Consider the following 576,716-nt stretch of genomic DNA (forward strand, 5'->3'; position numbering starts at 1 on the left):
CCTTAACAATCCTGCCATGCATCTCACCCTCAGCCTCTTCTTCCCCACCCTTACCGTCACCTGTGCCATCATTTATGTCCGCCCTCGCACCCCCATCCTGTACGATTTCCTAGCCAACATTGACTGCATCTTCTCCACCTATGTGATTGCCGCCGACCTCAATATCCACAGCTGTACTCCTGCCGACCTCCTGCAGTGGCATCAGTTTATCACCACCCTCCATGGAGGCCTGGTCCCCCCCCCCCAGCATACCCAACCCGAATCCAACACCACTCCCGATGTGATCCTTGCCTCTCCCAACCTCCTTGAGCACATCACCACAGATGTCCTTGACCTCATTGGCAGTGACCATGTCCCGTTCTCCGCACTATCTGTAATGGTCTCCATCCCCGCCCTGCTCCTCGCCCTGACATCCCTCCTAAAGTTGTCCATGATCACTCCTGTGCCAACTGGGATGCCTCCCGGGACTCCATTCACACCCAGGCTGAAGGCCACGACCTTACCCTCCAATCTCCTGATGACATCTCTCGCGATGATGCCTTCCTGCACCAGACCTTGTCTGATGCCATCGCCACCTATATCCCCACCAAAGCCATCCACCCTCACAGCCCCGCCCTGCCTCCACAGGCCGTCCTTCTCCTTCGTGAATCCCGCCGCCTCTACCGCTCTTTTCTCCACACTCGTGACTGGGACACACTCACCCACCAGCGGCAATTATAACAACACATCCGCAACCTGCTTACTGCGAAGAAACGCCATGCATGGCGACAGACATGTGCACAACTCAACACCACATTCCCAATAAACTCTTCCATGTTTTGGTCTGCTTTCCACTGCCTTACTGGGAACCGCCCCACACCTCAGTACCCTCTCCTCTGTGATGACCGTCCCTTTCCTGACAACCTCAGTAAGGCCAACCACTTTGTATCTCACCTATCCGATGCTTTTTCCATCCCAGATGATCAAAAATTTGATTATTCCCTTTTCCCTGACGTCATCGACTGTACAAATACCTCTGTTCCTCCTCCTGCTCCTAGCTTCCAGTACTTGGGCCACACACCACCATCTGAACTTGACACTCCCATCGCTACACAGGACATCAGCCTCACACTGCACACTAAACGCAACACTGCTCCTGGACACGACCGCGTTACCTACCGCCACCTCAAACACTGCCCTCCCTTGCAGTCCTTGCCACCCTCTACAATGTCATCTTTGCCACTGGCTTCTTCCCCGACCTGTGGAAAACCTCCCGTATCCTGATGTTCTCCAAACCCAACAAGCCGCCATCTGATGCCTCTTCCTATCGCCATGTATGTCTCACGTCGGTGTTCAGCAAGCCCTTGGGATCGATCCTTACCAGACACATCATTCACCACCTACACAGAAACCACCTCTTCCCAACACCCAATGTGGCTTTCAACCTTCCTTCTCTGCCAATCACCAACTCCTACGCCTCACTCATCTCCTCTCTCTCCAGCTTAACTCCCGTCGCTCCACCATTTTTGTCTCCGTCGTCCTCGAAAAGGCCTACGGCTGTGTCTCTCATCCCAGTCCCATGTTTAAACTCCGGACCTACGCCCTTCCTGTCAACTACATCCATCTGATTGCCTCCTTCCTCTCCTGCCGCACCTCCTATGTTACCATCAATAACGCTGATTCCCGCACCTTCTACCCCTCTGCAGGTGTGCACCAGCGTTCTGTCTCCTCTCCTCTACCTCCTGTTCACTGCAGATATGCCCCAACCCCCCCCCCCACACACACACACACATGCAGTACACCTCCTGCAGTATGCCGATGACACCGCATTCCTTGCCCTAGCTACTACCCTCCAATGGTCCCAACGCCTTCTTCATAATCACCTTGACCTTAATCAATCGTTCCAAGACCCAGGTAATCATCGTAGGTCGTACCACTCGCTCCTTGATTTCTCCCTTACCATCTACACCTGTCCTGTCCACTGTCCCCCACCCTCACCTACCTCGGCCTCACCATTGACCATCACCTTACCTGGATCCATCATCTCCGTTCTATCCAATCCAAAGCCCATAACTGCCTCCGATTCCTCAATCTCCTCTTTGACCGGACATGGGGTTGAACCCCTCTACCATCCTCCAAACCTACAAACCCTTAATTCGTCCCGCCCTCTTTTATGCCAGTCGTGCCTGGATATCTGCCCCCCCCCCCCCCCCCACAAATTCTGTAAGTCCCTCCAGATCCCCGAGCACCATGTCCTCGCCTACCGTATACGTCCCCCACGCGGATCCTCTATGACCTGATTCCTTTGCCCCATCTGCTCCTATTTCTCGAACATATCTGCATAGCGCTATATGTACGCATCAAAATGGTGTGTTCCAAGCAGAGAGCCGTAATTTACTTTCTTTTGGCGGAAAACCAGAGTTTCACAGATATTTATGAACACTTGCAGAATGTCTACGGAGATCTTGCAGTGAAAGAAACACACGATGGGTTACTGGGCGAGGCGTCACTCAGCAACACAACAAGTACGCGCAAACTTGTTTGATTTCCTGCATGCTGGCTGCCAGCACACACCTGTGACTCGCAGTGTCCGAACGTGCGGACACTCTCATTCGAGGTGATCGATGGATCACAGCCATACACTTCGCTGCACAACTGCTAGTAGTGCTGACATACTCAATCACCAAATGCATTACTCAAAGTTTTGTGTCCGCTGGGGGCCACTCAATTAAAGACCATACAGAGCAACGAAAGACGACCATCTGTGCGGAATTTTTTACGTGAGCGATCGTGAAAATTTTTTGTGAAACATCGGAACAAGCGACGAAACATCATTACTTCGAACCGGAAACACAACGGCAATCCTTGAAGTAGTGCCACAACATCTCCGCTCCGAAGAAAAAGTTCATAGCCGCGCCCTCAGCAAATAAAGTCATGGCGATTGTCTTCTGGAAGCCTGAAGGGCCACTCTGTTTGATGTCCTCCCTCGTGGTGTAATGTTCAACTCCGAAGTGTAGTGTGCTACCCTCAGGAAACTGAAGGGACGACTCCAGCGTGTTCATCGCCACAAAAATGCAAACTAACCTCTACTTCTCCATGAAAACGCAAGGCCTCACCAAAGTCTGCGCACCCGAGACAAGCTCACAGAACTTCATTGCACTGTTCCTCCCCCATCCACCCTACAGCCTCGACCTCGTACCTTCTGACTTCCATCTGTCTTGACCAATCAAGGATGCGCTCCGAGGTGAGTAATAAATGGATAATGGGGAGTTTATTGACTTATTAGGACGTTGGCACCGACGTCGACCATTAGAGTGGTACCACGCGGGCTTATAGGGCCTCCCAGTAAGGTGCTGTAAGACCGCCGCACTGAACGGAGATGATGTTGAAAAATAGGGCTTTGCAGCCAAAAGAGTGGGGAATAACGTGTAGTATTGTAATCTGCTTTCAAAAAAAGAAGAAAAAAGAAAGTTGCATTCCTTACCGAACTCCCATCGAACATTCAAGAAACCTTCAAATAATAAATCAGAGAACCTTCACACACTGTGCAGTAGGAACCATTAGATTAATTTAAGCCAGAAACGGAAATTACTAACAACAATTAATCATTATCCTTCACCTTGTGGTAAGTGTATGTCAACAAACAAAAAATGATTCAAAAGGCACTATGGGACTTAACTTCTGAGGTCATCAGTCCCGTAGAACTTAGAACTACTTAAACCTAACTAACCTAAGGACATCACACACATCCATGCCCGAGGCAGGATTCGAACCTGCGACCCTAGCGGTCGCGCAATTCCCGACTTTAGCGCCTAGAACCGCTCGGCCATTCCGGCCGGCCAGCAAACATGAGAAACTACTGAGTGGAATGAGCCATTTAGAGGGGGAAATTATCGAACTCTTCGAATTTGAACGAATATGCTGAGCCATAAATCAAATAAATCGAATTCGAATCTAGATTACAGCACGCTGTGTCTTACGTGCCGACACAGTTACCTTACGCACCGCAATGTTACGCGCTACCATTCGAGGCATTCTAGCGTCAGTGTGTAAGCGAATAGGGGCGGGTGGGGTTGTATTTACGTCTGTGTTTTCTCTTCCTACCCACTCACTTCGTAAATCCAGTCGTCATTCGCTTCTTCCCTTGCAGTATAGTAGCAGCAGCTTGAGTATTGCTGTAATAAATGCTAACTAACAAGGGGAATAAAGGAGTGCCAATTATCGAAAATTAAGTTTCAGCCTAGTATAATCCCTTGACGTATTTTTTAACACTTGCACTATCCAGGGCTGCACTGTCACACCCTTCACTAAGTAACAAATATGTTGATACACTGATACATACAGTAACACTACACCACAATACATCATCCCACACTCCAGTTGCGGCGTTCGTGGCAATATAGGTAATCCAAGTTCCATTTACCGGCGCTGATGTGATGCTCGCGTGCATCTAATCATGTTCTCGCGATTGTTTTCGTAGTTTTTGACTTCGCAAACCGCGAATTACGTTTCGTGAGGTACACGAATGATTACACAGCATCAGAGACCTTTATAGTCACAAAATTTATTTGTTCTCTTAGCCTGTTACCTTAACATCTTTGACGCCGAGCAAACGGTTAGCACCTCCACGTGACTCCCTCGCTCGTTCTGGCGCGAAAAAAAAAAAAAGCAAAAGAGGCGACCTTAGCGCTGCCATCATAATCGATATCAGCGCTACATGCTTACAAGTGTGCTGCGTATAGGTAGACATAAAGAATAAATACGTAAAGTGTTAATAATGTTTGTTTTATTTTAAAGTTTTAAGACTTTTCGCATAAAAATTCCGAGAAATTATTTTTCAGCACGCCGCCGTAAAATCCTTTGGTCGTGCTAGGTGAAGTGTACATGGGAACTCACAAAAGAAACATGAACACTCGTCTTAAGTAACACAACAGTTTCGATGTGAACCTAACATGTATAAAACGGCAGACCGTGCACTGTGACCAGAGAAACACCAATTAGGTTCTCGGATATTATGGTTGTATCATGATCCAGTGATTAATGTGCTAGGATGAACAGGTATGACACATAAATTGAAAAGCACAAACGCAAACTAACGAGAAAGAAAAAGGTCTGAAATTAGACTAGTTGTGAGCCTTGATGGCAAGTAAAACAAACAGCGCCAACTGTTCTCAAATACGTGTTTCCCGACGTTCCCCATCTTTCGACTGTTGCTACATACATCCACACTAGTACTAGGACATACGTCGCTGATGACCTCGATATCGACAGGACGTTAACCGCTGATCTCGCTCGCTTTCCTCAGTGCTACGAAATAACACCATACTGCCTTGCCATTGCTTCTTATTTTGTTACAACAGCTGATACTATTTCTGTAATAGAAACCCTCTCTCGTACTTTGTCAATAGACAGATGAATTTCTGTGTAAACACTCTTCGTGACGCTGTGTATTGAAACCAGACGCGTGCAGCGAGAAACAATTTCCTGAGTGCAGCTGAACGCTTTTAAACGCTAACTGAAATGCAGCGTTTTTATCTCCGCCGTCTACGCCGCCTTTGACATCGCAACAGTGACATGCGCTCCTGCATTTCTTCCGTGCCTCTCCGACAACGTCCGTTACTCTGTGTGTTTTTGTACGCAATGAAAAAGTGAAAGCGCATATTCCAACGAGAAAATCGTCGTCCAATAACTACCCAAAACTGACCTAGGGCCGAACAGCCTCTATTGTCACTTTAGTGGAATTTCGTGAACAGGAAAACAGTATTAGTTGTAATGTTCATCCGTATTGTCTCCCAAAATAATATACAGGGTGAAAAGTATTTAAACCGACAAACTCTTGGAGGTTGTAGGGGACATCAAAACAAAATATTTTTCCCTAATGTCATTTTTTCCTATGAGGAGTATTTAAACCGGTAGAGGAAGATTTCTCTGGCGGCAAATTAATTAAACCAACAAACACTTTTCCATATTTTTATGACCAAGAGACAACACATTAACACAACCCAATTTGAATTACAGTAGATTTTCAAAAATGCCTCCATTGACTTGTAAACAAAGTTTACACCGTCGGATCATGCTCTGTCTGACACGGGCAAAAACTCTAGGAGTATCTTGAATTCTTCCTGCTGCTGCTACTATCCGGGCTACCAGATGCAACAGGAGTTGTGTAAACAAGGTTGCTCATCTCTCCTCACACAAAAAAGTCCAGAGGGGACATATCTGGGGATCGAGCAGGTCATGGTACAGGACCACCTCTGCCAATCCACGTTTTTGGGAACCGTCGGTCCAGGAATCGACGCACACGACGACTCAAATGTGCCGGCGCCCCGCCATGTTGGAACCACATGCGTTGTCTTGTAGGGAGCGGGACTTCTTCCAGCAAGTCTGGAAATGCTGTGGCGAGAAAATTGTAATAGTGCCTGCCATTTAATGGCCTAGGTAGCAAATACGGTCCAATTAAACAGTCCCCAACAACACCGACTCACACATTAACGAAGAACCGCCTTTGTTGTTGATAAATCCGCTGTGCAGCTCGTCCGTTGTGGTGCGCTACGTAGTACGCACCAACCGCACCAGTGTAGTCACTCCAGGTGTATCGCTCCACTAGTAAACAGAGACAATGCACTACTACACTAGTGGACAGCAGTTGCCTACAACTGAAGAGCGTAATACGCCCTCTAACAACTAAATATCGTAATACGGCCTCTAACAACTGAAGAGCGTAATACAGCCTCCACCGGTTTAAATAATCCTCATAGGAAAAAATGACATTAGGGAAAAAATATTTGTTTTGATGTCCCCTACAACCTCCCAGAGTTTGTCGGTTTAAATACTTTCCACCCTGTAGATATCAACCGATGTGTTTCTCATTTCGTCGAATCCTATGGACAATCGAATATTACCATAATGTTTTACTAGTTTTTCGTCGTCAGCTGCGTATTAAATTACGATGATCAACAGGGCCTTGAGAGTTTCACTCGCTACATTATAGACATCCTATCGTACTGATTTGGAAAGGTTGCCTTTCGCTTAGGAATATTTCCATAATAATGCACCACTTTTAGAAATACTTAAAGACATGTATACAAAATTAACGGTAACTGAGCTCCGTCTCGCTTTAACTACAGTATAGATGAATGGATGCATTCGTTGCAATGAGAAAGCTGCTTCAGTTCAAAGTTCAACGCCCGAAAAAAAAGTGAAACAGTGAGAAGAGGGGAATGAAACTCACACGTTAGAAATATATGTTACGTTACTTTCAGTGATTGCAAAACTGACTCAGTTCTACAAAGAACTTGGCAATATGAGGCCATTTACAAGTATGACGCTACATCGCTGCGTCCCCCCTGCCCTGGATGCATGCACTGGTTCAGTGGGTAAAGGTGTCATGACGCCGTTGACGACTCTTCTGAAGCCATCTGGTTCACAGCTGTTGTAAATAGTCGTTGATAGCCTAGATACTAGCAATGGGACAGAGTTAACGTCCGAGCTGAAGATACACATGATCTGACGGGGACAAATCTAGGTATCTTGCTGGTCACGGGAGAGCCTTAACACCATGCAGACAGCTTGAATATAGACCTGTGCGTTACGTGGAAGTGCGGTGCCCTGCTGGAAAATGGCTCCACGATACTGTCGCATGAGACGTAACACATGAGAACGCTGGCGTTCCTTTTGGCGTGAGACTTCCCTCAGTCACTACAAACCGCGACTTGAAGTCACGTCCAATGGCTCCCCTCACCATGACTCTATTATGCCTGTCCCAAACATTGGAAGAATTTGACCTCTCGTCGGCGATGGTTCCGCTCAGTGGTGCATAAACGCGATTCAACGCTGAACGCAGTGCGACGTCATTCACTTGCAATCCATGCTTTCCGGGCGGGCAAAACTCTAAACGCAGCCGTGTGTGTTGCGGTGACAACCGGAGCCCACACATGGGACAGTAGTACTCTAGTTCGCCTGCTGCAAGACTCCGGCCAGTGGTGATGGGTGAGACAGAATGTTGCAGGCAGTTCATTACTCCCTCTTTGATGCTAGGCGCCTATGTGAAGTGGTGAAGGTGGGTTTCTTGCACACTATGACAGTCCTCCACCGTGGTGTTCAGACGTTATCTACCGCAATCTTGATAAAGAGTACGCCTGCCGTCACGTTTCCATGCAGTCCGACACTGGAGCACATCCAGGATGACCACACCAAATCAGTAGACTTCACGATTAGACCAGCTGGCCAAATGGAGACCCGTTTCAATCTCTGTCAGGCGCTGATAACGGTTGGTTGGTTGGTTGATTCAGGGCAAGGGACAAAACAGCGAGGTCATCGGTCCCATCGGCTTAGGGAAGTGTGGGGAAGGAAGCCAGCCGCTCCCTTCCAAAGGATCCATCCTGCCATTTGCCTGAAGCCATTTAGGGAAATCACGGAAACCTAAATCAGGATCGCCGGACACGACTTTGAACCATCGTTCTCCAGAATGCACGGGGATGGTAGATAGACAGGGGTCTCGTATCCGAAGACATGAGGTAGCTGATAATACTCACGCGGACTCGGCGAAGTTCTATAAAAGAAAACTATACATTCAATCTGTTGCGGTGGAAGGCCAACGGACTTTCCTGAGTGGCAACACCGGTTCCCGCCAGATCACCGAAGTTAGGCGGTGTCGGGCTCGGCTAGCACTTGGGCACTTGGATGGGTGACCATCCGGTCTCCTGAGCGCTGTTGGCAAGCGGGGTGCACTCAGTCCTTGTGAGGCAAACTGAGGAGCTACTTGATTGACAAGTAGCGGCTCCGGACTCGTAAACTGACATACGGCCGGGAGAGCGGTGTGTTGACCACATACCCCTCCATATCTGCATCCAGTGATGCCTGTGGGCTGAGGATGACACGGAGGCCGGTCGGTACCGTTGGAACTTCCAAGGCCAGTTCGGACCGAGTTTAGTTTTAGTTTATTTGCAGTGGAATCTTGTGAACTTCTTGTATTTAGTGCGGCCTCTGTTTTGTTTAGAAAACGTTTGGAGAAGGTGTAGCAACTGCTTACTGTGGTCGTTTCCCAATGGAATGGCCAGATTACAGACTATCTGCGAAGTAGTTGGGTTTCTAAACAGCCCTGATTAATGGTGTATGAGCAGTGACAAATGTAAGAACTGCCTCGCCGGTCAAAGAGATGCTAGTGACCCTTTTGTAAGACAGTTTATGTGTAGCAGCGCCATCTAGATTCACCGCAGATGGTATAGAGAAAGTCAGAGGCGTAGTACGTCGTGACATCTCCCACCGCTCGTCGCTAAGTCACATGGTCTCTGGCCGTGGTTGGATTTTCGTCTGCCGGTACCGGAACTCCGAGGCGAAGGCCAGGAGTACCGTTACACAATATTCTGGGTTTGTGAGCACTGGACAAAGACGTATAAGTCGGAAGTATGCATTTCGTAAAATAAGATATAATACCCTCACTTCGAGCAAGACCTTACAGGGGACATACGAATATTGTTTTGAAAACAATATACAGGCAAAGACTGCATTCTGGGAAATGTTTAGTCTATTGCTTCGGTTAGAACATTCACCAAACGAAAACCAAACGAGTGTCTCTCATATAAAATAATTATCTACATAAAAACTTTTTAATATAAGATCTTTATAAGACGGACTAAAGGGTATAAAATAATTTCTCCTAGTAGCTTACAGATTTCTAAACCCATGTAGATAGTCTTGAAAATTTGTGCAAGTGAATTTTCAATAGCTATGAAAATACTTTACAAATTAAAACGAAAAATGTGAGGCACATCCAACATATAGTAGTAAGAAGGTGAACTACTCGCACATCAATTAAGCATTGCATTGCCCCACTGTTTTCGTTTTAAATACTACAAATATTTTTATAGCTGGCAAAAATTCACAAGCACAGATTTTCAGGACTATCTGTATGGTGTTAATATGGTGTATGAGCCTAGAAAAAGTTTTTTCTATACTTTTTATTCCTCCCGGGTTTGATTCCCGGCGGGGTCAGGGATTTTTCTCTGCCTCGTGATGACTGGGTGTTGTGTGTTCATCATCATCATTTCATCATCATTGACTCGCAAGTCGCCGAAGTGGCGTCAACTAAGAAGGACTTGCAATACGGCGGCCGAACTGCCCCGCATGGGGCCTCCCGGCCAACAATGCCATACGGTCATTTCATTCCGTTTTAAAATGTATTATATTAAATGTTTTTTGTTGTTTAAATTATTATTTTGTGCCTTTTAGTCATGGTGTCAAATGTTTCAACATAGTTCAACATTCTAATGAGAATACAAAACACAGATGTGACAAATTTCTGGATTATTCTAGTTACCTTGAGCTGCGTCAACCAATACATTGCTCCCTCCTACGACTATCTCAAGGAAAGATGTCGAAAACAAAAATCAGAGAGAATCGAACTTACTCGGGGAGTTACCAGCAACTTTTCTTACCACGAAACTCTCGCCATGGCATCGGGAAAAAGGGGAAGTAGCTGTAGTACACAAAGTACCCTCCGCCACACGCCAGACGTGACAACCGGGATTATTGCATTGTCATTGACGTCTGAGCTATATTGAACGCTCATAGTTTCTACCTCATCGGGAAGTTAGTTTGTAATCAATTGCAAACTTTGTAGAGGACAAACAGACCAGAAGGTAACCTAATGAAAACGTGTTAAAACAAATAATACATTCTCGCACTACAAGCGTGTGACGGCAAGCATATTGCGTATAGGACAGCCACTTGGTATACTTTAATAGTCGTCAGTCAGAACAGCATAAATACTGTACCTAGTGACATCTATGATGAATAATGTGTGACGTTTTGCCCGTGTAAGCAGTAAAAACGCCACAAGCAAACCAAATCTTGCGGTTAACAGTCACCAGCGCATCCATCGAAGAGCTGAAGTAACAATTTTTTTCTGTTTAATCTGCGTGGGGAGAGGCACAAGGGAGTTTACTGAACTTCTGTCGTGTAGCGTGACCATTTTGTGACGATAGTACGGACGCAGATCCATACTAACATATAGTGCAAGACTGAAAGTATTATTCCGAAAATTCGAGAATTACATGTAAGATGCAATTGATTTAGCATCTACAACAGCAAAAAAATACAGCAACCTTGGGAATATCACATTTTAAGCATGTTTATACAACATAAAATCAAAGTGAGCAGTCGTCATTAATCATTTATCATTACGTTTATGAACAGACGTTTTAAGCCTACAACTATGTGCCTGTAAAAGAGGGCAATGCCGCTTCTGTCAGAAGCTTTCGCATCCATTCAAGAAGGTCAGCATTCCTATAGCTTTTTTGTAATGGAGAGTCATTCCCTTGATATCCTGCTTTAATCAAGTTCCTGAGGTTTGGCGGTTAACTCTACACTTATACATCGTGTCGGATTTGTTGCAGGCCACATGTGCGGTCAACCTCGCGAATGAACGCCTATTCCTGGCTTTTTCTCTGTAACTGCTCAAACCTAGAGCGCATTCACCTGCAGAATTCGAAAAGCATCCTGTTTTAAACATTTACTGATCAGCCAAACCGTTATGTGGCACCGTATGTAAGCGGAGCACAGACAATGGCGAATCATTCTGGCGAATATTCGGGCTGCAGATGGGGAGATCCCGTAACATAAGTGCATTTTGGAAGGACAGATTCTTATGATCGGTATACTAGGAGCCAGTATCTCGGTGAAGCAGATCGACTGCTTCCGTGCTACTCAAAAATGGTTCAAATGGCTCTGAGCACTATGGGACTCAACTGCTGATGTCATTAGTCCCCTAGAACTTAGAACTAGTTAAACCTAACTAACCTAAGGACATCACAAACATCCATGCCCGAGGCGGGATTCGAACCTGCGACAGTAGCGGTCTTGCGGTTCCAGACTGCAGCGCCTTTAACCGCACGGCCACTTCGGCCGGCTCCGTGCTACTACCAAGACTGTAGGTAAAGTGCTTTGTTGCACAGAAAAATAGGAAGTAAATTCCCGGCACGACGGAAAGTGGAGCACATCCGTCGGGTACACAACGGTTCTATAACCGATATAAACACTGAGAAAGAATGAAAAACAAAGAGAACGGGAGCTTCTTGCCCCACAGTATGCGATGGAGGACGCGGGGAACCTCTGATTCAGAACAGTTCGGAGCAGGCTCAATACTTTTCTGTGACTCCACCTGGGGATGAAACAAGAACAGGTTCCAGTCTCCAAACTTTGCATAAACGAGCGCACTGAAGCCCTGATGTTAACCATTTAAACATTACATGTAAATTAAAGGTAGAGAGGGGAAGAAAGGAAAGGGAGGGAAGGGGATCACAGCTATCAGCTGCGTCGGGTCATGATGCAGAATCAGCGGTAGTGAGTGAAAATGTGTACCGGACCGGGATTCGAACGCGGGATCTCTTGCTTCCTAGGCAGGTGCGTTTACTATTGCACTATCCAGGACACAGCTTTACCATAACTGCACGGAGTATCTCGGCACACCTCATGGCTGATTCACGCTCTCATCGAGTTAGGCTACCTGTCTGCAGTCTCTGTCCATTTACTCCATGTTTTCTCTCTCGTGCTCCCATAGGAGGTAGGACGTATATGTGCATCCTAGGTTCCATTGCCTAGTGAGGCCTATCAAATTGTGCAAATATGTGGAGACTCTTCTTTCTGAGACACGTTTATACAATTTGATAGGCCTAGCTGGGCAATGAAACCACCTCCTTCATTACAAATGCATAAATATGTCCAAGCTCCTGTGGTAATCTGAAAGAACGAACATGGAGGAAATTGACAGTGGCGGTGGATAGGTAGCGCTCTATGCGAGTGTGGGTCGGTCATCAGGCATGCCGAGACAAGCCCCGCAGTTGCTCTAAGGTTGTGCACAGTAAGCAGGGCATCTGCCTAGTAAGCAAGGGTTCGTATCCGAGTCCGGTACACATTTTAACTCGTCGCCGCTGATTCCGCGTCATGTCGCGATGTAGGTGACAGCAGTGATCCCCTCCTTTTCCTATCCTTTCTTCCCTTCTCCACCTTCAGTTTACATATAATGTATAACAGCTGCAGATCCCGCGTGGTATCTGTTCTTTCATACACGTCCGGAAGAACAGACAGCACGCATTCGTATAATCAAATAATCATACAATTTAAACGGTAGGCCAGCCAAGAACGCTGAGAGACTCTGGGAACGGGAGCACTCATACTGAGGAAAATCGAGTTATTTACTGCTGTAAAACCCTCACCTTCCTTACATTCGCTTTCAGAGTTAGGCTATTCCATCTACATCAAGCGTACCGATTTGAGGTCAGCTCTACTGCATGAACGATGCCATTGGTGAATACAGTGGGGTGTCTTCTGCTGCCACCGCCTTGGAGTCCAATGCTGCAAGTATGTGGACGTCTGGTTATGGAAAGGACTTCAACTTTGCAAGATCCACTCCAGCCGGTCACAATGACAAGTGATAAGAGACGGGCTAGTCTTCTGTGAATGAAGGGCCGATTTGCCCGTCTGTGAGATGTACAAGTTAGGAGCAGGGCAGCTGTGCCGTCACCACAACTACTGATTTACGAACTGCATGCTGAGAGCACATCTTGGGCTGTCCTTCGTGTCACTGTTGGGTCTTCCACCTACACATCATCTCAACCGTTGGCCGCCCAGTGGTGAGAGTAAGCACACCTACATTTAACAGGAGCAGCGAGGCTCCAACAGAAGTATACCAGCACGCCAGAACGTAGCGATGCGCCGCCCACTGGAAACTCCCATGACTGGCCTGCAGCACTGAACTCCCGCAACACCTGAGCCTGCGCCTGCAAATTCATCGGTGGGTGCTAAAGTGTTACTCTGTACCTTCATGCAACACAGGCTCAGAACGACCACTGGTACGCAGTGCTGGGAATTAGACAGAGTGAATGTAAAGCTATGTCTAATGAATGATAGATAAGTAAATTATGTCTCATGAGCGCCCCAAAACTGGACAACACCACTGCACCTCCACTGATATACAGGGTGGTCCATTGATAGTGACCGCGCCAAATATCTCACGAAGTAAGCATCAAACGAAAAAACTACAAAGAACGAAACTCGTCTAGCTTGAAGGGGGAAACCAGATGGCGCTATTTTTGGCCAGCTGGATGGCGCTGCTATAGGTCAAACGGATATCAACTGCGTTTTTTAAAATAGGAACCCCCATTTTTATTACATATTCATGCAGTACGTAATGAAATATGAATGTTTTAGTTGGACAACTTTTTTCCCTCTGTGATAGATGGCGCTGTAATAGTCACGAACGTATAAGTACGTGGTATCACGTAACATTCCGCCACTGCGACGGTATTTGCTTCGTGATACATTACCCGTGTTAAAATAGACCTTTGCGGAAAAGGTCGATATCGTATGGATGTATGGCTATTGTGATAAAAATGCCCAACGGGCGTGTGCTATGTACGCTGCTTGGTATCCTGGACGACATCATCCAAGTATCCGGACCGTTAGCCGGGTAGTTAAGTTATTTAAGGAAACAGGATGTGTTTAGCCACATGTGGAACGTCAACCACGAGCTGCAACAAATGATGATGCCCAAGTAGGTCTTTTAGCTACTGTCGCGGCTAATCCGCACATCAGTAGCAGACAGATTGCGTGATAATCGGGAATCTCAAAAACGTTGGTGATGAGAACGCTACATCAACATCGATTGCACCCGTACCATATTTCTATGCAAAAGGAATTGCATGGCTACGACTTTGGACGTCGTGTACAGTTCTGCCAACAGAAATTACAGGACGATGACAGATTTATTGCACGCGTTCTATTTAGCGACGAAGCGTCATTCACCACCAGCGGTAACGTAAACCGGCATAATATGCACTGCTGGGCAACGGAAAATCCACGATGGCTCCGACAAGTGCAACATCTTCGACCTTGGCGGTTAATGTATGGTGCGGCATTATTTTATCGATGGCAGTATAAGTGGTGCAATGGATGCCGATTTCCTACGTAATGTTCTACCGATGTTACTACAAGATGTTTCACTGCATGACAGAATGGCGATGTACTTCCAACATGATGGATGTCCGGCACATAGCTCGCGTGCGGCTGAAGCGGTACTGAATAGCATATTTCATGACAGGTGGATAAGTCGTCGAAGCACCATACCACGGCCCGCACGTTCACCGGATCTGACATCCCCGGATTTCTTTCTTTGGGGAAAGTTGAAGGATATTTGCTGTTGTGATCCACCGACAGCCGGTCGGAGTGGCCTAGCGGTTCTAGGCGCTACATTTTGGAACCGCGAGACCACTGCGGTCGCAGGTTCGAATCCTGCCTCGGGCATGGATGTGTGTGATGTCCTTAGGTTAGTTAGGTTTAAGTACTTCTAAGTCCCATAGTGCTCAGAGCCATTTGAACCATTTTTTTGATCCACCGACAACGCCTGACAACATGCGTCAGCGCAATGCATGTGCGAACATTACGGAAGTCGAACTACTCGCTGTTGAGAGGAATGTCGTTACACGTATTGACAAATGCATTGAGGTTGACGGACTAATTTTGAGCATTTATTGCATTCATGTGGTATTTACAGGTAATCACGCTGTAACAGGATGCGTTCTGAGAAATGGTAAGTTCACAAAAGTACATGTATCACATTGGAACAACCGAAATAAAATGTTCAAACGTATCTACATTCTGTGTTTAACTTAAAAAACCCACCTGTTACCAACTGTTCGTCTGAAATTGTGAGCCATATGTTTGTGACTATTACAGCGCCAACTATCACAAAGCCAAAAACGTGGTCCAAGTGAAACTTTCATATTTCTTTCCGTACTACACGAATTTGTAATAAAAATGGGGGTTCCTATTTTTAAAAAAAACCGCAGTTGATATCCGTTTGACCAATGGAAGCGCCATCTAGCGGGCCAACCCTTGCGCCACCTAGTTTCCCCCTTCAACCAAGACGTTTTTGTAGTTTTTTCCTTTGATGCATATTTCGTGAGATATTTGGCCCGGTCACGATCAATGGACCACCCTGTGTACTCAGCCGCGCGGGGTAGCCGCGCGATCTGAGGAGTCTTGCCACGGTTCTCGCGGCTCCCCCCATTGGAGGTTCGAGTCCTTCCTCGGGCCTATGTGTGTGTGTGTGTGTGTGTCGCCCGTAGCGTAAGTTAAAGTTAGATTAAGTATTGTGTAAGCCGAGGGACCAATGACCTCAGCACTTCGGTCCCACAGGAACTTACCACAAATTTCCAAATTTTCTATCCTATACTCACATATGAGGGCAGATCCGCTGGGGTCCTACAGATTGACAGTGAAACCACGAATATGTGAGAAGTTGATGACCACCCAAACTTCATCACACAGCATGTATGTCGGTGGGTTACTCACCCTGTAAAGCTGGATAGGCAGCGATTTGTTCAAATAGCTCTGAGCACTATGAGACTTAACATCTGATGTCATCAGTCCCCTAGACTTAGAACTACTTAAACGTAACTAAGGACATCACACACATCCATGCCCGAGGCAGGACTAGAACCTGCGACCGTAGCAGCAGCGCGGTTCCGGACGGAAGTGCATACAACCGCTCGGTCACAGCGGCCGGCGCAGCGATTTCTGGTACATTGAAATACAGAGTACAGTGCTGTTAGAGGCATAAGTGTTTAGGAGCACGATGTTCAGCACTCTGCTGCAGATGAGCCCTACCGGTTCCCATCTTGACCCAGCGACACCGTGAATTACGACTGCAGTGCACAGGATCATGACGATTGGACAGTGGATCAATGGAAACGTTTTGTAAACCCCCTCTGTGTATTCAATATGCCGTGTGCACGTGTCCTGCCTAGTGTTCTCTCCACGATGGTATTTTTACGCCCAAAAATGATTAAAACGTCCCTGACACTAATAACATACACCTAGGGATTTCCATAAAAGCATTTAGATAAAATGAAGTATCAGATTGTCGTTTTATTTCACTTCTGTTTAACACATCAAACCAATCATTGTTATTGGGATTCTAGTAGAATGAAATAGAATGGGGCACTATAAGTTGTATATTTTTAAATAACATGTGTAATGGAAAAATTGTATAAATTGAGACTGTTGTTGGTTGGCAGGAGAGCCAACACCTTAATAATAGAGGAAGCTGAAAGGCACGCGTTTTTGCTCACGCAGGCTGGCGTGAGGTCTGGAACAGGACAAGGAAATTAGAATTTAGAAAAAACGGACGTAGCTGGTGGAATACTTAACTTTAGTCCATTAATGGTGAACGTCGCTCTTGACGGTACATTATTTACAATATCAATAGTAACTGGTAACGGCGCCTTACTATGTCGTAGCAAATGACGTAGCTGAAGGCTATGCTAACTATCGTCTCGGCAAATGAGAGCGTATTTTGTCAGTGAACCATCGCTAGCAAAGTCGGTTGTAGTACAACTGGGGCGAGTGCTAGGCAGTCTCTAGACCTGCCGTGTGGCGGCGCTCGGTCTGCAATCACTGATAGTGGCGACACGCCGGTCCGACGTATACTAACGGACCGCGGCCGATTTAAAGGCTACCAGCAAGTGTGGTGTCTGGCGGTGACACCACATTCCTCCCCCGCAAATCGGCGTACGGTTGTGTTATAAGGCTTCCGCCCGCCTTAGGGAGGACCCCATGTTGACGTATGCGACGACGTGGGGAGCCTAACAACAGGCGAGGCTGTGCCACCCGCACCCTGCCATTCGGTCCGCGGGGAGCTAGGAAACGCCTGAAAACCTGCTCCAGGGTGCACGCCAACATGCGGTGTATGCGCCCGCAGAGAGACAGGCCGAAGGGTCGACCTCCATCGGGCCGGGGCACCCGACGGGCGAAGACGACATATGGTCCGGAGCGGGAAAGAGTTCCATGGCGGAGGACATCCGGTCACGGGAAGCGATCGGCAGCGCGTGACCCAGGGAGGCGCCCGGCGGCTGAGCGACGCGTCCACTGCGGGCGTCGCCGGCGGGAGAACAGGCGGCGGCGGCGCGTCGCCATGGGGCAAAATGGAAGGCAGCGTCGGTAACGCCTGGGGCTGAGGCGAGCCAGTAGATGGGTCCCCAGGGCGCTGACCGGACGGCACCGTCGCTGAAAGCAGACGGGGAGCGGCAGATCTCGTGCGACGACAGAGGCGCAGCTGATTGAGATGCCGACGCACCAGAGGCCCCCAAAACCAGATACATAGCGCGTCCGAGGCAGCGAAGAATGCGCCCTTCGAGCCAACGCCGTGAACCTCGGTAATGACGATAGTAGACAACGTCGCCTGGAGCAAAAGCAGGTGTCTGCCGCTGCACAGGAACCTGATGCGGCGGACGTAGCAAAGACATCAAGGTTCGATGATGATGACCGTGGAGCAACTCAGCCGGCGAGCGACCATCTCTGGGCTGAGAGCGATACGAGGACAAAAAGTGCAATAACGCGTCCTCCCGAGAATGCGACTTTTTTAACTTCAACATCTGTGACTTGAAAGTCCTGACCAATCGTTCAGCGGCACCGTTTGACTGTGGCGAAAACGGCGCGGACGTCAGATGTTGAATACCATTGGCCTTGCAGAATGACTGAAATTCTGCGGACATGAATTGGGCCATTGTCGGAAACAATAGTCTGTGCAAGACCTTCAATGCAAAAGATAGCGGATAACGCTTGGATGGTGGCAGATGATGTCGTGGAAGACATCCGGACAACAAAAAGAAATTACTGAATGAATCTACCACAACCAACCACCGAGCATTCCAGAATGGACCAGCAAAATCGATGTGTAAGCGTTGCCAAGGGGAAGTGGCTTTTGGCCATGCAAAGAATTTCCGCGGTGGTGCTGATTGTTGTTCGGCACACACCATGCAAGAAGAGCACATATTCGTAATCGCAGCATTGATTCCGAACCAAGTACAGTGCTGACGAGCAAGTTGTTTCGTTCTCACTATACCCCAATGTCCTTGGTGGAGAAGCTGTAAGACACAGGACTGAAACGAACGTGGGACCACGACCCTGGACTGATCATTATCGGAACGCAACAGCAAAACACCACGTCGAACCAACGGATCCCTGATCCGTGACATTGACAAGGGCCATTGCGTAGCAACAAAACGCAGAACGGTAGCAAGGACAGGGTCGGCAGCTCTGGATGTAGCTACACGACGAAAATCAATCGGAAACGATTCGACCACGTCATCGGTTTCCGCATCAATCAACATGCAAGCAAGTTCGGAGGAATCGAATGCTCTATCCTCAGCAACAGGCAAACGGGACAACGCATCGGCGTTTCTGTGCTTAGCAGTGGACCGATACAAGATATCGTAGCGGTACTGCGAGAGGAAAATAGACCAGCGAATGAATTTCTGCGCTGTACGTGGAGGTACAGGCTTGTTCGGATGAAAAAGCGATGTCAAAGGTTTGTGGTCTGTGATGATGGTAAAGTGACGACCATACAAGAAATCATGAAACTTTGTAACACCAAATACGAGAGCCAATGCTTCTTTCTCGATCTGTGAATAATTTCTTTGGGCAGACGAGAGCAATTTGGACGCAAGGGCAATAGGGCGATCGTGCGATCCATCTTTGTGCGCAAGCACAGCACCGATCCCGAAATCCGATGCATCCACCATCAACAAAAGGGGCTTCTGGGGATCGAATGGCGTAAGGCAAGTATTGGAAAGCAACGCCGATTTCAACTGGCGAAAGGCGCGTTCGCATTCCGTCGTCCAGACGAACGGAACACCTTTACGGCGTAAGCGATGAAGCGGAGCTGAAGTGGAAGAGGCGTGGGGCACATATTTATGGTAATAGTTGACTTTTACCAGCACACTCTGTAGCTGCTTCAAATTCTGCGGCGAAGGCAAGTCTTGTATGGCAAGGAGGTGCTCGGGACTGGGATGTATCCCTTGGGCATTGAGTACATGTCCCAGGTAGGGCATGTCCCGAGCAAAAAACACACATTTGTCCTTCCGCAAGCGAAGACCATTTTGTCGCAAGACCTGAAATAATGTTCTGAGATTGGCTAAATGTTCTTCTTCCGTCTTTCCGGAGATCACAATATCGTCCAGATAGTTTGCTGCAGTAGGGACCGACGCACAAACAGTTTGTAGGTATTGCTGAAACAATGCAGGGGCGGATGCACACCCGAATGGCAGTCGTTTGAATCGATACAAACCAAGATGCATGTTAACCACCAAAACGCGCTGGGATTCTTCATCCACCGGTATTTGCAAGTACGCATCTGCTAGGTCCAACTTCGAAAAATATTTACCCGGGCACAGTTTGTCAAAAAGATCTTCCGGGCGGGGTAAAGGAAAAGTTGCAATCACTAGTTGAGGATTCAATGTTGCCTTGAAGTCCACACAAAGTCTCAATTTTCCTGAAGGTTTTGGCAAAATTACTAAGGGTGATGCCCAGAGAGAAGCCTGCACACGTTCAGAAAAATGGTTCAAATGGCTCTGAGCACTATAGGACTTAACTTCTATGGTCATCAGTCCCCTAGAACTTAGAACTACTTAAACCTAACCGAAGGACATCACACACAAACATGCCCGAGGCAGGATTCGAACCTGCGACTGTAGCGGTCGTGCGGTTCCAGACTGTAGCGCCTTTAACCGCTTGGCCACCATGGCCGGCTCACACGTTCAATTACACCCTGTGATTCCAAATTGTGTAATGTTTTTGCGACCTCATCACGCAATGCATGGGGAACATTGCGCACTCTGAAAAATTTCAGTTGCGCGTTTACTTTCATTTCCAAATGTTTTTTATAGTTCTTAGCGCAACCAAGGCCCGGTGCAAAACGGACTGCAAATTCTTCACATAGACGAGAAATACTGTCTGAAGGCACAGTCTGGTTCACTGATAGGACCTGAGGAGCTATTTAACTTAACATTTGCGGCACGCAATGGAGGTGTGCCCAGCTTTTTGTACGTGTCTCGATTGATCAGTGAAACTGCAGCTCCGGTATCGAGCTGGAATGGTATCACTTTGCCGGTAATGTCCAAGTCTACAAAAAGTTTATTGTCCTACTGACGACAAGAGCGACTGTCTCGTGCCACGTGAACTGACACTGGTACAAAATCACTTGCGACTTGATGGTATTTCCGGCGATGTCGACGCACACGATTTGTGGGACGAACACAGTCACTGTTAGAGAGAGTGGCACTGAGCGGAGTGGAATCAACTACATGAATTGCCATGGGCGAAGTTTCACGAACCTGAGTATCCTTGGGTCGAATTCGGCGCGAAGCAAAGGGCCTGGAATGGCTGTGAGTGTCCGATCTGAGCTTTTTCTGGCAAACACTCTGAACATGTCCTTTTTTATTACAGAAAAAGCAAATAGCCTGGCGTGATGGGCAATTCTCACGCGAATGTCTAGTAGCACACCGTGGGCATGATTTTAGCACTGCATTTGCTTGCCTGCGCGACACACGGGGCTGAGAGCCTGGCGGCAGCTGCGCGGACGGGCGCGAGGACTGTTTACTGTTCCATGCAGCGCGCCCAGCAGGCCAGTTAACCTGACACACGGGTGGCGAAGTTTCCAATGATTCCTGAGCAAAGTCAAGTGTGTCCTGCCGATCCAATATGTCCATCACTTGTTGAAGGGAGGGATTGACTAGTTTCAAAATCTGTTCCCTTATACGAACATCAGAAACGTTCTGTGCAATGGCATCACGTACCATAGTATCTGAATAAGGGAGTCCACATTGACACTCAAAAGCACAATCCCTAGTAAGTCCTTGCAAGGTTGCAACCCACTCCCGATTAGTCTGACCTGCCATATGTTTTGTACGAAAGAAGGTATACCTTTTCACAGCTACATTGACTGATTCTTTGAAATATGCATCTAATGCAGACAAAATTTCGTCGTAGGACAGAGTTGCTACGTCGCGCCGGGGAAATAATTTGACTATCACACGGTACGTGGTCACCACAACACAGGACAATAAAAAAGGCTTCCGCTCGTTACCTTGAATTCTGTTGGCGGCGAGATGGAATGCAAATTGGCGTGACCACTCCGTCCAGCTTTCCAGTGCAGCATCAAAAGGACGAAAAGTCGGTGCAACAGCGTGTTGTGGCTGCGGTAGCGGTGGAGCGGCGGCTGCCGCATCGTTTTGCATTGCTCGCTGATCCTGGACGAGCTGTCCAAGGGCATCCAGTAAGGCCTGCGACTGCTGATTCTGTAAGCGATAAAATTCGGACAGTACATCTGGAGATTGTGGCGAAGCCATTACACAAGTAAATCAGGGCAATATCAATAAGAACGCGGGGGCCTCGTCGCCAAATGTTGTGGGTTAGCAGGAGAGCCAACACCTTAATAATAGAGGAAGCCGAAAGGCACGCATTTTAGCTCACGCAAGCTGGCGTGAGGTCTGGAACAGGACACGGAAATTAGAATTTAGTAGCTGGTGGAATACTTAACTTTAATGCATTAATGGTGAACGACGCTCTTGACGGTACATTATTTACAATATCAATAGTAACTGGTAACGGCGCCTTGCTAGGTCGTAGCAAATGACGTAGCTGCAGGCTATGCTAACTATCGTCTCGGCAAATGAGAGCGTATTTTGTCAGTGAACCATCGCTGGCAAAGTCGGTTGTACAACTGGGGCGAGTTCTAGGAAGTCTCTAGACCTTTCGTGTGGCGGCGCTCGGTCTGCAATCACTGATAGTGGCGACACGCGGGTCCGATGTATACTAACGGACCGCGGCCGATTTAAAGGCTACCACCTAGCAAGTGTGGTGTCTGGCGGTGACACCACAGAGACACACAATATAGAGTTCCATTCTACATCTGATTTCGATATCGTCAGAACATGTGTTTGAATTTAGTCCTTGTCCCTCCATTATTAGATGGGCACAAATTGGCTGTTTCTGATTGGCTGTGAGGTACAGAAGACCTGCATCCCGACTGGAAATTTCTGAAAAAGGACCCACTGGACAAGCAAATGGATATCAACGTGTTTACTGTTACTGTTTCCCTATTCACTAAACCGGAGTGTTCATATCACTTACTGAACTATGGACAGCAGTTGTACTGCACCTGTGACATACTCTTTGGGGCTTTGGGCTCTATACAGATGATGTCCAAAGCGTACCCGCAATTTTCTGTCTTCTCAGACGGAGCAACATACCTTCCGCAAACTCCTAAGACCGAACGTACCCCAGTGCAAGACTGGACACTTTTAAAAATTTCTGTTTGCACACTGGCCAGAAGCAGAATTTCGACTCAAGTGTTCTGGGGTAAAGAAGCTCTTCAGTGTGTATCAGACTCAACAGACAGCTAAATAATCATCACTCGAGTGAACAGAGTAACAACTCTGTCCCAGAGAAATGACTCACGTCCTCTCAGTGACGAAAACAAGACCTCTTAACACCAGATCCTCCACTTTGGCTATCGCCAGCGATGCCCTTTAGGCCGATATTCTGAGGCAAGTGGTCTCCAGAGCTGCTGGCAACCAAGTTCCCTCCCTCCCGCCATACGCCGCTCCCAGCTGGACATGTGGCATGTACGTTGCGCTCCAGGCCACGAAACCAAGCGGCCATTACCAAAACATTATCACCAATTATATGAGACATGAATCTACTAGCCAATTATCTGAAGCTCATACTCATTTCAGAAGGCTCCATTTCTTCTCCTTAACACGGATCTATTTTTTTTCTGGAGGCGTGCTCCGATACCGCCTGAGAGAAGATTCCACAAAGGTCACCTTTCGAGCATCGTGTGTTGCGACCACACACTTTCCTTGACACTAAAAGGATGTCCTTTCGCATTCTTCCACCCTCAACGCTCTTTCTCCGGGTACGCTATTTTGTAATTTTTTCGTCTTACCTGATAGCACCTGCTCCCACTCCGCCTGCACAACAAGGGACGTCCGACCTCTAGCATCATAAACCACTGCCGTCACGGACTGTTCCCTTCCAGGGAAATAAATGTCTGCCCCTGCAGAATACGACACGATGTTTCCCAGCCCCTCCTTAACTTATAGCAGGGCACTTCACCCTTTATGTCAGTGCTCAACCCCAATTAATTTCCAGGCACGTAAGATCACAGAAACTGTAAGTACACGGCGCTAGCCAAAGCAGACATTGCAGATATTGCATCGTAAATACGATCTAATGTAAATATAAATCTACAAGAACGCTAAATGTATGGTACTAAGATCTTGCCGCTTTACTGTGTCACCTCGCACATGAATTAATTCAATGTTACATCTGGTTGACTGTCGTGTATGGATACACCACCATGCAGGAGGATGGCTGCTCGAAACTTGCACCTCAACATGGAGGCACGCTGATACGAGCACTATTATGGAGTAGTGAACAACCGCACGGGTTCCCAGGGAACCTGTAATTGCAAACGAAGGCAGCACGTCACCTGTAGACAACAGAAACACTGCTGGGGACGTCCTGTATCACTTAATACTGGTTTGTCTGACACCGATGAGATGTTGCAGAAGGGTACCTCTCTGTGTGACGCAACGGGACAAAGAAATGTTCGCTACCCTACTGGTTATCGCTTGCAATAAATTATGAAATAAATATGCATCTCCGAGGATGTGGCTGTAGCGCTGTGAAACTGGTTGCATCATAAAGATTTATTGTACAGCTGAAGCGGTCTCATGCATCGTGTCACTGTATGACAAGGCCTGAACCGCGCTACATGACAGAGAACTCGGCCTGATGTTTCAGCTACGAAAAAACCGCTGGCTTGGTCAGGTGCCGTGTCCGCGCTCACGAAACACCGGCCCATTATTTAAGGAAATTGTGTTACCTGTACGTTGACAACTGGTGCCGTATATCATTGTACTCTGAAAAGCTACTAAGAACTTTTAGAATTCGTTCCACGCACAATCGCTACTGTGCTGCATTCCAATAGTAGACCAAAGCGTTGAAATACTGTCCAACTCCTTGGTACACTACTGCCCATTAAAATTGCTACACCACGAAGATGATGTGCTACAGACGCGAAATTTAACCGACAGGATGAAAATGCTGTGATATGCAAATGATCAGCTTTTAATAGCATTCACACAAGGTTGGCAGCGGTGGCGACACCTACAACGTGCTGACATGAGGAAAGTTTCCTACCGATTTCTGATACACAAACAGCAGTTAACCGGCATTGCCTGGTGAAAAGTTGTTGTCATGCCTCGTGTAAGGACGAGAAATGCGTAACATCACGTTTCCGACTTTGATAAAGGTCGGATTGTAGCCTATCGCGATTGCGGTTTATCGTATCGCGAAATTGCTGCTCGCGTTAATCGAGATTAAAGAACTGTTAGCTAAATATGGAATCGGTGGGTTCAGGTGGGTAATACGGAACGCCGTGCTGGATCCCAACGGCCTCGTATCACTAGCAGTCGAGATGACAGGCATCTTATTCGCATGGCTGTAACGGATCGTTCAGCCATGTCTCGATCCCTGAGTCAACAGATGGGGACGTTTGCAAGACAACAACCATCCGCACGAGCAGTTCCATGACGTTTGCAGCAGCATGGACTATCATCTCGGAGACCGTGGCTGCGGTTACCCTTGAAGCTGCATCACAGGCAGGAGCGGCTGCGATGGTGTACTCAACGACGAACCTGGGTGCACGAATGGCAAAACGTCATTTTTTCGGATGAATCAAGATTCTGTTTACAGCGTCATGATGGTCGCATCCGTGTTTGGTGACATCGCGGTGAACGCACATTGGAAGAGTGTATTCGTCATCGCCATACTGGCGTATCACCTGGCGTCATGGTATGGGGTGCCATTGGTTACACGTCTCGGTCACCTCTTGTTCGCATTGATGGCACTTTGAACAGTGGACATTAAATTTCAGATCTGTTACGACCCGTGGCTCCACCGTTCATTGCCGGTCGAAGTGGCCGTGCGGTTAAAGGCGCTGCAGTCTGGAACGGCAAGACCGCTACGGTCGCAGGTTCGAATCCTGCCTCGGGCATGGATGTTTGTGATGTCCTTAGGTTAGTTAGGTTTAACTAGTTCTAAGTTCTAGGGGACTAATGACCTCAGCAGTAGAGTCCCATAGTGCTCAGAGCCATTTGAACCATTTGAACCACGCTTCATTCGATCCCTGCGAAACCCTACATTTCAGCAGGATAATACACAACCGCATGTTGCAGGTCCTGTAGGGCCTTTCTGGATACAGAAAATGTTCGACTGCTGCCCTGGCCAGCACATTCTCCACATCGCTCACCAATTGAAAACGTCTGTCAATGCTGGCCGTGCAACTGGCTCGTCACAGTTCGCTAGTCACTACTCTTGATGAACTGTGGTATCGTGTTGAAGCTGCATGGGCAGCTGAACCTGTACACGCCATACAAGCTCTGTTTGACTCAATGCCCAGGCGTATCAAGGCCGTTATTACGGCCAGAGGTGGTTGTTCTGGGTACTGATTTTTCATGATCTATGCACTCAAATTGAGAGAGAATGTAATCACATGTCAGTTGTAGTATAATATATTTGCCCAATGAATACCCATTTATCATCTGCATTTCTTCTTGGTGTAGCAATTTTAGTGGCCAGTAGTGTAGTTTTGAGGCTACTACTTTCCGTCAGTCTTATTTTTTTTTCCAAAAGTTGACTGGAAAGTATAAAAATATCATTTAAGTAAAATGTTCTCTGGGCCGTAGAGTTTGGGTTATGACCCCGTCCCCCTCCGCCACTGGATGCACACCTGCCGTAGCACAAACCGCTAGCGCGCGAACTCGTTTTTGCAAAGGCGTCCTGCAGAGGAAAGCCGCTGAATCCATTAGCGCTACGGTGGGCCGCGGCGGGGCGTCCCTTGCAATATTCATTTACGACTCGGCCGGCACTAATAATGAACGAGCGTAGGCGACGTGTGGGTCAGGTCAGCGGGGACCGCCGGCGGTTGCGGTGGCGGCGGTGGTAGCGGAAGGAAGCGGCGGGGCCCAGCGGTAGTGTGTGTGTGTGTGTGTGTGTGTGTCTGTGCTGTGTCCCTGCGTGCCTGGCTGGGACCCCCTCCCTTCCGTGAGCCACCCCCGAACACACACAGGGTGCAGGCGGTGGCCAAACACGGCGTCAGCTCCAGGCAGACCCTCATGTGTGGTGGCGTCGGCGCTTCTGCTCACCTCGACGACCGGGTGGACTCGTCCAGCGCTCATCATTAGCTCGCTTACACTACACGGTTCCGTCAGCAGCGGACTTTTCAGACGAATTTATTAGTACGATAGAGATAAATGGTGAGGTTTCCAGAATGAAAACGGTAGAGAATGGTAGAGTACTTGCCCACGAAAGGAAAAGGTCCCTAGTTCGAGTCTCGGTCCGGCACACAGTTTTAATGCCGCAAGTTTCATAGGATCGCACACTCTGCTGCAGAGTGAAAATTTCATTCTGGAAACATCCCCTCGTCTGTGGCTAAGCTGTGTTTCCGCAATATCCTATCTTCCAGGAGTGCTAGTTCTGCCAGGTGCGGAGGAGAGCTTCGGTGAAGTTTGGAATGTAGGAGACGAGGTACTGGCGCAATAACAGCTGCGGGGACGGGCCGTCAGTCGTGGTTGGTGTAATAGCTCTTTATATTCTACTAATTATCCCCTGCACAATTCTATGAGTGAATTACGTTTCCTACTTGACCATCTATTTCCTCGCAGAATCGATGCACAAAGTAGTACAGTAATATTACTATTCCATGAGCGCATAATTACTCCTGGTAATATTCTCTCTGGTGTGTTGAGAGGACTTCTAGGATCTTCTCCGTGCCGAATAGCCGCATTGAATAATTGTAATTTTGCTATCGAGATTACTGGAAGAAAGAGATTGAAAATATATTGTGTGCTACTCAAGAAAATATATACTGAGTATTTACATCAAAGGTGTGTACGGAATTTCACTATATATGTATTCTCCAATTGCAAATTTGCACGGAGGTGTCGTTTCGTTGGTAATCAGAAGGGAACTTCCGATGAATTGGAAACGAACCTGCAATTATTAGATCCAAGAGCTCCATTATTTCATCGGATAATTAAACTCTATCAAAGCAAACATTGCGCTTGATCTGAGGTTTCCCGACTGACTACGCAACGCAAGAAAACCAAGACATTTTATTTACACAGGATTGCAGATCGCTTCGAAACATCGAGACTGCGGACAAGGAGAGTCATCGTCCGATTCTGATTAAACAAGTAAAGCTTAGTTATAACTTTCTTGAGCTACTGTGATGGCTGTGATATGGCTGCTTATGAATGAGATCATTAATAAAATACTAATAACTAACTTTCCTCCTCGTCAGCAACCAGTATAAACACAATATTAACTAATATTGGGTAGCTCAGATGGTAGAGCACTTGCCCGCGAAAAGCAAAGGTCCCGCGTTCGAGCATACAGTTTTAATCGGTCACGTAGTTTCAAACTGCGAGGTGTCTTTAAATCTTGATCCAGCCGCTCCATGCCCTACAATAGGGTTCAGTAAAATTGTGACAAGCAATCGATATCTGAAGCAACAGGATATCTTGTGGAAACTCTGAGAGAGCACTTGGCGGCCAGTTCTTGCCTCCATAGAATGGGTCTGGATAAATTGTCCCAGGGTCACGAATTTGGTAGTTTCTACTGAGAATGCAGTAAAAGAACTCAACGTCGCGGGTAAATACAATACACACTGGAGAGCGAAAGAAACTGCTACTCTTGCCTAATATCGTCTAGGGCACCCGCGAGCACGTACAAGTGCCGCAACACGACGTGGCACAGTCTCGACTAATCTCTGAAGTAGTGCTGGAGTGAATTGACACCATGAATCCTGCAGGGCTGTCCATAAATCCGTAAGAGAGCGAGGGGTGGAGATCTCTCCTGAACAGTATTGCAAGGCATCCCAAACATGCTCAATAATGCTCATGTTTAGGGTGTTTGGTGGCCAGCGGAAGTATTTAAACTCAGAAGAGTGTTCCTGGAGCCACTCCGTAGCAATTCTGGACGTATAGGGTGTCGCATTGTCCTGCTGTAATTGCCCAAGTCCGTCGGAATTCACAATGGACACGAATGGATGCAGGTGATCAGGCTGGACGCTTAAATACGTGTCACATGTCTGGGTTGTATCTAGAAGTATCAGGGCTCCCATATCCCTCCAACACGCCCCACACTGTTACACAGCCTCCACCAGCCTGAACATTTCCCTGCTCACACGCAGGGTCCATGGATTCGTGAGGCTGTCTCCATACCCTACACGTCCATCCGCTCGATACAATTTAAAGTGACACTCGTCCGACCAGGCAGCATTTTTCCAGTCATCAACAGTCCAACGTCGGTGTTGAAATGCATTTCGTTGAATGGTTCGCACGCTGACACTTGTTGACGGCCAAGCTTTGAAATCTGCAGCAGTTCGCAGAAGGGATGCACTTCTGTCATGATGAACGATTCTCTACAGCCGTCGTTGGTCCAGTTCCTGCAGGATCTTTTTCCGGCCGCCGCGATGTCGGAGATTTGATGTTTTACCGGATTCATGATATTCACGGTAGAGTCGTGAAATGGTCGTACGTGGAAATCACCAATATATCGCTACCCCGGAGATGGTGTGTCCTATCACACGTGCGCCGACTGTAACACAACGTTCAAACTCACTTAAATTTTGATAACCTGCATTTGTAGCAGCAGTAACCGATCTAACAACTGAGCCAGACACTCGTTGTCTTATAATAGGCGTTTCCGACAGCAGCACCATATTCTGCCTGTTTACATATCTCTGTGTTTGAAGAAGCATGCCTACACCAGTTTGAATAAGCATGCCTACACCAGTTTCTTTGGTGCTTCATTGTATAAGAAAACGCTGCCTACAAGAATCTTACTGGAGGAAACTGACTATACCGTTAGGTCAGTCATTGCAGTCTATTCGCCATTAAGGGTACAACCAGCCTTTCACTGCCGCACATCATCTCAGGACACTACAGTCACCGTCATGTGTTCGCGCAGAGAGAGAGAGAGAGAGAGAGAGAGAGAAAGAGAAAGAGAGGGAGGGAGGGAGAGAGCATTGCAACGAATTGCGCAGACGATGAGGTGCAATATTCCTTGTTGGATATAAAAGGAACGATTGAGATATGATAATGGTGTGCTTTCTTTAATTTTACGAGATGCTACTTTGCTTTATATTTTCAAGACTTTTGGACAACGCACCTGTTCCATTTACTGAAGCTATGTCTGCAGCTTGCAGACAATAGTGTTGGGTTCTGTAGATGATAATTATCATCGGAAACTCCTTCAAACAAACATAGCGACAACAAATACATTTCTTTTTGAAGCCACTGTTAGAGAAACGTAGTACCGAATACTTTTATGAGAGAAGGTACATATTAGAATCTTTTATCATTGTAAAATGCTTCGTGCCTAGCCGAGGAAAAAATCTGCGTTGATTAAAAATAAAATACGATTTACGAGCACTAAAACACATATAGATGATAATTTTATCAGCGGAACCATTGTTTGAGAACTATCAGCCGTCCGGTAATTTCTCCTGAAGGGATACTGTCGTGAGCTTACACAATGGAACATGCGTCTAGGTGACATTATTGAGAAAAATCTTACCGCCGCAACAGTACAGTAACGTCGCTACCGTCTACTGACGTTCGTGGCAACACGTTATGAAGGAGATAAAATCTCATTGGTTTTGTAGCAGTAGTGGTTCAAAACTGTGTCTCTTTCGGGGGTGACATAGGAGTGTCACTCAGTATTTACTATACTTTTATCCAGTCTCTGATCGGATATGCAGTTTATTATGATTGTTAGTTTTGGGTCACCTACAGCAAACAAGCAAACAAAAAATACATTCCATGAATGCCTCAGAGAAAATATAATAATCTATCATTCACAACTGTATAGCCACTACGAGTAATATTGGTACAATCTGCACCTTTATGAATTGTTTGCTTTACTCATTACAAAAGTATCTCTGTTGACCACGTGCACACCCCAATTTATGAATACTGCATATGGATGCTACTGACGTCTGTATACCACCACACACAGACCAGGGGGTAAGCTGACTAAGATACTTTTAAGACAAGCAATTGTTTAAAATACACATGAGATTCCATTAAAATTTGACGGGAATAATCATTTAGCTTTTTCAACTTCAACACAATAAAAGGAAATTAAGGTAGTAACAAGTATATATTTTATCTTCAGCTTATTAAACTATAGGAAACACTGGTTGAAACTAGTCTCTAATAGCTATAGTACAGCGTCTTTTCAATGAACCATATGGCTTGTCTCAGTTACTGTTTCCATTATTTCAATAGGATGAATTTAGGACGCATACTGATCACTGTTTTTCTCCTCTTACAGTAAAACGTAAACGCTACTTACGGTTTAGGCGGTCGTTTACTTTGTTTTTATTTTTATTATGTTACAATTGTGAAACCTAAAAGAATATTCAGTTTCCTCCCTTCTTTATGTAAACTCAAGTGCTTTTTAAACAACTAATTATTTTAAAAGTGTCTTATTTAGCATACCCTACAATATAATGCATGCCACATACCTTGTCTGTGTGTGACTGTATTAAAACGTCAACACCGTCCACCAGCATCATTTTTAAACTGCGACATGTATGTGGTGGGCATGAAAAGTTTAACAGCATACGGTCTGCATTGTACAGTGGGAAAATTTGTTTTATTTGCACACTGTACATACATAGCAAGCAGAGACTACACAAATTTGATTTGTGATTTACTATACTTGTTTTTGTCCACTCGTTAACTGTATTTTATCTTTTTTTGTTTTACATCATCGGTAGCCGAACCGAGTATGGCTAACGCCGAAAGTGGTACTCAAAGTAAAGTGCGTAGGTGATCAATGACTTTCGATTTGCTTCGAAGGAAGAGATGAGTGCGCGGCTTCAACCATGGTTGCTTGTGCAACCAGAAACATTTTCCACTAAGGCGTTGACAGTCTTCTCTTACCGTGGGGTAAATGTATTACCAGTTATAGACATTAATTTTGAAGTAATGAACAGTTTACTTACTCTTTTCTGTGTCTACCTCTTACAGAAACTTCACTTATTGTTATAAATTGGAGTTTACAAACGTTAAGGAATGTATAATCTGCTGTAACATGTTTCCTGGTATGAGTGGTGTCGCGATACTTGTTCATATCGGAAGTTATTGCCATTGAAAGCTTTGTTCCCTAGTTGTCACTTGTGGTAACCATCTTGTATAGTCAAACTACTGTACCCAAAAGTGATTAGAAGACGTGCAAGACAGCTGAGTTATATATGGACCGCATGGACCGCATGCATGGAACCAAATTCAGGTTGTTTGGATACTTTTGAGAGCGATAGTACACCTCCGGACGCCTGTTCACATTCACGCTTCCGTTTAGTTTATACTATATACTCGGTCTTGCCTCTTTCTCGTTATGGTGAGGGTGCTGCTCTAACGTAACAGGAATTACATGCGAACAAGAGCAACGTTGGTTAGATCCAATGACAATAAAGTATTCCTTTTCTTTTAGCTGTATAGAGTAGTCCGGAATTCAGGTTCAGACAGTATTCAAGTAACATATAGTTCAGCTGCTAGATGGCTCTGGAAACGTATGTATTTTAGGTGTATGTAGTGTCTCCTGGTGGAGGTCACTTACTTTACAATAATGCAGGCATTAATAGTTATGCGTCAAATTACAACTACGCAGACGTCACTCCATGAAAATACGGAATGTGAGCCTCTTGTTTTGCTTGTGTTTCTGGTGAATGTGATCGTGTTCTATTTTGCTAACAAATTGATACTGTTGTAAGCATTTCTGTTGTAATGGTGGATACAAGTAAATTCGCAAATGTAGAACGTCTTATTGTTAGCGTATAGGCACCTGAAAGGGAACGAACGGATGAGACATTTGATGAAATTAGGCAAAACTTTTTTAATCGCTCCCAGAAAAAAGTTTCAACAGGATTTTCCACGGAAACTAGAAAGAAAGGCCTTTGCAACAACGTCTGTGAAGATGCACCACCCTGTGGAAGACACAAGAACTATCACAACGACAAGGAATTAATCGAACGCTTATATGTATCGCTGCTTCTTTCACAAGCAAAATCAACAAGGAAGCAATACATCCAAAGGTACCAGAACCTTCATGCGTCCTCGGCTGAAGAAAGAAGGTTGCTGTTCATTTCGACATGGCAGCATCTGTTAATTAAGAGATAATGACATGATTGCACGACGTGATTTTTTGCGAAGTTACTTGCTGCTTTTCCGACTCTCGCCGTATTGTTATGATGACAGTTGAATGTGCTGTGTACCTTAGCTTCCGGACTCGAAACGTTTACATCCTGGTGAAAGACATCTCTCATTATTATCAAGAATTTAACCGACTCTTTCTCAATGTTTTAGTACAAGACGATGTTAGCAGTGACCTTATAATCGGGCCGTATTTCTTCCGCAGGCCTGTGACAGTAGGGGCACTGTACATCCAGATTTCGTCTTACTGGGTGTTCTCTGAATATGGCTTGCTGAACGACATTGTTATTCTACAGGATGGTGCCCGAGGACACAAATGGTCTCATGTTAGACGATCAGCATCCGATAACGATTGGAGGGCCTCTTTTATGGCCGCTGAATGAAGCCATTTATGATGGACAAATACAGAAGAGATTACCCGTAAGCTGAGTATGAACACTCCCGAAATGCTGCGCCGGGCAGGCACACGAACATGTCAGCAAATCTATCTCTGCGCCGAGAATGATGGTCAGCATACGAAGTGGAGACTGAAATGTGTAAGAAGTACGTAAGAATATTCGTTTCTGTGTTATTCCATTGTTGCATGTATATTTCTCTGTTAAGGACGATCTCTAATACTGCTAGTAAGTCGTTTCACATTCGTGCTGGCCTTCCGTGTTGCTTCTTATGTCAACACAATATCCCTAAACATATCCAGCCGCCATTTCTGGCGCACACTGTAGGATACCGCGACCTCAGAGACGAAGAACGGCTACCGTCGCTTGTACAGCATAAACTAAATCCAACTCTAAACCCAAACTGCTGTCTTACGACGAACTTGTTGACTAGAAACCGGTAAAGCAGTATTTGTTCTTAACTGATAGCAATGAGAGGTTAAGGAACGATTCGCTGATGATATTGCTACCCTGAGTGAAAGTGAAGAAGGATTACATGATTTGCTGAATGGGACGAACAGTCTAAGGAGCACAGAATATGGACCGAGAGTAAATCGAAGAAAGACGAAAGTAATGAGAAGTAGCGGAAATGAGAACAGCGAGAAACTTAACATCAGGACTGATGGCGACAAAGTAGATGAAGTTAAGGCGTTCTACTAACTAGGCAGCAAAATAACCAATGACGCACGGAGCAAGGAGGGCATGAAAAGCAGAATATCCAGAGTATCCGTAGCAAAAATAGCTTTCCTAGCCAGGAGAAATCTACTAGTATGGAATATAGGCTGTAATTTGAGGAGGAACTTTCTGAAACTGTACATTTGGTAGTGAAACAATAACTGTGGGAAAACAGGAGCGGAACAGAATCGAAGCATTTGAGATGTTATGAAGATGGCATCTGTTCTTTCGGACATGCCATCTTCATATCGTTTAAGGCTAACCGGCTGATGACCTTCTTCAGTGTGGATGCACTCGATTTGCCTGAACTCTTACGGGACTCGGTGGATTGTCTGCCGCAAGTAATGGGCATAATGGCAGGGGCACTACGAATGTAGTGTGTGGGCTGTAAGTTGAGCATGTGGGTCTCACGGGGAGCGTGCCGGCGATAAAGCCCTGCAGTCGCACTGTCCTCCGTGCCCTCGGTGGCTCAGATGGATAGAGCGTCTGCCACGTAAGCGGGAGTTCCCGGGTTCGAGTCCCATTCGGGCCACACATTTTCACCTGTCCCCGTAGATGTATATCAACGCCCGTCAGCAGCTAATGGTGTTGATTTAATTGTAATTTCATTTGAGGTGTGGCGCTACAGACGAATGTTAGGTAGCCTGATACGGTAAGGAACGAGGAGGTTCAGTACAGAATCGGAGAGAAAAGGAATATGTGGTAAACACTGACAAGGAGAAGGGACAGAATGATGGGACATCTGTTAAGACATCAGGGAATGACTTTCATGGTACTAGAGGGAGCTGTTGAGGGATAAAACTGTAGAGAAAGACAGTAGAGCAAGAGAGAGAGTGGAATACATTCGGCAAAATATCCAGGTCGTAGAACCCGTGTCAGGCCTTCCTGATTTAGGTTTTCCGCGATTTCCCTAAATCGCTTCAGGCAAATGCTGGGATGGTTCCTATGAAAGGCCACGGCCCAATTCCTTCCCCATCCTTCCCTAAGCTGATGGGCACCGATGACCTCCCTGTTTGGTCCCCTCCTCCAAATCAACCAACCAAACCAGGACATAGATTTTAATTGCTACTCTGAGACGAAGAGGTTGGCTCAGGTGAGGAATTCGCGGCGGGCAGCATCGAATACATCGGAAGAGTGATGACTCAAAAAAGAAAGAGGATGGCATTATTAACGGTGGTTGTTCGCTGGTTTTTCTTTGTTGTAATAATAGCCATTATTTTTACACAGCTACGATCTCACTATGTCAGTTTTCCACAAAGTGGAAGTCCAGTTTTGTATTTCACAGTTTACTGAGGGTACGCAAGCGGATTCCCTACCCGAGTAGTCGCGCGGCAGAAAGGTCACCGTTTTCTCGGTGAGCCCTGTCTGTCTGTCTTGTCTTGGCTCATTGGCTCACGGACAAGCGGGCGCAGCAGCGCTCAGGGGGTGAGGTGCCCCCCCCCCCCCGCCCGGCTGCATCGCTCCCAGGCCGACTCCCCTCGCCTGGGCGAAGTAATTTCGGCAGCCCCGCCTCCGGTGTAATTCGTTCCCCATGGGATGTGACGTAAGCACGGCGGAGGGGGCGGGGAGCTACTGTGGCTGTCCCACTGTTTGGCGGCGAGAACTTGCCTTATGCATACTGGCGCGCCAGCGGTCGTGGCGACACTTGTAGGCGGACTCTGATCTTACGGCACTGACGGAAATGGGGAGTGTCACGCCATAAAGCACTAGCTTGATATTTTATCGAACTCTGCGGACACGTTCACCACGCAACTGGTACTAAACCGTTAAACTTTCATTTCATTTGGATTTGTCCACCAGCAACGTCAGTGCGAGGTGTAGCCGCCACTGTCAGGAAGCAACTATCGTATTCTTTGAGGCATGTATACAATGAGCATCCTAAAGTCATCTGGAGAATTTCTCGTGGGCCCGACACACATACAGTGTCTGACTGCGCACACGAGGCAGGTGTGAGGGTACTCATGATATTTCAGACATGCTCTATAGGTGATAAATCAGATGACAAGACAGGCAAAGGATCCGTAGATTCCTTAGCGTGTGTAATGTGAACTGCAGTGTGAGGTCTTGCGTTATCCTGCTGGAATATACTACACTACTGGCCATTAAAATTGCTACACCAAGAAGAAATGCACATGATAAATGGGTATTCATTGGACAAATATATTATACTAGAACTGACATGTGATTACAAAAATGGCTGGTTCAAATGGCTCTGAGCACTATGGGACTCAACATCTTAGGTCATAAGTCCCCTAGAACTTAGAACTACTTTAACCTAACTAACCTAAAGACATCACACACACCCATGCCCGAGGCAGGATTCGAACCTGCGACCGTAGCAGTCCCGCGGTTCCGGACTGCAGCGCCAGAACCGCTAGACCACCGCGGCCGGCGGACATGTGATTACATTTTTACGCAATTTGGGTGCATAGATCCTGAGAAATCAGTACCCAGAACAACCACCTCGCGCCATAATAACGGCCTTGATACCCCTGGGCATTAAGTCAAACAGAGCTTGGATGGCGTGCACAGGTACAGCTGCCCATGCAGCTTCAACACGACACCACAATTCATCAAGAGTAGTGACTGGCGTATTGTAACGAGCCAGTTGCTCGCCCACCATTGACCAGACGTTTTCAGTTCGTGAGACATCTGGAGAATGTGCTGGTCAGGGCAGCAGTCGAACATTTTCTGTATCCAGGAAGACCCGTACAAGACCTGCAACATGCTGAAATGTGGGGTTTCACAGGGACCGTATTAAAGGTAGAGCCACGGGTCGTAACACATCTGAAAAGTAACGTCCACTATTCAAAGTATCGTCAATGCGAACAAGAGGTGACCGAGACGTGTAACCAAAGGCACCCCATACCATCACGCCGGGTGATACGCCAGTATGGCGATGACGAAAACACGCTTCACCGCGATGTCGCCAAACACGGATGCCACCATCATGATGCTGTAAACAGAACCTGGATTCATCCGGAAAAAAATGACGTTTTGCCATTCGTGCACCCAGGTTCGTCGTTGAGTACACCACCGCAGGTGCTCCTGTCTATGATGCAGCGTCAAGGGTAACAGCAGACATGGTCTCCGAGCTGATAGTCCATGCTGCTGCAAACGTCGTCCAACTGTTCGGCCAGATGGTTGTTGCCTTGCAAACGTCCCCATCTGTTGACTCATGGATCGAGACGTGGCTGCACGATCCGTTACAGCCATGCTGATAAGATGCCTGTCATCTCGACTGCTAGTGATACGAGGCCGTTGGGATCCTGCACGGCTGCTTATAGTCAATGGATCTCGACCAACGCGAGCAGCAATGTCGCGATACGATAAACCGCAATCGCGATAGGCTACATTCCGACCTTTATCAAAGTCGCAAACGTGATGGTACGCATTTCTCCTTCTTACAGAAGGCACCACAACAACGTTTCACCAGGCAACGCTGGTCAACTGCTGTTTGTGTATGAGAAATCGGTTGTAAACGTTCCTCATGTCAGCACGTTGTAGGTGTCGTCACCGGCGCCAACCTTGTGTGAATGCTCTGAAAAGCTAATCATTTGCGTATCACAGCATCTTCTTCCTGTCGGTTAAAATTCGCGTCTATAGCACGTCATCTTCGTGGTGTAGCAATTTTAATGGAGAGTAGTGTATTTTGTAGTCCGGTCATCAAAGATATGAGAATAGTGTTTACCTTCGTTTCCACATACAAGGCAGCATTCAACCTTACTTCAGCCTTTATTAAATATCTTCTTTTCGCTATAATGGTGTTCAGTAGTTGTAGAGGAATGTGTCTCCAGAATCACAGCTTCAGGTGACTATGGACATGTTGACGTCGATCTCACCGCCACAGATAGAAGAGAGACTCGTCGTTGAAGACACCAGAATGGCACTCAATGCCTCAGTAGACTCTGACTCTATACTCTGCCAGTGTATATTCTCTGGTGGTGTCAGACGTGAACTTCACATGGTAACTCGAGACCCCTGTCTGTTTCTGATGGCTTGTGGATGACGCTCTGTCAGTAATTACTGCCCGAATCTCAAATGTTAAGGTCCATCTGTTTGTATGAACCAGACAAGAAATATTAGTGTTTTATCGTGCTGTAGACCTCCCCACACTGTTGTCGTGAGTGCATTTCGTGACCACCCATGTTGCAGTGGTTATACTACAGCCAACTGTTTGAGCGAGCTGTAGGTGTGATGCCTTAAGCCCACCCCTGTTGAGAGAATTGTCGTGTTAATATCGCATCGAATATTCCTATAGAAGTTGCCGCCGTTCGTGAAAGACTGAAAGCTGAGAACGTTGAAGCTCGCCCGCTGTTTAGCCGAGACCTACCTCAGATGAGGCAGATATCTAAATAATGTATTCTTCCCATATTGAACCTTTGTCACATTCTCCAGACATGGTAAGACTTTCTTGGTAGAAATACGTTCGATAAGATTGAAAGGAACGGCGAGAACACATCCCGGACGGCCACAACGAGGAATGTGGTGCTTGGGGATCTTTCAACGGCTTAAGAACTGAAGAACTGGTGCCGCTAAGGCAATGATCTCCCTTAAACTTAGGGTTTTCACATCGAATGGTAACAAGTGTGAGTGTGGAGAAGAATTACCTATGGAACAAGTATGCTGGTGACCTTTTTCTCCATGTACGTATTGAAAAGGGATCTTGTGCTCTCTATATAAAGCGTCTTAGTTGTCGGTCAGTTTTGGAGATAATTTACGTCATTTTCTAATATCCCTGAAGATATTTCTGAATGTTATTCTTTGCGTATACAGCAGGGAAAGATCTAACACCCTGAACAACAACGTCATTTTAGTGACAAGTGACGTGCCACGAAAGTCACAGTACAAATGCCTCCAATACAAAACTTTGCGATTCTGTCCTTAGCACTGGTACAAAATGTTCCTTGTATGTTGGCTGTCATTTTTCCCTGGCTTCTCATTATCACTGAGAGGAAATTTATAAACAGATCACTAATTACCGACGTCGAGCACCATCTCAAGATGTGACACAGCGTTTCCACTACGTGTGTAAGGTCCAATGCTCATAGTCTTTTTTTTATTCTTCGAAAACAAAAATGGTCTAGTGGCAAAGAGCACTCTTCGTGATCCAGAGAGCGCGGAACCAAATTCGATTCAGTCTTCAACTTTTTCATTATGATTTTTAACCGAGCATTCACGTCCCACAGATGTTGATGTGGCCACGAAAGACATGTGGTTCGGATCTCACGTTAAACTTCAGGTCTCCATTTTCCGATTAGGTAACTGGGGAAGGTTAAGGACACGTTAAGTAGCTGCAGAGGCGTCCAGTTGAAAGACCTGCAAGAGGCCTACTGGATACATCAGACAGAATTCTCTTTTGTTCGTGGTTATTAGCTTGTTTGCTCCGTTGAAAACCTGGCTTAAAGTATACAAACATTTTTTTGAATAACTTCATATCGACAGTTCAGTTCTTGCACATGTAATTCTGATAAAAGTGGCTAGCAGAGAAACTAAAATCATGGCACTGTTTGATGTCGCAGACGACTTCCTTCGATGAGGACTTGTCATTTTCTGTGTCTTGCAGTGCTACATTTTGTAACTATTCGTGTAGTCCATTCCTTGTAACAATGTTTGAATGTTGTACATTTGACTATTAGTGAAACAGTTCCTTGTTTATTTCCTGTAGTCGTCACAAAAATGCGAGGTGTCTATTGAATGACCAAAACAAGCATTTTTCTTGCTCCAGGCACACCGGAGAAAGGAAAAATTGATGCAGTCAGGCATTTCGCAGTAACCACTAGTTTTATTTAGACAGAACTGGGATGGAGTCAGAAATGATGTTTTTCTGCATACTGCGCTGCATACCAGGCATACTTGATCAAAGTCGTAAGGCATGGCGAAGAAAAATGATAATGCAGAAATCAATGGAGCTTAAGAATAGTATTCCGCTGATAAATCTGAAATATGGGAGTAGTATCGGAAATTATGTTGTCTGATAATTTCCACTGTCGGTAAAATTCTTTATCGAGCGGCTGAATCACACCAGTAGTTGCAGGCGGAATCCACATTTTTCGTCCTCCTCCACATAACAGAGGCGTCGTTATGTCCAGACCACGAATCCAACAAAAGCAATGAATTAGTTTCTGCAGCTGGTAGGAATATGTTTCGAACGAAATGTTGAATATTATTCTTTCCAATTTTTCCAGATTTTGATACGTCGATTACAAAAATTTTGCAATTAAACAGTCCATTTTTTATTTTTGGTCCCAATTTGTCTTGCGTTGCTCGAAGACAGATATAGAGCTGCAGAAACAGTAAACCACTCATACTTACCACTGGCATTATCGTGTATGAATGTGTCATTGCACACATTGGTTGGGCAACCGACTCCGTCTTTTTTTCGCCCCGAAATGATAAAGTGCAGTGTGTACGCAGTTCTTTCACGAAACCTGGCTGATCACCATTATAAACAGCATTTGCGGGGATAACAGCAAGTTTCGTCTTTACGTCAGCTGATAATTTTTCTACAGCATTTTCTCTCACTGGCAGGCGCTCTACACGCTTACGTGACGTAAAGTTGGTGATTTTGTGATTTCCTATTCTGTACGATTCCTTCAACCTGCGTAGCCAGGTCGACGAAGCCTGGAAATCAGCGATGTTCATGTCAGGTGCAATTCGGAGGACCCAGTCTTCTTGCTCTCCATCGGTAACGATGCATAGTCCATCAATAGCAGTTCTAAATCTTTCGAACAGTTTTTCACTCAGCTGGTTTCGGGTTTCCCTTTGACGCATATTTCTTACTTCATGTAACTCATTCTTCCATTTGTGCAGTTCACGTTCCGATGTTACGAAACGAAAACGCCTTTGCACACTGCTTAAATACAAGCATTTTTCCCACCTTCTTTTAACCAATATTTCACTGCCTTTTCTTTGTCGCTGAAAGCTATTGCAGTATGTGTTGTATTTTTTTTAGGCTTGAAAGGTATTCTTCTTCAGAACTGTTACTGGCACAACTGACATCGTTCGAACCCAGTTCACGGAATCGTCACTGTTATTTCCTATTTCTTGTAACATATCCACGATTCCAAACTAAAAGTCGATATCATTCGAATGAATGTCACAGAAATCAACTAACAAATGAAACATATGTACGTCTTCAGGAGAAGTAAGTGATTTCGACTGGAATCCATGTTCTTCATATTTCATCATTGCTAAATCGAGAACGTTAATTGGATTCCCCATTACTGTAAAACTAGAAGAAGAAAAAGGTACTATTAGCAGGCACGCCTTACGAAAACAAAATAAGTATTAATTCAACTTTATCCGTATTGTCAACACTTACCAATAGCGCAAAAAGCAACTGATAATTTGTAATAGATGTTACTTGAGTGCCTAATTCGAGAGAATAGTAACTGTGTAATGCAATGTCAGAGACACTATCAACGAAGGGTAACCTGAAACGTCTTTTACAAATTAGGATGGGGTTTTGTCGTGTAACCTGTTTACAAATCTACTGCCGACCTCGGCAGTGAGTGTCTAGGTGAGCATGCAAAGTTGCTACAGCGTCAGTAGGGGTGTACATTTCTACCGCCACCTGACGCGCTACGAATTTGGCAATTTTCAGCTACTTTTTTAATACTTGCAGTGCCTATTACCAGCAAAAATTTTGACAGTGTATTTCTTTCGTTGTCTTCTTCTGTGTAAAAAATTTCAGCGTAGGTTTCGGCATGTCTTATTGGATCATTCCCTTGTCAGCTTAACATGTCGTACTGGAGGATACGAGCTGTAGCTTGGTGAGGCAAGCCGGCCGGGGTGTCCGAGCTGTTCTAGGCGCTACAGTCTGGAACCGCGCGACCGCTACGGTCGCAGGTTCGAACCCTGCCTCGGGCATGAGTGTGTGTGATGTCCTTAGGTTAGTTAGGTTTAAGTAGTTCTAAGTTCTAGGGGACTGATGACCTCAGTAGTTTAGTCCCATAGTGCTCAGAGCCATTTGAACCATTTTTTGGTGATGCAGAAGTACTCATTCTTGGTGTGTTATTCAGTACCATTTCGTTATGTATACCATCTACATACCTCCAGAATTCGCTTTTAGCGCCACATTCCGAAAGAATCCATTGTCTTCTTGACAAGTACTTAATAAAATATTTCTCAACATTTAAATTTGTATTCGATTTCAATTTTTTTTCTTTTTCAGAAACGCTTTTCTTACTATTTACAGTCTGTGTTTGCCATCCTCTCTACTTTTGCCTCCTCAGCTACCGCTTTCCTTTTAGGTCCTTGAAGTCTTACAACCGTACTCTAGTTTCTGTAGAAGTTGTAGATAATCTTGTGTCCCTGTGTCGTATCGCTCATAATTCCAGAGCTTCAATCAGTATATTTCAGTCTAGAGTGTCAAACGCTTCCTCTAACTGTCCAAACGCTAAAAACTCATGTTTGCCTTTCTTCAGTCTACCTACTAAGATAAGTGGTAGGATCAGTATTGCCACATATGTTCAGTCATTTCACGGGAATCTAATATTGTGCTCATGTTAGTTTGTACAGCTCCTCGTATAGTCCGTCCTCCTACCCTCCACGCCCACTTCTCTACCTATTCCACCTTCCCTTCTTTGCTTAGTTCTGGCTTGTCATCTCAGTTCTTAATACTCGTACAATTACTTCTCTTCATCCCAAAACTTATTTTTATTTAATTTTGCCATCTATCTTTAGCAAATGCAAAGTCACAAAGCACGAATGGCTGAAGGAAAAATTCTGTTGAAACAACCTTGAATTTGCCTACTAGATATTCTTGATTTATGATTTTGGACTTTCTCTCAATGTCATATCTTAGACTTCAGTATTCACTATGCCCAACTTGATTTCCTCCAGTGTTATATTTTCTCCTGTTATCATTTAATTTCATTATATCATGCGTTATTCAAGGATTTACTTTGTACCTTTTCTCCATTTACGTGGTCTGCCTCCTTCATCACTTGTGCTCTTAAAGGTAGCCCTTCCTCTGGTTCGGACAGTCGTTGTCTAATGATGCCTTTAACATTATAGATAATCCCTTGGTTTTTTAACTTATTCAGGTTCTATCTCCATAATTTGCTAACGTTTGTCATCCCTTTAGTTGTAACTTGCCGTTCATAAGCAATAAATTATCGTCAGTCCTCATCTGCACCTGGAAATCTATTACAATTTAAGATGTCGTTTTGAAAAATCTAGTCCTCGTATGCATCCGTCTTTCATGATTCTCAAGCAGAGTGTTGGCGATTATTAAATTACGCTTTTGCGCAAAATTCTACCAGGTGTGTCCCTGTCCCATTCCTTTCCCTGAGTCCACGTTCTCATATGTACTCTTGCTATCTCTGCTAACGAATTCCAGTCTCTCATCACTTCCTAAATTTTTGTCATTGTTAACTGTCTGAATAATTCATTTTGTCTTATCGTATATTACTTCAATTCGTTCATTATCTGTGTTGTTGTCGGGCATGTTAGCTTGTACGGCTGTGGTGGGTGGCTGTTGGATTTACGACTATCTTATGATAACGTTAAGGGCAGTTCTGGGATAGAGTGGAGTACTGAGGTACTTGTTCATTGATTGTTACAATACATAACATTCACAATGTTGTTAAAATTTACATAGCAAATACTGAGGATCAACTTTCAAACATTTACAGTTATAAATTAATGCCTATTGCATGAAAGATAATTTATTATCATTATAGGTAAACTACATTAAGGTACTGCAACTGCAGTACGAAAATGCTATTGTGAGGATCTCAGCAAGTCTTTGTTCTGGGGTGATCGGTTTTCTAATGTCGACTATATAACGAGGTAGGTAACCATTATGAACGGTAATTCATTAAATGTGAAATAAGAAAACATGTATAATGAAACATGTCAAAAAATATATCGTTAACAAAATTAAGAAATGGAGTGTCTTCACCCAACTTCCTTTTTCATTCGGCTAGATTCATGGTATAGTTAATCAAATGCAGTCCATAGTGGGAATCGAGCACAAGAGGTTCGTGTTCATGATGATCCAACAGCCGTCAGTGCTTTGTTCATTGTGTCAAAGTGCTGTGCTGTGGTCGGTTGCTATGAACACTTTCATGTTGCGGTTCACAAATTCAGTGAAAATTAGATTAATGAATGACTTTGTCATTAGAGAAATAGTGTAGCATTATTTGATTATTAATACTGCTGCTTTGCGTTGTCGTCTTTCGTTTGGAAAGCTGCACTATTAAAGTGAAAGCGTTTCGTTATTTTAATGTGATTTTTACACTGAAGCGCCAAAAGAACTGGAATAGGCATGCGTACTCAAATACGTAAACAGGCAGAATACGGTGCGGAACGCCTATATAACAAGTGTCTGGCGCAGTTGTTAGATCGGTTACTGCTGCTACAATGGCAGCTTATCTTTAAGTGAGTTTGGACGTGGTGTTACAGGCAGCGCACAACCGATGGAACACAGCATTTCCGCAGCTCGTGGTCGTGCGGTAGCGTTCTCGCTTCCCACGCCCGGGTTCCCGGGTTCGATTCCCGGCGGGGTCAGGGATTTTCTCTGCCTCGTAATGACTGGGTGTTGTGTGATGTCCTTAGGTTAGTTAGGTTTAAGTAGTTCTAAGTTCTAGGGGACTGATGACCATAGATGTTAAGTCCCATAGTGCTCAGAGCCATTTGAACCACACCATTTCCGAGGTAGCGCTGAAGTAGGGCTTTTCCCGTACGACCATTTCACGAGTGTACCCTGAATATCAGGAATCTGGTAAAACATCAAACTTCTGACATCACTGGGGCCGGAAAAAGAGTCTGTAAGAACGGGACCAAGGACGACTGAAGAGAATCGTTCAAAGTGACAAAAATGCAACCGTTCAGCAACTTGCTGCAAAATTCAGCGCTAGGTCATCGACAAGTGTCAGTGTGCTAACCATTCTACGAAATATCATCGATATGCGCTTTTGGAGCCGAAGGCGCACTCGTGTACCCTTGATGACTGCACGACACAAAACCTTCCGCTTCGCCTTGGGTCGCCTGGGCCCATCAACACCGACGTTGGACTGTTGATGAATGGAAACATGTTGTCTGGTCGAACGAGTCTCGTTTCAAATTGTATCGAGCGGATGGACGTGTACGGGTATGGAGACAACCTCATGAATCCATGGACCCTGCATGTCAACAGGGGGACTGTTGAAGCTGGTGGAGGTTCTCTCATGGTGCGGGGCTTGAGCAGTTGGAGTGATATGGGACCCCTGTTACGTCTAGATACGACTCTGATAGGTGACACGTACGTAAGCATACTGTCTTATCACCTGCCTCCATTCATGTCCGCTCTGCATTCAGGGCAATTCCAGCACGACAGTGTGACATCCCACACGTCCAGAATGGCTACAGAGTGGCTCCAGGAACACGTTTTTTCACTATTCAGTGTATGATTAAATTGTAAATACAACATCATTAACTACACGTCATAGTAACTGTTCAATTGCTGATGTTTATTTCAGTTGACTTTGTGGCATAATACTGAATGTATGATATTGACACACTATTTACGTAAAACGTGTTCTGGAAAGTGGTTTCAAGACACATACGGATATTGTGTTCTGTCTAATCTTCCTTCGCCTTTAGCATACCGAGAACAGGAGGATGCTGGTTGTCACGCCCCTGTACAGCACTTGGCTTTTAGACGACTACTGTGAGGCCGAGCGAGTGAGAAATAGATGGCGCGAGAGAAGCTTCAAAACTCTACGTTGAGAAGGTTGCAACTGCGGACTATCAGAATTACTTCCCAAATTTTCGCTCGGGATCCATTGCTGTGGCTAATATCTTGCCAGCGTGCATTTTCCTACTTAAAACACGAGGTCAAGTTGGTGATGTTTCCGTGTGGGTAGAGGTTCCGGACGCATCTTCATATTACGAGCGCTGGAGACATCTCATGAGTCTAGGAATATAGTCGAACATGATCTCTGGGTTGGTTTTATGGTATGGGGAAGCTTAGTATTGCATGGCCGTACTGACCTGTAAATATTTAAACAAAGTACTCTCTCCCGTCAACGTTATTGTAATAATACTGTACTTCTTCCTCACGTGATTCTTGTAAGGGATGCTTTCGATCCTGACTTCATTTCTATGGATGAGAAAGTTCGACAACATCAAACAGCGCAGGTGGTGGAGCTCTTGGGACGAGAGGATATTCGGCGAATGGACTGTCCTGCCCGTTCCTACCCCGGCCCTCTCTCCTTCCCCCCCCCCCCCCCCCCCCCTGCTGCTTGAATCACATCGATAACGTGTTGGATGAGCTTGGCAGACTTATTGCAGCACTAGCGACCATCTAGCCCAGTGATTCCCAACCTTTGTTACACCACTACCCACGAGTACACATAGACATTAGCTACTACGCCCACCCCCCTCTGCCGTCTTTTGTCCTCCTTCTCCCCAACACTATCATCAACTTTAGCACCTACATAAACAGTAGAATAGAAGGCTTTTCTTGGAACACCTTTATTTTTAAACTGATGAAAGTTTAATGATATCAAGTTTCGAAAGCGCGCGCGCGCGCGCGCTCTCGTGTGTGTGTGTGTGTGTGTGTGTGTGTACAGTTGGGTCAGAATGAATGACTAAGGTATTAGTGGTGCATGGCAGGCGTTACCCACAACTACTTCTCAAATAAGAAAGCTAACTAACCACAGTGAATTTGTATACTCATAACAAAAACATACTTCCCCTGCGTTATTCGTCTCCATTGCGATACCTGCTTGACCTGAACACTGATACCTCATATGAAATCAACCATGTTAAAATGTGTGTACTATACTCACTGCTCTTAAGTCATTTTATTGCTGCACTCCTTAATTCTGAACTACCAAACGCTGGAAGACTTTAGGCTGTTAATCCTCTGTATCTGACCACTGCTACTAATAGTAATAGTACTAGTAATAATAATAATAATAACACTGTGTACAGCACTGTGTACAGCACTATAGGTGTCAGGGCATACACGTCCTCGTTTCGCGCTGGAGGAAGGCCATAGAACGGGATGGGGATTACGCGGAAAAATAAGGTGTGTTGATAAAACCCCAGCCTTGTGTGTGATTCTCATTATGTTCAATAAAGAATTGTTGCAGATTTTAAACATGGCTGAAAAAGCAACTGTTGAAATTCTTCACGGTAAATGATGACATCCAAAACAGTTGCAGTATAAAGATTTATTAAATTCTTGACCAAGGTTTTGGTATATGTATATATACCGTCATCAGAAGTAAAATATCTAAAATTACATCCTGCAATGGAGATTAATAAAACAATTGTGCCAAAGGCGTCGTCAGTACTTAAGACATCATCTCCATTTATACAACATGATTATGTACATAATGTTGTGAGAAAGTGACAGTGCGTACCACTTTGCCTCGGTCTCGAAATGGGTCTGGATAGGGCTGGCTCTGAGCACTATGGGACTTAACTGCTGTGGTCATCAGTCCCCTAGAACTTAGAACTACTTAAACCTAACTAACCTAAGGACATCACACACATCCATGCCCGAGGCAGGATTCGAACCTGCGACCGTAGCAGCAGCGCGTATCCAGACTGTAGCGCCTAGAACCGCACGGCCACTCCGGCCGGCGCCTGGATAGGGAGGCGCCAACATATGGTGGGTGCTGTGGAGTGTATGAACGCGTGTGTAGCGGGCAGCGCTGATCTTACGGGTTTATTGAGTAGCCTGGTTCATATTTTACGAGAGCTGTCTGTATGGTGGAGGCAGATCACCATAAAAAATTTAATAACTCTCACGAAAGACATTTCGTTGAACCAATGAAATAAACATAGGATTGCTCCCCATTGGTCGAATTATATGTTAACCTGCTTCCGTCACAGACCTTTCCTGAACCTGGTAATGCGGAATTTTCTTGGTAAAGTCTGTAAGCCCGCTGCCTGTACAATCCGAAAGTCAGAAGCAGGACGAAAATAACACCCAGCGAGAGGATAACAGGGGAAGAGCTTATAGTGAGTTTCCTGCGGAATATTTAAGCCGTCTTGATTAATCTGAGACCTTTCTATAGTGAAACAGGTTTATTGGGGACAGTTATTCTCATTTGTAAGAGGAATGACATGTGCGATTCTGTAACAGATATTCTCCTTAAGTGGCAGATTCTTTGTGTATGGGTCAGTAATAAAATTATCTATGAGAAATGCAGTACGAATCAATGACCCCCTCCTCTTAACACCAACTCCAACCACTTCCCCCAATCCCTCACACTGTCATCGAGCACTGCAAACTGTTTGCGTTGGAAGCCTGGTGGCGATGAGGCAGGTGGACATTTAATAACGTCGTTAACAGGGACTGCCAGGACCCACTGGCAATCTTTTGTCACCAACACGACATACACTGCGAATTAGACGTATTCGTAATGACGTGTCGGCGTCATCAGCGCAGCACAATCACGTAGGTAATTTAACAAAAAAATATATACAGGTGCATCACTCTGCAGAGAGCCACAGGAAGCGAAAGACAAGTTATGTCAAAACACTTAGTACATAATCGTGATAAACTTGTTATTCTCAATAGATGCAAAATAATCATATTTCAAGCAGAAAAGAGCAGCTGATAAATACGAGGGCTATTCCGAAAGTAAGGTCCGATCGGTCACGAAATGGAAACGACTATGAAAATCCGATAAAGCTTTGCACAGATGTGTTGGGTAGTGTCTCTAGTATAACCCCAGTTAGCATCACGTCGCTCTTCTCATTTCTGAGCTCGCAGTGAGTGCGTAAAGATGTCTAGAAAATAGTGTCTGCCGCCAAGTACGGGGGCCTGGTGAGAAATTTCCCCTGAAGCTATGCAGCTAACATTACATAACTGTCGTGCTGTTTCGTCTTCAAGACAATTCTCAGCCGCATTCTGCAGGGGCAATGAAGATGCTCCTGCATCGTTTTCAAATGGAAATGTGAGATTACCCGCAATACAGCCCGTAATTGTCTCCCTCTGAGTTGCAGCTCAGGTCACATGAACCGCTGGTTATGAAGACAACATTTCGGCACAAGACAACGAGCCGTAGGCCAGCGTAGAGAATTGGCGGAGAGCACTGGCGGCTGCCTTCTATAGCGAGGGTATGGGAAAGTTGGTACAACGCTACGATACACGTCTAAGTCGGGTCGGCGACTATGGAGATAAGTAGCTGCAAGGTGTATCTAACTGTTGCAAATAAAACATTTTTGATTTTTACCGTGGTTTCCATTTCGCGACCTATCGGACCTTACTTTCGGAATAGCCCTCGTAATTCTAGCTTTACTTCCAGTTTCTTCTTCATATCAGCTGAATGTTTTATTTGTGTCTACGAAACATGTTCTACCGAGCCATTATATGTGTTTTAAGCAGTCTAAATATAAAGAAAATCATATTTACTAATATATATATACATGTATATGTATGTATGCATATATTTATAATGATTCTTGCTGCTCATTTAAATGGGCTATTTACAAATATCATTCTTCTGAATGTACTAGATGCAGGTAGTGTACGTTTCCAATTGATAGGTCACATTTATACATTTTATTGGAAATAACCATACTGTAGCACTCTCAACATATTTTTGACGTCATGCTTTACAGTTGAATGAGGGATTATGGGAGCTGTAGAGGGTGACAGTAAATTGGTGTGTGTGTGTGTGTGTGTGTGTGTGTGTGTCTGTGTGTGTGTGAGTGAGCGTGTGTGTGTGTGTGTGTGTGTGTGTGTGTGTGTGAGACAGAGACAGACAGAGACAGAGTGCATGAGAGTGTGTGTGTGCATGTGCGTGTCATCACACAGCATCCCTTATTTATTTTTCTCATTTTTATATGTTATGTTCCCGTCATCTGGTCTAGGTGGATGTCACGTGACACTCCTTCAAGTTGCTTGCTGACTACTTCACTGAGATCTTTTATTACACATAGCAGCGAGCCCTGTGACAGAACGTACTGAGCTACCGTGCCGGTGCCGCTAGTCTACCACTCCCGACCTAAGAATAAACAGAATTTGATGACTATCAGAATACGTGACATACATCCATATCTTTTGACTGCACTGACGTAGAAGCATAATTTTTTTTTACATCGACAAGGTAACTTATTTCTCAGTACCTGCAAATCTCATCTTCAAACATCTACCTGTTCCTGAAAAAAAGTGATGTCAAACAGACACCAGACGGACAACAAACTCCAAACTAAATATTTTTTATGCAACATAATTACAAATTAACACATTTATGGTGTTTTACTACGAAACCCTGCCTCTTACGAAATGTTATGATTCCAGGTCAACGGAAACAACACTATACGTAGAAGGAGATTTTCACTTTGCAGCGGAGTGTTCACTGAAATAAAACTTCCTGGCAGATTAAAACTGTGTGCCGGACCGAGACTCGAACTCGGGATCTTTGCCTTTCGCGGGCAAGTGCTCTAGTAGAGCACTCGCCAGCGAAATGCAAAGGTCCCGAGTTCAAGTCTCGGTCCGGCACACAGTTTTAATCTGCCAGGTAGTTTCAACACAACACGTTTTGATGAGTGATTTTCCAGGTATATAAATGTGTGACATAAATGACCACATATTTTGACTGTATTGACTTAGAACCTTAAAGTTTTCACACCGCCAAGACACCACAGACTTTAGTACCTAACAGAAATTTCAACTTAATACCTCTACATTTTCATGAGGAAATCGGGTCTTAACTGTCGGACAGGCACACAGACAGCAGACGGACAACAAAGTTATCCTGTAATGGTTCGGTTTTTATCGATTGAGGTACATAACCCTAAAAAAAGGTATCAATAACAATTGGTTACATTTTATTTTATGCTTAAGTACGAAGTTGCCACGCAGAGCGTTGTACATATTCTTATGCCACCTCAAGGCGTCTGCAGATTGAAAACAGTTTTAAGTAAAGAATTATTTTCACAAACTACGACATAATCACATGTACAAACAGTGATCCAATACTGTAATATGCTTTATTATTCCAGTCTCTGATCACAAATGAATTCCTCGTGTATTTATACCTAGCCTAAGTTGATGAGTTATGTTGAGAAGACATTTCCCTTACTTCCGCACAGTAGTCGCTCCAATCTTGTAACTGATTATCTCCTACCCACTCATGGAATGTACAGCCAAACTACATTATTTTATTTATTGAATACTTATATGTTTGTTTAAAAGTTTTCTGTGGGAGACATGTCACGATGTATGTAAAGCCCTCTATTGGTTATGTTCTTACGATCGGTGCGCGCCCACATAAGATCCTGGCGGCCGACCCAATAGAGGGCGCTGTTCATTGATCTGTCTCTTTTTCAGCTGTCATATAGACATTTTATCTTTCATAAGTAATTTATAGGTTGCCACAGGCAATGTATTACGCTATATTAATTGTTGACCGTAAATTCACCATAAAAAAGGGTTTTCATATATTTTCTTTTAATAATTTTACAAGGTAACTGCATTCATCTTTTAATGTATCACAACTGGTTTCTATGATAGCCATCAATTTTAATAAGTCTGCTACATGCATTTCATCTAATGTGCTGTAAGTAAACTGTTTAGGTTCTTATATTGGTAACGCCAGCGCCACGTAGCGCTCTGTATGAAAATCACTGGATGTGCAGTCTGTGGCTGGTTGGCATTGTTGGAATTTGCTATTGTAGTATTGGGCAGCTGGATGTTAACAGCGCGTAGCGTTGCGCAGTTGAAGGTGAACCGCCAGCAGTGGTGGATGTGGGGAGAGAGATGGCGGAGTTTTGAGAGCAGATGATCTGGGCACACGCCCATCAGAGACAGTAAATTTGTAAGACTGGATGTCATGAACTCCTATATATATATATTATGACTTTTGAACACTATTAAGGTAAATACATTGTTTGTTCTCTGTCAATATCTTTCATTTGCTAACTATGCCTATCAGTAGTTAGTGCCTTCAGTAGTTTGAATCTTTTATTTAGCTGGCGGTAGTGGCGCTCGCTGTATTGCAGTAGTTCGAGTAACGAAGATTTTTGTGAGGTAAGTGATTCATGAAAGGCATAGGTTATTGTTAGGGCCATTCTTTTATAGGGATTCTTCAAAGTCAGATTGCGTTGCGCTAAAAATATTGTGTGTCAGTTTAGTGTTGATCAGAATAAGTAAAGAGCGAAATGTCTGAGTACTTTCAGTTTTGCTCAGCTGTTTGAAAATCAAATAACGTAAGAGATTTATCAGCACAGTAATTGATAAATTTTTCTAAGGGGACGTTTCAGTGCTCTTATCAGATTATGTTTTTGCGTAAATGATATCTACATATAAGCAACCCCACGGTTGCGACATCTAAGGGAGGTGTAGGCAAACAGGTTTCTGGATGCTACTGTACCTCAGTAGCTAGTTGGCAATAATCACTATATGGACCATGTGGTCTATTCTGCACCATATTTTAAATCTATGTGACAGTGCTTTGCTGATTATATTTATATGTTTTGACGATGCCATTATGGCCGTATCACTTTAGGACATGGTGTAAAAAAGGTACGTTATACCATATTTTATCTGTACATTTCCCTGGTGTATGACAGTACATTGTGATACATATTGCTGTTTTATGTTTAAAGACACACTGCTCACTAGATGTACATATTTATATCTCTGGAGACGCCGTCTCCCCTCCCCCACGCGGATCCTGTACGACCTAATTTCGTTCCCCCCCTCCTCCTTTTCCTCGATCGGATACGGATCCTCTACACCTCCCGTAAACTCGATCCTCCTCACCCGCTTGTCTCACCCATCATCTCCCACCCCCGCCCACTGCCGCACCTGTATCTCCACGTCCCACCTGCTCTCCATCTCTCCACCATTCTTTCCCTCTCCCAAGGTGGCTTCCGCCAGCTCCCCCTCCCTCATGATGCCCTCCTCCATCTACCCCTCCTACCAACTTTGATCCTCCCCTCCCACTTCCTGTGTCCTTTCCTTTGGGCGCCCTGCCTCCCTTCTCTCTCCTTTTCCCCCCATCCCCCCTTCCTCCACCCTTCTTCTCCCAGGCTTCCCCTACCCCTTCCTCCCTTCCCCCTATCTCCCCTGCCCGTGGCATCTCTGCTCTCCCCTCTCCCTCTCCTACACCCCTCCTCCTCTCTCGGCAGGTCCCCGGACTCGTACACGCTCAGTGGACATTCGCGCGCCGGAGATCATCGCCGTCAGTGTCTCGTATGTGTGCCTTCGTGTTTGTGTTTAGTGTTCTTTCACCGTCACGCCCCACCGTTCACCTGTGCCGTCGCTGTCGTCAGTGTTCGTGCGCCCTGTCAACAGGTTTTTTAGGTGTTTTTTTCTGGTCCAGTGTGAATGGCGTCGTGTATATTGTTTTCTGTGTCTACAGTTCTTTGCCCGCCATTTGTACTGTATCATCTGTACCTCCCTCATGTCTTGTATTGTACCACTCGAGGCTGAACAGCAGCGTGCTATGCTGCTGACAGACCACCTTTGTACAAGGTGTTTAAAATAACAATAAAGAAAAAAAACTCTGGAGATAGTCATCGTCTAAAGAGTTCATTTGTGATCAGAGACTGGAATAATAAAGCATTTTAAAGAATTATTTACCAGAAACTCTTTCCAGCACTGAAATATTGCCCTTTTTTAAAATTTGTTTCAGCTGTGGGGCACCACCTGCGCAATATATGCTGCTGGCAGCGCTCAGTCTTAGGCAACATGAGAAACTTCCTGAAGACACTTACACATTTCGTGGCTTGTGCTCGAATTACCCTCGTATTCAGAGACGTATCTGAGCCTGCAGCCTCGAGCCGGGGCTGAGACTGGGACCGTTTAGCTTGGCGTCTGAGCGGCAAGCGGCCCGGAGCTCCGGCCGGCGCCTAATCCGCGCAGACTCTGGGGATGCGCGCCCGCAGCGGCACAAAGCGATAATTACGTCACAAAGGGCGTAATGAGCGGCGCGCCGGCCCTTTCAGGCGGCGCCTCTGCCGCAGCCACAGGTAGCTGAGCAGCCCGCGGCCCGGCGCCACGCCCACACGACGCCCGCCCGCCTTCTGAGGGCGGCGTACAGGCCGGCCGGCCTTCCTGCGGCTTCTGCACGCGCCGCTCCCGCTCTGTACCTGACCTCAAGTGCGCAGTGTGCTCCTGCGAGAGAGTTCAAGGGTTAAGTACATTCAAGAAACGACAGATACGAAACATCTGGCGGGGAGAGTCTTTGTAGATCACTTCTCTGGTGCCTCCTAGAAGGAGGCGCAGTTTCAGGATCCGACTGGGGGTGCAGAGCAGACACGGTTTTCATTTATCTACTGTCTTCTCCATCTCCCCCCGAGAAAATAACAACGAATCAGGACCTAAACTTGCACGTTTTCCTAGTGCTACTAGCTCAGCGCCACTGTTGCACCGGTTTGCATTTATTTCAGCCCATCTCGTCCTTCCTCCCCTTTCTCTCTTTATGTGCTGCTTCCTCTCTCTATTCAGCTCCTCAACCCCCTCTCTCCATCCCTCTCCCTCTACCACATTCTTTGTCCATGTGCTTCATCCGCCTCTGTCCATCCCCTTCCTCCTCCATCCATCACTTCCACTTCTAATTCCATTTCGTCTTACCCCTCTCTCTCTCTCCCCTTCTCGTCTTCCCACCGACCCCTGTCAATTTACTCCTCCCCCTGTCATATTTCAACTTCTCCTACCTCCTCTGTTTGTCCACCAAAACCTCTTTCTTTGCTCTGTCCGCTCCCTCCTCTCCCACTCGCTCTTCTTATCTCCTCCTCTATGCTGTCTCTCTCCATTTCCACCTCCCCATGTCTATGGTCATCTCTTCCTCCAGTCTGTCAGTGTCCATACCCTCCTCCCCCTTTCTGTCTGTCCACTTCCACCTCCACCCATTCTCTCACCCGCACCCCAATAAGAGGCTGGTGATTCATACTCACACAGTATTTATTCCCAGATCATTACTAATACAAGTACCAAATTCGATCGAAATCGTTCCACGGGTGTAGGAAGAGCTTTCTAAAGTGGATTTGCCCTTGGAAGCATATGTCAAATAATTTCACATATACTGAAGATTTGTCGCATGGATTTATACACATGTTTCACCTATACCTCTAGCGAATTTATTCATGCAGTTTCATTTTCACACAGTTACATGCTTATCATGCTGTATCTTCTGAACTATAATCTGGGCAACGATATAATTTTGCACGGACTGTGCGGCTGGTCCCGTCGGAGGTTCGAGTCCTCCCTCGGGCATGGGTGTGTGTGTTTGTCCTTTGGATAATTTAGGTTAAGTATTGTGTAAGCTTAGGGACTGATGACCTTAGCAGTTAAGCCCCATAAGATTTCACACACATTTGAACACATAACTTTGCAGGTAAATCTAGCGGTACATGTGCCTACTGTCTGTCAAATGTGTTGTGAATACAGTTGCTAGTAAAGAAGTAATAAATTAAAATGTCAAGCATAATTTGGCAGTTCTTCACGCGTCTCCGTGTTTATGACGTCAAATCTCTTCAACTATGTCTCGTACAATGATAAACACTGACGCAAAGAAGTTGAAACACCAAGGAGGAGTTGTCTGGCATAGGCACGTTACTACATTTGAAAGATGATGTCTACTGAGATTCCATGCTAGTCCCATGAGAGTGGTGATAGTAGCGCTACTACGAGGGTATAAATCACGTTTACTTTAAACACACACTGCAACGCTCGTGAACGGTAGTTCCCTTTGAGATTCGACGCGGTGACTTGATCTTAGTCAAGAAGACCCACAATGACGACATTTATCAACACCTCACTGAGCCTGTATGAGGTCGTGTAGTAGTCCCACGAGAAGCTGGATGTACCTCCTGTGATACTGCAGAAAGACGTGGCAGGAATGTAGCCACTGTACATGATTGCTGGCAGCTTCTGTCACGACAGTGTACGGTCGCTCCAGACGGCCACGTCGCACTACCGAGAGGGAAGACCGTCGCGTGCGGCGTGTGGCTCTGGCACGTAGTCCTGCATCTGCAGCAGCAATCTGAGCAGCAGTTGACACCACAGTGACACAACGAAGTCCTAGTAATCTGTTACTTCAAGGAGGGGAAGAAAGCAAGCGTGCAGTCCATGTGGATATCGGGTGGAGTCATATCAGACGTGGGACGGGTCCATCTGGCTGCCATGAAGAGCACAGGGTACAGCCAAGTGCAGGTGGTTGCTCACGTCGGTACCAACGATGAGTGTCGCTTTGGATCAAAAGAGATTCTCTATGACTTCTAGTGGCTAACAGAAGTGGTAAAAACAGCCAGTCTTTCTTGCGAGAGCCGGCCGCGATGGCCGAGCGCTTATAGGCGCTTCAGTCCGGAACCACGCGGTTGCTACGGTCGCAGGTTCGAATCCTGCCTCGGGCATGGATGTGTGTGATGTCCTTAGGTTAGTTAGGTTTAATTAGTTCTAGGTCTAGGGGAGTGATGACCTCAAATGTTAAGTCCCATAGTGCTTAGAGCCACTTTTCTTGCGAGATGAAAGCAGAAATGACCAGTCTGCAGCATAGTCGAGAAGACCGATTGCCGAGATCTGGTACAGAGCCGAGTGGAGGGTCTGAATCAGAGGCTCAGACGGTTCTGCGACCGCGTAGGCTACAGATTCCACAACTTGCACCATAGGGTGGTTGAGTTTCGGGTTCCGCTGAATAGATCAGGAATCCAGTACATGCAGAAGGGGGCTATACGGGTAGCAGGGGCTCTGTGGCGTGGACTGGATGCATTCAAACATAGGAAGAACGTAGATCCAGTAACCATCGCTAAAATCGTAAATTGTCGTTGCTGTGTTGGGAAAGTACCACAGCTCCACGGGCTAATTTAAAACGCTGATGCTCAAATTCTTATAAGCACTGGAAGCTGGCTAAAGCCGGAGATAAGTGAACCGAAATTTTTGCGAAAGACCTAACGGTGGGCATAAAGGATACGCTAAACACAGTTGGTTCAAATGGCTCTAAGCACTATGGGACTTAACATCTGAGGTCATCAGTCCCCAAGACTTAGAACTTCTTAAACTTAACTAACCTAAGGACATCACACACATCCATGCCCGAGGCAAGATTCGAACCTGCGACCATAGCAGCAGTGCGGTTCCGGACTAAAGCACCTAGAACAGCTCGGTCAGAGACGCCGGCCGAAACACAGTTGGTGGTGGCGTGTTTGTTGCAGTTACAAGTAGTTTATCTTGTAGCGAAATTGAAGTGGATAGTTCCTCTGAGTTAGTATGGGCAGAAACCATACTTGGCAACCGGAACCAAATAATAATTGTATCCTTTTACAGAGCTCGCAGCTCAGACAATACAATTGCTGAAACATTCAAAGATACCTTGAGTATAATTTCAAAAATGAACCCTGGTTCATACAATTACAGTTGGTGGCGACTTTACTCTAATCTCGATATACTGACGAAAATACGCGTTTAAGTCCAGAGATACGCATTAAATATCATCCTAAATTGTGCTAAACGTATTCTCTGAAAATTATTTCTAGCAGTTCATTAACCCACGTGAATGATAAACGGTTGCGAAAACAATCGACCTCTTACGAACAAATAATCCCGAGCCAATAGGGAGCATCAAGAACGTATACGGGGATTACTGAACACAGAGTGGTCGTAGCGAAACGAGTATTGTCACCCTCAAATACTCCAAAAATATACGAAAAATATGCCTATTCAAAAAGCAGATAAAAATTCATTTGACGGCTTCCTAAGAGACAATCTCCACTCCTTGCAAATCAACAATGTAAATGTAGAACAGACGTGCCTCGGATTCAAAAAAATAGAGTCGACAGCAATTCAGAGGTTTATACCAAATAAGTTAACAATCTGTGGAGCTTATTCCCATTGGTACATAAAACGGGTCAGAACACTGTTCCACAAGCAACGAAAAAAGCATGCCAAATTTAAGCAAACGCAAAATCTCCTAGAATGGCGATCTTTTACAGAATCTCGAAATTTAGCGCAGATTTCAATGCGAGATGCTTGTCATAGTTTGCACAAAGAAACTTTCCCTCGAAACCTGGCAAAAAATCCACAGAGATTCTGGTCGTATGTAAAGTTTGCTAGTGGTAAGACACAATCCATTGCTTCTACACGCGCTAGCACTGGAAATACTATCGACGATAGTGCTGACAAAGCAGAACTACTAAACGCAGCCTCTCGAAATTCCTTCACGAAAGAAGACGAAGTATATATTCCAGTATTCGAATCAAGAACAGCAGCCAACATGAGTAACGTAGAAATAGATATCCTATGGTTAGTGAAGCAATTCTCCCGGTCCAGACTGTATACCAATTAGATTTATTTCAGAGTATGCTGTTGAAGCAGCTCCATAAGTAAAAATCATATGCAGCCTGTCGCTGGACGAAAGATCCGTATCGAAAGACTGGAAATTTGTACAGATTACACCAATATTCAAGAAAGCTAGTAGGAGTAATCCACTGAATCACAGGCCCATATCGTTAACGTCGATTTGCAGCAGCATTTTGGAACATATATTGTGTTCGAACAATATGAATTACCTCTAACAGAATTGTCTATTGACAAACAGTGAACACGAATTTAGAAAACATCACAACTTGGTCTTTAACATATACGAACTGTTGATTGCTATTGACAAGGGATTTCAGATTGATTCCGTATTTCTAGATTTTCACAAGGCTTCTGACACTACCACACAAGCTCCATGTAGAGAAATTGCGTGCTTATGGATTATCGTCTCAGTTGTGTAAGTGGATTCATGTTTTCCTGTCCGAGAGATCACAGTTCCTAGTAACTGAGGGAAATCATCGAGTAAAACACAAGTGATTTTTAGCATTCTGTAAGGTAATACTATAGACCCTTTGCTGTTCCTTGTCTATATAAACGATTTGGTAGATAATCTGAGCAACCGTCTTACGTTGTTTGCAAATGCCGCTGTCGTTTATCATCCAGTGATCAAAACCAACCGCAAAACGATTTAGAAAAGAAATCTGTAGAGTGCAAAAATTGACAATTGACCAAAAACGATGACACGTGTCATGTCATCCACATGAGCGCTAAGAGGAATCGGTTAAACTTCGGTTACACGATAAATCAGTCAAATCTGAAGGCTGTAAATTCAACTAGATACCTATGAATTACTAATACGAAGAAATTAATTTGGAAAGAACACACAGAAAATGTTGTGGGGAAGGAAAACCAAAGACTGAGTTTTATTGGCAGAACACTTGGAAAATGTAATAGATCTAGTAAAGAGATTGCCCACATTACGCTTGTCTGTTCTCTTTTGGAATACTGATGCGAGGAGTGGGATCCTTACCAGGTAGAATTGACGGAGTACATCGAGAAAGTTCAGAGGAGAGCAACACGTCCTGTATTATACCACAATACGGGAAAGAGTGTCACTAACGTGATACAGGATTTGGGGTGGACGTAAAACAAAGGCGTTTTTCGTTGCGGTGGAATATTCTCACGAAATTTTAATCACCAACTTTCTTCTTAGAATGCGACTCTACTTTGTTGACGCCGACCTACGTAGTGAGAAATGATCAACATAATAAAATAAGGGAAATCAGAGCTCGCGCTGAAAGATATAGGTGTTCGTCTATTCCCCGCGCCGGCCGCTGTGGCCGAGCGGTTCTAGGCGCTACAAAAAATGTGTGTGAAATGTTATGGGACTTAACCTCTAAGGTCATCAGTCTCTAAGCTTACACACTACTTAACGTAAATTATCCTAAGGACAAACACACACACCCATGCCCGAGGGAGGACTCGAACCTCCGCCGGGACCAGCCGCACAGCCCATGACTGCACCGCCTTCAGAACGCTCGGCTAATCCCGCGCGGCTAGGCGCTACAGTCTGGAATCGCGCGACCGCTACGGTCGCAGGTTCGAATCCTGCCTCGTGCATGGGTGTGTGTGATGTCCTTAGGTTTAAGTAGTTCTAGGCGACTGATGACCTCAACAGTTAAGTCCCATAGTGCTCAGAGCCATTTGAACTATTTTTCCGCGCGCTGTTCGAGATTGGAATAACAATGAAGTACTGTGAAGGTAGTTTGATGAACCCTCTACCACGCTCTTACGTGTGATTTGCAGAGTGTCCATGTGGATGTAAATGTAGATGTAGAGAACTCGGAGCCAGACGCCCTGTAGCCTGCATTCCACTGAGCCCAAGCCACCGCTTTAGCAACACAGTGAGTGGTGTTAAGCGAGAGCTCATTGCAGGGCAGTGTCGAGGTCTGTTGTGTTTTCTGATGTAAGCTGTTCTGTCTCGGTGCCCGTGGAGGTCGTGTGTTGGTTGGAAGGAGTCCAGTTGAGGGCCTGCAGACAACCTGTCTGAGTGCTACACACATTGGTCATGCACTTGGACCTGTCGTCCGGGGTGCCATTTCGTATGACAGTAGGAGCACTGTTATTCCACGCCCCATGACTGCAGATTTGTACGTCAGTGTGGTGATTCGTCCTGTTGTACTGGCATTCATGAATAGCGTTCCAGCTGGTGTTCTCCAACACGATAACGCTCGTCCACATACCGCTGTTGTAACCAGACATGGTCTACGGATTATCGACATATTTCCTTGGACTGCTCGATCACCAGATCTATGTCCAGTCGAACACGTATGGGAAATCATCGAACAAGGAATCCAGCGTCATCTACAGACGGATTTAACCGTCCCCGTATTGACCAACCACGTGCAACAGGGATGGAACATCATCCCACAAACTGACATCCGGCAGCTATAGAACACAATGCAAGCACATTTGTACCAGCATTTCACTTTTGCAATAGTTTATCCCAAGCTTACATTAACCTGTGATCATGGCATGTTAGTCACTTAAACATGTCACCTAGACAAATGTAGTCCGCAAATGTCACTACTCTAATTTTTTTTGGTGTATATTTTATTCGGTACATTCAGCGGAATATGTGGATACAGTCCGCGAAATGTGTTGCCAATAAGGTTAGTAATAAAAATGTAATAAATTAAAACGTGATGCATAATGCAGCCGTTTTTTACGATTCTCAGTACTCATGACGTTATACCTCGTGAATTATGTGTCATACAATAATATAATTTCGTTTGTATATTCAGTGGTATATGTGAATACTGTGTGAAAAATGTGTAGCGAATACAGTTGATAGTAATGAAATGATAAATGAAAACGTCATGCTGCACCCGTAGGTTTTACTCCATGAACAGCAAAAATATAGCAAGCGATAAACTCTTTTCTTTTAATCATATTGTAGGGGTTGTCACAGGGTAAAAGTTTCGTGAAGGTTTGAAATTATGTGTGAAGTTTGTTGCAAGTCACTAAGTGCTCTCATTCCCAAACACTAGACCAATAAAGTACGGATAACGCGCGTCGTGGGCTGCAGTGATTTTTCACCTCAGCACCCACCCTTTTGATAGACTGGTGATTCTTACCCCCGCAGCGGTTCTTTGTGGACAATAAGTGACATGTGTACTACGTTTCGTTGAAATCGGTGCAGTGGTTTAGGAGGAGTTGTGGGACAACATAGATACATGTATCCATACGTACATTCGTACGTAAATCCATTTTTATATGTGAGTTCTTAAAATTGGCCATATCTTTTAGGATCTCGTTTCCTAGTTTTGAGCATGATTGAATATTTCCAATTCCTCCAAGATCTCCAACTTCCAGCTGTTTTGTGAAGTGTGCAGTACTTTAAGATCGTTATTTGTTGCAGCACTGTGTCCTGTTTCGTCTGTGTGTTTCGCCCTAAATTCTTAGCTTTCACAAGTCTGAAACATTAATGTGTTCTTTAAAAAGGGTTTCAAATTTTATGCCCCTTTGTCCTATGTAATATTTGTTGTAATGACTGCCTGTAACTTTATAAATTCCTCATCTGTTCAGTTTCTTTGTTGGTTGTGAGATGTCATGAATTAGTTTCTTCTTCTATGACTTCTAATTTAAAATTGTCACAGTCTCTCATTTTGTAATATATCTAGGCGACCAGCATCATTGATGTCACGTACATACACCATGGTCGACATGTCGATTGTTACACAGAGACAAGCTTTGTTTCGACCGACGTCTAACTTTTCTGCACCGTTGAATTGTTGGCGATATATTGTTTGAAGTTGCCTTTAGAAGTCTATGAACAACTGTCCGGGGCCCATTTGAAAACGGACCGTTCTACAAACGCTACAGCAGTGACCTCGGCACCCACATATTAGACGAATGGGTGGGACACAATATTGGCGACGAGGAGGTCAACGGATTCCATAGCGACAACCCAGCGCCTAACTGCCAGAGATTTTCTTTTGTCTTTTGCTAACGTCTCAATTCTACATTTTCTTCTCTTTGCAGGGGTGCTTACTTGCTTTAACAGTCTCTTACAGTGTCTTTGCTAATCAATGTTTTCAGGTGGGGCCGGCCGGTGTGGCCACGCGGTTCTAGGCGCTTCAATCTGGAACCGCGTGACCGCTACGGTCGCAGGTTCGAATCCTGCCGCGGGCATGGATGTTTGTGATGTCCTAAGGTTAGTTAGGTTTAAGTAGTTCTAAGTTCTAGGGGACTGATGACCTTAGAAGTTAAGTCCCATAGTGCTCAGAGCCATTTGAACCATTTTTTCAGGTGGGCGTTGCAGAAATTTTCTCTCCTTTTGTACTTATTTTTCTTGCTTGCCTTGTCTGTTTCTTACCTTTGTACCTTCCAGTGTGCCCAACCACCCCCTGTTCGGGCGCCACAGCTGCAATCGTTAGATGCAACGCAGCTACCACAGATGTTTCAGTTTCAGACTCAACAGGTAGCATCTCTGCTCTGCTTCTGCCGAATCAAACGAATGCAGTACAGCAGCCACCTACAGCAGCTCCGAGTGCTATACCGCCTTTTCGCCAGATTCATGAACAAGAAGAGGATTGGCTCGAGTGATTGTAGCAGTTTGAAGCACACGCAATTGCACACAACGTACCAGGTATTCTGAAAGGCCATTACTTTCTCTCAACGGTAGAAAGTGCAGTGTTTAGACTCATCCAGAAACTATTTCCTAACGCCACTCCGAGTGCACTTTCGTATGATGAGGTTGTAGACTCGCTGACTATTATGGCCAACAAGTGAATGTGGCAGCAGCTAGGTACCAATTCTTAAATTGGAAGAAACAGTCAGGACAAATGTACCGCGAGTGCATAACAGATTTTAAGGGTATGACGAGTAAGTGCAAATTTAAATGTGCACAAGACATGGAGTCGCCAATCAATAAAATTTAAATGTGCTTGTGAAGCTTTGTATTCAGACGTTACGTTGCGTGATGCGATCGTATACAATGTAACTGATGTCAGACTCAGATTCTGAAACAGTCCGAACCATCATTTCAGCACGTAGCGCAAGTACTAGATCAATACGAGTCAGGGTCTGTGTCGGCCAATAAGTTTGAGCAGCCAGCAATTTGTAGGGTTGAGTTGCCCCCTGCTTACTGCCAGCCCATTAGGCAGAAACAGCTTGCATGTCCCACGCCATGTACACAATTCTCCACGCCACGCAAACAGCCCTCTAAACAGGCAAACAGAATGAAGCCATGCCCTCAGTGTTATTCACGGCAAAAACGCCAAGATTGCCCGTCAAGACAAGTACAGTGTTACGCTTGTGGAAAGAAAGGGCACGTACAATTATTCTGTTTGCAAAGGGACATACATAGGAACTCTGCCCACTCACAAACATCTAGTCACAAGCCCTATGTCATAAATGCGGCTCGTGGTCGAGCGGTAGCGTTCTCGCTTCCCACGCCCGGGTTCCCGGGTTCGATTCCCGGCGGGGTCAGTGATTTTCTCTGCCTCGTGATGGCTGGGTGTTGTGTGCTGTCCTTAGGTTAGTTAGGTCTAAGTAGTTCTAAGTTCTAGGGGACTTATGACCACAGCAGTTGAGTCCCATAGTGCTCAGAGCCATTTGAACCATTTTTTTCATAAATGCGGTGTATTCAACGCCTGCGACAGGCATTAGAAAAACTAGCAAGTGAACAGTTTCATCAGTGCTACGCCAGTCCAACAAACATTTGCTTCTTTGTGGAAAACGTGTGAAATTTCAGTTGGACTCGGGTGCCTCTGTTACATTGCTGAATCGTAACACTTGTGAACTGTTAGGCTCCTCAGGCCTGTCTGAAACTAGTATACAACTGACGCCTTACAATGGATAAGACGTTGCCCTTCTCTGAAAATGTATTTTGCCTGCTATGTATCGCTTGCATACACGAACTGTAATTTTCTCTGCGCTGAAATCATGGGACTGTACGAACATATATGGCCGTGATTCATTTGATTTGTTTGGCTTTAACATTCAGGACAATGTGTTGTCAGTGTCTGCATACAACGCCAAAGACAGTGTCGCTAGCTTGCTGAAAGAATTCCCAGAACTCTTTTTCTGAAGGTTCAGGCAAGGCTAGCAATTTAGTTGCGCATATTACTCTGAAAGACAGTGCTCATCCGAAGTGTTGCCCGGCCGGAACTGTTCTCATTGGACTGCGGGACAAAGTCGCTGCTGAACTTAAAGCATTGCAAGGTAGCGGAGTTATTGCGCCCACACAAACTAGTCAATGGGCAGGTCCACTGGTTTTGCTCCCCAAATCTTCAGGTCGCATTCGCCTCTGTGTTGAATTTAAGTCTACAGTCAACCCTCAGACTTTGATTGGTGCGTATGCGCTGCCACGCCCGGAGGATCTCACGGACAGATTAGGTGCTGGTCGTTACTTTCCAAAAACTGATTTTCGCGACGCATATCTTCATACACCACTAGATGAAGAATCTCAAAAAGTGTCTGTTGTGAACAATCATTTGGGCTTGTTTAAATATTTGCTTTTGCCTTTTGGCAGTGCTTCCGTACCCGCCATTTTCCAATGGTATTTGTAGCAGCTGACTGCTCAAGTACCAGACTGTTCAAACTATTTGAACGATATTGTCGTAGTAGGTCATACACCTGAAGAACACAATGCAAATTTGCGTGCTTTATTTCGTGCGTTATCTGATGCAGGACTAAAGTGTAGACTGAACAAGTGTGATTGTTTTAAACCTGAGTTGCAGTGCCTTGGTCATGCCACAAACAGTCAAGGTGGACATCCTCTTCCGTCGTATTTGTTAGCCATACGACATTTGCCAGTTTCTAGCAATGTCACAGAATTGCATTCTGTCTTAGGGAAAATGAACTATTATATTCGGTTCATACCGAATACTACACAAGTCGCAGCTCCTTTGCAGCGCTTGCGTCGCAAGAATGACCCTTTTGTTCGGACAGATGAGTGCCAACAAGCTTTTCAAAACGTTAAAGATGCATTGCTCATTGATCGCTGCTTAGTTCACTTTGATCCTGAAAAACCAGTTGTGTTTCAAGTTGACGTTCCTTCTTCCGGAATTGGTGCATTGCTTTCGCACTGAATTGGTGATAAAGACACGAGTATTGCTGTCGCATCAAAACTGTTGTCCAAAGCTCAGTGTAACTATTCACAAATAGAGAAAGAGTCATTGACTAATGCGTATGGGGTCCAAATTCCACCACTATTTGTATGTCAGAAAATTCTACATAGTAACAGATCACAAGCCACTGCAGTCCTTCTTTCATCCGACGTAGCCGGTTCCTGTACGAACTGCCGAAAGATTGCAACTATGGGCTTTGTTGTTGTCTTAATGCCAGTACGAGATTGTGTATCGTCCGACAGCTCAACATCGTAATGCGGACGCACTTTCACGTCTTCCGATTGGCCCTGATAGAGACTTTGACGCTTGTGCTGCATCTTGTTGTCACATCCATGCTCAGGATTATGATTTGCCTCAATACTTTCCGCGGAACTATCGGAAAATTCCACAGGCCACGGAAGCTGATTCAGACTTCCTCACTTTTTATAATATATTCGCACATCTTGGACTCGTTCCTTGCATAGCATAAACAGTTCTGTAGTGTGCCGATACTTTGCACGTCGGCATAGCCTCGCTATACAGAAAGGAGTGATTCTTGTTCAAAATGACAGTGGACAGCCACGTATGTTGATTCCTAAAGCTTTGCAAAAAGAAGTGTTGCAGTCACTTCACCAAGGACACTGGGGGATTGTTCGTATGAAACAGTTAGCACGTCGACCCCGTACTCATCACGGTATGGATACCCAAATAGAACAGATGACGTCATAGTGTCACGCATGTGCGGATAATCAGTCAACTCCGCCACAAAAATTCTCTGATTGGCCTAAGTCGCAATCACCATGGCAACGTGTGCACGTAGACTTTGAGGGACCTTTTTTGGAACACTCGTTGGTTGATTGTTGTAGACTCGTATAGCAAGTTTCCTTTTGCTGTGCCAATGAACTCGACAACGTCACGTAGCACAATTCAGGTGCTGTACTTTTACCTTTTCCCCAGAAGGTTTGCCTGAAGTCATAGTGTCGGACAACGGCGCTCAGTTCACGTCAAACGAATTTGAAACATTCTGTGAACGCAATAGCATACATCATCTAACTACTGCACCGTTTCATGCACACTCAAATGGCGAGCCGGAAAATTTTATCTGAACATTCAAGCAGCAGACGGCCAAACTTCGCTCCGCACACACCAGAGATCAAGCTAAAAAATGGCTGAAATGGCTCTGAGCACTATGAGAACATCTGAGGTCATCAGTCCCCTAGAACTTGGAACTACTTAAACCTAAATATCCTAAGGACATCACACACATCCATGCCCGAGACAGGATTCGAACCGTCTGGCCGGTGTGGCCATGCGGTTCTAGGCGCTTCAGTCTGGAACCGCGTGACCGCTACGGTCGCAGGTTCAAATCCTGCCTCGGGCATGGATGTGTGTGATGTCCTTAGGTTAGTTAGGTTCAAGTAGTTCTACGTTCTAGGGGACTGATGACCACAGATGTTAAGTCCCATGGTGCTCAGAGCCATTTGAACCATTTTTTTTATTCGAACCTGCGACCGAATGATCATCAAAACAAAATAAGAGAAATCAGAGCTCGAACAGAAAGGTTAAGGTGTTCGTTCTTCTCGCGCGCTGTTCGGGAGTGGAATGGTAGAGAGATAGTATGATTGTGGTTCGATGAACACTCTGCCAAGCACTTAAATGTGAATTGGAGAGTAATCATGTAGATGTAGATGTAGACGGTAGTAGTCGCGCGGTTCCGGACTGAAGCGCCTAGAACCGCTTGGCCACCGCTGCCGGCGGGATCAAGTATTGGAACTGTTTCTCGCCTCATACGTTCGCACCCACGAGACAGACCATCGCCGGCGGAATTCCTTCGCGCCGGCCGCTATCGGACACTGCTCCACCTGCTACACCCTCCTCAGCATCCGGCGAAGAAGGAAGGCTGCAAGTAACTCTTAGCGACGCATGACATTATCTTTTACAGAGTTTTTAGCGGCAGCAGACGGTGGGCGCGAGGCGAGATCGTCAGTAGACTTGGCGTACGCATGTATCTCATTTCAGGCCGCGACGGATTGCAGACATCAGAATCAAATTCGCCACCGTCATGAGCACCGTGATCCTTGTGTGTCTCTCCCCCCAGATTCACGGATCCTGAGGACAGCGCGGCCGCAGCAGCCGCCAGAGGGCGTCATCACGACACAGTGGGAAGACCCCACGAAGACGGAGCCTTCGCCTCCTCCGCCTGCTCTTGTCCTTCCGATGGAGCTGGACCCGCCCGCGCCGCAGCAGCCGATGCCTTCGACGTCTTGCTATGGGTCTCAGGAGGTCGACGCATACCCTTTTGGTCGTTTTCCGCGGGACGTTTCCGCCAGAGGCGTAGGTCGGATGGCAGGGTGCGAACGGAAGCCTGATATCCCATGCAGCCATAGCTTCTAGTCTAGCGCAACATCAACACTCCTGCCTCTCCCGCAGTAGTACGCTGACCGACCCCTCTCTCGGATGACAACAAGAGAGTAGTGTAATGGGACGCGAAATTAAAGCGTCACCCAACCACAAGGATCAGCTCAGTTTGCAGGTAAATATGAGTTTAATTTAGTGTTTTGTTTATGTATTTGTAATATTTTGTTATGTTTGTAAAATATTTAAAGTTTTGTATTTTTGTTTTGTATGTTTCATGTTTGGAGAGAGCAGTGCAACTCGCGGAAACAGCATCTTCACTGCCGGAACCAGAAAGAAAATTGCTGGCCACTAGACGTCGCGGGTCAACGGCCAAAGAGCAGCGGAAGATCCTGTGACCGGGTTGTTGCGTCGAACCTCCAACATTCAAATAAATAAAAATTTGTAATTTTCCATTGTAATGGCGTCACAGAATATTTAGTTCATGTTGTATTTTGTTCAGTTCTGTTTTGTCGAGTCTGATGTTCACATCTGTATGTAGCATATACGAAGACAATAAAACAGTGTATGCTCTAAAGCTTAAATACGTGTACGAGAATTGTTTATGAAGAGTTATACTGAGGAAGAATTATTACTGAATTTTTCCAAGATATTAATTTTCAGAAGAGTTTGATTTCGAATTTTGAATCTTAAAGGTTTTACAGTCTGATATTTGTATGGGAAGAATAAGATAACTTGCAAGAATATAATTTCCAAGAAAAAACAAACGACATCTAAATTTCAAAAGTTTGCGCAAACCAGTTGGACTGAATGACGTAATTTTGCACAAACGAGTCAACTGAAGGTGTTTTAATTACAGTTTCGTTCAAGAATCTTTTATAGAGAACTTTAAAAGAATTTAAATATTTTTTTAAGTGTTTTGTAAACGACGTAGGTGACGAAGTCTGCACATGGTCATATTTCAAGCAAAAATCACTGAGTCATACGCGTCGTTACATTACTGTAGCGCCATGTAGACGAAGCGGACACAAGCGCCGCGCCCCCTGTCTGCGGCCCAGCTGAAGAAGAGCCGTTCTACAAACGCTACAGCAGTCACCTAGGCACCAATGTATTAGACGAGTGGGCAGCGCACAACAGGTAACAAATTCAATGGAGGCACAGAAACTGACGTACCTGAAAGCATCAAAAGAAGACAGACACTTCTCAAACACAATGTGAGTGATTTTGTAAGAAGCTGTACGTATGACCTGCAGCCCATGATACAGAGAGACATCGCCTCTCAACAGGTTGTCCATCTCTTTCTCCACAGGATGGACTCGGAGCTCTTGGTGCCAGCTTGACCCGCGCTACCTCACCGCCAGACGCATTCCGAGGACACAAGCTGAGTGAGCGCTTTGAGAGCGGCAGGTGGCCGGTGCGCACATCGGGCGAAGGAACTGTCTGTGAGCTGGACACAACCGGAGGAAGATTAGTGGACCATCTACATCTACATCCATACTTCCCAAGCCACCTGACGGTGTGTGGCGGAGGGTACCCTGAGTACCTCTTTCGGTTCTCCCTTCTATTCCAGTCCCGTATTGTTCGTGGCAAGAAAGATCTACATCTACATCTACATCTACATTCATACTCCGCAAGCCACCCAACGGTGTGTGGCGGAGGGCACTTTACGTCGGTATGCCTCTGTGTGGGCTCTAATCTCTCTGATTTTATCCTGATGGTCTCTTCGCGAGATATACGTAGGAGAGATCAATATACTGCTTGACTCCTCGGTGAAGGTATGTTCTCGAAACTTCAACAAAAGCGCGTACCGAGCTACTGAGCGTCTCTCTTGCAGAGTTTTCCACTGGAGTTTATCATCTCCGTAACGCTTTCGCGATTACTAAATGATCCTCTAATGAAACGCGATGCTCTCCGTTGGATCTTCTCTATCTCTTCTATCAACCCTATCTGTTACGGATCCCACCGGTGAGCAGTATTCAAGCAGTGGACGAACAAGTGTACTGTTACCACTTGGGACATCCCCTGTTCAGCCAAGAAAGAAGGTGAACTTGAGAACAATTCAGGACATGTCCTGATGCTGTGGCCTCGTCCCGCAGATTCGACTTTAACCGTTTATTGTTATATGCCGTATTGCGCTCCCCATTGAGTTTCAGTCAGTTTCTCACTAGGTTTTCGTTATTGGTTCCGACGGACATGAACAGAGTTAGGTGTTCGTTGTTTCATATTAAACTGCTTCAGAGTTTTACTTTGCTCTTGTTATCGTCGATGAGAATTAAATGTCGTGTGGCTTACGTTTAAACTGGTCACCTATTACTTCGTGAACTGATGTCTGTGGGAAGAACGGATCTTGCTCAATAAGTCCGTCCGGTTTTACGGTTTTTATGATGTAAATGCTGTAACTCGTCCTTGTCGCCATTCTACCTGTGTTTAGTTTACTTTTGACCATGCTTCCGTCATGAGCACTGTTTCTGCAAGTTTCGGCATAGCTGTGTTACGCTTGACTAGGTTTACTTGTTGTTGTCGCTTTCTTATTCAACAGTTAATCCTTCTTGTGTGAGATTCAAGCATTATTATTTTTCTTATCCTTATTCTGATTTTTGGGGTCTAGATAATTTATTAGTACCATCAAAGTTTATTTTAAATATATTTCTGGCCGCGGGCAATGCAGTATGCAATTTGTGGACTTTGAAGAGTTGCCCACTTTTGTGAACTGATTATTGTGCGTTTGATGAACTATTTATATATTTTAGAAATACCAGTCAGTATGGTGGTTGGCAGTTATCCTGAAGAATCCTGCCTCCAGTACTCCTTTAACTGTTGCTGGGTCTTAGTCATGTCCACATTCTGATGATCATAAAACGAAGCTAACTGAAAATCTGCTGGCATTTGTAGCTATATTATAAAACTCTGGGTAAACATTTGTACGAGCAGAGTTCTGGTTTATTTTAATAAAATTATTATTCTGGAAATGACGTTTATTTGATGGCCTAGCCCTACCGCTCCCAAAGTGCTTAGCCCACTGGTCGTTTCAGTAGCAGCACAGATCGTGCTTGTAAGGGAAACTGGGCAGTAATCGAACTATTTGATCGCCCTTGTACGAGCTGGACTTGATTTGTGATTAAGTCTGTAAGTTAATGGCCACTTTGGTCGAGCTGTGGTGCTGTATGGCTCAATCTGTTTTAGTGCTGATCACATTTTTTTTAACTGTAAATTCTGTGAGGCAAAACCAGTCTAAGGCGCTGCAGTCATGGACTGTGCGGCTCGTCCCGGCGGAGGTTCGAGACCTCCCTCGAGCATGGGTGTGTGTGTTTGTCCTTACGATAATTTAGGTTACCCTTGCAGTTAGGTTAACCTTAGCAGTAAAGTCCCATAAGATTTCACACACATGAAATGAATCAAAACCAGTCTCTTCTAGTGCGTGTCGCTTACTGTGAAGTTGTGTAGTGTGGCCTGTGTTTATTCCACCTTCCTCTTGTACTTGTTGACTACTTATTCTGCTTGTCTTTCTGTTATGTTGCAGTCCGATCCTCTCCCGCCTTGAGGTTTAAGGTCGGCAGGGTGAAACCGAGCTGTACCACCAGGTGTCTGGCAGTCGATATCGCAGAGGTCTGCCACCAGCACGCTGTGGTGGTGGTAATTTGTGATTGATTGCGAAAGTCAGCCAGCATTGCCTCGTGTGCGTTGTCAGTCACGAAAAAATCATATAGTCTGTTGCAGTGCCTCGGGAAGATGCTGGTCGGTGTATTCAAGTTGTGGCTGCGACAGATGAGCACGGAGGAAGTCTCGAAGTGTGCTGGTTGTTTGTTTGTCTTCCACTGCTCCGTGTCAAACATGGAGGACTGGGACAGCGGGCGTCGGAAACACGTTACGCGGCTGTTGTTACCTCGATGCCGCGTACTGAATATCGCACCTAGATGGACGCCGTGGGTTCACTAGCGACAGGTGTGAGATGTCTGCTCGCCATTTTCTCACTGCTGTGGAGTAGGAGTACTGTGCCCCGGGGACATTAGCATGGTGCTCAGCTGAGGCCGCTACAGGTCGACAACGGGTGTGAGCGATGTTGTTCCGTCGTTCAGCTATGTTCGTGTTGTTCGTGGCCGGTCGGAGTGGCCGAGCTGTTCTAGGCGCTACAGTTCGGAACCGCACGACCGCTACGGTCCCAGGTTCGAATCCTGCCTCAGGCACGGCTGTGTGTGATGTCCTTCGGTTAGTTAGGTTTAAGCAGTTCTAAGCTCTAGGGGACTGATGACCACAGCAGTTAAGTCCCATAGTGCTCAGAGCCATTAGTTGAACTGTGTATGTCAGAGCGTTGGTTTCTTGTTAAGCTTAGGGGGCCTGTTATGACATGTTATGTTTCGTTTTCTTTCGGTCTTCTTCATTAAAATTACTGAGAAGTGTGGGTTGTTGAGGACTTACGCCAGTAATCATGTGTTTAATTGTCGCAAAGACCTATCTTTGTTACTGTGACGTAAAGATTTCAATGCGTACACGTAATTTATGTTCTTCTGCAGAGTTTTCTGTGAATATTTAAGATTAAAGTGTCAGTTGCACCAAAGTATTCAAGCATTTCGATGGGTGTCAACTGAAGTAATGTAGCCTAGTACCTCTGTATGTTCTTGCAGAAAGTGCTGAGTGAATATTCGCTTTCAAGAGCTTGCTAAAGTATTTGTCGTAATATTTTGAATTTTGACATTGGTCATTAACACTCAGTTTATCACTCTGTGTGAATCATTGCCCTATCGTAATATATGTAGCCTGAGTTCGTTGTTTTAATACAGTGTGTGGGAGAGATTAGTCATGCATTTTGATATCGGTTATAAGATAAAAGATGTGTTGTCTTACAGCCAAATTTAATAAATACATTTCAAAATCTAACTGTGCTGATCAGCCAGCAGTAATTGGCTCTTGTTTTTATCTGAAAAGTTCAGTTTTCGTTTCTCTTAATAAATAAAGTTAATCTCGCTTAGTAAAACAACCAGCACCTTCAACTCCCTCTCTCGCCCCGACTCCGACTACTGTTGTAATTGCTAATCCATATAAGTTGATGAAAAGTAAATCTGTCATCCATACAGAAAGCCCTCCATCAGAACCGACGGGAACCCCCGTCGACATGATTCGACTGTGTTGAAATTCAAGAAATTTCCGGTTAAAATGGAACAACATAGTGCTTACATAACATAATAAGCTGAATTCTGGAATATGCAATTTACTGCTAATGTTGCTTGAATTACTGGCCTCGGTCAAAGACCGAACTGTCTAAGCGAGACTCACGACCCGCCATCACACGTTCACCTCTTCCAGGACCTCATTGTCTATCTTCCACAGTTCACGGTAGTTCTCCAGCATAGCTTGCGGAACAATCACTCCTGGAATAAAGAATACTGAAGAATCGTAGCCATAGACTAGGGAATTGTTTGCAGAAAGAATTATCACTCTAGAGAGATAAATGTGCTGATTTGAAAGTTCCTGGAATATTAAAACTTTACTTGTCTTTTCATAAAGAGCAACATATATCAAAATATGAATGTGGTCCACCGGAACAAAATTAACAATCTTTCACCGTTCATATTACAGTCCACTGAAATTACTAGCCTCAGTTATAAATAGCCAGAGTACGCAACTTTAAGCTTCACCCCAACAGACAAAAGAGCGGCGAAGCGATTTGAATCGCGAGGCTGAGAAGGGGCGGGGCGCTATGATTCAATACAAAATATGAGTCAATGTGAGCTCAGATAAAACGCACAAAGAACGCCATTCACTGTGCAGTGGTGAGACAAATGTTGACGGAGAAATCCAATCTGTGTGACAGGTCATGTCTTTGTGCGTTCTTCATTATTTATGAACCTCCTGTCAAAGTATTATACCTATCTGCATCGCGGGCTCCTGTCTCTGACAGGTATTACGCCTAACGAAATTTAATTAAACAAGACAGTCAGTCATTTATTAGGTGGACAAACGGCCGTCCCTGGGGACGCGCACCCTTTCTCTCTGCCTCCCCCCCCCCCATCCCCCACCACCCCGCCCTCAACTTCACGCGGCTTTGTGTGTCCGGAGCTGCGGCGAACGCGGCCGGGAGGCTTGGTTCAAATGGCTCTGAGCACTATGGGACTTAACAGCTATGGTCATCAGTCCCCTAGAACTTAGAACTACTTAAACCTAACTAACCTAAGGACAGCACACAACACCCAGCCATCACGAGGCAGAGAAAATCCCTGACCCCGCCGGGAATCGAACCCGGGAACCCGGGCGTGCGGCCGGGAGGGAATCTGTGGTATCCTCCAACGCGCACCCTGCAGACACCGACTCAGCAAGGTTACAAAAGGACAGAGGGTACTTGAAACTGTTGGATCGGAGAACCACGCACGTTTCTAGTGAAAGGTTGAAACACGACTGTCGTTTCAAGTTCTGTCACGTGACACTTGCTGCTATTAAAAAACCAGCAGCACACCTATTTAAGAAAAGACTTTGGTTAAAATTATTCTGCTGTACAGGAAGATAAGCGAGCAGTGACATGCAGCATTTTGCCGACATCCTTCTATCCCTGTTCGTAGCGCAAACCGCGTTATCATTCCAGCGAATTGAGAGCTGTCTTGTCTGCATCTCACACTAGTCCACGCTGTCTAATAAACCATTCGTGGAGAAGGAAAACAGGATTCAGTGCCAATACTTTGAGTATCCTTCTCCCATACAGCATTAATGTCATTGAAAATACATCTTCCCTCTGAGCTGCTTTATTTTCTCAATTTAGTTCTGTTTTCCCGTCACTGATCTATGAGACCCACTATTATTCACGAATTGTGCCAACTGATCACCCGACACCGGAAAAGAAGTTTACAAATTAATGTTGAGTGAGTTGCAGCAGTGGCTAAAACAACGCAAACACACTGGCAAACAGAAGGTTTCGAATGTGCGGTAGTGAATCTGGTTTAGACTTCCTGTAGTAACTCTAAAGGAGACAGTGAGTTACCTCCTTGAAATAGGACAAAAGTGATGTTCCCTTCATATCCCATTCCTACTAGAAATTTTGCTCCATCTTTAATAATTTCATCAAGACAGGACGTTCATTCAGATGCTGTCCACAGAAAACATCACAGCACATGTTGTGTACACCTGCTGCTAGACGTATAAAGTAGATAACAACATACGAGAGACATCAGTAAATGGTCACAGGAAATCTTTACCTATTAAGAAATATGAACGAAATATTTAGATTCAGTTCGAAAGATCATCATATAGATTCATCATAGATTCGAAAGATCACCATACAGCAAGAAAGAAAAGAGAGAGATAGTGTAATATGTCGCCGACTCTTTGAAGGAGAGTATATATACCATGTAAATACACTCCTGGAAATGGAAAAAAGAACACATTGACACCGGTGTGTCAGACCCACCATACATGCTTCGGACACTGCGAGAGGGCTGTACAAGCAATGATCACACGCACGGCACAGCGGACACAACAGGACCCGCGGTGTTGGCCGTCGAATGGCGCTAGCTGCGCAGCATTTGTGCACCGCCGCCGTCAGTGTCAGCCAGTTTGCCGTGGCATACGGAGCTCCATCGCAGTCTTTAACACTGGTAGCATGCCGCGACAGCGTGGACGTGAACCGTATGTGCAGTTGACGGACTTTGAGCGAGGGCGTATAGTGGGCATGCGGGAGGCCGGGTGGACGTACCGCCGAATTGCTCAACACGTGGGGCGTGAGGTCTCCACAGTACATCGATGTTGTCGCCAGTGGTCGGCGGAAGGTGCACGTGCCGGTCGACCTGGGACCGGACCGCAGTGACGCACGGATGCACGCCAAGACCGTAGGATCCTACGCAGTGCCGTAGGGGACCGCACCGCCACTTCCCAGCAAATTAGGGACACTGTTGCTCCTGGGGTATCGGCGAGGACCATTCGCAACCGTCTCCATGAAGCTGGGCTACGGTCCCGCACACCGTTAGGCCGTCTTCCGCTCACGCCCCAACATCGTGCAGCCCGCCTCCACTGGTGTCGCGACAGGCGTGAATGGAGGGACGAATGGAGACGTGTCGTCTTCAGCGATGAGAGTCGCTTCTGCCTTGGTGCCAATGATGGTCGTATGCGTGTTTGGCGCCGTGCAGGTGAGCGCCACAATCAGGACTGCATACGACCGAGGCACACAGGGCCAACACCCGGCATCATGGTGTGGGGAGCGATCTCCTACACTGGCCGTACACCACTGGTGATCGTCGAGGGGACACTGAATAGTGCACGGTACATCCAAACCGTCATCGAACCCATCGTTTTACCATTCCTAGACCGGCAAGGAAACTTGCTGTTCCAACAGGACAATGCACGTCCGCATGTATCCCGTGCCACCCAACGTGCTCTAGAAGGTGTAAGTCAACTACCATGGCCAGCAAGATCTCCGGATCTGTCCCCCATTGAGCATGTTTGGGACTGGATGAAGCGTCGTCTCACGCGGTCTGCACGTCCAGCACGAACGCTGGTCCAACTGAGGCGCCAGGTGGAAATAGCATGGCAAGCCGTTCCACAGGACTACATCCAGCATCTCTACGATCGTCTCCATGGGAGAATAGCAGCCTGCATTGCTGCGAAAGGTGGATATACACTGTACTAGTGCCGACATTGTGCATGCTCTGTTGCCTGTGTCTATGTGTCTGTGGTTCTGTCAGTGTGATCATGTGATGTATCTGACCCCAGGAATGTGTCAATAAAGTTTCCCCTTCCTGGGACAATGAATTCACGGTGTTCTTATTTCAATTTCCAGGAGTGTATGAAAGACCTAAAACCAGAAATTATTTCGACTTGTTAAATTAGGCTGGCCAGCTTGTGGAATATACCATTCTGCTTTGAAGTCTAAGATGTCAGCTGAGCTGATATCGCAGACTTTGAAGGAGACTATATACAGGGTGTTTCAAAAATGACCGGTATATTTGAAACGGCAATAAAAACTAAACGAGCAGCGATAGAAATACACCGTTTGTTGCAATATGCTTGGGACAACAGTACATTTTCAGGTAGACAAACTTTCAAAATTACAGTAGTTACAATTTTCAACAACAGATGGCGCTGCGGTCTGGGAAACTCTATAGTACGATATTTTCCACATATCCACCATGCGTAGCAATAATATGGCGTAGTCTCTGAATGAAATTACCCGAAACCTTTGACAACGTGTCTGGCGGAATGGCTTCACATGCAGATGAGATGTACTGCTTCAGCTGTTCAATTGTTTCTAGATTCTGGCGGTACACCTGGTCTTTCAAGTGTCCCCACAGAAAGAAGTCACAGGGGTTCATGTCTGGCGAATAGGGAGGCCAATCCACGCCGCCTCCTGTATGTTTCGGATAGCCCAAAGCAATCACACGATCATCGAAATATTCATTCAGGAAATTAAAGACGTCGGCCGTGCGATGTGGCCGGGCACCATCTTGCATAAACCACGAGGTGTTCGCAGTGTCGTTTAAGGCAGTTTGTACCGCCACAAATTCACGAAGAATGTCCAGATAGCGTGATGCAGTAATCGTTTCGGATCTGAAAAATGGGCCAATGATTCCTTTGGAAGAAATGGCGGCCCAGACCAGTACTTTTTGAGGATGCAGGGACGATGGGACTGCAACATGGGGCTTTTCGGTTCCCCATATGCGCCAGTTCTGTTTATTGACGAAGCCGTCCAGGTAAAAATAAGCTTCGTCAGTAAACCAAATGCTGCCCACATGCATATCGCCGTCATCAATCCAGTGAACTATATCGTTAACGAATGTCTTTCGTGCAGCAATAGTAGCGGCGCTGAGGGGTTGCCGCGTTTGAATTTTGTATGGATAGAGGTGTAAACTCTGGCGCATGAGACGATACGTGGACGTTGGCGTCATTTGGACCGCAGCTGCAACACGGCGAACGGAAACCCGAGGCCGCTGTTGGATCACCTGCTGCACTAGCTGCGCGTTGCCCTCTATGGTTGCCGTACGCAGTCGCCCTACCTTTCCAGCACGTTCATCCGTCACGTTCCCAGTCCGTTGACATTTTTCAAACAGATCCTTTATTTTATCGCTTTTCGGTCCTTTGGTTACATTAAACCTCCGTTGAAAACTTCGTCTTGTTGCAACAACACTGTGTTCTGGGCGGTGGAATTCCAACACCAGAAAAATCCTCTGTTCTAAGGAATAAACCATGTTGTCTACAGCACACTTGCACGTTGTGAACAGCACACGCTTACAGCAGAAAGACGACGTACAGAATGGCGCACCCACAGGCTGCGTTGTCTTCTATATCTTTCACATCACTTGCAGCGCCATCTGTTGTTGAAAATTGTAACTACTGTAATTTCGAAAGTTTGTCCGCCTGAAAATGTACTGTTGTCCCAAGCATATTGCAACAAACGGTGTATTTCTATCGCTGCTCGTTTAGTTTTTATTGCCGTTTCAAATACACCGGTCATTTTTTAAACACTGTATATGATGTAAATATGAAAGACCTAAAACCAGAAATTATTTCGGCTTGTTAAATTAGACTGGCCAGCTTGTGGAAGATACCCTTCAGTGTTGAAGTCTAAGATGTCAGCTGAGCCGAGGAAAATAGCTTTTGGCCAATGTATAGATCAGTAATAGCTTATGGCTATGAGAAATGGACGAGAAAACAAGTCATTGTTAGAAAACCAGTAGTAACTGTTAGAGGAATGGCAGGATCAATGTTGGGCTACCCAAAAAAAGAAAGAAAGCAACTGATATCAACGAAGTACAAAGGCAGTTACATAATGGAAAAAGTTTATTTATATCTTCAGATGGTAGGGAGATGGTCCTGTCACATGAAGGAAAGATGGCAGATGGTCAAAACAAGTACTAGACTGGGGTCCAACTGACCAAAGTAGATCAAGGGGGAGACCATAGGACATATGGGTTGGATTCAATTGGCAACAGCACTGTCAGGGAATTTTCGTTGATGGGAGGACTGGTACGGCGTGCACTCAGCCTGTGAGGCCAGCGGATGAGCTGCTCGACCGAGAAGTGGCGACTGCGAGGTCGAGAAGCGCCACAACGACTGGGAGAGGGCTGTGCCTACCACCGACCATACAGCGCGCGATGAAGCTGCTGGCAGAGGATGACACGGCGGCTGGAACCAGAACGCGGAACTTTAACTTCACGTATCCTCATAAATCTGAATTATCTCCCGTCAGCTTCAGTAATGTTATTACCGGTGGTTAATTTCACGATAGACAGACTGATATACGTGTTCACTGTAAATTAATATGTCTTGAAAGCAACGGTCTGCAGGTCATAGCTGTAAATGCAACCAGCATCAAAAGGCACTCTCTGAGACATGGCAAACAAGAGTGCATTCGAAACAGCAGACTGTTAAGGAGCTTAAATGTGCACAGTGCAATTTCACCATGAAAGACAGCCACCACAGATATATTGTGGAGACGGTTGTTAAGCACGGAAACTGGTTATCCAACTGCTTCCGTATATTACGAGCAAGTCAAATCATTTTATTACAAACTATTGTTTTGGTTCTTACAAGTCACAAACAAGTTTTTGTCACCTTCAAAATCCAACCTTTCCATGATGGTTCGAGGGAAACAAAAATTTTTTTGCGAAAACTCAGAAGAGCAGGAGGTGATGAAACTTCGGGTCGAGAGTGTATATAAGATTGCTTTTATCGTTGCAAAATGGGTCACTTTTCAAACAACTTCGCAGTATTAGCCCATTTATCAATATGATATTGCACCCTTTTCGCCTGGATGCATGCCCTGCTTCGGTTAGGAACGGTGTCATGAGGCCATCGCATACTCTGCTGAAGCCATATGGCCTATACGTATTCTAATGTGCACTAATATTCTGGATACTGTCTCTAAGTTGGCGTTGGCGTCCCAGCTGGTCCTACACAGTATGAAGTGCGATAAATCTGTGGATGTTGCTGGCCATGAGAGTAGCTTAAGAACACGCAGACATTTCTGACATACACGTGCCATGCATGGACGAGCTCTGTGCTGTTACAAAATGGCACAGTGATAGTGTCGCGTGAGGGGTAATACGAGGGCAGTTCAATAAGTAATGCAACACATTTTTTTTCTCACCCAATTTTGGTTGAAAAAACCGGAAATTTCTTGTCGAATATTTTCAAACATTCCCGCTTCGTCTCGTATAGTTTCATTGACTTCCGACAGGTGGCAGCGCTGTACGGAGCTGTTAAAATGGCGTCTGTAACGGATGTGCGTTGCAAACAATGGGCAGTGATCGAGTTTCTTTTGGCGGAAAACCAGGTCATCTCAGATATTCATAGGCGCTTGCAGAATGTCTACGGTGATCTGGCAGTGGACAAAAGCACGGTGAGTCGTTGGGCAAAGCGTGTGTCATCATCGCCGTAAGGTCAAGCAGGACTGTCTGATCTTCCGCGTGCGGGCCGGCCGTGCACAGCTGTGACTCCTGCAATGGCGGAGCGTGCGAACTCGTTCGAGATGATCGACGGATCACCATCAAACAACTCAGTGCTCAACTTGACATCTCTGTTGGTAGTGCTGTCACAATTGTTCGCCAGTTGGGATATTCAAAGGTTTGTCCCCGCTGGGTCCCTCGTTGTCTAACCGAACACCATAAAGAGCAAAGGAGAACCATCTGTGCGGAATTGCTTGCTCGTCATGTGGCTGAGGGTGAAAATTTCTTGTCAAAGATTGTTACAGGCGATGAAACATGAGTTCATCACTTCGAACCTGAAACAAAACGGCAATCAATGGAGTGGCGCCACACCCACTCCCCTACCAAGAAAAAGTTTAAAGCCATACCCTCAGCCGGTAAAGTCATGGTTACAGTCTTCTGGGACGCTGAAGGGGTTATTCTGTTCGATGTCCTTCCCCATGGTCAAACGATCAACTCTGAAGTGTACTGTGCTACTCTTCAGAAATTGAAGAAACGACTTCAACGTGTTCGTAGGCACAAAAATCAGAACGAACTTCTCCTTCTTCATGACAACGCAAGACCTCACACAAGTCTTCGCACCCGAGAGGAGCTCACAAAACTTGAGTGGACTGTTCTTCCTCATGCACCCTACAGCCCCGATCTCGCACCGTCGGATTTCCATATGTTTGGCCCAATGAAGGACGCAATCCGTGGGACGCACTACGCGGATGATGAAGAAGTTATTGATGCAGTACGACGTTGGCTCCGACATCGACCAGTGGAATGGTACCGTGCAGGCATACAGGCCCTCATTTCAAGGTGGCGTAAGGCCGTAGCATTGAATGGAGATTACGTTGAAAAATAGTGTTGTGTAGTTAAAAGATTGGTGTATTTCAATGCTGAATAAAACAACCCCTATTTCAGAAAAAAATGTGTTGCATTACTTATTGAACTGCCCTCGTACATGAGGACATGGGATGTCCTTGGTGTACCGTTGAGCCGTCACAGGTAACTGAATGACTACCAGCCACGACCTGAAATCATGTCCGATGGCTCCCCACACAAAGCCACCATGGGTGAAGAATGGGCCCCTCTACCAACAAACACGCCGACAATGGTGATCCAGGGTAGTGCAGAATCACGATTAATCGATGAACACAATGAGATGCCATTCTCCGGCACTCCATGCATGCCGCTCACGCCACTACTCCAGTCGCAGCCCTTTTTATTGCTGTGGTAACGGTGCTCCACGCATGAGACGATAATTCCGTAATTCGTCTACTGTCAGTCTCAGAGCCACGGCGCAGAATGACACAGAGTTTTGCAGGATATACATTACTTGTTCTCAGAGGACAGCTGCAGACGTTAGTGAGTGCCATTTTCCGTAATGTGATTGTACAACAAAGTGGTCGTCAGACATGGTCGTCTGGACTCTTTACGCTGGATACGCCAGCCTTCATGTTCTCATGTGGTCCGACAATGGGCCACTGCCACATCAGAATACCCCACAAATGTGAATATTGCGCGATTCGACCAACCGGCCATATCGAAATCCAAAATGATGCCCCTCGTCAACTGTTTCATGTGTTGATAACGATATCTCGCATGAGCACACAACATCTCCATGTTAGCCGAGCGGTCTCAGGAGTTTTGTCACGGTCCGCGCGGCTCCACCCGATGGAGGTTCGAGTCCTCCCTCGGGCATGGGTGTGTGTGTTGTCCTTAGCATAAACTCAGTTTAAGTTAGAGTAAGTAGTGCGTAAGCTTAGGGACCGATGACCTCAGCAGTTTGGTCCCATAAGACCTTACCACAAATTTCCAAATTTTTCTCCATGTATATAGATGCGGTGCATTCATGTGAGACAGCGTTATCAGCACACGAGACAATCGGCAATGGACGTCATTTTGGGCCTCCATTTGGCCGTCTGGTCGAATCTTGCAATATCTGTTGTTTTCCATGCCGTTTATGTATTGTATCAGTCCTAGAAACAGAACTAAGCAGGAACAGCCCTTTTGCACTTTGGGGGCCGTTTTATCTGCCACAGAAAATTGCAACTCTCATCATTTAAATATCCACCGATGGTGTGAACGCGTACGAGTTTACCCTGACATCCGAGCTTGTCTTGTGTGTGCTTCACTCATTTGCTACGCAGTCTGTGTAATAGCAGTGGATATAATCCATCTTCCTCGTTGTCGATTAAAAAGAAATGGTTTGAGAAGCTGAGCCGACGGATTCAGCTCGATGAAGACGTCTAGATTGAAAAATACTAGAAATTTCCTCACTTACTAAAAAATTTCAGTGTTGCATTTATCTCACATATATGTACATTAATGTGTAATTCGTTAAATGTGATGAAGACCATCACAAAGGTGGCGGTAATTCTGAGAATGTAGTACTTTATAATTTCTCTATTGCAAGTTTACAGCTGATTTCAGTCCCTGAAACAGTTCGCCACAGCGTCATTCTTGCGGTGTAATACTGACGTAATTGTTTATATGCTATTCATAACGAAGCCAGCTGTGGATGTGAGAAGTTGCATATCGTACTGGCATTGAGTATTAAGTTTCTTAGAGTGTTCAGTACCTTACAGCCGCGCGGAGTGGCCGCGCGGTTAGAGGTGCCATGTCACTGACTGCGCGGCCCCTGCGGCCGGAGGTTCGAGTCCTCCCTCGGGCATGGTTGTGTGTGTTGTTCTTAGCATACCTTAGTTTAAGTTAGTTTAAGTAGTGTGTTAGTCTAAGGACAAATGACCTCTGCAGTTTGGTCGCTTAAGAACTCAAACACACACCTCAGTACCTTATAAATTTTAGTTAACAAAGGAAACGAAATGCGGAAACAAGTTCAAATGGTTCAAAAGGCTCTTTACGTCTCAGTAACAACGATAGGTCTTTGCGACAATTAAACACATGATTACAGGCGTAAGACCTCAACAACCCACACTTCTCAGTAATTTTAATGAAGAGGACCGAAAGAAAACGAAACGTAACATGTCATAACAGGCCCCCTAAGCTTAACAAGAAACCAACGCTCTGACATACACAGTTCAACTAATGGCTCTGAGCAATAAGGACTCAACTTCTGAGGTCCTCAGTCCCCTAGACTTAGAACTACTTAAACCTAACTAACCCAAGGACATCACGCACATCCATGCCCGAGGCAGGATTCGAACCAGCGAACGTAGCAGCAGGGGAAACAAGAGCGAATTCTTTTGCGCCAAAGTAACTGCCGTTATTATAATACTGAGGACCACTCTCTGTGAAATAAAGAACCAGCAATAAAACAGACCTCAAAAACACTTTGACGGAGTTTGTTCACATTGACGAGCTAGAAAAAAGTTTTCGTTAGTGCCAAAATATCACACTGACGTGTTCGGAGAACGTCATAGGCTATTATTCTCAATAATTTAATTTGCTTTCAGGTGAATTACTATCTCTTGAAGTCTCAGTATCATTGACATTTCTGTTCTAAACACTTTAGCTGTGTACATGCCAGCAGCAACTGTTTTGATGGTGGCGGTGTCGTCAGACTTGGTACTGGGGACAATGGCAATTGAAGTGGTTGTAATAGAATATTAATAGATATAGCAGATGCAATACGTTTATTTCGACGAAAACTGATTTATATTTCGTAAGCAGCGATGTTTAGTCAAATAAATATAGTTGGCTTCGCAGTCACATATGTACTGTAGGCAAACCGAAGAAATCTCCGTCGTTGTTTTGTTAGCGATCCCTGCTCGGAGTAAAAAATAAAATCCATTTCCTGTCCCCTGACAGTGGTATGAATTCCACAAGTCCAGTGATCCGGGAGTGCCTCGGTAATAGAGAAATGAGTTGACGCAGCCATTATGTTGCTGATGAGAAGTCAACATGATGCGGGGGAAACTGAATTAAGCCCTACAACAACAAGGGCTTTCCATTATTGATAACGAGGCAGCCCTGCGGATGGTCGCAAAGGTAAACACGTCGCCTGACCTCCGGGGTGGACGTACACGTAATGCGAAGGGGGCCGAAAAAGTAATCAATTATTCAGGGAACGGAGTAAAGGGTTGGCCTATTAATCATACACAGTAATGGCCGGAGACAGTCGTTCTTTGCGACCTTACGTTATGTTTGTTCAAGACTAGGGGCTTGTGCATACACAAAAGTTCCTTCCGCAGGGGGTTTTACTTGGAGTATTCATGGAATATGCTTGCGTCTGTGCTGCTGCTGTTATTTTGTTTCATAAGCTTCCTCATTACGACCCGCCGTTCCATGAACCTTACCTCTGATATCAGCAAATTTCGTGTACGAAAGTTATAACTAAATTCTCATTTACGCTGGTGTTCCTGTGAACGCAGAGAATGAGTTGTACATTTACATCTACATCTATGAATTCTGCAAGGCATTTTACGGTGTATGGCGGATGATGGCCGTTCTCTTTCTCGTTCCGCTCGCCAGTGGAACGAGGGAAAACATATACCTCAGCGCAAAAGCTAGTTTCTCTTATTTTACCCTCGTGATCCTAACGCCAACGAATGACAGTTCTCTCAACTTTCTCAGTAGTGTTTCAGGAAAGGAAAGTCGTCTTTCGTCCAGGCATTCCCATTTCACTTTAAGGAGTTTTGGCTTAACACTCGCGTGTTGGCTGAATCTGTCGAATCAAATCAGGCAGCACGCCTCTGAATTGTTTCGATGTCTGCCCTTAATTCGAGCTGGTGGAGATCCGAAACACTGGGTGCTCAAGAACGGGTCACGTATTCATTCTGTTCGCAGTCTCCCTTCTGGATCAGCTACCCCTTCCTAGAATTCTCACATCAAACCGAAGTCGAACGTTCGTTTTCCCTCTTAGCGGCCTTACTTGTTCGTTCCATTTAATAACGCTCTGCAAAGTTACGCCAAGATTTTTAATAGCCGTGACTAGGTCAAGCAGCACACCACCAATACAATGTTGTCAGCCGATCTGAGTAAAAACAGTGAGTCGTATTGGTCTTCCGTAACATAAGTAACCGGTTCAAAACCAATGTATTCATGCACTTAGCGAGCATTTTCCTTTCTTCTTTTAGTGTTCAACCCTGAGGTTGATATGCAGCAGAGTGCCATTCCTCTCTTCTGTCTGCCTTCCTCTTCATTTCCACATATGTGTTACATCCATTGTCATTCATGATCGGTTGGTCGCCCCCACCTATTCCTTCCCTCAATAGCTCCTTCTGCTATTGTTCCAGTGATGTTGTTGTGTCGTAGGATGTGCCCTACAAGTTTGTCTCTAGTTTGGATGTGCCTCCACACAGATCTGGTTTCCTGTACTCTTCTAATCACCTCTTCATTTGTTACTTTCTCTCTCCAGCTGATCTTCATCATCCTTCTATAGCACCACATCTCCAGAGCTTCTAGCCGCCTTCTCTCTTCTCTTCCAATTGTCCAAGTTTCACATCCGTATAGGGCCACACTCCAAACGAAACCTTTGATGATACGTTTCCTTATTTTCAGACTGATGTTGTTGCTGATGAGTAAGTTCCTTCTCCGATTAAATGCAATTTTGCCCTTTTGTATTCTGCTCGCAATTTCCTTCCTGCGTCTACAATCCCTTGTAATTTTGCTTCACAGTTAAGTAAATTCCTCTATCATTTCCAGCTCCTCTCTTCAAATTCTCATTCTCAGAAGTTCATATTCTGCTCCTGTACTACATACCATGACTTTAGTCTTTTTCTTCTTTATTCTCATTCCATACTGATTGCATAGAATTTTTTCCATTGTTCTGAGGACTTCCTCTAGACCATCTTTTGTCTCCGTGACTGTAGCAATATCATCTGCATAACGTAGCATGTCTATCTTCTGCCCATTAATTTTCATCCCCACCTCAGTAGTTTCTGGAACTTGGTCTATAGCTTCCTGGATGTAAGCACCGAATATAAGAGGAGAGGGAGCACATCCTTTTCTTACCCCTTCTCTGGCAAGTATACTGGCACCGAAACGAAAGCTAACAAAGAGAATGTCGGAACGTTGAACTCAGTCTTCCGAAACTGTTCCACTGTGGATGATCATAACACGGTACCTCGATTAAATCATCGTACGAACGTCGAAATGGCAGGTATTGATATAACCGATCGTGAATTAGAAGAGCAGCTAGTAGTGGAAAGTTATCAGGACCACATGAGATACCTATAGGATTCTTCAAATGATATGGGAAAGAATTATCTCTCCTTCCACCAGCGGTTTATCGTGGGTGGCTGGAGCAACGCAGGATTAGTTGGTGACTAGAAAAAAACGCAGTCATTCCCATTTTCCAGAAGTGCCGTAGGAGAGATGCACATAGCTATAGTCCTATATCTTTGAAGTCAGTCTGTTGCATAATTAAGAAACATGTTATATGCTCAAGAACCATGGTCCCTTACGATGTAGAACTGGTAGAAAAGATACGAAGATCGCACGAACGTCGGTGGGTTTCGCCACGGGACCGTTTTGTCGCTGAAAGAGCGTTACAGGGATGTTCAACAAACTTCGTGGCAGACGTTCCAAGAGGGACGCTGTTCATCACGGAGAGGTTCGCTACTGAAATTTCGTGACAGCTCTTCCCCACACGGATCGCGCTTAATGACTAAAAACAGAAATTTCGTGAATTTAGAGCCAGTAGTACAGACAATTGTCGACTACACTCGCGAGTGTAACGGGGAAGGGGGGATCAGTCAGTGGTACCAGAAGTACCCTCCACGACACACTGCTAAGCGGCTTGTCCAGTATGATGTAGATGAAGATTGTTTTCCGTACGCATAAGATAAGAAAGAGACACCAGGAAGGGAATTTTCATTCCGGCAGTGGCTCAAAGTGTAACTGTTCACACAGCGGCGTGTGATACGTCCTTCTTATAGTCCATTCAATTCATTTTGTTTCAAACACACACACAAGCACACTCAAAATATAGAATCCAGTTCTAAATTTAGCAAACCTATATCTGCAGAGTAATGATTTATACGACATGTGTAAAGGTTAATTATTAAGTTTCACATTCTGGTATCTTAGAAGGCTTTCGTAGCCACGAGAGAAACTGAATGTTCTGACTCTTTAAACAGTTCTTATGTCGACTTTATCATTAATAACATCCTCACTTGAATGTCTCATACATTATTCTGAGGCGAAAATATGCAAAACAATCTTGTGCCATTTCACAGACTTTGTGCGGGACAGATCCAGCAAGCTGAGATGTGGAGTAAAATAGGTCTTCTAATTTTGGCAAATCAAAAAACTACAGTAACCACAGTGACAAAAAGCTTGCATCCGCAGGAGACTTCGTGTTAACACGCCTAGACTTGTTAAAGGCTTCAATTTCGCGAGAAAAAGAGTCATCCACCGGGAGCGTGTAAATGATTATTAGATCCCGTACAGCTACAGAATTGTGGGAAGGTTGACGTATTTCATCTCCTGTTACAAATACTTCCAGATATATTCTAATCGAGTACGATTGGGTGATTTAGAGGCCCGATTGAGTTGTGATATGGCACCTGTGGGTCCGTCGAACCCGGAATATGTGCGTACAGCCCTGCGAACACAGCTATGAAAGGGTCCTCAGAATACTCTTCATGAAGCTTGTTATGCCACTATCCGAATGTACTGTAATACTTTTACACCATGCGGCATCAGACGTCTGGAAAGCGGCTATCGCGTGTAATAAGCCTGAATAGCTTTGCTATGTAGTTCAGACTACTACACGGAATTACTGAATAAATATTGGCGATGGCGTACAAGAAACCGAATGTTAAATGAATTCTGATTTTCATTAACAAAAATAACTTCTTTGAAGTGACTGAACAGAACGCACTAACTGGTGTACGTTAATCACGCCTAGCAGGCGAACAACATTTACGTAACACAATATACACACACATATGATAAACACTTGAACTTGCTGTAAGTTAAATTGATCTACACCAACTGTCAGTAATGATTTTAATGTTACTGAATTTCCATTGTACTGAAGGTACAATGAGTACTGTGGTGGCAATAAATTCTTTAGTTGAATAATCAATGAACACTATAGAACTGATGGTTACTAGAGATGTTGAAAACATTACTTTAGGATCATTTTGTTCTAATGAAACCGAATGAGTTTTTACGTTGATAATGTACTGAAAAGCCACCACATCGAGTTGAACTGTAATTAATGTAGCACAGTACCTAGCGTCTTCTGTCAGTTGTATAATCCGGCGTTTGTCGGAAATTTTCGGCGTTAACTCCGATTATATCCTCTTGTTGCATTAATACGCCGATACGTAATATAGCCTTTAAGTGGTATTCCTGCACACACAGTGATGGATTTGGGATAATAATGAACTATTTTCTGTAAATAATTGATGACACTCGTGGAATGCACTTTGAATCACAAACTTATTATTTCAATCAGACATTACATTGTAGAGAACCTGACTTGATAAATACATAAACTGGTTCGCTACGGATAAATGTACTTGTTATGGCGGCGGTATGAAATGCACTGTTCATAAAAACACTGTCGTACGATAACTGCTAGTTCGTTTCTTGTGCTGGCGTGAGGTCATCAATGGATCTCATATGGTAGTAAGATCACATTGCAACATTAGCTGCAGACACTGGTCACTTCATACCTTGCTGCTGGTCGCTGCAGTCCGTCGTAAATTACGCAGACTTCCACAAGGCGTGACATGTGCTTTTGGAGCGGGAACAGCAACTACGAGGGCTATTCGGAAAGTAAGGTCCGATCGGTCGCGAAATGGAAACGACTATGAAAATCCGATAAAGCTTTGCACAGATGTGTTGGGTAGTGTCTCTAGTATAGCCCCAGTTAGCATCACGTCGCTCTTCTCATTTCTGAGCCCGCAGTGAGTGCGTAAAGATGTCTAGAAAATAGTGTCTGCCGCCAAGTACGAGGGCCTGGTGAGAAATTTCGCCTGAAGCTATGCAGCTAACATTACATAACTGTCGTGCTGTTTCGTCTTCAAGACAATTCTCAGCCGCATTCTGCAGGGGCAATGAAAATGATCCTGCATCGTTTTCAGTTGCAAATGTTTGATTATCCACAATACAGCCCGTAATTGTCTCCCTCTGAGTTTCAGCTCTGGTCACATGAACCGCTGGTTATGAAGACAACATTTCGGCACAAGACAACGAGCCGTAGGCCAGCGTAGAGAATTGGCGGAGAGCACTGGCGGCTGCCTTCTATAGCGAGGGTATTGGAAAGTTGGTACAACGCTACGATACAAGTCTAAGTCGGGTCGGCGACTATGGAGATAAGTAGCTGCAAGGTGTATCTAACTGTTGCAAATAAAACATTTTTGATTTTTACCGTGGTTTCCATTTCGCGACCTATCGGACCTTACTTTCCGAATAGCCCTCGTATATCGCTCACAAGCCGTCTCCGTCGAAATGCTGCATCCTGCAAGCCTTGTTGTCCATTTGCCTTGCTGACACACCATAAATCCAGTTCGTGTTTGTTGTAAGCTCACTTTTAACTGTCTATAAGCAACGTTACTGTACCGTACTAAAACCTTCACTTTCGCGCCGCGTAATCTCTGTTTTGCATCTGAACAGTTCCAGAACACATCTCTCTGCTGCCAAATTCACGCGCCAACCTGCATTGTCCGCATTCTCGGGGATTTCCCTCACATTTAAACATTAATTTACACTATGCCAAGTTCTCTATTTACAAATGGACATACCATAACATTACTATATTCAATTAATATATATATATATATATATATATATATATATATATATATATATATATATATATAGTAATGCTTAGGAATCTTTCTTGTGCTGTGTTACACACACACACACATATATATTAAATAAATATTTTTACTACACGCAGTAATATTATCCTAGTTTAATGCTTCTTTATTTCGTCGTCCGAGTGCAGTACTATTCACATACTGTCTTACTCGTAGCGCTATTTCATTTGACTGCCGCCAGGCGGAAGCACCTGTGCTTTTGTTTGCACAACTATCCAACAGATGGCATGAGCATTCACTTATTCAACTGCTGTGCCTTGGCTATGCTTCGTTGTGGCATTACAAGCTCTACAAGAAAAATAGGACTTGGTCATCAGGAATTCTGATAAAAACCTGCTGGTTTATGTTTTGGTAACCTGAATGCATGGACCCTCGTCGAGGTGTGTAGAACACCCCCAGAACACAGAACCGCTCTCGGTCTGAACTACACCGTCCACACATGCCTCAAGGAGCCATCAGTGAGCAGGACACCATGCGTCATTTGAAAGGAGGCAAAACTGTCACTACTCAGACCACAGCACAACTCACCTATTGTCCAGTTCCTCTGGCTCATTCACGCCAAGCAGTCACTCCTGTGGGACTGGCAAGCAACAGTCATTAACAAGGTGCGCCTCTAGTCTCAGGAACTCGTGCTTAGGAATCTTTCTTGTGCTGTGTTACATACCTCGGATTAGTACACCACTCGTCGTACTCACGTTGGACATTTGGCGCTGATAAGTCAGCAAATTGGATAACCTCAGTCATGGTGAGGTCAGGGACACGATCAAACACTATAGCCATACTGACACGTCTCCATTTCGGCTCACCGTAGAGCCGTGTTTCCACATCAATGACTGTAGCAACGTACGGCAGTGCTGGTGGCTCGTGCGACCACCTGTTAGCAATTCTTTACCGTGTACACCGCTCAAAAGGGTGCGGTGCGACCTTTCAACCCTGTGACTAATATCTTGTATGGTGAGCTAATGATCCTTTGCAACAGATTATCTGTGTTACATTGACAAGGCATACATTTTGTAAGTAGGCTGTTTAGGTTTTTATATTGGTAACGCCACGTAGCGCTCTGTATGAAAATCACTGGCTGTGCTGTGTGCAGTCAGTGGCTGGTTGGCATTGTTGTAATACTCGCCATTGTAGTGTTGGGCAGCTGGATGTTAACAGCGCTTAGCGTTGTGCAGTTGGAGGTGAGCCGCCAGCAGTGGTGGGTGTGGGGAGAGAAATGGCGGCGTTTTGAGAGCTGATGATCTGGACGTGTGTCCATCAGAGACAGTACATTTGTAAGACTGGATGTCATGAACTGATATATATTATGACTTTTGAACACTATTAAGGTAAATACGTTGTTTGTTCTCTATCAAAATCTTTCATTTGCTAACTATGCCTATCAGTAGTTAGTGCCTTCAGTAGGTTGAATCTTTTATTTAGCTGGCAGTAGTGGCGCTCGCTGTATTTCAGTAGTTCGACTAACGAAGATTTTTGTGAGGTAAGTGATTTGTGAAAGATATAGGTTAATGTTAGTGAGGGCCATTCTTTTGTAGGGATTATTGAAAGACAGACTGCGTTGCGCTAAAAATATTGTGTGTCAGTTTAGTGTTGATCAGAATAAGTAAAGAGAGTAATGTCTGAGAACGTTCAGTTTTGCTCAGCTGTTTGAAAAGCAAATAACGTAAGAGGTTTATCAGCACAGTAATTCATTAATTTTTCTAAGGGGACGTTTCAATTTATCAACAAAATGAGCACCATTCAAAGAAGAAATATCGAGATTATAGTGGAATTTGGGACAGCACTAGGCTTCGAATGCACAGGGTGCATGACATGAACCCTGCACCGTAAAAATTGCGGAATTGGGAAGTGCTATTAATGTGCTGTTTTCACAGAACGGATTGGTAGTCAGGGACTCGCTCTGTTATCCAATCAACATTTTCTAATAATACTTAGTAGGTGTATCTTTTGTGTAAACACACTTTTTAAAATGGGACAATGCCTACTTACATTAACAAACTAAAAGTATGGTGAATTAGAAGGTCAACTGTGATTGTTGGAGGATTCCAGTGCAAATCGTTTACGGGATGTCGTATTTCGAGATGTTACCCCACCGACACTTACATAATACCTGTGGTACCTCACACTAAAGGAAAAAATAATTGCGTGCACAAGTTATGTGTATTCTGACCAGTAGCGAGACAATTGATCATCACAAGTTGTGTTTAAAATTACTACAAGCAGAGGCGATACACGCTTTCAGTCTGGTATGGAATGGCTGCTGCATTTCAGTGGAGATGTCCGAGCAGGCTGAAGAAATACATAGTTGCGTATCAATGACTCTAGTTAGTATGTCCTTGCAGGCAGTGTCATTCAGCATTTCCCACAGAGAAAAGTCTACAACCGTCGAATCTGGGAAATGGGCCGAGCAAGGCACAGGTTCTCTGCGTCCAGTCCAACGATTTGAAAACAATTCGTGACGATAGGCTGTCGTGGCACTTTGTGTACTATGGGCTGAACAGTCATCATGCTGGTACCAGAGGTTCCTGCTACTCTGCAGAGGAATGTCTTGTAGCGTTTCTGAAAGACGGCTGTTAGGCGTCTGTGATACTTAGGCACGTTCAGTGTTCCGTCTATGAAAAGCAGGGCTACTGAGATGATAGTTCACTGTCACAAACCACACATTTACACTTTATGGACGCCGACATTCCACCTGACGAAGCCAATGGGGATCGTCAACAGACTAATAATGCATGTTTTGGCAGTTTACCTGGTCATGATTGGTAAATGTGGTTTCATCTCTAAACAAGATGCATGATACATGTGGAATATCCTGTCTCAATGCCCACGTATGTGCAGAAGTTAAGATTCACGCAATCGTTTTCATGTAGCTCTTGATGGGCAGAGATGTGATAGTGATGGAACCAATGTCGCTGGAGAATCTGTAGGACAGTTCCCTGACTCATGCCGCTACCTCATGCAACTGTGTGGTAGCAAACTTCCAGATCAACTGCAACAGTAGAAAGAACATTAACTTCCCCCTCTTTTGCTAGCACTTCTTTCGCTCTGTTATGTTGTCTAGGTGTAACACTAACAAAATGGTTGACGTATATTGGGATATCTTCCTGCATACACCATACAAGAATGAACTGCTTTCTTCCTACGGTCTCCTTACACCACAAGTAAGTATGCCACACACTAACTGACTAGCAGGTCACAATTCACTGAAAAAATATGCAGTCATACTGTAGCACAAAAAACATATTTGGTCAAAAAGTCCATGTCGGAACTGAGTTGCAACAAAGCTAATTGCATAAAGGCAAGGGTGGTATGCACTGCGAAGCGAAACATGGCTGATAGGCATCGTGAATCAGAGCCAGCTGTGGTGGTATACGGACAGCCGATACAACAATATGTTAGCGGAAGGACAGAAGCCCTTCCTCACTTGGCACCGTGGAAGTGTTTAGAGAGCCTTAAGCTTAATTATTCTCTCATGTATGTGTCCTATTGACTTGTATATTCTATTATTGTCCCACGTAAATATTATTTAGAGTACGTAAATCTCCATTTTGCCCTTAATCTCTCACCTTAAACTTTCATTCTGTTCTCCATCTTTCCTCTTAATCTTTCTCCTAAATGTACATTGTGTTTTCATCTTTCTACTTAAATTTTTTCCCATACCGGTAATAAAGTTACTGAGGCACACAATTATGGAATCAAGACAGGAAGTCCACCTGACTTGTAAGTACTGGATACGCATTTCCGATGCTGAACTGATTGCATTCATGGTTCGAAGGCCATACATGCTATGCAAATCACTGTCAGGTGTTTCAGTAGCGAGTTTTGAACGTTCTAGCTGCAAAGAAACTGAATTGTTGGGCAGTTCAGATCCACACTGATAGTTCCAGCAGACGGAACTGCATCTATTTCTCCATTTCTATCACCATGTATGAAGGGCGTATTTAACATTTCTGAGTTCACACTGTTATTATTATACCATGTTCCTGATGTACCATGTCCTTCTACGATACCACCCTTCACCCCCCTTCAAGTGCTCTTTGAAGAATTATGCAAATACATGTTAATCAATTTACAGTTTTCACGGTCAAGCAGATTCAAAACTCACAGAACACCAAAAAAGAAAATCAGCAAGAAAATTAATTAATAAAAATAAACCCCAAGAACAGTGTGCAATCAGTGTATTTGACACCGACATCTCGTCCAGACCACATCTAAATTGTATCAGCTGTCTCATCTTCGCATCTCAAAAACAGCATAGCTCCATGTGTTTCTAGTTCTACAAGGCAAATGAGAAATATATCCCACACCATACAGTTTACGAAAGAAAATAATATTTAATTACATAAAACCCATTTGTCCTATCCAGAACTGATGACACAAACACATTCCACACTGTTACACGTGAAATAAAAGAACACACAATACACAGAATTCCCCGAAAGTTTAATATTTCAATGTGATGCCATTTGTTGAACACCGGTTTCAAAAGAACGCCATTAATTCAGTACTGTGATAACAACAGAATGGTCTCATTGTTGTGGAAGAAAGTTGAAGATTGTATATCCTATACATCTTCCTGCTTGGCAGATGTTTTAGTGACCCTTCACTGATACTGCTGAGTCACAACCTCTAAGACAGCAAGGCCAGGTCATTGACTGTAAGATTGTTGATCTTATAGCTAACTGGAGCTACCTGCTCTTACGTCACACTTTATCATGATGGGACAACTCTTACACTCTATTACTATCTGAGTTACTTAGTAGTTAATGTTAGATGGACAACAGATGAAACATTTCTGCTATGCAACAGATATTCAGTTATTGGAACCATGCAAATCGATAACGATCTGCATGTAACCTTGTAATATACCAGATCTCATTTCTTAATCTTTCACTCGTGCCAGAGAGCAAGTATACTACCCTAAATTTGTATATGGCTCATCTATACAATTGGGTTTCTGATATGCACTGTCGATTTAAGCTCTTATAGAAACACCGATCTATTGTGGGACACATTAAATTAGCAAAGACAAACAAATAAAAATTTTAGTAAATTAATGAATAGATAATAAAATAAGTGAGATAGTAAAGGTACGATCCGATAGGAAACTGATGTTGCTTAGAACCACAGAATATATGCTTACTATTAATTCATTAGCATCTGGTGCGAATTTACTCTGTATGCTGTGCTCACACTGATTGTCATTTCAGCACATTACAGAAACAAGTATGCTAATGACTGCCATAGCAGTACAAGCAAAGAATTAGCAGACAGTAACAAAATCTAAACGAAAGGCACTGATTCATGCATCAAACCACCCAAACTAATGAAATTCCTTAATTCCTACAGTTTGCTTCAAACTTCATCTGAAAGCAAAATCTCCTTGGCTGCTATATGAGAACTCACAGTTAATAATATTTCCAAGTCTGGAACTGGTAAACACAATAGGTGCAAATAGAAATAATTCAAAGTAGGACCAGCACTTGTGGTCATGTAGCTCACTGGCTAGGCAGACTTTACCAAACAACCCTACCAATGAGAACACCAACACTGAAAGTCCCAGCAAACTGATCTGCCTCCCTATTTAGGAACTTGTTCATGTAACCCACTCGTAGATTCAATGGATCACCATTCTTACAGTTAGACATACTACAACTTTACATATTTCAAACATTCATTATACATACTTTTATTTAATTTGTATTCTGATGTTACATTACTGAATGCCAAACATCGTTGAACGATCAGCTTTTCTTTATACACAATAAATAGAAAAGAGAAAAACTAATAAAGTTTATTTCTGTACTTAGTTTGCCACTCCAGTACTACATTACTTATATGGTCATCTTACAAACATTAACTTACTAAATTATTATTAAATAAACAAAATCAAACTGGATAATGCGACAAACGTTAATAAATTCTAACGTTAATATTCAGTACCTCTATGGAAAAATTTTTGCTTTGGCCTCATTCGTGAAATAAAGGATAAATTTATCAGTAAATTATTTATAAGAATTTGTGTATTTGTTCAACATTAATGAAGTCGTGATCATTCCTTAAATGACATCAAGCCCTATCCAACTGCATGTCCGGAGCATAGGTTGCATGTATATAACATCTACTATTAACTTGATGAATAACTTCCAGTATACATATCAAACACTCCAATAATTATGATTCTGTGTATATTGCAATGATTTTCGTGAGCTCATTTCCATAGTGAAATTTGAAAGCTGTGTTTAGATTTTCTGTAGCATATGAGTAAGTGTTTTTTGTGCTTTTAGTGGATATTTGAAACTTCAGTTTTAGCATGGTAAGAAACTGCCACTTTTACATTGCGGTTGTAAGTACAATGTACCTCAACTGTCACAGGGTTCCCAAGCAACAAGTCAGCCAAACAGCTACCCTTCCTGATTTCACACCTCACTGCTACGACCTGGAGTGCTGCTCAGCAGCCACTCACCTATACAGCAACTTGTCAGCCACATGCTGCTCAACCAAATACCTCGTTTTTTAATCTGGTATGCATACCTCGGGTCCAGTGGACCCAGAGAGATATTTGACTTTCATTTCCTGTATGAAAGACTTAAAACTGAGCCTCCACTCACAAGATTTGCTCTATTACAATATTAAATAACACATTAAATGTAGAAATTTGTATCATTAGTTGTAAGTGTCATATATGTATTTACTTCTTTATAACACACATTTACATAACCTGGGTCAGACGGTCCCTGTGGTTTATGTTGAGAGTCATAAAATTGATTGGTTTTTAATCAATTACATTTTGTCAGAAGTCAGATAATTAATTATTGGAACATATTTGCATTGTTGCAATTGCAGAAAATACGTTGTTACAAATTGAAATTCTGCTCAACTGTCAGATAGTGTATTCCTGTGCTATGTTAAAGAGCGAAATATAGCAGTATATTGTTAGAAGTGTGTGAATCAGTATAGAAACGATGTAGGAGCTTGCCATACAGCAGTATTGTGTTTGACATTTGGACGGAAGCTGAAGGTCATTTCTAGCTCCAAACAATAACACAACAGCAGTTGTATTACTGCACACCATACAGAAGGAAAGGTCTTAGGTTATTTCTTCATATTACTCTCTTGCAGATAAAAGGTAGGAATCTCCACCTAAAATGGACGCCAGAAAATAGGTTGCACACTTTCTTCAAGCTGAAATTTTGAATCAGCTTTACTCAATGAGCAACTGTGGAATAGAATTTACTTTCAGATGTAAGTATTGCTTTAGATGAAAACCATTAAGTTGTTCCTCAGGCAGTGGCTTGCCACTCTTTGGAACAAGAACAAAGAAGTGGTGGTGGTCGTAAAAATGCCTCTGGACAAACAGCTAGTGACACTAGCATGTATATTACTCTGGATAGGATGCTGTGGAGCAAGAGCCACCCTATGCAAAATAAAATTACTACACAAAACTTGTTGAAATTTATACTAGGACCAGCCTTGGGCATAATCACCTACCCCCACCTTCCAGAGATGCTTGGGATTTATGTATTCCTCAACCATTGTGGATATAATTATAAGGTACACACATCTACAGGCACGACGAGTTATTGTAGCAAGATAAATAAATTGGCATGCTGTAACTAGAGATGAAATGTTCGATTTCTGGGGGATTTGGCTTCATATGGGAGCAGATAAAGGCTAGAATGTTCCAGACAGGGTACTTGTTCTAGGAAACTTTTCCAACTCATTATACAGGGTGGTCAGAAAATGTGTGAAATGGTTGTAGGGATGTTACAGGGCAGGTTGTACTGAGACATAAATGTTAAGAAAGAAATTCGATACGTTGCGCCGTTTCTGAGCTATTTAGTTAACATTGAAGTTAGCCAATCAGATCGTCGCGCGCGTGAATTCAAGTTTGAGCTAACGAGACAAAGCACTCGGTGGGCAACACCGCCCCTAGCAGGCCGCTTGAATGTGAGCGCGCGACGCCCCGATTGGCTAAATTCTGTGCTAAATAACTCGGAAACGGTGCAACGTATCGAATTTGTTTCTTAACATTTATGTCTCAGTACAACCTGCCCTGTAACATCCCTACAACCATTTCACACATTTTCTGACCACCCTGTATAGACAGTACGATGGTATATAGATACATCGTTAGTTGGTTTGAGGCTATGGGAGGTTTAATTAGATCTGATGACAAAGGAACAAGAGAGGTTAGGTTCCAAACTGGTATGCTTGCTACTATAGCCTATGTACGAAAAATTTTTATAAAACAATCTAGTAAGATAATGACTTCTAGAATGAACTTGTGGGTGGATAAGTAACTACTTCCATTTAGGGGTAATTGTGGATTTGTATAAAATACGACAAATAAGCGCAAAAGCATGGAATGCTAACACTCTGGATCTGTGAAGCCAAAGTTTGGTATGCTATCGGTGGGACTCTGTATTCTGGAAGGGAACCACAGTTAAGACCCTTTCAGGCAATATCGCTGGTACAGCCACAAATGTTACTGTAGATAATTGTTTTACGAGTGGAACATTGGGAGGATATGTCTTGAGTATAAACCTAACTGTTGTGGTGACGATGACGATGAATAAAATAAAGCCGCCCGTTGTGGCCGAGCGGTTCTAGGCGCTTCAGTCCGGAACCGTGCTGCTGCTACGGTGGCAGGTTCGAATCCTGCCTCGGGGATGGATGTGTGTGATGTCCTTAGGTTAGTTAGGTTTAAGTAGTTTCTAAGTCTAGGGGACTGATGACCTTAGATGTTAAGTCCCATAGTGCTTAGAGCCATTTGAACCATTTGAACCAATAAAATAAATTACGAAAAAGATGAATTCAAACATTAATAGAAAAGTACCTTCAAGTCCGTTTGCGTTTATGGAAGAAACGATAGTGGTCAGTTTGTGTTAAAGAAAAACAGGTGTGTATTAATCCTAAGTACCATTCATCATGATATCTCCACACGTGAACACCATCCAAAACGGAAGTCTCGGATTGTGAAATGTTATAACCAGACGGAGAGTGGAATAGATGATACTTATCAGCTAGTTCCTAATGCAAAACACTAACTAAACGCTTGTCCATGAGTCTCTGGTGCGACATAATCGTCATACACTCCTTAAATACTTTTTTTGTTTACACAACACAGCATCCCACACATCATGGAGGGCTTTCGTCAAGAGGAGAGCTTTCATTAAGGAACTTACAGTGGAAGAGAAGATCGTCTAATCCCTTTCTACAGAACTCTCTGGAGAGAACTCTACAGAAATCCATCAAACACAAAACAGCCAGTAGCGACAGCAACTCTACGATGGATCGTTAGAAGAGAATTTGTTCCTCGTGTCCTGCGTCAAAAGACAGAATACCAGAGAAAGTGTGCCGTAAGTGCACAAAACGTGTGCCATGACCATAACAGAGTGGTGTGCAACAACTGTAAAAATTAATATATGCTTTTTTGTTTAATGACTTCTTGTTTGTCTGTACCATAATCATGTTTTGGGTGTGGTCTTCAGTCCAAAGACTGGTTTGCTGCAGCTCTTCATGCTACTGTATCTTGTGCAAGCCTCTTCATCTCCCAGTAACTACTGCAACATACATCCCTCTAATCCTACTTACTGTAAGTACTAAACTGGTGATTCCTTGATGTTTCAGGATTTGTCCTATCAACCGATCCCTTCTTCTAGTCAGGTTTGCCACGAATTTCTTTTCTCCTCAAGTCTATTCAGTGCCTCCTCACTGCTTACGCGATCAACCCACCTAACCTTTAGCATTCTTCTGTAGCACCGCATTTCGAAATCTTCTATTCCCTTTTTGTCTAAACTGTTTATTGTCCATGTTTCACTTTTATACATGGGTACACTCCATACAAACACATTCCAGAAATACTTACTGGAAATTAAATCTACTGTCGATGTTAACAATTTTCTCTTCTTCAGAAAAGCTTTTCTTTCCATTTCCAATCTACATTTTATGTACTCTCTAATTCGACCATACCAGTTACTTTGCTGCGTAAATAGTAAAACTTATCTGCTACTTTAAGTGTCTCATTTACTAATCTAATTCCCTCAACATCGCCTGATTTAATTCGACTACATTCCATTAACCTCGTTTTGCTGTTTTCAATGTTCATCTTATATCCTCCATTCAAGATACTGTTCATTCCATTAAACTGCCCTTACTAGTCCTTTGGTGTCTGACAGAATTACAATGTCATCAGTAAACCTCAAAGTTTTTATTTCTTCTCCCAGGACTTTAATTCCTACTCCAGATTTTTGTTTGGTTTCCTTTACTGATTGTTCAATGCCTGTCCCACTCTCTTCTCAACCATTGCTTCCGTTTCATGCCTCTCGACTCGTGTAACAGCCGTCTGGTTCCTATACAAGTTTGATATAGACTTTCTCTCTTCGTATTTTGCCTCTGACACCTTTAGAATTTGAAAGAGAATATTCCAGTTAACATTATCAAAAACTTTCTCTAGATCTACAAAGGCTATAAACATAGGTTTGCCTTTCCTTGACCTATCTTCTACGAGAAGTGGTAGGGTCTGTATTGCCTCGCGTGTTCCTACATTTCCGTGGAATCCAAACTGATCTTCCCCGAGATCAGCTTCTACCAGTTTTTCCATTCTTCTGTAAAGAATTCGTGATAGTTTTGTACAACTGACTTATTAAACTGATAGTTCGGGAAGTTTCACATCTGTCAGCACCTGCTTTGTTTGGAATTAGAATTATTATATTCTCCTTGAAGTCTGAGAATATTTCGCCTGTCTCATACATCTCGCTCATAAGAAAGAGTTTAGTCATGACTGGCTCTCTCAAGCTACCAGTAGTTGTAACGGAATGTTGTCTACTCCCGGGGTCTTGTTTCGACTTAGGTCTTTCAGTGCTCTGTCAAATTCTTCACACAGTATCATGTCTCCCATCTATTCTTTGGCTACGTCCTCTTCCATTTCCATAATATTGCCCTTAGGTACGTCTATTTATATAGACCCTCTGTACACTCCTTCCACCTTCCTGCTTTCCCTTCTTTGCTTCGAACTGGTTTTCCATTTTAGCTCTTGATAGTCGTATAAGTGGTTCTATTTTCGCTAAAGATCTCTTTAACTTTCCTCCGGGTGGTTTCTGTCTTTCCCCCAGTGATATATGCTCCTAAATCCTTACATTTGATCTGTAAGTATTCTTGCTTAGCCATTTTGAACTTCATGTCGATCTCATTTTCTAGACTTTTGTATTCTTTTCGCCTGCTTCATTTATTGCATTTTTATATATTCTCCTAACCTTTGGCTCTTTCAGTTTATCCAGGCCCCACTTCTTTCAATTGCAGTTTCTTGAGTTTTAATCTACAGTTGATAACCAATAAGCTATGGTTAGAGTCCACATCTGCCCCTGGGAATGTCTTGCAATTTCAAGTCAAGCTCCGAAATCTGTGTCTTACCATTATGTAATCAGTCTGAAACCTTCTGGGGTCCTGGTATCTTACACTATATAACCTTCTTTCATGATTATTAAACCAAGTGTTAGCTATGATTAAATTATATTCCGTGCAAATTTCTATCAGGGGGCTTCCCCCTTCATTCCTTTCCCCCAGTCCACAATCACCTACTATTTTTCCTTCTCTTCCTTTTCCTACTATCGAATTGCAGTCCGCCGTGACTTTTTAAATTTTCGTCTCCCTTAACTATTCGAATACATTCTTGTAACTCACCATACATTTCTTCAATCTCTTCTTCATCTGCGGAGCTTGTTTGCATATAAATTTGTACTACTGTGATGGATGTGGAGTTCATGTCTATTTAGCTACAATAACGCGTTCACTATGCTATCCATAGCAGTTTATCCTCGTTCCTATGTTTTATTCATTATTACACGTACTGATTCCTTGCCGCTATTTGATTTTGTACTTACAACCCTGTATCCACCTGACTGGAAGTCCTGTTTCTCCTGCTCATTATATCTAACTTTAACCCATCCATTTCGCTTTTTAAGTTTTCTAACCTACTTGCCCCATTAAGGGATCTGACGTTCCACACTCCAATCCGTTGAACGCCAGTTTTCTTTCTGCTGGTAACGACATCTTCCTGAGTACTCCCCGCTATGAGATCCAAATGGGGGACTGTTTTACCTCCAGAATATTTTATCCAAGAGGATGGCATCGTCATTTAACGTTACTATAGGGCTGGATGCCCTCGGGAAAAATTACAGCTGTAATTTCCACTTGATTTGAGCCGTTCGAGTACCAGTACAGCAAGGCATGTAACGTTCTCCTTCTGCCGCTGGGATATTCATACCATCACCTTCCCTTCTGTTCATTTTATTCATGCGAGTCACCAATTTCCTCTTCAGTACTGAGGTGGATGTCCTCATCTATGTTGATGAGGAGCCCAACTCCTCTGCTGTTGTAAATCCGTGCTGCTTGTCTTACTTTCTTGTACATATTGAATGAGACGTGGTTTGTGTTCAGTTCTATTTCGCAACATGCCAATTTAGTATATTGTTCTTTTGCATTAAATGTTTCCTTACGATTACTTTCTACAATTCTCTGTACAGGATCTTCTGCGATAGATTTGTTGTAGAATTTCATTTGTAATCCAAGGCTTGTGCTTCTTACAGTCTGAGTCTTTTAGCTTTTCTTGGTTCAGTTCATTCAACATATATTTGACATAGTTCCAGGTGTCTTCAACATTATTTATATCTGTGTTTGACAGGATGTAATCTAATTTATCGCGCAGTGCCGTTTGAACTCCGTTCCACGAAACTGGATCTGTTGCACTGGGTGATTTTTTCCCCCTTTTTCATCTTCATTGTGGCTGGCAAAAGTTGTGATAATACTTAATAGCGGCACGAGTACATGTCATCAGATTTCTTACGGAATTGCTGAACCGTTTTCTGACGAGTATTTAGTCAGTTTGTTTTTACAAAATGGTTCAAATGGCTCTGAGCACTATGGGACTCAACTGCTGTGGTCATAAGTCCCCTAGAACTTAGAACTACTTAAACCTAACTAACCTAAGGACAGCACACAACACCCAGCCATCACGAGGCAGAGAAAATCCCTGATCCCGCCGGGAATCGAACCCGGGAACCCGGGCGTGGGAAGCGAGAACGCTACCGCACGACCACGAGATGCGGGCTAGTTTGTTTTTACATCGCACGTTATTTTATCTGTTTTCGTGGCGTTCATTTGTCTGTCGATAATGACCTCAGAAGTTAAAATTTGGATCTTCATGGAATAAATATAATTTTGCTGAAATGAGGAAGTGTTTCCTATTTCATATTATTATTTACTTATTCATTCATCCAAATATCTTTCCAAATCTTTATAAATATTACGTATGAATATGTGCATAAACAAGCGTGCTAACAAGAACACACGCCACACACACACACGCACATACACAACCACATACAAATACACTTACTCTTATATAAGTTACAGAAAGTGAAGTACCAACATTGCAATACGTAAATAATATTTTAGTGTTATCTACAAGAGAGTTGGCATTACTTTTCAAAAATGTTCAAATGTGTGTGAAATCTTATGGAACTTAACTGCTAAGGTCATGAGCCCCTAAGCTTACACACTACCTAACCTAAATTATCCTAAGGACACTCACACACACACACCCATGTCCGAGGGAGGACTCGAACCTCCGCCGGGACCAGCAGCAAAGTCCATGACTGCAGCGCCCTAGACCGCTGGGCTAGTCCCGCGCGGTATTACTTGTTCTAGACGATGCTGGACTTCCTGTTTTCAAGTGTTTTGTATTTAACATGTTCCAAAAATTCAACCTGTAATCATAAGCAGTGATCTAGTATGAGTCTCCTTAAGGTTCTATTAACAGGTAAGAATGGTAAAATACTTTTTATCTTATGGGCAAGATTGTCGTAGAGTTTTATCGATCTGTTTGTAATTTAATTTGTAAAGCTGGTGTCCGTACTGATTCAACATGGATACTGAAGTTTTTATTTATGTGTACTACAGACAACACGACTGGCAAATGGTCAAAGGAGTAAATGAGAGTTTCAACAGGGCTAAAGAAGGTAAGTAATTGCGTGATTTGAGTGCCCCATATGGGAGATAACGACCGTTTTAGAGCTCTGCATTCGAAAATCTGGATGATAAGTAAGCTGCATGTTGTGTAGCACCTCGTTTCTGAGCTTGTACCATTTTCCACGGAAATAAAGTTCGGCGTGCTTCATTATGAGAAACGCGTCCCCTCAGAAGACGTCTTCAGTGGTCCCTGCAGCTGTGACTGACTAGTATAGTTACGTACTACGTATACTTAGACTGCTGCAGAACCCTCTTTAGCTGAGATTGTGTCTAGAAAATACTCTTCGCGCTCATGTTTCCAGAGCCTTGTGGAAGCCCTCGAAATGTGTCCCTACAGACACATTCTGGCGAGTGCTTACGGTGATACTTGGGATTACGTATCAGGCCCGGATCGCTTCAGAAAACAATGTACGTGTACCGCGGAGCATCTGAAACAATTATGACGCCAGCAGAGCTCGTCTGGTTGCAGGAGAGAGAGATAAGCGGCGGCGGCGGCGCGAGCTGGGACACAGTGCGGGGCAGCGGCGGCGGCGGCGGCGGCGGCGGCGGCGGCGGCGGCGCTCGCCGGGCCGAGTCGCCGCTAATGGGAGGGACGCAGGTGCGCCCAGATAAGCCAGGCTTTACGGGAGGCGCGCCGCGAAAATTCCTCACCCGGGAAAATAAGCAAGAGCCGGCGCTAAAGCACCGCGCGGCGAGGCCTCTCCAGGATAGCGGGGAGACATCTGGCGGCCAGCCGAGTAATCGCCTTAGGTACTTCGTTACAGGACTCCAGATTAATACGCGCCGCCAACAAGTCTCACTTAATGGGTGTAAGCCTGCAAAATGTGCGCCGGAAATGACGCGGACACCGTGTTGTGGGCAGAGTACATCCATCGTGATACTCGAGTGTGTATACGAGGAAGGTTACGAAAAATGCATCAGCAGAAGTTTATGAATTTGCTATTGCTTATCGATCTACATTCACGTAAAAACACCGCAGCTCACACCAAGTAATTGGCGGAGATTTCTTCGAACTAATTTCAGATTATTTCTGTGACATTCCGCTGTCAAATAACACGTGCGTAAGTGTTTCCGAGCGAGCTCTAATTTGACTTATTATGATACAATGGTGATTCCTCTCTATCTAGGCGGGAGTCGGCAAAATAATTTCGCACTCGTATGAGAATGCTACTGTTTGATATTTAATGAGAAGATCCTGCCACAACTCACACTCCCGGCGCATCCACCACCACCTCCGCCAAAACCACCTCCTCCCCGACACCCAATGTGGCTTTCGACCTTGCTTCTCTGCCGATGACCAACTCCTCCGCCTCACTCATCTCCTCTCCCTCCAGCTTAACTCCCGTCGCTCGAAAAGGCCTACGACTGTGTGTGGCATCCCGGTCTCCTGTTTAAACTCCAAACCTACGCCCTTCCTGTGAACTACATCTGTCTGATGGCCTTCTTTCTCTCCCGCCGCCCCTCCTATGTTACCATCCATAATGCCAATTCCCACACCTTCTACCCCTCTGCAGGTGTGCCCCACGGCTCTGTCCTCTCCCCTCTCCTCTACCTCCTGTACAAGGCAGATATGCCTCAACCGCCCCCCCCCCTCTCCAGTACACCTCTTGCAGTATGCCAATGACACCGCATTTCTCGCCCTCGCTCCTTCCCTCCAAAGGTCCGAACGCCTTCTCCAGAATCACCTTGACCTTTTTGCAGCTCGGTGTAACCAGTGGCTCCTGAAAATCAATCCTTCCGAGACCCAGGCCATCATCGTAGGTCGTACCACTCGCTCCTTCCGGCTCCTGTATTTCTCCCTTACCATCTGCGCCCGTCCTGTCCGTCTCTCCCCCACCCTCACCTACCTTGGCCTCACCATCGACCGTCACCTTTCCTGGATCCCTCATCTCTGCTCCATCCAATCCAAAGCCCACAACCGCCTCCGACTCCTCAAACACCTCTCTGGCCAGACATGGGGGTTGCACACCTCTACCATCCTCCACACCTACAAATCCTTAATCCGTCCCATCCTCTGTTATGCCAGTCCCACCTGGATATCTGCCCCCCCCCACCAAATTCTATAAGTCCCTCTGGATCCTTGAACGTCATGCACTCCACCTCACCTTCCGTGTACGCCTCCTGTCCCCCACACGGATCCTCTATGACCTCATTCCTTTCCCCCATCTGCTCCTATTCCTCGAACATATCCGCATCCTCTACACTTCCCGCCGCCTTGATCCGCCTCACCCCCTGCTTGCTCCTCTCCTCTCCCATCCCCGCCCCCTGCCACGTCTTCACTGTTGTGTCCCCCCTACCCTCCATCTCTACACCCTTCATCTCCTTTCCCAAGGTGGCTTCCATCAACTCCCCCTCCCGGATGATGCCCTCTCTCCCTCCTTTTACCCCACCTATTAACTCCGATCCTCACTCCCCCTCCTTTCCTCTGTCCTTTCCCCGGGCTCCCTCTCCCCCCCTTCCATCCTCTTTTTTCCCCACCTGAGCTCTCTCTGCCCCCTTCTCTCCCCCGAGTCCTTTCGCATTTCCCTCCTCTGCCTTTTCCCATTCCCTCTCGTGTCTGCCCTGCCCCTCTCCCCCCTTATGACTCCTCTCACTCCTTTGATTCCCCTCCCCTTTTTCGTTTTTTCCTCTCCTCCCTCCTTGGTTTCCCCTTCCTCCAGGTCCCCCCCCCCTCCCCATCTGCCCTTGGCTACCGAGTGTCATCTTTGTGCCGACATTTTCGTGCAGTGTTTTACAGTGAGTGTTCCGTGTTGTGTGTCTTGGGAAGTGTTGCGAACGGCCATCACACTGTCGCTGGGAGTGATTTTTTATCTCTTGCGAACAGAAACCAGACTGTCGCCATGTTTTTTTTAAATTGTGTGTCTACTATGTTACTTGTCTTGGTTCCTGTGTATTTTATTACCATTGTCAACCTCTTTGCTTTCTGTTTTAACTTTCCACAATTTTCCGCCATTTGACACCTTAAGTCATCGTTTTATCGCCTGTTTTCTTGTTTCTTTTCTTCTTCCGTTTTTAAAAAATGTCTGTAGGCTGTAGAGCAGCGTACTAAGCTGCTGCCAGCCCGCCCTCTTCGGGGGGAATTGAAATTCAATAAAGGAAAAAAAAAAAACAACTCACATAACATACCCCTGAAAGTCTCTCTCATCCTTCACGATAATACGAAACGAGGTGAGGTTCTTTGAAATTTTCGACGCCCTCCGTCAATTTTACGTGGTAGGGACCCAAAACGTCCAACAGGATGAAAGAAGAGGACGGACAGGTGTAGCGTAAGCGCTCCCTGTAGTAGATCTGTTGCAGCCTCTAAGTGCCCACAACAGTTCCTGTTGTAGCTTGAGCGGTAGAATAATGGGTTGCTGCGGTACACCGACAGGCTTGCGGTCCGGAAAACACTTTTATTACACTGCATTACACATATCTTGGCAGTCGAGGTCAGGTGCACACGCTCCACTCCGGTGGGCAGTGGAGACCACCTCTGTGAAGAGGTACAACATGTCAGCGCCGTGCCATGCTTACGTTAGGCAGGCGGGAACCAAGTGGTCAGCTAGTCGGCCAGAGCTAACACTCCTATAACCTGAGCTGAACTGTCCGCCACGTTTTCCCCACAGTGTAGCATATTCATACCTGTTAACATACGAGTCGTGATGAGAGTGGAGACTTCTAAGTAAATGTGTTGAAGACCGTGTCGTAAATATGGGTGACGGCTCAGCTGCGAAATGCACTAACTATTGCAAAAACGGTTTTCGCATGTTTAGATTTCCTAGTGACAGTGAATGAAGAAAAAGATGGGTCACAGACTGACGATAGACAATTAGGAACCACTTGGCGCTCAGTTGTGTATTGTAAATACAAATCAATAAAAGTAACTGTAAACGTAAAGGAGTGGTATGCAATTGCCTTTCTTTCCCACCGAAATGTGTACTGAAGCAATTCGTCTCAAAATTTTGCGATTTATGAGACATTTCCGTAATTGAAAAAAGGAGAGGAATATTTATATATCTTATCATAAACATACACACACAAACTAAATAATAGTTAACACTATCATTTCTTATATAGGAAAGGTGGAACCAGTGATAATTTAGATATTTTTATAGCGGTTTGGTCATTGTGAGGGAACCTGCACAATTAGCCTAAACTTCAAAGAACAAAGTTATTACCACAACTCAGCAAGTAAAAAAACTATCATGAAGTACATAAAATTAAGACCGATTAAACGGTAGATGAAACTACTAGTAAAAAGTCATTGCACTGTAACATGAAACTATAAATTCTCCAACTCTGTACAGTAAAAATGCGGCACTTCTTAAAGTACCTCCTTTTGAATAAAAAGTAAACATCCCTTTTACAAGTGGCTACATACAGGCAAAACTAATAAATAGCCACAGGTTGTTACTGCGTAACACCCATATTTGGAGACACTGGTACAGAGTTCTTAACTCATTACATTTAATGTTTACAAACTGTCACAGAAGTTCCGAGCCTATGTTTCTATAGCCGTGTAATGTCAGATTTCAATTTTTCGATTATATGAAAAGGGCATTCTGAATACCTCTGTAAACATCAAGCACTGTTTGGTTCACTTCATAATACAATAGCAAATATTTTATAAGAAATACTGTAAAAAGTTGCGTGAATAGGTTAACCACTTACAAGTCAAATACTGCTGAATCCTTAGAGATGGGGAAAGTATGGAGGACGATTCAGACTGTCGTATAGGAGCTGTAGCCAAAGCCCTGAAGTCATCGGCGCTCTACTTGAGCTGCAATGGCGTTCCGCTGTTGAACACCCGGTCTCAAGCGACTCCGGTTCAGCTCTTGTCCACCGCGGTGACAGGGGAAGACTGGCGTGCGTGGGTCGCAACCAGCCGGTGGGAGGTGTGGCGGCAGGTCTGGTGAGTCCTGCAGGGAGGACTCACTGCGAGAGTTGGCTGCCCATACCATCTCTTGAACCCATCGCTGCGGCTGGCTGCGACCCCTCGTATCATCATCGAACGTAGCCCTGGTGTTGTGGTGGTGCTGCTGGACTCCGAATGAATCGGCCACGACATTAGCAGGTATTTACACGGCTCTGGGGCGCGTTTGTTGCATATTACCCAGCCTATGGCCACGTAACTCATAACCTGGATCTTGCACTAACTGGTGCTGACACCATCCTGCCCACTCAAGCTGTTACCACTTCGAGGTGCAGTCGTGATCGACCACAGCCCTCTCGCACTCTTTTTCCATACACGTTGCTATAACCGCTTCGTCACCACACTGTGCTTAACGACCTTTGGTAGCTAACGCAACACTCCATCACATCTCTCTTATAAAGTCCAACAATTCCCACTTCAAGCTAGTTGGTGATCGTGCACTGTCCCCCTCCACAGGGAGGATCGGTTACCCACTGCAACTACTTCCACGAACTATTCATGAAATAAGTGATACACTCTCTAGTTCATCCTAGACAGGCAGTTTCAAACACGACACAGTTACTGCTTTATATTTTGTAGCTTTGTCTGTACCCTCTGCCCGTCTTTGCCCCTATATGGCTTCATTCATGTTTGCAACACTCCTTCAGCTCACAAAAAACTCATTCTCCATCTCTCACTCCGGGGATCCAGTGCACTGAAAACTGGAATACTCATGGATTGGGTTTCTGAACAACTCTTACTCTCACATAAATTAAAGCTACACAGAGCAAAACTAGAGTAACTATGACGCTAGGGACAGTGACACTCAAGGTCATGGTTGTTGATCGTCTGCCATCTCGATACTGTTCAACATGCCGCATTAGTTGCTCCGCAGTGATCCGTCCTTTCTGTGTGGCTACCATCTGACTCAGTGAATGCACTGGACTTGACTGACAGGTAGCTCTTAAGAAGGTAAGGTATTGTTTAGGCAGCATCTCCAAGGGTTCGAGCGGCCAGTACAACTGTGGTTCTCTTAAATTTTAAAGAGTAGCTCCCAGCATTATAGCTGGTAAATGAAATGGTGGTCCCGTAATTTCCGACAATGTCCAGTTAATTAACAACCCACTGCCTCTTAGTTCTCAGAGTCTTGCTCCCATGAGCTTTCCTTGTTAATAACAACTTATCACCGTCATTACATCGTCGTATACCAATTTAGACCCTCTCACTGGAAGTATCACCTCCTTTCGGCATTTTCGATCTTTTGCCTCGCTTGTTAACAGCTGCATGGCCCGTGCGTTTCCTGCCACATGTATACTGCGTGGATGAAATTTGGCATTGCTGTAGTTCTCCCTCAGTTATTACTGCATGCGTGTCCCCGCCTGCTGCTATTACTGCACAGGTCTGCACTCTGTAACACCTAAACACTTGGTGCCTGTCCGTCATCGGTTACTTCAGTGACACGTCCAGCCATGCACCGTCTTTACTTCCACAGTTGCTCCGGCAGCAGACAGGCACGTTACCACTTGTAGGCTCTGCAACTAACTGAGATTCTGGCAGCAATTCTTTTCGCCCATTCCTCAACCCCTGTAGATATTGCTCAGGTGACAACGGGACCAGAATCAATTGCCCGTGTAGTACCTGAAGATCGGCTTCTTACAGTATCATTAATTCCACTCTTGCGTCCACTATTCTACCTCCTAGCGAATACAACAGTCATGTTAGCATTATACTCGTTTCCAGTTCTTTCATTCGTGCTTGATTTGCCTCTAAATTTCACTTTAGAGGCTAGCAGATGCCGTGGAATACTCCATTACCTATCTTGTTAGTTGTCGTAGCATATTGAGTAGTTCACATTGCCGATTTCCAAACTTACGAACCATATGGAATGCCACTCTATATTTCCTTCTGCCAGTTCTTTTGAGCTGCTGCTGTCCTATTCATTTCACTTACGCCGTATGCATCCACTGTCACAAATATTGTCTTAAGTATCCTTCCTCTCACATGTATCATCCCCATCTCTTCCTCTGCTGTTCCACTCTAAATTCTTCCATCTGCTCCTTCAATCGCGCATACGCTATGAGCAACTTCTTATGCTCCTCTGGTATCTCCTAAATACTCCCTTACTGCTTTCTAACTGTTTCAAACTCGAAACCACATCTTCCAAGCTCCTTATTTGGTTCTATAGTTTTCAAACCTTAAATAACAAACTTAACGTCCACTTGAGACTAAGCAGTACCACATCGTGCTACCTGAAGAGCAAAACTCCTCGATCCTGGTGATGATCTTATGGCACCCATACTCCGCCTCACGCAAATAGTAACAGCACCGCCAAAAGTAGCGTTCTGCGTTTCTCACCCTCTCCGAGCGGCAACCTGCGGAGAGGTAGAATCATCATATCTCTTCCCGTTCATGTGCAACTGTTGGTATGACTCTAATTATTGCACAGAACGAAATATAATGTGTGTTTTCAAAATTTAGGAACAATCCATTTTCTTCGAACCTCTTTAAGATAAGGAGTAAAAGTGGATACCCGAATCATCTCTGCGTAAAGCCATCAGTTCCATTAATCTTGACTACTTCTAAGAGCGTCACATGAGCTACACAAATAAACATCTCAGAAATATCACAAAAAAACAGAAACTGACGATATGTTATTGTTAAAGGCTTGCACCATTTGATGAGTGAACATATAAACAGCATCAGTCGAGAAACCCATCTGGAATCAAAATGGTTCAAATGGCTCGAAGCACTATAGGACTTAGCATCTGAGGTCATCAGTACCCTAGACTTAGAACTACTAAAACCTAACGAACCTAAGGACATCACACACATCCATACCCGATGCAGGATTCCAACCTGTGACCGTAGCAGCAGCGCGGTTCCGGGTTGAAGCGCCTAGAACCGCTCGGCCACAACGGCCGGCCATCTGGAATCCAAACTGTGAGATGCTAAGTAAACTGTTTCTTCTTAACGGTGCGACTACTCTTCAGTACATTATTTTTTCGAATATTTTGGAACAATATGTCGGTAAGGAAACTGGACGATAATTGGTTCAAATGGCTCTGAGCACTATGGTACTTAACCTCTGAGGTCATCAGTCCCCTAGAACTTAGAACTACTTAAACCTAACTAACCTAAGGACATCACACACATCCATGCCCGAGGCAGGATTCTAACCTGCGCCCGTAGCGGTCGCGCGGTTCCAAACTGTAGCGCCTAGAACCGCTCGGCCACTCCGGCCGGCCGGACCATAATTGTTTAGTTCTGTGTTGTCATCTTTGTTATGATAAGGTTTAGCAGTTGTATATTTTAACACGTCTGCAAAAATTCCCTGTGCTGCTAATGCACAGAATACATCGCTAAGATCATTACTTGTAATATTGGAAGAACTTTTCAGAATTCTGTCTGAAATTCCATTAACATTACAAAAGTTTTCATTTTTAGGAATTTATAAGTCGATTCATTTCAGTGGACGATGTTGCTTCTAGTTGTCTAAAGTTCTGTGGTGTGATATTTGTGATATATTCTCTTTTTCTTTAACAGAACCATCCAATCCTATTTTTGCTCCTACATTCTGAAAGTGATTGTTAATAGTACTTATGAATTATGAGTCACTACATTGCCATTTAGTTTAAATGATATAATATCTTACTCATTGACTGGCTGTAGTGTCTCCCATTTAACAATATTCCATATAGTTTCAATGTTATTATCTGCACTATATATGGCTATGATGATGAGCATACTTCTTAACTTTTTGTCGATTTTCCTTAAAATACTAAAGTATTTTTGTAGTATGCAAGTAAGACAGGCTCTTCGTTCACTCTGGGCTTTATATCAATTTCCCTCATCCTCTTACATGAGATTTTAAATCTGCTAGTTATACACGGCTTACTTGTTCTTTTACAGTTCTTCTGGACAACTCTCTAGGCAAGCAACGTTTAAGTGTTAACCTAAATTTACTATGGAATAAATTGAAATTGACATTAGAACCTCTTTCTGAATTGAAGAGCAAAAGAAACTGGTGTAGGCATGGGTATTCAAATATAGAGATATGTAAACAGGGAGAATAAGGGGCTGCAGTCGGCAACGCCTATATAAGACTGGCGTATGGCGCTGTTGTTACATTGGTTATTGCTGCCACAATGACAGTTTATAAAGATTTAAGTGAGTTTAAACGTGGTGTTATAGTCGGGGCACGAGCGATGAGACACAGCATCACAGTGGTAGCGATGAAGTGGGGATTTTCCTGTACGATCGTTTCATGAGTGCACTGTGAATATCAGGAATCCGGTAGAACTTCAAATCTCCGACATCGCTGCGGTCGGAAAAAGATCGTGCAAGAACGGGACCAACGACGACTGTAAAGAATCGTTCAACGTAACGAAAGTGTAACACTTCCGCGAATTGCTGCAGATTTCAATGTTGGGCCGTCAACAAGTGTCAGCGTGCGAACCATTCAACGTACATCATCGATATGGGCTTTCGGAGCTGAAGACCCGCTCGTATACCCTTGGTGGCTGCACGACGTTTGACGTTTCGCCTGGGCCCGTCTAACACCAACAGCGGACATCATCATGAATCTACGACCCTGCATGTCAGCAGGGGACTGTTCAAGCTGGTGGAGGCTTTATAACGGTGTGGAGCGTGTGCAGTTGCAGTCATATGGGACCCATGATACCTCTAGATACGACTCTGACAGGTGACACGAACGTACGCATCCTGTCTGGTCACCTGCGTCCATTCATGTCCATTGTGCATTCAGACGGACTTGGGCAAGTCCAGCAGGATAATGCGACACCCCACACACCCAGAATTGCTACAGAGGGGCTTCAGGAACACCCTTCTCCGTTTAAACACTTCCGCTGGCCACCAAACTCCCCAGACAAGAAAATTATTGAGTATGTCTGCGATGTCTTGCAACGTGGTGTTCAGAAGAGATCTCCACCCCGTCGTACTCTTGCGGATTTATGGACAGCCCTGCAGGATTCATTGTGTCATTTCACTTCATCACTACTTCAGATGTTAGTGAGTCCATGCCACGTCGTGTTGTGGGACTTCTGTGTGCTCGCGACGGCCCCACACGATGTTAAGCAGGTGTACCAGTTTCCTTGGCTTTTCAGCGTATATGTACCTCTAGCTTAATAAGCTTCACTGCTTTGGACGAACCTGCCTCAGGGTCTACAGCGCCGCACTGTTTGTTTCTATTAATTGTGCATCATGATCAAGTAGTCCATTAGCAGATAGGTGCATGTTAATTACTTCACCTCGGCAGTATCCATAAGAATGTTATCAATCAGTGTCCTAGTATCTTGCTGCAAACGAGCTGGAGAGCTGAGTAGTGAAATTAGATTGAAACACCCAAATAATGACTGTAGTTCATTTTCCCTGTTCGTATCTTTTAATAAAATCTGCACTGAAATCTCCACAAACTACTAACGGTGTCATCTTGTCTGATAGGCAGCTCAGTAATGTATCTAGATCTCTCCTAATTACCTGAAACCTTCGTGGAGAAGATACTTAGACTGTTACCATTATCGGAGAAGTATTCTGCAGTAACAAGTCACAAACACATGTGTTGAGGTCTGATGAACAGAAAACTATTGAATATTATTTCGTTCATGTTGGCTCTTGTGAACTCCGCGGCCGTTAATGATAGTTGGTGAATGACGTAACCAGCCACAAATAATTTTTGAATGTTTTATTTTACTGCCATAACCAGTTTCGGACTACTATGACCATATTCACATGGCTAATATTTCTCGTTACATAGATATTTTGATCAACAGCAGACGACACGCTGTTGATCAAAACATTTATCAACGAAAAATATTAGCTATCTGAAGATGGGCATGGTAACCTGAAAGCGGGTATAGCACTAAAACGAAATATTTAAAAAATATGTGTGGTTGCTTGCGACATTCACCAATTACAAAACTATTCTTTTCGAATATTTTTGATTCTGTATACAACTTTTACATATGTTGCAACTCCTCATTTTCCCATGCTAAATGTACACGAATATGATCCTAGTATATAATCTATGATATTTAACTTAAGTATTGCTTCACAACTTTATGAATTTTGTGCAAACTCTTTACCTCCTGAAAATATCCTGATTCCTGTGATGGATACCAGTAGTGATTTTTATGCGTTTTTTCTCAGTCATCATACTCCCAACCAATACCAGTATAGATATTCCATCAGGATAAAGTAGTCACAAGTACCAAGCCATATACCCGAATTTCTTCCGCAATAAAGCCAAAATGGTGAAAAATTTGCCTGTAGGGACTGCATTCAGTCCAAAATTGTTCATGACATTCTAAATACGTTGTCAGTTGTTTTAAATGGAATAAATGGCCTTTGAATCACAGACATTGTCGAGGTAGGGAGGTTAACGTGCCGAAATGAGTTGCACTGTAGATCCAACCACAAAAGAGGAGTGTCTGTGGAGAGGGCAGACAAACATGTGAGTCCTGATGAGGGCATCAGACCTCTCAGTAGCTGCAGGGAAACGATCGGGATGATTGACTGATATCGTTTGTAACATCAACCGCCATGCCCTTTCTGTGCCGGTACTAGGAATAACTAAAAGCAAAGGGAAACTACATCCATACTTTTTTTGACGACATTCGGCTCTGCTGTATGTTTAAACGATGGTGGCGTCTTCTTGGATAAAATATTCCGGAGGTAAAACAGTCCCTCAATCGGACCTCAGGAGGAAGTCCTCATCAGGAAAAACAGAACTGACCTACAGATCAGGGTGTGGCGTCGTAGATCCCTTAATATGCTAAGTAGGTTACAAAATCTGAAAGGGGAAATGGGTAGGTTGACGTGAGATATAGTGAGGATTACTGAAAGTCAGTGTCGGGATGAACAGAACTTTTGGTCAGGTGAGTACAAAGTCATAAAGAAAGTGAAATAGAGGTAATGCATAATTGTAATAATGAATAAGGACATAGGAACGCTGGTAAACTACTATGAGCGGCATAGTGAATGCATTATCACAGCCAAAATAGACACACAGCAGACATGCACCATAATACTACACCTTTATATGCCAATTAGCTCTGCAGACGAAGAATAGTATGAAAAAAATATATTATGACGAGATGAAAGACATTAATCAGACAGTTAACGGAGAGGAAAACTTTGTTGTAATGGGCGACTGAAATTTGGTGGTAGGAAGAGGAGAACTGGAATAGTGGAATGGAATGAAACAGAATTGGTAGAATTTTACACAGAGCATAATTTAATCATCGTTAACACTTGGTTCAGTAATCATTAAAGATGACTGTATATGTGTAAAATTTTTTAGTCACTTGTAGATTTAAGATTGATAATAACACGAAAGACATTTTGGAAGCAGATTTTAAACTGTAAGGCATTTCCACTGATGAATGTGGACCCTGACAATAATTTACTGCTTACAAACAGTAGATTAAAACTGAAGAATTTGCGAAAAAGTAGGAACTTGAGGAGATACGACATATAAAAGTTGAAAGAATCAGAATTTGGGATAGTTTCAAAGGCAGCATTGGGGAATGATTGCCTAAAACTGGAGAAAGGAATACAACAGAAGACGAATGGGTAGCTTTGAGAGACGAAATAGTGAAAACAGCGGAAGATGAAAATAGGTAAAAAGATTAGGCCTAGCAGAAATCCTTGAAGAACACAGGAGATATTGAGCTGAACTGAGGAAAGGAGAAAATGTAGAAATGCAGCAAATGAAGCTGATGAAAGACAATACAAACGTTTAAAAGAAAAAAGAGACTGGGAGTATGTGGGAAAGGGCTAAGCAGGAGTGAGTAGAGGACTAATGCAAGGATTTAGAAGCATGTATTACTAAGGGAATGTTAGACAACGTCTACAGGAAAATTGAAGAGGTCTTTGGAGAAAGGAGAAGCAACTTATGAATAACCAAGAGTTGAGGTGAAAATTAGTACGTAGCAAAGAAGGGAAAGTTGAAATTTAGAAGGCATATATAGATCGTCTATACCAGTGAGACGAACTTGAAGGCAAAATTATAGAAATGGAAGAGGACGTAGATGAAGATGAGACGAGAACATGATACAACGAGCAGAATTTGACAGAGAAGTGAAAGACCGAAGCCGAAAGAAAGACCACCGGAGTCAACGACATTCCTTCATAACGGGTGACATTCTTTCGACAGACAGCCCTGACTAAAGTATTCCACTTGGTGTACAATCCCTGTGAGACAGTGGAAATACTCTGGACTTCAAGAAGAATGTAGTAAATCCAACTGGAAAGAAAGCAGGTGCTGGCACGTGTGAATATTACAGAACTATCAGATTAAGAGATGGTTACAAAATACTGCTGCGAATTATTTACCACGTGGAATTTCAGTTTGGTTTTCGGAGAAATATTGGAACACGAGAAACAACACTGACTGTTAACTGATAATTATCTTAGAAGATATACCAAATGCACATTTATATAACAACATTCGTAGATCTGGAGAAAGATTTTGAAACTGTTGATTAGCATATACAGTTTAAATTTCTGAGGTAGCAGGTGTATAAAACTGTGACCGAAAGTTTATTTACATCTGTACAGGAACCAGACAACAGTTATAAGAGTCAAAGGGCTTCCAAGGGAAGAAGTGGTTGAGAAGAGAGGAAACGGTGTTGTAATCTATCTCCAATGTTATTCAGTCTGTGCACTGAGTAAAGGAAAGGAAAGTGAAGGAAAGTAAGGAGAAATTTGGTAAAGGGTGAAGAAATAAAAACTTTGCAGTTAGCCATTGACATTGTAGTTCCATCAGGGACAGTAAAAAACTTTAAAGTGGTGTTCAGCGGAATGGACAATTACTTCAAACGAAGATATAAGATGAACATTAGCGAAAGAAAAAAAAAAGGGTAGTGGAATGTATTCGAATTAAATAAAGCGATGCTGAGGGAACTAGATTAGGAAACGAGATACTGAAAGCAGCACATGTGTTTTGCTATTTTGGCGACAAAATACCACGTGACGGCCGAAGTAAAGAGGATTTTAAATGTAGAATGGCAATGACAATAAAGCGTTTCGAAGATGAGAAATCTGTTAACATCGAAGGCATTAGTCTGTGGTGCAGTCTTGTACTGAAGTGGAACATGAAGGATAAGCAGCTCAGACAAGAACAGAATAGAAGTGTGGCGCTACAGAAGAATGCTAGTTAGATGGTCAGACCTCGTAACTGATGAGGAGGTACTGAATAGAATTCGGGAGAAAAGAAATTTGTGGCATAATTTGGCTAAAAGAAAAAAAAATGGTTCAAATGGCTCTAAGCACTATGGGGCTTAACTGCTGTGGCCATCAGTCCCCTAGAACTTAGAACTACTTAAACCTAATTAACCTAAGGACATCACACACATCCATGCCCGAGGCAGGATTCGAACCTGCGACGGTAGCGGTCGCACGGTTCCAGAGAGAAGCACCTAGAACCGCTCGGCCACCCCGGCCAGCGGCTAAAAGAAGGCATCAGTTAATAGCACCCATTCTGAGACGTCAGCGAGTCATCATTTTAGTACTGGATGGAAGTTTCGGGGATAGAAATTGCAGAGGGAGACCAAGAGATGAATAGAGAGATACGAATGGATGTGAGTTGCAGTAGGTATGGGCTTGCAAAGGGTAGAGTAGCTTGGAGAGCTGAATCAGGCAAGTATTCGGACTGTAAACCACAACAACAACAGCAAAAACAACTGTTTCGAATTCATTTATTTGTGGGGGCAGAACCGCATTCAATTCAGTATGATTCAGTTTCATGATTCAATGTGTTGGATTTTTAATATTCTACACTACTTAATGAAAACTATCTTCGCTATGCTCGTAAGTATACATCAGAGAACACAACTACTGCAGAGTTAATACAAATTATGTTTCAAGGCCTTCCATTCAGTGTGTTCTTCTAAATTGCTAAAAATTTCCCAAATTTTAGCTGCGCTGCTTTGTGGATTTTGATGCCACTAATTAATGAAGAGTGAATGTTTCTAGAATAGATTATATAATATCTAGGTTTTGAAATGCTGTACAATGTCTACGTACGTCGTTTTGTCTCCTATATTCACGCATAAAATATTGTTGTTATCGCCGCACCTATTTTTTCACTTGTGACGCACATTCAAACAAATGAGGTAAATTATAGTGGAAGAAAACATATTTAAAACTGAATACACGATATGCTTCGTCATTTTTAACCTCAATAAGGAGAAGCACATGAGATACCCCATTGTTGTGGTATCGATTGGTGCCCCCTCGTTGGGCACCGGTCATGTAGTGACCCTCCTGCCTCATCAGCCGTTTTAATGGTTCCGGGGGCCCAGAAAGTTGAAGTTAACTTTAGGCTTGGGAACAAACTACACGAAGGAAAAGAGCAAGTGAGCAACAACATTCATTAAAAACAAAACAAATTTATTTTTAATTTGTATCTTTAGTCAACAAGGACACTAAACAACTATTCAGGTATGCCGGGGCACTTGGCCTATGTTTCATGTTATGTAGTCTACGATTTAGAAGCCTGAATGCAGCTGCACGTGAACGAACATTCGCTATTCAACAGCTGAGGCGTCACCTACAGCGAAAGCAGAGTTCCTCCTTCAGGACAACCAAATGAATTTTTAAGGTTTCCTGTCACAAATGCGTGTAATAAAGAAATATTCGTGTCAGTTTCTTGTTTAAATAATTGATACTGTGCAGTATCTTATCTATTAGTCACAAAAACAACTTGTGAAACGCAAGTCAATGTTTCGTCATTGTAGTCGTAGTAGAGCATAAAAGAAACCCCTCTAGAACTCGAAAAGGTATTAACTGAATGCAAACTTTGGAATCTTTCTGTAACTAATGTCATACATGGCTAAACATCGGGTAAACAGAGAAAAATATTATTTCCTGTTCTAAGTGGAATGGCACGAAAAAGTTTTTACGTATTTATTTATTCTCTCCTTTGGCAACCGCCTCTGTAAGAATCCTTTGGTGTGAAAGCTTTAAATGTTTTGCGCATCGTGGTATTAGAAAGTAGGAAAAACGAGAAGAACATTTCTTTTTCGTATTTCTGTTCTACCTTTTCTTGAAAAAACATATTACCCTAAATATCTTCAGAAACAGTTTCACAGGTGGGAACACATTTCTGAGGACAGTAGGTACTTTCGTCATGTTGACAATCCCTTGTAGTAAGCAATATTTCTTCACAGTGTTAATTAACATGAATTTGAGATCTAAATGTAGCAAAATGTAACGGACCATTTACCTGGCTCAAGTTCCAAACAGTCGCAAAGGTCTTTCGAAGAAGCCTTAGTGCGCGTCAGTACTTGTACGGTTGATATCACAATCAATATAGTTGAATGCTACCACCCACTTTCGATACATACGGGGTAACGTTTCTAATTTATTATGAGTGCTAGTTTAGTGCTGAAAAGGGAACAAGAAATGAACGCGCAGCTGTCTCTGCTGTGATGTCGGATGTTTTGTCACAGTTTACACAAGACACACGGTTCTCAGGCAAGACACAGAAATGACAATACACTGCCCCACATTTGCACTCTGCAAGGTCGCTTCCGTATAAGACTTTAATTTACTCTCGACATGCCAAACAAAATTCAAATACTCGCTGTTATTCTGGAAGTAGCCCAAATAATTCTACACTGTTAGGCCAAATAAAATTTTCTGCTTTTGATGTCGATAAAATACTAAGAACCTCACCGTCTAGATGGTAAAGATTTCGTTTGTGCAATACATGAAGTCATTACAGAGGTAATCTTTATCTTTACAGTCGCGCCACCAGTCACGCACACACCTCTTATTTCGTTACATGAAGAGCCGGTGTGACCCTCATCAGCTGCTGAACCAGCCGTGCCGTTCGCGTGCTGCCTATCGTGACGTGCTTGCGTGACTGGACTCCAGAGGCGGTGATTACCAGAGCTGCTCAGCAACCACAGCAACAAGTGTCCGGAAGTTGCATGACAGAGCGTGTTTCAACGCGAATCAAACCAACGATGGAGAAGGATCACGTGTATTGTTCTGAACAACTAAATTATTTACAACTAAACACATTCATCACTTGTATTTATTTTATAACGAAGCATAAGGTATGTGAATAACTTACTTATAAATGTACAAAAATTACTCTTACGGTAGTTACTTTGGTTTGGACTTTTAGATACTACATCGTCGAACATTGCAGAAGATGGTGCAAAACATAAATGTAGGCAACACTATCTATGGAGTGCAGCGATCTGGTTCTATACTTAGGTTACAATCAACAGTCTACATCGCAACAACATTTGTTTATTGACCGGTTTCGGCTTATGTTAAGGCCATCGATGGAATTTTTGGGCCTCCTATGAAAGATGCTGGCGGCTCCTCGGTTTTTCACGTGATACCACCATCGAACAGTGTACATAAGCCGAAAACGGTCAATAAAAAAATGTTATTGCAATCTCGGCTGTTGATTTTAACCTTGGTGTAAAACAGTCGTATGAAAACAGTGAAAGCAATAAGTCGTGAGGTGCAAAGTGCTACTAGCTGTCCAGCTAAGACGAAGACCGCGTGCAAGAACTCAAGGATAAACAAAACAAAAGAAATGGCACAGCGGTAGAGCACGTAGAGGAGCCACACGTTTCTACAGTCAGTGCTAAGTGACGCTTGAGGTGTCGTAAAGAGCGATTGCACTGGACAGTGGATGACTGGAAACGTGTAGTTTGGTGTGACGAATTACCCTCTACCTTGTAGCATTCCGATCCGATGTACGGGTTTGGATATGGCGAATGTGTGGAGAACATTACCCACCATCATTTTTAGTGTCACCATCGAAGTAAGGAGGTGGTGGCGTAGCAGTTTCCGAGTGCTTCTTGTGATTGCGGTGTGGTCTCCCTATCTCGCCTAAGAAAACGATAAATGCAGAATCATGTGATGGAATAAAACCTGTCTCCACCTACTGGTCTACTTTACCGTGTCAGCACGCCTTGAATGCATGTGACTGAAATGAACTACCTTGGGCGGAGAAAAATATGTAAACATACAATGCCAGATACGTTGTAGGAAGACCGTTGCCATTTCAAACAGCTTACATGCATCTCGGAATGGATAAATACAGTCCTGTTTGATTTTCAAACGAATATTATACAATTCTTCCTGCAACAGACTAGCAAGTTCAAGCAATAGGGAAGAAGACGGATAGCGATCATCCTACCTTCTTTCCGAAGTAGACGACAAGGCTCGATAATATTGAGACCAGGTGACTTTAGTTTCCAGGGCAGATGTGACAGTTCATCCCCGTGCTTACTAAACGAGGCCGGGAAGATGCCAACTGTACGAACATGGGTACTGTCTTTTTGTATCACACCCTCACCATTAGGGAACACACACTGAGCATATGATAGACCTGATCAGACAAAATGGTCGCATAATTCTTGGTAGTAAAGCGATTTGCGAAAGTAACCATGTGCCGATAGAATACTACGATAGCGAACCACCACCATGTTTCAGTCCTGGGACGTAAACTTGGCCAGAAATTGGAATAGGTGTGAACCAAGTCTCATCCGACCAAATGACATTCTTCCATTGCTCCGTAGTCCAGGTTCATGGCTCCGGTACTACGTTTGCCTGTTACAGGCAATCAGTTCACTGATTGGTTTTGGAGTTCCTGCTCGCACTGCCAAATCTCAGTTCATCGAACTCGCTTCGTGTTGTTTTGGTGCTGACAGTGATCGCTAGGGTGACATTCAGCTCTGCAGCGACTTTCGCAGCTGTCGTGCTTTTAATTTTCGTGACAACCTTCTTCAGTGACCATCCGTCATTATCACTCAACACATGCTTTCGTCCGCGTTGTGACTCAGTGGACGGAGGTCTTCTGCTTTCGCTGTGCAGCAGAAATCTTCTATACGATGCCTCTTCAAACACCAAACATTTCGACTTCCCTCTTTATGGAAGCTCCCACCATACGAGCACCAAGAATTTGCCCACGTCCGAATGCTGTGCAATCCGATATAACGCACTCACAACTAAACAGAACCCTGTTCTGACCACGTCTGACAGTTGCAACATACTGACGACATTGCCGAGGTGACGCTCGTGGTCCAGTACAACAGTGTAGCCGGCAGGCCTCGCTAGCATCTACACTGGGGGTCAGACATGCAGTTCTCGAGGTGTTACCATTTTTTCTCCGCCCGTCTAGCCGTGCACTCTAACGCGCTGCTTCCCTAGCGGGAAGATGTGACGTCCCCCGGCACGATTCCGCCCGGCGGATTAGTGTCCAAGTCCAATGACCCAGCCAGCCTTTGGATGGTTTTTAAGGCGGTTTTCCATCCATCTCGATGAATGCAGGCTGGTTGCCCTTATTCCGCGTCAGTTACACTGTGTCGGCGATTACTCCGCAAACTTCGTTGCCACGCATTTACTATCAAAAACAGTCTCGATCACAAATTATTTATTCCAGTGACTGGTTTCGACCGCAGTTGTGTGTCACTAGTGATTTACCACCAGAAGGAGGTTCTTACTATTTGGTCTGAAGCTGACCACAGCTGTGGTTGCAACCAGTCACCAGAATAAATAATTTGTTATCAAGACTGTTTTTGATAGTAAATATTTGTAACAACATTGATGACTCGAAACGTCCCCTTAGAAAAATTATAAATGACTGTGCTGGTAAACCTCTTACGTTATTTGATTTTAAAACAGCTGAGCAAAACTAAACGTACTCGAACTACTGCAATACAGCGGGTGCCAATACTGCCAGCTAAATAAAAGGTTCTAACTACGGAAAGCACTAGCTACTGATAGGCATAGTTAGCAAATGTAAGATTTTGATAAAGAACAAACAATGTATTTACCTTAATCAAAAGTCATAATATATATGAGTTCATGACATACAGTCTTACAAATATACTGTCTCTGACGGACACACGTCCAGATCGTCCGCTCTCAAAACTCCGCCATCTCTCTCCCCACATCAACCACTGCTGGCGGCTCACCTCCAACTGCGCAACGCTACGCGCTACTCACATCCAACTGCCCAACACTACAACAGCAAATGTTCCAACAATGCAAATCAGCCAGAGACTGCACACAACACAGCCAGTGATTTTCATACAGAGCGGTATGTGGCGTTACCAACATAAAAACCTAAACAGCCTACTTAAACACTGTTCACTCCCACAATGTATTCAAAAGTTTCCACGCATAGAAACACCATAATAATTCTACTACCACGCAAACATCTGAGATTACACTCGTCTGGGGGAGGCGGGGGGAGGGGGGGAGGCGGTCCAATGAGGGCTATGGAGGGACGAACCCTCTCCGTCGTTTCTAGGTCTCCGGTTTCATACAAACATACATTCATTTTTTTCACACCTGTGTTTTTCTAATGCACTGTCTACAGAAAGAAAAAGCCAATAACAACTTAAATTGAAAGGAAATTTGTTTGCTAACTATTCTGTCTTATAGACCTCAGTGCCTTAGAGCAATAAACTGGGACACCTTACATGATGAATACTGTGTGTGTGTGTGTGTGTGTGTGTGCGTGTGCCTTTGTGTGTGAAGCACGAGCGGAAAGAGAAGTGCGAGACGCCGGAGCACGGGGGACTGGGTTAGGGAGAGTGAGCTACGGCGCGGAAAGCGATAAAGGAAGCGATCGGCATGAGAGGTCCCATTCCACTGAAGGGTTGCCGACCTCCTCCGAGTATGTGCTGCTCGCTACCGGATGGGGTCCGCTTCAGTCCCCCCCGCCCTTTCGATATCGGCCGCCAGAAGTGAGAGCTTTTGTTGGCGCTCTGGCTTACACGTGACTCACAAAGGTCGCCGTCCGATGTCCCGGGGCGAAGTGATTCAATTACTCCAACACAAACAGGCCGGGGGTCGGGGCTAATGCACCTTCACGGCCTTACGTCATTACTCACGCGGTGCCCTCCCACCTAAGCGTTAATGAATAACGCCCTGCGCCACGCGGTAGCCAGAACAGGCCGCCAGGGGCACAATTTACTTCTCTTAATTGCATTATCGGAAACGAATATACGAATCTCATTGACTGGCGACTGCGGATGAAAGGACACGCTTGGGAGCCTCCATTACTGCAGAGTTGCAGCCGAGACTAGTCCGTATGTATCTCCTCTAGTCTATTTGTTCGACGTTTTCTGTCCAGAACTAAGAATTTATGTGAAACGTACAACGCGCTAAGCAATGTAGTCGAGAAATTAGTAAAAATATATTTGACGAGGGAGAGGGTTGAACCTCGATACGGTTTTCAGGCCTTCGCCTCTGAAGTTTATTTTCTTACTCCGTTTTTAAATGATGATATTCGCATTCTTTCTGATGCAGTATTTTTTTCTGAAATTACAAAAGTTACTCCAATAGTCTGTAAACATTATATTCAAAACCCATTTACAGGTTAACTGCCGGAGGAGGTGGCCGAGCGGTTCTCGGCGCTACAGTCTCGAACCGCGCGACCGCTACGGTCGCAGGTTTGAATCCTGCCTCGGGCATGAATGTCTGTGATGTCCTTAGATTAGTTAGGATTAAATAGTTCTAAGTTCTAGGGGGCCTTAGAAGTTAACTCCCATAGTGCTCAGAGCCATTTGCACCATTTAAACAGGTCAACTATATTCACAATGAAACCTATCGAAACTAACACTAACTTCTATTTTCAAGACAGGTAAAATTATTAAGACTTAAACCTTCGCAGTACCACTAGGGTCAATATGATCACACAAGCACATATCTACCTTGTTTCTAAAAATATTATTTTCGAAATACGCGGCTTCCTCCATCTGACTGTATCCAGTGAAGTTTTGTTCAGTTTTGTATTTGCAACGAATCAAAATTTATTCACTGTTTTTGCACTGAGAACAACTGGGGTCAATATCAGCTCAATCAAATTTTATTTTTGGTTCTTGGATGTATAGTTTCATATGCATGATTTGGTATTATAGTTTATACAGTTTCTGCGTCTTAATCTAATAGACACACTTCTCGCTTTTTCGTTTGTGTCGGAAAGTAGACCGATTTTGTGACATATTAGAAGCTCCTAATCGGGAGCTAATTATTTAGGTTCACCTGAGCACTAATTCGGTTTTTGAATCTCTGCGTATTAGTCTAATTTATTAAAGATGATTCTTGCTTTTTCCTCAAGTTCTACAGCAGAGTTCCGCAGCATGTGTCGGTAGTTCGTTATTCTTTGTAGTGAGGTTTTCCACGATCTTAAGTATCGATAGCGTCTGTGACTATTGCGTGCAGATGCGAGCCGCGTTGATGACACTTCCCACTCAGCTCCAGGCTGTCATGGCTTCAGTTACCCATCTTGAAACTGCTGTGGATCGGCACCACTGTTGTGGGTCGGCCATGGGAATCCAGCAGACGTCCAGCACAGCTGAATCAGTCGCACCATTGGTCAGCCCAGTTTCTGCACATACTGAGACTGACCCCTCATCTGTGGTCGAGTGGGAGGTCGCCTCTGGGCGTGGCAGGTGGCGAAAGGCTTCCCAGGGTGCCGCCCCGTAAGACCTCCTTAGTTAGTCTGACAAACAGGTTCCAGGTGCTGTCTGTGGCTTACACTGTCCCTCAGTCAGATGCAGTAGCTTGTCCTGTTTCAGAGCAAATCTCTGAGCCTGCAAGATCCGGGCAATGACAGAGGGTGGAACTATTCGTAGTGAGGGGCTCCAACATTACGCGCGTTATAGGGATCCTTAGGGAGATGGCTGCCAAGGACGGGAAAAAAAGCCAATGTTTACTTCGTGTGCATACCGGGTGGAGTCATTCCATAAATGGAAACGCTCCTTCTGGTTGGCATGAAGAGCGCAGGGTGCTCTCAACTGAAGGTGGTGGTGGCTTACGCCGGTACCAATAATGTGTGTCGCTTTGGATCAGAAGAGGTTCTCTGTTTTCGAGCGGCTGACAGAAGTGGTAAAGGCTGCCAGTCTTGCTTGCGAGTTGAAAGCGGAGCTCACAATTTGCGGCGTAGTCCTCAGAACCGATTACGGACCTCTGTTACAGATCGAGTGGAGGGTCTGAATCAGAGTTTCAGACGGTTCTGCAACCATGTAGCCTGCAACTGACTTGCGCTATAGGATGGCTGGGTTCCGGATTCTGCTGAATAGGTGAGGAATCCACTAAACGCAGGAGGAGACTACACAGATAGCAGAGGCTGTGTTAGAGGATCTCAAGAAAACACAAAAAGGGCTTCGATCACAGAAGGTGCAGACCGAACACAGGAAGAACGCAGATCCTGAACCATCGGTATAACAGTTGTAAATTGTCGTACCTGTATTGGGGAAGTACCAGAGCTCCACGCGCTAATAGAAAGCACTGATGCTCGAATCGTTGTAGGCACTGAAAGCTGACTAAAGCCGTACATAAGTTCAGCCGAAATTTTTGCGAAGGGTCTGACGGTGTTCAGAAATGATAGGATAAACACAGTTGGCGGTGGCATGTTTGTTGCTGTTAGAAGTAGTTTATCTTGTAGAGAAATTGAAGTAGATAGTTCCTGTGAGTTAGTATGGGCAGTCGGAATAAAATAATAATTGCGTCTTCCCAACTCAGATGGTACAATTGCTGAAAGGTTCAAAGAAAACGAGCTTAATTTCCAACATGTATCCGACTCATACCGTTATAATTGATGGTGACTAATTTACGCCCGACATGTTGGCCAAAATACATGTTTAAATTCGGAGTCACACATAGAACATCGTCCGGAATTGTACTAAGCAAACTCTCACAAAATTATTTCGAGCTGTTAGTTCATGAGCCAAACCGAGAAGTAAACGGTTGCAAAACACCATTAACCGCTTAGAAAATAAATAATTCTGAGCTAATAGCGAACGTGAAAACGGACACAGGAATTACAGAGCACAGGGTTGCCATAGCAAGACTGAATATTGTAAGTCTCAAATCCTCCAAAAATGAACGAGAAATATGCCTATTCAAAAAAGCAGACAAAATTCACTTGACGCGTTCCTGAGGGACAATCACGTAAGTGCAGACCTGATGTGACTTTTATTCAGAGAAAAAGTATCGACAGCAATTGAGAGATTTATATGAAATAAAGTGACAAACGAAGGAGCTGATCCCCATTGGTACACGAAGCGGGATGTTGTAAAAACAACGAAAAAAGCATGCCAAATTCAAACGAACGGAAAATCTCCGAGATTTGTGATCTTTTACAGATGCTCGAAATTTAGCGCGGACTTCACTTCGAGATGCTTATAATGGTTGGTTCCACAACGATGCTTTGTCTCGAAACCTGACGGAAAATCCAAAGAGGCTGTGATCGTATGTAAAGTATGCTAGTGGCAAGACACAGTCGGTGCTTTTTCTGGGCGAGAGCAGTGGAGAGACTATCGACGGCACTACTGCTAATGCAGGGTTACTAAACACACCCTGCAGGAATTCCTTCAGCACGGAAGACGAAGTAAATATTCCCCAATTCGAATCGAGAACAGCTGCCAACATGAGTTACTTACAAGCAGATATACTCGGAGTAGTGAAGCAACTAAAGTGACTTACTAAAAGCAACTCTTTCGCACCGGACTGTACATCAATTAGGTCAGTTTCAGAGTATGCTGATACAGAAGCTCCATACTTAATAATCATATACGACCGCTCGCTAGACGAAAGATCCGTACCCAAAGACTGGAAAGTTGCACAGGTCACACTAATTTTCAAGAAAGATAGTAGGAGTAATCCGCTAAATTACAGGCCCATATCATAAACGTCAATACGCGGAAGGATTCAGAAACATATATTGTGATATGTGATTTCCTTAATCGTACCACACTTACACAATATATCTTAAATACCATAAAAGAGGATGCGGGATGGTATCATGGTTGGTAGTCACAATTCATAATTAAGACTGTTAAATATTGACATTACCCCTTCAAAATTGGCAATTACAAATTGTGGACGATCCACTAAATAAAACTTTGCAAATACAGTTAGAAACCCAACGTACTCAGTACTCTAAGGAACAATTCCAAATTAAGAAAACAGCGTTACTGACAAATTTGAGAGCTTCAAACTCCGCATACAGGACTTCCCTGAAAAGAGATATAGTGAGAACAATTACAGGTAAAGGGTGACTTAATAACACTTGAACACTAGTGCCAAGCTAAGATGCCATTGCATAATATGATAGAACCACTTAAATAAAAAAAGTACAATATACACACTGATCTTTAAAAAATAAATGTTCACGTGCTCAGACGTGTTAACAAAAAAATTACTAAAAAACGCTGCACAAGGAACTCAGTAGATGCTATGCAGTTTACGGTTTCACCAGTTGCCAATCCCTAATATTTAAGAAAACAAGTTCATATACAAACAGGTTACATACAACACATATATCTATCCACTTAACCCGCCTTGTCGGAAGGAAGATAAATACGAAAGTTTGGAAGGCGATATGTGAACAACTCCGATAGTGGCCAGGTTCTTAAACACTGCCAGGCATAGACCTCGGATGACATTTCACTCCCTACCAAGGCGCTCGCACAAACAAAAGTTTCTGCCCGAATCACAAAGACATTGCAATAACTCTGAAACATAGAAACACTCGGCAAAACCCTTGACTCACTTATACGTGGACAACTGTATTAATAAAGTGCAGGCTTTAAAAACGGCAACATAAAATCATTTGATTGCAAGAGACACAAAGAACTAGTAAAACTTCTGAGAAAATGTTCAAATAACGGCCACCATTTAACTAGGCCAACTGAACTCTTCCACACCGTCTTAAGGTTCGACTATGGAGGTCTCACCATAATAATAACGTTTAAAATCTCTGAGTGCGTCAGTGAACAAACAATTACGACGACTTCCTCCGTATCAAGTGCGCAGTACGAGGGAGCGGGTTTCAAAGCTTCATCGCCTCCCTCCAAATTTTGTTCCCAGAGAACTCACATAACTTGTATCTCCAAGCTGCCCATGTCGGCAAAACGCCCAACAAATTTCACACCACAACGTGCAACGGTCATCACGCACGTTCGGCAGCCGTTGACGATCGTCTTCTCGTGAATGTCACGACACCTCGAGGGTTACCCGTCGAAGACACAACATACTCTCTTCGCCTGCCAAGTTGCAAGATAAGACACTCGAAAAGCAAAGATAGCTTACCTGGACTAGAATCGATCTCAACGGTACATGAACAAAGTAAGACTGGCGCCAGCTCGCCACGGCTCAATTGTGTTCAGATATTAGGCTTTACCTCAAAAAGAACGGTCTATTGATACACAGTCAACACTGATTTAGAAAACATCGTTCTTGTGGAACACAACTAGCTCTTTACTCTCACGAAGTTTTGGGTGCTATTGACATAGCTATTCCAACTGATTGCGTATTTCTACACTCCTGGAAATTGAAATAAGAACACCGTGAATTCATTGTCCCAGGAAGGGGAAACTTTATTGACACATTCCTGGGGGCAGATACATCACATGATCACACTGACAGAACCACAGGCACATAGACACAGGCAACAGAGCATGCACAATGTCGGCACTAGTACAGTGCATATCCACCTTTCGCAGCAATGCAGGCTGCTATTCTCCCATGGAGACGATCGTAGAGATGCTGGATGTAGTCCTGTGGAACGGCTTGCCATGCCATTTCCACCTGGCGCCTCAGTTGGACCAGCGTTCGTGCTGGACGTGCAGACCGCGTGAGACGACGCTTCATCCAGTCCCAAACATGCTAAATGGGGGACAGATCCGGAGATCTTGCTGGCCAGGGGAGTTGACTTACACCTTCTAGAGCACGTTGGGTGGCACGGGATACATGCGGACGTGCATTGTCCTGTTGGAACAGCAAGTTCCCTTGCCGGTCTAGGAATGGTAGAACGATGGGTTCGATGACGGTTTGGATGTACCGTGCACTATTCAGTGTCCCCTCGACGATCACCAGTGGTGTACGGCCAGTGTAGGAGATCGCTCCCCACACCATGATGCCGGGTGTTGGCCCTGTGTGCCTCGGTCGTATGCAGTCCTGATTGTGGCGCTCACCTGCACGGCGGCAAACACGCATGCGACCATCATTGGCACCAAGGCAGAAGCGACTCTCATCGCTGAAGACGACACTTCTCCATTCGTCCCTCAATTCACGCCTGTCGCGACACCACTGGAGGCGGGCTGCACGATGTTGGGGCGTGAGCGGAAGACGGCCTAACGGTGTGCGGGACCGTAGCCCAGCTTCATGGAGACGGTTGCGAATGGTCCTCGCCGATACCCCAGGAGCAACAGTGTCCCTAATTTGCTGGGAAGTGGCGGTGCGGTCCCCTACGGCACTGCGTAGGATCCTACGGTCTTGGCGTGCATCCGTGCGTCGCTGCGGTCCGGTCCCAGGTCGACGGGCACGTGCACCTTCCGCCGACCACTGGCGACAACATCGATGTACTGTGGAGACCTCACACCCCACGTGTTGAGCAATTCGGCGGTACGTCCACCCGGCCTCCCGCATGCCCACTATACGCCCTCGCTCAAAGTCCGTCAACTGCACATACGGTTCACGTCCACGCTGTCGCGGCATGCTACCAGTGTTAAAGACTGCGATGGAGCTCCGTATTCCACGGCAAACTGGCTGACACTGACGGCGGCGGTGCACAAATGCTGCGCAGCTAGCGCCATTCGACGGCCAACACCGCGGTTCCTGGTGTGTCCGCTGTGCCGTGCGTGTGATCATTGCTTGTACAGCCCTCTCGCAGTGTCCGGAACAAGTATGGTGGGTCTGACACACCGGTGTCAATGTGTTCTTTTTTCTATTTCCAGGAGTGTAGATTTCCAGAAAGCTTTTGACACTGTACCACACAAGCGGCTTGGAGTGAAACTGCGTGCTTATGGAATATCGTCTCGGTTATGTGGCGGGATTCATGATTTCCTGTCAGAGAGGTCACAGTTCGTAGAAACTCACGGAAACTTATCGGGTAAAACACAAGTGATTTCTGGCGTTCTACAAGGAAATACTATAGGCCATCTGTTGTCCCTTATCTATATAAACGATTTAGGAGACAATGTGAGAAGTCGTCTTAGGTTGTTACCAGATGATGCTGCCATTTGTCGTATAGTAAAGTCATCAGAAGACCAAAAGAAATTGCAAAACGATTCAGAAATGGATAGCTATATTCTGTAAGAATTGCCAATTGACCCTAAACACTCAAAAGTATGAGGTCATCCACATGAAAGCTAAAAGGAATCCGTTAAACTTCTGGTACACAGTAAATTTGTCAAATTTAAAGGCCGTAAATTGAACTAAATACCTAGGAATTAAAATTACGAACAACTTACAGGGAGACAGTTATTGAACTATATCAAATAAAATCGTTATAACTTCTGAACGGTTTGGGTTACGACGTTAAAACGGCAAGATTGGCCGCGGAGCATGATGGGAATTAGTATGATTCGGTTTAGCGATAAAGCCCACCTTAATTTGGTTGGTCAATAGGCAAAAGAGGCGCATTTTGGGGATTGAGAATCAACATTTCGTGATCGAGAAGCCTCTTCACCCTCAGCGGGTGACTGTATGGTCTGCAGTGCCCAGTCACGGAATAATTTATACGATGTCCCTTGATAACACGGTGGCTACCGAACGGTACGTGGGGATTTTGGAAGATGGTATCATCCCCATTGTCCGAAATGATCCTGGTTTCGACATTATGTCGTTAATGCAAGACGGAGCCCGACCCCGTGAAAGCGGGAGAGTGTCTGATGTTCTGAAGGAGCAGCTTGGGGACCGCATTCTGGCTCTGGGGTATCCAGAGGCCATTGGCGTGGGCCTCGATTGTCCAATACTCCGGATCTGAGCACATGCGACTCCTTCTTGTGGGGCTATATTAAAGACAAGATATACAGAAATAACCCCAAAACCACTGTTTTGTGGGGAAGCAGCCCAAAGACTGCATTTTATTGTTGGAACACTTAGAAAATGCAACAGATCTAGTAAAGAGACTGCATGCAAGACGCTTGTCCGTCCGCTTTTGGAGTACTGCTGCACGGTCTGGGATTGTTACCAGATAGAATTAACGGAATACATCGAGAAAGTTCAAAGAAGAGCAGCATGTTTTTTATCACCAAGAAATGGGTTAGAGAGTATCACTGACATGATACGCGATTTGTGATGGACATCATTAAAACAAAGGCGTTTTTCGTTGCGGCAAAAGCTTCTCAGCAGATTTCGATCAAATGCCAAAATATGCCTACATAAGGAGAAACGATCATCATAAATAAGAGAAATCAGAGCTCGCACGAAAAGATATAGGTGTTCCCGCGCGTTCTTCGAGATTGGAATACACTACTGGCCATTACAATTGCTACACCAAGAAGAAATGCAGATGATAAACGGGTATTCATCGGACAAATATAATATACTAGAACTGACATGTGATCACATTTTCACGCAATTTGTGTGCCTAGATCCTGAGAAATCAGTACCCAGAACAATCACCTCTGGCCGTAATAACGGCCTTGATACGCCTGGGCATTGAGTCAAACAGAGCTTGGCTGGCGTGTACAGGTACAGCTGCCCATGTAGCTTCAACACGATACCACAGTTCATCAAGAGTAGTGACTGGCGTATTGTGACGAGCCAGTTGCTCGGCCACCATTGACCATATGCTTTCAATTGTTGAATGTGCTGGCCAGGGCAGCAGTCGAACATTTTCTGTAGCCAGAGAGGCACGTACAGGGCCTGCAACATGCGGTCGTGCATTATCCTGTTGAAATGTAGGGTTTCGCAGGGATCGAATGAAAAGTAGAGCCACGGGTCGTAACACATCCGAATTGTAACATCCACTGTTCAAAGTGCCGTCAATGTGAACAAGAGGTGATCGAGACGTGAAACTAATGGCAACCCTACCATAACGCCGGGTGATACGCCAGTATGGCGATGACGAATACACGCTTCCAATGTGCGTTCACCGCGATGTCGCCAAACGCAGATGCGACCATCATGATGCTGTAAACAGATCCTGGATTCATCCGAAAAAATGACGTTTTGCCATTTGTGCACCCAGGTTCGTCGTTGAGTACACCATCGCAGGCGCTCCTGTCTGTGATGCAGTGTCAAGGGTAACCGCAGCCATGGTCTCCGAGCTGATAGTCATGCTGCTGCAAACGTCGTCGAACTGTTCGTGCAGATGATTGTTGTTTTGCAAACGTCCCCATCTGTTGACTCAGGGATCGAGACGTGGCTGCACGATCCGTTACAGCCATGCGGATAAGATGCCTGTCATCTCGACTGCTAGTGATACGAGGCCGTTGGGATCCAGAACGGCGTTCCGTATTACCCTCCTGAACCCACCGATTCCGTATTCTGCTAACAGTCATTCGATCTCGACCAACGCGAGCAGTAATGTCGCAATACGATAAACCGCAATCGCGATAGGCTACAATCCGAACTTTATCAAAGTCGGAAACGTGATGCTACGCATTTCTCATCCTTACACGAGGCATCACAACAACGTTTCACCAGGCAACGCCGGTCAACTGCTGTTTGTGTATGAGAAATCAGTTGGAAAGTTTCCTCATGTCAGCACGTTGTAGGTGTCGCCACCGGCGCCAACCGTGTGTGAATGTTCTGAAAAGCTAATCATTTGCATATCACAGCATCTTCTTCTTGTCGGTTAAATTTCGCGTCTGTAGCACATACTCGTGGTATAGCAATTTCGATGGCCAGTAGTGTAATAGAGAATTACTGTGAAGGTGGTTCGACGAACCCTCTGCCTGATACGTTAGTTTGATTTGCAGAGTATCCATGTAGATGTAGATCCAAGTGTGACGTAGCTGTAACATTAGGTAAACAGAACGAAGACTGTTACGTTGAACAGCTGCAACACGGAGCACTTGCAACAGTGAAAATAGCATATTGCATTTACTTTTTCCCACTTTTTAAGGTTTCTTGGCTCATCTGTTGTTGTGTATTGCCTCATATGTTGTTAGTGTTTCGTCTCATGGCTTGGTAGAACTAGAGTAGGACTAGAAAACATTGGTGTAGTACTGAATTACAAGCAGTTTTGCATGAAGAACAGAAATTAAGTGAGATATCATCTCATGACGATGGAGAGATTAATACTATTATTTCCCAAGGCTGTCAATCATGTGAAGAATCTAATGATGATTTTGGAGATTTGTGAAACTAGTGTTCCTGTAGTTGATGATATCTCAAATCAGAAAGTTTTCAGGGAAGAATAATTCATTTACAGGTTTTTTACAACAGCAATGATAAAAAACTACTACCGCTACTACTAATAATGCCAATAATAATAATAATAATAATAATAAAGCTTTTGATAGTGTACCCCACTCATGGTTACTACAGATATTGGAAATATACATATTAGACCCTAAATTGATACAGTTCCTAAACATAGTAATGAAAAATTGGAAAACCACACTCAATATCCAAACAAATTCAAATAATATCACATCACAGCCAATACAGATTAAGCGTGGAATATACCAAGGAGACTCATAAAGTCCTTTCTGGTTCTGCCTTGCTCTGAACCCACTATCCAACATGCTAAATAATACAAATTATGGATACAATATTATTGGAACATACCAACACAAAATCACACATTTGATATACATGGATGATCTAAAACTACTGGCAGCAACAAATCAACAACTCAACCAATTACTAAAGATAACAGAAGTATTCAGCAATGATATAAATATGGCTTTTGGAACAAACAAATGTAAGAAAAATAGCATATTCAAGGGAAAACACACTAAACAAGAAGATTACATATTGGATAACCACAGCGACAGCATAGAAGCGATGGAAAAAACAGATGCCTATAAATATCTAGGATACAGACAAAAAAATAGGAATAGATAATACAAATATTAAAGAAGAACTAAAAGAAAAATATAGACAAAGACTAACAAAAATACTGAAAACAGAATTGACAGCAAGAAACAAGACAAAAACTATAAATACTTATGCTATACCAATATTGACCTACTCATATGGAGTAGTGAAATGGAGTAACACACACCTAGAAGCACTCAATACACTTACACGATCACTATGCCACAAATATAGAATACATCACATACATTCAGCAACACAAAGATTCACATTAAGCAGAAATTAAGGAGGAAGGGGATTTATCGACATAAAAAACCTACATTATGGACAGGTAGACAATTTAAGAAAGTTCTTTATAGAACGAGCAGAAACTAGCAAAATACACAAAGCAATCACTCGTATAAATACATCGGCTACACCATTGCAATTTCATAACCATTTCTACAACCCTTTAAATCACATAACATCAACAGATACGAAGAAAATAAATTCGAAAAAGAAAACACTACATGGCAAGCACCTGTATCATCTAACACAGCCACACATCGATCAAGACGCATCCAACACATGGCTAAGAAAAGGCAATACATACAGTGAGACGGAAGGATTCATGATTGCAATACAGGATCACACAATAAACACAAGATATTACAGCAAGCATGTTATTAAAAATCCTAATACCACAACAGATAAATGCAGACTTTGCAATCAACAAATAGAAATAGTAGATCACATCACAAGCGGAAGTACAACACTAGCAAATACGGAATACTCCAGAAGACACGACAATGTAGCAAAAATAATACATAAACAACTTGCCATACAACATAAACTAATAAAACAACACGTTCCCACACGCAAGTATGCACCACAAAATGTACTGGAGAATGAAGAATACAAATTATACTGGAACAGAACCATTATAACAGATAAAGCAACACCACATAACAGACCTGACATCATACTCACCAATAAAGAAAAGAAATTAACACAATTATTCATAATATCCATACCCAATACAGCAAATATACAGAAGAAAACAGGTGAAAAAATTGAAAAATACATCCAACTGGCTGAAGAAGTCAAGGACATGTGGCATCAGGATAAAGTTAACATTATACCAATTATACTATCAACTACAGGAGTCATACCACACAATATCCACCAGTACATCAAGGCAATACAGCTACATCCAAACATATACAGAGTGTTACAAAAAGGTGCGGCCAAACATTCAGGAAACATTCCTCACACACAAATAAAGAAAAGATGTTATGTGGACATGTGTCCGGAAACGCTTAATTTCCATGTTAGAGCTCATTTTAGTCTCGTCAGTATGTACTGTACTTCCTCGATTCACCGCCAGTTGGCCCGATTGAAGGAAGGTAATGTTAACTTTGGTGCTTGTGTTGACATGCGATTCATTGCTCTACAGTACTAGCATCAAGCACATCAGTACGTAGCATCAACAGGTTAGTGTTCATCACGAACGTGGTTTTGCAGTCAGTGCAATGTTTACAAATGCAGAGTTGGCAGATGCCCATTTGATGCATGGATTAGCACGAGGCAATAGCCATGGCGCGGTACGTTTGTATCAAGACATATTTCCTGAACGAAGGTGTCCCGACAGGAAGACGTTCGAAGCAATTGATCGGCGTCTTAGGGAGCACGGAAAATTCTAGCCTGTGACTCGTGACTGGGGAAGACCTAGAACGACGAGGACACCTGCAATGAACGAGGCAATTCTTCGTGCAGTTGACGATAACCCTAATGTCAGCGTCAGAGACGTTGCTGCTGTACAAGGTAAGGTTGGCCACGTCGCTGTATGGAGAGTGCTACGGGAGAACCAGTTGTTTCCGTAGCATGTACAGCGTGTGCAGGCACTATCAGCAGCTGATTGGCCTCCACGGGTACATTTCTGCGAATGGTTCATCAAACAATGTGTCAATCCTCATTTCAGTTCAAATGTTCTCTTTACGGATGAGGCTTCATTGCAACGTGATCACATTGTAAATTTTCACAATCGACATGTGTGGGCTGACTAGAATCCGGACGCAATTGTACAATCACGTCATCAACACAGATTTTCTGTCAACGTTTGGGCAGGCATTGTTGGTGATGTCTTGATTGGGCCCCATGTTCTTCCACCTACGCTCAATGGAGCACGTTATCATGATTTCATACGGAATACTCTACCTGTGCTGCTAGAACATGTGCCTTTACAAGTACGACACAACATGTGGTTCATGCAAGATGGAGCTCCTGCACATTTCAGTCGAAGTGTTCGTACGCTTCTCAACAACAGATTCGGTGACCGATGGATTGGTAGAGGCGGACCAATTCCATGGCCTCCACGCTCTCCTGACCTCAACCCTCTTTCATTTATGGGGGCATTTTAAAGCTCTTGTCTACGCAACCCCGGTACCAAATGTAGAGACTCTTCGTGCTCGTATTGTGGACGGCTGTGATACAATACGCCATTCTCCAGGGCTGCAGCAGCGCATCAGGGATTCCATGCGACGGAGTGTGGATGCATGTATCCTCGCTAACGGAGGACATTTTGAACATTTCCTGTAACAAAGTGTTTGAAGTCACGCTGTTACGTTCTGTTGCTGTGTGTTTGCATTCCATTATTAATGTGATTTGAAGAGAAGTAATAAAATGAGCTCTAACTTGGAAATTAAGCGTTTCCGGACACATGTCCACATAACATATTTTCTTTCTTTGTGTGTGAGGAATGTTTCTTGAAAGTTTGACCGTACCTTTCTGTAACACCCTGTATATACAACTACAGAAATCTGTAATTATTGATACATGTCAATTACCCGAAAGTTCCTAAATGCAATGTAACATATACCGTACAGATAAAATGAAGTCACGCTTGATCAAGTTCCGCGTCACTTTCCATTTTTAACCAGACATAACGTCTGAGAAAGGAAAGACATAATAATAATAATGTTAATAATATGTCAGGAAGTTTGCAAATTGGCAATCTCATTGTTTTGAGGTCCAAAAATGAAAATGAAACACATGGAAATAAGTCTAGTCAGATAACATGGAAGGCAGCCAGCACGAAACACACTGAAGACGGCTCAATGTCCAGTGTGGCATAGTGTAAGGAATGTACGGTAAATACTGAGCAGTCAGAATTTAAATTATTTCATGAAGCGCAGTAATTTCCAGTATACTATGAAGCGGACCAGCAAAAAAGTAACACTACTTTAAGTAACAAATGGATAGATCTTGTAAGAGAATAATGTGAGTACTTTCTTGGTCTGCTTCAACATTTACGAGTGTACAGTAGTGACACTTATGGCATGATGAATTTGTGGAACGCAGACCACGGCCAACATACTTCACAGAACTTTGCCGTTGTATCGGTTCAGTGATGCACAGATGAGGCGACAGAATTGGAACTCAGATAAATTGGCTCCAGTAAGGGATATGTCTGGACAGTGAGTCAACACATTGAATGATACATACGAAGCACGTGAGAATAGTGCAGTTTACCAACAACTGGTAACTCTTAGAAGTAGGTGTCCTTTTCACAAGTATATTCGCTAAGTACACGGAAAGTAAGGTGTAAAGATACTGGACGCATGTGACAGCACTCATTACTGTGTCATAAACCTGCAGTTGTGCACAGGAAAGAGCGAAGATAATCTTAGAGGAATCAATCAGGGAAAAAGAGTTGTGTTGCAACTGACATAAAATTTATCTTTCAGCGATAGAAATATCGCAGCATTTAGTTTCCTCACAAGTTTGGAGTTGGTAAAGGCAATAGAATGAAAACAAATGACTGCTGGCAACAATAAGGAAAAAATCATTGTGTACTACCTGCAGGATCTGCCGTAGCAAGGGAACTGTCACTTCGAGTCCCTTCGGATTGCTTTAATCAGCTACAACGGTCGCCTATTGCCCAAGAAACGATAACATAGTGACGGTGCGGAGTACTGTCCATTTCAAAGAGGAAATAGTTGAAGGTGAAGCAGCAAAAGCTATTATAATCCTAGACCATAGTGTTACTAAGTCAGATGTAGACACAATGGAGAAGAAGGTCAGGACATAAACTACAGAACATACGACATGGAGATAGCCCAAGGTTACTTTCAATAATATTGTGGACAGTAATGCCGTCAGTACGTTCGTAATTTGTATTTATTTAGATTCTGACTAGGAGAAAGAAACCAGCTACAAAAGAAGAGAATTTCCTCTTGATGAGGGGATGCCTCTAGTACAGAGGAAGAGAATTCGGCACAGAAGAGTTCCTCCTCTTCATACTTCTCCATCAGAACAAGTAAGAAATGGGGCAAAGTGTAGACGGTGCGCCCTAAGCGAACGTTCGGTACACATAAAACGTCCAGAAAAGTGCAGAATACAGTTTTCCTTTACCTGTAACTAATATTCAGAGTTGCTTTACTCTGAGTGTGAGAGTGTATAAGCTAAAGGACGAAGACAACGTCTAAAAGTGCTCATGCACATACCTCCAGATGATGGCAAAATCTACAATTCAGCAATACAAATGGCTCGGCTTCACAATAATGTGACAAAATTGAGATACGGGGATTCCCTTGTGTTCCGTTGTAGGCTGTTAAAAGATGACTCTGCTGGACTATTAGAAGGTGGTTTCGGAAAGTTTTTCACTTGCAATGCGTCGCGTAGCTAACCAACAATAACAAAAATGCAGCTTGCCGAATACATTTTGTCCAACTTCAGCTAAGTAATTCAGAACAAAAATTATTAAGCATCAAAATAATGCTATAAATACGTTAATATTATTAGATGTGAAGTTCCGTCAGCAAACATAGTTTTGTAAATGGCAGTTAAGTCTGTCCACATCGAAAATAATTTATGTGGCATTTTCTCAGCCGTACTGATGTTCCTTTCCTGTTGCTTTTTTAATGTTCAGTTTCAACATAACATTATGAGAATGGGAACAAACGTTTTATGAATATTTTATAACCTTATTCCATAGCTTGTTTAATACTCTGGATTTAATCATGTGAGGATGTAATTTTAGATCACTGAATCAAAAACGAGGCATCTATATTCGAATTAACAACAAAAATACGCACTTTGCATATACTCTTGAAATACGCGTACTGTTTGGATATCAGAGTACCCTACCTTAAAAATTCTAAGTACATAGCAATCGATCATTTGCGATACAGCTCGTTTTGTATATTTCTTGTCAAATCTAATTTTTGGGGTACGTGACGTTTTCGATCTCACGGCATCAGTTGTATAAAAAACTGGCAGTTGTCCCCCTCCTGGAAAAATTCCTGTGGGCGCCAACACTTTTCTGCGTGACAAGTAAAAGTGAATGTGCGGCAGAACTATGTTATCCACATTATCATAACATAGACTGAAAAGGAGTGTGATGTATTACGAGGGTGTGCTAAAACATAATGCCACCGAAATTTTTATGTGAAAGCAATTAAAGCTTTTTAAATAACAGAAACGCTATTAACAGTCTACATTTTTACTCTCCATGTCTACGTATTTGCAACCCGCTGCCACTAGAGGGTTCCGAAATGTAGCGTGTAACGTGACGGTGTGTAACGTAACTATTTCGAGGCAAGAGAAGCAGCGTGCTGTAAGCGAGTTTCGAATTCCGAAAGTTTAATCGCACACGGAGCACAGCAGCCTCTCCTTCGGCACGACAGAGCCAGACCACGGACACGAGCGCTGCGACATCTGCAACAGTCCGACGCCTTGGGTCCATTGTCATCGATCATCCTCCACACAGTTGCAACTTGCTCCATCAGATTTTCATCTGTTTCCAAATCTTGAACACCTTTGATGACTTCACTGTCGTTGTACAAGCAGAGGTGAGGTTGCGGCTCTGTCAACAAAATCAAATATTCTACACTACATTATGAACCCACTGGTCTCTCGTTGGGAGAAGTTGTTTCGTCGCCAGGGTGACTGTCCTTACAAGTGGAAGGCCTCAGACAAGGCCAACCGATTCGGCTCAGATTTGGCAGGTCGCTCGCCCCAAAATTGGCGGGATCGATAGATAATTGTAAATAGACCATTTTTCCTCATCAGGTATGGGGTCCGAAAACGCATACATTTCCAGAAATCGAGGTATGAAACTTTTACAGCTGGCGCTTCTGTACCCACATGGTAAACGCTTTTCGCCGATAGCGCCACGGTCAAGGTAAGTTGCTAGGAATCGGAAAATCCGGGTTCGAATCTCGAAGAAACCTAGAGGATGTTCTTCTTTTCGTTTGTATTTTTCTATATCTCAGTTGATAGGGATGGAAGTGTTAATAAGGTAAGTAAATCAATAAGGAATGATAATAATAAGGTAGGCCGGCCGCGGTGGTCTCGCGGTTCTGGGCGCGCAGTCCGGAACCGTGGGACTGCTACGGTCGCAGGTTCGAATCCTGCCTCGGGCATGGATGTGTGTGATGTCCTTAGGTTAGTTAGGTTTAAGTAGTTCTAAGTTCTAGGGGACTGATAACCACAGCACTTGAGTCCCATAGTGCTCAGAGCCATTTGAACCAGCCAATAATAAGGTAGGCAAATAAATTTCTCAAACCTCTTGGGATAGTAAACAACTAAAATGTTACTCCAGGTCACTTTACAAAAAAAATGGCTCTGAGCACTATGGGACTCAACTGCTGTGGTTATCAGTCCCCTAGAACTTAGAACTACTTAAACCTAACTAACCTAAGGACATCACACACATCCATGCCCGGGGCAGGATTCGAACCTGCGACCGTAGCAGGTCACTTTACAATGGCTCTTTCAGTCACTGTTACGTGTCCTCACTTTTCTTCGAACAACTAGATGGCTTGTACTTGTCATATAAACATTCGAAACAAATATACTCACGGCACCAAGAACATCTAATGAATGCAACCTTTCGACAGCTACACTGTTCCTTCCGAAGAGTAGGCGAAAAACAATCTTGGTTTATATTCTTTTTCGGGAATTAATTTTGATGCGTGCACGCATACGATGTCATTGCCTGAAAAATCGGTGCTGGAAGTTGGTTATGAATTATGCTGTGAATAGTTATTGCATCCGTGCGGTTGTGCAATTCCCGCTGGATTTCCAGAAGCACACTGCAATTCTGAAGCCCGAAATAAAGTTTATAACCTGGCGGTAGAAATGAACATCACACGGCTGGCACACAGGTGTGCAGTTTGGCGGTATTACTTTTACTGTGCACGTCGGCTGACCCTCGCCATCAATAGACATTGTGTTGTATATTGTAGTATTAATTTGTCCACTCCAGGAATACAATATTAGACCAAACTTGTTATCAGAAACGTATGGTTTTAAAACATTCTCAAGAAATGCTCTGTAAATCGCATTCGTCAGTTTCCCGGATTTGGAGCAGGTAATGTAAACATTTTTCAACGAGTCGGTTAACGATTGACCTCTTCTATAGCCCAAGGACCAAATGTAACATTCGTTTCTTGTAAACACAGGAAAACCTTAGGCAAACTTTTCCAGAGGTTGATGGCATATTGCACCATGTAAGAATGTGTTAGTTTGTTTTTGCTACCAACTGTGACAAGGGTTCGTTTTTCTCCCTTATGTGATAACGTGCGTCGAATGTTCACCCGATACTCGCATCTTGTCTGATCGGTGTTGATCACGTAATCACGGTTAAAACCGGTCATAAGTGACGCCGTTTGCGTGCTGAAAAGAGCCGCCACTTTCTGTATATCTTCTATATATTGCAGCTCTTTACGAGAGACGTATTTAGTGACGTGCCGTTGACGAATTTTATACTCCGATTTGAAAATTCTTGCCCATGATAATGATGCAGCAAACGTAATATCCTTGTTGGCCGTATACTGAAGCACTGCAACTGCAGCACATTCCTGAAGTATTCTCGTTGTTACATTGTCGTTACGACAACGAGATTCGACAAATCGGTCGTATGTCCACTTATTTATCGCTTGGTATTTTCGTATCTTGTCTCTCCTTTAAGATAACACTTTCCCACGATTTCTTCTTCCTTTTCAAGGCTATTGTTGCTCCATTCTTTTGCAGTGTTTGTAAGTTCCAATTTGGATGATTCCTGGCTAGCGCTACCGCCTTTACTTTTACTACAAGGGATAAAGCGCCGTAGTTCAATCGTTCAGTAACCGGTTCGTAAAACTCATCGGGAACAGATGAAGCACATTTTCCCGGTGACGTGGAGATTTCCTAAGTGCTACGACCATTTTGCGATTCAGTAGTCGGGATATCTTCCGCTGAATTACCTTCTGCTTCGTCTTCATGGTATAGTACTTCAGTGTCAACAAAAGTCTTTTCGTTCGTCAGCTCCAAAAATCGCTCGACGATAGCCGCTCCTATCAATCTGGAACGCCGAGAAACAGAACTGCCTGCTACCGGTAGTGCACTGATAATGCATTTGTCTTGCGTCACTTTTACAAACCAAAACACATCGTCGGTAACTTCCCGCTCCTATCGTCTATGACAGGCTCCCAACTATACATTACAGCACTCGTCGAAGGGTGTACATCCTCAATTATTCAGATCAAGCACCTGAAAGACATGACACAGCAAACAATAACTAGTTACTACGGCATAAACAGACGAGCTATTTACTACAAACTACATACAGTACTCGTCATATGTTACTTAAGGAAGAACACAAAACGTACTTCATTCGGCGCATTAACGATGGAAAAATCACTACATGTATCCGCGAGGTTCGCGGCAGCCTAATGATGGAAAAAAACTCTTTCCGATTGACTTCTATAGGGCTCGAGCTGGACACCTTCGATCTTCCAGGTTCACAACTATGACATGAAGAAGAGGCAACCGGGACAACATAACTCTCCCCGCGTACATTCAGTCCAGTGCCTCGCTGTAAACAACCGTCGCGCGGTTGGCTATCTGTGATCCCTCGTGAAGAAGTCGCAGCACTCTTACTCAATTTTTTTCATGTGACAAGGATTAACAGTTTAATACTTTACTAACTCACAGCATTTGGGAAATTAGTTTGCATACCTTATTATTATCATTCCTTATTGATTTGCTTACCTTATTATCCCTCCTATCCTTATCAATTGAGATATGGGAAAATACAAACGAAAAGTATAACATCCGCTAGCTTCCTTCGAGATTCGAACCCCAGTTACCTTGGCCGTTGTCCTACCGGCGCTGTCGGCGAAAAGCGTTTACCATGTGGGTACAGAAGCGGCAGTTGTAAAAGGTTCTTTCCTCGATTTCTGGAAATGTCTGCGTTTGCGGACCCCATACCTGATGAGGAAAAATGGTCTATTTACAACTATCTATCTCTCCCTCCAATTTTGAGTCGAATGCTCGTCATAACCTTTAGGGGTGATTTTCTCAAAAACGCGGGGGTGTTGACCCAAAAATCTTAGATACCTTCGTTTTAGGTTGTACCCAAGCGACATGCCAAATCTGAGCCGATCGGTTGGCCGTGTCTGACGCCTTTCCCTTGTTAGAAATAAGTAAGGAGACACGAAGAATAAATATGTAGATTGTTTACAACGTTTGTTTTATTTAAAAATCTGTGAGAGTTCCCCCATAAAAACTTCCGGAGGCATGACTTTCTAGCACGTCCTTTTAATACCCTTCACACAAAACATAGGTATCAATCAAGATTTGCATAGGTTATTATTCCACAGTATAACGAAGAGATTGTCGCTTCCAACATGAACTGCCTGCCTCTCATCTACGGTACTTAGTTACCGGGCGCAAAAAATAACTGTATTGATTTTTGTCTATCATGTGTAAAGATCTGAATCTCAGACGCATTGTTCCATTCCAGAATTACGTTTTACGTCCACCAGCTGTTCTGCGGTCTCCTGTTAGAACTCATTAGCGACTAATGGTACTCCATTAGCAGGCGACGCGCGCATTGCTTCTCCGTTCGTGGAAGACGAGTTGTTTCTGAAGGGAGAAGACGTAATGTGGCGCCGGAGTGCTGCAGGGCGCAGGTGGCCATGAATATTCAAGGAGCGACCAGTGTCACGAGACGCCATGTGCCAACACGTCAGCGCCGTCCGACACCTGTGACGCGGGCTGCAGTACCGAGCGTCTGCGGAGGCGCCCTGCTGGCGCCAGGTCCCCGCAAAGTGTTTCGCAGCGTGTTTCTGCCCTCCAACTAGAAAATTCTTCTCCGACACATTCGATTTTATTACGGTGTGACTCTTATTGCCAAGGAAAGGAAAACTTAAGTGACGTTGTAACACGTTCTGATAGGCCGTTGCCGACGTAATAATTTTAACGCCATGGGGGAATAACTTTTTGGAATGACGAAAATTAACATATGACATTTCAGAGAAACTTAATATACCACGGAACGAACTATCGTAACGTATACTGCGGCCGCACAAATCATTAGGCCTGCCAAAAGAGCGGTTACAGTCTTACACATAGGACGAAAAATATACACTGAATCCTTCAATGAAATTAATAGTTTCAATATAAGCTCGACTGATAACGCTACACACTTTTATCACAAAATTATACCGGAGAGCAATGTGAGCAGTTCCCTGACAAACTACAGTTAAAAACTGAAACACTGCCATCGGCTTATTCTTGGGGACACCGACGCATTTTATTATCGATAGTGACCAGTAAGTTTGATCCTTCACTGCTTTTACTTGTTTGAAAATAACAAACTTATATGTTTGTAAACTGGAAACTTACACTATCACAAATGGCTGTCACAGGAACGAGAACTATAAATACACTGAAGAGCCAAAGAAAATGGTACATCTACCTAATATCATGTGGGGCCCCACGCAAAAGTGCAGCCACACCACGCCGCACGGAGTCGACTAATGCCTGACGTGGTGCTGTAGGGAACTGACACCATGAATCGTGCAGGGCTGTCCATAAATCCGTAAGGGTACGAGGGGTTGGAGATCTCCTCTGAAAAGCATGTTGCATGGGACCCCAAATATGGCCAATAATGTTCACGTCTGGGGAGTTTGGGGGCCACCGGAACTGTTTAAACTCAGAAGAGTGTTCCGGGTTCCACTCTGTAGCAATTCTGGACGTACGGCGTGTCGTTTTATCCTGTTGGAATTGCCCAAGTCCGTCGGAATGCCCAAGGGACGTGAATGGATGCAGGTGGTCAGACAGGACGCTTACGAACGTGTCACCTGTCAGAGTCGTATATAGATGTATCAGGGGTGCCATATCACTCCAAAGGCACACGCCCCACACCATTACAGAGCTTCCACCTACTTGATCGGTGCCCTGCTGACTTGGATTTATGAGTTTATCTCCATACACGTACCCATTCATCCGCTCGTTACGGTTTGGAACGAGACTCGTCCGACCAGGCAAAATATTTCCAATCATCATCAGTCCAAAGTCGGTGTTGACGGGCCCAGATGAGGGGTAAAGCCTTGTGTCGTGCAGTCATCAAAAACATACGAGTGGGCCTTCGGCTCCGAAAGCCCATATCGATGATGTTTCGTTCAATGGTTCGCACACTAACACTGATGGCGCAGCATTGAAAATGCAGCAATTTCAGCCACGTTGAACGATTCTCTTCAGTCGTCGGTGGTCCCGTTCTTGCAGGCTCTTTTTTCTGGCGCAGATATGTCGGAGATTTGATGTTTTAACGGATGCCTGATATTGACGGTACACTCTTGAAATGGTCGCACATCATCGCTACCTCGGAGATCCTGCGTTTCATCTCCCTTGCGCCGACTACAACATCACGTTCAAACTCACTTAAATGTTGACAAGGTGCCACTGTAGCAAGAGTAACCGATCGAACAACTGCGCCAGACACTTATTGTTTTATGTGGGCGCTCCCGATCACGGCGCCGTATTGTGCTCGTTTACATTTCTCTGTATTTGAATACACATGGCTATACCAGTTTCTGTGACGCTTCAGTGTAATTACACCATGAAAACTGAAAAATCTGCTGAGAACTATCAACACAGTAACGAGTCCCAACTGTAGAATATACAGAACGATAATTTCTCGAAGGAAACGAACTTATACAAATGAATGGACAAAGAGTGGAAGGACGTCATATCAACCAGATTTGCATACGGAAATACGAACGTAGTCTCAGAAGTATGAATCTTCTGGTGCGTAGCAGGTCACTCCAATCTCAGAATCGAGTTAGTAACGTCGTAATTCAGCTTTAAAGGACATAACTGTGGATGACGAACGACAAATATTCTGCAAAAGGGTTTAACAAGGACAGCAATAGCAGCATGAGATAAGAAAACAGAAAACGTACGAGAATGAGGACTAACAAAATATGTACACAACTCTTCACTGAAGTGATTTTTAAATAAAAGAAGAAATAGTAACCAATATGTTAGATTGATGAATAACGATAAAGTCTTTACAGACGGGGCACAATCTCACATAAGGTACGGATGGAAAAGAAGTCGTCCACGTGCTTGTTTAGGCAATCATCGTTGCATGTGCCATAAGTGGGAAACCTAAATCTGAATTACTGGAAGCAATTTCAACCAGCGTCCTTAAAAGGGCCAATTCATTTTGTTGCCACTGCACCATCTCACTCTGTTAGACAGAGAAACAAATTATGTCAAAAACCAATCAAAAACACTCACAAAACAAATTCTGTAAACTTCATTTTTTAATGTACAAACCTCCCTCTTCAATTTACATTACATACCTTTCACCTCTTAAATAAGTTCTGATTTTCTAGAAGTTCGTTTTCCTACCTTACGAGGCTCTTCAGTTTTATATCTACTTTTACTTTCCATCATAAGGGCTTATGATCACTTGAAAATCTCCAATGATATGGGACACTTCTGTCCTCTTTCTTTACAGTTTTATATAACAATCAAGTCGAATTATAGTTTCACTTGACCTATGACAATTTTCTGATTGTTTCCGTTTCATTGAATATTAAGAGCGACAACGTTGTTTCGCATGTGTCTGACTCGGTAACTTAACAATCAGGGTTTATTATCGCTTTTGGCTGGTAGCAGATTCGCATTTATCACAGCTGGTAGCAGATTCGCATTTATCACACAAAATCATTTTAAAGAAAGAGGGTTGCCCAGTGGACAATAGGGGGACACCTGATGGGTACTGCTAGACTATGCGGGAAAACGAAAGGATGGAACAGTGCACTTGATCATCACTGTGTGAAGAGTAAAACTGCGGGCACGACTTGATAGGAGAGGTACCGTAGGAGAGGTACTGTTGACATTAAGTTAAAAGCTTTCTCGTACACATCGATTAATTCACTCGGTGGAGACATATACATAGAGTGGTTCGTAATAATGAACAGCGCATTTTACGTCTGGGTGTTAAGGACATTGAATAGGTATAGTACCCAATTACGTTTCGAATCAGCCTAAGTCGCATCGTGATTACAATAATGCGCCTCACTGAGAAATCTAGCCCCGTACCTAGTGAAATAGTAATAATACTTACCTTCAGGGTGTGAGATAAAATTTCTGATTTATAATAACTCGTTACTGAAACTTTGCTGTGCATGTGCCTCTTCTAAAATATTTTGTGGACGTGATCATAAACATTCGAAGAAAGGTATTTTCGTGCAACACTTAGAGCTGTTGTTGAAGCACATATTATTTGTTTCCAGTTTCCACCAAAAAGATCATTACCCAGCATAAAATTCTTGAAGCAGACTACATACACATTCAGGGTGCGCTTCACATACCAACAGACAAGAGAGAAATGGACAGTGTTCTAAGATTATTCAGAAACACAAACACATTTTATCCATGATGATAATTGTTCATAATGACTTATAATGTTTTATTTGTACCACTGACATCCCAGTAAAAGTAATGCTATACAGTATGTGTAAATATTTTATGTTGTCCGATGGTAATGGTTTCGTTCGAAACAAGGGCCAAATATGATTTGTTTCTCTAGAAGCTCTTGGGGTCACATAAAACTTATGTCCTGCAAAACTGTACCTCTTCCTTTTTTTGGGTTAAAAACTTAAATCCGTAGGTTATTTCACACATCACTTTTACTATATACATACATATGCCTAATAGAAGGGTTGGGCAAAAATACAGAGAAACCGGCGAAAAATGCATGCTTGAACATAAATTCGTATTCGAGCCAAGCCTGCAGGTTGCGCTGTTGTATTTGACCAGGAACGACACCTGTGCCATGTCCTCATTGCGTTTCAGGTGTCAGAACAGTGTTCTGTAAAGTTGTGAGTGGGTTATCGCAGGATTATGTGACCATTTTGGCCGAACAGTTCCATACCCTCGTACAGCGTTTGCTCCCCAATGTCGATGGTGTGTTCCAGGCTCACATAACTCGCAACGTCCAGGACTGGTTTTGTGAGCACGAGGGTGAATTTTCGTCTCTACGCTGGCCAGCATAGTCGCCAGATTTCGATTTTGTTGATGCTTTGTGGTCTGATTTGGGGAGAAGAGTGCTTGGTCGCTGTCCACCTACATCATCGTTCCCTGAACTTGCAGCTGTTTCGCAGGAAGATTGGTGTAAGTTTCCCTTTGAAACGTCCCCTTTGAATAATTATATACAAGACTGTGCTTAAACTGACACACAATATTTTGTTAGCGCAACGCAATCTAACTTTCAATAATCCCTACAAAGGAATGGCCCTGACTAACATTAAACTATACCTTTCACAAATGACTTACCTCACAAAAATCTTCGCTACTCAAGCTACTGCAATACAGCGAACGCCACTACTGCCAGCTAAATAAAAGATTCAAACTATGGAAGGCACTAACTACTGATAGGGATAGTTAGCAAATGAAAGATATTAATAGAGAACAAACAATGTATTTACCTTGATATCATCATATACACTCCTGGAAATTGAAATAAGAACACCGTGAATTCATTGTCCCAGGAAGGGGAAACTTTATTGACACATTCCTGGGGTCAGATATATCACATGATCACACTGACAGAACCACAGGCACATAGACACAGGCAACAGAGCATGCACAATGTCGGCACTAGTACAGTGTATATCCACCTTTCGCAGCAATGCAGGCTGCTATTCTCCCATGAAGACGATCGTAGAGATGCTGGATGTAGTCCTGTGGAACGGCTGGCCGTGCCATTTCCACCTGGCGCCTCAGTTGGACCAGCGTTCGTGCCGGACGTGCAGACCGCGTGAGACGACGCTTCATCCAGTCCCAAACATGCTCAATGGGGGACAGATCCGGAGATCTTGCTGGCCAGGGTAGTTGACTTACACCTCCTAGAGCACGTTGGGTGGCACGGGATACATGCGGACGTGCATTGTCCTGTTGGAACAGCAAGTTCCCTTGCCGGTCTAGGAATGGTAGAACGATGGGTTCGATGACGGTTTGGATGTACCGTGCACTATTCAGTGTCCCCTCGACGATCACTAGTGGTGTACGGCCAGTGTAGGAGATCGCTCCCCACACCATGATGCCGGGTGTTGGCCCTGTGTGCCTCGGTCGTATGCAGTCCTGATTGTGGCGCTCACCTGCACGGCGCCAAACACGCATACGACCATCATTGGCACCAAGGCAGAAGCGACTCTCATCGCTGAAGACGACACGTCTCCATTCGTCCCTCCATTCACGCCTGTCGCGACACCACTGGAGGCGGGCTGCACGATGTTGGGGCGTGAGCGGAAGACGGCCTAACGGTGTGCGGGACCGTAGCCCAGCTTCATGGAGACGGTTGCGAATGGTCCTCGCCGATACCCCAGGAGCAACAGTGTCCCTAATTTGCTGGGAAGTGGCGGTGCGGTCCCCTACGGCACTGCGTAGGATCCTACGGTCTTGGCGTGCATCCGTGCGTCGCTGCGGTCCGGTCCCAGGTCGACGGGCACGTGCACCTTCCGCCGACCACTGGCGACAACATCGATGTACTGTGGAGACCTCACGCCCCACGTGTTGAGCAATTCGGCGGTACGTCCTCCCGGCCTCCCGCATGCCCACTATACGCCCTCGCTCAAAGTCCGTCAACTGCACATACGATTCACGTCCACGCTGTCGCGGCATGCTACCAGTGTTAAAGACTGCGATGGAGCTCCGTATGCCACGGCAAACTGGCTGACACTGACGGCGGCGGTGCACAAATGCTGCGCAGCTAGCGCCATTCGACGGCCAACACCGCGGTTCCTGGTGTGTCCGCTGTGCCGTGCGTGTGATCATTGCTTGTACAGCCCTCTCGCAGTGTCCGGAGCAAGTATGGTGGGTCTGACACACCGGTGTCAATGTGTTCTTTTTTCCACTTCCAGGAGTGTATAAGTGCGGTTAAAGGCGCTGCAGTCTGGAACCGCAAGACCGCTACGGTCGCAGGTTCGAATCCTGCCTCGGGCATGGATGTTTGTGATGTCCTTAGGTTAGTTAGGTTTAACTAGTTCTAAGTTCTAGGGGACTAATGACCTCAGCAGTTGAGTCCCATAGTGCTCAGAGCCATTTGAACCAACCAGGAGTGTATAAATATAGCAGTTCATGACAAATTTCAAAACTCCACCATCTCTCTCCCCACATCCACCACTGCTGGCGGCTCACCTCCAACTGCGCAACGCTACGCGCTGTTCACAGCCAGCTGCCTAACACTACAATGGCGAGTATTACAACAATGCAAAGCAGCCACAGACTGCACACAGCACAGCCAGTGATTTTCATACAGAGGTGGCGTTACCAATAAAAAAACCTAAACAGCCTACTTACGTAGCCCCCATGCTACCCACAAAAATTTTACAAATTTTTTTGGGCACTGGCCAATACATATTTGTTAAAATTTTTTTCACAATTACAATAACAAAGAAATCAAATGCACACCCTTATTGATACAATGTTGGTCAAAAGCTAAAATTTTCTCACAGTCCATAAAGACAGTCCTGATCGTTGATCACACTAAAATTGCCGTGTTTTTCTCAAAGTCTGAGCAGTAAAAGACAATGCACACAGACGTAGTGGATTTCCATGCAGTCTTGAAGAAGTAGTGTTGTCCTTCCAACGGAAAGACAGTACTGACTCGACATGCAGACAGGTAATGGGCCACAACAGAGTAAACCCACAGCAGAGTCAGTCGACGTTTTGAAGAACATTGGTAGGTAGGTCATCACAGAGTAGACCCACTGTAGTCCTGGTAGAGATTACGGTACTGGTGGGCCACCAGAGGTGCAGACCCACTGCAGTCCTGGTAGAGATTACGGTACTGGTGGGCCACCAGAGGTGCAGACCCACTGTAGTCCTGGTAGAGATGGCCAGCAGCCACCTGTTGTGAATGTGCAGGTGCACAATCACCATTGAAGAGTCTTGTAGATAATATAGCAAGTCCATAACCACCACTTGTGCACTCACAAAGTTTTTTGGAATTGTCCTTAGAACCAGCAATGCTGTTATCCAGTCCCTTGCTGAATTATTAACACACGTGCAAACACTAACAGTCCCTACTTCTCACATATTGTCCATATACTATGACCAACAGAAACGTGTGCAGTGAAATGGAACTTACAAGTTACTTAATTTGATGAACTGGTGTCAATTATAATTGTATAACATAAGAATACAATTACAAAGGTACAAAATACATCATTAAAGAACATAACAATACAGATAACATTTGTAATACAGGCTTTACAAAAGGATCTAAATAACATATACATCAGTGTTACAGGAATTATGACATAAGTAAATACATAAAAGATCAGAATAACTTTCCAAACATCAACTTTACACATGAGCATTAAAACAGAACAGAATAAATAATGTCTAAACATCTTTACAAAGAAAATAACATATTATTAATGCCAATTGTATTTGAGGATAACAGTATTCCTCATCATAGTGAATGTAGCTTAGTATTAGAAGAAGAAAAAATTCTATGAAACTACACAGAGACAGGAAGAAAACAAATACACAAGGGTACACAAACACATAGCGGAATAATACAAGGAAAGGACAGGGTTTGTTTTACTGCAGTATTTTGCAACCAAAACTTTCTTTACTTCTTGGAGATCTCCCTTCATTCATCATCATTGCCAAAAAGTCCTATCTAAACCTCCTTCCTGTATTCTATTCATATTTCTTTCAAAATAATTATTTCTCATTGTACAATACTCATTTTGGCCCAAATATTTTTTTATATACCTTGTCAATGCATTGCTTCCAATTCATCATAGTTAGTTTCTTATATAGTCTACCCCCTCTTAAGCTAACTTAAATCTACTGAGCTCAGATTCTAAACTAAGGGACGAGGCAATGCAGCAGCACAAAACAATTAACACAAACAGCAATGACAAAAAAATGGAAATTTGCAAAGCAACCTACAGTAAATCTAAATTACCAAGCAATTCAACATTACAACTAATATGAGCCAATGTGCAGCAACAAGAAAAATAAATCAGTAGTAAAACTGGCTTAAAAGAATAATACAAAGTGAAATTTAGTAGCACTGTGCATGGCAAACAGCTGCAGTAAATGCTATAACGTATACCTAAACATGACAAAGTTCAAGCAGAAAAAGTATTACACTAAAAATGGCCATGTCTAATACCTATGTCACATCTTAACACTAGAGTGATGCATCACGATAACTTACTCTACCAAAAAAAATTACCAAGTAGTTGAAAAGAAAATTATGTATGCAGTTCCTTTTACTAGTCCCTTCTTATTGTTCTTTCCATTCCAAGAGCTCCTTTTTCGAAGAATGTGGATCATAAAGTAATTATTTAATAGATCTGTTGACAGAAAGTGTTCACATTAGCAAATGCATTTAATTTTATTTTATGAAACCAATGCTGCAAGAAAGCTGGAAACCAGATATCAAATGAAATAAGCAATTACGCAAACCAAAGCATAAAAATATCATTCAATAGTCATGTGACATTTCATAAGTTAGTAGAAATTCTCTCAACTCTCGAAGAAAGACGCTTGTCAGAATCAGTTGTGCAGATGTAAAAATATTTCTCGTCATTTCATTAGGCATTTCTGTAAATATCAAAAATTAAGAGCTTCACAGTGTCAACATATGTTTTCAAGTTCGACCGTGTCGTTTTTGCGATGCTCTCTACAAAGAAACGTCAATAGCGAGGATAATGGCCTCCCTTTTTTTTTCTACCTGTGCCGCTGAAAAGGGCTCGCAATAATGGCTTTTTCTCCAGGCGTCTGACACACCTGGCCGCTCAGCTGGGTGCCCACGACGCATTACGTGCAGGTGGTCACTGAACTTTCTTACCGAAATATTTATGACACCAGTTTCCGCTACAGTGACAGTCACATATAAATATATTTCACAGGTCAAGAATTTGGGTTACAAATCTGTAGAAACAAAATCCTATAAATATAACAGCGTCCAAAAAATTTTCGCCAGCATTGTGATACATTCATGCATATACACACATTTCATAACTCTTAAAGTACGATTCTTGGTTTCCAACAACCTTTTTCACAAACCATAGTCCCTAACTTCTATTCATTATTCATATACATATAAACACGTAATCACATTCCTTATATAGCATCAGCTTATTGATCATAAACATACCTCAACAGCATAATACACATCGTCGTCGTAAAAATAACATCATAACACCTCAGTCAAATCTCAAAAACGTCGTAGCTTTCTGCAATAATGTCAAACCCTAAAAAATAATTCTCTGCTCATTTCAATAGTGTCATCTACCTCAAACGTACCTTAAAATCATGCTCCCTTACCAAATACATCATTCAAAGCTCTCATAGTATCACAATTGTTCCGAAGAAATATGAAAAGTTCACAAAGTACAGACAAAATACAATTTCATAAGTGTGAAATTACCCAACTGTGAAATTGCGTAAACATGTGTCACTGATGTAGTAAAAAAAAATGTTTACCTCTCAGTTAAATGATCAGATAGCTGTGTAATTCTGTGTTAGAGAAATATGGTACCGATGTGTAAAGTTGTATAAGCAAATACCATATTAGCTAGGGCTCCTTGTGCTTGCCAAACACATGGTACACAAAGTAGGTGTGTACCCCCCTGAGGATTAATGTAATTATACCCTCAGGTGTTATAGATTATTGCAATGGAATGAAATGTATCACAGAAAACCTTCTTTGCAATTCAAAAATCTTGAAAAATAAATGGCTTAAGTACAAAATTAATCTCTCAAATGCGTGTCCTGTAGCGCTAAATGTGCGTCTTGCTGTAAGATAATTCTGTGGAAGTGTCGTAGTTATCGTCCTCCGAAAGCTAAGTTCTGCAGAAGTCAATGTACTTACCTCATGATACACAAAAGTGAAATGCTTTGCGTATAGATATCTTAGTTATTACACTTATTGCCGTGATGAGGAAAGTACTGTGCTGTAACGTATTGTTGTGCCACGAAAAAGGCTGTCTCATTGTTGCTATGTTTGTCTCTGGTGTTGTTCCATTGTGTCTAACTTTTGAAGATTTTGTTCCATTGTGTCTAACTTTTGAAGATTTTGTCCCATTTGTTTCTGATTTTGTTCAAGCGTTGTGTCTAACTTTTGAAGATTTTGTTCCATTGTGTCTAACTTTTGTAGCCTTGGTCCCATTTGTTGCATTGATTGTAATAACAATGCACTGGTGTCTGAAACATGTTCCTCAGTACTTTTAGGCAGTGAAGTTGCACTGGCAACATTCACATTTTGACAAGCAGAAAATGTGTCTTGACTCATTTGAGAAAACGGTGATAACCCAAAACCTGTGTCTACAGTATTTGCAATATTGAGCTCTGTCATTCCCGATTCCTGAGGCGAGCTGTTGCCGACCGATCGATCGATAATGCTTCCCTCTTCACTAATTGTTTCACTGTCCACGCCATTGTTTGCCGCCCGCTCCATTTCCCTATGCACAATTACCAAATTACTACTTTGAACATTAGTTAATTCATTAATCTGCGGCGCTAACACACTGCTTTCGTCTTCACTGTCATTTCTCAGTTTACTTTGGAGCCTAGTATTACGTTTTTCACACGCCATTATTGTCACAATATTTCACACGATAACACAGAAAAGCACAATTTGAAGAGCAAAAATAAGAGAACACATTAACATAGCACTGAAAATAATATGTAGTTAATTGCAAGCGCAGCTGCGAAATACTTGGTGCAAATCTACATGCATGCCACAACTGTTTTACTGTACAACAATGAATGACTGCAACTACAAAGGAGATTCTCTCTACAATTACGCGCTAGCAATAAACAATAGTTACATTAATTACACAAACTACAAGAAAAAAAATCAGAAGATTCCAGTGAGGTATCCTAGGCTAAGGGTCGACATATGAAACGTCCCCTTTGAACAATTATATACAAGACTGTGCTTAAACTGACACACAATATTTTGTTAGCGCAACGCACTCTGACTTTCAATAATCCCTACAAAAGAATGGCCCTGACTAACATTAAACTATACCTTTCACAAATGACTTACCTCACAAAAATCTACGCTACTCAAGCTACTGCAATACAGCGAACGCCACTACTGCCAGCTAAATAAAAGATTCAAACTATGGAAGGCACTAACTACTGATAGGGATAGTTAGCAAATGAAAGATATTAATAGAGAACAAACAATGTATTTACCTTAATAGTCATAATATATATAGCAGTTCATGACAAATTACAAAACTCCGCCATCTCTCTCTCCACATCCACCACTGCTGGCGGCTCACCTCCAACTGCGCAACGCTACGCGCTGTTCACAGCCAGCTGCCTAACACTACAATGGCGAGTATTACAACAATGCAAAGCAGCCACAGACTGCACACAGCACAGCCAGTGACTTTCATACAGAGGTGGCGTTACCAATAAAAAAACCTAAACAGCCTACTTACACCTTGAACACCATACAGGTCCTGTACTTGTCATTTCCAAGACGGCTGGAAGCTGGTATGAACGTCAACTCGTTTCCTCCACCGCACTCAATATCGTGATGTGCTGTGTTTTGGTGTTTCTATATTCTTGTCCACCCACTGTATATGTTACATGTTACATGTAATTTTAATAATCTGTAACATTTGTCTGTTTCGATAAATTTTCACTGAGCTGCGATCAGTATATTAAGCTTAGTACTGTATTGCTTAATGTTACAACTTCTTAAGTTTCTAAACTATTTTATTTTGGCACCTGGATTACACAAAATGAATCTAAATGACAGTCGGTTTATAAATGAAATCTTAGATCGTGTTTTTCAAGAACTAAAATTAAGAACTATAAAGTCCAGAAAGATTTACAAAGGGTTTTATATTTTTTATTTAAGCCCTTTGCAGACTGGATGATGTTTCCTTTAAAAATAAACAACCGAAAGGTCAATATCAATTTACGGTATTGTCATGTAATACCAACCAAGAAAAAATCCTCATCAGATTCACGTCAAAAGGACTTTAACTCATGTCACAAAAAATTTAAAAAACATAAATTTCAGCGAAGCCTATGAATCACATCAGTGCCTTGGCTGTACTGGTTTGTATTTCTAGTCGCTACAAAAATTCGCACCAGGACTGTTATTTTGCTCAGTCTCACAAGATTCACAGTCATTACTGCATTAGCGGCTACAGACGGGTTAGTTTCCGATGTTTCCAGTACGGTCCACTAAAATTAAGGAAAGTAATATGTCAGTAAACACAATGATCAAAGACTGTAATTTGTAGGGTGGTCCACAGCATGCAGTCATTAATTATTCGCTTAATAAATTCCTCAAGTTTTGTTAAGTAACACAGAGGTGAAAGAAACACAATTCATCTGCCTACAATTTCTGTATGGAAAGACATCAGACTTTCGGTTTAATGTTAAAACCTCTATAACGTAAGTGTTACATGGGGATCTGGAAACCACCAGGGATATTAGTGTTAAGTATATCAGCAAGGAACTCTGCACTGCTTAGTTCTTTTTTAAGAGGTGTGGCGTGTACTTAAATCAGTTAATTGAATTATAGATATACGCCTTGTCGTATCAACTATTGTAACACTAGTGGAATCAAATGTGAATTTTAAAATTAAACTGTAAAACCCAAAAAGAGAAATAAAATGTTCTAATTCAACATGTGGCAGGGATCTGCAAATGTGAAAGGGAAAGACAATCATTACATTTTTTTCTGGCAAACATAAAATCGTTTAATGGTATAAAGGTTTAGGGTTTGTTATGAATGCAACGGTAGGGAAATGAATGAGTTACAGTCAACAATTCAGTATAAGTTTCTTCATGTCAGAATCGAAACTAGACCAACATCAACTGTTATATTTCAGGTATACATATCGATGAAGATGAAACATGGTTTAATAAAACTGAAGAATTAATGCAAGAAATACGCGCGTGAAAATACTGGTTCATCAATAGAAATATTAGAGAAAATGACTCCTTCACTTCTACAGCAAATTTCAGCTGGTAACAACAAAAACACTATTCACAGGTCGAAAACAATGAGCATAACTAGGAATATGTCAGGAGAGACAGAAAGCTACGACCTGGAATACACGTGGTGATAAAGACATCCTGAGATAAGGTGATGAAGCAGTGGCCTGGAGCACATATTGATTCAGATCATAATTCAGCAATGAAGAAGAGTAGGTGGAAATTTAAGAGTACCATTAGGAAGGATGAAGCTTCAATGTAGTAATGTCATAGTGCACTGTGGAATGATAATGTGTATTCGATCATAGCTAGTATATTAGTCCATGCACAAAGAATATCTGCAAGTAGGATAATCTCACTATCTCGACAGACAAATATAGAAACACGAAAGGTATCTGCGAAGAAATTGTGTAGAAAAGAAAAACTGCTGCATCTGATAGACGAAATATGGTAAATACACAAATGTTAAGGAAGAGAAAAGAAACGAACCTAAACGACAAGCGAAAACGCGAAGAAATGGAAAATAAATGGTCGACGGAACATCAAATTCAAAGTACAGGAAAGTCAAAACCATTTTGGAAGGGTTTAAAAGCAAAGATAACAGCGTCAAAAATTCAAAATACTTCCAATGTAAATGGAAAAGGGAAGTGGAGGTATGTGGAAACAGTGTGTTTAAGACCTTTACTAGGGGGGGGGGGGAAGTGTACACTTACAAGAAGAAGAAATGAACGTCGAATGTGGGGCATAGAGGGTACAGGGTGACATAGCGCCATTGAAGTATCCAAAATAATTGTGGGAGATAGTAACCAGCCGATTACTCAAATTAGTGTGCAGAATTAATGAGACTAGAGGTGTACCTCATGACTGTTGGATAATGCCATCCACACGATCACGTAGATATCGGGGCAGATAACTAACAGAATCACCCCACAGTCAACATGACAGCTAACTGTTGCAAGTTGCGGCCTAAAATAATGTACATAAGGATCGAGAAGAAAACTGAAGATCGTTACATAATGATCAATGTGGAGTGAAAAGGAAAGCCAGATACGTTACGTTTGATGGCGGAAGAAGGACGTATCGAAAATCAAGGCACTTTTGCAAGATTTTTCAAACTAGGAAACTCTCCCGACAATTTAAAATTAAGCACGATGACGTAAACACCCAGAAGCATATGTATGCATTAAAGAGAAAGGCGAATTTTATTCACTGTGTATTAGAAACAAGAGGAGATAGTGACGGAAGACTAATAGAAATATGCTCATTTTAAAATAGGTATAGAGTAAGGATACTGTCTGTTTTCTAGAGTAAACGGAAGAAATAATGGAGGAAATAAAATAATCGATCATAACTAAGATAAGTAATCGAGACGAAAGATATTAGTGATATAGTGCTCATGATAACTTTGCTACCCCCATTGAAGCGAAAGAGAATGACAGGGGCTTTCGAATAGACTGTATGGATTTGGTATAATCCAAGAAACACTGAAATATGTAAATGCAGAAGTAATATTAGCAACAAACTCAGAAAAAAATTGGGAATAATTCAGCAGCTATCGAGAAGAGAGACTCCGCTCTGTTAGTGGAACTGTTTTATGTGAATGGCAGCAATTACAGACCTGTACTGAGAGAATATCGGCTACTGAAATGAATCATACTTGACAAACGTAATGCAAAAGGCTGTGCTGAATAATTCAGACAATGTCGGAAAGATAGAACATTTTGCTGACTGGTGTGAAATCACAAAGGGAGTCCCACAGGCTTTAATTTTTGGTCCATTGATATTGGTTGTTTAGTGAATGACCTTTCACTTACCACTGAATAAGGAAAACATGTGCTTTTTGCAGGCGACACTAGTGTTATAATAAATTTCATTAGACAAAGCATCAGAAGAGTTAGTAAACGACATTTTCTAAAGAATTATTAATCGGTTCTGTGGAAATTGACTCTCCCTGAATTTTGAAAAACAAACTACTTTCAGTTCTGCACAACAAATAGAGTGATAACAGCGATCGATGTAGCACATGAACAGGAGTCATAAGTGGCGTAGAATGCTCCAGCTATTTGGGTGTAAATATTGATGAAAACTTCAACTAGACGAAGCGTATTACTGAGCTTCTGAAACAATTAAATTCAACTACTTCTGCTCTTCGTACTACCGCTAAACTTGGAAACAAACGTCTCAACCTCCTGACATATTCTGCATAATTCCAGTCCATAATATCGTACGGAATAATTTTGTGGGATTACTCAACACGTGGAAAGAACGAAATGACTGCATAAAAATAAGCAATAAGGATAGTATGTGGTGTGCACCCATCGACGTCATGTAATTACCTCTTCAAGGAGCTAGGCATTTTAACTGCTACGTCACAATGTGCATCTAAACTAGCGAAATTCGTGACAAATAATGAAGCAAAATTCGAGAAAGACAGTGATATACATACCTACAACACTGAAGGGAGAAAAGACTTTTATTCCCCATTGTTAAAGCTGTAAGTGGCTCAAGGAGGAGTTCAATACGCAGAAATAAAATTTTTTGATTATTTGTCCAATGACATAAAACGACTGACAGATAGTGAAGTAAGTTATTAAATCGAATTTAAAGTCATTTCTCCGGGAGAGCACCTATTTCAGTCACGAATTTCTACTTAGAAACTGGTAGCCAATGAAAAACATATTTTTTCATGTTTTGTTTCACGATATTAGTGAAATGATAAAGTGTTTCGTAATCATATATACATATCCCGTAAAGACATTCGTTTCTCATCATTTCGATAAAAACTTCGTCCGAACAGGCTTCGTAAAGTCCAGTGATACAGAGCGGCCACCATGTCATCCCCTGCCTGTCGGTGTCATTGGATATGGGTATGGAGGGGCATGTGGTCGGAACACCGCTCTCTCAGCTGTTGTTAATCTTCATGACCAGATCCACTACTTCTCAACGAGGTAGCTCCTCAATTGGCCGCACGAGGGCCAGCGCCCGGTAGACCCGTCCAAGCGATAGCCGATCGCCAAAGCGCTCAACTTTGGCGATACGACGGCAGCTGGTGCTACCACTGAAGCAAGGCCGTTGGTATTTCATTAAAAGGATCGTTCAGACGATCTGTGGCACATGTAACTAAGTAGCGAACTAAGTAGCGAGTGACGAGGGACATATTATACTTCACGGTGCAGCGAATACACAGAACTGGGTAACGTTAGACGCGTTTTGCGCACGAGGAGCCATTGCACTCCCCGTATGTGGACTGTGTGGTGTGGATTCGCAAGGACGTCTACTCATGGTCCGTTCTTCTCTGAAAACAACACACCCAGAGGTCCTGTCAGGTGTACCGTGGCGTCTGCATGTCACCGACATCTCCTTGTACAACATGTGATTCCTGCACTGGAAGATTGTAAGTGTTTGGAACACACTGTTTTCATGCAAGAAGGGGCAAGACTTCAAGTCGCTCGCCCAGTGAAATATCTGATTAATGCAGGCTTCGACGGACATGTTATCTCCAGACGTGTTTCATATCCATACCCTTCAACATCTCCTGATCTGATTCCATGTGACTTTTGACTCTTGGGATATCTGAAAGAATGGATTTACGAGGGACATGTTCTGTCTCTACCTGATAATACAGGAATACGTTTCACACATTCCATTGGATCTGCTGCGAGCAAGTGTTGTGATACGCCCGCTAAACCCGCGCTGGGCAGAACAGGTAATAGGATTGTGGAAAGGGCCAAATAAGGGTGGGGTCAGTTTCACCTCCTGATTGTAATTTATTGTAATTTAATAACACTTTTACAACCAAAGCAGCACGTAGCCGGATACCGAATGCAACTCCTTCATGGCTGAAGGCCTCCAAACAAGAAATCTTAAAAATCAACAAAATAAAAAACCAATTAAAATAGTAACAAAATAAATAAAAAATCTATCACAGCTAAGCGGAAAGCCTTAAGGCAAAGCAGATAGAACAAACACATGGAAGGTGCAATAGCTATGGCTGAAGGCCACAATTGAGTTTCAAAATTTTAAAACATATAATCTTTAAAAGGCGGAAGAAGGCTGCAATGTTAAAGCTCGAAAGATAAAGTTAAGAATTAATTTTGCAAAATTTTAAGAAAAAAGAATAATAGCCATAAGCCTTAAATTTTAAGTAACTGAAAACAGACAATTAAACACCGGTGGCACTCAGAAGCCTCCGGGGAAGTCGGTCTGTCCTCGTTCACTTAGGCGAGACAGGTGGTGAGCCCAGCTACACCTGATCCGTCGGAACCCAACCAAGGGACAGCCACGGACTGACCAACAAAACGACTTGCATGCCACCATCCCATTCATGCCAACTTGACCTCCTGGGTCGGTGAGCCACGAAGCTCGTAGCGATCGAACAGCTCCACACACGGTGCGAAAGTGCACAGGGACCGGCAGCGGACCCAGCAGACTGCACCGCACGGAGATCCTCCCCATTCCGCACCAACCGACAGACTACTTGCTGGTCCGTCCGCGACTGCTGCTCCGCCGCGACTGCCCTGGTGGTGCGTCTCCACTCACTTCCAGACACACGACGGCGGAAATACTGGCTCGGACCCAATCATGCAGAGGAAACACGCCCACCGGCTGAACGACATCCCTGCACCAGGAAAGGACCAACCCAACTTCCACAAGATGGTAACTGAAGAGGCCCAGAAGCGCATTCACAAGTTGCCCGATGAGACGACCGACTTCTCAGAGCCAATACACCGACAATATTTAAAATAACTTGTCAATTAAAATCACACAAACTGCACACACAACCCGACAAACATTTGCACGAAGACCTGAACGATACCAAACAGTAACTAAACACACGCGAAGACAAATCGGGAGCCGATGCACACACACATGTGCGTGACTGTAGTGGCTTGGGAATAGGGGAAGTAAATGAGACTCATCAGTGGTTTTGTAGGATTTGTAGTAGAGATAGGAAGATACTAGAACAGGAGGGGAAAATTGCCGCCCTTCAGGCTGAGTTAGACAAGGCCAGAGGAGATCTTGACAGGTTAAGGAGGGAGAAGGGTAAAGAGAGGTGGGAAGTGGCAACAGGCAACAGGAGGAACATGCCTAGAACTTTGTCTGACAGCTTCATGGTGAATGTGGGAAATAGATTTGACCTGTTGCTTCAGTTAGAAGCTGGTGAGCCTCAAGCAGTTGCAGGTGTAGACAGGGCACAACAAACTTTCAGCAGCGAATTGAAAAGTAAGAATGTAGGGAAATCAATAAAGAGAAAGAAAGTGTTGTTGTTAGGTAGTTCCCATGGAAGAGGTGTTGGCCAACTTCTTCAGGATGAACTAGGATCAGAATACCAGGTCACAAATTTTTTTAAACCTAGTGCTGGTCTGGAGCAGGTGACAGACGATTTAGGATCACTTTGCAAAGATTTCACTAAGGAAGACACCGTGATTATAGTGGGTGGGGCAGGTAACAGTATTGACAGAGATCCTGGGTACAGTATAGAGTGTGACCTGGCGAAGATTGCATCAGCATCGAAGCATACTAGTGTTGAGTTTGTATCTGTTCTTGGGCGCCATGACCGACCTCATTTGAACTCTTCTGTCAGGAGAGTTAATTTGGAGCTGGAACGGCTGCTCATGTTGGGTGCAGGGTCACACATTGGTGTGGTTCCTGTTGATTCTCTCAATAGGTGGGATTATACTAGGCATGGCCTTCACTTCAACAGGAAGGGGAACGGTAAATTGGCTGGGGAAATAGCAGGAAAGTTAAAAGGGGGAGGCACTGTCATGAGTGGTAAAATACCAGTGGTTATAGGGTTCAGAAAAGACCCTTTTTTAGGGTAGGGAGGACAGAAAGAAGGAAAATTTTAAGAGAGGTTAGAACTGAGGCAAACCTTCAGTATGAGAAAGAAATCAAAAAACTCAATTCCAACTTATTACATCAGCATAAACAGCCATTGGTTAAGACTTTTCAACAGTCAGCAGATATTTTTACTCTACCCAATTTTAACTCAGTCAATGTGAAATGACAGCTATCTTTATTGCATCAAAATATTCGAGGACTGAGAAATAAAATTAATGAATTAACTATCTGCATAGATGAATTAGAGTCTTCAAACCCAGCTGACATAATCTGCCTCTTTGAACATCATGTGACCACTGGTATAGAACTTTTAAGTGTTACACGGTTTAGGTTAGCATCTCACTTTTGTAGATCAGAAATGGAGAAAGGAGGAGTTGCCATGTTCATCAGGAACTGTCATAAATTTAAGAACATAGACATTCATAAATTTTGCCTAGAACAGCATATGGAAGCATGTGCAACAGAATTAGAATTTCACAAAAGATCCTTCATAATATTAAGTGTATATCGAGAACCTGCAGGTAACTTTAATCTGTTTGTAAACCACCTTGAAGCTGTACTGGCCCATTTAACAACCAAAAACAAAGAAATAGTGGTTGCTGGTGATTTCAATGTAGATTTCCTTAAAGACTCTCCCAATAAGAACTTATTTGAGTTAGTAACACTATCATTCAACTTAATTCCCACTGTAAAGTTCCCCACTAGGATAGCCACTTGCTCACAAACAGCCATTGATAATATCTTTATAGAAAAGTCCAATGAACAAAATTATATTACCAAACCAATAGTCAATAGCCTCTCAGACCATGACATGCAGTTCCTTCTGTTAAATGTTAATACTGAACAGGATATAAAATCTGTTAAATCTAAGCTCAAGAGGGTAATCAGTAAGCCAAAACTTGATTATTTTAGGACACTCCTCAGAGACATTCACTGGACTGATGTTCACAGTGCTCATGGCATGAATGAAAAATATAACATTTTTGCTAATAAAGTGCTTACCTTATTCGAACACCGCTTTCCACCAAAACTTACCAAGGTTAGAGCAAAGTCTACAAAGAAGCCATGGATTACTCGAGGAATAGGGGTATCTTGTAAAACAAAAAGAAAACTGTATCTGTCAATCCGAAACATTTCCAATGTTAATGCTATAGCACATTATAAGAAATACTGCAAAATATTAAAGACTATAATATGGATGTGAAAGCAAATATATTACAAGGACAAGATAGTCATATCAGATAACAAAATAAAGACAATATGGGATATAGTGAAGGAGGAGACCGGTAGAACCAGACATGAAGAGAAACAAATAGCATTAAGAGTAAATGATACATTGGTGACAGATGTGTATAGTGTTGCAGAACTTTTTAACAAACATTTTATAACTGTTAGTGAAAAGATGGGGTTGTCAGGTTCGGTAGATGCTGCTATGGAATACCTCAGACCAGACATTTCAAGTAACTTCCATGATATGAATTTGACCCTCACTACCCCAACAGAAATAATGTCCATCATAAAATCTTTAAAATCAAAAACATCTAGTGGGTATGATGAAATAACAACAAAGTTAATTAAAGAATGTGATTCTGAGCTAAGTAACATATTAAGCTATCTGTGTAACCAGTCGTTTATCAGTGCAATATTTCCTGAATGGCTGAAATATGCTGAAATTAAGCCACTGTTTAAGAAGGGAGATAAAGAAATAGCATCAAATTTCCGTCCAATTTCACTGTTGCCAGCATTCTCAAAAATTTTCGAAAAAGTAATGTACAGTCAGCTTTATAACCATCTTATCTCAAATAACATACTGTCAAAGTCACAGTTTAGATTTCTAAAAGGTTCTGATATTGAGAAGGCTATCTACACTTACAATGAAAATGTGCTTAATTCATTAGACAAAAAACTGCAGGCAACTGGTATATTTTGTGATCGGTCAAAGGCATTTGACTGTGTAAATCACAATATCCTTTTAAGTAAATTAGAATATTATAGTGTAACAGGAAATGCAGCAAAATGGTTCAAATGTTATATCTCTGGCAGGAAACAAAGGGTGTTATTAGGAAAGAGACATGTATCAAGCTATCAGGCATCATCCAACTGGGAACTAATTGCATGTGGGGTCCCACAAGATTCCATTTGGGGCCCTTACTTTTTCTTGTGTATATCAATGCCCTTTCATCAGTTACATTACCAGATGCCAAGTTCGTTTTGTTTGAAGATGATACAAACATTGCAATAAATAGCAAATCAAGTGTAGTCTTAGAAAGATCAGCCAATAAAATATTTGTGGACATTAATCACTGGTTCCTAGCATATTCTTTGTCACTAAACTTAGAAAAAAAAACACTACATGCAGTTCAGAACTTGTAAGGGGTGTCCCACGAGTATATGTCTAACATACGATGACAAGAAGATAGAAGAAGTGGACAGTGTTAAATTGTTGGGATTACAGCTTGAGAATAAATTCAACTGGGAGGAGCACACCACAGAACTGCTGAAGCATCTTAACAAATCTCTGTTTGCAATGCGAATTTTGTCAGACATAGGGGATATAAAAATGAAAAAGCTGGCATACTATGCTTACTTTCATTCCATAATGTCATATGGGATTATTTTTTGGGGTAATTCATCAAGCCAAGTTAAAGTTTTCCAGGCACAAAAAGGTGCAGTAAGAGTTATATGTGGTGTGAACTCAAGAACATCCTGCAGAAGCCTGTTTAGGGAACTAGGGACACTAACTACTGCTTCCAAATATATTTATTCCTTAATGAAATTTTTCATTAAAAATATATCGCTTTTTCAAACCAACAGCTCAATTCATGGAATCAATACTAGAAATAAGAATAATCTCCACAAGGATTTAAAGTCACTTAGTCTTGTACAAAAAGATGTGCATTATTCAGGAACACACATTTTCAATAACTTGCCAGCAGCCATAAAAAGCTTAACAACCAATGAAATTCAGTTTAAGAGAAGCCTAAAGGATTTATTGATGTCCAATTCCTTCTACTCCATTGATGAATTTCTCAGTAAAACCAACTGATTTGTATATAAGTACAATATAACTTCTGCACAATTTCAGTGCATTAATGTGTTCATTGAAAATTTGTGTGTGTGTGTGTGTGTGTGTGTGTGTGTGTGTGTGTGTGTGTGTGTAAGTACAATCTAACTTCTGCACCATTTCAGTGCAATACTGTGTTCATTGTAAATAAGTATTATAGTAGTTGTTTATTACCTTATAAATAAATAAAATACTTTTTTATTTTAAATTCAGTGCATTAGTATTTGTAAAATGACTCTTTCATATAGTTTTCATTAAAAAATGACGATCATTCCACTTGGGACCTGTGGAATGGTACATTAGCTTATTTGTTTTAGTTGTAAATATTTGTCATGTATTGCTGTTTTTCTGACATGTTCCACATCCTGGAGGACCTCCTCACTACGGATCAATTGGAATGAAAGTAAATCTAATCTAATCTAAACACACAGCCGACTCATGAATGATCGGCGAGTCAAGACTAGTCGTCCGGTAGGACGACCGACCTACGATCCCCCAATACCGTGGACCAGTTCAAGTGATGCGTGGCGGCAATGGTCGGGCGAACCATGTCGACGCAGACCTCACTGCTGCTCCAGCCGACTGCACTATTGCCGCAGTGCAACTCCACGACTGACAGGTCCGGACTGCACCCCAGACACGTTCCAACTGACTGGCAGACCCGAACTTGCGACGCGAACTCGCAATCCGCACTTGCGACGCCGAACTGGTTTCCGACAGAGAACGACCGGGAAGTAATAGCAGTCGAGCGAAGATACTACGGGAGGGGATATATCGATACGCGCTGCTAGCGCCGCTCACGGTCAGTCAAAGCAGCAACTCAGTGACAGTAGTAATTTAAATTAACGTAGTGAGGTGGAGGTACGTTAAAAACAGGGTGTAAAATACATGATGGTGGGAACACGAGCCACGCACGGCTCATGTTGATCACATAGTTTTACGGGTGTAGCTTCATGTCGTTGTTTCCTCTGCTCGTGCTGAACAAATTGTCTATGCGACGGTTTACAATATAAACAACATAACGCCTTGCTCACTTGTTTGACCATATCTGATCACGTCCTGTCTCTAATCCGTTACATATGGAAAGTTTTTCTTGCATTCTCAGCGTCAGATTTGCACCTGGTGGCCAAAATTGGAACTAATTTTTTTCTACCGTAAATCGGCCCGCATTAATGCATTATATTATCAATAAAGTTTCGCTGCCATGCTATAATTAGACCCACATTGAACCTCGAGGGTACCTGCACTTATTTACAACCTCCTGTTAAATAATGTAAGTCACAAAAACATTAGATCTGGACTAATCATTGCACTTATAGTTAGACTGCTTCAGGGGGATTTGATTGTTTTGTGTATGTCTCAGACTATGTTAGCCACAAGGAACGTAAATGAATCGGACACTGCAATTTCAAAAATGTTCAAATGTGTGTGAAATCTTACGGGACTTAACTGCTAAGGTCATCAGGCCCTAAGCTTTCACACTACTTAACCTAAAGTGTCCTAAGGAGAAACACACACACCCATACCCGAGGGAGGACTCGAACCTCCGCCGGCACTGCAATTTTAGTTTTCTTCGAAGTACAGAGTGAAACTGCGTATCACATTAATAACTGATACGTAATATGGCTATGGTTTCCGAAATGAGTTACGCCTTAAAAATGTAAAGTCTCTAAATAATATCCTGCACGTGTTTAAAGTCATAATGATATCTGTACCAGGACGTCAGAACAACACCATCGCGACCTTGGCCTACTGAGAATTCCCCACTGATGAAGATGCTATATTAAGAACACCCAGCATGCGAACAGGATGATCAGCATTTCCTGTACCTTAATGAACGCCTCATCAAGAAGGGTTCTTCAAGAGAAAATGCGCAATTAAATTCGCGGTTGTTACACTAATTAGAAGCGTCACTAATTATTCTGGTGCAGCTTCACTGTGGAGAGCGAAGGTGCACGAAAGCTAACGAGACGCGCCGGGAATCTGCCAGTATTTACAAAGCACTGAGTTAGTTCATAACATCTGAGGCGGCAAACATCTCTTTAATTAACCGAGCCTCCAAGAGATTCGAAAGAACTGAGGAAGCTGCTGTTCTCGGAATAACGTAAATAATGTGCGAATGCTAGTCAGCTTCTCCCGTTTTCTCGGTGCAAGGAAGGCAGTTTCCAGTTTGGTAATTTAGAACTCACCAGGTGTCATTGAACCATTTTTGTTTGTTTAATTTTTCCATGCGGATCCTAAAATATGTTCGAATCGTTAGTAACACTGCAAATTATACCTAACCCAAGAATTGAAACATTTCAGTTTACATAGTATTACAAAGACGCCTACCACCTCTCCTAGTCCCTCATCGATCACTTCCTAACTGCCACCAGAAGCGCACAGTACCGTACTTAATACGTCATACTAACTGAAGTGTCCGATGCCACCAGCAGTGTTCCGCCGTTACTGTACACCCCGTTGACACATTAGCGAGTGTTAGCAATTGTTCCATTAAAGAATGCCTTCTTCAAGTATGATACACTGTTTACTTCTCTGTCTAACGGCTGCTCCTTCAATGATGTCTCAGTTCATTTAAAAATTACTCCATTAGTTTCAGTTGATGTTATTTAATTTAAATCCGTAATTATCACGTTACACACTTACGGATGTACATTTCAACGCTATTCATCGTCATTTCTAATGAACTGTATAATATGAGTATAGCCCCTTGTTGCAAATGGCGCTCTTTACCTGAAGTCCGCATTTTACACCTTCCTTGACACAAAATTGATGTGAAAGACTTGCTGTGCGGTGTTGTAAGCATTTCTGGAGAAGTGTGCTCAAATCCGCTGAGTAAACTTCCTTCTGACTGTGTATTTTCTTACTGCACATCACTAATCACATTTCTCATGCGAGGTTTTTTCCATTTCGTTGAGTCTTTGTTTTCTTTCTCTTCTACGTTATACTCTCATCACATTCCCAGACATTTCATGCACTGTCAAGCTACCTTTTCACACTGATACTCCACGTAGTGTTCCTCCTCCATTCTTCTTCCGCTCATTTGGAGGAATGTAAGTTGAGATTTCCGCTAATGTTAAAAAATATATCGGTTCAACCACTTGTTTATAGTGTAAAACACTAAGATTGACGCGTTTCGGAAGTCAAGCTTCCATCATCAGGATAATAAAATGTAAAAGAACCTGTTAACCAGGCATGGTTCATGTTCCATTTTAGCGAGTTTTAACAGGTTCTTTTACATTTTATTATTCTATGATGGAAGCTTGACTTCCGAAACGCGTCAGTCTTAGTGTTTTACACTATAAGTAAGTGGTTGAACCGATATATTTTTTAACATTGACATTCACAACCACGACCTCTCATCCAGTATGGATAAAATCAAAGAGAATTCTGGTGTTTACCAATTATAGTGTTTCATAAAGCAAGCCAACAGCCATACCAACGTCCTAAATTTTGTTGTACCGTTATTCGGTATGTTAATGAGCTATCATCGTTTATGACCGTATTTATTGTGCCAGAGTTCTTACAATTAACCACTTCTCAGAGACACGAGGGAAAGCATAGGGAATTAGGGGCATAAGTGCACATATTTTGGTCATTGGCATCTTAGCATCTACGCATTTCTGTGCTTTTCATATTTTTTTTCGGCGTCTAAAAGGCTTCCTAACACATCACAACATGGCACTAGCTGATGCTTTCTGCATGGTCGTAACTGCATCACCAAGAGGACTACATCTTTCCGTGTAGACTAACCTTTTTGCGTCCACGGGCCCACATTTCAACACCTGACCTGCGGCCCAGGACAAAAGAAGTATTAATGGATTGCTCGGGTCACATGTACTTGGAGGTACTAACCAACCTAAAAACATAATACTACTGAGAGCTACATTGAAGCGCCAAAGAAACTGGTTTAGACATGTGTATTCAGACACAAAAATATGTAAACAGGCAGAATACGCCTACATAGGACAACTATCTGGCGCATTTTTAGATCGGTTATTTCTGCTACAATGGCGAGTTATCACGATTTAAGTGAATTGGAACGTGGTGTTTCAGTCAACGCGAGAGAGATACGAGACAGCATCTCCGAGGTAGCGATGAAGTGGGGTTTCTCCCGTATGACCGTTTCACGAGTGTACCGTGAATGCCAGGATGTTTTAACATCAGATCTCCTATATCGTTGCAGCCGGATAAAGAGCCTGAAAGAATGGGACCAACGACGACTGAATGGAATCGTTCAACCTGACAGAAGTGCAACCCTTACACAAACTGCTGCAGATTTCAATGCTGGGCCATCAGCAAGCGTCAGCGTGCGAACCATACAACGAAACAACATCGATATGGGCTTTCGGAGTCGGAGACCCACTTGTGTACCCTTGAGATTGCACGACACAAAGCTGTCCGCCTCGCCTGGGCTTGTCAACACCGACATTGGACTGTTGCTGACTGGAAACATGTTGCCTGGTTGGACGAGTCTCGTTTCAAATTGTATTGAGTGGATGGACGTGTACGGGTATGGAGACAACTTCATGAATGCGAGGGCCCCTCATGTCAGTAGGGAACTATTCAAGCTGGTGGAGGCTCTGTAATGCTGTGGCGCGTGTGCAGTTAGAGTAATATGGGGCCCCTGATACGTCTAGATACGATTCTAGCAGGTGACACGTACGTAAGCATCCTGTCCGATCAACAGCATCCATTCATGTCCATTGTGCTTTCCAACGGACTTCGGCAATTCCAGCAGGACAATGCGACACCCCACACGTTCAGGATTGCTATTGAGTGGCTCCAGGAAATCTCCTCTGAGTGTAAACATTTCCGCTGGCTGTCGAACTCCCCAGACATGAACATTATTGAGCACATATCTGTGATGCCTCGCAATGTGCTGTTCAGAAGAGATCTCCATCTACTCGTACTCTTACGACTTTATGGATAGTTCTGCAGGATTCATGGTGTCAGTTCCCTCCAGCACTACTTCAGACATTAGTCGAGTCCATGCCAACTCGTGATGCGGCAGACGTACTAGTTTCTTTGGGTCTTCAGATTATAACTGAGGACTGTTTTCTTAAAACTCGCTTTCTGCAAAAATGGTCAAAATGAGTTATTTATGGCTAATAATATTTGAGATAGCCGCCTTTCTTATTGAGAAAACAATTTGAAAAATAAAACATTTACTTCTGCACTTATAGAGTACCAAATGTTCTCTGTCATTCCAAAACTCTCTTTCTGCCACGAAAATGATATAAGAAAACTCGGATTCTACTGCTAATTTTTGTAGGGTGATTAGTCTTTTCATTTTTATAATGGCATTTTCAATGCTCGTGTTGGTAATATTTGCAGAAGTAACAATACGGCCATGTGGCATTTGCTTTCTGTCCATTTGTGGTATTGTCAGTTGCAAAACTGCCTGTTAGAGACGACAAAGGTGTTTTATGTACTCTTAGCCTGTGTTTTTTTATATATAAAATGACTGAAGAATACTCTGAACCTGTAATAGATGTTGAAAGGAAAGGAAGTGAAGAATAGTACTTTAATGGGAGCTTTACCAATATTCCCGGGAAATTCAGAATTTTTCACGATTAATGGCCATGAACTTCCAGTTGGGTTTTCGGAAATATGAAAAAAAGTATAGAGGTAATGAAGAAATTACATCATTTAAGCGGTATCATGACATTCTGAGAGACCATGATAACCTCAAACTAAGTATTGCAAGGTGACTGGTGTGCCTATAATCTCAAACAGCAGTCTAGCAGATTTTTAAATTGCAAATTGCGTTTCAGCTTTGCGTAAACCCGATTTGAGTTCACGATGTTCATTACGTATGTTCCTGTACAGGGGAGACGTTTTAATTGAAACTCGCTTGCCCGGTGTCGGCGAATAAATACGATGTTGTGGTACCTGTGTTGTTCAGAATTACGGTGCAATGTTCTTCCAGACACACACGCATGTCCGAAGGAAAAATGTATCGTGCTTCTGAACAAAACAGGCTCTGCAGTATCATAACACTAAACTGTTCACAGTAGATAACACACTTCCCTACTTCCCTATTCGTAACGAATCCTACTTCCGTTACACCATTTCCTACTACTGTTACTTTTACCCAGACACACATGTCTTCTTTTTATTTCACTTCACTGACCCCAATTGTATCTAGACTGAGGCTCTGCAACTCCCTCTTAAGTTTTCTAGCTCCCCTGCCACTTTCTGATATTCGACGTCCCGACTCGTAGAACGTTATCCTTTCGTCTATTACTAATGGTCACATCCCCCATGGCAGTCGTCTCCTAAGGTCCGAATGGGGGACTAATTCGGAATCGTTTGCCAATGGAGAGACTATCATGACACTTTTTCAGTTATAGGCCATATTTCCTATGGATACACAGTATGTGTCTTAAATGCAGTGGTTTCCGTTGCATTCTGCATCCTCATGTCGTTGATTACTAGTGTTTCTTCCACCTTTCCTCCGACAATTTCCCCTTCCCAGACTAAGAGATTGCTCGTGTCCGCTCCTCCGCCCCCTTTTAGCAAGGCCGTAGGCTGATCAAGGGTGAATTCTTATGACGGGAGTTTTCGGCCGCCATTGCTAATTATTTAATACGCAACTTAAGCTGTGGCTGGGATAGAAGCCGGGACCCACAACGTTTCTATTACCAGTCAGAGACGCTAACCTCATATCACGTGCATGGATCTGGAAACTTGGTAATGATTTCTACCAAGAATTAACAATAGAAGAGAACTACCTCATTCCAAAACTTATCACGCAGGACAGAGACGTCATGAATGATCATGCAGCCCTCTACAATAGAACAATATTCTAGTCTAAGCTAATTAGCAAACAAAACACAGCAATCTCTCACACACTCACACACACACACACACACACACACACACACACACACACAGAGAGAGAGAGAGAGAGAGAGAGAGAGAGAGAGAGAGAGAAGAGAGCTCGCGTACGTACGCACGCACGCAACTGATATGAAAACACATCTCGAAAAGTTAAAACTTCACGGGTAATCAACCGAAAACAAAACACTGAAATAATAAACGGTGGCGTATCTGGAACATAAATGTATGTGTATTTCACAGCATCATAGGAAACATCCAGAATACGCCAATGAGCTCGACAAAACGTAGGTAACGACTGCTATTTCTGCCCCACGACCTATAAGTAGGAAACCACCCCAAGTACATTTGCAAACCAAAACTTCACGAAATTTTAGCGATCGCCACAGGCTGCATTGAGCACAAAAGCAGTATCAAGAATACATTTAACAGGCAACTAAAAACCAAACCCATCTCAGGGCCAGTCGACATCATTGCCCTAACATCTTTTTATTGCAGATATATTGCCATATTGCTAAAATAACGTAGATTTGTTGGTGACTTCGGATGGCAGGGACAGGGCACATTTAATGCAGAAATCGACACATTGCATGTGTAATTTAAACAGAAACAAAACCTATTGTCAAAATATTCCTAACTTACATCACGATTACATGTAAAAGAATAAAACCTTCTGAAGACACCACAGCTGTGGTAAAAGTTACGTAAGGATTAGACAAATTCATTATTACTACCGAAAACGGTATATGTATATTGTTCGAAGTTACAAAATGTTAGTCTCTCGTTTCCATACTGTTTTTTCGCGCAGTTTATATACAGTGTGAGTCACTAACTATTGACACCAAGAACAGGTGTGATAGCAACTGAAAAGCTTGCGGGGCAAACGTTGCATGGGACAACAGGCGCCATAATTTGACATTGATTTTTTGTTGCTAGATTGGGTCGCTTCAGAGATATGAAGGTCAGCTTTATTGATGTGTAACAGTAGTGTCTTTGAAGGTCAACGAAGGTCAGAAACGTGGTATGAATGTCCATTTACAGAAGATGCTCGAAGTAATGACCATTGGTAACAATCCAGTGCTTCTTATCATGGGTTGAGTGGTATACCTCGTCACACCGGCACTTATCGAAGCACATTCACTGGCGATTATCTCTCGCATACCTTCAGGTGTAGTTGGAACGTCTTTATAAACAAAGCGTTTTACGAATCCCTACAAGAAAAAATCCAGAGGTCACAACACTTCTCCTGCGCGTCCAGTCCAACGAGTTGGGCATTGTCTTTGCAACTCATTTCTAGCTATCAGCGAAAAATGTGCCGGGCACCCATCGTGTTACATCACATTCAGTTCCTTGTTGCTAAAGGTACTTCTTCCAATAACAGACCTAATGTTTCTTGCAGGAATGTGGTGCACTGCCTACCATTAAGATTTCCTTCGATGCAATGGAGGCCTACAATTCTGTCCTCCAGAATCCCACACCATACATTCACCGACCACGGTTTTTGGTGTGCAACTTGCCGCAGCCAATATCGATTGACTAATAATGCATGTTATGCAAATTAACATTTCCATGGTTCGTGAATGTAGCCTCGTCAGTAAATAAAATCAAATTAATAAATGTGTCATCCCTCTGAATCTGAAGTTGAGCCCATCGTCAGAATTCAATGCGATGCATGAAATCCGTATGAGTTGATTCTTCGTGGAGACTGATATGGTAAGGATGGTATTCACGGCGATACAGAACACGAACAACACTTCTCTGGCTCATGCCAGATTCCCTTGCGATTTGACGCGAACTAACACAAGAATCTTGAACCACAGTGGCAAGAGAACCAATTTCAGTTTCCTCGTTAGTAGCTTTCCTTTGCCGGATATATTTCCAATACGTTAAAGATCCAGTCGTTTTCAGTTTATCATACACATATTTAATTGTACGTTGTGTAGGGTGAATACGTTAAGGATATCTTTCAGCGTATAAGTGTCTAGCTCTCGGTGAATTTCGTTGGCATTCTCCGTAAATGAGAAGCGTATCGACTTGTTCTTCGAAGGAATACATCGTTCACATTCGGTTGATTCGACGATACTAGTCTTACCGTTCTTATTAGTATTGTATTGCGAAACCGTCGAGTGCTGTTTATATGTCAATGGCACGTTAGATGGATACGCCGTATTTAGCGAATATTTACTATTTCCGCGATATACGAGAGAGAATTGTCAGAGCATGTGCTTCGATGAGTGCCGAAGTGATAAGGAATACCACTTAATCCATGATAAGAAGTTTGCAGCTCTGCACTGATACGAATGTGCATCACTTCGAACACCTTCTGTACATTGACGTTCATGCCACCTTTTTGACCTTCGTTGACCTTAAAAGACCTTAGGGTTACGCATCATTGAGTTCGCCTCCATAGCCACTATCAGAAAATAAGTACCATACTATAGCATCCCATTAAAATAAACTTGACCTTCATATCTCTGACGCGACTCCACCGAACAACAAAAAACCAACGTCATATTGCGGATCCCGTCGCCCCACTCAAAATTTGTCCTACAAACTTTTCAGCTACTATCAAACTTTCGGAGTTATTCTATGTGGCAATAGTTAGTGACTCCCCCTGTCTATAAAGAGTGAATCACCTGAATCTTACACCGCAAAACTTGTAGAAATAGAAAGTGCTAATAACATATAGTTACCTCAGAATGGATTCGTACTCAGGGCCTCGTATTTTTAGCCAATCAACAAATTGTAATAATTCTTAGTATGTGTTTTTGTGAGTCCATATACGAACTAACAATAGAGTAAGTCAGAATGTCAGTGATATTTGTTGCTGGATTCTAGTGCGAATCGATAGTAAGATAAAGTATTTTGAAAAGTTCCTGCATCGACACTTGTGTGATACCTATGCAAGCACACACTAGAGAACAACAAAAGCACATTCACTAGTTATACGGTTCTGAACAGTAACGAGACAATTTACCATTACAGGTCCTGTTCAAAATGAGCACTAGCATCTTTAAGTCTGCAATGGAACGACTGCTGCACACGTGCTATCAATTCAGTGGAGATGTCCGAGCAAGCTGCAGTAACACGTTGTCGCATATCACTGGGTGTAGCTGATATGTCCGTGTGGACAGCGTCTTTCAGCTTTTCCTGCGAAAAAAGTCTACAGGCGACAAATCCGAGGAGCCGTCCGGCCGAGGTAACAATTCGCGAAGATAAGCTGTAGTACTATGATCTGGACTGTCATCATGTTGGTACCAAAGGTCCCTCTCAGTCTGCAGAGGAACGTCTTCTAGCATCCTTTGTAGATGGTCCGCTAGGAGACTGCGACACTTGAGCCCATTCAGTGTTGCATCTATGAAAAACTGACCCTATTCCACATCATATACACTCTATGGCCGCTGACGTTCCGCCGAACGGAGGCAAAGTGGATTGTCAGCAGATCAATAATACATGTTTAGGCGGTTTACCTCGCCATGATTGGTAAATGTGGCTTTATCACTAAACAAAATGCATGATAAAGCTGGAGTATCCGTCTTAATAGCCATGTATAGAAGTTAACACGATTCTCATAATCGTTTCTATGCAGCTCTTGATGGAGGGAGATGTAATAGAGACATAACCTTTATCGATGGAGAATGTGTAGGTCACTTTTCTGACTCATGTCACTTTCTTGAGCAACTACGCGGCAGCTAACATTAGGATCAACTGCAACAGCTGCAAGAACATTAATTGCCTCTCTACTGTTACAACTTGCTTTCTTCTCTTACGTTGTGTAAGTGTTATACCACCACTTTCACGTAACTGTTCGAAGAGATTGATAAATAGCTACCGAGATGGATATCTTTCTGCATAGACTGTGCAAGAGCGAACTGAGTTCTTCCTACACTCTCTATACACCACGAGCATGTCGGCTTTATTTACATGGGATTTACCATCACATCGTCCACTCACGACCTGCTGCTGGGACTGTAGCACACTAACTGACTAGCAAGTCACAATGCACTCAAGCAGCGTATAAACACAATGTTAGCAAACATTACAGCAGCGAACCTAGCAACTACGCAGGCTGAATGGCAGGCCGGCCAGAGTGGCCGAGTGGTTCCAGGAACCACAGTCTGGAACCACGCTGGTGCTACGGTCGCAGGTTCGAATCCTGCCTCGGGCATGGATGTGTGTGATGTCCTTAGGTTACTTAGGTTTAAGTAGTTCTAAGTTCTAGGGAACTGATGACCTCAGATGTTAAGTCCCATAGTGATCAGAGCCATTTGAACCATTTTTTGAAGCTGAATGGCACAAAAAGTGCGCGTGTGGAAACTCTTCAAAATACATGGTTAACAACTCACCCTTATAAATCTGCAATAAACAGCACATCATTCTAATTTACCTCAGTTTTAGTTTGTTAGTGTCAAAAGGGATTGTCTTATTTAAAAAACTGAATGTGCGCGAAGAAAACACGCTTTCTAAGTATTATTACAAACTGTTTATTGGCTAACAATACGAACCCGTGAGTACCAATCCTTTCTGTGAAAACTGTACATCAAAAGCATTTCCTCTTCTGCATTATCTGCGGTGCAAGTTGTAAATGATTCACCTTGTTTTATATGTAGAAGAAGGCGTTTCAAGATGCAGAGGCAGGAGTGGCAGATGGACGTGCCTATAGTCGATGGACGTCAATTATTGTGTGTCAGCATGCAGACTGCCCGGCGAAGGAATGTCGCCGACATTAAGTTGGATGTGTCTCCCGCCGTTGAGAATTGTGAGCGGTACAAAATACGAGTATTTAAGAAAGTTCTGGCACAGTAAGTTGTTTGGCCAGAAGAAGAGTATGAGCTGGCCAGTCGGGTGTGTAGCCACACCGAGGGAGAAACCAAATGGACAGGCACACTTGTCGCCGAGACGGCAGACTCGACACTGCCCAGCTGTCGCCTGAGAGCGACTGCCGCCAATCTTGGACACCCAGCGTCGGCAGCTGCCGAAGACCCGCACTGCCCGCGGAAGAATTGTCCAACTCTGCTGCTGCCTCCACGCCTCCAGGAGATGCAGATGGCAGATTCCAGCGTGTCGTCAGCTTCACCGCCAGCAACCAGACCATCGCCCGCTGACTGCAATACATCTCTCTCTTCCATGTCTGCTTGTCAGGTCACTTTGCCTAAAACACTGGTGGCGACCCTGACGACCTGCTTATCGATAATGGGCAAATTATTTCATTTCAATTAAAGCTGTAATTTGTACGAGGGCGTGCGGAAAAGTAATGCCTCCGTATTTTGATGTGGTAACCCTCACATATTTTTAAAGGAATCAACTGTAATTAACATTCGACATCTTTATTCTTAAAGTCTTCTTATTTATCTCTCAACATAGCTACCCACATTTCTCCCAACGAGAAACTAGTTTGTTGATGTAGAACGTTCGATTTCGTTGTGCTCTCTCCTCTGTACGCACCGCTTCATCACTATCAAAGTGAAGTCCTCGAAGGTGTTCTTCAAGTTTTGGAAACAGGTCAAAACCGGATGAAGCCACATCGGGATTGTATTGAGGATGATTGATGATAGATAGTAAACTAATGGTGTCCGATTGTTGCGGTGCTCTTGCGTTGTCTGGCAATGGACAGGGTGCTCCATCTCTTGAAGGACTCTTCGAATTCGTAACTCTAGTTTTCTAAGGATCTCGCAGTACCTTTCAGAATTTAAGGTGGTGCCTTTAGGCATGAACTCCACACCATGCACATCCCAGAACATTGAAGCATAACTTTGCCTCCTGAGGTAATGGTTTGAATTTTTCTGGCGTCGATAATCCTTTGTAGCGGAACTCAACTGATCCTCTCTTGTTTTTGGAGTAAGAACGTTAACCCAGCGTTCATCACATCTCTGAATGTTGTTAAGGAACCAATCATCCTCAAGCCCAAAACGCAAAAGAAGTAGTGCTCAGACGTTGAATCTCGTGTGTTTCCTGTCACGAGTGAGCTCCTGAGGCACCGACTGTCGACACAATTTTCTGTACCACAGTTTTGCAGTGATGACCTATACACGCTCTCGTATTACGCTACACTTACCTGAGAGCTGAGTCTGTGTTATCCGACGATTTTCTCTGATGAGTTCACGAACACGATTCCGGTGATCCTTGTGGGCTGCCGTACGCGATCGTCCACTCCAAGCTGTGTCACACACGCTGAGGTTAACGCCATTCTTTGCTTCACTACGAGCACCATGAACCCAGTGTGGCACTTTACTGATGTCGATACCTTCATCACCGTACCATTGTTCTATGAATTTCAATCGGACGCCCATTTTCTGCGGATGATAAACTCAGTTACAGCACGCTGTTATGACACAATGAGATAGTGACGTTTGTAATATTTCTGGCTTATTCAACCATCATATTACGCTCCAGGAAGCCATTCCCAGGGCAGTGGAGATGAAAGAAGTATAGAGATGACGCAATGTGGGATGAGGTACCGGTGACAGATGTTAGATTCGGTACCATTCCCGTGAGATAGACCGCCTACATGATGCTGCTGCTCTGTGATTGGCTGCTGTGTTCGGCGGTAGGGAGCCAAAACGTTAAACTTTAGTTGCTATTATTAATTAAACCTGTCATCCAAATTACTTCATTTTTTAAAATAAACATCTCTCAACAGGCAGCTATCAATCAGTCATTTCAAAATTATTAAAATCAAAGTATTACTAAAACAAATGACTGACGATATTACTGCCGATGCACTTCGGTGGCGTTCGGGTCACGCCTTGCTGGCTTGGCGCGCGAAGTGTCTCGGGCAGTACGGCTCTCCAGTTCTGACCGTTCCAGTAGACGGACATGTTGTCTGTTACAGCAGTATTTGCTTCATTCAATTTTATTTAATACAGTTCCGACCGTCGTTAGGTACAGACATGTTGTCTGTAATAGTAGTATTTGATTCATGTAATTTTATTCTCCAGTTCTGACGGTTCCAGCAGACAGACATGTTGTCTGTGGCAGGATGGCTAATGGTTCAAATGGCTCTGAGCACTATGGGACTTAACATCCATGGTCATCAGTCACCTAGAACTTAGAACTACTTAAACCTAACTAACCTAAGGACATCACACAACACCCAGCCATCACGAGGCAGAGAAAATCCCTGACCCCGCCGGGAATCGAACCTGGGATGTGGCAGGATGTATTTCATGTTATTTTAGTCAGATATAATGACTGTGGAAAGATATGTTCAATACGTTGGATCAAGAATAGTTTCTCGTGTCTATATCAATAAAAACGCGAGTGGCATCCCAAATGAGGTATAGTTTATTCGTAGCAGCAGTTCCTTGCGAAGTTAATTTCATCCTCAAGAAAAAGAATCCACGACCTGCGTGCTGTTTTCTGCGCTGGGGACATCATCATCAGATTAGTGAAGTGTACAAGAACTTACATATTCCACACAGGGCGGCGGAAAAACCTAGGCACCTCACGTGTACTGCATACACACTACAAATGTGCTCAGTGACACGTCATCTGCAGTAATGCAGAGGAGGTAAAGAAGGTTGAAAGTAATAATACTATCTCACTCTTATTCCTTTTTTTTCTTGCCGTACGTTACACACCGCCAAGTAACACGTTACAATTCCCTCTAGCATAAGACGGCGACTTGCTTCAGCGAAGCAGGAAACTCTAGCAACTAACATATACACTCCTGGAAATTGAAATAAGAACACCGTGAATTCATTGTCCCAGGAAGGGGAAACTTTATTGACACATTCCTGGGGTCAGATACATCACATGATCACACTGACAGAACCACAGGCACATAGACACAGGCAACAGAGCATGCACAATGTCGGCACTAGTACAGTGTATATCCACCTTTCGCAGCAATGCAGGCTGCTATTCTCCCATGGAGACGATCGTAGAGATGCTGGATGTAGTCCTGTTGAACGGCTTGCCATGCCATTTCCACCTGGCGCCTCAGTTGGACCAGCGTTCGTGCTGGACGTGCAGACCGCGTGAGACGACGCTTCATCCAGTCCCAAACATGCTCAATGGGGGACAGATCCGGAGATCTTGCTGGCCAGGGTAGTTGACTTACACCCTCTAGAGCACGTTGGATAGCACGGGATACATGCGGACGTGCATTGTCGTGTTGGAACAGCAAGTTCCCTTGCCGGTCTAGGAATGGTAGAACGATGGGTTCGATGACGGTTTGGATGTACCGTGCACTATTCAGTGTCCCCTCGACGATCACCAGTGGTGTACGGCCAGTGTAGGAGATCGCTCCCCACACCATGATGCCGGGTGTTGGCCCTGTGTGCCTCGGTCGTATGCAGTCCCGATTGTGGCGCTCACCTGCACGGCGCCAAACACGCATACGACCATCATTGGCACCAAGGCAGAAGCGACTCTCATCGCTGAAGACGACACGTCTCCATTCGTCCCTCCATTCACGCCTGTCGCGACACCACTGGAGGCGGGCTGCACGATGTTGGGGCGTGAGCGGAAGACGGCCTAACGGTGTGCGGGACCGTAGCCCAGCTTCATGGAGACGGTTGCGAATGGTCCTCGCCGATACCCCAGGAGCAACAGTGTCCCTAATTTGCTGGGAAGTGGCGGTGCGATCCCTTTCGGCACTGCGTAGGATCCTACGGTCTTGGCGTGCATCCGTGCGTCGCTGCGGTCCGGTCCCAGGTCGACAGGCACGTGCACCTTCCGCCGACCACTGGCGACAACATCGATGTACTGTGGAGACCTCACGCCCCACGTGTTGAGCAATTCAGCGGTACGTCCACCCGGCCTCCCGCATGCCCACTATACGCCCTGGCGCAAAGTCCGTCAACTGCACATACGGTTCACGTCCACGCTGTCGCGGCATGCTACCAGTGTTAAAGACTGCGATGGAGCTCCGTATGCCACGGCAAACTGGCTGACACTGACGGCGGCGGTGCACAAATGCTGCGCAGCTAGCGCCATTCGACGGCCAACACCGCGGTTCCTGGTGTGTCCGCTGTGCCGTGCGTGTGATCATTGCTTGTACAGCCCTCTCGCAGTGTCCGGAGCAAGTATGGTGGGTCTGACACACCGGTGTCAATGTGTTCTTTTTTCCATTTCCAGGAGTGTATATGACAAGTAATACCTAACAGATACCGAGAAGATAATATATAGGCGATATGGAGGCACTGTTTTTCAACATGCTTTCGTAAAACACGACGGTTGAGGCGTCGTACAATACTCTTTTGTTTTTAAAAAATAAACGTTTATGACTAGACGCCTTATGGTCTTGCGGCGGGTGCTCCCAGTACTTTAATATGCAATTACAGCACTCAATAATAATAATAACAATAATAATAACAATAATGAGAAAAAATTGAAAAATACATCCAACTGGCTGAGGAAGTCAAGGACATGTGGCATCAGGATAAAGTTGACATTATACCAATTTTACTATCAACTACAGGAGTCATACCACACAATACCCACCAGTACATCAATGCAATACAGGTGCATCCAAACTTATATATACAACTACAGAAATCCGTAATTATTGATACATGTCCAATGACCCGAAAGTTCCTAAATGCAATGTAACATATACCGTACAGTTAAAAGGAAGTCACGCTTGATGAAGGTCCGCGTCACTTTCCATTTTTAACCAGACCTAAGGTCTGAGAAAGGTAAGAACATAATAATAATACGATACACCAAGATGTCACAATTATAAAAGAAACGCTAGATAACGTCTGGGACAGTGAAACAATTCCACTTAATTCTGCCACTTCTTAAAAAAGGGGACAAAACTGATATCTTCTCGGCATATCAGAACCTCGATTAGATTTAAAAACCGGAGAGCACCAAGCTAGATTTAGGAGTAAGAGATTCAGTCCACAGCAAACTCTAAGCCTTAAACAAATAATTACTATATAAAAATACTAATTAAAAAGATCTAATGTTTGTTGATTTTAAAAAGGCATATGTTTCGATACTCCCTTCTCAAAACCTTGAAGTACCTAACATAGCGAAAATCTGGAAATTACTGAACATACGCTTAGAAACACAGTATTTAAATTTAAATTTCTTAGAAGAACTTCTAGTCTCTCCCAAATTCGACGAGGAGTCAGACAGTTATTGAGCTGTGTGGCCTGAAAAAGCTGTAATGTAATGTAAAATCAGGGAAAACGGAAAGTTAATAACTATATAAATATGGGTAGATTGAAAACCTTTGCACACGACTACGTAACAAAAGACGGAGTCTTACAAAACGCAAAGAAAAGGCTGTGACTTCTGAGGGAAACGGCTACAAAGGCAGGTTTACAAATATCTTTTGAACAGACAGAATACGTGACCAACATAACTCAGCAAGTAGCTCAGCAAGCATTTATAAGCCAAGTATGGCAGTATCAAGAAACAGGCAACTTGAAATATCTGGATGGAAATATATGCGTAAGAAGTGAGAAACACTAGTTAAATTCAGAACTGGAAAAATGTAGGTTCCTATCGTATATGAAAGTGAGAAGTGTATACAATAAGTAATATATTCCTAAAGATGTTACAGTGAGACATTATAATACAATTGTAAAACTAGAAGTCATCTACGGGTCAGAAATGCTGCTTCTATCTGGATGAAGAGTGGCATTATAAGCTAAGACATACAGAAGAATCTTGCGAAAAATATTATCTGCATGCAGGAAAAAAGATGGCAATTTAGTTTTGAGACCAAATAAGAAACGTACTCATTCTGTCCTAAAATAACAGATGAGATCAAGAAAAAGCATGTTACATTCCAACGAAATAAAAGGAGAAAGAAGAACGACGGATAAAGAAAGAAGATCCAGACATTCTTCCAAAACATTCAAAGAAAATGTGTGGGAAGACAAGACAGTAAAGGAGTTAAAAGAAATGTAGATTGAACAAGAGACGTTACCCAACAGAGACATATTCAAACTAAAAGTAAGGATATTCAAAAGTTTTCAGGAAGATAAAACAAACATAGAAACAGCTAGACTGAAATGATCAGATGAAAGGAAAAGAGTTCATTTATGGGAAATTAAGGAGTTCGGAGAAAGACGAAAGAAAAAGAAATAAACTGTTATCTTGACCTGCTCCTTAGTTGGCTTAAAAAAACAAATTAATTACCAGAAGGCATAAAGAGTTGTCGATAATGAACATGCCAACTTGCTGTGGGAGTTCTGATTTCAGACAGATCGAATGCTGGAACAGAATACAGGAGACGTCACAGCTGTGGAGAAACAGACAATGGGGATCACTGAGATATCCGTCCAACGTGACTGCAGAATCAACGAGAAACCACTTGGAAAACTTGTCTGACACAAGTATTCTCGACACGTGCCAACAATATAAATCCACTTCACTGGGCTCTGTACGTATTGTCCGCTGATAACACAACACAGCCCTAAACAGCTGAAAAGTGTGCAACTAGAGATAAAATGCGAAACCCAGTAGATGGAGTACACCTTTTGTTCTTACAGTTACAGAGGTATTATTAATGGCGATAGATCAAGTAATGAATATCGAATTTAGTAATTTTTAACATCAACGTCTAACTGACAAAATGTTTTATCCGGCACAGTGATTAAATAAAAGTCAGTATGTGCTCTGAGAGAGTAGTAATCAATAAAACTGTTCATACATTATAAAGTGTTAAACATTCATTAAATGAATCAGGAACATAAAATCTATGCTGAAAATATTTGAAAAGTCTGGAAGAAATTAGCAATGTCGACTTCAGTTAGTTAACATAGGGGGAATGCATTTCCCAATGGAATGTGATTGGCAACCAAGTTTAGACTATGCAGATAAATCTACATCTGCAACCACTTGAGTACCAGAGTCAGTTCTACGACTTTCATAAATGGTTCTTTAGGCACTGGCAAGCTGTCTACCCTACCTGCCCCACCCATGTTCGATGTTCCATCCACTAGGCATTGAGTCACCCAGACTACCTCAATTGCTGTAGTAGTGTTCGAAATAGTAAGAATAGCAGTTCCACCGTTCAAAACAGTCTTCTTCAAATTGTGAATATTCTGGCTCTCTTTTGTAACATCTTTGTAGCAGTTCACGATCAGCCAGAACATCATCTGTCATAGAAACACACATCTCCATGAACTCATTTTAGTAGATCCAAAAGAAATACGCAGGAATGTCAGTACGATCCTTCTAACTATAGAAACGAACATAAATGAGCAAATAGTATGCCTATTACGTTCAACTGTGTGCATAAACTGCTTTCCTCATGTTTTATACGAGCATCAACAGTAATCATCCTACGGGTGCACTGACAGCGGAATTAATTTATAGTATCTCAGCGGCTAACTGTTTCGCGGTAATTTCTGAAACAATACTATATCCAATGATCGTTCGTCATTAGAAGAAGCATTTAACAGCATATAATAAGTACAATTGGATGTAAGTAGGAGTTAGATTCATGACAATCCTTTTCCTTATATGTACGGCGCGGAAGGAAACTAGCTGTCAATGTGCATGCAAATGACTCCCGTACTGATTTTATAGTTTATAACGTGAACTGAACTTACTGTCATTTATATCAGAAGCGTAAATCCACAGGTGACAAATTTTAGCTGACCGAAGGTCAGTAATGAAGACGCGTGTTTCGGAGCCAATTGGCATTACCAGTGCTCATTTCTTCGCTGTCTTCTCAAGCCTAGCGACTTGGAGACATAAAAACGTTATTCGAACTTATCAGAGAAACTATTTTGAGCATACTGATACCAACAGAGTAGAATGTTTGTTGGAAATAAAGTAACAAACAGCATTTAAGACCAGCATTTAAGACACGGCATCTACCTGTGAACCCGTGTCTATGGCCCTCTGAGTCTCGTGGACGAATAGCGCGAGCTGGGTTTCACACGACCGTCTTTTTCGAAACCCATTCTGACTCCTACAGAGTAAATTTCTAGTCTCCAGAAAAGTCATTATACTCGAACATAATACGTGTTCCAAAATTCTACAACTGATCGACGTTAGAGATATAGGTCTATAGTTCTGCACATCTGTTCGACGTCCCTTCTTGAAAACGGGGATGACCTAAGCCCTTTTCCAATCCTTTGGAACGCTACGCTCTTCTAGAGACCTACGGCACACCGCTGCAAGAAGGGGGCAAGTTCCTTCGCGTACTCTGTGTAAAATCGAACTGGTATCCCATTAGGTCCAGCGGCCTTTCCTCTTTTGAGCGATTTCAATTATTTCTCTATCCCTCTGTCGTCTATTTCGATATCTACCATTTTGTCATCTGTGCGACAATCTACAGAAGGAACTACAGTGCAGTCTTCCTCTGTGAAACAGCTTTGGAAAAAGACATTTAGTATTTCGGCCTTTAGTCTGTCATCCTCTGTTTCACTACCATTTTGGTCACAGAGTGTCTGGACATTTTGTTTTGATCCACCTACCGCTTTGACATAAGACCAAAATTTCTTAGGATTTCTGCCAAGTCAGTACATAGAACTTTACTTTCGAAGTTTTCAGATAAAGCACTTTAAAAAATTTCACTGGATTCTTTGTCCCTGCCACCCATTATGAACGTATGAGTCTCCCAGTCTATATCCGGCAAATTAAAATCTCCACACAGAACTATAACATGGTGGGGAAATCTACTCGAAATTTTTCCAAATTATCCTTCAGGTGCTCAGCCACAACAGCTGCTCGAGCCAGGGGGCCTATATAAACATCCAATTACCATGTCTGAGCCTGCTTTAACCGTGACCTTCACCCAAATTATTTCACATTTCGAATCTCCGTCAATTTCCTTCGATACTATTGCACTTCTTATCGCTATAAACACGCCTCCCCTTTCACTGTCCAGCCTGTCTCTGCGGTATACATTCTAATCTGAGTTTAGGATTTCATTACTGTTTACGTCTGGTTTCAGCCAACTTTCTGTCCCTATATGGGCGTTGTGACCGTTTATTTATGAGAGCAGTTCTGGGACCTTTCTATAGACGCTCCTGCAGTTTACTATTAACACATTAATATTGTCATTCCCTGTTGCATTTGGCTACTACTACGTTGCCGCGTCTCAGGAGGCGTCTTGTCGGACATAGGGAGGGAATTCTCTAACCTAAAAAACCCACATGTGCACTCCACACGTACTCCGCTACCCTTGTAGCCACTTCCGGCGTGTAGTGCATGCCTGACCTATTCAGGGGGACCCTACATTTCTCCACCCGATAGCGGAGGTCGAGAAATTTGCACCCCAGATCTCCGCAGAATCGTCTGAGCCTCTGGTTTAAGCCTTCTACTCGGCTCCAAACCAGAGGACCGCGATCGGTTCTGGGAACGATACTACAAATACTTAGCTCAGATTCCACCCCGCGAGCGAGGCTTTCCGTATTCACCAATTCCGCCAACCGCCTGTACGAACTGAGGAAGACCTCTGAACCCAGACGACAGGATTCATTGGTGCCGACATGAGCAACAATTTGCAGTCGGGTGCACCCAGTGCTCTCGATCGCCGCCGGCAGGGCCTCCTTCACATCTCGGATGAGACCCCCAGCAAGCAGACAGAGTGAACACTGGCCTTCTTCCCCGACCTTTCCGCTATTTCCCAAAGGGGCTCCATCACCCGCCTGACGTTGGAGCTCCCAATAACTAATAAACCCCTCCCCCCGGGTGCCTGCTCGGACCTTGCTGAAGGAGCAGCCACATGTCCACTCACAGGCAGAGCGGGCGATGCCACACGGCCAGCCTCCACATTGACCCTCCGCCTCGTGCGCCGCGAACGCCGCTGAACCCGCCACGCCCCTTGGGGAGAGGGTGGACCAACCGCGCCCGTTACCCGCGAAGATGTCTCGACAGCAGGGACAACAGGGACATGGTAATTGGATGTCTCTATAGGCCCCCTGGCTCAGCAGCTGTTGTGGCTGAGCACCTGAAGGATTATTTGGAAAATATTTCCAGTAGATTTCCCCACCATGTTATAGTTCTGGGTGGAGATTTTAATTTGCCGGATATAGACGGGGAGATTCAAACGTTCATAACGGGTGGCAGGAACAAAGAACCCACTGAAATTTTTTTAAGTGCGTTATCTGAAAACTACCTTGAGCAGTTAAACAGAGAACCGACTCGTGGCGATAACATATTAGACCTTCTGGTGACAAACAGATCCGAACTATTTGAAACAGTTAACGCAGAACAGGGAATCAGCCATCATAAAGCGGTTACCGCATCGATTATTTCAGCCGTAAATAGAAATATTAAAAAAAAAGGTAGGAAGATTTTTCTGTTTAGCAAAAATGAGAAAAAGCAGATTACAGAGTACCTGACGGCTCAGCACAAAAGTTTTGTCTCAAGTACAGATAGTGTTGAGGATCAGTGGACAAAGTTCAAAACCATCGTACAATATGCGTTAGATGAGTATGTGCCAAACAAGTTCGTAAGAGATGGAAAAGAGCCACCGTGGTACAACAACCGAGTTAGAAAACTGCTGCAGAGGCAAAGGGAACTTCACAGCAAACATAAACATAGCCAAAGCCTTGCAAAAATTACGCGAAGTGAAATGTAGTGTGAGGAGGGCTACGCGAGAGGCGTTCAATGAATTCTAAAGTAAAGTTCTATGTACTGACTTGGCAGAAAATCCTAAGAAATTTTGGTCTTATGTCAAAGCGGTAGGTGGATCAAAACAAAGTGTTCAGACACTCTGTGACCAAAATGGTACTGAAACAGAGGATGACAGACTAAAGGCCGAAACACTAAATGTCTTTTTCCAAAGCTGTTTCACAGAGGAGGACTGCACTGTAGTTCCTTCTGTAGATTGTCGCACAGATGACAAAATGGTAGATATCGAAATAGACGACAAAGGGATAGAGAAACAATTAAAATCGCTCAAAAGAGGAAAGGCCGCTGGACCTAATGGGATACCAGTTCGATTTTACACAGAGTACGCGAAGGAACTTGCCCCCTTCTTGCAGCGGTGTACCGTAGGTCTCTAGAAGAGCGTAGCGTTCCAAAGGATTGGAAAAGGGCTTAAATCATCCCCGTTTACAAGAAGGGACGTCGAACAGATGTGCAGAACTATAGACCTATATCTCTAACGCCGATCAGTTGTAGAATTTTGGAACACGTATTATGTTCGAGTATAATGACTTTTCAGGAGACTAGAAATCTACTCTGTAGGAATGAGCATGGGTTTCGAAAACGTCGTGTGAAACCCAGCTCGCGCTATTCGTCCACGAGACTCAGAGGGTCATAGACACGGGTTCCCAGGTAGATGGCGTGTTTCTTGACTTCCGCAAGGCGTTCGATACAGTTTCCCACAGTCGTTTAATGAACAAAGTAAGAGCATATGGACAAACAGACCAATTGTGTGATTGGATTGAAGGGTTCCTAGATAACAGAACGCAGTATGTCAGTCTCAATGGAGAGAAGTCTTCCGAAGTAAGAGTGATTTCAGGTGTGCCGCAGGGGAGTGTCATAGGATCGTTGCTGTGGGAGTTCTGATACATAAATGACCTTGTGGATGACATCGGAAGTTCACTGAGGCTTTTTGCAGATGATGCTGTGGTGTATCGAGAAGTTGTAACAATGGAAAATTGTACTGAAATGCAGGAGGATCTGCAGCGAATTGACGCATGGTGCAGGGAATGGCAATTGAATCTCAAAGTAGACAAGTGTAATATGCTGCGAATACAATGAAAGATACCTTATCATTTAGCTACAAAATAGCACGTCAGCAACTGGAAGCAGTTAATTCCATAAATTATCTGGCATTACGCCTTAGGAGTGATTTAAAATGGAATGATCATATAAAGTTGATCGTCGGTAAAGCAGGTGCCAGACTGAGATTCATTGGAAGAATCCTAAGTAAATGCAATTCGAAAACAAAGGAAGTAGGTTACAGTACGCTTGTTCGCCCACTGCTTGAATACTGCTCGGCAGTGTGGGATCCGTGCCAGATAGGTTTGATAGAAGAGATCCAACGGAGAGCAGCGCGCTTCGTACAGGATCATTTAGTAATCGCGAAAGCGTTACGGAAATGATAAACTCCAGTGGAAAACTCTGCAGGACAGACGCTCAGTAACTCGGTACGGGCTTTTGTTAAAGTTTCGGGAACATACCTTCACCGAAGAGTCAAGCAGTATATTGCTCCCTCCTACGTATATATCGCGAAGAGACCATGAGGATAAAATAAGAGAGATAAGAGCCCACACAGAAGCATACCGACAATCCTTCTTTCCACGAACAATACGAGACTGGAATAGAGGGGAGAACCGATAGAGGTACTCAAGGTACCCTCCGCCACACACCGTCAGGTGGCTTGCGGAGTATGGATGTAGGTGTAGATCCATGCACAACAAACTTGGTAGCCTTTCTGAAAAGGGTAGTATGTATCATGCCTGCCGAAATCTTTTGTCCACTCTGTGCTTATTGTTGATCCACAAATAGAGAAAATAATGTTTGCCGTAAGACTCAAATTATGAGAGTACTTCATGACAAATCATTATAAAGATACAGAGGGTGTTTCAAAAAGGACTTTACAACTTTAAAAACTCATATAGTTTATTGAAAGAAGATATAGAGCTGGGTTTAGTGTTATTTTGTAGGGAAACACATCAAGTTTTTCTTTTACCTTAAACTACAGATGTGGTATGTGACTTCCGCTGGTTAACCTGCACAAATCCAATCGGAAGTCAATTTCTTCCCAAGCTCGCTGTAGCATTGCGGGTGTACCTCGCTCAGTGGCGGCGTAAATTCTAGCTCTAAGTTCAAGTAGAGAAGCCGGCACGGGAAATACAAACACGATTTCATTGAAGAATCCTTATTAACAAAAATTGTGTGGTATCAGGTATGGGGAAAGTGGGGGCCATGCAACTGTCACATCAAGGCCAATCCACTGACCTGGAAAGTAGTTCCTACAAAACATTTATGATGCTCATACATTGTGGGCCTACTAGGGGGCCTTTAGTGTAGTTGGTACGGAAATTACGCTGAACTGTTGTCGCCGACTTCTATTCTTCAAACCAAAAAACACAGCTAGCACGCCCGGGTCCAGTGCAGGCAGCCATCTATAACGCAGCTGTCGCTAGCGCTCCTTACGGTGCACTTCGGCACTAGCAAACTACGCGAGACAAAATTTGATGTATTTCCGTACAAAATGACATTGCAGTCACCTTGAAGGCACTATGAATTAACTTATATGAATTTTCAAAGTTGTAAAGTCCTTTTTGAAACACCTAACCACCCCGTGTTCAGGGGATCACAAATTTAGCATTGGAAGGCGGCGTGGAGGGTAAGAAACGTAGAGGGAGACCAAGAGACGAATACACTAAGCAGATTCAGAAGGATGTAGGTTGCATTAAGTACTGGGAGATGAAGAAGCTTGCACAGGATAGAGTAGCATGGAGAGCTGTATCAGACCAGTCTCAGGACTGAAGACCACAACAACAACAACAACCACCCTGTATTACGTTGTGTACATATGAGAATGACACAGATTCCTGCTAGCGAAACACACCAGCAATAACGCTTCAGGATAATGTAGCAGTGATATAAATATCACTGGCAGTCACCTTTATACCAGAATCAGCATTAAATGCTGGAAACATTACGTATGCACTCATATTTACAGCTACATTGTCACTACCGACGCGAATGGTTAGGACAGAAAATATGCTGCAAACAATGTTATAATTTATGTAAAGGATAGATTTTTATACACATACAGCACACATATGGCTGTCTTTGTATATTCTGACTCTTAAAACTATGCAGAACGCTCACAATAAAAGTACATCCTAAGTACTACATACAGTCAGATCGGTAATCGAGCCCAGGGCGTCCGTCTCGACGTGGGATTGTTCTGTGACATGCGAGGCTAACAGGATGCACGCTAGATACATTCACCAGCTGTTCTATCTTTGCCTAAACTCCACCATAACGTACTTTTCGTTAACAAGAGAATCCACATATGCTTCCAACTGTCTAACAGATTTAGATTACCATTTGGAAAACTGGTTGTAACTTATGTTGTTCGTACAAATAAGAAGAAGTGCCACAACGTATGTTGCACGCACGGTTTTTTCCTCTGTGTTATGAGGCCATCGATGGTTAACGATTTCGTCTCGTTGTCTGAATCAGTAAAATCCCTTGGTTCCCTCTGCGTTGGCTGTGGCAGACCGGAACGGCCTCAGCTGCCGAGCCTCATGAAAGGTCCACCCCGACAGCATTAATCATAAGACACAGAGGTATCGGCGCCAGGTGGCCAGGTGCGCTAAATATTCCACCAGGAGCCGGCATAATGTAATGCGGACTGCGCGGGGAATAACACGAGTGATGCCCAGGGCAGTAGTTGGACGGCGCGTGCGTGTCAAGTTGAAAACTTGATGAGTCGGGAAACTTGTAGGCCAGTCCGCTGGACGCGTATGCCAATGCTCGAAATAACGCTGAGCTCCTGCTTCGCTTACCTCGTCCGTGGGTTTAGCTCTTATGTGAAAGTTTTCTAGTCTATCCATTTCATATCGCAGAGCTCTCCAATTAATTAGCCATCGGGAGGGGTGGGGTGGTCGTTGAGTTATGGGAATCGTTTCCGCTAGGAGGTGAACCCACTTACCCGAGCGGTCATCAGGTTTTCTGTTTCCGATGGTTCCCCTTAATTCATTAAGGCGAAATCCGAGTCCGTAGCTCTGAAAATGATACGGCTGATTTCTTCCCCATTCTTCCCAAATCCAAGCTTTAACTATAACCACTTCATTGTTAACGAGACGTTAAAAGCCGAAATTTCCGATTCCCTTTCCCTCCAACCAGTCTACACGCCAAGACGACAAAGACACATATGCAGTGCCATTTTAGGTGTAGTGAACTGATTACAAAATGGAGTAACTATTGTGAAGTACAAATGAAATATACATTCTTGCACAGGTGGGTCGGCTGATAGGAGTTTCTCACATTCTTCTGACTCAAGACACCGACAACAACACACTTGATGCAATCGGTACTCGTCTGTCACACTGTCACAGTAGTGATCAGTTACCACGTTTTCTGTCCAACAGAGCACGATTAGTGGCGCTGCATCAGCTATGAATCCTCATATCTGCTATTTGATATTCTTCTACACTGGTTCCTAGCTAACAAATAGATTACGCTCCCTTTCGTTTCACTAATAGTGTATAATCCTTGATTTTTAATGCTATGAGCTGTTTAGAGAATTATTACGTATAATTTTGGAATTAGCGTTCTGGCTTGAGCAAACACAATGTTGTGCATTTTTATGTCTTCTCTTTTTCCGTAGTTGCTTCTGCATCATTATCATTATCTTGTTGGAGATGCGGCCCGTCTATGCAGCTAACTAAAAGATACAAAAACAAACAGCCCCTCATTTAGTGGCACAGATGGACATCTCTAAGAACATAATAAAACAACAACGGTTTTCTTATTTAAAAGCGAGGTATTTCTCGGGGAAATTTCACCAGACGCAGTGGTTTCATCTGAGAGAAATCCGTCAGCCCCCTCTGATATCTTTCCGTATTCCTTGACTGGTCATTTGTTTTTGGCACTTACTGTTTGTTTGTGCTCTTGGAAGGAAGTGCGTTATTGATTGGCGACTCCATGGAGTGTTCTGTGCACCACGACCAAACAGTGGATAGAACTGGAAGGAAAATCAGCATTGGCAGTATTTTTTTTGTTTTATTATTCGCAAAATCGATTTTCGGTCCCTTAGTGACCATCCTCAGTGCTGTAATATACAATTAAACTTGGTAGGCACTGGTATCAACAAGCTTAGAGCGATCCAAGTTTAATTGTATATTACAGCACTGAGGATGGTCACTAAGTGACCGAAAATCGATTTTGCGGATAATAAAACAAAAAAAAAAAAACAACACGGCCAATGCTGTTTCTCCTTCCAAAGTGTGTTATTGTTTTCCTTAGGTTTTCGTGATAAACAAATAATGATGTGGGTCCACACTGCTTCCTTTCTTTCCTAAGCCAGATAATATGGGAATTCAGGCCGACAATGGTAGTTATGTGAAGATTAGATGGGTAGATCACATAACTAATGAGGAGGTACTGAATAGGATTGGGGAGAAGAGGAGTTTGTGGCACAACTTGACCAGAAGAAGGGATCGGTTGGTAGGACATGTTCTGAGGCATCAAGGGATCACCAATTTAGTATTGGAGGGCAGCGTGGAGGGTAAAAATCGTAGGGGGAGACCAAGAGATGAATACACTAAGCAGATCAGAAGGATGTAGGTTGCAGTAGGTACTGGGAGATGAAGAAGCTTGCACAGGATAGAGTAGCATGGAGAGCTGCATCAAACCAGTCTCAGGACTGAAGACCACAACAACCACAACAACAATGGTAAAAAAGAGATAAATTAATAGAGGGGACGTAGAAAGATGCTACAGTATGTCTCGCTATTAGCACTTTGAATTAAGACATCCCCGGCTGTGATGAAAAGTCGTTCAGGATAAATTTCTGCCAATCATTTCAGCGTAGGCATAAAGAGAGCAGAAGTAATTGCAAACAGGCTGGCAGCTAGGTCCCTTTTTACTAATATTTACATATTGCAACATACTCCTGTTAGTATGGCAAGGAGCAAGCATGTTAGCTTTTATCAAAGTAATAGTACTTTTCGCCTGGTGTAATGTTTCGCATGATAGGATTCTCACTGGGACCATACGCCTCGTGGGCACGACGGCCTGTGTGTTCCTCAGACAATGGAAACTGCCTTCACGTAGTGTATTCAGCGACACTGCGTCGGACGGTCACTGCTCACACTTTTCTAACAACGCAGTCGTCCGTCACGGAAAAGTTTCGCTGTAATGCGCTGGAGACGACAGTCATCTGATTATGTGAAGATGGTACCTGGTCTTTCGGACAAGACCGAAACAACAGACACCATCTACCTACGGTTAAGGCTAACCGGCACCTCTTCTGTGGTGGACGCACACGCATTGCCCGAACTCTCACGGGACTCGGTAAGATTGTCTGCCGCGAGTGATGACTGTAATGGGCAGGAGCACTACGAACGTAGTGTGCGGACATTAAGTTGGGAATGTGAGTCTCACGGGGAGCGTGCAAGGGATAAATCCTGCAGGCGCACTATCCTCTGTGCCCTAGGTGGCTCAGATGGATAGAGCGTCTCTCATGTAAGCAGGAGATCCCGGGTTCGAGTCCCGCTGATGTATATCAACGCCTGTCGACAGCTTAGGCTATTCATTTAATTAACATTTCAACCTTCTGATTGGCGATGGGTACCAGCCGCGCCCGCCTCGCAGGCGTCACCGGCGGTTGCCTCTGAACCTTGCGAATGCGTGTGCTTTTTCGTGATCTAAGTAAAGTTTGCTGAAAATATTCCGAATATAAGGGGAAGGCGCAGGTATTACCTCTCTTCTCGAAGGCTAACGACGAGACTAAAGCTCTGATTGCGGCTTGTGTTAGGAACGATCAAAATGTATTATTTGGAAGGCCGTACGATACGGAATCTCTGTGCCAGTCACGTAAAACCATAGTGAGCACTGCCGCAGCCATGCCACCAACGCACCAGGTCGAAAACAGCCTTCGGTGAAACACCGTATCCTGCTGCGTCAACAAGTCCATAACTGCATGCCGCACATCCTCATCACACAGGAAACGTCGGCCATTCAAGGCCTTTTTTAAGGGATCGAAGACGTGACAACCGCTTGGGGAGATATCAGGACTATAGGGCAGGTGCTCGTGTATCTCCCACTTGAGTTGGCGTAAATTCGGCTTTACATCATTTCAGATATGTTATCGTGAAGCATCGACTCACCTTGCTGCAGTTCTCCCTGACGTTAAGCCTCAATTGCATGCCGTAACTTCTCCAGCGTTGCGCGCTACCGTTTCCTAGTAACAGACACACCAGGTTCCTTGAAATCAACAAGCAACGGACGCAAATAATCGAACAACAGGGTGAGCATTACCTTTCCAGCAGACAGCTGGCACTCGATCTTCTTGGGATGAGGCAACAATGGATGGCATCACTGCACCGCACCGTCAACGCTTACGACTCCTGTTCCCAGTGCTGGCACCAGCTTTCGTCGTCTGCAGTAATGCGCACAAGGAATGTGTTTGCTTCAGCGTTGATAGGCATCAAGTGCTGGAGGCAAACATCCATCTGGTTTGGCTTTTGCTCGGAATTCAATGTCCGGGATATCCATTGCACTACACTACAGACCCTACTGTATCCTAACTCTTGCCGGATAGAGTGTTGCACCCTACCGAAGCTCATGAGATCCTTTGCTGGCCCACGAATGGTTACGTGCCGGTCCATCCCGACCGAATCATCGACCTGCCGCTTTTGTGCTCCATAATGGACGAGGCAGGCTTCGCAGGTCGGCGGGCCGTCTTGTGTCGAACCAGCACAGAATCTAGTGCACTTTTCCACAATGGACATGCTGCCATATACACGTTTTTCATTCTCCAATGAATGTCTGCCCGTGTTAGACATTCCACAGCCAAGAAAAGAATAGCAGCACGTTCGTCCTGGTTGGACACCTTTCGTAATAACGCCGCCATAGTTCATGTTTCTGCATCAACCTCACGTATGTTTGAAAGACACTTATGCACCACTAGTAAATTACCTACTCGTCGGTGTTTATATGCCCGCAACGGAATATCGCTGGGATGCAAGTATGTTGCAGCAACGCTCTCCAATGGAAACATTTTGATCGCCCCTGATACCATATTTATCAGTACCTTGTGGGTCAATGTGGGTAACATGTCCTGAGACCCTTTAATGTTTCATCTGAAATTTCGTTAGCACTGAACGAAGACTTTCTTTATGTTTAATTCTACCCTTGTGTGGAGATCCATTTGAAATACATCTGCAATAATTGAATTCCTTTTACTATCACTTCGGTATTTAGTAGCAGCTGTCACTATTTGATTATGGGTTATCCATAACGTGTTTTATAAAAAGTACGTGTTTCTTTGACAATCCCATTGAGCAAATCTTTATCCAAATGACAGATCCCTTTTAAATTAACTGTTTCTAGGCTCTTACTCTCTCCCATATACAGGGTGGTCCATTGACAGTGACCGGGCCAAATATCTCACGAAATAACGATCAAACGAAAAAACTACAAAGAACGAAACTCGTCTAGCTTGAAGACGGATACCAGATAGTGCTATGGTTGGCCCGCTAGATGGCGCTGCCATGGGTCAAATGGATATCAAGTCCGTTTTTTAAAAATAGGAACGCCCATTTTTTATTACATATTCGTGTAGTACGTAAATAAATGTTAATGTTTTAGTTGGACCACTTTTTTCCCTTTGTGATAGATGGCGCTGTAATAGTCACAAGCGTGTAAGTACGTGGTATCACGTAATACTCCGCGAGTGCGGACGATATTTGCTTCGTGATACATTACCCGTATTAAAATGGACCGTTTACCAATTTCGGAAAAAGTTTATATCCTGTTGATGTATGGTTATTGTGATCAAAATACCCAACGGCCGAGTGCTATGTATGCTGCTCTGTATCCTGAACGACATTATCCAAGTGTCCGGACCGTTCGCCGGATAGTTACGTTATTTAAGGAAACAGAAAGTGTTCAGCCACGTGTGAAACGTCAACCACGACCTGCAACAAACGACGATGCCCAAGGAGGTGTTTTAGCTTCTGTCGCGGCTAATCCGCACATCAGTAGCAGACAAATTGCGTGAGAATCGGGAATTTCAATAACGTCGGTGTTGAGAATGCTACATCAACATCGATTCCACCCGTACCATATTTCTATGTACCAGGAATTGCATGGCGACGACTTGGAACGTCGTGTACAGTTCTGCCACTGGGCACAAGAGAAATTACGGGACAATGACAGATTTTTTTCACGTGTTCTAATTAGCGACGAAGCGTCATTCACCAGCAGCGGTAACGTAAACCGGCATAATATTCACTATTGGGCAACGGAAAATCCAGGACGGCTGCGACAAATGGAACAACAGCGACCTTGGTGGGTTAATATATGCTGCGGCATTATGGGAGGCAGGATAATTGGCCCCCATTCTACCGATGGCAATCTAAATGGTGCAATGTATGCTGATTTCCTACGTAATGTTCTACCGATATTACTACAAGATGTTTCACTGCATGACAGAATGGCGATGTACTTCCAACATGATGGATGTCCGACACACAGCTAGCGTGCGGTCTAAGCGGTACTGAATAGCATATTTCATGACAGGTAGATTGGTCGTCGAAGAACCATACCATGGCCCGCACGTTCACCGGATCTGACGTCCACGGATTTATTTCTGTGGGGAAAGTTCAAGGACATTTGCTATCGTGATCCACCGACAACGCCTCACAGCATGCGTCAGCGCATTGTCAATGCATGTGCGAAAATTATGGAAGGCGAACTACTCGCTGTTGAGAGGAATGTCGTTATACTTATTGCCAAATGCATTGAGCTTGACGGACATCATTTTTAGCATTTATTGCATTAATGTGGTATTTTCAGGTAGTCACGCTGTAACAGCATGCGTTCTCAGAAATGGTAAGTTCACAAAGGTACATGTATCACATTGGAACAACCGAAATAAAATGTTCAAACGTACCTACGTTATGTATTTTTATTTTAAAAACCTACCTGTTACCAACTGTTCGTCTAAAATTGTGAGACATATGTTTGTGTCTATTACAGCGCCATCTATCACAAAGCGAAAAAAGTGGTCCAACTAAAACGTTCATATTTCTTTACGTACTACACGAATAGGTAATAAAAAATGGGGGTTTCTATTTTAAAAAAACGCAGTTGATATCCGTTTGACCTATGGCAGCGCCATCTAGCGAGCTAACCATAGCGACATCTGGTTTCTCCCTTCAACCTAGACAAGTTTCGTTCTTCGTTGTTTTGTCATTTGACACTTATTTCTTGAGATATTCGGCCCGGTCACGATCAATGGACCACCCTGTATATATGCCAGTTTCGGCTCTTCAGAACAACCCACACTGGCACACCTGCCAATACTGAGTAAGGCCCAGCGAGCACGCAGAAGTGCCGCAGCACGACGTGACATGGACTCGACTAATGTCTGAAGTGTTGTTGGAGGGAAATGACACCATGAATTCTCCAGAGCTGTCCAAAAATCCCTAAGAGTACGAGGGGTGGAGATCTCTCCTTCTGAAGAGCACGTTGCAAGGCATCCCGACTATGCTCAATAATGTTCATCTCTGGACAGCTTGATGGCCACTTGAAGTGTTTAAACACAGAGGAGTGTTCCTGGAACCACTCTGTAGGAATTCTGGACGCGTGGAGTGTCGCATTGTCCTGCTGGAATTGCCCAAGGCCGTCGGAATGCACAATAAGCATGAATGGATGTACGTGATCAGACATGATGCTTACGTACGTGTCACCATCAGTATCTAGACGTATCAGGGTCCAACTGCACACGTCCCACACCAGATGAAATGCTGCGTCCGTGGACTCGTGAGGTTATCTCCGTACCAGTACACGTCTTTCCGCTTGATACAATTTGAAATGAGACTCGTCTTACCACGCAGCAAATTTCCACTCATCAACAGTCCAACGTCGGTGCTGACGGGCCCAGGGGAGGCGTAAAGTTTTGTGTCGTGCAGTCATCAATGGTACACGAGTGGGCCTTCGGCTCCGAAAACCCTTATCGATTATGTTTCTTTGAATGCTTCGCACGCTGACACTTGTTGATGGTCCAGCATTGAAATCTGCATCGATTTGAGGAAGGGTTGTACTCCTATCACGTCGAACGATTCTCTTCAGTCGTCGTTGGTGCTTTTCATGAAGGCTCTTTTTCCGGCAACGGCGATGTTGGAGATTCGATGTTTTTCAGGATTCCTGATAATCACGGTACACTCGTGAAATGGTCGTACAGGAATACCCACGCTTCATCGCTGCCTCGGATATGCTGTGTTCCATCGGTTGTGTACCGCCTATAACACTACCTTCAAACTAGCTTAAATCTGGATAACCTGCCATTGTAGCAGCAGCAACCGATGTAACAACTGCACCAGACACTTGTTGTGTTATATACGCGTTTCCGACAGCAGCGCCATATTCAGCCTGTTTACATATTGGAAGGTGGCAACACTGAGCTACAGCGCCAGAGATTGCGCCAAAGACTATTATTCCGCCGCCACCAGTGGGCAGTAGTAGTTCAGAGGATGTCGAGGGAAGTAGTTGTTCAGCGGATGTCGAGGGCAGTTGTTATTCTGTTGGGTGAGAGAGTAGATGCTGTTCCGTTGGTGTAATGTAACATGAAAGAAGTTGCAATTGTCAGAGTGTATTCTGGAAAGGAGATGGGCTTTTGATTTATGATGCTGGTGTAATAGAAAATTCTCGTCAATATATAATGATGCAAAAAGGTATTACAGTTTTCTTTAATGACAATCCCTCTTGCTCACAGGTGCAGTCAACAAAGCATCTGGCTCGTGTTAATTTATTAGACTTGTAATTCTGGTTTCTAGGAGCAATTATAGTATTTCTGGCTTTTCAATTAGTTCATTGTAAATGGTGTTTAAAATATTTTGTCGTATTGAGAAAGAACCGAGCCAGACACACGTACGTCGAGTCACACTACCACACTCAGAACAATTACACTTGTACTTTGTTGTTTCGTAGCTATTATAGTTGCAGGGGGCTTAATTAATCAATAGTGTTAATAGAAATTCCTTGTCGTTCTTTATTTTAATTTTATGCAGTCAGATTGCGTGCTAATACTAGTCAGGGCCAACCGGTTACGAGACTTCGTAGCCGGTCACACAGCTACTAAAATTATTGCATTTATTCATTAATGTTAGTCCTTTTCCCTTTTAATTAAGCCCCCGTGCAATATCTCTGTATTTGATTACGCACGCCTACACCAGTTTCTTTGGCGCTTCCGTGTATACCCCCAGGAACAGGACGCTATCATTTTACCTTGGATTGTTTTTCGACCATTACTAGATTTCATTTTTTGTCGAATAACAGTTTAAAATGCATACAGAACTGGTAATTTTATCATTTATGGCAAGGCCACACAGAGAAGAATTTTGCTGAAACCGGCTTCTGTTGTGGGTGGCGGTTCGAATCCCGGTGCAAATAACGGCCCGCGTGCGTGGGTGTGCACCGGGATTCGAACCACCACCCACAGCAGAAGCGGGGTGTTATCAAGACGTTAGCGGACAGAGCTAGAAATATTTTTGAACCTGAGTAGCTCGACGCTAAGATGGAACATCTCCACAATGCACTAATGAAGAACGGATATTCGTCCGCCGAAATAAAACGTGCGTTGAGGCAGCCACGCAGAAATCATACTGACGTACAGGCTACTGCAAAATCTAAGATTTTCCTGCCGTTTGTTAAAAATGTAACGGAAAGAATAGGGAGGATCTTGACGAAGCGGAATATTAACGTAATTTACAAGCCCTCGTGGGAGATACAGGAATACCTTAAGCCTGCCAAGGACGCTCGCAAACCATTGGAAAAAGCTGGAGTGTATAGGATTCCATGCAGCTGTGGTGATGTTTATATGGGTACCACTAAAAGAACTGTTCCTAAACGTTTGGAATAGCACAAGGGAAATTGTAGAAGAGGAGAAACGGAACGATCAGCTGTTGCGGAGCATGCTTTCCAGCCAGGGAACCACCATATTCGTTTCGAGGAGACGCAAGTACTAGCGGCCACAAGCGGATATTACGAAAGGCTCTACAGGGAGGCAATCGAAATCGCTAAACACCCAAATAATTTCAACCGAAAGGAGGAGGGCGTGAAATTAAACGGTATATGGATGCCGGTGTTAAAGAAGATGTGTACCACCAGTCCACTACTGGGTGATGGCAACGGCGATCGACGGCGACGGACAGCGGCCAATTGCACTGACGTTTTCAAAACATGTGATGTCACGCCGCGGCGTGGGAGCGCGCGGACACGGAATTTAGCGGCAGTCAGTAGCGAGCCAGTGGGTGTGTTGGACCTTCCATCGAGCTACGGACCCCCTTGAATGGCTCTGAGCACTATGGGACTCAACTGCTGTGGTCATAAGTCCCCTAGAACTTAGAACTACTTAAGGACAGCACACAACACCCAGCCATCACGAGGCAGAGAAAATCCCTGACCCCGCCGGGAATCGAACCCGGGAACCCGGGCGTGGGAAGCGAGAACGCTACCGCACGACCACGAGATGCGGGCGGACCCCCTTGAAGATGTCTCCCGCAGTGGGAGACGAAACGTTCGGAATCGACACAGAATTCATCAACCGACCACGGCATAACAGCCCGGATAATTATAATGGTCGCTTGAAGGATGTTACAAAACTGGATACCCTGGTGAGCACCACTATAAAGTCGAAAATGTAATATTTAAAGATCGACGACGAAACGTGTGTGAAATATAAAGTCGTATTTGAAGAGAGGGTATGGTCCATTTTACAACAGAAACTAACAAACAAGTATGATTTGTAAAAGAAGGGTACAGAATATGTCGACAACAAAGAAAAGAAATTGAAAAATCAACTCTCTTGGCAATATTTCGTTCGCTTTACCAAGAATCAAAGTGATTTTGCACGCCGATTGGTGCTGTGGATTAGATGAAACCTAGATATTCCCGTGCACACCCTAGGCAAATCATTAACCAAAATAGTGAATGACCGTCGGCAATCCACCAGAGAGGGAAAAGCTGTTTTCAAATTTATCGGCAGTGTTTCCCAAGATGTAAAGAGAAGTTTTCTCGTTTAAATATCTGAGAAATCGTAAGACAATAATAGTTGAAAACTAGTTTCCTACCTCAGTGAATGAAACAACTGTTATTTATTTATCATGAATGATGAAATACATATTAAACGCAAAATGTTGCATTGCACAATACGGAAATGAATAATGGAAAACTGTACAGATGACACGATTCCTCTCGTGACTTCTAAGAGGAGGAGGAGGATATTGGTGTTTAACGTCCCGTCGACAACGAGGTCATTAGAGACGGAGCACAAGCTCGGATTAGGGAAGGATGGGGAAGGAAGTCGGCCGTGCCGTTTGAAAGGAACCATCCCGGCATTTGCCTGGAGTGATGTAGGGAAATCACGGAAAACCTAAATCAGGATGGCCGAACGCGGGATTGAACCGTCGTCCTCCCGAATGCGAGTCCAGTGACTTCTAAGAATATGTTCCACTGCTAAAAGCTTCAGTTACCGGAACAAAATGGAGAAATAACAGATAAAGGCTTGAAAAAAGTTCTGCAACATTCTATAACTTTCCTTCATAATGATTCAGAAAGTTTTCATCGCTGTGGACACCCAAAGACAAAGTTATGTCATGAAAGCTCATAAGACAACGACTGGAGTGTCTTGAAATTTTCTTAGCTCTTCTGTCGTTAATAGTGGAACAAAGAAACTACTAAAAGTAGCTTAAGGTTGTAAACTAGATATTGTGTATGCTTTAATGTGTTACAATTGTGAAATCGAAACACAGGCAGCACTTTATTCCACTTCATTATTTTACGCTTCATCACTGCAAAGTGCAACAGGTTTGGTCAGAGTGATGTCGCTCTTAACTGCAGATACTCTTTAGTAAGAAAGTATTCTTTAGAGTGCAAACAAACCTCACGAGTCGCAAATATTACCGAATTGTTATCTGAGATGTGCGTTCTCTGCGCTGTAGGAGAAATATGTGTAGGTGTGTGGGAAGAGTAGACTGATTGTGTCCAACGATGAATCACATGGCAGCGATTTAAAACCTCAGTGAACGAACAGCAGAAGATCACTGTCTCCTCTCAACAGAGTGACGTAAAGAAACGCAGTAATGTTGTGTAGTATACCACTACCAGTAAGAATGAGTTGTAGCAGGCCTTTCAAAATTGAGACGCGATTAGAAACTGTTACTTGCCTACTGAACTTTGCTTCACTCATACAAATGATTGTCAGATAGATATTGACTTTTATCGCGTTTTTATCCTGCCTATTAATACCGTAAAATTTTAATATGAGCTATTGTTGAGTATCTGAACACATTACTTTAAATAATTACGCCACTTTCTCTAATAAATGACAATGTTTGATACCGATTAGCATTTAATTTTAAATAATTAAACAGAAGTGATTGGGAAATGAGTCGCTAATAGTTAATGCTCGCCATATTGGCACAGGCTTAATTATTCTGAAAGCCTCTTCCCCTTTGTCCTGTTTCATCCTACCTACCCCTCCCTCCACTCGCTGTTTTTTTCTTTCGCCGGTCACCTGTAAAGCCCCCTGCTCCCTTTAGAGAAATGAGGGAGGCAAAGAACAAACTGGTTTAACCAATGTCAGTGTAACAGCACAACTGTTCGTCTTATACTCAACAGAAGCCTCTTATTACGTCGTCCCTAATTATTTCAGTTTTAAATCATACCACCTTTTGTCATGATAATAATTATTAACTGATGTAGGCTCCAACTTTAATAATGACTGAATTTTTAGCGCATAGCCGCAGAGATGATGTTGGTCGTGTATTTTCACGATTACGTAAGTAGGTTTTGAGTCTTAACTAAATGTATGTATTGTGAACACTTCATGTGACGAAAGCGTCAATACATCTCACGCAGCAAAGAGATTACGTGGTATGTTTCTTGAAGTTATCCAGGCCGATCGAATCCTGCAATATTTATCGAGACTGCATCTAGAATATTAGTAACTATTGACCGATATTTCGCCTTACAAGCTTTCAGTCATTCCAAAGATGAGTCACTTGGCAGAATTTTTAAGTACATTAAACTCTGAAATAAACGCGCATGTGTCGTAGATAACACTTTTGGAAAAAAGAGCGTCAATCATAGATAAAACTTTACCCCTCTAAGAGTAAAACAAATAACGAGCAGAAACAGCGAATCCACAGTGCTTACGAAGTATTTTCTTGATTATTATGGATGGCATATGTGGGTGTTGTGGACTGGCAAGACAGCCAATCTACTATGATAGGAAGCCGAAAGGCACGCGTTGAAGCTCACGCAGGGTGGCGTGAGGTCTGAAACAGGCCAAGGAATTTATAGTAGCAAAGAACGTACGTAACTACTGGAATACTTAACTTTAATTCAAAATTGGTGAACATCGCTCTTGACGGTACATGTTTTACAGCATCAATAGTAACTGGTAATGGCGCCTTGCTAGGTCGTAGCAAATGACGTAGCTGAAGGCTATGCTAATTATCGTCTCGGCAAATGAGAGCGCAATTTGTCAGTAAACCATCGCTAGCTAAGTCGGCAGTCTAACTGGGGCGAGTGCTAGGAACTCTCTCTAGACCTGCCGTGTGGCGGCGCTCGGTCTGCAATTATGATAGTGGCGACACGCGGGTCCGACGTACATTAACGGACCGCGGCCGATTTAAAGGCTACCACCTAGCAAGTGTGGTGTCTGGCGGTGACACCACAGTGGGAATGCCTGCCAGTGAAGACTTAGAACAATACTTTCTTTGAGAGCGCAGGCGTGAAATGTCTGGTTTTCATGATTTGTCGAGCTGAATACCCTCCTCTAGAGTGAGTAGGTTGTCTGCTAGTTGTATTTCCACAGCTTCCTTGACCACTAAATCGCTGTACGATGGGGGTGTGGTCAGTATCTAAATTTTCCCGTGATCCATGGGAGGGCAAGTGGCAATACAACGTTCAGCCACTGCGGATTTCTCGTGCTCTCGTAAACGAGTGTATAGCAATTAATCTTCATTGCCAAATAGCCTCCTTTACTGATTACTGAGACTAATAGGACTTCATGCAGTAAAAGGAACACGTTTCAATAATTACGTTTTGTATGATATGAACCATGGACCTTACCGCTGGCGGGCCTCAGCGATACAGATGGCCGTACCGTCGGTGCAACCACAACGGAGGGGTATCTGTTGAGAGGGCAGACAAACATGTGGTTCCTGAAGAGGGGCAGCAGTCTTTTCAGTAGTTGCAGGGGCAACAGTCTGGATGATTGATCTGGCCTTTCAACACTAACGAAAACGGCCTTGCTGTGCTGGTACTGCGAACGGATGAAAGCAAGGGGAAACTACAGTCGAAATTTTTCCCGAGGGCATGCAGCTTTACTGTATGGTTAAATGAGGATGGCGTCCTCTTGAGTAAAATATTCCGGAGGTACAATAGTCCCCCATTCTGATACCGGGCGGGGACTACTCAGGAGGACGTCATTATCACGAGAAACAAAACTGGTGTTCTACGGATTGGAGCGTGGAATGCCAGATCCCTTAATCGGGCAGGTAGGTTAGAAAATTTAAAAAGAGAAATGGATAGGTTAATGTTAGATATAGTGGGAATTAGTGAAGTTCGGTGGCAGGAGGAACAAGACTTTTGGTCAGGTGAATACAGAGTTATAAATACAAAATCAAATAGGGGTAATGCTGGAGTAGGTCTAATAATGAATAAAAAATAGGATTGCGGGTAAGCTAGTACAAACAGCAATGTGAACGCATTATTGTGGCCAAGATAGACACAAAGCCCACACCTACTACAGTAGTACAAGTTTATATGCCAACTAGCTCTGCAGATGACTAAGAGATTGATGAAAGGTATGATTTTATAAAAGAAATTATTGAGATAGTGAAGGGAGACGAAAATTTAATAGTCATGGTTGACTAGAATTCGATAGTAGGAAATTCAAGAGAAGGAAACGTAGTAGGTGAATATGAAAGGGGGGTAAGAAATGAAAGAGGAAGCCGCCTGGTAGAAGTTCGCACAGAGCATCACTTAATCATAGCTAACACTTGGTTCAAGAATCATGAAAGAAGGGGTTTGGTTGTATGAGGAAGGAGACCAGACAGCGAGGTTATCGGTCTCATCGGATTAGGGGAGGACGGGGAACCAAGTCGGCTGTGCCCTTTCAAAGGAACCATCCCGGCATTTGCCTGGAGCGATTTAGGGAAATAACGGAAAACCTAAATCAGGATGGCCGGACGCGGGATTGAACCGTCGTCCTCCAGAATGCGAGTCCAGTTGTAAGTAGACTGTTTAGGGTTTTATATTGGTAACGCCACTTAGCGCTCTGTATGAAAATCACTGGCTGTGCTGTGTGCAGTCTGTGGCTGGTTTGCATTGTTGTTGGCTATTGTAGTGTTGGGCAGTTGGCTGTTACCTGCGCATAGCGTTGCGCAGTTTGAGGTGAGCCGCCAGCAGTGGTAGATGTGGGGAGAGGGAGGGCGGAATTTTGAAAGTGGACGATCTGGACGTGTGTCCAGCAGAAAGAGTAAATTTGTAATATTGGATTCATGGACTGATATATATATTATGACTTTTGAACACTATTAAGGTAAATACATTGTTTCCTCTCTATCAAAATCTTTCATTTGCGAACTATGCCTATCAGTAGTTAGTGCCTTCAGTAGTTTGAATCTTTTATTTAGCTGGCAGTAGTGGCGCTCGCTATATTGCAGTAGTTCGAGTAACGAAGATTTTTGTGAGGTAAGTGATTTGTGAAATGTATAGGTTAATGTTAGTCAGGGCCATTCTATTGTACGGATTTTTGAAAGTCAGATTGCGTTGTGCTAAAAATATTGTGTGTCAGTTTAGTGTTGATCAGAATAAGTAAAGAGAGTAATGTCTGAGTACGTTCAGTTTTGCTCAGCTGTTTGATAATTAAATAATGTAAGACGTTTATCAGCACAGTAATTCATTAATTTTTCTAAGGGGACGTTTCATACAGTGTCTAACCGCTGCGCCACCTCACTTGGTTGTATACATGGAAGAGGCCTGGAGATACTGGAAGGTTTCACATAGATCATATAATCGTAGGACAAGAGATTTAGGAACCAGGTTTCAAATTGCAATACATTTCCAGGGGCAGATGTCGACTCTGACCACAACCTGTTGGTCATGAACTGTAGATCACAACTGAAGAAACTGCTAAAACGTGGGGATCTAAGGAGAGATAAACTGACAGAACCAGAGGTTGTAGGGAGTTTCAGGTAGAGCATAAGGGAACGATTGACGGGAATGAGGGAAAGAAATACAGTAGAAGCATGGGTAGCTTTGAGGGATGAGATAGTGAGGGCAACAGAGGATCAAGTAGGTAACAAGACGAGGGCTAGTATAAATCTTTGGGAAACAGAAGAAATACTGATTTTAATTGATGAAAGGAGAAAATATAAAAATACTGTACATGAAGCAGGCAAAAAGGAATACAAACGTCTCGAAAATGAGATCGTCAGGAAGTGCAAAATGGCTAAGCAGGGATGGCTACATGACTAATGTAAGGATATAGAGGCATATATCACTAGGGGTAAGATAGACACTGCCTACTGGAAAATTAAAGAGACCTTTGGAGAAGAAAAAAAAACTTTGTATGAGTATCAAGAGCTCAGATGGAAACCCAGTTCTAAGCACATAAGGGAAAGCAGAAAGGTGGAAGGAGTGCATAGAGGTTCTATACAAGGGCGATGTACTTGAGGACACTATTATGGAAATGGATGAGGATGCAGACGAAGATGAAATAGGACATATGATAATGCGTGAAGAGTTTGACAGAGCAGTGAAACACCTAAGTTGAAACAAGGCCCCGGGAGTAGACAACATTCAATTAGAACTACTGATAGCCTTGGGAGAGTCAGCTCTGACAAAATTCTACCCTGTGGTAAGCAAGATGTATGAGACAGGCGAAATACCCCCACACTTTAAGAAGAATATAATAATTACAATGCCAAAGAGAGCAGGTGTTGACGTATGTGAAAATTACCGTACTATCAGTTTAATTAATCACAGCTGCAAAATACTAACGCGAATTCTTTACAGACAAATGGGAAAACTGGTAGAAGCTGACCTCAGGAAAGATCAGATTGGATTCCGTAGAAATATTGGAACACGTGAGGCAATACTGACCCTACGACTTATCTTAGAAGATAGATTAAGGAAAGACAAACCTACGTTTCTAGCATTTGTAGACTTAGAGAAAGCTTTTGACGATGTTGACTGGAATACTCTCTTTCAAATTCTAAAGGTGGCAGGGGTAAAATACAGGGAGCGAAAGGCTATTTACTATTTGTACAGAAACCAGATGGCAGTTATAAGAGTCGAGGTACATGAAAGGGAAGCAGTCGTTGGGAAGTGAGTGAGACAGGGTTGTAGTCTATCACCGATGTTGTTGTTGTTGTGGTCTTCAGTCCTGAGACTGGTTTGATGCAGCTCTCCATGCTACTCTATCCTGTGCAAGCTTCTTCATCTCCCAGTACCTACTGCAACCTACATCCTTCTGAATCTGCTTAGTGTATTGATCTCTTGGTCTCCCTCTACGATTTTTACCCTCCACGCTGCCCTCCAATGCTAAATTTGTGATCCCTTGATGCCTCAGAACATGTCCTATCAACCGATCCCTTCTTCTAGTCAAGTTGTGCCACAAACTTCTCTTCTCCCCAATCCTATTCAATACCTCCTCATTAGTTACGTGATCTACCCACCTTATCTTCAGCATTCTTCTGTAGCACCACATTTCGAAAGCTTCTATTCTCTTCTTGTCCAAACTATTTATCGTCCATGTTTCGCTTCCATACATGGCTACACTCCATACAAATACTTTCAGAAACGACTTCCTGACACTTAAATCTATACTCGATGTTAACAAATTTCTCTTCTTCAGAAACGATTTCCTTGCCATTGCCAGTCTACATTTTATATCCTCTCTACTTCGACCATCATCAGTTATTTTACTCCCTAAATAGCAAAACTCCTTTACTACTTTAAGTGTCTCACTTCCTAATCTAATCCCCTCAGCGTCACCCGTTTTAATTAGACTACATTCCATTATCCTCGTTTTGCTTTTGTTGATGTTCATCTTATATCCTCCTTTCAAGACACTGTCCATTCCGTTCAACTGCTCTTCCAAGTCCTTTGCTGTCTCTGACAGAATTACAATGTCATCGGCGAACCTCAAAGTTTTTACTTCTTCTCCATGAATTTTAATACCTACTCCGAATTTTTCTTTTGTTTCCTTTACTGCTTGCTCAATATACAGATTGAATAACATCGGGGAGAGGCTACAACCCTGTCTCACTCCTTTCCCAACCACTGCTTCCCTTTCATGTCCCTCGACTCTTATAACTGCCATCTGCTTTCTGTACAAATTGTAAATAGCCTTTCGCTCCCTGTATTTTACCCCTGCCACCTTCAGAATTTGAAAGAGAGTATTCCAGTTAACGTTGTCAAAAGCTTTCTCTAAGTCTACAAATGCTAGAAACGTAGGTTTGCCTTTTCTTAATCTTTCTTCTAAGATAAGTCGTAAGGTTAGTATTGCCTCACGTGTTCCAACATTTCTACGGAATCCAAACTGATCTTCCCCGAGGTCCGCTTCCACCAGTTTTTCCATTCGCCTGTAAAGAATTCGCGTTAGTATTTTGCAGCTGTGACTTATTAAACTGATAGTTCGGTAATTTTCACATCTGTCAACACCTGCTTTCTTTGGCATTGGAATTATTATATTCTTCTTGAAGTCTGTGGGTATTTCGCCTGTCTCATACATCTTGCTCACCAGATGGTGGAGTTTTGTCATGACTGGCTCTCCCAAGGCCATCAGTAGTTCTAATGGAATGTTGTCTACTCCCGGGGCCTTGTTTCGGCTCAGGTCTTTCAGTGCTCTGTCAAACTCTTCCCGCTGTATCGTATCTCCCATTTCATCTTCATCTACATCCTCTTCCATTTCCATAATATTGTCCTCAAGTATATCGCCCTTGTATAAACCCTCTATATACTCCTTCCACCTTTCTGCCTTCCCTTCTTTGCTTAGAACTGGGTTGCCATCTGAGCTCTTGATATTCATACAAGTGGTTCTCTTCTCTCCAAAGGTCTCTTTAATTTTCCTGTAGGCAGTATCTATCTTACCCCTAGTGAGACAAGCCTCTACATCCTTACATTTGTCCTCTAGCCATCCCTGCTTAGCCATTTTGCACTTTCTGTCAATCTCATTTTTGAGACGTTTGTATTCCCTTTTGCCAGCTTCATTTACTGCATTTTTATATTTTCTCCTTTCATCAATTAAATTCAATATTTCTTCTGTTACCCAAGGATTTCTATTAGCCCTCGTCTTTTTACCTACTTGATCCTCTGCTGCCTTCACTACTTCATCCCTCAGAGCTACCCATTCTTCTTCTACTGTATTTCTTTCCCCCATTCCTGTCCATTGTTCCCTTATGCTCTCCCTGAAACTCTCTACAACATCTGGTTCTTTCAGTTTATCCAGGTCCCATCTCCTTAAATTCCCACCTTTTTGCAGTTTCTTCAGTTTCAATCTGCAGTTCATAACCAGTAGATTGTGGTCAGAATCCACATCTGCCCCTGGAAATGTCTTACAATTTAAAACCTGGTTCCTAAATCTCTGTCTTACCATTATATAATCTATCTGATACCTATTAGTATCTCCAGGATTCTTCCTGGTATACAACCTTCTTTTATGATTCTTGAACCAAGTGTTAGCTATGATTAAGTTATGCTCTGTGCAAAATTCTACAAGGCGGCTTCCTCTTTCATTTCTTCCCCCCAATCCATATTCACCTACTATGTTTCCTTCTCTCCCTTTTCCTACTGACGAATTCCAGTCACACATGACTATTAAATTTTCGTCTCCCTTCACTACCTGAATAATTTCTTTTATCTCGTCATACATTTCATCTATTTCTTCATCATCTGCAGAGCTAGTTGGCATATAAACTTGTACTACTGTAGTAGGCATGGGCTTTGTGTCTATCTTGGCCACAATAATGCGTTCACTATGCTGTTTGTAGTAGCTAACCCGCACTCCTATTTTTTTATTCATTATTAAACCCACTCCTGCATTACCCCTATTTGATTTTGTATTTATAACCCTGTAATCACCTGACCAAAAGTCTTGTTCCTCCTGCCACCGAACTTCACTAATTCCCACTATATCTAACTTTAACCTATCCATTTCCCTTTTTAAATTTTCTAACCTACCTGCCCGATTAAGGGATCTGACATTCCACGCTCCGATCCGTAGAACGCCAGTTTTCTTTCTCCTGATAACGACGTCCTCTTGAGTAGTCCCCGCCCGGAGATCCGAATGGGGGACTATTTTACCTCCGGAATATTTTACCCAAGAGGACGCCATCATCATTTAATCATACAGTAAAGCTGCATGTCCTCGGGAAAAATTACGGCTGTAGTTTCCCCTTGCTTTCAGCCGTTCGCATTACCAGCACAGCAAGGCCGTTTTGGTTAATGTTACAAGGCCAGATCAGTCAATCATCCAGACTGTTGCCCCTGCAACTACCGAAAAGGCTGCTGCCCCTCTTCAGGAACCACATGTTTGTCTGGCCTCTCAACAGATACCCCTCCGTTGTGGTAGCACCTACGGTACGGCCATCTGTATCGCTGAGGCACGCAAGCCTCCCCACCAACGGCAAGATGTTATTAAATCTGAATATTGAGCAAGCAGTAAAGGAAACAACAGAAAAATTCGGAGGAGGTATTAGAATCCATGGAGAAGAAATAAAAACTTTGAGGTTCATCGATGAAATTGTAATTGTGTCAGAGACAGCAAAGGGCTTGGAGGAGCAGTTGAATGGAATGGACAGTGACTTGAAAGGAGGATATAAGATGAACACCAACAAAAGCAAAACGATGATAATGGAATGTAGTCGAATTAAGTCGGGTGATGCTGAGGGAATTAGATTAGGAAATGAGACATTTAAAGTAGTAAACCAGTTTTGCTGTTTGGGAAGCAAAATAACTGATGATGGTCAAAATAGAGAGAATATAAAATGTAGACTGGCAATGGCAAGGAAAGCGTTTTTGAGGAAGAGAAATTTGTCAACATCGAGTATAGATTTAAGGATCAGGAAGTCATTTCTGGAAGTATTTGTGTGGAGTGTAGCCATGTACGGAAGTGAAACGTGGACGATAAATAGTTTGGACAAGAAGAGAACAGAAGCATTTGAAATGTGGTGCTACAGAAGAATGCTGTAGATTAGATGCGTAGATCACATAAATAATGAGGAGGTATTGAAGAGAATTGGCGAGAAGAGAAATTTGTGGCACAACTTGACTAGAAGAAGGGATCGGTTGGTAGGACATGTTCTGTGACATCAAGGGGTCACCAATTTAGTATTGGAGGGAAGCGTGGAGGGTAAAAATCGTAGAGGGAGACCAAGAGATACACTAAGCAGATTCAGAAGGATGTAGGTTGCAGTAGGTAATGGGAGATGAAGCAGCTTGCCCAGGATAGGATAGCATGGAGCGCTCCATCAAACCAGTCTCTGGACTGAAGACCACAACAACATTGATAAATTTCGTGGCATGGCGAAATACACACCCCTCGGTCCTTTTGCTTCCAACAGTACTGCAGTTCGTAAAAATGCAAGACATTCCCTTTGGACTCTCGTCACTGTAGCTTACTTGGTGACAACGGGACGGATCCACATTTTTATCAGGCTTCTCACTAGTTTTAGCAGTTTGAACTCCATTCCTGAATTGTCTTCGGCTCAGAGCAGTACCTTTGCCCTTCACCCAAAACTATTTGCTTCGTATATTGTAAACAGCCGAAAAATGTTGCTCTAAACACAAAAAATACCCCAACAGAAAAATGGAGAGTCAGCTGCCTCAATGCAGATTCAGCCATTGTCACCAAAAGTTTTGGCATGCGAATGTATTCACATTCTGTTAACACAGAGCATTCTAAATCCTTCTGCCAAGTTTCTGTTTGTACTGATGCCTATTTGCAAGTGGAACAGGAAAGGAACTGACTAGAAGTGGTACCAGGTGCCCCCCGCCGTGCGCACTAGAGTCACCTGCAGAGTATCTACGTATGTATCATAGATGTAAATGCAGAGTGCTCAGCACCTCCCACTCACTGCCATTTTCGAGGTATGTCTCTCTCCCATTGTCATTGTCATTGTTGTTTTTCTTCCACTGGCACGTTCTCCTGGCTGCGGCTGTCAATGACTTCATCTTTTTTTCTCGCTCTACCACTGTCTCCTTTTCTGCTACTTTCATCTTCTCTCTCCATTCCAATGCTGTTGTCTTTGTCCCATTCTTCTTTTCTTCCAATGCCACAGTCGCCCTCTTTCTCACTTAAGAGTCTGTTTTGTTTTTCTTTTTTACCACCATTGTCTCCTCCTCACACAGGTCCTTTGGGAATGTTTGATGGGATTCTGATGCCTATCCTGGGAAAAACACATGGGTATAGGGGACGGGGCAAGTGGGTAAATTTTTTTTGTAGCAAGCTTCGTCAGTCTGGGTGAGGGTGGGGGATGAGGGGGTCCATATGCCCCAAGCCTATGTATATGGTGTCCATTCATCTCTCACTTTCATTTCCACTGTTTCCTCTGTTTCTTGCTCCCACTGTTACTGCCTCTATCCATCTTTCTTTCTGTTTTATTGCCACTGTCTCTCACTGATCATTACTATCAACTCTCTCTTCAGCTCTTGTTGCTATTGTCTTCATCCATCTTCCTCTTTCACACCATTTTCTCTGTCCTCATGCCCTTTCACTGTCTCCTTTCTCTTTCTCTCTCACTGGCACCATCTAATATGCTTTCCTATGCCACGTTGCCACTCTTTTATCACAGAAAGTGCAACTGTGTTGTCATGCCAAAATTATCACGACTGATGCAGCAGGTTCCCCACTTTTCTGCAGAGTCTTCTGAAGGGGAGTCTATTCGCCCTTTTTGTGCTGCAACAGGAGCATTTTTCAGCTAGTTCCCTTCTTTTCCCTACTGCATGAAGGTGTGCTGATTATATAAAAATTATTCTGCAAGTTTTGGCAGTTTATTTATATACTTCGACACTTTTATGTACTTTGACACATATAAACAACACATAAATACATTTAATGTAAGGTTAAATGTCATTTTGACCCACAAGGATTTTTGATGTTCTATAATTCTGAAACTATATTTTTTTAATTCATTGCCTTCATTGACTTTGTTCGCCCCTTAGTGAAGTATACTGTTACAGAAAAAAATTATTTATTTTGGAGCTTTAGTTTGGCATCCACAGAAATAGTATTTCTGAAGCTGTTCGCGTCTGTTTCTACCTTATGTATTTTGAACTTGATTATTAAAGCAAATTGTGACAATATTAAGTTTAGGAAAACGTATATGTTTAGTAAGGTGGGTATAAAGAGGTGAAGCCATTGTTGTTTTTTTTTTTTTTTTGAACGAGTCGTGTTTTTCTGTGGAAAAGAGGGAAGGAGGAGCGTGAGTCATTGTTTTTTCTATAATCAAATCAGTTTGTAAAGTGATTCACTTCTAATCTGGTCATTAGATTTGTACCTTTAATTACATTCAATTTTCAGGTTTTCTTTTCATGATAATGGCCTCTTTGCCAGATGATGAAATGGCAGCCATAGCGATGAACATATCTGGTAGTGATGAAGTAGTTCCATAGGACAAAGATCATGTTTCGGAATGCAGCTCTTCATCTTCACTAGAATGTGCGGTTGATACATTAGAACAGCAAATGGTAAGCACTGGAGTTCTGATGTCAAAGGATTAATCAATGGAATGGAAGACATAACCCATATTTCAACTCGGACAGCATGCAGTATGTAATACTGTTCATCAGGACCAACAAGGTATGCGACTTCTCACATTACAATTGAATACTCAGCTTTCAAATTGGTCCTTCCTCCATCAATTGAAAACATTATTTTCAACCCATTCTAATACTGAAGGAATGTGTTTACATGTAGAAAAGTGGAAAAACTTAGATGTTATCGACCTAGGTCTTACATAGGTCTGTTGTTATTATCAGGAGTCTGTGAGTCACATGATGAGTCTAGAGAAAGTTTATGGGATGAGTACAAAGGTCGACCAGTTTTCAGAGCTACAATGTCATATAAAAAGATATTTGATGACTGTGAGACGAGACTACAAAGACGCGAACAAGATGACTTTGGCACTATAACGGATATGTGGGAGAAACGAGCAGATATATTACCTGATTTGTACAATCCCATAATATTTAGCAGCAGACGAACAACTTGTGGCATTAAGGGGAAACTGTCTTTTCTGGCAGTATATGCCCAGTAAACTGGCAAAGTACGGCACCAAGTGCTGGATACTTAATGGCAATTAAACAAGTCATGTACAGAATATTCAGCCATATACTGGGAAAAGAAGAGGTAGTGCCCCTGAAAAGAACAAAGATCTATGAGCTGTAACTGACTTTTCTTATGGCGTGAAAGGGTAAACATTACCTGCGACCACTTGTAACGCCGGAAATGCATATCCTCCTATTTCCATCTATTGTACTGTAAGTTTTTTCCTTATTTTGTTACCTGAATATATGACATTTCTGTGCCTTTATATATTGTAATTGTTTTACTATTTGTGTATATATATATATATATATATATATATATATATATATATATATATATATATATTTATGCATTTATGTCGATGTATAATTGGTTTGTTTCGTAAATATTATTTGTATTTTTACGCTGGGTCTTGCCTAGGGAAAACTGCTATCGAACGATTACATCGATAGGTCGTGTGAAGAATCAAAGTGTGTAGGATCTTTGGTAGTGTTAACTCTGCCGCATGGAGCGCGGGCAGGGCAGTTGGAGTCTGGCTGGAGTAGCGAGTGGAGCAGGTGTGTTGTGTGACGCTCCCGCGAGTTGCCGCGCTTTCGAGGTTTGGCAGCATGTAATTGCGCTCGACTCGCGATGATAGTTTCTGACATGGTGTCGCGGACGGGAAGCGTTAGCTGGCGCACATCAAGAGCCCGTTTCGCCTGGTGACCGTGTCGAGAAGAAGGCGCGCCAACATCCAGCTTCTGCAACAGCGACGGCCGACAATGAGTGACTGTCGCCACCTCCTCGATCGACGGCTTCAAACCTTCAATCAACCGACAAGGAAGACTAAAAGCACGTAAAGTTTCAGAACTGTATGGCAGACCTCAGCTTTTCAAATTGTTCCATTTGCCTCGCAAAATTACAGCAACTCAGCATGAACCTTTGTTGCTCATTGTCCCAATTGCATTACCAAGCAGGGTCCCTTCCTTTTTCCGAAATGAAACCGAGTGTCGTTGAAATTCAGACGCCAGCATTAAAGTACTATCATTGCATTTCATTACTTTAGTTTCAAAGTGCAGTTAAAGCATAGCTGGCTACAATAGTTAGATTACACAAGCACAAATTAAGAGTGCGAGTTTTGTTAGCATATTTTAGCTTACCTGTGACTGCAGCTCAGCTTGGTACGTACTAAATTTTATTATTGTTAATTATTCAGAATCATTTAATTCAAGTTCAAAGTTAAATCTCTTGTTTCTAAATTGCGTAGAGTCAAGTTGCTTTTGAAATGATTGTTGAGGTAGTCCAAGGTTAACCGTATTCTGCTGGATTTCGATGTGCTTCAGAAAGAAAGCTCACTATTAACTTCAGTCACTAAATTAAGTTTCGATTTTCCGGATTTATTAATTCTTTTACTAAATTAAGTCAGAGTGTAGCGAAATTTATTACTTCTGACAAACTTTCAGTTTTCACACTACACGTGTCAACCTTCAGTTGCCACGCTTCTAGTGCTAATTATATGTGTAATAACCTTTCTTTTTCAGTTACTATAGTAATTGTCCTTAGGACAGGCGACCGTGATTTCCCCCAAATCTCAAATATCTAATTACCGCTAGTTAATTGTTGACGTAACGGCCGCACATTTACTTTCTTTATTAACTTTACCCCTTTTCAAAATTAATTTCCACCAGTTTCATTTGCATTTTTCCTTTCATTGAGATGTAACCCTTTCCTCCCTCTTTACCGACAGATTAACTTCGGTGACGATTGCTTTCCCAAATTTCCCATTAGGTACACGCGGTTTAATTTTTCACTGTCATTAAGGTCGATAACTGAGGGGGAGGTTACACACTTTTTCACCTCATATGAGCTAGGATAAATGCTGGTGAAGAGAAATTTCATAATGACTCGAATATTGCGAAGAAACAAGACTTACATTCAAACAAACCTATTGCGGACCAGAGGTACTCCTAGTTATACTTTAACGTTTGCTTTCCCAAAGGATCTTTGGGACCATACATCCCAAAGAAAAACAAATGTTTTATTGTCCAAAGCAATCTGCAGCACAGTGCAAAGTCAGCGATGGCGCCAAGAGAACAGAGGAAGACAAACAAATGGCCTTTTGTTGTATTCTCAGATAACATCTACATATCTAAATACAACTCTTACGTGCTGTACAAGAGAACGTGTCCCAAATGGAAAGAAAACACCCTACAGCAAAGAGACTATTCCCAGAAACACTTGGGGAGCACCTAATTGATGTGGATATGAAGAGGTGAGGAATTTTCCAAGAGAAAATGCTGCAAGAGAAACTGTAGAGAGAAAAGCATCGTCTGAATCGGCACTCACCTCATCGGAAGAAAATTTATTCTAGGAGTAATAGGAGAGGCAGATGTTATCTACGTGGAATAACCGACAACGAAAGAGCAGTGAAATGTGTTAAGCGTAAAAAATTCTCTGACGAGGAAAATCTTAATACACATACAAAAATTGTTACTCTGAGTTAGGCATAGTGCAGTAAAATCAACAGACACATAATTATAATATTCGATTATTGTAATATTTTACTACTTTATTGCGGAGTTTGAATGATTAATACAGCGAACTGTTAATAAAAAATATTTATGATTTGTTTGGTTACGTGATCTACCCATTTAACCTTCAGTATTTCCTTGCAGCACCACACTTCAAAAGCTTCTATTCTTTGTTGTGTGAACTGTTCATCGTCAACGTTTTACTTGCATACAATGCTACATTCCAGACAAATACCTTCAGAGAAAACTTCCTAAGGTTCAAATCTATATTCACTGTTAACTATTGTCTCTTCTTCGGAAACGCATTTCTTGCTACTGCCAATCCACATATTACATCCACTTTACTTCCTCCAGTTGCTATTTTGCTACCCATATAGCAGAACTCATCTACAACTTTTCATGTCTCGTTTCCTGATATAATTCCCTCAGCAACGCCCGATTTAATTTGACTACATTACATTATTGGCTTTTACTAACGTTCGTCTTATATCCGCTTTTCAAGGCACTGTCCATGACGTTCTGCTGTACTTCCAAGTTCTGTCACTGACAGAATTAAAATGTCACAGGCGAACCTCAAAGTTATCATTTCTTCTCCCTGAACTCTACTTCCTTCTCCAAAGTTTTATTTCGTTTCCTTTGCTGCTTACTCAACGTACAGACTGAATAATGTCGGGGATGGCTACAACCTTACCTCACTCCTTTGCCAGCTGCTTACTCACCGTATGGACTTAATCACGTCAGGGAGAGGCTACAATCTCACTCCTTTCTCAACCAATGCTTCCCTTTCATGCCCTCCACTCTTATAAATGCCGTCTGGTTTCTGTACAAATTGTAAATAAACTTTTGCTTATTGTATTTTACGCCTGCTACCTTCATAATTGCAAAGAGTTTATCCCTGTGGACATAGTCAAACGCTTTCTCCAACTCTACAAAAGTTATAAACGTTCGTTTGCCTTTCTTATGCCTATCAGCTAAGATAAGTCGTACAGCCAGTATTGGATCGTATATTCCTACATTTCTCTAGAATGCAAATTCCTCTTCCCCAAGATCGGCTTCTATCTGATATCTGTATTGTGTGACAATTGGCAGTTGACCACAGGTAATGGAAAGTGTTGAGGTCATTCATATGAGTGCTACAAGGAATCCGTTACACTTTGGTTACACGACAAATCATTCGAATCTAAAGGCCGAAAACTCGAATAAATACTTAGGAATTGCATTTACGAACAACTTAAATTGTAAAGAAGGCGCAGAAAATGTCGTTGGGAAGGCGACCCAAAATCTGCGATTTATTGGCAGAACACTTTGTACTTCTAGTAAATGATATCATTAACACAATGGCGTTTTTCGTTGCAGCAGTAACTTCTCACGAAATTTCAATCACCATGTTCCTCCTTCGAATACGCAAATATTTTGCTGACGCCGACCAACATAAGAAGAAACGATCATCATAATGACATAAGGGAAATCGGATCTCGCACGGAAAGATATAGGTGTTCGTTTTTCCCACGCGCAGCTCGAGAGTGGAATAACAGAGAATTAGTGTAAAAGTGGTTCGACGAACGGTTGCAGAGAGGCCATGTAAATGTAGATGTAGATGTATCAGTTTTGCTTTTTTTCTGTAAATGATTTGTGTTGGTACTTTGCAGCCATGATTTATTAATGTGACAGTTCGGTTATATTCCCTCTAATCGGCACCTGCTTTCTTTTGAAATGGGATTATTACGTTCTTCTTGAAGTTTGGGGGTATCTTCTCTTTTTACCTACTTAATGTTCTGCTGCCTTCAGTGATTCATCTCTCATAATATTAATTTCGTCTTCTACCGTATTCATTTTGCCTGTTTCAGTTTATCGTAGCCTAATGCTCCTACAGACGCTCTCAACAGTCCCTGTTTATTGCAACGTATTCAGCTTCCTTCTTCTTAACTTCCAACTTTTTGCAATTTCTTCAGATTTAATCAACAGTTCATAACCAATTAATTGTGGCCAGAATCCACAACTATCGCTGGAAATGTCTTATACTTTGAAATCTGGTTATAAAGCATCTGTTTATCATTATATTATCATCCGGTGTGTCCAGGTCTCTTCCACGTATAAGCCCTTCATTCATGATTCTTAAACCAAATGTTAGCGATGATTAAATTATGCTCTACGCGAAATTCTGACAGACGACTTACTTTTTCATTCCTTTTCTCCAGTCCACATTCAGTATTACTTTTCCTTCTCTTCACGGTCCTGCTTAGAATTCATGTCTCCATCACAATTAAGTTTCCGTCTTCCCTCACTATCTGAATAATTTCTTTTATCTTATCACACATTTGATCAGTCTAATCTGCGGAGGTAGTTAACGTATCAGTTTGTAGAGCTGTGGAGGGTTTTGACTTTGTGTCCGTATTGGGTACGATAATCTGTTCACTACGCCGTTCGTAGTGGCTAACCCGCGTTTCTGTGTCACTTATTCTTTATTAGACCTATTCCTCTTTTACCTCTATTTGGTTTATAGCCGTGTACTCACCTGACCAGAGGCCCTGTTCATCCTGCCACTGGACTTCACTACACCCACATCTACAAGGACACTCCGCAAACCACCGTACGGTGCGTGGATGAGGGTGCCATGTACCACTACTAGCCATTTCCTTCCCTTTAAATGCGAACATTTTAGAGTAGGCTGTTCAACTTGCAAATAGAATAAGAGAAAAACGACTGCCTACATGCTTCCGTATGAGGCCAAATTTCTCGTATCTTACCTTCGTTATCCTTACGCACTATACACGTTGGTAGCAGTAGACATTCTCTCAAAAAACCCAAGTCGACCAGCCGCGTTCCCTATCACAGTTCTCATATGCTTGTTCCATTAAACGACGTGACTGTGTCAAGGAGGACGCTAGTAATACTGTAACCGAACATTACAGGTTTGTTCTTCCTACTCATCCGCATTAAGTTACACTTTTTGCACATTTAGAGGTAGTTGCCACTAATCACAGCCACTAGAAATGTTGTCCAAGTCCTCTTGTACGTTCCTAGAGTCACTCAACTTCGACACCTTACTGTACACCACAGCGTGATCAGCTAACAAGCGCAGACTGCTGCCCAACCTGCCCGCCAAAGTGTTTATGTATTTAGAGAACAACGTCGCTGGTATCACATGTCTCTGGGGCACTGCTGACGATATGCTTGTCTCCGATGAACACTCGCTGCCGAGGAGAACATAGTACGTTCTATTACACTCCTGGAAATGGAAAAAAGAACACATTGACACCGGTGTGTCAGACCCACCATACTTGCTCCGGACACTGCGAGAGGGCTGTACAAGCAATGATCACACGCACGGCACAGCGGACACACCAGGAACCGCGGTGTTGGCCGTCGAATGGCGCTAGCTGCGCAGCATTTGTGCACCGCCGCCGTCAGTGTCAGCCAGTTTGCCGTGGCATACGGAGCTCCATCGCAGTCTTTAACACTGGTAGCATGCCGCGACAGCGTGGACGTGAACCGTATGTGCAGTTGACGGACTTTGAGCGAGGGCGTATAGTGGGCATGCGGGAGGCCGGGTGGACGTACCGCCGAATTGCTCAACACGTGGGGCGTGAGGTCTCCACAGTACATCGATGTTGTCGCCAGTGGTCGGCGGAAGGTGCACTTGCCCGTCGACCTGGGACCGGACCACAGCGACGCACGGATGCACGCCAAGACCGTAGGATCCTACGCAGTGCCGTAGGGGACCGCACCGCCACTTCCCAGCAAATTAGGGACACTGTTGCTCCTGGGGTATCGGCAAGGACCATTCGCAACCGTCTCCATGAAGCTGGGCTACGGTCCCGCACACCGTTAGGCCGTCTTCCGCTCACGCCCCAACATCGTGCAGCCCGCCTCCAGTGGTGTCGCGACAGGCGTGAATGGAGGGACGAATGGAGACGTGTCGTCTTCAGCGATGAGAGTCGCTTCTGCCTTGGTGCCAATGATGGTCGTATGCGTGTTTGGCGCCGTGCAGGTGAGCGCCACAATCAGGACTGCATACGACCGAGGCACACAGGGCCAACACCCGGCATCATGGTGTGGGGAGCGATCTCCTACACTGGCCGTACACCACTGGTGATCGTCGAGGGGACACTGAATAGCGCACGGTACATCCAAACCGTCATCGAACCCATCGTTCTACCATTCCTAGACCGGCAAGGGAACTTGCTGTTCCAACAGGACAATGCACGTCCGCATGTATCCCGTGCCACCCAACGTGCTCTAGAAGGTGTAAGTCAACTACCCTGGCCAGCAAGATCTCCGGATCTGTCCCCCATTGAGCATGTTTGGGACTGGATGAAGCGTCGTCTCACGCGGTCTGCACGTCCAGCACGAACGCTGGTCCAACTGAGGCGCCAGGTGGAAATGGCATGGCAAGCCGTTCCACAGGACTACATCCAGCATCTCTACGATCGTCTCCATGGGAGAATAGCAGCCTGCATTGCTGCGAAAGGTGGATATACACTGTACTAGTGCCGACATTGTGCATGCTCTGTTGCCTGTGTCTATGTGCCTGTGGTTCTGTCAGTGTGATCATGTGATGTATCTGACCCCAGGAATGTGTCAATAAAGTTTCCCCTTCCTGGGACAATGAATTCACGGTGTTCTTATTACAATTTCCAGGAGTGTATATTCGAACCGAGAGTATGTTCGAGGATTCTGCAGCAAACAGAAGTTAGGGATATTGGTCTGTAATTTTGCAGATCCGTTCTTTTATCTTTCTTATATACTGGAGTCAACTGCGATTTTTTCCAATCGCTTGGGACTGTGCTGGGCGATAGATTCACGATAATTGCAAACTTGATAAGGAGCCAATGCTGTAGAGTAATCTTTGTAAAATCGATCTGTGATTCCATCCGGACCTGGTGATTTATTTGCTTTCGAATCTTTCGGTTGTTTCTCTACACCAGGGGTGGTTAGTACTATGTCGCCCCTACGGGAGCCTGCCCGATGGTTAAATGATGGTATGTTTCTAGAGTTTCTGTGTGTGAACAACGATTTCTTGAAAGTGAAATTTAAAACTTGGGCTTCCATTTTCCTATCTCCAACTGCCATACCAGACTGAAGGACTGAATAGAACCGCTTAGCGATTTTACATATGACCTCAGATCTTTCTCTACGTTGTGACTGTGGTAGCTGTTCTATACTTCCCGCATACAGCTTTTTACAGACGCATGAATCTCTACTAGCCTTCGCTTGTCGTCATCTGTGCGTTCTCTTCTGTACCGAGAGTGTAACAGCCTCCGCTTCTCTCAGCATCTTCCTCATTACGTCTGACTTCAACCTATCCATTCGCCTTATTAAATTTTCTGATCTATCTGCTCGATTAAGTGATCCAGTATTTCATGCTCTGACCCAAAGATTATGTTTCGTTTTTCCTGATGACGACATCCTCCCGAGTAGTCCCCATCTGGAGATACAAACAGTGAACTGTTTTACCTCTGGAATGTTTTACCGAAGAAATTTCCACCGTCAATTAAGCACACAGTAAAGCTAGATGCTCTCGGAAAAAGGCTGTGGTTTCCCTTGAACCATGGACCTTGTCGTTGTGGGTTGGCTTGCACGCCTCAACGATAGAGGTAGCCGTCCTGTAGGCTGTTGAGGGGCCAAACAGATATATGGTTCCTGAAGAGGAGCAGCAACCCGGTCAGTAGTTGCAAAGAGAACAACCTGTATGACTGAATGATCTAGCTTTGCCGCATCAATCAACATGACCTTGCTGTGCTGCTATTGTGAATGGCTGAAAGCAAAGGAAATTATATGAGGACGTAATTTCACAGTGTTGACCCAAAAAGGTGACATCGATGTTCACATTAATAATAAAAAAGATTTTGATTATTGATTAGGTATCAAAGCAACCTACCTTCATAGGCGCCCGCAAGTGAGCTGGGTAGAGAGGGGAGGGGTGGTACAGGAGAGAGGACGTGGTCCTCCCTGGAATCTGTGGTAAACTTCCTAATCATTTCAAAATTCTGCCGTATTTTTAGAAATGATTATCTCTGATTCCACTCAACCACAGAGGCTTTAGCGAATACTACACTGTTTGGTTGTCCTGTTGTCAATGGGAAATCATACCTTCCAGACGTGACGGCACTTTCGACATTGTTTTGTAATCTTGGGGAGAAGTAAATTGCTACCTAAAGACTGGAAAATTGCTCAAGTCACACCAATACCCAAAGAGGGAAGTAGGAGTAATCAGTTTAATCACAAAAATGCTTCAAATGGCTCTGAGCGCTATGGGACTTAACTTTTGAGGTCATCATTCCCCTAGAACTTAGAACTACTTTAAACCTAACTAACCTAAGGACATCACACACACCCATGCCCGAGGCAGGATTCGAACCTGCGACCGTAGCGGTCGCGCGGTTCCAGACTGTAACGCCTAGAACCGCTCGGCCACCACGGCCGGCGTTTAATTACAGGCCCATATCACTAACGTCAATTTGCAGTAGTGTTTTGGTACATATACTGTGTTCGAACATTATGAATTACCTCGAAGAAAACGATTTTTTGACACATAGCCAGCACGGTTTCAGAAAACATCGTTCTTGTGAAACACAACTAGCTCTTTATACTCATGAAGTAATGAGTGCTATCGACAGAGAATGTCGAACTAATTCCGTATTTTTAGATTTCTAGATGGCTTTCGACACCGTTCCTCACAAGCGTCTTCTTACGAAACTGCGTCCTTATGGAATATCGCCTCATCTGTGCAACAGGATTCGTGAATTGCTGTCAGAAAGGTCACAGTTCGTAGTAACAGACGGAAAGTCATCTAGTAAAACAGAAGTAATATCCGGCATTCCCCAAGGAACCTCCATTGTTCCTGATCTACATTAACGACATAGGAGACAGAGTAGCCCTATTAGACTGTTTGCAGATGATGCTGTTATTCACCGTCTTGTAAAGTGATCAGACGGCCAAAGCGGATTGTAAAATGATTTAGATAAGATATCTATAACGTGCGAAAAGTGGAAACTGACACTGAATGAAGAAAAGTGTGAAGTTATTCACATGAGTACTAAAAGAAATCCGCTACATTTCGATTACGCGATAAGTCACACAGATCTTAAGGCTGTAAATTCAACTGAGTACTAAGGGATAAGTATTATAAATTACTTAAACTAGAATGATCACATAGAAAATGTTGTGATTACAGGAAACCAAAGACTGCGATTCATTGGCAGAACACTTAGAAGGTGCAACAGGTCTACTAAAGAGACTGCTTCCACGACGCTTGTCCGCCCTATTCTGGAGTATTGCTGTGCGGAGTGGGTTCCGCATCAGGTGGGACTGACGGATGACATCGAAAAAGTTCAACGAGGGGCGGCTCGTTTTGTACTATCGCGAAAGAGGAGAGACATCTTGGTCTTGGGGTGGGAAACAGCCCCACAAAAGGCAGAAGAATCTGCAAGACCGGTGACATGAGGATGCGGACGACAATGGAAACCGTTGCATTAAAAAATATTGTGTTTTCATTCAGATTTACATAAGCCCCTGAGTCGGAAAGTGGAATATCGGAAGTTTGAACATGTAGGGAAGCTTTAAAATCCGCACAGGGCTATTCAAAGTCTTGATCTAGAAAGGGAAAGGGCGAATAAAAGAAACGAAAGAAGATGATTACAGGTTAGACGAATATAAGGTAATATTAGCAGCAGCAGGAAATGGTATAAATGGAGTACGATTCTTTACGTTCAACAGATCAGTGGTAGTGTTGTTCTTATCAGAACTGACAGCAAATCAACGCCAACAACAGTACTTCACATACTCATTTTACTAAGGTTTGAAGATCCTCTTATCGCTCTTCCGTGTTTGCGATTTCAATATTGGTTTGTTTAGGCAATCAGAGTTATGCAAACACAATTAGTTTATTTTTGTATTTGCCCACACATGTTTCGACACCGATGTGTCATCTTTTGTGGGTCAAATTTTTATTTCTGTGAAGTACAATATCACGTTTGTAATAATTTAACTGCTGCAGCCCTAAGAAATACAATATCTGCAATTTGCTTCATTTTGCTTAGACACTCACATTAAAATTGCATCGCTAACTGAACTCTATTATTATACATCGGGTTTAGTGCTCGCTTTCGTCGTTTTTTTTTCTGACGGCATGTCATCTGCAAACTAGCCATGAAGAAAATTATTGCGCATTTGTGGAGAGCTGTGTACGAAGGGTAGAGGTTATGTACTTTAAGCACTTATATTTTTCGTCCCGTTTCGAGTCCCTGGTTGGTGTCTCAATCGAATGCTACTTAGCGCATTGTTTTTACTGAGTTTTTCACAAATTTCCGCTCATTACTTCACCTCACAGAACTTACACAAAATGTGGCCAGATGTGATTTGTGCAGACACTTCTGGCAATACACTCAGTAAGAGGTGTTGTGTTATTGTCGTTGCTCACTTGTTCATCGTTAGTCTTGCGTTTGTTGTGGCGCTGATTCTAAATGTGTGTGTGTGCGTGTGTGTGTGTGTGTGTGTGTGTGTGTGTGTAAGAGAGAGAGATAGAGAGAGAGAGAGAGAAAGAAAGAAAGAGAAGTTTTTTTTTTTTTTGTTTCTTGACTGTCATTATGTTTTTGTGGGGAGTCGCCTTTGTATAGTTCATTGAGTGTTCCAAGCAGTGTTTAGTTGCACAGTGTTGTATTTTCATTCAGGGCTCTCTTTCCCTGTATTATTGCTTTTTGTATGCGGCAGTTCTCTTCTACTGTAAGTTGTTGATAGAGACTGTTGCTTTCTCTGAAGATCTTAAGATTAGTCTCCATGTTTTTTGGGTGATGGTTTTCTTGTATTAGATGTTCTGAAAAAGTGGAGTGTGTACTATCACTTCTTAGGGCTCTGAGGTGTTCGGAATACTCGTTTTGAAATTTCTGCATGTTTTCCCTGTGTAGAACGACTGGCATGAACTGCGGGTTAACTCATATATTCCAGCTTTGGAGAATTTGTCTGCAGGGGTGTTCTTAGATGTTAGATTCTTCTGTACTGTCTTATTTGCGCGGAATGATATTTGTAGCCCTTGTTTCTTCAGTATGTTTTCCACCCTGTGGACGTTTTTGTTAATGTATGTTGGTGTGTGCCATGTTGTACTCTTTGTAGGGTGTTCCTGGTACCCTGTGTTTGTCTGGAGCTTGTGTTCTTGGTTATCTGTTGTGGCTGGTGATTTGTTGATGGTTTGCTCTCTTTCAATTTGTTTATTAATTTTGCTGTTCAGTTTGCTTATCATTTGTGTGTTGTACTTATTCTCTCTGGCTATTTGGTAGTTTTCTTATTTGGGAAAGCAAATAAAAGTGTCATTAATGAATATCTTCATAGCTCCAAGCATTCACCGCGGGACACAAAGATATTGAGCATCTTTGGTCGGAATTTAAAGGTATTGTCCATGACGTGTTGGAGAAATATGTGCCTAGCAAAAATATAGCGGAGGGAAAGAATCCACCTTGGTTCAACAAACATATTAGGAAATTTCTGAGAATGCAGAGAATTTTGCACAGTCGTTTTAAACGTAGTCACTGCCCCGCTGACAAACAGAAATTATGCGAAATGAAAGCAGCTGTCAGAAGGTCAATGAGAGATTCTTTTAACGAATTTGAAAGCAATATTTTATCTGCAGATTCTAAAAATAACCCCAAAAAATTTTGGTCCTACGTAAAATCTATGAACGCTACAAATAATTGAATACCTTCTCTTGCTGACAGTACGGCTAATGTAACTGATGATGATAAACAGAAGGCCGAAATTCTAAACATATATTTCAAAACTCGTTTACGATAGAGGACAGCAGCACCATTCCCCTTTTCAATTATTGAACAAACGAAAGGATGGCTGACATAGTGTTTAGTGTATCTGGGATTGTAAAACTGTTAAGATGCTTAGATGCCAGGAAGGCATATGGCCCAGACGGTATCCCCGTAAGATTTTATGTTGACTATTCTACAAATATAGCACCATTTTTACCCATTTTCTATCAGAGATCATTGGAACAGCGAAAAGTTCCACGGGACTGGAAGAAGGCCTAGGTCATAGCAATCTATAAAGAGGGTAGAAAATCGGATACACATAATTACTGGCCAATTTCAGTGACATCGATTTGTCGTAGAATCATGGAACATATTTTGTGTTCAGACATAATGACCTTTCTAGACTCTGAGAAGCTCACCTGCAGAAACCAGCACGGTTTTAGGAAACAGCGGTCATGGGAGACACAGCTGGCCCTCTTTGTGCACGATATACAAAAGGCCCTAGATACCGGCTCCCAGTTTAATGCCATATTTCTCGACTTTCGAAAGGCGTTCGACTCAGTTCCGCACTGTCGCTTGCTCGAAAAAGTGCCCGATTACGGTCTATCCGATGACATCTGCGGTTGGATAGAACGTTTTCTGACAGACAGAGAGTAGTATGTCGTCCTGAATGGGATGTCTTCAACAGAAATAAGCGTACCTTCAGGTGTGCCCCAGGGCAGCGTAATAGGTCCTCTGTTTTTTACGATTTACATAAATGATCAGGTTGATGGTATTTACGGCGGCATTAGACTGTTTTTGTCGATGATGTTTAGTCTATAGGAAAGTAGTATCACACGAAAGTTGTGAACAAATCACTGAGGATTTGCAGAAAATAAGTGAGTGGTGTAATGACTGGCAGTTATCTCCCAATATTAGTAAGTGTAACCTACTGCGAATAGCAAAGCGCAAATCCCCATTGATGTACGAGTACAAATAAATGCCCACTCGTTGGAAGGGGTAATATCCGTCAAGTATCTGGGTGTGACTGTTCGAAATCATCTCAAATGGAACGATCAGATTACACAAGTAATGGGGAACGCGAACTCTAGATTGTTGTTTATTGGTAGAAGCCTGAAGCGATGCAGTCCTTCAACAAAGGAAATTGCGTACAATACTTTAGTTCGTCCAGTCTTAGAGTAATGTTGGCCTGTATCAAGAGATTGAGACGGTCCAAAGAAGAGCGGCAAGATTCGTGACTTGTACATTTAGCCATCGCGAGAGCGTTACAAATCTTATATAAAGTTTGAAGTGGGACACACTTGCAAATAGACGGCGCGCGCTAAACGGAAGGGGCTGCTCACTAAATTCCAAAATCCGATCTTCGCCGAGGCAGTAGAGCATATATTATTACCAACACTTTCATATCGAACAATGATCACCATTCAAAGTTAAGGGAAATTACAGATCGTACTGGGGCGTTCAGACACTCGTTTATTCCCTCGCGCGATCCGTGAGTGGAAGGTGGAGGGGGGGGGGGGGTGACTTGGCTTTGGCGCGGATAGTGCCCTCTGCCGTGGAGAAACGTAATGGGTTAGGATAACACCATCACAGTCGTAACGAGAATTACCATAATTTTCAGCATACTGGGGCTCTGACGCACTTTCGACTTTCGCGGCGACCCATAATGACGCTATTTTCTGGATTGCCGTTTTATTTTTGGCTCCGTGGCATTCGATTCAGCAGTAGACCGCCACACCCGCACCATCAACAGGCTCTGCTAACGGTATACTACGCCTTCCACGTCGCTGGCAACGGGTTCTTCTCAACGCTGGTGACTACTTTGAAGGACAGTAACAGGTGCAACATGTAACTCTTTTGTATCGGTTGTGAATAAATAGTTACCGCTATTTAAGTTCCAATCCTCGTATCTTCTGGCTGCTTTTGAGTGTGAGCGTGTTACTGAGACGGTCAGTAACATTGCATATTTAAAGACGGAATGTTCAATACGGACTTTTTTAAAGAAAGTAAACCAACTTAAAGCAAATTTTTGACATTTTTCCAAGCGAGTCATGCGAGATGCGAGAGTCCCGAACGCTCGATAGATTAACTTTCAGCTGCTGCCCAATGACTGGAGTTATGTGGCCTTTGCGTGGTAAGCATGTATTCGAATTTTTGTCAACGCTGCTTTTGTCGCCTAAACCAGTATATACTCGCAGAGTGAAGGGGCAGACAACATGCAGCCCACCCAGGTAGGAGGATAATGAGAGCGGAGCCACTGCCGGCAGGAGCAGGGCGCAAAAAATCAGCCGGAAGACAGAGGACACAAAAAAAGAAACCGTTTTCCGCCCTGCAAAGAACTGTGCTGCTTCGGTACAGCAGCTAAGGCGCGCGCCCTGGTTCTACATCTACATCTACATCCATACTCCGCAAGCCACCTGACGGTGTGTGGCGGAGGGTACCTTGAGTACCTCTATCGGCTCTCCCTTCTATTCCAGTCTCGTATTGCTCGTAGAAAGAAGGACTGTCGGTATGCCTATGTGTCGGTTCTAATCTCGCTCATATTATCCTCATGGTCTCTTCGCGAGATATACGTAGGAGGGAGCAATATACTGCTTGACTCTTGGGTGAAGGTATGTTCTCGAAACTTCAACAAAAGTCCGTACCGAGCTAGTGATCGTCTCTCCTGCAGAGTCTTCCACTGGAGTTTATCTATCAACTCCGTAACGGTTTCGCGATTACTAAATGATCCTGTAACGAAGCGCGCTGTTCTCCGTTGGATCTTCTGTATCTCTTCTATCAACCCTACCTGGTACGGATCCCACACTGCTGAGCAGTATTCAAGCAGCGGGCGAACAAGCGTACTGTAACCTACTTCCTTTGTTTTCGGATTGCATTTCCTTAGGATTCTTCCAGTGAATCTCAGTCTGTTATCTGCTTTACCGACGATCAACTTCATATGATCATTCCATTTTAAATCAGTCCTAAGGCGTAGTGCCAGATAATTGATGGAATTAACTGCTTCCAGTTGCTGACCTGCTATATTGTAGCTAATTAATAATGGGTCTTTCTTTCTATGTATTCGTAGCACATTACACTTGTCTACATTGAGATTCAATTGCCATTCCCTGCACCATGCGTTAATTCGCTGCAGATCCTCCTGCATTTCAGTACAATTTTCCATTGTTACAACCTCTCGATACACCACAGCATCATCCGCAAAAAGCGTCAGTGAACTTCCGATGTCTTCCAGAAGGTCATTTATGTATATTGTGAATAGCAACGGTCCTACGAGACTCCCCTGCGGCACACCTGATATCACTCGGCAATACCCTGTCTATGCCGATGGACGTATTGTATTGTATGTTTACCGGAGACCTAGAAACGACGGAGAGGCTCTGTCCCCGCCGCAGCCGCAGTGGTCCACAACCCCACGACGACTATCCCAGTCCACTTCACCCCTCCGCCGCCCCACACCGAACCCAGGGTTACTGTGCGGTTCTGCCCCTGGTGGACCCCCCAGGGAACGTCTCACACCAGACAAGTGTAACCCCAATGTTTGCGTGGGAGAGTAATGGTGGTGTACGCGTACGTGGAGAACTTGTTTGCGCAGCAATCGCCGACATAGTGTAACTGAGGCGGAATAAGGGGAACCAGCCCGCATTCGCCGAGGCAGATGGAAACGCGCCTAAAAACCATCCACAGACAGGCCGGTTCACCGGACCTCGACACAAATCCGCCGGGCGGATTCGTGCCGGGGATCAGGCGCTCCTTCCCGGCCGGAAAGACGAATGGGCACACTAACTACAACAACCGCTGAAAAACAAACCGCGCCACTACCTGCATCCGCCGAACGACGTCGACAGCTGGTTTTTAACTGCGAGGCCATGACGCTTGTGTCGGGGAGCTGGCAGTGACCAGCGAGAACAACAGGTTGCCGGCGAGGCGGCGTGCTGCGGCGCGCCTCCTGTGTGGCGGCCGGAAAACTTGTTGCCGGCAGCAGGCGGGCGCGGCCGCCGTCAGTGGAACTACAGGGGGGGGGGGGGGGGGGGGGGACGGCGTGAGCCACACGCGGGCAGCGGCAGCAGCGGGCCACGCAGAGCCTGCCTATTGATCGGCTGCTCCAGCGCTACCTGCGCGCCGCGTGTGTAGACACGTGCCCGCCTCTAGAGGGCGCACTGCAGCCGGCACACGCGTTGCCAGGCTGGCCCACGTCACCTGCCGCTACAGCCGCCAGAGAGACACGAGAAGACGACGTGCTCGTGAGGCTACCATTGCTGTTATGATCTTCATTTCGCTGCCTTTCAAGAAACCCGTTCAGTGCGAGGTCGCTAAAGGCCAATGACGTTTGCGGCATTCGACGCCCCACATATTGTCCGCCGTGCAACTGCAATATTGGCCGCTAACGGCAACAGGGTGTAATGGTACTTGAATTACGTAACCATTGCGGCACCTCACCTCAACCTGTCGATACCAGCAATATTCTACTGTGTTTGTGTAAAATAGTTTACGTATTTCTGTGACAACATTCAGATTTGATTTCATTAATGTAGAGGTACTTTAATACATCGATATGTTTATATTGCAATGATATTACTGTTATGTGTATTCTTTCTTTTGTCACTACGATCTTTGACGTACTCGTAACTCTGATTTTTGGGCGCGTAAGCGGTTATTAGAGAGTCAAGTCTTGGTCGTCATGTTCAAAAGACGCAAATTGTAGTCAGTTTATGAAATGTGAGCTTTAACAGTGAGGAAGATATTTCCAAGTATGTTTTATATTGTGAAGTGATGTTTTGTGAGTTACCTGATGTTGCAACGAAAGTAATAAAAAAGAACTGTAACTTAAATTCGGAGTGCTAATAATTTTTTTACATCGCCATTGTGCTAACTTGCAAAAGTTTAATCTTCAAGAATGCTTTATGAAACACATCTATAAAACTTTTGAATATCGCAGAATAACTCCTAGGCCTCTTTGCATCCGAGCTTGGAATCATCACTACCTAGATTTTCGACGATTGAACCATGAGTTCACAACGAGACCAGCGTGGGAAGCACTAAAAGATGAGTGCCTAGTTTATCCATTATTTCATGAAATGTCTTTATTAACTGTGCTCTAATGACTCCTGCCGTATACTATAACTTTGTTGTTGCCCGAAAATGCAATATATAGCAGCGTGAGCAACACTACAATCATAATTTAAGTTTGACCTTTGTTGTGGTAGGGTTGTTAGAAGGGGACAGGACTGAAGGTATCCAATGGTGAGCACAGCACGAGGCTACGGAGAGTAGTCGAACTGCTTACTCGACGAGAAACTCACAACAGTGCTACAGTGCTAGTGTAGTTGATACAAAGCAGAGCAATGACAACGACAAACGAAGCATACATTGCATTTTATCCAAAACAACAGTTGCCGAAGTTGAAATTTCGTCAGAAACGAGCCCAAGAAATTTCCCCGAGTGAGGAAGAGGTGGCAGATAAAACATTGGCGTTTCTGCAACATGAGTCAGTGGTACGTGTAGTGTTGTATATGCTCCACAGAGCCCACAGCGTGCATGACCAGTACAATGATGACGATCAGTGCTTAACAAGTGAAAGTGGTAGTGAAACAGATGCCGAGCCATGTAGTTCATCATCCCTTTCGGACAGAAAGCCACCGTTCAGTAAGGAATTTGCTTTCAGCTCCTACCAATTGGAATTTGAAGAACAAATGCGAATGAAACGAACCATGAAAATTAAAAGTACCAAGAGAGTGATATCAAGATCATCTAACATCAGTGCCTCAAACGCAATTATTCTGTCTGTTAATCTGAATGTTAAATTGACTGCAAAGTTATTTATTGTGCTGCCAGAAGTTGGAGGTGCTCTACCCCCTACGATTCTTTCTAGTGTGCGTGATGAGCACAGTAGGGAGCATTTACGTGACAGCTAGCAAGAGTGGTAAAAAGGGCTTCAGAGAATTATAATTATGGTATGACACTGCTTTTGGCCAACAGCTGGCCAAGCCACTTGTCTGGGTATAAAATAAAAATGATGCTCTTTTAGAGCAAGCTATTCCTCCTGAAAACCGTGTGATATTGCAATTCATACCCCCCCCCCCCCCTCCCCCGGAATCTGTGGACAGTGTCAGCTCTGGATGTCTGTTTTTTTTTTTTTTTCGTGCCTATAAAACATATTATCGTGCTTTGTGCAGCTGTGATTTAAAGGACAGCCAGTTTCACGATAAGCTCCGCCACACACTGTTTCGCGTTCGCGTTCATTTACATGCCATCACATTCCGTCAGTTCTCATCACCCTGTTACACCGATATGATTATATGCTTTCTTTAAAAGTGGATACTAACTGTTTGTCCTGCTCTGTTTGTAACTCCCAACGAGTTCGCCTTCGATCTTGATGGCGCGAACGTCTGTGATCACTGTGGTTCATCAGTTTTCATTCTACATCTACATCTACATCTACATGGTTACTCTGCAATTCACACTTAAGTGTCTGGCAGGGGGTTCATCGAACCATTTTCATACTACTTCTCTACCATTCCACTCTCGAATGGCGCGTGGGAAAAAAGGAACACCACAATCTTTCCTTTCGAGCTCTGGTTTCTCTTATTTTATTATGATGATCGTTTCTCCCTACGTATGTGGGTGTCAACAAAATATTTTCGCATTCAGAAGAGAAAGTAGGCTATATAATTTCGTAAATAGATCTCGCCGCAAAGAAAACCGCCTTTCTTTGAGTGACTGCCACCCCAACTCGGGTATCATATCAGTGACATTCTCCGCTATTGCGCGATAACACGAAACGAGCTGCCCTTCTTTGCACTTTTCCGATGTCCTCCGTCAATCCTACCTGGTAAGGATCCGCACAGCAATACTCTAGCAGAGGACGAACAAGTGTAATGTAGGCTGTCTCTTTAGTGGGTTTTTCGCATCGTCTAAGTGTTCTGCAAACAAAGGGCAGTCTTTGTTTCGCCTTCCCCACAATATTACCTATGTGGTCTTTGGACAGTGCGAGTTAATGGTTTGTTCTCAACAGTTCTTGAATTCGAGTCCATTTTGGGAAATGTAATACATATATCAAATACAACGTTCATCTCTTTACCTCTGGGATATTCATTTTCTGTCGCCCACCTGACGCACTTAGCGAGTCTTTAGCAGCTGAAATGTTTCTTGTCATGATTGTTAACACACTACTGTTACATCGTTGTTACTAAAGACTGAATTTGCGACCTGCCACACAAAGGGTTCCTTGTAAGATCATTATTCAGTTTCTTTCGCAAACAATGAATGTGGCCCCTCCATTACTGGTCCAAGGCTAACTGTTGGTCTCGCAGTCTCCATCGCTGAGCTGGCTACCGCTTCCCCGGGTTAATTATTCCCACTATTTAAGATGCTATTACATAACAAATTTCCGAGTCGTTTCAGAATTGACGTTTAGAGATGGACTGTCCTGCTCATTGGTATCTTCTACATTCCCACCGATATCGTCACTGTTAACATTCATGTGGCCTGTTACTTTTAAAAGTCACACATATTCCCAGTTTAAAGTTCACAAAGTCCCGCTCTATTCTTAACAAAACCAAGTGCCGCTGTAACGGAATGGTGCGCATTCACCAGTTGTCGTATTTCTGCCGTCGCCGAAGATCTTGATGGAATCGTAGTCGTATCACATTCGCACAGTTGTGAGATCACAATGTTTATTTGTCTAACTTAACTGATAATAACACCTCTCCTTTTTCAACGATGACGTCTTTACTAATTAACAACATTTAATTACTGGCGATCAAGTTCAGAAATCACGGGATCCTAAAGACATCTTGTGTTCCTAAATGATTCATTGTGGGCCGACATTCCCTTTAACAGCGTTAGTGTTTAACATAATTTGCTTACACAGCCAAACATGTAGTACGGGATCTTTACCTGAACGCCCGGAAAACTCTGAATGAAAACCACAACTGCCGCACTGCGCGCCCAAAACGAGGAACATAATATCTGACTGTTGTGACCAGTCGGGCTTGGCCACACGTTGTCGCAACTCAAAGACGCTATATTTTTGTTCTCTTAACGAAAGGGGCACAGCAGTGGTAACCTCACCCGCTGCTATAACAGTGTCGTTGGTGTTCACGCTCCTCGACGGTCTACACAGGTACGGATCTTCCGTCTCCCACTGCTATTTGTGTAAACTGTCAAGAGGCAAAGATCTTCGTTCCAGCACGAAAGAGACAAACATGCCACAATGCCGTAACGGACAAAATGTTAAGTCACCACATAGAAGAGCACAGTGGTCGCCTTGGAGTGACATGGACGTGCACAACTGCACCAGGTTGCCGTGTGACCCATGTGACGGTTCCTTCCACTTGATGTCTAAAATCAAATAATTTCTGAAACCGCACATGTTACATCACAAACCATATTACAGATTTCATCGATAACAATGATGAATTAAAAACGGCTCGGCTGCAGTCCATGCCAGATGATTGCTTCCAAAGTTCACTTGTGCTAAAGATGTGTTCCGCATATCAAGTAATGAGTCAAATCGTTTATTCAATTACATTGCTTATAACCACAGATCACAGAGTTAGAACCAGAACGATCATCGGCCATGTTTTCTTCAATATTTGCAAGTTAATTTTGGCAGACCTTCACATAAACAGCGTTCTGGAGATGTTAACGAGCTACCTCAGCACTACTCAGAACTGCCACTGACATCCCCTAAAAATTTATACAGGGTGAGTCACCTAACGTTACCACTGGATATATTTCGTAAACCACATCAAATACTGACGAATCGATTCCACAGACCGAACGTGAGGAGAGGGGCTAGTGTAATTGGCTAATACAAACCATAAAAAAAATGCACGGAAGTATGTTTTTTAACACAAACCTAGGTTTTTTAAATGGAACCCCGTTAGTTTTGTTAGCTCATCTGAACATATAAACAAATACGTAATCAGTGCCGTTTGCTGCATTGTAAAATGTTAATTACAACCTAGACGCTTGAGTACCACTCCTCCGCTGTTCGATCGTGTGTATCGGAGAGCACCGAATTACGTAGGGATCCAAAGGGAACGGTGATGGACTTTAGGTACAGAAGAGACTGGAACAGCACATTACGTCCGCATGCTAACACCTTTTTATTGGTCTTTTTCACTGACGCACATGTACATTAGCATGAGGGGTGAGGTACACGTTCGACGGGCGTTTCATAGGACGTGGAGGACGCATAAATTGGCCAGCCCGTTCTCCTGATCTTACACCTCTGGACTTCTTTCTGTGGGGTACGTTAAAGGAGAATGTGTACCGTGATGTGCCTACAACCGCAGAGGATATGAAACAACGTATTGTGGCAGCCTGCGGCTACATTACACCAGATGTACTGCGGCGTGTACGACATTCATTACGCCAGAGATTGCAATTGTGTGCAGCAAATGATGGCCACCACATTGAACATCTATTGGCCTGACATGTCGGGACACAGTCTATTCCACTCCGTAATTGAAAATGGAAACCACGTGTGTACGTGTACCTCACCCCTCATGGTAATGTACATGTGCGTCAGTGAAAAAGACCAATAAAAAGGTGTTAGCATGTGGACGTAATGTGTTGTTGTGTTGTTCCAGTCTCTTCTGTACCTAAGGTCCATCACCGTTCCCTTTGGATCCCTACGTAATTCGGTGCTCTCCGATACACACGATCGAACAGCGGAGGAGTGGTACTCAAGCGTCAACTTTAGGTTACAATATCTCCGGATGTAATTAACATTTTACAGTGTAATAAACGGCACTGATTACGTATTTGTTTATGTGTTCAGATGTGCTAACAAAACTAACGGGGTTCCAGTTAAAAAACGTAGGTTTGTGTTAAAAAACATACTTCCGTGCATTTTTTTATGGTTTGTATTAACCAATTACACTAGCCCCTCTCCTCACGTTCGGTCTGTGGAAACGATTCGTCAGTATTTGATGTGGTTTACGAAATATATCTAGCGGTAACGTTAGGTGACTCACCATGTATATTCATATAGAGATGCCCCTTCCCATCACTCTAAGAGATCTTCGGTAAAAATGAAATAATCGTATGGCATTGTTGGCCGGGAGGCCCCATGCGGGAACTTTTTAGTTGACGTCACATCGGTGACTTGCGAGTCAATGATGATGAGGGACACACAACATCCAGTCATCTCGAGGCAGAAAAAATCCCTGACCCCGCCGGGAATCGAACCCAGCACCCCACTGTCAATACCACATGTACGCTGATGACCTACAGTTGTACCTTGCTGTACCAATAAACCTGAAGACAGCTTTCGAGATCCTCCATACTAGCCTGTGCTCACTATCAGAATGTGTACAGAATATAAAGCTCAACCGATCCAAAACCCAAGCGGTATCGGTTCTAGACACGTTAGCCAGAAATATCGGCAATACTTACGATCTTTAATCCTAAATGGAACAACTATCAATTTTTCTCTTTTAGCAAACAGTTAAGGTGTAATAAAAGAGGAAAATCTAAATCGGACTGGGTACTTAACTGCCTTGTACAAGAAGGCATCAGAATCTCTCATGTCCTACAAATGTATCAAAACGTTTTCCCTCCTGACATGACAAACCAACTTGTACAAACACTTGTACTTGCAATCACAGTTTACAGCGATGTTATCCTGCATGGTCTTTCACAGGAAAATTCACAGTCCCTGAACTGATTATGCCTGCCTGTGATCGTTATGTCTGCTATGTTCGACTGTCCTGGCTAGGTGCAGAGAAGCGCAGTTATTTCCATATCCCCTTTCTCCTCTACTGTCTTATAATCGTGCGCTGTGCCTCGTATCTCTCTTCGATATTCACATTGTTGCCTGAAGAACATGGCAGAAAAATCTGTACCCATCGGAGCAAAATCCTTTTTGACTCACTCCATCGTTCAGCCACTTTCTCGAAGTTCTTGTCAGTAACAGGAACTCGACCCTAGAGTAACTTCCGACATTACATTCTACATCTACATCTACATCTACATGGATAATCTGCAAATCACATTTAAGTGGCTGGCAGAGGGTTCATCGAACCACCTTCACAATTCTCTATTATTCCAATCTCGTGTTGCGGGCGGAAAGAATGAACACCTATATCTTTCCTTACGAGATCTGATTCTCCTTATTTTATAGTGGTGATCGTTCCTCCCTATGTAGGTCGGTGTCAACAAAATATTTTGGCATTCGGAGGAGAAAGTTGGTGATTGGAATTTCGTGAGAAGATTCCGTCGCAACGAAAAACGAGTTTCTTTTAAAGATGTCCAGCCCAAATCCTGTATCATTTCAGTGACACTCTCTACCATATTTCGCGATAATACAAAACGTGCTGCCTTTCTTTGAACTCTTTCGATGTCCTCCGTCAGTCCTATCTGGTAAGGACTCCACACCGCGCAGCAGTATTCTAAAAGAGGATGGACAAGGGTAGTGTACGCAGTATGTCTGTTACATTTTCTAAGTGTCCTGCCAATAAAACGCAGTCCTTGGTTAGCCTTCCCCACAACATTTTCTACGTGTTCCTTCCAATGTAAGTTGTTCGTAATTGTAATACATAGGTATTTAGTAGGATTTACGGCTTTTAGATTAGACTGATTTATCGCGTAACCGAAGTTTAACGAGTTCCTTTTAGCACTCATGTGGATTACATCACACTTTTCGTTATTTGGGGTCAACTTTCACTCTTCACACCATAGAGATATCTTTTCTAAATCGTTTTGCAGCTTGTTTTGATATTCTGATGACTTTATTAGTCGAAAAACGACATCGTCATCTGCAAACAACCGAAGACGGCTGCTCAGATAGTCTCCCAAATCGTTTATATAGATAAGTGCCTATAACACTACCTTGGGGAACGCCAGAAATCACTTCTGTTTTATTCGATGACTATCGGTCAATTACTACGAACTGTGACCACTCTGACAGTAAATCACAAATCCAGTCACATAACTAAGACGATACTCCGTTAGCACGCAATTTCACTACGAGCTGCTTGTGTGGTACAATGTCAAAAGCCTTCAGGAAATCCAGAAATACGGAATCGATCTGAAATCCCTTGTCAATAGCACTCAACACTTCATGTGAATAAAGAGAGAATTCAGTAACATCTCCAGATTCGGAAGACAACTAATGACCCATCTACTGTCCCTGTAACTACTCCTTTCCGCTATAAATCCTTCATTCCAACCAGATTTTCTCATTTCCCAGTATTATTAGGTGGTGGAGCCTCAATTTTTGTTTCCCCAGAACACGCTGTATGAGAAAACAATTACTTTGTCCATCTATAAATTCATTTTGCATGTGCTTTTATGTTTCTCAATACACAGTCAATTCATTTTAGTAGTGTTTGTCACATTAAAATAGTTCTTTCATAGATAACTACGCTGTGAAGAAGGTATTGAATGTGAAGGTAAGGCCTGAAGGCGTTGACCAGATCAGGTTAAATAAATCAATAAATATCAACGCATTTGTGTGCACGTGCCTACACGAGTACGTTACTGGTTTGACATGTACTGAGGTCATTTATAGCATTACTAGCTCATTAAATTATTCGATCCTTGCCTTATACAAAATGTCAGGCACTATACGGAACCGTGAGTGAAACTTAAAAGCCAACACACTCATAATTATGTACCTGTGAGGGATCTGACAGTGACTGATGGATGGCTAGTTAGTTAGTTACGTGTTCAGTAGATCATTTGAACGATTCTTTTGTCCAAATAATGTGGAACGAGTTAGTACATGTATACATGAACAGTGTTAAAATTAATGAACACATCACCATTTTATCGCTACTCGTGCAATTACACTCAAAACAATTTTTTAAATGGCTATCACTTTTAAGTAGAAATTTATCAGTGAACTAGAAGGAGTTGCCCAGGAGAAATTATTTTACGTTTAAAAGCTGCTTTGCTATCTGTCAGACATTTTACGTTTTTGGGCAAATGAATAAAAATTTTTACTGCCGCATATTGAACTGCTCTCTGAACCTGTGAGATCTCTAACAATGGGTAATAAAAGTAATTTTTCCCCGTAGTTTTGTAAGTGTGTGCATCACTGTTCTCCACTTACGATGGAATATTTATGACGATCTTGATTAGCGCAAATGTGTATTGTGACGGCGCTGTTAACATGCCTAGTTCCTTGTAGAGGTGCCCACATGACGTTTGTGCGTGAACACCACATGTTATTCTTATTTCTCGCTTCTATGCAGTCAGTACTTTCTTTCTAAATGTTGAGTTTCCCGCAAAATAATTATTCCGTACGACATTATTGAGTGTAAATATGCAAAGTATGCACGGAGGTTGATACGTTTGTTTCTAAGATTAGCTAATATCCCAAGAGCAAAAGGAACTGAACTTAACTGTTTCAGATGCTCAGTAATACACTTCCTCCAGTTCGTTTTCATCAGTATGTACACCCAAAAACCTGGAGCATTCTGCCCTACTTACTGTCTCCTGCTCATGTGCTACATCTATTCGTGTTTTGTGTATTTATTGTACAGAACTGAAAGCAGTGTGTTTTTCAAAATTTAGGAAGAGTTCATTTTCAGAGAACCACTTAAATGTTCTTCGGAAAATATAATTTACTAACGCTTCTGTTGCTTTATCTCTAATGGGATTTGCTATAACACTAGTGTCGTCAGCAAAAAAAATACCAATTAGCTTTTTTAACGCCACCCAAATATAAATGGATTAGGAGTGGACTGTATATTACAGTATTTTTTGTAGTGTGCAAGTAATGTTGAATCTTGACTTACTCTGGCGTTTACCTAAATTTCCCTCTTCCTCTCATATGGGGTTTTAATTTCCATAGTAATCCACGGCTTACTTGATTTTTAATATGTATAGTTTTCAGATACTGGGACACTTATGGAATAAACTTAATTTGACATTATCATTTCCTTGTACAAACACCGCACTCCATACCAGACCTTTTAGCTTAAAACAATGGATCCTGTTCTCACTGATATGCGTCACTGCTTTGCATAAACCTGCTTCCTGGTTGTAGGGTGCCATACAGTTTATTTCCATTAATTTTGCATCATGATCAGACAGTCCTTAGCAATTACGTACAAATTAGTTTTTCCATCCTGATCACTATCTATAAAAATGTTATCAATCAGCGTTTTACTATTTTGCTGCACACGAGATGGATTATTTACTACTAACATTAGACTGAAACACCCAAATAATAATTATAGTTCATTGTTCCTGTCCATGCCTTTTAAGAAATCTACATTGAAATCTCCAGAAACTACTAACTGTTTCTTCTTATCTGACAGACAGCTCAATAATGCACTCAAAATTTCTCATAAACAGCTCACAGTTTCCAAGAGGAAATCTGTACACAGTTGCAATTATAAGAGCAGTATTCTGTAGTAAAAACGCACAAGCACATGCTTCTAGGTTCTGATCAACACAAAAACAATTTATTTCAAAGTTTTTGACTTTGAGTACAGCATCAACATATGTTTCAACTCATCCTTTTTGTATGTTAACACTGCACGAACATGAAGCAAATCTATAATCCTTGATATTTAACTTCTTCATCCCTGTGGTTACATGGTGTTGAAATTGGCACAGAACGTCTATCCCTTCAGAATTTCCACATCTTTAAGGCATCCAATAAGTTCACCTATCCTGTTTTTCAACCCTCTAATGTTGTGATGAAACAATTTCATTTTTCTGAAAACTTATACATGTCAAGGTCTTAGACTACCATAATTCCTTTCAATACTCTCGGTCTGCAACCAGACTCTAACCGAAAAACTGTGCCCCTTTTACTCCAGCAATCACAGGGATTATGTCTTGTGTAGCTGTGGCCTTCCTTACACTTTCTGCAAGGTGCGCACCTAACGTTTCCTTCCCCCTCCTGTTTAGCTGCAGACCATGATTAGTGTATTGCCATCTCCAAATCGCAGCAACAGGCATATCACAGATATCAGACTTCGTTTAAAACGAAATCAATTCGCTCATCTATTTGTTGGCACTGCTAAGCCGTGTCGCTGAAAAGCTTCGGCTAACCCCACACGACTGTGTGCTGTTGCTGCTTCTGTCTCATCTATATAGACTTTGCTGCTGTATTCTAAATTGTTAGCCAAGCTGTTTCCTGCTCCTTCGACAACATGTGCCTTATTCTAACCATCAAAATCTCTACACAACGCCTCTGTGTTCTCTGTCACCTGACTAAACTTGGCGCAAGGATCCACGATGCTTATGACCCGGTATTCCACCTTTACCTTTTCCTGTAGGAGTTGACCTACTGCTCTCTTGTAACTGCTCCCTAGTAGCAAGACACCTTTCTTTCTATGTGACTTTTCTATCGACCTAGTCTTAAAATTCGTTCATACTAGTCTGCTCCACCCTATTAAGATCAAGCACTGGTTGTAGCTCTTCCCCTGTTTCAGGTAACGGGTCAAACTCACTGCTAACCGGAATTAGAAATGTGATTTCCGAAGTTTCCTCCTTCTGCCTTTTACTATTACCTCCTCCCAGTTCCCACTATCTCTTTCCCCATTCAACCCGTCTGATTCAAAACATGCCATTTCTAAATCTTCCTGGAGGGTACAAATCTTTTTTCCCTGTTACTCTACTTTCTTGTCTCGACAACATAATCTACAATTCCACGGAAGAACCTCTTCTGGCACTTTCTTGTTTCCCTACTGTATTCTCCCTAATAAAACACCAACGCACAGTCCTAACATGTTTTTCTCATACCAATTAACCTATAGCAGCATCCACAATTGTCACACTCGATGCTACTGTTACACTAAACTAAAAAGCACTACAACACACTTAAACTGTAATAACTAATAATCAGCAAAACTTATATTTCGGAATGCTGTGCAGCTAACTTCCAGGCGTCAGCCAGACATAGAATAACTCGATCGAAGTTCGTTGAGCGTAGGTAGTACAAGACACGAAGTGAATGAGAATTATAAAAGTACGATATTTTCTAGAAATACTCTTAAGCCAACGGTATCGGGGATTTATTTAAAGGAATGTAATGGATCCTAGAAAACACGTAACGATTATACGGCGAGCAGAATTTAACACTAGGCTTATAAATACACAACGATTTTAACGTAAGACGCGAAACGAATGACAACTCTTCAAAGCGCGATATTTATAAAAACACTGTGTAACAAGACAGATTCCGCAAATTATGGTGACAGCTGTACAGTGTTCAAAACAACTGGTAACGCTAAGCCACTGCTGTTTACTTCCAAGCACTTCACTGCGTCCGTCTGCAACGGTTGCCAACTACCAACTAGCTGGGTAGTGTGTACCTGAAAAACTTCTGGACTCTCTGACTCGCTGAATTAACGCAGTTATCTGGTCTACAGGCGGTGTTAAAAACTATTGCCTTCATATCCTCAGTTGCGGTGGGGGAGGGGCATTAATCTTTTGTCTAATGTTCCTAATTCCACTAGGTATAGATCGAACTTGTTGACACATCCGTAACCCCACATTAAGTTGGCCGCCATTATTGTGACATCTGTAGTCTTCAGTAATAGTGTATGAAGGACGATCGAAAAAGTTTGGTTTCAGTGCGATGCTGCAGCGTATATGCAACGTAGCGAGACTCCGACGCGGGGTATATAAGCATCGACATGCAGGCAAGGGATTACTGTGGCATTGGTGTCTTTCTGAGATGCTTGCGGAGAATGCGGAAACGTTAACTATGGCGACCTCATTTCCAAGGACGTTCAAACAGTAGCAACGTTGCCGGCCGTGGTGACCGAGCGGTTCTAGGCACTTCAGTCTTGAACCGCGCGACTGCTACAGTCGCAGGTTCGGATCCTGCCTCGGGCATGGATTTGTGATGTCCTTAGGTTAGTTGGGTTTAAGAAGTTCTAAGTTATAGGGGACTGATGACCTCAGATGTTAAGTCCCATTGTGCTCAGAGCCATTTGAACCATTTAGTAGCAACGTGCTGTTATCCTTTGCATTGCCGCCCAAGCATAAACATCGTTAGACATTCATCGGAGAAAGAGGAATGTGGTTGGGGCAGCATGTCAGTCGCAAAACAACTCCGGTAAAACCGCAACAAAGGCTGCTGCTGCAAATGTCATAATACAGAAGTTACGCCAACTAAAGTGGGAGACACTCCAGCACCAGCCCTACAGTCCTGATTTCTCCCCCATGCGATTATCACGCCTTTAAAGAAAGGCCCTGAAGGGTCAACGGTTCCTGTGGGGCGAGGACGTGCAGCAGGCAGTTACGGAACTTCTTCACGCAACAGGACACGGTGGTTTACCAAATGGGTATCTTCAGTATGGTGCGTAGGTGAGATGCCGGCCTTCGAACGGATACAATTCGATCAGTTCTTATATTTAGATTGGCGGCGAGGATACATGGGTAGGTACTGAAGCATTGCACATGACGTATAAACGCAACTTGTGTTACAAACAACGCGCTCCTCTTCACTGAATGAGTGACAACGAGACGCACTACACTAAAAGCGCCGTTGCTAGTACAGAAACAAACTGGCTTGCCACTGAACTTGCCGGAGCAGCGGCTGTATCTCCTCTCCCGTAAACGGAACTTCAAAAATTGCTAGTTCATTTCTCACACAACTCTTGAGTAATCGACATGAACAACATTTACTATAGTAAATGGTTTACTGTTTCAAAATCCATACAGTATCCTCAACGTACAAAAAAAATTATCTGCTGTTTTCGGTTTGGGAGGAAAGCTTTACAGCAAGTTAATGAAAGTGACCGTGTATTTTGCTTTGTTTTCAACAACAGAAACGTCCTTAAACACCAATAAAACCCAATGTGGTCTGCAGCTTGACGTTTCTGAGTTCAAATACAGAAAAGGAAGCGAAACTTTGGTTTAACGCTCAGTCGACGGCGAGGTAAATGAAGACAGAACGCAAGGGAAGACAAGAAAAAAATCGCCCGTAAGCTCTTCTAATGCAAAAGCCATGGTCTTGGTAGCACACAATGCTCAAATTCTGAATATCACAACGGGAACGAAACAAAATGAGTCACCCATATTCTGCCAACATCGTAGTCAATAGTGGCAGAAAAAGTGGATATGGTACAGTGCAACCTATGTCGCAACTCAACATTTCACTTTCGTAACACGTACTAATCGTACACGAATGAATGAGGTACCATTACAAAGTTCTTTTCAATCGGCTTCTGACATTTCTTATCGATTTTGGGCTACAACGTACTATTTGTGCAAAATTTCAACATAGAAGTAACTTTAACCATAACTATTAATATGCAAAAGAGCGTCTTGGATGCCCAGCATCGTACCTGTATTTTATGAAAGTAACTTATTAATCACGAGTATGACGCTGCCTTTTCGTAATACGTTATTATAAATACCGTTTATTTTGGTTTAAAATACTTATTGACTGGGTAACTTGTACACAGCACTGTCACAGATAATAACAGTGACCATTGCGGTAGTCCATTATCTCTGCCCTTATCCCTTAAAGAAAATGAAAAACATAAATTATGAAAGGTTGCTACACTGAGTCACAGCGCCAGAGATAGCGCCAAAGAGTTTTATTCCGCCGCCTCCACTGGCTGTGCTTGTTCAGAAGTTGCCGTGGGCAGTGGTTGTTGAGAGGATGTTGATAGCAGTACTAGTTGCGAGCATGTCGTGTGCAGTTGTTGTGATGGGCTAGACAGCCGATGCTGTTCGATTGGGGATGTTGTAATGATCAGAGTGTGTTTTTCGTCAATATATATGAGGTAACAAAAAATTTTTTTATTTCAAATTTCCTAAATAAAAATGCCTCTTGGTCACAGGTTCAGTCAACAAGGCATCTGGCTTGTGTTCATGTATTAGAGTGTAAATCTGGTTTCTAGGTGCAATCATAGTATTTCTGGTTTTTTTAATTATTTCATTGTGAATGGCGTGTAAAGCATCTTGTCGAATTCAGGAAGACCCGAGCCAGATGTATACGTTGAATCACTCTTCCACACACACAACAGTTACACTTGTGCTTTGTTGTTTCGTAACTGTTATAGTTGCTGGGGACTTAATTAATTAATTGTGTTAACGCAAATTTCCTTTCATTCTGTGTTGTTATTCTATGCAGTCAGATTGCGGAGTAATACTAGTCAGGGCCAACCGTTTACGAGACTTCGTAATCGGACAAACAGCGACAAAAATTAAAATTATTTGCATTTTATTTAATTAAGCCCCCATGCACGTGGCGACCGCTGCTTCGGATCGTCCCTTGGAATTCTTTTGATAGTAAAAAGCAGACAGTAGTATTGTTGAAGTAATTTGTAGTTTAGTAATTGTAGTCTATATTGCATGTGTAGATTTGGTAATGAACATTTGTAGTTGTCTTGTCTTTCTTCTAATGGTATTTTTGCAGAATTTAATTTTTGATGTCTTGTATATGCGTTTGACAATTTTGTGCAATTATGAAGATTTCAATTGTTCGTTAATCGTGTTTGAGGAAAGCATTTCGTGTGAGTGGTATTGTTGGTGATAAAGTGTCATATTGTGTGTACTTTTCGTATAGTAACGAGTTTTGTATGGTTTGTAAATGATTACGCGATCGATGAAAAAGGCAAAAATGATGGATAGTGAGAATGACGAAATTGTTAACATGGCGAACTCGCCAACACAGGGGAACAGTATGATGAATTATAAAGTAGAAAACAATTTAATAAGTCGGGAAAATAGTCCGGAACCAGTTCAAAATTTTTCACAACAACAAAATTTTCAGAATACGAGATTAACGACAGAAGATTCTGGAATAGTATCGAACACAGATAGCTTTACTGCTATGACGAAGGAAGTTAGTTTTACGGGAAATGTTAGGGGCGAAAAGAATTTCGAACAATTTAATATGGAGCAGTTGATGAGTGCAATATTAAATTTGGGATCACAGTTAGACTCACAAATAGGAACAATTAAAACTGAGATGGGAACAATGGAAACACGATTAGACTGACGAATAGGGACATGTTTCAAAAACATGAAAGATGAATTACAGAAAGAAATTAGAGAAGAAATACAACCAATTTTGAATGCTCACAATAATAGATTAATTTCAATAGAAATTAGACAAAAGGAACAGGATAGAGAACAGGAAGAAACAGATCGCGTGATAGTACAAAAATTTTCAGAGTTAAATTTACAACGTGCACACGATAAGGAAGAAATATTTGAAAGAATCGAGGAATCCGTACCAATTGACAGAATAAATAACCTAACACAACAGTATGAACAGTTAACTACTAAATGTGTCAATACCGAAACCCGAGTCGCGAAACTTACGGAAGACGTAAATAAACAGAAAGAACAAATAGGTGACTTACTGGAAAGAGTTGAGGAGATTTCAGATAAATTGACAAGTCTTAGTTTAAATGGGGACAGAGATTCAGATGATACAACTCCATTGCCATTTGCAGAAACAGAAGAGTACCAGAACACAAATAAACATGTTGAAAATAAGGGAAAATTTAATGAACGCGTTAAAAGGGAATTTGAGGCGTTACGAAAGCAAGTCAAACAAACTGAAAGCGAAATCGTAGGAAAGGACAGTAGAAGAAATTTAGAATAACAGATAGCAGAGGGCTTTCAAGAAAATAATTTATTTCATTTACGAGAAGCAACAAGAGAGCGCCAGGCGCGCGAACTTGACAATAATCGACATTGGGAATGGGACAGACGCGGTAGGTCTTTGTCGCCACGAGGCGAAAACTTGGACTATAAACACTTTTTAACTGTTCGGAAATTTAAGATCTTTCGCAATTCTAAGAATGACATACATCCATGTTCATGGTTAGATCAATTTATGTACGCACTTGCACCAAATTGGCCACTAAGTCACAAACTGAAATTTATGTGCGGCTATTTAAATCCTCACGGGATTCACTACACTAAGTGAATATGTGCCGTAGCGTGCACAGGGTCCCGAGCTGTAGTGGTGCTATTTCCCTTTTAGTTTTCTGCACCGCTGCCTACTCTTTTACTATTCTTTGTATCTATCAAAACAACTCTTCAACTATCAATCTATCTAGAGAGTCGGTAAAGAATAACCGGATATGACTATTTTACCCAAAAGTGATTTCGGAAATTACCGTTTGGACTTACTATATTCATTCGTGGTTTAAACGAAATTTTACCTGTTTATCTTCGTGACAATATTACTTCATATGTTGACGATATTCTTATTGCTAAACGTTCTTGGAGTGAGCATAACAAAACTTTGGATTCATTATTACGTGTTTTTGCAAGATTTAGCATTACAGTGAACTTGGAAAAATCTGAATTTGGTCGTTCTCAGGAGAGATTTATTGGTCATATTATTTCTACAGAAGGTATTCTTCCTGATCCAGAGAAACTAGACGCTATTCGTAATTATGCTGTTCCTACTACAAAACATGAGGTTCGTAGTTTCCTTGGTGTCTGTAATTTTCTTAGACGCTTTGTTAGATTGGATGATTTGGCCACACCTCGTTTATGTGAACTATCTGGAAAGAATTCCAATTGGTGATGGGATGAGGAAGCTCAGTCAGAATTTGAACAACTTCGTGATGCTTCAGTTGCTGCTCCACTTCTTTCACATCGGGATTTATCTAAAGATTTTTGTTTGGCAACGGACTCATCATACAAAGGCCTAGGTGCACACTTATTTCAAGAGATAGAAGAAAACGGCGTTGTAGTACAGAAAACTATTGCATTTGGAAGTCGTGTTCTCTCTATATCAGAAAAGAATTATTCGATTACGGAACTTGAAGCTTTGGCTGTTGTTTGGGCTCTCACAAAATTTCGCATATTTTTGTATGGCAGACATATTAAGGTTTACACCGATCATCGAGCTCTGGATTTTCTTATGTCAACAAAATTAACACATGGAAGATTGTCACGATGGGCGCTGTATCTACAGGAATTTGATTTTAGTATTGTTTACATACAGTGTTCTTCAAATATTATTGCTGATGCTTATCACGTGCTTATCACGTGCACCTATGGGTTTGAAACAAAGTGCTGAGGAGTCCAATCTGGAAGGACATTAAGGAGAAGTGGAGGAGAAAGGAAAGCGTAGCGATTAGACAGTATTATTTAGTTCGCAATGATATTCTTTTTAAACGAAAATCGGTCGACAACTCTGTTTGGTTAGTTTGTATTCCTGGTGAGTGGGTCAATAAATTGATTTGGTATACACATTTCAGTTATGCACACTTTGGTCCCAGAAAATGCTTTCATAAATTACGAGAAAATTGCTACTTCAGTAATATGGAAAAACGTATTCGATCTGTTCTTGCCAAATGCAAATTATGTCAAAAGGCTAAGCCGCCAACTATTTCTCACAGAGCACCGTTGATTCCTATCATTCCAGCGAAATTAAAGGAGATGGCTGCAGTCGATTTGTTCGGTCCAGTGGTTCGTTCTACTAATGGTTTTGCGTACATTTTCGTAGCAGTGGAATTGACATCAAAATATGTGTGTTTTACACATTTAGGCAAAGCAACACCTCGTTCAGTATCTAATGCTTTCATGAAACATTTTCTTAAAGAAGTGGGTCATGTTGATAAGGTTATATCAGATAATGGATCACAGTTTCGCTCTAAAATTTGGCTTCGTACTCTACGGCGTCGTAAGATTAAACCAATTTTCATTTCACTTTTTCACCCTCTATCTAACGCTTCAGAGAGATGGATGAAGGAAATCAATAAATTGTGTCGACTTAATTGCCATCAGAATCACAGAACTTGGGATCAGTATCTTCATATTTTTCAAAACATTCTGAATGAACTCCCTAATGATTCAACTTCTTTACCGCCTATATTGATATTAAAAAATAAAGCACCGACAAATCGCATTTCTGAAATTGTTCCTTTTCCGCCTTCACGGAAACTGCGGCATTCTGAAGTTGTCAACCTGGCTCTACAAAATATTGCATCTGCGGCTGCTAGAAAAGAGAAATCAGCTAAACGTCCTGGTCGTTTAAAAACCTTGTCAGTTGGTCAAAAGGTGTTAATTAAGTCTCATCGTTTGTCTCACAAAGGGAAGGGCTTGTGTCGCAAATTTTTTCTGCTTTATGACGGTCCATATAGAGTTCGCAAAATTATTCATGATAACACTGTCGAAGTAGAAACTCTTAAATCTCGACGCTCTAAGGGAATACATCATATATCGAACGTTAAAATTTTTGTGGAATGACATACTTTTGAGAAACTAACAGCTATACGTAAACACACGGAGACTGCAAGGATACCGCGCCGTGTTCTGGCGGTGGCACATACTCAAAGCAACAGTCAAGTCTGCGCGCCTACAGCTGATCGAGCGCTCAGTGCGAATGCACTGACAGCCGTAAACAAATACACAGTCTAATTTCTCTGATTAAATTAAGTATAAAGCTATAGTGACTTGATAAATTATGTTATTAACGTTCAGTATTTTTCAGGATACGGTTGTATAAAATATTTAAGAACTTCAGGTAAATTCTGTGTCTGTCCGACGTTAAGAGGACTTACTATCGAGAAAATTTCAGGAAGAATGTAATTTCGAAGAAGAAACTAATAAACTAAAAAGGTAGCTATTAATTGAGTTTATTTTTCAGGTAACATATTTCCACTTAGGTAAGTACTTTAGACGTAATTTGCTGCTCGCGATTACGTGATTCATACTTTGTGCTAAATTTCATGTCCTATGAATTTACTTGTGAAGCGACGTGCTTGCGTACTTTAACTGATTTTTACAATGATTGATTAATGAACAGGGTTGTTACTTATGTATATTATGCATCGCTTGGCTGCACTGCTTTTTCACTGATGTCACATTTTTTTTTATTATGTGCCTGCTGTGCTTATTTATTTAAATTATAATTGTAACATGGTTAGTTGTGCTGATATGGTTATGTATGTAGGTTATACTTTGTGATGTATCTGCTTGCGCCTTCATGTTTACTTATTAAGATTACATATGAACATTTATTTGCTTATGCTGATATGATGCTAATGACCTGTTTATTATGTAAGATATATATTTGCTGCTTTGCGTATGGATTTCATATTTACACATTTCTGTTTCGTTGTCATAACTACTCTTTAATTTGGTATATAGAAATACTGATATGCGGTGTACGAACATGGAGTTTAGGTCACACTATAGTATTAATTATAGATTGTTCGCTTGGCAGAGCCTCGTTGTAGGGATTGTGTTGCATCCACTTGTTAACATTCTCTTCTCTACTGGTATATTTACTCGCTATTGCATGTTTTGCTTACGCTCAGTGCCTTATATTTTTAAGATACGAAAATGAGCTGCTATAATTCTACGAACGACGTTGGTACATGAAACTTCATTGAAGTCACATGAGCTGGAGGTTTTATGGAAGCTGTATAAATTTATGCTAATAGGAAGGAAGCTAACGACATGACATGCCAACACTAGGTTTAGACAATTGACAGTTATTACACTGCATTCTTCGTGAGCAATTGAAATAGAAAGTGACACTTGACACAAGAAATACTCCACATGTTTGCTTTTGTTTTGCCATGATTCTTAAAGTGGTGTACACACTGTGAAATATTACGATCATTCACACTCCGTACTCGTACTTACTTACTGACAGTTATTCAAACTAAAGGCTGTTAGAGGTCATGTATGCATTTTTTGTATTTAATGATGGACAAGGTAACCAAAATGTATTTTATAATTCATAATGAGTAGAAGATTTGGGTCAGATGGATTACACAGAGGTTGTGTGTGGACATTGTGTCTTCGGATTGTATGGGATGGTGAATTGAAGTTTGCACTAAAATTTTATCTGTACTTGTTTGAGGAGACTGACTAGAGGAAAGAGTTGTTATGGAAGTGAAATGATATTGGCGATAAGGTTTTTGTGTATTGACGTATTGAAGAGGTATTATTGAGGTATTGAGATTGTGTGAAGTTGATGATTATTGGAGTTTTGGTGGACAAGAGGTAAGGTAAATGATATTGATGATAAGGTTTATATGTATCGACGTAAGAGGTATTATTGAAGTATTAAGTTTATGTGAAGCTGATGATATTTGGAGTTTTGGTGGATAAGAGGTAAAGTGAGGAGCATATTTTTTTGTTGGTTTATATGGAACAAGGAGGATAAAGAAGGCAGACTAGAACACTCAAGTGGAATGAAGATTGTCTACACACACACTTCGTTAAATCACTAAGCAGTATATACTTTTTTTGGAGAGAGGAAGTATTTGCATGTCTTGGCACACTGACAGTTGTTCAGCAACCGTACATTTGATTTGGCTTGGCAAACACTGGTCTTGACATGATGACTGTGACGTTGACTAACTATTATTGACTTTTATACATTGCTGCCTCTACTACTTGATACACATGTCGAACATCAAATTTTGACGGAATTGCACTTGCACAGTTAACACTATTCAATTCACAGTAGTAATTAATGTGGATGAAAGATGAGTGAGTGTGTTTTGTGTGTTTTCCTTTCCAAATCCCAAATAATTGGTACCGACCTATCTCCTAAATATTATTTTACTTGTTTGTTGCAGCTTGCACTGACACCCATAAATATTATAGGTTTACTGATATTTGTGTATTTGTAATATTTAATATGACAATTATCTGATATCATTTGTATGTTTATTATAATTTGTATGTTTAGTGTAAGAGCATTGATAATAATTTTGTGAAAGCAATTGTGTGTGCATTCAAACTGTTGTTCGTGCTTACACGTATTAACATTGGTGGGTGCCACTTGGAAATGTTTAATTTCTGCTAATGAACTCTGACAAACTGTCTGATTAGTGATAGTGAATATTATGGACTGTTACCTGCACTTGTTCAACATCATGGGTGCGACTTGGAAATGTTGAATTTCTGCTAATGAACTCTGATGAACTGTCTTATTAGTGATAGTGAATATTATGGACTGTTACCTGCACTTGTTCAACATGATGGGTGCCACTTGGAAATGTGTAATTTCTGCTAATGAACTCTGATGAACTGTCTGATTAGTGATAGTAAATATTATAGACTGTTACCTGCACTTGTTCAACATGATGGGTGCCACTTGGAAATGTTTAATTTCTGCTAGTGAACTCTGATAAACTGTCTGATTAGTGATAGTGAATATTATGGACTGTTACCTGCACTTGTTCAACATGATGGGTGCCACTTGAAAATGTATAATTTCTGCTGATAAACTCTGATGAACTGTCTGATTAGTGATAGTGTATATTATGGACTGTTACCTGCACCTGCTCAACATTGCTGGGTGCCACTGGTGGAACTGCTTCTACTGAAATAATGCGACTTGTTGCTGTCTGCACCTGTTCAACATTGCTTGGTGCCACTGATGGAACTGCTTCTACTGACAATGTCACTTGTTGGTGTCTGCACCTGCTCAACATTGCTGGGTGCCACTGATGGAACTGATTCTACTTAAATGATGTCACTTGTTGCTGTCTGCACCTGCTCAACATTGCTGGGTGCCACTGATGGAACTGATTCTATTGAAATGATGTCACTTGTTGGTGTCTGCACAAATGATGTCACTTGTTGCTGTCTGCACCTGCTCAACACTGCTGGGTGCCACTGATGGAACTGATTCTATTGAAATGATGTCACCTGTTGGTGTCTGCACCTGCTCAACATTGCTGGGTGCCACTGATGGAACTGATTCTACTGAAATGATGTCACTTGCTGCTGTCTGCACCTGCTCAACATTGCTGGGTGCCACTGATGGAATTGCTTCTACTGACATAATGTCACTTGTTGGTGTCTGCACCTGTTCAACATTGCTGGGTGCCACTGATGGAACTGCTTCTACTGACATAATGTCACTTGTTGGTGTCTGCACCTGTTCAACATTGCTGGGTGCCACTGATGGAACTGCTTCTACTGACATAATGTCACTTGTTGGTGTCTGCACCTGTTCAACATTGCTGGGTGCCACTGATGGAACTGCTTCTACTGGCATAATGTCACTTGTAGGTGTCTGCTCCTGTTCAACATTGCTGGGTGCCACTGCTGGAACTGCTTCTACTGAAATAATGTCACTTGTTGCTGTCTGCACCTGTTCAACATTGCTGGGTGCCACTGTTGGAGCTGTTTAATTACTGCTGATGAAATGTTATGAGACTGCTATTTTCACCTGTTGACCATTGCTGGGTGTTACTGTTGGAACTGTCAACTTCTCTGAGGAGTGCTACTTGTTTATTGAACTATTGAAAGGATTTTATGTGAATATTTGTATAAACTGATTTTTTGTGTATTTACTGTTTATGAAATGTTATGAGACTCTTACCTACACCTATTCGTCATTGCTGGTGCCATTGATTGAATGATACTTGTGTAAACTATTATGTAAAATCACATGTATGAAAGCATTTGTATTCCTTACTGTATTTTATATAGTAGGTTATTGAAGGGTCAGTGCAAAGCCTAAATTTATCTAGTTATGTGATATTTACTTATTAACATTATCTTTTATTTTTGTCTGTATTTTTTTTCCTTTCATTCTTTATTATTATTCTATGCAGTCAGATTGCGTACTAATACTAGTCAGGGCCAACCGTTTACGAGACTTCGTAGCCGGACATACAGCTACTAAAACTTAAAATATTAGCATTTTATTGATTTAAGCCCCCATGCAATTACACGAAGACTACATTCTTACGTCAGCTATCGTTTACGGGCGAGGAATATCGTACACTGGTTGCAGACCACGTACACCCCTTGATGACGATCACATATTGTAAAGGTCTGCAAAGAATTTTGTTCAAAATTATGGGCACAGAAATTTATATACAATGATGTACGATAAATTCATGATTATTCTTTCTCATTGTTCGATTTCGTTTTAGAGATCTTTTCAATCCCACAACTATCCTTACCCCAACCACTGCACTCATTCCAAGAAGGGTTATTATTTACAACTATAAACCCTTAGCTTCTCAGGTCAGTTTTTCGTCACGCACTGTCCCAGGTGAGGTCTGAGAGATCGCTATGTTTTGATTGCAATAAAACTGCATTCTGCAATGTCGGTGAGACAATTGAGCTTTTTATGTAACAAGTTACATTAATACCAAACAAAAATATATTCAAATAAACTTTAAAGTTTATGTTTCCGAAGAAAACGCATTTAAGTACAAAACTGCACAAAATGAACGTAACATTACATGATAACGTTAAAGCTGTAAAAAGTGAGATACCCTGCACTCCAAATTTTACTTTTGGTTGTATTTTTATTGTTTATTACACATGTAATGTTTATTACACTTGTAATAATAAAAACACAAGAAACAATCATGCAATATTAATAAAGTACAAACTGCCCAAGTACTTTCTTGGTTTTCAGTTTCCATCTCAGGGGTTTTCTTTGAACGCACTGCAAATTTTTGTAGAGTATTCAAGGCAGATTGGCTTCTTGCAACAATGACAAACGTAAGAAGTCTTGAAACTTCCTGGCAGATTAAAACTGTGTGCCGAACTGAGACTCGAACTCAGGACCGTTGCCTTTCACGGCAAGTGCTCTACCAACTGAGCTACCCGAGCACGAAGTCTTCCTCTTCTTTTTTGAGTCACTGGTGGAACATGTTTTGCGTTTTTCCAGTTTCTCTACGACGTCTTCTGCTCTTGGTTCTGCAGTCAATAAATGGTAAATAGATCCACGAATTTTGAGAGGTATGTTGTAAGAGGTATGCCCTGCCTGCAACAGGCAAGACTTAGGAGAGTCTCTGACCAGAGAGCAGTATGTAGTTAGTTGTTGCTTGTCGCTAGTCGGCAGTAGTCTGTGCTAGTCTGCACTAGTCTGCAGTAGTCGGCGCGTGGGCGCGCGTGTCTGCGCTTGTCTGCAGTCTGCCCTGGTCGGGACTCTGGAGGATGAGTATTGTTGTAGAAGGTAAAGAAGCAGCCTTGCGTATATCTAGTAATGTATGTTAACTGTCATCCAATTTCTTTCAAAAAATGCGCCAATAATAATTTTTATAATATAAAGTAATTTTTTTTTAAAAAAAAGCATTCATTTCAATTTAAAGATTTTATCCAATGAATAATTAATTCCTTTCACGAGTCACAAAGCATAGGCCAGCATTGCACGGAGCTGTAACGAAAATTTTTTAGGTAAGAGTGTAACACTACGCTCGGGCGCACGATACTCCTTAAGGCCTGTACTATAGTAAGTTGACGGGCTTCACCTTAAGAGAAAGGATGTTTGTATAGACATTGACCGCGTGTACCTGAATGGAGGCAAATCAGACACCCACTCAGTAATAACAATGATACGTCAAGCAAGTCCAAAATGCAACTACACGTCAATACGGACAAGAAACAACACAGAAGATGTTACCAATTTGTTAATAATACGGTCGTCAGCCTAATTAGGCATTAACTGAGTTTCTTCCCTGTACAAGTTGATGTACGCTCGATCATAACAGCACGTAGTAACACTGCATAATATGGTAAATTTTAGAACCAGAAAATCTACTGAACTGATAATTTCACTTTTTGTACTAATATGGATAAACCATAAATACATAACATTACACTATAATGTTTACTACAAACCTTCGTACTGTCTATTGATCTGATTAAAATCGGGCATAGGTTACCCTAGAAATAGCACTTTCGAAACACACACACAATGTTAATTTTGATAAATGTACAACACTGATAAATTTGGGTTTTTTGTATTGGCTTTAACTTTACTGGTCTAATCAATTTAGAACACTTCAGAATTTAAATGAATAAAAAAAGGGGGGGCCTGAAACTGTTATGATCACTGTATTGAAACTATTAACTACTGAAGGCATTAAGCATTCAAAATTTCCATTATATGAGTTACTACTCTTTTTAGCTCATTTCCTGCTCGTTTAAAATACCATTATATCTGCCTCAAAATAATTAAACTTCATTACTAATTCAATTTCAAAATTATCTTCCAACTTTGTCAGACCTTTGTTATTTGCCTATAGATTCGTTAACAAAACAGTTCTTTAAACATCATTCTAACATAGCTAGGTCTGCAAGTAATTATTATTAACATAAACTTTGAATCTTCATCTCGGGACACTAAGATTGCACAACATGTGGAAAGGACCCTGTCTAGGTTAAGAGTGAGGATAATTAAATGATAGGACAGTTCTGGTAAAAGTTAAGTTGTTATTGAACAGTATGGAACAAAGTAACACTGGTCCACACGAATACAGTACTAAAAGTTTCAACCTGTTCATATCGATGCGGCGGTTGGCAGGCAGCGAGATGGCGAGGCACAGGGCACACATACAATCACAGCAATGGCTCTTGATGTATCGGCACTTTGCTTCTTCTTAGCGTCGCAATTCTTTTCCATTTAGTGCCTGTGGAATTTTGCCATGCTGTATAGGCGTCGGGACGGCACATCCGAGGCTCAATGAAACTACGTCTTCCAGGAGAGCCTCCTCGATCCAGAACGTGTGGCTCAGACCAATTCCCAACTCCGACTACTACTGCTGAGCCCGTTATGCCGTGCAGCGCCCGTGTGCATTTTCCCGCGCTCGCCTGCCATCCACCTTTTACCGCTCCCCTACAGACAGGGTATTCACCAGAGGTTTTGCATTCTACATATCCCAATATATTGCCTACGTATGGACCAGACGCACGATTACAACTTCGATATCTTACAACAGATTCAACGTTTCTTACATTTCAATTCTGTTACAATATTGTTTGACATTTGACATAAACATTAATATTCACATCGAAATTTGTTTACAATTTTCTTAACACAATGACATGAAAAGAAAGAAATGAAATCAGAATATCGATTACACTAATTTATCGAAAATCAGAAGAAAAATATTATATGTACAATAGTACAGCGTTGTTGTTGTTAGACATGGCCCTGTTTCCAGTAAATTTCACTAAGTGCAAATTTGATGGGAACACTAAATTTTATATTTATACAGTGGTTCTGAATCTTTGTGTGAATGTCCCATAAAAATTTTATACCATAAACTTCCTTTCACTCACATTATTTAGGCTTATACTTTTTAACATATCAAGAACATTTACCTATCGTTTGCTTAAGTGCCTTTGGCACAGTCCAACATCCTATCACAACATGATTTAAATAGCAAATTACTCATTTTTACTAAATTTCTCAAAGAAATAATTTCAAAATCTGATATACTAACACTTAACTACAAATATCTATATATACTATAAGACAATTTGTTGCTGCTTGCATTGAATGGCAGTCCATTTCCTTACTTACTAATAAACACACAATAATATTCAGAAAATATACTACACATATTTTCTGCCTATTATTCAGATTTGGGCAGTCCATTTCGCACCCTTTTATCACATCTCCTGCATCACACTTACATTTCTCCTTTAACTATTTATCTGCCCTCTTGGATTTTTGGCAGTCCTTTATATTATGACTCATATACTGCTCACTTTGGTTTTCGGCAGTCCCATCTTTTATCTGGCTTACAGCATTTGCTATTTCTTTTCAGCCCTTTTCTCCATACCTCTTTACATTTATAGTACATTTGGTAATCTGAAACTCACACACGTACATTAGCACACTGATATTGTTATACATACATTTACAAAGATTTGTTACATTTGGAATAAAATAGTTTGAGCATAAGATACAGCACATTTACTGCAAATTGCTCTCTGAGTGTACTTAGGTCACTCACTCCTAGGAACATACAGTTTCAGGTCCACAACATTTCTTACACCTAAAGGTCTTTTGGATTTTGGGAAGATCAGGTAGCAAGCATTATCGTGTGGAATGTTCTGTATTATATACGGTCCATTATAAATATATTTAAATTTGGAAATTTCATGGTTCAGTTCACTAGACTTTTCGTGGGTTTTTAAAAAAACATAATCCCCAATTTTAAATTTTGAAACTTTCAGATTTTTATCATGTCTTTTAGATCTAGATTCAGCTTTTTGCTTTGCCCTTTTTTTGACTAATTCTTTCTTTTGACTCAGCCACAAGCTTGTACAAGGTGGAAACTCTAGTTTTTCCTCAATTAAACTTTTACTTCTAGTGCCTAACAAAATTTCTTCCGGTGGGAACCCAGTAGATTCATGATGTAAGGTGTTCATGACATTCTCAAAATCCGATATGAATCCACCCCAGGCTCTATGGTTATGACTGCAATACGTTCTACACAATCTCCCGATTTCTCACATGTATCTTTCAACCGGGTTACTAGCTGGGTGGTAGGCTGAGATATATTTAACCTCCACACCATTTTGCTCCATTCATTCTTTCCAAATTTTGGATATAAACTGGGGTCCATTGTCAGATAGTACTGCCTTGGGTTTCCCGATGGTTCTGAAGTATTCGACCATCCTACTAAATACAGATTTTGCTGTTGCTTTTTTCAAGGGGTATAATTTCACAAACTTTGAGATTACTTCCAAAATTACTAAAATATATGCACAATTTCCCGAAGTCATTGGGAGGGGACCATACAAATCTACTGATAATAATTCTAGGGTGTCTTCAGGTAATGTACTTTGCATTGGACATCTACTAGTTCTGTTCGGTACTTTGGCCCTTTGACAGACATCACACGACTTAATTCGTTCCTTTACCTTCTTACTGACACTACCAGCAATCACTACTACATTATTCAATTTATCCAAACATTTCTTTGGCCCACTATGCCCCAATGCTAAATGAAAACAGTCTATGACATCAGTATCAAACTGGTGTGGCCAACATACTCTCCATTCCTCAGTGACTAAATCTTTCCTCCTATATAAAATGCCTTTAAAGATTTTATAATATTTCTTAATTTGAGGATACTGCACACTGTCAAAATTTACCTTCACAGATTTCCATGTCGGATCCTCATTCTGATGGTATCTCATATTTTTACATATTTGCTCAATTTTCCTTTTTCCTGAAACCTCTTTCATATACCTTATCTGAAAAGTACCCTCTTCACCATTTTCATTTGCCACTTCACTCATACCATTAGGCAATCGAGATAAAGCATCTACCACATAATTCTCAGTACCCTTAACATAGCAAATCTCGTAATCAAATTGTTGTAGGTACAAAGCCCAACGAGTTAGCCTGCCATTAAGTAAACGACAATCTTTAAGAAAAGTTAAAGCTTTGTGGTCAGTATGTATGATAAGCTTATGGCCCCACAGATAATTTCTAAATTTCTTCAACCCCCATATAATGGCTAAAGCCTCCTTTTCCGATATAGTGTAGTTTCTCTCGTATTTTGTTAGAGTTCTACTTGCAAACGCGATAGTCCTGTGTTCGATTTCTTTGCCATCACAGATTTCTTGGAAAACTTCTATACCAATTCCATAAGCACTACTGTCAGTACTCATGTGGAAAGGTTCTGACAGTATGGGGTGATGCAAAATTTTGTCATTCAAAAGTTCACTTTTTAAATTTTCAAAATCTGTCATACACCCTTCAGTCCACAAAAAAGCACTATTTTTCTTAAGTAGATTATTCAAATGAGGACTATTAAAAACTTGCCCCTTGATGAATTTTATATAGAACCCACATAAACCTAAAAAGGCTTTTAACTGTTTTCTATTTCTAGGAGCTGGACACCCTGCTATTGCACTTAACTTCTCTGGGTCCGTGCCAATACCGGTCGTAGTAATAATGTGCCCCAGAAACTTTATTTCCGACTTCACAAATTCAAATTTCTTCCACTTAAGTGTCATGCCCCCTGCTTGTAGAGCAACAAAAACTTTCTGCAATAATTCACAATGCTCTTGCCATTCTTCTGTAGCAATAAGTAAATCATCTACATAAATGGTTAGCCGGGAACTCAATTCTCTCCCTAATACAAAGTCCAGTGCCCTAATAAATACTGCCACAGAAGTGCTAAGCCCAAATGGCACTACTTTATACTGATAGCATTTCCCGACAAACAGAAAAGCGGTATATTTACGGGATTCTTTGCTCAATGGGATTTGCCAGTATCCGGCGGTCATGTCCAGACTGGTTAAATACTTCACATTACAAAATTTTTGGAGCATTTCGTCCAGATTTTCAGGTCTGTCTATTTCCTTCTTTACAATTTTGTTCAAAGTCCTGGCGTCAATAACTACTCTTACTCCCCCATCCCTTTTATTCACGATGATAAGGAACTATTATATTCGCTGCTACTCCGTTCGATTACACCCCATTCTATCATTTTATCTATTTCCACTTGCACAGCCTGCCTCTTTGATATCGGTACCGAAAACGGTCTTACAAAGAAAGGTTTATGCTCTATTGTCTCAATCTGGTATTCGAAGTTCTTAACTAGGCCAGGTTTGTCCGAAAATACGGTGCTATTACTTTCTAAATTATCAAGCAATTATGTTTTCTGATCAGGAGATATCTCCTTCAAATTTTCCACAATTTCTTTAAAATTATGCCCCTGCTTGTCACTCTCATCTATTAACCTCTGGACATGGTACACCTCATACATGTTTGTCAAACCATCATTCCCTTGGTCGATCCCCAACAATAAAGAATCAATTTCTGAATCGAACACCTTCCCATTTTCCTCAAATTTTAATTCCAAATTCCTAGATGCATTATTAATTTTGATCACTTCCTGGCTACAATCAATAATAACCTTTTCTTTATCTAACCAATCTATTCCCAGAATCATTTCAGTACTCAAGTCTGGCACAACCAAAAAGTCGTGTTCAAACTTTTGTCCTTTTATACGAAATTCAACCAAAATCTGGTTCTTTACCGGCTTGCTAGTCTTGCCCGTAGCACCAACAATTTTTACACCCGTCACTGACATAATTACTAGTCCAGGCTTATCACAAATGTGTTCGAAAAACGACTGGGAGATTGCGCTTATCTGAGATCCAGTATCAAGAAGTACTTGCAATTTCACATTATAAATTTCAAGTGGTATTACAGTTTGTTTAACCGTCGAATGCTTTTCATTGTTGTGGTTTTCCCTAAGCAAATCCGGATCGATGATAACATTGTCCCAAGATATGCTTTTAACATTCACATCACCTATATCTGTCAGTTTCTTTGGTTCCGGGAGTTCAAATATATTAGTTACTTGAACTCTTTGTAAAATAAACCCTGAGTCGTCAGGTGGCTCTTTCTTTCTTTGTTCAGTCTCAACATCTGGATTTTGTTTTGAAACTTCGTCATCATTGGGTACAATATCGCAATTAGCTGTATCCCCATTATTTTCACTAGTACCGAAATATTCGTCATCTGAACTATCGTCAGAATCCGACCATTCTGGTTCGCTTTCAGGTTCTAATATTAAAGCTTTTCTGAGACAGGCACTAAGTCCTTCCTCTGCATCTTCATCAGGCTTTGATTTTAACTCAGTATCTTCTTTTGGCAAAACGGCCTCATTATCGGCTTTCCTCCCCTCCTGCTACCACGGCCAGGTTAGAGGAATTCATTGATACAATCGCTCCTCCCACGGTGCCATTTTTAAACCATTGGTTCCCTGCTGAAGAAGACCGCTATCATGTTCTCCTTCGTCCTTTCTCCAAAGAAGAACTCAACGAAGCTATTAAAGTATCGAGCGACAGTTGCCCTGGAATTGATCATATACACTACTCTATGCTTGCACACCTGCCTATAGAAGCGAAAGACTTTCTCTTGAACATTTTTAATCAGTCCTGGATGAAGAAAGACCTGATATCAACATGGAAGACGCAAGTAATAATTCCAATTCTCAAAAGTGGTAAAGATCCAATTGTCGGTACTAATTATAGACCTATTTCCTTGTCGTCATGTGTTGCAAAAACACTGGAACGAGTGGTAAAAAGGAGACAATGGTGGCTTGAAAAAAGTAATTTGTTGCCTCGGAGTCAATACGGCTTCATAAAAGGCAAAGGGACCTTGGATAACCTGTTTTTGCTGAATATGGATATCACGTCAGCCTTTCAAACTAAAGAGACAGTAGTGGCAGCTTTTCTTGACGTTAAGGGTGCATATGATGACGTACAAATACCGATACTCTTGGACAAGCTGGCAGGATTCGGAATTCCTTCACGGATGATCTACGGTATCAGTACCCTGATTACTCAAAGAACGATCTACGTCCGTTTCAAAGGTACCATGATCGGACCTTTTTATGTCTCCCAGGGCTTGCCGCAAGCTGCAATTTTAAGTCCTCTCCTGTATACTCTATATACGCACGACCTAGAACGCATACTTACTCCCCCCACAAAAATCCTACAGTATGCTGATGATATATGTGTTTATTCTACTGCTGCTTCATATCTTCAGGCCAAAACGGCATTAACCACAACCATCGCACACATCGATGAGTGGCTCTCTATCAATGGGCTGGAGATCTCGGCTGAGAAATCAGCAGTCGTTCCCTTCTCCAAGTCGACGACAGCTCGCACTGAAGATCACATTACCTGTGGCAAGTACATCTTCCAAATAAAATCTCACGTTCGATTTCTGGGGATGATTTTTGACTCTCGGCTAAGCTGGACGCCCCACATCCGATCCACCGTTACCAAGTGTGAAGAAGGTTTAAATGTAAACAGATCACTCACTCGTGTCTGGTGGGGAGCGCACCAGAGGGTTTTACTCACCATGTACCGAGGGATAATTCGATCTCGATTAGACTATGGCTGTCAATTCTACCACACTGCGTCAAAGATTCATCTCTCCAAATTAGATACTCTTCAATATAGAGCCATTCGTACCTGTCTTGGAGCCATGCGATCGACGCCCACCAACGCCCTTTTGATAGAAACAGGGGAGATGCCCTTGAGCATTGTTATCGGACAAATTCTACATTCAAGGCATGGCCATTATGGACAGTTCCGTCTATCAAAGTAGAGACTGCATTTATCGACTGTGGATTGCATCCCACAGAAGGAATAAAGTGCGAGCCGTTTGTGCCAGCTTTGACACTTGGTCACCTGTCATACATTCTATACAACGTTCAGCGCATCTACCTGTTTTTGAATATGATCCTCAAACGCTCTGCTCCCAGATCCCAGTCCATTATTTAAGTACGACCTGGCTGGACAGTACTAATGTCAACGTTGGCTTCAATCGTCTCGTTCAAGCACAATGGCCGGGTTTTCTCTGTGTATATACTGATGGCTCCAAAATTCCGCAACAAGAGTGTACAGGATGCGCTTTTTTCTGCCCTCAGATCCAGTTCCGCAAAACCTTCAAACTGCCTACGAGCACTTCTATTTTTACGGCGGAGACAGTGGCAGTTTTGGAAGCACTTAAGTTTGTCTCTAGCACTTCCTTCCCCAAGATATTGATAGTATCTGACTCGCAAAGCGTTCTTAAAAACATTCAGTACAGTCTATGGAACAAAACGACCAACAGTTAGATCTTGGATGTGATATCTGAATATATTCGCAGCACACACACGGGCCGGACGATCCATTTGTTGTGGGTACCTTCCCACTCTGGTATCGTCTATAATGATGAAGTCGATGCATTAGCCAAACAAGCGGCAACGTTAGGCACCGTCCTGGATCTGCAGCTTCCTTATACAGACTACTTACGTGCAGTCAAGGATCACGCAAGACAACAATGGCAGGAAATGTGGAACGTTTCTCAACAGACAAAAGGCGGTTACTACGCAGTGCTACAACCTCGGATTCCTTCACAGCCGTGGTTCATGAGGACACATCTGGACCGATCCACGATTTCTACCATCATAAGACTCCGCTTCAATCATGCCTCTTTCCCACAGCATCTACATCGGATCAACGTTTGCAGTTCACCAGTATGTGAGTGTGATCCTGAGTCGGAAGCTGATGTCAACCACATCTTATTTATGTGCCCCAAATTTGACCGTGAACGGTTGGTCTTTTTGAAGATATTGCTGAGTATGGGCTACCATCTTCCTCAATCAGCTTCTTCTCTTTTGTGTACTAAAGACGTTCGTTAACTTCATCAAGAGTACTGGTCACAATCTGTAGGTTTTAATGGTGTACATCAATTATAAGTATGTCTTGCTGATGAAGATATTTCAGAATTGGTGTGAATTGTAAGCCAAGACACTTTTAATTATTTTTCAATTCAATTCAATTTTTAAAACATTATGTACAAAACTGTAACAGTTAAGCTTTTTATTCTTGTAAATATGCATTTCTGTATTTGTTTATTCAATTATGTGTACATTGTCACTGTGTTGCCGATGGCTAAATTGAGTACACACTCAAAGGCCAAATAAAAAAATTAAAAAAATACTCACATCCACTGTTACTTCATATTTAGTGTAATCCTCGTGGACTTCAATTACTTTTAAGTAATTACCTGCCCTTCCCCACGGTGCCTTTCGGTAGCAGCGTGTACTGTTGGTGGATCGTTAACAGAAGTTACTTCCTCTTCAATGCTTAGGATTTCATCCTCCAATTCCTTCCTATCTTTAATCACTGTCCTATCGGCAGCACGCGTACTTTGCGCGGCGCTATTTACTCTTTCCTTTTCAAATTTGGGCCACGTCACCTTATCGACGTCCCTACTATTTCCTTTTACACTAATTAACCTCCTTGCCTCATACTCCTTCTTAAAATCCTCCCACTCACACTGCTTGAGGCCCTTGTACAGATCGTCGATCTGCACACGCCAATCAGTTACTTCTGCTAATTCATTCTCGCCCTTTACTTTATTGCTAACACTGCTAACCGCACCTCTTTGTGTATCCACTGTTTCATCTACTATTTCCTTCGCCACGGAATTACCACTCGTAATGTATTCACCAGCTCTTACAGCAATGTTCGTAACTAATGCTGCCGCATTGCTAGCGGCTTCTCTCTGAACAGCTGTTCTGCTAGGCTGGGCCTTTGACCTCTGATGCTCCACTCGCCTGTTAACATGTAGCACTCTGCGCAGCGAAGATGAGTCATCTGTGTGCGCACCTGACGCTTGTTCCGCAACGACACGTTGCGTTGTTCCACGCCTGTCCCTAACCTGTCTCATAATTTTACTGTCAGTCCGGTAACTTCTCTTAAATCGGGGCCGGTATGTACTGTCCGCTTCCGTTTGGCCCGCAACGTTCGCGGAAATCAGTATCCCGCGTCGTTATTATTTCGCGCGGTGTACCCTCTACCGCGACCTAGATAACTTCCTCTTCCTCTGCCTCTACCTCTCTGTATCATATTGACGCGAAACCCATCGCCGTCCTTTCTCTCGTCATAATTACGGTTATTCCTGTTACTAAAATTCTGATAATTGGCACGACTTTCGCGCCAGTGGTCTTCGTCTTCGACCCTTTAGAGAAACGCTTGGAAGCTACGATGATTGCTTCCCACGTATCTCTTCGAATCTTCTGGAAGCTTTTTATATAGTTCCCATATGATTTCAGAATCGGATCTTCTCCCTCTTAAATGCGTCAACTTCCGGTACCAATATTCGCAGAAATCTTTCAAAGAATTCCTGCCCCTATTATCATGAAGTTTGGCCATGATAAACTCGCGCCACAAATGATTCTGTTTTTGTTCGGACCAGTATTCTTCCATAAATTTTTGTTTAAAGTCTTCGAACGTCATTTGTTCGGTATTCAAATTAATTCCCCAGCGCTTAGCGTCACCTGCTAAGGCGCTAATTACTACGTTTATCTTTTCCTGACCAGACAAGTGTTCAGGAAACATCCTCTCGCAATTTTTGATGAAATCTAACGGATGCCATCCGTTATGTTTCTTGGCGGGATCGAAGCGTTCCTCACCTTTCAACAGCTTCGTAAGTGGTGTGCCATTACAGACAACACCAGGCCTATCTTTGATTTTACTCTCGAGACCGAAAATTTTGCCTTGAATTTTCCGAGTATTTTGTTCACACTTTTGTACACATCCGGTAACTTTTTCGCCTAAATCTCTTTCAGTGTCTGAAACTGCCTTTTTCAACTGTGATATTCCGTGTTGACATTCGTTTACGATCTCAGTTTTAAGACCGAAAACTTTTTCGTCTACTTTTGTTTCAACCAGAGGCTCTACTTTTTCTTGGATGCTGAGAATTTCAACATCAAACCTACTGTTAATGTTGCCAATTTCCCCCTGCATAGTATCCAAATTTTTGTTAATCGTGTCAATTTCAAATTTCATAGTATTTACTACAGAGCTTAAACTACCCACTTTTTGTTCTACCTGTTCTATTTGTTTACTAATTTTAATTCCTTGTTCTTCTACCTGTGCTTTAAGCAGACCAACGTGTGTTTTAAGCTGATCATTCTGTGTTTTGAGCTGATGGCTCTGTGTTTTAAGCTGCTCGTCAACGTGTGTTTTAAGCTGACTAACCTGACTACTAACTTGTTTTTGAAGCTGATCATTCTGTCCCGCAATTTGTTTGGTTAATTGTTCAAATAAATCGTTCATGCTTAAAATTTTCACACTGTTTTGTTCTACGGAATCGGTGTGTTCCGATCCTACTTCAAAAGTTTCTTTCGGTTCTTTCTTTATCTGTGGAGAATCAAACATGTCAGTGGATTCGTTCATGTACCCACTATCGTCTACAAAGTCATCCTCTACTTCCTGTTTCATTCCTTGCTGTGTTCGAGACGATCTCGACATTTCAATCTGTTCGTTAGCGTGTTCGTGATATTGTATGTACGCCAATTGTCTTCGGCTAACGCCATCTGTTATCTGGCCGCGTACACTCCTGTCATTCCCAGCCGCATTTTCCATTACTCTCGGCACATCTACCGTGTCTACGTTCCTGTCCATACTGAATGAAAATTACACCTCTCCACCGTACTTGACGTTCACTCCTATTTACTTTACTGAATATTATTACAATTCGTGCCACTGAACATCCACTGTCGGTATTCACATTAATTTGTGACCGACAACAACTGGATGTCCTGTCACCGGGAGCCACTTGTAAACGCGCGCGGGGAATACACGATACTCCTTAAAGCCTGTACTATAGTAAGTTGACGGGCTTCACCTTAAGAGAAACGATTTTTGTATAGACATTGACCGCGTGTACCTGAATGGAGGCAAATCAGACACCCACTCAGTAATAACAATGATACGTCAAGCAAGTTCAAAATGCAACTACACGTCAGTACGGACAAGAAACAACACAGAAGATGTTACCAATTTGTTAATAATACGGTCGCCAGCCTAATTAGGCATTAACTGAGTTTCTTCCCTGTACAAGTTGATGTACGCTCGAGCATAACAGCACGTAGTAACACTGCATAATATGGTAAATTTTAGAACCAGAAAATCTACTGAACTGATAATTTCACTTTTTGTACTAATATGGATAAACCATAAATACATAACATTACACTATAATGTTTACTACAAACCTTCGTACTGTCTATTGATCTGATTAAAATCGGGCATAGGTTACCCTAGAAATAGCACTTTCGAAACACACACACAATGTCAATTTTGATAAATGTACAACACTGATAAATTTGGGTTTTTTGTATTGGCTTTAACTTTACTAGTCTAATCAATTTAGAACACTTCAGAATTCAAATGAATAAAAAAAGGGGGACGGGGGGCCCTGAAACTGTTATGATCACTGTATTGAAACTATTAACTACTGAAAGCATTAAGCATTCAAAATTTCAATTATATGAGTTACTACTCTTTTTAGCTCATTTCCTGCTCGTTTAAAATACCATTATATCTGCCTCAAAATAATTAAACTTCATTACTAATTCAATTTCAAAATTATCTTCCAACTTTGTCAGACCTTTGTTATTTGCCTATAGATTCATTAACAAAACAGTTCTTTAAACATCATTCTAACATAGCTAGGTCTGCAAGTAATTATTATTAACATAAACTTTGAATCTTCATCTCGGGACACTAAGATTGCACAACATGTGGAAAGGACCCTGTCTAGGTTAAGAGTGAGGATAATTAAATGATAGGACAGTTCTGGTAAAAGTTAAGTTGTTATTGAACAGTATGGAACAAAGTAACACTGGTCCACACGAATACAGTACTAAAAGTTTCAACCTGTTCATATCGATGCGGCGGTTGGCAGGCAGCGAGATGGCGAGGCACAGGGCACACATACAATCACAGCAATGGCTCTTGATGTATCGGCACTTTGCTTCTTCTTAGCGTCGCAATTCTTTTCCATTTAGTGCCTGTGGAATTTTGCCATGCTGTATAGGCGTCGGGACGGCACATCCGAGGCTCAATGAAACTACGTCTTCCAGGAGAGCCTCCTCGATCCAGAACGTGTGGCTCAGACCAATGCCCAACTCCGACTACTACTGCTGAGCCCGTTATGCCGTGCAGCGCCCGTGTGCATTTTCCCCTCGCTCGCCTGCCATCCACCTTTTACCGCTCCCCTACAGACAGGGTATTCACCAGAGGTTTTGCATTCTACATATCCCAATATATTGCCTACGTATGGACCAGACGCACGATTACAACTTCGATATCTTACAACAGATTCAACGTTTCTTACATTTCAATTCTGTTACAATATTGTTTGACATTTGACATAAACATTAATATTCACATCGAAATTTGTTTCAATTTTCTTAACACAATGACATGAAAAGAAAAGAAATGAAATCAGAATATCGATTACACTAATTTATCGAAAATCAGAAGAAAAAAATTATATGTACAATAGTACAGCGTTGTTGTTGTCACAAGAGCACATATATTCGCATTTTTTATTGAGGTAAGAATTTTGGCTTTTTTTTCATTCAGAATACAGGGCCGAGGCGCAGCGCTGCTGTCGTCATAAAATCTACCAGGTTACTTAATTTTTTATTATTTTCTGGTTTCGGAATTTTTCTGTTTCGAACTTAACATTAAATGAGAAAACAATTTTGTGGGAACATTAAATGTGAATGCATTTCTGCACAGAGATTATAAATGGGAACCAACTTTGTTCAGAGGTTACAATATTTAAAATTCATTTAATTATTATTTCCGTGGGGAGTTTACACATGGTTCATATTTTAATTTAAATATTTTTTGTGGGGAGGTTACACTTGGTTTATTTAATTATAATTTTTGTGGGGAGCCTACACATGGTTCATGGTTCATTTTATTATTTTGTGGGGAGGTTACATCTGGTTCATTTAATTATTATTTCCGTGGTGAGGTTACACTTGGTTCATGGTTCATATCATTGTAATATTTTGTGGGGAGGTTACACTTGGCGACGCCCTGCCAGGATCGTATTTCTTTGTGAATCTTCTGATAGGTAGTCATATATCTGCTCTTATTTACTTAAATGTAGTTTGCATCTGGCGCAACGCATTTACTAATTTGTCACTCTTTCTTTCACAGATCAATTTGTTGCTCTTTGTTGTAATTGTGTTTGTTGCATTTTTGCATTTTCCTTGTTTCATTTGTGCTTAATTTTGATTTGTGAAAAATGCCGCGAAAAACTGTTAACAGTACTTCGCGATGTGTAATGAATGAAATAGCCAACTCTAATAATTTGACTGATGATACTTGTGACACTCTGTGTAATAATAATGATAATCCTCCACTTACAGACAATCAGTACGTACCGACCACTAATATCGATTTTGATCCTAGTGATGAGCAAACAAATTCAATTGTGTTGTCTGTTAATTTAACCACAATTGATGACGTGGGACGTTCTGTTACAATGAACGCTGCCCAGTTCAACACACCCAATTTGCAAAATTTGAATTGTGAACAGGTAAATTTTTCTAATGAAAATCAACAGTGTACTCAAAATACGACAGATTTATTTGACTCCGAGGTAGTGACTAACAGTGCACATCCGATTGGGAAACATTTTCAAGAATTACAGAATGACCAAATGGTTACAGAAAACGTGACAAATACAGATACACCAACACACAGCACAAAGAATAGAGTCGCTAATTTTGGCTTGGATCAAATTATGCCAATATTGCTACAGTTTAAGAAAGAACATGACAACAATCACAATCAACTTAATGAAAATAATGAAAATCTCAAACAACAACTTAATGAAAAACTAGACAGCAATTACAAACAGTTGAATGAAAAACAAGACAACCTTAATGAAAATTTCAAACAACTTAGTGAACAGAACAAACAACTTAATGAAAATTTCAAACAACTTAATGAACACAACAAACAACTTAGTGAACAGATTACAGCCGTTGCCGCGCAATGTCATGATACTAAGGAACAATTACGTGAGGAAATTAAGGCTTGTGCTAGGAAAAGTAGTGAATAAATTAGATCTGTTGCTCAAGAATTAAGGAATATGCAAACAGCTACAACAGAATCACTTAGAGACGAAATTAGTGCTGTCAGTGAACAATGCTCTGAGAACGCAACACAGTTACGCGACGAGTTTAAATTAATGTCAGCAGAACTTTCACGCACACTGGATGCAAAAGTAGACGCGAAATTTGACCAACAGAACAGTCAAATTGATGAACGTTTTAATCACCACCTACAAAACCGTGAAACGCGTTACCGTAAATTCATACAGGAACAGAATAAAGTAAAGCGACAAGTCATGGAAACAATTACCGCACAGAGACAGGAGGATAAGCGTAAATTGTTTACGAAAGCAAAAACATACGTAGACAACAATATTGCTACAGTATCTGACGAAATTAATACTATCAAACAATTGAACACCGAATTGCGGGATCAAATTTCCGATCTTAAATCAAAAACAGATACACACATAGTAGACTTTCAGACAGTGACCGACAGACTCGAACAATTAGATCTAATACAGGATTCCGATGTCATCAAAGCAGACGTCAAAAAATTGAACGAAACCACACGTAAAATACAAAAACAAATTAATGCTTGTGACACTAAAATTGATGATCAGGTAAAAATACTGACTGAAAAATATGATGAATTGGCCAGTCGTATTGATGTTATCGAAAGTAACAATGACAGCAAATCAGACGATACTTCACCGATTTCGTTTAATCAAACACCTGAATTCCAAAATTTACAGCAGACGATCAGTGAGATAGATTCGTCCAATAATACATTACGTAGAAAATTGTCGACATTACAGCAAGAGGTGACAGAGATAAAAAATATTTCAGTCAATAACACGTCACAGCATACGGCACATTCTGAACATTTGTCGCACTCACACAGCCAGTATAATTTAGGTAATTTACAGAGAGTACGTGACTTAGATTCTGAACAATCACAGACAAATAGATTCTCATACAATCCTGAACCTGTTCAGACGTACAGAGACCATAATTTTGATTATAAACATTTTCTATCAGTGAGAAAATTTAAAGTATTTAAAAATGACAGAACACAGATTCACCCATTGGATTGGATACAACAATGTAGCTTTGCTTTTCCACCGGCTTGGCCCGTAACACATAAACTTGAATTTATTTGCAGTTCTTTGGAAGGCGAACCGGCAACTCGTATGAGACCGATCGCGAGACAATGCTACTCGGTAGAAGAATTTCAGACTGCTTTTCTGTCAGCGTATTGGTCAAAGACGACACAGCGCGGAATCAAGGATCAATTAATTAGTTTACCGAATTATGAGAACTCAAATTTTTCCACTGTCACGCAATTTTTTGAACACATGGTCCAACAAAACCAGTACTTAAGTGAACCATATAGTGTATCTGCACTCATTCAATTATGTATTTCTAAATTACCACGATCATTAAGAGTGTCACTTTTAACGGATCAGCAGAAAGAAAATATTTCGGCATTCAGAGATCTGTTACAGCTTTTGGAAGTGCAGCAATCGGATTATTCCTTTATAAACAAAAATTTTTCATATAATAACCAAGGTCAACAAACATACAGCAATTACGATCAGTCACGTAAGTTCAATAGCAAAGGTAATAGACGCTTCAGAAACGACAACCACCAGAACTTCAATAACAGACAAAATTTTGACTATCAGTATCGTCAAAATTATCAGCAACAGGAACCACATTTTGATAACAATAGACGTTTTTCACCGCAACAGCATGAAAACCAACCGGTTAGCATACATAACCAACAATGTAACGTACAAGGTCAACCAAGCTTTAATGTTTCGCCGCCTACACGTATGGCGTCAGCTCCAACAAATAGTAACGCACAGCAACAAGGGAATCAGTACGTACAGAAAACACTGTATTTCAATTCCTATCGCAATGCACCGTATAGCAATGACTATCATGACAGACGTAAAAGTAATGAGCACAATTTTCAGCGTACGTTTAATAACAGTCGGTCTTATCAGCAACAGAATCATCCGCAACAACAGATTATCATGAATGAACCAGACAGTAGATATCATCCCGAACGTAATACGTCAGGAAGAAATAACAGAACAGTACAAAGAGTGGAAATGCCACAGCGTCCTCCCGAAAATAATAGCACATCAGATAGAATTTGACTAAATACAGTACAGGTAGCATCTTCCAGCAACGTAAGCGATACTTTTGACACAGAGAATCATGTTCACGAAAATGTTATTCCTTTAGACGATATCCGAGACACTCTTTTGCAGGAAAGACCAGTTGTTCAAAAAACCGTTTCACACCCTGTCATCGAAATAAAGACTGGATCATCCAAATTTTCAGCACTAATCGATTCTGGATCACCTATGTCAGTCATAAATGAGGCAACTTTCATCGAATGTAACAAAGAGAATACCTATCCTACGTTACCATTAGGCAAACAGAAAGTAAAAGGAGCAGTATCTAGTAAAGGAGTAGATGTAAAATTACAGACACATTTATCATTTTGTATTGCAGGTCATACATTTCACTCAAAGTTTTGGATTGTTCCCTTATTGACGACAGACGTTATTTTAGGTATGAAATTTCTGGTACAACACGACGCAATTATTGACTTTCAAAAATTCCTATTTAATGTTAAAGGATGAAAATGTACAACTGGCTTTAGAATTTCAGCACTCTTTATCTGCTGAAGAACCAACAATTAATCGTACAGAGGTCATTTCCGCATCACGTAACATAGACTGTCATTCCACATTGTTCACAGATACGTACGTACACAACTATAATACTCCCGACGAAGCCGACTATGACGTTATACAGATGATTTCTGATAAAGTTAAACAGAGTAGTGCAAATACAGACGACGAATGCACGCAACTACGCAACATTCTTTTACAGCAAGCTCCAGTTTTTGACAACGTTCCTGGTACTATGTCCGGTTTTATGTATGAATTTCAAGTTAAACAGCACGGCACATTTAAAGCCAAACATTATCCTATTCCGTATATTCACAGAGAACAAGTTAAGAAAGAATTGCAAGCTATGCTTGACCAAGGAATTATTGAACCGGCAGTTAGTCCGTACATAAACCCGCTCCATATTGTTAAGAAAAAGGATGGTTCACTTCGCCTCGTACTTGATTCGCGTCACATCAATGACATTATTATTAATGAAACAGATCGCCCACAGACACTAGAAGAACTTTTACAGAAATTTCATGGTACTGCAATTTATTCCACATTAGATTTGAAATCGGGATTTTGGCACATTCAACTCCATCCGGACTGCAGAAAGTACACGGCTTTTCTCTGTTTTGGTGACTGTTATCAATTTTGTAAATTACCGTTCGGTTTAACTATTTCTTCAGTAGCATTTATTCGCGGTTTGAATACAATACTTCCGACAGAACTTAAAGACAGAATCACGACGTATGTAGATGACATTCTTATTGCAGAAGCTAACTGGTCTGAACACAATCTGATTCTTGAACAACTGTTACGAACTTTTCGTGCACAAGGACTTACAGTTAATCTCAGTAAATCGCACTTTGGCAAAACTTCTATAAAATTTCTTGGACATGTAATTTCAGCAGAAGGCATTGCGCCTGACCCGGAAAAACTCCAAGCTTTACGTGACATTAAAGTTCCTATGACGAAGAAACAACTACGTAGCTTTTTGGGTTTAATTAACTTTTTTCGTAGATTTATTCATTACTCTGCTTTAGGCACCACTAGATTATGTCAATTGACAGGTAAAAACACTATTTGGTCCTGGGATAGCCAAGCACATTCTGAATTTGTGAACCTGAAACAAGCTTTGTTGAATGCACCACTTTTATCGCACCCAGATCTTACTAGAAATTTTTCCGTTGCCACCGACAGTTCTAACACCGCTTTAGGCGTACACATTTTTCAGGAAATTGAAGAAGATGGCACTACAGTAATTAAAAACATAGCCTTTGCGAGTCGCATTCTGTCATCTGCTGAACGCAATTATTCTGTTACAGAACTTGAAACATTATGTGTTGTATGGGCATTCACGAGATTTCGGCATTTTCTTTATGGAAGACATACGACCGTTTACACAGATCATAGAGCTATACAGTTTTTACTTTCCGCTAAATTTACACACGAGCGATTTAGCAGATGGAAACTTTATTTGCAGGAATTTAATTTTACAATTGTTCACATTCCCGGTACACAAAATATTGTAGCAGACGCACTATCCCGTTCTCTTAGCAACAATCAGCAAGACATCGCAACCAACTTCTGCAAAGCAAATTTCAGCGTCATGTACATTCAACAAGTTGCATTTGAAAATTTCATTTCTTCGTCATTACAAGACATAGCACAAGAGCAGAGTAAAGACAACGTATGGAAAGAAATTAAACACCTTTGGCAAGATAGGAATAATATTACCATTAGAAACCATTACACTGTACGCAATAACATTCTGTTTCGCCGCTCTCACCCTGACAGCAACAATTGGTTATTATGCATTCCTGACGAGCTTGTTAACAAATTAATCTGGTATACTCATTTAAGTTACGCACATTACGCAGCCAGAAAATGTTTTCTTATACTGAGACAGAACTGTTATTTTACCAACATGGAGAAACGTATTCGACGAGTTTTAGCGTCATGTAAAATCTGCCAGAAAGCTAAGTCAGATACGACTTCACATATTCCTCCATTACATCCCATTGTACCTGTTAAATTGAGACACATGGCCGCTGTAGACATTTTTGGTCCGATTCCCAGAACTAATAGAGGTTTTTGCTACATCTTTGTCGCTGTTGAACTCACTTCAAAATTTGTTACCTTCACTCCGTTACGCAAAGCTACTGCTAAAACTGTTTCGAAAGCATTTGTAAAACATTTTCTGTTTCATGTAGGGCATATATTGATAGTAATTTCCGACAATGGACCACAGTTTCGATCTGCTATATGGACACGTATGTTACGAGCTAGAAACATTTTGCCGATCTATATATCCAGGTACCATGCTTCTTCGAACCCTTGTGAACGACTAATGAAAGAAATTGGTAAACTGTGTAGAATATACTGCCATAAAAAACATATTGATTGGGACACACACATACTCTCATTCCAGGATGTAATTAATTCCATACCAAATGAATCTACTATGCTATCTCCGACTGTTATACTGAAAAATGTTGAACCACCTAACAAAATTAAAGAATTAGTAACCTTTCCTACATCTCGTCAACTACGACACCATGAAATAATTGACATTGTCCTGAATAACATCAAACGTGCCGCAGAGCGCCGGAGAAGACAGCAAAAACAGGTTTCTACACGTCGTGACATTCACATTGGACAGAATATATTAGTACGTACACACTATTTATCCACTAGAGGAAAAGGTAGGTGTAGTAAATTTGAACTTCTATACGCAGGTCCATACAGAATTCGCAGCATTCCTCACCCCAATGTAGTACACGTCGAAACTCTGAGAACCAGAAAAACCAAAGGGAATCACCATATCTCCAACATCAAACCCTTTATTGAATGAACATACTTTGATTTATCACACTGTAATGCCATTTCCTGATTTTTTTTATGACCACTTATGCAATTATATTCACATGAACACTTACAGATGATTATCGTATTTTTTCTTGGCAAGTGCCCGGCAAGGTAAGGTTAACAGGTCGCTTTTCTTGTCGTTATACACCCTAGACCGTGCACATTTTTCCATTCTTCATGTATGTATGATTGTTTTACTATTTTGTTTGTATGCACTATGAAATATTTAAGATGTAACAAACACCAGTTGATTTTGACATTTTGCCTTATGATATCTCAACATCGTGACTATATTACATTTTTTTTTTTTTGCTGCTACATTGTGATATTCTGTGTACATTTTTGCATCTGAACACTGTCTATGTTTTTGACATATTACGTTTTCTGTCATGCTATGCTGTATGCTCAATTATATCACTAGAAACCAGCTTTTATTTAATGGGTATATGATTTACATGCAAGACATTAATCATTGTTTATCATTTTCAGAAAGAAATAACGTGTAAAAGCAATAAATTATGGGAATTTCACCTTCGCAATGAACGAAAGAAGATGCAATACCTCGTCACGAAGAGTAAATGGATCAGAATTAACACGCATTAACAAGAATATACTATACACATCGTATGATAGCAGTCTTAACTAATTTTTTCTTTCAGAACACGAGGCGATTGATGCAGGCTGTCAGACAGAACTACACATCATAGTTTTAGTGATGAAATATGCTAGAAATAAGGAACTCTATACTATGAATAGTTGTATAATGAATAATGAAGTGACTTTTTTGCAGATGATAATGAATGATGATGAATAGTGATGCAGAATATGCTAATATGGATAATGAAGTTTTTCTTTACAGGTGATGATAATAATGGAACTATGGTGATATGGATAATGAAGTTTTTCTTTGCAGTTGATGATAGTAATGATAATGAAGTTTTTCTTTGCAGATGAGAATAATGATGAAGTTTATATATTTACTGTTAGTTAAGAAATGCTATGTAGTTATTTAGGTATTTGTTGTATTTCGTCTTGACAGTATGTCTTATGTCGCATGGTATGATGACTGAAGGTTTTGGAAAGGACAGCTAGAGAACATATACAGGGTGGTCCAAAAGTCCGGAAACACCCTCATAAAATCCAAATGGAGTAGCAAACAAGGAAACATAGTTCCTACACACGAGGAACAGGAAGGGGGAAACTTTATAGGCTATGCCACCAACATGGCGGCCATCTTGAAAGCCGCCATCTTGGATTCAACTCCACAATTTCAAATTGGAATATGGTCATGTGACATATCAAACAGATAGAGAATTTCACCAGAAAAACAATGCCGTTGTTATTTTAAACATAGCGTTATTCATTCTCGCGTTATAGCCAGTTACATGTGGCAGCGGTGGGACGCTCGGCAGCATGTGTGTTATGTGCCGAAGAGACATTACGCCGATGTTACACAGTCCCGAGAGATAACCAACAGTCATAGGAATGGCTCGATATGTTGTCCATTATGTTGGATTGTTAATGCTATCCTCCGAACCCAATCCTGATGAAATTTGACCAACACATCTGGCTGAATGTGACCACACGCATCAACAATGCTTTGCTTTAGATTATGCAAATCCCGTATTTTCATAGAATAAACCATTGCTTTGACATGATCCCAAAGATAAAAATCCAAAGGAGTCAAATCTGGTGAACGTGGAGGCCACTCCCTCTGGCCAATCCACTTTTGAGGGAACTGCACATCCAGGTATGCTCGCACGTTGTGCCCATAATGTGGTGGGGCTCCATCATAATGGAAGAATTCCGGAAATGTCACGTCCTCCGTTAACAACGAGGGAAACACTTCTTCATCCAATAACCTCAGATAACCGTTGATTAACACGTTAGCATGAGTAAATGATACTTAACAGTTAAACACATGTAACATATCAGGCATGGTATAGTCACTTTGCACCGTTTCAGACTCCATTTTATGACTTCTCAGTACGTAATACTCACGCTGCCGAGCGTCCCACCGCTGCCGCAAGTAACTGTCTATAACCCGAGAATGAATAAAGTTATGTTTAAAATAACAACGGCATTGTTCTTCTGGTGAAATTCTCTATCTGTTTGATATGTCACACGACCACATTCCCATTTGAAATTTTGGTGTTGAATCCAAGATGGCGGCTTTCAAGATGGCCGCCATGTTGGTCGCATAGCTTATAAAGTTTCCCCCTTCCTGTTCCTCGCGTGTAGGAATTCTGTTTCCTTGTTTGCTACTTCATTTGGATTTTATCAGGGTGTTTCCGGACTTTTGGACCACCCTGTATATTTAATACACATTTCATTACCTGTTAATTCGAAGTTCACTACTTTTCAGCATAATATGCGTTTCTTCTTTCAGTTTAATAAACCATATTGTATTTTTTCCAGGAGAAGCTATTCATGAAATTAATGTGCTATAAGTAGTTGGTCATTAAACCTGTGTCATTCATGAATGTGATCACATATACTCTATTTGTTTCATAACCTTGCTACAGCTGACTCATGACGAATGACACTACCCATCTTCATTTGCAGCAATAAGTCAAAAGCAAATATTGTTATGCCCCCAGCAATTAATTGTCGATCCCAACGCAATGAATTGCTAGCACAAAAAAATGTATTACCAGTCCCAAATAATGATACTAATTTAAGAGAGTTATGAGTAATACTGAATGATGTTTTCTAATCACAGACTTTGAGTAATAGCTACAGTATGTTACATTTTTAAATATGTCATATGTCACTTGAATGATGATTTCTGAGTAATAGTGAATGATATTTTGTAATAATGCATGCATGCTGTACACTCATTAACTCCTGTTTTGAATGATGACTTCTGATGTTTTGTAACTGGTCAATGAGTGCCAATGTTCTCTGTAAACAGATTACTTATGAACATTATTCTGTAATACTTCATACATGGTACAGAAATGTTCAGTAACTGGGCGATGAGTGCCACTAATTAATCAAATCAGTTGTTAGACTAGTGTAATTCTCAATGAAGACTAGCATAAGACTTAATGTCCTTCACCTTCTGACCTAATTATCAGAAATTACAGCAATATCCGTTTGTCCTGTCTATCCTCATGCTCATGGAGCACGTGGTGTTGACACGAGATGCTGTCCACCACCTTGAGCGATGGAGATGTTATTATGGTCCCACTGTTTGGTGTACCTAATGTACTACCAAAATGATAACATGGAATATTAATACATTTCAGTGTCTTGGCTACACTGATTAATACTTCAGGGAAAAGAACTTCAGATTGTCTCACTTGGTGTGGTGCTTCTGTAGAAAGATATGGACTTTCAGTGCAGCTGCGTGCAACCTAATGTGATACAACCATTGCATATACATTTTGTGATTTCCTGATATGTTCCGTACTACAGTGCGTGTGCACTTTTGTCATTTATTAAAATGATTTGTACTCATTGCCTACACATTTTGTAATTTCCTGATATGTTCTGAACTACAATGCATGTGCACTTTATGTCATTTGTTAATATGATTTGTATTCATTGCGTGTACATTTTGTGATTTGCTGATATATTCTGAACTACAGTTCGTGTGCACTTTATGTCTTTTGTTAATATGATTTGTACTCATTCCGTATACATTTTGTAATTTGCTGATATGTTCTGTACTACAGTGCGTGTGCACTTTTGCCATTTGTTAATATGTTTTATACTCATTGCGTATACATTTTTGTCATTGCTTGATATGTTCTGTACTCAGTGCATGTGCACTATATTTTATTTCATGTTCTGCACTTATATATATGTATATATTCTGTGATTGTAAACTTAGTTAAGTAAGAAAAATTTGTTGCTCATGGCAAGTCCAATTGACTCACCATCGATGCCAAATTTTTGCCCCCCCAGTGGAGGGTTATGTAAGAGTTATGCGCTATATGCGCTGCCTGCAACAGGCAAGACTTAGGAGAGTCTCTGACCAGAGAGCAGTATGTAGTTAGTTGTTGCTTGTCGCTAGTCGGCAGTAGTCTGTGCTAGTCTGCACTAGTCTGCAGTAGTCGGCGCGTGTGCGCGCGTGTCTGCGCTTGTCTGCGGTCTGCCCTGGTCGGGACTCTGGAGGATGAGTATTGTTGTAGAAGGTAAAGAAGCAGCCTTGCGTATATCTAGTAATGTATGTTAACTGTCATCCAATTTATTTCAGAAAATGCCCCAATAATAATTTTTATAATATAAAGTAATTTTTTTAAAAAAAGAGCATTCATTTCAATTTAAAGATTTTATCCAATGAATAATTAATTCCTTTCACGAGTCACAAGGCATACGCCAGCATTGCACGGAGCTGTGCCGAAAACTTTTTAGGTAAGTGCAGGTACATTCGCAGTTTTTATTGAGGTAAGAATTTTGGCTTTTTTTTCATTCAGAATACAGGGCCGAGGCGCAGCGCTGCTGTCGTCATAAAATCTACCAGGTTACTGAATTTTTTTATTATTTTCTGGTTTCGAAATTTTTCTGTTTCGAACTTAACATTAAATGAGAAATCAATTTTGCGGGAACATTAAATGTGAATGCATTTCTGTACAGAGATTATAAATGGGAGCCAATTTTGTTCAGAGGTTACAATATTTAAAATTCATTTAGTTATTATTTCCGTGGGGAGTTTACACATAGTTCCTATTTTAATTTAAATATTTTGTGTGGGGAGGTTACACTTGGTTTATTTAATTAATATTTTTGTGGGGAGCCTACACATGGTTCAAGGTTCATTTTATTATTTTGTGGGGAGGTTACATCTGGTTCATTTAATTGTTATTCCCGTGGTGAGGTTACACTTGGTTCATGGTTCATATCATTGTAATATTTTGTGGGGAGGTTACAATGTGAAGAGATGTTGACTCGCTTTCCCATTTGCGGTGTCACCAACGTGTTGTCAAGGTTCTTCGAAAAAATAAAGCGGTTAATTTCAGTAGTGTGTTTGCAGGAGTTGTGAAGGACAAAGGCACTCACTTATTTTATGTCCAACATGATGAGAAACAACGCCATTAGCTATCGTCGAGTAGCGGCACCAGTCGTGCAGTTGAATGCATGGCACACTTCTCACCTTGGGCATCAACACCACCCTTTCTATGATTACAGCGTGAAATTGTTTCTGGTTTACCTGTATCACCATCTTTGCTTCATCATGGTGCAGAGGAGATATTAGAATAGGTATCCTAACGTTTTTTTTTGGCACAAATGAAACTAGACATAGTTCTTGCGAGAGTGCATATATTGTAGAACCGATGTCTTTGAATGGTCCTTGCTTGCTTTGTTCGGAGTGTACGGCTTTGCCGCAGTGGTAGCACCGGTCCCGCCAGATCGCAGAGGTTAAGCGCTGTTCGGCTTGGCTAGCGCTTGGATGGCTCACTGTCTGGGTCTCCGAGTGCTGTTGGCAAGCGGGCTGCATTCAGCTGTTGGGCGTCCGATCGAAGTGCTACTTGACAGACAAGTAGCGGCACCAGTCACGAGAACTGGCAATGGCCACGAGAGCGGTGTGCTGACCACATGCCCCTCCGTATAGGCATCCGCTGACGCCTAAGGGTTGAGAGGGACAGGGAGGCCCTTCAAGGCCTGTTCGGACGGTGTTTTTATTACCCAGGAAATGATACCGGCATTTTACCGGTACATGCGCATTCTCCAATACTGTGCAATATTTTTCAGCTGTCAATAAATTTTGTAACAATTTGTGAAGCTGGAGCCAGAGGGTCGTTTTGTTTGCGTTCAAAACGGGTCGCAGAGTCATGTAATCTCAAGCACGATAGGAGTGCATCAAACCGGGCTTCGGATATAACGCATCTACATAAATCAAGTCCAGTAACATCTGCGGCGCCGGCCGGTGTGGCCGAGCGGTTCTAGGCGCTTTAGTCTGGAGCCGCGCGACCGCTACGGTCGCAGGTTCGAATCCTGCCTCTGGCATGGATGTGTGTGCTGTCCTTAGGTTAGTTAGGTTTAAGTAGTTCTAAGTTCTAGGGGACTGATGACCTCAGACGTTCAGTCCTATAGTGCTCAGAGCCATTTGAACCATCATTGACTAGGGGCTGGGATACGTAGTTGCCGCATTACAGGCCAAATACTGCTGAGTGTACAGTGTACGATAAGAATATACACAGGAATCGAATGGTCGAAGGCTTCTATCGCTCGGCAATTGCGAATTATGAATGTAACATACAAATTTATAAAGGAAAGATAGCAATTAAATAAAATCTGCAGGTACTATCTTAACTACCTTAAATGATGACTACGATAGTAGAAGTACTTTTTAGAATGCGGTATAATCGTGGAAAACACTTATTGGTGTCGATGGTATTAGTTATGAACAACAACATAACTCACTATGTCTTCACTGCAGAAGCCACAGAAACCTCACAAGTGCGCAAGTGAGCACTACGAAGTATTTCTATCTCTGGCGACCACGCGTAAACAGCTCCACACTCCAGGTTTTTCCTCGCGCCCGTCGCGTCCAGCACTTTTCGCGTCCTGTTCGACTGTCGCTCGCGCCGCACTCCCCACAATTCCCCCGTGTCCTCTCCGGAAACGATGCTCCTCCCCAGCCTCCATACGTCTCTCTCAGTAACGAGCGCTGTGACTGGCTAGAGCGCTCCCTCCACGTCTCCAAGCCAACGTACACCCACAAACGTATTGAAGCACATACCAAATACTGGAGTTACATTTAAATAACTTGAAATTAAAAAAATATTCCTACGGTTGGACCATGCACACACTAACACACATTATTAAATACATAAAGAAATTAAGTATACATCCATCAAAGGAATAGCAACAAAATGTAGGCCAGTAGCCTAATGTCTCTGCGCTTTCTAAAACACAGCAAATATTTAACCAATTTCTGTATGAATAGCACATATCGGATATAAACAAAGACATAGATGAATAAATATTTTCAAAAGCATGCTGCTACCGTTTTTTCGTGTAACTGTTGAATACTTATGGCCTGACGCGATCGATAGTAATCAGCCACTTTGACCTCAAATAACTCATGTACTATTTATGTTACATGCGTGTAATTCATACCAATTTAGGTTTACACTGATAGCTTTCTAAAGACACGGCGATCGACGAAATCGGTTGAAGCATTTATATTTTGGATATTCGTTGCTGGGTGTTACTTGTCTAATTTACAGTCAGATACTAACCTTTAAACTAATAAAGATTTGAAAATCTGATTACACCATCAGAATCTTCGTGCAAGTAATGGTAATGTACATCTTTCTCTTTGAGATATCATGATTCACCTGGCTGCTATTAATCTCTATACAAACTGTGAAATGTCTGCCTTGGAGGTTCCACGTAGTCCGCCATCTTTGGCCCTCCCGGCGCACAGCGTCACCAAGGAGTTCCCAGCCACGTGCTCGGTGGACCACGTGCTCAGGCACCACTCCGATGCTAACGACCTGGGCCGTGCCGCGCGGCTCGAGCGGTGGCCGCCAACTCTGAGCTTAGAATATTTCCAGGGCGCCGCAACTCGCCCGTTGCCTCACACACGACAGTGGGTCGGTCACGATTGGTCCATTACGACCACACCATTATCTTCTTCTGCTCGCGCTAGACATAAACGCCGTACGATTTACCGCTGTCGTCTTGAACAGACTTTTCCTACACAGTTGATTGTCATCCAAATCTTGCACTCATCTCGCATGTCATTAACAAACTTGTCACTGGTTCAACATTTCTCCGTCTTTAAAACATACCAACTTCAAGACTTACTACAGCTCTCGAAGAACCAACAAGTGTATTTCACTACAAGTATTAGAATATCACCTACCATGAAATATTTATCTAGACCCACATTGTAACAATCTACTGATTCGTTTATTTATTTAATGGTATGGCTAGAGCCCCCCGTCGGGCAGGCAGTTCGCCGGGTGCCGAACTTTCAATTTGACGTCACTTCGGCGACCTGCAGTCGATGAGGATGATAGGATGAGGACAGCACAACACCCACACCCTGGGCGGAGAAAATTCCCCGACCCAGCCGGGAACCGAATCCGGGCCCAGAGGATTGACAATCCGTCACGCTGATCATTCAGCTACCTGGAGCAGAAAACTGATTCGTCGATAGTATGTTAAGGATTAAGCAGTAAGTTTCTGCGTTCTCTGGTTAAATAAATTTCCAAAATGTCTCAAAGTCTACAAATTACACTGAAGCGCCAAAGAACTGGTATAGGCACGCGTACTGAACACAGAGATATGTAAACAGGCAGAATACGGCGCTACAGTCGGGGGCGCCGATATAAGACAACAAATGTCTGGCGCAGTTGTTAGATCGGTTACTGCTGCTACAATGCAAAATTATCCAGATATAAATGAGTTTGAACATGGTGCTATTTTAGGCTGACGAGCGAGGGGACACAGCACCTCCGACGTAGCGATGAAGTGGCGATTTTCCCGTACGACCATTTCACGAGTGTACCGTGAATATCAGGAATACGGTAAAACATGAAATGTCCGACATTTCTGCGGCCGGAAGAAGATCCTGCAAGTACTGGACCAACGACAACTGAAAAGAATCGTTCAGCGTGCCAGAAGTGCAACCATTCCGCAAATTGCTGCAGATTTCAGTGCTGGGTCATGAACAAGTGTCAGCGTGCGAACCATTCAACGAAACATCACCGGTATGGGCATTCGGAGCCGTAAACCACTCGTCTATCACTTGTGACTGCGCAACAGATACACTCCTGGAAATGGAAAAAAGAACACATTGACACCGGTGTGTCAGACCCACCATACTTGCTCCGGACACTGCGAGAGGGCTGTACAAGCAATGATCACACGCACGGCACAGCGGACACACCAGGAACCGCGGTGTTGGCCGTCGAATGGCGCTAGCTGCGCAGCATTTGTGCACCGCCGCCGTCAGTGTCAGCCAGTTTGCCGTGGCATACGGAGCTCCATCGCAGTCTTTAACACTGGTAGCATGCCGCGACAGCGTGGACGTGAACCGTATGTGCAGTTGACGGACTTTGAGCGAGGGCGTATAGTGGGCATGTGGGAGGCCGGGTGGACGTACCGCCGAATTGCTCAACACGTGGGGCGTGAGGTGTCCACAGTACATCGATGTGGTCGCCAGTGGTCGGCGGAAGGTGCACGTGCCCGTCGACCTGGGACCGGACCGCAGCGACGCACGGATGCACGCCAAGACCGTAGGATCCTACGCAGTGCCGTAGGGGACCGCACCGCCACTTCCCAGCAAATTAGGGACACTGTTGCTCCTGGGGTATCGGCGAGGACCATTCGCAACCGTCTCCATGAAGCTGGGCTACGGTCCCGCACACCGTTAGGCCGTCTTCCGCTCACGCCCCAACATCGTGCAGCCCGCCTCCAGTGGTGTCGCGACAGGCGTGAATGGAGGGACGAATGGAGACGTGTCGTCTTCAGCGATGAGAGTCGCTTCTGCCTTGGTGCCAATGATGGTCGTATGCGTGTTTGGCGCCGTGCAGGTGAGCGCCACAATCAGGACTGCATACGACCGAGGCACACAGGGCCAACACCCGGCATCATGGTGTGGGGAGCGATCTCCTACACTGGCCGTATACCACTGGTGATCGTCGAGGGAACACTGAATAGTGCACGGTACATCCAAACCGTCATCGAACCCATCGTTCTACCATTCCTAGACCGGCAAGGGAACTTGCTGTTCCAACAGGACAATGCACGTCCGCATGTATCCCGTGCCACCCAACGTGCTCTAGAAGGTGTAAGTCAACTACCCTGGCCAGCAAGATCTCCGGATCTGTCCCCCATTGAGCATGTTTGGGACTGGATGAAGCGTCGTCTCACGCGGTCTGCACGTCCAGCACGAACGCTGGTCCAACTGAGGCGCCAGGTGGAAATGGCATGGCAAGCCGTTCCACAGGACTACATCCAGCATCTCTACGATCGTCTCCATGGGAGAATAGCAGCCTGCATTGCTGCGAAAGGTGGATATACACTGTACTCGTGCCGACATTGTGCATGCTCTGTTGCCTGTGTCTATGTGCCTGTGGTTCTGTCAGTGTGATCATGTGATGTATCTGACCCCAGGAATGTGTCAATAAAGTTTCCCCTTCCTGGGACAATGAATTCACGGTGTTCTTATTTCAATTTCCAGGAGTGTAGTTTTACACCTCGCCTGACCCCGTCGACACCAACATTGAACTGTTGATGACTGGAAACATGTTGCCTGGTCTCGTTTCAAATGGTATCGAGCTGAGGATATGGAGACAACCTCATGAATCCATGGACCCGCATGTCAGCAGGAGACTGTTCAAGCTGGTGGAGGATCTGTAATGGTGCGTGTGCAGTTGGAGTGATATGGGAACCGATACGGCTAGATACGACTGACAGGTGACACCTACGTAAGCAAACTGTCTGATCACTTGCCTCCATTCACGCCCATTGTGCATTCCGATGGACTTGGGCAATTCCAGCCGGACAATGCAATAACCAGCATGTCCAGAACTGCTACAGCGTGGCTCGAGGAACATCCTTCTGAATTTAAGCACTTTCGCTGGCTACCAAACTCCCCGACATGAACATTGTTGAGCATATCTGGGATGCCTTTCAACGTGCTGTTCAGAGGAGATCGCCACTCTCTTCTGCTCTTACGGATTTATGGACAGTTCTGCGGGACTCATGGTGTCAATTCCCTTCAGACACTAGTCGAGTCCATGCCACCTTATCTTGCTGCACTTCTGCCTGCTCGCGGGGGTCCTAAGCTATATTAGGCAGGTGCACCAGTTTCTTTGGCTCTTCGCTGTATTTAGTCATTTATCTTAGGTAGTTTGGGGTACTGCGCTATCTTGATAAGAAAATGGTGACTTTTTTGTTACAACAACGCATCCCTTACAGGAATAATCACCCTAAGATGGGACGCAAGGATTAAGGAGTGGCCTTCCTGTAACATGACGAATACCTCGTCAGTTTATGTGGTGACAGCAACATCTGAAACCAAAAAGAGACGTGTTGATTTTCTGAGGAATTGGTATTGATTTTGCATGAGAAAAATGTTGTTAGTGAACTAAATATACCCACAACGACATTATGAGCTCGCTGTCATTGCATTTCAGTTCATTTTCTACACTGTGAACATTGTCAGCCATTGCGACTACAGTTTAAAAATGGGATAGCTGTGTCCGAAATAGGAACTTATTGTAGATTATACTCCTTAATTATTTCTCGATAAGCTAGCTTCCATCGTCAGATGAAGACATTTGCAATTGATTACACCGTAACTCAGAGCTTTGATTGTTGGCAAACTTTTAGCAACGCTGAAAACAGTTGCATTTGTGTGATATCTGCTACTAAAAGAAGCAGCTAAATGTCTGATCAGGATCGTTTTTCTCCTAACGTCCGAGAAAATTTCGTGATATGTTGTGGAAACCTGTACAGAATATGTAAGTTTTTCCTGGGCTTCTTAGAATGACAACCTTTTTCTTGTCGGGTAGTGACAGCTACACTGATGCAAATATTTAAAGGTGTTTCACAGGCAGAAGGCGTTAATGCTGGCTGGTTTCATCAGCTCTTCCGCTGCCTTTGCGGAGTTATCACATTTAAAATACTGCAAATGCTCGACCTTACAACAAGCCGGAAAATTCTGAACAATAACTCATACAAAAGAAAACATTTACATGGAATAAACTCCGACTTGTAATATTAGTTTCTCTAGCAACCTGTCTTCTACCAACTACTTTCCCTTCGATGAATACATTATTTTCAGCGCGCACGTACGGTATTGGTTTAGGCACTACGGTGAGTGCCAGTTTTAACGCAATCCTAGACTTGAACATCAGAAAGGGAAAACAATTTACAGACTATCAATGTCCAGAAAAATAACAATAGATGCCAACAGACGCAGCTTATCTTTCCATCCTATAACACACGAACAAGCTGCATGCAGTGCTCTAGTGCTTACAGAGCTCTAGTTAGACTAGCAGATCGAGTAGTGTACTAATGCATAAACAGTCGAAGCAGAACAAACTCAATACAGCGAAACAAATAGCTGCTGCAAGTGGCTATGATGATGCACTTACTGACAGCCTCATATTGAAAAGAAAAAAAATAGTACACCAACAGCTAGACAGAAAATAAAAGAGATACACAGCAACTATTTTCAGATTGCATGAAAATTGCTTTCACAATACATAGCAAACTGCAATACACACAGAGATACAACAGAAACGTACAGTCAGACAAAAACGCGCACTCAAGCATTAAGCAAACAGCTTATAGTAAACGCAAAATCTTCTACGCAGGCCAAATTCAAAGAACAACCTTTGGGCTGTAACTATCTGAATCTGAAAGTTTTAAGTGACGGGGTGTTTTCGCTGTGTTCTGTGTTCCAGACAAATTTCCAGCCAAAATATCGTTAATGGGCTCAACGAAATGATTTAAACATACAAGTCTGGGATGGTATACACTGAAATAAAATAACCTTTCTGTACAGGTAAAATTTCGGAATTTAACCTCACTGGTAAATCCGGCAAATAATATTCATCCCACTGCAGATGACGTTATGTGCCTGTAGATGTAATGCAGCTGATGATGGCAGAACGCCGAAACGCATCGAACTAATAAATATTAGTAAAAAGTGACTGAAGCAGTCGAAATTATTTCATAACTCTGGTATATAAATACTGGGATGTTTAACTGATGGTCACTTAAGTAGCGTTGTCGGAGACACTCCGTCATTCTATTTGCATATTACATGAATTCCCTTCCCGCTAGTAAAATGTTTTGGCCCCAGAAAGTGAGACCACCAACAATCAAGTCACTCTATAGTAATCAGTCTACAGAACGACACATATCCCCGTCACCCACCGATAAACACACACACGCACACACACACACACACACACACACACACACACACACATTAACAGAATGACATTCAAAAATCAGTCTACAAATATACTTTTAGTATCACTTACGTGTAGAGAGTCTAAGGGTGTTTTACAGTACCTTAATGTATTTCAAGTTTTAATGTTCGTTTCAGGTTTAAGGTTTCCCAAAGAGGTGCCTTTTTCGATATTATACAAAGTCAGCGGAATTGCTTGACATAATTTCTCTTTATTATTTGCAGGTAGTGCCTCCCACAGTATGTTGGTGTACGGTATATCCGTGCTAGGTATAGCACCCAGAACTGACTGTCCTGTTTAAATTTTAACATACGTCATATCATATCGGAAATTCTTTTTCCTAATTTAACACGTCATTCGAGAGCAGCTTAAGCGCTTTGGAGCGAGTATCATTCAGATGACACGCGTAATTGATTAATACGTGTCCCTGAGCCATGTTGCGCCGCCAGTATTAATCGCTAACAAAGTGTTAAACAAGGAAATAATTGAACGTAACATGATAATTACGACGAAATCGGCTTTCGTGCTTAACTAGGTCGACAAACGCGCACCTGCGATTATTTCATTTGCCTTCTGACAGCGCAACACGTGTTCCAATTTGAACAGGGCTACCTGAAATCTCTCTACATTCATCCAGGACGATCCACATCAGTAATGAGCACAACATCATTGTGTTCTGAGGGAGGAACTGCGTCTGAATCGCCGAAACAAATGGTTCAAATGGCTCTGAGCACTATGCGACTTAACTTCTGCGGTCATGAGTCGCCTAGAACTTATAACTAATTAAACCTAACTAACCTAAGGACATCACACACATCCATGCCCGAGGCAGGATTCGAACCTGCGACCGTAGCGGCCGCGCGGTTCCAGACTGTAGCGCCTTTAACCGCTTGGCCACCACGGCCGGCGAATCGCCGAAACCTTTCGGGAAAATATCGTACCGTGCAAAAACTCTACAGACTTCTGAAGTACCGTACTACACAGGGTGAGTCGCTATCGCCACCAAGAATAACTCCGAACGCATGATAAGTGGTGAAAATTTCGTGGTACAAAAGTTGCATGGGACAACGAGGGCCATAATATGACGTTGACTTTTTGTTGCTAGGTGGGGTCGCGTCAGAGATATGAAGGTCAACTTTTTTTTTATGGGATGCTACAGTTTGGTACTTATTTTCTGATATCGGCGATCGAGACGAATCCAATGATGTATAACAGTAAGGTCTTAGAAATTCAACGAAGGCGAAAAAGCTGGCATGAACGTCCATTTCAAGGTGTTCGAAGTGATGACCACTGGTATCAATGCAGTGCTGCAATCTTCAGATCATGGATTTCTCCAATAATAGACCTAATGTTCCTTGCAGGAGTGTGGTGTGCTTCCCACCATTAAGATTTCCTTCGATGAAACAGGAGCCTATAATTCTGTCCTCAGGAATCCCACATCATACATTCACCGATCACGGTTTTTGGTGTGCAAATTAACGCAGCCAACACGGATTTTCAGTTGCCCAATAATGCATGTTATGCACATTAGCATATTCATGGTTCGTGACCTTCGCCGGATATGTTTCCGATGCGTTAAAGATCCTTTTGTTCTCAATTTATCATACACATATTTAAATGTATGACGTTTAGGGTGAGCACGTTGAGGATATCTTTCAGTGTGTAAGTGTCTAGCTCTCACTGAATTTCGTTGGCAGTCTCCGTAAATGAGAAGCAGATCGACTTGTTCTTCGAAGGATTACATCATTCACATTCCGTTGATTCGACGGTACTAATCTTACCGTTCTTTGTAGTGTTGTACTGCGAAACCGTCGAGTGTTGTTTATATGTCAATGGCACGTTAGTTGGATACGCCGTATTCGGCGAATATTTACTATTTGCGCGATATACGAGAGAGAATTGTCAGAGGATGTGCTTCGATAAGTACCGAGGTGATAAGGAATACCACTCAATCTATGATAAGAAGATAGCAGCAATGCACTTATACCAATGGTCATCACTTCGAACACCTTCTGTAAATGGACGTTCATGCCACTTTTGTGACTTTCGTTGACCTTCAAAGACCTTACTGCTACACATCATTGGATTCATCTCGATAGCCGATGTCAGAATATAAGTACCAAACTGTAGCATTCCATTAAAAAAAAAAGCTGACCTTCATACCTCTGACGCGACCCCACTTCGCAGCAAAAAACCAGCGTCATATTATGGCTCACGTTGTCCCATGCAACATTTGTTCCACACGCTTTTCAGCTACTATCATACTTTCGGAGGTATTCTAGGTGGCATTAGTTAGTGACTCACCCAGTATAAAGCACAGGATACAGAAACTGACGCTCAAGGCTGGAAATTGCACATTTACATACTCAATTGTATTCGTAGATAAAGATGAGCGCTTACCAATCTTTCAGTTGTTTACACCCTGAAGAAATACTTGATCACTTTAATGACAGCAATGCCAGTGTACGTACTGCGGTTGCACTTCTCAGTACAGAATACTGTTAATGATAATTCACTCCACTGACGAAGGAAGACTGAAGAGGAAGGAAAAAAACATTTACGAATCTAGACTAAATTGATAATAAAACTAAGATTACTTACTGCATCCGTGATCTTCAAACTTCGTGAGTACAAATTTCACCAACAATTAATTCATTCATGTCGGGCGAGGTGGCCGAGCGGTTCTAGGCGCTACAGTCTGGAACCGCGCGACTCCTACGGTCGCAGGTTCGAATCCTGCCTCGGGCATGGATCTGAGTGATGTCCTTAGGTTAGTTTAAGTAGTTCTAAGTTCTAGGGACTGATGACCTCAGAAGTTAAGTCCCATAGTGCTCAGAGGCATTTGAACCACATGAATTCATTCAGCTTTGCCTTGTAATCAGCGCTACATCTCACCTGCTGTTTGTAGAACAGAGCAGCACTTCCGTGCTGGAAGAATCATGAGATACGAAATGAATAAAAAATGGTGGAGTATAGAGACAGACTGTGGTATATCTAAGGGCTATACACGTGCTAACGTATGTCTGCGATGATTTAATGTTAAGTTCGGAGGTTTTTAATCTTAGAAAGATGACACTAGTAACAATTTGTAATATTTGATGGTGTAAATATTGACACTAATTTGATTTTCTTTGACTGAAATGAGATCTCCTTTAATTATACTTGTTTCAAAAATCAGACTTCGTGATACCCTTTTGATCAAGAGCTAAGGCTGGTTATAGCCACTTGCTAACTCATCCGCTCTGCTATAACCCAGTTCTTATACCTGACGTGAAATGTCGGATAATAACTTCGGCAACCTAAATTGCGTCGTACCGTTCGAGCTCAATAAACTTAGCCTTTAAGGACTATGCAATCCTATTACAAGACGCTGCGTCACGGCAATCTCCCGTCCGCTGTGTCCCATTAAAATTATTCATGATGACGTTAAGGCTAATATTTCAAAAACTATTTTCAAACGTTAGCTGCGGAGAGCAGGGACCGTCCGGAAAGTCTTAAGCATTGTTATTTAGCGCCCACGTTGTTCAGTATATTTCCCTCTGTTCCTTAATTTTAAAACGTACACTGCAAGCAAGTTAAAACATTGATCGTGAAGAAGTTAGAATAGAAACGGTATGTCGCGTATGACTAACACAGCACATGCGCACAGCCAATATAATCCTCATACAAACAAAACAGCACTGCTTACCTGAAATGGAATATTCGTAAGACCTGTGTTACTCACTTTGACTATTTTTGGCGGATAGTAGTAGTCTCGTCTCAAAGTAAACCCCATTTCTCAAGTATTCTTATGACGTCTTGAAAGACCTCTGCTGGCTGCCGATCCCGTGCCTGACAACCAATTGTGAGGGTGTGGAGGAGCGTCCGTAGTGACAAACTATGGTTCTCATTCCAAATTTATAACAGATATGCTCCACACAACAGGATACATACATGTGTTTTGAAGGTTTTAACATGAGCGAATCGTATTGTCCTAGTATTTATCTTCGCCCACGTATGTTTCGGTGGTGTTACACCATATTCTGTGAGATTCTCCTTATTTTACTCGCAAACAATAAGTTAACATTAAATGAGAATCGCAGGGTGCTTCGGAATAGCGAAAACTGACACTGGAGTACGTATGTTGTATAATGGAAGATAGAATGTTTCAGTAGATATAGACCCTCAAATGAACAGTTTGCGACATAACTGCAAATCTGTGGTCGCGAGTGACGTAGTCATTTCCAGTGTATTTAAAATGTGTAGTAACCCACTTGCTATCTGATGTATTTATGAAAATATAATAACAAAATAAAATGTTGAACTAAGAACGAACATGTTACGTGAAAGCGATTTTCAAGTTTCATAAATGCCTTTTCGTTAGTAATTTGTTGTATAAGTGTTAAAAATTGTTCAAAAGTTTCTGCAAGAAACAAAAATTACTGGCATACTCTGAAGACGATTAACGGGGGTTGGACGTCAAACGGGCCGACTTGGAGCAGGAGAGACACCACAGGACATTTTAGTTTCCACTGTCTATACTTCTACAAGTAAATTCATAAAACTTTGTCAGCATGACCAGGAAGGATTCAGGATTTACACTCGTAGCAGCGGAAGTTCAAAAACATAGCAAAATTATTTTTTTTTACATATGAAATTTCATCATTTTTTCACTTACTATTGGCTGCATTTGTTGCTATAGGTACACTTTTCTTCATACGTAAGAGAGACTGTTAGATGAATTTTGCACAGCATACAAACCATACTTACAGGTGTCTGAAACTCTAGAATCTATTTAATTTATGAAAAAATTAATGAGCTGTTACGTTTTAAACTTAATGTTTAGAAAAAAATCAAGTTTTTGTAGTTAATTATCTCAATTTTTACCACAGTTTTTAATAGATATGGAAAATTCTAGAGTTTCATACACCTGTAAGTATTGTTTGTATGCTGTGCAAAATTCATCAAAGAATCTCTCTTACTTGTGATGAAAAATGTACCTATAGCAACAAATACAGCCAAAAGTAAGTGAAAAAATGATGAAAATTCATATCTAAAAAAAATTTATTTTGTTTTGTTTTTGCACTTCCACTGCTGTGAGTGTGAATCCGGAATCCTCCCTGGTCATGCTGACAAAGTTTTATGGACTTATTTGTAAAAGTATAGACAGTAGAAAATAAAATGTCCTGTGGCGCCTCTCCTGCTCCAAGTCGGCCCGTTTGACGTCTTACCCCCCTTAACTCGTACGTAAGTCTGTTTCATACGCAGGTGGAGAGCTGAACAAATGTAATTTCAGGGTTTTTAAATATCTCCCTGTAGATTATGGGAACCCCCACGAAGCATTGATTGTGCTATGGTAGGGTGGTATAGCCCTGTAACATAGCGAATATGACCTTGCTGTGATGGTACTGTGCACAGCTGAAAGCAAAGGGAAACTACAGCCATATTTTGTTGTAAGGGCATGCGGCTCTGCTGTGCGGCTAAATCATGATTTCATCCTCTTGGGTGAAATATTTCGGAGGTAGAATAGTCCCACATCAGGAATGCCGCGTAGCGACTACTCAAGAGAATGTCATCATCAGCAGAAACAAACGTGGGGCACTGTGGGGCAGTGCGTGGAATGTTACACCCCTTAACCAAGCAAGAAGGTTAGAAAATTTAAAAAGGGAGATTGACAGGTTGAAGTTAGATGTAATGGGGTTGGTGAAGTTCGGTGGCAGAATGAACAGCATTTCGGTCAGTCGAGTACGAGATTATATACACTAAATCAAATAGCGCCAAGGCAGGGGTAGTTCATAACAATGAAAAAGAAAATAGAAATGCAGGTAAGCTATTATAAGCAGACATTTTTAGGGTCATCCGTCTTCCGACTGGTTTGATGTGGTCCGCCAAGAATTCCTGTCCTGTGCCAACCTCTTCATCTCAGAGTAGCACTTGCAACTTATGTCCTCAATTGTTTGCTGGATGTATTCCAATCTCTGCCTTCCTCTACAGTTTTTGCCCGTTACAGCTCCCTCTAGTATCATGGAAGTCATTCCCTCATGTCTTAACAGATGTCCTACCATCCTGTTTCTTATCCTCATCAGTGTTTTCCACTTATTCCTTTCCGAGTCTGCACAGAGCCTCCTCATTCTTTACCTTACCAATCCACCTAATTTTCAATATTCTTCTGTAGCACCACATCTTCATTGCTTCTATTCTCTTCTGTTCCGGTTTTCCCACAGTCCATGTTTCACTGCCATGCAATGACGTACAGCCGTGCGGAGTGGCAGTGCGGTTTGAGGCGCCATGTCACGGATTGCGCGGCTTCTCCCGCCGGAGGTTCGAGTCCTCCTTCAGGCATGCGTGTGTGTGTGTGGCTCTTAGCATAAGATAGTTTTAGTGCATAAGTCTAGGGAACGAGACCTCAGCAGTTTCGTCCTTTAGGAATTCACATACATTTTTTTTTCCAGACGTACGTTCTCAGAAATTTCTTCCTCAAATCAATGCCTATGTTTGATACTAGTAGACTTCTCTTGACCAGGAAAGCCCTTTTTGCCATTACTAGTCTGCTCTTGATGTCCTCCTTACTCCGACCAACATTGGTTATTTTACTGCTTACTTCATCTACTTCGTGACCATCAGTCTTAATGTTAAGTTTCTCGTTGTTCTCACTGCTTTTGTATTTCTTCGATTTACTCTCAATCCGTTTTCTGTACTCGTTAGATTGTTCATTCCATTCAGAAGATCAGGTAATTCTTCTTCTCTTTTACTCACGATAGCAATCTCAGCGAATAGTGTCATTGATAACCTGTCACCTTGAATTTTAATTCAACTTCTAAATCTTTCTTTTATTTCCATCATTGCTTCTTCGATGTATAGATTGAACAGTAGGGGCGAAAGACTACATCCCTGTCTTACACCCTTTTTAATCCGAGCACTTCGTTCTTGGTCATCCACTCTTGTTTTTCCCTCTTGGTTCTTGTACATAATGTATATTACCCGTCTCTCCCTATAGCTTAGCCCTACTTTTATCAGAATTTCGAACATCTTGCACTATTTTGCAAGGTCGAACCCCTTTTCCAGGTCAACAAATACTACGAACGTGTCTTTATTTTTCTTTTAGTCTTGCTTCTGTTATAAATCACAACGTCACAATTGCCTCTCTCGTGCCCTTACTTTTTCTAAAGCCAAACTGCTCGTCATCTAGCACATCCTCAACTTTCTTTTCCATTCTTCTGTGTATTATTCTTGTCAGCAACGTGGATGAATGAGCCGTTAAGATGATTGTGCGATAATTCTCGGACTTGTTAGCCCTCGCAGTCTCCGGAATTGTATGGATGATATTTTCCCGAAAGTCAGATGATATGCCGCCAGACTCATACATTCTACACACCAACGTGAATAGACGTTTTGTTGCCACTTCCCCCAATGATTGTAGAAATTCTGATGGTATGTTATCTATCCTCCAAAGCTCTTTTAAATTCTGATTATAATAGTGGATCCCCTATCTCTTCTAAATAGACTCCTGTTTCCTCTTCTATCACATCAGATAAATCCTCCCCGTCATAGAGGCTTCAAATGCATGCTTTCCACCTATCTGCTCTGTCCTCTGCATTTAACAGCGGAATTCCCGTTGCACTCTTAATGTTACCACCGTTGCTTTTAATGTCAACGAAGATTGTTTTGGCTTTCCTGTATGCTGAGTCTGTCCTTCCGCCGGCCGGAGTGGCCGAGCGGTACTAGGCACTACAGTCCGGGGCCACGCGACTGCTACTGTGGCAGGTTCGAATCCTGCCTCGGACATGGATGTGTGTGATGTCCTTAGGTTAGTTAGGTTTAAGTAGTTAAGTTCTAGGGGACTGATGACCTCAGAAGTTGTCACATAGTGCTCAGAGCCATTTGAGCCATCTGTCCCTCCGACAATCATTTCTTTTTCGACTTGTTCACGTTTTTCATGTAGCCATTGCGTCTTAGCTTGCCTGCACTTCCTATTAATTTCATTCCTCAGCAGCGACGTGTATTTCTGTATTGAAGTATTTCTTCTGTTAACCATGGTTTCTTCGCAGTTCAGTTACCTTCTTTGTACCTATGGTTTCTTTCCAACTTCTGTGATGACCCTTTTTATAGATGTCCGTTCTTCAACTGTAGTGCCAACTGAGCTATTCCTTATTGACGTATCCAGAGCCTTAGAGAACTTCAAGCGCACCTTGTCATTTCTTAGTACTTCCGTATCATCCGTCCTTTTCCAAGTATCCCTCCTCTTCTTGTGATTCTTGAACAGAGTATTCGCTGTTACTAGCTCAAATTTACTACAGAAGTCAATTATTTTTTCTCCTCTCTCATTCCTTACACCAGGCCCATATTCTCCTGAAACCTTTTCTTCTACTCGTTCCCTTGCAACTGCATTCCAGTCCCCCATGACAACCAAATTTTCATCTGCCATTAGTTACTGTATTACCCTTTCAATATCCTCATATACTTTGTCTATCTCTTTATTTTCAGCTTGTGACGTCGGCATGTATACCTGAACTATCGTTGTTGACGTTTGTTTGCTGTCGATTCTGATAAGAACAACCCTATCACTGAACTGTTCACAGTAACACACTCTCTGCCCAACCTTCCTGTTCATAACGAATCCTACTCTCGTTACACCACTTTCTGCTGCTGTTCATATTACCCTACACTCATCTGACCTGAAATTCTTGTCTTCTTTCCATGTCACTTTACTGACACCTACTATATCTTCATTGAGCCTTTGCATTTCTCTTTTCAGATTTTCTAGTTTCCCTAACACGTTCAAGCTTCTGACATTCCATGCCCCGACTCGTAAAACGTTATCCTTTCGTTGATTATTCAGTCGTTTTCTCTTGGTCACCTTCTCCTTGGCAGTCTTCTCCCGGACATCCGAATGAGGGGCTATTCCGGAATCTTTTGCCAATGGAGAGATTATGACACTTTTCCAGTTACAGGCTACATGTCCTGTGGATTCACGTTACTTGTTTTTAATTCAGTGATTTCCACTGCCTTCTGCATCCTCATGCCGTTCCGCCTTTAGGGACATTTTCCCACCCCTCGGACAAGAGAGTGCCCTGAACCTCTTCTGTCCACACCCCGCTTGAGGCGTAGCGCCGTATAACGATCCTGCCTTGGAGGCGGTTAAGTGGGACCTGTGTCTCAGAACTGGATAGTGGCAGACGGTGACGCGAGACTGGACGCACGCGTAGTTTATGTATCAGCCGATAGAGGACAGTAATGGATAGGGGGACTGTGATTTTAGTTTCGAATGTGCCCTCTAGAGTGCACTAAAGTAATACAATGTTTTTCATAAACTGTTCTAGTATTTTCATAGTGTTATTATGTCTTTTTGTGTATGTACAATGTTATAAATGTGTTTTAGCGGTATGAATGATGCGTAAGTGTGGTTTAAGGTTAATACTAAGATAATTGTTTAACGAGTTACGTTGTCGGATTTAGCGTGGGAACATTTCGAAGAAGTATGGATGTGGACAAAGGGGATTTTTGTAGAATAGATTTGTAAAGTAAGTTTATGGTAAAGGGAAAGTTAATCCAGATATAAATAACAATAGTAAATAACTTTATGCATAAGCAAAACTTCAGCATGTTAGATAATTACGTCGGTAAAAAGTGCAGTCGTTAGGTTTACTATTTTGCGATTGGTTATTGATGAAAAGCGCGGACTGACGCGGTAGAATGTTGTTTTGCTATTGGCTGTTGAGTAAACTGACCAATGGTAAAGCAATATTCTTCGCGCGCCTTTCTCTGCTGGCAGAGAAGACAGAGTATTCTAGAGATGAGTCGAAGCCTAGCCATGAAACAGATCGGACGTGTGTAGTAGTAGTAGTTCCGATGGAAATGATAAGTTGCCGTATCTAGCAGTGTTTCATACATAAAAAGTGTTGTAAAGTGACGGCATAATTATTCCGATGGGTGTGTAGAGGGTTCGGAATTTTTAAGAGAATTTTGTGACGGGAAAAGACACATATTCCGCGTGGCGTATTGAGCAGGTCGGTGGCTAAAAACTGAGACTGCATTAGGTACCAACAAACTTAATATTTGACGAGCATTATCAATCAAAAACTATCAGTATTTTTGTAGCTATTACGTTTTCGGGAAATGTAACACCATAAATTTGCTAACGTGGGTGAAAGGGATTATGAGTGACTGTTAAGACTAGCAGGGGCTTGGCAGTGATACTTGTTCACCTAAGTTTCAGAATATGTTAATTGAGGACAAAATTTCCAACCTTTCATTTCGTGTTTCTCCCGAAACGTAGATTAGTGACTTTAATTGCAGCCTGGTTCATGTCGAAATACAGTAGGTTTCACTCGGCTTTCCTACTGATGATCTGCTGAGACAATGTTTACAGGTAGGTGCAGGTCCGTCGTAAAGGGACAGAAAGAACCACGCCGCCGCACGCTTTCTTGACAAGGCCGTTGGCGTATTGAGGGTGACTTCGTACGCCGGAAGACTTCGGCCGCCAATGCCGATTATTAATAAAAATTTAAGCAGAGGCCTTACTCAAGCCCGGGACCGAGGGCGTTTTGCTTAATCAAAGCCGCTCCCCCTACACCACCTAGCAGCATAGGGAACGCGGTATCGTAGCCCAGAAAGACATGATGTCAACAGCTGTCACAACAGTACAAGTTTATATGAACAAGTTTTTATGCTAACTAGCCCTTCAGATGACGAAGACATTGAAGAAATACATGATGATACGAAATAAATCATTAAGATAGTTAAAGGAGACGAAAATTTAGTTGTGGTGGGAGACAGGATTTCGATAGAAGGAAAAGGAAGAGAAGGAAAAATATTGGCTGAATATGGACTGAAGGAAGCAGCCAGTTAGAACTTGTACAGCATAATTTAATCCTCGCTAACACACGATTTAAAAATCACGGAAGACGCTTGTATACGTTGAACATACATGGAGACGCCAGAAGATTTCAGATTGAAAATATACTGGTAAAACAGAGATTTCGGAAGCAGATTCTAAACTGTAAGAGATTTGCAGGAGCAGAGGGGGACTCTGACCATAATTTAGGGGCTATGAACTGTAGATTAAAATCGAAGAAACTGAGAAAAGGTAGGAAATTAGGGAGACGGAACCGGGATAACTTGAAACAACCTAAGATTGCTCAGAATTTCAGAAGGAGGAGTAGGCCAACACAGACTGAAATAGAGGAAAGGAATTCAGTAGAAGACGAATGGGTAACGGTGAGAAATGAAAATTTCGTCTGACCATGATCCCTTCGTCTACTACAGGGTCGGCCAGAAATTCTGCACGCGTGCAGTGCTCCTGCACATGTGCAACTTCCGGGTCACAGCGTGCACGCCGCAGCCGTGAGCGTTCATGTAGTGCATGTTTCTACGCACAGATGTCGCTTTATCCACTTGCTGGGATACTCTGTACCGGCGCATTCTAGTGCTCTTTCCACAGCTTGCAAGCCAATCGTGGGAAGGTATTTCGCGTATTAAAAATTTAAAATACCGTCACAGTCTACTCATTGAGACGTCTACTTTTATGTTAACAGTTTAACCCAATAAGACAAGTAATACAGTCAACAACCGTAGGTTTTTATTAAGGCAGCTAGACTGACGGCACGTAAATACGCGTAATGTTTTTGATCTAGTATTTAAGAAAGAGAGCACTTAGCGACTTCCAACGAACCTTATCCATTATTTCAAATAACATAAAACTAATGAAAGGTTTCCTATAACTAATTCTCGGTGCCCTCAGTTACACCCACATAATTTCTGTCTCACTGACCTCTGAACAGAATGATAACCGCAGACCTCTCGATGATCACCTGTTCTTTCAATACCATTGTTCCTATATCTTTCATCAGTTCCGTCTGAAATTTGCATAATAACCGACAATTAGATGAATGTTATGTTTTATCGACTTCAGTTGAGCGTAGCCCTTCACACATTAAAAAAAACCCTAAATGTAAGTATACATTGGAACAATCGGTTTAATGACCAATTTTCCTGATAAAAATGTAACATGGAGCAAAATGAGGCAATAATTCTCAGTTAGTAAACAATAATTTTTAATTATGAAAGGAATAAATCCGAACACGTTTATCACTGGTCAGGAGAAATGATATAGTTAACATCGGGCACAAAAGCACGGCTCATTGACAAACGCAAGCAGTAGCGAAGATTTTCATCACTTATGCTTGATCGAAACCTTGATTTATTCATTTTCATCACCGAGAAAAATCTTTCACAAACGTATGTCGACCCGAACATGGGCCCGCATCTCGTGGTCGTGCGGTAGCGTTCTCGCTTCCCACGCCCGGGTTCCCGGGTTCGATTCCCGGCGGGGTCAGGGATTTTCTCTGCCTCGTGATGGCTGGGTGTTGTGTGCTGTCCTTAGGTTAGTTAGGTTTAAGTAGTTCTAAGTTCTAGGGGACTTACGACCACAGCAGTTGAGTCCCATAGTGCTCAGAGCCATTTGAACCCGAACATGGACATAGCTCTCGTGGTTTGTTGTGCCGGCGTGGAAATTATTGTTGTGAAAAATTTTCGTAGAATTCTTTTGCACTTCGCACTGAAAGGGACTTGTCCTTCAGTCTTTTATCGCACTGTAGGCCGATCAGTTCCATCTGTAGATCATTCGGAGCATATTCAGCTGACGACGAAAACGGTCGAGCAAAGAGGCGAATGACAGGAGTTAAACTCGTATAATATCTGCAAATCGTGCTCGAAATTGTTCCTTAATTTTTACAATTATTGACACGTGTTCTTGAAATCTAGAACTTTGATGGACTAGTCCAAGAGTCGGGAAATGTGCAGTGTTTTCTGTCAATAGCTGGCTCTCCCAAAGCGCAAGCTTTCTTTCAAAGGCTTTTACTTTTCCAACATGTCAGAAATTAAATTATTTTCACCTTGCAAACTGACGTTCAGGCTGTTCATGTGAGACGTAATGTCCACGAGAAATGCAAGGACTGATATCCAACAAGAGTCTTCCAACATAGGTTCACTTTTTCCCATCTCATGTAAGAATGTTGACCAAACTCAAATCAAAAAATATTATCAGCATTTTACCTCGACTGAGCCAGCGTACTTCGGTATAGTAAGGTGTTCGCCGTACTCCGCTCCTAGTTCCTCCAAGAACCGCAGAAACTGGCGATGCGTAAGCCCATGTCTCTTCAGATAGTTTATGGTACGCACAACAATGTGCATTACGTTTGCTAACGTTACTGATTTTGCACAAAGCGCCTCTCGATGCAGATTGCAGTGAATTCCATACAACGTCTCGTCTGTGCGCCCTAGCTTTTTGCGCATCCGTGCTATGAGTTCTCTCTGATGGCCTTGCTTTGATGGTGCTCCATCTGTGGTCACTGACACTAACCGATTCCAGTCCATACCGACACCATCAATCGCTTGCTCGAGAACTTGGAGTAAGTCCGCACCTGTAGTAGTCCCTGTCAAAGGTACTACTTCCTCTGTTACATAAAGTGCGTTATCGACACCTCGTATGTATATCACAACCTGGGCTGTATCTGTAAGATCTGTTGCTTCATCGAGCGCAACAGAGAAAGCAACAAATTCTTTAGCCTTATTTATTAGCTGCCTGTGCACGTCGCCGGCCATAGCACTGATACGTCTTGTCACTGTTTGTTTGGACAGACTGATTTCTTGAAACCTGCTAACGTTCGTGGGACACACAAGTTCTGCAGCATCAATCAGACACCCTTTCACAAACTCCCCTTCGGAAAAGGGTTTCCCAGATTGTGTAATTCTTAATGCGATTTTAAAACTTGCTCGCAGTGAAGATTTAGTGTGGTTGTCATTTTGGAAAACTGAAAACAGTACATTGTACAGCGTACAGTAAAATAGACACAAATGTAACACAAGAAGCTAAGAGTTCAAGACGTATCAGTTACTTTGACGTACAAGAAAATCGAGTTGATGTGTCTCATCCATTTTCTTAAAGGACATTTAATTTTGCTTGCCGTTCTTCACTGTTGAGTACACTACACTCGACTTTGTGATATGTATTGTAGTGTCTTTCAATTGAAAAGTTACGCTGTCCGCCTATTATTCGGCGGCACAGCAAACACTGTGAGTTTTCGCCAACGGCTACGAAAAGGAATTGCAGTTCCCAGTCGTTTTTAAAAGACTGAGAACATGGATCTCCCGTCCTTTGCTTTTTCACAGTACCTGCCATTTCTCAGTACTTCTCTGTTATTATTTAATAGTGAATGCTGCAGACGATCGGATAGGTTAAATAACAAGGCCTAGCAAAAATCCTTGGATACCAAGGGAGATATTGATTTTGAACTGCAAATGAAGTGGGTGAAAGGGTATCCAAAACGTCTAAAAAATGAGGCTGGCAGGAAATAGAAAATGGCTAAGCTGGGTTGGCCAGACGACAAGTGCAAGGATATAGAAGTATGCATTGCTAGAGGAAAGGCATGTATCGCCTACAGGAACATTAAGGAGGATTTTGGAAAAAAAGAAGCAGCCACATGAACATCAAGAGCTGAGATGGAAAACCAGTACTAAGCAAAGAAGGAAAAAATGAAAAGTGAAAGGAGTATACAGTGGGGCTATACAATGGAGATGAACTCGAAGGCAACCTTATAAAGAGTGACGAAGACGTAGATGAAGACGAGATGGGAGACACGATACTGAGAGAAGAATTCAGCAGTGCATTGAAAGACCTATAAGGTGTATGACAAAAGTAGAGAGACTGTCTTATGTACCAAAATGATTTTTTTAAACGTCTTGTTCCCTTTCAAAGTAGTTTCCTTCGGCAGCTACACACAGCCGGAGTCATTATTCTCAGTCACGTCACACGAACTCAGATCAGATGAATAGGGGGAGGGGGGGTGGAGAGGGTTGTGGAACAGCAGGATTCCCTTTTGAGGTCATAAATTTCATGGTGGAAGTGGCCGTGTGACATTGGGCGTTGTCATGATGCATCATTCACTTGTCTGCAACATATGGTTTCCCTCAGTTCACCCTTTGTCTGAGCATTTGAAGGACACACTTGAAAAACGCTTGTTTGACACTTTATCCTGGAGGAACAAATTCTTTATGCACTACAGTTCCGTCGTTTTTCGAAGTTGCAGGTCTTCCTGAGTGAGGTCCGACTTGAATGTGTTCTCAGCTTCCCAAAAATGATTTGTGTCAGCGAAACAATAGTGCTCTTGATAATATATGATCCCCATAGACCTGTTTCGGCTTTTCAAAGGAAAAAAGGTCACACTCGCGGATTCCCGCGCTTAACACAAAAATGTGATTGCATAACATAGCTCTAAATTCTACTGTTCCATTTTTATAACACACACAACAAAGACACAAGTTCATCGATGGCGCTCTCAAACCTCAAATGATGGCTGTACGGTTCTGAAACTTTGACTGAGCATCTGGAAGTGACGAACGCACCAGCCTACCCAAGTATAACAGCACAGCGTTGCCAGAACCTTCGCAGTGTTGTCAGTCTCGTTACTTTTCACACAGGCCTCTAAGTAGAGACAAGGTGCCCTCGGTAGCTGACATTCTGTCAGGGGCTACTTACATCTTTCGGACAGCAAGCCATGGCAAAACTATTGCAACTGCTGTGCAAGGTTTTCGAGAAAAACGATAAAGTACATTGTAAGTCGTGTATATTTCTATTGTTTTTTGTCAAATCACAATTTCTGAAAGATGTTTATATTTTATTAATAGGATTAAGTAGGTATAATTAATGTTTGTCATCTTGGAAATAATTGTGGTAGCAGGGAATGTCTTCACCAAAGTATTGTTGACAAGAGAGACCGCGAATTTATATAATTTTGAAAAGGGCAGGAGAGACCGCGTATGGATACATTTTAAGAAAAGGCGGGAAAGACCGCGCATTGATACATTTTGTAATGGTAGCAGGGATTGTCTGCACCAGAAAGCATTGTTGGCAGGAGAAACCGCACTTTAGCGTTCGAAGGAAGTCAGATGTAAGCAAGAAGTGAAGCGAGTCGGTAGCAGGTCTGAAGCGAGGGGTTAAGAGGAGCGGTATGCCTGCCAGCCACTAGCTATGATGTACAAGAAATTATAAACGGGTGTACAGAGACATCAGCTAACTATTATAATAAGAGGAACTAATATTATTGAATTAATTTTTTGAGAAATTCAAGACTACTGAAGGTATGTTTGCGTATTGCTAGTTGTAAGATTATTGTAAGAAGTAAGTTCCATCCGAACGTTTGTAAAATCATTTCATTCAGAATATAATTAACTTTTGCCAGCAATATTGCATTTCTAATTATAATCGATCCCAAAAACCATCAACGCAAAACTTTGCAAAATTTTATTGTTGTCAAGAAAAAGTTTAACTATGAATTACGTACCTTCAGTCAAATTAATTAAAGAATAACGTCAGCATTGCTATTAAAGAATAACGTCAGCTAATAGAGTATAGCAAAACAGAGTAAGTATATTCATGTCGCAGTTCGATGTAGCAGTCAGATGGCGATCCAGTAACAGTAAAAAAGGTAAGGAACAGTTTTGGGTTATTGCAGATAACGACTGAGGGCCACGACGACGACAGATTCTATGTTTCGTCGAAATAATCAGAAAATCCCTTTTAATAAGCAGCAATTAAATTTGTATGCGAAGATAGAGAAAGAATAAATTTTTAAGGGAAGATTTCATTTGTTGTTATTAAGCAAGAGATAGAAATCCTAAGGAATGGTTTCATAGTTTATTGTAAAAGGGAAGGTTATCAATAACAAAAGAGGGAAGGTTTCAACATCGAAAAGTACATAATAATTCCAATTCCCAAGAAACCAGTTGCTGACAGGTGTGAATAGTACAGGACCATCAGTTCAATAAATCATGATTTCAAAATAGTAACACGTGCACTTTATCGAAGAATGGAAAAAAATGGAAAGACTGGCAGAAGCCGACCAGGGGGAAGATCAGTTCGGATTCCAGAGAAATAAAGGAACGCGCGAGGCAATACTGACACTAAGACATATCTTACATTACAAATTAAGAAAGGGCAAACGCACACTTATAGTATTTGTAGACTTGGAGAAGGATCTGATAATGCTGAGTGGATAGTCTCTTTTAAATTGTGTATGTAGCAGATATTGAAAAACTAGCTATTTACAACTTGTGCACAAACCAGACGACAGTGACATGAGCCGAGGGGCATGAAAAGGAAGCAGTAGTTCAGAAGGCAGTGAGACATGCTTTTAACCTATGCCAGATGTTAATCAACGTGTACATTGAGCAAGCAGTAAAAGAAAGCAAAGAAAAATTTGGAGAAGGAAATAAAGCCCAGGGAGAATAAATAAAAACTGATGTTTGCGAAGACATGTTATTCTATCAGAGACAGCAAAAGACTTGAAAGATCAGTCGAACGGAATCGACAGTGTCTCAAAAGGAAGATATAAGATGATAATGATTAATTAAAACCACTTCAGCTGGATTACTACAGATTTATCGCCCTATGACTGGTTCCATTCATTGAATGTCATCAGGTTGTCGATTTGATTATTTCAGTGAACGAAGCTGGTCATAACACAATAAACTTGTAATAATACATCTGAGGTAGTTTTCATTAATAACTAACATTAGTGTGAGCCGTGGTGCTCAACATATAAGACAAACATCAATAAAAGCAAAAGAAGAGCAACGGAATACATTAGCAAATGAGATCCTAGAAGTAATACAGCACATGAATTTTATTATTTTGGCAGTAAAAAAACTTATGTTGGCCAATGTAGAGAGTATATAGAATGTAGACTGGCAACGGCTGGAAAATCGTTTTGAATAAGAGAAATTTGTTAACATCGACTAAGCGTTAAGAAGTCTTGAAAAGGTGGCTACACTGAGCCACAGCGCCAGAGATTGCGCCAAAGAGTATTTTATTCAGCCGCCTCCACTGGCAGTTCTTGTCGAGAAGTCGTGGTGGACAGTGTTTGTTGAGATGTGGTAGTGGAGAGAGCTTGTCGAGAAGTCGTGATGGAGAGTGCTTGTTCAGATGTTGTCATATTGTTTTGATGGGCTACACACCAGATGTTGTTGGATTGGGGACGCTGTATTGATCAGAGTGTGCTTTTCGTCAATATATATGAAGGTAAAAAAAATTCCTTTTATTTTTTATTATTTCAATGTCTTAAACAATAATGCCTCTTGGTCACAGGTTCAGTCAACACAGCATCTGGCTCGTGTTCTTGTATTAGACTGTATTTCTGGTTTCTATGTGCAATTATAGTATTTCAGGTTTTTTTAAATTACTTCAGTTTAAATGATGTTTAAAATATCTGGTCTTATTGAGGAAGAACCGTGCCAGATGTATACGTTGAATCACACTTCCACACACAGAACAGCTACACTTGTGTTTTGTTGTTTCGTAGGTTTTATAGTTGCTGGGGACTTAATTAATTAATTGTGTTAACGGAAGTTTTCCTTCATTCTTTGTTGTTGTTCTATGTAGTCAGATTGCGTACAAGTACCAGTCAGGGCCAACCGGTTACGAGACTTCGTAATCGGACAGTCAGCTACTAAAAATTAAAAAGTATTTGCATTCATTATATTTAATTAAGCCCCCATGCAGTCTTTTCTAGAGGTATTTGTCGGGGGTGTAGGAGTGTATGGAAGTGAAATATGAACGATGAACAGTTTAGACAAGAAGAAAATAGTGAGAAGTTACTGAATACAATAAGAGAGTAAAGAAATTTGTTGGCACAACTTGGCTAAAAGAAGGGATCAGTTGATGGTAAACATTCTGAGACATCAGCAGATAACCAGTTTGTTGTTGTTGGGTTGTTTTTTTGGGGAAGGAGATCAGACAGCGCGGTCATCGGTCTCATCTGATGAGGGAAGGAAGTCGGCCGTGTCCTTTGAAAGGAACCATCCCGGCATTTGCCTGGGGCGATTTGGGGAAATCACGGAAAACCTAAGTCAGGATGGCCGGACGCGGGATTGAACCGTAGCCCTCCCGAATGAGAGTCCAGTGTGATAACCAGTTTAATACTGGAATACGTTTGGTGCTGGTGGTGGGGGTGGGGAGGGGGGGGAGTCTGAGGGGCTGAAAATCATAAAGGAAAATCAAAAGATGAATACAATAAGCGGGTTCAAATGGAGGTAGGTTACAGTAATCATTCGGAGATGAAGTTTGCTCAGGATTGAGTAGTGTGGAGAGCTTGAGGCATGGCACCTTACATCGCTTGTGTACCGGGAAAATGACTCATGCGTGCACAGTGACAGATGGTCTGAAGCGGGTTCAGTCGAGTACGTAGTTCTAATTTTCATCCACCAGAGTTTAGTAGCGGACAGAGACATTCAAGAAACAGGTCAACAGAATGATTTTCTGAATTGTTCTGTTTATTTTTTTAAGGATTTTTTGTTTATTTATGTTTGTACAGTTTTCTATATGCTTTCAGTAGTGTGAATGATGCGTGAATGTGGTCTAAAGTCAATATGTAGATCATAGTTCTACTGATGAACGTTGTACGATGGGGAATTTTGTATCATAATATGTTAAGTACGTTTATAGTAAAAGGAGAGCTAACTCGAGTGCAAATGAAAATACATAATAACGTAAAGTATAAACAAAATATCAGAATGTTAAATATTTATTTCGGGAAAAAGTACTGTTCGAAAGTGTGTTATTTGTTGATTGGTTATTCATGAGTAGCGGGGACTAACGCGGCAGAATAATGTTTTTCCATTGGCCGTAAAGAAAACTGACCAATCAGAACGGAGTATTCTTCGCGCATCTTGTCTCTTGGAGAGAGAATACTTACAGCAATGTAGAGTGTCGAAGCCCAGCATTTCAATGGTACGGTCGTGTGTAGTATGAGCTCCGAAGGAAGTTATAATTTGCCGGCTTAGTTGTGCTACATGCGTTAAAAGTGCTTTAAAGTGAAGGCATATTTATTGTGGTGTGTTTTTTAGAAAGTACAGATTTTTTAAGTAATTTTTTGTATGAGAAAAGACAGTAATTTTGTGTGGCATATTGAGCAGATCTGTGACTAAAACCTGAGTGCATTACACATCGATAAACTTAATAGTATGGCGAGAATTTTCATTTAAGAACAATCCGTCTTTACTAGTTGTTCATAATTCGGGAACTACGTTATCATAAAGTTGCTAATGTGAATAAAGGGTTTGTGCATGACTGTCTTACGATTGGCACGGGCTTGGTGGTGAACATGTAATTCTCGACTTTAGAATATACCGACGTTTTGCCAGTATTTTCGCCATTCATTCGTAATTAAGAGCTTTTCCCGATTCTGAGAATAGTTACGTTGTATGCAGTCTGGTGCGAGTTGCAGTACGGTAGGTTTCTACTCAGTTTTCCTTCCGGCGATCTGCTGCAACGAGTTTACAGGTAGGTCCTGATAAAAGAAGGAAGAAACAAACCGCGCCTCCGCAAGCTGCATCAAACCAGTCATCAGACTGAAGACCGCAACAACAGTGCGTTATCGGAATATTTTCTCGAAATTCTGGTAAACAGATACGTTTGAAATTGTGGCTTCATACACGCTTCTTATACCGAATAAGCCGCAAGAGTGTATCTGGAGATAACAGAAACAGACGGTTTTAATTCTAATGTTGACTCTTCCGACCAGCAAACTACCGCGTTACAACGGATTTGTCTGTCCTCTATGCAAATACTTCATCGAATGTTGTGATGTGGAAAAATAAAGTGCGACGCAGATTGTTCTTCCGTTTTCATGATCCCCGTTACTTTAAACGGGGCATTAGTTGTTTGGCTCATTAGGTGAAAAATGTGTTTTTTTTTTCTCGAAATAGCTATTCCACCGCTGTGATGCAACTTGAAATCACCATGCCTACAGTTAGACTAAAACTGCATTCAACTGTCGTAGGCAATAAACAATACAGGTTGTACCTGTGGAACTGCCATATACAGGCAAAGAAGTGCTTTGAAAGATATAGTAGAATTTCTGTCGAATGGAACTGAGTTAACACAAACACCAAAATGAATAGTATCAAAACGCTGGGTTTTATCACGTCGTCCGTTGGCACTAAGGCTGTGCGGAAAGGATGCAGTCTGAAGTTTAGATGTGGGCAGTGATCAATCATACAACGAAATATCAGTTGTTTCCTGTCAGTGAACCTGGTGCCGTTCTTTGTCTTGCGAATTCTCTATCTACTCGCTACACATTTGTTCAGATACGGTCGACATTATTGAAATGGCTGTTTAGAGTATTCAGGTCCACTAAATCGCGAAAATATTTTCTCAATGTTCAATGTAAGAAAAAATTGTACTCTCTCTTAACGGTTATATCAAATGTGTGTACACGAGGCTAACTGACTAATAGCGCCTCGTCTCAGGAAAGTACCAAAGCTAGTTGCTAATAAAAAGCGCTAATTGAGACATCATAGTACGATGAGTGTTATTCGATAACTTACTGATTTAACTAAGGTGGAGCACGAGGAGTGGACTGCTCTTTCAGTGTAGGTTAGAGGGTCTCCGGAAACTACAGAAAGGCCGCCCGTCTAAAGGGAGCAGGTAAAAAACACAGTAAGGTAGTTGCAGAAACGATCGGTATTGTAGTTGTAAACTGTCGTAGCTGTGTTGGGAAAGAACCAGAGCTGCAAGCCCTAATAGATAGCACTGAAGCTCAATAGTTACAGGTACAGAAAGCTGGCTAAAGCCGAAATTAAGTTCAGCCGAAATTTTTTCAAACAATCTAACAGTGTTCAGAAAGGATAGATTAAATGCAGATGGTGGTGAGTATTTATTGCTGTCAGAGGTAGTTTACCTTGTAGTGAAACTGAAGTAGATAGTTCCTCCGAAATAGTACGGGTAGAGGTTATACTTGATAATCGGACTAAAATATTAATTGTGTCGTTTTACCGCCCCCCCCCCCCCACCCCAACTCTGAATTTATAGTTATGAAGAGTTCAATTCAAATAGGTACCACCGTCATACAATTATAGTCGGTGGAGACTTCAATCTACCCTCGATATGCTGGAAAAATTAAACGTTTAAAGCCGGCGGCAGGCACAAAACATATCCGAAATTGTACTGAATGCTTTCTCAGAAAATTATTTTGAACAAATAGTTCATGAGCCCACTTGAAGCGTAAATGGTTGCGAAAGCATACCGTCCTCTTAGCAACAAATAATCCTGGACATTAAGGGAGTATCGTGACGAATACGGGGATTAGCGACCACAAGGCAGTTGCTGCTAGGCTGAATAACGGAACACCTACAACCATCAAAAGAAACGCAAAGTATATCTATTTATAAAAAGCTGATAAAAATTCTCTTAACGCGTTTTAAGAGACAGTCTTCACTCCTTACGATCTGATCATGTAAGCGTAGAAAAGAGGTGGAATGATTTGAAAGAGATAGTATCAACGGCAGTTGAGAGATATATACTATATAAAGTAATAAGTGATGGCAGTGATCCCGCGTGGTTCACAAAACGGGTCAGTACAGCATGTACTTCAGTGCGATACGCTTTTAATAACACCTTCACTGCGCGATAACACAGGTGAAGTCACTGATGAAAGTTCCACTAAAGCAGAGTTGTTGAACACGGTATTCCGAAACTGTTTCACTAAAGAAGAAAAAGTAAATATTCCTGAATTCCAATCAAGAACAACTGCCAAGATGAGAAACATAGAAGTAGATATCCTCGGAACAACGAAGCAGCTTAAATGATTAAATAAAGGCAAGGCCTCCGGTCCAGATTGTATAACAGTCCTTTCAGAGTATGCTGACGCAACAGCTCCATATTTAGCAATTAAATACAACCACTGGCTCACAGAAAGTTCTGTACCTAAAGACTGCAAAATTGCTCAAGTCACACCAATACCCAAAAAGGGAAATAGGAGTAATCTACTGAATTACAGGCCCTTATCATTAACGTCGATTTGCAGTAGTGTTTTGGAACATATACTGTGTTCGAACATTATGAATTAACTCGAAGAAAACGATTTATTGACACTTTGCACGGATTCAGAAAACATCGTTCTTGTGAAACACAACTAGCACTTTATACTCATGACGTAATGAGTGCTATCGACAGGGGATGTTAAATTGATTCCATATTTTTATATTTCCAGAAGGCTTTCGTCTCCGTTCCTTACAAGCGTCTTCTAAGCAAACTGCATGCCTGTGGAATATCGCCTCAGTTGCGCGACTGGATTGGTGATATCCTGTCAGAAAGGTTACAGTTCGTAGTAATAGACGGAAGGTAATCTAGTAAAACAGAAGTAACATCCGGCGTTCCCCAAGGAAGTGTTATAGACCTGATCTATATTAACAACATAAGAGACAATCTGCGTAGCCATATTAGATTGTTTGCAGATGATGCTGTTATTTACCGTCTTGAAAAGTCGTCAGTTAATCAAAACTAATTGCGAAATTATTCACGTAAGACACCTGTATGGTGCGAAAAGTGGCAACTGACCCTGAATAAAGAAAGGTGTGAAATTATTCACATGAGTACTGAAAGAAATCCGCTAAATTTCGATTACACGATAACTCATAGAAATCTAAAGACTGTAAATTCAACTAAATTCTTAGGAATTACAATTACAAATAACCTAAATTGGAACGATCAGATAGATAATGTTATGGGTAGAGCTAGCCAAAGACTGCGATTCGTTGCAGAACGCTTAGAAGATGCTGCTAAAGAGACTGCTTACACCACAGTTGTCCGCCCTATTCTGGAGTGCTGCTGTGCGGCGTGGGATCCGCATCGGGTGGGACTGACGGATGACATCGAAAAAATTCAAAGAAGGGGAGCTCGTTTAGCATTATCGCGAAATAGGGGAGATAGTGCCACAGACATGATACGTGAATTGGAGTGGCAATCATTAAATCAAGGGCGATTTTCGTTGCGACAGGATCTTCTCGTGAAATTTCAATAACGAGTTATCTCCTCCAATTGCGAAAACATTCTGTTGGCACCCACCTATGTAGGGAGAAATGATCATCACGATAAAATAAGAGAAATCAGGGCTCGCACAGATGATGGCTGGTTTGTGTGGCGCTGAACTGCTCGGTCATCAGAGCCCGTACAAAGTCTTAATTTTTACACCGTCCATTTTTTTTACACAGTCCTATCTAGTCACTGCCAGGAATGATGATGATGATGAAACGATGAGGAAAACACAAACACTCAGTTCCCCGGCAGAGAAAAATGCCCAACCCGGCCGGGAATCGAACCGGGGACCCCGTGCTCCAGAGGCAGCAGCTACGCTAGCCATTATACCACGAGCTGCAAAGGTGCAGTTCTGCAGATTGCACTGGCTTCGAAGTGACAACAATGCCCAGCATTGCATATTTAAACCACAATTATAGACTTTGAAGCCAGTAACAGAGATCACCTACATTTGGACACCACCAGCAACGCTGCAGTCGAACTTGCAAAGATATTCAGCACAGTTTCGCGATTATCAAGTGCGAGTTTCGAAGCCACCACCGTGGAGCACGAAACGGACACTTCAGCACACGAATGAGCCATCAAACGTTGACGTCCGATTGCTGTGGCTGTCCACAGCAATCATACTTATGATCTCTTCAGTATTAGGTACAGAAATGAGAAGTTCAGTTCTAACAACACCACTGAAAAGGGTTGCAAAACGTGCGTAGTGTTGTCATTATTCGATAACGTGTGTATCCAGTTCTCAGTGAAAGGCAAGGGCGCCCATAACCGAGGGCAAGAGGGGACGTGACTCCTCCTCCCCAAGCTCTAAGGAAATGGAAAAAATATAACGTAGACAGGCGTTTTTGTTTCAAGAAAAGATTTAGGTCGGTATTACGCAGGCTTGTAACAGTATCGGCAATGGAGCTTTTCTATGGTTACTTACAAGTTGCCATTCGTCTGCCAAACTGTTAGAAATACTCCACAAACAAAGCTCGGGCCACCCCCTCCCCAAAACCTTCAAGCTACAGTATGGGCGTCCTTGGTGGAAGGCACATCGTTGGTGTTACAAGATATGAGTGAACAGAAGCGACTGCTGGCGATGGTGTCAGCTGCGCGCAGCTGTTTGCTTTTCTTTGGCGGCTAACAGTGTCGCTTCCTCCCACGCGGGCAGTTCACATCGATTCGTTTCCGGCCGCTCAAACTGCGCTCCGTCGGGAAAAGGGAGGAAACCTTCTCGGAAGAGGCCCGAAAACGGCATCGAAACGCCTAATCTGATTACAGCCCCCCTCCCCTCGCCCTCCCCAGTCCAGAGTTCCGGCTGGCCAGGTAATCTGCTTGCTCGGAATACCTTGGTCGCCGAAGCACTCCGCGGTCTTCCCCGGTCGGAAGACGTCTGCGGCTTGGAAGCTGTAGCGGACTGTACGCACTGGCGACGTGTTCACTTCGGCTTACGAACAAAATGAAATTCACTTATGTCACATGTTTAAAAACACTCTTATCCTAGGCTGAAAAGAAAATTAATTTCTCGTACTCTGTTAGGAGTGTCTCAGGAACTTAGTAAATGGTACCATTTCAACTGAGCTTGAAAGGAGAGTAATTTGTCCACGCCGTCTATGATTCACTTGGTTAAATAATTATTATGGGACTAGCTAAAAGTACTGTGGTAAACGTTTCATACGAACAAAATATTCAGAACTTCACTAGATTCACCATGGAAATTTATATTTATCTTGCTTCTACCAATTTTTAACGTATGAAACAGCTTAGGATTTTATACAGAGTTATTTACTTCCAAGTAAACTTCTTTTTCTTTTTAATACTACTCACGCAGTCTACAGTGTGGTATAAGGATTCGGTATGTTTTATTTCTAAATAAGTAATGGGACACAACCAGTTCCTAAGGAATGTATTTTGAAGGAAAAGCTTTCGAGAAAAAAGGAAGAGGCAGGCCAAGAGCAACGTATTTTGAATAACATCAAAGAAGATACGGGGTTAAAATCGTATGAAGAATTGAAGAGGATGACAATGGAGATAGGGACATGGCCAAATCGACAAAGGCATAGCCTTTAGTTTATGATGATGAAAGAAGTTGAAACGAACTGTATCTGTACGTTTCACAATGTGCTAGAAACCAGACATCAGTTTAGTTCTCTGCTTGTGACGAATGTTCTATTTTATTTATAGCCAGTAATAGAAAATCAAGGTCTCTAATCGTGTCCACCAACACAATGTTGGGTCAATTCATGTTTAGAAAAAAAATTTTTTTTTAGTCCGTTTAGAGCTTCATATACCCCAAACATACTAATTAGTACTAAGCGTCCTGCTGCCTCTTTCGTTTCTTTTTATTTTTCGATTCTCTGTTGCGGTCAGCACCTGTTTCAGGTACTTTGGCGCCACAGGCGACTGATGTACTTGTTGGTGAATTGCCTTCACCCTCCCCCCTTCCGCCAACTGCACCAGAGACAACTGTTTTCATATTATATCGTTTAGATGGGTAACTTAACCATTATGTTCCTCTTGAATTGCTCGTTGTGAAAATGTGACACACTCTAGTGGCGAGTACGTAACATCATTAAAGGAGCACGGATATTTAGACTGCTTCTTTTCAGTTAGTTTAAAAAGAGAAATGATGGTTTTTCAATGTCTGTAACTTTTCTGACACTGCATGCGATCGTATCGCATGCAGCACAGTCAGCACATATCGCAGATTACGTAACATTTCAACCGGTTCTTCGGAAAGCCGTGGAGAGAATTACGAGATGCAGCAGTCTGCCTCCAGCAGAATTCCGCCGAAATGAGAGAGATTACCCTCAATGACGGACTTCCGCCTTCCTTTACCCGCCGCCGGAAATAGCTATTGAGAGGACGAAGCCCAAGGAGGAATGCGAACGATACTTGTGTGGGAAGTAACCACTTAAGCGCCGTTTGTGAATGCAGTTATTGCGGCATGATGGTTCTTAAATTATTTATGGCCTTTTATAGACTAAGTCGGTAACAATAGGTCGTACAACATAAAGAACAGACCGTGCAACAGGTTAATGACATTTAATCATGCGTGTGATGACTGCAGAGGACACCTATCAGATCAGGTAATTGACTAAATGATTCACTCAGTGCGGCGATTACCATAATTCATATGCATGGGAGCTGGCCCGTTTACGAAGACCCCCGGTATTGTGAACTGGCGAAAAATTACAGATCAGTCAGCTAGATAGAAACTACTCCGCATGCTACGACACTAGCTATACCACATACATCTTATTATTTCATTGCAGTGCGTAGCAGGCAAACATTACATTCCACATCCGACAAAAAGCATTTATTTTCGTCATACGATTTCCCCGTTCCATTCTTTATCATGTAAATTTTATACAAGGTATGTGACAGCATCTCTGAGTGATAACTTGATAGCTATTGTTTGTTAACCATAAAACTTATCAATGGCTGCAATTATGCTGCTACAATACATGAAATTCATATATCGAAACTATTACTGCACAGCTTAGTACATGTTTGTCTGTTCTGTGAAACTATTACGTTCAACTGAAAACGATTGTTTTCTGCCTGTTCCCTGATTTTTATAATTTGTGATTTGAATATGTGTGGTAACTATCTGCCAAACACGCTGAACAGCAACTTGCCCTCCGACAATTACGACGTTTCACGTTAATTATGGTATGTAAATTATACAGCGATCGATAATTAATTGCTCTGTGTTCTCTACAGATACCAAACGGGGTTTTGTCATGTCCCTAAAATTGCACAATTACTTGCGCAATGGTAGAACTGCTCTGCTCTACAACAGTACCTGAAATCAATCTGTCAGCTCTGTGTTGACATGAAACCTATTTTTGGCAGTGTTATGCTAAGCATTACCTATTATGTAAATAAATAAATGCTAAGAATTAACTAAAAAATAAACCTCTTAAGTAAAGTGCAATGCTTGCATTAATGTTTAAGAAATTAATCAAACGGGAGGTTAAGGCGTGTCGGAAAGTAAGCTTTCGATCGTCAGTAAGAGATAAGTTCGGGATCGAATAAATCGAAAACCTATTTCTGTTTTGACTACCTTTTAACCAAGAGAACATGGACAGTTAGATGTACTAGCATTTGAATAGAAGTACATGTCTCTGTTAAATTTGGTCGTGAACAGTAACTTCGTGACAAGCGTGAAAAAAAAAAGGCTGTTTATTGAACTGCGTTAAGAACAGAAAAGACAAAACTCTTGAGACAAACCATTTAATTTATGATGTTATGAAGTCCTGAAAACACTCGTCGCAATTATAAGATGGCTACCAAGGTACCACTTCACTAAACATAAATTTCATCTCCGTGCTGGGTGCAGCAAAATTCCCTCTACAGATTTTGAAGGCAGATTTCTTACATCAGAGCAAAAAACAAATGTCAAGTAAACATAGGTTCTAAAATGCATTTCTTAAGAGCTACGGGTGCCTAGTCAAATTCGACACTCTGAAATTTATCTCATCTGCTGCAAGTTCTTTGCTTTTTATATTTGAGGAGGAGATAATGTGGACAAAAACAAGAAAAAAAATTGATTAAACAAGTGCTGTAAATGCATACGTTAAGACATATGAGCGCTTGTTCACTAGGACTGTGTTTTCACATTAGCGAATATGAAGAAGTGGTCATAGCTATTAACCTATGCGTTTTAGAGCCCATATTTACTAGAAATGTTGCTTGTTTTGGTGTAAGGAACTTGTCCTCAAAGCCTGTAAAGGAAACTTAATTACAGTATGTACAGCATTTCGCTTAGTGAATGAACTGACTTAAGCACGTTGTGCAAGTTTTGGCGATCGCAGCAAATAAAAAATTTACGATACTTGTTACCTCGCTCCATTTGCACAGTCGTGGAATGCCGGCGTCCCGAAAATAAATCTTCGAACTATAGCCGCCAGGAGAACGGCCCCACACAACGAGCTTGGTGTGTAAGAAACAAGTGACATTCTCTACATGCACAACATTATTTCTGGTTGCAAAGAGATTTATTTCACCCATGTGTTCTGGCGCAGAACTCCCCATGGCAAAGATTACAAATACTTCTGTAACTTCTCATTATACAGACGCATTACAAATGTAATAAAATTGGCCCGGGTTCCCGGGTTCGATTCCCGGGGGGGGGGGGGGTCAGGGATTTTCTCTGCCTCGTGATGACTGGGTGTTGTGTGATGTCCTTAGGTTAGTTAGATTTAAGTAGTTCTAAGTTCTAGGGGACTGATGACCGTAGATGTTAAGTCCCATAGTGCTCAGAGCCATTTTGTAATAAAATTGTTTTATTTGTTTCAGCAAACAAAAAAAAACAAAAATGAACAGCAGAAAGAGGTACGGTGAAACAAACATTTTATTTTTCGTTAGTGGTCTTCAGCAACGCCTTGCAGTTGTTCAAATAATGTGTAGTTTTTAATATCGATAAACATCACTTGACTATTGCTAAGGGAGAGAGACACACTTGGACAGGAATAATCACAAGCAATGATGGACGACATGAATTACAGTTCATACGTAACAGAGATGGTGTGGTATATTTACAACGAAAAATGGGACAGATTTCACCACATGGGAAAGCAGGATAACGGACATGATCGTGTTCGTTTTTGACATAGGTCGTACCCTCAACATAAAGATCGATTTCGGACTCTCAGTAAGGAATACGTCCTCCTCCAGCAGTGATGCACATTTTGCACCTGTTATACAAGCTGGCTACAAAATTGTTGACGAGTCCTTAGGTGTTCAGATCTTGCTCGATTAGGGACGGGGTATTTTTTGGGAAACACGTCTGCCAAGAGCCTCTCAGGCACGCCTTATAGGGTTTAGGTCAGGGAAATACGCAAGCCATTCAATATGATCAATATCTTCACTTTTCAGTGTGTCCGGCATCTCAGTGATCTTGTGTCGGTGGGCACTGTCGTCCATAAACAGAAAGTCAGAACCCACTGCACCCCTAAACAGACGGACATGATCCAGAATAATCTCTCTGGAATACTGCTTTGCTGTAATGGTATCTCGCGTAGAGATATGCAGCCGTGTTCGGCCATTGTACGTAATACCTGCCCACACCATAGTGCCTAGCCCCTATCGATGACGTTCATGAACATTCTGTGGTGCGTAACGTGGTCCCCTCTCTCTTCATACTGACAAGTGGCCAGTGATACTTGCCACAGTGTAGGGCGATTCGTAGGAGAACATCATTCTGGACTAAAGTTGCAGACCCTAACCAACACACTCCCTACACCAACTACCTCTTTCTCGACGATCGCCTGGTCCGAGTATACAAACCAACCTGATTTAATGGCCACGAAATGGTTCTGGCAGAGACACATGTGCCAGTAGCGGTTGTAAGTTCTGCAGCGATCTATCTAGGAGTCAGAAGGCTGTTCCTTTTCGTCACTACGGTTACGTATCGACCCTCTCGCAGTGTCGCCGTCCGTCTACGACCAACGGCAAGCTCTGGCATAGCGTTTCCACCTTCAGCGACCTCTTTTAATGGCGACATGGCAGTTTTGGACACATCCATTACTATGTCCACCTTAGTGACTCTTGGACTGCGTTCGAGCTGTCCAACTGCCCATCGCTATTCGTAAACAATGAAATGATGTTCTGCTGACATGTTGCCGTACCATAAATGAAATGTAGCACTAAGCGGTTTCGCAACAACATTCGTCAAACACCGCACTGCGTTAACTGTCGAACGAAAGTTGGTGCACAGGCTTCGATGCAGTTAACATGTCACGCCCTCTACAGTTGCCTTTATTATCACTAGTCGGGTGCTCCGTCGGAGTTGTCGGTCGTTCCATATTAACTGTCAGTTTTTGGCAATTTTCAGGCAGTGTATATGTGGATACGATTCGATTGTAGCCTACTCGCTGCGAGCACCCACCGATGCAGCTGCTTTCATGTCTTTTTCTTTCTTTTATTAAAAAAATAAATTCGTAGGTTTTCAGGACGTGCACAAACAGTCATCTCCCTAGTGGATTCTCAGTTCTACACCTACACCTACATGGATACTCTGCAACTCACATTTAAGTGCCTGGCTGAGGGTTCATCGAACCACCTTCACAATTCTCTGTTATTCGAATCTCGCATAGCGCGTGGAAAGAACGAAGACCCATATTTTTCCGGACGAGCTCTGATTTCTCTTATTTTATCGTGGTGATCGTTTCTCCCTATGTAGGTCGGTGTCAACAAAATATTTTCACATTCGGAGGAGAAAGTTGGTGACCGGAATTTCGGGAGAAGACTCCGTCGCAACGAAAAACGCCTTCCTTTTAATGATGTCCAGTCCAAATCGCGTATCATTTCAGTGACACACTCTCCCAAATTTCGCGATAATACAAAACGTGCTGCACTACTTTGAACTTTTTCGATATACTCCGTCAGTCCTATCTGGTAAGGATCCCAAACCGCGCAGCAGTATTCTAAAAGAGGACGGACAAGCGTAGTGTAGGCAGTCTCCTTAGTAGATCTGTTCGATTTTCTAAGTGTGCTGCCAACGCAGTCTTTGGTTAGCGTTCCCCACAACATTTTCTGTGTGTTCCTTCCAATTTAAGTTTTTCGTAATTGTAACTCATAGGCATTTAGCTGAATTTACGATCTTTAGATTTGACTGATTTATCGTGTAACCAACCTTTAACGGATTCCTTTTAGCACTCATGTAGATGACCTCACAGTTTTCGTTATTTTCGCACCATTCAGATATATTTTCTAAACCGTTTTGCAATTTGTTTTGATCTTCCGATGACTTTATTAGTCGATAAACGACAGCGTCATCTGCAAACAACTTGAGACGGCTGCTCAGATTATCTCCCAAATCGTTTATATAGATACGGAACAGCAGAGGCCTATAACACTATCTTGTGAAAAAGCCAAACATCACTTGTGTTTTACTCGATGACTTTCCGTCAATTACACGAACTGTGACCTCTCTGACAGGAAATCACAAATCCAGTCACAGAACTCAGACGATATTCCATGAGCACGCAATTTCACTACAAGCCGCTTGTGTAGTACAGTGTCAAAAGCATTCGGGAAGTCCAGAAATACGCAATCAATATGAAATCCCTTGTCAACAGCACTCAACACTCCATGCGAGTAAAGAGCTAGTTGTGTTTCACAAGAAAGATGTTTTCTACATCCATGTTGACTGTGTGTCAATAGACCGTTTTCTTTGCGGCTGGTCCCGGCGGAGGTTCGAGTCCTCCTTCGGGCATGGGTGTGTGTGTTTGTCCTGAGGATAATTTAGGTTAAGTACTGTTTAAGTTTAGGGACTGATGACCTTAGCAGTTAAGTCCCATAAGATTTCATACACATTTTTGAACCGTTTTGTTCGAGGTAGTTCATAATGTTCGAACACAATACAAGTCCCAAAATCCTGCTCCATATGGACATTAATGATATGCGCCTGTAATTTAGTGGACTACTCCTATCACCTTTCTTGAATATTGGTGTGACCTGTGCGACTTTCCAGTCTTTGGGTACGGATTTTCCGTCGAGCGAACGGTTCTATATGATTGTTCAGTATGGACCTAATGCATCAGCATACTCTGAAAGGAACCTAACTGGTATACAGTTTGGACCAGAAGACTTGCTTTTATTAAATGATTTAAGTTGCTTCACTACACCGAGGATATTTACTTCTACGTTACTCATGTTGGCAGCTGTTCTTGATTCGAAGTCTGGAATATTTACTTCGTCTTCTTTTGTGAAGACACTTCGGAAGGCTGTGTTCACTAACTCTGCTTTGGCAGAACTGTCTTCGATAGTATCTCCATTGCTATCGCGCAGAGAAAGCATTGATTGTTTCTTCCCGCTAACATACTTCACATACGACCAGAATCTCTTTGGATTTTCTGCCAGGTTTCGAGACAAAGTTTCGTTGCAGAAACAATTAAAGCATCTTGCATTGAAGACCGCACTACATTTCGAGATTCAGTAAAAGATAGCCAATTTTGGGAATTTTGCATCTGTTTAAATTTGGCATGTTTGTTTCGTTGTTTCTGCAACACTGTGCTGATCCGTTTTGTGTACCGAGTAGGATCAGCTCCGTTGTTTGTTAACTTGTTTGGTATAAATCAGTTGCTGCCGATACTATTTCTTTGAATTCAAGCCACATCTTGGTACGCTTAAATTATTAATTTGGAAGAAGTGGAGATCGTCTCCCAGGAAGGCGTCAAGTGAATTTTTATCTGCTTTTTTGAATGGGTATATTTTTCGTTTATTTTTGGAGGATTTGGGGGTTGCAATATTCAGTCTAGCTACGACAACCTTGTGTTCACTAATCAGTGCATCCGTTTTGATGCTCGTTATTAACTCAGGATGATTTGTTGCTAAGAGGTCTAGTGTGTTTTCACAATCGTTTACTATTCGCGTTGGCTCTGAACTGCTCGAAATAATTTTCACAAAATGCGTTTAGCACAATTTCGGATGATGTTTTATGCGCACCTCCGGAATTAAATATGTATTTTCGTCAACATGTTGAGGGTAAAATAAAGTCACTACCAAATATGATCGTATGAGTCGGGTACGTGTTTGAAATCAACCTCAAGTTTTCTTTGAACCTTTCAGCAACTCTATCATGTGAATTGGGAGGTCGGTAAAAGGATCCAATTATTGTTTTATTCCATTTACCAACAATGACCTCCGCCCATACTGACTCACAGGAAGTATCTACTTCAATTTCGCGACTAGATAAACTACTTCTAACAGCAACAAACACGCCACCGCCAACCGTGTTCAGCCTATCCTTTGGGAACATCGTTAGGTTCTTCGCAATAATTTCGGCTGAGCTTATATCCGGCTTTAGCCAGCTTTCAGTGCCTGTAACTATTTGAGCATCAGTGCTTTCTATTAGCGCTTGGAACTCTGGTACTTTCCCAACACAGCTACGACAATTTACAACTGTTGTACCGATGGTTCCTGTTGTGTGACAATACGAACGTAGGGACAACACAACACGCAATCCTCGACCGGACAAAATCTCCGACGCCTTGGAAATCGAACCCTGGCCCCTTCAGTTTGTGTTCTACCGCGCTGACCGCGAAAGCAATGCTGACCGTGGCATAAATGATGGGATTTGGGTAAGCGGTAGGCCAACCGTTTACCTCAAGTGTTAATGGGAAATACGAAGGAAATTCATAGTTTAAGTTGATGCAGTCTCTCCGATTCTTTCTACGCTTCGAAGTGAAATTCCATGTTATACCACGTTCTTAATGAAGAGTTCTACAGATCGACAAAGGGCAGTGGAGCGTTAATACTATTTACTGCAACTCCCGAATCGCGTGCAGTAGCAAACTGAGAGGTTGTTATGTCTGTTTTTCTACCAAATTCCCGCCCCTACGAAATTAATTTCCTGTCATAGTGCTGATCAGTCTAAATGGCACCAGATTTTAATTAAAAAATGCCACCAGTGGCAGAAACTGTTTTGACACTTTCCATCAATGTGAAACTTGACATTACAGACACTGGTTACATTGCTGAATGATGGCGTCAGCGTTTATAGTATGAAATGAGATGTTTAGTAATGAGGTATACAAGATGTCTGAGCACATTGGGCTACTTGGGTGCCGGTGATAAGAGTGAAATGATAATGTGGACAACACAACAGCCAGCCCACGAGCGGAGAAAATCTCCGGGAATCGAACGAGGGCACGTTGCATGGCAGGCAAGCACGGACTGTGACGTCACTAGCTGACATATATCAGCTACGTACATTCTTTCGAGGCACAATAATAGAGAACTCAATTGTTGTCTCTGTATTGAGGTAGGCGTCGTTGGTTTCTCTTACCCAGGTGACTCCCGCCAAATCGTAAATCCAAACCATTATTCTACAAGCATAGCAGAATGTGTGTCGAAGGCTTCCTAGAAGTTCAGGAACATAGCTTCAGCTATGGCTTCCCGTAGACAAGGAGATAGCGTGGGGTTACACGAAGCGGCGCTTGCGGTGTCGGGGTTGATTCTTTAAGAGGTGTTGTTGTTTCCTAAATTTTCAACATTTCCTTCTTTGAACATAACCAGACACTCGATTTGTAGCTCTCTGAATGTATCCGAGTGTTCATCGGAACTGAAGCAACCTAGCAGCTATTAGTCTGACTGGTGCGTGATTCCAGAATTTTACTATTAACGACTACTCGCAAACTATTATTTTTTCGCGTAAGTCTACCACGTAGGCCTATGCCATTTAGTACTCCTAAGTTCCTCATTAATCCCGTACAATTTGTTTGAGGTCCTATTTACCTCTGATTGCTCAGGTACCATGACCCACTTTTTTCTCGCATTTACCTAGAAGAAACAATTTTCTGCATTCTTTATATTTTCTTCACCGACAGTTATTACGTTCTCTACTTAATACAGATATGAAGCACTCTGACATATTTGTTGCCGTGATATCTAAGGCTGCATTGTCGCGACTCAGCCGTCGGACCTAATACTACAATTGCTCAAGAAAAAAACAATGTTTTCTACAGGAATACTCAGTGGATGACACGCTGCCGGCTGAATCAAAGCTACATAGTTGTACAACAGCGGTGCGCAAATGGTCTAACGTGGAAAAGGGTACCCACGACTGCCCGCACTGCTTTCCCGCGAACTTAACACTTCTCCGAAGGATTGCAAGTATTAAGCTAATACTTATGTATCAAGTTAATAGTCGTACAGAAGAAGCATGTGTTTGGTGCTGATCACTTTCGATGTTGTAGGTGTGACCAGTGACCAGGAAATTAAGTCGACGAGAGTGATCTTTATTCTTATTTTTTATATCTGAGCCTATCCCCCCCCCCCACACACACACACATTCCCCCCATTTCTCCACCGAGCAGAACGACAGATTTTCGAAATTTGCAAATTACCGTATTGCTTGTACTTGGTGTCAATGTATTACTTCACGGCGCTGGTGTGCTCATTACAGCGTTACGAAGTGAAAAGACTATTGTTTATTTGTTCCTTTGTCGCTGTGTTCAAATTCAAATGGCCCTGAGCATTATGGGACTTGACATATGAGGTCATCAGTCCCCTAGAACTTAGAACTACTTGAACCTAACTAATCTAAGGACATCACACATATCCATGCCCGAGGCAGGATTCGAACTTGCGACCGTAGCGGTCGCGCGGCTCCAGACTGTAGCGCCTAGAACCGCTCGGCCACTCAGGCCGGCGTCGCTGTGTTGTACCTCATACAGACTGCAGACGGTCAACAGCTTTTCTGTATTCTGCTGATGTCATCTGAACGTTCTTTTTTTTTAACGTAGCGCGAACAGTACATTCGAGATCCGAGGCAAGTGGTCGCACATGAAAAAAAAATTAAATACAAAATTTCCTTAATCAAAACAAACGGAAACAGCAAAACTACTTTACAACCTAATAACTGAGCTGCAAAGCTTTATATGACGAGTTGGGACATAAAAACATGCACACTAGCGTAAATTCATATGCTTTTCCTCGTAACAAAATTTTTATAAGCTAAATGCTATTGCTTTTTCATTCAGTGGCACATTTGTGTAACACAAGAGAGGCTACACTTGTGCAAATACTATGCACAAGTTATATTTGCATTGTCTTACTATAATAATTACGACAATGGAAAGAATACAGTACTTCAAGAATCTAACGTGACTACGAACCCGAGCCTCAGCTGTCGATCGTGAGCTGTCGGCAGTCTTCGGTCTTCTTCACGAGTAAGACTGCATCGCGCCCTCACGGCGATACACAATGCCCGCGGAAGGTCTCTTGGGCAGCTCACGTGCCCCAGCTGTGTTGCACAACATCCGAGCCCCGACACCAACGTAATATTTTGAACCTTTTGCTACCAGTTTCCAGTGCTCTTTTATAAGTGACTAGGTCGGCTTCAGAAAGGTGCAATGTATTTATGTGAAAGAGGAGGTATTGTAGGCAGGTCACTCTTGTCGTTGTAGAGATCGATAATGGGACCGTTTAAAGTAATCTGTCCCTTGTCATACGCCTGTTACACTAAGTGTCAGAGTGCATATCCACTGATTACCTGAAAACGTAAAATTTTATCTCACCGTAACTATACGCCTTACTTAGACGTCAAAGAGGCCGTTCTCAGCCTGGCAGTGAAAGAAAGTGATTTTAAGTTAAACGCCCATTTATATATCGATATGAGTGAAAGCACTTTGCCTATAGCTTTGCCAGAGGGTAATCTGCATTCCTTTATTTGTTTGCAATGATACGTAAGATTTTGTAGCGATATAGCAAACCACGCTTTAATTAATCACAGAAAAAGGAAGACATATATGACTATTGTAAAATCTTTGTTGTTACTTGCCTTCTAGTATTGGGGTAGAAGGCGACACCCAGAAGAAAAAAAATGAAATTTTTAGCAAGGACTATGGGACCAAACTGCTCAGGTCATCGGTCCCTAGGCTTACACACTAATTAAACTAACTTACGGTAAGGACAAGAAACACACCCATGCCTGAAGGAGTACTCAAACCTCCGACGGGGGGAGCCGCACACCCCAGAAGATCGGCAAGGTCTGCTTAATGCCCGTGTGCGGCTACGATAAAGCCTTCACTAGACTCAAAACGTTTCCAAGCCGCTTATTTGCTGAGATGGAACAACTGGAAATCAGAGGGTGAATTGGACTACTGTTCCAGTAATCAGCACTTTAAATCTCTCATCTCTGATTGCTAAAATTCGTGGTGAAACCCTCAGCCAGCCAGCACGCTACTCGTTCGTTTCTTTCGTCAGTCGACCCGACTGAATTGAGTTGTCGAGTAGTTGTACTTTCCTATGGTAGCATGCGCGTCCACGTCATCGTATTTTATACGTTTGTGCGTGCCACATAGATAGCTAAGTCATACCTCCATCTATTGCTACAGTAGAAAGAAGTTTTTCAACATCGTGGCATACAGAGACACGGTTGAGGTCGACAATGAAGGAGGATCGACTTAATGGAAAACCTCTCTTGAACACTCACCCTGACATTGATTGTCCTATTGACGATGTAATTAACCAATTTGGCAGGAAGAATAGGCGCATAAAATTCATCATTTGAGGAAGAGAGCCACAATTGTAACTTCTTTATACCATAGGATGGCATTGTCTTGTATATGCGTTTAATCAAGTTAAATAAAACTTTCTTAAGCTTTGCATGTGACTTGATTATTTTTTATTATGCTAAAAGTAAAGATAGCTCGAGATATCCTTAGGGCCTCCTCCTTGAGGTTTCTTCTGAATCCGCCACTGCCTTCAGCTACCATTTATTTTGCACTTTACTTTTACTATGATAGGCTGAAAAGAGCAAATTACCTTTATTCAAATTATGATGTAATTCCCCAGCCATTTATGCCAGCTTAGCTTGATAATGGTCATTTGACCGAAACTGGTAGCAGCGGTGCAAAATAAAGGACAGTTGAAGGTTTCACTATTGATTTTAACACTTATTAGGCTGCTGAATATCACTACCAGCAGACATACATAAATCTCTTCTTCGACATAGGCGAAATATCTTTCTGGACATGAGTATTTTCAAGAAGAAACGTATATTTTCAATCGCGACTTTTTCTCGGGTGGGAGTCAGTCAAATGGTGAGCGTAGAATGCGCTAGTGATTGTTTCGTCCTTTGCAACAAACCCACTAAGATCTCCCTTCCTGTCACAGAGACCTCACGTCATAGCTACTCCTTTAGATGAAATTCATTTAACGTATTTTGGTTTCGGACCACTTACATCCGCCCATTACTTTACTTCCCGTCCGGTTTTGGTGAGAAGTGGCAGTTCAGCTTCTCTTTAGTAACAACAAAGGGCCATACAGAATCAGTCGAATTCATTCTAAAATGGACCAAACATCGCCGAATGCGAACATTCGCTTTCACATTTTCTGTAGGTAAGATTTAAGTAACGTAACTATCTACTTGTACGAATCTTTTCCGTAATTAATTTTCATGGAAGAAGTGAACCCAGCAATGCTTCGCAGTTGCTAAATATGTATGGGAACTGGATAAACGAGGAGCATTCAATAAGTAATGCAACACATATTTTTTTCCGAAAGCAAATCGTTTTTATTGAATATTCCACTACATCATATTACTTGCCACTCTTCTGGCTACAAAACCCTGTTTGTCAACATAATCTCGGCGCAATGCTTCCGCATTTCCTGTCACAGGAGAGCCACGTATAACACTAGCCTGTCGTGACACAAACTAATGTTACCCTCTGAGAGGATTTATAATTTTGACCGTGCGTGTAAGTCTAACGGATAAAGGTATCGGATAGTTATTTTGAATTTGGTGAATTTAAGAGAAAAACTAAACGGCTCTAAGCTCTGGGGTTTAATGTAAGTAGTAAAATTCATATACGAATGAAAAATCTAACGGTCGCCAGCCCAATTAGGCACATTAATTTGGAAATATATGTTTAAGAAAATTGAATATTACTTGTTAAATTGACTTTCATGAAGATTCCCTTTGAATAACACACTGAATACAAGAGCATACAGGGTAATCTAAGCTGTGGGTAGTAGTAGTTACCAATAATGCACAAACCAGTAATCATAGGAAGCAAATTTGTTCCCAGCTCATAATAATAACAGTTACAATCACGATCATTACGTGACACAGTACTGAGATGTTGCTGCAGGAAGCCGGCCGAAGTGGCCGTGCGGTTAAAGGCGCTGCAGCCTGGAACCGCAAGACCGCTACGGTCGCAGGTTCGAATCCTGCCTCGGGCATGGGTGTTTGTGATGTCCTTAGGTTAGTTAGGTTTAACTAGTTCTAAGTTCTAGGGGACTAATGACCTCAGCAGTTGAGTCCCATAGTGCTCAGAGCCATTTGAACCATTTTTTTGCTGCAGGAAGCGCCGAACCACAGTTGAACATGGAGGGGCTTCTGACTTAACTGACATATAAATACCTCAAATAAAAATAAATAATACCACAATTACACTGTCGATACTCCCATTTATAGAAATGTATCATATTTACTTAGTAGCAATAATATTCCAATTATCTTTCTAATATGAGAAGAATATGGTGGGGACCGACAAACTGATATTGTGTCTCGAAAGAAATTTTCACTCTACAGCAGAGTGTGCGCTGATATGAAACTTCCTGGCAGATTAACAGTGTGCCGGACCGAGACTCGAACTCAGGACCTTTGCCTTTCGCGGGCAAGTGCTCTACCAACTGAGCTACCCAAGCACGACTCACACCCCGTCCTCACAGCCCTACTTCTGCCAGTACCTCGTCTCCTCCCTTCCAAACTTCAGAGAAGCTCTACCGCGAACTGTGTCACTAGTCAAACTCTATGATTATTTCAGTAGCAAAATTCACTTAACATAAATTTAATTCTTAGCTTCTCTTGGAATAGTTTATGGTTTTACTCTTTTCAAGGTAAATTATTCAACACTGATGCTCAATTAAATTCAAAAATTCGTTCATGATAGCAATCAAAGCTAAATTAAGTTTCATATGAATATAACTTACTTGCCTTTTTTCATCACCTGTGAAGCAGGTGTTTTGGACAGTAACATTTACACAGTCTGGCACTGAATTTTTGCAAAACGATACTTTGCAATAAACTGAGATCACTTTAGCAACATTCTAACTAACTTCAACTCTTGCTAATCCTTGCACATTTAACAAACATAAATAAATCACTAGTTCATTTTGCCCGCATCTCGTGGTCGTGCGGTAGCGTTCTCGCTTCCTACGCCCGGGTTCCCGGGTTCGATTCCCGGCGGGGTCAGGGATTTTCTCTGCCTCGTGATGGCTGGGTGTTGTGTGCTGTCCTTAGGTTAGTTAGGTTTAAGTAGTTCTAAGTTCTAGGGGACTTATGACCACAGCAGTTGAGTCCCATAGTGCTCAGAGCCATTTGAACCATTTTGAACTAGTTCATTTGAAACAGGATACTCGGTTTTCTGAACAGTTAGGAGGGGATCCTGCATAGGTTCATGATCAGGATGGAAGATATGGTTTTAAACACAGGTTTATAGCAGTTTCAGTATTATTAAAATCACTCACGCAATTCAACTGATACATATCTGTATGAATGAAGTTGGTGGAGCAGTGGCGAAGTAGTGGTGGCAAGCGACGTGACGGCTAACTGCCCTCACGGCTCTTGATGTTTGAATGTTCTATAAAATTTCTTCTTGGCGACGGATTTTTAATGTGTTAGAGCCATTCCTTATTGCCGAGAGTACCATGCAACAGCCGAGGCAAAATTCCTTGCACAGCAGCTTCCGATTGCCTCCCTTGGCACAGTCGATGTGTACCGTGCAACGGCTAGCCACTCACTGCGTATCGTTCCCACCATTAGCTGCCCAGTTCGACCGCCAAAACCACCTTTCACATCGCGCAGAGCCACTTCCGTTGCGGAGGGTCTTCTCTACGTCTTTTGCATATTATAAATGCCCTAAGCATGAACCGGCTTCAAATATACAAAGGTTATCTTCTATATATACGTATTATTTAATTTCAATATTTTAAACATCATTTAGCTTTCTCTATACATACATTACAAAACTCTAAATTCCCTGTCACAAATCAGTGACCTTAACTAACAAAGAATACACACTTCATAATTACAGTTACACACTTACCTAATACAAACCTACCACTAATCGATATAAGTGTTACACAGTGTTTAAAAAAAAAAAAAAAAAAAAAAAAAAAAAACGGGGAACTTTTCGCATGGCCAGTTGTATGTTCCTCTTTCACAGGTAGTAATCGAATCTCACTGTCAGATCTTGTTGTTCTTATTGGTTTTCCACCTTCCGAGAGCTTGGTTGTTCGTCCTGGGCTCACAGATCAGCTGGAGAGCCTTCAGGCCGTTTATCATTCTAATTCGTCACGTATGCGGGTTTTAATCGATCTATGGAAATATTGATCGGCTGGTATTTTCTTTTTATGTGCAAAACATTTTGGGGTCCTTTCAACAGTTTCTGTCGGCTTCATATATAGGCTGCAATGCCTTCTTCACTCGGTCAACCCTTAAAACACATGTTGAGTTGCTGAGGTCCTTGGGAACGAATGTTGGTTCCTTTGCTTTGTGGGTATGTTATACATGTTTCAGACGATTCGCATGCAATTTCAGTTGTGAAACAAAGTGAAGAAAGGCTGCATCCATTTTTGTGCCATACTGTTGAAAAAAATTACCCGTTAACCTGATGGGCGAGCAATAAACCTTTTATGCAATTGTAGCATTAGCGTTCTCTCTGATGGATCATCGAAGACCGAGAAGTGTTTCAGTTATTATTTGAGTGTATATTAACAGTTGCATGGGCACAGATTGCTGCTTTAAGTGTGCGATGAATTCTTTCAAGTTTTTCATGTGATTTAGGGTGATATGCTGTACTTTGGTTACAACACAGTGCTGGGAATGAGTCAAACTGTCTTTCAAGTCGGTCATTCTTGGCTAGTGCGTTCCTGTCTAGTGATCCAAAAACTGGAACATGCTTGTGTTGCCGTGCGGTGTGGCCGCGCGGTTTGAGGCACCATGTCACGCGTTGAGTGGCCCCTCCCGCCGGAGCATGGGTGTGTGTGTTGTTCTTAGCATAAGTTAGCTTAAGTTAGTTGAAGTAGTGTGTAAGTCTAGCGACCGATGACCTCGGCAGTTTGCTCCCTTAGCAATTCATACACATTTGAACATCTTTTGCATTCTTGTGGACCAGTTTTCGTCTAAAGCATTGGGCGAGTTCGTTCGTGTGTACATAAGAGGAGGCCGATAAGTGTTTTCCAAATGGTTCAAATGGCCCTGAGCACTATGGGACTTAATTTCTGAGGTCATCAGTCCCCTAGAACTTAGAACTACTTAAACCTAACTAACCTAAGGACTTCACACACATCCATGACTGAGGCAGGATTCGAACCTGCGACCGTAGCGGTCGCGCAGTTCCAGACTGTAGCGCCTAGAACCGCTCGGCTAAATGTTTTCCAACTTTTGGCCATTCATCGATGACAGAATCGAGGCACGCACCCTGTAATCTTGCTCAAACGATTTTACAGAAACAATTTGGTTAAAAAAATTCATTTTTGCTCTATGTATAGCTTCATGTGTCAGGTTCATGGTGATGTGCTCATCGTTTCGTTGAAGGTCATACTTGTTGTGATATTTACATGGCAGTAAGACAGCGCGAAATTCGGAAGAGTATGCAATGAAAAATAGAGATCACTATGATTTTGCGTTTGGTGCATATTTCATAATATGTTCCTGTGAATGAAATTTAGATAACAAGCTGAATTTTCCTTTGGACTTGGGTAAACGTGTGTATCCGCAACCAATCTCGAGAAAATTGATCTGGCATTGCAGATTCATTTGCCATCGCGCCGAGCCAGTGATAAAGCCCGAGTGAAATATCCACAACATTCTTCGAATTTTATAAACAGTTTCATATACTTAACTGAGATTTTGGCCAATGATAGCACGCAAAGAGGAGAGTATTTTGCCATATCGTTATTACGCAAAACTTCATCATCTACAGTGTTATTTCACTAACTAGACGCATTCCCGATAGAAGGATGTTATTTTCAAGGGCCATTGATAGCTGGTGGAAGAAGAAATACTATGGACATTGGAACAACGTAAATGGAGGCATTAAACGATTTTTTGCACCGATGCTATGCTTCTTCATAAGTTCCTAGCCTTACTTTTCCTCCGTTTCCCATTCAACAAAATTAATAAACCACTGTTTCGGAATTCTTTCACAGTTGCGTCTACACAATATGTTGTAAGTAGGCTGTTTATGTTTTCTTATTAGCAACGTTTCATAGCCCTCTGTATGAAAATCACTGGCTGTGTTGTGTGCAGTCTGTGGGTAGTTTGCATTGTTGTCTGCCATTGTAGTGTTAGGCAGCTGGCTGTGAACAGCGCGTAGCGTTGCGCAGTTGGAGGTGAGCCGCCAGCAGTGGTGGATGTGGGGAGAGAGATGGCGGAGTTTTGTAATTTGTCATGAACTGCTATATATATTATGACTATTTTCCCTTCACAGGAATAGCATAAATAATTTCTTTACGATTTGGTAACTTATCTGCTAGTGTAAGTTCTCGTGATGCATCACTCTAGTGTTAAGATGTGACATAGGTATTAGACATGGCCATTTTTAGTGTAGATTTTTCTGCTTGAACTTTGTCATGTTTAGATATAATTTATTACTTTTGCTTCTGCTGTTTGCCAGGCATAGTGTTACTGAATTTGACTTTGTATTATTCTGTTAAGCCAGTTTTACTAATGATTTATTTTTATTGTTTGCTGCACATTGCCTTATATTAGTTGTAATATTGCAATTGCTTTGCTGATTTCTATAATGCTGCACGCTTCGCAAATCTGCATTTTTTTCATTGCTGTTTGCGTTAATTGTTTTGTGCTGCTGCATTGCCTCGTCCCTTAGTTTAGCATCTGAGCTCAGTAGATTTAAGTTAGCTTAAGAGGGGGTAGACTATATAAGAAACTGACTAAGGACAATAGGAAAAAAATGCATTGAGAAGTTATATGAAAAAATTTGGGCCAAAATGAGTATTGCACACTGAGAAATAATTATTTTGAAAGAAATATGAACAGAATACAGAAAGCAGGTATAGATAGGACTTTTTGGGAATAATGACGAATGAAGGGAGATCTCCGAGAAGTAAAGAAAGTTTTGTTTGCAAAATACTGCAGTAAAAGAAACCCTGTCCTTTCCTTGTGGTATCCCACTATGTGTTTGTGTTCCCTTGTGTATTTATGTTCTTCCTGTCTTTATGTGTTTATCTGATAAGACTTACGTTGTAGAATTTTTCTAGTACTACGCTACATGATGAGGAATACTGTTATCCTCAAATATAATTTGCATTTATAATATGTCATTTTCTTTGTAAAGATGTTTACTAATTATTAATTCTGTTCTGTTTCAATTCTCATGTGTGAAATTAATGTTTCGAAAACTATTCTTATTATTTTATATACTTACTTATGTCATAATTCCTGTAACACTGATGTATATGTTATTTCGATTCTTTTGTAAAGCCTGTACTACAAATGTTATCTGTATTGTTTTGTACCTTTGTAATTGTATTCTTATGTTCTAAAATTGTAATTGACACCAGTTCATCATATTATTGTAAGTTACATTTCACGGCACACGTTTCTGTTGGTCATAGTATATGGACAATATGTGAGAAGTAGGGACTGATAGTGTTTGCACGTGTGTTAATAATTCAGCAAGGGACTGGATAACAGCATTGCTGGTTCTAAGGACAATTCCAAAAACTTTGTGAGTGCACGAGTGGTGGTTATGGACTTGCTATATTGTCCACAAGACTCTTCGATGGTGATTGTGCACCTGCACAGTCGCAACAGATGGCTGCTGGCCGTCTCTACAAGGACTACAGTGGGTCTGCATCTTTGATGGCCCATCAATACCATTATTTCTACAAGGACTGCAGTGGGTCTGCACCTCTGGTGGCCCACCGATACCACAATCTCTACCAGGACTGCAGTGGATCTGCACCTCTGGTGGCCCACCAGTACCGTAATCTCTACCAGGACTACAGTGGACCAATACTCTTCAATTTTTCGACTGACTCTGCTATGGGTTTGCTCTGTTGTGGCCCATTACCTGTCTGCATGTCAAGAGTCAGCACTGTCTTTCCGTTGGAAGGACAACATTACTTCTTCAAGACTGCTTGGAAATCCACTACTTCAGTGTGCATTTTCTTTTACTGCTAAGACTTTGAGAAAAACACTGCTATTTTACTGTGATGAACGATTAGGACTGTCTTTATGGACTGTGAGAAAGTTTAGCTTTTGACCAACATTGTATCAATAAGTGTGTGCATTTTATATCTTTGTTATTGTAATTACGAAAAAATGTTTCAAATCTGTATTGGCCAGTGCCCAAAAAAATTTGTAAAATTTTTTGTGGGGAGCATGGGGGCTATGTAAGTAGGCTGTTTATGTTTTCTTATTGGCAATGTTACATAGCCCTCTGTATGAAAATCACTGGCTGTGTTGTGTGCAATCTGTGGGTAGTTTGCATTGTTGTCTGCCATTGTAATGTTAGGCAGCTGGCTGTGAACAGCGCGTAGCGTTGCGCAGTTGGAGGTGAGCCGCCAGTAGTGGTGGATGTGGGGGAGAGATGGCGGAGTTTTGTAATTTGTCACGAACTGCTATATATATTATGACTATTAAGGTAAATACATTGTTTGTTCTCTATTAATATCTTTCATTTGCTAACTATCCCTATGAGTAGTTAGTGCCTTCCGTAGTTTGAATCTTTTATTTAGCTGGCAGTAGTGGCGCTCGCTGTATTGCAGTAGTTCGAGTAATGAAGATTTTTGTGAGGTAAGTGATTTGTGAAAGGTATAGTTTAATATTACTCAGGGCCATTCTTTTGCAGGGATCTTTGATAGTCAGATTGCGTTACGCTAAAAATATTGTGTATCAGTTTAAGGACAGTCATGTATAATTGTTCAAAGGGGACGTTTCAATGTTAGTGACGTTAGACTGTGTAAATTCCGCTGTGTTTTGGAGATTTTGACATGTCAGCCAGAGAAATGTGTAGGTTTTACTCAAAATTCGCTATGATGCTTCGCTGATATTTACAAATGGTTAACAAGACAGACGAAAATAAATCGTTGCATTTTCGGTGGAATTCTTTTTAGATACTAACCAAAGCAGATGTGCTAGTAGATCGTATTTAAGCGGTCACCGCTCACTCCCTCTCCAGCGCTGCCCATTTTCCCTACAACGCCTGCCCGTATCCCTCGCCAGCAGCGTTATCCCCCTACGTGCCCTGACATCTACGCATCTCCCGGGCCTGGTGTAACTCCACGTATACATGTTAAACAGTAAACATATTTTTCAGAAATAGGTATTTCTCCTATCAAGAGAAGGTGAATTATTCTGAAGTGTTCACCATTACTAGGAAGTTATTCTGATGGCGCTTTCATATGTCTTGATATTTCGTGACAGCTTCACATATACTTGCCAAATTTCTGACATCCTTTTTCATTTTGTTCCAGACGATCCTTGATGAAATCATGTCGTCTTAACGACTGAACGAGCCGAAGTCTGATAGTGATGGAAAATGATGCATCTGAATGGTTCAGGACTGCAGGGGAGAATGATATGTGCTGACTCATCACATCACATTGTTTTCCTCCATGTGTCAAGACTTAGTTTAATTTATGTTATGGATGACGACTTGACTGTAGTTTATTAATTTCTTCATCATCTTCTCGTGCTTGGGTTGTATCTTCATACTTAACAGGAACTAGTTCTCCAAGAATCAGATTATCACTCTGCGGCGGAGTGTGCGCTGATTGGGTAGCTCAGATGGTAGAACACTTGCCCGCGATAGGCAAAGGTCCCGAGTTCGAGTCTCCATGCGGCACACAGTTTTAATCTGCCAGGAAGTTTCTTTTCAGCGCACACTCCGCTGTAGAGTGAAAATCTCATTCTGGGAAACATCCCCCAGGCTGTGGCTAAGCCATGTCTCCGCAGTATCCTTTCTTCCAGGAGTGCTACTTCTGCAAGGCGCGCAGTACAGCTTCTGTGAAGTTTGGAAGGTAGGAGAAGAGGTACTAGCGGAAGTAAAGCTGTGAGGACGGGTCATGAGTCGTGCTTGGGTAGCTCAGATGGTAGAGCACTTGCCCGAGTTCGAGTCTCGGTCCGGCACACAGATTTAAAGTGCCAGAAGTTTCACTAGGTCTTCGAACCTTGATAAACCACCAACAACAAAATTTTCTTCTTCATCAGATATAGGTTGCAGGGCTTTAGTAAATTGCGAAATAAACTAGAGTTAACATAATTAGCTCGGCGGTGTTTACCCACTCTTTTGCTTCAAAAACAGGTAAGAGTAGCATTATACATATAAACAAAGAAATCCCTTCCTTATAACAGGTATTTGAAATATTTGACAATCTTTATGTACTAAGCAACACCCTTTCGTAAGTGAAATACTTTTTCTGTGCAGTTTTGAATCGTTCTCCATTGTTTATCTTGCAGTCTGACACTTTCCACAGACGTTAATGCATCCACAAATATCGCGAATCTACTGTAAAACCCATGAAATGTCAAATACGTAACAATGTCGAGGACTTCCTTGCATTTTTGGAATTGAATGATTGCTATTTCTGTATAGTCAGTAAGTCGTCTCTCATTTTTTGTTATTCCAATTAGGTAATCACTCAGCAAGGCCTAGTTTTCAGGTGCATATTCCAAATGCCGACGATACAAACTGATGATCTCTAAGAGTGCTTCCTGATCGTTGTTGCTGTAACCTTTTCTGGGTGCGACTTTTTTCCTTGCAAGTAGAATTAAATGTCCGAGGAATGTAAGCTGCTTTATACCAAATACTGACTTTCCAACATTTATTACGAGACCATGTTACAGAATACATTTAGATGTTCGACATGTTTCTCTGAATATTAAGATATTATTAAAATATCATCCAAAGACGGGAAACAGAAATCATGTTCTTTTATAGCTTCATTTATGAACCTCTGAAATGAGCTAGGTACATTGCGAATTCCGAAAAGGCTTACAGGTGTCATAATAGCCGATTTCGGTTTATCTTCAAACGTCCTCATAGAAAAATTTATGAATGATTGTGCTGATAAATTTCTTACGTTATTTGATTTTCAAACAGCTGGGCAGAAATAAACATGCTCAGACATTTCTCTCTGTACTTATTGTGGTGTCACCGCCAGACACCACACTTGCTAGATGGTAGCCTTTAAATCGGCCGCGGACCGTTAGTATACGTCGGACCAGCGTGTCGCCACGATCAGTGATTGCAGACCGAGCGTCGCCACACGGCAGGTCTAGAGAGACTTCCTAGCACTCGCCCCAGTTGTACAGCCGACTTTGCTAGTGACGGTTCACTGTCTACATACGCTCTCATTTGCCGAGACAATAGTTAGCATAGCCTTCACCTACGTCATTTGCTACGACCTAGCAAAGCGCCATTACCAGTTACTATTGATGCTGTAAAACATGTACCGTCAAGAGCGATGTTCACCATTTACGGATTAAAGTTAAGTATTCCAACAGCTACGTTCTTTTTTTGCTAAAGTCTAACTTCCTTGTCCTATTCCAGACCTCACGCCAGCCTGCGTGAGCTAAAACGCGTGCCTTTCGGCTTCCTCTCATAGTGGGTTGGCTCTCTTGCCAATCCACAACATTTGGCGACGCGGCCAATTCGCGTTCGTAACTATACTGCCCTGATTTACTTGTGTAATGGCTTCGCCACAATCTCCACATGTACTGTCCGAATTTTATCGCTTACAGAACCAGTAGACGCAGGCCTTACTGGATGCCCTTGGACAGCTCATTCAGGGTCAACGAGCAATGCAAAACGATGCGGCAGCCGCCGCTCCACCGCTACCGCAGCACCAACACGCTGTTGCACCAACTTTTCGTCCTTTTGATGCTGCACTGGAAAGCTGGCCGGAGTGGTCACACCAATTTGGATTACATCTCGCCGCATACAGAATTCAAGGTAATGAGCGGCAGCCTTTTCTCCTTTCCTCCATAGGCGTCCAAATGTACCGTGTGATAGTGAAATTATTTCCCCGACGCGACTTAGCAACTCTGTCCTATGACGAAATTTTGTCTGCATTAGATGCATATTTCAAAGAATCAGTCAATGTAGTTACAAAAAGGTATACCTTCTTTTGTACAAAACGTACGGCAGGTCAGACTAATAGGGAGTGGGTTGCAACCTTGAATGGCCTTACTAGGGATTGTGCTTTTGAGTGTCAATATGGACTCCCTTATTCAGATACTATGGTACGTGATGCAATTGCACAGAACGTTTCTGATGTTCGTATAAGGGAGCTGATTTTGAAACTAGTCAATACCTCCCTTCAACAAGTGATGGACATATTGAATCGGCAGGACACACTTGATTTTGCTCACGAATCATTTGAAACTTCACCAGCCGTGTGTCACATTAACCGGCCCGCCGGTCGCGCTGCACGGAGCAGTAAACAACCCTCGCACCCCACTGCGCAGCTGCCACCAGGCTCTCAGCCACATGTGCCGCGCAGGCAAGCAAATGCAGTGCTAAAATCATGTCCGCGGTGTGCTACTAGACATTCGCGCGAGAATTGCCCGTCACGCCAGGCTATTTGCTTTTTCTGTAATAAAAAAGGACATGTTCAGAGTGTCTGCCAGAAAAAGCTCAGATCGGACACTCACAACCATTCCAGGCCCTTTGCTTCACGCCAGAATCGGAATCGAACCAAGGATACTCCGGCTCATGAAACTTCGCCCATGGAAATTCATGTAGTTCATTCCACTCCGCCCAGTGACTCTCACTAACAGTGACTGTGTTCGTCCCACAAATAGTGTGCGTCGACATCGCTGGAAATCCTGTCAAGTCGCAAGTGATTTTGTACCAGTGTCAGTTCACGTTGCACGGGACAGTCGCTCTTGTCGTCAACAGGACAGTAAACTTTTTGTGGACTTCGACATTAACGGCAAAGTGATACCATTCCAGCTCGGTACCGGAGCTGCTGTTTCACTGATCAATCGAGACACGTACAAAAAGCTGGGCACACCTCCGTTGTGTGCCGCAAATGTTAAGTAGTTATTCAGGACAAGCGATCCCTGTGTTAGGACAGTGCAGCCTTATCGCAACTTACAAAGGACAAACAAAACTTGTGTCATTTTACGTCCTTCGTTCTTTTTCTGCAGTGAACTTGTTTGGTTTCGATTTATTTCAGTTGTTTAACTTGCCCATAGTAAATCAGGTCCTATCAGTGAACCAGACTGTGCCTTCAGACAGTGTTTCTCGTCTATGTGACGAATTTGCAGACATTTTTGCACCGGGCCTTGGTTGTGCTAAGAACTATAAAGCACATTTGGGACTGAAAGTAAATGCGCAACCGAAATTTTTCAGAGCACGCAATGTTCCCCACGCATTGTGTGATGAGGTAGCAAGAACATTACACGATTTGGAATCGCAAGGTGTAATTGAACGTGTGCAGGCTTCTCTCTGGGCATCACCCTTAGTAATTTTGCAAAAACCTTCCGGAAAATTGAGACTTTGTGTGGACTTCAAGGCAACAGTGAACCCACAACTAGTGATTGCAACTTTTCCTTTACCCCGCCCGGAAGGTCTTTTTGACAAACTGTGCCTGGGTAAATATTTTTCGAAGTTGGACCTAGCAGATGCGTACTTGCAAATACTGGTGGACGAAGAATCCCAGCGCGTCTTGGTGGTTAACACGCATCTTGGTTCGTATCGATTCAAACGACAGCCATTCGGGTGTGCATCCACCCCTGCATTGTTTCAGCAATATCTACAAACTGTTTGTGCGTCGGTCCCTACTGCAGCAAACTATCTGGACGATATTGTGATCTCCGGAAAGACGGAAGACGAACATTTAGCCAATCTCAGAACATTATTTCAGGTCTTGCGACAAAATGGTCTTCGCTTGCGGAAGGACAAATGTGTGTTTTTTGCTCGTGACTTACCCTACCTGGGACATGTACTCAATGCCCAAGGCATACATCCCAGTCCCGAACACCTCCGTGCCATACAAGACTTACATTTGCCGCAGAATTTGAAGCAGCTACAGTGTGTGCTGGAAAAAATTAATTATTATAACAAATATGTGACGCATGCCTCTTCCATTTCAGCTCCGCTTCATCGCTTACGCCGTAAAGGTGTTCCGTTCGTCTGGACGACGGAATGCGAACGCGCCTTTCGCCAGTTGAAATCGGCGTTGCTTTCCAATACTTGCCTTACGCCATTCGATCCCTAGAAACCCCTTTTGTTGATGGTGGATGCATCGGATTTCGGGATCGGTGCCGTGCTTGCGCACAAAGATGGATCGCATGATCGCCCTATTGCCTTTGCGCCCAAATTGCTCTCGTCTGCGCAAAGACATTATTCACAGATTGAGAAAGAAGCTTTGGCTCTCGTATTTGGTGTTATAAAGTTTCATGATTTCTTGTATGGTCGTCACTTTACCATTATCACAGACCACAAACCTTTGCCATCGCTTTTTCATCCGAACAAGCCTGTACCTCCACGTACAGCGCAGAAATTCATTCGCTGGTCTATTTTCCTCTCGCAGTACCGCTACGATATCTTGTATCGGTCCACTGCTAAGCACGGAAACGCCGATGCGTTGTCCCGTTTGCCTGTTGCTGAGGATAGCGCATTCGATTCCTCCGAACTTGCTTGCATGTTCATTGATTCGGAAACCGATGACGTGGTCGACTCGTTTACGATTGATTTTCGGCGTGTAGCTACAGCCACAGCTGCCGACCCTGTCCTGGCTACCGTTCTGCGTTTTGTTGCTACTCAATGGCCCTTGTCAAAGTCACGGATCGGGAATCAGTTGGTTCGCCGATTTTTTGCTCACAAGGAGAGACTTTTTGTACGACGTGGTGTTTTGCTGTTGCGTTCTGATAATGATCAGTCCAGGGTCGAGGTCCCATGTTCGTTACAGTCCTCTGTCTTACAGCTTCTCCACCAAGGACATTGAGGTATAGTGAGAACGAAACAACTTGCTCGTCAGCACTGTACTTGGTTCGGAATCGATGCCGCGATTACGAATATGTGCTCTTCTTGCATGGTGTGTGCCGAACAACAATCAGCCCCACTTCTTTGCATGGCCAAAAGCCACTTCCCCTTGGCAACGCTTACACATCGATTTTGCTGGTCCATTCTGGAATGCTCGATGGTTGGTTGTGGTAGATTCATTCAGTAATTTTCCTTTTGTTGTCCGGATGTCTTCCACGACGTCATCTGCCACCATCCAAGCGTTATCCGCTATCTTTTGCATTGAAGGTCTTCCACAGACTATTGTTTCCGACAGTGGCCCACAATTCATGTCCGCAGAATTTCATTCTGCAAGGCCAATGGTATTCAACATCTGACGTCCGCGCCGTTTTCGCCACAGTCAAACGGTGCCGCTGAACGATTGGTCTGGACTTTCAAGTCACAGATGTTGAAGTTGAAAGAGTCGCATTCTCGGGAGGACGCGTTATTGCTCTTTTTGTCCTCGTATCACTCTCAGCCCCGAGATGGTCGCTCGCCGGCTGAGTTGCTGCACGGTCGCCCTCATCGCACCTTGATGTCTTTGCTATATCCGCTGCATCAGGTTCCTGTGCAGCGGCAGACACCTGCTTTTGCTCCAGGCGACGTTGTCTACTATCGCAACTATCAAGGTTCACGGCATTGGCTCGCAGGGCGCATTCTTCGCTGCCTCGGCCGCGCTATGTATCTGGTTTTGGGGGCCTCTGGTGAGGTGCGTCGGCATCTCAATCAGCTGCGCCTCTGTCGTCGCACGGGATCTGCCGCTCCCCGTCTGCTTTCAGCGACGGTGTCGTCCGGTCAGCGCCCTGGGGACCCATCTACCGGCTCGCCTCAGCCCCAGGTGTTCCCGACGCTGCCTTCCATTTTGCTCCATGGCGACGCGCCGCCGCCGCCGCCTGTTCTCCCGCCGGCGACGCCCGCAGTGGACGCGTCGCTGCAACCGCCGGGCGCCTCCCTGGGTCACGCGCCGCCGATCGCTTCCCGTGACCATTTGTCCTCCGACATGGAATTCTTGCCCGCTCCGGACCATATGTCGTCTTCGCCCGTCGGGGGCCCCGGCCCTATGGAGGTCGACCCTTCGGCCCCTCCTGTCTCTCTGCGGGCGCATACACCGCATGTTGGCGTGCACCCTGGAGCAGGTTTTCAGGCGTTTCCTAGCTCCCCTCGGACCGAATGGCAGGGTGCGGGTGACACAGCCTCTCCTGTTGTTAGGCTCCCCACCTCGTCGCGTACGTCAACATGGGGTCGTCCCGACGGCGGGCGGAAGCCTTATAACACAACCATACGCCGATTTGCGGGGGAGGAATGTGGTGTCACCGCCAGACACCACACTTGCTAGGTGGTAGCCTTTAAATCGGCCGCGGTCCGGTAGTATACGTCGGACCCGCGTGTCGCCACTATCAGTGATTGCAGACCGAGCGCCGCCACACGGCAGGTCTAGAGACTTCCTAGCACTCGCCCCAGTTGTACAGCCGACTTTGCTAGCGATGGTTCACTGACAAATTACGCTCTCATTTGCCGAGACGACAGTTAGCATAGCCTTCAGCTACGTCATTTGCTACGACCTAGCAAAGCGCCATTATCAGTTACTATTGATGCTGTAAAACATGTACCGTCAAGAGCGATGTTCACCATTTACGGATTAAAGTTAAGTATTCCAACAGCTACGTCCTTTTTTTGCTAAAGTCTAACTTCCTTGTCCTGTTCCAGACCTCACGCCAGCCAGCGTGAGCTAAAACGCGTGCCTTTCGCCTTCCTCTCATAGTGGGTTGGCTCTCTTGCCAATCCACAACACTTATTCTGATCAACACTAAACTGACACACAATATTTATAGCGTAACGCAATCTGACTTTCAGTAATCCCTACAAAAGAATGGTCCTGACTAACATTAACCTATACATTTCATGAATCACTTACCTCACAAAACTCTTCGTTACTCAAACTACTGCAATACAGCGTGTGCCAATACTGCCAGCTGAATAAAAGATTCTAACTACTGAAGTCACTAACTACTGATAGGCATAGTTACCAAATGAAAGATTTTGATAAAGAACAAACAATGTATTTACCTTCATAGTGTTCAAAAGTCATTATATATATATCAGTTCATGACGTCCAGTCTTACAAATTTACTCTCTCTAATGGACACACGTCCAGATCATCCGCTCTCAAAACTCCGCCATCTCTCTCCCCACATCCACCACTGCTGGCGGCTCACCTCCAACTGCGCAACGCTACGCGCTGTTAACAGCCAACTGCCCAACACTACAATGGCGAATATTCCAACAATGCCAATCAGCCACAGATTACACACAGCCCAGACAGTGATTTTCGCACAGAGCGCTAGGTGACGTTACCAATATAAAAACCTAAACAGCCTACTTACAATCTTCTTAAGCTAACGGAATTTAATAACAGGCTTTGAGTGGTTCAGTCTTTATGAATTTCTTTTATTTTCAGGCATAAAATTTACCTCATCAACTCGTGAACTGGATACCGATCAGGGAGAGTCCCGTTAGTCAGAAGGCGATACTCTCCAAAAATTGACCGTTTGGTTTCATAAAAAGTTGTAGTTGACTAGCCTGTTGTGGTGGACGTATAACACCATTCTGTAACGGAAACGTATAACACTGTTCCTTAACGGAAACTGGATTCCTTTTCAGCGATCTGGAATGTAAGTGGGTCCAATCTACGAGCCTTACTTTGTACTGATGGACCACTAGACGTAGTGGTATGATCCTACACTTAATGCTTCAACAACTTTAGCACTATAGATGTGTTTGTTAATTAAGGAAAAACTGAAGACGTTATACGATCAGTTCAGGGTAAAGAAGATCACGTTGAGAATTACGCTGCAAATTATGATGCAAATATCAACGCCTCGCCCATCACATACGAGTCACCATTTTGTTGCACACTAAGTTCATTAAGCACGCAATTCAACATGTACCTTTCCATTTGTTCATTTTTTATCTCGTACACAATGAAAACAGAATTACAACGACAGTAAAAGGAAACAGAATTACAACTACAGTAGAGTAAGAACTTCCCTTTCCCGTTAAGTCCCAATGATAATCTACATCTACATCTACGTAGATACTTCGTGACGGAGGGTACCCTGTACCACTACAAGTCATTTCCTTTCGTGTTCCACTTGCAAACAGAGAGAGAGGGAAAACGGCGCTCTATGTGCTTCCGTATGAGCCCCTATTCCTCGTGTCTTGCCTTCGTGGTCCTTACGCGCAATGTATGTTGGTGGCAGCAGAATCATTTGGCAGTCATCTTCCAAAGCCGGTTTACTAAATTTTGTCAATAGTTGTTCCTTACAATATCAGGCGAGCAGCCGCACACATTCAGCTTCTTCTTTTAAAATTTCGGCTGAATACCGTCCAGCCACTTTCAGAGTGAGCCGGGGTGACTGACGCTTCAGCACTTGCTCCGTCCATAAAAACCCGAGGACCGAACCACGGCATACGCAATCTTTGCGCCGCGAAAACATGAAGACGCACGTTTGTCAGTAGTGTTTCTCGAATAGGAGGACGTCTTTCCTCCAGAGATTCCCATTTGAGTTACCGAAGCGTCCCCGTAACACGTTTCGTTCGACCCTACCGGTAAGAAATTTAGCAGCTGGCCTCTGAAGCGGTCCGATGTTTCGCTTCAGTCTGACCTGGTGCGGATCCCAAACACTCGAGCAGTACTCAAGAATAGGTCGCACTAGTGTCTTACATGCGGTCTCCTTTACAGGTGAACCACTCTTCCCTAAGATTCTCCCAATAAACCGAAGTCGACCATTCGCCTTCCCTACCACAATTCTCACTCGCTAGTTTCATATCTTATCGCTTTGCAATGTTACGTCCAGATATTTAAACGAGTGGTCTGTGTCAAAAATGGTTCAAAAGGCTCTGAGTACTATGGGACTCAACATCTGAGCTCATCAGTCCCCTAGACTTAGAACTACTTAAACCTAACTAACCTAAGGAAATCACACACATCCATGCCTGAGGCAGGATTCGAACCCGCGACCGTAGCAGCAGCGCGGTTCCGGACTGAAGTCCGTAGAACAGCTCGGCCGCAGCGGCCGGCTTGACTGTGTCAAGCAGGACACTTTTCAAGCTGTATCCGAACGTTACAGGTTTGTTCTTGCTACTTATTCGCATTAGCTTACTCTTTTGCACATTTAGGGGTAGGTGCCATTCATCACACCAACTATAAATTTTGTCTAAGTCGTCTTGTATCTTCGTACAGTTACTCAGCTTCGACAACTTGCAGCTAACAACCGTAGATTGGTGGCCACTTTGTCCGCGAAATTATATATGCATACAGAGAGCAACTGCACCCTTCCATGGAGCCCTGCTGACGATACCCTCTTCTCTGATGAATAGTCACCGTCGAGGACAACATACCGGATTCTATGACTCTAGTGTTGGCAGGAGAGCCAACACCGTGTTACAACTGGAGGCCGAAATGCACGCGATTTAGCTCACGCAGGCTGGCGTGAAGAGGGAAGAACTTTACTGAAGTGAGGTCTGAAACATGACAAGGAATGAGAATTCAGAAAGCGGACGTAATTAGTTTCATACTTAACTTTAATCCATTAATGATGAACGTCGCTCTTGACGGTACATGAGCCACAATTTTATCTGTTCAGAAGACATTGTAACTGAATATGGGGCTTTGCTAGGTCGTAGCAAATGACGTAACTGAAAGCTATGCTAAACTGTCGTCTCGGCAAATGAGAGCGTATGTAGACAGTGAACCATCGCTAGAAAAGTCAGCTGTACAACTGGGGCGAGTGCTAGGGAGTCTCTCTAGACTAGACCTGCCGTGTGGCGGCGCTCGGTCTGCAATCACTGATAGTGGCGACACGCGGGTCCCACGTACACTAACATACCGCGGCCGATTTAAAGGCTACCACCTAGCAAGTGTGGTGTCTGGCGGTGACACCACAATTACTTTCGAAGTTTTCGATTCACTCACTGTGAACTTATTCCAATACCCGTACCTTCGTTAACAGTGAGTAAGCTAGTACGCCAAGATTACCATAGCGAACATTTTACAGGCGCATACACCGAGCTAGTTGGTGCAGTGGTTATCACACTGGACTCACATTCGGGAGAACGACGGTCCAAACCCGCGTCGACCATCCGTGATTTTTCCAAATCGCTTCAGGCGTATGCCGGGATGGTTCCTTTGAAAGGGCCCGGCCGACTTCCTTCCCTAATCCGATGGGACCGATGACCTAGCTGTTTGGTCCCCTCCGATCAACCAACCAACAACCGACAGACGCATACAAACACACTGGCACGCACAGTGGTTACGGTTAGTACAAGCCACACCACAAGTTGGGAAACGGGGCCAAATTTCTAGTAGTTTACTGTCGAGTTGAGATTTTCACACACATATGTTTTATTCATATCTTACAGAAACTAGAACATTAGTAAACAGGCTACTAAAGTAAATACAGAACTTTGTTAATAAAGTACGGTGAGGTAGTGAAGCTACCAAGACCACCATTAAAAAAAATCTAAGGCCTCAGCAAACACACGATTAATGGCAGTAAAGGAATGGAGGAATTTAAAAAAGGTTTTTAAACAAAAGTGTCCTGGAATATCATTAGAACATAACAAATATGAGGGACGTGTAACGCGGCCGCAAATCACCCACTCAGGGATGCTCAGGCTAGACAGAATACTGACCAATTTAAATACGCCCGTAAACACAGTTGCCACTCTCAGGCTGGTCACTGCACCGACTTTAAGCCAGCGAAAACTTGTAATAAGATGGCTTAACTTGCTGACAAAATTAGAGCTAACCTCGTGCAAGGAAACATTACACCACACAGTCCTGAATGAGTGACCACATGATCAACCAACAAGGAGCATGAATTTACTCATAACAACGACAAAATAGGGAAACAATTAAACTGCCAAAATTACACCTCCCATCGGGCAGTAACGAGAGGAGGAGGAAAGATCATATGTCTTCAATTACACCGGTGCCGGGGACAGGAAACCCGATCGCCGGAGGCCACAAGGCAGAAGAGACACTGGTTACGCAAACTTATTAGTTAATGATTAAACCTTCCACTAACTTAACGTGCAATTATGCTCGAACATGCAGTACACGACCTCCGATGGCAAGGACCCACACATCCGACCGCGCACGCGTCGCCAGTGTACCCGACACGCCACGGTCACGCGACAACACGCTCTGTCACCGGAGTTCACGTCTTCTCTGCAACGTTGACGGGTAGTGACCGCTCCTTCATGTTAGGTGTCTCCTTTTAACCTCCAGTGTTGAAACGGAGCACTTAAAGAAGCTTGTTAACGTCCCACCGAGGTGAAATGAACAGCGACTCAGGAACTACTCTTGGGGCGATTCTGTATTCAACCAACACGCGGGGAGCTCTTCCGTCAACTCGACCCGCCCGTAACACACAACCGACATACATCACGTGCCGACTCGGTACAACCGACCACGCCTGGTCCGCGCTGGAGAGCCACACTGCCCTCCTGTGTCCACCACACTCTCTGAGAGCACCACGCCCCTACTTCCGCGCCACCACACAAAGTTACTACCGGTCAAAGATCTCACTTCCAACATAGCAGCTTCCCGGAAGCAAAACGCAGATATTGATTGCCGAGGGAAAAAGACAACCAAGCAGCCACTTAATGACAGACAAAATATCAAACAAACATGTCAGGGGAAGAAAAGGACAACCAATGCAATTTAAACAGAAGGTGTAACACGAGTCGATACACACATAGTAATCTGTCATGTTTCGACGCGATTTTTCCCCTTTACTCATTACAAAAGATATACCTCGATCATGGTTCTGTTATGCTTTTGTTGTTACCTATTTCGTAATTGTCTATAACCCAAAATTTATTTTATATCTAATGAAAGGCGACGTGAAATGAAAGAACTGAGAAGGAACATTTGTTGAAGATTAGTCTATGCTTCAGTATAAGATTACAAATTTCCGGTAATCGGCATACAGCGAGCAACACGGTCGGCATAAACGCAGGCCGCTGTTGCTGTGGACAGCCACCCCCCGTGTGCGGAATGCTGCTGAGGCAGCGAGTGTTGGCGACTCGATCAATAGGCCGGTACGCACAGCCACTAGCTGGCTCCCCCCTGCTGCCTGCTGGCCATACATCAGCGATCGCCGCTGCCGCGACTTCGGCCCCACGCGGGCAACAGGTCGGCGTGCTGTGACGCCACGCGCCACGCTGCAGATGCGACACACGGGCGTGCGCGGCGCACCGCGACGCCGTCCCGTTGTTCCCATGTTCCCACCGCGAGACGCTGACAACAAACTCAAAACTCCGTGCCCTCTTGCTGAGTGTACAGCAGCCAAAGTTGTTGGTTTGGGGGAGGGGTTCAAACAGCGAGGTCGTGGGTCCCATCGGATTAGGGAACGATAGGGAAGGAAATCGGCCGTGCCGTTTCAAACTTCAAAAATGATTCAAATGGCTCTAAGCATCATGGGACTTAGTATCTGAGGTCATCAGTCCCGTAGACTTACAACTACGTAAACCTAACTAACCTAAGGGCATCACACACATCCGTGCCCGAGGCAGCATTCGAACCTGCGACTGTAGCAGCAGCGCGGTTCCGGACTGAAGCGCCTAGAACCGCTCGGCCATAGCAGCCGGCCCGTTTCAAACGAATCATCCCGGAATTTGGCTGAAGCGATTTACGGAAATCACTGTAAACCTAAATCAGGACGGCCGGACGCGAGTTTAAACAGTCTTATTCCCGAATAAGAGTCCAGTGTGTTAACCACTGTGCCACCTCGCTCGATCAGCAAAAATCTGCACATCCTGATTCGTCTACTTGTAGACTGGGTAACTCACAGCTTTAAGGACGAACGCACTTCCTACAGTATGCTTCAAAATGTTCAAATGTGTGTGAAATCGTATGGGACTTAACTGCTAAGGTCATCAGTCCCTAAGCTTACACACTACTTAACCTAAATTATCCTAAGGACAAACTCACACACCCATGCCCGAGGGAGGACTCGAACCTCCGCCGGGACCAGCCACACAGTCCATGACTGCAGCGCCTAGACCGCGAGGCTACACTGAATGTTTCTAGACACTGCGTTACCTCCGGGAACTGAAACGGATCCTCCAAATTGAAGAAGGCGTGTCATTTTTTTCCTTCCTCGTTAATTTTGAGCCTCGTAAGCTGTGGTATTACCCTGCTGTGCTGTTAAAGTTGTATATGCATTAGTGAATGCAAATAAATGACCCAAGAAACTTTCACTAGCACTGCGACTTTACTTCAGTGTAACTGTATTACTATGTGAAAACAACGGACGATGTTCCCATCCAAACCAGTGCACAGCCGCCACCTCAGTTGCAACGACACCGCGCCCATTCGTCATAACCAATTTTGTGAAAATTTATGGTTTATGTAGGACTTTGTTAGAAATGAAAGGGAGAACCCTAGATGGCCCACTGTTTAAATGAATTATCATATCTATGCGGACTCAGCGACGTATGAGCCGTTCTTGTTAGCGCTGAATCCAGACAGCGGTTGGCGCAGCGGAGTGAGTCAGGAACGGCGACTCGACAGTCGTGGTATAGACTCCGTATGCGGAAACTCACGTCTTTTTATTCTTAGTTTTTACTTGACTTACACTGCAAATAAACGTAGCCATTGCCCCATTTATTGTACTCGTAGTTTATGTGATGAAACAATGTGTGCATATCAACAAACTTCTTCTGTTAGTTACCTCGTGGGGAGGACGTAAAAATGCACAATTATACGACGAGATATTTTTAAGATGAAGAACGATTGGTATCGTGTAGTAATAAAGTCATTCCCCTCACTAATTCACTGCGCTAGTGTGTTGTCAGCTAAAGAGTTTGATCAAACGGCTTCAGAATTGCTCTTATGTCATCGAAAGAGAAACAGAAACCACAACCCGAGAAGGCTATATTAAAATACATGCTATTTGGCGAAATTATTCGTTACGCGTGATTTGTCGCCAAATTATGCCATGAAAAGAACGTTTTATGATTGTAAACCAAGTTTGTTTTCGTATATAAACTTTAAAACAACCAATGTAATTGTGAAAATGCGGCTTTGTGGAAGCTACGGAGAACATTACTGGGTTCCCTGTTTTTACGATGAGTAGCATGTGTAAATCATCAGCTGTTAAATATTAAAAGTATTCAACTTTATATACGAAGCTTCCCCTTTCTGAAAATTTATTTATAATCCCAAATTATCCTTCTATGAAAATATTAATAAATACAGTACATTGAGCACTAATTCGGTTTGTTTCCAGTGTAAGCAACATAAAAATTGAAAATAAAAAAGTTTCAGCATAGGCAGTCGACCCCAGGCCCCACCCAACCGCTGCCGTCTATGATAATTTAAATGCCTTATGTCTCCCAGAACCGTGCCCAAAATACTGTTTATTCGCCAAAAATGCTGTTTATTGTAAACGTTAGCCATCTGGATGTCCTACTTCCAACAGTTATTTATGTCCAAGCCGTGCGTTGCTACAAATTTGGACGAAATTGGTGAGGAGCAGTAGGCGCGGTTATGTTACACACTGAAAACGTCTCTATTACTTACTTCCCAATTCCTAGATCTTAATTTTCTCATTCTGAGAAGGCAAAAGGAGCAATCTGTTTCACTTACTACAATCATCCAAAAACTAGCATCGCATAAATATCTCTTTATTTAAAACAACAGTCTTCGACAGATTTTCTAGTGATCTTCAAGTCTTGAAAAATCTTTTGGTACGAAACGTGTTCATTTTAAGTTGGACAACTTCGCGTGAAATCCAGCTTAAAATGAACACGTTTCATAGCAAAAAGATTTTTTAATACTTGAAGATGTCAGAAAAGTCTTTCGAAAGCGTGTGTTTTAAATAAAGTAATATTTATGCGATTTTGGCTTTTGAATGATCCAAGATCCTAACTGTTGTTTCCCTTTCCACATTATTTTTCATGTAACATCTGGTCCCAAATTCTTTATTTAAGTTTATTCCATACAGTTTTAAACAGTCCTCCCGTTTGCCACCCCCACAGAGCATATGAGCTCAGACCAGCATCATTATTTCGCAATTACGTCAATGTTTTAAGTTGCTGAAACTGATTTTTATATTACTTTGGTCCTTTAAATTGATGTTGTGCCAGTGCCAGAAGGTGAAGTCATCAGTCAAATCACCGTTGCAACGACAAAAACTGTGGCCATTGGGCGCCAGACTGGATTCACTGATGTCGATTAAGAGACTGAATATGGCCGCGGATGTGACCAGAGAGCATCTGATTGAAAAGTTTCTTGAGTATGTTTTTTTTTTTTTGTCATCAGTCTACTGACTGGTTTGATGCGGCCCGCCACGAATTCGTTTCCTGTGCTAACCTCTTCGTCTCAGAGTAGCACTTGCATCCTACGTCCTCAATTATTTGCTTGACGTATTCCAATCTCTGTCTTCCTCTACAGTTTTTGCCCTCTACAGCTCCCTCTAATACCATGGAAGTCATTCCCTCATGTCTTAGCAGATGTCCTATCATCCTGTCCCTTCTCCTTATCAGTGTTTTCCACATACTCCTTTCCTCTCCGATTCTGCGTAGAACCTCCTCATTCCTTACCTTATCAGTCCACCTAATTTTCAACATTCGTCTGTAGCACCACATCTCAAATGCTTCGTAACGTTAATGTAAATCCAGAAGGTCGGCAGTGTAACCATGGCTGCAACGTTGGTTTGTCCACCAGTGTCTGTTTCTGTGGTTCTGTACCTCAACTGGTGAAATCTGAACTCCTTAAACGACCACTTTCCCGTCCTTCTGCCTGTCTCTTTGTCTGTCCGTCTGTCCGACTGTTCACTACCCTTTTTCTCAGGAACGTGTACACGTATCTAGTGGAAATTTGTAACACATAGTGAGAGGTCTAGGGTCCCTTTACAGTGTAAAAAAGTAAAGCGTCTAAGTGAATACCGTCAAAAGGTACGGCTATTGATGGCACGTATTTCGACAGTCGCGATCTCACTCATCACGACCTGCAAGGTACTTCCCGTTCACTTAGAATCATGAAATTTGCCGAGAAGCAAGGTTTCACACTACAACAAAAGAAAAAAAATACGAAAATTGTTAATTTGTAATTATATCAGACGGATTTTTGTTTTGCATATGCTATCGGAGTCTCTGTCCGTCCGTCTGTTGACACCCCTTTCCATCAAGAACGGGAAACCTATCAGACACTGAGACCTGTGGTCCCCGGCCGCTGAAAAAAGCTCCCCGTATTAAAGCAATACCATAAACGAATCAGAAAGAAACTTGTCAAGAGCAGGCACATAGTATCAACACCTCAGCAGCCTGCTCCACTGTTCAAAGCCCTCTCGGCCCAGCTAGGAGTTTTATTCACCACACCTTTACCTTTGGCTAGCACACCTTTCCCGTCCTGACTATCTTCAATTTCTCATCATCGTATTTTACAGACTCTGATCGCCTTGCCTCTGTTTAGCCCAGCTGAGCCATACCTTGTTATTATATTCGTATTTTTAGGTTAGCTTTGGCTTGTAAAACTAACATTTTATTTCCACTAGGCAAGAATATAGCAGAGTTCCCGTTGCACTTTTGGCACTGACATTGTCGTCTCTAATGTAGCACTATGGTCAGCTTTTACTTTCGTGACTACGCACGTCTGTTATACAAGAAAAAATCCTATTTGATCCCATTCTGTACCCAGTATGAGGTTTTATTTGACTAATGCTCTTGGTAGACTATATCTTTTTTCCAAGAACCATGTATAACACAAATATGGGATCGTCATATTAGACACTAGTTCACAATAGCGTTAACATATATAAAGACATCACAACATATCAGCGGAGAAGTGAGACACCAAAGAAGAACCGACGACTCAGAATTCCTGTACAAAGTAAACCGAGATTGTGCATAACGCGTTACGTTAGGAAAGTTCGATAAATGGATTTCCGTCAGCGCTCATTTTCTTAGAGCCGTGGTAACCAACAGACTTCTGTGGCATGCAGACTTTCAGTGTAGGAAATATCACAGTTACTGAACTGTGGGACGGCCGCGGTGGCCGAGCGTTTCTAGGCGCTTCAGTCCGCAACCGCGCGACTGCTACGGTCGCAGCTTCGAATCCTGCCTCGGGCATGGATGTGTGTGATATCTTTAGGTTAGTTAGGTTTAAGTAGTTCTAAGTTCTAGGGGACTGATGACCTCAGATGTTAAGTCTCACAGTGCTCAGAGGCATTTGAACCATTTTTTGAAATGGGTATGACTATTATTTTGTGGTCGTAAGACTTTCTTGGAGGAACCCAACTTCGTCTCATTTTGCATAGGACATTTGCAAGGGGGTTTGTAGTTTCTATGGAGATCCGACTCAAAACATGGTTTGCTATCGACTGAAGTAGTATGTGGTTGCCGCGTGTATCCTAATTCTCCAATTCTGTCAACAGCTGTGAGGGATGCTGATCCCGGTGACGAAGTTAAACCTTCGGAGGGAGAAACAAAACACTTCGAGACTTCCTATGTCGCGTGCGCTGGCGTGCCGACGCTCTATACAGAGCAACCAACAAGCGCGTCGTTAGCGGATCCGTGGCTCGTGATGTGGCGTTTACGGCGGGCAATCGAGCGACGTGCGTGCGGGATGTCCGACCCCCGTTCTACTGCGCCTCTCACCGTAGTTTTACTGCGGCCCTCGTTTCCGTGAGGCATACACGCACGCACACACACACAGCGAATTAAGCCAACAGCCGCCCCGAGGCCCGGAAGCTACGCGTTAGCTCCTTTTTCACGGGCAAACTACAGCATCCTCTGAGCAGCGAGACAAAGGCGTGCTGCAGGCACGCTGTACTTGTACGTAAATTTTGTGGTTGAGTTCAAACAACAGATATGCTGATTTAGTCACTAAATGAAGTGGATGAAATAGCAGAATACAGGTAAAACTCGTTATATGCGGATTTGTTATCCTAGCAATTTTAGATTTAAGTCCGGTGCTGACACCTGCTGACAGCATACGGAAACAGTAATGTCCCACCGCATCTCAACGCGCTTAGATGTGAATCGTTAAGTTCAGGTCGGCAGGGCTGTGAACCTGCGCCTGACACTGTCCGCATTTAAAACGTCAGGGTGAGAGGAAAGAAAGTGTGCCTGCCGAAGGAAGGAAACGTCTAAGAATGTCGTACTGACGAGGAACAAGGACGTTCTGGATCGCTGTGAGAAAGATGGACGTTTACTAATATTCAGCGAGCTTTGGGACATACTGATATCACTATGAAAACTATTCATGACAAAACGCAATCAATGCAAAAAACTGCTGGATCGTCAACTGACTTAGGAGTGACTAGAGTGACCAAATCTCGCTCGGATGCGATGGGAAGAGTGGAAAAAAAAATCCTAAGGTGTTGGATGGAGCACCACAACCAACATTAAATGCCTCTCGTTGGAGCTGCAATGCAAGCTGTAGCCAGGAGTTTGTATGCAGATTTAACGACAGAAGAGGACGATCCAGTGCCTTTCTCAGCCAGATCAGATTTCTTTGATCGCTTTGGCTTTCACCACATTAAAATGACAGGAGAAGCAGCTGCGGCAGACAAAGTTGGAGCTAAGGAATTTTAAAAGAGGTTTAAAGGGATTGTGACAGAAAAGGGCCATACTGAAAAGCAGGTTTTCAGCTTTCATGAAACGCGCTTATTTCGGAAAAGGAAGGCTTTGGCGCACGTTAATTTCTACTGAAGAAAAAACGATACCTGGATTTAAGGCTGCCAAGGGAGGGAAGGCTGCAGGACATTACATGTTATATCCCCTTGTAGTGCACCACTGTCTAAATCTTATGGCACTAAAGGATTGTGACAAGAGCAAGCTGGGAGTTATTTGGAGACAGAATAAAAATGATTGGGTGACATCTGCTATTTTCACTTCGTACTATGTTAATGAACTGAATAGTCATTTCGAGGTCTACTGTGAGAAAGAAAAAGGTACAGAATGAGATTTTCACTCTGCAGCGGAGTGTGCGCTGATATGAAAGGTAGGAGACGAGATACTGGCAGAAGTAAAGCTGTGAGGACCGGGCGTGAGTCGTGCTTCGGTAGCTCAGATGGTAGAGCACTTGCCCGCGAAAGACAAAGGTCCCGAGTTCGAGTCTCGGTCGGGCACACAGCTTTAATCTGCCAGGAAGTTTCATATCAAAGCAAAAGATACCTTTCAAAATTCTTCTCCACCTTGATAAAGTTCCCAGCCACATATTTTCCATTATTGGTCCTAATAAAACCATTTAAGTCCTGTTTCTACCACTGCGCAGTACATCTATCCCGCAACCCACAGATGTGGGAGTTATTCATGCAGACAAGGCATACTAACTGCATGAAACTTTCTCTGATTTCATAGAAGGATGTGATTCTAATGACAAACTTATCATCAAGAATACATGGGGATGTTTAATATTAAGATAGAGATTGTTGTCATTAGAGATGCGTGGACTGACATCACTCCATAATGTACTAATGGCGTGTGGAGGAAGCTTTGACGAGATACTGTGCCAGCGGTAAAAGGTGAAGTGACCAATGGTATCACCGTTGCAACCAGAGAAACTGTTGACATCGCACGCCAGATTAGATCGATTTGTGTCGATGAAGAAAATGTGTATGACCACCTCAACTCTCATTCCGGGGATGTCAACAACGAAGATTCGATATAAAAGTTTTCTGAGTATGGTACCGCATCATAATGTAAATGTAGACCCAGAAGAAATGCACTGCAGCCGTGGCCGAAACGTTGGTTTCTCCAACACGGTTTGTTTTTTACGCAACGACGCCCTACTATACTCATAAAACTTCCATTTCAACTGCCTCTGGCCGCGGAAGTCTACGCAGTTACAGAAGATTTGATAATTTTTAGTGAGAAGAGTAATGAAAGGAAGTCGAGGAAGTTTAGCCTGTTAGATATCTATCAAAGAAGAAAGTGGCTAGGGGCTTCAGAACGATTGTCGATGAGCGTGATCCTTAAGAAGTAAGGAGTTCAGTTATGAAGAGAGAAGTTGAATATTCTCTTAAATGCTACAGAGAATTGTATGGTCAACTGACAAAGAAGACTACACGGCCGACAATTAAACATGTCTTTGCAAAACAATGTGACAATTTCAAGTGCCTATTGAGAACACCTCAGCTACAAAGAATGTGAGTGTAAGGAAGTACGACATGGACACTGAACTGGCTACTGCAGCGTTAGCTTTTCCCGATGTAGGTGATGACGAGGCCATTTAGAATGCAGATGGACTTCATGAAAATTGTTCTAGTTTTTTTATTGTGTGTTTGAGTGTTCAGTGTTTAAGTGTAGAAATTTGGTATTAAAAAGCATTTCACAAAGATGATGATGATATTTAAAAAAACTTAAGACACTCTGCTATTTTAAACTTAATTGTGGGTAAAAGTGGATCTATCCCCTTATTTTAATATACAATGACTCCAGATTTATGCTAATTCGGTATGTGCTGTGATTCCATAGAACGTAACAATCACGAATAATGAGATTTAACTGTACTTTGAAAGGTGGTTTGTTAATTCAGCGACCTGTAATCAGACATCCACATCCACAATTCACCCCACCGCACGTGGCGCTGTGGGGACACAAGTGCGCTGGATACCTTGACATATTCAGGTGTCAATAACAATTTGTGCATTTTATTTGGGCTATTGAGATTCCGTGGCCGTGGATAATGATAAAGAAGATAGTAAACAAGATAATTTATTACAAAAGGTATGTTGATGATATAATAATCTTATTTGATGGCACAGCAGAAAAAATTGATAACCTTGCAAAAGAAATGAATAAAATTCATCAGAACATCATCTTCACTGTGGAACACCAAACAGAAGTAGATTTAAATTTTCTGGATCCCTGCATAAGTAGCTCCAACAACAAACACAAATTTCAAGTATACAGGAAACCAACATACACAGATAACACAATCAATAAATCATCCTGCCACCCGGATAAACATAAGATGGCTTCATACAGAGCAATGCTAAACAGAATGTACAAAATACACCAGAACCAGCTGACCAAATAGAAGAACTAAACACCATCAAAGCAATAGCTTACAATATGGTTACAATCCATAATTAATAGATGAACTAAACTCTAAGATAAATCCGCACATAACCAAATACAATAACAAAACAGCATTAAAGAATACCACAACAAAGCCAAAAGAAAAATAAATAAGCTTGCCATTTGTAGGAAAACTTTCATATAAAATAGCAAACCTGTTCCGAGGAACAGATATCAGAATCAGCTTCTATATAAATAACAAAATAAAGGACAAAGCTAGCTATAACATTAAAAATAACACCAAACCGTACAATCAATCAGGAGTATACAAACTTAACTGCAACTCATGTCCAGAAACATACATAGGCCAAACAGGTAAAAACTTTAACATACGTTTTCGAGAACACACGGATGCTCTTCGTTTAAAAAACGTAAATAAATCCACATTTGCCCAACATGTAGCAGAAGAAGAACATCAAGTAACAGACATATCCCATAACCTACAAGTTCTCCACCTAGCCAACAAAGGAAAAAGAATGAACCTCCTAGAAGAAATCGAAATTTATTGACATAAACATGCATCCCCTTCTAACATACTGAACGACCAAACGGAGTTACGAAACCGATATTTCTGAAAAACTTCCACACTCTACTTACCAAACCACTTACTAAGCACAATCAAGAAATAACATAATCTAATATATAAACCCAAAAAATGCATGTAATAATATACAAAATAAAAATCTTAATTCTATCTTTGTTATTTGTAAATGTATGAATTACTGCTTTGTATAAATGTGTTATGTTAGTTTATTATCTTCAATACGTCCTAAGTAACCAAAAAAAACAACATAGTATACATCGTACTTAGAATACTTCTCTCACCCAAGTCAATGTTTAGTACACAGTAGCTTAGCTATAACCTCAAAACTTTCGTAAAATATAGCTCTGTCCATAGATAAACTGCTTGTATGTAAACAAAACTGTCAGTCGACAACATGGCGCAGTGCGCCTGTTTACCGCAGTGCGCCTGTGTAAAATACGTGACAAAAGGTGTTTGTGCTGTTACAAAAAAGAACAAAGGCCAAGAAAAAACAAGGAGAGGAGAATGTAAGTAAAATGAACAACTGATAGTGCGTAACTTTAAACTCGCGAAATTGAAGTAAATGATTGGAATCGTTGCTTTTGCACAGGCCAGCTGCAGCATCCAAACTGCTGTCGATATTGTACCACTGTAGTAACTGAGGATCCATGTAATTTGCCAGCTGAAGATGGGTGCAAACCCGAAATGCATATTCGCATAAATAAAACGCATTTAAAAAAGTTGCTGGTCGCTGTATTTTTATAGTAAAGTAAACAGGTGGACTGGCCATTTATTTGCGAGGAGCTTCAAAATGAGTGGAAATGTTATGTTACGAGAGCGAAGCAGTCGCGTGTGACATCTGCGGAATAGTCGACTTACCGCAGTATCTATGAACTTGTGTTTTGGCTCAGCTGCAGAGAGGACAGTAGTTGAGTGTTGGACGTGGAGTAAGCTGGCAGAACTTGCAGCGTATTGCATATTGAAGAAGGATCTTTCTGAAGAAAATTGTTAAGAATTAGTAAGCCGATGGAAAACTTACAGATGCAGAATTTATGGAACAGAGAGAAAGGATTTGCATTAAGGATATTTCTATAAGGTAATAATTTCTGCTTGCACGTGCTGATAATGTTAGCGCTTCCTGAAACAGAACAGTCCACCTCACCACCTCAGTTTAGGTAGTTTCAATCTACTTCACTTTAATTTGCATAATCTTAAATACATTAATTTGCAGGACCTTTGTAAAGAAAGTAAAGGTTTTGGTTTCCTGTGAGTTTTATGTTGTTGTGAAATAAGTGTTTAAAATACAGCATCGTTATTATTGTGAAAAGGTTAATGTTTTCATTTCAACTTAGAAGTCTTTTTGTGTGTGAGAAAATCATCCCAATCCTTCTGCCAATAGTTTAGTTTTCCTTTAGCATATTTTAGCTAGCACGATTTCTTCATGCTGTGCTGTTGCTGCTGTAATTTTTCAGGTGCCATTCTTTCCGTATTTTGTTGGTTCTTTCATTTCTCATATCACTTTTTCATTCCGCAAATTGGAAGTATTTTCTTCGTAATTCTGATTTTTAATGGGCCAGTGTACAGTGTGCGTTTCATAGTGTTGCTACATAATTTCAGTGTTTCAATCTTTTGGGCAGTGCACAGTTTAATTTTGGTAGTGGGTTTTAAGTAAGGGTTTTGATTTAATTTTCTGCACAGTGAAAGCCAGTTAGTTTTGTCCTTATGTAAATGCATGCACTGAGACAGATATGCACTGTAGTAACTGCAATTCAACCTTCTTATAACAGAGGACAGTAGATACAGTTCTGAGTAGAAATCAGCAAACAGTTTAACGCTCACGAACGAACGAACGATCGAGTCAGAGCAAATGACTTTGACGCTAGCCGCAAGTACGAGTTAGTAGCACCAGCAGCTGATGGGAATGGGACGCGAAATGCCGGTCCCGGCTGGCCGCCACATTGTTGTGTAACATCCAACTACAGATTTTCATAATATAAAATCATTTTATTTATTACCGAGATGGTTCAGAAAGCTTTCACTGTAATTTAGCTAGCGTTTGAACCTCCCCAGATGATACGTTTCTCCAAAGGCTATGTACAGTGTGTCCGTAATGAAAGTGGGTTTCAAAACGCAGTAGAAAGAGGACCACTGCTCAGAATGACGTCCAGTTTGAACAGCACACAAATGACGGAGGGGGAAACAGCATGTAACAAAAAAATAACGAAAATCTGACCAACAGATAGCGCTGCAAGCTTCAGGATATGTACGTCAACAGCCATATTTGAAATGCCTTAGGTTGTGGAAAGGGGCCAAAATAGGTTGCTGTCAGTTTCACTCAACATACAAACTTTGTTTGTCCACACACCACATTATACGAGAATGCAAACACTCAAAACCTTAATCGACCTCCTTGAACTAACTTTACATCGGTTGAAGGCCACACTCAAAATGCAAGACGCAAGGCCTCAGCAAAAAATTAAAATACAAGGTTCTTCTGGAGGTTTTATCCAAAATATTTTATAAATCTTTAATCTAAACAGTCTGAAGGCCTTAGCACTTTAATTTAAACGGAACTCGGCTGGAGGCCGCATGATAAGCAATAAGAAGTGTTTCAATCAAACGGCAGAGGGCCTTATCTTAAAACATTTCAAGCAAATTCGGCTGAAGGCCCCATAGCAAAGCACCACAGTCTTAGAAACATCAGTTTAAGAGATATTAAACTCGGCTGAAGGCCACACATTAACCAAAATACTAAAACTCCAACAGGGAAGTTAATAGGTAACAGACACGGAACAGCGCTCAGAAGTTTCCAAGGGTCGGCCTGAAACAGTAACACTAACGCCCGTTTAGACAAGACAGTCGGCCTGACCAACAATCTCTAAATCGGAAGGCAACCCAACCGACAAACAGCCGACGAACCAACCAACTACATGATTTCGGTCAACAGACCTACGGCCCTACAACCAAAATATCAGCGAGGCGAAGAGGCCAGTAACACTCGTCTTCAAATATTGTTGTGTTAATAAGCCAAGGCACAATAACCACTGACATACATCACAATGGCTGTGGAGCTACACGCCGTGGCCGACAGCACCAACACGGAAAGAAAACACTCACTCGCTGCTCTGTCGCTGGCTACTGCAGTACGCAGACAGCATAACAGCATTTAAGGCTGTGCTCAGTCGAACTGACACAGGGTACACAGTGTTCCACGAAACAATGCCACAAGAAACTCGAACACTCGTAAAACGAATCACCGATGAACAACTCACTGGCGGACACACACACCAACCCAAAAACGGTCGGTGATGGAACACACGTCGTCTGACCAGACGACCGACCAACAAGCAACCAAGGTCGTTGCCATTAAACTATGTGTGTCAGCAACGGTCGGGCCAATCTACACTCTCCGGAGCTCAGTGCAGCTCCAACCCGACTCATCCCGATGTCCGTGCGGTACTGGGAGACACAGCGATCCGGGCACACTGGCTCGGAGCCAATCATGTAGAGGTAACTCTTGCCCATTGGCCACTACGTCTCCGCACAAGAAGGAACCGAGCTACGTCCAGCAAGATGACCCAGTGACGAGGCCCCAGAACGGTCAAAAGACAAAACACACGTCGCCCAAAGTGGCGACGAACTGAACGATCGACCAGCGGTCGATCCCGCTGCCATCTCCGTCTGTCGGATAGTTCATCCCGTGTCGCGAGCGGTCGGCGAGTGCTGGCTGTCCGCGCCTCCCTAGCACTCGGTCCCCGACTGGTTGTACGTCCCGACTGCACTTCTGCCGCGTTCCACCTTCCCAGTTCCTACCTCCCTCCACGACACACCACGACCTGGAAGTAATAGCTGTCCAGCAAAGATAATACGGCAGGGCAAATATCGATACGCGCTTCTGCTGCTACTCACGGGCAAGACAGTAATACAGTGGCACCAGTAACTGAAATTTAAAATGAAGAGGCGGCCGTACGGTAAAACAAGATGTTACATAGTAGATGGTGCGAACATGAGCCACGCACGGCTCAGTATTTTTTCGAGGAGATGAGTCCTTCTGGTCATATTACTTGTACCGCCATTGGTAAACACTATGAGAGTGTTTTGCGCACCAGCTTCATTCCAACCCTTCAACAGCGCGGATGTGTGGAAAGGACCATTTGTATGCAAGCTGGTGCTGCTCCACACATCGCGCAGCCAGTGAAACTGTTGCTGCAGAGACATGTCGGCAATGCTGGAGTAATGAGCTGTCATTTCCCTTCAGCCTGGCAGACTCGATCACGTAATCTTAATCCGTGTGACCTCTGGCTCTTGCGTTACCCCAAAGATGCTGCGTTCAGTGCTCCAGTTACGAATGCAGCTGAACTGAAGGCACGCATTGTGCAACGCATTCTGGGTGAAGACCGTTGTCAGCATATTGAACGTATCTTGTGGCAGTCCCACGACAACTAAACCGATGTCATTGTGTCTTTTATGCAGTTTTTGGCCCCAGGACTATTAAAAACAGAATTTGCTTTTTATATTGTTTTTGTCCCCAGGATAACACAAAACCCATGTCATTTCAGTTTTATGCGGTTTTTTACCTAAGGACAATTGGAAACCGATTTTCCCCATACGTCGTGCTACCACCTTGGACTAAGGGTGCTACAACTGTTGACTGCCAGATTTGTGCACTCAAGCATATTGAACAGTATGGATGGTGTAATGTGCAACTCACACTATAGCCGACACGATGCATATCGTGTTTATCAGCCGACACTGGGCAAACAACTTTCAAACAAAATGTCTCTCCTGCATGTGGCCGGCCGGAGTGGCCGAGCGGTTCTAGGCGCTACAGTCTGGAACCGGGCGACCGCTGCGGTCGCAGGTTCGAATCCTGCCTCGGGCATCGATGTGAGTGGTGTCCTTAGGTTAGTTAGGTTCAAGTAGTTCTAAGTTCTAGGAGACTGATGACCTCAGAAGTTAAGTCGCTTAGTGCTCAGAGCCATTTCTCTCCTGTCTGCAAATATACATAGTGGACATACAAGTGCTCGTTGTTGACACGTGGTTGGCAACATATGGGAATTTGGATCTGGCCATGAAGCGTGCTCGGATAGCCTAATGGTCAGTCTGATTTCGACAGTGGTGAGGCTAGCACAACTTGTTTGCATCTCGCCTGTTGTGGCGCTTGCGAGCGCGCGTTTGTTTTCTTGCGCATAGCGGCTTGTCCTAGTGTCCGAATTCATGAACGACCCAAAACGTACAAACTTTCACCGTTTATAAAGGATGTAATGCTTTCCCCACTACAAGATGTACTCGGCATTCAGTTTTTGGACCCTCAGTACCACTGCGTAAATAAAGCTGGCGAATGAACAGCTGTGCGGCGACGTTGTGCGGCGCCACGCTACCAACGGTCTCAAGTTCCGGTACTCTGACGGCCATGTAGGAGCTGTCGTGGTTGATCACGCTGGTTTTGGTCTTCGAACGATGCGTGTGTTCGAACTCCCGTGTGTGAGGCGATGTCGGACTTTGTGGTGGCCGCCTTTAAACCTTACGGCAACGTCATCAGTGACATTGCTGAAACATGGAAGACATTCGGATCACACCCTGCCCTCAATGGCGTCCGGCAGATAAAAATAGAGTGGAGGAAGCATGTGCCTTCCAACTTGGCAACTGCCGAATGCTGAGGTGTCCTCATGTATGATCACCAGCCGCACACTTGTTGCGGTTGCGACCAGGAATTCCATGTCCGCTCTGAATGTCTCCGAAGTAGACTGGTTCAGATGACGATCGGAGAAGTCGCTCTCCCTGCAACGACCACTGTTTTACCTCCACCTTATGTGTCTGTCGTGGGGCTCGCTGTTGCGCCCACTCTGAATCAGTTGGCACTGGCGTCAGCTCCTTTGGACAACGTGGATGGACCTATTACCTCTTTCCTCTACACTGCGGCAGGAGTGCGTCAAGGAGCTGGTACTGCCCTCCACTTTTCTGTCACCTGGCCACATATCGGAAGACAGCCACCAGGCATCCGACAAGGAACAACAAGTTAGGAAGCAACGTCCGCCGAGGAAACGGAAGAGACAACATTCATAGGATGTGTGACCCTGCTACTGATGATATGCTGTCCTCTGACAATCTGGCACATGACGACAAGACATCTTTCCCCCCTTGTGTCTCCAGTCAGAATCCACCTATGGACACTGACCTTCCCCTGCCTGTACATAATGCGGTGCCTCTCTTTCTGTGTCTGACGCTACCTGTGGGCGCACCTCTGTTAGTGTGGCTCTGAACGAGCCCGGCGTTACGTCTCTCTCCTGGGCAGACAAGTCGATGCTGAGGACGAATGTTCGTGTAGTGTACACAGCGACGAACCCCCACCCCCGCCACCCCACCCCCACCCCACCTCTTGCCCCCCTGGTGAGCTCGGCTCCCTCCTCATCACAGAAATGTGCTCTTCCATGGGGGCCTAACAGGGAGCTCCCTGTGCTTCCCATGTGTTTGAATCGCCTGTCGTCCTGGCGAAGGAGGATCTCAGACTTGCGGCAAAGCCACGGCCAATGTCAATACCATTCGTCTTCGCCACAAACAGGCTTTAGTCCATGATAAACTGTATGCTGTGGACCTTGACTTTTCCCTCCTTCAGGTGGTCCACATTGCCACCTTCTGTACTCCCCATTCTTTTACAGCACGTCTACCATACTTCCCCTACTGGTAGTGGAACGGCGGTCCTCCTACGTGACGGTATCCACACTGATAAAGTTGCCTATCTCTCTGATGCCGGACTCGTAGCTTTCACGTTTAGTGGCGTCAGGATCATCAATGTCAAGGTCCAATCTGGTTCAGGTCGCCGCTGCGAACGTTCCACTTAATTCTCCGAGACAGTCACGCTTCTTTTCCTGGGTCGGCAGGATACATTGATCATCGGAGGCTATTTCAACTCCACCCAGGCACCGAAGACCAACTCTCCATGTGCGGTGCTAGCGACAATTCTGCAGCATCTCAGCCTTGTAGGTTCCTGGGAGCATGTTCGTCTGGGGTTTACGCATTTTACTAGCCATTCTTCCAGCCAGCTCGGTCGCGTTTACATTTCTCGAAGTATTGTCGGTGAGCAACTCTCGCTTGGCTCGGTTCCTGGGGATGCAATGATGGATCTGCTAGCTAGTGTCATGGAGGAAGAATTCGATAATGCTATCCAGGTGGGTTCAATTAAGAGGTTGCCTGGCCATGATGCCTCCCACCGGCGTTTTATCAGACATTTCGTCCCCTACTGGCGCCAATGTAGACGGACATTTGTCAGGACTTTATGGCAGCGCTCGTGCAGATCTCAGTCGGTTTCCTCAATGGTCTCCTCATTCCCATCCACAAGCCTGGGGGTGCCTCATGGGCATGCGTTACTACTCCTTGACGTTGATCATCAGAGACACGAAGATCTTTACCCGGCTTTTGGCTGCACGCCTTGAACGGACTGTCCAGTATGTGGTTTTCCCTGATCAAACTTCTTTAGGAGGTGTCCATAACGTCCGCACTTCCCTCTGCCGCTATTGGGACATAGTCGTTCTTGCTCTTCGATTGCCAGGACTTTAGACAGCTCTTGACTTCAGACAGGTGTTCGACCATGTCGATCACCGCTACCTAGAAGTCGTGCTCCACAATATGGGATGACCAGTACTACTGCGTCTCCTTCGTGGAGCTACATTCCATGTACTCTAGAATGGACGTGTCACTCGATCCATCGATCGGTGCATCAATGCTACCTGTTCTCTGCACTGTTGTAGGCTTTTACCATTGAACTGTTGTTCTGCGAAGTCTTTCGGTGGCAATGTATTCAGCTGCAGTTCTTATGCATACGATCTCGTCATTGTTCTCCGCAGTGGTGCTGAGGTCAGGGAGTCACTGGCATGGGTTACTCATCTACGGCTGGCTTCTGGCAGCTGGATTAACGTCCCCAAATCGGGCGCCATGGCTATAGGTGAACAGCGTTGCTCCACTGCCTGTAGCTGGTACTCTCCGATGCTTAGGACTCGATTTCGCGAGTGATCTGTGGCACACGATTGCCCTCAACTTTCGGCGTCTACTAGCCCACCTACGAGCTGGGCCCCTATATCGCAGTTCACGAGTCCTCGATTTTCTGCAACGGACACAATATGTAAACGCTCCTATATTTGACGTCACGTATCCCCGACGTGGCACAGACACTTTCTATTCCGCCGTTCATGGCCCGCCGGGTGTTAGCTGCAATACGTTTAATATGCTTGCCACGACTTACTGTTCAAGATAAGGTACGAGACCCTCACTGTCCCAGGGTGCAGGGGCGGTTAAGGCCTCTGTCATGTCCCTGACCGAGCGATAGTCCGTTTTTTCAGCTCTCAAATGGTTTTGTTGCGCCGTTATCCTACATGCCGTACCAGTCTTTTGCTGGAGACCCCTGCACCACTCTCTTTCTCAGCCCCTACACAGCTTTCGAACGTCCTACCGCCGTTCTTTTACTTCCACGAGATTCCCTCGGTCTGAGCTATGTCTGTACTGCGACATTACCAATGTGCTTGACATTCACGAACGGGATCTGTGGCTCTAGTCAGCAGCACAGGTCACGAGTGTGGTTGAAGCGAAGCATCCCCAAGTCGACTGGCATGCTGTGTGACGATAGGTGTGCGCTCCTTATCTTTCCACCGACGTCCAGTCTGCATGGTACCTTACGGCCAACGGCTCACGCATTCACGAGATTCACTTTGCAGACACCCCGTTGTGCTTCGCCTGCGGTGTTCCGGACACGGACGAACATCGCCTGGTGTGCGGATAGGCGACAGGTGTCTGGTTCTTGGTGCGCCAGATTCTGGCCCTGAGTACCTGCAGATAACTGCTCACCTGCTACTCTTTCCAGACTTGGACTGCTTACCACAAACGAAGGCGAACGCCGTGAAATGGATTCGTGGACGCGCACCTCAATACTTGTTTGCTGCCGGGGAGGAAAATGTCATTGATTTTTGGCACTTCCTTAATGAACGCCATTGTGCAGTTGTCCGTATTCCCAAATGCAGATAAGTTTTCTCCAATTCCCTCCGTAGTGTCTTCCTTAACACCCCCCCCCCTCCCTGCCCGAGGAGTTAATCACCACCTGCAATTCTGTAATAATGTCTTTATTGTAAATATGTATTATTCTTGTTAACATCCAGTTCTCTAGACTTTTCGTATTTGTACAACAACCGGTAATACAGTTGAGAAATGTGGGTGTCACTGTGGAAGATGCATATTTAATCAGTTCTGTCTTAATTCCGTCACTGCCCGGAACTTTATTTTGTTCATTTTACACACTGCATCTTCAAATTAACTGATTTCTATTTTATCTACTTTCGTCTCTTCCTTTTCTTCCTGCATTTCAGTTCCTTCCAAACTTTTATTCACTTCGTATTCTGTTGTCCAAAAGTTGTTACGTTATAGTAGACCAGCCACTGTCAGACTTATGACTTCTATTGTTGCTCGGTCTTTTATATTTTTATTCAAGGTCTTCATTATTTTATAGGCAAACTCCTGTCTACCATAGCTGTACATCTACATCTACATCTACATCTACACAGATACTCCGCAAGCCACCATATGGCGCGTCGCGTAAGGTACCCTGTACCACCACTAGTCATTTCCTTTTCTGTTCAACTCGGAAGTAGAGCGAGGGATAAACGACTGTCTGTATGCTTCCGTATGAACCCTAATTTCTCGTTTCTTACCCTTGTGGTTCTTAAGCGCAGCGTATGTTGGCTGCAGTAGAATCCTTGGGGAGTTAACTTCAAACGCTGTTTCTCTTAATTTTATTAACTGCGTTTCTCGAAGGAACGTCGCTTTCCTTCCAGTGATTCCCGTTTAAATTATCAAAGCATCTCCATAACGCTTACGCTCTGTTCCAACCTACCGGTAACAAATCTAGCAGCCTCCCTCTGAATTGCTTCGAAGTCTTCCTTTAATCCGACCTGGGACGGGTCCCAAACACTCGATCAGTACTCAGGAATAGGTCGCACTAGCTTCCTATATGGGGCTGTGGGGTGGCGGGTGGAAAAGTTTGTCTGTTGTTGCCATTCTCAACACAGGCTCTCTAACTACAATGTGGCAACCAGAAAGTTATTAGCAAAAACGTGATGCCTGTAATTAAAGTTCACTGTGACCACTCTAATGGAGAAATAAAGTTACTGATCATCGAAGTTCATTATGCTGAGGATTTAGGATGATGTCTGGGATTCATAGAAAATGCAGTTTACTATAACAATTTTCACTATATTCTGAAAACGATAAAGTGTGAAGTTTCAGACAAATGTTAACCAAGCAATGCTACTATCAGCTGTTGTACTATCAGAGCTGTTCAGAGTCTATTTCATGGATCCTATTATCCCTAGATAACGAAACTGTTCAATAATCGTTATCGATGTAAACGTTCAGAGCGAATGCTCTACAAAATTTGATGTTAATACTCATCAAACGCCACGCTAGTAATGGTAGAAGGTCTGTCTTGCAGCGATATGTGAAAATACGACATATGCAGACTGAGACTAAATCACTGGAGTCGTTCTGTAATTAACACTTTACCACAATGCGAATTCATTGTTACGTGCATACCGAGTTTCATAAGATGGCATCCAAGGCTGTTCCTTGCAACTGCACAGACGCGACGCGGCTTCCGACATGGGGGTGCGCGCTGATACGAATCTAGAAGAGAACTGGGGCCTTTAGCTCACAGCCCTCTTATTTATATAGCCGCGGTGCGGACCGCTGAAGGCGCAGCCGACAACATTTGCCTTACTGACCACCTGCTGCGGCTAGCAGAACACCACTTCAAGTTACTACATAATTAATTGCTTCATTCGCTGAAGGCCAATGAAGTTCTCAATTTAATTGTACAGTCAGCACACAGGTAGGTATTTGTAATAAAATTCTGATGTGGCTAGGTTAAATACTTTCGGCGAGAGGATTATTTTAGTTGCACTGCACTCAATAGATGAGCTCTGAACTTGCCATTTGGAGAGACGCTACAGCTATAGTCTTATAGCTACCTTTTGGAAACTTCTCCCATGTTATTATAGCGTATCTCCATTCTACGTAAATCGCAACATCCTGGCTTTATCTAATCAATCTATCTTTCTTCCATGCTTTTAGGACACAAAGACAGAAAATCATGAAAATCAATCAAAATATTACTTTGTGAGATCCAGCATGCTGTTTCCATTAAATTACAATGGAAAAGGAATCTGAATATAAATTTTGAAGTTTCTAACTCCTTCCTGTTGCGCCGACATCCAAAAAAGTGTTCAAATGTGTGTGAAATCTTATGGGACTTAACTCCTAAGGTCATCAGTCCCTAAGCTTACACACTACATTACCTAAATTATCCTAAGGACAAACACTCACACCCATGCCCGAGGGAGGACTGAAACTTCCGCCGGGATCAGCCACACAGGCCATGACTAAAACATCCAAATTTCGCAAACTGTTAAAGTTACTAAACTGAAAATTAACATATTAATATTTCAGCATCACTCCTGGCATGCTATTAACTTTTCAGATAATTTACTTTACTTTTAAGGTATTGCGCAACATTCGTGACGTCATAGCTAGTTAGAGCGGACTAGGGTGGCACACAATGGAAAGCATATGAATTCTGTATGGCATGGGTAGGCTGCTTCCCTACGTGGTCACCTTACGGATGAACTACACTTTCTTAAAATTCACCCAATAAACCGAAATCGACCATTCGCCTTCCTTGACACGGTCCTGACGTGCTCATTCCACCCAATACTGCTCTGCAACGTTACGCACAGATATTTAAACAACTTGACTGTGTAAAGCACGACTCTACTAATGGAGTATCCCAACATTATTGATTTGCTCTTCCTAGTCATCCGCATTAACTTAAATTTTTCTACATTTATAACTAGCAGCCGTTCATGACACCAACCAGAAACTTTGTCCAAGTCGTCTTCTATGCTCCTACGGCCACTCAACTTATACGCCTTACCGTACACCACGGCATCAACATCAGGTAGCCGCAGATTGCTGCCCACACTGTCTGGCATATAGTTTATGCATATAGAGAACAATAGCGGTGCTGCCACACTTCCGTGCCTCACTGCTGACGATGTCCTTGCCTCTGATGAACACTCGCTGTTGAGGACAGCATACTGATTTCTGTCACTTAAGAAGTCTTGAGCCAGTCACTTATCTGTGAACCTGTTCCATATGTTCGTACCTTCCTTAATAGCCTGCAGTGGGGCGCCGGGTGAAAAGAAATATGAAGAAATTTGACTGCCGCCCTTCATTAAAAGTTCGTAGAATATCATGTGAGAAAAGGGAAAGCTGATTTTTGCACGAGTGATGCTTTCTAAAATCATGCTTTCTTGGACATAAGTTTCACGGTCTAAATGAAATTTATTGTATTCAAACTGAGAATCTGTTCAAGATTCTGCAGCAATCGGAAGTTAGGGGTTTTCAAGGTCCATTCTTCTACCCTTCTTGTCTAAAGGAGTCGCCTACGTTTTTTTCCAGTCGCTTAGGACATTACGCTGGACGAGAAATTCACGATAAATGCAAGGTAGGTAAGGGGCCAATGCCGTAGACTAATCTTTGCAAAATCGAATTAGGATTCCATCAGGATTTGCTGACTTATTTGCCTTCAAGTCTTTGAGGTGCTTCTCTGCGCCAGGGCTGCTGATCACCATGCCGTCCATACTAGAGTCTGTCCCATATGCAGATGACGGTATGTCTGCACGATTTTCCTGCATGAGCGTGAATTTTAAAATTTCGGCTTTCGTTTTGCTTTCTTCAACTGCAACACAAGACTGGCCGACCAGGCACTGGATGCAATCCTTAGACCAGCTTAGCTATTTTACATAGGAACGGAATTTTGTCGTGTACTTTGCCACATCTTTTGCTAAGCTATGACGCCAGCCGTCTTCGCTCATCTATTAACTTTCGTAACCATGATTGCTATAATGACATCATGGTCGCCAATCCCCATTTCTATACCGATGTTGTCGATAAGATAGGGCCGATTTGTAGATAGAAGGTTTGCGATATTTCCACTGCATGTTGGCTGTCGAACTAGCTGCTCAAGACAGTTTTAGAAAGTATTCAAAAGTATTTCGCACGGCTGTCTGTCTGTATCCTCCACAATGAAACCCCAGACATCGCAGTCTATCCTAGGTAGGTTAAAGCCGCCTCCAACTAGTAATGCATATTTACGCACTACTGACTGTAGACTTTCTTCGAATGACTCTACAATTGTCACAGTAGAATTGGGTGGCCGGTAAAAACATCCAGCAATTATGTTCGTTTCACCTACACCTGTTAAACGCGACCAGATAACTTCAATGTCACACTCAGCTTCGACCTCAGCAGACATAATATTTTTGTCATCTGCAATTAACACTCCTCCTCCTAAGGCTTCTAATGTGCCTTTTTTATATACAGGGTGCGTCAAAAAATGTGTACACACTTTGAAGCGTCGTAGAAAATTTATTTCCCGTTCTACAATGTAAAATTTCTCGAAATGGAAAGCTTAAAGTCCAATTGGAAAAATAAATGTACTTTGCAAATGTTATTAATGTTCAAACTGGTGGCCTTCAGCATCAATACATTTCTGAGCACGAGTCACCACTGGTTCCGTACATCGTACCAAAGTGTCCAATGAGATTTCTGCGCACACCGCCTGAATCTCATTCCAAAGTGTGTCCAGGTTACGTGGTCTACGTTTGTACATCTCATCTTTTACTGTGCCCCATAAGAAGAAATCCAGCGGCGTAAGGTCTGGAGAGCGTGCAGGAAACTCGATTGGTCCCCTGCGTCCTATCCACCGGCCTGGCACATTGTGATCCCGGTATGCCCGTACGTCCCTATGATAGTGCGGCGGGGCGCCATCTTGTTGGAAATAAAACTCATCATTACCGTGTACTGCACGAATGGCAGGGAATATGGAGTCAGCAAGCATTGTTAGCTATGTTTCTCCAGTAACAGTACCTTCAAAGCGGAAAGGCCCAATGAGTCCCCTTGCAGACAAACCACACCACACATTTACACTAGGCAAATCCACAGTCTTTTCAACCGTAATGTGAGGATTATCTTCAGCCCAGTACACACAATTGTGCCTATTGATAGTTCCATTGCGTTTGAATTGGGCTTCATCCGACCAAATTATGCTACCCATAAATCCCGGTTCACGCCTCACCATCTCCTGAACCCACTCACGAAATTCTAACCTTCGATCTGGATCGTCGTCACTTAGCTGTTGCACCAGCCTTGGAATGTACACACGAAACTTGCCTTTCTTCAGAATGCGTAGCACACTACTATCACTTACATTACTCTCACGTGCCGCTTGCCTTGAAGATTTTTGAGGCGAACGCTGAAACAGTTCCAAGACTGCAGCTGTGAAATCATCACTTGTAGCTGTACGAGGTCGCCCTGATCGACCTTTATGCACATCACACACTGTTCCATGAATTTCGAATTTGTCTCGTAGACGTGTAATTGTTAACCTTCAAGGTGGTTCTGTACCACACTCACTTCTTCACTGTCTTCGAACCGCAGCTACATCCTCAAATTTCCAGTACCACTTAATTTTCTGCTGCTGCGCTTCAAAGCTCAAACGCACGTCCGCCATGTTGCAGTTACTTCATTGCCACTGCTGCTACCTGCTGAAGAAACATAACATTACTTTCTCACAGATATTTAACCTTGTAGAGTGGAAAATAAATTGTCTATGACAGTTCAAAGTGTGTATACATTTTTTGACTCACCCTGTATATTCCACAGCCCGCTAAATATCTCAGAGCTTTCCACTTCGAGTTTCAGCCAGTTTTCGATCGCAAGAATAATTTGAGCGCGAGAACTTACCTGTACGACAGTGAATTCGGGAACTTCAACAAGTTACTGAAAAAATTTTGAAAGTCGAAGTGTCTTTGTTCTGTACGCGGTGTCGACTGGCGAGTGTTCATCAGAGTACCGCAAACTACCGCCTAGTCTAAAAAGCCCCTATCTGGCCCCCCAAGAGCTCTACTACCCGGCTAGCTGTTTCCTTTGTATAGTGAGTGCACCCCTGATTTATCAAGGCGAGTCCTACGATTCCCCACCCCATAAGCAAGTCTAGAAGTCAGCAGCCAAGACCTCCACAGAGTCGACCAAGCCTTTGGCTGAGACCTTCCACACGGCTCCGTACCAAAGCACCCCGATCAGCTCTGAGAACAGTGCTCCAAATTTCGGGCTCTGCTTGCACCCCGCGCGTGAGGCTAACAGCCTTCATCCCCTCTTCCAGCCGCAATGCCTCAAAACCATGCAACAGACGTCGTTCGCGCCAACGTGAGCCACAACTTGCAGATGACTGCATCCTGTACGCTCGACAGCCACAGGCAGCGCCAGGCCGCCTCTACATCCCGGATGGGCCCCCCACCTCCGGCAGACATACAAGGTGTACACTGGTACTGTTTTCCGTTCCCGAAATGATTTTGTTCCACCTTTCTTGATTAATTTTTCTACGTAGTAGGTTATATTCATCTCTATATTCCGCTATCCCCGTCTGTAACCATTTCAAAAATGCCTCTTGTTTCCTTTTCGTCAGTCTGTCGATATCATAGTCCCCGAAGTTCAGTCCTTTTTGGTTCTTGCTTCGACTTCGATGATCTACAGCTTATGTAACTGCATGTTCTGTTGGAAATGTAGTATTTTTTCCGTTCCTTCTCTAGATGTTGGTGTTCTTTTATTTTACCACAGAGGTTATTCAGCCTCTCACCGCAAAGGATCTGTGTGGAATTTTCTTTTAACAAATATGTTCTCCATTTCTTATTCCCATATGTTTTTAAGCCTTACCTTTCATTCATCGTGCTTTAGCCTATATTACTACCATAAACAAATGATGGCCTCTATTTAGTTCAGCTCCCTTGTATACTCTCACACCTGCAAACATAAGACTTTTTTCTGATTTGCCGAAAAACTAGTCTCTTATCGAGTGCTGCCTTCTTCCAGCCGAATTCATTTTGTGTATCCTCTTAGTCGCCAAAATGTATTCTTTATTCGGTAGTAATAAAAACACGAAGTCTCGTAGGAATTCACCATTTCTGTTTAAAACGCTGTCCATTGTTTCTATGTAATACTTTCAGCATTGCAGCACGTCAGCAATCGTAAGTATCGAAATAATTATGAAAAATCCGCCTCGATTGTCCAAACTACCTGGCGTTTACCTAGGTTTCAGCGTGGGTAACCACGCCTTCTTGAGAACAAATATAAAACAGCTTGCCTAAATAGGCATTGTCAAAGGCTAAAATCAACACCTACAGCGGCAAGACCTCATAAAAACTTTTTTACAAATACACGGTACATATGTACCAAGTCAATAATATTACTATGTACGTTGGTTGGGGCGAGGCAGCACACACCGGGTTGAGATAAGTAATATTATTTACTTGTTACATATGTACTGTGTATTTGTAAAAAATATTTATTGGGCCTTGCCGCTGTAGGTGTTGATTTTAGCCTTTGACTATGCCTATTTAGGCAAGCTGCTATATATTCGTTCTGAAGAGGGCCTGGTGAAACCAAGGTAAACGCCATGTAGTTTGTGCAATCGAGGTGGGTTTTTCATAATTATTTCTATGTAATACGTTATCTCCGATCTTCGCTTTTACAGACAAAGATGCAGTGCCTTGCCAACGGGTCATCAGAGAGGGAGTCGAAACGAGAGTCCACGATGTCCGTGTCAGTCAGGATAGCGGGTTCCAGTTGAGCTCTGCACGGCATTAACAAAATGACGTCAGAAATGCTTCAGTGGGCAAGCGGAGGAAGCGGCGGGTGGGGTAGAAAGGCCCTGCCACCTGTCGCGACATCGATTCCGGAGGCCGCTCAGTCGTTCAGCAGAGGAGTCCGTGGTGCTGTGGCATTAAAGGAGACAACCGAACATGATCGCGACCCTTCTGATGAACATGATGGGTAGGAAACTCCTCGAAACTTTGCGAAAACAAGTCGCCACTAGGCGGCTGATAACCCGACAATACTGCGCCAGCGAAATTCAGCTATAAACTTAGCAAAAAAAAAAAAAAATTGTTCAAATGGCTCTAAGCACTATGGGACTTAACATCTGCGGTCATCAGTCCCCCAAATTTAGAACTACTTAAACCTAACTTAACCTAAGGACATCACACACATCCATGCCCGAGGCAGAATTCGAACCTGCGACCGTAGCAGCAGCGCAGTTCCACACCGAAGCGCCTAGAACCGCTCGGCCTAAACTTAGCATACCCTTATAACAGCGCCTGTCTACATAAAAGGTTTTGTTCATCGTTTGTAGTCTCCGTGAGTTTATCTTTCTTAGTACAATTCCTTGTATCATTGATCCATTCCTCGGCTCTGTTCCGTATGATATCTGCTATATCTACACATAAACCGATAGTGAATCTGAACACCTGAATTTGGATCTATATATCTGCGAAAAAAAGGCAAATATTAGCTTAAAAATAGTAGATAATGTTTTTCCTGCGTTCTACAAGCCTTGATAAATGAGTGAGCCGAACGTCCTGCAAAGATTACAGCTATATCTCAATGCGGATTAACCAGTTCCGCTTTACAGTCATAAAAATTTCGAATGTTAGTAAAGGATACAAGGACCAATAATTCCCGTATCTTCCTCCATTTTTAAAGGAAGTGTTAGTATGATACTTTTCAGATTGGAGCACACATCAACAACTGTCATATTTAACGTCAAATATTTACTTGTCAATAAACAGCATCGGGCATTAAGCCGATCTGCTTATCCAAACAATCGCGGCAAATATAAAACAGCTCGCGCTCTGTAAAGTAGCGTGCACACACAACGTTTTGCCCTGAAAAATGGTGTGGCAGCCACATAAAATATATCTGCATTTCACGCTATATGATCATCTGATAAAAAAATTGACACAAACCTTTAATGAAATCCCAATACACAAGCGGCAAAAGAACTGTGACATGCTTATACTATGTACGACCGTCAATATCGGAACCAGAAAACGGTATGAAAATCGTTATTTTAGATCCAGTGCTGTGTCGTGTTGCTGAAAGGCACACACGGCAACATAACTAAATGGATAATTAATTATTGCTCTAGACATGCATGCTCTGATGATCCTCGTTGGATTTCTTTATGGTTAACTTCTGAGTCAGTACCTAATTTCTCATCTATGAATATCATTTGTAAAAGGAGATAAATAACTGTCATTGAAAACAAAGTGTCAGAGTCATGAATCAGCGGCCGTATCGTTTTCAAATGCTGCCACTCTCTCTCGTTGACCGTAACTATTATCTTGTAGACCAGGAAATAGGGATACCTGTACATTATGCTCCACCTGGGCTTCATTTGTGGGCGCTTCTTGCAATCTCGCTAGGTGCTGTCGATGACTCTTCGAGGTACCACCGAAATTCCTCCACGTTCCACTAACTTCAGCTACATCGTTTGAGAGTATTCTTAACCGGTGCTAGGGATATTCAGTACTTACTATATGAGCCACGTACGACTATGCGTATCTTCTACAACAGCTGCCTACAAAACAATTGCATGACAAGTGTGTCAATAAGAAATTTTGTTACTGATCTGACATAAATTATCTAACTATACCCGGGCCGCTCAAACATGCCACTTCAAGGTCACTCAAAAATGGTTCAAATGGCTCCTTCAGAACTTAGAAATACTTAAACTTAACTAGCCTAAGGACATCACACACATCCATGCCCGAGGCAGGATTCGAACCTGCGGCCGTAGCGGTCGCCCGGTTCCAGACTGCAGCACCTAGAACCTCTCGGCCACTACGGCCGGTCAAGGTCACTCTCCAAGCGCTGTAGAGTTAGTAGTATAACTAACAAACAAGTGAGGAACGGGAGGCGCAGCGTCTACTGAACCAATAACAGCAGCGAACAAAAGCCGGTTACGGCGTCGACGCTACCACGCTGCCGGCTTCCGTGTAAACATTGTACCTTAGTGCGCGAACGCCTGCTGCTGTGTTGGGTTACCGCCTCGACTACAGTTTTTGTTTGTTAAACAATGTCGTTCACCACGCGACAATCCGTTGCGCCGTGGAGTGTCATTAAATAGTCAGGCTTTGGAATTACTACGGAGGACGCGTGAGTTTTACGAGCAAGAAAAAGAACTTGTTTCTGTTCATGGGCATGCGTCGATTCCTGTCGAATAAGTTTTAGAGCGTACCTCGAAAACTCTAGGACTCAGTGAAAGAACAGTTATAAGGAAAGGAGCGCTACATCAAGACTTACAAGACAGTGAAATAAACAGTGTGGAAGAAAGCTCCTGTGGAAGAAACAGTGTGTTTCTAAGTACTCCGGGCAAGAAAAAGGAGCGGCCTCGTCCTATTACAGTTACTGATTCTTTCCAATCTGATGCAATTCGTCGGCACGTATACGGATACTATAAAAGGAAAAAATACCCCACAATGGCGAAGTGCTAATTTCTTTAAAAGAAAGTGAACTTTTCTCAGGGGGGAAAACGTCACTTGATATGATATTAAAAAGTATGGGCTTTTGTTTCAAAAAGTTAGATGGACGAAACCTCTTACTAGAAAAAGCTCATGTCGTTACAGCTCGTACCATTTTCTTATACAAAACTGTAGGAAGGGACATACACTCAGTCATATGGTTAGACGAAACCTGGGTCAACGCTGGAGAATCAGTTGAGAAATGCTGGACGGATGATACTTGGAATAGGAACGGTTATCAGCCAACAGGAAGAGGGTCACGACTGATTGTGGCCCATGCAGGATCTTCAAACGGCTTTATACCTCAGGGACTTCTGGTTTTTCGATCGAAAAAAATCGGTGGCTATCATGAGGATATGGAACACCCACAGTTTCTACAGTGGTTTAAAAATTTGTTGCTCCAGTTTAGTGTTCCGACAGTTTTTGTGGTGGACAATGCACCGTAGCATTCCGTGATTTTAGATCAAGCTCCCACCAAAAGTGACAGTAAAAGAACTATGGTGCAGTGGTTGCAGGCGAGAGACATTGCTGCGGGCATGAGCGTGACAAAACTGCTGTTATACTCGCTCGGAAAACAAAATAAGCCTGTGACGCCTAAATAAGTTGTAGATGAAATTGCAAGCGAATAGGGTCACTTGGTAACTAGGCTAACACCTTATCACTGTCATTTTCATCCAATTGAATTGGTTTGGAGTGAAGTCAAGGCGTACATTAGAAGTCACAACAAGACTTCTACTATAACAGAAGTGGAAAGACTGCTACATGAAGGTCTTGCTACTGTAGACGCTACCTCATGGAGGAAAAAAGTAGACCATGTTGCTAAACTAATAAGAGAAGCACAGACTATAGATGGCATTATGAATGAAAACGAACGGTTAATGATTTCTCTTAATGATGATGACGGTGACGAAGACATCGGTTTTGACGCCGATTCCGATGACAGTGAATGAGAACTGGATGGAATTGCGCCATTGACTTCGTCAATTGGTGAGTGTAAATGAATACAGAATTAATTCTTCTTTTCTCTGCAATCGGGTAGGCTATGTACGTTTTGCTTTATTTCTTTCTATGAGTGTGTATAGCGTGTTATTTGGTATGCTTAGATTTTTCCCGAGGACATGCAGCTTTACTGTATGATTAAATGATGATCGCATCCTCTAGGGTAAAATATTCCGGAGGTAAAATAGTCCCCCATTCGGATCTCCGGGAGAAACAAAACTGGTGTTCTACGGATCGGAGCGTGGAATGTAGATCCCTTAATCGGGCAGGTAGGTTAGAAAATTTAAAAAGGGAAATAGATAGGTTAAAGTTAGATATAGTGGGAATTAGTGAAGTTCGGTGGCAGGAGGAACAAGACTTTTGGTCAGGTGATTACAGGGTTATAAATACAAAATCAAATAGGGGTAATGCAGGAGTAGGTTTAATAATGAATAAAAAAATAGGAGTGCGGGTTAGCTACTACAAACAGCATAGTTAACGCTTTATTGTGGCTAAGATAGACACAAAGTCCATGCCAACTAGCTCTGCAGATGATGAAGAAATTGATGAAATGTATGACGAGATAAAAGAAATTATTCAGGTAGTGAAGGGAGACGAAAATTTCATAGTCATGGGTGACTGGAATTCGTCAGTAGGAAAAGGGAGAGAAGGAAACATAGTAGGTGAATATGGATTGGGGGGAAGAAATGAAAGAGGAAGCCGCCTTGTAGAATTTTGCACAGAGCATAACTTAATCATAGCTAACACTTGGTTCAAGAATCATAAAAGAAGGTTGTATACCTGGAAGAATCCTGGAGATACTAAAAGGTATCAGATTATACGAGGGCTATTCCGAAAGTAAGGTCCGATAGGTCGCGAAATGGAAACCACGGTAAAAATCAAAAATGTTTTATTTGCAACAGTTAGATACACCTTGCAGCTACTTATCTCCATAGTCGCCGACCCGACTTAGACGTGTATCGTAGCGTTGTGCCAACTTTCCCATACCCTCGCTATAGAAGGCAGCCGCCAGTGCTCTCCGCCAATTCTCTACGCTGGCCTACGGCTCGTTGTCTTGTGCCGAAATGTTGTCTTCATAACCAGCGGTTCATGTGACCAGAGCTGAAACTCAGAGGGAGACAATTACGGGCTGTATTGTGGGTAATCTCACATTTCCATTTGAAAACGATGCAGGAGCATCTTCATTGCCCCTGCAGAATGCGGCTGAGAATTGTCTTGAAGACGAAACAGCACGACAGTTATGTAATGTTAGCTGCATAGCTTCAGGAGAAATTTCTCACCAGGCCCCCGTACTTGGCGGCAGACACTATTTTTTAGACATCTTTACGCACTCACTGCGAGCTCAGAAATGAGAAGAGCGACGTGATGCTAACTGGGGTTATACTAGAGACACTACCCAACACATCTGTGCAAAGCTTTATCGGATTTTCATAGTCGTTTCCATTTCGTGACCGATCGGACCTTACTTTCGGAATAGCCCTCGTATAATGGTAAGACAGAGATTTAGGAACCAGGTTTTAAATTGTAAGACATTTCCTGGGGCAGATGTGGATTTTGACCACAATAAACTGGTTATGAACTGCAGATTGAATCTGAAGAAACTGCAAAATGGTGGGAATTTAAGGAGATGGGACCTGGATAAACTGAAAGAACCAGAGGTTGTAGAGAGTTTCAGGGAGAGCATAAGGGAACAATTGACCGGAATGTGGGAAAAGATATACAGTAGAAGAAGAATGGGTAGCTTTGACAGATGAAATAGTGAAGGATGCAGATAATCAAGTAGGTAAAAAGACAAGGGCTAATAGAAATCCTTGGGTAACAGAAGAAATATTGAATTTAATTGATGAAAGGAGAAAATATAAACATGCAGTAAATGAAGCAGGCATAAAGGAATACAAACGTCTCAAAAATGAGATCGACAGGAAGTGCAAAATGGCTAAGCAGGGATGGCTAGAGGACAAATGTAAGGATGTAGAGGCTTGTCTCACTAGGGGTAAGATAGATACTGCCTACAGGAAAATTAAAGAGACCTTTGGAGAGAAGAGAACCACTTGTATGAATATCAAGAGCTCAGATGGCAACCCAGTTCTAAGCAAAGAAGGGAAGGCAGAAAGGTGGAAGGAGTATATAGAGGGTTTATACAAGGGCGATGTACTTGACGACATTATTATGGAAATGGAAGAGGATGTAGATGAAGATGAAATGGGAGATAAGATACTGCGTGAAGAGTTTGACAGAGCACTGAAAGACCTGAGTCGAAACAAGGCCCCGGGAGTAGACAACATTCCATTAGAACTACTGATGGCCTTGGGAGAGCCAGTCATGACAAAACTCTACCATCTGGTGAGCAAGATGTATGAGACAGGCGAAATACCCACAAACTCCAAGAAGAATATAATAATTCCAATCCCAAAGAAAGCAGGTGTTGACAGATGTGAAAATTACCGAACTATCAGTTTAATAAGTCACAGCTGCAAAATACTAACGCGAATTCTTTACAGACGAATGGAAAAACTGGTAGAAGCGGACCTCGGGGAAGATCAGTTTGGATTCCGTACAAATGTTGGAACACGTGAGGCAATACTAACCTTACGACTTATCTTAGAAGAAAGACTAAGAAAAGACAAACCTACGTTTCTAGCATTTGTAGACTTAGAGAAAGCTTTTGACAACGTTAAATGGAATACTCTCTTTCAGGTTCTGAAGGTGGCAGGGGTAAAATACAGGGAGCGAAAGGCTATTTACAATTTGTACAGAAACCAGATGGCAGTTATAAGAGTCGAGGGGCATGAAAGGGAAGCAGTGGTTGGGAAAGGAGTGAGACAGGGTTGTAGCCTCTCCCCGATGTTATTCAATCTGTATATTGAGCAAGCAGTAAAGGAAACAAAAGAAAAATTCGGAGTAGGTATTAATATTCATGGAGAAGAAGTAAAAACTTTGAGGTTCGCCGATGACATTGTAATTCTGTCAGAGACAGCAAAGTACTTGGAAGAGCAGTTGAACGGAATGGATAGTGTCTTGAAAGGAGGATATAAGATGAACATCAACAAAAGCAAAACGAGGATAATGGAATGTAGTCAAATTAAATCGGGTGATGCTGAGGGGATTAGATTAGGAAATGAGACACTTAAAGTAGTAAAGGAGTTTTGCTATTTAGGGAGTAAAATAACTGATGATGGTCGAAGTAGAGAGGATATAAAATGTAGACTGGCAATGGCAAGGAAATCGTTTCTGAAGAAGAGAAATTTGTTAACATCGAGTATAGATTTAAGTGTCAGGAAGTCGTTTCTGAAAGTATTTGTATGGAGTGTAGCCATGTATGGAAGTGAAACATGCACAATAACCAGTTTGGACAAGAAGAGAATAGAAGCTTTCGAAATGTGGTGCTACAGAAGAATGCTGAAGATAAGGTGGGTAGATCACGTAACTAATGAGGAGGTATTGAATAGGATTGGGGAGAAGAGAAGTTTGTGGCACAACTTGACTCGAAGAAGGGATCGGTAGGTAGGACATGTTTTGAGGCATCAAGGGATCACAAATTTAGCATTGGAGGGCAGCGTGGAGGGTAAAAATCGTAGAGGGAGACCAAGAGATCAATACACTAAGCTGATTCAGAAGGATGTAGGTTGCAGTAGGTACTGGGAGATGAAGAAGCTTGCACAGGATAGAGTAGCATGGAGGGCTGCATCAAACCAGTCTCAGGACTGAAGACCACAACAGCAACCAGTGGCAACAAAAATTTGGCTTTTAGTATTTCATATAATGATTTATAAAATTTAAAAAATTAAAATGATATTATGAATGTACTCAAATGGAGGTATATCCTTACTTTACCATACTACAGTAAGTCAATTACTAAAGCTAGAAAGTCTGTGTGTGTGTTGAGGCAGTGTAACTCTGAGCTGCGCTGCCTCAACACACACACGCACACACACACAAAATAGTCCTGAATATATTCATCTCAGAAAGAGAGCACTTAGGGACTGCCAACAAAAGAAGGAACGCTTAGTTTCAAAAGTCTTCGAAACCTCTCTAGGTACATATTCCGAAAAATATTGAAAGGAAAAAAGTTAATTGCGCACTACGTTTTCGACATTCATGTAATAAAACTTCAGCGTCAGGCATGACATTTTATTATTTCTGTACTAACACTATTTTCCTAACAGATTTAGTAGATAGTATCCACAAGTACGTCGGGATGTAACTGCAAAATTACTTCGTTGTGCAGCACAGACTTCAGGAGACATGCAAACCTAAAAATTACTGAGATCATACTTATCCAGTGTTTCGTAATGAGCCCGCATTAAGTCACTACTAACGTATCTGTGGGGCAATATAAAAAGACAGGAAAAGCACGGAGCGCATTTTTTATATTTCTGCAGGTAACTTCGGGACTGTACGAGCTCTGTACCAAAAATCCCGGAACATTCGTAATTTCGTGCCAATGGTGTGCTGAAGCGAAAGACGGTTGGCATCCCCACACACGCCTGTGTTTATGTGTAACTGCCGGAAGTTCCATTGTTGTATGTCGTTAGTTATTGTTCAGTGTATTAAGTTAAGCGTCGTGTCGCCCAGTTCGCGAATTTCGATATGACAAAGTAACAGGAGCAACTGAACTGTATTAAATTTTGCTTGAAACTCAAGAAAACCTTTACAGAGATACACCAAATAATGCAGGGAGCCTACGGTGAAGACTGCTTAAGCCATACTCGGTTTTACGAATAGTTCACACAATTTAAAAATCGCTGGACGGAAGTTAACGGTGACCCTTGTTCTGCACGTCTTTCGACGTCTGCCGACGACGCTCGTTACAGGATCGTCCACGAAATTGTTCGTGCCAATCGAAGGCTCGTTGTCCGAGAGCCTGCAGAAGAATTTAAAATTTCAGTTAGATCATGTCATGAAACCCTGACGCCGCATCTTGAAATCCTAACACAGTGTCCTGGAATGCATCGTGCTGCCGCCAAGCTCGTTCCACAGCTCATGACTCAACACCATAAAGACCTTTCCCTCTCAAGAAGACCATCTGGAACACGCAAATGAGAACGAGATGCCCCTTTAGAGAATCATACCTGGTGATGAGAGGTGGGTTTACGGTAGGGTGACCAAATTATTTTCGGTGAAAACCGGGACACATTCACCCGGGTGCCAATGGACACCTCATTCCACATGTTTCTTAATTTTAAATATGTTTTGTTGATACATTTTGTTAACCCAATGATTATAACTAATAAGAGGATACAAAAGATTGATATAATACAGATTATCTGTATAATTAATGACATTTAATAAACGTATACAGTAATAAAAAATGTATTACGATTTTACAAAATTTTACAGCCATTCAACTTTTAATTAATTAATATTAACATGAGCTTTAATATTACTGAGCACTTGTAGATGGATTTGACTGTCCTTGGAGAAAAGGGTATTTTTCACTGCCTCCAGCCTTCTTGATCATGTCTTTGTTCTTTGAAACACAGTGATAAAGCTCGGCACAATACATTTTGTAGTTGTACAGGGTCTGCAGGATTGTTTCAAGAGAGTCCACCTCCATTGTGTTTCTTTCATCAGTCCACTGGATATTCACGAACGAAAATATTCTTTCCACATTGGCATTATAGGCTGGGATTGCAAATAAGTACCTTGCAATTATTACCAACTCAGAGTAATGCTGAAGACAGTCACAGCTTTTAAAAAACCTCACCCACTTCTCATGACATTCCACTGTTTTTTTTTTTTTTTCTTTTCATCATTCCACTTGTGAAGACTTCCTTCAACAAAATTTGTCAGTATGCCGAACTGATCAAAGAGAATGGAATCATAGATTTCAATCTCTTTACTCTTCAAATAAGAAACTGTCTCTTCAACACTTTCCGATTTTGGCACTCTCTTCAGTAACATCCAATCAGACACCGGCGATGAGGGTAAATATGAGGCACTCCACTTGCTGAGATATTCTACACAAGTGTCATAAAACTTGTTAACTTCTTCTCTAAAACTCCTTTCCGATGCTTCTGATACTTCTGCTCTTTTAAGGACAGATATAACATTAAAAGAAATGAACTGCTGTTCTCTCCTCTTAGTAACAGTTTTCAGAGTATTCTTCAAAACATCATTTACCTCCATTACACTTTTCGTGCTTCCCTCAATTTCCTTTATCCCATGCTGCAAAGTGCTAAGCTGGCTGTGAATGAACCATAAGTAGGCTTCACTTAAAAGGTTACTGAAAAACTAACCAATATTTTGGGGGCTTTGTCTGCATTTAGGAAAAAATCTTTTAACGGTTCAAACAGGGGGACTACTCTTTCAACTTCTGGAAATAGTGATAACTAGAGAGTTTTCGAGTGACACATTACATTCATATATTCCGTTTCCACATAATCACAGAACTCCTTAAGTCTCTCTGTTCTAACAGTATATATGTAAAAGTGTGAGTATACCTTCATGACGATAGTTTCAACATCACAGCTTAAACTGTCAGCAGATGTCTGCACGTTATTGTGTAAAACATGTGTAGGGCACCCTATGCCTTCAATGTTTTCATACAATGTTGCCTTTAATTTGGTAAATACGTTGCATTTGCCTTGTCTTTTTAAACCACCAAAGTTTGTGTTGGTGTTGTCTCCACAAAATGCCACACATTTGTTTTTATCAAGATCAAGCATTTGGATAGTATTCATACGAAATCTTGAACTTTCGTCCGATGTTTCACTAGGTAGGGAACTCACCTTCAAAAGTTTGGTCTGAATTCCCTGATTAATATTGAAAAACTGAACAACAGACGGAAATATTTTAGTGGCTTATGATTGCTGGCATCAGTGGATATCCCGTAGAAAGAAGACTGATGTATTCAAGGCTTTCCTTTCCACTCTGGGAAGCAATAACTCCTTTCACTAAGGCTGACACTTTAGTTCTTGCTGAACTAAACTTTTTTGCAATGGAAGAATCATCAAACATAATGCTGTTAAGCTTACTAGTACAATCACTAGATCTATAAGTTTGGTGATGTTTTACCATGTGGTAGGCTAGTGTAAGTTCGGCTGTTCGAACTTTCGTCTCTTCACTTGACCGATGTTTCACAAAATAATTTTGTAGAGTTTTACTGCAGCTCAGTGCACTGTATCTGTTAAGGTGTTTCTTTGACCTGATGGGATCAACTATGTCAGAACGTCCACCATGACTTATACTAATAATACAGTTACATACGGGACACACTGCTTCGTAATCAAAACGGCCTTTCTTAATGAAATTCCATTCCTTGGAACAACAGTCACTGAACTTGCAGGCACTTTCCGGCATTTCGTTTCACAGTACTGCAGCAATAATACCACTAATATGAGAAAAAACTATTGCAGTTTGTCTGACAAACATCAACTACTACACTATTCTGACAATTAGTTTTTGAGTAAGTGGCGCGACAGTCGGACGGTTTCATAGCTCTGTTACAATAATACAACTTACTACTTGTTGGCCAAAGTACCGCTCAAAGTAAATTGTTGCCTGAGTGTATCAATAGTGACACTGTGATTACTAGTATGGGACAATGGAGGTTTTAGACAAATAAGCTAAAGTATATTAATTTCTTGTGTTGTATTTCCTTTAATATAGTGAAATCCCAAAAATTTGAGAAAGTTTCACGAAATGTATTTAAAAACTGAATTCCGGGACTTTTGAGCGTCCCGAAACAAATTTTCGGGACACCGGAACACAGGGATGAAAACCGGGACAATCCCGGTTTTCCGGGACGTTTGGTCACCCTAGTTTACGGTTATTATGTTGAAACCGAGGTTCGGTCTCCACAATGGGCCGAGAAAGTTTCTACAAGATCGAAAAAAGCTCGCCAGATCAGGTCAAATGTCAAAGCCAAACTGATAGTTTTCTTTTACTTTGATGGGATAGTTCATCATTAATTCGTGCCACAGGGACAAAATAATCGACGGTATTATTGGGACGTGTTGCGACGCCTGGGAGAAAATATGAGAGCAGCCTGAAATGTGGCGAGATAATACATGGCCCTTGTATCACGATAACGCACGCTCACGTTAGCCCATGTTGGTGTGTGACTATTGCACAAAAAACAAAATGACTGTGCTGTCTCATCCTCCGTAGTTCCAGACCTGGCCCCTGTGGACTTCCTTTATTTACAAAACTGAAAATACCGTTGAAGGGGCGAAAATTTGCAACGATAGACGAGCTAGAAGAAATTTGGCAGACGGCGCTTCGCTCGATCCAGATAGAGGCGTACCAAGACTGTTTCCGGAAGTGGAAACGGCATTGGGGGCGATGTATCAATTGTAGAGGAGAGTATTTCGAAGAAGAATATGCACAATACTTAAAAGGTAAGAGCAGAAAAATTTTGTGGACAAATTACCGGAATTTTTTAAACAGGCCTCGTACAGTGACTCCCTATGAATGCATTAATTATCATACAGTACTCAAAAGAAAAAAGTTTAGTATCACGACCGACAACAAATAGCTAACGATACATTCTACTTTGGTGTACCTGAACATATTTTGTAAGTGTGTTATGTAAATTAAAAGAGAAGAAGAGTACAACACAGTAAAACCAATACGAAGTTCATAATAATGAGGTTATTGTTCAAAATGGTTCAAATGGCTCTGAGCACTATGCGACTTAACTTCTGAGGTCATCGGTCGCCTAGAACTTAGAACTAATTAAACCTAACTAACCTAAGGACATCACACACATCCATGCCCGAGGCGGGATTCGAGCCTGCGACCGTGGCGGTCGCTCGGTTCCAGACTGTAGCGCCTAGAACCGCATGGCCACTCCGGCCGGCAATGAGGTTATTGAAGGGGATTATCTCTCAAAGTAATAATAGACACATCAAAGTTGTTTTGTGATGAGGTATGTTCATAAACATCACAGAAAATTATTTTTTGCAACCTTTTCCATCTGTTTCTCATTCAACAAGTTTAATATCGCGCAAATTACAATTTACATCAAAAACGAGTATGCGGTTTTACGTACGAATAATTACCGTTTTATACAAGGGGACATTTCTCGGGACAACTTTATAAATTCTTTTATGAGAATGCAGGCTTTCTCGGCTAATCTCGATGATAAAATCTTGTCGGGCTGACAGCTCTTCGGGCGAAGATGGCAAGTAAGAAACCTGCTGGAACGTTGCGGGAGAACAACGCATTGACTCGGCTATCAACCCGAGAAGATTTTGTCATCTTTATTAATTCTTATAAGATGCTATAATTATGCGACTAGGTCGGAGGAGATGCTTAGTAATCCGGACTAAACATTTTAGCCCCACTGTACGCATGGAATCACTGGTCTTTGGATAACAAAAAGAATAATGACATTCGTGTTTCCAATCATGTTTTTTCAAGAAACAGGAAAATGTTATAGTTCCGATTTTTCTGAGCGTAGGTCGAAGTACAGAAATCTACAAACAAACTGATGATTAAACAACGTAATTTTGACAATACGTGTGCAAATTTTATGCGAATTTTAGTGTTACTGTCGAACGGAAACAAATCTGTTGCAGGTAAGAATGTACAACATGACTTTATGTGTATGACGTTGCATATGAACCTTTAGTTCCCAACAACCGAAATTTCAAACCGATAGAGTTATTTGCCACGAAAAAATAACGGTTGTTGGTTGGCATCAGGTCATTTCACGTTAAATACGAGGGTGATCCCAAAAGTAAAGTCTACTATTTTTTTATAAGTACACAGACCTGTTCATTTCTACAATAGATTACATCAGTTTACAGCTTGAACATTTAGCTATTTTCCGACATAATCACCGTTTCTGTCGATTCATTTTTGTAGACGCTGTGGCAGTTTTTGTATGCCCATGTCATACCAGGTCGCCGCCGTACTGTTCAGAAAGTTATGAACCTCTTCTTTCACCTCTTCGTCGGAGCCTAATCGCTTTCCGGCCAAATGTTCTTTTAACCTAGAGAACAGGTGATAGTCACTGGGCGCCAACTCGGGACTATAGGGTGGGTGGGTGATTATGTTCCACTGAAACTGTTGCAGGAGACCAACGGTTTGCCGAGCGATGTGTGGGTGGGCGTTGTCATGAAGAATGTGTACGCCCTTGCTCAACATTCCTCTTCTCCGGTTCTGAATTGCCCGTTTGAGATTTTTCAGAATCTCACAGTACCTGTCAGCGTTAATTGTGGTCCCAGCGTTTCAGCTCCGACGACGAGGTGAAAGATGAGGTTCATCATTTTCTTAACAGCGTGGCAGCGATCTGGTATGACATGGGCATGCAAAAACTGCCACAGCGTCTACAAAAATGTATCGACAGAAATGGTGATTATGTTGAAACATAGCTAAATATTCAAGCTGTAAATTGATGTAAACCATTGTAGAAATAAACGGGTCAATGTACTTATAAAAAAGTAGGAGACTTTACTCATGGGGTTAGACTCGTACTATGACACTGAGAGGGGAATAGAGGGAAGCCGACACGAGAAATCAAGTTACGTGCGACTGCGCAAATTGGCTCAAATGGCTCTGAGCACTATGGGACTTAACTTAAAGCTAACTAACCTAGGGACATCACACACATCCATGCCCGAGGCTGGATTCGAACCTGCGACCGTAGCGGCAGCACAGTTCCAGACTGCAGCGCCTAGAACCGCTCGGCCACCTCGGCCGCTCCTGTGACTGCTTTGAACTGTTAATATTCGACTGAATTTGTCGCTAACATCACTTCTTTTTGTAGAAGAGACACTCATTTTGAACCGTGGAACTGAAAACAGTAGGCTATTTCCATTGATAATAGGCACACAGTGCATTCAAACTGTCTGATTCTATACCATCACAAGTGCTATCGCTGTCTTACTGCAAACTATGAATCCGTCTCCATGGAGCTCTGAGCTATTGGCATTTCCAGGGTCGGAAATCCCTCTGCTTTGCAAAGCAGTGCAGCGAAAGCGGTCACCGTAAGCGCCCGTACGAAATCATTTCCAGGGGCGAATATTTCGCCTAGTTTGTATTGCGGACTATGCATTCTGTACCGTGGCGCAGCCACTAGCGCAGTGACTCACAAACGCTTTCGTCCGACCGCAAAATATTCGCCGCTCCGCGCTTGACTGCCCGTGAACACACACACACACATACACACTCACTCACCCACACAGTGACCGTCTAATAATTACGAGTACCATTCAGAGCCACACTCTGTTTCAGAATTTAGGGAATGAAGAGAGAGGTGAGCTCCAGGGGTCAGGGACTCGGCGCGGCAAACGCGGCGCGCGGTGCATTGTTTTGCTAACCCAGCCGCGCAATCATTGTGTTTAGAATAGAGGGCGCAGCAGTTTCCCGGCGTGCCTCGCGGCAAATTGCGCGCCGCAGCGGTGCAGCGGGTGCGCGGCGGTGGGGGGCTGCGGTCGGGCGCGGCGCATGCGCGCAGCCGGCGGCGGGCCAACTATTCGCGCGCCGCCACAGCCGCCGCCACAGTACGTCGGCGCTCGCAGCAGAGGAGGTCCGCGGCCAATAGCCGCTGCCGACAGCCGCTCTAGCCGGCGCTGGCCGCCCGTGGTGCAGTGGCGCGCTCGAGAGCCCGCCCCGACGCAATTGAAACTGAACTGTTGTGCGCTGCGGGAGAATGTAATTGCATTTACAAAGCACTAGTTTGCGGAGAGCTAACCCTCCGCTTCTACACGCATACTCCACATGCCATTGTGTGGTGCATGGCGGAGGGTACATTACACCACTATTACTCATTTGGTTCAAATGGCTCTGAACACTATGGGACTTAACTTCCGAGGTCATCAGTCCCCTGGAACTTAGAACTACTTAAACCTAACTAACCTAAGAACGTCACACACATCCATGCCCGAGGCAGGATTCGAACCTGCGATCGTAGCGGTCGCACGGTTCCAGACTGTAACGCCTAGAGCCGCTCGCCTATTACTCATTTTCCCTGTTCCCTTCGCAAAATCGCCAACAGAGCGAGAGAAAAACGAGTATATATACGGTGTGAGTCACTATTGCAACCTAGAATAACTTTGAAAGTAGCTGAAAAGTTCGTGGGACAGTTGTTGATTGGGACAATGGGGCCGTAATATGACGGTAATCTTTTGTTGCTACGTGAGGTCCATTCAAAGATATGAACGTTAGGTTTTTTTTTTTTAATAGGATGCTATAGTTTGGTATTAATTTTCTGATAGCGGCTATTGAGACGAATCCAACGGCTGGCCGGAGTGGCCGTGCGGTTCTAGGCGCTTCAGTCTGGAACCGCGCAACCCCTACGGTCGCAGGTTCGAATCCTGGAACACTCTTGTCATTGATACTTTAAAAATTTAAAAAGGAAACAATTTTAGTTAGCTACTTTCAGTTGGACTGCCGTCTGCTTGAGATCTAAGCTAGCGTAACTTTATTAAATAACAGTTGGCGATACTAGATTGCTTACAAATTCAGCAAACACTTGCGCTCAGCATCTTGCAGTTATTAACTTCAGGTGACCAATGAAACGAAAGAAAACCATTATTTGTCGCGCAGTAATAAAATGATCTGTTCTACAAGACTGGAAACGATAATACAGTGCATCAAAAGGTTATAAGACATGGTGATAGGTAGACTTGTACCATGTGAGTATATTGTGCTAATATACTTATTTTCGAAAACGCTTCCTTTACCCGCTAGCATCTCTGGAATGTGGAGGAGGACCTAGGCAGTTTGCACCACACAAGTTAGGCAATAAGTGCAGGAGGCAATTTAAATTACTGTCAATAAACACCAGTTGAATTCACTTACAGTAGATGCTCAATATGATCGCCACCAATTTGCATACAATTTGTGTGTCGCCTGATAATGTCTTATTACAGAACACTTAGAAATCCCTGGCAATCACGGTTGGCCGTACCTGCGACTCGTATTCGTACCACAAGTGCTCTTGGTGACGCTACGAGTCTCCCATATACGAGGGTTTTCATGGACACTCAGAAGTAATAACTGAGTGGTTTCAGATAAGCTGAGCTAGACGGCTACCCTATTGGGCCTCCATGTCCATTCCATCTGTCGCCAATCGAGTGGCGACACACCACACTGTCTACGAGTGCTGCAGTTCCATCCTGCTGCACCGAAGTGGCACGATGGATGCGCAAAAGGTGGCTCGTCCAAAAACTCGGGTGTGACCTACCTCAGAAACATAGGGTAATTGGGGCCTCAACACTCTCCGTAGTTAGGTACTGACCTGTAGCATGGTCATCATTGAGATCTACACAGCTGCTGACAGAAAAATGTCTTTGGTGGTTCGGATGTTTAGACTGCGAGGATTTTCTTCCATCAGGGCACGGCTGTTTCTGGCGACGAACGTTCCGTTATTGCTAAACGTGCACTCCTCAGAATACCCAGTGCTTCGTAGGAAGTGAGAATCCTGACTAGTTTGTTCGAGCAGCCATCAGCAGAAGTTGAAATGACTTGGAACGTTGTCTTGAGTCGTCACGTCTAGGCACGAGGATGCTCACAGTGCAGAACCTGCCACACTGCCTTGCGATTCGTATGTGTGTACTACATCTCCGGTGCTTGTTGATGGGTGCTTCGCAAAACGCTGACTTACAGCTTCTTCAAACTCTGGTGTGAGGAGTGTGTATGCGGGCCCACAGTGTAGCACGCAAGCTACCTGTTTCTGTAAATGCCTATCAAGTCTTGTAAACATGGCGTGGCCTGGGTGACGCACGTTCTCGATAGAGCCGGCAATCTTCCCTTGCATTCCTTTGCGTTTCTCCGTACACGAGAAGCGTGTTGGTGTACTCTGCATTTTTCGTTTCCGTTTTACAATATCCACACGAGTGACTGAAAACTACAGGCTCATAGTTATCGAACTATGTGACATAAAAATCGTCATAAGTGCTGAAGGATTTGAGTTAGGACGTTCAGACTGCACTGTTGGCCTCGAGGCATGATGGGAATTAGTATGGTTTGGTTTAGCAGCGAAGCCCACTTTCAATTGGATGGGTTCGTCAATAAACAAAATTAACGCATTTGGGGGTCTGAGAATCCGCATTTCACGATTTTATTTATTTAGCGTATGGCTAATACAGACATATCATGAAATTACATATACATATGTACATATTGACACACAAGAAACTTAAGTTTGTCTTTACAACTGAATATCCAGTCCTTCAATCCAGCGCACTGCATCTGGAGTTGCTAGCAGGAAGTCCTCTTTGGCGCCGTGATAGGCTCGAATCCTGCATTCACTGACAATGTGGTGAACAGTCTGGTATGGAGCCCCGCAGTCACAGGCTGGATCAGGCAGCTTCTTCCACTTAAAGAGAGCATCCCTGCATCGCCCATGGCTGGTACGGATTCTGTTGAGAGTAGACCACGTCTTGCGTGGTAAGTCGAATCCACTTGGAAGTTTAGCACCTGAGAAGATGTTATGCAGGTGCACATCTGTCACTGCTTCCCACCGAACTTTCCATTCTTCAAGAGGTTTGAAATTCTTAGCAACCATGTCAGCAGCATCGCACAGAGTTGGATGACGTGATTTCAGTCTCTTGCGATTTAAAAGTGGCAGGTCGCCATGCACGGGTAGGTTAGAATTCCTGGAGATCTTGTGGAATTCTCTCATAAGGGCAGTACATCTGCGTAGCTCAGGAGGCATTATACCGGTTAACAGTGGAAGCCAATAAACTGGAGTAGATCTGATTGTGCCAGATATTATGCGCATTGTCGTATTCAGCTGGGTATCAACAAGCCTTGTATGATGACTATTCATCCAAACAGGTGCACAATACTCAGCACTTGGGTATACCAAGCCCAGAGCTGAAGTTCGCAGGGTGGTTGCTGTAGATCCCCAGGTAGTTCCGCATAGCTTATGGAGGATGTTGTTTCGAGTCCTCAGCTTTTGAGCTAAGTTAAGAATGTGTTGTTTGAAGCATAGTGTACGATCCAGGATGACACCAAGATATTTTGGGTTCCAGTTGTGACGAAGAATTCTGCCTCTGTAACTTACCTCCAGTTTTATGTTCGCCAACTGGTTATTTAGATGGAAGCAACACACTTCTGTTTTACTCACACTGGGTTGGAGTCTCCAGATTTTGAAGTAATTGTCTAATGCAGACAGATCATTGGCTAAAATCTCTTCTGTTGTCTTCATTTCCTGGTGTTTGACGGCTAGAGCCAGGTCATCGGCATAGCAGTATTTTCTGGACGAAGTGGCAGGTAGATCAGATAGGTATAGGTTGAACAGTAAGGGTGAGAGAACCGATCCTTGAGGCAATCCGTTGTTCAGCTTCCTCTCCTTACTTATGTTGCTTCCAGTGATTACCTGGAACTTCCGATCACTTAGCATGCTGTTAATCAGTCGAGCCATTGTTCTGCAGGGTATGATGCGGAGAAATTTGTAGATAAGGCCTTCCCTCCACACAGTGTCGAAGGCGGCAGTTAGATCAACAAATGCCACAGATGTTTTCTGCTTCATTTGGTATCCTGACTCTATGAAGGATGTGAGAGACAATACTTGGTCGCAGCAGCTACGCCCTGGTCTGAAGCCTGCCTGATCAACTGGAACGTTCTCTAAGATAGCGCTACTTATTCTGTTATATATTAGCCTTTCAAAAAGCTTGTAGCAGCAGCTGAGTAGGGAAATGGGGCGATAGTTTTCTACCCTGTTGCTGGGTTTGCCAGGTTTCAGAACAGATATTATCTTCACCTTTTTAAACTCAGATGGAAGTTGACCAGTCAGCAGGATGTCAGTGAAGAATTCTGCCAGCCATTCTTAGCTTTTCCTCCCATATGGATCAGGAATTCTGGGTGGATACAATTGAATCCAGGTGCCTTAAGAGGTTTGAGGTCCTTCAGTCCAGAGTCAATGTCTGAAACTGTGAAGGGATGGGTATACTCAGATGAGGGAGATGCCTTCTTTTTAAGGTCACGAAGCTGTCGTCTGATATGTCTTGTATGTTTCTTGTCAGGAGGTACTCTTGAGGTGGTAATGATGTGGGAAGCAATTTGGTTTGGTGTTACTTCGGAATTTTTTCTGCATGCTGGTGCACTTCCTCCCAGTTTTCTCAGAAGACTCCATGCTTTCCTGCTCGAGTGGGTAAAGTCCATAGTTTTGACTGTTTCTGCCCATTTCTGCCTCCGAGACATGTCCAAGCTGGACAATAGTTCCGTAGCTATCTCTGGGTCACCACTTTGCTGGAAGTATTGGTACAGTGTTTCACTTTCCTCATTCCATCCTGGAACATATTCTTTTCGGTATCCTCTTGGCATACAATTTTTAGCTGTTGCTGTTACTGCACCAATGAAGCGTTGATAGTTATTATGTGATGGAGGTATCCATCGAATGGTCTTATCCAGTTCCGTTGAAAACTTCATCCAGTCGGCTTTCTGGAAATTCCATCGAGCATGCGGAGTTGATCGTATGACAGGAACAGTGCAGCCAATTTGTATTATTACAGGTCTGTGTTGGCTGTGAGGAAAGGCATCCATCACTTTCCTTGTGGTGTTGATGGGAAAGCCAGTTTCGTTGCAGCTAACAAAGCATAAGTCAGGATTTGAATCCTTGTCCCAAGCAGCTGACCTGAAAGTGCCTTGATCTTTGGCATCAAACACTAGATGAAGATTATTCTCTTCGATCCATTCTGCAAGCATGCTCCCATTTTCATCATTTTGAGAGTACTTCCAAAGTTCATGGTGACTATTGAAGTCTCCTATGTAAATTGCAGGATGTTCTGCTGTGTGTAGGACAAAATCGGGCCATGTTGTTTTGGGTGGTTTGTAAACATTTGTAATAGTAATGCCGTGCAATTGTATGACAACTGTATGTATATCTGCCTCCACACTTACAGAAATCAGCGAAGCTTCGTTTATGTTGTTACGGACATACGTAGCAATTCCATACACCTCGTGGTAAGTTACACCAAGTGCAGAATATCCAGGAATTCGACCTCGGCTTCGGAATATTTCTTCGCTGGGAACACGAGTTTCTTGAATGGCGACGACATCGATATTGTTGTCCAGCAAAAATTTTGACAGGTAGTCACACTTTGCCCTGCTAATGCTTTCGATATTCAGTTGAAGGAGTCTGATAGTTGGTCCAATGTTTCTTGTTAATGAGCTCTGAAAAGAACTGTTTCTGCTATTTAGTTGATATGTCATTGCCAGGAGATCCTATGGATAGTCTGGCTGCCTGTAATCACTGTTGCTCTATTAGCACCACCCAGGAGGCACGTGTAGGGTATTTTAAGGTTAAACCTACGGACGTGAGCAACGCTACCTCCCATTTCACGATTGACAAGTCTCTTCAGCCTCAACGGGTGACTGTGTGGTGTGCAGTGTCCAGCGTCAGAGTAATCGGTGCCACACTCCTTGATGGATGGTGACTACCGGACGGTACGTGCAGGTTTTGGAAGATGGTTTCGTCCCCATTATGCAAAGTGACCTTGATTTCGACAAGATACGGTTCATGCAATACGGAGCTCGACCCCATTGAAGCAGGACAGTTTTTGGAGGAGCACTTTGGAGACCGCATTCTGGCTCTGGGGCTCCCAGAGGCCTCTGGCACGGGCCTCGATTGGTCACCATATTCTCCAGATCTGAACACATGCGACTCCTTTTTGTGGGGCTATATTAAAGACAAGGTGTACAACAATAACCCCAAACCATTGCGGAGCTGAAAACAGCCATTCAGGTGGTCACTGACAGCATCGATGTTTTGACACTTCAGCGGGTCATGCAGAATTTCTTTATTCGTCTGCGCCACATCATCGCCATTGATGACAGACATATCGAACGTGTCATAACATAAATCCGGATACCTGTAGTGACATTTACATGTTGAATAAATTGTGTGCACGCAGTAGTTTGTAACTAATTTACGTTTCTTTCATGTAGTTCAATAATTGTCACCCTGAATGTCCACTATTGAACAATGGAACAAAAGACACTATTGCACATTGCCATCTACGTAAGACTGTGGAGTGCTGTATGTGTCATGTAACAAATGCAGCAGCACCACAGGTAAATTTTCCTACGTCACAGTCATGCTTCTCTGTGCTCGTTTGTTTACTTGCAGTGCACTTTCAGAGGCCCTAGCACGTCAACAGCTCAGAGTGATTACAGTTTACATTCTCTAATTTATTCCCCGCCTAGTTTGCTTGATTCAGACTGCCTACGTCCTCGTCCACATCTCACAGGCACGCACACGAAGCGTCTTCGAACATACTTTTATTAGCAAAACATGCTCACATGTTACTCATCTTCCAATCACCACATCATGTAACATGGGACCTACCTTTTGATACACCTTGTAAAAAATAATAAGCCACAAGGATACAGTGCAGAGATAAAAGTGTACTGCTTCTGACCAAAAATGACTTTTCAAGAGGGTATCAATCTAAGTGGTTCAGTAGAATGATCTGCACCGTATCCCAGACAGGCAACAGACACGACAACGTAATCTACATGTGAGCTGGTGCTGGTGAAGATTTAACCATGGAACAAGTTTCCTTGGATGCAGAGATCCTTAAGGGGTAAGCCACTGAACCTTTATTTACAGAATTAATTTGCAATACAAGCCTTGCATACATTGCTACTACAGCATGTACTTGGTTCTTAACGCACTTAATCTCTACAAAATTATGACACAACTAACTTTAAAACACAGAGGTCTTCTGTCCAGTCACTTACACATGTACGAGGCTTCTGCCCGTTAGAACTAACTAGACATAAAACAGGAGTGAAGGTTTGACCGAATAGACAAAACAGGGGAACCACGGCCCAAAAACATGATATTGGGAAGATGAATGTTTTTCTGCTACTAGACAAACTGAAGCTTTCATCTGTAATTTATAGTGCCCCTTTAATCTGAACAAAATAATTTAAAAAAGAACTAACGGACTTCTGCCTCTTAAGCACTAATGAATTTGTTCTGCAATTAGTGTAACTTTTGCGCTGGCGCTGGCCCACTTCACACTGAGAAAAATTGTTTACAAGAAACTTCTGTCGAAAACAATGAAGCACTCAGCGGGCTTTTGCCCTTAAAGCAACAGAGAGCTTCAACTACTTGTATAATTTACGTTACTTTAGCGTGGGCCCTCTCCCACTGAAGATTTAACAATTAAGGCTCTAAAACCTCTCAGGGCTCAGTAAACTTAATTTCTCAGAGAGCATCGAATATGAGTTTACCGTAGAGAGTCTTTAACAAAACTTTACACACGTAGAGTAAAACAGAGTCTGCCTACGAGAGCTAATGAAGTCATAGCATTCATTTTCACAAAACTGCAACGTGATGAACCTTTATCAAAGGCTTACAAATCGAGTCTTAAGAATAGCGGATATAATAACACAGAGCTTACAAGGCAATTGCAACTCCAGTCAGTACAACTGGGTGGAACGAGCATAAAGCCAATAACCTGACACAGAGCACGAGGCTTGTTCCGTAAAGGGGGGCGTGTTGAGTTTCACCCATAACATTGGGCTGCCGTTGATCCCAGACGCCAGTGGTCCGACAGGTTGCACTAAATAATCTCTAGAGTATACAGTAACGAACGGGCGACTTCTCAAAATGGGGATAAGCTGGTAACAAGGAAAAGATCTAGAATTAGGACAGTTACAGAAAAATTACTTCTGTTTTTGACATCCAGAAAACAGCTTGGGAAAGAGTTTTACAGATTAATGTTAAGCAGAGCACACAGGCTGGATTAACTCTTCCAACAAAGCACCTTTTCGTCGCTACTAGAATTAAATCCAAGGTACAGCAGTTTGCATAACATTAGTGCCAGTAAAACACAATTTTGCTGAGCTGTAGGAAAATATACTTCTATGAGGAATCCGGTGAATTTTAACCGTTGATTAAATGTGGGAGGAAAGGTTAGAAGCACAGCTTCTGAACAGCACGGCGTCAGCACATCATGCCACGACCAGCAGGCCCACACAGTCGCCGGATGACGCGAACCCCTCCCCCCCCCCCCCCCCCCCCCCGCTGTCTACCTCTCTAGTGTACGCTGTCGGTTCAAGAGTCAGATGGCCGTATCGGGTGTGGACACTGGCAGGTGACGGCCAAAGTAGGAATAACGCAAGCTGACGCTTCGATGAGATCGAAGGCCTCACATACGTCCCTGCCTTCTGCGCTGCGCACCCCTTAATCTCTTTTCCACGGACGAGGCGCGCGCCCCCTCACCCAAAGTAGTCAATGAATATCTTTGCGCCAGGCCTCGACAGCGGACAGGAACCGATACCTGTACATCGACAGGGCTGTACAACGCTTAAATATCTACTACAGAATCAACAAGGAAAATGCATTAACAAGCAAAAGGTACAATGACTTGTCGCTATCACTGAGTCATCACGCAACGAACTCGAGTTTTCCCAAATTCAACACAAAATTGGAAAACGTAGACAGCAGCAACAAGGCCATGTAAATACGGTTGTGGCACTATTACATTCATCGCCATGCTTCGCAGCAACAACAAACAATGTCAGACTGACTTCACCGATCCCTCTGCACATCTCCGCCCAGTGCTTTGATCGGTGCCAGCTCTCTACCAGTGCCCGCCAAATGCAAGTTTGGCGCACACAAAAGTACACGTGGTGCCATTCTCCGCACTGTATCGCCATAACCAGAATCTCCCCATGTCCTTCCCCCCCCCCCCTCCCTACTAGCGGCCGACTTCTTGTCGGTGCCGGATGGAAGACTCTGTCCACTACCGCACTTCAGTGGTTAGATTTCTCGATATCTTTAAAAATATCTATATTTAAAAAAAATATCATTATCGGCACACGGAATATCGACGAAAAGTTCTATATATCGGCGGAAAAGATATCGACGTACCTGCCTATAAAATATCGGTTGCACATTGTAAACATACTGACGGTTTTAGAGTTGCGTATTTAAGTACTGGCCTTTTATTAGATATTCGGCTACACCAACAAGCTAGCAGCCTGCCTACCACATTGGTGCAAGTGCTGGAAGGAAAACGAAGCACGTTCACGCTTGGCGATAACCACTTCCCTAACAATAGTAACTGCATGTAAGTGTGTAAGTAGGCTGTCTAGGTTTTTTTATTAGTAACGCCACCTCTGTATGAAAATCACTGGTTGTGCTGTGTGCAGTCTGTGGCTGCTTTGCATTGTTGTAATACTCGCCATTGTAGTGTTAGGCAGCCGGCTGTGAACAGCGCGTAGCGTTGCGCAGTTGGAGGTGAGCCGCCAGCAGTGGTAGATGTGGGGAGAGAGATGGCGGAGTTTTGTAATTTGTCATGAACTGATATATATATATGATGATATCAAGGTAAATACATTCTTTGTTCTCTATTAATATCTTTCATTTGCTAACTATCCCTATCAGTAGTTAGTGCCTTCCATAGTTTGATTCTTTTATTTAGCTGGCAGTAGTGGCGCTCGCTGTATTGCAGTAGCTTGAGCAGCGAAGATTTTTGTGAGGTAAGTGATTTGTGAAAGGTATAGTTTAATGTTAGTCAGGGCCATTCTTTTGTAGGGAATTTTGAAAGTCAGATTGCGTTGCGCTAACAAAATATTGTGTGTCAGTATAAGCACAGTCGTGTATAATTGTTATAAGGGGACGTTTCATATGTCGACCCTTAGCCTAGGATACCTCACTGGAATCTTCTGATTTTTTCTTGTAGTTTGTGTAATTAGTGTAGATTTTGTTTATTGCTAGTGCGTAATTGTAGAGAGAATCTCCTTTGTAGTTGCAGTCTTTCATTGTTGTACAGTAAAGCAATTGTGGCATGCATGTAGATTTGCACCAAGTATTTCGCAGCTGCAATTAACTAGATATTGTTTTCAGTGCTATGTTAATGTGTTCCCCTATTTTTGCTCTTCAAATTGTGTTTTTCTGTGTTGTCGTGTGAAATACTGTGACAATAATGGCGTGTGAAAAACGTAATACTAGGCTCCAAAGTAAACTGAGAAATAATAGTGACGACGAGCGTAGCTTGCCAGCACCACTGTGTAATGAATTAACAGACGTTCAAAGTAGTAATTTGGTAACTGTGCATAGGGAAATGGAGCGGGCTGCAAACAATGGCGTGGACAGTGAAACAATTAGTGAAGAGGGAAGCATTATCGATCGATCGGTCGGCGACAGCTCGCCTCAGGAATCCGAAATGACAGGAAACAATCTCGGAAATGCTGTGGATTCAGGATTTGGGTCCTCACCGTTTTCTCAAATAAGTCAAGACACATTTTCTGCTTGTCAAAATGTGAATGTTGCCGGTGCAACTTCACTGCCGAAAAGCACTGAGGAACGTGTTTCAGACACCAGTGCATTGTTATTACAATTAATGCAACAAATGGGACAAAAGCTTCAAAAATTAGACACAATGGAACAAAATGAGAGACAAATACAGCAACAGTTAGACAGAATAGAACAAAATCTTCACACCACGCTTGAACAAACACGTGAAGATTTAACTACTGAGTTACATAAAATCGAATCGAAATGTCAAAAAGTCTGTAACGACGTAAAAACACAAATTTGTGAGCATTTCCAACCTCTTTTTTCGCGTCATGAAAATGCACTACAGAATCACGAAGCAGCCATAAAAGAACTGCAAACTACTGTTCATGAAAATCATGAGACCTTACAAGCTAAATTTGACTCAGTTGCATCTACCGATTCGGTTACGCAACTTGCAAAAACTCAGGAAAACTTAAAGGACACAGTAGATACTCTGAAATTTGGTTCAGAAAAACACACTGAGGAAATAAGTACATTATTGGATAAAGTGGCCGAACTTTCAGATCAGTTCACTAACTTATCTACTAAGGTAGATGATGATCTGAATGACACCTGCAGCCTTCACTGACACTGAAGAGTATGAAGAAATTAGAAAGTTCAAACAAAATCAAAATCAATTCAATACACAGTACAAAAGAGAAATCCGCGAAGTACAAGATCAGCTGACACAGGTAATACAAGAATTACGTATTTCAGAGGACACTCGCGCCCCAATACGGGAAGAGGGACATAGAAATACGGAAAAGCTGCAACATAATAACACAGGGCATTTCGGAAGTTATAAAAGAAATTGGCAATGTGCACCGAATTTTGAGATGGAACCGCCGACACGACCTAACAATGACCGATATGCTACTCGCCGACACAATGATTTTTACTATAAGCTGTTAAAAAGAAAGAAAAAAAAAAAAGGAGACAGAATAACTTCAGACGCAACAGTTCGGCGCGCAGTTACGATTCCGGGAGACATTCTCCACCACATGACCGACAAACAAGAAACTATGTAAACTACCGACATAACGACAGACCTGAATTTCATCAGAACTGGCAGATTATAACAGAGCTGGGCCCTCTCGGCAAGGCGAATTTGTAGAAGTTCGGTCTCCGAATCCCATTAACGACGCGCGCCAACAAAGAAACAGACAATGACCCGCACCGCAGGCAGACACCTGCGCCGGCTGGCTCCGAGAAAAATAACATAGCGCTAACCTTGAGAAAAATTCCAGTATTCTTTACTGACGTATACCGCACGATAATTGCATTCAAGTTCAAACTCTGAGTACTATGAAGAGTAAAGGTTTACACCACATTTCACATGTAAAACCGTATATTGAAAGATAATCTGCTTTTTAACTTTGTCTTTGCCATATAACTTTTCACTTTACATTACTAGTATGCTTTTTTAGACTTAAGTAACTGTTAACATGCAACAATGTTTGAAGTTAAATATCCAGTCAAGAACCAAGGGAACATTTTTAAACAGAAATTACGAATGTATTGTTATAGTGAACAGACGACACAGTGTTGTATTTGTACATTCTTGCTTGTTAGCTGCACGATTACATAACGACTATCAGGCTTAAATACTTAGGACACATACTGGTACTGCTAATGAGATTTTAATGCAACATTTTGGTTTACTTGAAAATACATTCTGGTTTTAAAGTACTTTCTGTGAGATACCAAATGATACAGTGGTTAGTTTATGTGACAGCTACACGATTTTATCACGACGCTACTAATGAGTGACAGTTTACAATGTTGCTTTTGAGGTGTTTCTGTTTTATATTTGCACAGTTTTCTGAATTCTTTTGGAAAGAAAAACATGTTTTATTAGTAACTTTTGTGGTATAGCTACAATGAGACAGCCTTTTTCGTGGCGCAACAATACGTTACAGTACAGTACTTTCTTCATCACAATAATAAGCGTAATAACTACGATATCTATAAGCAAAGCATTTCACTTTTGTTTATCATCAGGTAAGTACATTGACTTCTGCAGAACTGAGCTTTCGGAGGACGACAACTACGACACTTCCACAGAATTATCTTACAGCAAGATGCACATTTAGCGCTATAGGACACGTATTTGAGTGATTAATTTTACACTGAAAACATTTTTCTTAAGATATTTGAAGTACAATGATACAAGGGTTTTCCGTGATATATTTCATTCCATTGCTGTAATCTGTAACACCTGAGGGTATAATTACATTAATCCTCAGGGGGGTACACGCCTACTTTGTGTACCATGTGTTTGGCATGCACAAGGAGCCCTAGCTAATATGGTATTTGCTTACACAACTTTACACATCGGTACCATATTTCTCTAACACATAATTACACAGCTATCTGATTATTTGACAGAGATAAACATTTTTTTTTACTACATCAGTGACACATGTTTACGCAATTACACAGTTGGGTAACTTCACACTTATGAAATTGCATTTTGTCTGTACTTTGTGACATGTTCATATTTTTTCAGAACCATTGTGATACTATGAGAGCTTTGAATGATATATTTGGTATGGGATCATGAGTTTTGAAGTACGTTTGAGGTAGATAACACTTTTGAAATGAGAAGAGAATTTTTTTTACGATTTGAAATTATTGCAGAAAACTACAGCGATTTTGAGAGTTGACTGAGGTGTTATGATGTTATTTTTACGACGACGATGTGTATTATGCTGTTGAGGTATGTTTATGATCAATAAGCTGATGCTATATAAGGAATGTGATTACGTGTTTATATGTATATGAATAATCAATAGAAGTTAGGGACTCTGGTTGGAAACCGAGAATCGTACTTTAAGAGTTATGAAATGTGTGTAAATGCGTGAATGTATCACAATGCCGACGAAAATTTTTTTGGACGCTGTTATATTTATAGGATTTTATTTCTACAGATTTGTAACCCAAATTCTTGACTTGTGAAATATTTTTATATGAGACTGTCACTGTAGCAGAAACTGGTGTAAATATTTCAGTAAGAAAGTTCAGTGACCACCTGCACGTAATGCGTCGTGGGCACCCAGGTGAGCGGCCAGGTGTGTCAGACGCCTGGAGAAAAAGCCATTATTGGGAGCAGCGGCACAGGTAGAAAAAAAAAGGGAGGTCATTATCCTCGCTATTGACGTTCCTTTGTAGAAAGCATCGTAAATACGACACGCTAATAATAACTTGGAAACATTCTTACATCTGCACACCTGATTAGGACAAGTGTCTATCTACGAGAATTGAGAGAAATGCCATATGGCTTGCTTTATGTATTTATTTACTCATTTTGTTTAATATCTAGTTTCTAGCTGCACTGCAGCACTGGTTAAAATAAAATTTTATAGATGTACTATAATAAATATTTTCTGTCTCCAGATCCAGTAAATAATAGTTTTGTGATATATTTCCAAAAAATGAGGGAGCATAAAAAGACATTTCCCTTCACAGGAATTGCATAAACAATTTCTTTAAGATTTGGTAACTTATCTGCTAGTGTAAGTTCTCGTGATGCATCACTCTAGTGTTAAGATGTGACGTAAGTTTTAAACATGGCCATTTTTACTGTAATATTTTTTCTGCTTGAGCTATGTCATGTTTAGGTATAAGTTGCTGCTGTTTGCCAGGCATAGTGTTATTGAATTTGACTTTGTATTATTCTGTTAAGCCAGTTTTACTAATGATTTATTTTTATTGTTTGCTGCACATTGCCTTAGAGTAGTTGTAATATTACAATTGCTTTGCTAATTTCTTAATGCTGCTTGCTTCGCAAATCTGCGTTTTTTTTCATTGGTGTTTATATTAATTGTTTTATGTGATGCTGCATTGCCTCGTCCCTTGGTATATATATCTGAGCTCAGTAGATTTAAGTTAGCTTAAGAGGGTGTAGACTATATAAGAAACTAACTATGATGAATTGGAAGCAATGCATTAACAAGGTATATAAAAAAGATTTGGGCCAAATGAGTATTGTACAATGAGAAATAATTATTTTGAGAGAAATATGAATAGAATACAGGAAGGAGGTTTAGATAGGACTTTTTGGGAATAATGATGAACGAAGGGAGATCTCCAAGAACAAAAAAGGTTTTGTTCGCAAAATACCGCAGTACCAAAAGTTACACTGAAAACGAACCCTGTCCTTTCCATTGTGTTATCCCCCTATGTGTTTGTGTACCCTTGTATATTTGTTTTCTTCCTGTCTCTGTGTAGTTTCATAGAATTTTTTTTCTAATACTATTCACTATGATGAGGAATACTGTTATCCTCAAATATAATTGGTATTAATAATATGTTATTTAACTTGTAAATATGCTTAGACATTACTTATTCTGTTTTATTTTAATGCTCATGTGTAAAGTTGATGTTTCAAAATTTATTGTGATCTTTTATGTATGTACTCATGTCATAATTCCTGTAACATTGATGTATATGTTTATTTCTATTGTGTTGTAAAGCCCCTATTACTACAAATGTTATCTGTATTGTTATGTTCTTTAATAATGTATTTTGTACCTTTGTAATTGTATTCTTATGTTGTAAATTTATAATTGTATAGACACCAGTTCATCATATTATTAACTTGTAAGTTACATTTCACTGCACATGTTTCTGTTGGTCATAGTATATGGACAATATGTGAGAAGTAGGGACTGTTAGTATTTGTATGTGTGTTAATAATTCAGCAAGGGACTGGATAAGAGCATTGCTGGTTCTAAAGACAATTCCAAAAACTTTGTGAGTGCACAAGTGGTGGTTTATGGACTTGCTATATTCTCCGCAAGACTCTTTGATGGTGATTGTGCACCTGCACAGTCACAACAGATGGCTGCTGGCCATCTCTACCAGGACTACAGTGGGTCTGCATCTTTGATGGCCCACCAATTTCTACAAGGACTGCAGTGGGTCTGCACCTCTGGTGGCCCACCAGTACCGTAATCTCTACCAGGACTACAGTGGGTCTGCATCTTTGATGGCCCACCAATTTCTACAAGGATTGCACTGGGTCTGTACCTCTGGTGGCCCACCAATACCGTAATCTCTACCAGGACTACAGTGGGTCTGCTCTGTGATGACCTACCAAACGATATTCTTCAAAACTTCGATTGACTCTGCTGTGGGTTTGCTCTGTTGTGGCCCATTACCAGTCTGCATGTCCAGAGTCAGCACTGTCTTTCCGTTGGAAGGACAATACTACTTCTTCAAGACTGCATGGAAATCCACTACGTCTGTGTGCATTGTCTTTTACTGCTCAGACTTTGAGAAAAGAAACAGCAGTTTTACGATGAACGATTAGGACTGTCTTTATGGACTGTGAGAAAATTTTAGCTTTTGACCAACATTGTATCAATAAGTGTGTGCATTTGATTTCTTTGTTATTGTAATTGTGAAAAAATTTTAACAAATATGCATTGGCCAGTGCCCAACAAAATTTGTAAAATTTTTTTGTGGGGAGCATGGGGGCTATGTAAGTAGGCTGTCTAGGTTTTTTTATTAGTAACGCCACCTCTGTATGAAAATCACTGGTTGTGCTGTGTGCAGTCTGTGGCTGCTTTGCATTGTTGTAATACTCGCCATTGTAGTGTTAGGCAGCCGGCTGTGAACAGCGCGTAGCGTTGCGCAGTTGGAAGTGAGCCGCCAGCAGTGGTGGATGTGGGGAGAGAGATGGCGGAGTTTTGTAATTTGTCATGAACTGATATATATATGATGATATCAAGGTAAATACATTCTTTGTTCTCTATTAATATCTTTCATTTGCTAACTATCCCTGTCAGTAGTTAGTGCCTTCCAGAGCAGCGAAGATTTTTGTGAGGTAAGTGATTTGTGAAAGATAGTTTAATGTTAGTCAGGGCCATTCTTTTGTAGGGAATTTTGAAAGTCAGATTGCGTTGCGCTAACAAAATATTGTGTGTCAGTATAAGCACAGTCGTGTATAATTGTTCTAAGGGGAAGTTTCAAGTGGCATAAGAAAAAAAAGGTTTTCTGTGGGTTCGTCGTTCGGTTTCGTCGTATATCGGATTTGTATAGAACACTTCATGTAGACTCCCGTGTATTTTCATTTCTGCCAACGACAGTGAGCTAGCAGTTATAGTGTCAAAATTACGTGGTCAAGTTAAACATTGCAGTTTCTGTTTGTAGCGCCGAGCGTAGATTACGTCAGCGTTTCTCCTCACGCGTCTCCGGCCACCGCACGCAGCGATCTTTTCATTTCCACTTTTGTTCATCATTTTCATGCCAGTGCAGTCGGACTTCTTCTTTTCTTCCACGTCTGCTTACTCACATAGTCAAAGAGATACTGGACGTGATGAAAGCTCAAAAAGAAATGACTCCTTCACACCGTGAAAGAGCCGATTGGGGTGGCCGAGCGGTTCTAGGCGCTTCAGTCTGGAACCGCGCGACCACTACGGTCGCAGGTTCGAATCCTGCCTCGGGCATGGATGTGTGTGATGTCCTTAGGTTTGTTAGGTTTAAGTAGTTCTAAGTTCTAGGGGACTGATGTTAAGTCCCATAGTCCTCAGAGCCATTTGCACCATTTTAACACTGTGAAAGTAAAATTATGTTGCGCTAAAACTTCAAAAGAACAACTAATATTTACCGAAAATTGTGAAAAAAGTATCATCACTCGATACTGTCATTTTGATATCGATGTACTGGAGAAAGAGTACCGCCGATGTATATTAATATTCTTAGGATAAATGTCGATATATCGATATATTATCAACAGTCCTAGTTGTAGTCCTCAGCCGCTTCCTCCACAATGCTCACAGCTGAACGGCACTGTGCTTGCCCAGTATATGTTTCCTCCGTGACCGTCAGGTCATCGACGGGCTCGCAGCCTGCTGTGCAGGACACTCAGCCGGCGACCGTGGCCGAAACCTTTGCCGCCGATGCCAATAACTAGGCGAGCACGCCAACGAGGCGCAGCGCCGAACCTGAAGCTCACCCACAGCGGTCTCCGGCCGCAGCTCCAGCAGTGCAGCCCCTTCTGCTGCGTACCACAGGCGGACAGCGCCGTAGAATTGTCACTGGCTCCTTGACGGCGGCTCCGACGCTGGCATGCAGATGACGTGCGCGACCGAGTTCCGTAGTTCCGAACTGCCGACCGCTGAGATGGAACTCCCCAGCAGGTGTCGGTCTGGCGCTACTTCAGCCCACTAGCCGCCACTAGTGCGCTCTGGCGGGAGGTGAGAGGCTGACCCGTGCAGGCTCAACTGGATGGCCGCGACGGAAACACGAGTTGGTGCAATGTTTCAGTTTCACAGCGCATTTGTTTGAAGGTACTAGTCTGCAGCCCTGGAACAAACTGAAACCCCTATCATTTGCTACAGTAGCACACCAAACGAAAATTGCCCCACCCTGTAGCGTCGCAACTTTGTTCCGAGCGAACGTTTGTTTTAGGATACCTAGCTGCATGTAACTTCGGGGGCTGAAATCTCCCGGCCTAACTGGGAGACACACGCGCATCTGTCACTACCGGCCGGCTATCCAATGTCTCTTACTAGACGCGTACATTCACTACCTATAAGAACCCAAATAAATGATATTAAATGTTATTGATCATTTTCTAAATCGGTAAACTTCCTTTTGACGTCCAGGAGAAGATTCTATCCAAATTTGAGCTTTATAACTACCGTAGTTTCAGAGATAGAAGAAATTGCTAAAAAAAGACAAAAACCGACACTTAGGAAACTAAATTCAGTTAGGATATATAATAGTTCATCTTTTGATATTATCTAAAAACATAAACAGATCTGACAGAGTGCAGAATTAATTAATTGAGATTTTCATATTAAAATATTAATTATTTTTCGTTTTCGCAATATAAAAATCAGGCAAAATTATTATTGGTGTCTAAGATTATTGTGGGAGTATATGTGAGTGAATGAGACTGTGTACATGGGACATTTGTCAAACTTTAATGTTGCATTATATACCGTCTTAAGTAACCTGCAAAAGTTACGCAAGCCTGTCGTGAGAAAATGTTCATAGGGAATTTACCCACTTTGGTGATGTATGTCTAGGTGTGACTGCTATTGTAACAGAGCAGCCAGAAAGTCAGCTGAAGTATAATCTGTTTGTAAAGGATATTTCCAGATTTATTGCCTTTTCATTTTCGTTTATTAAACATTACTTTAATATTTGTATATCATAATGACGTAGAGGCATCTTTGTGTAAGGATTGGTGCAGGCCAGTTTTGGCTCGAGTATGATCATGAGCGAGCATTCTGATTGGCAACGAGTATGGTTAGCCAATCAGAACAGAGACGGTTCCCGCTGGGTGTGAGGCCACAACAGGGCAGTCTCTCGCTAGCTTCGAACGCGGACGGTCATGTTACTAGTGCGAGTCAAAATAATGCGTAAGATTACGGAATACTGACTTCCTCGCGTTTGATATGTGTCGTGATTAACGCTGATGTAGTTATGGACAGTTCTGTGAAGTTTGTAAGTTTTAGAACTGTACTGTTGGAATGGTATTCGCGTCTGAAAATTTGGCCTTCGTAGTATCTGCGTGACATGTTTCAGTATCCAGCCACTGAGCATTTCTGGCGAGCAATTTCTTTTTTGGAATCCACCGGAAGGACCGAATGTAATAACTCATGTTAGTGGTGGAATTAATGATTGTGGAAAGGCTGTTTAATTCGGGTCGGATTTGGACACATTTCTGGCTGCTGTGCGTGAGAAATGACTGTATGAATAGTGAACTTGGCTAAAATAACCAGTAGTTATAAGAACAAATAAATACTGAATAATTAATTAATTTCGCCCACTGGGCACTATCAGGCTATCTCAGACGAGGAATCCATAAGTAAACGGAAAAAAATACGACGCTTATACAGGTTTTCTCACTGTGCCAGAATGCAAGAAATTAAATTAGATTCGTGAGCCGTGGTGAATTTGTTGTTTTGAAGAGCGCGCCGCAGCGCGTAGTGTGAAGCACTCGCCCTCCGTTTCTGGCGGTGGCGCCGCTGTGGCCGTCGCAGCTTTGGTGTCTCCCTCTGGTGGGAAAGGGGAAAAGTTGGCTGTTCACGTGCATTTAAGGGGCGCTATGAGCTCGCCAGTCGGTCAGTCTGGGTCAGTCTCTCGTCCCCAACTTGTTAGTCAGTCTCTCGTCCGCATTTGTTAGGCAGTTAGTGTCTGTCTGTCGTTCGGATGAACCTTTAAAGCCGGCAAAATGAGAGTCTTTCCACTCCACCAGTAAGAGAATTCAGCGAGTGGTCGCACAGTATGGGCTTAGTTCCTGCATCTGAGTCTGCGCGTTAGGCCGCCAGACTGCTCGAGTTTGCTCAGGCAACGGTCATTGGAGGTTGGATCGATCGGTTGGTCGGTCGCGCACTGAGACACAAGATGACTTGTCCGTCTTGAGCGTCGGCGCATGTGAGGTCGCCACGTGAGTCCAGTGGGCCGCGGCGTATAGCGAGGGGTAGTGACTTCGCGGTCGACACGAGAGCAACAGGAGTCAACCCACGACATTAGTCTGGCCGGTGCAAGCTGCGACGCCGTGAGACGGGAGATCTGCGCGCCTTCCTGCGTCCGTTGAAGCGGCTTGCAGCGGACGGTTCGGGAGAGCGTTGGGGGTGCTGCGCCAGGTCTTCTCCAGAAATCGCAGTTTATTAGAATTTAAGTGATTGGTGATACGTTGTTTGATTTACTCTTGTTAAAATCTACTTCTTGTCTTAGTGAGTTCGCCAGCCGTTTTGCTTTGGGGTCGTCCCACAATTCTTCTCCATTTGCCCACCCGCGGGAAGGTGGTTGTTTATAAATTGGGTGGTCCGTTTTTCTCTTGCGGAGTATGGGCGGGTTAGAACAACCTGCGCTTCGAGTTGTTCGGTAATCTCCCTATAAATCTACCGTACGTTAGTAGCTGCCTCTGTCATGTTTCTCGGATTTGATGTGTTAACGAATGTATTGCTTGGAGTGTAACGGCCCAATACGTGAAATACGTTTTAATCTTTGGAAACTTTGACATTATTGCCTATGATCTTGAGAGGCGGTATCTGTGTACTGTAGAGCATCTTAACTATTGTTTGGCCAACCTTGTAGAATTTTATATAAGACTGCATTTCATGGTCTTTTATTTAAATGATCATTTTAGCATATAAAGTTGCCACCCTTTCACTGTAAGACTTTTCTTAGAAGTTAAAATGAAGTTGCACCTACGGTGGCAACGTTAATATTTTAATTGTTAGTGTTTCACACCATTTCCATCCCTCCTACAGTGGGTGCATAGTTTGCGTGCTTGTGTAAATTGTTAAAACTCTTGGTTTAAAGTTATCTGGTGTGTTGCACATTTGCACCAGTGTAGTCTTTCAGAGGCTGTTGTGAGCGGCCGTCTCAAAACGGAGCAGCAAGGTTCTCTGCCCGAAAGCTCATACTGTCAGCACTTGTTTCTTTCTGCGTCTGAATACATTGTAACTTTGATATTTAGAGGGTGCTTTCTGATTATAATTTTAAATCTGCTTCTTTTAAAAAAATGCTTTTAGGCATAATTAAAGTGAATAAAATTCCCATTTGTTAAAAGGAATTTGGTTATGATTTCATCAGTTACTCGCTGGTAACTACTTCCACGCTTACATAGTGTGATTAAATGTGTTAATGCTCTTGATGAAACGCTAGTATATAAAATAAATTCTTAAGAATATTCTTTGAACGTAAATCAGGGTTCAATTAGCGAAACTATTTCAAAAAAACAAAATACACGTGGCGTGCTCTGCATATTAAAATCAAATGTAGAGGAAGTCAACAAACACACGCAAGACTATCGACACAGTCCCAGTGTTAACCACAACAGACACGTACCTTAGAAAAAAAAAAAAAAACATGTAACTTTATATTTTCGAATTCATTATTGAAACTTCACAACTAACTCTTGTACAAATGATCACACTGGACATAAAAGCAGTAACCCCTCCACCCACAGCCGATGATATATAACTTTAATATTATGTAACACTCGATAACGACCTCAACCTAGTAATGAAGCGTATCCACAAGTTTCTTCAGGTATTCCGTTAACCGGTTAAATCCACTCACTGCAGATTTGGTACTTTACAACTACAGAATCGTTGATATCTTGTCTCCTTCCGTAGGGAAGCAGCCTCCTCACGCCGTATAAAATTCACATCAGTCTTTCCATTGTGTGCCAGCCTAGTCCGCTGTAACTAGCTCTGACGTCATAAATGTTGCGCAATACTTTAAAAATTAAGTAAATAACCTGAAACGTTTCTAGCATGTCAGGAGTAATACTAAATCAATATGTGTTGAATATGAGTTCAATAACTTTAACCATTTTCGAAATTTGGACGTTCTTCAGTAAAAATCATTGGCGCAACAGAAAAGAGCTAGAAACTTAAAAATTTATTTTTAGATTCCTTTTGCATAATAATTTAGTAGAAACAGTATTCTGGATGTCACAAAGTAAAATATTAGTTGAAATTCGTGATTTTCTGGTTTTTGTCTTAGAAATTAAGGAAGCAAGATAGATTAAGTAGGCGAATAAATAAGGCTAGGATGTTTAAATTTAAGTAGAATGGAGATCCGCTATAATCTTAAGAATGTGAGTAGTTTCAACAGAATAACTATGAAACTATAGCTATAGTGTATCTCCAAAGAGCAAGTTCAGAGCTCGTATACTGCGTGTAGTGTAATTAAATTAATTCTCTCGCCCAAAATATTTGACTTAGCCACGTCAGACTTTTATTATGATTACTTACCTGTGTGCTGATTGCACATTTAAATTGAGAGCTTCATCGCCCATCAGCAAAGGAAGCAATGATTTATTCGATAACTTAAAGTGGTGCATTACTAGCCCAGCGGCTAGTCGGGAGAGCGGATTTGATCAGGCGTTCCCTTGGCCGTCCGCACCGCGGCTTTATGTATAAGAACGCTGCACAAGAAAAAGAAGGCCCCAGTTCTCTCCAGACACTGAATAGCACACCACCTGTACCGGGAGTCGCGTCGCGTCGGTATCGTTGATATAAACAGCCTCAGATGCAGTAATAAGTTACTTTTGAGATACGCGTAACCATGAAATCGTTTTCGAGTGAAGTGTTAATTCTGGGATGACTTTAATGATCTATCTTCAGTTTGCGTATGTCGTATTTTCACGTGCCGCCGCGGGACAGACATTCTACTATTATTTAGCGTGGCGTTTGATGAAAATTATCATCAAATTATGGCGAGCAATCACTTAAACATTTAATTTGAACAGTTATAGTTGCATCAGCGCATTAGACTCTGAACTGCTCTGGAAGTTGGATTGTGTGGATCCTTTTTTGGTCTGTGACTTTCAGAATATAGTGGACGTTTTAGAGAGAATCGTTTTTGATTATGAATCCCAGACAATCTCCTAATTCCTCAGAGCTATAAGCTGTAGCTATAAATGTATTTCTCAGATGAAGTAGGCACTAGGAATTCTAATTACAGGCTTCACATTTTGCTAATCACTTTCTGTTTGCCAATATTGTAGTTAGAGAGCCAGTGTTGAGAACGGCAAACAACAGCATTAAACAAATAATAGGAACATTTAATAACAAAAATATTCCATCCGCCGCCCCACACTTCGTTTTACCCACTGCTGAAACTGCTACACATCTACAGGGATAATGTCGGATGACTTATCGTGTTAATTGCGTTACGACAGGGAGCTTGAGTGTTCACTAGGCAGGTAACTAATACTACGTGGCTGTTGTCCTGAAAGACGAGAACTGCAGGTTAATCGCTACTCTTTCAGTTTCATTACGTACCTCCAGTCGTCTAGGGTCCAGCAGCTGTGTTCTTTGGCCCATTAAAGGCGTGCAGATTTACGTGCTGCTATGAGGAATGGCCTTTTACAAGTTCACGACTACAAACGTCCATTGCATGCAATCTTCGCAATGTTGGAGCCGCATTTACTGACAGAGACGATTCCTGTCTTGTTCGACAACAGTCACACTCATCTCCAGTCCGTGGCGGTTGGGATCTCTTTACGAGCACTGGCCTAACGCCTTGTCACGTGAGTGCGAGCGCTACACCGTTCCTTGTGGACACGCTGGGCAGTCCGTGTTGCTACGCCAGTCAGTGGGGCAACTGCGTGGGGCTCGTCCCAAAAAGACAGCTCCTCCCTGCCGTTCTCTCATGTCTGCAAGCCGACTCTCCTTAATGCGCAGATTCTACAAACACCTGCTCCTACATACACACACACGTGACTTTGCTTTCATGACTTATGTTGGCGGTGAGAAGTTACCGCGTGGTACCATTTCTATACTACGGTGCTTCAGCAGGGCCAGCGTACTCCATTCTTTAAGGGCGTGCTGGGTGACTAGTACTCCGTCCGGTTAGAGTATCTGGAAGGTGCAATGCACAGTGATATGAAACGGGAGGACCACACACAAATAAACCAAATGGAAGGTTTCTACTCATTGGTACGACACTGTGAAACTGCCCTTTACCTACAAAAGAGATCGCATACTTCTGAACTGATGGCCACTCACTACTAATATTACAAACGCGAAACTGTATTAGTCTGTTACCTTCTTCGCAATGAAATTTGGTTCGGAGATAGCTTGAACCCTGAGAAAGAACATAGATCACTTTTTTAAAAAAAGTGCTGCAAGATCTGTGCTTATTTGAAGAATGTTTTGTGAAAAAGTGAAAGTATTTACTCGCTGTAAAAGTTTGTTTCTCTCTGATGTCTGAACTTTATCATATTTGTGAGAATGCTTTCATTGGTTGACATGTTCTACGTGATACGACTCATTGTGATGAACACAACGCTTATGCAACCCTCAACGATTTAATCCATATTGCTACTCCAATATATTAAATGTGATAGCAATACTCTCCGTTATATTTTGACAGCTAAGTCGCTGAACTGATGCTGATGAAACTTGGTATGGAAGAACATTAGCTACTTTGGAAAAAAAACGACTTCTAAGAGTGCGACGTAAGGAATGGAACATTTACTTTTTACAACAGTCAACATAAACCACGTGAAAAAATTTATGCATAAGTTGCTTCATGTATACATATAACGTATAGCTACTTGAGTAACGTGATACATAGATGTGTACTCCTACCGACGTTCCTCTGGACCCACTGACCGGCAGCAACAAAGCGTGTGACGTGTGGTAGTACATTGGTGTGGTGTTTGGGAGGGGCACATACCACGAGATATGCATCCTGAACTGACAGTCACATGCCATGGGTAACAGCTACTGTATATAATACACACATCAAAAACAGTTTTGCATCACCCGTGTTCCCAGAACTCCTGAAGATAGACGTTGACTGTGGATATTGTAAAGCAACCATACATGAGTAGCACCTATTAGACGCAGGGGATCCAACAGTCGATCAGTTCCAATCATTCCACCAGAAAGGAGGTACAAGGCTCGTGTTGTCTGTAGTTCAACCATGCCTAACGGTCATTACGGCGGTTCGATCTCATTCACATTGTTACTCTGTCCAGGAAGGGCTCTCAACAAGGGAAGTTTCCAGGTGTCTCGGAGTGAACCAAAGCGACGTTGTTTGGAGATGGAGGAGATACAGAGAGACAGGAACTGTCGATGACATTCCTCGCTCAGGCTGCCTAAGGACTACTACTGCACTGAACGACCGCTACCTGCGGATTACGGCTCGGAGGAACCCTCACAGCAGTGCCACCATGTTGGATAATGCTTTTCTTGAAGCCACAGAACGTCGTGTTACGACTCAAACTGTGCGCAATAGGCCGCATGATGCGCAGCTTCACTCCTGACGTCCATGGCGAGGTCTATCTCTGCGACCAATACTCCATGAAGTGCGATGCAGATGGGCCCAGCAACACGCCGAACGGACCGCTCAGGATTGACGTCACGTTCTCTTCACCGATGAGTGTCTCTTTTGCTTCAGCCAGACAATCGTCGGAGACGTGTTTCGAGGCAATCCGGTCAGGCTGGACGCCTTAGACACACTGTCCAGCGAGTGCAGCAAGGTGGAGGTTCCCTGATGTTTTGGGGTGGCTTTATGTGGGGTCGACGTACTCCGTTGGCGGTCATGCAAGGTGCCGTAACGGCTGTACGATACGTGATTTCCATCCTCCGACCGATAGTGCAACCATAGCATATTGGCGACGCATTCGTCTTCATGTACGACAGTTCGCTCCCCATCGTGCTCATCTTGTCAATGACCTTCTTCAGGGCAGCGTCATCGCTCCACAAGAGTGTCCAGCATGTTCTCCGGACATGGACCCTATCGAACATGCCTGAGTAGGCTTCCGCTGCCAGAGTCAGTAGACATAAAAGTTTTCTGGGTATGGTACCGCGTCATAGTGTATCAAACTACTGTTGCTGGAGGAGAACCAACGTTTCGACCTCTTCTGGGTCTAGACCCAGATTAGACCGCTGCAACCGTGGCTGAAACGTTGGTTCTCCTCCAGCAGCAGTAGTTTGATACATTATGACGCGGTACCATACCCAGAAAACTTTTATGTCGAATGCCTGGGATGGATCGAATAGGGCTGTTTATGGACGACGTGATCCACCAACCACTTTGAGGGACCTACGCCGAATCACCTTTGAGGAGTGGGACAATCTGAACCAACAGTGCCTTCATGAACTTGTGGATAGTATGCTACGACGAATACAGGCATGCATCAATGTAAGAGGACATGCTATACTTGCTATTAGAGGTACCGGTGTGTACAGCAATCTGGACCACAAAATGTGAAGGTGTCGCTGTATGGTGTTACAACATGCAATTTGTGGTTTTCATGAGCAATAAAAAGGGCGGAAATGATGTTTATGTTGATCTCTGTTCCAGTTTTCTGTACAGGTTCCGGAACTCTCGGAACCGAGGTGATGCAAAACTTTTTTTGATGTATGTACCTATAGTAGAAAGAAAAAGTGAAGACGTACTGGACGAATGTTAGTAGGTTTCTGGAAGGGAAAACTGAAACAATTCTGACGTAAAGCTTACTAATGGTATCTCGTACTTTCCTAGCACTTGTGAACCCGCTGTGAAGTGTGCAATTACATTCTCCATATTCGAAGATTGGGGCTAGAGTAGTTAAACAGTTGATTAAACTCCAAAATTTATGAAACCCAAACCGAAGTAATTAAAATGGAAGATCCAGAATAGCAATTCTTTGTTAAGAAGAGGCTTAGATAGCTTTGCCAGTTATAGTCATATCAACATAAAACTAAGGAACTTTGCAGTAGTGCAAGAAGTGATAAACGTTTGTAATATGGAATGACACTGTGCAGGATGGTCGAAGAGGGGATCATGTGGATGATATCAGCAGTACGTTGGTACAGGGACAGAGAGATTTCTTCAATAAAACAATTAAAGATTTTGTTGGGTCGCTATCTACAGCTGTAGTATTTTGAACAAAGCATTTTCGCGCCATCAGCTGTACAGTTGTATATTTATTATCTAATGGTTTCTCTTATGACAACCATCTTCACAGGAGGAAAACAGTGTACACGAAAGGGTCAAAAATGGATCGATAACGTGTTTTTGACCCAGTGATGTATACCGTTTTCCTCCTGTGAAGATGGTTGCTATAACTGAAACCGGTAGATAATAAATATGCAATTCTACAGCTGATGGGACAAATTTTCTTTTTAAAAAAAATCAATAAAATATCTTTGCTCTTGTCAGATATTACTATGAAACTGAGTAACAGGTTTCTGAAATGGAGCTGCACCGTGGTCATAGCGAGGTAGGTCCCCGCCAAGGGTACAGTCACCCACGGGATGCAAAATCTGACCCGAGTATAAGTCAAGAAAGAAATTAAAGTTTAAGAACCAAGCGGAAGAGGCACGCGAATTCTCCTACCACTCATGTTTTCCTGCGTATGAGAAATATTTTCCTCGCTCCGCGACCGTAAGTACGCTCTGTTGTGACTTGTACAGTGTCATTCCGTCTAAGCAGCGAGGCGTTGTGGTTAGCACATTGGTCTCGAATTCAGAAGAACGATGGCTCAAATCCCTGCCGTCCATGCAGATTTAGCTTTTCCGTGGTTTCCCCATACCACTCCAGGCAAATGTCGGAATGGTTCCTTTAAAACAGGCGTGCAGGAGTTTTGTCCCCAGCCTTTCGTAATTCCCACCTCCGCCACACACCCCCAGGTGGCTTGCGGAGTATGGATGTAGATGTAAATGTAGATGCGTTCCGTCTGTTGGCTGATTGACAACATTGCTGGGGTTGTCATGCTTAGCGCCTGTAGTAACATCTACTACTGTCATACAAGCTGAACCCTCGTGTAAACAAATGTGTCCTCTACCACTGTACATTGGCAAAATTGCTCTAGAATGTGGTGTCGCAATAGCATTCAGAGTATCATTTAATTGTGAATTAGATATTCTGTTGTTAGTCCAGTTCGAATGAAACTCTGGCACGTCCTGAAGGATTGAAAATCTAAACGTTATTTTCTAATGAATGTGCTACACGTTTGAACCACGTAAATCTTGTATAAAATCTCAGTGGAGAGACGATTTTGCCGTGATGCATTGTTATTAAATCAACTTTCAAAACTGAAATTGGTTAAATACACATGCAAAAAAGTCACTGTTAGTTAATCTATTTTTGAGTGCTTGGGGGATGGGGTGGGGGGCTGGAAGTGAGGGGGGAGGGGAAGGCGCAGTTTTGGCCTTTCTGTCAGGGTCACAGATTCTGCTCGGCGTGGGTCTGTTCTGAACGCGTACATCTGCAGCACAGCATCGTCTGGAAGTGAATCGTGTAACATTGGAAATAAACGGACCAACAAACTGGAAACATTGTTAATGTCATGTTAACGAAGGATGTTGATATTGAAGTAGACAGGCAAAGTATGGTATGCTAAAGTCCCACCAAGAAAATGTGAGGAACGAAGTCTGTGGTAAATCGTTACTAGAAGAAGAGGCACGTTAGTGGGACATTTGCATACCGAGCAAGACTAGCTAAAGCCGTCCTTGAAAGAGCAGCAGAGATGAAAAATGTAATATACCTGACAAGACTTCAGTATTACGTTCAATACTGTTTTTTACGTGAGGTAAACATGGAAAACGCGCAGGAGATAATTCATGTTATGACAGCCAATAAATTCCACTTAAAACCATTATGGTGGATACTTGGCAGGGTCAATGGGACAGGACTGGCAAAGGCCGACGTGTTTATTTCCTCCTCCTGAACGTCAGTGAAAGGTGGAAAATGCACTATGTCAATCCCTGTCGGGGCATGGTGAATCGTTTGACAGGTGACGGTCCTTACCTCACTTGTCTTGAGCGACTCAAGCTCTGGCAGAGGGACAGCTGTGAGCGTGGAGAGACAAAGCATGGAGTATAAGGCAGTGAAAGTGGAGCGGTTACTGTTGATATTACGCGTGAGGAGCTCATACTTTTACGGCCAGGTGTCCACATCGTCGGCAGCGCTCACAAACGTTAGCTTAAAATGCGTTAGTCAAGTGTTGGACCGATACGTTTCTTCCAATTGATCAAACTCCGAATGAGTGTTGCACTATGTTGATATTATAGGGAATGTAAGTCTGCAGGCTTTCGTGGCCGTTGTCACTGAAGTTAAAATCTTCTGGGTTATAAGGCCGTGTCATGTTTCATCTAAAATGATCGACGTTTCGACACCTCTGCTGAGATCTTCATGAGGATCTTCTGGTGTTCTAGAAGTAGTGGACACCAGAAGATCCTGAGGAAGATCCCATCAGAGGGGTCGAAACGACGATTATTTTAGAAGAAACATGATACGGCCTTATAACCCAGAAGATTTTAACATCATAGGGAATGTCAGTGACTGCAAAGATCGATCCACTAACATGCACCTCACTTCAGTTTTCCATTCTATATGTTGAGCTGCATGTCCTTAATTTTATAAGTTGCACAACTCCGCAGAATCTTAGGTAAGCCACAGCAGGCAGTAAGGGGAGGCCTCTGTTGGCAGCAGTTGATTCCCTGAGGAGAAAGGGTGACTTTTAAGCGACAAGCCGCTTAGAGCAGGCGGCAACAGACTGATCGCCGACCAGCAGGTAAACGTTGCTGGTCGCACTGTACTGTCAACAGTGGCACCAGCCGGCATGTGGAAGAGCTGCAGCCCTCACGCCGTGAGGTAGAGGACGTCTTCTAAAAACCAGAGTGTGGGGGACGGCGTCACACGTCGGAGCTATTCAAACTAAGTTAGTTCACGAGTAGGTATCTCTGGTCAAAGCATGTTGGTTTTAGTTTTTTCGCCGATATTCCTTCCGAGAGAGCTGCAGGAAGCCGGGCTGACTGAAACACAACCAGCTTGCAGATAACGTGGACTTGTTATTCTAAACGTTTCTTCCTTTTTCTCCTTTGGGTTGGAGGTACGGCGTCATCGGGACACAACTCCATGTAGACAGCAAACTTCTGTCTCATGCAGTACGAGAACGAAGATCGTTGGGTGACTTGAAAAACTCCGGTCAGGTGTGAGTTTGGACCTAAAGTTAGCAAAACTTCATATGTGAGAATGCAGCTCATTGGACGATTCAAAAATAGCTCCTGAATAGGGTGTTGGACCACACTTTATAAAAATGTTCTTGGTTATTCATTGGCTGAACAATTCCCGTTGGTGGGAGAGTTTTTGTGCAGGCGTTGGCGACCGACAGAGAGGAAATGTACAATTTTTGTGGAGACTGTGGATGCAGATACCAAAGGTGACAAAACGCTTCAGGACAGATTTGTATGTGAGAACCGCAGCCCGCTATCACGAGAATCAACTCATCACACCTCGACTGACAACTTTTTGCCACCACCAGTCTGCAGCAGATGCGAGTCTTGTCACCTTGTGTCGTCGTGAGTACATCTTGCTGTGTGGTTAATGGCAAGAGGATTATTATTAGGTGTTTCAGATTATCCTCCTTGAAACTGAGACTATATCTTGTCTCATAGCCGAAGGCCCACTCATGACCAATCGGGTTTAGGCATTCACATGTGCAACCTACTCCCTGTTTCCTGGTATGCTCAGAGCAATCATTGCTCACCCAGCTATGATTATACATTTCTACAGAATGACCTGCTGACCTAATCGTCACTCACATCTCATATATTCCTTGCGTATCTTGTCAAGGCCAACTGTTACTCGATTAGATCGTTCAGTATCTTTCAACTCTATTCCTGTGTTTTCGATATTCATATTAACGTGCAACTGCTATTATTTTACCGCGTGCGCTCATGAAGAGCAAATAAATGGGGGTTAAACTGAACCAAAATGTTGAATTCCATAGTCAGCTACCCCCTTCGATAAGTGATGGTCAATTTCGTGAGGATTGACATCCATAACATTTACCACGGCCACTTTTCTCTTTATATGATCCATTGCGGAACATTCATTTCCGTATCCGAGTTCATTGAGAGCAATCTGTCTCTCATACGGTCCAACTGGAGTAGTTTCGAAAAACAGTCAAAATATTGTTTTGTTCAAGTCGGTGAATCGCAGCCTAAATGTGTAAGTAGGCTGTTTAGTTTTTTATGTTGGCAACGTCACGTAGCGCTCTGTATGAAAATCACTGGCTGTGCTGTGTGCATTCTGTGGCTGGTTGGCATTGTTGGAATATTCACTATTGTAGTGTTGGGCAGTTGGATGTGACCAGTGCGTAGCGTTGCGCAGTTGGAGGTGAGCCGCCAGCAGTGGTGGATGTGGGAAGAGAGATGGCAGAATTTTGAGATCTGGACGTGTGTGGGTCAGAAAAACGAAATTTTATATATATATATATATATATATATATATATATATATATATATCAGTTTATCTACAAAAGTAATGATGATCTGAATGACACAAGACGCGTAGCCTTCACTGACACAGAAGAGTATGAACAAATAACAAATTAAGAAATTTAAACAAAGAAAAATTTGGAGTAGGTATTAAAATCCATGGAGAAGAAATAAAAACTTTGAGGTTCGCCGAAGACATTGTAATTCGGTCAGAGACAGCAAAGGACTTGGAAGAGCAGTTGAACGGAATGGACGGTGTCTTGAAAGGAGGATATAAGATGAACATCAACAAAAGCAAAACGAGGATCATGGAATGTAGTCGAATTAAGTAGGAAGATGTTTAGAAAATTAGATTAGGAAATGAGGCGCTTAAAGTAGTAAATGAGTTTTGCTATTTGGGGAGCAAAATAACAGGTGATGGTCGAAGTAGAGAGGATATAAAATGTAGACTGGCAATGGCAAGTAAAGCGTTTCTGAAGAAGAGGAATTTATTAACATCGAGTATAGATTCAAGTGTCAGGAAGTCGTTTCTGAAAGTATTTGTATGGAGTATAGCCATGTATGGAAGTGAAACATGGACGATAAATAGTTTGGACAGGAAGAGAATAGAAGCTTTCGAAATGTGGTGCTACAGAAGAATGCTGAAGATTAGATAAGTAGATCACGTAACTAATGAGGAGGTACTGAACAGAATAGGGGAGAAGAAGAGTTTGTGACACAACTTGACAAGAAGAAGGAACCGGTTGGTAGGTCATGTTCTGAGGCATCAAGGGATCACAAATTTAGCATTGGAGGGCGGCGTATAGGAAGACCAAGAGATGAATACACTAAGCAGATTCAGAAGGATGTAGGTTGTAGTAGGTACTGGGAGATGAAGAAGCTTGCACAGGATAGAGTAGCATGGAGAGGTGCATCAAACCAGTCTCAGGACTGAAGACCACCACAACAACAACAACAACAACAAACAAACAAAATCAAATTAATACGCAACACAAAAGAGAAATTCGGGAAGTACAAGATCAGCTGGCACAAGTAATACAAGAATTACATATTTCAGAGGACACTCGCGGTCCAACACAGGAAGAGGGACTTAGAAATACGGAAAAGCCACAAAATAATAACACAGGGCATTTAGGAAATTATGAAAGAATTTGGCCAGGTGTACCGAATTTTGAGATGGAACCGCCGACACGACGTAACAATGACCGATATGCGACTCGTCGACACTATGATTTTGACTATAAGCTGTTCATTACTACACGTAAATTCAAAACATTTAAGAATTCTGGCAACGACATTCATCCACAAGCCTGGCTTCATCAATTCTCTAATTGTTTTCTGCTCAACTGGCCATTAGAGCACAGATTAGGGTTAATGTGTGGCTATTTAGAATATGAACCAGCTTAAGAATGGGATCGGTCATTCACGATTGTCATAGTGAAGGAGAATTTTATCATGCTTTCCTCTCAGCACATTGGTCTCAAGCTACACAAGACCGAGTAAAACATAGCATCATAATGATGAAACATTTCGAACAATCTGATTTTTCCAGTCTTGTGATATATTCTGAAGACATGTTGCATAAGAATCAGTATCTGTCAAACCCATACAGCCCCTCAGAACTCATCCGCATTTGCTTAATCAAATTGCCTGAACATTTATGACGTATTACTTTGGCAGGACACTGAAAAGACGACATTGAAGCTTTTCAGGGGCTGTTAGATGAATTGGAAATTGACACTGACAATCGCGGGACGCGAAAACAGGAGCACAACAATTACAGGTCACATCCGTCGCAATGCCGCGATGACAGAGGTAATAACTCGACACGACAAGGCTATTCTTATACAATGCAAATCGTGAACAAAACAGACACTACCCTTATGACAACCGTTTGCAGAGTAGTAATAGTTACAGGGGAAAATCACCTCACCACGCTAATGACTATGACAGAGATAAACATAGAAACAGACAATATGGAAACCAAAACAATTATTACCAAGGGAGACAGAATAACTTCAGACGCAACAGTTCTGCGTGCAGTTACGATTCAGCGAGAAATTCTCCACCACGTGACCGCAAGAGAGAAACTATGGAATCTACCGACATTACGACAGACGATATAATCGTAACGACAGACCTGAATTTCATCAGAACTGGCGGGATTCATACACGGCAGGGCCCTCTCGACAAGGTGAATTTGTAGAAGTTAGGTCTCCTAATCCTAATAACGACACGCGCCAACAAAGAGACAATGACTCGCACTGTAGGCAGCCACGGGCGCCGGCTGGCTCAGAGAGAAATAACATAGACGCAAACCTTGAAAACAATTTTGGCATTCCTTACCGACGTATACAACACGATAATTGCTTTCAAGTTGAAACTCTGAGTTCTAGGCAGGGTAAAGGATTGCACCACATTTCACATGTAAAACCGTTTATTGAGAGATAATCTGCTTTTTAACTTAGTCTTTGATATAAAATTTTTCACTTCACGTTACTAGCACTCTTTGTCACACTTAAGAAACAGTTAACATGCAACAATGTTTGAAGTTAACTATCCAGTCAAGAACCTAGGCAAACTTATTTAGACAGTAATTGTTGTTGTTGTTGTTGTGGTCTTCAGTCCTGAGACTGGTTTGATGCAGCTCTCCATGCTACTCTTATCCTGTGCAAGCTTTTTCATCTCCCAGTACCTACTGCAACCTACATCCTTCTGAATCTGCTTAGTGTATTCATCTCTTGGTCTCCCTCAACGATTTTTACCCTCCACGCTGCCCTCCAATACTAAATTGGTGATCCCTTGATGCCTCAGAACATGTCCTACCAACCGATCCCTTCTTCTGGTCAAGTTGTGCCACAAACTTCTCTTCTCCCCAATCCTATTCAATACTTCCTCATTAGTTATGTGATCTACCCATCTAATCTTCAGCATTCTTCTGTAGCACCACATTTCGAAAGCTTCTATTCTCTTCTTGTCCAAACTATTTATCGTCCATGTTTCACTTCCATACATGGCTACACTCCATACAAATACTTTCAGAAATGACTTCCTGACACTTAAATCTATACTCGATGTTAACAAATTTCTCTTCTTCAGAAACGCTTTCCTTGCCATTGCCAGTCTACATTTTATATTCTCTCTACTTCGACCATCATCAGTTATTTTGCTCCCCAAATAGCAAAACTCCTTTACTACTTTAAGTGTCTCATTTCCTAATCTAAATCCCTCAGCATCACTCGTCTTCATTAGACTACATTCCATTATCCTTGTTTTGCTTTTGTTGATGTTCATCTTATATCCTCCTTTCAAGACACTGTCCATTCCATTCAACTGCTCTTCCAAGTATTTTGCTGTCTCTGACAGAATTACAATGTCATCGGCGAACCTCAAACTTTTTATTTCTTCTCCATGAATTTTAATACCTACTCCGAATTTTTCTTTTGTTTCCTTTACTGCTTGCTTAATATACAGATTGAACAACATTGGGGAGAGGCTACAACCCTGTCTTACTCCCTTCCCAACCACTGCTTCTCTTTCATGTCCCTCGACTCTTATAACTGCCATCTGGTTTCTGTACAAATTGTAAATAGCCTTTAGCTCCCTGTATTTTACCCCTGCCACCTTTAGAATTTGAAAGAGAGTATTCCAGTCAACATTGTCAAAAGTTTTCTCTAAGTAAGACAGTAATTACGAATGCATTTTTATAGTGAACAGACAACACAGTGTTGCTGTGTGTACATTCTTCCTTGTTCGTTGCATAATTACATAACGACTATAGAACTTACATACTTAGAATATATACCGGTACTGCTAATGACAATGTAATGCAACATTTTGGTTTACTTGAAACTACATTGTCTATTTAAAATGCTTTCTGAGAGATACCAGATGACACAGTGGTTAGTTTATTTGACAGCTACACGATTATATCATGACGCTACTAATGAGTGACACAATTTACATTGTTGCTTCTGTAGCCGGCCGAAGTGGCTGAGCGATTCTAGGCGCTACAGTCTGGAACCGCGCGACCGCTACGGTCGCAGGTTCGAATCCTACCTCGGGCATGGATGTGTGATGTCCTTAGGTTAGTTAGGTTTAAGTAGTTCTAAGTTCTAGGGGACTGATGACCTCAGAAGTTAAGTCCCATAATGCTCAGAGCCATTATTGCTTCTCCACTGTATCTGTTTTATATCTACACAGTTTTTCCGAATTATTTTGGAAAGTGAAACATGTTGTAGTAGTAACTTTGTGGTATAGCTACAATGAGACAGCCTTTTCCATGCCACAACAATATGTTACAGTACAGCACTTTCTTCACCACGGCAATAAACGTAATAACTACGATATCTATTCGCATAGCATTTCACTTTTGTTTTTTACAAGGTAAGTACATTGACTTCTATAGAACTTTGCTTACGGACCACGATAATTACGACACTTGGCACTTGGCACATTTTTTTACCCTTAAGTAATGGCCGAGATTATCTAACATCAAGACGTACAGTTTAGCGCTACAGTGCATGTATTTGAGTGATTCATTTTGTAATTAAAACATTTATTGTTAAAGATTTTTGAATTACAAAGATACAAAGGTTTTCCGTGATACATTTCATTCCATTGCTGTAATCTGTAGCACTTGAGGGTATAATTACATTAATCCTCAGGGGGGTACACACTTACTTTGTGTACCATGTGTTTGGCAAGCACAAGGAGCCCTAGCTAATATGGTATTTGCATATATAACTTTACACATCGGTACCATATTTCTCCAACACATAAATTACACAGCTATCTGATTATTTAACAGAGAAACAAACATTCTTTTACTACGTCAGTGACAGATGTTTATGCAATTACACAGTTGGATAACTTCACACTTATGAAATTATATTTTATCTGTACTTTGTGAACTGTTCATATTTTTTCGGCACCATTGTGACACTATGAGAGCTTTGAATGTCGTGTTTGATAAGGGATCATGATTTTTGAAGTACGTTTTGAGGTAGTTGACTTTATTGAAGGTTTCGAAATTATTGAAAGAAGCTGTGACGATTTTGAGATGTGATTGATATGTTATGATGTTATTATTACGATGACGATGTGTATTATGAAATATTGAAGAAGTGTCGATGAATATGTATATGTGTAATAAAATAAGGAATAATGAGTAGTAGTTAGGGACACTGATTTGTGAAAAAGGATGTTGGAAACCAAGAATCATACTTTAAGAGTTATGAAATGTGTGTACATGAGTGAATGTATCACAATGCCGGCGAAAATTTTTTGGTCACACTTTATTTCTACTCATTTATAACACAAATTCTCGACCTGTGAAATTTTTTTATATGAGAATGTCCCCGTAGTTCAAACTGCTGTTGTAAATATTTTGGTAAGAACGCTAAGTGACCTTGACGTAATGTGTTGTGGGCGCCCAGCTGCGCCAGTCGCCTTGAGAAAAAGCCATTAGGTGGAGAAAAAGGAGGCCATTAACCTCGCTATTGACATTCCTTTGTATAAAGCATCGCAAATACGACATGCTCATTACTTGGAAACTTATGATTACACTTTGGAGCTCGTACTTTGTGCTACTTACTGAAATGCTTACGAATTGATAGGAAATATTCTTACATCTGCACACCTGATTATGACAAGTGTCTTTCTACGAGAGTTGAGAGAATTTATACTGACTTATGAAATGCCACATGGCTATTGAATGATGTTTTATATGCTTTGTTTTGTACATAGTTGCTTATTTCAGTTGATATCTAGTTTCCTGCTGTGTTGCAGAATTGGTTTTATAAAATAAAATTAAATGCATTTGTAATGATTGATCAGGACTGTCTTTATGGACTGTGAGAAAATCTTTGCTTTTGACCAATAGTGTATCAATAAGTGTGTGCATTTCATATCTTTGTTATTGTAATTATGAAAAAAAATTCAAATCTGTATTGGCCACTGTCCAAAACAATTTGCAACATTTTTGTGGGAGCATGGGGGCTATGTATGTAGGCTGTTTAGGTTTTTATGTTGGTAACGTCACGTAGCATTCTGTATCAAAATCACAGGCTGTGCTGTGTGCATTCTGTTGCTGGTTGGCATTGTTGGAATATTCGCTATTGTAGTGTTGGGCAGTTGGATGTGAACAGCGTGTAGCGTTGCACAGTTGGAGGAGAGACGCCAGCAGTGGTGGATGTGGGAAGAGAGATGGAAGAGTTTTGAGAGCGGACGATCTGGACGTGTGTCCATCAGAGACAGTAAATTTGTAAGACTGGATGTCATGAACTGATATATATATAATGACTTTTGAACACTATTAAGGTAAATACATTGTTTGTTCTCTATCAAAATCTTTCATTTGCTAACTATGCCTATCAGTAGTTAGTGCCTTCAGTAGTTAGAATGCTTTATTTAGCTGGCAGTATTTGCGCTCGCTGTATTGCAGTAGTTCGAGTAACGAAGATTTATGTGAAGTAAGTGATTTATGAAAGGTATAGGTTATTATTAGTCAGGGCCATTCTTTTGTAGGGATTATTGAAAGTCAGATTGCGTTGCGCTAAAAATATTGTGTGTCAGTTTAGTGTTGATCAGAAAAAGTAAAGAGAGAAATGTCTGAGTACATTCAGTTTTGCTCAGCTGTTACAAAATCAAATAACGTAAGCGGCTTACCAGCACAGTAATTCATAAATTTTTCTAACGGGAGGTTTCAAATGACAAAAACTGGACGAAGGTCAATCAGTTAGATTCAGGTAACGATGTATTTGAGTCATGCTTTAATAAGAGTAGATATCAGATATTTTCTGTGCAAAATTCAGTTTTAACTTTATAACGCAGCATTGTGTTCTACAGAGAGTACTAACGGATTCACTGTAAGGGAAGACTTTAGATCTTCAAAACCTGAGCCACACCTGCAGGATAGGATACAAGTGGAAACAATAAATATAAAATAAAATAAAACATTGGCAACGAGCCGCGGGGTGTAGGCCCCACATTCATTCCAAGGCCATATCCCTGGCTGCTGCAATGGAATGTACTCACATTTCTTCCAAGTTGTCTACTGTCTTTCCTCTTACCTTATTTAAGTCAGATATCTTCATGTTTGTTTCTTAGTTTATACCTGCTGTATTATGGAGGCTGCTCAAAACACTAGCAGAACTGCCCCTCTTTCAGTTATTACTGCACTATCAGACAACATTGAATACACAAAACTGTGAATGAATGCAACAGCTGTGTATCATTTATTTAGCTATGATTTGTAGTTGTGTATGTACTGCAATGTGCTGTCCGTCATAGCATCCATATGGTCACCCATAACAAATAAATAAATAAATGACTTCGGAAACTGTCTGTCAGGTCAGAAACTGAGAGTACTTTCATGCCCGTTAGTATACACAGCGCAGAAATCGAGCACATAAAATAAGGCACATATGGTTAACAGCTCACACAGTAGCGTACAAAGTGTCATTGTACCCATGTTCTATCCGTGGATGAAAAGGGAGGAAGCTTTAACATGTGGTAAAATAGAAAGGAAAACTTTACCACGAACTTTGCATGGTACCGATGTAGAGGGAGATAATTCATTCATTAGCTAATACTGGCGTTGTGAGTGGCCTTTATAGGTGGGGGACGTACAGACAAGACCCTTGATACGTCTCATTGCGTCAGTCAGTTATCAATTACTAAATGTCGTAAGAAGATTAAAAGCAATTTCAAACCAATTTAGATAAGATATGTGTATGCTGCTAAAACTGGCATTTGACCCTAAGCGCTGAAACGTGTGAGGTCATCCACATGAGTACTATAAGTAATTCGTCAAATTGCTGTTACGCGATACATCAGTCAAACCTGAAAGCCGTAAATTCAACTTACGAGTTATAATTATGAACAGCTTAAACTGGAATGAACACATAGAAAATATCGTGTGAAGCTCGAACCAGTGACTTCGTTGTATTTATAAAACACTTGGAAGATTTATTTTATTTATTCTCGTGCCAGAAACATACATAGGTGCACAGTTGACAAGTCATACATTCTTTGAGCAAAATTTGGCCACTCTTAGTCCATTTTTTATCGCTTGATGGAGATCTTCTGCAGTACCGGAGGCTGGACACAGTCGAGATTCAAGAGCGTGGTGGACAGTCTGGACGTCTCCACAATCACACATTATATTGTGTTCTGTACTGTTGCCCCATCTTCACAGATGAAACCTTGATCTACCCATTCCTAATCTCAGTGAATTCAAAAATTTACACGTCGCCCATTCCTCGTCGTGTTCTGTAGGCAGAGTTTCAGAAACTCGTTTTCAACCAAAGGCAAGAGAAGTCTTATCCTTCCAAAGTAGCACTCTAGAATACTCCGCAGTGGTAGTAAGTACCTTTGATGTTCTAAGGAACCTTTTCCTTCACTTCAATCTCTGAGAATGAGGCTTATGTCAATATACGGGATGGGTTTGTTCTCGTCCCACTTTCTTTCGTTTTCATTTCTCTTCGGATGGGCGTGTTGCAGATCCTGCAAGGTGGTAAATCCATTCGACAGTAATAGCTTTCAAGTAACCTGTTATAATTCTGCAGGTGTCGTTGAGGGCTCTGTTTACGTGTTTGTCATGTGATGAATTATGCCAACCTGGACAAGCTTACTCTGCTGCGGAATAGGCTAATGCAAGTCCCGAGGTTGGAGTGGTTTCAGGTTGACTGCCCCACTATGATCCCGCCGATTTTCTTAACAGATTGTTCTTGGTGGAGACCTTGAAATTGCAATTCACGCAGTGTCTCGTGAAAGTAAGAGATGTGTCCAGCGTCACGCCTAGGTATTTTGGAGTGTAGCAATGTTGCATCCCAACTCCTGATCTGATCACACTATGATCAACTTACTAGTATTTCCCTGTGTCTCAAATGGAAAGCACACACTTGAGCCTTTGAGGGGTTCGGTTTAAGCTAATTTGCGCTATATATCTTGACAGATTTTCAGGGGCCTTCGTAAGGGTGTTCTTCACTGATTCAAATTCTGAGCTCTGAGTGGTAAGAGCAAGGTTATCGGTGTACAAGAAACTCCTGGTGTTGGGGGCTATAGGTTGGTCGTTTGCATACATGTTGAATAGGATTGGAGCCAATACGCCTCCTTAGTTTAGACCGTTTTTTCTCTGGTTCCATCGACAGCGCTGCCCTTGAAAGCCAACGAAGAATCTGCGGTATTGCAGAATTGCTGCGGTGGTCCTACCTAGGCTGAAATCCTTTGCCATGTTGTATACCTTGAGTAGTAGTAGCTGGTGGTTCACAGTATTATAGGACGCTGATAATTCCACAAATACCACCCCTGTGATCTTACGAGCTTCGAACCCATCTTCTATGAACTGTGTAAGACTCAGCAGTTTTCCAGTGCAGATTTTACCACGACGAAACCCAGATATTATCAGAGGATCAACTACAGGTGAAGGTGAAACGTCCCCTTTTGAACAATTATACATGACTGTGCTTAAACTGACACACAATATTTTTTAGCGCGACGCAATTTGACTTTCAAAAATCCCCACAAAAGAATGGCCCTGACTATAACATTAACCTATACCTTTCACAAATCGCTTACCTCACAAAAATCTTGGTTACTCGAACTACTGCAATACAGCTAGCGCCACTACTGCCAGCTAAATAAAAGATTCAAACTACGGAAGGCATTAACTACTGATAGGCATAGTTAGCAAATGGAAGATTTTAATAGAGAACAAACAATGTATTTACCTTAATAGTCATAATATATATAGGAGTTCATAACATCCATTCTTACAAATATCAAAACTCCGCCATTTCTCTCCTCACATCCACCTCTGCTGGCGGCTCACCTCCAACTGCCCAACGCTACGCGCTGTTCACATCCAGCTGCCGCTGCCCAACACTACAATGGCAGACAACAATGCAAACTAGCCACAGACTGCACACAGCACACCCAGTGATTTTCATACAGAGCGCTATGTAACGTTGCCAATAAGAAAACATAAACAGCCTACTTACATAGCCCCCATGCTCCCCACAAAAAAAATTTACAAATTGTTTTGGGCAGTGGCCAATAATGATTTGATAAAATTTTTCATAATTACAATAACAAAGAAATCAAAGGCACACACTTATTGATACAATGTTGGTCAAAAGCTAAAATTTTCTCACACTCCATAAAGACAGTCCTGATCATTCATCACAGTAACATTGCAGTGTTTTTCTCAAAGTCTGAGCAGTAAAAGAAAATGCACACGGAAGTAATGGATTTCCATGCAGTCTTGAAGAAGTAGTGTTGTCCTTCCAACGGAAAGACAGTGCTGACTCTTGACATGCTGACAGATAATGGGCCACAACAGAGCAAACCCACAGCAGAGTCATTCGACATTTTGAAGAATATTGGTAGGTAGGTCATCACAGAGTAGACCCACTGTAGTCCTGGTAGAGAGTATGGTATTGGTGGGCCACCAGAGGTGCAGACCCACTGTAGTCCTTGTAGAAATAATGGTATTGGTGAGTCATCAAAGGTGTAGACCCACAGTAGTCCTTGTAGAAATAACGGTATTGGTGGGTCATCAAAGATGCAGACCCACTGTAGTCCTTGTAGAGATGGCCAGCAGCCATCTGCTGCGACTGTGCAGGTGCACAATCACCCTCGAAGAGTCTTGCAGAAAATATAGCAAGTCCATAACCACCACTTGTGCACTCACAAAGTTTTTGGAATTGTCCTTAGAACCAGCAATGCTGTTATCCAGTCCCTTGCTGAATTTCTAACACACGTGCAAACACTAACAGTCCCTACTTCTCACATATTGTCCATATACTGTGACCAACAGAAACGTGTGCAGTGAAATGGAACTTACAAGTTACTTAATTTGATGAACTGGTGTCAATTACAATTGTATAACATAAGAATACAATTACAAAGGTACAAAATACATCATTAAAGAACATAACAATACAGATAACATTTGTAGTACAGGCTTTACAAAAGAATCGAAATAACATATACATCAGTGTTACAGGAATTATGACATAAGTAAATACATAAAAGATCAGAATAATTATTGAAACATCAACTTCACACATGAGCATTAAAACAGAACAGAATTAATAAAGTCTAACATCTTTAAAAAGTAAATAACATATTATTAATGCAAATTATATTTGAGGATAACAGTATTCCTCATCATAGTAAATGTAGCTTAGTATTAGAAGAAAAAAATATTCTATGAAACTACACAGAGACAGGAAGAAAACAAGTACACAGGGATACACAAACACATAGTGGGATAACACAAAAGGAAAGACAGGGTTTGTTTTCAGTGTAACATTTGGTACTGCAGTCCAACCCAAAACTTCATTCCATAGATCTTTCGTCTAATTTCCACATTTGTTTCCACCAAAAAAATCCTATTCAAGCATGCTTTCTGTATATATATGTTCACATATTTCTTACCTCATTATTTATTTTCCATTATCTTACTTCATCATTTATTTCCAAGAAAATCCTACCTAAACCTGTTGTCCCTAAACACTACTTTTTTGGTTCATATCCTCTTTCAAAATACTGTTTTGCCCAAACCATTTTCTTATAGCTTCTCAATGTATTTCTTCCAATTCATCACAACTTGTTCTCTTATATGGCCTACCTCATCTTAAGCTAACTTAAATCTACTGAGCTCAGATGCTAAACTAAGGGACGAGGCAATGCAGCTGCACAAAACAATTAACACAAACATGAATGACAAAAAATTCAAATTGGCAAAGCAATTGCAATATTACAACTAATATAAGGCACTGTGCAGCAAACAAGAAAAATAAATACGTAGTAAAACTGGCTTAACAGCGTAATACAAAGTCAAATTCAGTAACATTATACCTGGCAAACAGCAGCAGCAAATGAAATAACTTATATCTAAACATGACATAGCTCAAGCAGAAAAAATATTACATTAAAGACAACAATGCAGATAAGGGAAATGTCTGTTCACATCTTAATATCTATGTAATTAAAGTGGTGCACCACAACTTATTCTACAAAAGAAATTACCAAGTACTTGGAAAGAAAATTCTGTATGCAATTCCTGTGAAGGGAAATGTTTTTTTTGTGCTCCTTCGTTTTTTTTATTCCATCATAAAGTTACTATTTACTGGATCTGTAGCCATAAAATATTTATATTAGTACATCTATTGTATTTTATTTTAACCAATGCCGCAGTGCAGCAAGAAACTAGATATTAAACAAAATGAGTAAATAAATACATAAAGCAAGCCATATGGCATTTCTCTCAACTAGCAAGACAATAGCCGTGAAATGTTTCTCATCGTTTCATTACGAATTTTAGGAAATATCATAAACTAAGAGCTCCACAGTATAATCATATGTTTTCAAGTTTGAAGGTGTATTTACGATGCTTTCTACAAAGGAATGTCAATAGCGAGGATAATGGCCTCCCTTTTTTTTCTCTACCTGTGCCTCTGAAAAGGCACACAGTAATGGCTTTTTCTCCAGGCGTCTGACACAGCTGGGTGCCCACGACGCATTACGTGCAGGTGGTCACTTAAATTTCTTACAGAAATATTTACGACAGCAGTTTCCGCTACAGTGGCAGTCTCATACAAAAATATTTCACAGGTCAAGAATTTGCGTTGCAAATGCGTAGAAACAAAATCCTATGAATATAACAGTGTCCAAAAAATTTTCGTCGGCATTGTAATACATTCACACATGTACACACATTTCATAACTCTTAAAATACGATTCTCGGTTTCCAACATCCTTTTTCACAAACCAGAGTCCCTAACCACTACTCATTATTCCTTACCTTATTCGTCGACACTTCTTCAATATTTCATCATAACAGATACGTAGCATACTCAAATAACTCATATAGCATCAGCTTATTGGTCATAAACATACCGCAACAGTATAATACACATAGTCATCGTAATAATAACATCATAACACCTCAGTCAAATCTCAAAAACGTCGTAGCTTTCTGCAATAATTTCAAAACCTAAAAAAAAATTCTCTGCTCATATCAAAAGTGTCATCTGCCTCAAACGTACCATAAAAATCATGATCCCATATCAAATATATCATTCAATGCTCTCATAGTATCACAATGGTTCCGAAAAGATATGAACAGTTCACAAAGTACAGACAAAATACAATTTCATAAGTGTGAAGTTATCCAACTGTGTAATTACATAAACATCTGTCACTGATGTAGTAAAAAAAATTTTGGTTCTCTGTTAAATAATCAGATAGCCGTATAATTTATGTGTTAGAGAAATATGGTAACAATGTGTAAAGTTGTATAAGTAAATACCATCTTAGCTAGGGCTCCTTGTGCTTGCCAAATACATGGTACACAAAGTAAGTGTGTACCCCCCTGAAGATAAATGTAATTATACCCTCAGGTGTTACAGATTACAGCAATGGAATGAAATGTATCACGGAAAACTTTCTTTGTAATTCAAATATCTTTAAAAATTAATGTTTTAAGTATAAAATTAATCACTCAAATACGTGTACTGTAGCGCTAAACTGTGCGTCTTGTTGCAACATAATCTCTGTGGAAGTGTCGTAGTTATCGTCCTCCAAAAGCTAAGTTCTCCAGAAGTCAATGTACTTACCTCATGATAAACAAAAGTGAAATGCTTTGCGTATAGATATCGTAGTTATTATGCTTATTGGCGTGATGAAGAAAGTACTGTACAGTAACGTATTGTTGTGCCACGAAAAAGGCTTTGTTGCTATACCACAAAAGTACTACTAAAACATGTTTTGCTTTCCAGAATAATACAGAAAAACTGTGCAGATATAAAACAGAAACACCGCAAAAGCAACATTGTAAATTGTCACTCATTAGTAGCGTCATGATAAAATCGTGTAGCTGTCACATAAACTAACCACTGTGTCATCTGGTATCTCACAGAAAGTACTTTAAATCCAGAATGTATTTTCAAGTAAACCAAAATGTTGCATTAAAATCTCCTTAGCAGTACTGGTAAATGTTCTAAGTATTTGAGCCTTATAGTCGTTACGTAATCGTGCAACTTACAAGCAAGAATGTAGAAATACAACACTGTGTCATCTGTTCACTATAACAATGTATTCGTAATTTCTGTTTAAAAATGTTTCCTAGGTTCTAGACTGGATATTTAACTTCAAACATTGTTGCATGTTAACAGTTTCTCAGTGTGACAAATTGTTCTAATGCGTGAAGTGATAGTTTTATGGCAAAGACTAAGTAAAAAAACAGATTATCTTTCAATAAACGGTTTTACGTGAGAAATGTGGTGGAAACCTTTACTCTTCCTAGTACACAAAGTTTCAACTTCAACGCAATTATCGTGCGGTATACGTCGGTAAAGAATACTGGAATTTTTCTCAAGGTGAGCGTCTATGTTATTTTTCTCTGAGCCAGCCAGCGCACGCGGCTGCCTGCGGTGCGAGTCATTGTCTGTCTCTTTGTTGGCGCGCGCCGTTATTGGGATTAGGCGACCTAACTTCTACAAATTCACCTTGACGAGAGGGCCCTGCCCTGTTTAAATCCCGCCAGTTCTGATGCAATTCGGGTCTGTCGTTACGATCATATCGTCTGTCGTCATGTCGGTAGATTCCATAGTTTCTTTCTTGTCGGTCATGTGGTGGAGAATTTCTCCCGGAATCGTAACTGCGCTCTGAACTGTTGCATCTCAAGTTATTCTGTCTCCCTTGATAATAATTGTTTTTGTTCCCATATTGTCTGTTTCTATGGTAATCTCTGTCATATTCATTACTACGGAAATTAGATCTTTCTATGTAACTATTATTACTCTGCCAGTGGTTGTCATATGGGTGGTGTCTGTTTTGGTCACGATTTACGTTGTAAGAATAGCCTTCTCGTGTCCAGTTATTACTTCTTTCATCGCGGAATTGCGACGGATGTGACCTGTAATTGTTGTGTTCCTGTTTTCACGTTCCGCGATTGTCAGTGTCAATTTCTAATTCTTGTAAGAGTCCCTGAAATGCTTCAGTGTCGTCTTTGCAACGTCCTGCCAAAATAATATGTCGTAAATGTTCAGGCAGTTTGATTAAGCAAATGCGGATGAGTTCTGAGGGGCTGTATGGGTTTGACAGGTACTGATTCTTGTGCAACATGTCTTCAAAATATTTCACAAGACTGGAAAATTCAGATTGTTCGAAATGTTTCATCATTATGATGCTATGTTTTACTCGGTCTTGTGTAGCTTGAGACCAATATGCTGAGAGGAAGGTATGATAAAATTCTCCTTCACTGTGACAATCGTGAATGACCGATCGCATTCTTACAGCTGGTTCATTCTCTAAATAGCCACACATAAATTCTAATCTGTGCTCTAATGACCAGTTGGGAGGAAAACAATGAGAGAATTGACGAAGCCACGCTTGTGGATGAATGTCGTTGCCAGAATTCTTAAACGTTTTGAATTTACGTGTAGTAATGAACAGCTTATAGTCAAAATCATCATGTCGGCGAGTCGCATGTCGGTCATTGTTACGTTGTGTCGGCGGTTCAATCTCAAAATTCGGTGCACATTGCCAATTTCTTTCATAACTTCCGAAATGCCCTGTGTTATTATTTTGTGGCTGTTCCGTATTTCTAAGTCCCTCTTCCCGTATTGGGACGCGAGTGTCCTCTGAAATACGTAATTCTAGTATTACCTGTGTCAGCTGATCTTGTACTTCCCGGATTTCTCTTTTGTACTGTGTATTGATTTGATTTTGATTTTGTTTGGATTTTCTAATTTGTTCGCACTCTTCTGTGTCATTAAAGACTACCGGTTTTGTTTCATTCAGATTATCATCTACCTTCGTAGATAAAATATTTAGCTGATCCGAAAGTTCAACTACTTTCTCTGATAATGAACTAATTTCCTCCATGTGTCTTTCTGAACCAATTTTCAGAGTATCTACTGCATCCTTTAAGTTTTCCTGAGTTTTTGCAAGTTGCGTAACCAAATCGGTAGATGCTACTGAGTCAATTTTAGCTTGCAAGGTCTCATGATTTTCATGAACAATAGTTTGCAGTTCTTTTATGGCTAATTCGTGATTCTGTAATGTATTTTCATGCTGCGAAAAAATAGGTTGAAAATGCACACAAATTTGTGTTTTAACGTCATTACAGACTTTTTGACATTTCGATTCAATGTTATGTAACTCAGTAGTTAAATCTTCACGTGTTTGTTGAAGCGTGGTGTCTAAATTTTGAAGATTTTGTTCCATTGTAACTTTTTAAGATTTTGTTCCACTGTGTCTAACTGTTGGTGTGGTTGTCTCTGGTGTTGTTCCATTGTGGCTAACTTTTGAAGATTTTGTTCCATTGTGTCTAACTGTTGCTGTGTTTGTCTCTGGTGTTGTTCCATTGTGTCCAACTTTTGAAGCTTTTGTCCCATTTGTAGCATTAATTGTAATAACAATGCACTGGTGTCTGAAACATGTTCCTCAGTGCTTTTCGGCAGTCAATTTGCACCGGCAACATTCACATTTTGACAAGCAGAAAATGTGTCTTGACTTATTTGAGAAAACGGTGAGGACCCAAAACCTGAATCTACAGTATTTGCGAGATTGTGTCCTGTCATTTCGGATTCCTGAGGCGAGCTGTTGCCGACCGATCGATCGATAATGCTTCCCTGTTCACTAATTGTTTCACTGTCTACGCCATTATTTGCCGCCCGCTCCATTTCCCTATGCACAATTACCAAATTACTACTTTGAACATTAGTTAATTCATTACACAGTGGCGCTAACACACTGCTTTCGTCTTCACTGTCATTTCTCAGTTTACTTTGGAGCCTAGTATTACGTTTTTCACACGCCATTATTGTCACAATATTTCACACGACAACACAGAAAAACACAATTTGAAGAGCAAAAATAAGAGAACACATTAACATAGTACTGAAAATAATATCTAGTTAATTGCAGCTGCGAAATACTTGGTGCAAATCTACATGCGTGCCACACCTGTTTTACTGTACAACAATGAAAGACTGCAACTACCAAGGAAATTCTCTCTATAATTACGCGCTAGCAATAAACAATAGCTACACTAATTATACAAACTACAAGAAAAAAATCAGAAGATTCCAGTGAGGTATCCTAGGCTAAAGGTCGACATATGAAACGTCCCCTTTTTTTAAATTTATATACGACTGTGCTTAAACTGACACAATATTTTTAGCGCAACGCAATCTGACTTTCAAAAATCCTTACAAAAGAATGGCCCTGACTATAACATTAACCTATACCTTTCACAAATCGCTTACCTCACAAAAATCTTGGTTACTCGAACTACTGCAATATAGCTAGCGCCACTACTGCCAGCTAAATAAAAGATTCAAACTACGGAAGGCACTAACTACTGATAGGGATAGTTAGCAAATGAAAGATTTTAATAGAGAACAAACAATGTATTTACCTTAATACTCATAATATGTATAGGAGTTCATAACATCCATTCTTACAAATATCAAAACTCCGCCATTTCTCTCCCCACATCCACCTCTGCTGGCGGCTCACCTCCAACTGCCCAACGCTACGCGCTGTTCACATCCAGCTGCCGCTGCCCAACACTACAATGGCAGACAACAATGCAAACCAGCCACAGACTGCACACAGCACACCCAGTGATTTTCATACAGAGCGCTATGTAACGTTGCCAATAAGAAAACATAAACAGCCTACTTACAAAGGCGATATGAGATCATTGTTTCCAGTAATTTGTATGGACGACAGAGTAATGAAACTTAGAAGACGCAACAGGTTTCCTCTTTTTGAGTATTGGTGCGCGGTGTCTGATCCTTAATAGACGTGATTAGTGGAGTACGCCGAGAAAGTTCAAATAAATGCAGCACGTTCTGTATTATCGAGAAATAGGGGAGAGAGTGTCATGGACATGATATTGCATTTGGGGTAGACATAATCAAAACAAAGGTGTTTCTCTATGGGGCGGGAATTCTCACGAAATTTCAGTCACCACTTTTCTCCTCCGAATGTAAAAGTACTTGGGGAGAAACGATCGTCATAACAAAATAGGGGAAATCATAGCTCCCACAGAAACATATAGGGATTCGTTTTATTTCCGCACGTTGTTCGAGAGTGGAATAATAGAGAACTAGTGTGAAAGTGACTTGGAGGGTAGCCATGTAGATGGAGATGCAGATGTACCTTGCATTCCCCCCGTTCTCCAAAAGCTTCATTCTGTACTATTCTGGACTAGAACTTTTTGGAGTGAGGAAGTCAAAGCAAAGCTACTGGCAAATGGAAGCTGTGAGGCTTGCTCTGATTCGTGTCTGATACAATAAAGACCTAGACCGATAGAAAATTAAAGTTGTGGTCCGACGAACACTTTTAATTCGTCGGAAAGCTCCAAAGCTGCATATATCCCACTGAAAATGAAAGTTTAAGAACAAGTCCTTTGGCTGAGCTAAACAGTTCTCCAAATGTTCCTTGTTCTCCTACTAGTCCAGGAAGCTATGTTGGACAGGTTCAGAGGAGTATGATAAGTATTAGAGACGTACAGAAGATGGAAACTGTGAGGGGGCTGCTACGCCGTCTGAATAGGTCAGCTTGGAGCAGCAGTGCTTGGGAAGCAAAGGCCTTGATTTTAACTTCGTATGGTCCGCTGCTTTAATCTTCCATAAAAATTTTCCATCATCGTACATTCCACTGCGAGCTGGGAGGTTTAGCCATGACATAGGTATATATTTTCATGCCAAAAGGAATAGAATAGCTTACTGACATATCTTGGCGTTCGTACATCAACATCCGGACACAAGTAACTTTGTTATTTCTTTTAAAAATAATATAATTAGTGAATTTTCACAAGAAACTGAACGAAGAAGTTTTAAGCGCCCGTTAAGGTTTTGTAGCTGAGATTTCAGTATTAACGGATAGGGAAAGTACAAGTGTACCAGTTATAGCCCCGGGAATCCCACTTCAATTTCAAAAACATAGCAATGTGTGACAATTAAAGTCATGTGAATGACTTTTACCACAACAGTAAATGTCTATCTGTTGCTTATATTCAATTAAGGATCAAAATAATATCCAATCATAAACGGAATTTTCTCATTATGAGAATGCTGAAGGGGGCTGCCACCCGAATATCTTAAACTCTTTTGTAGTAAAACATTTTTACATTTTGTGGTCGACGGTAGCTTTTCAATGGTTTTTACCGATCTTCAATAATTAAGAATCATGAATTAAAAATATTCGTCATCAGTTTTTATGGTTTAGAATTATTACTCTGTCTATAGCCAATTAACAGAGTGGGGAAACATTTGAAGTTTGCGGATAGGTTCAAAAATGGCTCTGAGCACTATGGGACTTAACATGTGAGGTCATCAGTCCCTTAGAACTTAGAAGTACTGGGACTTAACATGTGAGGTCATCAGTCCCTTAGAACTTAGAAGTACTTAAACCTAACTAACCTAAGGACATCACACACATCCATGCCCGATCCAGGATTCGAACCTGCGACCGTAGCGGTCGCGCGGTTCCAGACTGAAGCGCCTAGAATCATTCAAGAAAAAGGCATTTGAAGGACACTTTTGTGCGTTTTTCTTACATAATTCAGAAACTGTGGCCACCAGCGAAGACGTATCCCAGTGCAACTACATTAAATTTCTTACAACAAGGTCATATTCATTTTTTCTGTCGGACTAATAGTTTTTTGCTTGGTTGGTTTGTGGGAGGGGACCAAACAGCGAGGTCATCGGTGGCATCAGATTAAGGAAGGATGGGAAAGGAAGTCTGCCCTGCCCTTTCAAAGGAACCATCCCGACGTTTGCCTGAAGAAATTTAGGGAAATCACGGAAATTCGAAATCAGGATGGCCGGATGCGGGTTTCAACCGTCGTCCTCCCAAATGCGAGTCCAGTGTGCTAACCACTGCACCACCTCACTCAGTCTAATGGTTTGTGCGAATTGACCAAGAGAATATGACAATCGTGCATGTGGTATTTGAAGGCGCTGCAGACTGCATTTATCCTACGGGTAGGGGAAACTGAAACACGCTGGATATGTTAATCTCATTCGTTGGTATAAAAGCGTTCGTTTCAGTGCATGAAAAACGCTGTAAACGGATCATTTTATAAGAAAGATTCCTCATGCAAGCAAAGGAATGTTCAAATGGGTGTAAGCACTGGGGGACTTAACATCTGAGGTCATCAGGTCCCTAGACTTAGAACTACTTAAACCTAACTAACCTGAGGACATCACACACATCCATGCCAGAGGCAGGACTCGAACCTGAGACCGTAGCAGCAGCGCGGTTCAAGACTGAAGCGCCTAGAGCAGCTCGGCCACAGCGGCCGGCAAAGGAATGTTCTCCGTCACTGATTTATCTTATACTGAAAACCGTTCAGTGGCAGCAGAAACCGCACATCCAGATGAATGAGTCGCCTGCAGTGCTGTCGTGCCACTAAGGTCATAAATATCCCATTGTTCTTTTAAAGCATTCTTCTGACATCCATGGTTGAGAGCATTGAAGAGCTGTAATGCAAATAAAATTTTAATGTTTTATTAACGCATACCTCGAAACAGAAAAATCTGAATATTGGTGGTCATTAATAAGTGAGATTAATTCTCCTCTGCCCCTGCGCAGTCCCCTGCGGCGAGCACTGCGCAGCTGATCGCGTTGCGGTCCCTCGCCGTATTACACGCTGCGCTCCCCTCCCCACCCCTCCCCTGGGCAGAGGGGACGCGCGTGCCGCTGCAGCCCCGCCATTGTCATCAATAATAGAAGGCTCTCATTTCACGCGGCTTAAGTAGCCGCCCCAGTTGATGTGTTGATCTGTCGTCAACGTCCTGCTAGCGCGTACTCTCCAACAGGGGGCATAATATACGAGGGTTGTCCGTGTGCGGCTTGGTGGGGACGAATGGAGAGAGACAGCAGAGGGGGGAATAATGCAACATCGCCCTGCCGCAGAGAGCAGCCAAGTGTGTCGTCATACGTGCAACGCTACTGTATTACCAGTCGTTCCTCACTATTTTTCAGACAGAGAGGAAGCGTAGCAGCCACTCTTTTTTGGGATAAAAAGATCTTTAAAATCGGTGGTGACGGATGTGGGCTTTACGGTTCGCATATAAACGCCAGTTTCCATCGATGGGAGTTCTAATTTCAATAACTCAGCAAAAAGTAGACACAGCAAAGAGGATGGACAAGTTAAAAAGTTCTTACTTTGTTCTTCGTTGGTAACGAAGGTCTCTTGGATATCACGCAGACGCCATGTATTTTGTCATGGAAAAATAATGATTCGAATGGCTCTCAGCACTATGGGACTTAACATCTGAGGTCATCAGTCCCCTAGAACTAACCTAAGGACATCACACACATCCATGCCCGAGGCAGGATTCGGACCTGCGACTGTAGCAGTCGTGCAGTTCCAGACTGGAGCGCCTAGAACCGCTCGTCCACTCCGGCCGGCTGTCATGGAAAGATGACAGGCATTTTCAGTACGGACTTTATTGGTAGTGGGTTATTCATACAACATGCAAGATCGATTTCTGAATACACATTGCATCGTCAGCTTATAAGCTCCCGTCTCCTTGGAGATTATGTGGGTTAATTAATGATTATTATGTTACATTCCTCTTGTTTTAGTTGACCGTGTATATCGAGACTTCGTTCATTGTTAAATGCAATGGTGTGGTACTAACTGACAGAGACGCATTAAGAACTGGTAAAATTTAATTTATTTCCTTTATCACATTGCACAAACATAAACACACTATTATTCAAACTGTGTGCCACTACTATTAAACATACAGATAAACCCTTCGCTACGCATCCGGCTTTGGCTCACGCAGCCCTCACCTTCCACAGCCTCTCAACAACTACCTCTGCTTGCGACGCTCTGCGCCACTGGGCATTGTCGCTCTCCAAAGAACAACCACTTGCAGATACTGCGCACCAGTAATCTCACAAGCCCTGGAAACCGGTGTAGCGGTGAAATGTCGCGAACTACGAGCGCGCAAGCTGTGTCCACGATTTTAAAATTTGCAGATCAGAATGTTGACCATGAAGGGGCACGGCACGAGTAGCGAATGCGATAGACAGTTGGAACTGATCATCAATGCTCGCACGTGTTGCATCTGCAGCACCGGTGTACATGACCACATGCGTTGCGGCCAGGTCAGTTACGCCACTTGTCCTTTACCGGCTCCTCATCGCGCAACTGCCCCAGTATGTAGCAACACTGGTACCTGTCATCTCATCATAATCGGAACGAAGGCCCCACTTGTCTAGACACCCAGCTGCAGCCATTCACAAAACTAAAACATAAGCAGGTTCCTTCGCTTCTGCTGCTGTCACACTACAGAATAAGCTGCCCTGAACTCCGTACACAGTTCAGTGCCGTGCTGCTTTTAAGAATAAGCCAAAACCCTACCTTCAGCATCCCAATGTTCCCCCAAAAATTAACGTGTATGACAAATGAAGCCCCGTTCAAATAGTTTGCCGTCTTCTTACCGTTAGGCTTATTTCTCTTTTTCTTTCTCCATGAGTCACATCACCTTCTTTTCCTCTCAATTAAGTTCGTCTTTCTCTTTCACCGCGTTTCTTCAAGTGACTGTAATTAAAACCGATCTTCCCGTGATTTCTAATTATTGTTGGGATTATCATGAAGGAACAGAAACTTCGTGTGTGCTTATTTTATACCTTTACCTACATAATTTTTAATTTCTAAGGTAACTGACTACCCAGCATTGCATGTACATGTATTTGTCCCAATCTTTTATTACTCTACGTGCTCCTGCCTCTCTGACTGTCCATGTCCTCTTGTCCCCTTCTCTCTTCACCTCATCACGCTCACCACAGTAGCAGGTTGGTGGTTCTTACACCACAATGTTTCTTTTCAGATCGTAAGTAATATGTGTACCAAATGTGATGGACGTTGTTCCAGGGGTTTAGGATGGACATTTTACCCGCCCCTTTATCCACATGCGCACATGTCAAATGTATTTCACATGCATTTTACGTACTTCAGACGTACTTGTACACATATTTCGCCCCTGTGTCTATCGAATTTCGCCCTGGAGTTTTATTTTCACGCCTCTCAGTGTTTATGACGTCATATCTCCAGAACTATTGTCGTAAAAATGACATAATTTTGTTAGTACATTCAATGGTATACGCGAATACTGTCCGCCAGATGTGTCGCGAGTGTAGTACCGCATTAAAGAAGTAATAAATTAAAACGTCATGCTTGATGTGGTAGTTCTATTGCACGAACAGCGAAAATTAGTAAGCAATAGACTTTTCTCCTTTCATAATTGTTAGAGAGAAAAAGTGTCATCAGGGTTTGAAATTGAGTGTAAAGTTTACTGCAAGTCACTAAGTGCTCTGATACACAAATTCTGGATGACTAAATTATGGGTGTCCACCCTTAGGTATCTCACTTCCACCCACGCCCGTTTGATAGGTAGGTGGTTACTATCCCCTCAGCGATTCTTTCCAGGCACTAAGTTCCACGTGTGCCAAGTTTAGTTGAAATCGGTCTAATGGTTTCGGAGTGGATATATATATATCTACAGGGTGAGTCACCTAACGTTACCGCTGGATATATTTCGTAAACCACATTAAATACTGACGAACCGATTCCACAGACCGAACGTAAGGAGAGGGGCTAGTGTAATTGTTTAATACAAACCATACAAAATTGCACGGAAGTATGTTTTATAACACAAACCTACGTTTTTTTAAATGGAACCACGTTAGTTTTGTTAGCACATCTGAACATATAAACAAATACGTAATCAGTGCCGTTTGTTGCATTGTAAAATGTTAATTACATCCGGAGATATTGCAACCTAAAGTTGACGCTTGAAACCTCCGACGTTCAGTTGCGTGTTGTAACAAACACGGGCTGCGGTCGGCGAGCAGCATCTGCAGGGACAGCCCGTTCTCCTGATCTTACACCTCAGGACTTCTTTCTGTGGGGTACGTTAAAGGAGAATGTGTACCGTGATGTGCCTACAACCCCAGAGGATATGAAACAACGTATTGTGGCAGCCTGCGGCGACATTACACCAGATGTACTGCGGCGTGTACGACATTCATTACGCCAGAGATTGCAATTGTGTGCAGCAAATGATGGCCACCACATTGAACATGTATTGGCCTGACATGTCGGGACACACTCTATTCCACTCCGTAATTGAAAACGGAAACCACGTGTGTACGTGTACCTCACCCCTCATGGTAATGTACATGTGCGTCAGTGAAAAAGACCAATAAAAAGGTGTTTGCATGTGGACGTAATGTGCTGTTCCAGTCTCTTCTGTACCTAAGGACCATCACCGTTCCCTTTGGATCCCTAGGAGTAGTACTCAAGCGTCAACTTTAGGTTACAATATCTCCGGATGTAATTAACATTTTACAATGCAACAAACGGCACTGATTACGTATTTGTTTATATGTTCAGAAGTGCTAACAAAACTAACGGGGTTCCATTTAAAAAACGGTAGGTTTGTGTTAAAAACATACTTCCGTGCATTTTTTCATGGTTTGTATTAACCAATTACACTAGCCCCTCTCCTCACGTTCGGTCTGTGGAATCGATTCGTCAGTATTTGATGTGGTTTACGAAATATATCCAGCGGTAATGTTAGGTGACTCACCCTGTATAAAAAATATGTTATGTGGACATGTGACCGGAAATGCATAATTTCCATGTTAGAGCTCATTTTAGTTTCGTAAGTATGTACTGTACTTCCTCGATTCACCGCCCGTTGGCCCAAGTGAAGGAAGGTAATGTTGACTTCGGTGCTTGTGTTGACATGCGACTCATTGCTCTACAGTACTAGCATCAAGCACATCAGTACGTAGCATCAACTGGTTAGTGTTCATCACGAACGTGGTTTTGCAGTCAGTGCAATGTTTACAAATGCGGAGTTGGCAGATGCCCATTTGATGTATGGATTAGCACGGGGCAATAGCCGTGGCGCGGTACGTTTGTATCGAGACAGATTTCCAGAACGAAGGTGTCCCGACAGGAAGACGTTCGAAGCAATTGATCGGCGTCTTAGGGAGCACGGAACATTCCAGCCTATGACTCGCGACTGGGGAAGACGTAGAACGACGAGGACACCTGCAATGGACGAGGCAATTCTTCGTGCAGTTGACGATAACCCTAATGTCAGCGTCAGAGAAGTTGCTGCTGTACAAGGTAACGTTGACCACGTCACTGTATGGAGAGTGCTACGGGAGAACCAGTTGAATCCGTACCATGTAGAGTGCGTGCAGGCACTATCAGCAGCTGATTGGCCTCCACGTGTACACTTCTGCCAATGGTTCATCCAACAATGTGTCAATCCTCATTTCAGTGCAAATTTTCTCTTTACGGATGAGGCTTCATTCCAACGTGATAAAATTGTAAATTTTCACAGTCAACATGTGTGGGCTGACGAGAATCCGCACGGAATTGTGCAATCACGTCATCAACACAGATTTTCTGTGAACGTTCGGGCAGGCATTGTTGGTGATGTCTTGATTGGGCCCCATGTTCTTCCATCTACGCTCAATGGAGCACGTTATCATGGAGCACCGATGGATTGGTAGAGGCAGACCAATTCCATGGCCTTCACGCTCTCCTGACCTCAACCCTCTTCACTTTCATTTATGGGGGTATTTGAAAGCTCTTGTCTACGCAACCCCAATACCAAATGTAGAGATTCTTCGTGCTCGTATTGTGGACGGCTGTGATGCAATACGCCATTCTCCAGGGCTGCATCAGCGCATCAGGGATTCCATGCGACGGAGGGTGGATGCATGTATCCTCGCTAACGGAGGACATTTTGAACATTTCCTGTAACAAAGTGTTTGAAGTCACGCTGGTACGTTCTGTTGCTGTGTGTTTCCATTCCATGATTAATGTGATTTGAAGAGAAGTAATAAAATGAGCTCTAACATGGAAAGTAAGCGTTTCCGGACACATGTCCACATAACATATTTTCTTTCTTTGTGTGTGAGGAATGTTTCCTGAAAGTTTGGCCGCATATATATATATATATATATATATATATATATATATATATATACGAGGGCTATTCCGAAAGTAAGGTCCGATAGGTCGCGAAATGGAAACCACGGTAAAAATCAAAAATGTTTTATTTGCAACAGTTAGATACACCTTGCAGCTACTTATCTCCATAGTCGCCGACCCGCCTTAGACGTGTATCGTAGCGTTGTACCAACTTTCCCATACCCTCGCTATAGAAGGCAGCCGCCAGTGCTCTCCGCCAATTCTCTACGCTGGCCTACGGCTCGTTGTCTTGTGCCGAAATGTTGTCTTCATAACCAGCGGTTCATGTGACCTGAGCTGAAACTCAGGGGGAGACAATTACGGGCTGTATTGTGGGTCATCTCACATTTCCATTTGAAAACGATGCAGGAGCATCTTCATTGCCCCTGCAGAATGCGGCTGAGAATTGTCTTGAAGACGAAACAGCACGACAGTTATGTAATGTTAGCTGCATAGCTTCAGGGGAAATTTCTCACCAGGCCCCCGTACTTGGCGGCAGACACTATTTTCTAGACATCTTTACGCACTCACTGCGAGCTCAGAAATGAGAAGAGCGACGTGATGCTAACTGGGGTTATACTAGAGACACTACCCAACACATCTGTGCAAAGCTTTATCGGATTTTCATAGTCGTTTCCATTTCGTGACCGATCGGACCTTACTTTCGGAATAGCCCTCGTATATATATATATATATATATATATATATATATATATATATATATATATATATATATATATATAAAACATTCGTAATATATCGAAATGTATCCGATGCAAAATATACAGAATACCTGTTTAGAATTAAGAGATGGCCTGATAGTCGTAAACTTGCCAGATTAAATAAACAAATATCAGGGACTATGAGAAAAAGATGGTATTATCAACGAGGGGATAATATTCTACGAGTCGGAGCGTGGAATGTGAGAAGTCTGAAAGTGTTAGGAAAGCCAGATAATCTGAAAATAGAAATGAAGTCGCTCAATCTAGATATAATGGGATCAGAAGTGAAATAGAAAAAAAGATAACGATTTATGGTCAGATGAATGTATGGCAGTATTAGCAGCATCTGAAAGTGGGGAGTAGGATCCGCTACGAAAAGGAAGGTGGGGCAGAGAGTGAGCTACTCTGAACAGTTCAGTGATAGGGTTGTTTTCGTCATATTTGACAGCAAACCAACGCCGACAACGGTAGTTGTGCTATAGCTATTGACGTTGAAAACAGAAGCCGAGGAGAGGGAGAAAGCACGTGTGGATTCTGAAGCGTCATCTCAGTATGTACAGGGAGTTGAAAATCTGTTAATTGTGGGGGACTAGGACACGTTTGTAGAGGAAGGAGTGGGAGAAAGGGTTATGGGACAATATGGACCATGCTGTAGGAATGAGAGAGGACAAAGATTAATTGAGCCCTGCAATAATTTTCAGATGGTAATAGCGAATACTCTGTTCAAGGTTTGTAAGAGGAGGAGGTACACTTGGAAAAGGCCGAGTGATACGTCACGATTCCAACCGAAGTGTGTCATGGTCAGTCAGAGATTCCGAAATCACATGTAGGACTTGTAACACAACAACACAGTGCCCACATATAAATTTTTTCCTGCTTTATTCACTATATAAATTTAAATGATGTGTATAAACATACTGTGTGTGTTACTGTGATGTATGTATGTTTTAATAAATCCCTGGGTACAAAATAACCAATGAAAGAGAATATAAAGAACTGTAGTAGACGCACTGGGCTACTCAGAGAGTATCGTTTTGTAAAACACAGTGGTTATTGTTACTGTCGTACTGTCGCTGGGCGCAGGAGCGTGGCAGAGTCGGACAGTGCCTCGTCAGGTGGTAACCAGAGTCGCTTAGTAGCGAACGAGCGAGCGGGTCAGACGCAAAGGAGGAATTCTGCTGCGAGAGGACGTGGACTTGTTTCACTGCAAGATCCCACGTATGGCATGGTCAGGCATAAAGTGGAGAAGTAACTGGGCACAGCGCAAAGCATTAAGGTTAACCAGTGTTTAAGAAGAGCGCTGGGGACCCAAAGTTAATTGTGGTGAGGAGAATGTGGCCGTACATTGTCGCGGTATAATGGGTCTCGCCGTATCACCGCACCGCTATGAAGTAAGACCCGACCAGTTTATCATTTAGATAAGAAGAGTGAGGTTTGTCGAACTGAGTAGTAGTTTAAATGAAAATGAACAAAAGAGTTAGTTATTTCTGGACCTGCTTATTAATTGCTGATTATTGACAAATAATTGGACATAGCAGTACAGTTAACAATTTTTCATGTCCAGACAATTTTGTATGAGAAACAATTTACGTAACAATAAGTCAAAGTAATGAATTCCGTAATCATTTTAAAAACCAGCGACGGCCGAAGTGGCCGTGCGGTTCTAGGCGCTACAGTCTGGAACTGAGCGACCGCTACGGTCGCAGGTTCGAATCCTGCCTCGGGCATGGATGTGTGTGATGTCCTTAGGTTGGTTAGGTTTAATGAGTTTTAAGTTCTAGGCGACTGATGACCTCAGAAGTTAAGTCGCATAGTGCTCAGAGCCATTTTTTGAATTTAAAAACCAGCTCTCATTGTAGAACAGATAGCTTAAATGCTAAAATTATCCTCTTTCGAAGAGTTTACCACTTGCAAAACAATGTAATAGCAGAATGAGATTTTCACTCTGCAGCGGAGTGTGCGCTGATATGAAACTTCCTGGCGGATTATAATCTGCCAGGAAGTTTAATGTAATAGCAGTTGGCATTACAGTGAGAAACGCATTTCAATTGTTACGTAACTGGTTGTATGAGGAACTAGTAATTTAATGAAGAAGTTGCAATTTTGCTTTTGTCCGTGACAGAAAGTATTGTGGATAATCATTGTGTTTTGATAATGAGAGCGAGTCAGTGCCTTTACGTTTGTCCACGCCATTCAACATGCTATAATAGTAACGTGAATTAATTTCAAAGTCAAGAGTTTTAACTGATTTTGCTCACACTAAGTGAGCTGGCAACCGTTCATTTGCAGTAATTTCCAGAGTCAGAATGTACATCATTGCGGACCATCGCCGGCCGCTGTGGCCCAGCGGTTTAGGCGCTTCAGTCCGGAACCGCGCTGCTGCTACGGTCGCAGGTTCGAATCCTGCCTCGGACATGGATGTGTGTGATGTTCTTAGGTTAGCTAGGTTTAAGTAGTTCCGGCCTTAGCCAGCTTTTTGTACCTATAACTATTTGAGCTTCAGTGCTTTCTGTTAGGGCTTGGTGCTCTGATTCTTTCCCAACACAGCTACGACAATTTACAATACCGATCGTTCCTACAACTACCTCACTGTGTTTTACCTGCCCCATTCTAGACAGACACCCTTTCAGTCGTTTCCTGAGACCCTGTAACCTAAAAAACCGCTCAGTCCCTTCCACACAGGCCCCACTACCCGTGTAGCGGCTTCTCGTGTGTAATGGCCTCCTGAACTACAAAGCGGAACCCGGAAACCCACCACCCGATGGCGCAAGTCAAGGAATCTGCAGCCTACACGGTCACGGAACCGCCTGAGCCTCTGATTCCTACCCTCAACTCGGCTCGGCACCAAAGGACCACAGCTCTGCCTTAATCTCGCAGGCAAGACTGGCAGTCTTTACCATTTCCGCTACCTACCCGACACCAGAGAGATTCTCCTCCGATCCAAAGCGACACACGTCATTGGTACCAACATGGGCCACCACCTGCAGTTGGCTGCGCCCTGTACTCTTCATGGCATCCGGAAGCACCCTTTCCACATCCACAGCGACTCCCCTGTATGAACACGGAGTGCACACTGGCTTTCTTCCCCTTCTTGGCAGCCATTTTCCTAAGGGGCCTCATAACGAGCATAACGTTGGAGCTCTCAGCTATCAGCAAACCCACCCTCCGTGTATGTCAGGCCTTACGGGCTGAGAAGCTTCCTCCGCCACAGGGTGGATGACTGCATCCGGCTCAGAGACTTCGTCAGCCACAGATAACGCCCGAAACCGGTTCGTCAAACGAACTAGGGAGGCTCTGCGGCCGGCCCCTCGGAAAGTTTTTCGGTGCTTGCCAGAATTTGGAATGATCTGCCACTCGACCACGGGTGAGGGGTCAACCTCAGTGCAGGTGGTACCCGGGGTGCTCACAATAGTGGACCGATCGAAGAACACGTGGATGGTTCTCGACGTCCCTCACATCCCTGCGTCCGATCCCCACAGTGACGCCCCTTGACGGCAGCCTCAAGCTGTGTGACAGAAGCCAACGCAGCCTGAAGCTGTGAGTGAAGGAATTCAGCTCGCATCTGTACACAGCAATCACAGTGCCTATCCATTAGCGAAGTCGCTCCTGTCTGAAACTCCTAAAACTATGTAATAAACGAACGGTGTACTCGCCTTATTAACAGCAGGAACTCGAGCGGCTCTCTCACTGACGGTATAACCGACTCTGAGCTGTTCTAATCAAAACAAACAGCCGGCCGGGGTGGCCGAGCGGTTCTAGGTGCGTCAGTCTGGAACCACGCGACCGCTACAGTCGCAGGTTCCAATCCTGCCCCGGGAATGGGCGTGTTTGATGTCCTTTGGTTAGTTAGGTTTAAGTAGTTCTAAGTTCTAGGGGACTGATGACCTCTAATGTTAAGTCCCATAGTGCTGAGAGCCATTTCAACCAAAACAAGCAAAAGCCTGTACGAGAATCGGGTCGATACAAGGGTCGATAGCAACGGCGGTACCGTGCACTACACTGATTTTAAAATAAAAGTATGTGCCTAGTAAGCACTCAAACACGCAACAAGTTACAAAAATATACTAGTAACTACACACGTAACTGAAAAGAAGTCGTTTCTGTTTGCAGCTTGTAAAAATATGTAATAAACGAACGGTGTAGTTGCCTTATTAGCAACAGAACATGCAGCGTTCTCTCACTGACGGTCTAACCGATACTACAGCTAGTGTCATCAGAATTGTTCAATGGCTTTCACTTGATTGCTCTCTTACGTTGTCTAGCCATCATTGAACAGATTTTTACTGCATTATCTGAATACCTGAGTCCTTGTGTAAACAAATCACAGCTGCTGCAGTTCGTAATGCTACAGAGAGCCCATCTTATGCAAAACTTTGCATTTAGTTATATTGCCTCGACTGAATGATGATTGAGCATCGTAAACGCCAAAGTGAAGAGTTTTTATGCCCACAAACACATTTTAGGTGGCCTAATCTATATCAAAAGATTCACGCACTCATCTGAATTCTGATTCCGGTCATGAAGACATTTCTTTAGTAGACTAATATCGCGAGGTATCGGAGTATTGGCTCTATTTCGTCCATTATGGCAGGTGACGAATGATGAGGGTGACTGTATTGTTGTTTAGTTACCTTGTCTCTGTTGTAACTGCATCCACTGTCCTCTCCTTTTGGACATATCCCATATTAGGGATTCACATTGCTCGAATCTGCGTGAAGAAAACAGAGCCCAGGCTGTTCTCATCATTAATTCTGTATCTGCTGTATTCTGTGTCTACTTGACAGATCATAACGCTTCTGGATATGGTGTATAGCAGTACGTGACAGTCTTATTTTTCCCATCTAAAGTTTTTCCATTCCTGAGTTTCTTGCCTTTCACGCCAGCATTGAGCTCTCGAAGTTAGGCTTCCATCCTTTTCTGAACGTGGCCAATGTACTCTGGCTTGCAAATATTCACGTTGTTCCAGTATGACCTCATCCCTCAATTTCTCTGATTGCCTTTGAGTCATTATATACTAAATTATTTATGTATTTAACGCTGTAAAATTTTACTGAGCTTGGATAAATCCCACCCCAGCAACTTCCATTCCACCATTTGGAACATATTAATTTGCCTCTCACTCTTCTTCATGTTAATTTTTCATTTTATTCTTGCATCTGCAGTTCTTGGAAAGTGTTGCCACATCGATGCTGGTAAATTTTTCGGAATGTGAGGTCGTGGATGAAGAAACTCTTCTGTTCCTGACGTTTCGTCCAGGACTGCGCTGGACGACAATCTCATATCCCGAAAGGTTTACCGGCAGCTTGCCATCCGGTCGTGAAAGCCTTCATTCTACGATGTTGCCACATCACCTACCGTGGAAAAGTCCACACCTCTAACAGTTATAACACCATATAGTGACGTATGGCCTCTCTTTGGCCAGTCACATCAAAAGCTATGGACTAGTCCCTGTTATTGTCATTTTCAACAACAGCCTCTGTGCTACATCTCCGACAGCAGAGATTATTGCAACGAAGTGTTTGTCCAATTTTTAGGATGAAGCTGGGATGTCATCACATAACAGGGGAGCTGGAGCTCTACCCTATCTACCGATCGTAATCCATAAACTAGTGTAATGTTTATATCATATTTTATCTGTATCCCAGTAACATATGAGGAATTGAAAGAAGTAACACTACGTTTGCAGTAACTGTAAGTCGACTTCAATTCATAAGCAAGCCCTACATGTATGTTTGTTTGCAGTGAACACCAGATTTTCCACATTGTTCTCCAAAACATTTGGTAATAAAGACGCATTAATTATGCTACATTTTGTAGTCCCAGAATTTAGTTTTTCAACGGCCTTGCCGCTGTGGTAATACCGGTTCCCGTCAGGTCACCGAAGTTAAGCGCTGTAGAGCTGGGTTAGCACTTGGTATGGTTGGCCTGGTCTGCCGAGCGCTGTTGGCAAGCTGAGTGTACTCAGCCCTTGTGAGGCAAACTTGATTAGAAGTAGTGGCTTCGGTCTCGGAAACTGACATACTGCAGTGAGAGCGGTGTGCTGACCACGTGCCCCTCCATATCCGCATACAGTGACGCTTGTGTCTGAGGATGACACGGCGGCCGGTTGGTACCGTTGGGCCTTCATGGCCTGTTGGGGAGGAGTTTAGTTTAGTAGTTTCTTGAATTTAGTTTCTTGTGTAGTTCTTCAGTTCCTGTATAGGAGACCGCTTATAAAAGACTAATACGACCTATTCTTGAGTACTGCTCGAGCGTTTGGGATCCCTATCAGGTCGGATTAAGGGAGGACATAGAAGTAACTCAGAGGCGGGCTGCTAGATTTGTTACTGGTAGGTTTGATCATCACGCGAGTGTTACGGAAATGCTTCAGGAACTCGGGTGGGAGTCTCTGGAGGCAAGGAGGCGTTCTTTTCGTGAATCGCTACTGAGGAAATTTAGAGAACCAGCATTTGAGACTGACTGCAGTACGATTTTACTGCCGCCAACTTATATTTCGCGGAAAGACCACAAAGATAAGATAAGAGAGATTAGGGCTCGTACAGAGGCATATAGGCAGTCATTTTTCCCTCGTTGTGTTTGGGAGTGGAACAGGGAGAGAAGATGCTAGTTGTGGTACGAGGTACCCTCCGCCACGCACCGTATGGTGGATCGCGTAGTATGTATGTACATGTAGATGTAGTTCCAGCCAGTTTTGCTTTTGAAGCACTTTCAGGTGCAGTGGCAGCAGCATCTGTCAACGAACCACTACCCCTCTAGACGTTAGACGCTGTGGCAGCCCTACTGGGACTGGGACCTAAAATACTGCTGTAGGCGACCAAACAGACGAATTATGTGTACACTTAACTTTTTGGCGCCAATGTACAAGCTTTTTAAATACCTTCAGACTAAGTCTTGACATGAAGGGAAAAATATTCAATGACCACCGGATATGACTTTCACAGAAACCACATGGATTTACTCACAAAAAAGGAAACAATACAAATGTTACAATCGATTGTAAACGGTCTTGCACTGTAGCCAACAGAAAAGATAACTCCCTTGTGCTCATTCACATCTCTGGCAAGGCGGTGTATATCAGGCTTGTATCGTGTCTCATCAACACGGTGAGGACCATCGTGTGCTGGAATTATTAAAAAAAGATTTAAAATATCTCGATGAACGTCATCTCAATACTTTGCACATAATTCTAAATAGGAGACAATACTTTTCGAAAATTGATTTTCCCAAAAATCGATTTTCTCATCGAAACACTGATACCATGTACCCTAATGCTCTGTCGCCAGTGATTTCGACTATGGTGGTATATCTGGTATTTTTAATTTCCGAGGATACCTAGTACGACAACAATATGAATAAGTGAAAGTAACGATTCACTAAAACCCGTTCCCTTTTTGTTGCAGGCCTTATGGAAGGCAATAACAAAATCTCTTTGGTCTTGTCGCGCTAGCGGAATACTATCATACTGCAGTAACAGTGAAGCTCATTGCACAGATTTCACGGTGAGACACGTCAACCAGATTAATAAACGTCGGATGTCGCTGGTATGGGAAGTGTGTGAGGGTGAGGCGGTAGGATGGCAAGGGGAACAATACAGGCGTATTGTCGCTCGCCGTTAGGATTTAGGGCGGCGCGCAAGCAGGGCACGTGTGGTGATGCGAATGGGGTGCGGAGCGTTCGTTATTAAATCCATAAAAAATGCAGTTGACAACTGATTTGTTATATCGTTCTGCTGTACATGACAAGCAAACGTAATTCGGAAGCTTATGCCGGGGTAAGAATCCCTCTGTACGCACACTTAGAAATGTGTTACCCACCACAGTGAAATCTCATTGCCTATGAATTACTCATTTATGTGTATTAGAGTTGTTCCGTCGACACTACACCTGTTGTGAAGAAGTTAGGCAGCACTGAAGTGGTTTTTGAGCTTATAGAGTGTACATAAAGAGTACCTGGACAAATGACGGAGGTGCAAACGTGTAGTTAGCATTACTGAGGTTGGTGTACTAGACTTACGTGTGTTCTCAAAATTTTACCTGGGGTAATGGGGAAATAAGGTAACTGCTTTTACAAATATTATGTGATTTTGATTTTAAGAATTGCTAATGTTTGACTTCCTGAGTGTTTTGGTATAGATGAGGAGTTAACTTCTTTCTCAGGAGTGGTTTATATGACCCTAAAGCAAATAACATTTTGCCTAAAGACTTGACTTAGGACGAAAATCCTTCATGATCTATGTTACAAAAGGCAAGCTTTCGTAGGACAAAACCAAGTATTCATAGAGCTCAAGACAATAGATTCCGCGTGCATATCCACAAATACAACTCTACAAAAGTGTGCAACAGTCCCCAAGATTAATTTTTAGTAAGAATCGAATGTTTTTAGTAGATATTTGCTGGTTTGGAAACCGACGTTCAGGTCTTTTCTCCTGGTAAACTCTATCCATTCACTGCAGGGGACCTGTTTCACTGAAATGACTGGAATAGTGGAGCGTTCTTGGGTATTATATAAATGACCACAACTACCTTAGTACTGAGCGGTTGAATTATTATTGTCAGTAAAATGCACTGGGGAACTGCTCATTTAAACATGATTCAGGCTTGTGTGTCTCATTCAGACATCTTGAATTGTATTTCTAATGGTTTCCTAAAATCTTTATAGTCAATAACATAGATGATTTTTACTAATAGGAGGCGACCAGCCGCTTCCCTTTCCGTTCTTGGTATTGAGATTTGTATAATGATGTAAGTACTTCAAACTAATGCTCATCTCCATGTAATAAAAAATGAAATCGCCTTCTAGTGACTCTCTGTATGTGCAGGCTAATCTCCAGTAGGGATTTTGAGCTGATTTTGACTAACAGTTACATTGATCCACGAGGAAGGTTTTTGTATGTAATTTACTAACATTTCGTTATAGCTGTCTAAATTACGATAAATAAAAGTCAAGATGTGAAAACGGTGCCAGTGCCACCTACCGAACAGTGGCCATAACTCGAGAAAGCAGCAGTGTGTTGAATCACCAGAGACTGTGAACAAATTCGCATCTAGTTTTATGTCTAGTGGTTCCTACCGCCTCTGGAGAATTTTTGGGAATAATTAGGGGCAACGCCTGAAGAGGAGTAATTCATTTTTTGTGGTTTTTTGTTTTTGGGCAGGGTAAAAGTGTTGATGCGAGGTAGGGGTAATTTTGATTTTTATTTTATTTTTCGTGAGATTAAACAGGTTTATACAAGTGGATACTTAGGTGAAATAAAGTGGCTAAGAGCACAGTTTCGAGATTTCGCGCCCAATGTAAAACAAAATAATTGGTAGAGCATTTGGCTAGGAACGCAGAGATTTCAGGATCGAATCTCGATTGGCTCAGTTTTTTCACTCTGCTTTTTAAGCTAACATTCACCTTCCAGTGTTGAGGAGATTCACTAGAAACGAAACGGGACTGCAGCTCCCATTTCCCCGGTTGGATGACTGTTTATACACGTGTAAGTCGTCTAAGTGACACCCAGTTGGCCGGCCGCGATGGCCGTGCGGTTCTGGCGCTGCAGTCCGGAACCGCGGGACTGCTACGGTCGCAGGTTCGAATCCTGCCTCGGGCATAGGTGTGTGTGTGATGTCCTTAGGTTAGTTAGGTTTAGGTAGTTCTAAGTTCTAGGGGACTTATGACCTAAGATGTTGAGTCCCATAGTGCTCAGAGCCATTTGAACCATTTTTTTGACACCCAGTTGACTGTAGTTGTTTCAGAACAACTGCCCAGCGACAAAACGTCAGAGATCAAAACGTGTGCTTTTTAATTGCATGTTCAACATGGGATGCAGCTTTACTTCGTTTATTTAAAGAAAGTTTTACAGCAACGCAGCGAATTACTCAACTTCTGTCTTCTTGCTTTCCTTGAGTCAAACAGAGATGCGAACATCATTCTCTGCGTGTTGAGGTGAAAGATATTATTTGTTCGGCACTGTCAAATTATACAAAACACTGGTAAACAAATTTCCACCGCCGAGAAAGTGACTGAGGCATTTTAAAGATCATAAAGAAGTGGCCACGAGCTTCTTGATTGGAAAACAGAGATTAATTCCGGATGAATGCGTAAAATTTCGAAATACTTCTACAAATGGTTCAGGGATTCATTTTGAAATATGGCCACAATTTCAGATTGACAGTTTCTGCTTCTCTCAGATTACCAGTCGCTATTCACTGTAAATTTTTCGAACAACGAGCAATAAGTTACTCAACTTTGAAGTGTCATAATAAATATGACCAATAACGAAAAGATAACTACGTCATCACCAGAGGTGCGATGTGAGACTTAAGTTTGGAATATGTTTAGAAAATAGGTTCCCCGCAACCGTTTGAGAACAACTGCATAGTTAAAGAACAAGCGAATCCAAAATATGTGATGTTTTATTTTTTATGAGTCAAGTACATCTATATCTCCATCTGCATCACTGATCTGCAAATCACACTTAAGTGCCTGGCAGAGGGTTCATCGGACCACCTTCACAACAATTCTCCATTACTCCACTAGAACAACGTGCGGAAAAAGCGAACACCTATATCCTTCCCTGCGAATTCTGATTTTTCTTATTTTATTTTGATGTTCGTTTCTTCCTATATAAGTCGGCGTCAATAAAATATTTTCACATTCTGAGGAGAAAGCTGGTCATTGAAATTTCTTTAGAAGATCCCTCTTCAACGAAAAACGCCTTGGGTTTAGTACAGTCCACCCCAAATCCTGTATCATATGCTTGACACTCTGTCCCCTATTTTTCGATAGTACCTAACATGCTGCTCTTCTTTGAACTTTCTCTATGTACTCCGTCAAACCTATCCGGTGAGGATTATACACCTTGCACTTGTATTGCAAAAGAGGATGGACAAGCGTAATGTAGGCAGTCTCTTTAGTAGATCTGTTGCATTTTTTAAGTGTTCTGCCAATAAAACGCCGTCTTCGGTTTCTCCTTCCCGTAACGTTTTCTATGTGTTCTTTCTCGTAATTGTAATTCCTAGTTATTTAGTTGAATTTACGGTCCTTAGATTTGATTGATTTATCATGTAACCGAAGTTTAAGGGATTCCCTTTAGCATTCATGTGAATGACCTCACACTTTTGATTATTTAGGCTCCTTTTAGCACTGATGTGAATGACCTCACTGTTTATTATTTAGTGTCAGTTTCCAAGCTCAGATTGTTACCTAAATCGTTTATATAGGTAAGGAACGGCAGAGGACCTGTAACAGTACATTGTTTTACTCGATGACTTTTCGTCCGTTACTACGAACTGTGCCCTCTGTGACAGGAAATTACGAATGCAGTAGCATAACTGAGACGATATTCCATAAGCACGCAATCTGATTACAAGGCGCTTGTGAGCTACCATGTCAAAAGCCTTCTAGAACTCTACAATATGGAATCAATTTAAAACCCTTGCCTATAGCACTCAAGACTTCTTGTGTGCCAACAGCTAGTTTTTTTTTTATTTTTTTTCAGAAGAACGATGCTTCTTCAATCCGTGTTAACTGGGTGTCAATAGACTGTTCTCTTAGAGGTAATTCATAACGCTCGAACACAATGTATGTCCTAATGTCATGCGGTAAAACGTTTCCCGAAAAAATACTTCAGCAACTTCGGCTATTTTTCTTCGCTTACATACCGTACCTTCTATCAGTAGCGCAGCAGATGTCTCAGCTCTGAGCTTTCTGCTTTCCTTGAATCACACTTACATGTGGCCACGACTCTTTGCGTGGCACGGTGAAGTCAGCCGTAAGGAACAGTGGCAACGGCTCTCAACAATGCGTCTCAAGAGAAGTACTGAAACACAAGTTAACCCGTGCATCAAGCGTGTTGAAGTCTCCAGGTGAGAGCCAGATGAGGTGTCACTCAAAGGAGCGGCAAGAGTTTAAAACTTCACAAATGGGGCAATTTAGAACAACAGACCAGCCGCGACGTGGAGGGAACCTTCGCTGAGGATGGACAATTTTTCTAAGAAGTGCACAAAGTGGTGCGTCAGAGGAAAGTTCCCTGCATTAATAGACCAGTTTACCTTATTGAACTCCGCCCTCTTTAATTTTACCTGCTGGTCTGTGTGGTTGTTAGGCCGTTGAGTAGGCCGGCAGACGTCATTGTTCGGAACTAAAACCGATCAGACCAACGTAGTTTTAATTGTAAAACATTACACATAGCGAGGCAATGATCGGAATAAAAATCAATGGTGGCTTCGGGCACTTAACTGAAAAGTAATTAACGAAAGGACTGATTATGTCCGACCGCTTGTGTGCGAAAAATCCGCCGCCCACTTCACCTATTTTTGCCTGTAACAGGAGGCGACAACAGCACGAGAGATTAAAAGACAAGGTAATATCTTGAATTAGTAACGGAGGCATCACAACAGATAGGTTTAAATAACCTTTATCGAACAAATATGGTTACATCCGCTCGGCTCAAGCTCCACACGATAGAAGGTGATGGTGCATGAAGAAGACAAAAGAACAGCGCTCTTTCCTTTATTTTCAGCGGCCCTTCATTCACTTCTTTGACAACTTCTGGATGTTTCGGCATATTAAATGCAACCTTTAAACGTATACCAAAATCGCACCTTTCTTATCATTAGAATATAGTTTCTTTTCTACAAATCGTTACATTAAGAATTATGAGAATAGTACTTAGGACATGAAAATAATGAAACGTTTTATCGGATCCATGAATGCTTGTAGTGATCGTGTCAACAGTATAGACTACAAGCATTCACCAGCAGTAGGGGTGGAAGGTGCCTCTCATCATATTATTTTCATATTACCTTCAGTTAAAGCAACCGCAGAATGTAAGATAAGAAATAGAAAATAAAACATTGATGAATGATCTGTTAATTAAACTTTACAAATACAGTCATTTCTGAAAAAAAAAACATTCAGGATGATTGCTTCATTGATAAGTATGCAAATGAAAACAGAATAAATGTTTTGCTTCACTACTTGATAAGAATTCAATAGTTATTCTAATGTTCTTGGCTCATTTACAGTTTCTCAATTCTCTGTCCCTTCCCAACTGGAATCATTTCGTAGGAAAAAAGAGCCAAGCGGAAAGACGTGAACGGAGCGAAGGACCTCACTGTCCGTTCTATATCGTCAGCGTTTGTCTCAAAACTTATTACTTAGTAACGTAATCATGAGTCACAGTTATGCTTATTGTGCATACGAAACCTGACTTCATAAACTTTTCACTACTACATAAAAAGGTCTGCTTGTAGAATGTTCGTCCGGAGCCGCGCTGCTGCTACGGTCGCAGGTTCGAATCCTGCCTCGGGCATGGGTGTGTGTGATGTCCTTAGGTTAGTTAGGTTTAAGTAGTTCTAAGTTCTAGGGGACTGATGACCACAGCAGTTGAGTCCCATAGTGCTCAGAGCCATTTACCATTTTGTAGAATGTTCAAAATTATGTTCTTCCCACACAAAAACTTGCTAACACACAATTTGACTAATAAACTGATGAAACTTCCCTGTTTGTTTAACGTCTTTTTCGAAAATTAAATTCTTGAGATACATTTTCTACATAACAATAAAATGGCATCGACGAGCGACGAGCAAGGACGTAGTCACCTCAGGATTTTGCCATGGCAAAGCATGGACGGTGGGGCGGGGGGGGGGGGGGGGAGGAGGGTGGAGGAAGGGGTCTAATTTGTTAAAGAGGTAACATATAGTTAGTTGCTAAGTTTGTGTACTTATTGGCTTTCGGGAAGCCTTTATATGGGTAGTATTTGGTCTAGAAAATTATGCTTTAGTAAAAAAGCACATACGGTCTTTGATGAAGTAAGCTGTTGCGTCGGAGCCACTGTCAGACGGGGAACGTATAATGACATTCAGATATCTACAGTCCGCAAGTTCAGCGCATCTGAATCCTCGGGGTACTCGACTGCGTGCTCATCAACAGCGAGTCGTTAATGTGTTCCAGTCCTCCTCAACCGACGCAGGTATCGCGTCTTCATGGAGCATGTGTTGGCAGAACTGCTGGAGGACGTACCTTTGAGTGTTAGACAATGTACATACTTCCAGCACGATGGGGCGCCAGCCCATTTCAGTATTGCTGTGACGAATCATCTGAGAGCCACCATCGGGAATCGATGGATCGGCCAAGGTGACCATTAGCCCGGCCACCAAGGTCACCCGATGTGGACTTCTTCCTCTGGAGGCATATGAAACATCTGATGTATGAAACGTTTGTCGAAACAAAAGAACAACTCGTCGCTAGAATTGCCGCTGCTGCTGGTACCATTGCAGACATGTCAGGAATCTTCAGACGGACACGACAATCAATGGTCCAAAGATATACTGCCTACATGCAGAGCAGTGTGCAATAGAGCAGTTTCTGTGAGTGCCAGCTTATGCTATTAGCATGCTAAACTACATTCTGTGTAAATCGTCCCTAGCATCAGCAATAGCCGTCAGGGAACACATGCACCGTAATTGAATATATTTGCTTTGATGTTTCTACCTGCCGTATTAACATAAAAGAAAAGCTTCGGAACACCCTGTGCAAAAGAAATCCCGAAATGCGGAATTACGTAGTTCTTTACTTGACAGTATGATAACTTCACTCTTTTGGCAAACGAATTAAAGTTCCAATGTAATCTATTGCCTCTTTCCTAACGAACCACATCTCACTACTCTAGTATAAGAACCACCATCGGACAACAGAAGGATCTTAGCATCGTGCTAAATAACCTTTAAAGTTGAATTGGTTCAAATATCTTTTGATAGTAGTTATACTACTCCTACTACAATCTTGTATTTAAATTTATGACTTACCTGAAACCGAGTAATAATTTATTCAGCACGTCAAAGCTTACCAAGTTCCTTAATCCAGTCTCATATCTTCTTAAATTACCTTTCATAAAATTCAGTTTGCACAGAGCACAACTTAATCATAGCTAACATTTGGTTTAAGGATCATGAAAGAAGGTTGTATACATGGAAGAACCCTGGAGATACTAAAAGGTATCAGATAGATTATATAATGGTAAGACAGAGATTTAGGAACCCGGTTGTAAATTGTAAGACATTTCCAGGGGCAAATGTGGACTCTGACCACAATCTATTGGTTATGACCTGTAGATTAAAACTGAAAAAACTGCAAAAAGGTGGGAATTTAAGGAGATGAGACATGCATAAACTGAAAGAACCAGAGGTTGTACAGAGTTTCAGGGAGAGCATAAGGGAACAATTGACAGGAATGGCGGAAAGAAATACAGTAGAAGAAGAATGGGTAGCTTTGAGGGATGAAGTAGTGAAGGCAGCAGAGGATCAAGTAGGTAAAAAGACGAGGGCTAGTAGAAATCCTTGGGCAACAGAAGAAATACTGAATTTAATTGATGAAAGGAGAAAATATAAAAATGCAGTAAATGAAGCAGGCGAAAAGGAATACAAACGTCTCAAAAATGAGATCGACAGGAAGTGCAAAATGGCTAATCAGGAATGGCTAGACGACAAATATAAGGATGTAGAGGCTTGTCTCACTAGGGGTAAGATAGATACTGCCTACAGGAAAATTAAAGAGACCTTTGGAGAGAAGAGAACCACTTGTATGAATATCAAGAGCTCAGATGGCAACCCAGTTCTAAGCAAAGAAGGGAAAGCAGAAAGGTGAAAGGAGTATATTGAGGGTCTATACAAGGGCGATGTACTTGAGGACAATATTATGGAAATGGAAGAGGATGTAGATGAAGATGAAATGGGAGATACGATACTGCTTGAAGAGTTTGACAGAGCACTGAAAGACCTGAGTCGAAATAAGGCCCCCGGAGTAGACAACATTCCGTTGGAACTACTGACGGCCTTGGGAGAGCCAGTCCTGACAAAACTCTACCATCTGGTGAGCAAGATGTATGAAACAGGCGAAATACCCTCAGACTTCAAGAAGAACATAATAATTCCAATCCCAAAGAAAGCAGGTGTTGACAGATGTGAAAATAACCGAACAATCAGTTTAATAAGCCACAGCTGCAAAATACTAACACGAATTCTTTACAGACGAATGGAAAAACTAGTAGAAGCGGACCTCGGGGAAGATCAGTTTGGATTCCGTAGAAATGTTGGAACACGTGAGGCAATACTGACCTTACGACTTATCTTAGAAGAAAGATTAAGGGAAGGCAAACCTACGTTTCTAGCATTTGTAGATTTAGAGAAAGCTTTTGACAATGTTGACTGGAATACTCTCTTTCAAATTCTAAAGGTGGCAGGGGTAAAATACAGGGAGCGAAAGGCTATTTACAATTTGTACAGAAACCAGATGGCAGTTATAAGAGTCGAGGGACATGAAAGGGAAGCAGTGGTTGGGAAGGGAGTAAGACAGGGTTGTAGCCTCTCCCCGATGTTATTCAATCTGTATATTGAGCAAGCAGTAAAGGAAACGAAAAAAAATTCGGAGTAGGTATTAAAATCCATGGAGAAGAAATAAAAACTTTGAGGTTCGCCGATGACATTGTTATTCTGTCAGAGACAGCAAAGGACTTGGAAGAGCAGTTGAATGGAATGGACAGTGTCTTGAATGGAGGATATAAGATGAACATCAACAAAATCAAAACGAGGATAATGGAATGTGGTCGAATTAAGTCGGGTGATGCTGAGGGAATTAGATTAGGAAATGAGACACTTAAAGTAGTAAAGGAGTTTTGCTATTTGGGGAGCAAAATAACTGAGGATTGTCGAAGTAGAGAGGATATAAAATGTAGACTGGCAATGGCAAGGAAATAGTTTGGACAAGAAGAGAATAGAAGCTTTTGGAATGTGGTGCTACAGAATAATGCTGAAGATTAGATGGGTAGATCACATAACTAACGAGGAAGTATTGAATAGGATTGGAGAGAAGAGAAGTTTGTGGCACAACTTGACCAGAAGAAGGGATCGGTTGGTAGGACATGTTCTGAGGCATCAAGAGATCACAAATTTAGTATTGGAGGGCAGCGTAGAGGGTAAAAATCGTAGAGGGAGACCAAGAGATGAATACACTAAGCAGATTCAGAAGGATGTAGGTTGCAATAGGTACTGGGAGATGAAGAAGCTTGCACAGGATAGAGTAGCATGGAGAGCTGCATCAAACCAGTCTCAGGACTGAAGACCACAACAACAACAACGTGATCGAAACTTTTTTTAGAATTATTATTTCAACAGGCAACTTCAAACTATAGCACCCACATTAATTTATAAAACAAAATTGAGTAAATAAGTACTGTGAGCTAATTTTGGGATCTTATCATTGATTCCCACATTAATTTCGACTAGATTTCTAATGTATGCGGCCTCATACATGAGTTTGTATTTATCCGTTATAATGAGGTTATACAGTCTTTGATGCCGATAAATTCCTATTCGATAAACAACATATGTAATCGTTTATATGAGGTTTATTTACAAATACGTTACCTTTGTGACGGCTGGTGTCAGTGCTCCAAGGATATTATGAAAGAACATCGCCCGTCAAATAAAACGTGAAGGTATGATATATTACCGTTCCACAAGTAAGTCATATTTATGTACAGATACACAGTACAAAATTACGATAGGTAGCTGTCTTCCAGGATAAATATGGCTTTCAGTGCCGGGAGTCTCCGAAGATATATTCAGCTCGCCATCGATGCAATTCTTTTCATTTCAGCGGAGAGGTTTCATCTTCAAGGGAACAGGGACCTGTCAGGAAAAAAAGGAATTCGGAAGCAATTGGTTGTGGCCTGTAGTAAAGGACAAATAACGACATTTAAGTAGGTTAAATTGAAAGTGGGAATATACAGAAAATCAGTTTCAAATTTGCCGGCGGATGGATTCGTATAACCTCGCCTTCTGAATCCAGATATTGCTAGCTCAGTGCATCAAGGTGTCGAGTTGCCCAGATTAGTAGAGAATTTGGAGAAAGTAATCTTTGTAGATTGTTTCCAAATAAAATAAAATACATCACAACAAAAGATGGAATTCTGACATTGCGTGTTTTTTATTTAACTGTACATGTTTCGTCATCTGCTAGCACATGAATGCATGCATAGTTTAAAAGTTAACTGTGTAGGGAATTCGTGGTTTTAGTTTTTATAACACACGCATCAAAAAAAGTTTTGCATCACCTCGGTTCCGAGACTTCTGGGACCTGTACAGAAAATTGGAAAAGAGATCAACATAAACATCATTTCCGCTATTTTTATTGCTAATGAAAACCACACACTGCATGTACCACCATACAGCGAGACCTTCAGAGGTGGTGGTCCAGATTGCTATACTCACCGATACCTCTAACCCCCAGTAGCATGTTCTCTTACATTGATGCATGCTTGTATTCGTCGTGGCATACTATCCACAAGTTCATCAAGGCACTGTTGGTTCAGGTTCTCCCACTCCTCAGCGGCGATTCGGTGTAGATCCCTCAGAGCTGTTGGTGGCTCACGTCGTCCATGAACAGGCCTTTTCAATCTATCCCAGGCATGTGGGATAGAGTTCATGTCTGGGGAACATACTGGCCACTCTAGTCGAGCGATGTCGTTATCCTGAAGGAAGGCGTTCACACAATGCAAATTGTCGTCCATGAAGACGAATGCCTTGCCAATATGCTGCCGGTATGGTTGCACCGTCGGTCGGAGGATGGCATTCACGTATCGTACAGCCGCTACGGCGGCTTCCATGACCACCAGCGGCGTACCTCGGCCCCACATAATGCCACCCCAAAACAGAAGGGAACCTACACCTTGGTGCACTCGCTGGGCAGTGCGTCTAAGGCCTTCAGCCTGACCGGGTTGCCTCCAAAAATCACGTCTCCGACGATTGTGTGGTTGAAGCATAACCGACACTCGTCGGTGAAGGAAACGTGATGCCAATCCCGAGCGGTCCATTCGGTATGTTTTTGGGCCCATCGGTACCTCGCTGCATGGTGCCGTGGTTGTAAACATGGACCTCGCCACGGAGGTTGCGAGTGAAGCTGCACATCATGTAGCGTATTGCACACAGTTTGAGTCGTAACACGACATCCTGTAGCTGCACGAAAAGCGTTGCTTTCAGGGCTCCTCCGAGCCGTAATCCCTGGGTAGCGGTCATTTACTGCAGTAGTACCCTTGGGTGGCTTGAGCGAGGCATGTCATCGACAGTTCCTATCTCTCTGAATCTCTTCCAGGTTCGAACAACATCGCTTTACTCCGAGACGTCTGGACACTTTCCTCGTTGACAGCCCTTCCTGGCAGAAAGTAACAATGAGGACTCGATCTAACCGCGGTATTGACAGTTTAAGCATTGTTGAACTACAGACAAATGGTGCCGTGTAGCTCCTTCCGAGTGGAATGACTGGAACTGATCGGCTGTCTGACCCCCTCCGTGTAATAGGCGCTGCTCAAGCGTGGTTGTTTACATCTTTGGGCGGGTTTAATGACATCTCTGAACAGTCAGAGGGACTGTGTGTGTGTGATACAATATCCACAGTCAACGTCTATCTTCAGGTGTTCTGGGAACTGCCGTGATGCAGAACTTTTTTTATACATTGTATTATATTACATTATATATTATATTACTATAAAAGCGCAAGGTTTTGGACGAAAGGGGGAGAGGAAGATACAGAGCGCAGTCGGCTTGGATGAATTCAAGCAGCCTGCCGAAAAAAATATTTAGAAACAAACGAATTGTACAACGTCCTGTGATCACGTACGCCTTCCGCTCTCTACAAACTGTTCCCCGTCGTTCCGTATCGGAACCGGTTTACATAATTGAGTACCCCCTGGATGATCAGAATGGGCGATGTTTTACCATTTGGGATTCTAATGACAGAATATTTAGCAAAATAATTAAAGAAATGCAGCCATCGCCGATTTAGCGCTTTTTTTTATCACCGCGATCTTTTGGCAACACACGATATGCAGGTGTGTTTTTATACAATAGTTTTAATTTAATGTTATTTATAATGATGTTTACCGCTCCGCTGCTTTGTGAAATGCTGAAGTGTTGCAACCCCAAAATTCTATCCGTCTCCAAACAACGATTCCAGTGCTAACTTTAAACTGTATAGATAGGTAATTAGGGTATTATAGAAATGCGTGCATATTTTTAACTTACCATAACACTAGTGGACGAATCAAAATCGGTTTTTCTCTTCTTTCTTCTCAGAAACTTATCCATGATTAGTAAGTATCAGAACAGCACACAGCACAAAACAATAAACGGCAGCACTTAAATTCAACTGCAAGTACGAACTGAACCGATTAACGAAACAACAACTGAACTGAAGTAAGACCAACAATGTACAGTAGTCGGGCTTGGCTAAGGTAGGGATAGGTGACAGCCGCTGGGGCTGATCTATGTTCGACTATACTGGTTACTTAAGAACCAGTGCCTATTCCAGACGCTGGTCATTTGTTTTCTAAAGAGGGTCTAACAAGCAGAAAACTAGTTTTAAATAAACAAAAAGCAGTATAACAAAAGCAGAGTATTTGCCCGTGTGGAGTTGATAGTCTCCCATCGGGTGCCTCCCCAGGTGGCGGATATGGGAATGCTCTGCAGATATGGAGGGTACTGGGGAAACAAAATACTCGGGGTGGACCAAAACTATCAACCGAAATCCACTAACGTCTGCCTGGTATCCAGCGGTTAGGGGTCAGCGTCTGTTCTCCTAGATGGTGCGGCTGCAGCAACCTTATTGATCTCAACAATCAAGTCGTATTCCTCGTGATCTTTCCTCGGAAGGACCACCACCAAGTTAGTTTTCAACTTGAAAACCAAACATGATGATAACACAAGGAATGAATCCACTACCCCGGGCACCAGTCGCAAGGCTGGCTTCACCTGGTCATCGGATTCCGGGGGACCAGGAGCATCATGTTACGCCTAAGGTTGAGAACCAGACGACGTCCAAATTATTACACACCAAACAAAGACACTTCATCGGTACACTTAATACTAATACTCTCTTCAAACTGGGCAAGATCAAACAATTTACAGACGTGCTGCAAAAATTCCAGATCAAAATCCTGGCAATCCAGGAAACACGATTTACGGACGAAAACCATTTTGACACAGAAAACTACAGGATCTACAAAGAAAAACCGGCAGTTAAAACTAATGAGAAAGGCCTCAAACAGTTTGGTACAGCATTTGTAGTCCACAAATCTATCAGCGACTCTGTCATTGACTTCCAGTCTGCCTCAGAACGTATATTAAAGCCCTCCGTCAAATCGGCCAACAAAGCATATACCTTGATCAACGCACACGCACCCACAAATAACTATAACAAGAAGAACCGCCAGAAAGTGGATGACTTCTGGAATGACCTTGAAGTGACAACAAACAAAATTGCCGGACACCATGTAATAATCTTGTTAGGCGATTTTAACGCACAATTAGGCAAAGAGAAAAAATACAGGAAAATCACCGGAATCCATACAGCTCACTAGAGAACTAACAAGAATGGGGAAAGACTGATAAGCTTTAGCGAAAATTTCGGCCTCGTAATTATGTCAACACAATTCAAAAAACCCAACAAGAAAATGTACACTTGGAAGTGGCCCAACACAATATTGGGTGAATTCAAGATAGACCATGTGGCCATCTCCAAGCATAACACAGCAGAAATTCTGAATGTGAAAACGAGAAGAGGATTTTTTGAATCAGACCACCATCTTCTACAGATAAAGACCAGATTACAACCCAATAGAAAAAAGCCAAAACTAAACAAAGTGCTGGGACCAGAACCCGAATACATAAAACTCAACAAGGAAAACATCTTACAGGTAATTAGTCAGACAAACACCACAAACTGGACAGAACTTGGCGGACGTCCTCAAATCCGCGATGAAATTGGGTCAACCCCGAGAAGGAGAAAACACGGGTGGTGGAATATAATATGTGATCAAGCAATAGAAGAAATGACCAATACCTGGAACAACTTCAATAGTCAGAAAACATCAGAAAAATGGCAACAATATCTAGTAATCCGAAAACAAACATCGAAAACTATTCGGAGGGAAAAAATAAATTATGACGAACGGCGACTAGATGAGATAGAACAAGACTTTAAGAAGAAGAACACCAGGAATTTTTATAAGACGTTTAAAGAACATATTGCAGGATAGCAGCCACCCATTCTTTGCATCAAGAAACTGGATGGTTCACTAGAAACTAACACGAAGAATAACTGCCAAATTCTCGCAAACTATTTCAACAAACTTCTCAACTGCGAAAGACCTACAGAGGATATTCACTTCGAGACGTCTACACCAAATCCTGACGCTAAACCACCAACCATCAACGAAATAGTAGAAATTATCAAGGCACTGAAAAACAACAGAGCCCCAGGAGAAGATGGAATTATTGGAGAACTATGGAAACTAAATGATGAAAGATTAACAGGAAAAAATCCACAAAATCATATTAAACATTTGGAAAACAGAACAGATCCCTTCTGAATGGAAATGCGCACTCATCTATCCACTCCACAAAAAAGAGGACAAAACTGAACCAAATAATTACAGGGGTATCTCACTCGTGCCGTTCACATATAAAATCCAGTCAAAAGTTCTCATGAATAGATTAGAAGAACAAGCTGACCCACAAATAGGACAGTAGCAGGCTGGTTTTTGCAAAGGACGATCATGCACAAAACAGATCTGGAAACTGAAAATGATTCTCCAGATGAGAAACACCCGAAACACAGTGGTCACTTTTGTAGATTTTATAAAGGCCTAAGACTCAATAGAAGGAGAAGCGCTCTGCAACACGCTGGAAGAATTCGGCTTTGACAGAAAGACAATAGAAATCATTCGGCAAACATTAACTGACAGAGTCTCCAAGGTTAAATTTATGGGGGATATCTCTGAAGCATTTCAAATCCAAACTGGAGTGCGACAGGGTGACAGACTTTCACCATTACTCATTAATATAATTCTTGAAAAAAATATCAGGACATGAGAAAAAGAAGTCAAAGGAATTCAAATTGGCACTAGAAAAGATAATAGATTCAATGTGAAGTGTTTAGCTTTTGCAGATGACCTTGCAATCCTCACAAATAATAGGAAAGAAGCCACTAACACCATAGGGAAGTTACATGAAATTGCACAATGACTGGCCTGCAAATTTCGTATGAGAAAACCCAGTACATAGTAAGAGTACCACTAGACAAATTGCCTATTGTGACAACCCATGGGAAAATCGTACAGGTACCACATTTTAAGTATCTGGGAGAAATCCTCCAGCCATCAGGGATCAACCTAAAGGCCAATGAGGAATGAATAAAAAAAAACTACAGAAAGCATATAAACTCACGTGGAACTACGTATTATAACAAAAAGTCCATATCGATTAAAACAAAACTGAGGCACTACAACACTGTCGTACTTCCGGAGGCACTGTATGCATCTGAAACAACACAAATAGGTGGGCAAACTAAAATCAAAGAAATAGAGAAACAAGAAAGGAAAATTCTCAGGAAAATTTTTGGCCCGATACGAGAGCAAGAAATCTGGAAGAAGAGACCAACATCAGAATTATGTAAATACACAGACAAGATTACGGATAGAATAAGGAAAAGAACAATGCAGTTCTACGGACATATCCACAGGATGAATGAAAACAGAAATTCAAAGCGAATTCTTAAAGTCATCAACTCAGGCAAGGGAAAAACAAAATTGATAAAAGAAGTTGAAGAGGACCTCAGACAAGCAAACATAACAGTAAACAATGCAGAAAATAGAACTGAATTCAGGAACATCATCAAAAAACATAAATTTGACACCACAACACAGAAGAGACCAGGATGCAAATGGACAGCGGAGCGAAAAAAAACAACACAGTGAACACACAAAAAAAATTTGGGCTCAGAAAAACCATAAACAATCATCATCAAGGAAATCAAGTTCAAACGCTCTCTTTAACTGAGAATAATCAAAAATAATAATAATAACAAAAGCAGAGTATTTGCTATTCAATCTGATACATATATTTGCACCCGAAGCTGTAGGGCGTAAGTTGGTAACACTGTTTGTTTCACGCAACACGTAACCCGTTTGCGAATAAGACTGTCTTTCTTATATACTCATATTTAACACGCGAAACATTTTGTTGTTTAGAAGAGACACTATAACCGTGCGTGATTCTCATTTAATGCAGCCACACGCAAATTAGTTTACAAGAAACACAGGACAATTGAGTTTGTCGCTGTATTATCGACACCCGCTGTTTGAGCCGGAAATCAGTTCGTGAGCGCGGCTTGCTGCTCATTTTTGGAACACAACCTACGACCAGCTTAGAGACAGAAGTGATGACACTTTCTGCAGGACCTGACCATCATTTTGCAGGACAATGCTCAAGCAAATACAGTGCAAGCTGTTACTGATTTGTTTGACTGATGGTGCTGCTAGGAGCTATACCACCTACTGCACTCCCCTGACTTAAGCCCTCGTGAGTTCAACTCGATTTCTAAACTTAAGGAAAATTCACAGCATTTGCTTCAGAACTGCTATAAATTCGTCGGGCAATAGACCGCGGGCGCTTGAACTGCCAACACAACTGGCAATGCTGAGAGTATCCTACGACTTCCACATCGCTGGCAACGGGCTATGCACAATGCTGGTGAGTGACTACTTTGAAGGTCAGTAAAACCTTGAAACACGTATCTATTTTGTACGAGCTATAAATAAATAATTGCCACGATTAAAGTTACAACCCTCGTAATTGACTTCAGATTGCTTAACCGAGGGAAAGTAAACCATGCCTCTTTAATGGAGCATACTTGCCACTTTATAGCGCTGCAGACAATGTGTAGCAGGTAGAGGGCGGTCATGTGACTCTGCGCATTCAGTAAGCCATGGCAGTGAAGTAGTGTATACCTGCCAGGAGGCTGTATGCAGTCAGTGGAGTAAAACGGATCTACGAGGTCACGTGACGGAGTGCCAGAAACGAGTTATGGTGACGTGCCCGCCCATCGTGATTTAAGTTGCCCAATATTTTGGTACATCGACGCCGACTGTGCGCATTTAATGGCAATGATATACATACCACGCGCGGTTATGTGACACGACATAAATGTCCTAAAATGATCCTAACAGACAACTGTCGGGTACGAGTGTATCACACTTTGTCACTAGCCACCAGTTTCAACTCGACAGGACCTGCTGCTGACGGTGAATGCAGTTCTACCTCTACCGGTTTTCTACCGAAGATTGCGAAAGTAGGTGTATGCACTTTTCATATGGACGATGGGGTATGTAGCGTACTCGGCAACAGGCCTGTGCTCGCAACGTCACACAGAGCTGCAATGCTTAAATGTGTCAGACAACACAGAATCTCGGCAGCTGCTGGCTGGAAGCGTTTAGTGTAGTCCGATGAGTCACCATTTGGTCTCTTCTCAAATGATGCGAGCCATCGCGTGCACCATTGGACCAATGAGGAGCCTAAAAATGGTTCAAATGGCTCTGACCACTATGGGACTTAACATCTGAGGTCATCAGTCGCCTAGAACTCAGAACTACGTAAACCTAACTAACCTAAGGGCATCACACACATCCGTGCCCGAGGCAGGATTCGAACCTGCGACCGTAGCGCGGGTCTAGAGTGAAGCGCCTAGAACCGCTCGACCACGCCGGCCGGCGAGACGTCTAAAACGCTGTGTCTAGACGAGGTTGTGTGATGTTTCTCGTGCCACGACAAGGGCTCACTGATTTTCGTAACCGTGAACATAACTCAGCACGTTTATTTCAACATTTTCAGTGACCAAAAGTAGCCATTTTTTGTAGTTTTTGTGATCACACGTCAAATTCAACCCACTGAAATACCCTTATGACACGTAACCATTCAACACGTAAGGGCAAAACACAATTTTCTTTCTTTTACCTGTCAATTTGATTTAACAATTCTGTGTCAAGTATTTCAATATGTATGTAAATATTCTGTAAACGTAATAAATAGTACCGTCTGCCAGAGGCGCTAACGTGCTAACGTGTAACTTTATTTCGTATTACTCGTGTGATACGCGTTCTTAAAAGATCGAATACTACGAAAAAAGTATAATGTCTAGTATGAAACACGAGATAAATGTGTAAACATTTTGTTTGCATGTCAAACACAACGAGGTAAGACAAAGAGTTTATCACTTATAAAAAGAGTAGAGTAATAGCGATCTGTGCCTGACACACGGTGAAAGAACCTGCTTGCGTAGAAATATTTGCGTACATTGTGGTGCTTGGAGGAAAACTCGTGGCTTAATACGTATTAATGGCTACGTATTGAGACTCCAGCAGATGAGATCTATCATGATCATCAGTTTGCAACTGAATGACGAAGAGGCACGGTGAGACGAAAGGGTAATTTAGATGGTTATTAATTTTGGCACTGTAGTATTTCAAGATGTTTCACGAAATCTTCCTGGAAATATTAAAAAAGTAATTGCAGTCACATAATATGATTTTATCAGCTGCACAATATCGTTCATATTAACGCATATGTTCCTTATTGAGTGAGTAGTTAAGCAATTTGAATGAGTATGTGACTGCTTATTATTAGAAATACCTAAGTCAGCTCTCCAAGTATCTCCATTACTTTTTATCTATATAACTGTAACGTCTCATCTTGCGCTGGCAAAAGTAAAACATAGTTACCACACATACTTAAATATTTTTACTGTAGCACGTCGTAAGCGTCCTACGCTCACCACTATTTTTCCAAATTAAATGGTACGTTAAACAGTAAATCCCAACAGATACGATGTTATCTTCGTTATGAGTACGCTGTGGATATTCCATCCTTTCGAAATAACAACAGTTGTTTTCATAGGCATGCATGTTTCCGTTTCAGATTTGACGAACATTCAGGCAACACATAGCGCCTCAACTGACTTATCACCCCTTCCTAATCACGTGTAATGTGTCAGGGTCTGTTTGTAACAGCGACTGAAACAGAGCAGATAACATTCTCGTGAGCATTATGAATTAAGTCCAAAAAGCTGATATTTTGAGATGTTTATTTAATCACGACAGGTCTGTTTCAGCACTGTGGCCATCATCAAGCGATCTGAAAGTAATGGTTTTATTGTTTACTATTTTCTAGGGCAGACAGTAGCCTACTTGTCATATATGAGATTGACAACCATATATGACAAGTAGACTACCATCTACCCTAGAAAGTGGTATATAATAAAACCATTACTTTCAGATCGCTTGATGATGGTAATAGTGCTGAAACAGGCCTGTCTTGATTAAATAAACATCTCAAAATAGAAGCAGCTTTTTGAACTTAGTTCATAATGTCTTTACACGACTTATATCGAGCTGAGGGCCCATTGGAAACAAAATTCTCGTGAGGTGTTACTTGTACGGCATCTAATTGTCAACGAACGGCTTCGGCTGGGTATGGCACTCTTGAATAAACTTTTGTAAGAGTGATGCAGAAGGCAAGGGAACCAATGGATTAAAGACACATTACTTGTATCCACAGGATATGTGGCCTGTAACTGAAAAGTGTCACGATGATCTCTTCTTTGCAAAAGACTCCAGAATAGGCACCTATTCGGATCTCCGGGAGGAGTCTGCCATGGGGGAAGTGACCATGAGAAAAAGATTGAATATTCAGCTAAAGGATAACGTTCTACGATACGAGACCTGGTATGTCAAAAGCTTCAATGTGGTAGGGAAGCTAGAATATCTGAAAAGGAAAATGCAAAGGCTTAATCTAGATATAGTAGGGGTCAGTGAAGTGAAATGGAAAAAAGACAAGGATTACTGGCAGATGAGTATAGGGTAATGTCAACAGCAGCAAAAAATGGTATAACGGGAGTAGGATTAATTTTGAGTAGAAAGGTAGGCCACAGAGTGTCTTACAGTGAACAGTTCAGTGATAGGGTAGTTCTTTGGGGGTTGTTCCTATCAGAATCGACAGCAAATCAAGACCGACAACGATAGTGCAGGTATACGTGCTAAAGATGAAGAGACAGAGAAAGCGTATGACGGTAATGAAAGGATAGTACAGATGATAATGTAATACTCATAGGGGACTGGAATGAAGTTGTAGGGGAAGGAGTAGAAGAAAAGGTTACAGGAGAATATGGGCTTACGACAAGGAGCGAGAGAGGAGGAAGACTAATTGAGTTCTCTAATAAATTTCAGCTAGTAATAGCGAATTCTCACTTCAAGAACCATGAGGAGGAGGAGGTATATTCGGAAAAGGCCAGATGATACGGGAAGATTTCATTTAGATTACATCATGATACAACAGAGCCTCCGAAATGAGATACCAGATTATAAGGCGTAGCCAGGAGCAGATATAGACTCAGATCACAAAGCAGTAGTGATATAGAGCAGGCTGAAGTTTAAGAGATTAGTCAGGAAGAATCAATACGCAAAGAAGTGGGGTCCGGAAGTACTAAAAATGACGAAATATGTTTGAAGTTGTCTGAGGCTATAGATACAGTAATAAAGAATAGCCCACTAGGCAGTACATTGAAGAGGGAAGGACTCCTCTAAAAAGGATAATCTCCGAAGTTGGAAACTAAAACATGTCCGAAGATTGTAGCTGCAAAGATACCATGGATAACAGCAGTAACACTTCAGTTGATCTACGAAAGAAGGAAGTACAAAAATGTTAATGGAAATTCGGAAACACGGAAATACAAGGCGCAGAGGAATGAGATAAGCTGGAAGTGCAGGGAAGCTAAGACGAAATCACTGCATGAAAAATGTGAAGAAATCGAAAAAAGGTATGATTTTCGGAAGGACTGATTGAGCATATAGGAAAGCCAAATAACATTCGGTGAAATTAGAAGCAAGGGTGGTAACATTAAAAGCGCAACGGGATTTCCACTGATAAATGAAGAGGAGACAGCCGATAGGTAGAAAGAGAATATTAAAGGCCTCTGTGTGGGAGAAGATGTGTCTGGTGTGATGGAAACGGGAGCCGATTTAGAAAAGATAGGGGATCCCACATTAGAATCAAGATTTAAGTGAGCTTTGAGGGATTTAGGATCAAATAACGCAGAAGGGACAGATAACATTCTATCAGAATTGCTAAAATCATTGGGGAAGTGGCAACAAAATGACTGCTCACGCTGGTGTGTAGAATGTATGAGTCTGGAGACACGCCATCTGACGCTTGTATGGCCGTGCGGTTCTAGGCGCTACAGTCTGGAACCGCGTGACCGCTACGGTCGCAGGTTCGAATCCTGCCTCGGGCATGGATGTGTGTGATGTCCTTAGGTTAGTTAGGTTTAAGTAGTTCTAAGTCTAGTGGACTGATGACCACAGATGTTAAGTCCCATAGTGCTCAGAGCCATTTGAACGCCATCTGACTTTCGAAAAAATATCATCCACACAATTCCGAAGACGGCAAGAGCTGACAAGTGCGAAGATTATCGCACAATCATCTTAACAGTTTATGCATCCAAGTTGCTGACAAGAATAATATAAAGAAGAATCGAAAAGAAAATTTAGGATGTGCTAGATGACGATCAGTTTGGCTTTAGAAAAGGTAAAGGCATGAGAAAGGCTATTCTGACGTTGCGATAATGACAGGAAGACTAAAGTAAATACAAGACACTTTCATAGGATTTGTCGACCTAGAAAAAGCGTTCAACATCTAAAGTGGTGCCAGATGTTCGCATTTCTGGTAAAACTAGGGGTAATCTATAGGGAGAGACAGGTAATATACAATATGTACAAGAGCCAAGAGGAAGTAATAAGAGTGGACGATCAAGAAGGAAGTGGTCGGATTCAGAAGGGTGTCATTCAGGGATGTAGTCTTTCGCCCCTACTGTCCAGTCTGTACATCGAAGAAGCAATGGTGGAATTAAAAGAAAGGTTCAAAAGTGGAATTAAAATTCAGGGTGAAAGGATATCAATGATACGAGTCAATGACATTGCTGTCCTGAGTGAAAGTGAAGAAGAATTACATTATTATCTGCTGAATGGAATGAACAGTCTAATGTGTACAGAATATGGATTGAGAATAAATCGAAGAAAGACGAAAGTAATAAATCAGCAGAAATGAGAACAGCGATAAACGTAACAGCAGGATTGATGGTCACGAAGTAGATAAAGTTAAGGAAATCTGCTACCTAGGCAGCAAAATAACGAGTGGCGGATGGAGCAAGGAGGACATCAAAAGCAGACTAGCTATGGCAAAACGAACATTCCTGGCCAAGGGAAGTCTACTATTATCAAAGATAGGCCTTAATTTGAGGAAGAAATTTCTGAGGATTTACGATTGGGCCACAGCATTTTATGGTAGCAAAATGTGGACCGTAGGAAAACTGGAACGGAAGAGAATCGAAGCATTTGAGATGTGGTGCTGCAGAGGAATGTTGAAAATTAGGTGGACTGATACAGCAAGGAATGGGGAGGTTCTACGCAAAATTGGAGAGGAAAGGAATAGGTGCAAAACCCTGACAAGTAAAAAGACAGGATGGTAGTTCATCTGTTAAGACATTGGAGAATGACTTCCATGGTATCAGGAGGAACTATAGAGGTCAAAAACTGTAGAGGAATACAGAGATTAGAATACATCCAGCAAGTACTTGAGGAAGTAGGTTGCAAATGATACTGTGGAGTGAGGAGGTTGGCACAGGAGAGGAAATCGTGGCTGGCCGTATCAAACCAGTCAAAAGACTTACGACTCTAGAAGAAATATGTCTGTACTATGTGGGTAGTTTCCAAGAATTCCTTGTTTAAGCCGGCCGCTGTGGCCGAGTGGTTCTAGGCGCTTCAGTCCGGAACCGCACTGCTGCTACGGTCGCAGGTTCGAATCCTGCCTCGGGCATGGATGCGTGTGATGTCCTTAGGTTAGTTAGATTTTAGTAGTTCTAAGTCTAGGGGACTGATGACCTCAGATGTCAAGTCCCATAGAGCTTAGAGCCATTTGAACCGTTTGAACCTTGTTTAAGAGCAACTCGTTACAAACCAAATGCTTCTGATAGCTTACCCACAGCTTTTCATTAGTTGTATGATACGCATAGGCCAAATAATTTTTTTTCGCTGTTACAATATTGTTCTTTATAAGAAACTAATAATGTTTGGAGATACAACTCAGGAGAAAAGAAAATTACTTCTCTATAGTCAACTTGCTTATGACAAGACAAAGTTGTTCCACATTTTTCCATAATGATAGTGTGAGTTGGTAATGACAAATATAATTGACAAATCAAACACGATAAAACACTGTCTCGATTTGTGCTGCAATGTAATACGCAGCCGGTCGCAGGTCGATGCTCCAAAAACGAACAGTACTACTGTGCGTTGACAGTCAGCCCTTGGAGGAACCTGATGCGTTAGGATAACACCATCACAGTCGTACACGAGAATCATCATACCTTTCACCATACTGGGGCTCTGACGCACTTTCGATTTTCGCGGAGACCCATAATGCCTTGCGAATGAAGCAATGACACATTCTGCGCAACCCACCCATCATTTTGCTCAACAATGCGCGGGGGCATACAGCACAATCTGTGGCTGCTCTGTACGGTCGATGGGACTGGGGAGTACTGTACCATCCACCATTCTCCCCGGACTGAAGTCCTTGTGACTTTGATTTGATTCCGAAGATGAAGGAACCATTTCGTGCCATTAGCTTCAAAACTGTTCCAGAGATTCGACGGGCAGTAGACAACTCCATTCGCACCATCAACAGAACAGGCTCTGCTAACTCTATACCACGCCATCCACATCGCTGGCAACGGATTCTACACAATGCTGGTGACTACTTTGAAGGACAGTAACAGGTGCAAACATGTAACTGTTTTGTATCGGTTGTGAATAAATAGCTGCCTCTATTTAAGTTCCAACCCTCGTATATCTGTTGCAGAATATTAAAACGTTTTGAATTCAATACTAATAAGGAAGACCTCCTCCATGGCAGCCAACATGGATTCCGAAGTCATCGTTCATGCGCAACCGCAATTAGCACTTTTTCACATGTCCCCCCCCCCCTCTCCCGCCCCCCCCCCCCCTCGGAAAGCAACGAATAAAGATAATCAGGTAAGTGCAGTATTTGTAGTCCGCCGAAAAGTACTTGTCTCAGTAAAATACGAACGCTTGTTAAGGGAAGTATAATCATACGCGGTACAAAACTATATTTGTGACTGTACTGTGGATTTGTGTAGATTTGGGGGTGGGGGGGGGGGGGAATAGAGAGACCAAACTGCGAGGTTATCGGTCTCATCGGATTAGGAAAGGATGGGGAAGGAAGTTGGTGGTGCCCTTTCAAAGGAACCATCCCGGCATTTTCCTGAAGCGAAAACCTAAATCAGGATGGCCGGACGCGGGATTGAATCGTCGTCCGCCCGAATGCGCGTCCAGTGTGCTAACCACTGCGCCACCTGTTCCGTGGACGCAGCACGTCATGTGTGATCGACAGTCATCAACAGATGTAGACGTCATTTTAAGCGTGCCACAGGGAATGTTGTTGGGACACTATTAGTTCATAGTTTATGTTAGTGAACTCGGAGTTAACTCTAGCTGTACAACACATAATGCAGGTAGTGCTGTGGCGTTCAACGAAGTACTGTCTGAAAAAAAAAAATGCAATAATGCTCAGTCTCGTCCTCGTAAAATTTCAAAGGGGTCCAAAAGATTGACAACTGGCTTTAAATATTAAGAAATTCAGACACTTAATATTCTGTAACGACTGTATAATTTCAGTGAGATACAGCAGTCATCAAAAACTAAATACAAATATTTGCGTTTTACAAAGAGTGTTGATATGAAATGAAAAAATTACGTAAATACAGTCGTAGCAGGTATCGGACTTCCGCTAATTGGTACGAAACTGGGTCCAGTCAACGAAAGAGACGAATTACAAAACACTCGCGCAACTCACTCTTGGTTGTAGTAAAAAGTGTGTGGAAATCATGGCAGATAGGACTGACGGGAAATTTGGAATGTATACAAGAAAGTCAGTAGGAATGGTGACAGGTTCGTTCGGCCAACAGAAATGCACAAGTATCTGAACGCACAGGCACCTGAACACATATGTCAATTATTCGACGAACGCATACAAAGTTTAAAGAAATCAAGTGACGAACCTATGGTTATTCCCGGTGGGACAGCGAAGACCACATTCGACAAATTACAGAACGCACAAAGGCGTTTAACTGGTCATTCTTCCATAAGTTAATGCAAGCGGATGAAACTCTAAAACGTGCTGCAGTGGGACGTACTCTCTACGACGCACTTTAGAGCGTTTTTCAGTCTGGGGCTAGAAGCAGTTGTAGAAATCCATCATGACGCCAGTCTACAATTCTGTTCCGTACTTGCAATGAAATAATTAAGAAACACACAGTCTGAGCCATTTTGATTATTTCCAAAACATATCCTCATACTTTCCCTACTGTGCCTAATAACTAATATTTATAGGGGTTGGCCCAGGAGGAATGGTTAATATTCATGGATATGAGAGGAAAGATCGTTACAAGAAGAAAACTTCAGATGGACATATGCCCTATTCCGAATGATTTCCACGACAGAACGCTTTCAGTGAACATTGTTATTTACTTTCTGAATCACTCAATACAGAAAAATGAGTTCTGAAACGGAATATTACTGCTCATTCGATAGAAAGGTCCCTGATTAATTTAGTGCGTTACTTGTTTATCGATACGTATTGACAGTGATTGTGAAACAGAAGAACAACCAGTTGGTTACAGTGTATAACGTGTTGGCTTTTTATAGTATAAAATGTTACAGCTACAACAGGTGTACACTTCCGTTTACACAGTGTATCTCAAGGTGATGGAATGGATTACTGGCACAATAATAAAGATATCTTTATGAATGTTAGCTGATTTACACCTCGGGCATGTCTGCAAGGAGTAATAGGCAACTTTTCTATTTTAATTAATGCATTAGTTACTGCAAAAACGGGACCAAAATATACGACAAAACTAAATCTTTGTTTTAAACTACTGCCATTTTATTATTTTGTCAAATTTCAAAGAAATGGGTACTCCGTACGCAATATCCTATAGATTAATGAAACTATTTGTTTTCTTTTTTTATGTCAGAGAAGATTTGTAGACAGCAGAAATTCCCTCGTGGGCACACTTCACTCTGGTCAAAGCAACTTAACTTCTGGAATGGGGCGTGAATGATGACTGAACCTCTAAAAAAAATCACAAAATAGTGTCCAATAACGAGTAAGTAATGTAGAAAAAGATTTACATTAATTGCTTCATTAGTTTCTCCAAAACAAATCGCAAAGTATCTCGTGTATTATTGGCTGACTGAGGACAGTAAGTCTTTAGTGCAATTATGGCCACAGTTTTCCAACAAACATAATTGTTAACAGGTAACAAGTAATTCAGAGTACATTGAAGGCCTCTATGAATAATAATAGAAGAAGAAGCAGGGGTCGATATAGAAGAGAGTGGGATCCAATATTAGAATCAGAATTTAGAAGAGCTGTGGATGACTTAAAATCAAACAAGGCAGAGAGGATGCATACCATTCCATCAGAATTCCTCGTATCTTTGGAGGGGGGGGGGGGCGTGGGGAAGTGGAAACAAAACGATTATTCACGTCGGTGTGTAGAATCTATGAATCTGGCGACACACCATCAGACTTTCGGAAAAACATCATCCCCACAATTCCCTAGCTTGTAAGAGCTGACAAGTGCGATATTTATCGCACAATCAACAGCTCAGGCATCCAAGGGGATGAGAACTACAATATACAGACGAATGTAAAATAAAATTGAGGATCTGCTAGGTGACGAACAGTTTGGCTGTAGGAAAGATAAAGGCACCAGAGAGGCAGTTCTCACCTTGCGGTTGATAATGGAAGCAAGAGTGAACGAAAATCAAGACGCGTTCATCAGATTTTTCGCCTTCAAAGAAAGTTTGGCAATGTATAATGATGCAAGATGTTCGAAATCCCGAGAGAAATAGGGGTAAGTTATAGAGAAAGACGGGTAATATAGAATATATACAAAAACCAAGAGGGAATACCAAGAGTGGAAGACCAACAATGAAGTGCATGGATTAAAAAGTGTGTAAGATATGGATGTATTGTTTCGCCCATAGTGTTCAATCTATACGTCGAAGAAGCCATAATCAATGAAAAGGAAGTTTCAGGAGTGAGATTAAAATTCAAGGTGAAAGGACGTCAGGGAATACCAAGAGTGGAAGACCAAGAATGAAGTGCATGGATTAAAAAGTGTGTAAGATATGGATGTATTGTTTCGCCCATAGTGTTCAATCTATACGTCGAAGAAGCCATAATCAATTTAAAAGGAAGTTTCAGGAGTGAGATTAAAATTCAAGGTGAAAGGACGTCAGGGAATACCAAGAGTGGAAGACCAAGAATGAAGTGCATGGATTAAAAAGTGTATAAGATATGGATGTATTGTTTCGCCCATAGTGTTCAATCTATACGTCGAAGAAGCCATAATCAATTTAAAAGGAAGTTTCAGGAGTGAGATTAAAATTCATGGTGAAAGGACGTCAGGGAATACCAAGAGTGGAAGACCAAGAATGAAGTGCACGGATTAAAAAGTGTGTAAGATATGGATGTATTGTTTCGCCCATAGTGTTCAATCTATACGTCGAAGAAGCCATAATCAATTTAAAAGGAAGTTTCAGGAGTGAGATTAAAATTCAAGGTGAAAGGACGTCAGGGAATACCAAGAGTGGAAGACCAAGGATGAAGTGCACGGATAAAATAGTGTGTAAGATATGGATTTATTGTTTCGCCCATACTGTTCAATCTATATGTCGAAGAAGCCATAATCAATTTAAAAGGAAGTTTCAGGAGTGAGATTAAAATTCAAGGTGAAAGGACGTCAGGGAATACCAAGAGTGGAAGACCAAGAATGAAGTGCACGGATTAAAAAGTGTGTAAGATATGGATGTATTGTTTCGCCCATAGTGTTCAATCTATACGTCGAAGAAGCCATAATCAATTTAAAAGGAAGTTTCAGGAGTGAGATTAAAATTCAAGGTGAAAGGACGTCAGGGAATACCAAGAGTGGAAGACCAAGAATGAAGTGCACGGATTAAAAAGTGTGTAAGATATGGATGTATTGTTTCGCCCATAGTGTTCAATCTATACATCGAAGAAGCCATAATCAATTTAAAAGAAGTTTCAGAAGTGAGAGTAAAATTCATGGTGAAAGGACATCAGGGAATACCAAGAGTGGAAGACCAAGAATGAAGTGCACGGATTAAAAAGTGTGTAAGATATGGATGTATTGTTTCGCCCATAGTGTTCAATCTATACGTCGAAGAAGCCATAATCAATTTAAAAGAAGTTTCAGGAGTGAGATTAAAATTCAAGGTGAAAGGAAATCAGGGAATACCAAGGAAGTTTCAGGAGTGAGATTAAAATTCAAGGTGAAAGGACGTCAGGGAATACCAAGAGTGGAAGACCAAGAATGAAGTGCATGGATTAAAAAGTGTGTAAGATATGGATGTATTGTTTCGCCCATAGTGTTCAATCTATACGTCGAAGAAGCCATAATCAATTTAAAAGGAAGTTTCAGGAGTGAGATTAAAATTCAAGGTGAAAGGACGTCAGGGAATACCAAGAGTGGAAGACCAAGAATGAAGTGCATGGATTAAAAAGTGTATAAGATATGGATGTATTGTTTCGCCCATAGTGTTCAATCTATACGTCGAAGAAGCCATAATCAATTTAAAAGGAAGTTTCAGGAGTGAGATTAAAATTCATGGTGAAAGGACGTCAGGGAATACCAAGAGTGGAAGACCAAGAATGAAGTGCACGGATTAAAAAGTGTGTAAGATATGGATGTATTGTTTCGCCCATAGTGTTCAATCTATACGTCGAAGAAGCCATAATCAATTTAAAAGGAAGTTTCAGGAGTGAGATTAAAATTCAAGGTGAAAGGACGTCAGGGAATACCAAGAGTGGAAGACCAAGGATGAAGTGCACGGATAAAATAGTGTGTAAGATATGGATTTATTGTTTCGCCCATACTGTTCAATCTATATGTCGAAGAAGCCATAATCAATTTAAAAGGAAGTTTCAGGAGTGAGATTAAAATTCAAGGTGAAAGGACGTCAGGGAATACCAAGAGTGGAAGACCAAGAATGAAGTGCACGGATTAAAAAGTGTGTAAGATATGGATGTATTGTTTCGCCCATAGTGTTCAATCTATACGTCGAAGAAGCCATAATCAATTTAAAAGGAAGTTTCAGGAGTGAGATTAAAATTCAAGGTGAAAGGACGTCAGGGAATACCAAGAGTGGAAGACCAAGAATGAAGTGCACGGATTAAAAAGTGTGTAAGATATGGATGTATTGTTTCGCCCATAGTGTTCAATCTATACATCGAAGAAGCCATAATCAATTTAAAAGAAGTTTCAGAAGTGAGAGTAAAATTCATGGTGAAAGGACATCAGGGAATACCAAGAGTGGAAGACCAAGAATGAAGTGCACGGATTAAAAAGTGTGTAAGATATGGATGTATTGTTTCGCCCATAGTGTTCAATCTATACGTCGAAGAAGCCATAATCAATTTAAAAGAAGTTTCAGGAGTGAGATTAAAATTCAAGGTGAAAGGAAATCAGGGAATACCAAGGAAGTTTCAGGAGTGAGATTAAAATTCAAGGTGAAAGGACGTCAGGGAATACCAAGAGTGGAAGACCAAGAATGAAGTGCATGGATTAAAAAGTGTGTAAGATATGGATGTATTGTTTCGCCCATAGTGTTCAATCTATACGTCGAAGAAGCCATAATCAATTTAAAAGGAAGTTTCAGGAGTGAGATTAAAATTCAAGGTGAAAGGACGTCAGGGAATACCAAGAGTGGAAGACCAAGAATGAAGTGCATGGATTAAAAAGTGTATAAGATATGGATGTATTGTTTCGCCCATAGTGTTCAATCTATACGTCGAAGAAGCCATAATCAATTTAAAAGGAAGTTTCAGGAGTGAGATTAAAATTCATGGTGAAAGGACGTCAGGGAATACCAAGAGTGGAAGACCAAGAATGAAGTGCACGGATTAAAATGTGTGTAAGATATGGATGTATTGTTTCGCCCATAGTGTTCAATCTATACGTCGAAGAAGCCATAATCAATTTAAAAGGAAGTTTCAGGAGTGAGATTAAAATTCAAGGTGAAAGGACGTCAGGGAATACCAAGAGTGGAAGACCAAGGATGAAGTGCACGGATAAAATAGTGTGTAAGATATGGATTTATTGTTTCGCCCATACTGTTCAATCTATATGTCGAAGAAGCCATAATCAATTTAAAAGGAAGTTTCAGGAGTGAGATTAAAATTCAAGGTGAAAGGACGTCAGGGAATACCAAGAGTGGAAGACCAAGAATGAAGTGCACGGATTAAAAAGTGTGTAAGATATGGATGTATTGTTTCGCCCATAGTGTTCAATCTATACGTCGAAGTAGCCATAATCAATTTAAAAGGAAGTTTCAGGAGTGAGATTAAAATTCAAGGTGAAAGGACGTCAGGGAATACCAAGAGTGGAAGACCAAGAATGAAGTGCACGGATTAAAAAGTGTGTAAGATATGGATGTATTGTTTCGCCCATAGTGTTCAATCTATACATCGAAGAAGCCATAATCAATTTAAAAGAAGTTTCAGAAGTGAGAGTAAAATTCATGGTGAAAGGACATCAGGGAATACCAAGAGTGGAAGACCAAGAATGAAGTGCACGGATTAAAAAGTGTGTAAGATATGGATGTATTGTTTCGCCCATAGTGTTCAATCTATACGTCGAAGAAGCCATAATCAATTTAAAAGAAGTTTCAGGAGTGAGATTAAAATTCAAGGTGAAAGGAAATCAGGGAATACCAAGGAAGTTTCAGGAGTGAGATTAAAATTCAAGGTGAAAGGACGTCAGGGAATACCAAGAGTGGAAGACCAAGGATGAAGTGCACGGATTAAAAAGTGTGTAAGATATGGATATATTGTTTCGCCCATAGTGTTCAATCTATACGTCGAAGAAGCCATAATCAATTTAAAAGGAAGTTTCAGGAGTGAGATTAAAATTCAAGGTGAAAGGACGTCAGGGAATACCAAGAGTGGAAGACCAAGAATGAAGTGCATGGATTAAAAAGTGTATAAGATATGGATGTATTGTTTCGCCCATAGAGTTCAATCTATACGTCGAAGAAGCCATAATCAATTTAAAAGGAAGTTTCAGGAGTGAGATTAAAATTCATGGTGAAAGGACGTCAGGGAATACCAAGAGTGGAAGACCAAGAATGAAGTGCACGGATTAAAAAGTGTGTAAGATATGGATGTATTGTTTCGCCCATAGTGTTCAATCTATACGTCGAAGAAGCCATAATCAATTTAAAAGGAAGTTTCAGGAGTGAGATTAAAATTCAAGGTGAAAGGACGTCAGGGAATACCAAGAGTGGAAGACCAAGGATGAAGTGCACGGATTAAAAAGTGTGTAAGATATGGATGTATTGTTTCGCCCATAGTGTTCAATCTATACGTCGAAGAAGCCATAATCAATTTAAAAGGAAGTTTCAGGAGTGAGATTAAAATTCAAGGAGAAAGGACGTCAGGGAATACCAAGAGTGGAAGACCAAGAATGAAGTGCACGGATAAAATAGTGTGTAAGATATGGATTTATTGTTTCGCCCATACTGTTCAATCTATATGTCGAAGAAGCCATAATCAATTTAAAAGGAAGTTTCAGGAGTGAGATTAAAATTCAAGGTGAAAGGACGTCAGGGAATACCAAGAGTGGAAGACCAAGAATGAAGTGCACGGATTAAAAAGAGTGTAAGATATGGATGTATTGTTTCGCCCATAGTGTTCAATCTATACGTCGAAGAAGCCATAATCAATTTAAATGGAAGTTTCAGGAGTGAGATTAAAATTCAAGGTGAAAGGACGTCTGGGAATACCAAGAGTGGAAGACCAAGGATGAAGTGCACGGATTAAAAAGTGTGTAAGGTATGGATGTATTGTTTCGCCCATAGTGTTCAATCTATACGTCGAAGAAGCCATAATCAATTTAAAAGAAGTTTCAGGAGTGAGAGTAAAATTCATGGTGAAAGGACATCAGGGAATACCAAGAGTGGAAGACCAAGAATGAAGTGCACGGATTAAAAAGTGTGTAAGATATGGATGTATTGTTTCGCCCATAGTGTTCAATCTATACGTCGAAGAAGCCATAATCAATTTAAAAGAAGTTTCAGGAGTGAGATTAAAATTCAAGGTGAAAGGAAATCAGGGAATACCAAGGAAGTTTCAGGAGTGAGATTAAAATTCAAGGTGAAAGGACGTCAGGGAATACCAAGAGTGGAAGACCAAGAATGAAGTGCACGGATTAAAAAGTGTGTAAGATATGGATGTATTGTTTCGCCCATAGTGTTCAATCTATATGTCGAAGAAGCCATAATCAATTTAAAAGGAAGTTTCAGGAGTGAGATTAAAATTCAAGGTGAAAGGACGTCAGGGAATACCAAGAGTGGAAGACCAAGAATGAAGTGCATGGATTAAAAAGTGTGTAAGATATGGATATATTGTTTCGCCCATAGTGTTCAATCTATACGTCGAAGAAGCCATAATCAATTTAAAAGGAAGTTTCAGGAGTGAGATTAAAATTCAAGGTGAAAGGACGTCAGGGAATACCAAGAGTGGAAGACCAAGAATGATGTGCACGGATTAAAAAGTGTGTAAGATATGGATGTATTGTTTCGCCCATAGTGTTCAATCTATACGTCGAAGAAGCCATAATCAATTTAAGAAAGTTTTAGGAGTGAGATTAAAATTCAAGGTGAAAGGACGTCAGGGAATACCAAGAGTGGAAGACCAAGAATGAAGTGCACGGATTAAAAAGTGTGTAAGATATGGATGTATTGGTTTGCCCATACTGTTCAATCCATACGTCGAAGAAGCCATAATCAATTTAAAAGGAAGTTTCAGGAGTGAGATTAAAATTCAAGGTGAAGTACGTCAGGGAATACCAAGAGTGGAAGACCAAGAATGAAGTGCACGGATTAAAAAGTGTGTAAGATATGGATGTATTGTTTCGCCCATAGTGTTCAATCTATACGTCGAAGAAGCCATAATCAATTTAAAAGGTAGTTTCAGGAGTGAGATTAAAATTCAAGGTGAAAGGACGTCAGGGAATACCAAGAGTGGAAGACCAAGAATGAAGTGCAGGGATTAAAAAGTGTGTAAGATATGGATGTATTGTTTCGCCCATAGTGTTCAATCTATACGTCGAAGAAGCCATAATTAATTTAAAAGGAAGTTTCAGGAGTGAGATTAAAATTCAAGGTGAAAGGACGTCAGGGAATACTAAGAGTGGAAGACCAAGAATGAAGTGCATGGATTAAAAAGTGTGTAAGATATGGATGTATTGTTTAGCCTATAGTGTTCAATCTATACGTCGAAGAAGCCATAATCAATTTAAAAGGAAGTTTCAGGAGTGAGATTAAAATTCAAGGTGAAAGCACGTCAGGGAATACCAAGAGTGGAAGACCAAGAATGAAATGCACGGATTAAAAAGTGTGTAAGATATGGATGTATTGTTTCGCCCATAGTGTTCAATCTATACGTCGAAGAAGCCATAATCAATTTAAAAGGGTAGTTTCTGGAGTGAGATTAAAATTCAAGGTGAAAGGACGTCAGGGAATACCAAGAGTGGAAGACCAAGAATGAAGTGCATGGATTAAAAAATGTGTAAGATATGGATGTATTGTTTCGCCTATAGTGTTCAATCTATACGTCGAAGAAGCCATAATCAATTTAAAAGGAAGTTTCAGGAGTGAGATTAAAATTCAAGGTGAAAGGACGTCAGTGTTCAGATTCGCTGATGTCGTTCTTATCCTCAGTGAAAGTAAAGAAGAATTGTGGGATCTGTGTAAAGAGTAAAGAATATAGATTGAAAGTAAATCGAAAAAAGAAGTAAGTAATGAGAAGTAGCAGAAAAGAGAACAGAGAGAAACTGAACATCATAATTTTTGTTCTCAAACTAGACCAACTTAAGGAATTTTGCTACCTATTCAGAAAAATAATCCATAACGGACAGCTGAATGAGCACATAAAAAGCAGACAGCACTGGCAGAAAGTGCATTCATAGCCAAGGTAAGTCTACTAGTATCAAATAGAGGTCTTAATTTGAAGAACAGATTTCTGAGAATGTACGGTTCGAGCGCAGCAGTGTATGGCAGTGAGACATGGGTTGTGGGAAAACCGGAACAATAGAAGCAAAGCATTTGACGTTTGATGCTACAGAAGAGTACTGAAAAGTAGGTGGACTGATAAGGTCAGCAATGACGAGGCTCTCCGCGGAATCGGCGAAGAAAGGAATATGTGGGAAACACTGACAAGAAGAAGGGACTGGATGGTAGAACATCTATTACGACATCAGGGAATAACTTGCATGGTACTAGACAGCTGTAGAGTGTAAAAACTGTAGAGGAAGACAGAGATTGGAATACATCCACCAAATAATTGAGTACATAAGTTGGAAGTGCTTCTCTGAGGTGAAGAAGTTGGCACAGGAGAGGAATTCATGACCGGCCAGTCGTAAAACTGAAGACTCATGACTCAAAACAAACCAAAAAAAAAGGAGAGAGAAGAGAGAGAGAGAGAGGGATGGAGAGAGGGAGAGAACGGTTATCTATGTTGTCCCATCCATTTAGAATTTAATAGTGGTGAGGTAAGTGCACTACTGGCCATTAAAATTGCAACACCAAGAAGAAATGCAGATGATAAACGGGTATTCATTGGACAAATGTACTATACTAGAACTGACATGTGATTACATTCTCACGCAATGTGGGTGCATAGATCCTGAGATATCAGTACCCAGAACAACCACCTCTGGCCGTAATAACGGCCTTGACACGCCTGGGCATTGAGTCAAACAGAGCTTGGATGGCGTGTACAGGTACAGCTGCCCATGCAGCTTCAACACGATACCACAGTTCATCAAGAGTAGTGACTGGCGTATTGTGACGAGCCAGTTCCTCGGCTACCATTGACCATACGTTTTCAATTGGTGATAGATCTGGAGAATGTGCTGTCCAGGGCAGCAATCGAACATTTTCTGTATCAAGAATGGCCCGTACAGGACCTGCAACATGCGGTCGTGCATTATTCCGCTGCAATGTACCGTTTTGCAGGGATCGAATAAAGGGTAGAGCCACGGGTCGTAACACATCTGAAATGTAACATTCACTGTTCAAAGTGCCGTCAATGGAAACAAGAGGTGACCGAGACGTGTAACCGATGGCACCCCATACCATCACGCCGGGTGATACGCCAGTATGGCGATGACGAAAACACGCTTCCAATGTGCGTTCACCGCGATGTCGCCAAACACGCATGTGACCTTCATGGTGCTGTAAACGGAACCTGGATTCATCCGAAAAAATGACGTTTTGCCATTCGTGCACCCAGGTTCGTCGTTGAGTACACCATCGAAGGCGCTCCTGTCTGTGATGCAGCGTCTAGGCTAACTGCAGCCGTGGTCTCCGAGCTGATAGTCCATGCTGCTGCAAACGTCGTCGAACTATTCGTGCAGATGGTTGTGGTCTTGTGGCAACGTTTTCATCTCAGAGCAGCCCTTGCGCCATATGTCATCAATTATTTGTTTCATTAGCGTCACTATTTTCTCCTGCCGTTTTTACCCTCTACAGCTCGCTATAGTACCGGTACCGTTGAAGTTATTCCTTGATACTGTAACAGACTTTGTGTCATCCAGTCATTTCTTCTTGTCATTGTTTCCCTGGGTTTCTTTTTTCGCCTACTCCGTACAGAACCCCCTCGTTCCTTATTTTATCAGTCTTCCTAACGTTCACCACCCTTCTCTGGCACCACATCTCAAACGCTTCGTTTCTCTTCCTTTCCCGATTTCCCCACAGCCCGGCGTCACTCGATCCGCAAGAGGTTTGGCGACGGCGACGTCCGCCGCTTCGGCGCCGCGACCATTTGCAGAGGGGAGCAGGCGTCTGCGCGCCAGGGGACGCGCCGAGCGGCTAATTGCTGTGTCAGCAACTGTAGGTTCACCGACCGGCCTCAGCCACCGTTTCACATGCAACTGTCCAACACAGAGAAGAGCAGCCGCTCGATCATAAGAAATGCAAAACACAGAAATCTACTAAGTTGCAAGCAAGGTTATAAAATACACATGAAGGACTTACTGGAATGAGATTTAGATATATTATATGGTTGCAACACAACTGGTACAGCCTAGAGGCTCTATTAGGCGTTATTCATGTTTCTTTTTGTATCACTTCAACCTAAAGGGGATAGGCAAAATAATGTGAACAGTGGTAGTAATGGGATGGTTATGTTTGACGGTCAACAACGCAAGTAATACACGTGTCGCGCTGGACTGTGCGTGTTCAATATGGACTAGGCAGGTTGTTTACGAGTAGTGCACACTTCGTTGGAAAACTGGAAATTTGTGGTAAGGTCTTACGGGACCAAACTGCTGAGGTCATCGGTACCTAAGCTTACACACTACTTAATCTAAGATAACTTACGGTAATGACGACACACACACCCTTGCCACCGAGGGAGGACTCGAACCTACGACGGCGGGAGGGTGGGGGGGAGGAGGGGGGGGGGAGGATAGCCGCGCTAACCGTGACAGGACGCCCAAGACCGAGCGTCTACCCCGCGCGACCGCTCACTTCGTATTTGCATTCAGAGGCCGAGGTTGTCGAGCAATGAAAGACCTGACAGAGTTCGAATGAGGGCGGATTTTGGGGCCCCGATTAGCTGGAGCATCGGTAACAAAGACAGCGAAATTGAATAAAAGCAACTGTTTCAGCAGTAATGACAGCCTACACAAAACATGGAAATACATCATCGTGTAAACGTAATAGCGAACGCATTTCAAAACTAGATGAGACAGATCGGCGTATACTAGCACGAATTGTGTCAAAACCACACGAAACTAAGGCGGCTAAAGTGACTGCAGAGCTCAATAGCCATCTTCAAGACCTCGTATCTATCGACACTGTCCGCCGAGAACTCTACAAAGCGAATATTCATGGACGAGCTGTTATACTGAAACCATCAGTGACGAAAACCAATGCAAAGAAGCACAAAACATGGTGTCAGGAGCATAAATCCTGGATGGCTCTCAGTGGAAACACGTCATACTATCCGACGAGTCAACATTTACGTTATTTGCAACATTGAGCTGTGTTTACGTCTGGAAAACGCCAAAAGAAGCCTGCAATCTCGATTGGTTGATTCCAAGCATGGAGATGGCAGTGTGATGGCGTGACCAGTCATATAATTGTATTCTGCTGGTTCCATCATTACTCTCAAAGGCCGTATTACAGTCAGAGTTTATGAGAACATTTTAGGCGACTAAGTGCACCCCATGACTCAACTGTTATTTCCCAACAATGACGCCACATTTCAGGACGATAGTGCAGCCACTCACACAGCCAGGACAGTACAGTCGTGGTATGAGGAGGGTGCGACTTAACTGCAGCGTCTTCCCTGGGCAGCACGGTCCCCGGACTTGAATATATCGAATCCTTGCGGGCGGTATTAGAACACAGACTCCGGAGCAGATTTCTGCATCTCTCTTCACAGCAGAGTTAGAAGAGGTTATGATTAAGCGTGGCAAAACAGTCAACTGGAGACTATACAATCATTGTATGCCAATATTCCAAGAAGAATCGCAACTGTCTTATGGGCAAATCGGGTTCCAGCCCATCATTAATAAACCATTCCAAAGGAAGTACAAGTGTTCCTATCATTTTGCCTATCACCTGTATATTGTCTGTTCGTAAGAAGTGATCAGCAACTACTCCTTTCAGACAAGTATGTTTCAGTGAATACATTCATAACACTACTGGCTGTTGCCTTTATAATGTGATGTTGGCCAGTTTCTGGGATCAACTTTTGACTGATTAATACGTAGTATAAAACAGCCGCAAAGTCTAGAGCTCTACGCTCCTGCAGTAGGTCAGGTGCGGCACAGTCATTGACGAAATTACAAATGTCCTTTCAACCTTAGTCGCTCATTCGTAGCACTCAACATTAGTTCATTCGACGACAATGTGTGTTGAGGAAGAACAAAGAGAAAGATACCACAGGAAAATAATTCTTTATTTAGGAATTTGAAATCTTTTTCCTCGTGCCTCATGTGGCACCGAAAAGCAAACAGGTCTATTCTAGATAATAGTGTGATTTGGGTGTTGTTCCCATTTTAGTGCGCAATATTACGGCGACCGACCCTGATCTCTTCTTCAGGTGACGCGAGTTTTGCAGTTATGTGCATTCGCTGCCTAGGGTCCAACCAGACTGTGGACTGTTGCTGCTCTCGCGCCGCTATTCATAGCCGAGTTCCATTATTGACGCCCACAACGCTTTTCGATCCTCTCTAGTTTTTCAGAGCTCGCAGTGATATTCGGTGAAACGCAGATTATCTTGCCGTTCGACAACTCTAATGGATGCGATGACCAACGGGTTATTTAATAAATTGAGTGCCCGACTACAAGAATTATCTGCATCGAAACAGCGAGAAGTACGCTATTAATCAATCGCGCCGAGAAAAGCTGAGAGACCACTGGTCTAGATGACTCGTTCTGCTGTTGGCTGGACGCATGACGCACTAGTCAAGCAGAATGTAAAACAAAAACAGCCTGCCAGGCCTTAATTTGCAGCAAATCTTTCTCAGAACGTATGTCTGTAGCTCACACACAAACTTCCAGCTGTCGGACACCCAGATCAGTACCAAACGTTGCGTATCGGTACAGTATCAACCAAAACACCAATTTAGTTCGTACTGTGTGCTGTCGTTCAGAAGAATATGGGTAAACGGTAATTAAAAGCATCACCGTAGCTTCGGAGAACTGAAAAAGCGTATCCCGTGAGGGACTGCATCATAGATCTCGCGTGAGTGAGAAGGTAGCGCTTTCAAACGCCACTGACGACAATTTTTTAAAACTGTTTACGCGGACACTGTTATATGGGAGAATACTTTACTGAGATGTAAAAGGGCTATTAGGATATTGTAGCAGTGTTCTTTTGGCGATCTGCTTTCGCTTCGTTAGTCGAGCGTTAGGTACGTATTATTGATCTTAATATTTTGTGTATTGTTACTTATTTTTATTACTGTTCCTTCCGCACGCATGATGCCATTGTTTCTTCATTTCCCTCTTCTGACTGTATATTCTGTGAAACTAGACACGGTGCTCTATAGGTGCACTACTTTCTGTCAAGAGAACATTGCTGTAAACTCCCAACAGCCCTTTTAAATGTCATAAACACGTTGTCGCATAAAACGTTTTCCCCACGGTAGCAATACGGTTGTGTCATTTTGAAATCACATTTCTGCTGTTGCTGGGCCCCTTAGCTCTGGTGTTGCTTTTAATTAACGTTTATGCCCGTCCTGATCGAAGAACTAAATCGGGGTTTTGGTAGATGGATTATCGACAGACATCGTTTGTCCACATTGTAGTGGAGAAGTTACTCATGAACTGTGGGAAAAGCAGATTCTCTAGAAATGCGAAGGGTTTGAAGTGTGTTACTATGGGACGATACTAATTATTAAGTAGACTGATACGATAAAGTATCAGATATGTCGGCGCACAATTTGCGAGGAAATAAATGTAGGGAAAATATCGTCTGAAAGAAGGGACAGGATAGCAGGACATCTTGTAAGACGTCAAGGAATGGCTTATATGCTGCTAGAGGGAGCCGTATAAGTCAAAAGTTTTAGGTACACATTCTTTTTTGTGAAAGTTGAGATCGCTTCACTTTAAGACCTTAATTACAGTACGTGCTGCCATCTTCAGACTGGCATTACGATCAATGAAAAGAAAATAGGTGATCGGTAATCTGCACAAGGTAGAAACACTTTTTGCGATGACCCCCATTTTACAAAAGTTTTTACATACGTTTGCGTATATATTCACATACATGTGTCACCGATATTTTGAAAACAAGGAGTAAATACATTAGAAAGCTCCACATTGATCGTCACTTACAAAACAGAGTGTTCCCAAATGCGTTGTCAAATGAATAAATTACCTTACATAAAAAAAAAACTGTAGCGGAATATGGACGCGGGAAATATGTCGAACAAATTGAAGAAAGGCGTAATCGGGCCAAGAAAAAAATACCATTCGTGGAACTACTATACAATATCCAGAGACAACGTGTACTGTATTAACTCAGGTATTAATTTTGATGACAATCATTGTAATGAAATATTTGCCTTTTAAGTAGACTAGACTGCCATGAATTCAGGCGTTGGACTGAACCTGGTAACATAGTTACAGATCAAATGAAGTTAATTACAACAAATATATCCCATTGGATCTGTTTACAAGCAATCTATAGAACAGAAAGTTTCAAACATTTTTAATTGTGGTGATCTTTGGCATGAGAGGCTATGTCCTTGTCGAAACTTTCACTAATGATCCAAAATATTATCACTACCTGTATAACATCGAGCAGTTCAAAATTTAGAATTCAATACTTCAGCGATTCAGCATGGCATGGATTTGGCAAGTACTTGGCACGTTTCCGGAGGTATGTGCCAGAAGATGTCCCCACGTAAGTCACACAATTCCCATAGCTGGTTCGTTGTGATCGCCGAGCTGGCGCTCGAATGTCCCAGATGTGTTGCATCGCGCTTAGTTCAGGCCATTTCGTGGCCTGCTCATCAACGTGAGTTTACTATCACGTTCCTCAGGCCACTGTAGCACGATTGTTCCTTGTCACGCACACAGTTATCCTGTCGGAACGAGCCTTAGACATCCTAGGGGGCGCCAGAACGTAAAGCGATGCAAGTAGTCCGTAATAAAGTCCAGGTATTCCGCAGCAGCTATGGTAATTTCGATGACTACCATAGGTCCAATATTAGTCCTGGTGAACGAATTTCTTAAACATATTTTATATGTCATGTTCCGTAAGACCAAACTGTGGAGCAACTCTGCATGGTCATGGAATGAGCCAATACAGGGCGACAAATGATAAGTTTAAATTAACATTATCACCAGATTAATGAAAGGCAAACCTACGTCTCTAGCATTTGTAGACTCAGAGAAAGCTTTTGACAATGTTGACTGGAATACTCTCTTTCAAATTCTAAAAGTGACAGGGGTAAAATATAGGGACCGAAAGGGTACTTACAATTTGTACAGAAACCAGATGGCTGTTATAAGAGTCGCGGGGCATGAAAGAGAAGCAGCGGTTGGGAAGGGAGTGAGACAGGGTTGTAGCCTCTCCCCGATGTTATTCAATCTGTATATTGAGCAAGCAGTAAAGGAAACAAAAGAAAAGACCTGAGTAGGTATCAAAATCCATGCAGAAGAAATAAAAACTTTGAGGTTCGCCGATGACATTGTAATTCTGTCAGAGACAGCAAAGGACCTGGAAGAGCAGTTGAATGGAATGGACAATGTCTTGAATGGAGGATATAAGATGAACATCAACAAAAACAAAACGAGGATAATGAAATGTAGTGGAATTAAATTGGGTGATGCTGCGGGAATTAGATTAGGAAATGAGACGCTTAAAGTAGTAAAGGAGCTTTGCTATTTGAGGAGCAAAATAACTGATGATGGTCGAAGTAGCAATGGCAAGGAAAGCGTTTCTGAAGAAGAGAAATTTGTTAACATCGAGTATAGATTTAAGTGTCAGCAAGTCGTTTCTGAAAGTATTTGTATGGAGTGTAGCCATGTATGGAAGTGAAACATGGACGATAAATAGTTTGGACACGAAGAGAATAGAAGCTTTCGAAATGTGGTGCTACAGAAGAATGCTGAAGATTAGATGGGTAGATCACGTAACTAATGAGGAGGTATTGAATAGAATTGGGGAGATGAGGAGTTTGTGGCACAACTTGACTAGAAGAAGGGACGGCGTGGTAGGACATGTTCTGGGGCATCAAGGGATCACAAATTTAGCATTGGAGGGCAGCGTAGAGGGTTAAAATCATAGAGGGAGACCAAGAGATGAATACACTGAGCAGATTCAGAAGGATGTAGGTTGCAGTAAATACTGGGAGGCGAAGAACCTTGCACAGGATAGAGTAGCATGGAGAGCTGCATCAAACCATGGAGGACTGAAGACCACAACAACAACAAGTCACCAATATAACACAGGAATTATCTTAACTTTTTAATTTTTCCAGGAGTTGCTCGACAGAATAGGAATGGCTGTGAGGAAACTCTTTAGACTTGAAAATCCGTGGATTATTCCTAATAATTTTGAGTTCTTCTGGCAGGTTATTGAAACTGCATGCCGCAGGATACTGCACGCATTTCTGCACAAGAGAAAGGGAGATGCGTTCCAAATGCAGACTGGATTTCTGCCTAGTATTAACTGAGAGAAAGCTGAAAACTCTTGAGAGTAAGCTGATACCGCTGGCACCAAACGACATTATAGAAAATATCAACTGTGAGGCCAGTCTCGTAATTCGCAGACTACTGAACACTGGTCGACAAGAGTTGGAGAACTTACGCCACACACGATCCGAAACACATTTACTTTTTGGACAAGCATGCACTCATTAGATCTATAGAGTGAGAGTGAACTGAAGAAAGACGAAAGTAACGAGGAGTAGCAGAAATGAGATTATTGAGAAACTTAGAGTCAAACTTGAGGATTGGGATAGAAAAAGTTAATGTTTCTTGCTACCTTGGAAGCGAAATAATGTATGATAGACGAAGGGATGAAAATAAACTAGCACAGGCAAAGAAGGGATGTGTGCCCTAAAGAAGAGTACTAGCGTCAAAGCCGGCTTTAATTGGAGGAAGATGTTCCTGAAAATGTACATTTGTACTTTTGGAGCACATCGTTCTACGGTAGTGGCCAGTGTGGAAACAGGAAGAGAATAGAAGCGTTTGAAATGTGGTACTGTATGGTTGTGTTGAAAGTTAGGTGGACTGATACGACTAGAAATGAGGAGTTTCCCCGCAAAAACCGGGAAGGGAGGAACTTATGAAAAAACTTGGTAAGAGGAAGGTACAGGATTATAGAGAATGGGTTAAGTCATCATGGAATAACTTGTGCGGTACTAAAGGAAGTCCATTAGGCAACTGACGGACCGCAGTCCACGTCCGGACTGCGGACGGTCAAAAACTGACTCACGAAAAATCTTTTGAAAATATAAATTACGTACTCAAATTATCTAAAATACATTTCTCTCCACATAACAATTCGTTTGAGCGCCACCCTTATATATTTTTTTTCTAATAGGATTCAATTAACTGGTGAATAATTAGAATTCTTAATGGTTGGTTATAGGCAGCGTAGGAGAATGCACTAAAGAGCGGAGGAAGAAGGGAGCAAGATTGCCGGCCGGCGCAAAGTGTTATGTCGATCCACATCGTAGCTCTGTACATGCAAATGCTACACAAGAATTTTATTTAATGAACAAGGAAATTTCATAAATCGATCTCAGTCAACCTCTGAAACCTTTATTAAACCTGAAAAAGCATATTCATTTAAACACAATATTTAGTGCTCCTAACTCGAGCGATAGCTTAAAGCTACTAGCGCAGCTCCTTTCTTGGGCATCTCTTGTGTGTGCGGCAGCTTACACTCTGACATCAAAGCAGCTTCTTTGTTGCGCGTCGCTATGTGATATTTGCTGGGTGTCGGTACTTTTATAAAGAACGAATCTAAATAAAGTTCACAAATTTTATCCCCACTTCGTCAGCAGTTGTTGCGATCTCGTGCGGAACCTTTCGTTATTATTGATGCTTATAGCGTTTCTTTTGCGCCGATATGAATCCTAAAAAGTGTAAAGTTGATAGTGGAAATAGGAAGTTTTCGACTGAGTGCACTGAACAATATCGTTTTACGCTGCCTGATAGACGGAAGCCTGTTCCTGTTGTTAATAGGCTGTTTAGGTTCTTATATTGGTAACGCCTCCGCCACGTAGCGCTCTGTATCAATATCACTGGCTGTGCTGTGTGCAGTCTGTGGCTGGGTGGCATTGTTGGAAATTGCTACTGTAGTGTCGGGCAGTTGGCTGTTAACAGCGCGTAGCGTTGCGCAGTTGGAGGTGAGCCGCCATCAGTGGTGGATGCGGGGAGAGAGATGGTGAAATTTTGAGAGCGGACGATCTGGACGTGTGTCCATCAGAAAGAGTAAATTTGTAATATTGCATACCATGGACTGATATATATATACGACGGCGGTTCAGAAAGTAACCTCCGATTGGTCACAGTGCGGGTTGTGGGGGGAGTAGCGACGCCATCTGTGCGTTCACGCACTCAACAGGTCAGTCGGCATCAAGCCGTGGCCGAGTGAACGTCGTACCTGCGCTAGTTTGGTTTTTGTGGCAGTTTGAAATGTGTGCTGCAATAGAAAACCCCGCCAAATGTGAAGTGCGTGCTGTCATAAGGTTTTTTACAACCAAAGGATATTCTGCAGCAGCTATTCATCGTGAGCTTTGTGCCGTGTACGGACCAAGAGTTATGAGTGAAGGAGTTGTCCGTGAATGGGTACGTTTATTTAAACGTGGACGAGAAAACGTTCATGATGAAGAGAGGAGTGGTAGACCATCATTGGTGACTGACGAACTCGTTCAGACAGTTGATGCAAAAGTTCGTGAAAATCGACGTTAATGTCGGAGTTGTCTACTTCATGCATTTGAAGAAATGGCTCGGGTCACAGCGGTTTGATGACGACGAAGAGCTCAAAGATGCGGTCACAGGCTGGCTCCAGGCACAAGCGGGTGATTTTTATGCAGAAGGAATTTCAAAGCTTGTGAAGAGATACGATAAGTGCCTCAATCGCTATGGAGACAATGTAGAAAAATAGTGCAAAGATGTAGTTGTAAGATGTATATATTAAAATATTTTTATTTAACTTGCTGTATTTTTTTAAATCAACCGGAGGTTACTTTCTGAACGCCCCTCGTATATTATGACTCTTGAACACTATTAAGGTAAATACATTGTTTGTTCTCTATCAAAATCTTTCTTTTGCTAACTACGCCTATCAGTAGTTAGTACCTTTAGTAGTTTGAATCTTTTATTTAGCTGGCAGCAGTGGCGCTCTCTGTGTTGCAGTAGTTCGAGTAACGAAGATTTTTGTGAGGTAAGTGAATTGTGAAACGTGTAGGTTAATTTAGTCAGGGCCATTCTCTTGTAGGGATTATTGAAAGTCAGATTGCGTTGCGCTAAAAAATATTGTGTGTCAGTTTAAGCACAGTCGTGTATAATTCTTCTAAGGGGACGTTTCATACTGTTTGCTTCATATACAACAGAACAGCCGCTGTTGTTAAAAGTGAAAATTTGAAACAACGCTACAGAACAACTAATCAGCAGTCCCATAAAAGTTTTCCTCTGGGTAGTGAAACTCGTCAAGAAAAACTACAGGCATATCTAGCTTCTTACAAAAGAGAACGGCCTTCCTGGTTCGCACTAAGAGCCACGAAGGAAAATCTGCAGACGTAGCGAACGTTGAACACCAGAAGCCCTTTTTATACTCTGAGATGGTCGAAAAAATGTATGTTGGAAGCGGCCGTGGCACTTTTTCAAGAGAAAAATATGTTGTTGTCGTAACTGAAGCTATTCCATAGTCGCCAAGAAGTAGTACTAGAAGAACAGAAATTCTGGCTGCTGACAATAACAATACAGTGTGTCCACACCAAAATTTCCTGTTTTAAATGTGTTCCATATACAAAAGGGAGTGAAATAACTTTATTTTTTCGCAAAAATTGGTTGTATGTGAAGACAAGTTTTGAGAAAAAATTACAATAACAAATCAAAACACTTCCTTGTGAGCCCCTGCTGAAAACGAAGAATGTCGAGTCTGTTTTCAATTTCCACAGAGGTCCGTTGCAACATGTCCCAAGGAATGGTGTAATCCACAGTTCGAGTACGCAGGTCTCGAATGTTGCCCACTGCAGTGCCGAACACCCAGTCCTTGACGTGGCCCCATAGAAAAAAGCCGACAGTGTGATGTCAGGAGAACGTAGAGGCCCAGTCATGGGTGCACCCCGTCCACTCCAGCGTCCCGGAAATGTTGCATTTAGAGCTCTCAGAACATCCAGCGACCAGTAAGGTGGAGCACCATCTTGTTGGAACCAAAGGTTTGGTTTCAAGTCTTCAACCTGGGGAAAGAAAAAAGATCTCCAGCATGTGACAGTTGTTTCAGCAAAGAAGAATGGTTCAATTATCTTGTCACACATGAGGCCATACCACACGTCCGCTTTCGGACTATCTCGTACCTTTTCCCTGACACTGTGTAGATTCTGCAACCCCCAAATTCGTACGTTATGCTTGTTCACAGTTCCAGAGACATGGAATGTGGCCTCGTCAGGTTTCCGGTATAGTCGGTTAAGCATTTTACATGCAAATTCGTATCGTCGCTATTTGTCATCAGGCTTTGTGGCCAGCAGTATCGTCACCTTGTATGTATACAGCCGCAACTGCTTTCTGAGAACTTTGTGAACAGTTGCACGAGGCATCTGAAGTTCTCGTGAAGCTTGGCTCACAGATTTTCATGGACTTCGTTGGAATATTTGGCAAATGTTCTCAACTTGTTCTTCAGAGACCCGCCGACCTCCATGCCCCTTTGCGATGCTGCCAGTTTCCAGAAACCGACTGTGCCATGCTTTTATGCTCTTGGCGACTGGTGTTGCTTTTCTGTAGACACCACTAAACCGTCTTTGCACAATAAAAATGGATTTGAACTCTGCGTGCCATAGCACAGTTTCTGCCTTCTCCTGAACTGACGCCATTTCCGCTTCTACGGACAACAATTGAACAATGAAATGCGTCAGATATTGAAAAAAAATTAGACAGAAGCTTTAATTGCTTCCGCACCCAACGGTCAAGTCTGGCCAGAAACAAAGAAAGATTTACTGTTTTTAAATTGCCTCACAAAATAGGTAATTTCGGTGCATACACCCTGTACTTTGCTTCAACTACTACTGCAGAAGTCTCCTTGCTATGCCATAGCACTAGATGAATCATGCGACGTTGTTGATGAAGAACAAATGACGAATTTCGAGCGATTTTTTGATATTGCAAGTAAAGTATTTAGGGGAGAATTGCTAACAATGTTGCCAATGAAAGGAAAGACTCGCGGAGAAGATTTATTCAAAACTTTTGATGACTTGATGACAAAATCAAACGTTAGGTATGATAAAATGGTGTCCCTATCAGCTGACGGGGCCCCAGCGACGATCGACAAAGAAAAACGACTAGTAAAGAGAATCAAAGATAAGAATGCTGGGCTGCTATCGTGTCAGCGCATAATTCACCAGACAGCCCGTTATGGAAAGCTAAATGTGACTCTCAAAGAAATAATGGACGGGCTGATGAAGTTGATTAATTTTACATGGTCTCAGTCTGCTCTCCAGCACAGACACTTCAAAAAGTTTCTTTCAATGTGTGATTCGGCGCGACCTGGCTTACTGCAGTAATGTTCGCTGGCTAGGTAAAAATCAAGTGATTGAAAGCTCTTTGAAAATCCTTCTTAGAAAACTTGGATTTAAAAGAAGCAAGAAACCATTTGGAGTAAATGCGCTCAATACCAAGCTACAAGGAAACAGGAAATTAATATGCGTTGTGATTCAAGTGTGTCTTCTTTCTGTAGAAAGCAGACATCTTTGAAAACGACACGGAAAGTCAAGACTATTTTCCAACTATTTCTAATATAAAAACAACTCTGAAATAGACATTTCAGTGTCGTCAAATTTTATGTCAGATCATAAGACGATTCCAAGACTTTTCATAGATAGTGAAGCTGTCGCGATTCTTAAAATCGCCTTTTGAAGTTTCTCCAGCGGCTGAATGCACGGATGTGATTGAGAAGTTGTTCTGCCTTTCAAATCCTTTACTCTAAACAGAGATAACAGACCTGTGGGAAGCCATTTCCACGGAAACGTGTAAAACTGCATCCGCTGAAGAGTTATGAGTAAACATTAACTAGAAAAATATGGAAATTGCAGAGAATTAGCTACATACCTGGCTACTATGTTCGACTCGACATATATTTGTGAAATTTATATCTGTTGTATTTAATATTTTGTGAGTGAAAATGAAAATATATATTTCTTCCGGATTTTTCAGTAAAATATGAATATCTTTTCTATTGCATATTTTTATGGGTGAAAATAAAAATAAAAATATAGTGAAGAATATATGTTTTCTGGGTTGTTTGATACAAATACGCCTACTTATTGTAGTTAATACTATTTTAAGAGTGAAAATTAAAATTAAAAATTAATAAGGAATAAGAAGTTTTCCTTCTTGACTTGTATAAAAATTTTCAAAACTATCCGGACCACATCTACTTTTCGACCTCTGGTATAAATAATTTCAACACTGTACAGCGTACAGTTCGTTGTTGACAGCCGTCTGAATGGGTCAGTGCGTCGACTGCAACCGAAAATGGAGAAAACCGAGCTTTGTGCTGTTATTTAGCATTTTCGGTAGTGTGGTACAAATCAAAACAGAATTAGTTCACACGGACTCTGCACTGTCATTGAAATCCATTTAATTTCGGATTAATGAATTTAAACATGATCAGACAAGCACCGAAGACGAAGATATCCGAATGGTGCGAAAATTGGCGGTATGAGGTCATCCACAGAAGTGCTAAAAGGAATCTGTTAAACTTCGGTTACACGGTGATTTAGTCTAATCTAAAGCCCGCAAATTCAACTAAGTACCCAGGAATTACAATTACGAACAATTTCAGTTGTAAAGAACACATATAAAATGTTGTGGGGAAGGCAAACTAAAGACTGCGTTGGCAGAACACTTAGAAAACGTAAGAGAACTACTAAAGAGACTGCCTACACTACGGTTGTCCGTCCTCTTTTGGAGTACTGCTGCACGATCTCGGATCCTTGCCAGATAGGATAAAAGGAGTACATCGAGAAAATACAAAGAAGAGCAGCACGTTTTGTGCTATCGCGAAATAGGGGAAAGATTGTCACGGATATCATACAGGATTTGGGATAGACACCATTAAAACAAAGGCTTTTTACGTTGCGGTGGAATCTTTTCACGAAATTTTAATTATCAGCTTTCTCCTCCGAATGCATAAATGTAATATTGACTCCGAGCTACATAGGGCGAAACGATCGTCATAACAAAGTAAGGGAAATCAGAGCTCACATGGAAAGATATAGATGTTGGTTTTTTCCGTACGCTGTTCTAGAGTAGAATAACAAAGAATTATTGTAAAGCTGATTCCATGAACCCTCTACCAGGCACTTAAGTGTGATTCGCAGATTATCCGTGCAGATGTAGATGTAGAAGCGGGCTCCAGCCGTCCAGTTCAGGTCACCACGAAGGAAATCATTGACAAAATCTATCATGTGGTAATGCAAGAATACCGAATAAAAATTCATGAGGTTGCTGAGACTGTAGGCATATCAAGTGAGCTGTGTGCCGCGTGGATGTCGTGATTGCTCACAGTCTGTCAAAAGTGCGTCTGCCACAACATTTCAACACAAGGTCTGGCGATGTTGAATCGTAATCCTCAAGTCATTTTGTGCCGAGTTTTGATTGTTGATGGAATTTATTTTCATCAGTACATATCAGAGTAAAACGTCAGTCAGAACTATGTACAAAGGCTAGTGAAAATACACAAAAGAAGACAAAGACCATTTTGTCAGGTGGTAAGTCGCTGGTCACTAGTTTTTTGGAATACCCAACGAATAATCTTCACAGATTTCTTCGAAAATGTCTTACACCATAGGGTGGTGGGGTTTCGGGTTCCGCTGGATAGGTCAGGAGTCCACTACACACAGCAGGCAGCTTCACGGGTAGCAGGGGTTGTGTGGCGTGGACTGGGCGGTCTTTTAGGTTAGATGGCCTTGGGCTAGTACTGAAAGGACAACAGCCTCAAAGGGTGCGGCGCAAAGTCAGGACATGCGGGGGCCAAGCAGGAATCGGTATTGTAATTGTAAACTGTCGAAGCTGCATTGGTAAAGTACCGGAACTTCAACCGCTGACAGAAAGCACCGAAGCTGAAATCATTATAGGTACGGAAAGCTGGCTGAAGTCAGAGATAAATTCTGCCGAAATTTTTACAAAGGCACAGACGGTGTTTAGGAAGGATAGACTGCATGCAACCGGTAATGGCGTGTTTGTCGCTGTTAGTAGTAGTTTATCCTGTAGTGAAATAGAAGTGGATAGTTCCTGTGAATTATTATGGGTGGAGGTTATACTCAACAACCGAGCTAGGTTAATAAGTGGCTCCTTTTACCGACCTCCCGACTCAGCAGCATTAGTGGCAGAACAACTGAGAGAAAATCTGGAATACATTTCACATAAATTTCCTCAGCATGTTATAGTCTTAGGTAGAGATTTCCATTGACCAGATATAGACAGGGACACTTGGATGTTTAGGACGGGTGGTAGGAACAGAGCATCGAGTGACATTATACTGAGTGCACTATCCGAAAACTACCTCGAACAATTAAACAGAGCCCGCCTGAGTGGCCGAGCGGTTCTAGGCGCTACAGTCTGGAACCGCGCGACCGCTGCGGTCCCAGGTTCTAATCCTGCCTCGGGCATGGATGGGTGTGATGTCCTTAGGTTAGTTAAGTTCTAGGGGACTGATGACCTCAGAAGTTAATTCCCATAGTGCTCAGAGCCATTTCAACCATTTGAATTAAACAGAGAACGGACTCGTCGAGATAACATCTTGGACCTACTGATAACAAACATACCCGAACTTTTCGACTCTGTAAGCGCAGAACAGGGAATCAGTGATCATAAGTCCGTTGCAGTATCCCTGAATATAGAAATAAATATGAATATTAAAAAAAGGGATTAAGGTTTATTTGTTTAGCAAGAGTAATAGGAGGCAGATTTCAGAGTACCTAACAGATCAAAACGAAAATTTCTGTTCCGACACTGCCAATGTTGAGTGTTTATGGAAAAAGTTCAAGGCAATCGTAAAATGCGTTTTTGACAGATACGTACCGAGTAAAACCGTAAGGGACGGAAAAAACCCATCGTGGTCCAACAACAAAGTTAGGAAACTACTGCGAAAGCAAATAGAGCTTCAATGCAAATTTAAACGCAGCCAAAACCTCTCAGACAAACAGAAGCTAAACGATGTCAAAGTTAGCGTAAGGAGGGCTATGTGTGAAGCGTTCAGTGAATTCGAAAGTAAAATTCTATGTACCCGCTTCACAGAAAATCCTAGGAAGTTCTGGTCTTACGTTAAATAGTAAGTGGATCGAAACAGCATTTTCAGACACTCTGGGATGATAATGGCATTGAAACAGAGGATGACACGCGTAAAACTGAAATAATAAACCCCTTTCTCCAAAGCTGTATCACAGAGGAAGACCGCACTGCAGTTCCTTCTCTAAATCCTCGTACGAACGAAAAAATGGCTGACATCGAAATAAGTGTCCAAGGAATAGAAAAGCAATTGAAATCACTAAACAGAGGAAAGTCCACTGGACCTGACGGGATACCAATTCGATTCTACACAAAGTATGCGAAAGAACTTGCCCCCATTCTAACAGCCGTGTACCGCAAGTCTCTAGAGGAACGGAAAGTTCCAAATGATTGGAAAAGAACACAGGTAGTTCGAGTTTTCAAGACGGGTCGTCGAGCAGATGCGCAAAACTACAGGCCTATATCTCCGACATCGATCTGTTGTAGAATTGTAGAACATATTTCTTGCTCGGTCCGCAGCTCATGGTCGTGCGGTAGCGTTCTCGCTTCCCACGCCCGGGTTCCCGGGTTCGATTCCCGGCGGGGTCAGGGATTGTCTCTGCCCCGTGATAACTGGGTGTTGTGTGGTGTCCTTAGGTTAGTTAGGTTTAAGTAGTTCTAAGTTCTAGGGGACTGATGACCATAGATGTTAAGTCCCATAGTGCTCAGAGCCGCTTGAACCATTTTTTGCTCGCGTAACATGTCATTTCTGGAAACCAAGAATCTACTCTGAAGGAATCAACATGGATTCCGGAAACAGCAATCGTGTGAGACCCAACTCGCTTTATTTGTTCATGAGACCCAGAAAATATTAGATACAGGCTCCCAGGTGGTTGCCATTTTCCTTGACTTCCGGAAGGCGTTCGATACAGTCCCGCACTGTCGCCTGATAAATAAAGTAAGAGCCTACGGAATATCAGACCAAACAGAATATCAGCAAACAGAACACAGCATGTTGTTCTCAATGAAGACACGTCTACAGACGATAAAGTAACCTCCGGCGTGCCACAGGGGAGTGCTATGGGACCATTGCTTTTCACTATATATATATATATATATATATATATATATATATATATATATATATATATATGACCTAATAGATAGTGTCGAAAGTTCCATGCGGCTTTTCGTGGATGATGCTGTAGTATACAGAGAAGTTGCAGCATTAGAAAGTTGTAGCGAAATGCAGGAAGATCTGCAGCGGATAGGCACTTGGTGCAGGGAGTGACAACTGAGCCTTAACATAGACAAATGTAATGTATTGCGAATACATAGAAAGAAGGATCCTTTATTGTATGATTATATGATAGCGGAACAAACACTGGTAGCAGTTACTTCTGTAAAATATCTGGGAGTATGCGTGCGGAACGATTTGAAGTGGAATGATCATATAAAATTAATTGTTGGTAAGGCGGGTACTGGGTTGGATTCATTGGGGAGTCCTTAGCAAATGTAGTCCATCAACAAAGGAGGTGGCTTACAAAACACTCGTTCGACCTATACTTGAGTACTGCTCATCAGCGTGGGATCCGTACCAGGTCGGGTTGACGGAGGAGCTAGAGAAGATCGAAAGAAGAGCGGCGCGTTCCGTCACAGGGTTATTTGGTAAGCGTGATAGCGTTACGGAGATGTGGCAGACTCTGCAAGAGAGGCGCTCTGCATCGCGGTGTAGCTTGCTGTCCAGGTTTCGAGATGGTACGTTTTTGGATGAGGTATCGAATATTTTGCTTCCCCCTACTTATACCTCCCGAGGAGATCACGAATGTAAAATTAGAGAGATTAGAGCGCGCACGGAGGCTTTCTGACAGTCGTTCTTCCCGCGAACCATACGCGGCTGGAACAGGAAAGGGAGGTAATGACTGTGGCACGTTAAGTGCCCTCCGCCACACATCCTTGGGTGGCTTGAGGAGTATGAATGTAGATGTAGATGAACCTTAACTGGACCCTATTACGCTTCATTATTAAACTGTTTGAAACTTGCGCTGGCTGAAAAAAGCTCAAGGTTTGGAAGGCAAAAGATGTTCTTTCACCAGGATAATGCACCACTCCTCAAGTTATCGATAACAATGGCGAAAGCGCATGAACTTGGCTTCGAATTGGTTCTTCATCCACCCTATTCGCCACACGTAGCCCCATGTAACTTCTTCCTGTTCACTGACTGGGAACTTTGGCTTGCTGGAAAGAATTTTGATCAAACGACGAGCCGATAGTTGCAGTCGACAAGTATTTTTCAGAGTTTGACAAAACCTATTTTTACGATGAGATGAAACGTTGGAGGATCACTCGACGAAGTTTGTATGTGTCAAATGAGTTGTTTACGAAACACACATTTATTCTGGCTTTTTTACCAGACTTATAAAACCACCGTCGTATTTCTGCCATTGCTTCTTCGATTTATAGATTTAACAGTGGGGGAGACTGACCGCAACCCTTACACCCTCTCTAATCTGAGTACTTTGTTATTTGTCTTCGATTCTTATTGGTCTCTCTTGGTTCTCTCCAAAAGGTGCCAGAAGCCTTCTGAAAACGCAGAAATACGGGACTACCTTGGGGTCCCGTGTCAACAGTACTCATTGCTTCGTGTGAATAAGAAGGTAGCTGTGTTTCCCGACAACGATAGTTTGTGAAACTGTACTATGTTTCAGTACTTTACTTCGAGATAATTCATCTTGATCGATCACAGTATGTGTTCCAAAACCACGCTGCATATAGATGTCAGTGATATGGGTCTTTAATTGGATTACTCCTATTTTCTTTCGGTGCTGGTGTGACCTGTGTAACTTTCCAATCTTGAGGTACCGATCTTTTACCGTATTGGATTGCTAAGTACGGAGCTACTACATTCCTGGAAATTGAAATAAGAACACCGTGAATTCATTGTCCCAGGAAGGGGAAACTTTACTGACACATTCCTGGGGTCAGATACATCACATGATCACACTGACAGAACCACAGGCACATAGACACAGGCAACAGAGCATGCACAATGTCGGCACTAGTACAGTGTATATCCACCTTTCGCAGCAATGCAGGCTGCTATTCTCCCATGGAGACGATCGTAGAGATGCTGGATGTAGTCCTGTGGAACGGCTTGCCATGCCATTTCCACCTGGCGCCTCAGTTGGACCAGCGTTCGTGCTGGACGTGCAGACCGCGTGAGACGACGCTTCATCCAGTCCCAAACATGCTCAATGGGGGACAAATCCGGAGATCTTGCTGGCCAGGGTAGTTGACTTACACCTTCTAGAACACGTTGGGTGGCACGGGATACATGCGGACGTGCATTGTCCTGTTGGAACAGCAAGTTCCCTTGCCGGTCTAGGAATGGTAGAACGATGGGTTCGATGACGGTTTGGATGTACCGTGCACTATTCAGTGTCCCCTCGACGATCACCAGTGGTGTACGGCCAGTGTAGGAGATCGCTCACCACACCATGATGCCGGGTGTTGGCCCCGTGTGCCTCGGTCGTATGCAGTCCTGATTGTGGCGCTCACCTGCACGGCGCCAAACACGCATACGACCATCATTGGCACCAAGGCAGAAGCGACTCTCATCGCTGAAGACGACACGTCTCCATTCGTCCCTCCATTCACGCCTGTCGCGACACCACTGGAGGCGGGCTGCACGATGTTGGGGCGTGAGCGGAAGACGGCGTAACGGTGTGCGGGACCGTAGCCCAGCTTCATGGAGACGGTTGCGAATGGTCCTCGCCGATACCCCAGGAGCAACAGTGTCCCTAATTTGCTGGGAAGTGGCGGTGCGGTCCCCTACGGCACTGCGTAGGATCCTACGGTCTTGGCGTGCATCCGTGCGTCGCTGCGGTCCGGTCCCAGGTCGACGGGCACGTGCACCTTCCGCCGACCACTGGCGACAACATCGATGTACTGTGGAGACGTCACGCCCCACGTGTTGAGCAATTCGGCGGTACGTCCACCCGGCCTCCCGCATGCCCACTATACGCCCTCGCTCAAAGTCCGTCAACTGCACATACGGTTCACGTCCACGCTGTCGCGGCATGCTACCAGTGTTAAAGACTGCGATGGAGCTCCGTATGCCACGGCAAACTGGCTGACACTGACGGCGGCGGTGCACAAATGCTGCGCAGCTAGCGCCATTCGACGGCCAACACCGCGGTTCCTGGTGTGTCCGCTGTGCCGTGCGTGTGATCATTGCTTGTACAGCCCTCTCGCAGTGTCCGGAGCAAGTATGGTGGGTCTGAGACACCGGTGTCAATGTGTTCTTTTTTCCATTTCCAGGAGTGTATATCAGCATACTTTGAACGCAACCTAATTGGCATACAATCTGGGCCAGAAGACTTGCCATCATTATGTGAGTGAAGTTGCTCCGCGGCACCGAGGATACTCATGATGGTAGCTGTTATTCATACGAATTCTGGAGTATCTGCTTTGTATTCTTTGGTGAAGCAATTTCTGAAAACCATGTCAGTAAGATTGTTTTATTGCTATCGGACAGTGAAGGTACTTATTATGTCCTGCCGCTGGTCTTCTTTAGAGACGATCAGAATGTTTGTGGGTTTTCTGCCAGTTTTCGAGGCAGAGTTCCGATGTGGAAACTATTAAAAAACATGTTACTTATAATCCGTGTTGATTGCAAATTTTTTTATTCATATGACCGGCTTCGGTTCATTCACAACCATCTTCAGATATAATATTTCAGTTACAGGAGTAACCCGTCCAAATCCAGCAACTTTCACATGCTGCGTTTTATGTTTACCACAGATTTTAAACTTTTATTTTTTCCAGCATATCAAAGATAGAATGACCACTAAATACAATTTAGCGAACGTGGTGTCTACTTGAAGTGAGACCCAAGTTTGTTTCAGCCTTACAGCAAGTGTCTCATCTGAGTCGGGCGGCAGGTAAAAGGAAGCAATTATTAATGTACTCTGATTGTCATGTATAATCTCTCCCCTTACGAACTCACAGGTACTGAAACAAGTCTATTGGGAGTTCGTTATTTGCATTTCTGAAATTTTTACATACTTTGGATTCTCAGACGCTAAGCGACAGTTTTGAATTGCTTATTTATTGCACGTACTCGTTGGTCAGAGTAGTTCTGTCGCTGGAAGATGCGTTTCTTTTGTCATTGCTGCTTGGCAGCGAGGAGCGCGCGTGCCCAGTGTAAGGCAAATGCCGAACAGAATACTCGTGGCAATGTCGAGGTAAAGTAAGTGCACCTGTGTTTAAGTAAAATGACTTGTGTCTGAGTATTGTGAAACAGAGGAGAAAGATTCGATTAGTGATTTAGAATGAAATGAGATGTAACGAGATTAGAAGACAGTTTGAAGAGGAATGAAGGTAATACTTTTCCTTATCGGCGTTGCAGTCACGAGTAGTTAGAATCATTTCTGAATGAGGTATTCATGTCAGGGTAGTCTAGATTTTTCATTAAAGACTGAGTAATTTTCACTGTAAGGTATTTTTCGTGTTTATTAATGATTTCTCTACCATTTGTGTTAGTAACACTTTGATATCAATGCTACCCTTTGTCAATGTTAATGAGTGTTTCAACATGAATTTCATACAATTAATAATATAACATTTTGTTAATGGAATATGTCACGTCAAAGCATTGTCCACATCATCGATGCAAGTCATTTTTATTTAAAGGAGTATCTCACCCAATGATGCTTATAAAAGAGTTTACTCGCTGTCTGGAGCATCACACTAAACTCTTAGCGACTGTAGTTACAAGTTTGCTGCTGTCGCACAGAGAGCAGCAAGCACCGCGTTTACAAGCAGTTACATTAACAGGTAACATATTTTCATATCAGGATCAATTTCCTATGAAAATCATTAACGCATAGGGACTATTTCATGGACAGCATTATTAGGCTTATGATTGACGCACAGGGACCACTTTCTATAATTAAAGAGATTAATAGTGAAGTTCAGGATTTAATCAGTTTGCATATTTTTCTAGAGAGATTATAAACAGGGCCAAATTCATGTTGTAATCTCGCAGGCAGATGTACACTGAAGAGCCAAAGAAAATCGTACACCTGCCTACTATCGTTAGGGTCCCCGCGAGCACGCAGAAGTGCCACAACACGACGTGCCATGGACTCGACTAATGCCCGATGCAGTGCTGGAGGGAACTGACACCACGAATCCTGCATGGCTGTCCATAAATCCGCAAGAGTACGAGGCGGTGGAGATCTCTTCTGAACAGCACGTTGCAAGGCCTCCTAGATATGCTCAGTAATGCTCGTGTCTGGGGAGTTTGGTGGCCAGCGGAAGCGCGTAAACTCAGAAGAGCGTTCCTGGAGCCAATCTGCAGCTATTCTGAACGTGTGGGAATTGCCCAAGTCCGTCGGAATGCATAATGGACATGAATGTGCGCTGTCCCCGCCCCACTGATGAGTTTTATTATTTGCGTAGTTCGACTCTGGCTTAATGTTGACTAAATTCGTCGAGTGAAAGAGGGAACGGCGCAACTGATGAAGAAAATGTCGCCTGTGGCGATCATTCACCAGTAACTGACGTTGTCTGACTGCTTCTCGTAGTAACTCTTATTCAGAACTCCTTTTTTACAATAGTTACAGCGATTTATTTCTGATACCTATGTACAGTCAGCTCTTGAGGTACCGCCTACTGCGTTACCGGCCGTTAAATTGCTTCTTCCTACTTTCGCTTTTATATACAATGTTCCTCATTATACATTCTTCGTTTTTTTTTCCCCGCCTTGGAGTATCCCGCCGCCGCGACTCTGGACATCCATGGAGCGGCGTGATCAGCCTCACTGTGTTTGCTCCATGGCGGCCCGCTACCTGCCACGCCAACGAAAGTTCGCGCCGGTTGCTGGCTCGGTGTTTGAATTACCTGCACATATAAAAACCAAATACTTCCGCAGTATTTATGCACATAACAGCCGGCCGCGGTGGTCTAGCGGTTCTAGGCGCTCAATCCGGAACCGCGGGACTGCTACGGTCGCAGGTTCGAATCCTGCCTCGGGCATGGATGTGTGTGATGTCCTTAGGTTAGTTTAAGTAGTTCTAAGTTCTAGGGGACTGATGACCACAGATGTTAGGTCCCATAGTGCTCAGAGCCATTTTGCACATACAAATCCTAACCCGCAACTCAATTTTATCATTTAATTAGAATTTGTGCTAGGCCAGGGGCGATACATGGCGGATGCAACAGACCACTTGTCGTCTGTTACACCACAAATGAATGCAGGTGATTAGACAGGATGCTTACGTGCGTGTCACCAGTCAGACTCGTATCTAGACGTACCAGGTCTCCCATATAACTCCATCCGCACACTCCCCACTCCACTACAGAGCGTCCAACAGCTCGAACAGTCCCCTGATGACTTGCAGAGTCAATGGACTCATCCGCTCGATAAAATTTGAAACGAGGCTCGTCCGACCAGGCAACATGTTTCCAGTCATCAAGAGTCTAATGTCGGTGTTGACGGACCGTGGTGAGGCGTAAAGCTTTGTTTGGTGCAGTCATCAAGGGTACACGAGTGGGTCTTCGGCTCCGAAAGCCCATATCGGTCAGCCGGCCGGTATGGCCGAGCGGTTCTAGGCGCTTCAGTGTGGAACCGCGCGACCGCTACGGTCGCAGGTTCGAATCCTGCCTCGGGCATGGATGTGTATGACGTCCTTAGGTTAGTTAGGTTTAAGTAGTTCAAAGTTCTAGGGGTCTGATGACCTCAGATGTTAAGTCCTTTAGTGCTCAGAGCCATTTGAACTATTTTTGAACCCATATCTATGATGTTTCGTTGAATGGTTCGCACGGTGACACTTGTTGATAGTCCAGCACTGAAATGTGTAACAATTTGAGGAAGGGTTACACTTCTGTCACGATGAACGATTCTTTTCAGTCGTCGTTGGTCCCGTTCCTAGCCGCACGGTCCGAGACGCCTTGCCACGGTCTGCGCGGCTCTCCCCGCCGAAGGTTCGAGTGCTCCCTCGGGCATGTGTCGTGTCGTCCTTAGCGTAAGTCAGTTTAAGATTAAATAGTGTGTAACCTTATGGACCTATGGCCTTAGGAGTTTGGTCCCATAAGACCTTACCACAAATTTCCCAATTTTTCCCGTTCTTGCAGGATCTTTTCTCTGGCCACAGCGATGTCGGAGATTTTATCTCTCACCGGATTCCTGATATTCACGCTACACTCGTGAAGTGGTCGTACGGGAAAGCCCCCACTTCATCGCTACCTCGGAGGTGCTGTGTCCCATCGCTCGTGCGCCGTCTATAGTACAACTTTCAAACTCATTTAAATCTTAATAACTTGCCATTGTAACAGCAATAGTCTATCTAACAACTGGGCCAGACATTTATATAGGTGTTGCCGACCGCAGCGCCGTATTCTGCCTGTTTACGTATTTAAATAGCATGCCTATACCAGTTTCTTTGGCGCTTCAGTGTATTTGGTTTTTCTCGCAGCTGGAAATGTACAAAGTCACCAAAACCTAAATAACAGCAAAGTTACAACCATCCAACTAAGCCAGAATCGGAGCAGACGAAAATTATTCTTAAAGGAAGCTTTCAGTATTATCTACATCAGTTTCACTACAATGTAAACTGACCCTGAAAGTATTTACAATAAGATTCGATCGAAATCATTTCACACTGTTTTTGTCCGCTGTGGAGTCCGTTTCGCATTATTTTGCTAGTAGCTTTTACTTTTGCAGATTTTGCTGGAGGTTTGGCCAAAACATTTTCACTTATAGACTTTCGCGCGAACAGCTCCACAGACCGTTTCGAGGAACTCTACTTCCCCTAACACTCTGCAATTAACACGGGCTGTTTTGTCGCGAGCACCATTAAGTGTTGCACTCGGCTAGTCATTAAACACGTCTGCTCCTGTAACTCACTCAGATTTACGGACACAGCGAAGTTCTCTGAACAGAGGATACGGGAGATGCGCATGCGCAGACGTATGGCAGCAACAGACTGTTGGAACACGGTTTCCAACATTTTCTCCTCTGATGAGCGGCTGTACTGTTCATTACCTTGGAACAGTTACACGACATTTGTATAAATATTTTCCAGGCCCGTATTATTTTGCTCACTCTCGGCATAATACTGCTACTACGTGGCGAATTTTTTAAACGACACTACCACAGGAATATTAAAGGCAATATGAGACTTACAATTGGCAATCCTAGCTACATTTTACTGTTCTGTAAAAATAAAGGACAGTATGACTATGTGCACGCTATCAAAGTTAAAAAAAAAGTGAGGTAATTTATTTGCTTATGCGGCTTGCAAATATAAACGAAAGTCATATTAAAATGAAATGAGAGCTTTGATCTTCAGATATTCTCGAGCTTCTACCTTTCCACAGCCCCATCTCCATCAGTGAAACAATTTCCGGACGTAAATTGACCTGAGGAAATGGTGAAGTCTCCGACTGTCGGCTGTCACGAACAGAAATTGTAATCTTCAACTTTGTCCTTACTTTCTCGTAGTAAAAAGAATTAGGGAAACCATCGGAGAAAGAGAGGGATACGGGTTCACACATATACTTTAGCTGCCATTCTCCATCCGCATGTAAACGTTGTCTTTCTTTCAGATATTGCCAATGAATGCCCAGTAAATATACTTAGAGAGAGTTTATCCATGTACAAATTCACCATTTCCTTGTTGTGTTATAGCTTGTGACTCTGGATAGCGATATTAATGAGTGATTAATGATCCCTAATTTATCCTGTTTATGTAGTTCCGTCGAAATGAGAAAATGTCAGTATTTCTTTCCAGTAAAATGTGTTGCTTTAGAGCTGCAATACGTGGAGTAGGTATGTTGTGATTGGTCAGTATCAAGCATCCTTTCTCGAACCTGATACTGTTCGTAGACCGTAGTTATTAAAAATATGTGGTAGGCATGTGACGATAAATGACTGAAGTTTTATGAACTTTTTAATATGCAGTTCCCGCTTGATGGAGCTGTTGCTCGTGTTGTGTGGTTCTGCTAGAAGTAACGTTGCTTGATGACCACTTACGCATAAAGGGTTGTATCCTACGGGAATATGGAAAGGAACGGAGAGATAAAATTTTGGTAAAGATATGAGAGCAGCGTGTCTGCGGGACAAAGGAACTGTCAAGCAACCCCTGACAGGGTTGTACAAATGCAGCATTTGGCTGCGTTTGCTCTGTGGATTGGCTGTAGTAAGATTGAAGATAGTGTGTGATATCTTGTAATATCTTGACAGGAGAAAATTAAATCTCCTCGAGCAGAGGATTTATCAGGGAATATGGCGTCGTCTAAATGTTGACCATTTGTGAGATGGTTGTGATGAAACAGATTATGTTTTCAGTGGGAAGTGCGATGGAGTTCTTAACATGTGGGACGAATGGGGACAGCTGTATCAGTTATTGAGAAAGAAGATTTTACCAAATATTTGGCCACGTGTAATGGTCTGAACTATTCTTTTATTCATATGCTCCTCACTTTTGACAATAATGTTAACATTATCTGCTGCATGTGTAAATGAAGTCTAAAGCCACGGTGGCTATGGTCATTGGTTAAGGATACGCATATTTTATTGCGAACTTTCACAGCCGTCAGTAAAGTCAAAGGCTGAAATTCGTTTTTTGTGGCGTTTGGGCACCTTGTTGCCTCCAATATGGGCAACGGGAACTCCCATCAGAATTCAATAATTGCTCTCGCGGACTAAATGTGTTGAGATTTAAGTCAGCTGCTTTTCATGTTATGTTCGATGATCTAGAAAATTACTCAGTTTTAGAGATAGCGTTGATCTGTTTAGATGATTATTGCACGTCATGTAGAATTCTATATAATTTAAGTCTGGTGTTTTTATTGAGCTTCGCCGTATAAAGGATGATTCACGAAGATATTCAAATATTTTAGTATGTTATTCTACAACTAAAACTAAAGAACAAAGTCCATATAAATATAGGTGCGCAAATGTTTAGTTACGGACATACGGATAATAAAAGATTTTGCCTGAAATTTAGCAAGTTCGCTAATATGAAGCCATCGCAAAATTGTACCAGGTTAAAGCACGATTTAACACCATGGATTCTCGTATATGGGGATGCATGAGAGACATAGTTTATGAGGACAAAGTCAATACACGTGAGGTATTACTTGCTCGCATTATGAATTCAATAGACGAAAGTAAGAACAACCCTGTGAAAATGAAACGAGAAACAAAATCTGTTCATACACGTGTAGCTAAATGTATTGAACTCTTTGGATGTATTTTTGAACATTTATTGTGAATGTATTGTGAAATTGTATGTACACTGTACAACTTCCTTAACACTGAGCTTTGTTTTTCCAGGTTAACATGAATTCATGTGTGCTATGGTATTAACAAATGCAGATTATCTGACACATTCAAACAGTTTCAGTTGACGTTATTACCATCATTTTTCCAAAATTAAATTTTGTACAACTTCTGAAGAAAACTTTGTGCAGTTATCTGGAATTAAAAAAACAAATTGGGCCAAGTAGTAAATAAATTAAAAAATTTACGAAGTTACGTCTTTACTTCTCTGGATGTCATGGAAAACTGCATATACACGACATGTTTTTTTAGATTCACGAGATCAATAGCAACAACAAAAATGTAAATCGTGCTTTACGTTAACCTCGTACAGTTTTACGATGGCTTCATATTAGCCAAGTTGCTAAATTTCAGGTAAAATCTTTTATTAGCTGTAGCTCCGTAACTAAACGTTTGCCTACCTATGTTTACATGAACTTTTTTCTTTAGTTTTCTTAGTAGAATAATATATTAAGATATTTGCATATCTTCCTGAATCACCCTGTATATGCGGAAACCGACGACGGAATCGTAGCAAGTTTCGGACTGTCTTTGGTTCAGAGCCAAAACAAAGCCAAATATCTGACAAATGGATGAGTAATTAAATCTGTCAAAGACGACAACAGTTTACGCTCAAGGTAAGCATTCTCTAGGACCAAGGCCATACCGCTTCACCGGTTAGGATGTGTATAGGTAGACATCATGATTTCTCATACATCGAACCGAAAATACATGACACAATTCAATGATATGGATTTATTTATATTTTACCGAATACTCAACACAGACTATTGTACCTGATTTGTAGTGAACGCTTAATGATTGAAAGCTTGAACGTGAAAGAAGTAAATAAACAAATAAATTACCTATTCCGATAAACCAGTAACATTTTTAGCTGTTATTGCAATCATGGAAAATTCAAAAACGTCCATCGTATCCCACGCACTGTTTATGAGAAGGATTTACGTGCATCCTATGAAGTCCAATGAGGCTTGTTATTCAAAAGTAAAGGCTAAGAAACAATGTACTGCAGAGGACGATCTTGTTTTGGTAGTGGCAAATGATTTAAAAGAAATACCATCGTCAAATGATTTAGTATGTAGACGCCCCAGGTACATCCAATAAATAATCGGAAAACTTTTATATATAGCACAAAACTTCGACAAAGTTTGTGCTTGTTTGTTCCTTTTGAGTGATGTCCTAGAACTATTATCAGATGCGGCCAGCACACCGTCCTCTCGACGTGGATACTGGGAGTCAGTGAAATAAGATGGCAGCGCCCTTGTGGGTTTGCACCAACATGGAGCTGCGTAGTGTCACCCGATTTCCGTTAGCTGAAGAGTTGAAACAAATCGAAGTTCACCATCGAATGACAGTATATTACTGTGAAAGCACATTCCATCGAACGCAAGTGTACTAGTTGGGAGATAAGTTCACACGAGGTGTAACAAGTGTTGATGATTCGCCAGGCCCCAAACATTCTTCTCTGTACAATCACAGATAGCAATATTGCGAGAGTTGATTTGATAGACGAGAACAGGCACGTTATGGTGAGTGATATTGCAGCAGTTGTGAAAATTAGTGTCAGATCAAAACTATATATTGTTTCTGATGTGCTGATGTTGAAAAAGGTGTTTGCGAAGTTGGTTCCAAAAACATTTGACGTCAGAAATGGAAGAAAGGCGCCTGGACGTGGACAGGGATATCTCTGAAGTTCGTCTGCTTAACCCCCACCCCTCCCCGTATACCACGGGTCTGGTGCCTTAATTATCACATTTTTAACTCGGTGAATGAAGCTCTTAGGGGCTCAATGTTCACTGATGTTGGAAAAGTCCAGAAGCCATCAACGCATAACTGTTTACGCAAACGCCATTAAGAATTCTTTGCAGGTAGAATTCAAGAACTTGTCGAACTCTGGAATATGTGCATAGAAGTTGACAGGGATTAAGTTGAAAAATAAATAACTATTGTATTCCATTTTCGTAATAGATTAGTTAAGAAGTCCTGCTTCTTACTGAAAGATCCACGTATTTTAGAAATTATCAACGATCAGTCAACAACTTATTGTAAGAATTTAAGGGAAGTTCTAAATTTGTAATTCAGGTGGATAAATTTATTTATGCTACTAACGTAGCGCAGGTTTGCCAGGTTTTCTTATACCTTATAGTGTACAAAAGTGTTAGTATTGTTACAGGTGAGGAGATTTTGCAGAAAGTAATCGAATATTTCGATGGCTTGAAAAAAAAAAAAAAAAAAAACATATGTGGCGTGTGTACAGACGCTGAAGCGGTAACGATTGGAAAGATAGCTGCATTTCATGTTAAAATTTGAATCTATAAACTACTTTCCTCATACTAGCGTCTTGTAATATTGTTACTTACACTGATGAGCCAAAACATTACGACCACTGCCCACCGCGAGGTTGAATGCCTCCTGGTGGTGTTGCAGACACGTGATGCAGAAAGGAGAGAATGTAAGCAGAAGAGAGACGATTGGGCAGTCATTGTACAAAGATACGGGCCAGAAATGCGGAAATCCACCGATACAAGCGGTTTTGACAAGGGGTACTTTGTTATTGGCCCTGTGGCTGAAAACGAGAATCTCTGAAAGTGCAAAGCTTGTGGTCTGTTGGCGTACTGCTGCCGTCTGCACCTCTGCAAAGTGGTTGAAGGATGGTGAAATAACGACTGGGCCCTATGGTATTGGACGACGATGTCCCATCACAAAACGTAGAGGACGGAGGATCCCCTGCTGTGTAATCCAGAACAGGAAGCGATCTATGGCAGGTGTGAAGACAGAGTACAATGCTGGTGCAGGCGCAAGTGTTTCAGAGCCCACCGTCCAAAGACCGTTGTTGAACGTGGAGGTCCACATCACACGACCCTTACGTGTTCCTGTGTTGATCCAACGACATTGTCAGTTATGACTTCAGTGGTCACAGCGTCACTGAGTCTTCACTGCGGATCAGTTGAAACGTGTCGCCTGACGTATCAATCGCATTTCTTGTTGCGCCAGTTCGATGGTTGGGTCCTTATACGCTGTCATCCAGGTGAAGGGCTGCAAGGAACATCCACTGCGCCACAGATGCAGGCCAGTGAGGGCAGAAGTATGCCTGGGGTAAGAGTACATTGACTTGGGCTTCCGTGGGATCTGTGGTGGCAGTCGAAGGCATCAAGACAGCAGCAAGCTACAGGACAACAGTCCGTGTTGCGAGGCCAGAACCGTGCTACAGTGGTTTGAGGGGCATTATAGTGAACTCACAGCAAATGTGGCTGATCTGTAACCCTTGGAACACACATCGGGTGCCAGCTGAGTGCCCCTGAACAACCATCCCGTAATTTGAGGGAACTGCTTGATCTGTGCGTAGACATCTGGTACTACATACTTCTGTAATTCTTCCAGGGACTTGTAGAATCCATGCCAAGGAGAATCTCTCTAGTACTATGTTGTAAATGTGGAACAACACGCTTTTAAACAGGTGGTCATAATGTTTTGGCTCCTTGGTGTATTGCATGATTCATCAACAACCTTGAGCATCTAAGACAACTCATGCACTTCTGCAGAAGTGAATGCTATACTACAGACTACAATTACAGATATGCATCTGATTAAATGTATTGCAATTAAAAGTCATCTCACTGCGAATAATAAAATAGAGTCCAATTTCGTCAATCTTCTGTCTTACAGGGTAGTTATGGTTGAGAAAGCACTTTAGCTACATATGTTTCACTATGAAGACGAGTATCCTTATACTGAAACATAACATTAGGGCACTTATAAAGAAGATAATAAGTTCTAAGCAAAAGGTGAAAAGTAACTCGACTGTTTTCACATACAACGACTATCTAGTTATATACTGCTTTGGTTAAGCATATCACACGGCTGAAAGCAGACGAAACTACAGCCATAATTCTTCACGAGCGCATGCAGCTCTGCTGTATGGTTAACTGATGACGGCGTCCTCTTGGGTAAAACATTACGTGGTAAAATAGTCCACAATTTGGATCACTGGGCGGGGACTACTTAGGAGGATGACGTGATGAGGCGAAACAAAACTGGCGTTTTACGGACCGGGTGGTAGCTGCATCAAACCGGTCTTCTGACTAAAGAGCACACCAGCAACAAGTGTATGATAATTCGACTGAAACGTTTCCACGTACGAACGACTAGGTATATATTTTTTGTTTCTTTTAAGCTTATAAAATTTATTATTTGGTACGTACGTATGGAATGCATTTTCTATCAGAATGAAAAAATAGTCAGATGGAATTGAGAGTCCTTTTCTGTAGTAATGGAAGAAATGTATCATGTCTTTTTAAAATTAAACAACAATATGAAGTTCCATAGTTTCACTGAAGGAACCAATATCTGTTTTAAAAGGAAAAAAGTTATGATCTATTTTTTGTTTGGTGTTAAGAAAAAAAATTCCGGTACTGTCGGGTTCAGCAGTGACATTTCTTCTGCCATTTCCTGCCACTTGTGTGAATTTTCAACAACGGCGCCCATTAAATTGAAAATATTATCGAAATCTTCTGAACATCGTGAGTGCCACGAGAGAAGCAGTGACGGGTATTAAGTAACACAGTTCTGTAAGAAAGTAATCATTAGTTTACTTTTATTATCTACTCCTGTTTGTTATCTTTTGTCGTTGGCGATTTAATGACAAATTTTAATCAAAATTCATTTACTACATTACTACCCAATTCAACTATTTTTTCAGTGTATGAACTTTACAGCAGAATTATAGAATCAGTTTTTCGAAATGACGTAATTCGCACTCATTGCGACCCTTCAGTTTGAAATTTGTTTCAAAGGTGCGCAGAACCTTCCTCTGTAACTGTTCAAACGCGTGGCACACTGCGGTGTCACCCTCTAGCTCGACAATACTTCAAATAGCAAAGTGTCGACACATGCGAAAATAGACCACAGCTCAGAAGTTCACGTAGTGTGTAAGGTAGGTCAGTGCCGCCACATAGACACCAAAACTTCATCACAATTCTGCAAAACGCCACCTTGGATATGTCATACGATGGGAATGTTGTCCCAGCCCCTGTTATCAGCGTTTCGTCCCTTCTGTCGACACCTCTGCGATGGGTGTTAGAACCGCGCCACACATCGTCGAAATTACACACCACCGCTCGGAATTGGGACAAAAAGACCTCACAGGTTGGTATAAAGGATCTCATTGAAACCCTCCCTATCCCTGGGGCGTTGTTTCTCACATATTTCGAAGCCGAAAACCGGTGTGCACAGTGCGTTGAGAAACGGGAGTACGACAAACTGCCTACTGGCTTCTGTCTCGGGTTCTTCGGCCGACGTTCATCTAATGACTTTTCTGACGTTTCGCCAGCACGAGTGGCTGGCATTGACAAAGCTTCACCCTCCATTGCCGGTGGTGAACTCCGGCAATGGAGGGTGAAGCTTTGACAATGCCAGCCACTCGTGCAGGCGAAACGTCAGAAAAATCATTAGATGAACGTCGGCCGAAGAACCCGAGACAGAAGCCAGTAGGCAGTTTGTCAACAAGTGGCCACGAAAGCCTCAACAATTTTGTAAACGGGAGTACGTTATTAACCCTCTTTGACGCTGCTGACACCCTCGGACGTTCCAACATTTCTTTCAGGACACTGTGGTTCTGCAACCACAGTAAATCTGATCTGAACCCTTTGGTGCGCAGCCAGACCGCAATTTTCTCTGTCGTGTACACTAGGGGCCGTTCAAGACAATTCGACAAAATACGAATGTTGCCCAAGACAGGTAAGTGTTATTATGCTTTTTCAGCGCTCTTACTTCGCGTTCTCCTGTGGCGTGATCACGAAAGGTTTCGACAATGACGTATGCGTGAATCATACGACGTACAGTACTTCTGAAACACCTGTGTACGGCAATACCTCGGTGCCGCTCACCCGCCTTTGATTAGCACCGTAAGACTGTACGTGTCCAGGCAGAGCCTATGACGAGGGTCCCAGGCGCCTGCAGGCAGGCTACACTGCTGCTCTTGCGTCGCTATACTGCTGCTCTCGTGCCTGATAGTAGGGGTCGGGGGTTGGGTTGTTTCTGGGAGGAGACCAAACAGTGCGGTCATCGGTCTCATCAGAACGGGGAATGACGGGGAAGGAAGTCGGCCGTGCCCTTTTAAAAGGAACCACCCAGGCATTTACCTGAAGCCATTTAGGGAAATCACGGATAACCTAAATCAGGATGGCTGGACACGCTATTGAACCGTCGTCCTCCCGAATGCGAGTCCAGTGTGCTAACCACTGCGCCACCACGCTAGGTCCTGATAGTAGGCTGCTCGTATGTGGAATTGGAGAGTACGGAAGGGGTTGCTAGTCAGGAAACGCCTACGACTTCGTCACGGATTCTGTCTGTACAGAACTATTTTTAACATTCCCAATGAAGGTGGGCTGTTGCCACCGAGTACTACTGAAGTGGGGAATCTTAGAGGGACCTTTTGCTGTTTTATTCAGTGATGTGTCAGCGTTGCATCCCCCTGTGTTCACATGAAGACAAAAAATAGGAGCACTGTAAAAGGTTAATCCTCATTTAATGCTTCAGATCACGTTCAGATTTCGTCGAATGGTTAATTAACGGCCGGCCGCGGTGGTCTAGCGGTTCTGGCGCTGCAGTCCGGAACCGCGGGACTGCTGCGGTCGCAGGTTCGAATCCTGCCTCGGGCATGGGTGTGTGTGATGTCCTTAGGTTAGTTAGGTTTAAGTAGTTCTAAGTTCTAGGGGACTTATGACCTAAGATGTTGAGTCCCATAGTGCTCAGAGCCATTTTGTTAATTAACGGTCACTAGTGGTTCCAGCCTATATGCGGGAGCAAACGTTGTGGACAGCACTCCAAGCGGATGCTATCACGTTCGATGTGGATGCAGCACCATAATGTCCTTAGAGAAGATATGAAAGACCCAAGGGTCTCAGCAGTGTCAAAGGTTGTCGCACTGTGAACTGTCGTTTTCGAGCTCGAAATGTGTGGGAGTCAACGCCCCAGGAAAGGGGCGGCCTTTTCGTGCCGATTCTGGTCATCGGTGAGCCTGGAATGTTTACCTCGACCACTCATAAGAAAACCGCGGAATTTTAACTCTGGGCTCCGCAGTTCTGACGTCCATCACAGAGGTGTCAAAAGAAGGCGTAAAATGTCGGTAAGAGGGGGTGTGATGGCTTTCCCTTACTGTGATCCACGGTCACATTTGCCAGAACGGTGGTGAATTTGGGTGGCGATGCGACATCATTACCCTACCTTACACCTCATACGAACTTATGAGCTCTGGCCTTTTTTCGGCATGTGTCGACACCTTGCTGTCTGAAGCGCCGTCGGGTCCGAGGGGCCGTAGCAGGGGGCGTCGATTTTGCACCATTACAGAGGAAGACTGCACACAACTTTGCACAAAATTTCAAATTTAAGCACCGCAGTGGGTTGGAGTTAGGCCTACTACAGTTCGTAATAGTGATTGTTTCATTCTGTTGCGCATTACAGTTCGAGCCTCAGAATTTACTTAACAATGCTTCAGTAAAGAGGGTCGGTTCATTCAAAACGAAGAAAATAGTATGTAGATGTCGTTAGTATTAATAAAATTTATAAGCTTAGATGGGTTCGCGCAAATGTACCTGTACTAGAGGAATTATTGAAAATGTTTGAGAATTCCTGGTACACACGGTGGAAAGATAGTAAAGAATACTGAGTCAATTTATTGTATCTCATGAATTCGATGGTATAATAACTATTTGAAGGAACCATTGTTTCCACGACTTCCGTTTTGAATAGTAATGGAATTAGTCTTAAAGACCGTGTAATGTAAACTACTACAAATTTATGTGAAAATCTGAAGAACCTTGAACAGTATAAGTCGAAGGTGAAACTAAGCCGAAAAAGGCATAAGAACATACGGTACTGTTTGTAGACTGTTAGAAGGGAGCACCGAGCTGATGGTCGTTGTTGTTTGAGTTTGGACGATCCCGAAAAAAGAATATTCTGATATGTTAGCCAGTATGCAGTCGATTAGCGGACCAATATTCCCCTAATAGACACCGTCAGGATAAATCTTGCATAACATTACACCAATTACTGGCTAGTAGGTTAATTAGTTTCGCACAACGGGCATTTAAAAACTGAAGATCGTAAAGTATTGTATGGAGTGTCAAGACTCTAGAGGTTCAAAGTGCTGGTCAGATAGCTCATCCGTCAATATACACAACTGGAAACACGAAAATGAGCGCCTCAGATGTCTGTACTCTTCCAATTGGACTAGTCTATCTGGAAACTTTCAGGTAGGAGTGTTTTATAGACTCAGTGGAGTTCTGACAGTACTTAAGAGCGAAGCAACCAGTCAACAGTGGCTCCTTTTTTCCTTTCTTTGGCACCACTGTAGTGCATGCTGGGGTGCACTCCCCTCGGAAGTAACCGAGGATCGAACCACGAAGCTCCCTCTAGAACGGAATGAATGGAAGCGAACACAAGGGAACGCGCTCTCAGATGCAGCTGCTCGCCAGATTTCACTACTGCCTATCTGTAGCTGTGAACAAGCATTTACAGTAGACGAAATGGAAGGGAAAATTAAATAGTCCGTGAACAGAGCGTTATTGTTTTTATGGGGCTAATAATCAGCAGTCAGCATACATTATAGAGTCACGATGCAACGATTTGGTATTCAGAGAGGATTATTTCATACGGCGAGCGCACTGGTGTTGACGAAGTAAGCCAAATGGCATAGAGAAGGCAGAAGGCAAGTGTCCTTGTTTGAAGGTTGTGCACTTGACACTATAGCCGCTAGAGCTTTCCTTAGCATCAGTCCAAACTTTTGCAGAGGCTTTTCGCTGGCTCCTCGTCACTATTAAGGAGGACATTTAAAATCGGAGTAGTAATTAGCGAAGGCAAACGTAATCTGAAGAAGGTGTAGTTTTAACTCTGGTTATTAATGACCATAGACATTAATGATAAAGAGTGCACTCACTTCAAAAGCTCCTATGTATGTTAGTTTCTGATACCTGCAGTGAATACGCGAAGCACTTCAGGGATTTTAATAAAGGAAGTATAAAGAAGTTAATGCCAATAAAACACCATTAATGAAATGTTAAATATACATACGACCTTCCGTGTAAGCTACTTGATAAAAATTTGCTGTTGAGTTTGTTAGATAGCAGATACAGCGATCCTGAGTAAGACATTTTTATTTATAATCAAAAATCTATAACGTAACAATGTTACAGACAGCACGAGTGTAGGCAAAGAGAATAATCAGATCGTTCGTATACAAAGTAAGACAATAAAAAAAAATTACTCATCGCGAAGGAATTATCCAAATGGGACGTAAATTTGATTTACTTGTACAGACACATAAGTTAGTGCAGTTTCAGAAAAATTTGATGATTTATTCAACAGGTAGATCTTCACAAATTGAACAAGTCAATAACGTATTGTTCCAGCTCTGGTCCTTACGCAAGCAGTTCAAGCAGTTATTCGGGTTGGCACTGACTGGTAGATTCTTAAGATGTCCTGAGCTTCGTTCTTGCCGAACCCTAACTTGGCCTTGCCTTGAGACGAGAGGACGGAAAAAGGGTAGAAGCATTTGAGATGTTGATGTGGAGGAGAATGGAGAGAATTAGCTGGATGGAAAGAGTGAGTAATGAAAGAGTGTTGGAAAGGATTGGTGAGAGAAGGTGTCTGCTGAAGGTTGTAAGAGAAAGGAAAAATAACTGGTTGGGACATTCATTGAGAAGGGAGTGCTTGCTAGCAGATGCTGTGGAAGGATTGGTTTGTGGGAGAAGACTGAGAGGAAGAAGAAGATACAAGGTGATAGACGACATAAAGGGAAGAGGAAATTATGCAGACCTGAAGAGGATGGCAGAAGACCGGAGAGCCTGGAGAACTACCATGTGGAAACCTGCCTTTGGCAGAACATTGATGATGATGACCTTGGCCAGCAAGGTCGCCGGGTCTCTCACCAACTGAGAACGTTTGAAGCATTATGGGCACTACCTCCTTCCCCCAACCGGCTAGGGATTTTGACACAGTATCCCTTGGTAGGATAGCCAGCCGAGGAACTGCTCGCATAAGACCTAGAGGTGGACCAACGCGTTATTTCCTTTCTCAATCTGTGAAAATCGTTCTCTTGAATAAATCCACTTTCTCTGAAATTGCGGTCATTTGTTCGTCTGTACACATGCATCACGTCTTACGATTTCCATCCCACATGGATAATTCCTTCATGGGGCTTCTTTTATCTTATTGTGTGTATAGTTAAGAAGTAAGTAAATTTAGAGGGGGTCAGAATTCGTACCAAAGTCGCTAATGCACATTTGCGCGGACACGCTCGTCTTAGATGAAAACTGCTTCGAAACCTGGTTGGCTCAAATGGCTCTGAGCACTATGGGACTTAACTGCTGTGGTCATCAGTCCCCTAGACCTTAGAACTACTTAAACCTAACTAACCTAAGGACATCACACACATCCATGCCCGAGGCAGGATTCGAACCTGCGACCGTAGCAGTCGCGCGGTTCCGGACTGAGCGCCTAGAACCGTGAGACCACCGCGGCCGGCCAAAACCTGGTGGTGCGTGAAATTTTCACTGCCGTTATATGGCTAACAAGGGGAAAAGATCAGGTTATCTTCCATTCAGAAGGCTGTTGCACTCAGCGACTGTTATATTGACTTGTAAATAATAGATTTCAGCTATCAGTCGTCCTTTTTAACCTTTTTTTTTGGCAGATCTAGATTTCAGCTACAAACTAGCCATTCTCAGTGAACCATCATTTTTGATCAGTGCATGTAATGCCTGTTGGTAGGGCTTCATTCACAGTTCATTGAATACTACTCTTTCAGTAGTTGGTCGGGCGTCATCCACAGTACATTTAATACTACTGATTGCACCAGTATCCTGGATTAAATTCCAAACCTGTCGTCAGTGTCTCGTGATGGCACTACTGTTGAGGGTGATCCGTCGGTCGGACGGAAAAGTCGAGCTCGGCGGTCACCTCTGTGGTATTCGAGAGGAGTGAGCTGTGTTCTGGCACTGGGTTCCATCGTATTATGTTATGCACTTTAAACAACACAAACACATCACTGTCCTATACACGCAACCATTACACTCACCTACTTTCCAAAAACACACCTACGATACAAGTATCACATACACTGCATGAAAGGGGCCAATCGGCGTTGAGAAAGAACACGGTCAGGTGGCTCAGTCCTACATAGGGATATCATAGTTAACAATGAAATACGACATATACATTTAACGTGAAGGCAACATACCAGAAAACATTAAGAGTAAATAATGAAAAAACTCGAAGGGTCAAATATTCCATACCGACGTCGTATTAGTTCCGTACGATATAACTAAGTAGTTGAGATATATACAGGTTGATTCCTTTACGACGTTACAAACTTTCATGGATGATGGAGAAACGCGCATGAATCAGTTTGAGGTAAGGGAGCGTAGTCCGGAAACTATCCAGTCGAAAGTGTAGACGAAAATCTAATGAAGTTCCCCCTTAGCCTTGGCCAGCGCTCAAGCTAAGGGCCCCAGCTTTCTAGCTCTGACCAACACGAACAAAATTCCGCTGAATGCTGCTCAATACCCTCACATGGTTTCCCTTGTTGATGGACTAGTTACGACGCAGAAATACCGAAATTCGTAAGTCTTCGGTACAAATATAATTAATTTTGTTCACCTGCGAAATTTTCATACGCTGCTACATTTACAAGAGTTATTCAACATCGTGTCTCCCAGCGTCATTGAGGAGACTGCGCGAACGCACAAAGTTCTGTGGTGCCCGTTAAAACGGTGTCGCAGACAGGGAGGACTCTTACCAGGACATTCTCAGGCCTCTAGCACAAACAAATTTTCACATCACCCCACAAGAAGGAATTAACTGGGCTGAGATCAAGTGAACGGTGTGCCCAGGAAACAGGACCTCATCTTCCTACCTACTATTCTGGGAATGTGTGTTAAAGGCGTTCAAGAACACTCAGGCCGATCTAAGGTGGGATTACATCATGTGGGACAACATCCGTTGACGAATAACAAGTGGGACACGGTCTAGGAAGCCGGGTAGTGTGTGTCTGATAAACACCGTGTGGGAGGAAGAAATGGGCGTTGTGTATAATCACTGACTATGCCTTCTCACACGTTAACCGATAATCCGTGTTGATGGATCTTCACAACTGTAACTTGGGGGTTGTCATTGGCCCACAAACGGCTATTGCGGTTACTTAACATACCGCCTTTGGGGAAACGGGCTTCATCTCGGCAAACGTACATTCGGAGAAAAGTGAGGATCGACTGTAAGGCACTACAAGAAGCATTATCTGTACACGACACGAGCTGGAGTCAAAACATGGGCTTTCTGTATATGGTAGGGGCGTAGTTTCATTTCCCGTAATACTCGCCACTAAGTGCTCTGAGAAACATTTATTTCACTTGCAACTGATCGAGTGCTGATTGCAGCGCGTGATCCAGTCGAGCAAGCACTGCATCCTGAATGTCGGGAGCCCGTGTAGTTCGTTGTCCTGCACGCTCGCTTTACTGTCGTACCCAGTGTCCTGCTTCACTTAATCGTTGGAGCAGTCTTGGGTACATGGTGTGAGCCGGATGGCTTCTACGGGGATATTTGGCTCGTACAACATTTGCTCTTGTCAGCTGCTTCCATTCCCTTGCCCACACACGAAAATCATGTATAGGAATCCCGTCGGATGGTACAATTCGATTTGGTTAGAGCTGTTCAACATTGGTACAATTGAACACAGGCAGCAGTCTACTACAGTACAGACGTTGTACACTATGCCTGCTCATGTCAGTATACAATATGTCATTTGCAGTGGAGTGAGTTATTATCCCAACCTCTACACGTAAGTGCTCGTCAGGGTTGCCTACCCTATAATGTTAGCGACAACAGTACTGGTATATGTATTCCTCTACCAGAGGTATCAGAACAGTTTTTGCTTATAACTTTCGGACAAGTGTCTTTCACCTCAAATTGACACAAATACGTTTCTCCATCATTCCTGAACGTTGGCGATATCATTACGGTATCATCCTATACAGAGTGTTCAAATTACTACAGGAAGTAGAGACAATCAAAATAAATATGTTTGGTTATGGTACATATGGGCAATTTGTGACGCTATGGACGATTTATACAGAAGGTAGCTTAGCGTTCTTATTACAGCTGTGGAACTCTCAGGAACTGTTCGCGGCCACTGACTTGTATTCACGCAGTACGCTTCGGACCATTGCTTGTCGTGTCCGTTCGAAGATTCCTGACATGTCCACGATGGTACCAGCATCTACGGCAATTCTAACTACTTCTTATATTTCCACAACGGTTTCATCCACCGGTTGCTTTGTAGGCCTCCAGAGGAAGAAATCCAGACAGGAGAGGTCAGATGACCTGGATGGTCAGGTCACAGGCTACCACGGTTTATGTATCGATTCCCGAAGGTGGCTCTCTGATGGTGCCTCGCAACAATCCTCAAATGGGCTGGCGCTCCATCGTCCTGGAAGGATATCCTTTAACATTCAAAGGTCCTGATATATGACATAGTAAACGTTAGGATTACCGGTACTATTGGTAACATTGTTACTGAAGAAAAAACATGAATGTGTAAGAGAGAAACTGGGAGGCGACGATTTCATTCTTTTGTTTTTTTCATGTGATTAGAATTCCATCATTCAGTATTAATTCTGTATTTTGTGTCCTTACAGAAGGTAAATTACACTTTATAAGTAAAAAAAATTGTTGATCGTGTAACTGCTGCACTTTTAAGCAACCAAAGCTATTACTTTCGTTAAAAGTACAGTTTACATGCACATGAAAAACTAAACTCCCCCCGAACAGGCTATGAAGTCCCAACGGCACCGACCGGCCGCCGTGTTATCCTCAACCCACAGGCGTCACTGGATGCGGATATGGAGGGGCGTGTGGTCAGCAGACCGTTCTCACGGCCGTATGTCAGTTTACGTGACCGGAGCCGCTACTTTCGAGTGAAGCAGCTCCTCGGTTTGCCTCACAAGGGCTGAGTGCACCCCGCTTTGGCAGTTGGGGTCCTGATACATGACATAGTAAAGCGCTCGGCGGACAGGATGGTCAACCATCCAAGTTTCGGCCCAACCCGACAGCAGTTGTGAGTCATATAACTTCGATGAAGTATTGAACCAATGTTTGATTTATTTTTGTTTTGCTTTTTCTCGTTTATTTTACCATTTAGCTGAGGAAACTTCGTTTTCTAGCTCTATTGTTTTATGTAATTTTACTACAACATCACTCTCTTGCACATTACAAATCAACCATTTTCTAATAAAATCTGAATTAAATTTCGACAAGTTCAATTTTCTCTAAATACTATTTATATTTAAGTAACAACAGGATAACTATGGAGAACAAAAATGTTCCGTAGATTACCTGGACCTATATTTATTCTCACTCATTTTCTAGAGTGTTCACCGCTAATAAATACCACTAAAATCTGGAAGCGGTGAACACTCTAGAAAATGAGTGACAATAAATAAAGGTCCAGGTAATCTACGGAAAATTTTTGTTCTCCATAGTTATCCTGTTGTTTCTTAAATATAAATAATATTTAGAGCAAATTGAACTTGTCGAAGTTTAATTCAGATCAGGTAGATTATATAATGGCAAGACAGAGATTAGGAACCAGGTTTTAAATTGTAAGACATTTCCAGGGGCAGATGTGGACTCTGACCACAATCTATTGGTTATGAATTGTAGATTAAAACTGAAGAAACTGCAAAAAGATGGGAATTTAAGGAGATGGGACCTGGATAAACTGACTAAACAAGAGGTTGTACAGAGTTTCAGGGAGAGGATAAGGGAACAACTGACAGGAATGAGGGAAAGTAATACAGTAGAAGAAGAATGGGTAGCTCTGAGGGATAAAGTAGTGAAGGCGGCAGAGGATCAAGTAGGTGAAAAGACAAGGACTAATAGAAATCCTTGGGTAACACAAGATATATTGAATTTAATTGATGAAAGGAGAAAATATATAAACGCAGTAAATGAAGCAGGCGAAAAAGAATACAAACGTCTCAAAAATGAGATTGACAGGAAGTGCAAAATGGCTAAGCAGGGATGGCTAGAGGACAAATGTAAGGTTTATCTCACTAGGGGTAAGATAGATAGAGCCTACAGGAAAATTAAAGAGACATTTGGAGAAAAGAGAGCCACTTGTATGAATATTAAGAGCTCATATGGAAAGCCAGTTCTAAGCAAAGAAGGGAAAGCAGAAAGGTGGAAGGAGTATATAGAGGGTCTATACAAGGGTGGCGTACTTGAGGATGTAGATGAAGATGAAATGGGAGACACAATACTGCGTGAAGAGTTTGACAGAGCACTGAAAGACCTGAATCGAAACAAGGCCCCGGGAGTAGCCAACATTCCATTGGAACTACTGCCGGCCTTAGGAGAGCCAGTGCTGACAAAACTCTACCATCTGGTGAGCAAGATGTATGAGACAGGTGAAATACCCTCAGACTTCAAGAAGAATATAGTATTTCCAATTCCAAAGAAAGCAGGCGTTGACAGATGTGAAAATTACCGAACTATCAGTTTAATAAGTCACTGTATAACGCTCCTGTCGGCTACTGCTATACCATAACCTCGAAACTAGAGGCAATTTGCAAAACAGAATTATTTTGTTAGAGTAATAATGGTATAAAGCAACAGATCAGTGTTACCCTCTGAGAGGAATTTTGTTAAGTTGACCGTGTTGTACCTAACAGAGGTGGCTTATCGGAAGTGAAAGTCAGAATTACATAAATATTTGAACAGTAACAAACAAAATTTTGCCTAGCTATACTGTTTATAGAATAAGGAAAACGGTCGCCAGCCTAATTAGGCAAGAGAAAGATTAACGTTCTCGTTTAAGGAAGTAGATATAAGTAACTATAACGGATCAACACAACCTATACTTTGTCACACGCGAGTGAAGTGAACTCTTACACATACATATGTTTACGGTAAGATTGGAACTAACAGAGCAGCAGAAACAATTTGCAAAATTATAACAGATACCGAAACACACTATTACTTCCAGGGTTTACACAAAGTGAATGGTCTTTATAACATTACTATTAATATGCACTTCTAATACACAACAGAGACAAACACTTAGCAAACATGAGTATATAACGTTTCACAACTGCAGCTTTCTCACTTTTACTACAGCGAAACACAATGTTGACAAAATTGCAAGAAACTGACTCACCTTTTAGAATTTACTACAGACAACGATGTGATCATTTGATTTATAAGCCTCAGTCTTAAGAACTTTTAATTCTGAAGTTAGCAACAGCACTTTAATAAGCAGTTTTAATAGGAATATTTTCAGCAAACAACATTTACTTTAACTCACTCTCTTGCCACCTCAATTTTAACTTTCTTTTTACTATGTTGAAGAGGTATTAATGAGCAAAATATTGAGCTTTAATGTTCTTTTAGTAAGGACACTCGGATATCACTTTAGTTCAAACGGAGAGGAACCTGAGAGGTGTTATGATGAGGAAAAAAATCAAGCTAGGTACTTAAATTCAGATAAAATTTACCTTATATTTGAGCACACTAACACATCCATTAAGCTGATCCTTCACTGAACATCATTATAGTATTCCGATGTAATGATTGCGCAATGTGGTGGCAACTGCATGTTGTTAGGTGTAATTGCAGGTAGAAATGCTGGACTCTGTCATTTCTTGGTGGCGATGATTGATACCAATCCCAGAATATTTCCAGCTATTTATCCATCCATCCGAGGCATTGGAAAGTAGCAAAAAAAAGCCTCTCTCGGAAACAGCACAATATGCATTTTTTACATGGCAGTCCACGGTTTGGTAGCTCGTCCCCGACTGGTAGCTCGTCCCCGACTGACTATCAGTTCCACCTTTTCCACCTAGGCCAACCACAATTTGCGCGCGCTACACAGTTCCGTTCCCGAGGGGAACCACTACACCTTTTACATACAAACTAACTAAGAATCCTAAGTGAGGACCAGCAGTTTACATAACAGTAAACAATCATTTTAAACAAAACAGAACATTTGCACATATAGACATTTCTACAAAAAATTATTCACACAAAATTACATTTATATACAGTTCCCTCCAAATGGGACAAGGCATTTAATAGACAGATACACTACTTTGCATACAATCAAATCATGACATCAAAGTTTCAACAAAGAAAGGAGTATACAATTTTGTGTTATCTATTCAAACAAACACATTTACATAAGCACAGCAATGTAACATTAAATGAAACAAAAGCAAAATAAATCAGTACAGCATTAAAGCTATGGTGTTACAACTGCTGCAAAATACTAACGCGAATTCTCAACAGACGAATGGAAAAACTGATAGAAACCGACCTCGGGGAAGATCAGTTTGGATTCCGCAGAAATGTTGGAACACGTGAGGCAATACTGACCCTACGACTTATCTTAGAAAATAGATTAAAGAAAGGCAAACCCACATTTCTAGCATTTGTGGACTTAGAGAAAACTTTTGACAATGTTGACTGGAATACTCTCATTCAAATTCTAAAGGTGGCAGGGGTAAAATACAGGGAGCGAAAGGTTATTTACAATTTGTACAGAAACCATATGGCAGTTATAAGAGTCGAGGGGCATGAAAGAGAAGCAGCGGTTGGGAAGGGAGTGAGACAGGGTTGTAGCCTGTCCCCGATGTTATTCAATCTGTAAATTGAGCAAGCAGTAAAGGAAACAAAAGAAAATTTCGGAGTAGGTATTAAAGTCCGTGGAGAAGAAATAAAAACGTTGAGGTTCGCCGATGACATTGTAATTCTGTCAGAGACAGCAAAGGACTTGGAAGAGCAGTTGAACGGAATGGACAGTGTCTTGAAAGGAGGATATAAGATGAACATCAACAAAAGCAAAACGAGGAAAATGCAATGTAGTCGAATTAAATCGGGTGATGCTGAGTGAATTAGATTAGGAAATGAGACACTTAGTAGTAAAGGAGTTTTGCTATTTGGGGAGCAAAATACGTGATGATGGTCGAAGTGGAGAGGATATGAAATGTAGACTGGCAGTGGCAAGGAAAGCGTTTCTGAAGAAGAGAAATTTGATAACATCGAGTATAGATTTAAGTGTCAGGAAGTCGTTTCTGGAAGTATTTGTATGGAGTGTAGCCATGTATGGAAGTGAAACATGGACGATAAATAGTTAGGACAAGAAGAGAATAGAAGCTTTTGAAATGTGGTGCTACAGAAGAATGCTGAAGATTAGATGGGTAGATCACGTAACTAATGAGGAGGTATTGAATAGAATTGGGGAGACGAGGAGTTTGTGGCACAACTTGACAAGAAAATGGGATCGGTTGGTAGGATATGTTCTCAGGCATCAAAGGATCACATATTTAGCATTGGAGGGCAGCGTGGAGGATAAAAATCGTAGAGGGATACCAAGAGATGAATACACTAAGCAGATTCAGAAGGGTGTAGGTTGCACTAAGTACTGGGAGATGAAGAAGCTTCCACATGATAGAGTAGCATGGAGAGCTGGATCAAACCAGTCTCAGGACTGAAGACAAGATGAACAACAATATTAAGACGTTGATCGCACACGTAAACAAAGCGATCGTAATGAGGTAACACGCTTTAGGTATGCAATACACCTAATTTAAAGGTAACGGACGTATGACCTTAAATGACCAAAGCTGCTCGGAAAACAACTGTACACTACTGTCACTAATGAAAAGGTACGGTAGCATCCTACAGTAGTTTTAAAACTCTAATCGGTTTGTTTCCAAGCAGACCTCCGTGCCAGCCATCCATACAGACAGCACTTTTGAGTATCAGTACACATTCCCAGTCAGAAACACGGACACAGCAGCCTAACGTTAGCGCTACTAACATAATGTTCCCTAACATTACAAATTGACTTCAGAGACCATATGAGACCATATGTTCCTCATCGAAAATTGTTTGTTTTGATGTCCTGTAACTCTTCTCTTAATGTGAACGAATAGTTTCGGAACACCTTGTACCAGTCGGAATGGCCATGGATTGCAGGAATATTATTCCCCTCTTATCGACAGAAATATAACTGATGTCAACCTATGAAATTCGCATACAAAAGTCTGTGAATGTGTTTTAGTTCCATAACCTACGCTATGTATAAAACGTCGTAGAAGATTAAAGCAACATCTTAATTGAAGATATTCATGTAATTATTACTTCACATATGAAGCGACAATACATACAGGAACTTGTCTGTTGTTAATAATTATTCTGGACGAGCAAAAAGCACTAACGATAATCGATAGTTAAAGTATCGGAATACTGCTGGGAAACAACTTTCCACCTTTGCCGGCAGTATTTGCAGTACCACAGGCTTGTCCCTTCTGCTGCGTGTTTAGTTCTCCCCCTGCTTGTGACGCATTCTATCGTTTCGCGTCCCTCGGTAGTAATCCTCGTTTGTTATTCCGCGTGGCAGGAGCTGTAAATGAATATTGCAAGGGATGCTTACTCCCCCAAGCGCCGCTATTCCTTTGCTTCTGTCTGTGGCCGAGTGAGAGCATATTTACAACCTGTTCCCTGTTCGCGAGATACATTCCTTCTTTCTACATATTGAAATGGCGGTTCGTCCATATAGTCAAATTATAATCTAGACACGGAGTATCTTCACACACGTTAGATTAACTCGAAGAATATTTGATTCACAAAATGTAGTACATGATACTGCACAGCTAATACTTAACAAAAAGGAGAGTAACATTTTTTTCGTTCCATGGGAGCACTATATGCCGTCGAATATTGTCAGTATACGATGTTGGAGTTCCATTAGGTTGATAAATGGCACTGTATGTAAAGAAATAGACAAGGCTGCTTATTTTATTGTTGAGTTTTTTTTTCCCGGACCGGTATCTGGAAACACGTCCATCTTTAGTGCTCGTATAATTTACTTCTGTTCTTTCATAGAATTTCGCTAGATTTATTTATAAATTTTGCTATAACGTTTAACTGGCTTTTAGCACGTCCTGATAGTGCTGCAGACGGAGCAGCGTACGTCAGCCACCAATATGATACCGGCTGTAGGACACTGTTAACATAAAACGTCTGTAATACTTTAATATTGATCCTTGGCGGTGGTGCCGCCGCTGGACAATCGTAGTACAGTGCTGAAGGTCTCAGAAGCAATTTGATCTTTCTTTAAACGTCGATGAATATAACATAATACAAACAACGAAGATGAGGAACCCGACACAATCCTGTTAGAAGATTAATGATAAAATTCTGGAGTACGTGACATCGATGAGATATTTAGGACAATACTATGAACCGATATGAAATCGGACAGACGTGTATAATAAGAAGAAAGGAAGGAAAATGGAAGACAGACTTGTTGGGAATGTCTTGAGAACTGATGTGCAGCTGTAAAGGAAACCGTATACACAAGTCTGTTACGGAAACTGTAGAATACTGCGCCACTGTCAGGAGATGGTGGGTCGTAGGGTCGTACCGCATCGCTACGGTCCGGATACGAAAGTGTAACAGACGCGCTCACTGAAGTTGTAAGTAGGCTGTTTAGGTTTTTTTATTGGTAACGCCACCTCTGTATGAAAATCACTGGCTGTGCTGTGTGCAGTCTGTGGCTGCTTTTGCATTGTTGTAATACTCGCCATAGTGTTAGGCAGCTGGCTGTGAACAGCGCGTAGCGTTGCGCAGTTGGAGGTGAGCCGCCAGCAGTGGTGGATGTGGGGAGAGAGATGGCGGAATTTTGAAATTTGTCATGAACTGCTATATTTATATATGATGATATCAAGGTAAATACATTGTTTGTTCTCTATTAATATCTTTCATTTGCTAACTATCCCTATCAGTAGTTAGTGCCTTCCATAGTTTGAATCTTCTATTTAGCTGGCAGTAGTGGCGCTTGCTGTATTGCAGTAGTGGGAGAAACGAAGATTATTGTGAGGTAAGTGATTTAGTGATTTGTGAAAGGTATAGTTTAATGTTAGTCAGGGCCATTCTTTTGTAGGGATTATTGAAATTCAGATTGCGTTGCGCTAACAAAATATTGTGTGTCAGTTTAAGGACAGTCGTGTAGAATTGTTCAAAGGGGAAGTTTTATATGATCCTGGCAGGGTCGCCATATGAAACTTCCCCTTTGAACAATTCTACACGACTGTCCTTAAACTGACACACAATATTTTGTTAGCGCAACGCAATCTGAATTTCAATAATCCCTACAAAAGAATGGCCCTGACTAACATTAAACTATACCTTTCACAAATGTCTTACCTCACAAAAATCTTCGCTACTCAAGCTACTGCAATACAGCGAACGCCACTACTGCCAGCTAAATAAAAGATTCAAACTATGGAAGGCACTAACTACTGATAGGGATAGTTAGCAAATGAAAGATATTAATAGAGAACAAAGAATGTATTTACCTTGATATCATCATATATATAGCAGTTCATGACAAATTACAAAACTCTGCCATCTCTCTCCCCACATCCACCACTGCTGGCGGCTCACCTCCAACTGCGCAACGCTACGCGCTGTTCACAGCCAGCTGCCTAACACTATCGCGAGTATTACAACAATGCAAAAGCAGCCACAGACTGCACACAGCACAGCCAGTGATTTTCATACAGAGGTGGCGTTACCAATAAAAAAACCTAAACAGCCTACTTACAAAGTTACTTGGGAATCTTTGCAAGAAATGCGACGTTGTTCTCTCGAAGACCTGTTGGGTAAATGTAGAAAGCAATCATTCGTGGAAAACTGGTGAAAAGCTTTGCTGTCACCGTGAGCAGCTTGCGTAGAGGCCTTGCGAATTGTGTGAGGAATGTAAGGGCATGACTCAAGGCGTGCAGGCAGTAACTTTTTTGTGTCCTTATGCAACACTGGAACAGGGCAAACAGAGGCTCACATTAATCTAGACGTTGAAAGTACTCTCCACCGTAATGTACAGTTGCTTGAGGAGTGTATACGTGGAGCCAGCAAGGTATCCCATTTACGGGACACGTTCTAAGGCGTACCTCTAGCAGTCAGAGCAGCTCTCTCGTTGGCTGGATTCGAGAAAACAATTACGTTCTGAAATTTTTCACCCTGTCAGACAGGCGCTGTCGTCATTTGCCAAGAAATATAAGTCACTTTTAGCTGTACAAATATACATAGAGGATTAAATAATGCTGAGCTATACGAGAAACTTCAAAGCCTGTTACGGAAAAGGATTTAAAATAATGGCGTGTAAAAGCAGTGGCAACATGCGGAGTGGCAGGTAGTTCTCCCACTATCTATTAAGCAAACAGTCCACCTACCTGGATACGTTTCAAATTGTCTGCTGCTTCACTGTGAGGTGGCAGATACTGGTTTAGCTGACAAAAGCAGCGTTGACGAACATTCGTCTAAATACCTACCACGCGAAGGCCCCATAACTCCAGTCCACGCCCAGTAGCTGAAAGTTAGTCGAACCGTCGACCTTTCGGGATTCTCGCATGACTCGTTTGAAAAAATGTCTAAAATTCCCTTTAAGTTGATTTATTGCTTTTAAAACACAGAAAATGGCTATCAAATCCGTATTTAATAACGCGACATCAGTTATGCAATGTTACCGACTGTCTCTGTAACAAGTTCACACCGAAAAGCAGCCAGAATGTACTTAGTCTGAACAGATATTTTGAACCTCCTAAAGAGTCACTGACGCACGACTGCTTTCGAGTTTAGACATTCAGTCTTTCGGTAGGCTTCATGTAAAGAAGCGCTCGCGATAATCTCTCGTAAGCTGCACTAAACATGACACGCGGAGTTTATGTTCGACCTGAAATGTTCACACACGAATATCTCCTAAGGTAAATCACTCACAAAGCTCAAACTTTAACAAAATACTCAACACTGTAGTCGCTTTTCGTCAACGACACCAGAAGCCATCAAACGCGCGAATTTCTTCATTTTGGTTCAAATCCGATCAGCGCGGTTTGACATAGGTGTTTAGCAGAAGACGGCTGCCGTTCGACTATCTCGATTTATAGATCTGAGACCCAGAGCGAAACTCAAACGCGCTAGAAATGTTGAATTCCTATTGGCTAGTATGTTAAGCAGCCAATCAGCTTATCTCGAGGACTTCTATACATGCGGTATTTCTAATGTCAACCAATCCAATAATCAGAAGTGATTTAGACTAGAAATTTCGTAATTCCGAAATTAAATAAAATTTAATGAAAAAATACGATTCCTTTCCACAAACTAAACTACTAATAAATTTAATACTCGATCCGCTTCTGGCCGCCTTTTACAAAATCAAGCCCACTAAGCTCTCTCGGACATACGTCATGAATTCCCCTACTACACAAGTTTCTCACGCATACGTTTACATAGTTTCAATAAAATATGACATTCTCACTTCACGTGTGTCCTCCTTCCACTCTCTTAGTCTGTCCAAAACACTCACACAACGAAAACACAAAGAAATAATAATTTTCCAAACTACTTTTAATTACGTCAGAAATCTGTGGTAATGAAACTAAAGACAATTTCAGGAAATTAGATTGTATGGACGTATCCTCTTCGTTGTAGTTTCAATTGATACTACAGCTGAATACATTACAGACCCTAACTCCATTGCGAGCATGGTTATCATGAGTTTTAGATAAAATTTGCACCCCTGAAAGTACTAAAGTTATTGATTTGAAATCTTAACGGCATGGTTGTGTTATTCATGGTGGTCTACTATGTATGAAAGAAATGGATTAACATTTAATAATACTTCAGACTCATAGAGAGTGTGTTTAAAGTACTTCACGGAGCATTAGCCAAGAACACATCTCGCTCGGATCATTAGCCAACATCAGCTGAGCCAGCGTGAGAACCAACATCTGTTCTCCTGCCGACTCTACGGCAAGCTACGCTTTCAATGCCAGGTGATAACTAGTAATAATTTTCTAAGTTACAAACAGTACAAAGTGCAAACATTCAGCTATCCGAAATGAAGAAGAATTTGAAACGCCTTTTATTTCATCACGTTTCATTTTCTCTCGCCCGCATCTCGTGGTCGTGCGGTAGCGTTCTCGCTTCACACGCCCGGGTTCCCGGGTTCGATTCCCGGCGGGGTCAGGGATTTTCTCTGCCTCGTGATGGCTGGGTGTTGTGTGCTGTCCTTAGGTTAGTTAGGTTTAAGTAGTTCTAAGTTCTAGGGGACTTATGACCACAGCAGTTGAGTCCCATAGTGCTCAGAGCCATTTGAACCATTTTTCTCTCGTTTCAAGTTGTCAGAAATTTTCGCCTGCTGTCATCTGTATACGTTTTTGTGCAGCTCCTCTTCTAACAGCTGTTATTTCCGTTTTATTTTTTCATTCGCTTGGTTGTGGAATAGTCACTGGGGTCATCCAGGCATAATTAGACCACAGATTCCCCTAACACAGGTTTCCAAGATCCAGCTACCTTACAGCAATTGTTATTCGCCATTCATACCTACCACCTTCATGTCGAATTCTGAACCCCAGGTACATGTGGCATTTTACTCAGCAAAAAAAAAAAGCAAATCTATCTATACTGTAAGTTCAAAAATGGTTAAAATGGCTCTGAACACTAAGGGACTTAACATCTGAGGTCATCAGTCCCCTAGCACTTAGAACTACTGAAACCTAACTAACCTAAGGACATCACACACATCCATGCCCGAGGCATGATTCGAACCTGCGACCGTAGCGGTCGCGCGGTTCCAGGCTGAAGCACCTAGAACCGCTCGGCCACCCCGGCCGGCTATACTATAAGAAATTGATGTATGTATGTATGTATGTGGCACATCTGCTTCTAAACCACTAGACGATTTCAACCAAAGTTGGTGCACGTATGCCTTACTGTCATGTAACACCTCCTGTGGAGTTAAGAACCACCCACCTATCGTAGTTCAGAAAATATGGCGTCATAAACAATGAATTACCTGAAAAACTGCCTCATCATGCATGACGTTTAAATGTGTTACTTCTGCGCTACTAACTCTATTCGCAATAAAATTCTCAGGCAATATACACATATACCGAAAGTTGCACGTAGAAAATCATACCATGGCACTCCACATTGATCAGGAGATGAGAAGCCGTGCACATTGAGACGCGTCAAAAAGTACCGCACCATGCATGACGTTTAAATTTATTACATCTGTGATACTAACTCTATTCGCAACACATATTGCAGACAGTATCCACATAAGCCACTGAATGTACATACAGAATTATATCATTGTATGGCTCATAAATCAGGGGATACAACGTCATAAACACTGAACTGCGCGCGTAAATCCGCATTATGTATGAAGTTTTGAGAAATGACGTCATAAACAGTGAGGTGCGAGAAAAAATTGTGGTTGACTCGTGTAGGAAGTTTCCTTCTGCTGTGCCAATGAACTCGACAACATCACGTAGCACAATTCAGGTGTTGTCACCGATTTTTTGCCTCGAACGTAACTGGAAGTAATAGCGGCAGACAACGGCCTTCAGTTCACGTCAAATGAATTTCAAACATTCTGTGAATGCACTGGCATACAGCATCTACCTAGTGCACTGTTCCACCCACAGTACAACGGCGAAGTGGAACGTTTTGTCAGAACGCTCAAGCGGCAGATGGCCAAACTTCGCTCCGCACGCACCAGCGATCAAGCGTTGCAATTGTTCCTCGCCTCGTATCGTTCGCACCAACAAGATGAACCATCGCCGGCGGAATTGCTACATTGCCGCCGCCATCGGACACTGCTCCACCTGCTCCACCCTCCTCTGCAACCGGCGCCGAAGGAAGGCCGCGAGTATCGCTTCGCGCCGCACGATATTGTCTTTTACAGGGTTTTTAGCGTCAGAAGACGGAGGGTGCGAGGGGAGATCGTCCGTCGACTTGGCACTTGCACGGTACCTTATTTCAGGTCCAGATGGTTTGCAGCGGCGCCATCGAAATCAACTTCTCCCCTGTCACGTACACGGTGATCTTTCAGTCTCTCTTCCCCCAGATTCACAGGTCCAGAAGTTAGCGAGGCCACAGCCGCCGCCAGAGGGTGTCCTCACGACACCGCGGGACGACCCCATGGAGCCTTCGCCTCCTCCGCCTCCTCCTCTCGTCCTACCGATGGAGCTGGACCCGCCCAAACCACAACAGTCGCCGCCTTCTTCATCTGGTTCGTGGCAGCAGGACATGGACGCGTACCATTCTAGTCGTTTTCTGGGAGACATTTCCGCCAGAGCGCAGGCCGGATGGCGGGGCACGGCCGAGAAGCCCGACGCTCCCTGCAGCCACAGCTTCCGGCCCGACGTTGCGGCCACACTCCTGCATCCCCCGCCGTGGTCACACACCCTGCACGAGGACGGACCGTCGCTCTGGAGGGGAAGGAATGTTCCAGCGTAACCACAAGCGCCGGAACGAAGACGAAGAATGAAAGACCAGAGAAGGTGGTGAGGAAACGTTAGCCCACAGTCCACTGACAAGGACTGCACCGCCCCAGGAGCGGCCTCTGGAGGAAGTGAATATACGCGCCACTCCTGATAGCCTCGGCCGCTCGTATCGGCTCAGCATACGGACATTAGAAGACAGACTTGTTGAACGTTGTGCACAGCCAACAATATTACTATTTGCGTGGCGCCCGTCGTTTGCGACTACACCAATGTAAATACAAGTTCTGACAATTTGCTTTATAGAAATAAAACTACTAATGTTACACTACTGCCCATTAAAATTGCTACACCAAGAAGATATGCAGATGATAAACGCGTATTCATTGGACAAATACACTCCTGGAAATGGAAAAACGAACACATTGACACCGGTGTGTCAGACCCACCATACTTGCTCCGGACACTGCGAGAGGGCTGTACAAGCAATGATCACACGCACGGCACAGCGGACACACCAGAAACCGCGGTGTTGGCCGTCGAATTGCGCTAGCTGCGCAGCATTTGTGCACCGCCGCCGTCAGTGTCAGCCAGTTTGCCGTGGCATACGGAGCTCCATCGCAGTCTTTAACACTGGTAGCATGGCGCGACAGCGTGGACGTGAACCGTATGTGCAGTTGACGGACTTTGAGCGAGGGCGTATAGTGGGCATGCGGGAGGCCGGGTGGACGTACCGCCGAATTGCTCAACACGTGGGGCGTGAGGTCTCCACAGTACATCGATGTTGTCGCCAGTGGTCGGCGGAAGGTGCACGTGCCCGTCGACCTGGGACCGGACCACAGCGACGCACGGATGCACGCCAAGACCGTAGGATCCTACGCAGTGCCGTAGGGGACCGCACCGCCACTTCCCAGCAAATTAGGGACACTGTTGCTCCTGGGGTATCGGCGAGGACCATTCGCAACCGTCTCCATGAAGCTGGGCTACGGTCCCGCACACCGTTAGGCCGTGTCAGCCACTTTGCCGTGGCATACGGAGCTTCATCGCAGTCTTTAACACTGGTAGCATGGCGCGACAGCGTGGACGTGAACCGTATGTGCAGTTGACGGACTTTGAGCGAGGCCGTATAGTGGGCACGCGGGAGGCCGGGTGGACGTACCGCCGAATTGCTCAACACGTGGGGCGTGAGGTCTCCACAGTACATCGATGTTGTCGCCAGTGGTCGGCGGAAGGTGCACGTGCCCGTCGACCTGGGACCGGACCACAGCGACGCACGGATGCACGCCAAGACCGTAGGATCCTACGCAGTGCCGTAGGGAACCGCACCGCCACTTCCCAGCAAATTAGGGACACTGTTGCTCCTGGGGTATCGGCGAGGACCATTCGCAACCGTCTCCATGAAGCTGGGCTACGGTCCCGCACACCGTTAGGCCGTCTTCCGCTCACGCCCCAACATCGTGCAGCCCGCCTCCAGTGGTGTCGCGACAGGCGTGAATGGAGGGACGAATGGAGACGTGGTGTCTTCAGCGATGAGAGTCGCTTCTGCCTTGGTGCCAATGATGGTCGTATGCGTGTTTGGCGCCGTGCAGGTGAGCGCCACAATCAGGACTGCATACGACCGAGGCACACAGGGCCAACACCCAGCATCATGGTGTGGGGAGCGATCTCCTACACTGGCCGTACACCACTGGTGATCGTCGAGGGGACACTGAATAGTGCACGGTACATCCAAACCGTCATCGAACCCATCGTTCTACCATTCCTAGACCGGCGAGGGAACTTGCTGTTCCAACAGGACAATGCACGTCCGCATGTATCCCGTGCCACCCAACGTGCTCTAGAAGGTGTAAGTCAACTACCCTGGCCAGCAAGATCTCCGGATCTGTCCCCCATTGAGCATGTTTGGGACTGGATGAAGCGTCGTCTCACGCGGTCTGCACGTCCAGCACGAACGCTGGTCCAACTGAGGCGCCAGGTGGAAATGGCATGGCAAGCCGTTCCTCAGGACTACATCCAGCATCTCTACGATCGTCTCCATGGGAGAATAGCAGCCTGCATTGCTGCGAAAGGTGGATATACACTGTACTAGTGCCGACATTGTGCATGCTCTGTTGCCTGTGTCTATGTGCCTGTGCTTCTGTCAGTGTGATCATGTAATGTATCTGACCCCAGGAATGTGTCAATAAAGTTTCCCCTTCCTGGGACAATGAATTCACGGTGTTCTTATTTCAATTTCCAGGAGTGTATATTATACTCGAACTGACATGTGATTACTTTTCATGCAATTTGGGTGCGTAGATCCTGAGAAAACAGTACCCAGAACAACCACCTCTGGTCGTAATAACGGCCTTAATACGCCTGGGCATTGAGTCAAATAGAGCTTGGATGGCATGTACAGGTACAGCTGCCCGTGCAGCTTCAACACGATACCACAGTTCATCAAGAGTAGTGACTGGCGTATTGTGACGAGCCAGTTGCTCGGCCACCATTAACCAGACGTTTTCAATTGGTGATAGACCTGGAGAATGTGCTGGCCAGGTCAGCAGTCGAACATTTTCTGTATGCAGAAAGGCCCGTACAGGACCTGCAACATGCGGCCGTGCATTATCCTGCTGAAATGTAGGGTTTCGCAGGGATCGAATGAAGGGTAGAGCCACGGGTCGTAACACATCTGAAATGTAACGTCCACTGTTCAAAGTGCCGTCAATGCGAACAAGAGGTGACCGAGACGTGTAACCGATGGCACCCCATACCATCACGCCGGGTGATACGCCAGTATGGCGATGAGGAATGCACGCTTCCAATGTGCGTACACCGCGATGTCGCCAAACACGGATGCGACCATCATGATGCTGTAAACACAACCTGGATTAATCCGGAAAAATGACGTTTTGCCATTCGTGCACCCAGGTTCGTCGTTGAGTACACCATCGCAGGCGCTCCTGTCTGTGATAAGCGTCAAGGGTAACCGCAGCCTCGGTCTCCGAGCTGATAGTCCATGCTGCTGCAATCGACGTCGAACTGTTCGTGCAGATGGCTCTTGTCTTGCAAACGTCCCCATCTGTTGACTCGGGGATCGAGACGTGGCTGCACGATCCGTTACAGCCATGCGGATAAGATGCCTGTCATCTCGACTGCTAGTGATACGAGGCCGTTGGGATCGAGCACGGAGTTCCGTATTACGTTCCATATTCTGCTAACAGTCACTGGATTTCGACCAACGCGAGCTGCAATGTCGCGATATGATAAACCGCAATCGCGATAGGCTACAATCCGTCCTTTATCAAAGCCGGAAACGTGATGTTACCCTTTTCTCCTCCTTACACGACGCACCACAAAAACGTTTCACCAGGCAACGCCGGTCAACTGCTGTTTGTGTATGAGAAATCGGTTGGAAACTTTCCTCATGTCAGCACGTTGTATGTGTCGCCACCGGCGCCAACCTTGTGTGAATGCTCTGGAAAGTTAATCATTTGCTTATCACAGTATCTTCTTCCTGTCGGTTAAATTTCGCGTCTGTAGCACGTCATCTTCGTGGTGTAGCAATTTTAATGCCCAGTAGGGTATTTGCTTGTATTGTTGTACAGCGTTCCGAGAAAGCAGCATCCCTTAGGCACCCTACACGAGACGAGTGCAATATCATTCGACAGTAATAATTACTGTTCCCATCCCCAATATATTTTTCCATATTACCACATGTAGTATGTAACAACTGGGTTGGGGTTGTTTTTGGGGCAAGGAGACCAGACAGCGAGATCATTGGTCTCATCGGATTAAGGAAGGACGGGGAGGAAAGTCGGCCGTGCCGTTTCAAAGGAACCATCCCGGCATTTGGCTGGAGGGATTTAGGGACATCACGGAAAACCTAAATCAAGATGGCCGGACGCGGGATTGAACCGTCGTCCTCCCGAATGCGAGTCCAGTGTCTAACCACTGCGCCACCTCGCTCGGTGTTAACAACTGGAAATTTTATTTAGAAACAGAAATCTTGTTTAGCCGCTGCCTGCTTGCTGTTTGCTGTCGCGCTTTCGAGAATAAGTGGAAATCATGATTAGGCCCAGATAATTGTTTTACTTCAGTGGCGAATTTAAGATAAAGACGGTTATATTCAGACGAGTTACAGTTCAATCCAACTTAGGTTCTGTTTAGTCAAATATTAGCATACGAGTTTAGGTTGGACAGCATTTTGTGGGGACATAGCTTTGGTAAAAGGTATATTTTTGTAGAGTGAGAGGTAAGGTTGCTATAAATTTCATACACAAGAAAACAGAGTGGGGAGGATACAACTTAAGGACATCCCTGACACGTGGCAGCGCTTTTGACAGCCTTCAACTGCGAAGCGCAAACCGATGCACCTACAGAGCTATGGAGAGGCGTTGCCATAGAGACGTGCTATAGACATGGGAAGCAGCTGCGTCCATAGTACGGAAGCTGTCCGGAATCATGTCACACCGAATCTACCGCGGGAATACATATAAGGCTTCGTTTCTGGTAGACAACTGGCAAAATGAATACCCGGGCATTGTAGTTTCTCAGCTAGTAAATAACTAAGTAAAACGGAGCGGGCGAGTGAATGCTTAAGACTGCGGGTATCTGTCCGCCTAAACGATGTGACAAGCAATCATTTGTTTACCCAAATCACTTCGGTGCTGCTTGACTCCTGGACACAAAGAAAATGGCTGTTAATTTTTGTCATTAACAATCCGAGTTTTGCAGACATGACCAAATAAGACTACCTCTACACTCCGGAAGCCCCCTTGCGGAGTGTGGTGGAGGGTACTTTGTGTAACAATGTCAGTCGTCCCCAGTTTCTGTTTCAGTTGCGAAACGACTGCCCGATGAACGATTGCCGGAAGCCTCCGAGTGGGCTCGTATCTACATTTTACCTTCGTGGTTTTTGCACGAAATATACGTAGGAGGATAATGTATATTTGGTGGAATCATACGCTCACAGAACATTAACAATAGACCACACCGTGATCCAAAACGGAGATAAATGAAATTTCACAGCTTATTTTGAGAAATTTTGTTTTAGAGAAGAACTACATATTATGTCGGAAACAAATATTGTTTTAACGGTAGTCCGTACAATGCACGAACCACTATGGAAGAAACAAAAGACGTCGATGTAAAGCAGATTGATGAGAACCATGCTAAGCCCTTTGTTTTGATTTTAGGCAAATCAAATCACTCACTCTCTGCAGCAGTGTCTATTAATCCGTGGGTCGTTACCGGAGTAAGGAAAGCGAAATTAAATTTTTTTGAGAAAGAAAGGAGGGAAAGAGTTTAACTAAGGTTTAGTCAATGAATTATTAAAATAACTCACGTTACGTTTATTTCGTCAGACTCTGCATTTATAAATACGTAATGAGTGATCACCTGAAATTTTCGAGTGTAATCGTTAGGGAATGACGTGATGTGGCAGGAAGTACAGCATGCGAAGCGGATGTACGAACGACCTTATTTGAAATTCCATCGGAATCAACAATGAACACAGGTGAGCGTGGGTCATGTATTCGGATCTCAGGGAGTGTGGGGGACAGTGTAAGAGTTTGTAACTGCCTGTCGTCCCCCCCCCCCCCCCCTCTCAACACCCATCAACCCGCCACCCCTCTAAATATAACTTTCTCTTACGTCCGCTTTTATGTGCTACAGACGGGTACGATTTTGATATTAATAAGAGTGTTTTAATACAATACTAACACTGTCTCATTACAGTGAAATACACTGTCTGACATAAAAAGTGACGAATCCAGAAGACATAGTCGGATGCAGATGTAACTTCATACATGTACACACCATGGTCTGGTACGTGGATGGTCAGAGTTGCAATTATTTACAACGTACAGAACGGGCACTAGAGTGTATTACTGTTGTTCGAGTTTACTGCTGTCAGGTCTGGTAGGCTATATGAAAGTGGACAGCGTCAGATGCTGAGTGATCACTTGAAAGGTCACAGAGACGTCACGTATTCATGTGAGACAGCGTTATCAGCATCTGAAAGAGTCTGGAAGGGCGCACACTGCGGGTGTGCGTCCGGCTGGCTAGTCCAGTGCTACAGTATCCAAGTCTGTGGGGCACTGAGCCGTGAGAGTCGCGCGGTGTTGGACTGGGGAACACTGGGGAACGCGGCCGTACTGCGTGTGCAACTACACTCCTGGAAATGGAAAAAAGAACACATTGACACCGGTGTGTCAGACCCACCATACTTGCTCCGGACACTGCGAGAGGGCTGTACAAGCAATGATCACACGCACGGCACAGCGGACACACCAGGAACCGCGGTGTTGGCCGTCGAATGGCGCTAGCTGCGCAGCATTTGTGCAACGCCGCCGTCAGTGTCAGCCAGTTTGCCGTGGCATACGGAGCTCCATCTCAGTCTTTAACACTGGTAGCATGCCGCGACAGCGTGGACGTGAACCGTATGTGCAGTTGACGGACTTTGAGCGAGGGCGTATAGTGGGCATGCGGGAGGCCGGGTGGACGTACCGCCGAATTGCTCAACACGTGGGGCGTGAGGTCTCCACAGTACATCGATGTTGTCGCCAGTGGTCGGCGGAAGGTGCACGTGCCCGTCGACCTGGGACCGGACCGCAGCGACGCACGGATGCACGCCAAGACCGTAGGATCCTACGCAGTGCCGTAGGGGACCGCACCGCCACTTCCCAGCAAATTAGAGACACTGTTGCTCCTGGGGTATCGGCGAGGACCATTCGCAACCGTCTCCATGAAGCTGGGCTACGGTCCCGCACACCGTTAGGCCGTCTTCCGCTCACGCCCCAACATCGTGCAGCCCGCCTCCAGTGGTGTCGCGACAGGCGTGAATGGAGGGACGAATGGAGACGTGTCGTCTTCAGCGATGAGAGTCGCTTCTGCCTTGGTGCCAATGATGGTCGTATGCGTGTTTGGCGCCGTGCAGGTGAGCGCCACAATCAGGACTGCATACGACCGAGGCACACAGGGCCAACACCCGGCATCATGGTGTGGGGAGCGATCTCCTACACTGGCCGTACACCACTGGTGATCGTCGAGGAGACACTGAGTAGTGACCGGTACATCCAAACCGTCATCGAACCCATCGTTCTACCTTTCCTAGACCGGCAAGGGATCTTGCTGTTCCAACAGGACAATGCACGTCCGCATGTATCCCGTGCCACCCAACGTGCTCTAGAAGGTGTAAGTCAACTACCCTGGCCAGCAAGATCTCCGGATCTGTCCCCCATTGAGCATGTTTGGGACTGGATGAAGCGTCGTCTCACGCGGTCTGCACGTCCAGCACGAACGCTGGTCCAACTGAGGCGCCAGGTGGAAATGGCATGGCAAGCCGTTCCACAGGACTACATCCTGCATCTCTACGATCGTCTCCATGGGAGAATAGCAGCCTGCATTGCTGCGAAAGGTGGATATACACTGTACTAGTGCCGACATTGTGCATGCTCTGTTGCCTGTGTCTATGTGCCTGTGGTTCTGTCAGTGTGATCATGTGATGTATCTGACCGCAGGAATGTGTCAATAAAGTTTCCCCTTCCTGGGACAATGAATTCACGGTGTTCTTATTTCAATTTCCAGGAGTGTACATTCCTTCACATCTGCGCCTGCCACCCTAGAACAACTAGTGGGCTCCATGCAGCATCATGTCTCATGGCGCACCGCTGGTCGGTGGCTGCTAGCAGCCAGAGTAGAGAGTCACAGTCCCACGTGCGGGCTGTCGTTAACAGCACAGCGCAGTCACATGTGTTTGGAGTGCCGCTGCGATCAAAAAGCATAAATGCTGATGAATGGCGTCGCATAGTGTTTCGCAGGATACTGTGATTCCACACTATCCCAGGTGAACATCGTCGGCGAGTCTGACGGGGTCCCTGGAGAAGTCCCATTCTTGCGATGTCTTAGTGAGGTATACAGGTTTGAACCGAGGCGTCACGGTGTGCGGAGCCGTCGCGTACTACTTCAGGTCAAGGCTGGAAGTGACTGAGATAACTCTGACGACATAACGGTTGGTCAAGGACATCCGGCGTCCTTATACACTGAAGCGCCAAAGAAACTGCTACAGTCGTGCGTTTTCAAATACAGAGGCATGTAAACAGGCAGAATAAGGCGCTGCTGTCGGCAACGCCTTTATAAGGCAACAAGTCTCAGGTGCAGTTGTTAGACCGGTTACTGCTGCTACAATGACAGGTTATCACGATTTAAGCTAGTTTGAATGTGATGTAATAGTCGGAGCACGAGTGATGGGACACAGCATCCCCGAGGTAGCGATGAAGTGGGGATTTTCCCGTACGAACGTTCCACGAGTGTACCGAGAATACCAAGAATCCGGAAAAACATCAAATCTCCGACATTGCTGCGTCCGAAAAAAAATCCTGTAAGAACGGGACCAGCGATGACTGAAGATAATCGTTCAGCGTGACAGAAGTGCGACCTTCCGCAAATTGCTGGGCCATCAACAAGCGCCAGCGTGCGAATCATTCAACGAAACATCATCGATATGGGCTTTCGGAGCCGAAGGCCCGCTGGTGTACCCTTGATGACTGCACGACACGAAGCTTTACGCTTAGCCTCGGCCCGTCCACAAAAAAATGGCTCTGAGCACTATGGGACTCAACTTCTAAGGTCATCAGTCCCCTAGAACTTAGAACTACTTAAACCTAACTAACCTAAGGACATCACATACATCCATGCCCGAGGCAGGATTCGAACCATCGACCGCAGCGGTCGCGCGGTTCCAGACAGTAGCGCCTTTAACCGCTTGGCCACTCCGGCCGGCGCCCGTCCACACCCAAGTAGGACTGCTGATGACTGGAAACATGTTGCCAGTTCGGAGGCTCATCTCAAATTGTATCGAGCGGATGGACGTGTACGGGTTTGGGGGAAACCTCATGAATCCAGGGATCCTGCGGGTCAGCAGGGCGCTGTTCAAGGTGGTGAAGGCTCTGTAATTGGGTCGGTCGTGTGCAGTTCGAGTGATATGGATCCCTGCTACGTCTAGATACGACAAGTGACACGTACGTAAACATCCTGTCTGATCACCTGCATCCGTTCATGTTCACTGTGCATTCCGAGGGACTTGGGCAATTCCTAGAGCACAATGCGACACCCCAAATGTCAACAATTGCTACAGAGTGGCTCGAGGAACACATATCTGAGTTTAAACACTTCTTCTGGCTGCCAAACTCCCCAGACATGAGCATTATTGAACATAACTGCGATGCCTTGCAACGTTCTGTTCAGAAGAGATCTCCACCTTCTCGTAGTCTTACAGCATTCATGGTGTCATTTCACTCCAGTGGTGCTTCAGACGTTAGTTGAGTCCATGCCACGTCGTGTTGCGGCACTTCTGCGTACTGGCGAGAGCCCTTCACGGTATTAGGCAGGTGTGCCAGTTTCTTCGGCTCTTCAGTGTATATCTCAAGCGACAAAATCGTGGCGCCACTACTCAACGTAACGGGTTGGTCCAGAAATGACAGGTGTCGCTATGTTGAAGTACTCTTGCAAGCAGCAAAAACCGCAGATCTTCCTTCGATACAACAAGTGCTAGAATAGCTTGGACGTTAGGTCTGTGCCAATGTAAGTATCGAGGATATCAATGACCAGTTACAACAGTCCTTTAATGAAGGAGTTGCAGACGCTGATATCAGACATATGGAAAACTGAAACTATGCTAGATAACTGGAAAACAGGATTAACCATCCCCATTTGTAAGGGAATAGGTAAAAACAGCATCCGAAAATTACATAAGTGTAACACTGCTAAGAGCGATGATAAGATCGCTTCACAAGTATACTGAATGAAAGGATACAAAAGTGCACAGAAAGCATGCTTGGGGAATATCAGTGCGACATGGACCAGAGAGTGGAACAATTGATCAAATATTTGTTGCCATTGTTTTCGTGACATTATATGCACGAATTAGCAAGAATATTATGACAACTTACCTAATTGCCGGTATGTCCCTTCTTGGCACCTATTAGTGGCATCGCCTCGTGGCATGGAAGCAATGTAGCCTTAGCAGGTCGCTGGAGGGAGTTGAGTTGGCACCACATCTGCACACACAAGTCACCTAATTCCAGAAATTCACGGCAGGGGGGAGGGGGGGGGGCACGAGATCCATCCGGCCGTGGTGGCCGTGCGGTTCTAGGCGCTTCAGTCCGGAACCCCGCGACTGCTACGGTCGCAGGTTCGAATCCTGCCTCGGGCATGGATGTGTGTGATGTCCTTAGGTTAGTTACGTTTAAGTAGTTCTACGTTCTAGGGGACTGATGACCTCAGATGTTAAGTCCCATAATGCTCAGAGCCATTTTTGATGAGATCCTAAGTAACGTTCAGTCACATTCCAGATATATTCGATCAAGTCCAGGTCTGCTGAGCTGGGAGGGCCAGCACATCAACTGGAACTCGCCACTGCGTTACTCGAACCACTTCATCATACTCCTGGGCTTGTGACATGGCGCATTATCTGGTTGAAAAATGCCATTGCTGTCGAAAATCATGATTGTGATGAAGGGATGTACGTGGTCTGCAACCAGTGTACGAGTACTCCCTGGCCGCCTGGTGCCTTGCAGTAGTTGCACTGGACCCAGGGGTGGCCAGGTGAGTGCTCGCCAGAGCATGGTGCAGCCGCCGCCAGCTTGTCTCTCGCAGTACAGGTGTCAGGGAGGTGTTCGCCTGCAAAACGACGAATTACACGCCCTCCCGTCGGCATGATGGAGAAGGTACCGGGACTTACCAGACCACACAACGATCTGGCACTGCGCCAACGTCCACTGCTGACGTTGACGTGCTCATTTCACTCGTAGTTGCCGACGTCGTGGTGTTAAAACTGGCACAGGCATTGGATATCGGCTTTGGAGACTCATTAGGAATGTTCGCTGCACTGAGTGTTCAAACACACTTTGATTAGATTAGATTAGCTTTTCGTTCCATAGATCCGTGCTGAGGAGATCCTCGTGGATGTGGAACATGTAAATTTTTTAAAGCCGAAATAACAGTACTAATAGTATGAGTATATACAATACATCATTTGTTACTATTAAAAAATTCGTTAATGGAGTAGAAGGAATTGGCCACTAGTAAGTCTTTCAGGCTCTTTTTAAACTGATCTTTATTTGTAACAAAATTTTTAATGTTTGCTGGCAAATTATTCAAGATGAGTGTGTAACCTAGTGAAAAATTAAACCGCGTGTACCTAATGGAAATTTGGGAAAAGCAATCGTCACCGAGGTTAACTTGTCGGTAAAGAGGGAGGAAAGGGTTACATCTAAATGAAAGGAAAAATGCTAATGAAACTGGTGGAAATTAATTTTGAAATAGGGGTAAAGTTAATAAAGAAAGTAAATGTGCGGCCGTTACGTTAACAATCAACTAGCGGTAATTAGATATTTGAGATTTGGGGGAAATTACGGTCGCCAGTCCTAAGGACAATTACTATAGTAACTGAAAAAGAAAGATTATTACACATATAATTAGCACTAGAAGTGTGGCAACTGAAGGTTGACAAGTGTAGTGTGAAAACTGAAAGTTTGTCAGAAGTAATAAATTTCGCTTTACTTAATTTAGCAAAAGAATTAATAAAACTGGAAAATCGAAAGTTAATTTAGTGACTGAAGTTAATAGTGAGCTTTCTTTCTGAAGCACATCGAAATTCAGTAAAATACGGTTAGTCTTGGACTACCTCAACAATCATTTCAAAAGCTACTTGAATCTACGCAATTTAGAAATAAGAGATTTAACTTTGAACTTGAATTAAATGATTCTGAACAATTAACAATAGTAAAATTTAGTACGTACCAAGCTGAGCTGCAGTCACAGGTAAGCTGAAATATGGTATCAAAACTAGCACTCTTAATTTGTGCTTGTGTAATCTAAGTATTATAGCCAGCTATGAATACTTTAACTTAACTTTGAAATTAAAACAGTGAAATGGAATTATGCTGGCGTTTGAATTTCAACGACACTCGGGTTCATTTCGGAAAAGGAAGGGACCCTGCTTGGTAATACAATTGGGACAATGAGCAACAAAGGTTCATGCTAAGTAGCTGTAATTTTGTGATGCAACAATTTTAAAAGTTTGAAAAGCTGAGGTCTGCCATACAGTTCTAAAACTTTACGTGCTTCCAGTCTTCCTTGTTGGTTGATTGAAGGTTTGAAGCCGTCGATCGAGGATGTGGCGACAGTCACTCATTGTCGGCCGTCGCTGTTGCAGAAGCTGGATGTTGGCGCGCCTTCTTCTCGACACGGTCACCAGACGAAACGGGCTCTTGATGTGCGCCAGCTAATGCTTCCTGTCCGCGACACCATGTCAGAAACTATCATCGCAAGTCGAGCGCAATTACATGCTGCCAAACCCCGAAAGCGCGGCAACTCGCGGGAGGTTCACACCACACACCTGCTACACTCGCTACTCCCGCCAGACTCTCTCTGCTCAGCCCGCGCTCCACGCGGCAGAGTTAACATGTAAGTAGGCTGTTTATGTTTTGTTATTGGCAACGTTACGTAGCGCTCTGTATGAAAATCACTGGCTGTGATGTGTGCAGTCTGTGGCTAGTTTGCATTGTTGTCTGCCATTGTAGTGCTGGGCAGCGGCAGCTGGATGTGAACAGCGCGTAGCGTTGCGCAGTTGGAGGTGAGCCGCCAGCAGTGGTGGATGTGGGGAGAGAGATGGCGGAGTTTCGAAATTTGTAAGACTGGATGTCATGACCTGCTATGTATGTTATGAGTTTTCAACACTATTAAGGTAAATACATTGTTTGTTCAAGCGTGGTGTCTAACGTTTGAAGATTTTGTTCCATTGCGTCTAACTGTTGCTGTGTTTGTCTCTGGTGTTGTTCCATTGTGTCTAACTTTTGAAGATTTTGTTCCATTGTGTCTAACTGTTGCTGTGTTTGTCTCTGGTGTTGTTCCATTGCGTTTAACTTTTGAAGATTTTGTTCCATTGTGTCTAACTTTTGAAGCTTTTGTCCCATTTGTTGCATTAATTGCAATAACAATGCACTGGTGTCTGAAACATGTTCCTCAGTGCTTTTCGGCAGTGAATTTGCACCGGCAACATTCACATTTTGCCAAGCGGAAAATGTGTCATGACTCATTTGAGCAAACGGTGAGAACCCAAAACCTGAGTCTACAGTGTTTGCAATATTGTGTTTTGTCATTCCCGATTCCTGAGGCGAGCTGTTGCCGACCGATCGATCGATAATGCTTCCCTGTTCACTACCTGTTTCACTGTCTACACCATTATTGGACGCCCGCTCCATTTCCCTATGCACAGTTACCAAATTACTACTTTGAATATTAGTTAATTCACTACATGGTGGCGCTAACACACTGCTTTCGTCTTCACTGTCATTTCTCAGTTTACTTTGGAGCCTAGTATTACGTTTTCACACGCCATTATTGTTACAATATTTCACACGACAACACAGAAAAGCACAATTTGAAGAGCAAAAATAAGAGAACACATTAACATAGTACTGAAAATAATATCTAGTTAATTGCAGCTGCGAAATACTTGGTGCAAATCTACATGCGTGCCACATCTGTTTTACTGTACAACAATGAAAGACTGCAGCTACAAAGGAAATTCTCTCTATAATTACGCGCTAGCAATAAACAATAGCTACACTAATTACACAAACTACAAGAAAAAAATCAGAAGATTCCAGTGAGGTATCCAAGGCTAAGGGTCGACATATGAAACGTCCCCTTTTGAACAATTATACATGACTGTGCTTAAACTGACACAATATTTTTAGCGCAACGCAATCTGACTCTCAATAATCCCTACAAAAGAATGGCCCTGGCTAACATAAACCTATACATTTCACAAATCACTTACCTCACAAAAATCTTCGTTACTCGAACTACTGCAATACAGCGAGCGCCACTACTGCCAGCTAAATAAAAGATTCAAACTACGAAAGGCACTAACTACCGACAGGCATAGTTAGCAAATGAAAGATTTTAATAGAGAACAAACAATGTATTTACCTTAATAGTGTTGAAAACTCATAACATACATAGCAGGTCGTGACATCCAGTCTTGCAAATTTCAAAACTCCGCCATCTCTCTCCCCACATCCACCACTGCTGGCGGCCCACCTCCAACTGCGCAACGCTACGCGCTGTTCACATCCAGCTGCCGCTGCCCAGCACTACAATGGCAGACAACAATGCAAACTAGCCACAGACTGCACACATCACAGCCAGTGATTTTCATACAGAGCGCTACGTAACGTTGCCAATAACAAAACATAAACAGCCTACTTACAAACACTACCAAAGATCCTAAACACTTTGGTTCTCCACACGACCTATCGATGTATTCGTTCGATAGCATAGTTTTCCCTAGGCCAGACCCAGCGTAAAAATACAAATAATCTTTACACAACAAACCAATTATACATCGACATAAATGCATATATATACAAATAGTAAAACAATTACAATATACAAATACACAGAAACGTCATATATTCAGGTAACAAAATAAGGAAAAATAAAATAGTACAATAGATGGAAATACGAGGATATGCATTTCCGGCGTTACAAGTGTTCCTGAGTAGTGGACCCTTTTTGAACTAAAGTAAGTGCTTTTAAGTCCTTGTGCAGATCACTTTTGTTCCTGGTACTGTATGTATGAACTGACCTGTTTGTTGGAAAAAGAGATATATTATTTAGGACAAATGTCATTAAGGAGTAAATATACTGAGAGGCAGTAGTTAGTATACCCAGTTCTTTGAAGAGGTTTCTACAGGACGTCCGTGAATTTACTCCACAAACAATACGTATTACACGCTTTTGGACTCTGAAAACGTTTGTTTGACTTGAAAAGTTACCCCAAAATATTATACCATATGACATTAAGGAATGAAAGTAGGCAAAGTATGCAAGCTTTTTCATTTTTATGTCGCCTATGTCTGCTAACACTCGAATTGCAAATACAGATTTGTTAAGGCGTTTCTGCAGTTCTGTGGTGTGCTCCTCCCAACTGAATTTATTATCAAGTTGTAATCCCAGGAAATTAAGACTGTCAACGTCTTCTATCTGCTCTTTGTGCATATGCTGGGTGGAAACCTCTTACAGGTTCTCAATTGCATATAGTGAGTCATTTCGAAGTTTAATGTCAGTGAGTTGGCTTTAAACCATTTATTAATAACCATGAACATATCATTAACAGATGTTTCTAGAACTACACTCGGCATACTATTTATTGCTATACTCGTGTCATCTGCAAACAAAACGAACTCTGCTTCTGACAGTGTAACTGATGAGAGATCGTTAATATGCACAAGGAAAAGCAATGGCCATAACATGGATCCTTGTGGGATACCACATGTAATTTCTTCCCATTCTGATGATGACTGATGACTTGATTCACTAGTCCCTTGCGCTGACACCCTTTGTTTCCTGTTAGCAAGGTATGACACCATAGAATTCTAATTTATTTAAAAGGATGTTGTGGTTCACACAATCAAATGCCTTTGACAAATCACAGAAAATACCTGCTGCTTGTAATTTGTTATTTAGTGAATGAAGTACATTAACCGATACCAGAACCCTTCAGAAATCCAAACTGTGTTCTTGATAATATGTTATTTGTGGTCATATGGTTGAGAAGCTGCCTGTACATTACTTTTTCTAAAATTTTTGAGAATGTTGGCAAAAGTGAAACCGGTCTTTAGTTTGATGGTATCTCTTTAGCCCCTTTCTTGAATAGAGGCTTAACATCTGCATATTTTAGCCAGTAAGGAAATGTCCCAGTTATAATTGACTGGTTACACAAGTAACTTAGAATTGTACTAAACTCACAAGAACATGCCTTAGTTAACTTTGTTGATATTTCATCGTGACCACTAGAATGCTTTGTTTTTAAAGATTTTGTATGCAAGTTATTTCTTTTGGTGAAGTGAGTGACATATTCATGTACCTGAAGCTATTTGTAAAGGCTACTTTCAGATATTCAGGGGCATTATTTACTGATCCTGACAATCCCATTCTATCAGTAACGGATATAAAATACTTCTTAAATAGATTTGCCACACTATGCCCATCGGTTACTAATGTGTCATCTTCCCTTAGTGCTATCTGCTCCTGTTCATTTCTGGTTCTACCAGTCTCCTTTTTCACCTGATCCCATATTGTTTTTATTTTGTTCCCTGACATTGCTATCTTCTTCTCGTAGTGCATCTGTTTAGATGTCTGAATTACTTTCTTTAATATTTTACAGTGTTCCTTGTATTTAGCTAAATCATTAGCATTGGAGCTGTTCTTGGTCGACACATACATTTTCCTTTTTGTCTTACAGGAAATCTTTATTCCTTGTGCAATCCATGGTTTTATTATAGACTTCTGTTTAATTTGAGTAACTTTTAGAGGAAAACAGTTTACAAACGTGGTACTGACATTGTTCATGAATGTGTTATATTTTTCATTCATGTCATGAGCACTATAAACATCTTTCCAGTTCATACATTTGAGTAGTTTTCTAAAACACTCAATTTTTGGTTGATTGACTACTATCTTGTTATCAGATTTAGCAGTCTTGATGATCTGCTTAGAATTTACATCTAAAACAATGAGCTGGATGTCATGATCTGATAGTCCATTTATTACAGGTTTTATGATATGATTTTTTTCCTTTCATTTGTCTATAAAAATGATCAGTGGCTATCCTTGAGGATTTAGTGATCCTTGAAAGACAACATTACTAACTGAAGTAAATGTTTACTGGAAGCTTGCATTAGAAAATCTGTATTAAAGTCACCAGCAATCAAAATTTCTTTGTTTCTCCGTGTTAAATAACCCAAAAGAGCGTCTAGATGATTTATGAAGAGATTTTAATTTGCTGCAGGTGCTCGGTAAATAGTTACTATTATACAGGATCTGTTATGGAACTCTACTTCTGTTGCACATGCTTTTATATGCTGCTCTAAACAGAATTTATTAATGTCAATGTTCCTGAATTTATGGCAGTTTTTAATAAATGTGGCAACTCATCCTCCATCCATATCTACTTTGCAGAAGTAGGAAGCTAGCTTAAATCCTGAAATGTCTAACATATCTATACCAGTGGTCTCTTGATGTTCAGAGAGTCAGATTATGTCAATTTGGTTAGATGAATTCATTTCATCAATACAAATGAGTAGTTCATCAACTTTATTTCTGAGTCCCGGAATGTTCTGGTGTAATAAAGATAACTGATACTGCATACTAATGGGATTACAACTGCTTTGGCGAAGATGAACTGGCAGTTTCTGATTACTTTCTGTGAAACATTGTTTAAATGGAGGCTGTATGCTAAAATCTGACTCTTGTTCATCTGTTTTCTCAAACTGAGTGTGTCTGCCAATCTCTCTTAAGACTCGTTTTCTTTCGCCCTTCCATATTCTAAAAAAGGCATCCCTCTGACACCTGTGACCATTGGTATTTTACCACTTGTGCCAGTGTCTCCCCTTAAGTTTACTGCAATCAACCCAGACAGTTTTCCCTTCCGTTTCCTTGTGAGGTGAAGGCCATGTCTAGTGTAGTCCCACCTATCGATAGCATCCACAGGAATCAAACCAATATGGGACCCTATATCCGTCCTAAGCAGCCACTTAAGTTCACCCTCCTGACGGAAGCGTTCAAATGACGCCGATCATGGCGTTTCAACACAAATCCCACACTCGTATGCTTCGTTGCTGGTGCTATCTTCACCAGGTCACTCTCTATGGAACATTCAGAGTCTCTGTCATTGCTATTTCCCGGACCACCCACTATAACTGCAGCATCTCCCTTTGCGAAATCCTTGCATAAAGAACCTACATCCTGTGCTACCTGGCCCAGATCTGCACTAGGCTTGAAAAAGTTTGTGACCTGGTACTCTGGACCTAGATTTTCCTGCAGTAGTTGGCCAACATCTCTACCGTGGGAACTACCTAACAACAGAGCTTACTTTCTCTTTACAAATTTCCCTACCTTTTTCAAGTCCTTGAAAGCTTATTGTGCCCTTTCTACAGCTTCAGCTACATGAGGCTCATCCGATTCTGACTGAGGCAACAGGTCAAATCTATTTTCAAGATTTATGACAAAGCTGTCTGATGCTCTCCTTTGCCTCTTCCCCCTATTACCTGTTGCCACTTCCCACCTCTGTTCACCCTTCTCCCTCTTTAACCTGTTCAGATCCTCCCTTACCTTGTCTAGGTCAGCTTGAAGAGCTGCAATTTTCCCTTCCTGTTCCAGTATTTTCCTATCTCTACTGCAGATCCTACAATACCACTGGTGAGCCTCATTTATGTCCCCATTTCCCACGCCACTACATTCGCCCCAATGAAAGAAACTAGAGCACCCATCACACCATACCCCGGAACTAACGATCCTACGGCATGTCACACACTTCTCACTCATGGCAAAAACAGAAATCGTATAAGCTGATTTAAGTAGTGACTAAAACGTAAACAAAGGACCCTAGAAACTATTCAGGCAGATATAAATAAATTGAAAGAGTACTGAATAAAAAAACTGGTGATTACATATAACTCACTGTTTACTTACGATACGAGCGCGTGAAATTAAGCCTAAAATCTGTGCTAAGGCGCGAGAGGGATAATAAACTTCTTTCCCCGTTTAATCTTCTTTAACACTTCACTAGCACTTCCACTAATGTAACAACACTTGTATTATATTTCTATCAACTGGAAACGTTTACCTGTAAGTTTAATTCACTGCTTACTTACAATTCGAGCGCTTGAAATTAGGCCTAGGACTCGTGCTACAGGCGCGAGAAGAAAAATACGCTTCTTACCCCGTTTAATCTTATATTATACTTCACTAACACTTCCACTAATTTAACAACATTTAGATTATATTTATAACAACTATAAACGTTTGAAAACAGCTTAATAACAACGCTTTTTATAATTATTTATTGCAGCATATACTCGAAGAGTCCGCGTCGGCGCAGTGTTGCCAACTTGTACTCTGCACAGCAGTAAAGTCTCATGTTAATTCCGCCACAATTCGCCTTCTGTCCTGTTTTACCAGTCTGCCCAGCCTGTGACGTCCGACATTTGGCATGAGGTGTGGCCGCCCAACGCCACGACATCTGGTCGTAGTTTCACCACGTGCTGGAGACGCTCACCAAAGCGCTCCTCGTACACACGGTAACTCTTGCCCTTTCCGAAATGCTCGTGTCCAGCCTGCAGGACGTCGCAGTCTGATCTCGGGCAAACTCACATGCATCGCGCGCCTTCCCAATTGTACACACGAGCAGCATGCACACTTACACTACATGCTCAGTGCGTGTGTCTGACTAGCGGTCATTCCTCGCCAGGTGGAGCTGTTATCGCCTGGACGGGTTTTAATCGACAGCAGGTATGTGGTCATAATGTTCTGGCTGATGTGTGTAGATCTGAGCTTCCTATTCATTGATTTCGAACAAAACTTTGACAACATAAATCAACAACAGCTACACAGAAAACTGTGAGAAATTGGTATATGCACCAAACGAATAAATCTAGTCAAAATGCCAGTGACAGAGACAAGAACTAAAGTAAAAATGTTTAGCAGGACAACTGAAAGCTTTGAGGCGAGGTGATCTCCATGTCGTATTCAATATAACCCAAATAAGATCAATAAAAGAGGCACCATATTTCTGAAAACTAACAAGATACATGCTGATAACATTTGAATAATAGGAAGAAATGGCAATGCAGTTAAAGGAACACATCTGGCAATGGATACAGGCGCATTAAAACTCGGCCTCACAAAGAAGTGAAAATGAAACGAAGTATACAGTAATGTGACACGTTGAGGCCAGAAGAACCCCAAAAGATCTACAGGTAAGCGGGAAACGTTCCAAAGCCGTGTCCTCTTTTAGACACTTGCGAGCCTAAATATCAAACAATAACAACATTGGAATGTCTACAAGGGAAAGTACACAAGCTGAGAACAAAGCTTACTTGGCAAGTTGCAGCTCTTCAGAAACAACTTTTTCACGACAACAATAAAATCCTTAATATATATCTATCTCCCTAGTTCAACCATTTGTCACATATGGGTCGGAAGCATGGACGTTGACTGATGATGGCACTCTAAGAACATTTGAGAGAAAACTACTACGTCGCCGTCTGAAGATGGACATGGAAGATCGAAACCGGTGACCTCAGTAAAATAAAAAATTTAAAAACTATTTGTGGCTTGCTGCGTCATTCACCAAGTACTACGTAAAATTTATGGCCGAATAGGGAGGAAGAAGGCTGGACGATATGCTATAACGCCGAGCTACAAATATTAAACAATGAAGAGATAGAGTAAAATTTTTCAATTGCGATGGTTAGGCCACGTGGAGAAAATCACTCAGAATAGACCTAGAAAAAGGTGGATTGATGATGTACTAGATCTCACCAGCATGGAAATCCGGAGGTGGAAAACAACTGAAAAAATCCCAGAAACATGGAGGAAAACAGTTGAAGAATCCAAGGCTCACCAAAGGCTCTAGCGCTACAGATGAAGAAGAAGCTACAACAGTTATTGTCAAGTTTACCTTAGGAGAGGATACATCGCCTTACGACACGTTTCACAACCCTATCAGCACGTGCGTCCAGGTTAGAGGGAGTGCAGGCACATAACGTCAAAGTCTTTCTAAATTTGACTCGATTTTCTAATCACTGAAAAAAAGATCACATGACCTTTCAACCCATGAAGTTTCATTTCACTCCTTCTTCCACTTCTGGGTGCTTAACTTCTTTGTCACACAGTATATAAAATATCTTAATGTAACAATAATACCTTGCATACATAACTGAATACTACAATGCTTTATCATGTCGTTGTCGTGGTCTTCAGTTCCTGAGATTGGTTTCATGCAGCTCTCCATGCTACCCTAACCTGTGCAAGTTTCTTCATCTCCCAGTACCTACTGCAACCTACATCCTTCTGAATCTGCTTAGTGTATTCACCTCTTGGTCTCCCTCTACGATTTTTACCCTCCACGCTGCCCTCCAATACTAAACTGGTGATCCCTTGATGCCTCAGGACATGTCCTACCAACCGATCCCCTCTTCTAGTCAAGTTGTGATACAAACTTCTCTTCTCCCCAATCCTATTTAATACTTCCTCATTAGTTATGTGATCTACCCATCTGATCTTCAGCATTCTTCTGTAGCACCACATTTCGAAAGCTTCTATTCTCTTCTTGTCCACACTATTTATCGTCCATGTTTCACTTCAATGCATGGCTAGCCGGCCGGAGTGGCCGAGCGGTTCTAGGCGCTACAGTCTGGAGCCGCGCGACCACTACGGTCGCAGGTTCGAATCCTGCCTCGGGCATGGATGTGTGTGATGTCCTTAGGTTAGTTAAGTTTAAGTAGTTCTAATTTCTAGGGGACTGATGACCGCAGCAGTTAAGTCCCATAGTGCTCAGAGCCATTTGAACCATTCGAATGCATGGCTACACTCCATACAAATACTTTCAGAAACGACTTCCTGACACTTAAAACTATACTCGATGTTAACAAATTTCTCTTCTTCAGAAATGCTTTCCTTGCAATTGCCAGTCTACATTTTATATCCTCTCTACTTCGACCATCATCAGTTATTTTGCTCCCCAAATTACAAAACTCCTTTACTACTTTAAGTGTCTCATTTCCTAATCTAATTCCCTCAGCATCGCCCGACTTAATTCGACTACATTCCATTATCCTTGTTTTGCTTTTGTTGATGTTCATCTTATATCCTCCTTTCAAGACACTATCCATTCCGTTCAACTGCTCTTCCAAGTCCATTGCTGTCTCTGACATAATTACAATGTCATCGGCGAACCTTAAAGTTTTAATTTGTTCTCCATGGATTTTATTACCTACTCCGAATTTTTCTTTCGTTTCCTTTACTGCTTGCTCAATATACAGATTGATCAAAATCGAGGAGAGGCTACAACCCTGTCTCACTCCCTTCCCAACCACAGCTTCCCTTTGATGTCGTTCGACTCTTATAACTGTCATCTGGTTTCTGTACAAATTGTAAATAGCTTTTAGATCCCTGTATTTTACCCCTACCACCTTCAGAATTTGAAAGAGAGTAGTCCAGTCAACATTGTGAAAAGCTTTCTCTAAGTCTACAAATGCTAGGAACGTAGGTTTGCCTTTCCTTAATCTAGCTTCTAAGATAAGTCGTAGGGTCAGTATCGCCTCACGTGTTCCAGCATTTCTACGGAATCCAAACTGATCTTCCCCGAGGTCGGCTTCTACTAGTTTTTCCATTCGTCTGTAAAGAATTTCTGTTAGTATTTTGCAGCCGTGACTTATTAAACTGATAGTTCGGTAATTTTCACATCTGTCAACACCTGCTTTCTTTGGGATTGGAATTATTATACTCTTCTTGAAGTCTGAGGGTATTTCGCCTGTCACATACATCTTGCTCACCAGATGGTAGAGTTTTGTCAGGACTGGCTCTCCCAAGGCCATCAGTAGTTCTAATGGAATGTTGTCTACTCCCGGAGCTTTGTTGCAACTCAGGTCTTTCAGTGCTCTGTCAAACTCTTCACGCAGTATCATATCTCCCATTTCATCTTCATCTACATCCTCTTCCACTTCCACAATATTTTCCTCAAGAACATCGCCCTTGTATAGACCCTCTATATACTCCTTCCACGTTTCTGCTTTCTCTCCTTTGCCTAAAACTAGGTTTCCATCTGAGCTCTTGATATTCATACAAATGTCTCTCTTTTCTCCAAAGGTCTCTCTAATTTTCCTGTAGGTAGTATCTATCTTACCCCTAGTGAGGTAAGCCTCTACATCCTTACATTTGTCCTCTAGCCATCCCTGCTTAGCCATTTTGCACTTCGTGTCGATATCATTTTTGAGACTTTGTATTCCTTTTTGCCTGCTTCATTTACTGTATTTTTATGTTTTCTCCTTTTATCAATTAAATTCAATATTTCTTCTGTTACCCAAGGATTTCTACTAGCCCTCGTCTTTTTACCTACTTGATCCTCTGCTGCCTTCACCACTTCATCCCTCAGAGCTACCCATTCTTCTTCTACTGTATTTCTTTCCCCCATTCTTGTCAATTGTTCCCTTATGCTCTCCCTGAAACTCTGTACAACCTCTTGTTTAGTCAGTTTATCCAGGTCCCATCTCCTTAAATTCCCACATTTTTGCACTTGCTTCAGTTTTAATCTACAGGTCATAACCAATAGATTGTGGTCAGAGTCCACATCTGACCCTGGAAATGTCTTATAATTTAAAACCTGGTTCCTAAATCTCTGTCTTACCATTATATAGTCTATCTGAAACCTGTCAGTATCTCCAGGCTTCTTCCATGTATACAATCTTATCTTATGATTCTTGAACCAAGTGTTAGCTATGATTAAGTTGTGCACTGTGCAAAATTCTACCAGGCGGCTTCCTCTTTCGTTTCTTACCCCCAATCCATATTCACCTACTACGTTTCCTTCTCTCCCTTTTCCTACTGATGATTTCTAGTCGCCCATGATAAATTTTCATCTCCCTTCACTATCTGAATATTTTCTTTTATTTCATCATACATTTCTTCAGTTGGCATATAAACTTGTACTACTGTGGTAGGCGTGGGCTTCGTATCTATCTTGGCCACAATAATGTTTTCACTATGCTGTTTGTAGTAGCTTACCCGCATTCCTATTTTCCTATTGATTATTAAACCTACTCCTGCATTACCGCTATTCGATTTTGTGTTTATAACCCTGTAGTCACCTGACCAGAAGTCTTGTTCCTCCTGCCACCGAACTTCACTAATTCCCACTATATCTAATTTTAACCTATCCATTTCCCTTTTTAAATTTTCTAACCTACCTGCTCGATTAACGGATCTGACATTCCACGCTCCGATCCATAGAACGCCAGTTTTCTTTCTTCTGATAACGACATCCTCTTGAGTAGTCCCCGCCCGGAGATCCGAATGGGGGACTATTTTACCTCCGGAATATTTTACCGAAGAGGACGCCATCATCATTTACCCATACAGTAAAGCTGCATGCCCTCGGTAAAAATTACGGCCGTAGTTTCCCCTTGCTTTCAGCCGTTCGCAGTACCAGCACAGCAAGGCCGTTTTGGTTAGTGTTACAAGGCCAGGTAGGTCAATCATCCAGACTGTTGCCCTTGCAACTACTGAAAAGGCTGCTGAATAACATATGCCTGAAATAACGTGATACTACATTTATTTTTCGTGTTCTAGTGCGGATAAGCGTCATTAAAAATTTGTAAATGTATAGGAAAGCATTCTGCAGTTAATAATTTTAATGACAGGTAGAAACTCTAAGATGAATAATGACCTTTCCTCAGTATTGTCATGCAGTAGAAAAAATTACACGCAGTACTTAATATATGTAATATTGCTGATTGCCCTCTTAACTAAACTATTTTTTGCAGTGAACACATAGTGTGTTGTGGGGCGGTCACTCTGTTGTAGAAATAATTCAAAACCAAGTTCGCTTAAACACTGTTTACTAGATGGCCGGTTTCAACACACTAAAGCTGCCAGATCCGATGATGGCACCTTTAGTTTGTTGAAACCGGTCATCTAGTAAGCGATCTTGGCTTTTGAATTATTTCTAAACTATTTATAACTAACAGTGGTGAGAGGAAACAAATTAGTATACTGGTAGATATTGTTAAAATAAAATATTTACGCTACCATTATTACTCAGCTAGCGCTTTCATCAAAATAAGCTCAATCGAAATTAGCTTTTTCCAAAGGAGCTATCTCTCTTTCCAGTCCTCTTAAAAATCGTCCTTTATTCTCAGCTACAAGTCAGGGAGCATCTCAAAAGATAATTCCATTTTCTCTGTGACAAGTCCGCCCTCCAATCTCGCCCTCTGCCACGACGCAAAGCTGTGTTCCCCTTTGTGACCGACAGTTGCTTCCCTTGCTCGCCTGAGCTCTATTCAGCAACAGCACGAGTACATCTGATAAGCAGAGAATACGTATCACTCGTGTGTTCAGACATTCATAGATGCTCATGTGGTAAGCATTCCGAATAAACTATTCAACACACCAAACAAACTGTCAATTCGTATGAGAGTTACATCTTGCATAACCGTTTCTCCTAATATGTACGTTTTTCAACAAGATTGATTGAATTACTGTGATACGAACATCAATAACGTCCTCGCTTGCAGTTACTCAGTATTTGCCCCAACACTACAATTATACGATTGTGGACACTGGCGTGCAAACTTTTTTTCAGTTTTTTGTGGAGGCTCGCACCGTCCAGTCTTGTGTTTCCACCTTCCTATGGTTTGATGGTTGTAGCTGTACATTCACGAACAGCGTCAGATTTGTTGTTGCAGCAAGTATATTAGGCTGTGGGCGTGCGCATTTACCTGTGTGGGATATCAGATCACAAGCCGACCCAAGTGGAGACGGTCTCACGCAACCAACTGAAAAACATCCTGAGTTAAACGTAGCTTATTAGATCTAGAGTTGCTTGACATATTTGACTATTCTCCAAATGTTATTTGTAAAATTTTACAATTGATGTAGTTAAAAATATAAATGCTAGCATTAAAAATTCTCGAATCTGCCCCCGAGCACAAGCCACCGCCAGACAGAGTACTCGCTTAGCACGGCGCTTACAGTCATTCGGAAGAGTCTACTCCGCATTACGGCAGGAATGTGGCCTACGTCGACCAAGCCGAAATAACACGTATACATACCTCCAAACTGACCAATCTAACGGATTTCTTCGGAGATATACGTGTGCTTTTCCTCGGATCCCAAGGAAATTTGGCGAATGGTTAAGCCATTCAGTATAGGCTTTTTAGTTTTTTCTTTTTTTTTTCAAATTGAAGTTGAGCCAAGGTAGGGCTGAAGCTGAAAACGTTTCGATGTTCCAAGAACTGTGATTTTCGACGCAAGAAATGAAAACAGCTTATTCACAGGTGATATAAGGCAGCACTGATTAACGCCATCGTACCACTTATCACCTACGTTTTCTTAAAGAAAAGAACTGGCAGATCTTGTCGATTTCTTCAGAGAAATAATTATGCCTTATTCTGGATTGGAAGGAAACTTGGCGAACAGCTGAATTGACTTTAGATTTAAAAAATCTTAAAATTAATATCATACCATTTCAATTACTCATACATTGTACCTGATATTTTGATTATCGCAGTCGAACAGCTAAGAACAGACGCAAACATGTTCTGTACCTAGTATCAAAAATAAACAAGAAGCAGAAAAGCGCGAAGACGACGTTTACAATAAGTGTTTGTCACTGAAAGACGAGAAACGTGCGAATAGTACTTCTCGTAAACTATAAATTTCATTACTATTTAGTTTAATAATCTGAAAAACTGACAGGTGAATGTCTCGACTACAATAGCATACAGTCAAACTCGGCTCAAAGTACCGTTTATGTCATAGCCCCTTAGTCTGTCCACTGGAAAACTGAATTTGGTGAAACTTGCAACTTTTTAACGAAAAATTGCCGGTGAGCATGCATAGATATTAGAACAAAACATACGAATATTTTTCCACGTTTGCCAAATCTTATGTGTGTGAGAGTGGATTTTCAACTATAGAAGTGAAAAAAAGTGGGGAACTCAATGTACTTTGGACATGAAACGATTTCCAATAGCTGAGAGCAAACTAACCATAAAAAATTATTTTTTGGGACTAACACTACAGAATGTCTAAATGACTAATCATTTATTGATTTAATAAAACTCTTAGAAAATCATGTGGCTTTTATGTTCCAAATGTTTCAGAGCTAATTGAATATTATTCATCTTTTGTTATTGTAAAAGTGGGGGACTTCATTTTTGCTCAGTCAGAACTTTAGTTAGTTGTTGAACTTTGTTTAGGATCTCCAGTACATTTAATCTCGTTCCAGGGCAACAGTTGCAAAATCACTGCTTCATAGGCTGGCAAGCAACACCACAGATGTAAGCCACTGTGCATACGACCGACTCTGGAAACGTGGTATTGGCCAAACAGCTGTCAGCCCACAGTTTTACCAGGCAGAATGACAGTTTATATGAGTGGTCGAAACACAACTTTAGAAAACTATATGCAATCATAAACTATTATTTATCTTGATTACTAGCTGATTATCTGGCGTTGCTTCACAAGTATTCATCTAAATGCTGTATTAGGCAGAACAACAGAACAAGGAACTAAATTTCTCTATTGTGTAATAACAAAAAAAATTTGCTTGGATGTTGTTAAAAGCATATATACATGGCACAAATTGTAAAAGAAAACCATTATCTTACTCATATTAATTTTAGTTTCGGGTGCAAGATTAAGTAAATTTTGGATGAAACCTAACATTAAGTTGCTGAGATAAACTATTTTTTATATTCACGTTCACGGGTCGATGTAACCTGCCACTGTTCCCTCTTCTGTGCCAATCTCTTTATCTCAGAAAACCACTTGCATTCTAATTCGTCAAGTATCTGATACATTTATTCACATTCCTGTCCTTCCATTCAATATTTGTCCTCTGCTACTCCTTTTCGTGAGATAGATCATATCACTGTTTTCTTTCTTATAGTTGGCGGTTCCCTAATATTTATATCCTCGTCGATCTCTACAGGGAATCTCCGTATTTTATCTGATTAACCCTCTTACAGTTTGTATAATGGTGAAATGACTCATCTCAAACTCCTAAATTTCTTCCAATTTTCCCCCACTGTATCATTTACCTGCATACACATTTGTGCACTAGAGGTTCATTCTCATAATTTTATTTCTGATATCAAGATCTGTGCTAGACAATAGCGGATGTATGTCCCTCGTGCATGTTTGACTTCCGAGATACCAGCATTCATTCATTCGGTTACAACGTGGTCCCATTTTGATGTTAAATTTGCCATATTAACAGAATCTTCCGTCGGTTCTTGGTAGAACAACATTATAATAATAAATGAAAAGCATCAGTTTGCTTTTGTTCTACAATGTTGTAGAACAAAAGCAAACTGGTGCTTTTCATTTATTATTAAATTTGCCACTAATATCAGTTATTCAGCTACTCAATAGTTTACCATTAGTTTACTCTGAATTCATATTTCGTATTCGAGAGACCATTTACTGGTTTTAAAAAGTCCTCTAACTTTTTCACGTTTTCAAAATAATTGCCATTGTCATCAGCGAATCTCATTCCTAATCTCCTTTCCCTCTGAATGTTAATCCCGCTTTAGATCAATCCTTTTTTTCTTTTCACTGCTTTTGGGCAGTGGAAGAGAAAGAATGCACTCCAGCCTTAAGACTTTTTAATCTTCATACGTATCTCTTATTCTTCCTTTATAACTGTTCCGTCTTGATTCTCACACATTTTGTACATTCTAAATCCAACTGGAAGTTTTTATAAAGGCATCAACTATTATGAATATAATTATTGAAAACAATTTCAAGAAGCTGGGCGGTTGCTTTAAACCAGTCGCTGGTTTCCTCTGAATTTGTTTATTAACTGTTAAATTCGAAACGCGTCACGGCAGTTAATAAACAAATTCAGAGAAAATCATTATAATTATTGTAAGGAATATAAAAAAGCTGCGTGG

This window comes from Schistocerca nitens, chromosome 5 (genome assembly GCF_023898315.1).
Source record: "Schistocerca nitens isolate TAMUIC-IGC-003100 chromosome 5, iqSchNite1.1, whole genome shotgun sequence".
NCBI lineage: Eukaryota > Metazoa > Arthropoda > Insecta > Orthoptera > Acrididae > Schistocerca > Schistocerca nitens.